The 569581-nt window shown below is 44.2% G+C and overlaps 7 protein-coding genes, 2 non-coding genes and 2 pseudogenes across 14 annotated transcripts; 6 read left to right on the forward strand and 5 right to left on the reverse strand.

The window, feature by feature from the left end:
• Positions 1-302: 302 nt before the first annotated feature.
• On the reverse strand, positions 303-211354 carry INSR (insulin receptor). Of its 4 annotated transcripts, none has more exons than XM_066343393.1 (22): positions 210782-211354; positions 189881-190432; positions 83635-83956; positions 78273-78418; positions 76536-76680; positions 73537-73751; positions 72034-72160; positions 62018-62268; positions 60652-60819; positions 49911-50112; positions 48174-48209; positions 41912-42186; positions 40887-41026; positions 34524-34683; positions 33067-33166; positions 31604-31671; positions 27552-27796; positions 26043-26153; positions 25791-25950; positions 23855-23984; positions 7499-7633; positions 303-5148 (listed from the first exon to the last, which is right to left on the reverse strand). In XM_066343393.1, the coding sequence occupies exons 1-22, from the start codon at positions 210915-210917 to the stop codon at positions 4806-4808; spliced, it is 4167 nt and encodes a 1388-aa protein (XP_066199490.1). In that variant the 5' UTR covers positions 210918-211354; the 3' UTR covers positions 303-4805. The 4 variants fall into 4 exon arrangements, with proteins under 4 accessions (XP_066199490.1, XP_066199489.1, XP_066199493.1 ...); XM_066343392.1 differs by having other exon boundaries at positions 33067-33169; XM_066343396.1 differs by lacking the exon at positions 48174-48209.
• Positions 86828-86908, reverse strand: LOC136377744 (U4 spliceosomal RNA; annotated as a pseudogene).
• LOC136375986 (transmembrane emp24 domain-containing protein 10 pseudogene) lies at positions 211065-314794 on the reverse strand (annotated as a pseudogene).
• Positions 314795-344186: 29392 nt separating this feature from the next.
• TRNAG-GCC (transfer RNA glycine (anticodon GCC)) lies at positions 344187-344262 on the forward strand. The gene has a single exon. It is a non-coding gene; the product is annotated as a tRNA-Gly (tRNA).
• A 15378-nt stretch (positions 344263-359640) lies between these two features.
• On the forward strand, positions 359641-457024 carry ARHGEF18 (Rho/Rac guanine nucleotide exchange factor 18). Its single transcript, XM_066343397.1, is given in 32 exon segments — positions 359641-359716; positions 366546-366670; positions 373121-373363; positions 373412-373413; positions 374068-374212; positions 374846-374960; positions 375592-375649; positions 376211-376255; positions 376855-376932; positions 377936-378041; positions 378169-378250; positions 378253-378309; positions 433267-433293; positions 433296-433404; positions 434225-434337; positions 434495-434635; positions 437510-437760; positions 439054-439179; positions 440586-440703; positions 441528-441776; positions 444054-444130; positions 445250-445428; positions 446330-446421; positions 449360-449542; positions 451139-451276; positions 451659-451780; positions 452440-452496; positions 452600-452647; positions 452749-453219; positions 453592-453856; positions 454703-454828; positions 454908-457024. Coding segments are annotated over 32 exon segments (4158 nt in total). The 3' UTR covers positions 455042-457024.
• A 1987-nt stretch (positions 457025-459011) lies between these two features.
• PEX11G (peroxisomal biogenesis factor 11 gamma) lies at positions 459012-466840 on the reverse strand. Of its 2 annotated transcripts, none has more exons than XM_066343401.1 (5): positions 466760-466840; positions 465234-465422; positions 462948-463126; positions 460220-460282; positions 459012-459630 (listed from the first exon to the last, which is right to left on the reverse strand). In XM_066343401.1, the coding sequence occupies exons 1-5, from the start codon at positions 466817-466819 to the stop codon at positions 459396-459398; spliced, it is 726 nt and encodes a 241-aa protein (XP_066199498.1). In that variant the 5' UTR covers positions 466820-466840; the 3' UTR covers positions 459012-459395. The 2 variants fall into 2 exon arrangements, with proteins under 2 accessions (XP_066199498.1, XP_066199497.1); XM_066343400.1 differs by having other exon boundaries at positions 460220-460312.
• A 23569-nt stretch (positions 466841-490409) lies between these two features.
• On the forward strand, positions 490410-494594 carry SAXO5 (stabilizer of axonemal microtubules 5). The gene is made up of 8 exons (XM_066343678.1): positions 490410-490971; positions 491975-492081; positions 492169-492272; positions 492521-492633; positions 492715-492824; positions 493162-493363; positions 493854-493939; positions 494376-494594. The coding sequence occupies exons 1-8, from the start codon at positions 490410-490412 to the stop codon at positions 494592-494594; spliced, it is 1503 nt and encodes a 500-aa protein (XP_066199775.1).
• Positions 494595-506834: 12240 nt separating this feature from the next.
• On the forward strand, positions 506835-511079 carry ZNF358 (zinc finger protein 358). The gene is given in 5 exon segments (XM_066341974.1): positions 506835-506978; positions 506980-507049; positions 507499-507611; positions 508944-509049; positions 509289-511079. Coding segments are annotated over 5 exon segments (2151 nt in total). The 5' UTR covers positions 506835-506837; the 3' UTR covers positions 511010-511079.
• A 1477-nt stretch (positions 511080-512556) lies between these two features.
• MCOLN1 (mucolipin TRP cation channel 1) lies at positions 512557-521822 on the forward strand. The gene is made up of 14 exons (XM_066343475.1): positions 512557-512728; positions 515133-515338; positions 516048-516215; positions 516299-516464; positions 516944-517037; positions 517283-517379; positions 517588-517687; positions 517960-518066; positions 518190-518339; positions 518473-518574; positions 518915-519037; positions 519578-519793; positions 521384-521511; positions 521606-521822. The coding sequence occupies exons 1-14, from the start codon at positions 512698-512700 to the stop codon at positions 521640-521642; spliced, it is 1725 nt and encodes a 574-aa protein (XP_066199572.1). The 5' UTR covers positions 512557-512697; the 3' UTR covers positions 521643-521822.
• A 159-nt stretch (positions 521823-521981) lies between these two features.
• On the forward strand, positions 521982-545230 carry PNPLA6 (patatin like phospholipase domain containing 6). 2 transcript variants are annotated; one of them, XM_066343473.1, is made up of 34 exons: positions 521982-522044; positions 523191-523267; positions 523622-523709; positions 523877-523959; positions 524132-524229; positions 526204-526344; positions 526432-526591; positions 526938-527018; positions 527230-527358; positions 527697-527777; positions 527862-528024; positions 528237-528320; positions 528813-528922; positions 529018-529185; positions 529273-529350; positions 534863-535068; positions 535302-535433; positions 535513-535636; positions 536024-536137; positions 536303-536378; positions 538113-538256; positions 538478-538541; positions 538779-538947; positions 539132-539314; positions 539479-539597; positions 539791-539947; positions 540167-540283; positions 540371-540440; positions 540873-540989; positions 543128-543429; positions 544228-544344; positions 544526-544622; positions 544738-544847; positions 544963-545230. In XM_066343473.1, exons 2-34 carry the CDS (start codon positions 523241-523243, stop codon positions 545032-545034), a joined length of 3981 nt encoding a protein of 1326 aa, XP_066199570.1. In that variant the 5' UTR covers positions 521982-522044; positions 523191-523240; the 3' UTR covers positions 545035-545230. The 2 variants fall into 2 exon arrangements, with proteins under 2 accessions (XP_066199570.1, XP_066199571.1); XM_066343474.1 differs by having other exon boundaries at positions 538116-538256.
• A 16009-nt stretch (positions 545231-561239) lies between these two features.
• TRNAT-GGU (transfer RNA threonine (anticodon GGU)) lies at positions 561240-561315 on the reverse strand. Its single transcript has one exon. It is a non-coding gene; the product is annotated as a tRNA-Thr (tRNA).
• Between the last annotated feature and the right edge of the window lie 8266 nt (positions 561316-569581).

Below are 569581 nucleotides of genomic sequence, written 5' to 3' on the forward strand. Positions count from 1 at the left end.
TCTTGGAATGAACCCCGTAGTGCTTGAATCATGGCAAGTGTAGGGTTCTTGAGGTGCAGTTACATACCAACTGCTACAGAGACAGTTTGTTATTTAAACCACCAGTTCAGTTGCACGGGTGCGACCAGTGGATCATCAGCCCTGCTGGGGACAGTATTTAACCTCCTGCTTCACTGCTTTGTAGAACCGAGGTGTTTGTCCCACAAGTTCCCAGAAGATTTCCCTTGACATAGCCCACCCCATAGTCACACCACCACACAATGCACACAGATCCTTGCTTGGACACCACACAAACACAAGACTATTCTCAAGATAATTTATTCAGAATTTTCATATAAACAGGTAATTACCCCATGTTTTACATGCAGAGAGGTTTCAATATCCCCCCCCCCCCAAAAAAAAAGGCATATTCTGTACATGGCATTACTTGGCTCTTGTAGGAAAACACTGAAAATTATAATAATTGAGCTATTGGTGCATTTTGTGTTTCCAAGTTGTTTTCCACATAAGCCAAGGCACATTTGATCCTGTGAGGCTGAGGGTGGACAGAAGGTGTCTACTGCTGACACACAAAATGGGAGAACCAAAGCCATTTCTCAATGCGTGAACACACACCTTTTGGGAGCTACTCCCTCCCTCTCAAATGGAACCAAGAGCCTCATATTAATGATCTGGTTTTTAATAAGGACTTTTACGGCCCATGCCCAAATAAAAATCTGGTTGGAGTCTGGTTCTGGACCTTGACTGGCATCAGGTGAGTGGGGAGGGAGGGCAAAAAGTCAGTTTCCCTCTGTCTGGGGGGATCCTAAGGAAACATTCATCTTCAGCTGCCAACCCTGAAACTTATTCTGCACGTTGAAAAGATCTGTTCTTTCCATTCCCAACCTCACCTCTGGTATAAATCAACACTCTGAAGAACATTCTGGAAGGTTTTCTGAAAGACACCATTCTACATGCACCATTTATATACAATCAACATTTCCCCATTCACCACCCTCAACCAAACCATAATTTCTGAGGTGTCAAGGACTTGCCAAGTGGCATCCAAAAGTTTTTAACATCAAACTTCCACCAAAGTAGAAAAACGATTGTCATAGGGACTATAGCACACCCACTTATACAGACAGCTGGCAGGGGCCATGCCCTGACAACGTCCCTGCCCACTGACCAATGTTATGACGGTTGCAAGTAAACACCTCCTAACCCAACAAGTACATGTCATGGCAACCTATCCACTCTTGTGGGAGACAGGGAGAGCTCTATCTGTTGGCAGCAGTCTCCCGTGTCACAGGTTGCATGTGCAGACCCTTGAATCAAACCCCTCATTTCCTCGCAATTGTGCTCAACACCTCTCCAAGAGAACCAGCAGCATTTCCATCTTCCCACCAGCGTGAAACGACAAGAGAGCACCCAAGACAGTTCCCAGGATATGAACATTCCCAGACATGCGTTTGACATCTCTGGTCCAGAGAGAAAGTACTATGTTTGGTATTCTCAGAAGAAACCATGTGGATTTCACCACATGACTGAAAAGTGTTTTCATAATAGGGAGACATCTTTTAAAACAAACAACAAAAGGTGTCAACCTAAGCTGGCTTTCTTACTTTGTAAGCCATCATTGCAACCTCCAGGACAACCATGACTTTCTAGGATCAAAGTTCTACTGTTATAGTGTCATTACCTGGTGCAAAAGGAAGTTTGTGATCCAACGGCTGCTCACTCTTCTCACTGCAACAGCAGAGACAGCTAAATAAAGTCTGTAAAATCTCATTTCCAAGGGGGGCCAGAGCTCTACCCTACTTCTCCAGAGCAAGCAGAGACAGATGAGTCAGCAAGGGGTGCTGCCTAAAAGCACGACAAAGGCAGCAAGGTTTTGTGAGTATGAGAGTAGCTCTGCTGGCCCCACCCAGATCTAGACACCGGCTCTGAAAACCCCACAGGTCCAACAGTATTGGCCTGAGATCACCAAACTACAACATGGAGGTGCAAGGTTTTGTTAAAAATGTGTTCAGTATGTTGGTGGCTTTGGGGTTGGGATTTCTCAACAAATCTCCCAGGAAACACTGCATTGGGTGTTTGTGTGTAAGGTACACGAGTGCGATTTGACCCACCCCTAAACAGGATCTGCGTCTGAAAGAAGTGGGAATAAGCCATAGAGTGGCCAGAGCACCTTGGTGCTCACTTTGAGGGCAGCAGTGGGGAAGGGGGATGCCAACTCTTCAACAAAGCCTGCTTTCTGGAGAGGGGGCAGGGGCAGAGTAACTGCTGTCTCCAAAGGCAGGCAGGTCAGGCCTGGGCGCTTCACATGTCAGCTACGTATTAATAGCCTGAAACTTGGTTCCTGTTTGGGAAGCACGGTGTCAATGAAGAGAGATAATAATTTTTAAAAATAGTAAAATCAGAGAAGACGATTACCTGCCAAAAAAGGATCTATGCTCACAGAAAGCCATACTATATCCCAAACCCATCCCCCAAAATTCTGACTGGTCCCTGGCATTCAGAATCAGCTGATACAGATTCAGATCAGATCCTGGCAGAATTCTGAAGTCTCAAAAATGTCCGTTATTGACCTCATACTAACATTACTGAGGTAGACTGTGCTGGGAAAGAATCATTGCCCTACATTCACCTGTTTATTTTTCTTTGATAAAAATTTTGTGCACCCTATTTTTTAGGAAAATGGTTTCTACAGTGATTTTGTATATTGAAATAAATTTTTTTCCCATATTTAAGAAAACCCTTTTGAATTAGAAACATGAAAATGCTGCTACAAATTTACTATGAAAAGAAATAAGTAGATCTATATGGTTTTTAAAAAATTACATATAGACCCTCTTGTGTACAGAATAAATTTGGTGAACAGTTCTACACTCTTGCTCCTTGCACCCAATCACAGAGGCCCCCCACCCTGAAATATTTTACATGCTCTAATATCTCAACTCATAAATAAGAAAGCAATAGACAATTGGGATTTGTGTCTATCTGTGTTCTTAATCAGGAACTGAGAGGTTTGGAGGTCGCCACTGTGTCTCTATGTTTTTAAGCCCACAGCTCTTAAAAGAAGGAAGCCATCAAAAACTTGTGAGAAAATGCACTCAGGGATAATCAGGGTGATGATTCCGATGAACCAAAGTAACAAGTTCACCGTGTTCTTTATTTCTTTATTTGAGCAGCTGTGGTTCTCTTCCCCAAAGGGAAGAAACTGGATTCACACTATTTCGGAAGTTTTGGGGAGTGTGAAGGTCCTTAGCGGTTTCTCCCCTGGGCTCTACTTTCTTACGGACTGCAACATAGTAAGCACCTGAGAGTTCTGCTCAGGTCCCACACCTGGCCCAGCTGAGGTCATGGCACAGAGCAGCCTCCGGGAGGTCAGTTCTGAGGACAATTAGATGCCCTGAGGATGGAGGGACAGACCAACAGGTGCTTCTTGCTTCGTATCGCTTAGTGTTCTTGAAGTCCATTGTGCCATCACACTTTGGGATCGGACTCTGCCATGTCTGCAGAATATCTGGAGGCTGTGCACACCCAGTGGAGGAAGAGCGTGAAGTACATACAGGGAAGCAGGAGAGCCAGAAGTGTGTTTGGAGGTGGGGCTCAGCGCCAGGTGGCTGCCAGCTTCCCCAAGCAGAAAACTAAGCATCCATCAAACCCAACTGTCCACACCCTCAGCATGGCTCACGACATCCAGAAGGGTTTAGCAGCAAATGTGGCTTTACTCCCAGAAAAACAGATGCCATGAAGACCAAGCAGAGGCCCCTGGTGCCTAGCGCGCCCCATCCATCCCCACACAGGCAGACCAAACCACCAGCCCTCCCTCAACCCAGGAACGTCAATAACTTACGAGGCTGATTGGAGATTTTTTAAAATTAAATATGTTACAAATATATTCTCAAAACTATTGTCTCAGTTCCTTTTTTCCTTTTTTTTTTTTCTTTTTTATGTCCTGGATTGTTTGGTCTTGAAAAGATCCATTGTAAAACCAAACCACTCCCTCGGCTGCTGAAAAACTTTCTTCACCAAAGTTAAGGGAAAGAAGACTCCTGAGGCTAGACTAAGGGCACAGCCTCCCTGTGAATAAAGGAGAGGAACCAGAATGCTCACACTTGGAAAAGTGGAGCCTTCATGAGCCGATCCCCAAAGCTTCATCTCAGCATGACTGCTCTGAATGCACACACACACACACACACACACACACCTCGCAGCTGTGTCTACCCTGAACACAAATGCACACACATGCTAGGACTGCAGATTCTTATCAAAAGTACAAAAGCAATAGCTATTGGTCAATTTAAGGAACTACTTTTGTGAAGAAAAAAAAATTCTTCAGCTTAGATGAGAAAAGCCTTCCTAAAGTCCACTCCATAAAGCTTGGAATTCTACTGGAACAGGGTTTGTATGGTTTTTTTTTTCTGTGATTCACACTTTTGCTCCACAAACAAGTTTTATGTTTTATACTGTAGCTCAGACACCAGCTCCTGTTCCCCCCAAAACTCCTTTGTAAAAACAGGTCTTTTCTCTCAATCAACTAGAAAAAGAAAGAACATCCTGGCTCGACCCACGGTTGCTGGAAAGAACAGCCGCCATGGAAACCCCTTTCCTCTGTGTTCACAGTTACATGCTCTGACCACTTGTCAGATTGGCAATCAAACAGATGTGTTTTAAGTCATACGATGAACAGAAATGGAGAGTAATGATCTCTCAGCAACACTGGACACTGGCAGAGTCATGGGAAAATCCTGAGTTTTCTGGAGACCTTCAAACCAGAGGGTAGTGTAGCTGGGAACCCCTCCCTCCAACAGGTGCTGTTAGGAAGGGCTGGACCGTGGCAGAGTCAGGACACGTCCGTTTTTCTTGCCCCCATTCATGTGAGTGTAGGAGATGTGATCCTCATAATTCCGCTTTAGGCCCAGAGAGGATCCTCCATCCTCCTCCCTCTGAGAGTGTGAGGACTGGTCCAGAGGGACGCTCTCCATATTTTCAAACTCCATCTCCAACTCCTCACTCTCGGGTGCCTTGTTCTCCTCGCTGTGGAAGAAGGAAACCTCAGGAAAGCTGGGGTGCAGGTCATCCTTAAGCAGGTCGACGATCTCCAGGAAGGTTGGCCTCATCTTGGAGTTGAAGTGCCAGCACATGCGCATCAGTTCAGTGCTGTGGGACAGAGAGCATGTTGGGGATGAGTCCAGGGGTCCAGCCAAGCAGTCCCACCCCACCCTGGTGGCCCACATCCATGGATGACGTGTCCCTTTCACACGGAGGCTGCATGTGCAGAAGCAGCATTTTATTGGTGCTGAAAGATGGTTTTAAAAAGAGAGTTGAAGGGCTGCCTTATCCCAGAGCCAGATCAGCAGGGGCCTGTCCTGATGTTCTCACATGTTGAAGACCACGGCTGCTCATTTTACATATCGCACACCTGATGGCTAGCTGTATGGATTGAGCCAAGAGGACAGCTGAGTGGCCGTCCTGCAGTCCCAGCTGTCACTCTTTGTGTATGGTGGAAGGGCATTACAACTTTACTCAGCTAAACAGCAAATGGGACAGGTGCTACAGGCTTGAGATTTCTATTTAACCTCTTCCTTTCCCACTATAACTTCTTCAAGGAAAGGGTTGCACATTTCGGTCCCTGGACCAAGCCTGGCCCCCCCTGAGTGTTTCTCTAAATAAATTTTTATTGGCACATAGTCACGTAACTATGGCTGCATTCCAGGCATGGTAGCAGAGTTGAGGAGTTGTGACAGAGAGCAACATGCCCACAAAGCGAAAATACTTACAATATTGTCCCTTACAAAAACGTTTGCGGACGCCTGCCTTAGGGCCTCCTGAGTCTCCCTGGCCCTGGAAAAACAGCTGGTTGCTACCTGGCCTGGCTACAACGGGACCTTCATGAGGCAATGCTTCAAAATACTTTGCTCAGAGATTCTCAATAACTCTGCATCATATTTTATTCATGTACAGTCTCTTCAACCTCGGTTTTTTCAGTTGATATCTTGTTCTTTTGGGGATGAAGCATAAAAAAGGCCTCTCTCCATAAATTCTTAGGACAAACTTTTTCTTAAGAAATTCTGATAAAGGATTTTATACATAATAAATGTTCATTGTAGAAAGTTAGAAAACACCCACAAATATTGGGAAAATGCAGCTGGTACACAACTTACCTTCAAATATAACCTCTTGTCTTTTCTATCTGGACATAAATGTAATATATACATGCTTTTTTCACTTACTATTTTAACACGTTTACCCACTGAGTTATAAAACATCATCTGAAATTTCAATTGCTAATCATATTAACGTATCAATTTATTTAGCAATTCTCATTTTGTTGGGGGTTTAGATAACTTCAATATTTTTTTGAGACGTCAACATTGCTCTCTGTAGCTTTTATAACAGGGCAGTAGAAATGGTTATCTAGTCATTACATTGTTAGCATTGATTATTAAAACTTGCCCTGCTTTCCTTCCTCTCTCCCTTCCTCCATTCCTTCCTTTGTCTTTTATTGACTAATTAAGGAAGAGAGTACTTTCCTTTATTTTACTTTATACTCATTGGACTATTAATGGAGCTGAATGATCTTGCAAATGTTTAATGGCATGCACATATGTGTTAGCCATTTGATCTCATAAATATTGAAAACAAAAATATTTAATTTTTATGCTCAATTACTTATTTTTTCCAATATTATTGAGATATCATTGAAAATAACATTATATTAGATTAGTGACAAATTATTTTTTTAAGTGTGAAGAGGGGAGATAGTGAGACAGACTCCTGCATGTGCCCCTACTGGGATCCACTCAGCAATCCCTATCTGTGGCTAATGCTCAAATCAATCAAGCTATTTTTAGTGCCTGAAGCTGATGTGCTTGGACCAACTGAGCTATGCTCAAGGTGCCCAGGACCAATGCTCAAACCAATCGAGCCACTGACTGTGGGAGGGGAAGAGGGAGAAGAGGGAGAGAAGGGGGAGTGGGAGAGAGAGAGAAGCAGATGGCCACTTCTCTTGTGTGCCTTGACCAGGATCATACCCAGGACTTCCATATACTAGGCCGATGTTCTATCCACTGAGCCAACCGGCCAGAGCCAAATTTTAAATATATAAAGAATAAATATAAGTCTCCCACCCTAGCTCCTCAGTTCCCTTCCAAATATATGATATGCAAACACAAGGGGCATGTAAAGATATAATATGTAAATACAAGTACACATGCAGACACATGATGTGCAAACCACAAGCACATATGTAGACATACAATATGCAAATACCAGCATGCATGTAGATGATATGCAGACACAAGCACTCATATAAAATAAACATGATATGCAAACACAAGCATACATGTAGTCATGATATACAAACAGAAGTATGCATTAGACATAATATGCAAATACAAGCACACATGCAGACATATGCAAACACAAGCATGCATGTAGACATAATATGCAAACACAAACGTGTGCACAATGCAATGCCTTTTAAATCAATGCCCCTTTCTACACTTACAGTCTATCTGGACAATTGTCGGGTAGATCCAGATATCCTCCATCCATGACAAATTTCAACACCTGCTCATTAGAGAGGCCTTGGTAAGGCTGTTCTGCCAAGGTGGCGATTTCCCAAAGGACCACTCCAAAGGACCTGCCAACAACAGTTGAGAGAAGTAACAAAGAAGCCATTAAAACATACACACACACACAACTTTCTTGGTTTACTAGAACCTAGCTGGCCAGTTAATTAAATAATTCAGATTCAGAAGATGGAAGACTATTGAAAAATGTTGTGCTTGCATCCTCCCATGACTATATGAAAATTACTAAATTATAGAACAATTAACCTGGCAAACCATCTGTAGATGAGCTGAACAGATGTCTTATAACTAAGAATATAAGGGAGAAGCCATGCTGAGACTGGTAGCAGGAGCAGAGACACAGAACAGGCTGGCCCCAAGCCACCCCGCCCCTGGGGAGTGGTTGAGCACCAAGAGGGACACCTCTGCTGCAGAGGTCTCCCTGAAGAGCAAGGGATGCCAAATCCAAGCCAGGCTCCTGAGTCCAGAGCACCAGTGTTGGGAAGAAGAGCCAACAAAAATCTGGCTATGAAAATTACCAGGGATTCCATCCATCTGGGTGAGAGGAACCCAGGCATCCTCTTAAAGGGCCCGCACAGACTCACTTGCTCTTAGGCACTTACCATGAGCTCTAGCAAAGAGCTAGGAGCTGGGAGTTGCCAGAGACATACAGGGAGAAACGGTTGTGTGGTTTCAAAGCCAGGGCTGGAGGGACAGCTGCTGTTGTGCCTGAACAGAGCCGTCCTCCCACATGAACAAATCTGAATCTGCATTAGCTGGATAAACTCCATCCCCCATCCTAACGACTCCCTGAGCCTTACCCAACTCACCTACCACCTGAAAGTCTTTCAGCAGCTGAACCATGTGGGCAACTGGCAGGCAGCCACAGGCCTCAGTGTATCCTATCCCTTTTGCTGAGCAGCCCAAGGCCCAGGACTGGCAAAAGGAGGCCTCAGTTCACAGCATGGCCTCTCCCATGCACCTCTAGACCTGGAACAAGCAGCTACCGCCATCAGTTGCTTTGTGGCTCCTACCAGGTAGCCCCAGGCCAGTACCAGAGTCCCTCCCAAGAGGCCCCAGAAACAACACACCCAATTGACAGCTTCAGACCACAACAGAGGACCACAATATTAGCTAAACAAGTGACATCTCCAAAGGATGGTCTAGGCTGGCTTCAGAGTCCGCTCAGGCAAATCCTACTCTGAGATAAGCCCCCCACACAGCAGCTCATTTGCTGTGGTCATGGCCAATCCTCATAGCCAGTCAACCTGAGGGTCAATCCCACCCACTGATGTGCCAACAGCAATCAAGGCTCAACTACAACAGGAGGACAGGAGGACACACGAAGCCTACACAAAGGGCACTCCTCGAGGACCCAGCTCAGGAAATCAGAGCTGTACCACAGGTGATCTACTACATAAGATCACCCCACCAAGACTAGAGGTGTAGCAGCTCTACTTAATACATAGAAACAAACACAGAGAGACAGCCAAATGAGGAGGCAAAGAAACATGTCCCAAAATGACAGGAGAAAATTCCAGAAAAAAAAGTAAATGAAGACAATCTACCAGAATTCAAAACACTGGTTATATTGATGCTCAAGGACCTTAAAGGAAGAATAAACTCAGTGAAAACTACAACAAAGAGATAGTAAGCATACAAAAGGACATGAAAACCATAAAAAAGAACCAGTCAGAAATGAAGAACACAATAACAAATGAAGAAGACACTAGACAGAATCAATAGCTGATTATATAAAGCAGAGGACTGAATCAGTGATTTGAAAGACAAGGTAGCAGAAAACACCCAATCAAAACAGCAAAAAAAAAAAAAAATTAAATGAAGACAGTTTAAAAGACCTCTGGGACAACATCAAATGTAACAACATTCACACCATAGGGGGACTAGAAGGAGAAGAGCGAGACCAAGCAATTGAGAACCTATGTAAAGAAATAATGGAAAACTTCTATAACTTGGTGAAGGAAATAAACATACAAGGGAGAACATACAGGAAGAACAAAGAGTCACAAATAAGATGAACCCAAAGAGACCCATACCAAGATGCATCATAATCAAAATGGCAAAGGTTAAAGACAAAGAGAAAATCCTAAAAGGAGCCCAAAAAAGCAGTTATTTCCCTAGAAGTACCCCTAAGACTGTCAGCTGATTTCTCAACAAAAACTTTGCAAGCAAGAAGGATTGGCACAAAATATTCAGTGATGAAAAGCAAAGAGATACAACCAACACTACTTTACTCAGCAAGGCTATCATTTAAAATTGAAGGAGAAATAAAGAGATTTCCAGACAAGAAAGAGCTAAAGGAGTTAGTTAATTGCCATCAAACCAGTGTAACAAGAAATGTTATAGAGACTTAAGAGAAGAAGATTTTTAAAAGATCATAAAAATAAATAATAAATGGCAATAACTACCTATCAATAATCACTTTAAATGCAAATGGATTAAATGCTGTAATCAAAAGACATAGGGTAAAAAAAAAGAAAGACATAGGGCACCTAAATGGATAAGAACACAAGACCCAAGCCCTGGCCGGTTGGCTCAGTGGTATAGTGTCAGCCTGGCGTGCAGGAGTCCCAGGTTTGATTCCCGGCAAGGGCACACGGGAGAAGCGCCCATCTGCTTCTCCACCCCTCCCCCTCTCCTTCCTCTCTGTCTCTCTCTTTCCCTCCCGCAGCCAAGGCTCCATTGGAGCAAAGATGGCCCAGGCGCTGGGGATGGCTCCTTGGCCTCTGCCCCAGGCGATAGAGTGGCTCTGGTCACAACAGAGCAATGCCCCAGAGGGGCAGAGCATCGCCCCCTGGTGGGCAGAGCTTCACCCCCTGGTGGGCGTGCCGGGTGGATCCCGGTCAGGCGCATGCGGGAGTCTGTCTGACTGTCTCTCTCGGTTTCTAGCTTCGGAAAAAATACAAAAAAAAAAAAAAAAAAGAAAAGAACACAAGACCCATATACATATATGTCTACAAAAGACACGTTTCCAATGAACTTTAAAAATAACAAAAAAAAAGCCTAAAGTTAGTAGAAGAGAAGAAATAAAGATCAAAGCAGAAATAAATGAACTGGAGTCCAAATGAACAATACAAAAGATCAATAAAACCAAGACTCGATTCTTTGAAAAGACAAACAGAATTGTTACACCTTTAACCAGACTCCTCAAAAAAAAGAGAGGACCCAAATAACCCACACCTATATGGTCAATTAATATATGGTCAATTAAAAGGAGGCATGAATGAGAGAAGACAAGATGGCACTGGAGTAGGCGGATGTACCAACATCTACCTCCCAGAACCAAAGTGGATTACAAACTAATTTTAAGAACTATCATTTGGAAAAACCAACTTTGGACTAAACTAATAGGACTCTTTAACCAAGGAACACTGAAGAAGCCACACCGAGACTGGTAGAAAAAGCGGAAACGTGGAGAGGGCTGCCCAGCTCCCCCAGAGCCAATGGCAGCCGGGAGAGACTCGCGTGGCGGGAAGTGAGTTTAGCAGAGAGGGGAGGGTCCTGAGCCCCAGGAACAAAGCCCCAGCCTGCAGTCCCCAAGCCCAGAAGAGGCGTAAGGACAGTATTTAGCTGGAAACAAGTCAAGATACTGTTTGTGAGAAAGAGTCTGATTTCTCAGACCCAGGATTCTTCTTAAAGGGACAGTGCAGAATACCTCTCTCACAACCACTCACCTGGGGCTCCGGGGGTCAGGAAAGAGGAGAGGAGAGTACCAGAGTAGCAGGAAGAGAGTGTAATCTAGGAGGCACAGGGAGAAACATTTTGGGAGATAGCCACCCTAACCCCTGGGACGAGTCACTCCCCAAATCTGAAGTGAATATTTCCCCCGGAAACAGCAATACCAGCAAAGGGAAGCGTACACAAGCCAAACAAGCTCTCCCGTGGCACTCAGAGCAGAGTTGCTTAGAAGGAGGGAGCTTTCAGGTCTACAGTACTGAGTGTTAGGGTCTGAACTGCAGGGCCTGTACCCACGTGGCTGAGGGCTCGCCGGAGGGCGGGCGGCAGCAGGAGACGGAAGCCCGCTGGCCACCACTGGGCTCAGGTGTGAGCTCAGTCTTCCTAGGCTTGGGAGGAGGGGGCGTGCAAAAAGCAGTCAAGCCCAGCTGCCGGCAGCCTGTAATCCAGCCTGCGGGAGAAGGGCGGAAACCCAGAAAGGGTGGAGACCAGCCCCTGAGCAAGGGCGCAGGAGCACAGCTTTGCCCCGCCCGAGGAACCAAGGCTTGTGGTCTGACTTGGGAGCCGGCTCCTCCCGTGGGGGTGGAGCCAAAAGCCCAGAACAGGCAGAGTTCCACTACTGAGCTGAGCATGGGCATGTGAGTGGGCTCCTCCTGCAAGGGCAGGGCGAAAGCCCGGAAACAGGCGGAGACCCTGAGCAAAAGTGCTCGCCAGTGCCCTCAGAACCGAGCATAACATCATCCACGGGGGTGGGGCAAAGGCCAAGGCCACCAAGGCTTGTGCACCGAGCATGTGATCACAGCCACTCCCGTGAAGAGAAAATGCGGAGGCAGAGAAATGCAACACAAATGAACCAAGAGAAATCCCCAGAAAAGGACCTAAATGAATCAGATATAACCAAATTACCAGATGCAGAGTTTAAAATAACGATTGTTAGGATGCTCAAAGATATTAGAACAACAATAGATCGTCATTAAGAAAACCTAAATAAAAAGATAGCAAATGTAAAAAAGGACATTGAAATAATAAAGAATCAGTCAGAAATGACAAATACAATATCTGAAATAAAGAATACAATGGAAGGAATTAAAAGCAGGATGGATGAACTGGAGAATCAAATCAGCGAGTTAGAGGACACGATAAATAAAGGCATGGAAGCAGAGCCTGACCAGGCGGTGGTGCAGTAGATAGAGCATCGGACTGGGATGCAGAGGACCCAGGTTCGAGACCCCGAGGTCCCCAGCTTGAGTGCAGACTCATCTGGTTTGAGCAAAAGCTCACCAGCTTGGACTCAAGGTCGCTGGCTCGAGCAAGGGGTTACTCGGTCTGCTGAAGGCCCATGGTCAAGGCACATATGAGAAAGCAATCAATGAACTAAGGTGTTGCAACGAAAAACTGATGATGCTTCTCATCTCTCTCCGTTCCTGTCTATCCCTCTCTCTCTCTGTATTATAAAAAAAAAAAAAAAGGCATGGAAGCAGAGCAGAAAAAAGAAAAGAGACTCAAAAAGTCTGAGGAAACTCTAAGAGAGCTCTGTGACAACATGAAGAGAAATAACATCCGCATCATAGGGGTTCCTGAAGAAGAAGAGAAAGAACAAGGGATAGAGACTTTGGTCAAACATATCATAGCTGAAAACTTCCCTCAATTAAGGCAAGAAAACATCTCACATGTTCAGGAAGCACAGAGAACTCCATTAAGGAGAAACCCAAAAAAATCAACACCAAGACACATCATTATTAAAATACCAAAGCTAAGTGATAAAAAGAATATATTAAAAGCTGCTAGAGAAAAAAAGATTATCACCTACAAAGGAGCCCCCATAAGGAGGACTTCCGACTTCTCAACAGAAACACTTGAAGCCAGAAGGGAATGGCAAGAAATATTCAAAGTAATGCAGAACAAGAGCCTACAACCAAGACTACTTTATCCAGCCAGGCTATCATTTAAAATTGAAGGAGAAATAAAAAGCTTTACAGACAAAAAAAAACTCAAGGAATTCACTGCAACCAAACCAAGGCTACAAGAAATGCTAAGGGACCTGTTGTAAACAGATCAAAGGAGAAAAAGAATATAGCAAAAGAGGAATACAGTTTTAAAGAATAAAATGGCAATAAACAATTACATATCAATAATAACCTTAAATGTAAATGGATTAAATGATCTGATCAAAAGACATAGGGTAGCTGCGTGGATAAGAAAACAGGACCCATACATATGCTGTCTACAAGAGACACACCTTAAAGCAAAAGATGCACACAGACTGAAGATAAAAGGATGGAAAAAAATATTTCACGCAAATGGAAATGAACAAAAAGCTGGGGTAGCAATACTTATATCAGACAAAATGGACTTTAAAACAAAGACCATAGTTAGAGATAAAGAAGGTCACTACATAATGATAAAGGGAGCAATCCAACAGGAAGATATAACCATTATCAATATCTACACACCTAATATAGGAACACCTAAATATATAAAGCAGACTTTGATGGACTTAAAGGGCGAGATCAACAGCAATACTATAATAGTAGGGGATTTCAATACCCCATTAACATCATTAGATAGATCCTCAAGAAAGAAAATTAACAAAGAAACAGCAGACTTAAAGGACATATTAGATCAACTCGATTTAATAGATATCTTCAGAACCTTTCATCCTAAAACAGCAGAATATACATTCTTTTCAAGTGCTCATGGTACATTCTCTAGAATAGACCATGTTAGGGCACAAAAGCGGTCTCAACAAATTTAAGAAGACTGAAATCATACCAAGCACTTTCTCTGATCACAATGGCATTAAACTAGAAATCAACCACAACAGAAAAACTGAAAAACATTCAAACACTTGGAAACTAAATAGCATGTTATTAAATAACAAATGGGTTAACAATGAGATCAAAGAAGAAATTAAAAAATTCCTAGAAACAAACGATAATGAGCATACATCAATCAAAATTTATGGGACACAGCAAAAGCAGTCCTGAGAGGAAAGTTTATAGCATTAGAGGCATACCTCAAGAACCTAGAAAAAGCTCAAATAAAGAACTTGACCCTACATATAAAAGAACTAGAAATAAGAACAGCAAGTAAAGCCCAGAGCTAGTAGAAGGAAGGAAATAATAAAGATCAGAGCAGAAATAAATGACATAGAGGCTAAAGAAACAATACAGAGGATCAATGAAACCAGGAGCTGGTTCTTTGAAAAAGTAAACAAAATCAATGAACCTTTAGCCAGACTCACCAAGAAAAAAAGAGAGAGGACTCAAATAAATAAAATTAGAAACAAGAATGGAGAAATAACAACTGACACAACAGAAATACAAAATATTGTAAGAAAATACTATGAAGAACTGTACACCAAAAAACTAGACAACCTAGATGAAATGGACAAATTCCTTGAAACATATAATCTTCCAAAAATCAATCTGGAAGAATCAGAAAACCTAAACAGACCAATTACAACAAATGAGATTGAAACAGCTATCAAAAAACTCCCAAAAAAGAAAAGTGCTGGGCCTGATGGCTTCACAAGTGAATTCTACCAAAGAAGAACTAACTCCTATCCTTCTCAAGCTATTTCAAAAAATTCAAGAGGAAGGAAGACTTCCAAACTCATTTTATGAGGCGAGCATAATTCTGATTCCAAAATCAGGCAAAGACAACACACAAAAAAGAAAATTATAGGCCAATATCCCTGATGAATTTAGATGCAAAAATCGTCAACAAAATATTAGCAAACCGGATCCAGCAATATATGGAAAAAAATCATGCAACATGATCAAGTGGGATTTATTCTTGGGAGGCAAGGCTGGTACAATATTTGCAAATCAATCAATGTGATTCATCACATAAACAAAAGGAAGGAGAAAAATCACATGATAATTTCAATAGATGCAGAAAAAGCATTTGATAAAATCTAGCACCCATTCATGATCAAAACTCTCAGCAAAGTGGGAATACAGGGAACATACCTCAACATGATAAAGGCCATCTATGACAAACCCACAGCCAATAAAATACTCAATGGGCAAAAATTAAAAGCAATACCCTTAAGATCAGGAACAAGGCAGAGGTGCCCCCTTTCACCACTCTTATTCAACATAGTTCTGGAAGTCCTAGCCACAGCAATCAGACAAGAAAAAGAAATAAAAGGCATCCAAATTGTAAAAGAAGAAGTAAAACTATCATTATTTGCAGATGATATGATATTGTATATAGAAAACCCTGAAGTCTCAGTCAAAAAACTACTAGACCTGATAAATAAATTTGGCAAGGTGGCAGGATATAAAATCAATACTCAGAAATCAGAGGCATTTCTATACACTAACAATGAACTGTCAGAAAGAGAAAGCAAGGAATCAATCTCCTTTACCATTGCAACCAAAAAAATAAAGTACTTAAGAATAAATTTTTGTTTGTTTTTTTGTTTTTGGTATTTTTCTGAAGCTGGAAACGGGGAGAGACAGTCAGACAGACTCCCGCATGCGCCCGACCGGGATCCACCCGGCACGCCCACCAGGGGGCGACGCTCTGCCCACCAGGGGGCAATGCTCTGCCCCTCCGGGGCATCGCTCTGCCGCGACCAGAGCCACTCTAGCACAAGAATAAATTTAACCAGGGAGATTAAAAACTTGTACTCGGAAAATTATAAAACATTGATAAAAGAAATCAGGGAAGATACAAACAAGTGGAGGCATATACCGTGCTCATGGTTAGGAAGAATAAACATCAGTAAAATGTCTATATTACCCAAAGCAATTTATAAATTCAATGCAATACCGATTAAAATACCAATGACTTACTTCAAAGATATAGAACACATATTCCAAAAATTTATATGGAACCAAAAGAGAACACGAATAGCCTCAGCAATCTTGAAAAGGAAGAATAAAGCGGGAGGTATCACACTTCTGGATATCAAGTTATATTATAAGGCCATTGTACTCAAAACAGCCTGGTACTGGCATAAAAACAGTCATATAGGTCAATGGAACAGAACTGAGAACCCTGAAATAAACTCACACTTTTATCAACAACTGATACTTGAAAAAGGAGATAAGAGCATACATTGGAGTAAAGACAGCCTCTTCAACAAATGGTGTTGGGAAAATTGGACAGCTACCTACAAAAAAATGAAACTAGACCACCAACTTACACCACTCACAAAAATAAACTCAAAATGGATAAAAGACTTAAATGTAAGCCGTGAAACCATAAGCATCTTAGAAGAAAACAAAGACAGTAAGCTCTCTGACATCTCTCGCAGCAATACATTTGCTGATTTGTCTCCACAGGCAAGTGAAATAAAAGACAGGATAAACAAGTGGGACTTTATCAAACTAAAAAGCTTCTGCACAGCTAAAGACAATAAGAACAGAATAAAAAGACTAACTACACAATGGGAGAATATATTTGACAATGCGTCTGATAAGGGGTTAATAACCAAAATTTATAAAGAACTTGTAAAACTTAATACCAGGAAGACAAACAATCCAATCCAAAAATGGGCAAAAGAAATGAATAGACACTTCTCCAAAGAGGACACACAGATGGCCAATAGGCATATGAAAAAATGCTCAACATCACTAATTTGCATTAGAGAAATGCAAATTAAAACCACAATGAGATATCACCTCACACCAGTCAGAATGGCGCTCATCAATAAAACAACACAGAATAAGTGCTGGCGAGGATGTGGAGAAAAGGGAACCCTCCTGCACTGCTGGTGGGAATGCAGACTGGTGCAGCCACTGTGGAAAACAGTATGGAGATTCCTCAAAAAATTAAAAATCGAACTGCCTTTTGACCCAGCTATACCACTGTTAGGAATATACCCCAAGAACACCATAGCACTGTTTGAAAACAAGAAATGCACCCCCATGTTTATGGCAGCATTGTTAACAATAGCAAAGATCTGGAAACAGCCCAAGTGCCCATCAGAGAACAAGTGGATTAAAAAGCTTTGGTATATATATACTATGGAATACTACTCAGCCATAAGAAATGATGACATCGGATCTTTTACAACATGGATGGGCCTTGATAACATTATACTGAGCGAAATAAGTAAATCAGAAAGAACTAAGAACTATATGATTCCATACATAGGTGGGACATAAAAAGGAGACTCAGAGAAATGGACAACAGAGTTGGAGTTACAGGGTGGGGGGGGGAGGAGAGGGAGGGGACTGGGGGAGGGGAGGGGCACAAAGAAAACCAGTTAGAAGGTGACAGAAGACAATTTTATCAATGTCACCCCATCAAAATTAATCAAAAAAAAAAAAAAAAAAGAATGTGTCTCACGGCTAATTCAGACAGTTAGAAGAATAGTATAAGGATGCTAATTTTGTTTCTCAGGCCACATCCTGCAAAAGGGGCCCCAAGCAAATTGGTGATTTGGCTCCTCTGATTTTGCCAATTGGATTAAAAAAAAATAGGTCAGGAATGCCCTGAAATGGAACTAACTATACATGAGCATAAATTTAAAGGACTTTTAGATACTGGAGCTGATGTATCTGTTATTGCTAAGCTACACTGGCCTCCTTCCTGGCCCACTCATGCAGCAGCCACAGAATTACAAGGTATAGGGCAGAGTAAATCCCCTCAACAAAGTTCTAGTTTTCTACATTGGGAAGATTAAGAAGGTCATGCTGGATTTTTTTAAGCCTTATGTGCTCCCTGGATGGCCAATTAATTTGTGAGGTAGAGATGTTTTGAAAAATATGGGAGTGTTGCTTGTCAGTCCTAATAGTTTAGTCAGTACTCAGATGCTTGATTGGGGATTTTTGCCCACCAAGGGTCTAGGGAAAGAACAACAAGGAATTCTCATCCCCATAGAAGTGGCACCCAATACCAGAAGGTGTGGATTAGGATACCAAAATTTAGCATAGGTGCCTTGGTAGCTCCTGCTACCCCAGTAATGCATTGTGCAGACCCAATTACTTGGAAATCAGATAATCCTGTATGGGTAGACCAATGGCCCCTTTCTCAGGAGAAACTTAGGGCAGCTGCTCTATTGATACAAGAGCAACTACAGCTTGGGCACATTGAACCACCCATGGAATACATTTCCATATTTTGATCTTGTTGCCTCCTGGATTATCAAGGGGCATAGGCGACCCTTATGGCTTATAGGTTTTGAGCCTCAAAATTATTGTTGTTCCCTTTTTCAAAGGATCAACAACAATGGCTCTGGGAAACTGCCACTAAATGGCAAATCGCTCTTGCAAATCAATGGACAACTTTATACTGAAACAGTCAACTTAAAATCAGCTCAAAGTCTAGAATTATATGCCATTATCATGGCTTTTCAGCATTTGCCATATTCCCCCTTTAATCTATATACAGACAGCAAATATTTACTTATGGTGTTTCCACTATAAAGACTGCTGTCTTAGGGACAAATGCTGATGAACTACTTCAGCAGTTCCTCCTTCTTCAAAGACTTGTATGTCAACATACAGCCCCATGTTTCATAGGACATACTCGAGCTCACTCCATGCTCCCTGGAGCTTTAGCACAAGGGAATGCCCTTTTTCTTCTTCTTCTTTTTTTCTTTTTTTTTTTTTTTTTGTATTTTTCTGAAGTTGGAAATGGGGAAGCAGTCAGACAGACTCCCGCATGCGCCCAACCAGGATCCACCCGGCAGCCTACCAGGGGGGAATGCTCTGCCCATCTGGGGTGTTGCTCTGTTGCAACCAGAGCCATTCTAGTGCCTGAGGCAGAGGCCATGGGGCCATCCTTAGCGCCTGGGGTGGCTTTGCTCCGGTGGAGCCTTGGCTGTGGGAGGGGAAGAGAGAGACAGAGAGGAAGGAGAGGGGGAGGGGTGGAGAGGCAGATGGGCGCTTCTTCTGTGTGTTCTGGCCGGGAATCGAACCCGGGAATCCTGCACACCAGGCCGATGCTCTACCACTGAGCCAACCGGCCAGGGCCTAGGAATGCCCTTGTTGATCAAGCTACCCAAAAGAAAATTATTTGCAGCAACCATGACAGATCGAGAAATTCAGTCTCATACTATTCATCACCAGAATGCTGCAGCCCTGTGTAAACAGTTTCAACTTTCTCGGGAAGCAGCACAGCAGATTGGGAAATCCTGTCCAAGGGGTCCTATACTACAATCTGCCCCTTCATTTGGAGTTAACCCTCAAGGACCCCTACCAGGACAACTTTGACAAATGGATGTCACTCATATACCTTCATTTGGCAAACAGTCCTATGTCCATGTTGCAGTGGATACATATTCTGGATTTATAGTAACCTCTGCCAGAACAGGAGAGGCTGCTAAGCATGTTATAGCTCATTGTCTGTATGCATTGTTCTATTATTGGATTTCCTAAACCGGTTAACTGAAAATGCTCCTGCATATGGAGCAAAAGCATTTACTGTATTTTGTCATTCTTACAATCTTTAAAGTTAAGGTATTATTAAAGTGTACCCAGCAAATATTTTAAGGTCAATTTAAAAAAAATTTTTTAAGGGGGTAGTCATATCCTGGAACTCCTAAGGGTCTACCATATCATGCTTTTTACTTAAAAATTTTTTTTTAATTTCTTTTGAATGCTGATGAACAGGAGACGCCAAATCTTTTTCGCCTGCAAACTACTACCTTCTTTATTTGATCCAGCTAATAACACTGTTTTGTCTTTTTCCAAATAGCTCCAGATATATGGAAAAGTTTTATATAGGCAGATGGGGATCCTCAAACCCCTCAGCGAGATCTCCTGAACATGGCTTTTAAGATACCTAGAGGCAGAAAAAGCCCAATAGAGATCAGGGGAACTACCAGCTTTTAGGATACGCCCTTAAAGGCTCCAATGCCCCAAACGGGTTTCATAGGATTCCATCTGGGTCCTGCTTCAATAGTGGAAAGGAAGGTCATTGAGCTAAAGCCTGCCAGACTTACATGCCTCTGCTGTGAGGAAACAGGGACACTGGAAGGTAGGCTTCCCCCTCGCTCCTCTAAGGGAGGGTTCAGTCTCTTCCAGCCCTTCTCCAGGCACCTATGACCTAACCTTGCCCAGAATGCTGGGGTTTGCCACTGAAGGCTGAAGGTGCCCAGGGCCGTCAGCCCCATCTACGACACTGTGGATGAGCCTAGGGTATTTCTTCCAAGAAGCAAGTAAACTGATCTCATTTGCACAAGGGCCACTTAACTATGTCTTGCCTGAATAGTCAAATTTTTTATTCTTCCCTTGAAGATCTCTGTTGTGGGTGTTCATAGTCCTATTTTCTGCTGCTTTACTTAATATATAGTGTTTCCTTTATTCCTCCTACCTCAATGCCCCACTCATATTTCAGGCTGGGACCTACTCCTAATTTAGAGCTCTCTTTCCCCCTTTTGCCAACTTCTATTATGAATCTACCTTTGCCACCCAGCTTAGTGTATCCCAAGGTTCTCTTTACCAAGCCACAGTCACAGAGCTCCAGGGAAAAGCAACCTGGTCTCATCTCTCCAGGCAGAGGAGAACAGAAGCTCCATATCCACACATGCTGCAGATGGCTTTTCCAGTCTACCTGAATCACTACCAGCTAGAGGCAGCGGTCATTGGGACTTGGACGTGAGCTGCAAAGTATAGAATTGTGACACCAATTCCATTGCCATGCGGACTTTTCCTGGATATGGACTTTTACTGGACTCCTGCTCCTTGTGACAGCTCCTAACAGACTGAACTGGGGTTGGGTTGCATTTTTCAGGGATTTGGCATGGTGTTGGGGCCAACTTGTACTTGGTGAACATGTTAAGGACACTACTCTTTTATGGATTCTTGCTGTATTGGCCAAGAGTTTGCTTAAAGGCTTTAATCACTGTAAAAAAAAAAAAAAAAAAAAAGACTAGATAAAGAAGGTGTGGCACATATACACTATGGTATACTATTCAGCCATAAGAAATGATGACATCGGATCACTTACAACAAAATGGTGGGATCTTGATAACACTATACGGAGTGAAATAAGTAAATCAGAAAAAAACAAGAACTGCAGGATTCCATACATTGGTGGGACATAAAAACGAGACTAAGAGACATGGACAAGAGTGTGGTGGTTATGGGGGGCAGGGGGAGGGAAGGAAGGAGAGGGAGAGGGGTACAAAGAAAACTAGATAGAAGATGACAGAGGACAATCTCTCTTTGGGTGATGGGTATGCAACAGAATTGAATGACAAGATAACCTGGACATGTTTTCTTTGAATATATGTACCCTGATTTATTGATGTCACCCCATTAAAATAAAAATTTATTTATAAAAAAAAAAAGAAAGAAAAAAAAAGGAGGAATGAATATATAATGGTGTAAAAATAATCTGTTCAATAAATGGTGTTGGGAAAATTGGACACATATATGCAAAAAATAAATAAAAATAGACCATATACAAGGATAAACCCAAAATGGAGTAAAAGCTTAAATGTTAAGACTCAAAACCATAAAACTCCTAAAAAAACACATCGACAGTAAAATGTCTGACATTCCTCTTAGTAATATTTTTTCTGACGCAACTCCTCAGGCAAGGGAAACAAAAGAAAAAATAAACAAATGAAACTACATCAAACTAAAAAGTTTTTGTATACCAATAAAGTGAAAAGACAACCTGCCAATTGAGAGAAGACATTCACCAATGATCAATTCAATAGGGGGGTAATATCCAAAATTTATAAGAAATCATACAACTCAACACGAAAAAAAATCCAATTAAAATGGGCAGAGGACCTGAATAGACATTTCTCCAAGACATACAGATGGCCAATAGACATATGAAAAGATGCTCATCACTAATCATCAGAGACATACACATTAAAACCTCACACCTGTCAGAATGGCTACATCAGTAAATCAACAAACAGTTGTTGGTGAGGATGTGTTGAAAAGGGAACCCTCCTGCACTGCTGGTGAGACTGCAAATTGATCCAGCCACTATGGAAAACAGTAGGGAGGTTCCTCAGAAATCAGAACTAGAACTATCTTATGACACAGCAATTCCATCTCTGAATATTTATCCAAAGAAATCCAAAAACACTAATTTGGGAAAGATATATGAACTCCTATGTTCACTGTCTGGTTATTTATAATAGCCAAACTATAGAAGCAAACTAAGTGCCCATTTTTTAAAAACTGTCTTAGAGAGAGGAAAGAGAGAGAGAGAGAGAGAGAGAGAATGGGAGGAGCAGGAAGTATCAACTCATAGTAGTTGCTTCTCATATATGCATTGACTGGGCAAGCCTGGGGTTTCTACCAGTGACCTCAGCATTCCAGGTTGACTCTCTATCCACTACACCACCACAGGTCAGGCCGAAGTGCCCATTAATAGACCATTGGATAGCCCTGGCCTGTTGGCTCAGTGCCAGAGCGTTGGCCCAGCATGTGGAAGTCCTGGGTTTGATTCCCAGCCAGGGCACACAGGAGAAGCATCCATCTGCTTCTCTACCCCTCCCCCTCTCCTTTCTATTTCTCTTTTCCTCTCCTGCAGCCAAGGCTCCATTGGAGCAAAGTTGGCCCAGAAGCTGAGGATGGCTCCATGGCCTCCACCTCAGGTGCTAGAATTGCTCTGATTGCAACAGAGCATTGCCCCCTGGTGGGCATGCTGGGTGGATTCCAGTCGGACGCATGCAGGAGTCTGTCTCTGTGCTTCCCTGCTTCTCACTTCAGGAAAAAAAAAAAAAAAAAAAAAAAAAGACAATAGAGAATTGGATAAAGAAGAAGTGGTACATATATAAAATGGACTATTATTCAGCCATAAAAAAGAAGGAAGTCTTACCTTTTGCAACAACAGGAATGAACCTTAAGGATATTATGCTAAGTGAAATAAAACATACAGAGAAAGACAAATACACTGACTCACTTATATGTGAAATCTAAAAATGGATAATAAGCTAACAATCAAAACAGAAACAAGCTCATAGATACAGAGAACAAACTGAGGGTTGCCAGATAGAGGGGAGCTGGGTGGCTGGATGGAAAAGATGAAAGGATGAAGAGGTACAAATTGGAAGTTACAAAACAGTCACAATTGTAATTGAAAAATACATAAACACCTTGACCAAGTGGTGGCACAGTGGATAGAGCGTCAACCTGGGATGCTGAGGACCTAGTTTCAAAATCCCAAGGTCACAGCTTGAGTACAGGTTCACCAGCTTGAGTGTGGGGTCACCCACTTGAATATGGGATCATAGACACAACCCCATGGTCAATGGCATGAAGCCCGAGGTCATCGGCTTGAGCAAAGGGGTCACTGACTTGGCTAGAGCACCCCCACCCCATCAAGGCACATGAGAAGCAATCAATGAACAACTAAGGTGCCACAACTAGGAGTTGATGCTTCTCGTCTCTTTCCCTTCCTATTTGTCTGTCTGTGTCTCTCGCTTAAAAAAATAAAAATCTATATAAATAAAAGTGAAAAAAAATTTATGCTGCATTCAGAAATGCCTAGAAGATTAGTCTCAGCTGGAACATAACATTGCTGTGCCAGCGTCCTCAGACATGACATCCTCTTCATTTTCTCAGTGGTCACAAGGAAGGCAGATTTTAACTGCCCCCTCAGACCAGTGGAGCAACCTGGAATGAAAGCCCCATGTTCCATCTACCAACCCACGCACCACTCACCACATGTCAGAAGAAGTGGTAAAGACCCCATCCTTCAGGGACTCAGGTGCCATCCAGCGCACCGGGAGCAGACCTTTGCCGCCTTTTCGGTAATAATCCGTTTCGTAGATGTCTCTGGTCATTCCAAAGTCTGACAACAAACAGTTCACAAACTCACCCTCCAGCCCATGACTCAGGTGTCTGCCATCACCCCGGTGCAGACCTCAGATGGGCTCATCTGATCCAGGTGTGTGCTCACCTAGGTAGCCACCAAATCCAGGGAGAATGGATTCTGAGGGTGCTCACGGGATGGGGAGAGAGGACAAGCTACCATTTAAAGCAGCGGTTCTCAACCCGTGGGCCGCGACCCCAGCGGGGGTCGAACAACCAAAACACAGGGGTCACCTAAAGCCATCGGAAATACATATTTTATTTTAAAATGTATTGTATAATAAATATGTATTTTCCGATGGCTTTAGGCAACCCCTGTGTTTTGGTCTTTCGACCCCCGCCGGGCTCGTGACCCACAGGTTGAGAACCACTGATTTAAAGGGAAGGAAAAGGGGTCATCAAGTGGCAAAGAAGCAACATTCCAGCTGGAGCTTGGAAATCCTGTTCTCAGAAACTCTTCCTTCCCACCCATGACTTACAAGCCTCCCACACTGAATGACTGACTCTCTGCAGCCAACCCACTCTCCCTACTAGACAGGACCCCACCTAACAGTCAGCTGCCCTGCCAGAAACCCAGAGTTGGGTCCTCCTCTGACCACCCATTTCCTCACACCCCACATATAAAACAGTGGAAAGTCCTACCTACTCCCCCCCACATCCCTCTAACTATCTGCTCCTTTCCACTGCCCTGGAACCAACAGGCCCACCACCCCCTCTCACCTACAGGACTCCCTCCATCCTCACCCTGACAGACCACTGCCCAAGAGAAGCAACATAAATAGGATGACATCACTGTGTTGCTTCCTGCTTCCCTTACTGAGACAGGATAAGCTCTTTGGGGATTATAAAAGGATGACATCATTTCCTGCTTCCCACTGAAGACTCATATAGCTTCCCGCTTTGCACAGGGTGCATAGGATAACATCTAGATGACTTACCACAGCTTGCAAGATCCTTCTGTTCTGGCTCCTGCCTCTCTCCCTAATCTCAATCTCATGCTGCTCTGTCCCCTCTACATTCACTTTATTCACACCACATCAGCCATCCCTCCAGCCTCATGGCCTCTGCATGTGCTAAAACTACCCCTGGGATGCTGTTACTCAGGTCAACTTCCAATCCTCCATGCGCTGGGTGAACGGTGCCTCCTCTCACACAGAAGTCTTTTCTCTCTGTCATGAAGTCCATTTCCTTCATCGTTCCTTTCCCATCTCCTTTACCTTGTCTTAGGAGTGTGAACTATTTGACTGTTCACCCAGAACAGCTTTGTGGTGATGAACACAGTCTATACCCACACCATCCAGTATGGCAGCCAGTGGGCTATTGGACACCTGAAGTGTGGCTCATGCGACCAACGAACTGAATTTTTAATTTTACTTAATGTAAGTTAATTTAAATGTAGATGGCCACATATGGCCAGTGGCTAATGTGCTAGATGGTGCAGAACAGACCGCAAGCTCACGAAGGCAGAAACACCACAGAGGCCCCTTCATCATCACACAGGTAGCCTTTCCTTCAGTGGCTTGCACATATATGCTACATGCATATTATTTAAAGAAATAAATGAATAAGTTAATAGACAAAATTACAAACTAAAATAACACTGAATTTAAAATGTAATTGAAAAATAAAATTTTGTTTAAAGTAAAAAAAAATTCTCAAAACTGAAAAAAAAATACAGTGGGAAAATCAAGCCCCCACCCCAAACCCTGGCCCTTTTCACCACTGGAAAAAACTGTCACAGCCCATGGCCCGAGCCATACATTCCAAAGCAGAAAGCCAGACGAACCTCCAATTTTGACGGTAAAATCATGAGCGACCATGCAGTTTCGAGCTGCGAGGTCTCGGTGCACAAACTTCTTGGCGTTCAGGTAAGCCATCCCATCTGCGATCTCTGCCGCCATCTGGATCATCTCTTGCAGGGTGGGGGGAGGGCGGCTGGGGTTGTTCTAAAGTCAAAACAGGAGGTCATTCATGTTCAGCAACATGGGGGCACTCGGGCAGGAAGGAGCTCCTTGTGGGGCACCCAGGAGCAGCTCACCTCAGCCTCAGGCCGCAGAGAACGGAGGTGACTCTTCAGGTCCCCGTGAGCCATCAACTCCATCACCACCAGTGTTGGCTGGCCTTTGGACACCACCCCCAGGAGGCGGACCTGTAGAGCAAGTATGGGGGTGGGCGGAGGTGTTGGATGAGGGTCTGTGGGAAGATTTCAACTAGTGGAAGTCTCCCTGTCTTGTCACATAGCACCCTGCTCCTGGGTGGTCTGTGGTAAACCCTGGCCTCTCCAGCTCAAATGCCAGTGTCAATACTCTGGGGAGGGAGAGCAAAGAAGGGAGAATGCCGGCCTCACAGGCTGGTGGGAAGGAGCAGACAGGCCTGCCCACATATGAAAACATTCTAAAGCAAATCATTAGAAATTTCCTTGATGTCTCTGAGCACACAAGGCACATTCCCACCTCAGGCTTTTGCATTCGCTGTTCCCTCTGTCTGACCCTCTATTCCCTTACATGTCCACCCGGCTGTTCCTACATCCTTTATGTCTTTGCTCAAATACACCTTCCCCACTCCTGAACTTCCAATGTCCAGCCCTGCTCTCCCTCTCACCTTACCACGGCAGCCTCTCCTACCAATGAACCTGGGTCTGGAGTCTGTCTCCACCTGCTGTGCTGGCAGCCCCACAAGGGCAGAAATCTCCTGCATCACGGAGATAAGAACAGGGCTCAGCACAGAGCGGGCACTCTGCTCCTATGTGTAGTGCAAAGAGGAGGGGACACAAGGTCCAAGGAGAAACCAGGTCATGTGGAAGCAGGAGGCCAGGAAGAGTGTGCACTGACTTGAGGCAGGAGCAGGGTGAGGTGCTCCACTGTTTATGGGTTAAAAAGGAGCTGAGAAGAGGATGAGATGGAAGACTCCAGAAAGCACTGGGACAAGGAGTTTGGCTCCAGGTGAGGTGGAATGCTTAGCCAGGCTGAGGCTGGGCAGGGGGTCCACACCCACTGTCCTCATTCTCTCTGATAAGAGGAGAAACAGCAGAGCGGAGCAGGACAGAAAACCAGCATGAAAATGATGATGAAAAAAAAGAAATAAAAGGGAACAAGCATTGCCAAGAGCCACTACAGACAGTCAGGAGGTGTTCAGGGAAGTGGGGTCTCTATACATCTTGTGCCTCAGCTCTCAGAGCTGCTATTAAGTTGCTAACCTGCTGCTAAACTCAGCTCAAGGGCGAGCCATAAACATCCTGGAACAACCTGGGCACTTGCCCTCCTTCCTGTCGTTTTCACCCCTCCTTTGCACACTGAAACTAACCAAGCCCTGATGGCCGGCCACCAGCCTTCATTTGCAGGAATGAATTACACTTGGGTTTTTGCCTTTACAGACCCGGCCCTTCTTTGTTCTTTCTAGAGTCCAGTGTAGTTGCTACCTGATTCTGGGTCTCTAGGGTTGCAACTTTTACTCAAATAAATTCCTTTTGTTCTTTATTACAGCCTGAACTCGTCTTTGGTTAACAAAAGTGGCTTTTGTCTGCTCCCAGGGCAAGCACAGGACTTACCACGTGATGGCAGGTGAAGCCTTTCATGACAGAGGCCTCGTTGAGAAACTCGATCCGCTCCCTCAGACTGGCCGCCTCGTTGACTGTCTTCACCGCCACTCGGGTCTTGGCCTCACCCTTGATGATGTCCTTGGCGTTGCCCTCATACACCATGCCAAAGGAGCCCTGCCCCAGCTCTCGCAGGAGGGTGATCTTATCCCGAGGCACTTCCCACTCGTCCGGCACATACACAGAACATGGGAACACTACTCTTCACTTATCTACACAGCATCTTTGGGACATCCCCAGCCACCGCCCACCCAAGCCCCCTGCCAATATTCATTAAGTGACTTCTGTGATCCAGGACCTGTGCCAGGCACATAGCCAAGAACAGGACAAACATGGGTCCCTGCCCTCATGGAGGGGATGGCAGAGGCTCAGGACAAAGCAGCACCAGTCCCAGGTCCTGTCCAGTAAACGCTGAGCTGAGCCTCTATCCCCATCGTCCTATCTGTCTGATTCAGAGGCCCGCTATCTAAGCATGCTATTCGCTGTCTCTGCAAAGTGCGAAGGGGCTGGGGGACCACCCAGCCTGTGAAACATTGGACTGTGAATGAGCCTGTGCAGGACCATCCAGTGTCAGCTGACCCACAGGCAGGTATAGCCACATAAGTGAGACCAGAAGAACTGCCCAGCCGAGCACAGCCCCAGGACAGATCCACCAAATTCTGAACTAATTAATGGTGGTTTTAGGCCAAAGTTTGGAGTGGTTTCTTATTCAGCAATGAGCACAGATAAACGCACAAAGGCCTCTTACGAAAACCCCCAATAGTTCCTGCCTGCCTCTGTACTGTCACTGTTTTGGACTAAACTGTGTCCCTCCCCAAATCCGTATGTTCAAGCTCCAACGCCAAGACCTCAGAATGCAATTGTATTTGGAAATAAAGTATTTAAAACAGACGGTCAAGATAAAATTAGGTCATTAGGGTAGGCCTTAGTCAACATGACTGGTGTCCTTATAAGAAGAGGAGATTAGGACACAGACACACAGAGGGACAACCATGTGTGGACACAGGGAGAAGACAGTCATCACACACCAAGGAAAGAAGTCTCAGGAGAAGCCAACTTTGCCACTACCTTGACCTCAAAATTTCAACTGCTAGAACTGTAAGAAAATAAAATTCTGTTTTCTAAGCCACCAGTGTTTGGCATGAAGTTAGAGCAGCCCTAGACAATCACAGAGTCACCAAAACTCATGAAAAGACACTGGATCACAAGAACCCTGCACCCACATAAACTCAGAGATGCCCAACCCGAGCCCCCCGGGCCCTGAGCCTGGATCTTTCCCTGTGTGTACCCTTTGATGGCCTCTCTGACCTTAAAGACGCTTGAGCCACAGTGCAGCCCAGACTGAATACCCTTGTACCCTCCGCCTTTGCTGTGTCCCACAGGAAGCAGGATGGTAGGTGACGAGGCAGCCCAAGGGTTAGCTGCCCCACCTCTGACATGCAGTACTGGTGGTAGTGTAGGCAGTGAGCTATTTTTTATTTAAATTTTTTATTTATTCATTTTAGAGAGGAGAGGGAGAGACAGAGAGAGAGACAGAGGAGAGACAGAGAGAGAGAAGGGGGTAGGAGCTGGAAGCATCAACTCCCATATGTGCCTTGACCAGGCAAGCCCAGGGTTTCGAACCGGCGACCTCAGCATTTCCAGGTCGACGCTTTATCCCCTACGCCACCACAGGTCAGGCTGGCAGTGAGCTAGTTATTAAGAGAGAAGAAAGTAGTCGGAAGGAGTCAAAATATTAAAGTTTAATAAAATTGGAGGGCCTGCTTCAGTAGGAAACTGCAACCTCACATTTAGCTTTATTTTCTAGAAGGCTAAAAGCATTCATAGGCCCAACTGCACATTTCAAGAATCCAGCCCTGGCCGGTTGGCTCAGTGGTAGAGCGTCAGCCTGGCGTGCAGAGGTCCCGGGTTCGATTCCCGGCCAGGGCACATAGGAGAAGCGCCCATCTGCTTCTCCACCCCTCCCCCTCTCCTTCCTCTCTCTCTCTTCCTCTCCCGCAGCGAAGCTCCATTGGAGCAAAGATGGCCCGGGCGCTGGGGATGGCTCCTTGGCCTCTGCCCCAGGCGCTAGAGTGGCTCTGGTCGCGACAGAGTGACGCCTTGGAGAGGCAGAGCATCGCCCCCTGGTGGGCAGAGCGTCGCCCCCTGGTGGGCGTGCCGGGTGGATCCCTGTCAGGCGCATGCGGGAGTCTGTCTGACTGTCTCTCCCCGTTTCCAGCTTCAGAAAAATACAAAAAAAAAAAAAAAAAAGAATCCATATGTCCTCAGAGTCCATGTAGCCTCACCCCTCTGGACTCAGGTTTGGGAGTTTCCCCAAAAGGACTGCTGTCCGCTGCTGGGGGAAGTGAGGGGGAAATTCTCCCATCTTAGGACATGCACAATGGAAGTCAAAATTGGACAGGAGGCATGAACATTGGCAGGTCCAGTCACAAGACTGGTTGAAGAGAGAGTCCAACGAAGGCCCAGGAAGCCTCAATATATAGAGGGTAATCTGGAGTCTCGGACAGTGTGCATTTCCGCTAATAAATCTTGCCTCTACGTTTAAACTTTTCCGTGTTTGTGCGATGGAAATTCTTTTCTTTCAATATCGCAGATTCATTTTCACTGGCAGCAGTACCAACACCACTCCCAAACCTGGGAGGAGGCTCCTTGACCAGTGTTCATTCCCTCCCACCCTGTTCCCCTGCACCTTCCCACCTGCACTGACCACCTTTGATAGTTTCTCTGTTCTGCCACTCTGACATCTGGGGTCCTGCTTACACGGACAGGACTGATGTGCCCTGCCCCCACAGGGGTAGCCAGCTCCCAGAGATGGTCGAGATTCACCTCGAAATGCCTTTGACATGCAAACCAGCCAATCCAGAGCCCACACCCCAACCTCCTCTATGGAGCTCTCATATTCAGGGCCACTGTCTACCTGCCTTCACCATTTATCACCAAGGGACAGGTGCCAGACAACCAGGGCAGCCCCCTGGGTCCCAGAGCCCGCTGAAAGTATTCACAAGCCAGCACTGGAAACCAGAATAAAGGCTCTGCCCATGTTTCCCCCTCCCTCTGCCCCTGACAGACCCTGGTTAACCCTCATGTGGCCTAGAGTAGTATGTGCCTCCTATTTCTAGGGAACTGTGAGGATAAACATCTTCCTTCATATATCTGCATGTCTTATTAGACCTGATTAAAACAAATCAAGGGTACCCTTAAAAAAAACCCAGCATCCTACTGGGCAATGGAGCTCATATCTTGAAAGTCATTTTTTGATTTTTGCTGCCTGAAGCAGTTCAGAAACTTGTAATGCAGCAGATGCCTTCCCCCGGGAGGGAACAGGTAGGTCTTCCCTACTGGGCTCACTCACTGCCCTTGGGTACAATCAAGTGAAATATGAATGTCGGACTCATGCTCCCACCACCAGCACCACATCCATTCTCAGCAGCCATCAACAGATATGTCCCTGGTACCTCAGAGGGAGCTTGGGCACACCCTCTGTTCTGTGGACTCCACTATGAAGTGTGGGCTGCTGCCCCAGCAAAACCTGACACCAAACCTTTGTCATGGGTGAACCCACAATTTATGATGGTAAACCCCAGACTTAGCCATGAGTGGACCTGCCCAGGCCTGCACACTGTCTCCCACCCACCCTATCTTGTCCCTGCTTCTTGTCTTCTTCACCTTATCCACAGTCTCCCATTTTCACTTCCAATTCCCACCTCCCAGCTTGGGCACCAAGTTCAGACACAGCTTTCTGACTCTGACACTCAGCACTCTCTGGCAAAAGCCCTATGCTCACACCCCACAGCTGGGCTGCCAGGTTCTTGGCCTTCCCGCCCAGTCCACAGGTCCTAGACCAGCTAAATCAACCCATCCTCACAGGTGCCAGACAGCACGCATCCAACTGCTCCAAGTGATGGAGTTTCTGCAGCAAGGGGCATATCTCATGTCAACCCTTGACTTTCACTTGACTGGACAGAAGCATTCTGGCCACCCACAGGGAAGGGGGCCGAACTTACCATCACTGGCACTGAGATACTCAGGGTTTGAAGAAGCATACAGTGGTCCCAGTGGCCCATCTGGTTGCCTGGAATAGAAAAAGGGAGGCATTCCACCTTGAGATTCCCACGGGACTTCATGGGTCCCTACAGGCTCCAGGCCTGCCCAGTGCAAACAGCGCCCTTATCGGCAGCACCCCTGCACCAGGGCCACTCTGGAGCCATCTCACCTAGCTCACAAGAAACAACTGCTAAAGTTTTGGGAAACTTGCAAGCTAGTTGTTGCATATAACCATCATTCAACAATAAATTATATTGGCTTACAATTAAATACATTATATTAAAAGTAAAGGCAACAACAAAAAAAAATAAAAGTAAAGGCAACAATATTCAAATATTCAAAACTCACTACTTCCTCATTATCATACTATATCTTACTATGGTCAGCACCCTTAAGGCTATCTATGGCCCCTCATTTGGTTACATGATTGTAAATGTATGCACATCCCAGCTCAACTCTGCACTCAGTGACATCACTTCTATAGCCTGAAATTGGTTATGGTGGGAATATTTACACCAGGGGTCTCAAACTCGCGGCCCGCCGAACAATTTTGTGCAGCCCGCAGACTAATCCACGAAGTTCAAAATATTTTGGATAAAATTAAGTAAGCCTAGGGGCCTACTTGTATTTTTCATTTCTCTAGCATCCTAGCTAGACATTAGCTTAGTTAACAGCAGTTGTGATGCGAACTACAGTTTCTGGTCGTTTTGTGACACTGAGTAAACTGCATGTATGATTGTGCTTGTTGTACTGATTTTTTTTTGTTTTCAACTGCAGTGAGAAAAGTGTTGCGTAACAGTTGCCTTTTGTAGACCTAGTGCAGCCCGCCGAACGGCTGTGATCTTGCTCTGCGGCCCACATGCTGAGTTGAGTTTGAGACCCCTGATTACACCATGGAGATAGGCAAACACTACAAATCAAGACTTGACTTCTTGTTCTGTTGTTTGTATAGGCTTGAGAAAAATGACAGAAAAAAAAGACATTAATTATGCAGATTAAACTTAAATGTGTCATCGGTAGCCATGATATTGCAAATAGCACAAACATTCAGAAAATATTAAATATTTAAGAATTATCTGATTCTGCAAGCTACTCTTTTAACTGACCATATACGTCTTATTTCATTTTTGTCCTACTCTTTAACAATACTAAATATCAGTCAACATTCAAGAATACTTGTTTATCATAGATTAACTGTAGATAAAAAGGTTCAAGGAAAAAATCAGCAAAAGCATGCAGTGATGGAATTTATAATTTTCTAGACTGTATACTGTATTACAATCATTATCTGTAAACTGCATACTACACATCCTTTAGATCAGTAAAATTTATAACAAACTTAGATACAGCTGTATCTATATCTATATATCTAGGCTTAGTTTTTCTGGAAAGCTGGTTGTTAGCCATCAGGCACCATACTAACCTCTTCCTCAGGAATAGATAAATACTTCCAATCACAACACTGAAGAGGAAGACAAAGATGAGGGGGCCGATGATAATTTTTGCAACATTTGATGGCACATCTACTGAAACAGAATAAGGAAATACAGGTTTTGTATCAAAATGTGGTCACACTACAAATCACATCTACACATATAATGGTGGGCCACACATCTGTCCCCATCTTCTGTCCCTGAGCCTCTCTGCTGGTCTCCTAGGCCCTTATTTCTCAGCAGTCCTGAAACAATATTTGGCTCCTGGAGTTAATAGGAGGGTGGCATGACATGTCCTGATCAACGAGGAGAGGACATGGCAGCCTGTGTCCAGGACCCTCCTGGCCCTTGTCCTATGTGTCTCTTCATTTGGGTTGTCCTGACTTATATCCTTTACAATAAAATTGTCTTTGTAATTATAGCACTTTCCTGTGTTCTGTGAGCCATTATAGCAAATGCTCTAATAGGAAGGGGTCATGGGGACCCCTGAATTTGTGGCCAGTTGGTCAGAAATGCAAGTAGCCTGGAGAAAGCCCAAATTTATATCTGGCATCTAGGTGAGAGCAGTCTTATTGGAAACCATGCTCTTAAACTTGTGGGTTCTGTGCTAACTCCAGTGCATAGTGTCAGAATCACAGTGTAGGATACCCGGGTGGTACCAAAACTCTCATCCTAGTCCTGACCCTGATCAGGACCATCCCAGCAAGACTCACCCCTAACCTTCCACACTCCCACTGTGCCAGGTATGTGGCAATCCAGCCAGCCAAGCAGAAGCCACATCTCACCCCTCTCCACCAAGCCCCCACTCCTCCTGGTCTAGAATCTCCCCTCCTTCCAAGTAATTTGTTTGCTCACTTATTCTAGTGTTGGGGTTCCTACCACATGCCAGACTAAACATACTCTTTTACCCCCACTTGTACATTCTTCCCAGTCTCGGTCAAGATGTCACCACTTCCAGGAAGCACTCCCTGACCAGCTCAGCCTTCCCTACCTCTCCCAACTCCACTGTTCACAGTGTGTCCAGCTGGCCCACTGGTGGCACTTACTGCATGAACATCAAGAGTACACCCCAGGTAGAGAAGCTCTCACTTCCTCCACTGGAGGATATGGCCCAGCTAATATTAAAGATCTAAACACTAGGTCACGAGAACTGATGTGTTTATCAGACTCGCCCTGTGCCGTCCACACGACTTCCATGATGTCACTGAAATCTCCCTTCACCTCTAGAGGTAATCTTATTATTATCCCCATGGACAGATGAGGACGTACAAGGTCAGAGAGGACAAGCACCTTGTGCCAGTCACACAGCAGCAGCCAGTTGACCCAGAGGTTAAGTCCAGGGCTAGCAGGCATAGCCTCTAACCACCCCCACACTATTCTCTATAACGTCCGCTGTTCCTAGCAGTAAGCACAGACCCAAATTGTCCAAGTCACCATGCAGACTCACAATAGTCTGTCACGTAGAAATAAGTAGCTTCTGTCCAGGAGCCATTGCCTGCCAGGGAGGTAGCCCGTACTCTTACGCTGTAGTTCCCGGGGGACAGCCCACGCAGCCTGCAGCCTTGCTCCAGGGCAAAGTGCCTGCGGGAGACGCAGAGGTGCAGCTCCTGGAAGACAGGAGGAGAACAGGGTGAAGGGGGCTGGGTTTGGTACATTCAGGAGCATCAAGCCAGGGCAGGAATGTCATGGACAGGATCTGCTCAGAAATGACACACCAGGAGTTAAAGCACAACCAGAGTGCAACATGCATGAAACTTCGAGACTTCTAGAATTTTAGAACCTTAGCTCTACAGACAAGGAAGAAGAAACAGAGGTTATCGTGATTGATAACAGTCAATTTTCCTAAACCACAGCCAACCATTTGACCTAGATCATTTCATTTAATTCTTACAACAACCCCATGGTGTAGTCTCTCCTTAGAGACTAGGCAAGTGAGGCTGAGGGCAGAGTTGGCAAACTTCTGCGGTAAAGGGCAAGATAGGGAATATTTTCAGCTTCAAGGGGCCTGACAGTCACTGTCACCAACTCAACCTTGCCATCAAAAGCAGCAAAAGCAACCAGAGACAAATCCCAAATCTGTGACATCTGTAAATGAACAAGCATGGAAGAGTGTCCATAAAACACGGTGGAGGCTGAAAGTTGAACTTCACATAATTTACATGCATCATGCAATACTATTCTTCTCACTTTTTTCTCAAGCATTTTTAGATATGGAAGCAGTTCTTAGCTCACAACCTGTACAGAATCAGGCATACAAAAATAGTTTGCCCAGTCCTGACTGAGGATGTGAAATGATTTGTCAGAGATCTAGCTTGTGAATGGCTGCCCCGAACTACCTGGCTCCGAAACTTCTTGTAACCACTGTGGGATACTCTCCCCAGGCCTCCAGACAAGTCTCAGAAGGGCAGGAAAGAAGGGACCAGCATCGCCTAAATCACATTTCAGGCCTTTCCCCTATACCTCCTGGCTCCTGCTTCATCAGAACCAGAAGAACAGATGGGCTTAATTTCTTAAGAACATATTTAAATTCTCCTTTCTTCCTTACCCTTTATTACCTTTCTTCTACCTTCATTTAAAAAGTTGGGGATCTACCTAAATGTCTGATAAAAGAGAGAAGATAAGCATATACACCCTGGTGATAAACATTTAAACAGAGATAACCCCAGAGCTTATCAGGAAAGGCCTGAGGCTCACAGGGCCAAATTCTGAAAACTTTCCAAAACAATTCTGAGCTCATCAGGCATGCAGAAAGCTGGCCTGGAAAATTTCAGCTTATCAGGTGACAACAGCAGCTAGAAAACAAATCAGGCTGGAGGTGGGGCTGGGAGCTCTAGTCCAAAGGTTCTTCCAAGAAGGATGAGTCACCAAGTAGAAGGGGATAAATAAGCAAACATAGAATCCAAAGGTAACAAGTATCCAGAACAAAGGGGACACCATCCTCCAGCCTTACTTGGCCCAGGTGCCTTGAGGGGGGGGGGGGGGGTACTGAGAAGGGAGCACAATGGAAGGACCTAGAACTTGATATAGCTCTCCCCATTCTCTCTCTCACACACACACACACACACACACACACACACACACACACACGTGAGGATTTTGTAAAGCTGGCAAAGTCATAATGGTGTAAAAAATATTTTTATCTTGCTTTGTAATTTGGAGATCATTGACCAGTCTTGTCTAAGAAACGGCTTTTTTAAAAAGTTACTGTAACCTCTCACTCTCTCTTAATTTCCCCCCATCCCTAAATGTTGAATTTCCCCTAACTGTTGAACAGGGCTCGTCTGTCTGGATTCGGAGCAGGGGCAGGCAGGGCCGAGGCTGGTGGGGATTTATGGTGGGAATTATCATTGGTGACCTTTGGGCTCCAGGAACAGGACAGGCAGGCCAAGCAGAGGCAACTGGAAGAACATAGGATCAGGTCCGATGCCAACAGGTACCTAATAGGTTTCAGTTCTTCAGGTTACGAACATAGGTTTCATTTCTTTAAGTTTCAATTTGTCTTTCCCCACCATTTTGTAAATTCCAACCGTTTGTTCTACTCTATCACCCTTTGACATCTACTTCTATATAAGGTAATACTCCGTACTAAGTTAAAACTTCCGCAGAACAGCCTAACTACTTTACCAATGACAGGCCGCCCCGTATCCTCCTTCCTCCCCTAAATGCCTTTAAAATTACTGTGCATAAACCAGGCTGCTTTCCCTTACAAGACAGCCCAGCAGGTCTTCTCTCAATAAAGCCTGTTGCACTGGTCTTTCGGACTCCGATTGATTCTATCAGTAACTAGAGGTCTCAGTTTACCAGGGAATAAAGCGTTCTTAGGATGGAGAATTCCAGGCAGATGTGATGGAGACAGTAGGACTAAATCAAGGATGTTTGGTCTCCAGTAGAAACACATGTTGCTTACTGCACAGAATCAATATTCTCCTCCATGCTACCAACAACACCTCAGATTCCCTTTGGAAGCTGTGCTTCCCCCCCATACTAGTTTCAGGGCCTACCCTGACATCCTGAAGTTGAAGAGTCCCATTGGGGAAGGGCACAACTCAGACCCAAATGAGCCATCACAGAAATGCAAACCAAAATGACAATGGCTATAATAAAAAGATAGACCAGAGCAGGGTTGGGCAAGAATATTCAGAAATTGAAACCCTCATACACTGCTGGCAGAAATATAAAATGGTACAGCAAGCTGCTTTAAGCCAGTTGTTGGGCAGATAAAATATATTATGCTCACTTTGTTAAAAATAGCTCTGCCCATGTGAGGCTGTCGCCCAGGTGATATTAATGTGTGTTGAGAATCCCTGTAGCCTGGGGCTTGGTTTTGGGATTAAGCCTTTCCCACCCGTTTTGATGTGGGGTGGTACAATCCAATCATGCCTCAGAGAAGTGACTTTGTATTAGAGACTTCCCTATTTTGTATATTGGATTAAGGGTTTGGATTTCTACACTATAAAATGGGGACGGAGCAGGAGCTTGCTCTCTTGGTTCCTGGGATGATTAGAGGAGAGAGCAGAGCAGAGAGCAGAAGGAGGCCACATGGAGTAGGCCAGGAGAAGCAGCCAAGATGGCGGAGTGCTGAGTGAGATGCCAATTTGTGCAGAGTTTGTATCTGGGATAAGGAAGGAGATGGGGATCTGAGGAGAATAAGTCTGGTGAGCTAGAAACCTTTGATTCTAGGAAACTCGGATAAGTCAGTAGCTTTGTGAGCACTGAATGTGAGTGGGTTTTGGAGCCCAGTGTGTGTTTTTACTTGCCCGCCGGGTGCAAGCTAGGATTAAAGACTATGGCCCACCAGTTTGTGGCTCCGTTGTTTCTTTACCGACTGTCCGAATCCAATGCGAACCTGCAAGGGCTGGGCTGCTGTAGTGGTGGCCCTGGCTGTGCCTTCTGGCTCTACACCAGTTAAAAGTTAAATGTAGGCCCTGGCCGGTTGGCTCAGCGGTAGAGCATCGGCCTGGCGTGCGGGGGACCGGGTTCGATTCCTAGCCAGGGCACATAGGAGAAGCGCCCATTTGCTTCTCCACCCCCACCCCCCTCCTTCCTGTCTGTCTCTCTCTTCCCCTCCCGCAGCCAAGGCTCCATTGGAGCAAAGATGGCCCGGGCGCTGGGGATGGCTCCTTGGCCTCTGCCCCAGTCGCTAGAGTGGCTCTGGTCGCGGCAGAGCGACGCCCCGGTGGGGCAGAGCATCGCCCCCTGGTGGGCAGAGCGTCGCCCCCTGGTGGGCGTGCCAGGTGGATTCCGGTGGGGCGCATGCGGGAGTCTGTCTGACTGTCTCTCCCCATTTCCAGCTTCAAAAAAAAAAAAAAAAGTTAAATGTAGAGTTTCCATGTGATCCATGAATTCCACTCCTAGGTATGTACCCAAGAGAATTGAAAACATACACCCACACAAAATCTTGTATACGACTGTTCATAGCAGCATGATTCCTAAAAGCCAAAAGGTAGAAATAACCCACATGTCCATGGATAGATGAATGGATAAACAAAATGTGGTCTATCCATTCAATGGAATATTATTCAGTCATAAAAATGCACAGAGTACTGATATAAACTACAGTGTGGATGAACTTTGAAAACATTATGTTAATGAAAGAAGCCAGTGACAAAAGGCCACATACTGTATGATCCATTCATATGTTATGTCCAGAACAGGGAAATTCAGAGACAGAAAGTGGAACTAAAGAGAAAAGAAGCTGGGATGATTTGATGGGGAGGGTGATGGCTAAAGTGAGGGTGAGATTTCTTTTGGGGGGGATGAAAATATTCTGAAATCGACTGTGGTGACAGGTACTATAAATACACTAAAAACTACTGAACTGTGCATGTTAAATAGGTAGATTGTGTGGTATATGAATGTATCTCAATTTTGATGAGGGTTTCTTAATTGCTGGTAGAAGGTGAAGATCTAAACCCAGAGCCTCTAATCTCAACCTCTACATTATACTGAACAAAGGTCTTCCTATACCTCATGTAAAAGGTCACACACTTGCCCATTTTAAGGATAGACTAATTTTTATGTATCTATTTCCATTTCCAACAGACATATGTCTCGTGGCTTGTACTTTTTGTCAGAGATGAAAATCTTATGAATAAAGTTTTATACTTCCTCCTAATTTTGAATTATTTCTTTAGGACATGTGGGATTAATGTATACAGAGTAAGATATTAATAAAATTACAGGAATGACTCTCTATGAGCCCCGCCTCCCTTTCCGCAACCCTGAGAGGTCCCCTTCTATACTGATGCCAGGCTTGGCTATTGTACTCACATTGAAGCACATTCTTCTTTGTTTCTTTTTACAACTCTCGGACCACAGGTCATAGTTTGCTGATTTCAGTTTTAAATCATTGTCAAAGCTGAATATTTGGGATCCAAGGGTAGATGTGGTCCCAGGAGAGGTCAACAAAGGAGGCCCCCTGTCCTTTCTGGCTTGAGGAAGCCATACTATACCCACCTGGTTACAGGGGTCATCAAGATTTTCCAAGAAATCGGTTTTGTTATAACCTCCGTTAGGTGTTGGCAAACTATGACCCACAGGCTAAATATGGCCCACTGCTTGTTTTTGTAAATAAAATTTTATTGGCATATGCCACACCCACTCATTTACACACCATCTAGGGCAGTGGTAGTCAACCTGGTCCCTACTGCCCACTAGTGGGCGTTCCAGCCTTCATAGTGGGCGGTAGCGGAGCAACCAAAGTATAAATAAAAAGATAGATTTAACTATAGTAAGTTGTTTTATAAAGATTTATTCTGCCAAACTTAGCAAAAATCTGACATAAAGTACTTGGTAAGTAATTATTATTATATGCTTTAACTTGCTATAACTCTGCTTTATAAATTTTATAAAGTAAAGTTTCTTCCCTACTTTATAAATCACCATTACTGCGGAACCAGTGGGCGGTTAGAAAATTTTACTACTGACAGAGATACAAAAGTAGGTGGTAGGTATAGAAAGGTTGACTACCCCTGATCTAGATGGTGGTTTTGGAGCTACAATGGCAGAGCTGAGTATTTGCAACAGAGACTGTCTGGCCACAAAGCCAAACATATTTACTATCTGACCCTTTACAGAAGAAAGCTGCCAAGCCCTGGATTAGAACATCAGATAGGCTTGGGTTTGAATCCTGACTCTATTCTTAAGACCTTGGACACAATTTAAATACCAGAAGCCTCAGTACCAAGCTCACTGAGTTATTCTGAGGATTTATTGCACTTCATCAGACCCAAGAGGCATATTATCTTCACATTATGACATTTATGAAAACGGAAAATGCCTTAGAGGCAGCGCTACCACCCAGGCAGAGGTGGCAGCACCTTTCTGTTTCTTAGTGGTCCATAAAAATAATGGGGCTTCTCATCATGTCTTAGATGCAGTAAAGACAATAAACGAAACTCCTTGGATAGCTTAGCTACTGTCTTCCCCTAGATCCCATGTCTTGTGCATCTCGGTGTTCACCCATAACCCTGCACAGGGTCTGGTAGTAAAAAGAGAAACCAGACAAAAAAGTCACTTATTAAGGTTTGAAGTTACATATTCCCAGACTCAGATAACTCTCTCTAAAGTGAGATGAGTCTTCTCTCATGTCAGGAAGAACACAAGTGCAGGCAGTCATCATTCAACATGTAGGGCAGAGCTGAAAAGCAACATGAGAAACTGATGAACGAAGTCTGTGGCTTGGTTTTCTGATCCATCTCCCTGGAAAGATCTGCATCAAGTCTTTGAGCGCTAACAACGAAGCATCTATTGAGGAGTGTCTGGGCCACAATTTAAGAGGAAGGAGGTGCCCAGGTATCAAGGGTCTTACCTCATCACCGTGTCGTCGATAACTCACTTCGTACAGCACAATCAGACCGTTGGGTTCCCTTGGCTCCTGCCACATCAAATGAACGACGTTGTTCTCGAAGATTTCATGGGTCACGAGGCCAACAATGTCATCAGCCTTGGCTGTAAGGAGCAGTGGTTAGAGGCAGGGACCTGACCCCTGGACCAAATCCCACCTCCACCACTTACCAGCTAGCAAATTTGACCTAGTTACATAACTTTCCTGTGTTCCATTTCTCTCACTGGAGAATGAACATGTACAACTCACCTCACAGGGCTGTCCACACATCTGTGTCTGTCTGTCTGATATCCTGTTTTATTTCCCTGGAGAACCCAGACTGATACACAATACATACGTATTTCTTAATTTTTATTTCTGTATGGCTTGTGTATACTTTCTAATGTTTATATAATGACTCTGTATGGCTAGTGTAATTAAAAACAAGAAAGACCAGACTGTGAGGGCATGATGCCCAGTGAGACAGGTCAGACAGAAATACTGCACGGTCTCACTTACATGGAGAATCTATAAAAGTGGACCCCCTACAAACAGAGAGCAGACTGGTGGTTACCAGGGGCTGGGCGGTGGGGAAACGGGAGATGTTGGTCAAAGGTACAAACTTTCAGTTGTAAGATGAGTAATTCCTGGGTATCTAAAGTATAGCACAGTAATTATAGTTAAAAAATACTTGAAAGGTGCTGAGAGTAGAACTTAAATGTTTTTACCACAAAAAACAAAAACCCTGGTAACACTGGATGTAATGGAGGTGTTAGCTGACGTTACAATGGTAGAGGCAGTATTCTCATATAGTGCACAGAGAAGGGGATCAAATCAACTCGTTACACACCATGCTACAGAAATGTCCACAATGTTACATGTCAATTGTCTGAATAAAGCTGGGAAAAACAAAAAATAAATTTTAAAATGATAAAGGCAAACAAGTTAGAGGGTAGAGGGCTTCTCCCGGGTCAGCGCAGCTGTCCTGGCCCCACAATGTGCCTTCCCACCTTCAGGCATGGTCCTGGCACTGACGTAGGCCGCCACGCTGCACCTTTCCTCGGGGGAATCCTGGTTGCATGCCTGCAGCTCGATGCGGTAGCCGGTGAAGTGGCGCAGCCCGGAGATGACCAGCGACTCTTTATTCACCACTTTCTCGAAGGGCCGGTACTCCTCCAAGCTCGTAGGCATGATGGTTGATGAGGTGTTGGGGAAAGCCGGAGCAGTGGGCATGGCCGTCATCACAGTCCCCTTGTCACCAAGGGCCCTGCGTTTCCTCGACGGCCTGTCATGACAGCAAGGTACACATGGTTATGTAATCACCATCTTTATTTTTTTTATTTTTTATTTTTTTCTGAAGCTGGAAACAGGGAGAGACAGTCAGACAGACTCCCGCATGCGCCCGACCGGGATCCACCTGGCACGCCCACCATGGGGCGATGCTCTGTCCACCAGGGGGCGATGTTCTGCCCATCCTGGGCATCGCCATGTTGCGACCAGAGCCACTCTAGCGCCTGAGGCAGAGGCCACAGAGCCATCCCCAGCGCCCGGGCCATCTTTGCTCCAATGGAGCCTTGGCTGCGGGAGGGGAAGTGAGAGACAGAGAGGAAAGCGCGGCGGAGGGGTGGAGAAGCAAATGGGCGCTTCTCCTGTGTGCCCTGGCCGGGAATCGAACCCGGGTCCTCCGCACGCTAGGCCGACGCTCTACCGCTGAGCCAACCGGCCAGGGCTAATCACCATCTTTAAATAAATTCTGGAGAATAAGAGGCTTATAGTAAAAGCCTGTGGAGCAGTGGGATGTGAGAAAGCCAGTGAATTAAAATGCAAATTGTCAGCAATTACAACCCAGCGCAGCTTTCAAGATGCCCTTTGAAGCATCAGAGGTCGTGAGGCAGGCCAGCCCAGAGAGGGCTGGGGGCTCAAGGGCCACTGTCACAGACACACAACGATGTGCTGGATTTCAGGCGTTCATTTTGCAGAGTAACAGACCACCCAGGGTCAGTGTTAAAAATAAGATGCCAAATATCTGTAAGAGTTAAACTTTTCAGGATGCCCTGCCAAAATGGTACTTGCCCAATGACCTAAGCTACTGACCGACACCATTAGTTTAAAAAGGAGAAATGTATCTTCTAATTCTTATGACCGGTTAGGCACTGGTGTAATTTGAGTGATTCAACTTCAATTTTTAGAAAAGAATCTTACCACTCAGGTTGGTATGGGCAACTGACATTTTCTTCCATAAAAAAAAAAAACCCACCCCACCCCCACTATATTTAAAAATAAATGTTGACAGCCTAAAAGTTTAAAAATACCAAAAAAGTATAAAGAAAATTCAAATTACTCATCATTCCACTGCTTACTGTTTCCTGTGAGGAATTTTTTTCCTAGAAATATTTTGCATTACTATGATGAGGATCAAGCTAGTTATATCATCAACTTTGTATTTATCAAGTATTTTCCTTAAAACATAACATCTTCAGAACAGAATTTACATTTTTTCTTTTTCAATATGAAATGAGATTTTTCCTCCTCATTACAAAAGTAGCATATGCTCATTGCAGAAAAGTTGGAAAACTATAAAATATTCCAATTAATGCATGAGCCACAATTTACTTAACCATCCTTCTGTATTTTTAATATGAGTGTTTTCCCTGTTCTTTTATGCTTTATAAATTTTGCTTTGACCATTGTTTGATTGTCTTATTAGGTCCTAAAAGTATATTCCTAGAAGAGAAATCAGTAGGTTATACCTCTTCTTAGGATATATATTCGGCTATTTTGTATCTGGACCTTTGTACTGACTTCAGGTCTCACCAGTGGCCCTTGAAACTGTATGTCAGCAACACTGAGGGAGGTCAGTGGGGTTTCACTTTCCGATCTTTGTTTTTCAGATTCTCAACCTGAGAGATACATTTTTAAAGCATCACTCTACTCCTTTATTTGTATCTCATCGCATTGCTGAATGAGAACTTTCTCTCTTCACTGCCACTTTGTCTTATTTTTCCAGGAGGTTCCACTGCTTTCATCATTCCTGCTCCTGTGCTATCTATTCACTAAGGATATTAACCCTTTATTGATCATGTGACACGACTTATTACTGTTTGCCAGTGAGCTTTCTTTAAATGACCTGGAACAGTCTTTTCCATTTATCTGTAAAATTTTATATCTCAGAAATTTTTTTAATTTTTTCTTCACAGGTAATTGTATATGGGGTTACTTAGGTCTTTTGGTAATTATGAACAAGCTCTTTCCCCTGTTTTATATACTAATTATTGCAATACATCCATGGGCTTTTTAAATTTTTATTGTCTCTACTTTTCCAAATTCTCATGCTAAGAGTTTCATGGTTGATTTCCTTGGATTTTCAAGTAACAGACCAGAAAAAAGGACAGCTCACTTTTACCAAAAGTGCTAGACAGTAAGTATTTTGCGGTTGGTGGGACATGTGGCTTTTGTCACAACTACTCAACTTTCAATGCCTTTCAAGCCATTGTAGCTTGAAAGCAGCCAGAGGCAAATGGAAACAAATGAGTGTGGCTGCAATCCCAGCTTCCTGAACAAACAAGCCACCAGCTCCTGGACCAGTGTCTACCCAGCCTTATACTCGAGTAAGTGCAAATATCAATGACTTTATTCCCCTGCAATCCATTGTCTAACTGCACTAGGTAGATACCCAGAGAAATGTTAAGTAGTAATCATGACATTGGATTCCTTCCAACTCTAACAGGAATAGTTTTAAGAATGATGTTAGCTTAGTTATTAGTTTCATCTAGGTAATACTATATTTACAACTTGTTGCCTCTCCCCATCCCCCTTTCTCTAAATTAGAATTTTGTAACATTTTAAAATGAATTATATGGTTTTCCTTAATAGAAGTCTTGATTAATTAGATTCAATTGTCAGCTCTCCATTGTCAGCTCTCCAGATCTTAAACATCCTTGTACTTCTAAGATGAACAATATTGCCAGCATAGTGTTTCATTTAGGACAACTGGATCTAAAGTCCCATAGTAGCTGGTCCTGGGTTTTCTTTCAATGTAGCACCATTGTCAGGTTCTGCTAAGAGGTATTACGTTAGTTTCACAAAATAAACTGTAGATTTCCATTTCTTTCTATGCTCTGTAAAATTTCCTTATTTATAGGAAGTAGTTGTCCTTTCAAAGTCAGAAAGAACTTCTCTGTAACACTCTTGGCTGAGTCCTGGGTCTTTTTTTTTTTTTTAAGAAATTTAATTAACATCTTATCTTAATTTTTTTTCAAGATTATTAGAATATTTAATTTTTCTACTTCTTCTTGAATCAGCTCAGACAAGTTAAAATTTCCCAATTCAATGGAAGTTTCAAAATGCATAACATGATTGTCAAGAGAATGCAAACATATTAAAATCTTCCTTAGACCCTAATTTTATGTCACCTTCTTTACTTCCAGTTATTTTTTAGTTCTTTTTCCCTTTGATTTTATTTTTAAGTTTGGCCATATTATGTCCCTTCCCTCCCAAACACACTTATATGATTACATTTTAATTTTTTCTTAATTTATTAAACCTTATAAGTCTACTGATTTGCATCAAAGGCCAACTTTACAATATTCTACAAGTTAAAGTATGTGATTCTATTATTTTCAAACAAATGTTAATGAAAATTTCCAATTCTACTTTGTTCCAATAGATATTGAAGTAATTGACTTTTCATGACCAGAAAGTAAAGTCTTCTATTCAAACCTTTAAAGTCAACTTTCAGTTTTTATTGCACTGCCATCAAAAGACATGTGGTCAGGAAACAAACCCTACTTTGGGGTTTACTCATTAAGATTTTCATTGTGGTCTTTTTGTATGAAAAGACCAATAACAACATTCTCAGACGGAAACCAAAGATATATCCATATTCTCAAGATTCAAACATTTCTATCCAGCCACAAGTGGGCCTTGAAAAGAATTACCAAGATGCTAATGCCTCATGAATATTTCAATGAAGAACTGATATCTCAACAACTGAGAACATAAAATGATCTCATCAAACTGGCAACATTTTGTATATGCCAAAAGGATAGTATTCCAAAAGACCACAAACTGGTCACAAAAGACCACCATGACCAAACGTCAATTGATCCCTCCACTTCCTACATACATGGCATTTTATTACCCACATCCTCACACTAGACCAGTGGTTCTCGACCAGGGTGATTCTGCCTAATATCCTAGCACCCCAGCACTAGGGAAGGAGGGGTGTACTGCACCTGTCTGGATACATTTTTGGTAGTCATTATCAAGAGGATGGGCTGTGCTCCTAGCATCAAGTGAGTAAAGACCAAGGCAGTTCCCACGACTGAGAACGATCTGGCTCCAAGTGCCAACAGAGAACTGAGATAAGAAATCCTGGTCTGGACCAAGGCCTCAAATTTCTAATCCAGTGGTAGTCAACCTGGTCTCTACCGCCCATTAGTGGGCGTTCCAACTTTCATGGTGGGCAGTAGTGGAGCAACCAAAGTATAAATAAAAGATAGATTTAACTATAGTAAGTTGTTTTATAAAGATTTATTCTGCCAAACTTAGCGAAAATCCGACATAAAGTACTTGGTAAGTAATTATTATTATATGCTTTAACTTGCTGTAACTCTGTTTTATAAATTTTATAGAGTAAAGTTACTTCCCTTCTTTATAAATCACCATTACTGTGGAACCGGTGGGCGGTTAGAAAATTTTACTACTAACAGAGACACAAAAGTGGGCGGTAGGTATAAAAAGGTTGACTACCCCTGTTCTAGATTTCTTTTCTACAATTTTATATCCCAAGTGGCCACTAGAGGGCAGACGGGGGCCACGCAGATACCTGACTATAAATATGTAAACAAATAAATACACACTCTCCTTAAAGAATAAAATCGCCTAGGTAGACAAAGTGGGTAAAGTGGATCAAAAGGTACAAATTTCTGGCCCTGGACGGTTGGCTCAGTGGTAGAGCGTCGGCCTGGCATGCGGAAGTCCCGGGTTCAATCCCCAGCCAGGGCACACAGGAGAAGCACCCATCTGCTTCTCCCCTCCTCCCTTTCTCTTTCCTCTCTGTCTCTCTCTTCCCCTCCCGCAGCCAAGGCTCCATTGGAGCAAAGATGGCCCGGGCGCTGGGGATGGCTCCATGGCCTCTGCCTCAGGCGCTAGACTGGCTCTGGTCACAACAGAGCAATGCCCGGGATGGGCAGAGCATCGCCCCCTGGTGGGCGTGCCGGGTGGATCCCGGTGGGGCGCATGCGGGAGTCTGTCTGACTGCCTCCCCGTTTCCAGCTTCAGAAAAATCCAAAAAAAAAAAAAAAGGTACAAATTTCCAGATATAAAATAACTACATCCTGGGTGTGTATTGTATAGCATGGTCACCATAGTTAATGCTGTATTGCATATTTGAAAGTTGCTAAGAGAGGAGATCTTAAAAAGTTCTCATCACAAGAACTATGAACTTTCTGTGACTAAAGAAATTAATGACTATGTGAGGTGACAAATGTTCACTAGACTTATTGTGATTACCATTTATCAACAAATATAAATATTGTATTGTTATGCTGTACACCTGAAATTACTATAATGTTGCACATCAGCTGTTTCAATAAAAATAAAATAAAAAATCCCTTCAATGGCCCCACCCCACCTTTCCAGTCTCGCCTCCTGTTCCTCCCACCCATAATTCACCCCACCACCTTGCCTTCCCTCATGCTCTATCTACCCTCGTCTCCAGAACAAACATGGAGTCTTCAAAGAACAAAGGAGCTCATTCAAAGGGAGGTATGCCTTACTGTCCTCAGTGGAGTTTAGGGACTGGCACACCTGGCTCACATCTGTAGTCCCACACTTGTCACCCCCAATAGAAATGTTCTGTTCCAGGTCAGCTTTCACCACTACCGGCCACTCCTGGCTTAGACTCTGGGCACTAGGCACAATTCAGCATACACAGTAGGTGTTGACAAATGTTCAGTGGGTGAATGCGGGGGGGGAGCATGTGGTATCTAAGAGGTGCCCAGAAAGTACCCCCTTGATCCTATGTTTTAGTAAGTGAATTAGTAGAGATGTCTTCCCGCATTCATGCCCAGATCCTGTTTCAGGGCACAAGTGTTTAACATGTGAATTTGTGAAGTGCCCCGTCTTGGCAAAGCAGCCCATAGCAAGCATCAAGCCACAGAAGCCCCAGGATCCTGAAGGCGCACAACATGCTTTCTGCCCTGCCTGATCCACTGGCCCTGTGCTGAGTAGCCACCAGGGCCACATGGACATCTCACAGGTGAGTCATACCTACTGTCCTCAGCACCAGAGCCTGAAGAGGATTTTCTGTGAAAACAAAACTGATCACTTTGAGTACAGACAGAACTCCAGACAGACCTCTTGCTCTAACACGCAGGGAGTGTGTTCTCTCCGAGCAGGCCCAAGGCACCTGCCCCTCGCCCTTCTCACATCACTTGAACCACATCTCTCCCCGTGGGTGTGCAGAACTCGGAAAGTGGGAGGAAAATCAGAGAGAAGACTCAGTGACCTGGCCATCTGGGATTCCCTTTGATGTCAAATTTGACTACATGTAAACATCACAACAGACTCAGCCATTTCCAAGTCTGGCAGCACTGTTTTTAGCAGGTAGAACCATAACTGCCTCAGTGCCCGCTGGGCCATTTGGTGCTCTTTGGACACAGGGTCATGGGGAGTGGCAGGAAATGCAAGGGAAAAAAAGAAACATTACATCCTGATGGGTCTGAGGAAACTGTCAATTCTACTTGAATAAGGAATGATGGTGGAAGTTTGAAGGGACACATTTTATTTATTTATTTTTAATTTAATTGATTTTAGAGAGAGAGAAAGACAAAAACAGCGATCTGTTCCTGTACATATCCTGACCGGGGATCGAACCTGTAACCTTTGTGTATTAGGACAATGCTCCCTGAGCTATCTGGCCAGGGCTGAAGTGACACATTTTAGAATCTTGTTTTATTCCAACATAAACCTTTTGAGATTTTGATCCACTTTGGAAATATCCAACTATATCAGACATTTCTGGGTAGTCATCTGCTGAAGTCTTTAAGGGTGAAGAGAGGAGGGTGAAAAGGCAGGAGCTCACTCAGAGCCTACATCGCACATTTGCTGGGATAACTTGGGGCAAGTCCTTGTCAGCTCAGAAAACATAGGCTTTGGACCCATCAAAAAGCAAGTACCATTTGAAGCAAGGGAAATGGTACTTGCTTCAGTGGGTGACTGTAAAGATTAATTAATTAATATTATGCAGACAGTACCACTGGTCTCAAGGGGGCTTGGCTAGGGATGGGCTCAACATCCTACAATGCACAGGAAGACCCCAGCACAAAGAATGATCTGGCTCCAAATGTCCACAGTATCAAGGCTGACTCATGGAATCTCATAATCCTAAAAGATAGTAATTATTATCGCTATTTTATAGATGAGTAAACTAAGGCACTGAAATAACCTGTGACCCACAAAAATTTGCCTTTCACCTGAGTGTCTTCGCTGTAGAAGTAAAGATGGATGAAAAGCCTACAGTCATTTTTACTGTTCTTGATAGATCAAATGTACATCAGCAAATCCCTCCACACACTAACAAAAACTTCAACATATTTAAATACAAGTCTCCGGGTCTGAAGGTGCTATGGAAAGTTCCACATGGATGAGAAGCTGACATAGATTTTAAAAAGAGAGAATACTCAGAGCTTGAGATGTAGCAATAAAGCAAGCCTGGGCCAGGCAGGCATTGCTCAGGACTGGCAGCAATAACCTTATGTTTGTCTCAGAACTTGATGGAGACCAGAGGCTGGGATAAAGAGACCTGGAGATGTCAGAAAGCAAAGGTTGTGTTTTTTAAATGTTCTCCCTCTTTGACACTATCCCTGATAAGGTTCCTGTTGAAAGCACAAGATCCATTCCTCCATCCAGGGATGAGGCTCAGCACGGACTCCATGCACTCCACATTTCCACTTAGTCTTTTCCCCAGGTCATGACCCCCAACCCAAGCCAATGAAAACCCCTGACCTGGGGACGAAAACCACATTGTGCAGGTAGTCCTCAAATGTCTTCCTGAACGAGGACTCCTCCAGCTCCTTCAGAATCTGTGAGTCAGTCTTTGGACAGGAGCAGCATTCACCTGTAGACTCCTCGTACTCACTCTGGTTGAGCTTCTGGGAACCCTCAGAATCAGATGGTGGAGACCAGGTCCGGGAGGGCAGTTTCAACCCTAGAAAAAGGCAGAGCAGGTGGACTCATATCTCCCGCTGAAACACACATACATGCAGAACAAAGAAGACTTGCTCAGAGAGGCTGGGTACACAGGACAGAGCTCGAAGCCAAGGTCTGGATTCAAGTTCTACTATGAAAAGTAAAATCTTGTTGACATGTTCTAGACACTAGCAGATACTATATCCCCACAGGATTGTACACTGTAAGATAACCAGGCTTGTCCCTGTCCTCATGGAACTTTCTTGTGTACGAGGGTTACAGAGAAGGGTAGGGAGTACACAATAAACTGATAAATCTGCCACAGCTCAGATGGCAGGGTCAAAGGAGAAGGTGTCTGGGGTGCTATTTATCATGGGGTGGTCTCACAGAAAGTGACTGCCAACAGTCCTGAAGTAAGTACAGGAATGAGCTACACACACAGCTTGGTGTAAAGCAGTTCAGACAGGGTACGAAGCATGTGCAAAGGCCCCAAGGTAGGAATTCCCTTAGTATATCAAAAGACAACAAGGTAATAAGAACAAGATGTGAGAGAGAATGGTGGGAGGTAGAAATAGAAATGAACAGGGAAGCAAGTCACAGTTGAATGAATAAATGAATGAATGAATCAATCAACCAACCACATAACTACAGAGACCAGAGGGCAGAGCAGAATTCTACCAAGAATCCTAAGGGTCCGGCTCAGAGACCCAATGATTACACTGAGCCATCAAACTGAAGAACAAATGAAAGAATCTACAGCTCATTCAGGAACCCATGAGTCAGGTCAGAGCAGTGGTTCTCAGCACTGGACACCAGGCAAGGTCTGGAGACATTTCTGGTTGTTGGGACTGGTGTGGGGGAGCAGGGACTACTGGCATCCAGAGGGCAGAGGCCAGAGATGCTGCTGGACACCCTACAATGCATAGGACAGTCTCACTTCAGAGAATTATCAGACCCAAAAAGTCAACACTGCTGAAGCATAGAAATCCTGGACTAAAAACATAAGAAGTGATCATGGCAAGAAAAATTTTAAATAAGCTTAGAAAAGGGAATTAGAAACAAAAACAGCCTCTGAAGTAGCAGTCTTAAAAACACAAAGCTGTTTTTTACACAGCTGGCTGTGTCCTAACCCATGAGATCTAATCACACAGCCACACTTCTGGTGTAACCTTGAGAGTGCACACTATTCCTTATGGGCAGAATTCATGACAGCCCCCGAGAATCCCCTTTCCTGCCAGCAGCCTCAGTGTCTGGTGCCTACTAGTGTCTACTGAGCCAAGGCGAGTCTATCATTCCTTCCCGTGAATAGATCTCATGGATAATGAGCTCTAAGCACCCTTCTGTGAGTGATGTGTGGCCACTCAAAAATCCAAGTACTTCCACAGCTTTAGAGCCAGCCAGGGAGTGACGTCACGGAAATGGCGCCGTGAGCAGTGCGTCCGACAGATCTCCCCAAAATCTCAACAAATTTATCAACTAGAAACAGAAAAATTTATCCTCGGAGCATTCCGGAGTTCCACACACACACTGAAAGCAAAAGGACTGTTGCTGAGGAGAGAGCACACCTGTGACCACCTTCAGATGCCAATAAGAAAAAGGAAATCGAACATTATGGATACAAAAGACAGAGAGGTAACACAAATAGATGTGGAAAAATCTATGGAGAAAAGATTTAACATATTGGAAGCCTTGGAGCCAAACGACAGAGAATTTAAAATAGAAATCTTAAAAATACTCAGAGATATACAAGAAAACACAGAAAGGCAATTTAGGGAAATCAGAAAACAACTCAACGATCACAAAGAATATATTACCAAGGAAATTGAAACTATAAAAACAAATCAAACAGAAATGAAAAACTCAATTCAAGAGCTGAAAAATGAGGTAACAAGCTTAGCTAATAGAACAGCCCAGATAGAAGACAGGATCAGTGAAATAGAAGACAAGCAACTTGAGGCACAACAGAGAGAAGAAGAAAGAGACTCAAAAATAATAAAAAACGAGAAAGCCCTACAGGAATTGTCTGACTCCATCAGAAAGAATAACATAAGAATAATAGGTATATCAGAGGGAGAAGAGAAAGAAAATGGAATGGAGAATATACTCAAACAAATAATAGATGAGAACTTCCCAAGCCTATGGAAAGAATTAAAGCCTCAAATTCAAGAAGCAAACAGAACACCAAGTTTTCTTAACCACAACAAACCCACTCCAAGGCACATCATAATGAAGATGACACAAACCAATGACAAAGAAAAAATTCTCAAGGCAGCCAGGGAAAAGAAGAATACAACATATAAAGGAAGGCCTATTAGATTATCATCAGATTTCTCAGCAGAAACTCTACAAGCTAGAAGAGAGTGGACCCCAATATTTAAAGCCCTGAAAGAGAGGAACTTTCAGCCAAGAATACTATACCCATCAAAGCTATCCTTCAAGTACAAAGGAGATATAAAAATATTCACAAATACAGAAAAGATGAGAGAATTTATCATCAGAAAGCCCCCACTCCAGGAAATACTAAAGGGGGTTTTCCAACCAGATTCAAAGAACAAAAGAAAACATAACCACAAGTAACAGCTCCACCAAGAAAACAATAAAACCAAACTTAAACTGTGACAACAAAAGAAAAAAAAAGGGGGGAGAAAGGATGAAGATTAATAGTAGCAAAGGACGATGAAGTGCAGAAATACTCACAAGAAAGGGTACTACAATGAATATGGTAGGTACCCTTTTCATTACTTAATGGTAACCACCCTTGAAAAAACCACCACAAAAACACTTGACTTAAAAAAGGTAGCAACAGAGGAAAGAAGTATGGAATACAAACAAACAAAAACAAACGATAGAAAAACAAAAGAGAAGAATCAAACAAGATACAAAACTAACAGAAAGCAATTTATAAAATGGCAATAGGGAACCCACAAGTGTCAATAATTACACTAAATGTAAATGGATTAAACTTACCAATAAAAAGACACAGAGTAGCAGATGGATTAAAAAAGAAAATCCAACTATATGCTGCCTACAAGAAACTCATCTAAGCAACAAGGATAAAAACAAATTCAAAGTGAAAGGCTGGAAAACAATACTCCAAGCAAACAACACCCAAAAAAAAGCAGGTGTAGCAATACTCATATCTAATAATGCTGACTACAAGACAGAAAAAGTACTCAGAGACAAAAATGGTCATTTCATAATGATTAAGGGGACACTGAATCAAGAAGACATAACAATCCTTAATATATATGCACCAAACCAAGGAGCACCAAAATATATAAGACAGCTACTTATTGACCTTAAAACAAAAACTGACAAAAATACAATCATACTTGGAGACCTCAATACACCGCTGATGGCTCTAGATCGGTCATCGAAACAGAGAATCAATAAAGATATAGTGGCCTTAAATGAAATACTAGAACAACTGGATATGATAGACATCTACAGGACACTTCATCCCAAAGCGACAGAGTATACATTTTTCTCTAGTGTACATGGAACATTCTCAAGAATTGACCATATGTTGGGCCACAAAGACAATATCAGTAAATTTAAAAAAATTGAAATTGTGCCAAGCATATTTTCTGATCATAAAGCCTTGAAACTAGAATTCAACTGTAAAAAAAAGGGGGAAAACCCCACAAAAATGTGGAAACTAAACAACATACTTCTAAAAAATGAATGGGTCAAAGAAGAAATAAGCGCAGAGATCAAAAGATATATACAGACAAATGAAAATGAAAATACGACATATCAGAATCTCTGGGATGCAGCAAAAGTAGTAATAAGAGGAAAGTTCATATCACTTCAGGCCTATATGAACAAGCAAGAGAGAGCCGAAGTAAACCACTTAACTTCACACCTTAAGGAACTAGAAAAAGAAGAACAAAGACAACCCAAAACCAGCCGAAGAAAGGAGATAATAAAAATCAGAGCAGAAATAAACGAAATAGAGAACAGAAAAACTATAGAAAAAATCAATAAAACAAGGAGCTGGTTCTTTGAAAAGATCAACAAAATCGACAAACCCTTGGCAAGACTCACCAAGGAAAAAAGACACAGGACTCAAATAAATAAAATCCAAAATGAAAAAGGAGAGATCACCACAGACATCATAGATATACAAAGAATTATTGTAGAATACTATGAAAAACTATATGCCACCAAATACAACAATCTAGAAGAAATGGATAAATTCCTAGAACAATACAACCTTCCTAGACTGAGTCATGAAGAAGCAGAAAGCCTAAACAGACCAATCAGCAGGGAGGAAATAGAAAAAACTATTAAAAACCTCCCCAAAAATAAAAGTCCAGGCCCAGACGGTTATACTAGTGAATTCTATCAAACATTCAAAGAAGACTTGGTTCCTTATTCTACTCAAAGTCTTCCAAAAAATTGAAGAAGAAGCAATACTTCCAAACACATTTTATGAGGCCAACATAACCCTCATACCAAAACCTGGCAAGGAGGGCACAAAGAAAGAAAACTACAGACCAATATCTCTAATGAATACAGATGCTAAAATACTAAACAAAATACTGGCAAATGGAATACAACAACATATTAAAAAAATAATATATCATGATCAAGTGGGATTCATCCCAGAATCTCAAGGATGGTTCAACATATGTAAAACGGTTAACGTAAAATACACCATATCAACAAAACAAAGAACAAAAACCACATGATCTTATCAATAGATGCAGAAAAGGCTTTCGATAAAATACAACACAATTTTATGTTTAAGACTCTCAACAAAATGGGTATAGAAAGAAAATATCTCAACATAATAAAGGCCATATATGATAAACCATCAGCCAACATCATATTAAATGGCGTAAAACTGAGGACTTTCCACCTTAAATCAGGAACACGACAGGGGTGTCCACTCTCTCCACTCTTATTTAACGTGGTGCTAGAAGTTCTGGCCAGAGCAATCAGACAAGACAAAGAAATAAAAGGCATCCATATCGGAAAAGAAGAAGTAAAGGTATCACTTTTTGCTGATGATATGATCCTATACATCGAAAACCCAAAGGACTCCACAAAAAGATTACTAGAAACAATAAACCAATACAGTAAGGTCGCAGGATACAAAATTAACATACAGAAGTCCATAGCCTTTCTATATGCCAACAATGAAATATTAGAAAATGAACTCAAAAAAATAATCCCCTTCACGATTGCAACAAAAACAATAAAATACCTAGGAATAAACATAACAAAGAATGTAAAGGACCTATATAAAGAAAACTACAAGGCATTGCTAAGAGAAATAGAAAAAGACACAATGAGATGGAAAAATATTCCTTGTTCTTGGATAGGAAGAATAAATATAATTAAAATGGCCATATTACCCAAAGTAATATATAAATTTAATGCAATTCCCATCAAAATTCCTATGAGATTTTTTAAAGAAATGGAACAAAAAATCATCAGATTTATATGGAACTATAAAAAACCCCGAATAGCCAAAGCAATCCTAAGGAAAAAGAATGAAGCTGGGGGCATTACAATACCTGACTTTAAACTATATTATAGGGCCACAATAATCAAAACTGCATGGTATTGGCAGAAAAATAGACACTCAGACCAATGGAACAGAATAGAAAGCCCAGAAATAAAACCACATATATATGGTCAAATAATCTTTGATAAAGGGGCCAACAACACAAAATGGAGAAAAGAAAGCCTCTTCAACAAATGGTGTTGGGAGAACTGGAAAGCCACATGCAAAAGAATGAAACTCGATTACAGCCTGTCCCCGTGTACTAAAATTAATTCAAAATGGATCAAAGACCTAAATATAAGATCTGAAACAATAAAGTACATAGAAGAAGACATAGGTACTAAACTCATGGATCTGGATTTTAAAGAACATTTTATGAACTTGACTCCAATGGCAAGAGAAGTGAAGGCAAAGATAAATGAATGGGACTACATCAGAATGAAAAGTTTTTGCTCAGCAAGAGAAACTGATATCAAAATAAACAGACAGCCAACTAAATGGGAACTGATATTTTCAAACGACAGTTCAGATAAGGGCCTAATATCCAAAATTTACAAAGAACTCATAAAACTCAACAACAAACAAACAAACAATCCAATAAAAAAATGGGAAGAGGACATGAACAGACACTTCTCCCAGGAAGAAATACAAATGGCCAACAGATATATGAAAAGATCCTCAGCTTCATTAGTTATTAGAGAAATGCAGATCAAGACTACAATGAGATACCACCTCACCCCTGTTAGATTAGCTATTATCAACAAGACGGGTAATAACAAATGTTGGAGAGGCTGTGGAGAAAAAGGAACCCTCATACACTGTTGGTGGGAATGTAAAGTAGTACAACCACTATGGAGGAAAGTATGGTGGTTCCTCAAAAAACTGCAAATAGAACTACCTTATGACCCAGCAATCCCTCTACTGGGTATATACCCAAAACCTCAGAATCATTGATACGTAAAGACACATGTAGCCCCATGTTCATAGCAGCACTGTTCACAGTGGCCAAGACATGGAAACAACCAAAAAGCCCTTCAATAGAAGATTGGATAAAGAAGATGTGGCACATATACACTATGGAATACTACTCAGCCATAAGAAATGATGACATTAGATCATTTATAGCAAAATGGTGGGATCTTGATAACATTATATGGAGTGAAATAAGTAAAGCAGAAAAAAACAAGAACTACATGATTCCATACATTGGTGGAACATAAAAACAAGACTAAGAGACATGGACAAGAGTGTGGTGGTTACCAGGGGTGGGGGGAGGGAGGATGCAGGAGGGAGGGAGGGAGAGATTTAGGGGGAGGGGGAGGGGCACAGAGAAAACTAGATAGAGGGTGACAGAGGACAATCTGACTCTGGGCGAGGGGTATACAACATAATTTAATGAGAAGATAACCTAGACATGTTTTCTTTGAATATATGTACCCTGAATTATTAATGTCATCCCATTAACATTAATAAAAATTTCTTAAAAAAAAAAAAAAAGCCAGCCAGGGACTCTTTTTTTTTTTTTTTTTTTTGTATTTTTCTGAAGTTGGAAACGGGAGGCAGTCAGACAGACTTCCGCATGCGCCCCACCGGGATCCACCCAGCATGTCCACCAGGGGGCGTCGCTCTGCCGCAATCAGAGCCATTCTAGTGCCTGAGGCAGAGGCCACAGAGCCATCCTCAGCGCCCGGGCAAACTTTGCTCCAATGGAGCCTTGGCTGCGGGAGGGGAAGAGAGAGACAGAGAGGAAGGAGAGGGGGAGGGGTGGAGAAGCAGATGGGCGCTTCTCCTGTGTGTCCTGGCCGGGAATCGAACCCGGGACTCCCGCACGCCAGGCTGACTCTCTACCACTGAGCTAGCCGGCCAGGGCCCCGGCCAGGGACTCTTAAAAATACTTCTTACGTTTATTAATAGACATGAAATAACCAGGGTGGGTATCTGTTAGAGGGCTAGTGATGGTATTGTGGATAGAAAAATACTAACAATTTCCTTAGTAGCAGGGGGTAGAGTGGGATGTTCCTGATCATTTTCTGGGGAGGAGGGAACTTTTGATCAGGTGCAGGCAGAGCTCCTGATGGCTGTTACCCTTTCCTGCACTCTCACATGACACTCGGTCTTGGTGTCCCATGGTTTTCTGTGACTATAAAGCATAATGACATACCTAGGACAGTCAAATTCATAGTGACAGAGAGCAGAATTGTAGAAGCCAGGGGCTGGGGAAGGGAGATGGGGAGTTACAGTTTAATGGAGACAGAGTTTCAGTGTGGGAAGATGAGAAAGTTCTGGAACTGGGTGGTGGTGATGGTTGCACAATTGTGTGAATGTACTTAATGCCATTTAAAATGGTAAACTTTATGTTATGTATATTTTATCACAATAAAAAGCCATATAGTTAGTAAGACTGTATTGTACATTTTAAATATGCTGAGTGAGTTAACATATGTTCTAAGTGCTCTCACACACAAAAGAAGACAAATGTGTGAGGTGATGGATGTTAACTAGACGAAAGGAGTCTTTTCACAACATATACATGTATCAAATCATCACAATTGTCAATTACACCTCAATAAAGCTAAAAAACATCCACTATTGATACTAATAGGAAGCGACTACTGGTCATGGTTAGTATACTTATTTACTTTGTGTGAGTTAGTAAGTTTACATATTTGTGTGTGCACTGGGTTTTTTTAAATTATGGTAAAATACATATAACAAAATTTACCATCTTATGTGGTACATACATACTATGGAATACTACTCAGCCATAAGAAATGATGACATCGGATTGTTTACAACAGTGGTCCCCAACCTTTTTTGGGCCATGGACCGGTTTAGTGTCAGAAAATATTTTCACGGACTGGCCTTTAGGGTGGGATGCACAAAATAAAATTATGCAACCGGCGTAAAAACTGTGGTATTTTTAAATATAATTGTCGAACTTATGAGACAAGTGTCAAGAGTGAGTCTTAGACAGATGTAACAGAGGGAATCTGGTCATTTTTAAAAAATAAAACATCGTTCAGACTTAAATATAAATAAAATGGAAATAATATAATTTATTCTTTCTCTGTGGACCGGTACCAAATGGCCCACGGACAGGTACCAGTCTGCAGCCCGGGGGTTGGGGACCACTGATTGACAACATGGATGCACCTTGATAACATTATACTGAGTGAAATAAGTAAATCAGAAAAAAATAAGAACTATATGATTCCATACATAGGGGGGACATAAAAATGAGACTCAGAGACATGGACAAGAGTGTGGTGGTCTGGGGGGGGGGAAGAGAGGGAGGGAGAGGGAGGAGGGGAGGGGCACAAAGAAAACCAGATAGAAGGTGACGGAAGACAATTTGACTTTGGGTGATGGGTATGGAACATAATCAAATGTCAAAATAACCTGGAGATGTTTTCTCTGAATCTATGTACCTTGACTGATCAATGTCACCCCATTAAAATTAAGAAAAAATTTACCATCTTAATAATTTTTAAGAGTAAAGTTCACTGGCATTAAGTACATTCACACTGTTGTGCAGCCATCCCCACCATCCATCTCCAGAACTTTCTTATCTTCTCCAAGTGAAACTGTCCCCATTAAGCACTATATCGCCCCTTTCCCCCACCCCTAGCCCCACCATCTACTTTCCATCTCTATGGAGAGTAGACTCCTTTAGGGACCTCATATGAGTGGAATCATCTGACCTTAGAAAGTTCTTTTTTAAGTACATAAACTTTAGGATCATTAGAAATCAAACCATGTTTAAATGGTCACATTGTAAAGATAGATTTAGACTTCCAGAATAAAGAATAAAATAAAAAATAAAAGTTGTTGCTCTAGAAAGAAAGAAAGAGAGAGAGAGAGAGAGAGAGAGAGAGAGAGAAAGAGAGAAAGAAAGAAAGAGAGAAAGAAAGAAAGAAAGAAAGAAAGAAAGAAAGAAAGAAAGAAAGAAAGAAAGAAAGGAAGGAAGAAAAGCATTGACCACCTTAGCTTGCCGGTGGCAGCTCTGACAGGCGGTGTCAGTCACCTGCGTGCAGCCCCTAGCTGGTAGCTGAGTCCATGACTGAGCTTGCTCTCCAGTTACATAAAGCAGCCAGAGAGATAAAACACATTTGCAACCCTCTGCTCGGGCAGGGAATGAGGTCACAGGCACACATATAGCACATGACCCTACAGCTGGGACAGCTCCCGGAGATCATCTGGCCTTCTGCCCCTTCTCCTGAAAAGGAGGCAGCTGGTGACAAGCTCAGTGACTTACCCAGAGCCCTACAGCAGGTCACAGGTCCAGCCACGAGCCTACCAAGAGCTCCTGGCCTCAGCCACACTTCACTAACAGCCCCAAGGCCAAGGGCTGAAGATATCACTCAAAAAAATCTAAAGAAAATAAATAAACAAACAAAACCACCGGAAGAAAAAAATGACTTGTTTCTCCATTTTGATGGGGTCACTTAAGACCCATTTTTAAAATAATCTTAAACTATTTATACAAACTAGTTTGAGGCTTCAAATATTTTTTCATTTTTTCTGCAGACAGATGGAAATCCATTAGTAAGATTAAAGACTAAAAAAAAATCATCCTCAGTATAAATTTCTAATAGAAAGCACAGGAGGAAATAGATTATAGCTCCTTGCTGTCTTGGATCTTTAAAACTTAAGGGTCTAAATTTAGGGGCCAAAATTCTTTCCTTAACTTTGTCAACTATCACTCATCATGCTCGGTTGTTTCTAATACAACAGGGAAGTCTCCTGTGTGTCAACACAGCTACATCCCCATGGGTGTTGGGTGGGGGAAGGAGAAAGAGAGACACTCGGAGGGGGAGGGGAAAATTCCAGAGGAAAATGGTAGTAACACATGAGAAATACCTGGTTCCCACACAAGACTTCGGAGAGTGTATTCACGTTATGATGTCTAGAAATATGTGTGTTTGAGATGGAACAGTGTTTGCGTAAGTCTGCTCTCTTGCACACAGTGGGAAATGGAAGAGGAGAGATGTTTCCCTGGACGTGTGTAAAACCCGCCTCCCCCACACATCTGCCCGCACTCACCTTTGAGGCAATAATCCAACTCGTACAGCTCACTGTCTTCCGCCTGCCTCTCCCAGAAAACCAGATAGTGAGTGATATTGCCGTTGGGGTCAGAGGGAGGTTTCCACTTCAGGATAATCTGGGATGATGAGTTGGAAACCGAGATGGGATCCAGGGGGACAGAAGGATCTGGAAAGGTGCAAGGAGACAGGTCTACTGTGAGGAGGGTGCAAGCTATTGGGGGGGGGGGCGTGAGGGGACCCACAGGTTAGAGAAACCATGAAGGTGTTCACTGGAGTGGTGTTTAACATCAGAGAAAACTGAAGACATGTGGAATGCTCACCCAGGACGAGCGTGAGATACAGAATCACAATCCATCCCCACCACAGGTCATGTAGATCATGTGGGCGTTCAGCCCTCCGTTCACACAACAAACATTGACCCTGCCAACGTGTGTCAAACTCTCTGTTTGGGGTATTGTAAAGATAAGGGAGAAAGGAAGGATGTGGGAAGGGACACACACATTTACTGGTTAACACCCCAACTGAACCCAGTCACAGGACAAATTTTGGCAGCTAGATGCCATTCAATCATATCAGTGAACTGGCAACACACCTGACATCCCCCCGAAAAAATGCATCACCTTTGGGCTCCCAAAACCTTCACTCAAGGATGGAAGTGGCCAAGAGAGTTGTGAGGAGTGGGGTACAGTGTGTACAAAGACCTGGGAGCTGGAAGTTTCCAGAAACTGTGAGTCCTTTTGTATTGCTGGAGAGTACAGGATGAGAGGGCACTAGCCCACAAAGCTTCAACGGATTCCTGGACTTTGGATTCTGTCCTACAGGAAAGGGCTTCCACCCCGCAATACTGATGGCTGGGCCATCCTCGGCACCGCAGGACACTGAGCAGCATCCATAGTCTCCACTCGCTCGAAGCAGTTACAACAGTCAAAAATGTCTCCAGACATCACCAAATATCTCCTAGGGCAGAATCATTCCCAACTGAGACCGCTGCTATAGGAGAAGGACATAGGCTCTATTAAAATATAACTGAATTGTTCTGAAATACTCCCAAAAGCGGAGATGTGGAAAGGCACAGAATGAAATAAAAATGTTGATAATTGTTGAAGCTGTGAGGTGATTTCATGGGGTGTATTTTTCTTTCTACTTTTGTGACTATTTGAAAATTTTTCACAAGGGAAAGAAGAAATGCATATAACTCTTAGGTGGCTTGTTGCTACTGCCTTTTCTTCTGCAATGACATACCCTAGTCTTCTAGAAGCCAATAACCATGCACAAAAGCACTTCAGACAATGTTGCCATGTCAGCATATTAAAGGCAAGATGTCTGATTCCTCCATAAATGCGTAAGTCACACAATATACTTACTGGTGGCATCTGTCTGGACATAGATGATGTCGCTCTTGGCCCCATATGTGCGACGTTCATCAGAAAAGGTGACCAAGGTCTTCACAAAGACGGCATACTGAGTCCAAGGCTTGAGACCCCGCATCAGCCACCCAGGGTGGCTCTGTGACTTAGGGTCATTGGACCTCACAGGTGGGTCAATGTCCACCACTGTCCAGCTGTTGGATCCACATGCATCCTGCCCATCAAACTCCGTCACATTCTGATAAGGGCTTTCATGGAGAAAGAGAAGACAGTTACCATTCTTAGCTACTACTGTGGGGATCAGAGATCGGCCAGGGGAAGTTACATCCTATAGGGGGACATCCTCTTTACCAACAACTTTATGCCACAAGAAAAAATGACACAGAAAGAGCCTAAGAGAAATGAACCACCTTCCCTGATTTCTCAATAACATTTAATAATAATAGTGGTTAATAATATTTAATAATCACATATTTTACTTATTTAGCATTATAAATTACACTATATACTATATTTAATTTTATTATATAGTATGTCATATGTAATACTAGTAACATGTAATTATGGTAATAAATAACATTAAATAATGTTTAAGAAGAAATAATATTTAATAAACATCAATGAATAGTTCCCCAATAACAACAATTGTGATGACAATATTAATAGTAGCTACCTCATGAGTTATTGACAAGATTACATGAGAGAATGTATGCAACTTCTTGGAGCACAGCCCAACACATAATCAATCTTGAGAAATGGAGCAGTTATTGATACTAACACTGTCATCCCTTCCATTACCTGCCCTTAAAGTTTCAGCACAGCTGTGTACTTGAAACTAGCTGCTGTCAACTGTGGACAGAGTCTCAGTTTAGGAAGATGGCGGGAAGATTCTTGAGATAGATGGTGGGGATGGTTGCACAACATGTACAAAATGGCACTGAGCTGGATGCAAAAATTTAGTTTAAATGGGCAATTTTATGTTCTGTATTCCCCGCACTTTTTTTTTTTTTTGCTCCCTTCAATGGTTTTAATAAAAATGGAAAATTTTTATATCGTCAATAAGACCATGAGGAGACTGCCCCTCCATAACCCTCACCCAGTTCTCCCACCATGCCTTCTGTCACTTCCTCAGATGTGTATTTCAGGTTTCTTCGGATACATTCCCATAAGCAGAATCACTGGGTCATATGCAGTTTCATTTTTAATTTTTGAGGTAACTCCATACTGCTTTCCACAGTAGTTGCATTAATCTGCATTCCCACCAGCACTACATGAGAGTTCCCTTTTCTCCACATCCTCGCCAACACTTGTGTGTTATTTGACTATAGCCATTCTGACAGGTACAAGGTGACATCTCATTGTGTTTTAATTTGCATTTCTTTGGTGATCAGTGACCTTGAGACTCTTTTCATATGTCCATTGCCATCTGCATGTCTCTTTTGGAGGGAAGTCTATTCAAATCCCTTGACCATTTCTAATTTGATTGTTATTCTGGTGTTGAGTTGTACGAGTTCTTTATAAATTCTGAATATTAACCCCCATTCAAATATTTCATGGGTTTCTTTTTATCATTTTGTTGGTTTCGTTTGTTGTGCTAAACCTTTTTATGCTGATATACCTAGTCCGATTTTTAAATTTTTCTTTTGTTTCCCATGCCCAAGGAAATATACTAAAAGAAATATTGCTAAGAACTGTCCTAGATTTTACTGCCTATGTGTTTTGTTCTAGGATGTTTATGGTTTCTTTTTTTTTTTCTTCGTTTTTTGTATTTCTCTGAAATTGGAAACGGGGAGGCAGTCAGACAGACTCCCGTATGCGCCCAGCCAGGATCCACCTGGCACGCCCACCAGGGGGCAATGCTCTGCCCATCTTGGGGCATAGCTCTGCCACAATCAGAGCCATTCTAGCACCTGAGACAGAGGCCACAGAGCCATCCTCAGTGCCCGGGCAAACGCTGCTCCAATGGAGCCTTGGCTGCAGGAGGGGAAGAGAGAGACAGAGAGGAAGGAGAGGGGGAGGGGTGGAGAAGCAGATGGGCGCTTCTCCTGTGTGCCCTGGCCGGGAATCGAACCCAGGACTCCCGCACACCAGGGCAATGCTGTACCACTGAGCCAACCAGCCAGGGCTTGTTTATGGTTTCAAAACTAATATTTAAGTTTATAATCCATTTTGAGTTTATTCTTGTGTATGGTATAAGAAGGTGGTCTACTTTCATTTTTTTTCCATGTATCTGTCCGATTTTCCCAGCACCACTTATTGAATACACTGTCTTAGGAGTCTTGTTAGCACAGTAGGTAGTGCATCAGTCTCATAACCTGAAGGTTATAAATTCACTGTCTTTACTCCATTGCATATTCTTGCCGCCTTTGTCAATTTTTTTTATTTTTACAGAGATAGAGAGTGAGTCAGAGAGAGGGATAGACAGGGACAGACAGAAAGGAACAGAGAGAGATGAGAAGCATCAATCATCAGTTTTTTGTTGCCCATTGCGACACCTTAGTTGTTCATTGATTGCTTTCTCATATGTGCCTTGACTGCGGGCCTTCAGCAGACCGAGTAACCCCTTGCTGGAGCCAGCGACCTTGAGTTCAAGCTGATGGGCTTTTCTCTAACCAGATGAGCCCACGCTCAAGCTGGCGACCTCAGAGTCTCGAACCTGGGACCTCTGCATCCCAGTCCGATGCTCTATCCACTGCGCCACCGCCTGGTCAGGCCTTTGTCAAATATTCATTGACCACAAAGACATGGGCTTATTTCTGAGTTCTCTATTCTGCACCATTGATCTGTATGTCTGTTTTTTTTATGCCAGTACCTGTTCTGATTACTATACCTTGTAATATAGTTTGATATCAAGTAGTGGGATTCTTCCAACTTTGTTCTTCTTTATCAAGATTGCTGTGGCTATCCAGGGTCTTTTGTGCTTCCATATAAATTTTTGAAATATCTGTCTAGATTTGTCAAATACAAAATTGATGTCTTGATATGAATTACATTGAATTTATAGGTTGCTTTGGGTAGAATGGACATTTTAATAATGTTAATTCTTCCTATCCATGAACACAGTGTATGCTTCCACTTATTTGTACCTTCTTCAATTTCTTTCTCCAGTGCCTTATACATTTCCAAGTACAAGTCTTTTACATCCTTGGTTGAATTTATTCCTAGGTATTTTATTTTTCTTGAAGCAACTGTAAATGAAATTTTTTCTTAGTTTCCCTTGCTGATAGTTCATTATTAGTATATAAAAATACAACTGATTTCTGGGTATTTATTTTGTATTCTGCTACTTTACTAAATTCTCTTATCAGTTATAGTAGTTTTTTGGTGGAATCTTTAGGGTTCTCTATATACAGTATCATGTCATCTGCAAATAATGACAGTTTTACTTCTTTCCAATTTGGATGCCTTTAATTTCTTCTTCTTGTTGTATAATCACTGTGACTAGAACTTCAAGTACCATGTTGAATAAGGGTGGTGATAGTGGACATCCTTGTTTTGTTCCCAATCTTGAGGAAACACTTTTAGTTTTTGCCCACTGAGTAAAATATTGGCTGTGGGTTTCTAAAAATGGCCTTTATGGCCCTGGCCGATTGGCTCAGTGGTAGAGTGTCGGCCTGGTGTGCAGGAGTCCCGGGTTCGATTCCCGGCCAGGGCACACAGGAGAAGCACCCATCTGCTTCTCCACCCCTCCCCCTCTCCTTCCTCTCTGTCTCTCTCTTCCCCTCCTGCAGCCAAGGCTCCATTGGAGCAAAGTTGGCCCCAGGCACTGAGGATGGCTCTGTGGCCTCTGCCTCAGGCACTAGAATGGCTCTGGTTGCAACAGAGCGACACCCCAGATGGGCAGAGCATCGCCCCCTGGTGGGCGTGCCGGGTGGATCCCGGTCGGTCGGGTGCATGCAGGAGTCTGTCTGACTGCCTCCCTGTTTCCAACTTCAGAAAAATACAAAAAATACAAAAAAAAAAAAAACCCAAAAAAATAAATAAATGGGTACTGGATTTTATCAAATACTTTTTATGCATCTATTCATATCATCATGTGATTTATATCTTTCCTTCTGATTCTATGGTGTATCATACTTATTGATTTGTGTATATTGTACCAACCTTGCATCTCTGGAATAATTCCCATTTAAACATGCTGTATGATCTTTTTAATGTATTGCTGGATCCAGTTTGCTAACATTTTGTTGGGGATTTAGGCATCTATGTTCATCAGGGATATTGGCCTATAATTTTCTTTCTTTGTAAAATATATGGTTTTCAAATTAGAATGCTAAACTTGTGAAATGAGATTGGGAATCTTCCCTCCTCTTGAATTTTTTGGAATAGTTTGAGAAGAACAGGTGTTAGTTCCTCTCTGAATATTTAGTAAAATACTCCAATGAAGCCATCCAGACCAGGACTTTAGTTTGTTGGGAAGTTTGTTTGTTTTTTATTACTACTTCAATTTCATTAGTTATAAAATGTCTATTCAGATTTTCTGATTCTTTCTGATTCAGTTTTGGAAGATTGTATGTTTCTAAGAATTTAACCAATACATCCCAATTGTCCAATTTGTTGGCATATAACTGTTTACAATTTTCTTATAATACTTTGTATTTCTGGGCTATCAGTTGTTACTTCTTTCTAATTTTATTTATTTGGGTTCTCACTCTCTTTTTGTTGTTGTTTTGAGAAAGAAACAGAGAGAGAGATCAGAAACATCACCTTGTACTTGCGTCACTGTAGTTTTTACTGATTGCTTCGCATATGCCTTGAGGGTGTGGGGGTGTTCAAGTAGAGCCAGTGACCCCTTGCTCAAGCTAGCAAAATTGGGCTCAAACCAGTGACCTTGGGCTTCAGCCAGTCATCTTCGGGCTCAAGCCAGCAACCTTGGGATCATGCTGATAATCCCACAGTCAAGCCGGTGACCCCATGATCACGCTGGTGAGCCCATGCACAAGCCAGCAACCTCAGGGTTTTGAACCTGGACCTCAGTGTTCCAGGTCAACGTTCTATCCACTGTGCCACAATCAGTCAGACCTCACTCCCTTTTTCTTCATGAGTCTGGTTCAAGGTTCACCAATCTGGTTTATTTTTCCAAAGAACCACCTCTTGGTAGCATTGATCTTTCACATTGTTTTGTTTGTTTTGTTTTGTTTTTTGTATTTTTCCAAACTTGGAAACGGGGAGGAAGTCAGACAGACTCCTGCATGCGCCCGACCGGGATCCACCCGGCACGGATCCACCTCTGCCCATCTGGGGCATTGCTCTGTTGCAACCAGGGCCATTCTAGCGCCTGAGGCAGAGGCCATGGAGCCATCCTCAGCGCCCAGGCCAACTTTGCTCCAATGGAGTCTTGGCTGCAGGAGGGGAAGAGAGAGACAGAGAGGAAGGAGAGGGGGAGGGGTGGAGAAGCAGATAGGTGCTTCTCCTGCATGCCCTGGCTGGGAATTGAACCCGGGACTCCTGCACGCCAGGCCGACGCTCTACCACGGAGCCAACCGGCCAGGGCTATCTTTCACATTGTTTAATTATACTCTATTCTGTTTATTTCTGTTCTGATCTTTATTATTTCCTTCCTTCTACTCACTTTGGGATTTGTTGGGTTTTTTTCTAGTTCCGTTAAGAGGTTAGACTGTTTATTTGAAAATTTTCTTGTTTCTGGAGGTAGGCCAGTAATGCTATAAATTTTTCTCTTAAGACTGCTTTTGCTGTGTCCCATAAATTTTGGGTTGTTGTATGTTCATTTGCATTTGTTTTAAGAAAATTTTTTATTTCTTCCTTCATCTCCATGTTAACCCATTCATTATTTAATAACATGCTATTTAGCCTCCAAGTGTTTGAATGTTTTTCATATTTTCTATTGTAGTTGATTTCGAGATTCATGCTATTGTAGTCAGAGAAGATGTTAGATATTTCAATCTTCTTAAATTTTTTTTTTTTTTTGTATTTTCTGAAGCTGGAAACGGGGAGAGACAGTCAGACAGACTCCCGCATGCGCCCGACCGGGATCCACCTGGCATGCCCACCAGGGGGCGACACTCTGCCCACCAGGGGGCGATGCTCTGCCCCTCCGGGGCGTCACTCTGTTGCGACCAGAGCCACTCTAGCACCTGGGGCAGAGGCCAAGGAGCCATCCCCAGCCCGGGCCATCCTTGCTCCAATGGAGCCTCGCTGCAGGAGGGGAAGAGAGAGACAGAGAGGAAGGAGAGGGGGAGGGGTGGAGAAGCAGATGGGCGCCTCTCCTGTGTGCCCTGGCCGGGAATCGAACCCGGGACTTCTGCACGCCAGGCCAACGCTCTACCACTGAGCCAACTGGCCAGGGCCAATTTTCTTAAATTTATTGAGACTTCTTTTGTGTCCTAACATGTGGTCTATCCCAGAAAATGTTCCATGTGCACTTGAAAAGAATGTCTATTCTGCTGTTTTCAGGTGAAATGTTCTGAAAGTATCAATTAAATACATCAGATATAGTATGTCATTTAAGGCAACTATTTCCTGTTGATTTTATTATGTCTGGAGGATATATCCATTGATATATATGGGGTGTTAAAATCCTCTATTATGTCTATTTTACTGTCAATCTCTCCCCCTTTTTTCCCATCAAGATTTGCTTTATATATTTAGGTGCCCCTATGTCCATGAATGTTTAGAAAGACTATATACACTTTTTGGATTGCTAACTTTACCATTATGTAGTGTCCTTCTTTGTCTTAAAGTCAATTTTATTATATAGAAGTATTGCTACCCCAGTTCTTTTTCATTTCAATACGCATGAAATATGTTTTTCCATCCCTTTAATTTTAGCCTGGGTGTATCTCTTGTTCTAAGAAGGCTTTCTTTTCCTTTCTTTCCTTTTCTTTTCTTTTTATTAGGTAAGAGGAGGGAGACAGTGAGACAGACTCCCACATGTGCCCCAACAAGGATCCACCCAGCAACCCTGTTTGGCGCCAATGCTCAAGTGTGAGCTATTTTCAGCACCTGAGGACAACACTTGGACCAGCTGAGCCATCCTCAGTGCCAGAGGCCATGCTCGAACTGATCAAGCCACTGGTTGTGGGAGGGGAAGATGCAGAGAAAGGGGAAAGGAAAGGAGAGAAAAGCAGATGGTCACTTCTCCTGTGTGCCCTGACCAGGGATAGAACCCAGGATGACCATATGCTGGGCCAATACTCTATCCACTGAGCCAGCAGCCAGGGCCGAGGAGGGTTTTTGTAGACAGCATATATATGGATCTTGTTTTCTTATCCATTCAGCTACCCTATGTCTTTTTATTGGAGCATTTAAGCCATTTACATTTAAAGTGATTTTTTTTTTTTTTTTTTTTGCATTTTTCTGAAGCTGGAAACAGGGAGAGACAGTCAGACAGACTCCCGCATGCGCCCGACCGGGATCCACCCGGCACGCCCACCAGGGGCGATGCTCTGCCCACCAGGGGACGATGCTCAGCCCATCCTGGGCGTCGCCATGTTGCGACCAGAGCCACTCTAGCGCCTGGGGCAGAGGCCACAGAGCCATCCCCAGCACCCGGGCCATCTTTGCTCCAATGGAGCCTTGGCTGCGGGAGGGGAAGAGAGAGACAGAGAGGAAGGCGCAGCGGAGGGGTGGAGAAGCAAATATGCGCTTCTCCTGTGTGCCCTGGCCGGGAATCGAACCCGGGTCCTCCGCACGCTAGGCCGATGCTCTACCGCTGAGCCAACCGGCCAGGGCTAAAGTGATTATTATTTCTTCTTCTTCCTCTTCTTTCTTCTTCTCTCCTTCATCTTCTTCAAGAAGATCCTTTAACATCTCTTGGAATACTGGTTTGGTGGTAACAAACTATTTAGTTAACAATAATAGTTAACAAACTATTATTTCTTGCCTGGGAAGCTCTTTATTTCTCCTTCAATTTCAATGATAGCCTTGCTGAGTAGTCTTGGTTGTAGGTTCTTGCTTTTTAGCACTTTGAACATTTCATGCTAATTCTTTCTGGTTGAAATTTTTTTTGAGAATTTAGCTGGCAGTCTTATAGGAGCTCCCTTGTAGATAACTGTCTCTCTCTTGCTGCTTTTAAGATTCTGTCTTTGTCTTTAAACTTTGCCATTGTAATTATGATGTGCCTTGGTATAGCCACTCTGGGTTTATCTTGTTTAGAACTCTGCACTTCCTAGAATTGTGTGTCTTTTTCCTTCACCAAGTTAGGCAAGTTTTAGGTCATTATTTCTTCAAATGTGTTCTTAGTCCCTTGTCCTCTCTCTTCTCCTTCTGGTACCCCTATGATGCAGATGTTGTCATACTTCATGTTGTCCCAAAGGTCGCTTAAACTATCCTCATTTTTTAAAATTCTTTTTTATTTTGCTGCTCTGATTGGGTGTTTCTGCTGCCTTGTATTCCAGTCACTGATTCAGATTTCAGCAGGATGGTACTACCAGGAGTTGGGAAGATGGAGCTAGTGGAACTCTTGTACAGGGAGAAGCACTGCCAGTTAGGTTCACAGGAAAGTGGGGCAATGATGCCTACCCCGAAGCCAGAGAACTTAATCACTGATACCTCTTGAGCCTGCTCAAACCTCTACACCCTGGCCCAGGCAGCTGAGTCCTCAGGAGGCCCCAAGCTCTGTAGGGTGGGGCAACAGGGAGTCCAGAGGATGGGGCATTTAGAACTTAATCACTGATACCTCCTGAGCCTGCTCAAACCTCTACACCCTGGCCCAGGCAGCTGAGTCCTCAAGAGGCCCCAAGCTCTGTAGGGTAGGGCAACAGGGAGTCCAGAGGATGGGGCATTTCCCCAGGCTGATTCCATATGGAAGTGCACGCTCCACACAAGAAAGATGGCATCTACAGTGTGGGAGACGGACTTTGCACAGAAATCCTGGCAGCTGTCCCTTCAAGGTCTCTCCCCAAAGCCACAAACCCCAGGCAACTCTAATCCACTCCACCCTCCTTCTGCTACAACCCTGGGAAAGTGGCTGCAAGGGAGACTTTGTGCATTGGCCCTGTAAGAAAGTGACTGTGTCTCTAACAGACTCCCATCTCTCCCTGGAAGACATAATCCCCACTGATCTTCACAGTCAGGTGTTATGTGGGTACCTCTTCCTAGCTCTGGTGCTCTTGGCTATGAGAACTGGTGCAGGTTTGAGACCCCACTCCTTTCATGGGAAACCTTTGCAGGTGAGATCCCTCTAGAATCTCAGCCACAGCTTGTGGGAGTGGAGCCAACCCTTTTCTTGTCTCCGCTCTTCCTACCAATCTCTATGTGGTTTCTTCTGTAAATTCTTGGTTATAATACTTTTCTTCAGCTAGTCTTCAGTTGCTTATTCAGGTTAATTGCGCTATATTTTAGTTGTAATTCCAGTTCAGTCCTGGGAGGAGGTGAGTATAAGATCTACCTACTCTGGCCTGACCAGGCAGTGGTGCAGTGGACAGAACATTGGACTGGGATGTGGAAGACCCAGGTTTGAGACCCCGAGGTTGCCAGCTTGAGCGCGGGCTCATCTGGTTTGAGCAAAAGCTCACCAGCTTGGACCCAAGGTCACTGGCTTGAGCAAGCGGTTACTCAGTCTGCTGAAGGCCCACAGTCAAGGCACATATGAGAAAGCAATCAATGAACAACTAAGGTCTCACAACAAAAAACTGATGATTGATGCTTCTCATGTCTCTCCATTCCTATCTGTCTGTCCCTATCTGTCCCTCTCTCTGACTCTCTCTCTGTCTCTTTTAAAAAAAAAAAAAAAAAAAAAAGATCTACCTACTCTGTTGTTATCTTGTATCTCCTTCCCAAGCTTTTTAAATAATGGAAAAATACAAAATAGGTAAAAAATAAAAAATTTAAAACCTATTAAACCCATTGAGAAAAATTTTGTTGAGAAAATCTGGTGAGTCATTCATATAAAAGGCAAAATGGAATATTGCTATAGGAAATTGGCCCATCTGGACCTTCAAATTCTGGCTTTTCCAGCAGTTTATTTCACAAGTGGGAAGAAAACAGAGAGGAGCCTCAGAAGGGAACAAGAACATATGCACAACACCCACACCTCTTCACTCCCTACTTACGCTTCTTTGTAGAAGAGCATGAACCCCAAAAGGTCTCGGAAGTCAGGGGGCCAGTAAGGCTCCCACTTCAGCAAGATCTTGTCAAAAGTTGTCCGAATGTAAGAAAACTTAAGTAATTCATTTTCACCTAGAAAAAAAAAGTTTTTTTCAAAAAGCAGTATCAGTATTTCAAAATTTGTTTCAGCCCAAAGTGGTGATCCTACACTCCCAAAAATGTCCATGATAAGGAAGAGATGTCAACCTGCAGTTCTGGGGACAGGTCTTACTCCCATGTGCATCTCCCAGTATAGGAAGGCAAGAACTGGTCATGGCAACTGGCCCCCACTGCCAGCCAATGACCTGGCCAGATGCTCAACTGAGTAACAGCAGTTGGCACCAATGCAAGGACAACTGGCCCAAAAGTAAGAGATTTTTTTTTTTTCTTTTTTTTTTCTTTTTTTTCATTTTTCTGAAGCTGGAAACGGGGAGAGACAGTCAGACTCCCGCATGCGCCCGACCGGGATCCACCCGGCACGCCCACCATGGGGCGATGCTCTGCCCATCCTGGGCGTCGCCATATTGCGACCAGAGCCACTCTAGTGCCTGAGGCAGAGGCCACAGAGCCATCCCCAGCGCCCGGGCCATCTTTGCTCCAATGGAGCCTTGGCTGCGGGAGGGGAAGAGAGAGACAGAGAGGAAAGTGCGGCGGAGGGGTGGAGAAGCAAATGGGCGCTTCTCCTGTGTGCCCTGGCCGGGAATCGAACCCGGGTCCTCCGCACGCTAGGCCGACGCTCTACCGCTGAGCCAACCGGCCAGGGCTGTAAGAGATTTTTAACCGTCCTGACACAAGTTTGTCATGCACATGGACCTTCAAGCCTGACATGTCAGAAGACATAACTCCAATGCAAATGAGCATGTGCTAAATGAGTTTTGTGAGTGCACAGATCGTTTTACCTTGGACAGACAACTCATTAGCTTTCCAATGCCTCGAAGAGAGTAACTTCCTCTGTCTGGAATGCAAGTCTTCCCTTAAACTCCACCCCAACTTCATTTTCCCTCCCTAGAATTCTCACAGGTTGGAACACATTCTGCTGAAAGAAATCAACTCCACATGAGGGTATTACAGAAGCCCTGGCAGCTCAATGCTCAGATATCCCTTCAAGAGAGAACTGTCAGAGGAGTAGAGTCAGCTGACTGTCTTTAGCTGTAGCAACAGTAGGACCTGCCATAGCATTTGAGTCAAAGCCATACATAAAAAGGCATCATTCATTCATTCATTTAATGTTTATGTGGCATCTTCCAGTATTAGGCACCATATCTGGTGCAGTAGACACAGAGACAAGATATACAACACCTATTCTCAGTATTTCAGAAAACCTATCACACATGGAGTTATTTAAGACCACTGTGTGTGAGGGGGGGATGGTGGCAGTGATAATCCCTGAGGGCAGTGTGGTGGGTGAAGGGAAGGGAAGCCATGCTATCTGGTGCACAGACTGGAAGTACCAGGGCATGACCACTTACAGGACGCCTGGTCCCCATTGGTCTTGAGGGCAATGTCGTTCCTCTCCTGGCGCCCTTTGGTTCCTGAAACTTCTTCCATCTTGTGAATTTCCGACAAGCAGAGTTTAGGATTATAGTGGAAGAAGAGTTTCCCCTGAGTGATGGTGAGGTTGTGTTTGCTCCAGTCCCATAGCTGCCTTAGGTTCTGGTTGTCCAAGGCATAGAAAGAGTAGTTCCTATGGAAACACACAAATACACTTAGTGATTCATTCGCTTGTAATCTCCAACTCCAAGATGATGGGGTCATGGCTGGAGTTGGTCTTGCTCTGCACTACATACTCAGACCTAACCATCCACTTGGCACATACTCAGTAAGTGTTGAATGGGGGAGGGGTGGTAGGGGGCCCAAGGGAATTTGAATAAGTGTTCAGAGCCAGAAAGGTGCCAGAGCTCTATGTTGCAGAAGTGGAGAGTAAGACTATGATGGATTGGGATGTAGGTTTCACAGAGAGGAAAGATTGAATACACTGAGGAATCTTGAGTTGATCCCTAGGAAGAGTAAAGTAGTCTGCTCTGTCCAGCAGGTTTTAGGAAACAAGACTGGGAAGCTGCAGTGGGCCAAACCCTCTAGTATACTGCATAGCAGGCCAAGACTAAGAGCTTATGACCTTCTTGGGTAGGCAGAGGGGAGCCATGGAAAGTTTTATAACAACTCAGTAACTTGATTAGACCTGCACCTTAAAACTATTAGTGGGCCACGTGATGAATGGGAGAACCAAAGCATCCAGGTCTGTGCTATACAATGGCAGCAACCACTAGCCACCTCTGGCCATTGAGCCTCTGAAAAGTGGCCATTTGGACTGTACTGGAAGTAAAAAATAGATTTTGAAGACTTAGCATGCAAAAAAAAAGAGAAAAGAATATAAAAGATATTTTTTATAATTTTTCTATTGGTTCCAAATTGAAATGACATTTTAGATATAACACATTAAGTGAAATGTACTATTAAAATCCATTTCACTTATTTCTTTTAAACTTTTTAAAATGTGGCAACTAGAACATTTCAAGTCACATATGTGACTTGCATTATATTTCTATTAGACAGCACTTGTCTAGTTCTAGGATGCTCAGGTTTGGAGATCATTGGAATAGTACAAATGGAATGTCTGAACTTCAACAAAAAGGCAGTTTTATGGCAGAAAAATCAACACGAGCTGGTGAGTGATTCAAGAAGATAGTCTACACAATACTGTGGATTGGCTTCTAGAAAGCAATTCATACCCCCCTTTTCCCTTGCCTTCCTCTACTATACAGACTGGAAAAGGTAAGTACTCATTCTCCCAGACTCCCTTGCAGCTAGGAGCAGCCACGAGACCCAGTTCTGGCCAAGGAGATATAGACAGATATCAATATTGGGGGTGAGAGTGTGGGAGAGTCCAGGTAAGATTTTTCAAAAGAGACATTCTCAATTGGCATATACTATTGTCCCTTTCCCTTTTTCTTGTCAGTTCTACAGATGTAAGGATGGGGATGAGGCAGCCATCCTGTGACCATGATAATAAAAGATGGAAAAGGCCTGGGTCTTTTCCTTAATGGCATTGTTGGATGGCCTTCCTCAGACTTCTTGTCCATGAGTTCATCTCAAGCTGCATGAAGCATGGTTAGCCTGGATTTCTGTTGTTTCACTAATTGAAATAGGGTTAGTGAGACTTCAAAGGGAAGGAAAATAAGGATGGACAACAGAGGCATAAAGAGAGCTTCATTTTGTACATGTTGCATTTGAGGCTCATAGGGTCACCCAGGTGGGGAGGGGCTTGGGGTAAATCAGGCTAGAAATCTCAGCATTAGAGATCTCTCACTAGAGAGATCACCAAGGTGGGGAGCCCAGGACTCCCCACTTCTCAAAGGAAGGAAGAGGAGCCTGGGAGAAGAATGAGGAAGGAAATCCAGGGGCCAGCAGAATATCTTGGGAAGGTAGAACCTTGGTGAGGCCAAAGGAGATGAGATTTCATCAAGGAACAGGTCCAGTCAGTACCAACGGAACCAAGACGTGAGAAGGTCCTGGATGCACAAGTGAAGGGGTACTGATCAGGCCTGCACCCCACCTCACAGAGAAGCCCAGAGAGCCAGGGCTTCATTCCAGCTCGTGCCCTGGGCAGGCATAACGTTAGACTGCACCCCTGTGACTTCCAAGAGTGACTGGAAAACGAGTATCACATTCCTCTCTCTTGATTTCCAGGCACTTTCTCCTAATAGATGTTTCCAGTTTTTTTGTTTGTTTGTGGGGTTTTTTTGCTTTTAAAATCCCCTAAGTTCCAGCATGATGGCTGGTTAACAACACTGCATTGAATATTTGAAAACTGTCGAGAGAGTAAGAGATCTTAAAGGTTTTCAATACAAGAAAAAATATTTTTTGAAGTGTTAACATCCATCATCTCACATATTATAATTAAAGAAAATATTTTTTTGTGTGTGATAAGAACTTTTAATATCCACTCTCTTAACAACTTCCAAACAGTTTCAATACAGTATTGTTAACTACAGCTACTCTGCTATACATCAGATACTCAGGACTTATTTTATAACGGGAGTTCAAACCTTCTGCCACTGTCTTCCATGTCGCCCACCTCCTCTCCCCTCTCCTGCCTCCAGCGCTCGCAACCACCAAGCTGCTCTCTGTATGTAGGACCTTGGGGGTGTTTTTTAGACTCTATCTTTAAGTGAGATCATACAGTATTTGTCTTTCTTTGTCTAACTTTTCCCACTTAGCATAATGCCCTCTAGGTCCATCCCTATTGTCACAAATGGTGGCATTTCATTCATTTTTATGAATAATATGCATAAATAATATTCCATACACACACACACACACACACATACATACCACATTTTCTTATCTGTTCATCTATTGATGGATACTTAGGTTGTTTCCATGTCTTGGCAAAAACCCTTAACTTTTTATAACCCACAAACTTCCTAATTGGTGCTCTAGCCGTAGACACAGAATCAGGCCCACATACCCAATTTCCAAGGTGTCCCCTCGAATCAGACGTAACTTCCGGAAGAAGGAAAGTGATACAAGAGCATAGGAACGGCGGATTTTCAGATACCCTGAAATTTCTTCAATGAGGCCAAGGTTGGCCTCTAGCTCAGCTGCGAGGTTGTCTAAGAAAAGGAAAGAATATTCAGTGAGTTTTTATAGGAATATTTAAATCTTCCTATAATTTCCCATAGTAAGGAGTTAAATTATAAGCTGAAAATGACTTTGATATATACTGCTCCAAATGAATTACAATTAAAATGGAATCCAAAGTCCTTACTATGGGGTCAGCATGCCCCTGACAAGTGACCGCCGCCTTTTTTTCTCATCTTGTACCTTGCTCCCCCCCACTCCAGACACGCGAGCCTCCACACCACCCCTTCAGTGGAGCAGGCACATGCCTGCCTCAGGACTGTGCCTGGCTGCCTCCTTTGCCCAGAATATCACTCTTCCATCTATTAGTCTGGTTTGCTCCACCACCAAATCAAAGCATGGCTCCTGTCCCCACAAGCTCTTCTAAAATACCAACCTCTGATTCTGTTTCACACGTTTGCAAACTCCACCACACTAGCCAAACCCAGTCTGCTTTGTAAATAAAGTTTTATTGGCACAGAGCCACGGCCATTTGTTCATGTGTTCTCTACAAGGACAGAGTTGAGTAATTATAACAGACACTTTCTGGCCTACAAAAGTGAATATATTTACTATATCGCCCTTTATAAGAAAAGGTTGCCCACTTTGCTTCCCTTCATAGCGGGACCACTGCCTGAGTTTACTTAAGTTGATTGGCTTATTTACAAGATCAATCATGCACAGACTTTGCCTTGTTCACTGTGAATATTCCACAAATGTTTGCTAAATAAACAAAGGAATGCTTTTTGCCAGTGACAGTATTTCTGGAAACAGAGTCCCCAGGCCTGCAATAGGGGCATGTTGCCTGCTTATTTAAAATGCAAATTCCTGATGTCCTAGCTACCAATGTGGAATATGAGGATCTCAGTGGGGAGAGTGGGACCATATGGAGCCGTGAATTTCAGGTTTGGAGGCAAATGGTTGGGTGGCTCCACTGATTCGAGAACCAGTCAGGATGGTCTTAAAATCGCTGAAGGAGTAGGAAGCAAAGTCTAGACCAGGGGTCCCCAAACTTTTTACACAGGGGGCCAGTTCACTGTGTAAAACCATTGGAGGGCCAGACTATAAAAAAAACTATGAACAAATCCCTATGCACACTGCACATATCTTATTTTAAAGTAAAAAAACAAAATGGGAACAAATACACTATTTAAAATAGAGAACAAGTAAATTTAAATCAACAAACTGACCAGTATTTCAATGGGAGCTATGGGCCTGCTTTTGTCTAATGAGATGGTCAATGTCCGGTTCCATATTTGTCACTGCTAGCCCTAACAAGTGATATGACCCGCTTCCGGAGCTGTGACGCGAGCATCCCACATCACCGGAAGTAGTACTGTACATGACCAACGCCCACACTTTGCGGCGCCCCCACATACAGTACTTTAGGAGCACAGGATGCATCCGCATCCTCTCACTGACCACCAATAAAAGAGGTACCCCTTCTGGAAGTGCAGCGGGGGCCAGATAAATGGCCTCAGGGGGCCGCATGCGGCCCCTGGGCTGTAGTTTGGGGATCCCTGGTCAAGACCATTTTCCCTCTCCATTCCTGCAGAACCCAGCATGCCACCCCCTCAACACTCACTGCCCCCTCGAATGTTGATGATGAGGCTTCCATTGATGACGGTGCAGCCTCGGAGCTCCTGGGCAGATGTCACCGAGTCGATGGTCTTCTCGCCTTCCAGGTGACAGACTTTGGGACAGGGGCCCAGGCATGGAGTACACATCAGACTGAGTAAAGAGTGGAGAGAAAGAGAGGTCAGAGTACACAGAAACCCTACACACGGCAGACAGCGTGCTACACAGGGTCCCATGCGACAGGACTTCCGCTGTTACCCTAAAGCAGGTAATACCCCCACAGCACTGCTAACATCTGGGGCCTGAGAAGTCTCTGTGGCGGCTGTCCTGTGCATTAGGGGTGTTGAGCAGCATCCCTGGGCTTCACCCACTGATTCCCAATAACAGCCCACCCAAGGAATGACAGTCAAAAACATCTTCAGACATTGTTCCCTGGAGGAAGGGGGGCAAATCCCCCCGGTAAAAATCACTGCTGAAAATGACAGGCTTATCCTTTCTCCACAGCAACAGGTCCTTCAGCATCACCTAGGGGATTAATGCTTCTTCCCCCAAATGACAGGGCTCTGCTATACTCCAGACTGACAGGATTCACACTGCACCCCATGGAGACAGGATCTCAAACTATTACACCAAATTAATGGTACTCCTGGAGTTACCATGGTGACAGAATGAAGCTGAGCTGATGGGCCTTCTGTGGGACTCACTTTGTTCCTATGCCAAAGTGGCAGAACTGATGCTGTTACTCTAAGGAGATTGGATATTTGTTCTGTGTGGGGTTTGATGTGACCATGGTTATAACAGGGCCTGGTGTCTGATGGAGGGTGACTGGGAGCAGACTTAGGCTTTGCCTGCCGCAGCCTGATAGCCTTGAATTTATAGCCCCAGGAGTCCTTTGGAAACCCTCACCCACATGGGGTTTCTGTGACCAGTTATTGCTGGCACAGCCCTCCAAGGTTCAGGCAGGACACAGGATCCAGGCCAGGTTAGATACCACCTTCCATTCCCAGGGGTTCAGTGGTGGGCACATATCATGCCAGTGTAGTGAGGATTTTACTAGAACTTTCTGGGAGGAAAAATTGTCCTCCTTCTGGGGAATTTATGAGGATGTTGCTATACTGTTAGCATGGGTTAAGAAGTCAGGGAGAGGCTGCCTAAGAACAAAACCAGCACAGAGAGAAAGCCAAAGATGTAAAGAAACTAATAGTGCACATCACTTGAGCTCCTGGATACAGCTGTACCTGAAGTTATTCCTGAACTTTTTAGTTATAGACATCAATAAACTCCTTTCATCTTGCTTCAGCCAGTTTGAGTTGGCGTTCTATTATATACAACCTCAAAATTCTCAACTATTACTTTCTCAAAGTCTTAGTTGCCTCATCTGTGAAATAGAATGACAGCACCCAGCCTCACAGATCGAGATGAGGACTGAATGATATATACCACCTACAGCATTTGGTACATAGAAAATTTATTAGTCGTTGCTATGATGATCACTTTTTTATTAGTGGTTCCATTATTCCATTATTACTATTATTTCTACATGCTATATTTGATTCTTCAGAATGATCTTTGGAATGGTGGTAAAATAAAGAACACAGCTAGTCTTTGTCCCAGGTCCTGGAAAAGAGCTTTGAAATCTCTTGGAATTTCCTGAGTGCTAGGACTATCTTTCTTATGCTAACGAAGTGACCTGTGGTGTTCCCTATATAGCTTCAGGATTTGGGGCTGGTCACCAGAAAGACCAAATACACGATTAAAGGGCTGGTCTTTTAGCCACTTGACTTCAAGAGAGAGGAGGGGGCTAGAAAGGGAGTTCCATCACATGATCAAGGATTCAATCGATCACAACTATGTAATAAAAACCCAGTAAAAACTCAGTGGACTTTTCTGGCTGGTGAACACATCAACATGCTGGGAGTGTAATGTCCCTGGTTCCGGGAAGGCACGGGAGCAGGGTCAGGAGCTCTCCAGACTGGGTCAGGAGCTCTCCAGCTCACCCTACATGCATCCTTAATAATAAAGCTGTAATTGTAAGCTTTCTGATTGCTGGGGCATCCACTTCAAAAGACATGCATCTTGAGTATACACAATGCCAGCCTTATGACACTGCTACTAATAAAACAACTAGATAAGGGATCTGGCTCTTTCCACCCAGGAAGGTCCCTCTTGCAGAAAGCCCTGGGTCACCTAGACAACTGCTTCCCTCTTCCTGGACCTGAATTCCTGCTCTTATGCTTTAAATTCAACAATAGAGAACTCAGGAAGGTTCCTACCCCCACCATCTTCCCCCTTTCTGCCACCCCATGACCTGGCTCTGTGGCCCTTGGGCATGCCACATACCCTCCAGGACCTGTGAGCAATAAATCTGTTCCTCAAAGTTGCCTGATGGTTTTGTTCTGAAGTGTGTTTTGAAATCATAATAAGAACCATGAGAGCCAGCCCAGCCATAAACAGGCCCCCAGTAGGCAGAATGTCTGTGGAGCTCGCTACCAGTAATGTATGTGCAGTGGGCATTCCTAACTGAGGGGGCTTCCATGAGTAGGCGCGGGACCCACAGAGCAGAACAGCCTTATTTTAGTTCTGTGAGTTGTTCTATAAAATTATGGAACCCAAAGTGTTTGTGAGAACCCCCAATTTACAGCCAGTCGATCAGAAGTGTGGGTGGCCTGAGGATCCCAAAGTGAGACTGACATCTGAAGCGAGGCATTCTTGTGGAGGACCGAGCCTTTAGCCCGTGGCTTCACTCTATCCCAGTTGGCCAGTGTCAAATTGTGGTGCAGCACACCCAGCTGGTGTCAGAACAGCTGGTGTGGAAGCAGAATCATGACCAAATGTTTGGGTCTTTTTGTTGGTTCTACAGCTATTCACTGAGCACTTATGTGAAAGGTGACAGTCTTAGCTAGAGATCTGCAAACTACAGCCTGCATGTCAAATCCAGCTGGCCACCTGTTTTTGTAAATAATGTTATATACAGCCTCACCCACTGGTTTATGGCTCATCCATAGCTGTCCCTAGGGCAGAATAGCTGCAGCAGAGACCATATGGCCTTCAGAGCTGAAAACATTTACCCTCCGGCCCACTGACAATGCTCTAGGCCACATGTCCATGAGAGTGAACAAAACAACCCCTTTCCCTGTGGGACATTACAAATGGTCACACCTTCATTTCAGCTTTCCCATCAAAATGCGGGGTATTTGTCCTCATCTAGGGATTCTGGGCCTGGCTGAATGAATTGTTTTGGCCAATGGTCCATTAACAAATGTGATGTCAGCAGAGGCTTGAAAAGTACTTTCACATTGGAACATGCCCTTCCTGGCTGCTGGGATGAGAAACTACATGGAGAGAGACTCTGGCTGCCCAGCTATCTTACGAGTGACTATCATATGCCACGAATCAGGGCCGAATCAGGGCTGACCCAGCCCACGCCAGAGAAGCCACCCATCAACCATTTACCAAGTGCTGTGCTCAGTTACACAGCATAAGCTAACAGATACCCTTGTGAAGTAGTGTATGGTGAAGGTGGGAAAAATGAATAAATCCACAATTACAGTATCAGCTAGTGGAATAGCCATGAAAGGACTTAAAGCTAAGTGCTGTGCCAAAGAGCCACTGGACGGCTAATTCAGACAAGGTGGTCAGGCAGGAAAGGACTCTCATAGAAAGTTCTGGGATGACAAGAAGCCCGCCATGCAAAGATCAAGGGGCAGAGTATTCTAGGGGGAGGGAACAGGGACACACTGTACCCATCACACACTTAGTGTTCACCCAATCACCGAGTCCTCCTCATCTCAGTGACGAGCACGTGCCGCCTCCTCCAGGTGACTCGGAGTGACCACATGGTTCCATGTGTGCCCCCATATCTCTGCTCTGAAAACATCCGGAACTATGTCTTGGATAAACCACAAGGGTGGAAGAAAGCGTATCTGGTCCTATTTAATATTGAACTACATTAAAAAATGCGACTGAATTAATATTTTTCATAAAATAAAAGCTTCAGAAAGAAAAACAGTAATCTTTTTAAAAAGCCTTCCAAGTAGAGTTGTGCCATAATGAGTAGTTATTAGCATCACTTGCTTTGTCCTCTGTCACTCAGGAAAGGTCATAAGCATAGTGGAACAGGCTGTCCAGTTCCTGGGGCGTGGGTCCCAGGGCCACCGCACCATCAGGAGAACACCAAAAGACGCTGTTGTGCTTCTCAGGCCTTAATTATGCCAAGAGGAAAACACCTTTTATTTAAGGCCAACAACTTAGAAGATCTTAATAAAAAAAGAATCAAAAGAAATTTTGGTCATTTTCCCAACCTTACTGATAAACTGGCCCCAAAAAAGAAAAAAATTGCTCTGTCTGGCATGCAAAGTGATTTACAGTCACCTATTTTGTGTCAACAAAGCCACATGACAAATTTTTGTCAAAAACTAATAAAATGAAACATGTTGTACTTTCAGGTTTCACAAACACTCAAAGAGAGGCTCATAAGAACTGATGTAAAGATCATTTTTTCTACTCTCCCCCCGCCCGGGAAATAAAATTTCCCACCAGAACACTCTCGCTTGGCTAATTCTCAAGTCTGAAGAGAATGATTTTTACGTAAGCAGGTCAGCTCAAGGCCCCTAGGCGTACGTCTGTTTCTGATTTGTTTTTGTGTTGTTTTGCGGAGGTTATATTTTTTCTAAACCCGTAACACAAAAACCAGGAAACAGATTTTTAAAACTTGGTTACAGAGTCAAGAAACCAAAATAACTCATTTAAGAAGCTAACAACATGAACAAAAAGTCCGCAGTGTATGTAAGACATCTGACAACAGAGAGAAAACCCTGCTCTTTCTCACCCAATTGTAAGCAATGGTTTCATGGCACTGTGCTTCAAAGTACAGCAAAGCCCTGGGAATAATGAAAAATTGAGTCTCTTCTTGTTGTGCTCTGAGCTGATTTCAGCACATGGTCAGGCTCCCAATCAGAAGAAACATAAAAAACATGAGCTCTGTTTTAAGTGTAACAGCTAGAAAGTCACATAAGTGGGGACAACCCCATAAATGTAAAGGGTTCTATGGGAAGCCAAGGACTTCTGTGTGTGCGCCTTCTATTCCCAAAGCTAAGCACAGCAAACTTTGAAAATCATGTGCAAGATGCCAAGAATAGTTACTCTCTGGCCCTTTACAAAGGCAGTTCACAGGCCAGGACCAAACAGGGGCAAAAATGGCATCGGAGACCTGGAGACCCAAGCATATCCCCTGGTTGTCACAGTTCCCTCACTCAGAGTAATGGATCCTATTTTTCACACAGTTTTACTAGGTAGCAGCACCATCACCAACCCTATGTTCCTTCCCCACGTTGCTGCTCCTCCCTCCAAAACCCACACCCAGGACTCACTTGCTGGAACTCATCGTGTACCCAGAGGGGCACTCAGGGATGCACTTGTTGTTGTGAATGACATACTGGTGGCAGCCCTGCCTCCGCGAGTTCTTGCATGAGTTGTGCAGGTCCTGGCAGAAGCTGAAGTTCACACAGCGCCAGTCTTGGAAGTGATAGTATGGGGGTGGACAGCTCTCCACACACCTGCCATCCAGGTAGAAGTTGCGGCAGGCCACACATTTGGTGGGGTCGTCAGGCTCCGAGCAGTTACCCAGGCACTCACTGTGGCAGCAGAGGCCTTCAGCAGTGCAGCCATGCGACTTGCAGATGGTTGGGCAGACTGGAGAGAGAAAGAAAGCGGCTGATCAATGGCTTGCCCAGTTCCTGTCTGCAGGGACAGCAATGCTGGATAGGGAGTGCAAGCCAAACAAAATAACAATAACAGCCTCACCTCTGCAGCATATGCTGTGACCCAGGCACAAAACCATTAACAAAAGCATGAACTCATTTAAGCCCCCCAAACCAGTGACATGCTGTAAATGTTCAACAACTACTTCAAGGAGGGGGGCAGAGAGGATCTAATTTGTAGGACCTGCCAATTTCCACGGTGTAAATGCCACCAACCTACAATAACTAAACATGGAGCTGGTGAGTGATGCATGGTACTACAGCATAAACAGTATTTCTGACATACAGAGATAATAGTAGCAAATAACCTCAAAAGCATAAATATAGCCATTCCCCCTTATCTGTGGGGGATTCATTCCAAGACCCCTGAGTAGATGCCTGCAATCTTCTTTTTTTTTTTGCAATCTTGAATAGTATCCAACCCCATAGATACATTATTTTCCTGTACATACATACCTATGATAAAGTTTAATTTATAAATTAGAGAGAGTAAGAGATTCACAAAAATAACAAATAAAATAGAACAATTATGATAATATACTGCAATAAAAGTTAGGTGAACGTGGTATTATGAAGTAAAATAAGGGTCACTGAGCATAAGCACTGCAATACCTTAGCAGTCCACAGGATATTGAGCTGGCTACTAAGTGATTAATGGGCAGGAAGCATATATACAATGGAGACGTAGGACAAAGGGATGAGTCATGTCTTCCTAAGGACTGAGTGAAATGGTGAGAGATTTCATGCTACCTAGAACAGTACGCAATGTAAAACTTATAAATTGCTTAATTCTGGAATTTTCCATAACATTTCAGATCACAGATCACTGAAAATGTGAACAGAGAAACCATGGCTAAGAAGGGACTACTTAGGCCCCAGCCAGTGGCTCAGTAGGTAAAGCATCAGCCCAATGTATGAACATCCCAGGTTTAATTCCCAGTCAAGGCACACAGGAGAAGCAACTATCTGCTTCTCTCCCCCTTCCTCACCCCTCTTTCCCTCCTGCGCCAGTGGCTCAATTTGTTCTAGCATCGGCCCCAGACATTGAGGATAGCTCAATTGGTCCCAGCACATCAGCCCCAGACATGTGTTGCTGGGTAGATCCCAGACGGGACGTATGCGGGAGTCTGCTTCACTATCTCCCTTCCTCTCACCTCCAGAAAAAAGGGGACTACTTATAGGAAACTGTACTTAGATCATTAGGATGTAGTGAGTTTTGAGTATTTATAACTTTTGTTTTAATGTAATTTTATTGTAAGTTTACGTTATTTAAATTGTAAGAACAGCTTGTTTAAAAACCAGTTCACACATTTCCTGAAAATCAAACAATCGACTCCAACAAGCCATCTGCAGCACACAGCCACAGTTCTGGTATAAACAGAAACATTATTGTTTCTGTTTTTTCCATTTTACAAATGGGGAAACCAAGGCACAGGAGGTTCAGAAAATTGCCCAATGGTGACTTACTGCTTCAATAGACATGTGCTTGCACTGATCTAGATACTGAGACTACTGCAGGACCACAGACCCTGCCTTCAGAAGCACATAGTTTCATGAAGAAGGCATATTAGCTATTCAAACACACGAATGTGTGATTGGACATGCAACATGCACCATGCTGGACGTGAGGAGAGGTGACATTCCTGCTGCAACCTGAAGGAGAATGGACGGGCCAGAAAGGAAGACTCTGCGGACGGGGGCAGATGCTATGCACAGATTTTGTGTTTAGAGGAAAGCTCTTGTTTAATGCAGCTGAACTTGTCCACTCAAGGCTGGACTTTCCTGGCTTCCTCCAGCAGCTTGTTACGCATCCCCTTTCTCCCAATGTCTTACTACTCACTGCTTCCTAATTACCCCTTGATTTCAGTCCCTTGGCATCTGGGCTGGGCCTAGATGACCAGCTGTCCCTTCCCAGACTGTCATGTATAGATGGCTTCCCTGTGCTTGGACAGACCTCAGCCAGTCACGGCAGACCCTGTCCTCAGAGGTACTTTTCTTCACTCACTCCCTGCATGGCTTGTAAAACAATGCTAAGAGTGTTATTCACTCCAAATCCTCTGGCTTTTTGATTGCTGCAGCAAATGGCCCTAGTGGCCCCACCAACCAGACCCAGGGGACAGAAGTGTGTCCTGAAGCCGTGCTGGAACATTCTGCAATGACAGAAATGTTCTCAGTCTGGGTGCTATCTGTTGAGCATGGTAAGCACTTCTGCCCTGTAGCTGGTTAATGCAACAGAAAACCTCATTTTTAAAGGTTTTGCAAAATACACATAGCATAACATTTGCCATCCTATTTTTAAATGTACAGTTCAGTGGCAATAAGGACACTCAAATTATTGTGCAGCCATCCCCACCATCCATCTCCAAGACTTTCTCATCTTCCCAAACTGAAACTCTGGCCCCATTAAACACTACTGCCCTAGCCCCTGGCCCCACCATCTACTTTCTGCCTCTATGGATCTGATTCCTCTAGAGACCTCTTGTGAGTGGAATCACACAGTATTTGTCCTTCTGTGACTGACATATTTCACTGAATATATCCTCAAATTTCTGAATATATCCTCAAGGTTCATCCATGTGTTAAAATTCCCTGCCTTTTAAGGCTGAATAATATTAAATTATATAGCTGGACCACATTGTGTTTATCCATCATCTGCCCCTGGATGACTGGGTTGCTTCTACCTTTTGTATGTGTGTGTGGTTTTTTATTTGTTTGTTTTGACAGAGACAGAGAGAGAGTCAGAGAGAGGGACAGATAGGGACAGACAGACAGGAAAGGAGAGAGATGAGACGCATCCTTTTTTTATTTATTCTTTTTTTTTTCTTAGCAATAATCGCACCTTGGATAAACCTCATTGGCTACGATACTGCCACTGCGCAAAGCTGTTTATTTATTCATTTTTTAGAGAGACAGGTGAGGGAGAAAGTGAAAGAGAGAGAGAGAGAGAGAGAGAAAGGGAGGAAAAGCAGGAAGCATCAACTCCCATATGTGCCTTGACCAGGCAAGCCCAGGGATTCGAACTGGCGACCTCAGCATTCCAGGTTGACGCTTTATCCACTGCACCACCACAGGTCAGGCAAAGCATCAATTCTTTGTTGTGGCTTCTTAGTCTCCTTAGTTGTTCATTGATTGCTTTCTCATATGTGCCTTGAGCAGGGGGCTACAGCAGAGCAAGTGACCCCTTGCTCAAGCCAGCAAAAATGGGCTCAAATCAGTGACCTTGGGCTTCAAGCCAGTGAGCTTGGGACTCAAGCTAGAAACCATGGGGTCACGTCTATGATTCCATGCTCAAGCCAGCGACCTTGCACTCAAGCCGGCTACCTTAGGGTTTTGAACCTGGGTCCTCTGCATCCCAGTCAAACATTCTATCCACTGCACCACTGCCTGGTCAGGCTTCTGGTTTGTTTGTTTGTTTTTAGGTGAGAGGAGGGGAGATAGTGAGGTAGACTTCAACATGCAGCCTGACTGGTATTCACCTTGCAAACCCCGTCTGGGGCTGATAGCTATTTTTAGCACCTGAGGCTAATGCGCTCCAATGGAGCTATCCTCAGTGTCTATAATCAGGCTAGAACCAATCAAGCCACTGGCTGCATGAGGAAAGCAGACAGTCGTTTCTCCTGTGTGCCCTGACCAGGAATTAAACCCATGACGTCCATATGCTGGGCTGATGCTATATCCACTGAGCCCCTGGCCAGGGCCCACTTCCATGTTTTGGCCATTGTGAATAATGCTGCTGTGAACATGGGTGTGCAAATATTTATTCGAGACTCCACTTTCAATTCTTTTATGTATATATCCAGAAGCGGAATTTTTGAATAATGGTATTTCCATTTTTAATTTTTTGAATAACCATCATGCTGTTTTCTGCAGTGGCTATACCAGTTTACATTCCTACCAAGAGTACACACAGATTCCAATTTCTATTGAGAAGCCAAACTTTTACTTATAGTTCAATTTTAATTTTTACAACCACTGGCTCTTGCATTGGACAACAGAGGCTTAGAAAATAAAAATATATAGGGAGATAAATGGTGATGGACAAAGAGTTGACTTGGGCAGGGGGATGAACACACAATATGATGTACAGAGAAGTATTACGGAATTGAGCATCTGAAACCTGTGTGATTATATTAACCAGTGTCACCCAATAAAATTTAAGTAAACAATATTTTTTAAGAAAATAAAAATAAACTCCTTGCCAAGGCTAAGAAATCTTATGTGGTCTAGTGCCTGCCGGTCTCTTCAGGTCCTCCCAGCCCCAGGCAGTGCACCAGCCTCCTTTCTGCCTCACATACCTAGGCTCAGTCCTACCTCAGGACCTTTGCACATGTTGTTCTAGCTAGAGTGCCCCACCACTTTCCTGAGACAGAGCAGACCCCAAAATGGAGCTCATTCTTTTGGCTTTGAGTCTGATATTCCTGGATCTAACAAACAGTAAAGCCAACCCCAGGATACATGCAGCCTGGAGGGAAGAGTGATGTGAATTTAGCTGTAGTGCCATGGCGCCTGCTATTCCACAAGAACACCATAAAGGTTTATTTAAAGAACCAACAGTAGCTTTGATTTTCGTATCTATAAAATGGGGGTGGTATCAGCAGTCCTTTAACTCCTTCTTGTAACTAAATGACATGCAGATAAAGAACAGGATTCTTTAATAGACACACTGTAGGTGTGGTATCATTTAGCTAATCTGAGTAGTATTGTTATTATCATCATTCTTCATGAGCTGTCTGCAGAGACACAAGGGCTGAAATTCAATAGCAGGAAGCAATATAAGGCCGACAACAGTGATCTAGATCCCCATAGACCTCATTCTCTGGGAGCATATGTGAGAGCAGGAAGGGCCTACTTCCTGGTCTGGGGCTGCAGCAGTGCTTAAATTCAGAGGAGGCGCCAGCCAGAACCTAACAAAAGCTTTCCAAACACATAAGCCTTCCGGACCAGACAATGCTAACAAAATGATGCAATACCACCAAGCAGGCTAAAGGCTGACTGAAACACTTTTATGTCTCATACTTAAGTCCTGACTAAAAGGTCCACCTAAGAATTATTTTATTCTCCAGCACAGTAGCTGGTAAATTTTTTCTGCAGATGGTCATAAAGCAAATATTCAAGCTATACAATCTTTGTCACAACTAGCCCACTCTGTGGCTGTACTATGAATATAGCCCCACACCCACCGTGTCCAATAAAACTTTATTTACGCCTGACCAGGTGGTGGCGCAGTGGATAGAGCGTCGGACTGGGATGCGGAAGGACCCAGGTTCGAGACCCCGAGGTCGCCAGCTTGAGCGCGGGCTCATCTGGCTTGAGCAAAGAGCTCACCAGCTTGGACCCAAGGTTGCTGGCTCCAGCAGGGGGTTACTCGGTCTACTGAAGGCCCGCGGTCAAGGCACATGTGAGAAAGCAATCAATGAACAACTAAGAAGTCGCAACGCGCAACGAGAAACTGATGATTGATGCTTCTCATCTCTCTCCGTTCCTGTCTGTCCCTGTCTATCTCTGCCTCTGTAAAAAAAAAAAAAAAAAAAAAAAAAAATTATTTACAAAAGCAGTTGCCACCCCTTTACACAGTGAGATGTAGCTGTGGTTGATTTACTATTTCTATTAGGGACTAGACTCCAGAAAGCCAGATGTGAACTTATAGACAGAACTGCTATAAATCATTTTACCCAATAGAAGAGATAACCTCCCTCAAATGGCAGTTTCATTGCCCATTGGACATTAAGCAGCCCGTATTTTAACTTCGCAAAACTATTTCACTGATTGCAAATGTTTTGATTTTACCATCCTGCTGGCTCCCTCACTAAAAGGTTAAAAAAAAATCACAGGTGTTCTTTCCTGTTTTTGTTTGTTTGTTTTTTGCCTGAGTTCTGTTTTTAACTTTCAAAGAAAGTTAAACTTTGATAAGGACAAGTTAACTCCATGTGTCTCTCTCACTCTGTTTCTAAGTACTGTACTTTATCTTACTTAATAGAAATGCCACTCAGGGTGGCCTTCCCCTCGCCATCCCCTGCCCTTCCAGGCTGAATTAAGAAAGCCAGGTGTTGTGAAAGATAAAAGAACACTCCAATGGAAGACAGGGCACCTTTCCTCACCCTGTGCCCCTAGCCCTACTCTTTGCTCCAGACACCAAAGGAGTCCCAGCATCAAAGTCCCAGAGGTCCACCAGCCCAGTGCTGTTACTGCCAAACAGGATGGCAGCCTTTTCAAGAAAATCTAAGCGATCCAGGAGCCGTCAACCTTCCAAGGCCAGTACCTGCTGTGTGTGAAGGGAAGATATACCTTCCCCTCCAAACACACAAGTTCCTTGTCTGTCTATCCATCCCGTCCCCAGCTTGAGGGTAGAGAGTTGTCTAGGGATGCTGGCCCCAATTTCTTCTCAAGTCTCCCTAAATTTTTCAAAAGCCCCTGGCCTCCACTCCACTAGCAGACGCTGCCACTACTTTCCTGAAACTGTCATCTCACATGACTTTTTCACTACATCTTGCTGAGAAGATGGAAAACTGACCTCTAAAGAAATTGTTGGAGTGGGCAGGAGGTTGCTATGTCAGAATCCTCTGATTGGACCTACCCAACAATGCTGTCCCTAGAGAGAAGATCTACAGAAATGCCAGCTCATTTAAGAGAAGTGCTTCAAAGCAAAGGAGGTAAGTATACTGTGACCAATATTTCTACTTCGAGGAGTTAACCTGCAGAGAAGACAGCATATGTGCACATAAGCTCCTGGGACAGGATACTCTTCACCCTGCAGGACACTAGCCGGTTGGGTTTATAACAGCAGAGACTGGGAACAACCTAAAGGTCCAAAGCAGTAGACTTGTAAATAAATTCCTGTGGAACAAGAAGGTGGCAGAGTACACAGCTGTAAAAAGGTAGGAGTCTACATGTCCTGGTATGGCAATCATACCCAAGATGGCATTAAGCTGAAAAAGCAAGTTCAGAGCAGTGTCTAAAGAATAACACTCATTTGTGTAAAAAGGGAAGAGACACACATAATGTGGATACAAAATGGGACAGCTAGTTTTAAAAAGTTTGGTAGTTTCTTACAAAGTTAAGCACATGATACCTATCCTTACCACACAACCTACAGGTTTACCCAGCTGAAATGAAAAACAAAATATTTGTTCACAAAAGACTTGTATGGGAATGTTTACAGAGCCTACATTCATGTCACCACAAATGAAAACAACCAAATGTCCCTCACTGGGAATAGACAAATGCTATATACCTCCACAGTGAGCACTACTGAGCAACGGAAAGGAAAGAATGAAGTGCTGATAGCCAGACAACAACATGGGTGAATTTCAAATGCATTATGTTGAGTGTAAGAAGCTGGTCGTAAAAGCTACACACTGGATTAGCCCGTTTATATAACACCCTGGAAAAGGTAAAACTATAGGGACAATGGACATATCAGTGGTCACCAGGGGCTGAAACTGTGGAGGAGCTGACCGCAGAGGGGCACAGGGAAGTCTCAGTGATTGATGGAACCACCACACCTGGACTATGGTGGTGGTTACATGACTGTACAGTCAAAACTCACAGAACTTTACACCAAAAGGGTGAATTCCACTGTATGTAAATTGTAACTTAAAATGGGGGTGGGGTAAAGAAAATACAAATGAAATATATGTTCCTCTGGAAGGGCCCCAGAAATGTGCCCAAAGACTGCCTATGGGGAGCACAATTTATTTTTTACAATGTATGTGTATCACTCTTTAAAAACTGACATATTTGAAAACACATTTTCTAGAAGCTTCTGCTAGACAATAAATATTAAAGATCAATTATACAATTCTATCCCCAAATATTCCAGTAGTGACTGTGTAAGAATAGCTGACAAGCACCAATGAGAGCTTTTGCACAAGATCTCTTACGATGATTTTTGATTTGTTACAAAACCAACAATCAAGGCAACTAAATGCCAAGTGTGCATCTAGATTGGTATCTGGACCAGGAAAAAATATTATTGATGATGGGACAAGAATAGCAGGAGTGACAAACTGAGCACCTAAAAATTGCAGCCCTTTTATCCCTCTTGCCCTTTAAAGTTCAATCAGTTTGGTTTTGCGTGGTAAAAGCAAAACAAAATAAAAAAACAAACCACCATTAATGTTTCTATAGCACGACATATATTAGTAATGTTACATTCCTTTCCAAAGCCTGGAGTTTAAAAAACTCAAACAAAAACCTCAAGATTATTCCAAAAATTATGCTTTCCAGAAATTTCCAAATGCAACAGTTGTGTGCGGGCTACAGATACATTCGCCACAATGCCCAGGACTCTCCCTTAAAGTGTGAATTTTATAAACTCCTTAAAGTAATTTGTTTCCATGCAAAGATTTTTCTCTGCCACGTCCACTGGGGCACTGAGGCATGAGGTTGGAGTCCCTGGAACCCAGGGACTAGTAATAATTTAAAGGTAAGGTAGGTTGGGTGGGAAGCTGGATGGGTGAACTTCTGATAGCTGGGTGATGGACATGTGCTCTCTCAAGTCTGGTTCTCCAAGAGGCAGGGGCAGGAGCGCGAGTTCTTGAAGCCTGGAGCTCCCGTTTTCCTCTTTTAGCGCCCAGGCTCACACTCCGCTCTGTGAAATCCCGGCCAGGGGGCAGCGGGGGCAGCGGGGGCAGCGGTGGCGGCCGCAGCACCGCCCTCACGCTCAGCCAATGGGTGGGCGTGCTGCGGGGCGCTGGCCCCGCCCCGGAGCTCTAAATTCCGTATGCCTTAACTGGCACTGGAGTTGTGACAGATGCTGGGCATTCGAGCCAGGTACCCAGGAGGGCCTCTGGAGGGTACAGGTCTAGTAGGGCGCGCCTGCGAATGATGGCACTTTGGAAAAAGTTAAAGAAAGGGAGAAAGCCAGTGAGCGGGCTGTCCCAATAGGTCAGGCACGGGAGCTGTGGCCCAAGGGAGATCAGGTAGTTGGGTAGTCACTGCCAGGCAGTGCCCGGGAGCCGGCCGAGGGATGCCCTGGCGCCAGGCCTCACTCAGAAGGGCCTCAAAGAGGAGCAGCGGCTCGCCAGGGTTACATAGCAGTATCACCTAAATTATGGGGGAGGTAGGTCTACATTCCCAGGTAGGGTACCACACAGTGGTAACACCAAGGACCATTCTCATGAAATATATTCTTTTTTTTAAGCGAGAGACAAAGAGTGAGAACAGGCAGAAAGAGAGATGAGAAGCATCAACTTGTAATTGCAGCACTTTGTTTTTCATACGTTTGGGGGGGGGGGGGCTCCAGTGGAGCCAGTGACCCCTTGCTCAAGCTGGGGTCAAGCCAGCAACCATGGGGATCATGTCTATGATCCCATGCTCAAGCCAGCGACCCTGTGCTCAAGCTGGCGACCTCAGAGTTTTGAACCTGGGTCCTCAGTGTCAGCGTCCCAGATTAACTCTATCCACTGTGCCACCACCTGTCAGGCATGAATAACATTTTAAAGAAAACTTATAGAGTACTAATTTTGGCTGTCCAGCCAATGTTCCCAGTGTACTTGAAGGCATCAAACCTGTGTGCTGCATGTGTATTTGCTATTCCAGTAAACAGAGGCAGTGAATGACCATGATCTCTAACCCCCTTCCACCACAATGAATACACTTTGAAATGTGGTTTCCATTTGCAGAATACAACGTTCAATCCATTTTAATTAATACACTCTTATTAACCCTATTATTCAAATAACCATTTCTATTAATGATGGGGAAACTGAGGCACAAAAGGGCCGCTTTGCAAATCCCAGATCAACTAGCAAGCAGCAGTGCTAAAAGTCAAACCTAGGTTTCCCAGGGAGACTGGGACTGAGTATGGCATCTATCATGGAGTTAGGCTGTGGGTTTGATTCACCTGCACCTCACCCTGGTCCACCTGGATCTGGTCCCTTCTAGGCATTGGGATGTAGAAATGGATGAAGATATTGCTCTGCTCTCCCAGGAGGCATAAAAAAAGACAGATAAGCCATATGAAGGGGAGGGTCTTGTCTGCCTTATTACTGCATTCCAAAGCCAGGGACACAGTAGATGAACAATAAAGCTCATACAAAAAAAAAAAATGGGGGGATAGGTGAAAGGCATCCCTCAGCCATCTCCTGGGCACTGCCAGGCAGTGACTCGAACTCCCTTGGGCCACAGCTTTGCATGCCTGACCTATGCCACCCACTGCTTGGGGCAGCCCACACACTGGCTTTCTCCTTTCTATCCCAGCGGGAAAAGGACAGTCTCTATGCAAAATGCATGAATCACCAGGACTGCCTTCAGTGAACTTTAAACAGTTCAGAATTGAAGAAGGGCATAGTACAGGGGAAGAGGTGTGGGAGATCAGGCCAGACAGAAAAGTTAGGAAGTAGAGGGGCTTGGACTTTGCACCACAGGAGGAACCAACCAAAAAAGATACCACTAGATCCACATTTGGGGCCAATTTTCTGGCTTTCTGGTGAAGGGCTGAGGAAGACAAGGGCACAGGGATCAGGGAGGAGAAGGCTGGCTCTTGAAGTCATCAGGGAAGTAAGGTCATCAGAACTTATTGCCTGGATGACTCCCAAGTTTCCACCTTGAAACTATAGACAAGGAAGTGAGGAGCTCAAACTTGTATTGTCTGGGTATGAGGTGTACAATCCAATGTGTCAGGGCCTGTGTACACATTTAATTGTGGTGTGGTTGCTAAGTCAAGCCTCAAAACACTCCAGTCCACTCCTGCAAACCATTCTTGCTAAAGTGCAGGGGTCCCTATGATATGTTTGTAGACATTTTTAAAGTTTTTTTTCTCATTTGTGTATATAATACATACACATTTTAGGCAATTAACTATAGCAATAACTTTTTTTCAGTAGTTGAATTTCAGCCCACTCAGGTTTTCTGGTTTTTTGGGCCAATTTAAAATTTACAGGCTATTTAGAAATTAATGATGGCGTGACAGCACAACTTATGAGATGCAGGCATAGCTGTTCTTGGGGGCAAATTCAGAGCCTTAACTTCTTGCAGAAGGAAATGATTAAGTAAAATAACACATAAGCCAATAAATGAAATTATTTTAATAATATTTCCAAGTGATTTATTATCAGAGCTATCAGTTTTTTTACAGCTTTTAGCTTACATCTCCATTTTCATTCTTTAATTTTATATACAATATTTGTACTCTCCTCCCTTTCTTCCCTTTTTCTTAGTTACTATATAGATTCTTCCTGCTAAAACAGCACAGTAAAATAAGCTTTCTGGCCTGACCTGTGGTGGCGCAGTGGATAAAGCGTCAACCTGGAATTCTGAGGTCGCCGGTTCAAAACCTGGTCAAGGCACATATGGGAGTTGATGCTTCCTGCTCCTCCCCCCTTTCTCTCTCTCTCTCCTCTCTAAAATGAATAAATAAAATCTAAAAAAACAAAACAAAAAAAAGCTTTCTGAACAGAAAAGTTCTATATCTATGCTGTTCAGTTCTGTAGTCACTAGCCACATGTAGCCACTGAGTGCTAGAAATTTGGGTACTGTGACTGAGAAACTGAATTTTCCTATCACTAGTGGCTACCTTATTGGGCATTGCAGCTCTAAAAATTCCAGCTCTTGACTCTATCGGTTCTTTTTGTTTTCTAATTAATGAGTCCCTACTAATTCATTATTTCATTCTCCCTGTGTAGATTTGTTTCATTACTCATTGTCTTATTTGTGATTTATCTACATAATCATTTAAGACTCTCATCCATCTCGACATACACATCTCCACTATATTTGCAGTTCTGAGATCCTCCTTGACCACAGTTAAGAGTTATGTTTTGTTTTTAATCATCACATTGTAGGAGTTTGTCTTACATGCTTGTTTGATTATGCTTTCAAATATTAATTTTCAGTCATGTTTACCTACAGAAAGAGATTAGAGCCACTGCAATGTGCTATGTACTGGGTAGAGTTGGGTTGGGGGTGGTTTGGGGTTTGGGATTAGGGGTTTTTTTGTTTTAGATTTAACAGATGATTTTACATCTACATTTTTCTAACTATTCCAAGAGCACTTTAAACTGTGTATTTTTGCAGAGTACAAAGTTCCATTCATATCTGTTACCACAATCTTATTAACAACCTTATTATTCAAAATCCTTGTTGCCTAATTGAAGTTGATCTACCTGATCAAGGCTATGTATGATTCTCCCCCACCCACCCACCCACCCACCCAGGTTACTCAATTTTCCTTGTATTTTTTACAATTTGCTCTCTAAAGTTTGATTCTATATGATATAGTTGACCTGCATTAAGGATTGTCCCTTCACACAATGCAAAACTGCTCTTTTCTCCCTAATTATGCCTTTTGCCTTGAATTATTTGCATTCTTTCTCTGTTCCTGTTTACCCATAGGTTTAAGTTTTCTATGTCACTTTTGGAATTAGATATAACCATTTTCTACTGTGTAGGGGGGTGGGCAGCCTCCATGGGAACAAGGAAGTCGGGGTGGGGAATGTCAGTTTGAAATCCATTGCTGTGGAAGGTCTAAATTGCAAGGAGACTTTTCCTGGGGGCAGTCTCAACTATAAAAAGGTCTGCTCACATGACCAATGGCTTTTTAATAACAAGTAAGAGATGGTCTTCAGTGTGCACAGGTCAACAGAATCCAATTTCCAGGGAGTTGCTACACCCAAAAACTAACAGAGTTTAGGCACAATGACAGGGTATGGACAAAATTTCCTCAACTTATAAAGGACAAGAGTAAGCAGCAGAATGTTTCAAATTCTGCAGACACCATGAAACAGAATCGCATGTAAGTGAAAACACACCTATTTCAAATTCCAATGTGACTAAACGGAGAGAGCTTTCAGCTTATTTTCTCATTGAGTTCCTTTCTAAAGCTCCAGTCTGGATGCTTTATTTTCCATCTAGAAGAGATAAGAAACTCCACGTGGCATCTCCAGGCCAGGAGTCTCATGGCAATTCCTGGGGCACTCCCATGTGTACAACTCAGGCAGTGCCAATCGATTCTGAAATTATGTAGTTCTCTGATTTGGGGGAAACCCATTTCCTGTCCATGTTTATTTTGACTAGAGAAAAGAATGCATTTGCCCCTTGGCAGCTGAGTCCTCAGACTTCACTGGCTCCTCCAACTTGCTTTGCCCTCCAGTTACCTGAGCAAACAGCCAGTGAGTGTCCCTGGGACTTCCTGGCCCCGCCTCTCTTGTCACTGCCCAGCCCCTGCACACACTTGGGAAAAATGCAAGAAGGAAAAACAAAGTTGTACAAATGCTTCCCCATCAGACTGGATGCTGGGTTGCATCTTACTTTATATATTTTTTAATTTATTTATTCACTTTGGAGGGGGGGAAAAGTGAGGGAAGAGCAGGAAGCATCAACTCCCATATGTGCCTTGCCCAGGCAAGCCCAGGGTTTTGAACCAGTGACCTCAGTGTTCCAGGTCGACACTTTATCCACTGCGCCACCATAGGTCAGGCATAGATTACATCTTAAAAGATGGATAGCATTTCAACACCCAAAGTCAGCTGATGGTGGGAAAGCTTATTGGTAAAAAGCCTCTTTTATACACACACAAGGACAACAAGGGAATTGTGCTGCTACATCAGGATCAACAATGTCCACACCCTTGCTCTCTGGCCAATATTTTCTCACAGATGGATTGTTTCCTAGACCATGAAGATGCTCTTTGACCTTTTCAGAAAGGCGCCCTGACCAGAAACTCTTCGTTTAATGAAAACATTTATGAGGCAGCAAAATACACCATATCGCTAGTCCTATGACTATCTTCCTTCTAGTACCCTCAGTTACAGATCTGAGATCCTATGAAGTAGCAGGCACCATCCTAAGTGGACACAAGCTGGTGAAAAGCATAGACAGTTCTACCACTTCTTGGAGACAGAAATCAGCTTACCAGTACAAGAACATTTAGTACAAATTGTGCTGATACTCCAATTACATTCACAAGGGGCTGTGATATGTCTGCTGCTAGTTTCCTCAGAAGGTTATTTTGTAAAAGCAAAGACTTTTTTTCTTGCATTGAATAGCCAGAGAGCCAAATGCCATCTTCTGGCTGAAGCCTCTGCCTGTATGGGAGAAGTTCCCCAGTCCCCTCTCCATCTTTGCCATACAATGAAGCTAAGAGAAAGGGACAGTTGCCCACACATCTCAGTCCTGCCAGCCACCAGGACTGAGAAGGGGACAGTATGCTGGGTTGAGAGAGATTCTGCACTGTCCAAATCTGTTCTCACAAGACTTTCCCATCAGATCTGGGATACATAGTTCAGATCACCCAAGTGTGGAGAGCAAAGAGTTATGGAGTCAGGAAGACCACTTCCTGGTTACATGCTCCACTTTCTGTGCCTCAGTTTTCCCATGTGTGTATGGGGACAGTAACAGTACCTTGGGCTGTCTTGAGGATCAAGTAGAATAATGCTCGAAACAAGCTAGACACAGCATCTGGCCCCCAGCAGAACCCAAGAATTTTTTTTGGGGGGGGGGTTGTTGTTGTTTTTTTAAATATTTTTTATTTATTCATTTTAGGGAAAAGAGAGAGAGAGAGAGAGAGAGAGAGAGGAGGAGGGAGGGGCAGGAAGCATCAACTCCCATATGTGCCTTGACTGGGCAAGCCCAGGGATTCGAACTGGCGACTTCAGTGTTTCCAGGTCGATGCTTTATCCACTGCACCACCACAGGTCAGGCGTACCCAAGAATTTTAAAGGTGTCCTCAGCAGCAGCAGCAGCAATTTCAGGCATCTTATCTCTGCACTTTGGACTCCACTAATAGCAATAATTACATCCTGCATGCCATGGGGGTGGGGTGGGGGTAAATGATTAAATTTGAAGCATGCTATTATTAGAAACTTTCATTTCTTTCCCCTCAAGGTGTTGTTCTTGGGGAAAGTGTGTTCATCCTACTTTTTGCATGTTAGTTCTCAACTCAACTCTGCCAGGTTTTAGGGTCAGGTGACTGACGGTATCACTGATGACCCTGGACTGACCACTGGTCCTGGGAGTCTAGCCCATCGCTGTGCTCCATTCAATTCAACAAACACGAGAGATGACGTCAGAGTAATGGCGGGGTAGGAAGCGATTCCGATAAATCTCCCCCAAAACTCAACAAGATCTTCAACCAGAAACAGAAAAACCTATACTTGGAGCCTCCAGATGCTTCGCAATACACCCAAAGGTATGGTCGAGTGAAAAATTGGCTAAATATATAACCAAACCCCGAAGGAAATAGGGAGTAAGAAATGCTCCGCCTTCCTCACTAACCTAAACAGGGCGGCTTTCTCTGGTAACTGTGAATATAGAAACTGAGGCGGGCAAAGGGGGTGAATAGATTCAGGCCACGACACAAACGGCTGAACCAGGCTATGGCACGGAGATCCAAGCCGAGGAAAAACTGATCCTGTGGCAACCCGGGCAATACAAGCTAACACTCGCGCCAAACCCAAACAAAGAAAGACAAGCGGGGCGGCCATTTTACCCGGTCTCCTGGTTGGTGCGCAGTTAGTGGGCGAGAGATTTCTTCCTAGGCCCCGAGAGTGGGTGCCCGTGTTGCCCCACGGAGAGGCAGGGTCAGAGGCCTTTCTGTGGGCTGAGGGCAGAGTCTCTGGGCAGCCCCAGCACCCTGGGAAAGCCACGCACGGGAGGGAGTGAGAACTAATTCCAACGGTGGAAATTTTCCGTGCTGCTGGGGGTTTCACTCAGAGGGAAACGCGGCCGGCCTCATATCCGGGTTTGCGCGCGCAGATAGTGAATGAGAGATTCCTCCGAGTGCCTCGGCAGTGCGCGCCCGTGTTATCACACAGAGGGGCAGAGTCAGGGGCCTTTGTGTGGGCCAAAGCAGAATCTCGGGCCGCCCCAGCGCCTTGCAAAAGCCGCACACGGGGACGGAGCGAGACTCAATTCCAACGCTGCAACTTTTCCCTGCGGTTGGGGGTTTCACTCAGAGTGTGAGACTGCTGGCCGGATATCCTGGTCTGCACACGCAGCCAGTGAGTGAGAGTTTCCTCCAAGCGCCCCGGAAGTGGGCGCCCGTCTGTGTTACCAGACAGAGTGGCAGACAGAGACAGAGGTCTTTGAGTGGGCGGAAAGCCCGCCTGATTATGCTAGCAGCTCTGACTGACTGAGCCTTACCCAGAGCCCTGTGCTGAGTGGAAATAGAGTGGGGAGTTGCCAGCTCTTTGAGCCTCTTACTATCCAGGCAGAGGCAGCAGCAACCCCATAGCTGGATTATCAGGCTACTAATTGAGGAAGGAAAGACTAGGAGAAAGGCTCCAGGAACACGGACTCTCTCACTGTCGGAGCCTATAAATGCTAATAGCCTCGACTGCCAACGAGACTAAAGCACAATACATGACATTGCCATAGAGACTTATCAACTGCAAACCTCTACCTGAGTGTGCCAAAGGGGCAGAACCCAGGGTACAGAGTCACCGACCAGGAAGAGGGAGAGAAAAGAAAAAGCAAGAAGATAACCTCTCAAAATCAAGAATAATCTGCAGACTTTATAACCTATCCCATTTTATTATATTTGTTCGTTTGTTTCTCTTATCTTCATTCTTGATACTTTTTTTCCTCCTCCAATTTGGCCGATTACTCTCTGCCGGTCTTACTCTCTCCTCTCCTTGAACTACACTACCCATAAGTGTTACACCTCCCATTATCTTTTCTCTTCTCTTTCTTTCTCTCTATGAGGGTTGCACTCCAAAACCCTTAACTCTCTCTCTCTCTCCTTTCTTTTTTCTTCTATTAGTGGTTCCCTCTTTTTCTCTCTCTCTCTCTCTTTCTTTTCTCCCTCTATATTAGTTTCTTCCTTTCTCCTTTACATCTCCTCTCATTCAAACCTCAATAACAAACAAATTATCTTATCTGGGACTCAAACTTATGTTTGTGGCATTTTGGGGGGTTTTTACTTCACCTTTTTAACTCACTAGCAGTGCTCCCATCCCTGGCTCTCCATTTTATCTAGTTCTTATTCCACTAAATACAATAGTAATTTTTTAATTTGTCTCCCCATTTTTCCGTTTTCCTCTTATTCCTCTCATCATAACTCTTAGACAACCAACACCTAAAAGCAAATCATTTTATTCTTGACCCAAATTTTTTCCTTATTTGCTTTTTGTGGATCCATACGCTCTTTTTTTTTCTTTTTCTCGTTTTTCTTTTTTTTTCTTTTCTTTTCTTTTTTTTTTTTTTTTTTTTTTTCTTTTGCCCCTTTATTACTTTTCCCCAATTCAGGCCCTCCATCACAGGCATTGTTTGTTATAATTCACAGTTCACCACAAGATTTTCTCAAGAAAGAGGGGAGAGGAGAGGAGAGGAAAAAAGGAAGGGGGAATAATTTCCTTTTTTAAAAAATTTTTATTTTATTTTATTTTTCTTTATTTCATTATTAATTTTTTTTAAAAAAAAACAACTATTTTCGATTTTTTATTTTTTTTAAACTTTTTATTCTTTATTAAATCTCATTAATACTATCAACAAAACCACCCTCAGATGCCATTAAGGAAGAGAAAATCAAATATCATGGATACAAAAGAAAGAGAGGTAACACAGCTAGATGAGGAAAAATCTATGGAGAAAAAATTTAATATATTGGAAACCTTGGAGCTAAATGACAGAGAATTCAAGATAGAAATCCTAAAAATCCTCCGAGATATACAAGAAAACACAGAAAGACAATTTAGGGAGCTCAGAAAACAACTCAATGAACACAAAGAATATATGTCCAAGGAAATTGAAACTATAAAAACAAATCAAACAGAGATGAAAAACTCAATTCACGAGCTGAAAAACGAAGTAACAAGCTTAGCTAATAGAACAGGTCAGATAGAAGAGAAGATTAGTGAAATAGAAGACAAGCAACTTGAGGCACAGCAGAGAGAAGAAGAAAGAGACTCAAAAATTTAAAAAAATGAGATAGCCCTACAAGAATTATCTGACTCCATCAAAAAGAATAACATAAGAATAATAGGTATAACAGAGGGAGAAGAGAGAGAAAATGGAATGGAGAACATACTCAAACAAATAATAGATGAGAACTTCCCAAGCCTGTGGAAAGAACTAAAGCCTCAAGTTCAAGAAGCAAACAGAACTCTGAGTTTTCTTAACCCCAACAAACCTACTCCAAGGCATATCATAATGAAATTGACACAAACCAACAGCAAAGAAAAAATTCTCAAGGCAGCCAGGGAAAAGAAGAATACAACATATAAAGGAAGGCCCATTAGATTATCATCAGATTTCTCAGCAGAAACTCTACAAGCTAGAAGAGAGTGGACCCCAATATTTAAAGTCCTGAAAGAGAGGAACTTTCAGCCACGAATACTATACCCATCAAAGCTATCCTTCAAATATGAAGGAGAAATAAAAACATTCACAGATACAGAAAAGATGAGGGAATTTATCATCAGAAAACCCCCACTCCAGGAATTACTAAAGGGGGTTCTCCAATCAGACACAAAGAAAAAAAAAAAACAGAGCCACAAGTAAAAGCTCCAAGAAGAACACAATACAACCAAATTTAAACTGTGACAACAACAAAAAGAAAGAGGGGGAGAAGATGGAGATTAACAGTAGCAAAGGACGATGGAGTGCAAAAGTACTCACAAAATAGTTCGCTACAATGAACAGGGTAGGGACCCTTTTCATTACTCAAAGGTAACCACCATTGAAAAAACCACCACAGAAGCACATGAGATAAAAAAGATAGCAACAGAGGAAAGATGTATGGAATACAACCAAATAAAAACAAAAGATAGAAAAACGAAAGAGAAGGATCAAACAAGACACAAAACTAACAGAAAGCAAGATATAAAATGGCAATAGGGAACTCACAAGTAACAATAATTACACTAAATGTAAACAGATTAAACTCACCAATAAAAAGGCACAAAGTAGCAGAATGGATTAAAAAAGAAAATCCAACTGTATGCTGCCTACAGGAAACTCATCTAAGTAACAAGGATAAAAACAAATTCAAAGTGAAAGGCTGGAAAACAATACTCCAAGCAAATAACATCCAAAAAAAAGCAGGTGTAGCAATACTCATATCGGATAATGCTGACTACAAGACAGCAAAAGTACTCAGAGACAAAAGTGGCCATTTCATAATGGCTAAGGGGACACTGAATCAAGAAGACATAACAATTCTTAATATATATGCACCAAACCAAGGAGCACCAAAATATATAAGACAGCTACTTATTGATCTTAAAACAAAAACTGACAAAAACACAATCATACTTGGAGACCTCAATACACAGCTGACGGCTCTAGATCGGTCATCCAAACAGAGAATCAACAAAGACATAGTGGCCTTAAACAAAACACTAGAGCACCTGGATATGATAGACATCTACAGGACATTTCATCCCAAAGTGACTGAGTATACATTTTTATCCAGTGTACATGGATCATTCTCAAGAATTGACCATATGTTGGGCCACAAAAACAACATCAGCAAATTCAGAAAAATTGAAGTTGTACCAAGCATATTTTCTGATCATAAAGCCTTGAAACTAGAATTCAACTGCAAAAAAGAGGAAAAAAATCCCACAAAAATGTGGAAACTAAACAACATACTTTTAAAAAATGAATGGGTCAAAGAAGAAATAAGTGCAGAGATCAATAGATATATAGAGACTAATGAAAATGACAATACGACATATCAGAATCTATGGGATGCAGCAAAAGCAGTAATAAGAGGGAAGTTCATATCACTTCAAGCATATATGAACAAACAGGAGAGAGCCCAAGTGAACCACTTAACTTCCCACCTTAAAGAACTAGAAAAAGAAGAACAAAGACAACCCAAAACCAGCCGAAGAAAGGAGATAATAAAAATCAGAGCAGAAATAAATGAATTAGAGAACAGAAAAACTATAGAAAAAATTAATAGAACAAGGAGCTGGTTCTTTGAAAAGATCAACAAAATTGACAAACCCTTGGCAAGACTTACCAAGGAAAAAAGAGAAAGAACTCATATAAACAAAATCCAAAATGAAAGAGGAGAAATCACCACGGACACCGTAGATATACAAAGAATTATTGTAGAATACTATGAAAAACTTTATGCCACTAAATTCAACAACCTAGAAGAAATGGATAAATTCCTAGAACAATACAACCTTCCTAGACTGAGTCAAGAAGAAGCAGAAAGCCTAAACAGACCTATCAGTAAAGAAGAAATAGAAAAAACCATTAAAAACCTCCCCAAAAATAAAAGTCCAGGCCCTGACGGCTATACAAGCAAATTTTATCAAACATTCAAAGAAGACTTGGTTCCTATTCTACTCAAAGTCTTCCAAAAAATTGAAGAAGAAGCAATACTTCCAAACACATTTTATGAGGCCAACATAACCCTAATACCAAAACCAGGCAAGGATGGCACAAAAAAAGAAAACTACAGACCAATATCTCTAATGAATACAGATGCTAAAATACTAAACAAAATACTAGCAAATCGAATACAACAACATATTAAAAAAATAATACATCATGATCAAGTGGGATTCATCCCAGAATCTCAAGGATGGTTCAACATACGTAAAACGGTTAACGTAATACACCATATCAACAAAACAAAGAACAAAAACCACATGATCTTATCAATAGACGCAGAAAAGGCTTTCGATAAAATACAACACAATTTTATGTTTAAGACTCTCAACAAAATGGGTATAGAAGGAAAATATCTCAACATAATAAAGGCCATATATGATAAACCATCAGCTAACATCATATTAAATGGCACTAAACTGAAGGCTTTCCCCCTTAAATCAGGAACAAGACAGGGTTGTCCACTCTCTCCACTCTTATTTAATGTGGTACTAGAAGTTCTAGCCAGAGCAATCAGACAAGACAAAGAAATAAAAGGCATCCATATCGGAAAAGAAGAAGTAAAGGTATCACTTTTTGCAGATGATATGATCCTATACATCGAAAACCCCAAAGAATCCACAAAAAGACTACTAGAAACAATAAGCCAATACAGTAAGGTCGCAGGATACAAAATTAACATACAGAAGTCAATAGCCTTTCTATATGCCAACAATGAAACAACTGAGAAGGAACTCAAAAGAATAATCCCCTTCACGATTGCAACAAAAAAAATAAAATACTTAGGAATAAACATAACAAAGAATGTAAAGGACTTATATAATGAAAACTATAAACCATTGTTAAGGGAAATCGAAAAAGATATAATGAGATGGAAGAATATACCTTGTTCTTGGCTAGGAAGAATAAATATAATCAAGATGGCTATATTACCCAAAGCAATATACAAATTTAATGCAATTCCCATCAAACTTCCAATGACGTTTTTTAAAGAAATAGAGCAAAAAATCATCAGATTTATATAGAACTATAAAAAACCCCGAATAGCCAAAGCAATCCTAAAGAAAAAGAAGGAAGCTGGGGGAATTACAAACTATATATACCTGACTTCAAACTATATTATAGGGCCACGACAATCAAAACAGCATGGTATTGGCAGAAAAATAGACAATCAGACCAATGGAACAGAATAGAAAGTCCAGAAATAAAACCACATATATATAGTCAAATAATTTTTGATAAAGGGGCCAACAACACACAATGGAGAAAAGAAAGCCTCTTCAATAAATGGTGCTGGGAAAACTGGAAAGCCACATGCAAAAGAATGAAACTGGACTACTGTCTGTCCCCTGTACTAAAATTAACTCAAAATGGACCAAAGATCTAAACATAAGACCTGAAACAATTAAGTACATAGAAGAAGACATAGGTACTCAACTCATGGACCTGGGTTTTAAAGAGCATTTTATGAATTTGACTCCACAGGCAAGAGAAGTGAAGGCAAAAATTAATGAATGGGACTACATCAGACTAAGAAGTTTTTGCTCAGCAAGAGAAACTGATAACAAAATAAACAGAAAGCCAACTAAATGGGAAATGATATTTTCAAACAACAGCTCAGATAAGGGCCTAATATCCAAAATATACAAAGAACTCATAAAACTCAACAACAAACAAACAAACAATCCAATAAAAAAATGGGAAGAGGATATGAATAGACACTTCTCCCAGGAAGAAATACAAATGGCCAACAGATATATGAAAAGATGCTCATCTTCTTTAGCTATTAGAGAAATGCAAATCAAAACGGCAATGAGATACCACCTCACACCTGTTCGATTAGCTGTTATTAGCAAGACAGGTAATAGCAAATGTTGGAGAGGCTGTGGAGAAAAAGGAACCCTCATACACTGTTGGTGGGAATGTAAAGTAGTACAACCATTATGGAAGAAAGTATGGTGGTTCCTCAAAAACCTGAAAATAGAACTACCTTATGACCCAGCAATCCCTCTACTGGGTATATATCCCAAAAACTCAGAAACATTGATACGTAAAGACACATGCAGCCCCATGTTTATTGCAGCATTGTTCACAGTGGCCAGGACATGGAAACAACCAAAAAGCCCATCAACAGATGACTGGATAAAGAAGATGTGGCACATATACACTATGGAATACTACTCAGCCATAAAAAATGATGACATCGGAACATTTACAGCAAAATGGTGGGATCTTGATAACATGATACGAAGCGAAATAAGTAAATCAGAAAAAACCAGGAACTGTATTATTCCATACGTAGGTGGGACATAATAGTGAAACTAAGAGACATTGATAAGAGTGTGGTGGTTACGGGGGGGGAGGGGGGAATGGGAGAGGGAAAGGGGGTGGGGAGGGGCACAAAGAAAACAAGATAGAAGGTGACAGAGGACAATCTGACTTTGGGTGGTGGGTATGCAACATAATTGAATGACAAGATAACCTGGACTTGTTATCTTTGAATATATGTATCCTGATTTATTGATGTCACCCCATTAAAAAAATAAAATTATTATAAAAAAAAAAAAAAATTCAACAAACACAAGTTGGTACCTGCTCTGTGCCCCAGGCATCTACAGGCCAAGTACAGAGATGCTGACACAACCGGGCCATCCCTGCCCTCCAGAAGCCCACAGTCTGACACAGAAAGGTCTCAGTCAGACATGTTGTATGTCCATTTCTATCTGAATCCACAATCTCTCCATATTCCCACCAACTCCACACTCACATCTTCCCCCGAAGAAAACAACCTAAAAGTGTTTTCCAAGGTGCTGTTAAAGAAAACATATGCTGTGCTTTGTCTAAAGCCCAACTACTTTGTATAATAACCACACTCTCAATGACACCTTTGAAGCTACTTGGAAGTTTCCAGAAGAGCTGACCCAAAGGAGCAGAATACTGCAGACTGAAAGGGAAAAACACAAGATGCCCAATTTTTCTCTCAGAAATCAAGATTTAATAGCCTCCTAGGGAAACCATAATTGGAGGGCTATTGGGTGCATTCCTACCCAAAACCTGTGATTTACACTGGGAAAGGTTTGGAATCTGGGCCTTGAACAACTTCAGGCTCAAACTAAAATGAGTGAGACACAAAGCAAGAGGTGTAACGAAGTCCCACCACACAAACACAGACATGGAGAGAAAGCTGGATGGGGCCCAAAGAGGCTGGGAAAACAGAAATCCTCAGAAATAAAGCTCTCAGCCCTGGCCAGTGGCTCAGTGGATAGAGCATCAGCCTGGCATATAGACAGCCTGGGTTAGATTCCTAGTCAGGGCACACAGAAGAAGTAATGATCTGCTTCTCCCCCCCACTCTCCACCTTCTCCCCACCCACCCCCCTCCCAGAGCCAGTGGCTCGACTGGTTTAAGCATGGCCCTCGGCACTAAGAATAGCTTCATTGGAGCATATCAGCCACAGGCACTAAAAATAGCTTGATACTCAAGCATCGGCCCCAGACAGGTTTGCCAGGTGGATCCCGGTCGAGGGGGGGCATCATGTGGGAGTCTGCCTCACTATCTCCCCTCCTCGTACCTAAAAGAGAAAGAAAGATGGAAGAAAAGAAAGAAGGAAAGAAGGAAAGGAAAGGAAAGGAAAGGAAAGGAAAGGAAAGGAAAGGAAAGGAAAGGAAAGGAAAGGAAAGGAAAGGAAAGGAAAGGAAAGGAAAAGGAAAGGAAGGAAAGAAAGGAAAGAAAGAAAGAAAGAGAAGGAAGGAAGGGAGGGAGGGAGGGAGGGAGGAGGGAGGGAGGAAGGGAGAGAGGAAGGGAGGGAGGGAGGGAGGGAGGGAGGGAGGGAGGAAGGAAGGAAGGAAGGAAGGAAGGAAGGAAGGAAGGAAGGAAAGAAAGAAAGAAAGAAAGAAAGAAAGAAATAAAGAAAGAAAGAAAGAAAGAAAGAAAGAAAGAAAGAAAGAAAGAAAGAAAGAAAGAAGGCTTTCAACTAAAACGTGATCCACCCAGTTATGTCTCCCATCCTGGCTAAAGAAAGAGGTATGAGGAACAGGCCCTTGAACCTGAAAAGAGATTTATGATGAAGACCTGCCCCCTCCCTCCATTCCTGCCTCTGTACCCTCAGAAAACTACCTCATGTTTGGCTTACAAACTTCTGCTTCTTGATACTGGTCTATAGCAAAGACAACAAAGCCCTCTGAAATGTCACTGATCCCTTGCCATGTAACCCTTGTGTGGCCTCCAAGAGCAACTGCAATGTTGCTCCTTGGGTAGATTCCTAATCCCCATTCCCACCTCATCTTGAGTTCTACTTTGAATCTAAAGATCAAAGGTGCATCGTGGTTCTCAAAAGACATCCCCCTGCATTTCCTTCCCATCTGTGTCCTTGGCAATTCTCATTCCTAGTTGCCCATTACTCACAGAGTTCCACAGAATGCAAAGATAAAATGTAATGTATTTTTCCTTAGCAACAACAACTACAGAAAAGAAAACTTGGAAAATTAAACAGCGATAGCCAAGTAGAAACTTTGCACTAGAAAAATGGGGTCTGACACACCAGCGTCATAATCTCGACAGCTTCAGAGAACAATTGTCACGAATGTGAGAAACCAACAGCTGGAGCCATGGGGCCATGGAAACAGGGTTGGGTGAATGGTTAAGATAAGCACAGGACCACTAGTGCTGGCTCTCAGAGAGGGGGAGGTAGTGGCTGCTAAGCTGAGGGCGGGTGGTTTAATGGAGGGATATGAGTCAATGCTCTCCTGACACCCCACCACTTGGTATTTTATTTAGGGGAGGCCTATAACAGTGGTTAGAAACTAAGGCCAGAGAATAAGATCCATGGTGGAATCTACCACTCCCTGACTCTGAGCTCTTAGGCGGATGTCTTAGCTTCACTGAACCTCGTTTCCCCTTTTGTAAAATGGAAGATAATTAGTTGTTGTGAGGTTCATTCTATGACTTCGTAGTGGCACAGAATAACCAGGCAATAAAAACCTGTTCCTGAAAAATCACTAGGTCACCTCAGGGCCTTTGCACATACACTCTGGCCACCTAAAATTCACTCTGCCCCCCAGCACCTCCCATAGCAGCTTCACCTTGAGTCTCCTGGTCTGTTTGGATGTCAGCTTCAGAGGGGCTCCCCCAACCTCTCTGTGTCAAGGAGCCCCTTCCATCCAGCCTCATCTTGTCACCCAGACTAATTCCTTCCTAGGACTTATCATCAACTGAAATTTTCCTTTCTATATGTCTGTTGACTTGCTTACTGAGGACCGGGCCCACTAGAGTGTGAGTTTCAGGAGACGAGGCTCTGTGGGGTAAACAGCTGTGTTAGGGTTGCTCACTTGTACTTTGCATGATTAGTGCGTGAGCACATGGCAGAGCCACATGTGTATAGCCTACATAAGGTTTCAGGTGCTTGCCCTCAGGGCAGTTATGGCGGATTGCTTTCCTGCCACTGCCAGGGACTGTTTGTTCACCTGCTGCCATGAGAAGCAGTTATTCCCTGCCTGTTTGCTCATCTGTTGTTGTGAGACAATCTATTAAATGGGAATGGCCAAATGCTGTCCAGCTCCGCAGTTCTTCTACCATCTTCCCATATCCAGTGTGAACCTGCCCAACCACTACTACCTGCATTACATCTGCCGTAGCTGGCAGGATTTGGATCAGATTTGTATGAAGCCACCAACAACACCCTTGAAGGGTGGAATAGAGGTGTGGTTGTTGTTCTCCAGCATATGGTTTCCTATGGCAATCCTGTTGGGGGCTGTGGGCTGGGTGTTTTTACAGTCCTGCCAGCAGAAACGGAAAGATCTGTGTAAGAGACCGCCCAAGTTCGAGAACTCCAGGATGAGCTGCAGATACAGCCCAGACAGTGGCTTGAACTACAACAGTTGCTGGAGAAGGAGACTGACTGCTTTCAAGAGCTCCAGTGTGAAATGCAGACTGAACACTATCAGCGCCTGGAACTGGAATGGTTGCTTGAGAAAGAATTACAGGTTTGACAACTCCAGTTTGCCCCAGAAGCTGAACGATGGCAGCAACAGTTGTTAGAGAAACAGCTGTGGGTTCAAGATCTCAAGTTTCAACTTCAGGCCGAGAGCCAGCAGCCACAAGAGCCAAAGTGGCTGCTGAAGAAGGAGCTGCATCCATACCAGCAAAGTGGCTCTGAGTCAGCAGCAGCAGGCATTTCTAACTCCTCCTCTTCTGAGGGGGAGGCTCAGGCTAAAACTGCCATCTGCAGACTCAGAGCCTGGCCTGTGGTCACCCAGAAGGTATAAACTCGGCAGCCAAAAGTACCTCAGGGGCAGACATAGCCTCCTCTGCTAGTAGTTGAGCACTTTGTGGTCCAGGCCTACACCCAGACAGTGTTGACAAAGTTAGGGGCAAAATTCAGGCAAAAACCCACCAAAGTCTCTGGCAGGTTGGTTGCTGTGGTTGTAGGACACAGGGGTGGATGGCATCATGCTCTCTGGAACAGAGATGGAGAAATTAGCTGCCATTACCACACACTCCTCCTTGAGGCAGCAACTTCAGAACTGCCATGACAACTCAGGAAACCATGCCCTATTGGAATGGGTGATGGCTGCAATTTGTACAGTCTGGCAGAATGCTGGAGACTTGCCAGGAGCAGTGAGTCGGTGGCAGACATATATGGAGCTGCAGCAGGTCCTCCATGAACTAGGAATAAAGAATGCTGCTTTCAACCCAAGGTCTCATGAGCCAGATGAGGAAGTATTTATGGCAGATATGAGGGATCTTATTCTCTGTAGTGCCCTGTCAGCACTTTTTGGGTCACTAGGGATATCTTGAGTCACACAGATGGTGGCAGATTTGGGGGAGGTGGAGACAGCATGGAACCATAAGGCTATGCAGGCTACTGCCCATGCTGCCTCCCTCTGCTGACTAACAAGAGAAATGGGCCTGTAAAGGTTACTCGAACACAGATGTGGGTAGATTTGATTGCCGCCAGGGCAGATAGTGAGAAATTGGATGGCAAGTCTAATAGAGTACTTTTAGAGCTTTGGCGGTAGCTTGAGCCAGAACAGACATTCCAGCTGCTGAAAAGGTGGGGGAAGTCAAAGCCCTGGAAGCTGCCAAGAAAATGGCTGGCTTTGGGGTTGCACAGTTGCGGGATTATATGATGCAGACAGCTGTGGGAGGGGAGGATCCCCAAGACCTATTGTTCCAGTTTGAATAATGGGAAGGCCGAGGGACCATGAGGCCCCATGTGAAACTGGCAATTCGCTTGTCCCTTCTAATGTGCAGCAGGCGTTGGCGTTAGAAGATAATAGATGCTTTTTTGCATCACCAGAAGCAGCTAAGAGAACTGTCAAGGCAGCACAGGCCTTGAATGTGTAAGACTCCACCAGGTCCCGTGAGCATGCTGAGGGGTTTAGTTGGGGCTGTGGCAACAGAGTGCTTATGGAAAGGCACTGAGGTCTGTTATCAAAAAGCTGTATGGCTAGTTGCCTATAATGGACCTTCACCTTAAGTGATTTGCACAGACTGCTGGGATGTTTATTGTGGACTGATCATTAAGCAGTATAATGGACTATTGAAGCAGGGACTGTGACAAGAGGGGGGCACCAGCTCCCTTGCTAGATGGTCATGCTGCTTGTGGGCAGTATAAGAAACCCTGACTGTGGGGCCTGGCACCTGTGGTGGCCCTCCTGCACCACACAGCTGCTCCCATCCAGCTGCAGAGACGCACTAAGGACACTTTCTTCAATGGACATGGCCCTGGCCTGTACAAGTCCCCCCACCTATGACGGGTGACCTTGTTGGCACCGTGGGGTAGGATGCTAGAAGAATTCCTCCAGTTAACTCCCTGAGCAGAGTGCTCAGAAAGACATTGTGAAGGGCATCTTTGTGAATATTATCAGTTTGGGTACAGCTGTGGGGTTTCTATAGTCTCCGTTTATGTGATATACTTCACTCCTTGCACAGGGACCATCAAAGAAGATAACTGTCCCATAGATTGTGAGGTGAGCAACCCTAAAGGGGTGGAATGTGGGGAAAACAGCTGTTAGGCTTGCTCTCTTGTACTTTGCATGATTAGTGTGTGACCACATGGCAGAGCCACGTGTGTATAGCCTATGTAAGGCTACAGTGCTTGCCTTCAGGGAGGTTACGGCTGATTGCTTTCCCACCATTGCGAGGGGCCATTTTGGTGTTCGTTCTCCTGCTGTCATGAGAAGAGGTTTCCCCTGCCTTTTTGTTCATCTGCCCTGCAAGACTCCAATAAATGGGAATAGCCCAACACTTTCTGGTTCCACAGTTCCTCTACTGTCTATCTGCCTGAATCCAATGTGAACCTGCCTGGCCTCGGCCACCTACATTACAAGCCCCTTGTGATTTTTATTCACCACCAGACCCCAAAGCCCAGAAAAGAGCAAGAGCTGCACTAACAGTAGCTACAGCTTTTAATGATGTCCTCACATGGGCTGAACTTTCTGCCAGCTCCCAATAAGCTTGGAAGCAGGTCATAGAGTCTGAAGGTGACAACACTGAGGCCTTCCAAGTGATGGGCTGATGGGCTGGGTTACTGGGCAATGCCTGGTCTCAGCTCCCTGTTGCTCTCTGGAAAATAAATACAACCTGTTCTGCTACATAATTTTACATTCCTAAAAATCACCACGTTTACAGGGAAAACAGGGTTAGGCCACAGCACTCAAATATATCATTAGTGACACATAATAAAATAGGAAGCTAATAAAAAAGAGTAACGTTGTTTTGGACATGCCAAATTATCAAGCAATACACAACTACAAAATACGAGACACTTGACCTTGCAAAGGGCCTGATGTTTGCTTGTGTGGAAGTGGGTGTCAGAGGGTTGTAGCTGTGAATGATTACAGAGGTGGTGAGAGGGTTATGTAAAATGGATGTAATGTCCAGACCCCAGATGTGGATGGTGGTGGCTCATAACCCATGCAGGGGTCTGAGGGAGGGGACACGTGTTTCAGATGTGTGCATGCATTTTTGCCTACACGGCTTGGTTCAGCTGGGAGCAGCTTTCTGAGTTCAGTTCACCCACTTTTCTCAGAGACAACATCACGCAGAAGCAAAGGTGAAATTTGCAACATGTTTAAATTGTGCCTTTGCACCACTATCGTGTTGGAACAAATTTGACTCTTCAAATCCAGCATTAGAGTAGAGCTCAAAACAGGTCAGAGCAGGTAGGAGCACTGAGGATCACAACCCACACCTGGAGCTTGGTCACATAATCCACCTGAGGCCTGGGTGGGTCTCAGCACAAGTCTGTGTATCACCTTAATAATTACGGTTTAATTCCTCCAGACATGGCTTGCAGAGAGCAATACATGTATCACTCACACCTCAATTCAGCAGCCTGCATCAGCCTGACATTTATTTGAAATTCCAGCTTCTACTCTCCATGTATGCAAATGTTGAGATCGACTCTGTAACACATTTTATTCCATAGAAGATCCATGTGGCTTTGATAAAAAATAATGTGTGAATAGCTTACAGGATAAAACGCAGAATGTCCTGCCCAACCCCCATCTTTAAATACTACTCTCCTCAGCCTACTTCAGTTCAAAAGTGAAGTCTAGGGTGTTCTCTGTGCATGTTTTGTATGAGGACAGCCAACTGCTTCACCATTTATAACAAAGGGCTGGAGATGGCCGTAGACAGCAGGTTGAAGAAAGACATTACAAATGACCGTGGCCACAAGAGAACATGATGCAGCCGACTACCAGGAAATGTTAAAAAGGGAGTAAGCCAAGACACAGAGCAGCAAGGAAATTATCTGTGCAAAATGGGGTAGGCAGGTGTGAGCGGCAAACACTTACGTACATGTGTAATTCTCTCTGGGCAAACAAACTGCGCAGAGGAATGGTTGCCTCTGGGGAGAGGGCAGAAGACATGGCAAGGTCTTACTTTTTTTGTGAACCTCTTTAAAATGGTTTTGACCAATGTATGCATATTAACCTTTAAAAAAATAGGTTGACTATATGAACAAAATGCAATATATAGATTTGATAGATGTAGACAGACACACAGACATATACATTCTCACACACAAACATCCAGACAATGGAATATTATTCAGCCTTAAAAAGAAAGTACATCTGACACTTGCTACAACATGAATGAACCTTGAAAACATGCTCAGTGAAATAAGCCAGACACAAAAAGACAAATGCTGTGTGATTTCACTCACAGGAGCTATCAAAAGGAGTCAGATCTTAGAAACAGAGAGTAGATCGTGGGAACTAGGGCCTGAGGGCTGGGTGTAATACCGGTTGGTGGTTGAGGCCAGGCAGGTCCACATTGGATTTGGGCAGATGGTAGAGGAACTGCGGAGCCAGAAAGTGAAGCATCATTCTTGTTCATTAGAGCCTCACAACAGCAGGCGAGCACATAGCAGGAGAAAACTGCTTCTCATAGCAGCAGGAGAGCAAACAGAAAAATAGGCCCTGACAGTGGTGAGCAAGTAACCCACAAAAGCCGCCTTGAGGGAAAGCACCCGTAGCCTTACATAGACTACACACTTGTGGTTCTGCCATGTGCTCATGCACTAATCATGCAAAGTGCAAGTGAGCAAGCTTAACACAGCTGTTTTCCCAACACTGGAGGAGTTAAGAGAGTTAATGGAGACAAAGTTTCAGTTTGGGATGGTAAGAGTTCTGTAGATGGGTGGTGGGAATGGTTGTACAACAATGTGAATATACTTAATGCCACAGAACTGTGTACTTAAAAAATGGTTAAGATGATAAGTTTTACATTATATGTATTTACCACAATAAAAATTTCTTAACTAAAAAACTGAAGAGTCATGCCTGATCGGTGGTGGTACAGTGGATAGAGTGTCAACTGGGACACTGAGGTCCCAGGTACAAAACCCCAAGGTCACCAGCTTGAGCAGAGAGGCTCACCAGATTGAGCACAGGGTCGCCAGTTTGAGCATGGGATCATCAACATAATCCCATGGTTACTGAGCCCTATGGGGAAGACAGCTGTGTTAGGCCTGCCCGCTGGCTTACTGGCTGTAAGCACTTTGCTTGATGAGTGCATGAGCACGTGGCAGAGGCACGTGTGCATAGCCTGTATACCACTATGGGAGCTTGCGCTCAGGGACATTGTGGAGGGCGGATTGTGGACTGTCTGCCCACCACTATGAAGGGCCATTTTTGCTGTTTCTTTGCCTGAGAAACGGTTTTCCCCTGCCTGTATGCTCATCCACTGTTGCAAGAAACGATTAAACGGGAGTGGCCCAACGCTTTCTGGCTCTGCAGTTTCTCTACCATCTGCCTGAATCCAGTGTGAACCTTCCTGGCCTCAACCACCAGCATTAGAAGCCCAAAAGTTGCTGGATTGTTTGGGTTTTTTTTAAGAGATAGACAGGCAGACAGGGACAGACAAGGGAGACAGGGACAGACAGGAAGGGAGAGAGATGAGAAGTATCAACTCATAGTTACGGCACCTTAGTTGTTCATCGGTTACTTTCTCATATGTGCCTTGACTGGGGGCTCCAGCTGAGCTAGTGACCCCTTGCTCAAGGCAGCAACCTTGGGCTCAAGCCGGCAACCTTTGGACTGAAGTCAGTGACCATGGGGTCATATATATAATCCCACGCTTAGCCACAAATGTCGGGGTTTCGAACCTGGGTCCTCAGTGTCCCAGGCCGACGCTCTATCCACTGTGCCACCGCCTCGTCAGGCCAAGGTCACCGGCTTTGAAGCTCAAGATCGCTGGCTTGAGCAAGGGGTCACTGGCTCAACTGGAGCCCCCCAGTCAAGGCACGTATGAGAAGTAATTTATGAACAACTCAAGTGACGCAACTATGAGTTAATGCTTCTCATCTCGTTCCCTTCCTATCTTTCTCACTCTCTCTCTCTCTCTCTCTCTCTCATACACACACACACACACACACACTGAAGAGTCTTATATAGGTAGAAATCTGATGGTTTGAACAATTAAGTGCCAAGGTTTTACATAATATTTGTTGCCATTATGTAATTTAAGAAAGTAAAAGCCAAAAGGAAACAGGAGTGTCTTCTCTCCATAAACAAACTAGTACAAGAAACTCTGCCCACCTGAAACACACACCAACTTAGGAAACTGACAAAAGCTGAGGGCTTGGAAAGTGTGGATTCGGAAGCCTGACTGCAGGGCTTCAAGTCCTCGCTCTGCCGTTTACTGGCCGCGTAACCACAGGGCTGGAACCGAGCCTTCGTGAGGCTGTTTCCTCATTTGTAAAATGGACTGAGAAAACTATCCAGACACTGAGGGCTGGTAACAAAATGTAATAGGGCATCAATCAATTATCAAGACAAAAAATATTTTAATGTAATATTTAAAAATCAAAATTAAGGTCTAAAAGTCCATGGTGCACAAAATGTCAAAATTTAAAATAAAAATAGGATTTGACAGGGTCAAGATAAGACATGAATATTTTTTACCTTAAATTTGATTTTTAGAAAGACTGTATTTGGCCCTGGCCAGTGGCTCAGTGGATAGAGCATTAGCCTGGCATATGTACGTACCAGGTTCAATTCCCAGTCAGAGCACACAGAAGCAACCATCTGTTTCTCCCCCCACCCTCCTCTTTCCCTCCCGCAGCCAGTGGCTCAATTGGTTCAAGTGTGGCCCTAGGTGCTAAGGATAGCTGGGTTGGTCTGAGTGTGTCAGCCTCATTTGCTAAAAATAGCTCAGTACTCCAGCATCCCCCCAGATGGGGTTGCCAGGTGGATCAATCTCGGTTGGGTCACATGTGGAGTCTGCCTCACTATCACCTAAAAAATAAATAAAAATAAAATACTGCATTAAAGTGCTGAGCTTTCTGGTGCCACCTTCAATTTTGTGCCCAAGTTTCCTTCCAGAGACTTCACTCAAACTGTCCTTGATACAACCAGGCAATTCTAGAAGTATTGTCCCCTTGGGGTTCAGTTGTGGGCTTATTTAGCAGTGAGCTAAATTCAATTTTTAAGAAATGATCCTGTTACTGAAGTGCCAGCAGCCGCTGTGTTCTAGAGAAAGATTGTACTCCATCCTCTGCCTTTTTTCAAAGCCAGCCTTTGAAAATGACGTGCATGACACCAAGCTTTATCAATGACCTTGGGCTTCAGGGCCAGGTGATTTCCAGATTTTATTATTAGTAACAAATTAAATTGATGAACAACAAAAGAAAAGCACACAACTCAGTGACCCCCTGAACCAAATCCCTGACAAGAACATGTATAAGCACATTCACACAGGGCAGAGTGATGGCAGGGCAGCTGCCTCCTCTCCCACAGGAGAGCTACAGGCTAGCAGCCATGGAGGAGGAAGCTGCCTCATCAACGTGATCTGGAACAATCCACAAAACTTATCGAAGTAGATACCATGGGCTGGAGGTAACAAACACATCCTCTGCCAAATACCGCTTTGGACGGAATATTGGTTTGGTTCACGGCAGGACAGGACCACCTGCTGGCTTCTTTTCTCCTGGCCTGTTCCACACCTGGTAATGTTGGGTGCTTTCCCAAGCTAGAGATTTGGGACTGATAATCCCATCACTGTTGTCTGAGAGCAGGGTTTCTGGCCACAGTCCTACTGACATTTAGGACTGCATCACTTTCTGTCCTGGGGCTGCCCTATGCATCGTAGGAGCAAGCATCTCTGGCTCCCACCCACTGATGCTGTTTGCACCCTTTACCCCCCCAGGTGTGACAACCGCAAATGTCCCCAGACAATGTAATGCCAAAATCACCCTCAGGTGAGAACCACTGCCTTAGAGCACCACTGGTGGCAAAGAATAAGAGAAATCATCAAAGTAGATGGGCTGAAATAGTCCCATTGAGCTTATCTGTCCATCCAGCCCTCAATCTCAGCTTCAGAGGCCCCAGCACACCACCCTCCGGCTTCCCTGTGGTCACACCGGTTTCCAGTTGTCCCCAAACCCAAATCTTGCAACTCCAGTTCAGATCCCAACTTGCACACATAAAGAAGCCACACCGGCCACGTGGCCAAGTTTTACTGAGGGCCTGCCATGTGTCAGGTCATAGTGTCCCTGCCCTGACAATGCTACTAACCTAGCAGGCAGGCAGAATCAGAGGGAAGTTTCCATTTGCTTATGTGCCACTCTCTGGCAGCCCCCATCAGCCCAGTCCCTCAGTGAATTCCTGCAGTGTAGGTGGGGCCCAGGCTAGCAATGACGGTCCTTTCTCAGCTCCATTTAAAATGTGAGGCTTGGGAACAACCACCAAGGATTCCTTAAACCACCACAGGGCACTGCAAGACCCACCCTCAATGAAGTATGCAAAGAATTATTATCAAGTGTCCATTTTCCGGTTGTTTCTATCACCAGAGAATGCTCAGGTTCTTAATTTATCCAGACAAAATCATCTCAAAGAAGAGCAAAGGTTGCAAGTCATTTGCACACCTTTGAAGTTGGGTACTCCATGGCTAAAATTATGAAGAAAAACAACTCGGTCAACAACCCCCACGCAGCAGGGGAAAACCTCAGACAGAAAAAAGGTCCAAGAGCAAACTGAACAGTCAGAGCCGCCCACCATGAGTGAGGGGGAGGGAGTGCCCTCCAAGGTCTGCATTTGATACTCTGGGAGCATTGCCACACACTGTTTCACTGCAGCCACTGTGGCCACCTTGTGAAACAGGCTGGGCTTTCTCATTTCTCATGGACTTGACTGATGCACATCACCAGAGTCATGGGTCCTCGTATTTATCCCATGTCACCGTCTAAATCTGGGGGAAAGAATCATAACCAAAAACACAATGATTTCAAAGACTCTTGATCTGAACCTAACAGCCAGCTGTCGCCACTGTGCCCCATATCTGCTCACACGATATCTTTTTTCCTATTCTATTTGGTTGTGACTTGAAAAACTGGGAAAGACTGAAAGCCAGGGATGGTAAAGCAGGGCTTTCTATTGCACATATGCATGCGTGATGGAACAATTTCTTTTGCTGCCCATGGCCTGGAAATGTGCAAGAAGTCACTGTGAAGCTGAGTTTTAAAACCCCAGGAACACCACTGACGGATGATGGATAAACACAATGTAGTCCATTCACACAAAGGATGGAATATTATTCAGCCCTAAAAAGGAAGGACACTTTGACACCTGTCACAGCATGAATGAACCTTGGAGACATGCTAGGTGAGAGAAGCCAGACATAGGACAGATGCTGTGTGATTCCACTCACAGGAGGTCCCAAGAGGAGTCAGATCCATAGAGACAGAAAGTAGGTGGTGGGAGCCAGGGACTGGTGGAGGGGCCTGGGGAATGAGTGTTTAACGGGGATGAGTTTCAGTTTGGGAAGATGAGAAAGTTCTGGAGATGGATGGTGACAGTTGCACAACAATGTGAATGCACTGAATGCCACTGAACTGTACACTTTAAAATGGTTAAAATGATACATTTCACATTGTGTATATTTTACCATGATTAAAAGAAATAGTAAAAGACGCAATAATGGTAGCCAGCCTCATGCTAGCATTGTATTAGGGGATCTCATCCTCCTGCTAACCACATCAGGCACAAAATTATCCTTATTATGTAAATGAAGAAACAGGAGGTTCAGTAACTGCTCAAGGTCACATATAAAGGATGTGGTATTTGGAGCCGGAATTTGAACACAGGCTGTCTGACCTTAGAGTCAGAACTTTTAATGTTCACATTGTAAAGTCTTCAAATTCAGGCTCCCTCATTTTAAACCCCGTCCCCTTCCCTGTGTGAATCTCCAACAACTGCCTCTCCGTGACCTCCAAGACAACACCTGGGAATTGTGACAATCACAGTTCCCACATACACTCCTTCTGTAGTTCAGCTGGCTTGAGCCAAAAGGCTCAAGGGGCTCCCAGCCCAGTAAGGAGCACAACAGAACTGATACCAACTACAGCTGAGAGCTCAGCTGAGGTTGGGCAGACCCAAGTTCAATAACTAAATCTGCCCTTGTATGAAATAGGGCAAGTGAGTCAACATCCCTGGGCCTCAGCTTTCCCATCTGTAAAACAAGAGTAATAAATAACAATATGGGCTTTTAAAGGAAATAATAGCTAATACATAGAATAATGGCACTTGAACTTCCTAAGACCCCGGGTAGACTTAACAGCCAGACCAAACATTGTCTGAATCAGCTCTTTTTAAGGAAGGCAACCTGATGAAAGTTTCTGTCCGTCATTAAATTACATCCTCATCCAAAGGGGGGAATCCAGTTTAAGAAGTGAACCAGGTGTGAGACGAAACATTTTCCCTGGAGGGAGGCAGCAGCCTCATTTCCCTCCGCCAACCCTGAACTCACTTCTTCCAGTGCGCTTTCATTTACTTGCCTGTCTGCCAGTCCTTGAGAAAGTAGGTGTGCGTTGTATTTCCCCGTTCAGACTTCCATAAACATGGACTGATAAAATAAACCAATAGGTTTGGAAACAACAGAAACCCCAAGATGCCTGAGTGGAACCAGTCCTTAGCCCTCTAGTTAAAAGTTAAAAGCTTTCCCAAGGTCACAGAGCCATGTCTCTTTAACTTGGCCTGAGGGCTTTATTCCTCTCTACTATGCTCACCCAGGACAGAAAATGACCTTCTCCACAGGTGGCAAAAGTTGGGGGGTTTAAAACCAATCATAGCTAGAGCCCAAGGAGAAATAATAGAGGCGCCAAGGCAGGCATGGGGTTAGTGGTTGGCAAAGCCTATCTCATGTAACCCACTCAAAGACAATATGGGGAGAATCAGATTATTTATCTCAATTATACAGAAAAGAAAACAGAGTGTTACACAGCAAGGAAGTGGAGAATCAGGATTTGAACCCAGGACTACAGGCTCCTCTCTCTTTGTGAACACTGGTCAGCTCGGGCAACCCAGGCTTCTTCGAGAGTGTTAGGTGCTCAGGTGCTTCCAAAGAGGACACAGGGAAAGTCATGCATGGGCCCTTGTATGTATCCTGTATCACTGTCTAAATTTGGGGGAAAGAATCACAACTACACCTCACAGTGCTCTTCCAGACCGTGGATTCAGGCAGGGCAGCCAGCTGTCGCCTCTGCTCCTCCCCATATCTACTCACAGGATATGTCTTTCCCTGTTCCACCTGGTCGTGACTACAAAGACAGAAGAAAGACTCCAGGTACAATGCTCTACAGTGGTCGGCAGGTCTGCTCTGCTCAGCTGACAGCAGCAATGCAAAAGGAAAGGCGGCACTAGCGCCTGAGAGCAGAACAAAGTCCTAACCAAAACCTGTCCCCGCTTGACCCTTTGGCCTATGGTCTGCACTCAGGTCCCTGGCCTCTGCTGACCTTGAACTGTCTTGGCCCTGAATCCTAACCCTGAATCTGTTTCCTATTTACTTCACTAAGGTCTAACACTTGACACTTGACACCCGGGCAGTACCAGCACCCATGTGCTTCCCTACGGATGGGAGTTATGTTCACCCATCGCTCTGTGGGGCAAACAGCTATGTCCTGGGGGAGCGCCAGGCTGGACTAATTATTCTTCCTCAGAAGAGAGTACAAGAAAACTTGCTCACTCCAGGATCAGAAGCGCCAGCTCCCATACAGAGAGGGCAGAGTTAAAACTCGGGTTAGTGTGTGCAGGCCAGATGTTTTAAAAACATCTAAGCTAAGCCTTAGCTCATCAGAAGCATGAATTATCTCATTTAATTCTAACCCAAGTCAAGCAGTGGAAGAGTCTAGAGCAGGGATCGGGAACCTTTTTGGCTGAGAGAGCCATGAACACCACATATTTTAAAATGTAATTCCGTGAGAGCCATACAACGATCTGTGTACTTTATGCATTATCCAATACAAATTTGGTGTTGTCCTGGAGAACAGCTGTGATTGGCTCCAGGCACCCGCAACCATGAACATGAGCGGTAGGAAATGAATGGATTGTAATACCTGAGAATGTTTTATATTTTTAACATTATTATTTTTTTTTTATTAAAGATTTGTCTGCGAGCCAGATGCAGCCATCAAAAGAGCCACATCTGGCTCGCAAGCCATAGGTTCCCGATCCCTGGTGTAGAGGGAGAAGCCAAGCATGAAGATAAAAGGGGTGCATTTGGGTAAATGACCGTTATTAAGGACGAGTAAAAGAGAAGTCACCAGTTCTCCAGGACCTAGGGTGACTAACTGTCCTGGTTTTCCTGGGACTGATGGGCTTCCCGGGAAGGAGGACTTTCTTTTTTTTTAAGAAAGAGAGGAGAGAGAGGGAGGCAAGGGGTATAGAGGGGAGGAGCAGGAAGCAACAACTCAAAGTTGTTTCTCATCTGTGCCTTGACCGGTGTAGTGCCAGTGGCCGAGGCCAGGCAGGCTCACATTGGATTCAGGCAGACGGTGGAGGAACTGTGGAGCCAGAAAGCATTGGGCCATTCCTGTTTAATAGATTTTCACAATGGCGGACTAGCAAACAGACAAGGAAAAACCTTTTCTTATGGCAGGCGAACAAACAGCAAAACGTCTCCTCACAGTGGCAGGCGGACAGGCAATCTGCTATCAGCAATCTGCCCTAAATCAAAACACCGTAGCCTGACATAGACTATACACACGTGGTTCTGCCACATGCTCACTCACTAATCATGCAAAGTACAAACGAGCAATCCTAACACAGCTGTTTTCCCACCAGGCAAGACCCAGGATTTTGATCCAGTGACCTCAGTGTTCCACTGCACCACTACAGGTCAGGCAGAAGTAGGACCTTTAATACTAAACTAAGAAAGTGCTGGGAAAACCAGGATAAGTTGGTCATCCTAGTAGCCTAATTCTGGTCTCCAAATGCTGGCCTCTGGCCAAATCCAGGAGCAGCAAGAGGCCAAAGTCAGTACAGGATATGTTTCTTCTTCATCAGACTCCTATTTGCCTTTCAAGACCCAGTATAAAAGCCCCCTTCCTCTGCAAGGCAGAATATAGCAAGTAAAGCTGAATTTCTTGAGCCAGACTAGGTTTAAATCCTAGCTCCATGGAGAGATCTTTATGCAGACCATGTACAGTGATACCTCGGTTCTCGAACATAATTCGTTCCGGGAGAACGGTCGAGAACCAAATTGTTCGAGAACCGAAACAATGAAACCCATAGGAAATAATGGAAACTGGATTAATTTGTTCCAAGCCCCCAAAATATGCCTATTTACTGGTGCTTTCTCACAAATAACGACTTCATTGATGCTGTCACCTGCTAACTCTTTTTCTTTAATGAAAATAAGAAGCAGCTTCTCCATTTCCTCCATTATCTGAGGCCTTTGCTTTGTTAACAATGTAACACCTTTGGCAACATTGGCAGCCTTTATAACAGCTTTATTCTTAAGGAAAGTTGAGATAGTAGATCTTGGCATGCCATACTCAGCAGACAGATCTGAAACACGTGTGCCCTGTTCATATTTGGCAATGATTTCTTTTTTCAGCTCAATCGTTGTTCTCACAGCTTTCCGCTTACCTTTGTCTGCATTACCACTTCTGGCTTTCTTTGGACCCATGTCTAAGGGTTAAATTCAGTGTACAAAGCGTGCACAAAGCGTGAGTCTCTCCACAAAGCGTGACTCTCTCCACAAAAACGTGATTCTCTCTCTCCACAAAGCGTGACAAAGCGTGACTCACACTGATGACGCAGGCAAGGCGCGCTCGGCCGAATGAACGCCATTCGGCTCAACTCGGCTAATCTCGGACGTTCGAGTTCCAAATATTTGTTCGGATTCCAAGACAAAATTTTCTCGAATTTCCTGGTCGAATACCAATTTGGTCGAAAGTCAAGGCGTTCGAGAACCGAGGTATCACTGTACCTGGTAAGTGGTGCTTAATAGAGTGTTCTGTAGGTGTTCAGGTGCTTTAGGGTCCTTAATCTGCTCTATCTGTTACTTGTCCTCCATTAGACCCAGAGTTTCCCATCTTCCCTTCTCTGACCCATCAGAACAGACTAGCTCACAATTTAAAAAATAATAAATAAGATATAATCTTATATTATGTGCAAACCAGTTAGTGCTAATCTCCACTTTAGTCTCCATTAACCTCAAGTCCTGACACCAAGCAGGGCTACTTTCCACTTGGCTTTTCCTCTCGCAGGGATTGCACAAGAGCCCAGAGAGGCGTGCAGTGAAGTAAACAAGAGAAGCTCTGAAAACCCATTCATGGACAGCTCAAAGACATCAGGCAGCCCATTTGTGTGTCTGAGTCATCAACCATGGGGATAAGGAGCTCCCATGAACCTGAGGAGACCTGCCAACCATCCCACTCCAGGAGACCAAGCCACATCTCAACCAAAGGAACCAGAAGGAAGACAAAGTCACGCGGAGGACAAAGGTCTTAGCAGTACATGATGCAAGGGGCAAGAGAGATCTCGAAGACCAGCAGTCCGAGGAAATGCACTGTGGTTAAATATAGTGAAAGGTGTTCTGACGAAGTTCACATCTAAAAGTGGAGATGCACCTGGCTAACCAATAGCAGGTGGAATTTTGCACAAACAAATCAGGGCCCTTGTAATGCTGTCATGGTGGCCAGGCAGGTTTGCACTGAATTCAGGCAGGTGCTAGAAGAACTGCAGAGCCGAAAGCGTCGGGCCATTCCCTTTTATTGGAGGCTCGCAGAGACGGAAGAGTAAATAAACAAAGAAAAAACTGCTTTTGGCAGTGGAGGACAAGGGATCAGGAAAACTGCCCCCAAGGTGGCGGCTGAGGGAATCAGGGAACAGCACCTCGCAGTGACGGGAAAGCAATCTGGGAGAATCATCACCACAGCCATAGCTTTTCATAGGACACACATGTGGCTTTCTGCCACCTGCTCACACACTAATCCTGCAAAGTGCCTGCAGCCGAGGGACCAGCTAGCAAGTCTAACACAGCTGTTTCCCCACAGCCTTTGTCACTGAGACATGGAAGATTCAAAATTCCAAATATCCAGGTGAAGCTTGTCCCTGAGTTGGCTGGCTGAGGGAAGCCCATGGCCTCACTGTACCATAGGAGAGGGGAGAGGAGAAAGGGCAGGATTCAGGGGCTGGGGTGTGGGCAGAGAGGTCACAGCCCACCAAGGAAAGAAAGAAAGACAGTGGAGAGAGGGAGGTGAGCAATCCATCAATGCAGCAGGAGAAAGAACAGGCTGTCCCCATGGGCTGGCAAACACTCAGGGTTTCCTATGTGCTAAGCACTGTTCCAATTATTAACCATCTATTACTTCTGACCACCTTAGCTGCTACTGTTATCCCCATTTTACAAATGAGAAAACCAAGGCAGAGAGGCTAAGTAACCTGCTAGTGAGGACCCGAGCCACAGTGATACAATCCATGCTGAGTGGGTGAGTTGCCATCACAGGTATAAGATGATTCCTTTTTTATTCTGCTTTCCCCCTCGTGTTTGAAGCAACAAAGGAAAAATGCTGGAAGACTCCTTCCCTGACTCTTCCTTCAGACCAGCTTGGGGGTGCTCAAGTTCCCAGACCTTACCCAGAGCCAAATAAACTTGTGTTGTGCTCTGTGCTTTTCAAGTCTATGATGTCACTGATCAGGTGTTAAAGGACCTGATCCAAGAGGGAAGGCCATTGTCTCCCTGCTACTGTGACCTCATCTCCTAGCAAGGCACCTAGGAAACCCATAAACTCACCTGTGTTGGACCATAATCACATCTCCTGAAATTCTTTAGTGCCCAAAGGGTGGTGATGTGGTCTCTGTTAGCAGGCAGCACTGTAGTGCCGTGCAACTGCTTCTGCACATATACGGAAGGCAACTGGCTCCTGGTTTCCATTTTGCCATGAAAAGGAGCAAAGAATAACTGTGGAGTGCTCTCTCTCCCCCAGATTCAGTCATCCTAGTACTGTGGGTCTCAAACGGAGGTGATTATGCCACCCAGGGGACATTGGCAATGTCTGGAGACATTTGTGGTTGCCACAATTGTGGGAGGGGTACTCTTGGCATTGAGTGGGAGAGGTCAGGGATGCTGCTCAACACCTCACAGTGGCAGGGCAGCCCCAACCGTGGAGAATTACCCCACCTTGAATGTCATAAGTGTCAAGGAGAGGATCTCTGTCCCAGAGTGAAAAGATGCCCCTCTTCACTACATCAAAGCCAAGATAGTGGCGTCCGCAACTCTGATAAGAGCTTAGGTGAAAGTCTTATATTTCAAACAACTGGCTGCAAAATTGAACGAAAAAAAGACCCAAAAGGAGGAGGTAAATTCTAGAAACCATCCCAATTCTACCCCCACTCCAAATAGGTTTCTAAATTGCAAAAATGCTGATAAAATTCCCTCAAACTGACATGACCCCCCCCCCTTGCTCTTGAGCAACATCTCACCAGTTCCACTTGGACACTGGAAATCTATGCCATAGGAGACTTATTACACTAATTTCCTTCAGTAAACAGTTCAAATCTTACCTTTGAAACCAATAAAGCAAGGAAAGCAAGGCACAGGGCCAAGTAATCCTTTTCTCTCAATGCTAAGCATCAGACTTTGTGACATTTGCTCAAGGTGGTAAACATGCATGTTTCTGGAACAGCGTGATTTTTCCAGCATATATACTTTTCATTTGCTTTCAATAGGCTTCGTGCAAAAGATCAGGTGACCATGAAATAAGAAGCAACAAAGAAGATTAGACCATTCATTGTTGACTCCTAGACAGCCCCTCTAGGCTGGAGCTGTGTGTAAAGTCACTGCTTCCTAAGTGAAGGGACTATTGCATTCTTGCCTAAATATCACTTGTGTTTCAAAAGCATATGCGTTTTGTATCAATCACAGCTGGCTCAGACACACTTCCTGAGGTTGGTCTCCCCTTTCACCAAGAGGACCAGCAGTTACTGTACAGTCCCTTGCAAGTTACACAACAGTTTGCTCATCAAGCTGGGTGGGGTTATGGACTAAAAAAACTCACCTCAATGAAAACCACAGTATCAGTATAATCATTTTGGTTTTATTTTTCCTGAAAACTAACATGTATCACCAATTATTTACATTATATCCTAAAAGTTATTTTGTTTCTTTTTTTGTCTTTTGAGAGAGAGAGAGAGAGAGAGAGAGAGAGAGAGAGAGGGAGACAGTGAGAAGCATCAGCTCACAGTTGCTTCACTTCAGTTGTGCATTGATTACTTCCCATATGTGCCTTGACCAGGGATCAGACCAGTGACCTCAAGCTCAAGTTCAGCCAGCGACCCCCTGCTCAAGCTGGTGATCTTGGGCTCAAGCCAGCAATCTTGGGACTCAAACCAGCAACCCTGAGATCATGTAGCTGATCCCACACTCAAGTTGGCAAGCCCATGCTCAAGTTGGCAAATGTGAGCTCAAGCCAGTGACCTCAGGTTTCAAACCAGAAGCCTCAGCATTCTGGGTCAAAGCTCTGTCCACGGCGCCACCTTGGGTCAGGCAGGTATCTGTGTCTTAACATACCAGGAACAAGGCAGTCTAAGGCCTGTACCTTCATACAAAGGTCCTATTTCAACAAAGGAATTAAGGTGGCAGAACTTACAAAAAGCACCGCCAACCTGGAACACAAGAAAGAGTCTTGGAGGTCCCCAAGAGCTCCTTCTCACAAGGGCAGCTTTTCTCTGGCCACCATTGTGCAGGGCAGTTCTGAAACCCATCCTAACCTTGATGAGGACATGGGGTCCCGAGAGTTCCCAAGCCTGTAGCCCACCAGACCCTCCATGGAAAAGCTGGCCCAGTATGAATGTGGCCATTTGGTAGTAGGGGACAAACCAACAATCCCCCTGCTCAAAAACTGGGGTTAGGGTATAAAGGCTATTTAACAGCTTAACAGTTTAACACATTGAACCTGCTCTCCTTCTAAATGGGCAAATGCCATTTGTATCTCTTGGATATGAGATAGTCAAGAGTTCATGATCACAGTCCATTTACTAAGCAAAGCTAAAAATAGAGTATTAACAATTACAGTGTATAGCAAAAATAGGTTTATAGTTATTCATATAATACATTAATAAGTAAATAATACAAGAATAAACTCTTTTTCTCATATAACCATAAATCTAGTTTTGCCCCATCCTGTACATACTTCTCTTCAATAAAACAGTTGCACTATTCCACTCCAGTCAGACATGAGTCAGGCTGCCCACATTCAAGTCCATCATTTAACACTGTTCTGAAAGCTCCTGTCAACGAGGTAGCAGCAATAGCCAACATAATTATAATTATCGGTAAAGGGAAGCAATCATTGTTCTCTGAAGGTGCTATAATCATAGATTTAGAAAACTGAAGGGACTCAACTGCAAGGCTTTAAAATTTGTAAGCATTTAACAAAGTAGCAGCAAACAGAGAAAGCACAATCCCTGTCCCATATTCTGGGAAATTCCACTTTCAATGCGCTTTTTTTTTTTTTTTTTTTTTTGTATTTTTCTGAAGTTGGAGAGGCAGACAGACTCCCGCATGCGCCCTACCAGGTCCACCCGGCATGCCCACCAGGGGGCGATGCTCCGCCCATCCGGGGCGTTGCTCTGTTGCAACCAGAGCCATTTCAGCACCTGAGGCAGAGGCCATGGAGCCATCCTCAGTGCCTGGGGCCAACTTTGCTCCAATGGAGCTTTGGCTGCGGAAGGAGAGGGGGAGGGGTGGAGAAGCAGATGGGCGCTTCTCCGGTGTACCCTGGCCAGGAATCGAACCCGGGACTCCTGCACGCCAGGCCAGCGGCCAGGGCCTCAATGCTTTTTAAAAATCTCACTAGAGCGGCCCTGGCCGCTTGGCTCAGTGGTAGAACGTCGGCCTGGCGTGCAGAAGTTCCGGGTTCGATTCCCGGCCAGGGCACACAGGAGAGGCACCCATCTGCTTCTCCACCCCTCCCCCTCTCCTTCCTCTCTGTCTCTCTCTTCCCCTCCCGCAGCCGAGGCTCCATTGGAGCAAAGATGGCCTGGGCACTGGGGATGGCTCCTTGGCCTCTGCCCCAGGTGCTAAAGTGGCTCTGGTTGCGGCAGAGCGTCGCCCCCTGGTGGGCAGAGCGTCGCCCCCTGGTGGGCGTGCCGGGTGGATCCCAGTCGGGTGCATGCGGGAGTCTGTCTGACTGTCTCTCCCCGTTTCTAGCTTCAGAAAAATACAAAAAAAAAAAAAAAAAAATCTCACTAGAGCAATGGATGGACGGAAGGATGGATAAGTAGAGGGAAGGATAGATAGAAAGCCAGTCAACCTAAGAACAGTGCTCACAAGAATTCAATTCTGTCTAAAGAAAAATCATAAACCATTTCTAAGAATAGTAATGTTCCCTTGGGGAAATGCATGAGTAAAGTAAATAGTGTCGAGATGTCACTTTTCTCCAAATCAATGTATAGGCTCCCCATCCCAAAATACGACCCCAGGTCTTCTTTTTTCTTTCTTTCTCAGAACATGGTTATATTTTCTACAGTTCAAGAATAAACAAAGCATTGGTGTGCTTTCAAAAATGGGAAGTGCCTGATCAGGTGGTGGCACAGTGTAAAGAGCATTGATCTGGGGTGCTGAGGACCCAGGTTCAAAATCCCAAGGTCATCGGCTTGAGAGCAGGCTCGTCCAGCTTGAGCACAGGCTCACCAAGCGTGAGCACAGGGTCACCAGCTTCATCATAGGATTATAGATATGACCCCATGGTCACTGGCTTTAGCAAGGGGTCACTGGTTCGGCTGCAGCCCCCCAGTCAAGGCACATAAGAGAAAGCAATGAATGAACAAATAAAGTGGCAAACTACGAATTGATACTTCTCATCTCTCTCCCTTCCTGCCTATCTGTCTCTCTCTCCATCTCTCTCTTATTCTCCTTTGCTAAAAAAAAGGGGGGGAGAGCAAAAACTACCTGGAAGTTACTGTTAGGACAGATTTATTTTAGTTGTGACATGAAAGAAAAAAATAAATGCAAAGACTAATGGTTTAAAGTGGCTAAAAGCAGATTCTGCTAGATAAGTACTCAACAAAGAAACAAAAAGGAAAGGAAATACTACCTGCCCGTGAGGTAGGCCATTCAAACCATGAAGCAACACAAATTTAATGTTGTCACATTCTGAATTCCCAGCATATATATGAAAAGCATAGCACTATTTCTTTAAATTAAATATAGATGGATGTTTCCTACACATGGGCTGGGAAAGAACATCAGAACAGAAGCAACAGATGAATCACAAGCTGAAGAGCTGGGAGACAGGTACAAATTTAAGAGGCTGAGAAGATGTGAGCATCAACTACAGACCCCAATCACATGAGCCCTTTGGAGACTTTCAATCCCCTTCCTTTCAGAAATGAGCTCTGCATGAGTGTCCTGGGGCTGCTAAAGCAAAGAACCACAGACTTAAGTGGCTAAAAGATCAGAAATGTATTGTCTTGTAGTTCGAGAGGTCAGAAGTCCAAAATCAAGGTGTCAGCAGGGTTGCTTTATTTCAAGAGCTATGAGGAAAGGGTCTGCTGCAGGCCTCGTTTCTTCACCTATAGATGACTCTCTTCTCTCTGTATCTCTTCACATCACCTTCCTTTTGTATGTGTTTGTGTCTAATTTCCTCTTCCTATAAGGACACCAGTTATAATGGATTAAGACCCCATCCCAATTACCTCATTTTGACTCAATCACTTCTATAAAGAATCTAATTCCAAATAAGGTCCCATTCTGAGGTCCTGGGGATTAGGGTTCCAACATATCTTTTTGGGGCACACACAATTCAACCCATAACAGAGTCCACTGGAGCCACAGTGATGGGTAGGGTCCTAAGACTACCTCTGGCCAACACTACCTTTGGTGACAGAACCAAGTACCCACCTTTCTTTTCTCCACTTTCCCCCCTTGCCTTGACAGTGCTCACTTCTTTCCACAATGGACCCAGATTCCTCATGCCTTCATCTACAAATGTCACTGCTGCCAGCCACATTGTAGCCACCAAGTAGGTCCTGAAGACACAAAAGATGAAAAAGCGACACAGCTCTTCGAGTGAGACAAAGCACTTCCAAGTCTCCCAATGGCTTCACGTCACACAAGAATGAAGTCCCAACGTCTTCCCATGGCCTACAGCTTATTTCCTTTTTCTTTTTTAATTTTTTAAAATTGCGATAAAATACACATAACATAAAATTTACCATTTTAATCACTTTTAAGTGTCCAGTTCAGTGGTATTAAGTACATTCACAGTGTTGCACAACCATCCCCACCATCCATCCCCAGAACTTCCCAAACTGAAACTCTGTCCATTAAACACTAACTCCCTACTCTCCTCCCCCAACCCCGTCAACCACCATCTATTTTCTGTATCTATGGATACAACTTCTTTAGAGACTTCATTTAAGTAAAATCATACAGTATTTGTCTTTTCTGTGAATAATTTATTTCATGAACATAAAGTCTTCAAGTTTCATCAATGTTGTAGCAAGTGTCACAATCTCCTTTTTAAGGGCTGAATAATATTCCTGTGTGGGGTGTGTGTGTGTGTGTGTGTGTGTGTGTGTGTGTAGTGTTTATTAATATTTCTGTTAGTGGACATCTGGTTGCTTCCATCTTTTGGCTGTTGTGAACAATGCTGCTAAGACATGGTATACAAACATCTCTTTGAGTTTGTGCTTTCAATTGTTTTGGGTAGACACCCAGAAGTGGAATTGTTGAATCATATGTTATCTCTATGTCTAATATTTTGAGGAACCACCATACTATTTTCCACAGTGGCTGCACAAGCATTGCACAAGGATTCTAATTTCTCCTCATCAACACTGTTTATTTTCTGTTTTTCTGATAGTAGCCATTATGGTGGGTGTAAAAAGCAGTATCTCAATGGCCTCCAGCTTATTAATGGCATTACTGACATCTGTCCTTTCCCTGATAGAATGCCAGCCTTGCAGGGCAGAAACCCTCGTCTCTAATGTTCTTGACCACATCCTCAGAGCCCAGAACAGCACCTGACACTGTTCAGGTTCAGAAGGAAGATAGATTTTGGGAAGGAAGATGGGAGGCCTTGGTGACTGACTTGATAGAGGGTGAGGGAGAAATAAGTGTCCAGCTCTGGGCTCTGGCCAGTCTGAGAGAGAAGCAAAGCTATAGACAGTCTTGGTAGTAGCTGGGTCCCTGTGAGCATGGTCCTGATTTTCCTCTAAGCCTTCATAACATGGAATATAATGCTGTTCACCTGAGGAGTCTGTGAGCTAATTCACAGAAAGTGTTCGGCTTGCAGCACTGCGTACAACCCTCCACAAACGTCAGCTCACAGTCTCTTTCAAGAGAGATTAAATCAGCAAGGCCTGCAGTGAAAGAGGCCCAGAGGTCTACGCAAAAGAGAAACTATCTAGGGAATGTGTTTTCAACAAAGCAAATGCCAAAGAAACACGTGTCTGTACCCTGAGCTGTGGCCTTTGAAAGCTTCCAGCTTCCCTGCCTGGCTCGGGGCACAGAGAAACTTACTCCTGGGTGGGCCCAAGACCCTGGGCGGCCTCCGGAGTGACAGGTAGGAGCTGGGAGAGCTGCGCTAGCCCGCTGAAATGCAGAGACTCATAACAGCCACTTCATCCGTACAGCCTGCATCAGGGAGAAGAACTAGGAAGTAGGGAATCTCCACAGAACATTCTAGCTGGTCAGCAGGGAAAAAAGTTTCTGATCCTGAACTGGCTTCTGCAAATGTTGTTTTGGTTCAAGTGCTTTGTGTCATCTTGATCAAGTTCAAAGTCACTGACTGTCCAGGCCGTGCATCTGCCACACACCCTTCTCTCCTCTGCCACACGCCTGCCCCCGGGTTCTCACGGCTTGTGGCACGGAACCTCACCCACCACAACGGCCAAATCTCTTCAACTGCTTGGACTACACTCTTCTTAGGCCATGACTCAGGCTCATCATGCACATTTTGTGTGAAAAATGTGATAATCTGGAGTGTCAGAGATTCCTAGGTGGACCACCCCCACCCTTTCCCAGCTTCCCCATTATTTACCCTCTTCCTCTTCAAAAAGTAATCTGAACACTAATCAATGATGATGATGATGATCATATCACACAACATGTCCAGGGTAGGGGAGTTCACTGGCACAGAGAGGCACAAGAGAACTCCTGGGGTAATGGCCATGTCCTCTGTCTTGATTTTGGTCATGACTAAACAAATGTCTACACCTGTCAAAATTCACTGAACCAAACATTTAAGATCTGTGCATTTGATGATATGTTAAATGTCTTGGTTGTTAAAATTAACTAAAAAGAAATAACACAGCAGCAACCATATGCCTATAGTTGTCCTCCTTTGACTGCAGGGGATTCATTCGGAGACCCCAGTGGATGTCTGAAACTGCAAATAGCACCCAACCCTATACATACTATGTTCTCTCCAATACCTACATACCTATAGTAAAGTTTAATTTATAAATTAGGCTCAGTAAGAGATTAACAACGATAACTAATAATAAGAGAAAACAATTATAACAATGTACTGTAATAAAAGTTATGTGAGTATGGTCTCTCTCACTCTCAAAATATTTTATTCTGTTTTTCTCATCTTTTCACTTTATGGAAGCACTTTATGGATTCTGTTCAGCATGTCCAAGTTGGCAGCTTCACTACCCTTGTGCTTTGGGGCCCTTACGAAGTAAAATAGGGGTCATTTGAGTACAAGAACCAAGATACCAAGACAGTTGTTCTGAAAACTGACTAAACGGGTGGTGAGCGTATATATCATGGAAACGCTAGACAATGGGATGACTCAGCCATGTCCTGGGTAGGACATCTCATGATTTCATCACACAGCTTAGAAAGGCGTGCCAGTTAAAAAGTATAAATTTTTTATTTCTGGAATTTTCCACTTAATATTTTCAGACAAGGGGTGAGAGACTACTGTACAATTTATAACTGTAATATGACTATAATAGCAACAATGTAACTAGAATGTCTATTGTTCCTATATTATCTTTTTTTACCTTACAACCTTGTAATATATGTTTCTTCCCATTTTACAGGACTGTAAAATTTGAGGACTCTGAGGGACCCAGGGAAATTTCAACCTGCCCAGGGTCTCACACTCAGTAAGTGGTGTGCCGGGTTATAAAGCTGTGTGCCCTGCTATGTACTGGGGAGAAAGGACAGCAAAGAAAAAAACATGACTAGCTTTTCAATAAATGTCTACACTGAAACTCTGAAGCCAAGTGCTGTGAGCCACCATGACTGACAAAAAGCCCAGCGCATACACACCACCGACCAAACCTCCCTACCACCCTGATATCCCAACACTTTCTTACCCAGAATGGCAGGTCCTTGCAACTTTGAGCAGCCCATAAAAGCTATCTGTCTTTCCTCTCCTAACTACTGAAACATCTATTTACCATGATTCTTAATGAAGTTCTTTAGTAATCCAAAGCTGCCGCGCATATGTGTGTATGTGTGTGCACATGATGTTTTGTTCTTAACAAAGCAACTCATTTGGGGGTTTTGTGGTTTAAAACAACATTTGTACACATTATGTATTATAGATTTGTACACATGAAACCTATATAGTTTTATTAAACAATGTCACTCCAATAAATTCAATTAAAATTTTTCAAAAACAAACAAACAACATCTACTATCACAGAGTTTTTGTGGGTCAACAATCTAGCTGGGTCCTCCGGCTCAGGGCTTCTCCTGAGACTGCCATCAAAGTGTTGGCGGGGGCTGCAGTCACCTTAAGGTTCTACTGGGGGAGGAGCCATGTCCAAGTTACTCAGTAGATGCTGGCAGGATTCGGTTCTTCAGGGACTGTTGGACTGACGGCTTCCATCCTTTGTTGGCATTGCTGGAGGCTGCCCTCAGTTCTTGGTCATGTGGGTCTATACCTAGGGCAACTCAGCATGAAAGGTGGCTATATGAGAATGAGCAAACTAGAATAGCAATGTACAAGGGGCATGAATGCCAATAGGCGAGGAACCTGGGGACCACCTTAGAGAGGCTGCCTACCCATATGCTTTATTTAGTTTGTGTAAAAGCTGCACTTTGGGCCCTAGCCAGTTGGCTCAGCGGTAGAGCGTTGGCCTGGCATGCGGGGGACCCGGGTTCAATTCCCGGCCAGGGCACATAGGAGAGGCGCCCATTTGCTTCTTCACCCCCCCCTTCCTCTCTGTCTCTCTCTTCCCCTCCCGCAGCCAAGGCTCCATTGGAGCAAAGATGGCCCGGGCGCTGGGGATGGCTCCTTGGCCTCTGCCCCAGGCGCTAGAGTGGCTCTGGTCGCAGCAGAGCAACGCCCTGGAGGGGCAGAGCATCGCCCCTGGTGGGCGTACCAGGTGGATCCCGGTAGGGCGCATGCGGGAGTCTGTCTGACTGTCTCTCCCCATTTCCAGCTTCAGAAAAATACAAAAAAAAAAAAAAAAGCTGCACTTTGAAGTAGTTGCTCAGCTTTTTAAAAGTTCATATGTGCCAATCATCTTGGAACTGATTTTTGTTTTCATTTTTCTTTATTTAAATCATTTTCTATTTTTCAATTACAGTTGACATACAATATTTTATTAGTTTTATGTGTACAGCCCAGTAATTAGACATTATATAACTTACTAAGTGATCATTCCAATAATTCTCATACCCATCTGATACCATACATAGTTATTAGAATATTATTGACCATATTACCTATGCTGCACCTTACATCCCCATGACTATTCTGTAACTACCAATTTTTACTTCTTAATCCTTTCTCACCTATCCCCCCAACCTCCTCCCATCTGGCAACCATCAAAATGTTCTCTGGCCTGACCAGGTGGTGGTACAGTGGATAGCAGGGGTCAGAAACCTATGGTTCACGAGCCAGATGTGGCTCTTTTGATGGCTGCATCTGGCTCACAGACAAATCTTTAATAAAAAAAATAATAACATTAAAAATATAAAACATTCTCATGTATTACAATCCATTCACTTCCTACTGCTCATGTTCATGGTTGCAGGTGGCTGGAGCCAATCACAGCTGTCCTCCAGGACAACACCAAATTTTTATTGGATAATGCTTAACGTACACAGGTCGTTGTATGGCTCTCACAGAATTACATTTTAAAATATGTGGTGTTCATGGCTCTCTCAGCCAAAAAGGTTCCGGAACCCTGGGATAGAGCGTCGGACTGGGACACGGAGGACCCAGGTTTGAGACCCCGAGGTCGCCAGCTTGAGCGCGGGCTCATCTGGTTTGAGCAAAAGCTCACCAGTTTGGACCCAAGGTCGCTGGCTCGAGCAAGGGGTTAATCGGTCTGCTGTAGCCCCACGGTCAAGGCACATGTGAGAAAGCAATCAATGAACAACTAAGGTGTCGCAACAAAAAGCTAATGATTGATGCTTCTCATCTCTCTCCGTTCCTGTCTGTCTGTCCCTATCTATCCCTCTTTCTGACTCTCTCTCTGTCTCTGTTAAAAAAAAATAAAAAAAAAAGTTCTCTGTATCTATGAGTCTCTTTCTTTTCTCCTTGTTTATTTTGTTTTTTAGATTTAATCATTGATAGGTATATATTTATTGCTATTTTGTTGTTCATATTTTCTTCCTTCTTCTTCTTCTTTCTTCTCCCTTCTTCTTCTTAAATAAGACCCTTTAGCTTGAATGGTGGTGGTGCAGTGGATAGAATACAGACCCAAAATGCTGAGGTCCCCAGTTCAAAACCCTGAGGTCACTGGCTTGAGCGCAGGTTTGCCAGCTTGAGTGTGGGGTTGCTGGCTTGAGTGTGGGATCATCAACGTGGTCCTTAGGTCACTGGCTTGAGCCCAAAGGTCTCTGGCTTGAAGCCTAGATCATTGGCTTGAGCCCGAGGTCACTGGCTTGAGCAAGGGGTCACTGGCTTGGCTTAAGCCCCCAGGCAACTATGAGTTGATGCATCTTAACTCTCTCCTACCCCCCTCTCTCCCTTCCAGTTGAGCTCGCTCTCTCTCTCTCTCTCTCTCTCTCTCCCCAAACAAAAAAGACCCTTTAATGTTTCAGGTAATACTGGGTTTTTTTGTTTGTTTTGAGAGAGAGACAGACAGACAGAAAGGGAGAAAGATGAGAAGCATCACTCATAACTTATAGTTGAGTCACATTAGTTGTTCATCAATTGCTTCTCATTTGTGCCTTGTTTGGGGGGGGGCTCCAGCCGAGCCACTGACCCCTTGTTCAAGTCAATGTCAAGCCAGAGACCAGGGGTTCAAGCCAGTAACCATAGGGTCATGTCCATGATCCTGGGCTCAAGCTGGTGACCCCGCACTCAAGCTAGTGATCTCAGGTTTTTGAACCTGTGTCCTCGGCGTCCCAGATCAATGTTCTATCCATTGCACCACCACCTGGTCAGGCCATGTAATACTGGTTTGATGGTGATGAACTCCTTTAGCTTTTTCTTTTTGGGAAGTGCTTTATCTGTCCTCTGATTCTAAATGATAGCTTTGCTGGGTAGAGTATTCTTGGTTGTAGGTCCTTTTTCCATCACTTTGAATATTTGTTACTCCCTTCTGGCCTGCAAAGTTCTGTTGAGAAGTCAGCTGACAATCTTATGGTTAACTACAAGTTAGTCCTTTATAGGTAATTAACTGCTTTGTTTTTGCTGTTTTTAAGATTCTTTCTCTTTAACCTTTAGCATTTTAATTATGATGTGTCTTGGTGTGGCTTCTTTGTGCACATCTTGTTTGGGACTCTATGCTTCCTGGATTTGTTTGTTTCCTTCAACAGATTAGGGAAGTTTTTTGAAATAGGTTTTCAATTTCTTGCTCTCTCTCTTCTTCTGACACCCCCATGATACAATGTTGGTGCATTTGAAGTTGTCCCAGAGGCTTCTTGCACTATCTTTATTTTTTTAGATTCTTTTTCTTTTTGCTGTTCTGATTGGGTGTTTTTTCCTTCCTTATGTTCCAAATTGCTGATTTGATTCTTAACTTCATCTAATGTACTGTTGATTCCCTATTAACTATTCTTCATGTCACTTGGTGTAGCCTTCATTTCTGATTGGTTCTTTTTATATTTTCCATGTCTTTTTTAATGCTGTTGAGGTTCTCACTAAGTTCATGGAGCATCTTTATTACCAGTGTTTTGAACTCTGCATCTGGTAGATGGCTTGTCTCCATTTTGTCTAGTTCTTTTTGTGGAGTTCTGTTCTGTTCCTTCATTTGGGACATTGTTTCTTTGTCCCCTCATTTTGGCAGCCTCCCCATGCTTGTTTCTAAGAATTAGGTGAGCTTCTATGTCTCCTGGGCTTGGTAGAGGGGCCCTATGTAGTAGGTGTTCTGTAGGGTCCAGTGGCACAGCCTCCCCAGTCATGCAAGCTAGACAATCTAGGTATAGATTGTCTTGTCATAGCTGAAGCCTGATTGCTATTGACACATCAATGGAAGGGAATTTTTATCCCCAACTTGATCAGCTGCAACCACTGTAGAGGGTCAGTTGTGCAGGAGCCCACTCCACAGGGCAGGATTTACTTTAGTGGGGCTCTGGTGCCCAGGGAGTCCTACCCTTAAGTGTGTCCCTTGTGGGGTGGTTGGGAGGTGTTTTGACATGGTCTAAAGCTGTCTACCAGGTGCACTGGCTCTGGGGCCTTCCAGGAGGTACAGGACAAGGTCAGCTACCACCTATGTTCTGCCCAGGGCCATCCAACATGAGCTATAAAGCAATCTGCAGATGGCTGCTGCTTATGCTGGGCTTGTAGGTGCCCACGCCAGGCCAAGCTGTGAACAAACATTGGCTGCTGCTAGCAACAGGCCCGGGGCCACTCAGAGGTACAGGGCTCACTGAGGCCAGATGCTGTTTGTTTGAGAGACTTTAGGAAAATCTGAAGCGTGAGCTGAGACAGGCTATTTGTGTGAAAGAGCTACTGGAAACAGCTTGGCGCCCACAGCTGGGTGGGGTGGGACATAAGGGAATCACCAGGGCGAGGGAAACAATGTGAGCCAGGTTGATGGAGACTCAGATATGCCACCTGCCTGCCGGCTTTGTTGGGGGAGGGCTCAGAAAAGGAACAACAGCTCTTCCAGCACTTCTGTCTGGAAGAAAGCTGCTCCCCGGCTCTCACCCTGATGCCAGACAGATTTCCCCAGCATGTCCCTGGTACCTTTTGAGCTGCTGCCCAGTGGTAGAGCTCAGAGGGAGAGAGTCTGAGTTAGTCTGAACTGATGCTCTCATCTCTCTCCTCTTCTCAAAAAAAAAAAAAGAACTGCCTGGAACTCACCAGTCCTCTGTCTCCTTCAGCCACAATCCCCACTAGTTTTTACAGCCAGAAGTTACAGGGACTTCTCTTCCTGGCCCTGGAACCCTGAGTTGGGGGCCTGGTGCGGGACTGGGACCCTTCGCTCCTTAGAGGGGACCTCTGTAGCCGAGATATCCCTCCAGATATTAAACCATCACGTAGGTGGGACTACCCTGTTCTGCCCCTCCTACCAGCCTCGATGTGACTTCATCTTTTCACGCGTTTCTGAATAATGGCTGTTCTATAGTTTGGTTGTAATTCTGATGTGGCTGTGGGGGATGAGAGCACGGCATTTACCTGCCCTGCCACCTTGACTGGAAGTCTCTGATTTGTTTTTAACATGATTGATGTGGCCTACTTTCCCCTTCACACTCCTTAACCTGAACTGTATGCTTTGGCTCTAAATGACTGCTCACTACCTGCTGTTCTATGTGCATTATCTTACAACTTCAGGAAGGCTGGCTTATATTTTACCTTTTAAAGGTGGGAAACAGAGGTCCCAAAGAAATAAACAACTTGCCCATAGTTGTTGTCAACTAACAGTGGGTTGAGATTTAAACTCATCTAAGCCCTTAATCATGATGACAAAGTGTTTCCTCGAATATGGCTGCCAAGTTGTTATGCTTTTAATCTTTAATTTTGGTAATTTGACATTTGTGGACACAACCCAGCTGATGGTAACTTCTAAACAACCTTTAAAAATATAGCTGTGTATTCTTAATATGCCAGCCTTGTTATGTATCAGACTTACTACTCTATATCAGTGGTCCCCAACCTTTTTTGGGCCACGGACCGGTTTAATGTCAGAAAATATTTTCACGGACTGGCCTTTAGGGTGGGATGGATAAATGCACAAAATAAAATTATGCGACCAGCATAAAAACTGTGGTATTTTTAAATATAACTGTGGAACTTACGAGACAAGCGTCAAGAGTGAGTCTTAGATGGATGTAACAGAGGGAATCTGGTCATTTTTAAAAAATAAAACATCGTTCAGACTTAAGTATAAATAAAATGGAAATAATATAAGTTATTTATTCTTTCTCTGCAGACCAGTACCAAATGGACCACAGACCAGTACCGGTCTGCGGCCCAGGGGTTGGGGACCACTGCCCTACATCTCTGCTCCAGGTTTCCCTAGAACCCGGCACCATATACCCTTTCAATGTGCATCCACGCTTTGTGTTTGAAATGTGGTATCACTTACTGTCCACATAGTACCTGTAGAGACCCAAGACCTGATATACAAAAAAGAGTAAACTAAGTAAAATTCACCTGATTGCAAGGTACGGAACAGTCAGTAGAATGTTGGCCCATTAAAAATGGATACATGGGGTTCAACATTTAGTTGTTAAAAACACAGTTTTGATGCTCACAAAAATAGTTATCTCTGGGGAAAGAATGTATGTTCTGATTTAAAGGGGACATACAGGGAGATCTTCAAGGGAGCCCAGAATGTTCCGATACTTGACCTGAGTCCAACTCTTTACAATTAATTGCTAAACTGTACAAATGTTCTACACACTGCCCTGTATGCACGTCTCATAATACAACATAGCCAGGGGGAAAAGAACTGGAAAAAAAAAAAAAAAGGACAATTCAGAGTATCAGAATCTAAGGATAAGATTTCAAAATACTTACCTTCATATGTCCAAACCATAAGAACAAGGTTATAGTTGGGTTTATTATTTCTTTTTTACTCCCTTCTTTAAAATATTTCTGAAAATAGATTTTTCACAGATGTTCATGAGAGCACACGGACCAAGCGTGATCAGTCAGCCCTGACGTGCCTCAGCACTCACTTGCTGAACTTTAAACCCAGTCAGCAGTCTAAAAACAAGGCAAGGTTCAACTGCCAGCTTTTCAAAACACCCTTGAAAAACCCTGAGAAGGTCATTCCACCACTAAATGTTTTCCTCTTCAAAGACAGTGTTGAACTACTTAAATTCTGACACTTTATACCTACAGATATAAAACTACCCTAAAATCTTTGCTCTAAATTATCTCATACATGAAAGAGAAATTCTACTCCTCTACAGAATAAAATTCTGGTAGTTTCCTCAAAAAATTAAAAATAGAATTACTATCCAGCAATTCCACTTCTGGGTATTTATCTGAAGGAAATAAAAACACTACTCAAACAAATATATGCACCTCCATGGTCATTTCAGCATTGTTCATAATAGCCAAGACATGGAAACAACCTAAGTGTCCATCAATGGATGAGTGGATAAAAGGTGATGTATACAGACATATATGTATAGATATATATATGAAAATAATGAAATTCTGGCCCTGGCCGGTGTCTCAATGGATAGAGCATTGGCCAGGCATATGGACATCCTGGGTTGATACTCAATCAGGGCACACAGGAGAAGTGACCCTCGGCTTCTCCCCACTCCCTCTCCCACTTCTCTCCCTCTTCCCCTCTTGCAGTCAGTGGCTCAATTGGTTTGAGTGTGGCCCCAGGCACTGTGGATAGCTCCGTTGGAGCCTCAGGTGCTAAATATAGCTCAGAACTCAGCATCAGCTTCAGATGGGGTTGTTGGGTGGATCCCAGTTGGGGTGCATGCAGGAGTCTGCCTCACTATCTCCCCTCCTCTCACCTAAAAAATAAAATATTGGGAGTTCTGTTCAGCCATTAAAAAAAAGAAAAGGAAATCCTGCCATTTGCAAAAATATGGATGGATGTGAGGGTATTATTGTAAATGAAGTAAGTTACACAGAGAAAGACAAGTACCATATGATTCCACTTATATGTAGAATATAAAAAGCCAAACTCAGTGATACAGAGAACAGATGGGTGGCTGCCAGAGCTGGGGTGTGTGAAAACAGTATTTTGCTTTTACTATGACAAAAATCTTTGGTTTTTGTCCCTAGCCTATTATACAGAAAAACATTGATGTCTCTTATTTCTACAAGTATATAACTAGTTTGTATGTATTTTACCTAATTCAAGGTCAACAGCTTCATACTTTAAGTCATTTCCTTGTCAAAATTCCCCTTTATTCAGTTAAGGACAACATTCTGTAATTATAGATAAATTCATCCAAATCACCAATTGTGTTTAAAGGAGATCAAAGTAAGGATATATGTTAAACCATTATCATAAAAGTGATTTAGACTATTTAATTAAACATGAATGAAGTATGATGACACTGTAAACGAAATAACCAGCGATACAGAATCCTAAACAGCATTCCTTCCCTACGCAGGAGAGCAGATCATCAGAGCTGTCGTGAGGGTGTCCTTGTCTTCGGATAGAGGCTAGCAACACTCAGAGAGAGGTTCCACCTTGCCAGCTGGAGTCAATAAATTGGAACTGAGAGGCTCTGGAAACCTTGCCCATAATTGCAAAAACTATGAGTCCCAAACTTAGTCTGATAAGTGTGAATGTACTTATGAGGACAAGGGAACAGGGTATTTGAAAGCAGGACTGCCCATGAGTTCCAGAATGTTGATCACAAAGATAGATTAATAAAAGCCTTTGCAGTCAGAACAAATACCTCTGGAGAACAAAGACTGAGGACGAGCTATCAACACTGTGCTCAAAATTACAAACCATTCAAAGTTAGTCTTCAAAGTCTTCCACCACTTGTTTGCCTCCCCCCTGGGACATTCTCCCTCTTCCCACAGCCCAAGTCCTTTGCATGTGGCAAGCCTCACAATGAAGCAATCAATTCAGACATATGCTCTGTGAAAGGGTTTAAAGCTCCAAGATTAAGTCTTTCTCTTTTTCCAACTCACTCATCAAAATTTCCATTTCCTCATACAATCATGAGCACTGTAGCCATGCAGTGCTAGGTTCTAAGCAAAGCCAGGCCACTTACAAACTAGTGAAATTGGGCAAGTTATTTAACATTCCTAAGCATCAATTTCTTCATTTGAAAAATGGGATTAGAGGCATCCCCCCTGCTTTTCAAATTTCATTTCATTTTTACAAAAGACCTATATTAGTACCTGCTTCCGATAACAGAAAGAAACCTGAAAAGGATTTTCACTTCTTTGAAAAGAAGCAAAAAGTGAAAATAGTGTACAGTGTCTGTTTTGCAGCAAGTTAAAGAGGCAGCAGACACCCTGAGCAGCAAGTGGCCCCAGTAAGCTCCTCTCAAGAGGTCGCACGCAGCCTCCCAGCATTAAGCCGCCATAGCTTCAAACTGTATCTGTGAGCATCTGTGCTCACTTTATTTTGTGCATCTGTTAGCAAGACGAGTCCCTGGGTAATTGTTTCTTCACTGTACACCATTCTGACTTAAGAAAAGTTTCAAAGGAATGCTCTCCTTTTGGATAGTTGGGGAAATTTGTAGTAACAGCCCTTACCTCAGAGTTGTTGGGAGAATTCAGTGAGCTAAAGCATGTAATGCAGTTTACCCAATGGATGGTCCCAAGGAAAAGCCCAATAAACATCCGTAATATTATTATTGCTACTACTAATAATAGTAATAAAGATAAGAATGATCAATATAGGTTTAACCAGACTGTGGAAAACTGTCTGTTTTTGAAAAGGAGCTTACTTACTGGTTGATACTCTTTTGGAAGTCCTCATTCACCATTTGCATTTTGCAGCCACTGTTCTTGCCTGCGGGGTTTTCTAAAGAGCAGATCATATATCTCTGTAGTAAATTTCAATATTTTTTTGTCACAGGATACATTAGCTCTGACATAAGAAATTTTCCATACACAGCACCCAAGAGATGTAAAACAATGCACCAGCCCAAAGTTATGACACTAGCAATACACGAGACCTTTTCCCCTTTCTTTGGTAATTTCTCTTTTTTAATTCAATTTATGAATCAATTGATTTAAAAAAAAACACCTCATAGATATACAGAACTGATGGTGACTGCTAGATATTGAGGGTAGGGAGTAAGTAAATGAGTGAAGGGAGTCAAAAGATACAAACTTCCAGTTATAAAATAAATAAGTCCTAGGGAAGTAATGTACAGCATGGTGACTAGAGCTAATAATACTGTGTTGTATATTTGCAAGTTATAAATCTAAAATTAATATAATTACATGTCAGGTATACCTCAATTTTTTTAAAAAAAGAATAAAATTGTGGGAAAGAGGAAGGGGTGAACAGGTGGAGCATAGGCAATGTTTGATTGCGCAATGGTAGCTACGTGCCATTATACACTTGTCAAAACCCAGAGAATGTACAGCACAGTCAGTGAACTCGAATGTAAAGTATTAACTATAGTTAATAATACTGTATCAATTTTTACTCAGTTATAACAAACCACACAAATAAGGATGTTAATAATAAGGAAGATTGTTGTGGAGAATGAGGAACTATATGGAAATATATTTTACTTCCTGCTCAATTTTTCTGTAAACTTCAAACTGATTTAAAAAATATATAAATAAACAAACAAAAAAATAAAACTCCACAAATGTCTGTATGTCTGGAGCTAGAGCTTCTGGAAAATTCTTGGAGCCACAACTTAGAGATAATCAAATTAATAACTTCACCCTGTAAAAAACTGACTGCTCTTCAAAGGATAGTTACGGTAGAAGAGAGTACAGGGGATACAGGGTGATGGAAAGAGACCTGACTTGGGGGTCCTGGGGTGGCAAACACAGTATAATATACAGATGATGTATTATAGAATTGTACCCCTAAAACCTATATAGTCTTATTATCCAATGTCACCCCAATAATTTCAATTTTTAAAAAAGACAGTTAAGAAAAATGAAAGGGTTAAGCTACTAAATGGGAGAAAAAATGCACAATACCTCTTCTGATGACATTCATGATTCCACAGTGTGTAAACAATAAAACAAAAACCCCAAAAGAGAAAAACAGGCAAAAGATTTTAACATTCACTCCACAAACATATACAGATCCCAATACACACATCAAAGATGTACGACATCAGCCACAGTGAACACCAGTTCACACCTACGAGAATGGCTAGTATTAAAAAGATTGACAGTAGAAGTGAAGAGGACAGAGAGCTATTGGAACTCTAGCATGCTGCTGGTGGGAGTGTAACATGGCACAAGCACTTAGGAAAACAGTCTGGCGGTTTCTGAAACACCCATACCACTCCTAGGTGTATATCCAAAAGAACGAAAGCATGCGTCCTCACAAAGGCTCCTACACAAATGTTCATGGCAGGTCTACACATACTAGCCAAAAATTGAAAACAATGTCCTTCAACAGGTAAATATAGCATTCTGTACTTATTTTTAAAAGGTTATGCTGCCCTGACTGGGTGGCTTAATGGACAGAGAAGCATCTAGGTACGCAGAGGTCACAGGTTTGATCCCGAGTCAGGGCATATACAAGAAGCAACCAATGAGTGCACAACTAAAATGGAACAACTAAGTGGAACAAGTAGATACTTCTCTCTGTCCCTTCCCCCACTTCTTCTCTCTCTCTCTCTCAAATTAATGGCAATTCTTTAAAATTTTTCTTAAATATAAATAAAAAGGTTATGCTATTGATAAATGCAGTGATGTGCATGAAGCTGAACAAAAGAAACTAGACACAAGAGTATACAGGGTGTGGCAAAAGTAGGTTTACAGTGTGAGAACATGAAAACAGTTTATTCTTGTACTATTATTAATTATTGTATTATTTTCCATACAAACAACTGTAAACCTACTTTTGACACACCCATTATATTGTCTGATTTCACTGACATGGAGTTCTAGAAAAGGCAAAAAGCAGAAAAGTGATTTCCCACGGTGGGCGTGAAGGGGAAAGACTGCCAACAGCAGGAGGGACCCTGAACAGCGATGGACACATTCTCTATGCTGGACATGGTGGTAGTTACATGGGAGTGCACTTTCATCAAAATGCAGCCAACTGTATACGTAAAATAGGTACATTTTTAAAACTGCGGTAAAATACACAACATAAAATTTACCATCTTAACCATTTTAAGTACACAGTCCAGTGGCACTAAGTACATTCACACAGTTGTGCAACCATCACAACCATCCATCTCCAGAATTGTCTCATCTTTCCAAACTGAAACTCCGTCCTCATTAAACACTATCTCTCCCTTCCCCCACCTCTAGCCTCTGGCTCCCACCATCTACTTTCTGTCTCTATGAATCTGACTCCTCTAGAGACCTTCCATGAGTAAAATCATACAGTTCTTATCCTTTTGGGGTTTTATGGGAGGGGGGTTTTGTGTGTTTTTTTAGAGAGACAGAGTAAGAGTCAGAGAGAGAGAGAGATAGGGACAGATAGGAACGGAGAGAGATGAGAAGCATCAATTCTTAGTTGTGGCACCTTAGTTGTTCATTGATTGCTTTCTCCTATGTGCCTTGACCGTGGGCCTTCAGCAGACCGAGTGACCCCTTGCTCAAGCCAGCAACCTTGGGTCCAAGCTGGTGAGCTTTGCTCAAACCAGATGAGCCCGCGCTCAAGCTGGCGACCTTGGGGTCTCGAACCTGGGTCCTCCGCGTCTCAGTCCGATGCTCTATCCACCATGCCACTGCCTGGTCAGGCCAGTTCTTATCCTTTTGTAACTGGTTTAGTTCACCAAGCATAATGTCCCCAAGTTTCATCCATGTTGTAGCAGGTTTCAGAATTGTCTTCCTTATTTTGGCTGAATAATATTCCATTGTGTGGATGGATCATATTTTGTTTATCCATCATCCATCGATGGACACTTGGGTTGCTTCCTCAGTACTCTGGCATCAAGCCATTGTCCAAATAAGACTGTCACCTGAAATAGTATGGTCTGAATGCTTGTGTGTCCTCAAAATTCATACATTGAAGCCCATTAGGGGGGCTTACCCCAATGTGATGGTATTTGGAGATGAGGCCTTTGGGAGGTAAACAGGTTTAGATGAGGTCATGAGGGTGGGACTCTCATGATAGGATTAGTGCCTTCATGAAAAAAGAGAGCCTGACCAGTGGTAGCGCAGTGGATTGAGCATCAACCTGGGATGCTGAGAACCCAGGTTTGAAACCCCGAGGTAGTCAGCTTGAATGAGAAGTCACCAGCTTGAGTGTGGGATCATAGACATGATCTCATGGTTGCTGACTTGAGCCCAAGGTCGCTGGCTTGAGCAAGGAGTCACTTGCTCTGCTGTAGCACCCCCCCCCCCCCATCAAGGCACATATGAGAAGTAATCAATGAACAACTAAAATAATGCAACTATGAGTTGGTGCTTCTCATCTCTCCTTCCTCTCTGTCTCTGTCTCTCTCACATGCACACATGCTAAGAAGAGAGAAAGAGAGAGAGAGAGATCTCCAAAAGCAGGTACCGAAGAAAGGCCATGTGAGGCATAGCACTAAGGTAGAACAAGGTACCCCATCTGCACGCCAGGACGCAGCCCTCACCAGGAACCAAGTCTTCTGGCACCTTGACCATGAACTTCCCAGCCCTCAGAACTGTGATAAACAAATGTCTGTTGTTTAAGCCCCCGGTCCACGGGATTTTCTATCGCAACCCCACTGACTGAGACACCTACCCAAGGCCACAAGACATTTGCTCTGCCACTTTTCTGGTTCTGTTGCTCTGAATTTTCTCAAGCAGGACCCATAGGCAAAGGGAGAGCAAGGCAGATATGCGTTGGAAAACATTACCCAGTTAAGGGATTGGAGAATCACCTTGGGGATCCCCAGGCAGATGATAATTAGAGTAACTGGACCCCATCTCCATGTGACATCCTAAACTCAAGTGATGAGGGCACCTGAAGCATCAGAGACCTGCCCAATCCACTCCCAGCAGGACACATGCCTAACATGCCACCGGCACACTTCATCTCCCCGCAGGGTTCCAGAGCAAAGAACACCCACTCTCAGGTCCTCCAGGATTTCACAGAGGATTTCACTTTCATGGCTTCACAGTCCACATCACAACTGATTTCAGTGATAACCCTGCAAGCCTGGCAGAAGGACAGCCATGCACAGTGGTGTGGTCCAGACAGGACTCACTGTGGATAAATGTTGCCACAAGACCCTGCACACGGTAGGCACACGCCACACGGCAGGGAGTGATTCCAGAGCTGCAGTTTGGGGCAGGATACCCTCTCCATGCCTCTGTTTCCTCATATATGAAATTGGGAGACTAAAATCCTTCCCTCAGAAGGTTATCAAGAGGATTAGTCTGCTAACAAGCACAAAGTAAGAATCAAATACGTGTCAGCTGTGTTTTTCTTTCTGACTTTAAATCCTACAAAATCTTTCAAATCGCAAAAGCAACAAATAATCACAGAACAAGTCTTATAAAACAGGAGGAAATAAAGCTCACCCCAAAGTTACCAGTTCATTCCAACATTCACGAGTGTCCATGGAATGTTCAGCTCCAAACAGGCTCAAACTGTCTAAAGAGGGAGATCACTGGGAATTGCCCCTTAAGATAAAATTTAGGGCAAAATTGATGCTAAGAGTAGAAACGCTTGGGGACAGTCTATTGAATGTATTTGGGGCAGCATCCGAATGGGGGCTGATGGGAAATGAAGCTTTCAGATGACAAGATTCTCTAAGTCAGTAACCACGGAATTAGAAACTAATTGCTGGGTACCACCCACATTACCAACTCACCTTAACTACACGTCCACAGTGGGGCTGCTATATCCCATTTAACAGACAGGGAAGTTGAGGCTCATGGGTATTCGGCTACTTACTTGCCCAAGACCTCAGAAGTGTTAGAACCAGGGAAGCATAGAGATAAGAAAGAAGACTCAATGTACTCACTGTGTGATCGTGGGCAAGCTACTTAGGCTCTCTGTGCTTTGTTTCTCCATCTGTAGATTGGGAATAACAGCAGCACCTACTTCTTTGGGTTGCTGAGAAGATGAAATGTATCGATATATATATAGCTCTAAAAACAATGTCTGGCATAGAGTGAGCACCCAGGAAATGAGAGCTGCCAGATAAGGCAGATTTTTGTATCTAGATATGATTCCATCCAGAAGAAAATGAAAGCCCCAGAGACCCATGAGGAGGGGCCAATATGATGGGTAATGCATGCCAGAAGGATCAGAGGGAGAAAGGAGGGGTCCAAGTGAGTGATAAGGAGCATCTATGCAATAGATGGGGGTGTGGTTTAGACAAAGCAGAGTTTATCTTGGGTGGAGGGACTGGTGTAGGTGGCACCAGGGAACTTGCAGGGTTGATGAAAGTAGTTATATCTTGAATGAGGGGATAGTTACATGAGTGCATACTTTTGTCAAAACTCTTCAAACCCTACACTTCAAATATATGCATTTTATTGTCTGTAAATTATATCTCAATAAAGTTAGGGAAAACAAGTAGAAAACAATCAGAAAGTGTACAAAAATACATAAATTTTTGTCACAGCATTCTTTCATGTAATTATATATTGGAAACAATATATCAGAACGTTCCCCATTATAGAAGAGACTTGACTTGGGGTAGTAAGCACACAATACAATACACAGATGATGTTTTATAGAATTGTACACCTGAAACCTACATAATTTTATTAACCAATGTCACCCCAATAAATTGAATTTAAAAAAATAAATGAATAAACCTAAAAAGGAAATTAAAAGTGAAAAAAATTCATATTTACATAGTCTTAGTAGTTCTAAAAAAAAATTAGATAACAATGTAGGTATCATTTGGCATCATATAACTTCATGGTTTTCTTTAATACATAATAAGATTCCAATTGACACATATGTTTGCAGGGATAATTATAGAAGATTTCATATAAAAATTAAGAAGTCAAGACTCGGGGTATGGATTTTAGGGTGACCTGTTATATTTCCCTTTATCTATATATTTCTGAAATAAACAGGGATAACTTATGGATAAAGAATATGTATTTTGTTACTGTTTATTTATTTTTATTTATTTATTTTTTTGACAGAGAGAAAGACAGAGAGAGGGCTATATAGATAGGGACAGGCAGGCAGGAAGGGAGAGAGAGATGAGAAGCATCAATTCTTCATTGTGACACCTTAGTTGTTCATTGATTGCTTTCTTATATGTGCCCTGACCAGGGGGCTACAGCAGAGCAAATGGCCCCTTGCTCAAGCCAGCAACCTTGGGCTCAAGCCAGCGATCTTAGGCTTCAAGTCAGTGACCTTTGGGTTCAAGCCAGCAAACATGAGATCATGTCTATGCTCAAACCTGTGACCCCGCACTGAAGCTGGTCAGCCCATGCTCAAGCTGGCAACCTCGGGGCTTCAAATCTGGGTCCTCTGCATCCCAATCCGACACTCTATCCATTGCACCACTGCCTGGTCAGGCTGTCTTATTATTTTTAATATTTTTTCTTTTTTTTAATTTTTAAAAATGTGCCTGACCTGTGGTGGCGCAGTGGATAAAGCATTGACCTGGAAATGCTGAGGTCGCTGGTTCAAAACCCTGGGCTTGCCTGGTCAAGGCACATATGGGAGTTGATGCTTCCAGCTCCTCCCCCTTCTCTCTCTCTGTCTTTCCACTCTCTCTCTCTCTCTCTCTCTCTCTCTCTGTCTCTGTCTCTCCCTCTCCTCTCTAAAATAAATAAATAAAAAATTTTAAAAAAATGTATTGATTTCTGCGAGATGGGAAGGGAGAGAGAGACAGAGAGACAGGAACATCAATCTGCTCCTCTATGTGCGCTGACCAGGAATTGAGCCAGCAACCTCTGTGCTTTGGGACAATGCTCCAACCAACCAAGCTATCCAGCCAGAGCAATAATTTTTTATTTTTCAATTATTGTCGATATACTATACTATATCAGTTTTAGATGTACAACATAGTGGTGAGATAGTCATATACCTTACAAAATGAACATCCCAATAAACCTGGTACCCATCTGACACCATACATAGTTATTACAGCATTAATGACCCTATCTGTTATGATGCACTTTACATCCCCATGACTATTTTGCAACTGCCAATTTGTACTTCTTAATCCTTTTCCCTTCATAACCCATCCAAATAACCCCCCTCTTATCAGGCAACCATCAAAATGTTCTCTGTATCTATGAGTTTGTTTCTATTTTGTTTGTTCGTTGTTTTTTTTTATGTTTTAGATTCCACATATAAGTGAAATCAGATGGCATTTGTCTCTCTCTGACTTATTTCACTCAGCACAATACTTTTTAGATCCATCCATGTTGTTGCAGATGGCAAGATTTCATTCCTTTTTATGACTGAGTCTATTCCACTGTATATATGCACCACTTCTTCTTTATACATTCAGGATGGATACAGGTTCCTTCCATATTTTGGATGTTGTAAATAATGTTGCAATGAACATAGGGATGCATATGTTTTTTCAAATTAGTTGTTTTGGGTTTTTTCAAATAAAAACCCAGAAGTGGAATTGCTGGGTCATTCTTTGTCTCTTCTTATAGCTTTTGTTTTAAAGTCTATTTTGAGAAGCAAATCAAAATGGCAGGGGAGTAGGTGAAAGCTACACTTACCTCCTCTCAGGACCAAATAGGAATTATAGCTAAATTAAAGATCAATCATCCTGAATACCAAATGAAGACTAGCTGAAGAGGACTTATAACCAAGAATTTACAAAAGAAGCCACATCAAGACTGGCAGAGAGGGCAGAGACTCGAAAAGGGCTGGCCCTACTCCTACAGGCAATAGCAGAGGTTCCAGAGAGATATCTCAACTGTGGGGGCTGGGGAGTTCCCTGAGAAGGGCAGGGCCTAAACCCCAAGCCAGACTCCTCAGCCCAGAGCACCAGAGCTGGGATGAGGTGCTCATATAACATCTGCAAATGAAAAACAGTGGAGATTCGGTCTACCAGAAAGAGACAGGAGTCTGCAGAGACTCAAGTGTTCTCTTCAATGGCCAATGCATAAAATGTTGTTTGCAGCCACTCACCCTGGGCGAGGGAGGATGGAGCTGACTAGAGTTGTGTGAGGAGAGTCTGCAGTTATTCCTCTGGGGAGAGATACAGGGGAACAGCCACCACAGCAGCCATCTTTCTTAGGTAGAACACTATACTCCATGTGGCATCAGCCTTGGGGAAAGCAACTGCTCCACCCTCTGGACTCCTTCTCACCCCACCTTGTGGAGCTTAGACCCTACTAAAGATGTAGCTACTTTGGACAAGGTGTAGAGTCTGGGCAGACTCAGTGGTTGTCAATGACTCAATTGTCTGGCTCTGGGGCAGAGGCCATTCTCCCCATTTTCCTGTGAACCTGACTGGCATTTCCCCATCATGGGCGATCAATAGAACCACTCTCCCAACTTCTGGCAGATACACTCCTGACTCTGGAGGCCCCACCTCTGGTGCGTTGGGGCAAAACCCAGGTCAGACTGATTATTGCAGTTTTGGGGCAGGGTCCAAACCCACCACCTTCCCTGAAGCCAAATTAGTACTGCCCCTCATAGGAGATCCACTAGCTCTATCCTTCCAATTCCACCAGGGCTCTTTCAGTGATTGAACCTAACAAGCAGCTGGCAGACAAAGGCAGGTGGAGGCAACCAGAGGTGGATCTCAGAGTGCCCTGGGACTTCTAGTAACCTGCCCTCAGGCTTGGTGCTGGTAAAAGCCAGCCTTGGGTGTGCAGCTTGGTCCTTCTTGTATGCATCCAAGCCCAGCAGAGGCAGACACAAACTGTAGATCACTTGTAACTTCAAAATGGGTTGCCAAGGCCCAGGCACAGACAGCATCTAACATTGGTCTACATCAGAGTCTCTCCCAAGAGGTCTAGAACCAACACACCCAGTGGCCAGATTCAGACAACCATCAGAGCAAGATACAATAAGCTTCACAAGCAGTATAACAAGGGCACCAAATACTGGCAGGCACCAAACCCTGCTGAGGTGAATTCTGCTTTGTGTGGTCAGCCCCTGCAGAGCACCTCACCTGCTGGGGTGGGGGGTGAGTATCACAGTCAGCTAGCCTGAGGGTTAATACCATGTTCAAATGGACTAATAGCTATCAAGGCCCAATTACAACTGAAGGGCCTACCTAACCCAGACAAGGGACATTCCTGGAGCACCCAGCTCAGGTGATCAAGTAGACAGTGCTATTGGGTCCCACAGGACACTTACTGTATGACACCCACAAAAATGGGGAGATATAGCAGATCTATCTAATATATACATAGAAGCACCAAAATGGTAGACAAAGAAACAAGCTCCAAACAAAAGAACAGGAGAAATCTCTAGAAAAAGTGTTAAATGAAATGGAGGTAAAGAATTTATCAGGCCCTGGCCAGTTGGCTCAGCAGTAGAGCATCAGCCTGGTGTGTGGAAGTCCTGGATTTGATTCCCAGTCAGGGCACATAGAAGAAGCCACTATCTGCTTCTCCACCCTTCCTCCTCCTCTCTGTCTCCCCCCTCCCCCCCAGCAGCCATAGCTCATTTGAGCAAGTTGGCCCCAGGCACTGAGGACGCTACCATGGCTTCACCTCAGGTGCTAAAATAGCTCGGTTGCTGAGCAACAAAGCAACAGCTCCAGATGGGCAGAGCATTGCCCCATATGGGGCTTGCCGAGTGGATCCTGGTCAAGGTGCATGTGGGAGTCTACCTCTCTGTCTCAACTCTCACTTAATAAAAAAAAATTTATCAGATGTAGAATTCAAAGTAATGATTATAACAATGTTCAACAGCACACAGTAGAATATAGAAACCATAAAAAAGGAACAGTCAGAAATGAAAAATTCAAAAGGGGCCCTGGCCAGTGGCTAAGTGGATAAAGTGTCAGTCTGGTATATGGATGTCCTGGGTTCAACTCCTGGTCAGGGCACACACAGGAAGTGACCATTTGCTTCTCCCCCTCTTCTTCCCCTCCCTCCTCCCCTCCTGAAGCCAGTGGCTTGGTTGGTTCAAGTGTGGCCCCAGGTGCTGAGGATAGCTCTGTTGGAACATGTCAGCCTCAGGCACTAAAACTAGTTCAGTACTCGAGCATCAGCCCCAGGCAGGGTTGCCAGGTGGATCCTGGTTGGGGTACATGCAGGAGTCTGCCTCACTATCTCCCCTCCCTCACCTAAAAAAATTAAATAAAATAAAAAATACACTGGAAGGAATAAACAGTAGGTTGGCTGAAGCAGAGGATCAAATCAGTGATTTGAAAGAAGAGTAGCAGAGAACACTCCAATGAGAAAAGCAAAAACAAAAAAAATATAAAAAATTAGGATAGTTTAAGGGACTTTTGGGATGACAGGAAATCTGTTATCAGAGGGGATACCAAAAGGAGAAGAGACAGCAACAGATTGAGAACCTAATAGAAAAAACAGTGACTGAAAACTTCCCTAATCTGGTGAAGAAAAAAGACACAAGAGCAGGAAGTGCAGTGTCCCAAAAAGATTAACCCAAACAGCCAAACAGGCTCACACCAAGACACATCATAAAAATGGCAAAGATTAACGACAAGTACAAAAATTTAAAAGTAGTAAGAAAAAGACAGGAAGTTACCTTTGCACAAGGGAGCTCCCATAAGACTGTGAGCTGATTTCTCAACAGAAACACTTCAGGCCTGAAGGAACTGGCATAAAATATTCAAAGTGATGAAAAGCAAAGATATACAACCAACACTACTTTACTCAGCAAGGCTATCATTTAAAATTGAAGAAGAAATAAGGAGCTTCCCAGACAAGAAAAAGCTATAGGAGTTCATTGCCACCAAACCAGTATTACAAAAAATGGTAAAGGGCCTGCAAGGAGAAGGAGGAGGAAGAGGGGAAAGATAGTAGATGGGGAGAAGATGAAGAGAAGGGAGGTAGAAGAAAAGGAGGAGGAGAAGAAAAAGAAAATAGGAACATAATTAAAAGAATAAAATGGCAATAAATATGTAGCTATGAAAAAACGACTTTAAATGTACATGGCTTAAATCAGTGCTCCCCAACCTTTTTTGGGCCACTGACTGGTTTAATGTCAGAAAATATTTTCATGGACCGGCCTTTAGGGTGGGACGGATAAATGTATCACATGATCGAGACAAGCGTCAAGAGTGAGTCTTAGACGGATGTAACAGAGGGAATCTGGTCATTTTTAAAAAATAAAACATCGTTCAGACTTAAATATAAATAAAACGGAAATAATGTAAGTTACTTATTCTTTCTCTGTGGACCGGTACTGGTCCACGGCCCCAGCGTTGGGGACCACTGGCTTAAATGATCCAATCAAAAGACACACGGAGAGGCCCTGGCCGGTTGACTCAGTGGTAGAGCGTCAGCCTGGCGTGCAGAAGTCCTGGGTTCGATTCCCGGCCAGGGCACACAGGAGAAGCGCCCATCTGCTTCTCCACATTTCTCCCTCTCCTTCCTCTCTGTCTCTCTCTTCCCCTCCCACAGCGAGGCTCCATTGGAGCAAAGATGGCCCGGGCGCTGGGGATGGCTCCTTGGCCTCTGCCCCAGGCGCTAGAGTGGCTCTGGTCGCTGCTTTGTTTAATATATAGCGTTTCCTTCATTCCTCCTACCTCAATGCCCCACTCATAATTCAGGCTGGGACCTACTCCTAATTTAGAGCTCTCTCTCTTTCCCCCTTTTGACAACTTCTATTATGAATTTACCTTTGCCACCCAGCTTAGTGTATCCCAAGGTTCTCTATACCATGCCACAGTCGCAGAGCTCCAGGGAAAAGCACCCTGGTCTCATCTATCCAGGCTGAGTAGAACAGAAGCTCCATCTCCACACATGCTCCAGATGGCTTTTCCAGTCTACCTGAATCATTACCAGCTAGAAGCAGCGGTCATTGGGACTTGGATGTGAGCTGCAAAGTATAGAATTGTGACAACAATTCCATTGCCATGCAGACTTTTCCTGGATGTGGACTTTTCCTGGACTCCTGCTCCTTGTGAGAGCTCCTAATGGACTGAACTGGGGTTGGGTTGCATTTGCAGGGATCTGGAATGGTTTTGGTGCCAACTTGGACTTGGTGAACATGTTAAGGTCACTACTCTTTTATGGATTCTTGCTGTATTGCTCAAGAGATTGCTTAAAGGCTTTAATCACTGTAAAAAAAAATAAAAGACTGGATAAAGAAGATGTGGCACATATACACTATGGTATACTACTCAGCCATTAGAAATGATGACATCGGATCATTTACAACAAAATGGTGGGATCTTGATAACATTGTATGGAGTGAAATGGGTAAATCAGAGAGGACCGAGAGCTGCATGATTCCATACATTGGTGGAACATAAAACTGAGAATGAGAGACATAGACAAGAGTGTGGTGGTTATGGTGGTTATTCCCGGCCAGGGCACACAGGAGAAGAGCCCATTTGCTTCTCCACCCCTCCCCCTCTCCTTCCTCTCTGTCTCTCTCTTCTCCTCCCGCAGCCAAGGCTCCATTGGAGCAAAGATGGCCCGGGTGCTGGAGGGGGAGAGAAGGAAGGAGAGGGGGAGGGAGGGCACAAAGAAAACTAGATAGAAGGTGATGGAGGACAATATGACTTTGGGTGATGGGTATGCAACATAATTAAGTGACAAGATAACCTGGACATGTTTTCTTTGAATATATGTACCCTGATTTAATGATATCACCCCATTAAAATTAATAAAAATTTATTTATATATATATAAAAAAGCTGCTAGAGAAAAAAAGAGTATCACCTACAAAGAAGCCCCCAAAGGATGACTTCAGACTTCTCAACAGAAACACTTGAGGCCAGAAGGGAATGGCAAAAAATATTCAAAGTAATGCAGAACAAGAGCCTACAACCAAGACTACTTTAACCAGCAAGGCTATCGTTTAAAATTGAAGGAGAAATAAAAAGCTTTCCAGACAAAAAAAAACCTCAAGGAATTCACTACAACCAAACCAATGCTGCAAGAAGTGCTAAAGGGCCTGTTGTAAACAGATCAAAGGAGAAAAAGAATATAGCAAAAGAGGAATACAGTTTTAAAGATTAAAATGGCAATAAACAACTACATATCAATAGTAACCTTAAATGTAAATGGATTAAATGATCCGATCAAAAGACATAGGGTAGCTGCATGGATAAGAAAACAGAACCCGCCCTGGCCGGTTGGCTCAGTGGTAGAGCATCGGCCTGGCGTGCAGAAGTTCCGGGTTCAATTCCCGGCCAGGGCACACAGGAGAAGCGCCCATTTGCTTCTCCACCCCTCCCCCTATCCTTCCTCTCTGTCTCTCTCCCCTCCCGCAGCCGAGGCTCCATTGGAGCAAAGATGGCCCGGGTGCTGGGGATGGCTCCTTGGCCTCTGCCCCAGGCGCTAGAGTGGCTCTGGTCACGACAGAGCGACGCCCCGGAGGGGCAGAGCATCGCCCCCTGGTGGGCAGAGCGTCACCCCTGGTGGGCGAGCCAGGTGGATCCCGGCCGGGCGCATGCGGGAGTCTGTCTGACTGTCTCTCCCCGTTTCCAGCTTCAGAAAAATACAAAAAAAAAAAAAAAAGAAAGAAAAAGAAAACAGAACCATACATATGCTGTCTACAAGAGACACACCTTAAAACAAAAGATGCACATAGACTGAAGATAAAGGATGGAAAAAAATATTTCACACAAATGGAAATAAAAAAAGCTGGGTTAGCAATACTTATGGACAAAATGGACTTTAAATCAAAGGCTATAGTAAGAGATAAAGAAGGTCACTACATAATGATAAAGGGAGCAATCCAACAGGAAGATATAACCGTTATAAATATCTACACACCTAATATAGGAGCACCTAAATATATAAAGCAGACTTTGATGGATTTAAAGGGCGAGATCAACAGCAATACTATAATAGTAGGGGATTTCAATACCCCACTAATATCACTAGATAGATCCTCAAGAAAGAAAATTAACAAAGAAACAACAGACTTAAAGGACATACTAGATCAACTTGATTTAATAGATATCTTCAGAACCTATCACCCTAAAGCAGCAGAATACACATTCTTTACAAGTGCTCATGGTACATTCTCTAGGATAGACCACATGTTAGGGCATAAAAGCGGTCTCAACAAATTTAAGAAGATTGAAATCATATCGAGCACTTTCTTTGATCACAATGGCATGAAACTAGAAATCAACCACAACAGAAAAACTGAAAAATACTCAAACACTTGGAAACTAAATAGTATGTTATTAAATAACGAAAGGGTTAACAATTCGATCAAAGAAGAAATAAAAAAAATTCCTAGAAACGAACAAAAATGAGCATACATCAATCAAAATTTATGGGACACAACAAAAGCAGTCCTGAGAGGGAAGTTCATAGCATTACAGGCTATAAAAAGCTAGAAAAAGCTCAAATAAACAACTTGACCCTGCATCTAAAAGAACTAGAAAAAGAACAGCAAGTAAAGCCCAAATGTAGTAGAAGGAAGGAAATAATAAAGATCAGAGCAGAAAAAAATGACATAGAGGCTAAAGAAACAATACAGAGGATCAATGAAACCAGGAGCTGGTTCTTTGAAAATATAAACAAGATCAATGAACCTTTAACCAGACTCACCAAAAAAAAGAGAGAGGACTCAAATAAATAAAATTAGAAGTGAGGGTGGAGAAATAACACCTGACACAACAGAAATACAAAATATTATAAGACAATACTATGAAGAACTGCATGCCAAAAAAACAAGACAACCTAGATGAAATGGACAAATTCCTTGAAACATATACTCTTCCAAAAATTAATCTGGAAGAATCAGAAAACCTAAACAGACCAATTACAACAAATGATATTGAAACCGTTATCAAAAAATTCCGAAAAAGAAAAGTCCTGGGCCTGATGGCTTCACAAGTGAATTCTACCAAATATTCAAAGAACTAACTCATATCCTTCTCAAGCTATTTCAAAAAATTCAAGAAGAAAGACTTCCAAGCTCCTTTTATGAGGCAAGTATAATTCTGATTCCAAAACCAGGCAAAGACAACACAAAGAAATAAAATTATAGGCCAATATCCCTGATGAATTTAGATGCTAAAATCCTCAACAAAATATTAGCAAGCCGGATCCAGCAATATATGAAAAAAATCATACACTATGATCAAGTGGGATTTATTCTGGGGAGGCAAGGCTGGTACAATATTCGTTAATCAATCAATGTGTTTCATCACTTATACAAAAGGAAGGAGAAAAACCACATGATAACTTCAATAGATGCAGAAAAAGCATTTGATAAAATCCAGCACCCATTCATGATCAAAACTCTCAGCAAAGTGGGAATACAGGGAACATACCTCAACATGATAAAAGCCATCTATGAGAAACCCACAGCCAACATCATACTCAATGGGCAAAAATTAAAAGCAATCCCCAGGAACAAAGCAGGGGTACCCCCTTTCACCACTTTTATTCAACATAGTTCTGGAAGTCCTAGCCACAGCAATGAGACAAGAAGAAGAAATAAATGGCATCCTAATTAGAAAAGAAGAGGTAAAACTATCATTGTTTGCAGATGATATGATATTGTATATAGAAAACCCTAAAGTCTCAGTTAAAAAACTACTGGACCTGATAAATGAATTCAGCAAAGTGGTAGGATATAAAATTAATACTCAGAAATCAGAGGCATTTCTATACACTAACAATGAACTGTCAGAAAGAGAAATTAGCCCTGGCCGGTTGGCTCAGCGGTAGAGCGTCGGCCTAGCGTGCGGAGGACCCGGGTTCGATTCCCGGCCAGGGCACATAGGAGAAGCGCCCATTTGCTTCTCCACCCCTCCGCCGCACTTTCCTCTCTGTCTCTCTCTTCCCCTCCTGCAGCCGAGGCTCCATTGGAGCAAAGATAGCCCGGGCGCTGGGGATGGCTCTGTGGCCTCTGCCTCAGGCGCTAGAGTGGCTCTGGTCGCAATATGGTGACGCCCAGGATGGGCAGAGCATCGCCCCCTGGTGGGCAGAGCGTCGCCCCTGGTGGGCGTGCCGGGTGGATCCCGGTCGGGCGCATGCGGGAGTCTGTCTGACTGTCTCTCCCTGTTTCCAGCTTCAGAAAAATGAAAAAAAAAAAAAAAAAAGAAAGAGAAATTAAGGAAACAATCCCCTTCACTATTGCAACTAAAAAAATAAAGTACCTAGGAATAAATTTAACCAGGGAGATTAAAGACTTTTACTTGGAAAATTACAAAACATTGATAAAAGAAATCAGGGAAGATACAAACAAGTGGAAGCATATACCGTGCTCATGGTTAGGAAAAATAAACATCATTAAAATGTCTATATTACCCAAAGCAATCTATAAATTCAATGCAATACTGATTAAAATACCAATGACTTACTTCAAAGATATAGAACACATATTCCAAAAATTTATACGGAACCAAAAGAGAACACGAATAGCCTCAGCAACCTTGAAAAAGAAGAATAAAGTGGGTGGTATCACACTTCCAGATATCAAGTTATACTACAAGGGCATTGTACTCAAAACAGCCTGTTACTGGCATAAAAACAGGCATATAGATCAATGGAACAGAACAGAGAACCCAGAAATAAACCCACACTTTTATGGACAACTGATATTTGACAAAGGGGTAAGAGCATACATTGCAGTAAAGACAGCCTCTTCAACAAATGGTATTGGGAAAACTGGACAGCTACCTACAAAAAAATGAAACTAGACCACCAACTTAAACCATTTACAAAAATAAACTCAAAATGGATAAAAGACTTAAATGTACGCCGTAAAACCATAAGCATCTTAGAAGAAAACATAGGCAGTAAGCTCTCTGACATCTCTCGCAGCAATATATTTGCCGATTTATCTCCACAGGCAAGTGAAATAAAAGATGGGATAAACAAATGGGACTATATCAAACTGAAAAGCTTTTGAACAGCTAAAGACAATAAGAACAGAATAAAAAGACAAACTACACAATGGGAGAATATATTTGACAATACATCTGATAAGGGGTTAATAACCAAAATTTATAAAGAACTTGTAAAACTCAATACCAAGAAGGCATACAATCCAATCAAAAATGGGCAAAAGAAATGAAGACACTTCTCTAAAGAGGACATACAGATGGCCAATAGGCAGATGAAAAAATGCTCAACATCACTAATCATTAGAGAAATGCAAATTAAAACCACAATGAGATATCATCTCACACCAGTCAGAATGGTGCTCATCAACAAAACAACACAGAATAAGTGCTGGCGAGGATATGGAGAAAAGGGAACCCTCCTTCACTGCTGGTGGGAATGCAGACTGGTGCAGCCTCTGTGGAAAACAGTATGGAGATTACTCAAAAAATTAAAAATCGAACTGCCTTTTGACCCAGCTATACCACTTTTAGGAATATACCCCAAGAACAGTATAGCACTGTTTCAAAAGAAGAAATGCACCCCCATGTTTATGGCAGCATTGTTCACAATAGTGAAGATGTGGAAACAGCCCAAGTGTCCGTCAGTGGACGAGTGGATTAAAAAGCTTTGGTACATATATACTATGGAATACTACTCTCCATTAGAAATGATGACATCGGATCATTTACAAGAACATGGATGGACTTTGATAACATTATACTGAGCGAAATAAGTAAATCAGAAAAAACTAAGAACTATATGATTCCATACATAGGTGGGACATAAAAATGAGACTCAGAGACATGGATAAGAGTGTGGGGGTTACGGGGTGGGGGAGTAGAGAGGGAGAGTGTTGGGGGAGGGGAGGGGCACAAAGAAAACCAATTAGAAGGTGAGGGAAGACAATTGGACTTTGGGTGATAGGAATGCAGCATAATCAAATGTCAAAATAACCTAGAGATGTTTTCTCTGAATATATGTACCCTGATTGTCACCCCATTAAAATTAATTTTAAAAAAAGACACAGGGAAAGTGAATAGATAAGAAAGCAAAACCCATATACATGCTGTCTCCAAGAGGCTCACCTTTTTACTAAAAGTAAAAAGATGAAAAAAGATATTTTATGCAAATGGAAATAAAAAGAAAAGGCTGAGGTAGCAATACTTAAATATCACAAAAGAGATTTTAAGATAAAGGCTATAGTAAAAGACAAAGGACACTATATAATGATAAAGGAAGCAATCCAACGAGATATGCACCCAACATGAGAGCACCTAAATACATGAAGCAAATCTTAAGGGACATAAAGGGAGAGATTGACAGTAATTCAGTTATTGTAAGGGATTTTAACACCCCACTGACATCATTGGATAGATCTTCCAGACAGAAAATCAGCAGGAAAATGGCAATCTTAAATGACACACTAGATCAGATAGATTTAACTAATACCTTCAGAGCATTTTACCCCAAAGCAGTTAAATATACATTCTTTTTCAGTGCACATAGAACATTCTCTAGGTTATACCACATGTTAGTACACAAAACAAGTCTCAATAAGTTTAAGAAGATTGAAATCATATCAAGCATCTTCTCTGACCATAATGGTATGAAACTAGAAATCAATTGCATGAAAAAAACTGAAAAACATACAAAGACAGGGAGGTTAAATAACATTTCACTAAACAATGAATGGGTTAGTAATGCAATACAACGAAATCAAAATATACCTTGAAAAAAACAAATATGAGAACACAACAACCCAAAATCTATGGGACACTAAGAAAGCAGTCCTGAGAGGAAAATTCATAGGCCTACTTCAAGAAACAAAAAAAAATCTCATATAAACAATCTAACATTACATTAAAGGATCTAGAGCCTGACCAGGTAGTGGTGCAGTGGATAGAGCGCCGGCCTGGAATGCTGAGGACCTAGGTTGAAAATCCCAAGGTCACCAGCTTGAACGCAGGTTCATCAGCTTAAGCAAGGGATCTCCAACTTGAGCATGGGATCACAGACATGGCCCCATGGTAGCTGGCTTGAGGCCCAAGGTCAATGGCTTGAGCAAGGGGTCACTGGCTTGGCTGGAGCCCTCCCAGTGAAGGCATATATGAGAAAGCAATCAATGAACAACTAAGGTGCTGCAACTATGAGTTGATGCTTCTCATCTCTCCTTTTCTATCTTTCTGTCCCTGTGTGTCTCTCTCCTGATAAAAAAAAATAAATAAAAATAAGGGAACTAGAAAAGAACAAGAAACCAAGTCCAAAGTGAGTAGAAAGAATGAAATAATAATCAGAGCAGAAATAAAAGAAATAGTCTTAAAAAATACAAAAGATCAGTGAAACCAAGTTCTTTATAAAGAAAAAAAAGATTGACAAACCTTTAACCAGACTCATCCCAAAAAAAGAACCCAAATAAATACAATCAAAATGAAAGAGAAGTGACAATTGACACCAAAGAAACACAGAGTTGTAAAAAAAATATTATGAACAACTATGTGCCAACAAATTGAACAATCTGGATAAAATGAATAAATTTCTAGAAACATACAATCATCCAAAAAAGAGGGAAAATAAAAGAATACAAATATATAGACAACCAGAGATACTGAATCAGTAATCAAAAAATTCCCCCAAATTAAGTCTTCACAGGTGAATTCTACCAAACATTTAAAGAAGAATTAAAACCTATCCTTCTCAAGCTATTCCAAAACATTCAAGAGGAAGGAGGACTCCCAAGTTCATTTTACAAGGCCATCATCCTCATTCTAAAACCAGATAGAAAAAATACAAAGAAAGAAAATTAAAGGCCAATATCCCTGATGAACACTGATGCTAAAATTTTCAGCAAAATATCAGCAAATCAGACCTAGCAATACATTAAAAAGATCATGTAACATGATCAAGTGAAATTTATTCTAGAGTTCAAGATTGGTACAATATCCTCAAATCAATAAACGTGATACTCCAAGTAAACAAAACGAAGGATAAAAACTATATCTATCGACAGAGAAAAATCATTTGATAAAACTTAGCACCCATTTATGATAAAAAAAAAGACTCTCACCAAAGTGGGAACAGAGGGAACGTATGTCAACTTAATAAAGGCCATATATGATAAACCCACAGCCAACATCATACTCAATGAGCAAAAACTACAAGCATTTCCCTTAATATCAGGAACCAGGCAGGGATGTTCACTTTCACCACTCCTATTCAACATCGTACTGGAAGTCTTAGCCACAGCAATCAGACAAGAAGAAATAAAAGGCATCCAAATTGTTAAGAAAGAAGTAAAGCTGCCATTGTTTGCAGATGACATAACACTGTATATAGAGAACACTACAGAGTCCACCAAAAAATTACTAGAATTGATAAGTGAATATAAAGTAGCAGGATACAAAATAAATATCCAGAAATCAGTTATATTTTTATACACCAATAATGAACTATAAGAAAGGGAAACTAAGAAAATAATCTCATTCAGGATTACTTCAAAAAGAAACAAAATATCTAGGAATAAATTTAACTAAGGATGTAAAAGACCTGTACTCAGAAAATTATAAGACACTGAAGAAATAAATTGAAGAAGATACAATAAACAGAAGCATATACCGTGTTCATAAATACAAAGAATTAACATCATTAAAATGTCCATATTACCCACAAGCAATCTAGGGAAATCAATGCAATTCCTATCATGACTTCAATGGTGTATTTCACAGAACTAGAACAAATATTCCAAAAATTTATATGAAACTACAAAAGACACCAAATAGCAACAATCTTGAGAAAGAAGAACAAAGTTGGAGGAATCACACTACCTGACATCAAACTACACTACAAGGCCATAGTATTCAAAACACATAGCATAAAAACAGATATATAGATCAAAGGCACAGGATAGAAAGCCCAGAAATAAACCCACAACATTATAGGCAATTAATATTTGACAAAGGAGGCAAGACCATACAATGGGGTAAAGATAGTCTATTCAATAAATGGTGTTCAGAAAATTGGACATAAATGTACAAAAATCTGAAACTAGATCACCTTCTTATACCACACACAAGAATAAACTCAAAATGAATTAAACACTTAAATGTTAGACTCAAAAACATAAAAATCCTAGAAGAAAACATAAGCAGTAAAATCTCAGACATTTCTTGTAGCAATTTTTTTTTGGATAGATAACCTGGGGCAAAGGGAAGAAAATAAAAAATACACAAATGGGACTATATCAAACTAAAAGGTTTTGACAATACATCTGACAAGGGGCATAATCCAAAATGTATACGGGACTTACAAAAACTCAACACCAAAACAACAAACAGTCCAATTAAAAAATGGGCAAAGGACCTGAATAGACACTTCTCCAAAGAAGACATACAGATGGCCAAGACCTATGAAAAAGTGTTCAACATCACTAATCATTAGAGAAATGCAAATTAAAACCACAGTGAGATATATCACCTCACACCTGTCAGAATGGCGCTCATCAATAAATCAAACAACAAGAGTTGGCAAAGATACGGAAAAAAGGGAACCCTCATGTACTATTGACGGGAATGCAGACTGATGCAGCCACTGTGGAAAGCAGTAATGCGTAACCTCAAAAACTTAAAGCTGGAACTGCCTATGACCCAGAAATTCCAAGTCTGAGAATATATCCAAAGAAACCCGAACACTAATTTGAAAGAACATATGCACCCCTATGTTCACTGCAGTGTTATTTATAATAGCCATGATTTTTAAGCAGCCCAAGTGCCCATCAGGAGATGAGTAAATAAAAAATCTGTGGAATATTTACTACTTAGCAATAATAATAATAATAATAATAATAATAATAATAATAATAATGGAAATCTTATCTTATACAACAGCATTGATAGACCTAGAGAGTATTATGCTAAATTAAATAAGCTAGTCAGAGAAAGACAAGTACCATATGATTTCACTTATATGTGCAATCTACTGAACAAAATAAAATAACAAACAAAATGGAAACAGACTCATAGAACAGACTGACAACTGTCAGAAGGGATGGGGCTGGGGACTGGGTAAAAAAGGTGAGGGATTAAGCAAAGGAAAGACTCATGGACACAGAGCAGTATGGGGATTACAAGAGGAAAAGTGGGGTAAGGGGAGGTAGAAAAGGGTAAAAAGCAAGGATAAAGGGTGATGGGAGGAGACCTGACTAGGGGTGTTGAACAGACAATATAATATACAGGTGATATATTACAGAATTGTACACCTGAAACCTATATAATTCTATTAACCAATATCACCCCAATAAATTCAATAAAAAATTCAAAAAGAAAAAATAAAACATTAAAAAATAATAATGTTAGGGTTAGGGTTAGGTTAGAGTCTATTTTATTAGGAATCAGAATTGCTACCCCTGCTTTTCTTTTCTTTTTTTTCATTTTCCATCCCTTTTTCCACCACTTTACTTTCAATCTGTGTGTATCTTTTGATTTGAACTGAGTCCCTTGTAGCCAGCATATATGTATTGGTCTTGTTTTCTTTTTTTTTTTTCTTTTTCTATATAATGGTTTTTATTTTATTAAGTTTTTATTTATTCATTTTAGAGAGAGTGAGACTGAGAGAGAGAGCGAGAGAAAGAGAAAGAAAGAAGGTAGGAGCAGGAAGCATGAACTCCCACATAAGCCTTGACCAGACAAGTACAGGGTTTTGAACTGGCAACCTCAGCATTCCAGGTCGATGCTTTATCCACTGCGCCACCACAGATCAGGCAGTCTTGTTTTCTTATCTATGTCTTTTGACTGGAGCATTTAATCTATTTACATTTAAAATAATTGTTCATAGATATGTAGTTGCTGCAATTTTATTAATCATATTTTTTATCTTTTTTCTTCTTCTTAAAACCATTTAACGTGTCTTATAATAGTAATTTGGTGGTGATGAACTCCTTTAGCTTCTTCTTGTCTGGGAAGCTCTTTATTTCTCCTTCAATTCTAAGTGATAGCCTTGATTGGTAAAGTAATCTTGGCTGTAAGTTCTTGCTTGTTATTGCCTTAAATATTTTGTGCCAATTCCTTTGGCCTGCAAAGTTTCTGTTGAGAAATCAGCTGACAGTCTTATGAGATCTCCTTTTGTAGGCAACTGCTTTTCTCTTGCTTCATTTAAGATTCTCTCTCTTTAAGCTTTACCATTTTAATTATGTCTTGATGTGGGCATCTTTGGATTCATTTTGTTTGGAACCAACTCTACATGCTTCCTGGACTTGTATGTCCATTTCCTTCTCCAGGTTAGAGAAGTTTTCAGTCATTTTATCTTTGAGTAGTCTTAATTTCTTGCTCTCTCTTCTCCTTCTAGTACCCCTATGATGTAAATACTGGTATGCTTGATGTTGTCCCAGAGGTCCCTTAACCTATCCTCATTTGGGGGGATTCTATTTTCTTTCTGCTGTTCTAATGAGGTGTTTTCTGCTTTATTATCTTCTAAATTGCTGACTCAATTCTCTGCTTCATCTACTCTACTACTGATTTCCTATAATATATTCATTTCAGTTACTGCATTCTTTATTTCTCACTGATTCTTTATGTTTTCTATCAATTTGTTGAAGTTCTCACTGAGATCACTGAACATCTTTATAACCAGTGTTTTGAACTCTGCATCTGGTACATTGCTTGTCTCTATTTTGTTTAGCTCTGTTCTTTCATTTGGGACATGTTTCTACATCTCCTCATTTTGGCAGCCGCCTTGTGTTTGTTTCTGTGCATTAGGTAAACCTGCTATATCTCCTAATCTTGGTAGAGTGACTTTATGTAGTAGGTGTCCTGTGGGGCCCAGTGGCATTGTCTCCGTGGTCACCTAAGCCAGGTGCCCCAGGTATGTTCCTTGTGTGGGCTGTGTGTGCCCTCTGGTATAGTTGAACCTTGAATGCTGTTGGCCCGTAAATGGGAAGGATAGACCCTCAGGTTGACTGGTTATGAGGACCAGCCATGACTACAGTGAAGGTGCTGCTGTGTAGGGGCTGATCCCATGCAGCAGGACTCGCTTCAGCAAACCTCTGGTGCCCACTGAGTCTGCTCCTTGAGTATGTCACTGGTGGAGATGGTTGGGTAGTACTCTAGTGGAGTCTGAAACTGGCCACTGGGCGTGTTGGTTCTGGGGCATATTGGGAGGTACAGGCCAAAGTCAGCTATGGCCTATGCCCAGCCCAGGCCCACCTAGTATAAACTACAAAGAAATCTGCAGATGTCTGCTACTTGTGCTGGGCTTGCAGGTGCTTAGGAGGGCCAAGCTGCAAACTGAGGCCAGCAGCTACTAGTGACAGGCTTGAGTCACTTAGAAAGACATATGGGGCATGCTGAGACCAGATACTGCTTGTATGAGATTTGTAAACCTTTGAGAGATTTTAGGAAAGTCCACAACAAGAGCCAAGATAGGCTATTTGTACAGAAAAGCCACTGGAAGCAGCTAGGGTGGGCCTACAAGTTGGGTGGGGCAGGGTCTCAGGGAATCACCAGGGTAGAGCCAGCAATGTTAACCAAGTTGATAGAGACTCAGATATGGTGGTTGCCTGTGCTTATAGGGGGAGGGCTCATCAAAAGAACAATGGCTTCTGCTAGCACTTCTGTCTGGGAGAAATCTGCCCCTTCAGCCCTTACTCCAAAACCAGACAATTCAGTTCCTCTTCATATGTCTCTGGTGCTTTCTAGTTGTTGCCCCAGCACTGGATGTCAGAGCAAGTGAATTCAAGTGAGTCTGTGCATAAGCCCTTTAAGAGGAATGCACAATCCCCACTGGTTTTTCCAGTCAGATTATGGGGACTTCTCTTCTCACCACTGGAAACCTGGGCTGGGGGTCCTAAGTGGCGCTGGGACCTCTCACTCTTCAGGGTAACTGCAGCTGAGAGATCCCTCCCGATTTTAAACCGCCACATGTGGGTGTGTTCCTCATCTCCACCGGTCACTATGTGGCTTCTGTCCTTAGTTATAGAACTTCTATTCAGCTATATCTTAGGCAGTTCTCAATAACGATTGTTCCATAGTTTAGCTGTAATTTTTTTGTGTGTATTTTTTCAAAGTTAGAAGTGGAGAGGCAGTCAGACAGACTCCCGCATGCGCCCGACCGGGATCCACCCAGCATGCCCACCAGGGGGCGATGCTCTGCCCATCTGGGGTGTTGCTCCATTGTGGCGGGAGCCATTCTAGCGCCTGAGGTGGAGGCCATGGAGCCGTCCTCAGCACCCAGGCCAACTCTGCTTCAATGGAGCCTTCGCTGTGGGAGGGGAAGAGAGAGATAGAGAGGAAGGAGAGGGGGAAGGGTAGAGAAGTAGATGGGTGCTTCTCCTGTGTGCCCTGACCCAGAATCGAACCCAGGACTTCCACATGCCGGCCAACACTCTACTGCTGAGCTAACCGGCCAGGGCCTAGTTGTAATTTTTTTTAAGTGAGAGGAGGGGAGATAGTGAGACAAACTCCTGCATGAGACCCATACTTTTATGGTCAATTAATATTTGACAAAGGAAGCAAGTTATACAATGGAGTAAAGACAGTCTCTTTAATAAATGGTGTCGGGAAAACCAGACAGGAGCAGCAAAAAAAAAAAAAAAACTATACCACCAACTTATTACACCACTCACAAAAACATACTCAAAATGGATAAAAGATTTAAATGTAAGTCATGAAACCATAAACATCCTAGAAAAAGACAAAGGCAGTAGACTCTCTGACATCTCTCAAAGCAATATATTTGCTGATATAGCAACTCGGGTAAGGGAACTAAAAAGACAAAATAAATAAATGGGACTATATCAACTAAAACTTCTGCACAGCCAAAGACACCATTAACAAAATAAAAAGACAACCCACTCTATGGGAGAATATATTTGCCAATATATCTGACAAGGGGTTAATAACCAAAATTTATAAAGAACTTATAAAACTCAACATCAGGAAGACAAACAATCCAATTAAAAAATAGGCAAAAGACCTGAGTAAATACTTCTCCAAAGAGGACATACAGATGGCCAATAAGCATATGAAAAAAATGCTCAATATCACTAATAGTTAGAGAAATGTAAATTAAAACAATGAGATACCACTTCACACCAGTCAGAATGATTTTCATTAACACATTAACAAACAACAGTGCCAGCAAGGGTGTGGGGAAAAGGGAACCTTCCTGCACTGCTGGTGAGAATGCACACTCACGTAGTCATTGTGGAAACGTATGGCATTTCTTCAAAAAATTAAAAATGGAACTGCCTTATGACCCAGCTATCCCACTTCTAGGAACATATCCTAAGAATTATAAAGCAATAATTCAAAGGAAACTATGCACCCCCATGTTCACTGCAGCATTTGTTTACAATAGCCATGATCTGGAAACAGCCCAGGTGGGTAGAAAAGCTGTGGTACATTTACACATGGAATACTAGGCAGCCATAAAAAAGGAAATCTTACCTTTTCCACTAGTATGGATGGACCTGGAGATTATTATGCTAAGTGAAATAAAGGCCAGACACAGACGAATACCATACGATCTCACTTATATGTGGACTCTAATGAGCACAATAAACTGAGGAACAAAATAGAAACAGAGGCGGGGTCACAGGGAACAGAGGGACAGCTGTCAGACGGAAGGTGGAAGAGGGCACGGGATCAAAGAAGGTGAAGGGATTAGCCAAATCATATATACATTACACACAGATACAGATACCACGGTGAAAGGTGGGGGTTGGCGGTATGGGGAGGTGGGCAGCAGGTAGGTAATAGGGTGGGAAGAGACTTTGCGTAGGGCACAGGGGTTGCGATGCAGGGTATACAGGGTGTTATATTGAGTGGGACACTTAAACCATGTCAACACAATAAATTAAAAATTAAAAATTTTTTAAAAATAGAAAAAATACAAGAGACAACATGAATGGTCAATAAATATTAAAAGATGACCAACTTTGTTAGTGATCAAGACAATGCATGATGAATCCACAGTGATGTACCCATTCACACTGTCAACTCTCATCCAAATTAATAAGTCTGAAATTATTAATTTGAAGGAAAGATGTGAAAAAAATGGTGATTTTTATTCCCTACCATTGTGAATAAAAATTAACAAAACTTTCATTGTTAATCTAGAAAAATCATCATTCTCCATTTTGTTCTTCTTTCTGTATTCAATATTTATGATGTAAACTGTAACACTGGAAACATGTGCATGTTGTGTATCTCTAAAGCTACTAAAAATAAAAAGTTTAGGTCTGAAAAAAGAAAGGAAAAGATAAAAAAAATCCTTTATCCCCACACCCCCTTTAGGAACAGCAGCCCGCTCTCATCTCCCATCACAGCCAAGACTGAAATGAGGTCTGGGGCAATGGAACCAACCTTTGCATGCATGTTAACACCATAGCCAAACCATTCCCCCACACCACTCTCAGTCATGAACAATAAAAAAGTGTAAGGAACACAGACTCCAGATGGCAAATTAAAACGTTTATTAGATTTCAAACAAAAACTCCTACTGTAATACTTCTAATGTGATACAACCCCATAAAAATAAAGATGAATCACAGCCCAATTTAAAAGAAAAGTTTGACCACATTATGTCACAACAAGTCACATTGACTTGCAGCAAGTCATGCTGAGAGCAAGACCCAGAAATAGAACCAAGGACTTAAAGGCAGATCAGCCCACAAGTCAAGTCCCTACCTGGGCCAACCTTCACTCTTGAGCTAGTATCACAAAACCGTAAGCACATAATGAGGAAAGGAGAGGAGAAAATGTGTTTGGAAAAACAAGTTCTAGCTATCTTAGGAGGCAAGGCAGCTGGGAAAACAGAGCACGGGTGGAATAAGAACTCTCAGAGCCTGACCTGTGGCACAGGGGATAGAATGCCGACCTGAGATGCTGAGAAGCCAGGTTTGAAATCCTGAGGTAGCCGTTTTGAGCACGGGCTCACCAGCTTGAGCACAGGGTCGCTGGCTCAGCTGGAGCTCCCCCCTCGCCCCTTCCTCCTCCCCGTAAAGGCACATATGAAAAGCAATCAAGGAGCAACTAAAGTGCCACAACTACGAGTTGATGCTTCTAATCTCTCCCCCTCCTGTCTGTCTGTCCCTATCTATCTGTTTGTCTCTCTCTCTCAATCTCGCTTAAAAAAAAAAAAGGCCTCTCCAGAAACACTTTGTAACTCTGCTGGGCAGAGGCGTTTGACCAGCGAAGTTCAGCCTTATTACACTGCATGTGCATGTGGGTCCAAGGCAAAGTTTTCCTTGTGGGACTGTAGATTCTGAGCTCTGACTCAAAATCTGCCAACTCTTCTAGCTTCCATGCAACAGGTACAGAAGCTGATAAGTCACTCAGCTAACAAAAAGCCACAGCAATTATAAAATGCACAAACTCTACAGGTCACAAGTTAATTTTTTAAAACTCCATCAAGTTGGAGATTGAGACTACCCATTAAAATGAAGTTAATTTTTTAAACCCTAACAACTAGTGATTAAAACTCACTCAACTAAAGAGGCAGTGTAGCATAGTAACAAAGGCACATGGTTTAGAATCAAAACAGACTTTGGTCTAAATTCCAGTCCTAATCTTGCCCCCACTCTTTATCTGTGTGACCTTGGGCAAATTACTTAACCTCTCTTGGAGCTCAGTTCCATCTGTTGTTAAAACAGGCTATTAAACAAAAATAATTCATACAACTGCTAGAAAGATTAAATGAGAAAATTTATATGAAGTGAGTTTTCATGATAATGACTATCAAAAACAACAAGTCAAAATCATTTTCAAAATCTCTTTAGAAAACAAGAATGTTATATAGCTAAAACCCATGAGAATAACCAAAGCCATGTTCAGGGGTGAATTCATGGTGGCTTTCACAGTATTAAAAGGATGGCATTAAATTCTTCATTCATTCATTCCTAAATTTATTCCAAAAAAGGATTTAGGTGTCTAGTGAGTCTTCTAAACTGATCTAAATATTTCACATGGTGGGAGGAAGGGATTAAAAATAATCTCAAAATGGGAAGAATTAACATTATAATAGTAGGCTGGTTGGCTCAGCGGTAGAGCATTGGCCTGGCATGCGGGGGACCCGGGTTCGATTCCCGGCCAGGGCACATAGGAGAAGCGCCCATTTGCTTCTCCACCCCTCCCCCTCTCCTTCCTCTCTCTCTCTTCCTCTCCCGCAGCGAGGCTCCATTGGAGCAAAGATGGGCCGGGCGCTGGGGATGGCTCCTTGGCCTCTGCCCCAGGCGCTGGAGTGGCTCTGGTCGCAGCAGAGCGACCCCCCCCCCCCCGGAGGGGCAGAGCATCGCCCCCTGGTGGGCAGAGCGTCGCCCCCTGGTGGGCGTGCCGGGTGGATCCCGGTCGGGTGCATGCGGGAGTCTGTCTGACTGTCTCTCCCCATTTCCAGCTTCAGAAAAATACAAAAAAAAAAAAAAAAAAGATTATAATAGTAACTAGATAATTGGGGGGGGGGAATAATAAATAAATCCAAAATCTGAAATTCTGAAAGAAAAAAAAAAGCAAAACTGGCTATCTAAATAGATATAAAGGAGAATATACCAACAAGATTGTATTAAGCATGCTATTAAATCTGAAAATCTAAATGAAATGGTGCTTAAGGAAACATAAGTTGAATTAGAAGGACCCAGAAATTCCATTTCTGGGTATTTATCCAAAGAAACCCAAAACACTAATTCAAAGAGACATATGCACCCATATGTTCACTACAGCATTGTCTGCCATAGTTCAGATACGGAAGCAACATGTGTGTCCAGCAATGGATGAATGGATCCAGAAGAAGTGGAGCATATATGGCTGAATATGACTCAGCCATATAATAGAATGAAATCTTAGCATCTGCAACATGGATGGACCTAGATGGTATATGCTAAATGAAATAAGTCCTACAGAGAAAGACAAATACCATATGATTTCACTTATATGAGGAATCTAAAAAACATAATAAATGAACAAACAAAGCAGAAACAAACACATAAATACAGAGAACATTTTGATGATTGCCAGATGGGAGAGGGGTTAGGGAACTGGATAAAAAAGGTAAACCACTTATACAAATTAGTGGTTACCAGTCATGGGGGTGTATAAAACAGCATAGGGAATATAATCAATAATATTACAATAACTATGTATGATATCAGATAGGTACTAGTTTTATCAGGGTGATTACTTCTCTAAGTTGTATAAATGTCTCATCACTGTGTTGTAAACCTGAAACCTATATAATATTGTGTGTCAACTGTAATTGGAAAATTAAAAATTTTTTAAAAACTGACTTTAAAAAAATCTTTGCAGAGGTTAAAAAAATTTTTAAGCTGAATTCTCGAACAACTTAGTATGAAAAAATTTTGAAGTTATCAAATAATTCCCTGAAAGGTTATAACACCATGATTTTTCCAACAAAAGATCAGTTTTTCAAGGAAGTGTCGATGCCATAATTTAAAACATTTAAAATGAAAACATACTTGGTCTAGCTTATTAGACACTTTACTTGGCTAGCTTATTAGACAATAAAATGTGATAAAGAGACTACAAAATAAAACAAACCAAAAACAGCACAATTTCACTCATTAAAACAGAAAGCAAAAAGAAATAAAAAGAAAACTAACCAAATTAAGTTCAATATTATGCTAAGGGAATAATTCATCATTCAAGTAGGATTTACTGTGGGGAAGCAAGAATTATTTTATATTAGGAAATATATTAAACATGGATGTCAGTAAATACCATTGTTAAGTATTTAATATGAGTCTTGAAGCTTTCATTGATAGAATAAGATTTAAACTGAAATGAAAGGTATAACATTTAGACAGGACATTTTAAAATATGTTCAAAAGTTCTAGACCCGTGATGGCGAACCTTTTTATAAAAACCGCCCACTTTTGCAGTGCTGGTCAACCTGGTCTCTCCCGCCCACTAGTGGGCAGTCCAGCTTTCATAATGGGCCAATCGCGGCACTGTTTGGTTGCTCCGCTATTGGAATGCCAGTGGGCGAGAGGGACCAGGTTGACCAGCACTGCAAAAGTGGGCAGTTTTTATAAAAAAGGTTCATCATCATGGTTCTAGAGGATAGGCCCTGACTTAGCGGTAGAGTGTAGGCATGATGTGTGGAAGTCCTCAGTTCGATTTCTCGTCAGGGCACACAGGAGAAGCACCCATCTGCTTCTCCACCCTTCCCCCTCTCCTTTTTCTCTCTCTCTTCCCCTCAGGCAGCCAAGGCTCCACTGGAGCAAAGTTGTCCTGGGCACTGAGGATGGCTCTGTGGCCTCTGCCTCAGGCACTAGAATGGCTCTGGCCACAATGGAGCAATGCTCCAGATAGGCAGAGCATTGCCCCCTGGTGGGCATGCCAAGTGGATCCAGGTTGGCTGCATGCGGGAGACTGTCTGCCTCCCTGCTTCTAACTTCGGAAAAATACAAAAGATACAAAAAAAAAGTTCTAGAGGCTAAAATTGCACATGATGAATAAAAAAATAAAACTTACTAATCAGTTTAACTAAGGGATTCGGTATAAATATGCTGTTTCACAGTGGCAGCAACTAACACCAAAAACTGTGATACCGGAATCAGAAATAATCATAGCAGAAAATAGATGGAACAAATATCTTTAAAAGTATAATATGAAAAGATGAGACCAAATGGAGAAATTGACCATATACCTGCATGAAAAGGAAAAATATTAAGGTATTGATTTCTCAAATTAACAGATTTCATACTATTTTTCTTTGCATCAAAATCTCAATGAGTTTTATATGTGCTGGAGAAGGCTGATTTGGAGATTAAGTTCAACAAGAAAGCAACACACTTTTAAAAAGTGTAACAGGAACATAAGGGATCTACCATAATAAACATGTCCTAAATCTTTTAGTAATTAAATCAACATGCTACTGAGATAATAGACGGAAATGAGTGAAATAGAATTGATATCCCAGAAACAGACCATGATTTGGGGTAGAATTTAATAAATGGTAAAGAAAACATCAGTCATTGGGAAAGGAACTGATTATTCAATAACTGGCATTCTGAAATTGAATAACTTACTCGGGAAAGTCATTTAGGGTTCTCAGTTACACCATACACAAACTTGGGTATCTGTTTGAGCTCTAAGTCCTGGTTAAAATGTTTCATGAGTCCCATGTGTTTCTCACTCTAGGATTCTGTGGCAAATGGCAAAAGTCCTCAAATTTTTCCCCTGTGGACCTTGAAAAAGAGGATACCTACACCAAGAAAGGCTCCTGGTGGCTAACTGTGCTCAAATTTAAAAACACAGTACTGCAGCCCTTTCTAAACAGGGGCCTCTCAAGCAAGCCATGCTTCAGGGAGAAGCCTGCACAGAGCTGCCTGCCTGCATCTGAGCAGCCATTATGAAGGAGTTCCTGGAATCCTGTTTCAACCAGTAAGACTGAGGCTTTACCCATCCAAACAAAGCTGTATGCCTAAATCCCCATCAACATCTTCACCAACCAATTCTGACCGATATCTCCATTCTGACCAATCAGGATGGTGCTTTTTGAACAAATCAAACTCTGAAGATTTGAAGTCCTCATCTGCATGAGGACAGACCAATTAGGGACTTAGGGGCAGGGACTTCTGTCTATATAAGTCAACGCCCCTCTGGCTCAGGAATCCTCCACTTTTCCTTTCCAGGAAAGATTGAAGACTGCGTTTCCCTGGTTGGAGCTGAAACATCAAAGACATCTCACTGGACCAGAGCAAAGGAGATCAGGTAGAGCAGAGCAGGTCAGGTTAGGGCAGAGCAGACCAGAGCAAAGCAAAGCTATCTAGCCAGAGTGAGGCCTGGCCCTACAGCCTCCTCATGGCCATGCTGCTTCATAATTGAGCTGTTACACTAAACCATCATGAGATCCAAGTACAAGCTAGCCTACTGAAGGATGAGCGGTCACAGGGAGGAAAATCAAAACATCCCAGCAGACAGCCAGCACCAACTGCCAGACTAAGGAATGAACCTATGCTACCTCATCCAGCCACCAACTGATCCCAGACCCAGGAGAGAGCTGTCTGTGATCAGCTGGTGGGTCCAGCCCAGAAAACCTTCCCAGGGAGACCTGAAGATGGCAGCGGAGTAGGCAGATGCACAGACTTCCAGCTCACACCACCGAACTGGATTATAAACTAATTTATGAACAATCAGTGTGAAAAACCAAATCTGGACTACAAGAACAGCTTTCAAAAATCAAGGAGCAAAGAAGAAGCCACAACAAACCTGGTAAGGAGCGCCTGAATCTCCCCTGCTTACAGGAACGGGGGAGGGGGGTGAGGCTGGGCTCTCAATTCCAAAGAAAAGAGCAGTAAATATTGCTCACAGCCACTTACCTGGCGACCAGGGAACGAGGTGTGTTGAAAGGGCCTGCTTGTCTTCCAAAAAGAGGAGAAAGAGAGAGACGAATGGTGAGGGGGAGAGGAATATATGTGATGACATAAAAAGCTGAATCATTCAGTGCTGGAGGCGGCCATAACTGGGGGCGGGGCTGATCCTTCCACAAAGCAAAATACAAAAGTACTTCCAGGTCACAGAGATACAGACATCTCTCCAGCTCCAATCAGCGCAACAAGACACAGCTGAAAACAAGAAGTGGGGAGGAGGGGCAGTAACTCAGGTCTCCTTGGAGATCTGAGATACACCTCCCCCTACTGAAGCTGAGAAAGCAACCGCCCTCAGAGAGATTAACTGGCAGAAGAGGACTTCAGAGCCTCAGGTCACACCCACCGCATTCCTGGATACAGTTTCAAATAAGCCCCCTGCTGAGATCAGCAAACAAGACAATCACCTGTTAAGAAAACAAACAAATCAAGACTTCAAAGCAGTCCAAATCCTAAAGTGGATTACAAATAATAGCTGATGCCAACCCAAGAAGACTTAGAAACAACACAAGTAAAAACTAGAGGCAGACAACACCAAGCCTAGACTCAACCAGCTCTACAAAGAAAACACCCTGGGTAGGCACAATGAGAAGACAAAGAAGTGCAATCCAAATGAAACCACAAGAGAGACCTTCAGGAGATGAACTGAGTGATATGGAAGTAATCAAACTTCCGGATGCAGAGTTTAAAATAATTATTGTAAGGATGCTTAGGGATCTTAGAACAACAATGGATGGTCATCACGAACACCTAAATAAAGAAATAGCAAGTATAAAAAAGGATATTGAAATATTAAAAAAGAATCAGTCGGAGATGACAAATACAATATCAGAAATGAAGACCACAATGGAAGGATTTAAAAACAGGATGGATACAGCTGAGGATCGAATCAGCGAGTTGGAGGACAACTGGAATGAAGGCATGAAAGCAGAGAAGAAAAAAGAAAAGAGACTCAATAAGTCTGAGGAAACTCTTAAGAGAGCTCTGTGACAACATAAAGAGAAATAACATCCGCATCATAGGGGTTCCTGAAGAAGAAGAGAAAGAACAAGGGATAGAGGATTTGTTCAATCATATCATCGCTGAAAACTTCCCTAAATTAATGCAGGAGAAACTCTCACAAATTCAAGAAGCACAGAGAACTCCACTAAAAAGAAACCCAAAGAAACCTACACCAAGACACATCATAATTAAAATACCAAAGCTAAGTGATAAAGAGAAAATATTAAAAGCTGTGAGAGAAAAAAAGGCTATCACCTACAAAGGAGCCCCCATAAGGATGACATCCGACTTCTCAACAGAAACACTTGAAGCCAGAAGGGAATGGCAAGAAATATTCAAAGTAATGCAGAACAAGAACCTACAACCAAGACTACTTTATCCAGTAAGGCTAGCATTTAAAATTGAAGGAGAAATAAAAAGTTTCCCAGCCAAAAAAAAATTCAAGGAATTCATTACAACCAAACCAATGCTGCAGGAAATGTTAAGGGGCATGGTGTAAACAGATCAAAGTGGGAAAAGAATATAGCAAAAGAGGAATACAGCTGTAAAGAATAAAATGGCAATAAACAACTACATGTCAATAATAACCCTAAATGTAAATGGATTAAATGATCCAATCAAAAGACATAGGGTAGCTGCATGGATAAGAAAACAGGACCCGTACATATGCTGTCTACAAGAGACACACCTTAAAACAAAAGATGCACATAGGTTGAAGGTAAAAGGATGGAAAAAAACATTTCATGCAAATGGAAATGAAAAACCTTCCCAGTTAACCCAGAGAACCATGAGCAAAACTCACAATGGTGTAAATCCATTATGTCCAGGTGTGGTCTGTTACACAGGAAAAGGTGGCTGATACAAGTTACAAGACAAGGCACTATTGCCTCCAAATAAACTCCCTGTGGTTTAAGTTAAGTCTAAGTAAATTCCCATTATTGGCAATCAAGACTTGGTTAAAGAAGCTCAATGTTAAGCCTGGAAGACAAACTCAGGCTGAGGTTCCCTCCCTCAGTTCCATCCCCATCCTGACTCTACTTCTTAACCCATACCCATTCTATACTGCTCACACTGAAAATCACTCTGTTTCCTGTTCCCCAGAGAGAGGAGAAGCCAGGAAGGAGTTGACATGGTTCTCATCCTTGGTCACTTACAGACATGATGACACTCTCAGCCCAAGTCAGCACACCTACCTCTTCTGTGTTCCTCTTCTCACTCAAATGAACCTATAATAGCCTCTTTGTTTTGTTCAACTTTCCCAAGACTCTGTCTATTCCAGGAACTCTGAAAAGGGTACAGAGGCTGGGGGAAACATTCATTGTTATATTTTATATTTAAGGGGAAAAATCAAATGCAAAGTAGAGAAGGGGAATGGGACTTTATTTTCATTAAAAGAGGGACATCAGTGAAAAGTTGAGAAAAAAATTTTGAGACTGATACCTTTCCAATTTCCTCATTATAGACGAGGAAACAGAGACTGAGAAAAGCTAGACAACTTGTCCAAGGTCACATAACAGATACAAGATTCAAATATAGGTCTGTCTCACTGTTCTAGAGCAATGCTACCCAAAGAACTTTCTAAAATGATAGAAATTTTCTACATCTGCATTGTCTGAATGTGGTGAGTGCAAGTGAGGAATAAGTGTTTGATTTTATTTCAGTTTAATTCATGTGAATTTTGCAACAGTTTCCTTCAACTGCTTATCCCACCAAGTAATTCCTTTGCGGTGGCGCTTCGTTATAAACGCGCCGATATTTACGTTGCACTTTGGTCACGGATTCGAATTTAGTGAGCCACAGAACACACTGAACTTTCCTCTGTACCATCCACATCTCGACTGGCATGGCCGTGGGCTGCTCCGCTGTATACACGGTGTTACGTCATCATCTGCACATGCGCACACGCTGCCACATCATTCTACAGAAACTGGGAGGGTTTTCCTTTTATTTGGTGCAGATTTCACATTTCTATCATCTTTTGTTGCTTTCCTGTGACCGGTCAAAAGTGCACCATGACTTTACGGACACACTGTACTTATAGGAAACATCTAGAATAGGTAAACCCAGAAAGGAAAGTAGATTAGTAGTTGACTGGGGCTGGTGAGGGGGAGTGAGGAGTGACTGCTCACGGGCCCAGTTTTCTTATGAGATGATGAAATGTCTCAGAACTAGATAGCAGCAGTGGTTGCCAGCACCACAAATGTGCTATATGTCATGCATAGTAAATCTTATGTGCATTTCACTACAATAAAAAAGAAAAAGACCAAAAAAAACACATTGTTTTTTTTAAAGAAAAATCTTGATTGATTCAACCTGTTTTATTTTGCATATCTCCTGCTATAGCAAATTGCTACACAAATGTGAAAAAACTTCATCTCATCACCACAAATGAGGCAGCCTGTGACAGGAACCCCATTGTGCAACAAGCATTGCAAGTGGTCAGTAATCAACATCAGGGCTACACCCGCTCTGTGCCAAAGTGACCAGGTGGCAGCTCTTGAAACCCCGTTTTTATCAGATCTTCCAAAGGAAGAGTTTCCTTCATAGGTGACCACTTGAAAACACTCCATAGTTAAAGCCAACCAGCCAACCCCCTTTCTAGACTGCAGCCGTCATTAAAGACCCTCCCTGAGGGACAAAACCAGAAACAAGGAAACTTCTATAATTAAAGGTCAAATAACCCTTTACCAAAAACTCTCTAGGCACTTGAGGATTATGGGTTTTATCGACCAGGTGCTCCCCACCCCAGCACCAATTTGATGACCATGCTCTAGCCCCTGACTCTGTGTCCTGTGGCTTGAGGCTGGCTTGGGAGATCTCAGTCCACTTCCCAAACCTAGAATTGGAAGAAAATAGCCCAGTCTGCTGGTACACATACGGCCCCACCCACAACAGACAATGTGGGCCAAAAGGAAAGCAATTCCTTGTTAGTTTCCCACGGTCAGCATAATTTATCTGTAAGTATGTGCAGACATTTAGCCTGAGCTAAAGATGGGGGTTGGGGGTGAAAGTCAGAGTGGGAAAGGATGGTAGAGGCAGAGGAGAGAAAGGAGAGAGAGGAGAAGGAAGGGGAGAGAAAAGATAAGGGTTACAATTTGGAAACCCCAGCACCTACACCAAATACTCTTTATTGGAAAGAAGAACATTGTTTCAGGTACAAATGCATGAAGAGAGAAGAACAGACCATAGAGAGCACCTGGGCGCCCAGCCTGATAGGAGCTGAGGGCTCTGGGATCTCCATGGGGCATTTCAGGTGTTCAGTCACAGAGACCAGATTTTAATTCTGACAAAGGGTCTGGTGACACAGTAGGAAATAACTGGTCAATGAATTTTGTCAAGTAGAAGGGTGAAAAAGAAAAACTTGTCAGACCAGTTACCAAGTTACCAGACAGCTACCTTTGCATGAGAATTTAACTCTATCCCACTTTTTGTCAAAGGCTTGGGCCAATTTAGTTCTCTAGGCAATAAGATAACTAAACTGGTATCCTCGAACCCCCTCCAAGAAGCTGGGATCTTGTTAAAACTGTAAGTCTGGCTCTTCACTATTAAAGATTTGGACAGTACTATCCCTAGGATGTTCAGGTGGACAACTGGTCTACCTTTCTTCAGTGCATCTTTGAACCTACTAGAAGAGTTTGTGCCTACCTGGCTTACAACCTTATAGTTACTTCTGACTCTCTCCCCAACTCAACAAGGACTTTGGGTGCTAGCAAAATGCCTGGCTCAGCACACATCAGAATCAGTGGAAACAGTCCATCCTGAACACAGCCCCAGTGTTGCCTGCATGGGTTCTCTGTCGGTCTACAGGAAAATGTCTGCCATTCAACCTACATAATAGTCCAAGCCTCTCTTTCCAGCATGAGGCAGCCTCCTCACTCTTGTCCACAGAAGACCTCAGCTTTTGTCATTGCCTTTGCACCCACCTGAACACCTTTCCCTCTCACTCTCTTTCTAAGTATCACTGCCACCCAAACCAAACCACATCTTTATAACCACTCCCACCTGGAACAATCTCTCTCCTTCCACACATGCCACTGGCAACTTCTTTATCATCAGTCCAGGAACGGGAAGGGAGGCTCAGAACATACATGCTAATGCACTTCTTTCCTGCTATACAAAATTCAATCATCTCTAAAACTGAAAGTCATTTTAAAAATTCCAATCATCTTAATGATAAAGAAATGACAATGAGCCTGACCAGGTGGTGGCAAAGTGGATAGAGCATCAGCCTAGGATGCTGAGGACCTAGGTTCGAAAACCTGAGGTAGCCAGTTTGAGCACGAGCTCACCAGCTTGAGCGCAGGGTCACTGGCTTGAGCGTGAGATCATAGAAATGATCCCATGGTGGCTGGCTTGAGCCCAAAGGTTGCTGGCTTGAGCCCAAGGGGTCATAGGCTTGGCTGGAGCCCCCCTCACCCCCAATAAGGCATGTATGAGAAAGCAATCAATGAACAACTAAGGTGCCACAACTATGAGTTGATGCTTCTCATCCCTCTTCCTTCCTGTCTGTCCCTGTCTGTCTGTCTCTCTCTCTCTCTAAAAAAAGAAAGAAATTACAATGACCACAAAACTTTCTTCAGTACAATGCTTTTACTTCTATCCTAGATTTTTAAAAATATCAGTGACAATAAAAAGGGGAATAAATATGAATTTAAAAACCTCAGATGACCCATCATGCTACACAATCTCCTGTCCTTTCAAAAATTATTACCACCACTCAGTACCCATGTGCACATGCTAAACTCTCCTATTTTCTGCAAGGACTACAGGGACCAGGAAGGATTTTATCAATATTCTGTCATGTTGCCTAGCCCTAGAGAACATCAGATTTCCAGGTGCTCCAGCTACAAAGATAACTAGAACTACCAATTCAGTGACTCACTTAGAGGGAGAAGGGGGCCTGCCTTGTCTTTTGACATCTTCTGCTAGCTGCCGCTTTGATTAGTTAGTTCGCTCCCGCTTTCAGACTCCCCAGCTAAACCAGAGCTCCAAGGGTCAAGGATGACATCCACACTTTGTAGCTCCCTTCGGGCAAGCTGAGCTTGCCCCGCAACCGTGGGCAACGGTGTTCGCCGATGCAGTGCTGCCACCACTTCCTCTGAAAACAGCCTCTCCCTCAACAGCTCCCCATATCTTTACAATGTACACAGCCAAGAACAGGCCTAGGCGTTTGTTTTTGTTTTTTCTGAAAAGGGCCATCCAGTGTCTGGGGCTACTGCCCAGCTCTGTCCTCGTGGCACTAAGCAGCCACAGGCAATACTTAAACGAGGAAATGAGAGCCTGGCTGTGTTCCAATGAAACGTTATTTAGGGACATTGAAATGTTTATTTCATATCATTTTCACCTCTCACAAAATATTATACTTTAGACTTTCCTCAAAAAAAACTTTTTAAAGTATAAAAACCATCAGCTGATGGGCCATAGGAAATTGCCAGCAGGCTCGATTTGGACCGTGCATAGCAGTTTGCCGACCTCTGGTCAAGGACACCAGATAAGCCTGAGGTCAACCCATTTCCCAGCAAGGTCTCCTAGAGTAATTTATTCTTCAAGCCTCAGTGTTCGCTTCTGTAAAAATGAGAGTACCATCTTCATAGGCTGTGGTGAGGATTCTGTGAGAGTTCTTAGCACATAGTCAGTGCTCAATAACATTAGTCCTGAGTAGTCAAAGATGTCACTACTTATCTACACGACAGGTGCTAGGGACACAATAAATGCCACAGTCCACATATTTAAGAGAATATGCCTGATGGGGAGGCAGCTAACTGAGGATGGAATGAGAAAGGTTCTTTTTTTTATTCTTTTTTTTAAGAGAGAGAGGGAGAAACATCGCTTTGTTGTTTCACTTATTCCTGCATTCATTGGTTGATTCTTATATGTGCCCTGACCAGGAATCAAACCTGTGACCTTGACACTTCTGGATGACACTCTAACCAACAGGATGATACTCTAACCAACTGAGCTACCTGGCCAGAGAGAAGGGCTCTTCAGAGGAGGCAGCCAGAAGGTTGGCAGGGGCAAATTCTAGGGGATCCCCCCCACCACCAAGTTCTTTGTTCTCTGCTGGTTACGAGCTTAGATTCTGAGTCAGAATATTCAGGTTTCAAGTTTGAATCCATCCCTAGTATTTACTAGGGATATGACCCAGAGCAAGTGGCTTAATTTCTCAGGGCCTCGGTGGCCTAACCTGTAACAGGAATTGCTGTCAGGACTGAATGTAGTATCATAAGCAAAGCACTTACAACGGTGCCCTGTACAAAATAAGCACTCCTTGCCAAGAAGATCCTGATTATTAAAATATCAAAGGCTGAACTAAAACATGAAATAAGGAATACAAAGTTTCAATACTAAGCTAAAACTTCTGCCTAAAAGCAAACCCTTCAAGAGCTGGCATGAATTTAAATATTTAATGTAAATAGAGCACCCAACTTTCAGAGGATCTGAAACACAAATGGAAATGCACCCTCAGGGAGAACGGACTGCTTTCTTGCTGATGTCTGTATGTGGCATCTGGCACTCAGCATGCCCCAGCCTCACCCACCCCTCTGACTGGCAGCAAGCAGCTGGGGTGGCCTCCCAGGGAAAAAAATGCCAATGGGTTTGGCTAGAGCAGCTGCTCAAGAAGCCCTGTTGTTTCCGGTACCCCAAAGCCTAGCTTGGGGTCTTCAGACCACTGGAAGCTGAGGCACCGGGTAAGCAGAGTGGTCTTCCATGGGGGTTGTAGGTTCAGCATCCAACCTGCATCATATGGTGGGTTCTCCTTTGCCTAACCCCAGACCAAAGCCTGAAATACAGTCAAGACTTGAGAGGTATTCCTTCACTCAGCAGTGTGTCTGCCCAGAAAGGTAGTAGACCCCTGGCACTTAGGAGAAGCTTCCATCCAGAATACTCAGAGGCACTGGGCTAAACACACCTCCTGCACCATCTCATTTAACTCTCAAACCACAACCCTAACCAGCAGGACCCATAATTATACCCATTTTTCAAACAAGGTAACTGAGGTTTGATCCAGATCATACCAGTGAGTGACTGAACAGGACTCCAAGTCAATTCTGCCAGACCCTGAACATTTTTGTAACCACTTTGGAACAGACCTAATGAAGCCAATTTGGGGGCCTTAATGACACACCAATTCTCTGACCCCAAAGAGGAGCTTAGGGCTTCAGCCAAGCTTTCACCCAGAGATCTGCTGTTGCTGATCTCCCTGCACACATACTCAGTCACGTATTTAGTGTATTTATTTGCCACTAGAAGAGGTTCTTCAAGAAGGCAGAGGCTGGCCCTTCCTGGGGCCCCAAAGACCTCCAATTCCTGGCACACAGTCACCTCTCTATGAACCTGTTTCCTGATCAGATTTCTCCTCCCTGCATATCCAGGGCCCCTTGCACTTGGCCTCTCCTGGCATCTTCCCCCAAAATCTACAGACAGGGTGATGGAGGAGAAGAATCTCAAGCCACACACCATAGTGATTTTCTTCTTTCTTTTTAAGATTTTATTTATTCATTTTTAGAGAAGAGAGAGAGAAGGGAGGGAGGAGCAGGAAGCATCAACTCCCACATGTGCCTTGACCAGGCAAGCCCAGGGTTAAAACCGTTGACCTCAGCATTCTGTGTTGATGCTTTATCCACTGCACCAACACAGGCTAGGCAGTGGTTTTCTTTTTAATTATCCTAACCATTAAGAACCTTCCTTTGCTCTCTTGCCTAAAGCATTATTGTTTTGAAAAAGACAAAGGCTATGAATGCTCAAGGAAGTGTTGAGAGGATTCCAGGGGACTAGATGAGCTGACAGTTTTCACAGGACTGTATTTGTCTCCTAAGACAGAGAAGAATCCTCTAAGAGCTCATTTCAGTCAGCTTTGCATTCAAAAATCCCACACAATGTTAAATATGACTTCTGAAGCCACAGCAGCAGATAATATAAGCATTTAAAAAGCTGGAGATGACCTGACCAGGCGGTGGTGCAATGGATAGAGCGTCGGACTGGGATGCAGAGGACCCAGGTTCGAGACCCCGAAGTCACCAGCTTGAGCGCGGGCTCATCTGGCTTGAGCAAAAGCTCACCAGCTTGGACCCAAGGTCGCTGGCTCCAGCAAGGGGTTACTCGGTCTCCTGAGGGCCCGCGGTCAAGGCACACAGGAGAAAGCAATCAATGAACAACTAAGGTGTCACAATGAAAAACTGATGATTGATGCTTCTCATCTTTCTCCGTTCCAGTCTGTCTATCCCTATCTATCCCTCTCTCTGACTCTCCCTCTGTCCCTGTAAAACTAAATAAATAAATAATAAAAATTTATTTAAAAAAAGCTGGAGATGTATACCCATGTTCACAGCAGCATTAATCTCAATAGCTAAGACGTGAAAACAGCCCAACTGCCCATGCATGAATGACTAGATAAATAAAGTATGGTTCACTCACACAGTGGAGTATTATACAGCTGTAAAAAGGAAAGAAATGCTGACACTTGCTACAACATGGATGAAACTTGAGGATATTATGTGAAGTGAAATAAGCCAGTCACAAGGACAAATACTGTATATGTAATTCAACTCATAGGAGGTCCCTAGAGGAATCAGATCCATAGAAACAGAAAGTACACGGTGGGGGCCAGGCACTGGGAGAGGGGAAGGAGAAGTTAGTGTTTAATGGGGACAGAATTCCAGTTTGGGAAAATAAGAAAGTTCTGGGGACAGATCGTGAAGATGGTTGCACAACTCTGTAAATATACTTAATCCCACTGGATTGTGCAGTTAAAATGGTAAATTTTATGTTATACGTATTTTACCACAATAAAAACTAAAAAATAAATGAAGCCAGAGCTGAATTGTACTCAACAGACAGGAGCACTAGTTCAAAGAAAATCATTTGTTAACACTGTCACCAGACCAGGTCAGTGCTTCACCTACAGGACCCCACCACTGACTATGAACCAGTAGCAGCTGACACGGAGGCCAGATGCCAGGAACTCAGTCTCCCAACAGGTGTTAACCACAGCAAAGCGTGCAGAGCGGCACCTTCCCCCAGTGATGAAACCCCCAGTGCTGGATAAACAAGCTTTGTTCTCAAGAGCAAAATATTTAAAAAAAGAAAAAAGAAAGAAAGAAAAGGACTGCTGTAAATATCAGAGACGTTTGCAGATAATACAGTGCTGGACATTTTGACTTAAAAGGGATACAGAAATAAACCCACAGAAGAATGTCTTAAATTATACCCCAAGACATATGAGCCAGGAGAATTTCAAACAAGCTCCTAAATTTGGCGAACTCAGACTTGGGATAAGAGTGTTCACTGTTTTCCCGGGTGCCCGCTCTAGAAATGACTCTCCTATTTCTAAACAGAGGGGACAACCCTCCCCCCCGCAAAAAGAACCCACACATTTTTTGTGTGTTTCAGACTTCGTACAAACCCCATTCTGTCCTTTATTTGCTGTGTGGCCTTAGCCAAGGTAAGTAACCTCTCTGGCCTCTAAAGCAAGTATAACAGAGCATCTCTTACAGGTGTGGTAGGTCTATCTCTTACCTACCAACACTCTCAAGATTTTTCCACAATATAATAAGCACCATCCCCTGCCTAACCACGAATCTCCAGGGTTTTTTTCCTTTCACTACCCAAACTCTCAGAAGAGTTGCGGTGGTTTCCTACCATCCAACATCTGTGCAGTGGAAAGGCTCCACCCAGGGGCTCCGACAGTCTTCACTGACAATACCACTGATTCCACTCAGGACTCACCCTGTACTCCTGGTAGCTTTGGGCTCAGGTAAAAAGACCCTACCTCCCCTACCCTACAGCCCTTAAGCTTCCACTCATTTTCTTCTACCTCAATCTCATGTTCACTGATATTTCTCAGAGAATTTCACAGTTTAGGAATGAGTCGATAAGACAGCAAATAAGTAATAAATGTGTGTGTGTGTGAGTCAAACTTCCCTCCTCAAATATAAAAACATTATAAAACTACAGTGATTAGAACAGTTAACAGCCCTATTGCAAGGAAAGACAGATGTATTTACGAATACCCAGAACCAGACCCCAAATAACAGTGAAGGGTTAGATTTCTGCCATAAACTTATTAGTTTAGGTAAAATGGACACCCCTTCAAATCATGCACACAAACAGATCCCAAATGTTCAGGGTGAATTGTTTAATGATAATAACTGAAATAGAAAAATTAGAAAAAAACATTTATTTTATTGACAGAAAGGGATTCTCTCTAAGTATAAAGTAACGTGAGAGGCATATGAAAATCCAGCTCTGAACTCAATAAACACTTTAAGCTTCTCTGACAACTGACATCTAGAGCATTTGAATAAAAATACGTAAAAACACAATTGGTAAAGGGTTAATAGCCTGCATCTATGAAAACCACATACAGATTAACATTTCAAAAACCACTAAGGCCCTAAAACATAAGTGGACAAACGATATGAACAGGAAGAGCGAGTCCAAAGGACAAACATGTTTTAAAAGGTTAAATCTTGATAGCATCAAAGAAATGCAAATAGAACAGTCACAACACATCAGCTCCTCCCTCCAATGAATTATGAAACATTTTTCAAACAACACTCAAAGCTGGCCAAGGTACCTCCTCTCAGCCATGCTACGAGGAGCACCCGCTGGTACAACATTTCCGGAGAGCCATTTGGCAATTGGGATCAAGAACCTTTGACCCAGAAATTTCACTTCTGGAAAAGCAAGGCTTAAAGAAACAAGTGCTCAATAAAGCTTTGACCCCAGAATGTTCATCCCCTATCTTGTGAAAACTGGAAAGCATCTAAATACCAAAAAGTCAGGAAAAGTGAAGTTAAGATTCAATAGAACCACTAGAACAGGGGTCCCCAAACTAAGGCCCGCGGGCCGCATGCGGCCCCCTGAGGCCATTTATCCGGCCCCCGCCGCACTTCCGGAAGGGGCACCTCTTTCATTGGTGGTCAGTGAGAGGAGCATAGTTCTCATTGAAATACTGGTCAGTTTGTTGATTTAAATTTACTTGTTCTTTATTTTAAATATTGTATTTCTTCCTGTTTTGTTTTTTTACTTTAAAATAAGATATGTGCAGTGTGCAGAGGGATTTGTTCATAGTTTTTTTTATAGTCTGGCCCTCCAACGGTCTCAGGGACAGTGAACTGGCCCCCTGTGTAAAAAGTTTGGGGACCCCTGCACTAGAAGGAAGTACCCTAGTAATTGTGGATAAGGATTGCTGTTTTGCTTTTTTTTCATTGTGCATTTCTTTTTCTAAATGTCTATCACAAACAATGTTGCTTATCAGATGAGAAGTAACTTTGATTTTTTTACAACCAAGTCTATACTCATCCACACCTTCCCCTCTCTCAAGCAAGAGGAATATTCAACTGTCAGGCACAGGAGTTGGAAAATCTCGCCCACCGCTTGGTTTTGTAAGTAAAGTATCCACATACAGCTAAGTACACTCCTTTATGTGTTGCCTGTGACTGCTTTCCCTCTTCCACAGCAATGCTGAGTAGAGACCATAGAGCCTGCAAAGTCTAAAGTATTTAATATCTGAGCCTTTGCAGAAAAGGTGTGCCACCTCCCAGTCTAGAGAATGCCTCCAGTTTCTCTAATGAACAAGACATGAAAAACAGCCTAGAACCCAGCACACCCTGGCGTACCTTTCTGGCAGTGGTTGTGAGTCCAACACCGCTCGATAAACTGCCCATTGATGACAGTGGCAGGGCAGTTCGTTTTGCCCTTTGCAGTGCCTGGACAGATGTCTCCACACTCTTCATTGTCGTCTTTGTTCATCAGGATGTAATTATCCTCCACTGAATCCAGGATGCGCGACCAGTCAATGGTAGCCAAGTAGCAGAGCTCATTGTTCTTCTCGATGCGAACAGACCCCCGGGTGATGTTCATCAGGTTGTAGAGGCCAAGTTCCTTCAGGTGAACCATCTCGAAAATAACCAGTGCGTAGTTGAAGAAGAGACGGGAGCCCCGGATGACCGTGAGGTTGGGGAACAGGTCCTTTAGGCTCTCTAGCCCATAGACCCGGAACAGCAGCAAGTAATCAGTGATCATGATGAGTTTGGGGAAACTGAGGTCTCGGAAATCCTCAGGCCTTGTTTTGAACATCAACAGTATCTGCAAATGTCCTTCAATGACCGAGCAGTTTGCCAGCTCATGCAGCCTTGTGAGGTTGTTCCGAATATCCATGCCAGGACACACTAGAAGTAAAAATATACAGAAAGCATGACAGGTGAGCCAACACGCGATGGATGGATTATAAGAATTAGTGGCAGCACCAGCTTTATGGGCATCTGATCTGAGTCCCAAACTTGCTCAGTAGGGTCCTGCCCTCGGCTTACTCCTCTTTCATCCATCTTCAAATCCTTATTTATGCAAGAAGCCCCATGTTTTCATTCTGCCCTGAGCCTACAATTCTATTGCCAACCCTGATTAGTGGCTTTTCCTGTAGTGTCTTTGTCTACATAATTACTAGCAAAACGCAAAGAAAATAACTCCTGTGGCAGTACTTGTTAGAAGCCTAATATCAGCACATGGAATATGATGTAATGGAGACACAGGGATGACAGGGGATTGATTAAGGTGGCAGGTGCAGAAGGGAAAAGAGGAGCCATCTCCACTGAGTCAGAGGTGAAGATACTCAGGAAGTGAATTTATAGAGATCAAGGTGTCCATAAGGAGAGCTGAATCTGCCTGTTAGTTTTCCCACCTGAACTTGCCTTCTTTCCAGGCAGGCAGCCAAGGCCTCATCACCTTTTACCTGGGAGTGGCAAGGGCTTCCCAGCAAACCTGGTCTCTCCTTCACAAATATCCAGTGTGCCCACTCTCCTGTAGGTGGTCCCTCCCAGGCTCTGACACCCTCCAAGGCTATCCATGACCTTGCACGTTCCTCCCTCAGCCTTCAAGTTTTCATCCCTCTCTACCCTGTGCCACACTAAACAACCTGCCCACCACTCTTACACAACTCCAAGGCTCTGGCGCCATCCTGCTCCCCCACCGTCCCCCACTGTTGGAACAAGACCTGTGAGTAAAATGATAATGCAAGTAGGCCCACAAGCAGTGCCTGGTATAGAGTAGATGCTTATTAATGTCAGCTATTTTGTTATTGTTTATTTCTCCCAAACATTATCAGTCTAGACTCTGTGCTTTCATTCCCCTAAACCAAGCATGGGCAGACACTTTTTATAAAGGCTCAGAAAATAAATATTTTCAGTTTTGCAGTCAGTCTGCATTGAGATTATTCCATTCTGCCATTATAGTGTGAAAGCAATCAGAGACAATATGTAAATGAGTGAAATGGGCTGTGTTCCAATAAAACTTTATTTACAAAAACAGACAGCAGGCCAGAGTTTGCCCTCGGGTTAGTTTGGCCACTCTTGCCCTAGTCCAATGTTGTCCAACAATTTTCTGTGATAATGGAAATATCCTGTATCTGCACTATCCAGACTGGAAGCCACCAGCCATTTGTGGCTCCCAAGCACTTGAAATGTGGCTAATAAGACAGATGAATTAATTATTTAACTTTACTTCAACTAATTTAAATCCAAATAAACACATGAGTCTAGGGCTACTGCATTGGACAGGGGAGCCCTAGCCCTGTTGGCTATCAAAGTCCTTTATACCTTAACTCCCTGTTTCTCAATCCAGCCAATCATCCTTCAAGATCCAGTTCAAATGCTACCTTCTCCAGGCAGCCTTCTCTGATTTCCTTTCCTCCACATATCTGTTTGAATCTTTCTCCTCTTCATGTGCCCTTTATACTTGAGTTAACATTCACCAGAATCAAACTCTTTAGAGAGCTTCTCCTTGCCAAGCCCCTCCCCACACACACAGCCTTCAGTACCTGGACTATCCAGCTCGGCACACAACCCTACTTACTGTACTCCAGGATACTAACCCTTCCTCTACTATCTTACAGGCAAACAGACTGTTCTAAAGAATGGTGGAAAGTCCTCCATAAAACGCCCCTAAGAATGACTGGCAAAAGAAGCACAAATAAGAAAGGAAATGGCCTAGCCAAAAGCTGGGGAAAACAAAGCAGCAATGTTCCTGGGTCATATTACAAACAGATTAGGCTAAATCACAAGAAAACACAAGCCCACTCCCTCCTTCCCTCACTAACAAGTTGGGAGGCAACTTGGAGAGGACAAGGACACAAGTTCCAGACCCACACACTCACACCACCCAAGCCTGATCTAAAGCTTCTTGTTACAGTAACATCAACAGCACCCACACACAGAGATCTCAGAGGTACTGAGCCATTGACACTTCTCAACCAGCCCCTTGTCCACCCACAGATGGGAAAATTGAACCTCTGTGAGACAAAGCCAATAACTTAAGTGCACACAGCCCACCACTGACAGGCATGGCTGCCAGATCTGGCAGAGAAGCGATGAGCACTTTCTTAGGATAAGTACAGTCCATGCAATGATTGGGATATACTTATCCTACAAAAATTATCATTATTTATCTGAAATTCAAATTTAACAGAATCAAAATCAGATATGCATATACATTCAAAGATTAACCAGCTGCTAGACATCAGGGAAATGCAAATCCAAACCACAATGAGATACCACTTCACCTCCAGTAAGATAACTAAAATAAAAAAGTTGGACAATAATAAAGGTTGACAAGAATGTAGAGAAATTGAAACCCTCATATATTACTAGTGGGAATGAAAACTGGTGTGACTGCTATGGAAAACAGTGTGCCAGTTGCTCAAAAGGTTAAGCATTTAAGCCCTGGCTGAGCGGCTCAGTGCATAAAGTGCTGTTCCAGCACACAGAGGCCATGGGTTGGATCCCCGGTCAGGGTACATGTGAGAAGCAATCAATGAGTGCACAACTGAATGGAACAACTACGAGGAACAACAAGTTGATGCTTCTCTCCCCTCCCCATTGGTCTTTCTCTGTCTCTCTCTCTTTCAAATCAATGAAAAACAATTTTTTAAAAACAGGTGAAGCAATTAGTTACCATATGACCCAGCAATTCCACTCCTAGGCATATGCCCAAAAGAAATGAAAACATCCACACAGAAACTTGTATACAAATGCCTGTAGTAATATTATTTATAATAGCCAAAAAGTGGAAGCAACCCAAATATCTATGAACTGGTGAATGAATAAACAAAATGTAGTCCATCCATACAGTGTAAGATTATTCAGCCACAACAAGGAATGAAGCAGGCACTCACTTTAACAATGGATGAACCCTGGAAACATGATGCTCAGTGAAAGAATCCACTCACAAAAGACCACAATGGACATATAAATGAAATGTCCAGAACAGGCAATCCACAGAGACAGAAACAGATTGGTGGTTTCAAGGCGACTGGGGAATGACAGCTAGAAGATGAGATTTCTTTTGGAAGAGATGAAAATGTTCTAAAATGGACTGTATTGATGGTTGCACAACTCTATGAATATACTTAGAACCAATGAATTGTAAACTTTATTTTTTTTTAATATTTTTATTAAGTGAGAGGCAAGGAGGCAGAGAGACAGATTGCCACATGGGCCCCAACCGGGATTCACCAGGCAAGACCCTTCCAGGCAATGTTTGGCCCTTCAGGGACCACTGCTCCATTGCTCAGCAACTGCACTATTTTAGCATCTGAGGTGAGGCCATGGAGGCATCCTCAGTGCCCGGAGCCAACTCGCTCAAACAGTTTGAGCCATGGCTGTGGGAGAGGAAGAGAGAGAGAGAAAGAGAGAGATGGAGAAAAGGAAAGAGGAAGGTATGTTGAAGCAGATGGTCGCTTCTCCTGTGTGCCCTCACTGGGAATCAAATCCAAGACTTCCACATGCCACACCAACACTCTACCACTGAGCCAACCAGCCAAGGTAAACTTTAAATGGCTGTAAATTTTAAATGGTTGAATTGCATGTTATTAAATTATAGTTCAATAAAGTTGATATAAAAATGATTAAATGGGACCTAGAAATAACACAACTGAAAACTGGAGGCAGACAACACCACGCCTAGACTCAACCAACTCTACAAACAAAACACCAACAATGAGAAGACAAAAAAGTGCAATCCAAGTGAAACCACAAGAGAATCCTTCAGGAGATGAACTGAGTGATATGGAAATAATCAAACTTCCAGATGCGGAGTTCAAAATAATGATTGTAAGGATGCTTAGGGATCTTAGAACAACAATGGATGGTCATTATGAACACCTAAATAAAGAAATAGCAAGTATAAAAAAGAATCAGTTGGAGATGACAAATACAATACCAGAAATAAAGACCACAATGAAAGGAATTAAAAACAAGATAGACAGAGCTAAGGATCGAATCAGCAAGTTGGAAGACAACTGGAATGAAGGCATGAAAGCAGAGAAGAAAAAAGAAAAGAGACTCAAAAAGTCTGAGGAAACTCTTAGAGAACTCTGTGACAACATGAAGAGAAATAACATCCGCATCATAGGGGTTCCTAAAGAAGACGAGAAAGAACAAGGGATAGAGACTTTGGTCAATCCTATCATAGCTGAAAACTTCCTATATTAATGCAGGAGAAACTCTCACAAGTTCAAGAAGCACAGAGGACTCCATTAAAGAGAAACCCAAAGAAACCTACACCAAGACACATCATAATTAAAATACCAAAGCTAAGCGATAAAGACAAAATATTAAAAGCTGCTAGAGAAAAAAAAAGCTATCACCTACAAAGGAGCTCCCATAAGGATGACATCCGACTTCTCAACAGAAACACTTGAGGCCAGAAGGGAATGGCAAGAAATATTCAAAGTAATGCAGAACAAGAACCTACAACCAATACTTTATCCAGCAAGGCTATCATTTAAAATTGAAGGAGAAATAAAAAGTTTCCCAGACAAAACAAAAACTCAAGGAATTCATTACAACCAAACCAATGCTGCAGGAAATGTTAAGGGGCCTGTTGTAAACAGATCAATGTGGGAAAAGAATATAGCAAAAAAGGAATACAGCTTTAAAGAATAAAATGGCAATAAACAACTACATATCAATAATAACCATAAATGTAAATGAATTAAATGATCCAATCAAAAGACATAGGGTAGCTGCATGGATAAGAACACAGGACCCGTACATATGCTGTCTACAAGAGACACGCCTTAGAACAAAAGATACACATAGATTGAAGGTAAAAGGATGGAAAAAAACATTTCATGCAAATGAAAATGAAAAAAAAGCTTGGGTAGCAATACTTATATCAGACAAATTGGACTTTAAAACAAAGGCTATAGTAAGAGATAAAGAAGGCCACTACATAATGATAAAGGGAGTAATCCAACAGGAAGATATAACTATTATAAATATCTACGCACCTAATATAGGAGCACCTAAATATATAAAGTAGACCTTTATGGATTTAAAGGGCGAGATCAACAGCAATACTATAATAGTAGGGGATTTCAATACCCCACTAACATCACTAGATAGATCCTCAAGAAAGAAAATTAACAAAGAAACAGCAGACTTATTGGACACACTAGATCAACTCGATTTAATAGATATCTTCAGAACCTTTCACCCGTAAGCAGCAGAATATACATTCTTTTCAAGTGCCCATGGTACATTCTCTAGGATAGACCACATGTTAGGGCACAAAAGCGGTCTCAACAAATTTAAGAAGATTGAAATCATATCAAGCACTTTCTCCGATCACAACAGCATGAAACTAGAAATGAACCACAACAGAAAAGCTCAAAAATTCTCAAACACATAGAAACTAAATAGCAGGTTGTTAAATAATGAATGGATTAAGAATGAGATCAAAGAAGAAATAAAAAAATTCCTAGAAACGAATGACAATGAGCATACAACTCAAAATTTATGGGACACAGCAAAAGCAGTACTGAGAGGGAAGTTCCTAGCACTACAGGCACACTTTAAGAAGCTAGAAAAAGCTCAAATAAACAACTTAACCCTGCATCTAAAAGAACTAGAAAAAGAACAGCAAGTAAAGCCCAAATGTAGTAGAAGGAAGGAAATAATAAAGATCAGAGCAGAAATAAATGACATATAGAGGCTAAAGAAACAATACAGAGGATCAATGAAACTAGGAGCTGGTTCTTTGAAAAGGTAAACAAGATTGACGAACTTTTAACTAGACTCACCAAGAAAAAGAGAGAGAGGACTCAAATAAAATTAGAAATGAGAGTGGAGAAATAACAACTGACACAACAGAAATACAAAATATTGTAAGAAAATACTATGAAGAACTGTATGCCAAAAAACTAGACAATCTAGATGAAATGGACAAATTCCTTGAAACATACAATCTTCCAAAAATCAATCTGGAAGAATCAGAAAACCTAATCAGACCAATTATAACAAATGAGGTCGAAAAAGTTATCAAAAAACTCCCAACAAAGAAAAGTCTGGGGCCTGATGGCTTCACAACTGAATTCTACCAAATATTCAAAGAAGAACTAACTCCTATCCTTCTCAAACTATTTCAAAAAATTCAAGAGGAAAGAAGACTTCCAAACTCCTTTTATGAGGCGAGCATAATTCTGATTTTAAAACCATGCAAAAACAACACAAAGAAAGAAAATTATAGGCCAATATCTCTGATGAATATAGATGCTAAAATCCTCAACAAAATATTAGGAAACCGGATCCAACAATATATGGAAAAAAATCATACACCATGATCAAGTGGGAGGCATATTCTGGGGAGGCAAGGCTGGTACAATATTTGTAAATCAATCAATGTGATTCATCACATAAACAAAAAGAAGGAGAAAAACCATATGATAATTTCAATAGATGCAGAAAAAGCATTTGATAAAATCCAGCACCCATTCATGATCAAAACTCTCAGCAAAGTGGGAATACAGGGAACATACCTCAACATGATAAAAGCCATCTATGAGAAACCCACAGCCAACATCATACTCAATGGGCAAAAATTAAAAGCAATACCCTTAAGATCAGGAACAAGGCAGGGGTGCCCCCTTTCACCACTCTTATTTAACATAGTCCTGGAAGTCCTAGCCACACAATCAGACAAGAAGAAGAAATAAAAGGCATTCAAGTTGGAAAAGAAGAAGTAAAACTATCATTGTTTGCAGATGATATAATATTGTATATAGAAAACCCTAAAGTCTCAGTCAAAAAACTACTGGACCTGATAAATGAATTCAACAAAGTGGCAGGATATAAAATCAATACTCAGAAATCAGAGGCATTTTTATACACTAACAATGAACAGTCAGAAAGAGAAATTAAGGAAACAATCCCCTTCACTATTACAACCAAAAAAATAAAGTACCTAGGAGTAAACTTAACCAAGGAGACTAAAGACTTGTATTCGGAAAATTACAAAGCATTGATAAAAGAAATCAAGGAAGATACAAACAAGTGGAAGCATATACCATGCTCATGGTTAGGAAGAATAAACATCATTAAAATGTCTATATTACCCAAAGCAATCTATAAATTCAATGCAATACCAATTAAAATACCAATGACATACTTCAAAGATATAGATCACATATTCCAAAAATTTATGCAGAACCAAAAGAGAACACGAATAGCCTCAGCAATCTTGGAAAAGAAGAATAAAGTGGGAGGTATCACACTTCCTGACATCAAGTTATACTACAAGGCCATTGTACTCAAAACAGCCTGGTACTGGCATAAGAACAGGCATATAGATCAATGGAACAGAACAGAGAACCCAGAAATAAACCCACAGCTCTATGGACAACTGATATTTGACAAAGGAGGTAAGGAAATACAATGGAGTAAAGATAGCCTCTTTAACAAATGGTGTTGGGAAAATTGGACAGCTACCGGCAAAAAAATGAAACTAGATCACCGGCTTACACCACTCACAAAAATAAACTCAAAATGGATAAAAGACTTAAATGTAGGCCGTGAAACCATAAGCATCTTAGAAGAAAACATAGGCAGTACGCTCTCTGACATCTCTCGGAGCAATATATTTGCTGATTTATCTCCACAGGGAAGTGAAATAAAAGACAGGATAAACAAATGGGACTATATCAAACTAAAAAGCTTTTGCACAGCTAAAGACAATAAGAACAGAATAAAAAGTCAAACTACACAATGGGAGAATATATTTGACAATACGTCTGATAAGGGGTTAATAACCAAAATTTATAAATAACTTGTAAATCTCAACACCAGGAAGACAAACAATCCAATCAAAAATGGGAGGCCCTGGCCGGTTGGCTCAGCGGTAGAGCGTCAGCCTGGCATGCGGGGTACCCGCACATAGGAGAAGCGCCCATTTGCTTCTCCACCCCACCCCTCCTTCCTCTCTGTCTCTCTCTTCCCCTCCCGCAGCCAGGGCTCCATTGGAGCAAAGATGGCCCGGGCGCTGGGGATGGCTCCTTGGCCTCTGCCCCAGGCGCTAGAGTGGCTCTGGTCGCCGCAGAGCGACGCCCCGAGGGGCAGAGCATCACCCCCTGGTGGGCAGAGCGTTGCCCCTGGTGGGCGTGCTGGGTGGATCCCGGTCGGGCGCACGCGGGAGTCTGTCTGACTGTCTCTCCCCGTTTCCAGCTTCAGAAAAAAAAAAAAAAAATGGGATAAAGAAATGAATAGACACTTCTCCAACGAGGACATACAGATGGCCAATAGGCGGATGAAAAAATGCTCAACATCTTAATCATTAGAGAAATGCAAATTAAAACCACAATGAGATATCACCTCACACCAGCCAGAATGCCGCTCATCAACAAAACAACACAGAATAAGTGCTGGTGAGGATGTGGAGAAAAGGGAACCCTCCTGCACTGCTGGTGGGAATGCAGACTTGTGCAGCCACTGTGGAAAACAGTATGGAAATTCCTCAAAAAACTGAAAATCGAACTGCCTTTTGACCCAGCTATCTCACTCTTAGGAATATACCCTAAGAACACCATAGAACGGCTCCAAAAGGAGAAATGCACCCGCATGTTTGTGGCAGCATTGTTCACAATAGCGAAGATCTGGAAACAGCCCAAGTGTCTGTCAGAGGACGAGTGGATTAAAAAGCTTTGATACATATATACTATGGAATACTACTCAGCCATAAGAAATGATGACATCGGATCATTTACAATAACATGGATGGACCTTGATACCATTATACAGAGTGAAATAAATCAGAAAAAACTAAGAACTATATGAATCCATACATAGATGGAACATAAAAATGAGACTCAGAGACATAAACAAGAATGTGATGGCAACAGGGGTGGGGGAGTGGGGGGAGGGGGGATGGGGCGAGGAAGGAGAGAGGGGGTGGGGGAGGGGAGGGGCACAAAGAAAACCAGATAGAAGGTGACAGAAGACAATTTGACTTTGGGGGAGGGGTATACAGCACAATCAAATGTCAAAATAATCTGGAGATGTTTTCTCTCAACATATGTACTCTGATTTATCAATGTCATTGCATTAAATTTAATTTAAAAAGAAATAAATAAAAATGATTAAATGACTATAATATAAGGGACAATAAAAAATTGCTTTTTAATATTTCCAATGATTCTAAATCAACTCATTAAAGCTATATGTGTCCCTATTAGTTTAAGACAATAGACAAATTTATTGTTGTGACAGAAATTATCCAGAAGATGTCAGAAATATCCCAGAAATAGATAATAGATGTAGGGCCTTTGCTGGCTTTTTTTTTTTTTTTTTTTTTTTTGTATTTTTCTGAAGCTGGAAATGGGGAGAGACAGTCAGACTCCCGCATGCGCCCGACCGGGATCCACCGGCACGCCCACCAGGGGCGATGCTCTGCCCCTCCAGGGCGTTGCTCTGCCGCTACCAGAGCCACTCTAGCACCTGGGGCAGAGGCCAAGGAGCCATCCCCAGCGCCCGGGCCATCTTTGCTCCAATGGAGCCTTTGCTGCGGGAGGGGAAGAGAGAGACAGAGAGGAAGGAGGGGAGGGTGGGGGGTGGAGAAGCAAATGGGCGCTTCTCCTATGTGCCCTGGCCGGGAATCGAACCCGGGTCCCCTGCACGCCAGGCCGACGCTCTACCGCTGAGCCAACCAGCCAGGGCTTTGCTGGCTTTTAATGCCTCTGGTCAGAAACCAAGGATGTTTCAAGTTATTTATTTATTTTTTTTTGTATTTTTCTGAAGCTGGAAACAGGGAGAGACAGTCAGACAGACTCCCGCATGCGCCCGAGTGGGTTCACCCGGTGCGCCCGCCAGGGGCGACACTCTGCCCACCAGGGGCGACGCTCTGCCCACCAGGGGGCGATGCTCTGCCCCTCCGGGGCGTCGCTCTGCTAGAGCCACTCTAGCGCCTGGGGCAGAGGCCAAGGAGCCATCCCCAGTGCCCCGGCCATCTTTGCTCCAATGGAGCCCTGGCTGCGGGAGGCGAAGAGAGAGACAGAGAGGAAGGGGGGGGAGGGTGTGGAGAAGCAAATGGGTGCTTCTCCTATGTGCCCTGGCCGGGAATCGAACCCGGGTCCCCCGCATGCCAGGCTGACGCTCTACCGCTGTACAAGTTCTTAATAAATGGCACCTGTCTAATCCCCACTCTACACACAGGTAGGAAAGGACAATGAGAAGCAGGAGGGGGAAGGGACCCTGGTGATGGCTAATATTTTCTGAGCACCTTCTATGTAAAGTACTTTAATCATGCTATGAAGCACATGATCTCTCACTGAATTCTAAAAATCATCTCCAAAGGAAGTTCCTTTTTCACACAGACTCACACAAGCTGTTCTGAAGTGGCGCCTTTAGGATTGCAATCCTGCAATTAAATGCGAAGTCTGTGCTGTAACTGCTCTTACAGGCTTACCATGTTTGTTTATTTTTTTCAAAAATATGCCTAATGAAGAAGTAAGTGACTTGGACTTAAGGAAACAATGGAACAGTTGTCATGCAGTGCATAACTGGAGAAAGCTCAAAAAAAACATTTTCTTCATTCACTTCTTCAGCAAATATCTGCTGATGACCCGTTCTGTGCCAATCACTATTCCAGGTACTGGAAGATGCTGCCCTGAATCTCACAGGCTGGAAGTCGCTATTAACTATCCAAATCAACTTAAAATAAAACTGAAGGCGATACCATCGAGGAAAGCTCCATGTGCTAGAAGAGATCATAAAAATGAGCTATTCATCTCAGTCTGGGAAAATCAAGGAGGGCTTCCCAGAGGAGGTGACACAGGACTGAAACCTAAACAAACAGTACATTAAGAATTATTCAGTTCTGCCCACTTTATTGGAAGGTGAAGGGCAATGGCAGATCATAGGTCATCGCTCTGGATGACCAGGTTGTGTAGGATCTAGAGCAGCACTATCAAATGTAGAAATGTAATGTGAGCTTCAAATGGCATTTTATTTATTTATTTACTTACTTACTTATTTATTTTTGTATTTTTCTGAAGTGAGAAGCCGGAAGGCAGAGAGACAGACTCCCACATGTGCCTGAACGGGATCCACCCTGCAAGCCCACTAGAGGGCAATGCTCTGCCCATCTGAGGCCACTGCTCTGTGTAACAGGAGCTATTCTAGCACCTGAGGCGGAGGCCATGGAGCCATCCTCAGCGCCTGGGCCAACTTTGCTCCAATGGAGCCCAGGCTGCGGGAGGTGAAGAGAGAGAGATAGAGAGAAAAGAGAGGAGGAATGGTGGAGAAGCAGATGGGCACTTCTCTTGTGTGCCCTGGCCGGGAACCAAACCCAGGACTTCTCTACACACCGGGCTGATGCTCTACTGCTGCAAATGGCATTTTAAAATTTCTCAAAAAGGTAAAAAAACAAACATGAAATTCAATATATTTTATTTACTCCAGCCTATCCAAAAACTTCACTTCAACATGTAAGCAATACTAAAAAATTTTAATGAGATACTCTACAGAATTTTTTTCACACTGTGCCTCTGAAATGCCATTGTATTTTACAAATGCATCATGTTTCAATTCAGATGCTAAATTTTTATCATAAATACTTGATCTGTATAGGTAAATTTCATAAAGTGAATCATTGAAAATGTAGGTTCATATCCCCAAGTTGTTTCAAACATACAAGAGTTTTCCAATAAGAGAATCAAGTATTGATTTTTTAAAATTTAAATAAACTAAAGTTAAATAAAATAAAAATTCAGCCACACTGGCCATAATTTCAAGAGCCCTAGTGTGGACAGCGGTACCATACTGGACAGTACAGAGCCAGAACAGTATCTCATCAACAGAGTCTGCTCTGCTGGACTGTGCTGGTCTGTATTTCCACCCTGGCCAAAGGAATCTGAGAACTTTCCAGAAAAGAAGACTGACATAACAGCTGTCTTGGAAACTGTCCCCTTTCCCGTTTTTCTCTCCACCATGAAAGCAGGCAGAGTAGGTAGAAGATTTTGAAATCCAATACAATGCTAAGAATTCTTTTTTTTTAAGTGAGAGGCGGGGAGATAAGACAAACTCCCGCATGCACCCTCAACCAAGATCCACCCGGCAACCCCATTTGGGGCCAGTGCTCGAATCAACCAAGTTATTTTTAGTGCCTGAGGCTGACATGTGACCAACTAAGCCATCCTCAGTGCCCAGGGCACGGCTCAAACCAATCAAGCCACTGGCTGTGGGAGGGGAGGAGGGAGAGAAGAGGCAAAGGAAAAGGCAGAGAAACAGGTGGTCACTTCTCCTATGTGCCCTGAGAATCAAACCCAGGATGTCCGACTGCCCACTGGCACTATCCACTGAGCCAAGCAGCGAGGGCCATGATGCTAAGAATTTTACACTTTCTTTCAATTGTGAATGTACTCATTTCTTAGAATCAGCATTCTTAAAATGCTCCCCAGTGACCTACTCTGGAGTCACATGCTCCTCTCTTAACACTGCTCCCTCCAAAGTTCAGGGGTTCAGGGGTTGGCCCACCACCCGTACCAATTTGGGGGCATAATAGATACCCCAAGAGAGAACCTGGCTTCCCATCCACGTATTGGCACCTGCCAGATGTGTGATCTGGGTCACATCCTCAATTGCTGTATGCCTCAGTTTCCTCACCTGTAAACAATGACAATGGCTATGAAGGGTAAAAGAGAAGTGAGGTCTGGCCACATACATGAGTTTGTTCTCCCCTCCGACCTACATGGAACCAACTCCCAGATTTATTACCTTTAGAAATTAAATACATTGCATTGTCAGATACCCTTAAGATTCTCTGCCTGCCCATAAGACTGGCTCTTAGAATTGACTTCTACAAACAGTTCAGGGAGCTAGTCAGCCATGTGAAAATCTCTCCTTTATTCATTCAACAAATGTTTGCTGGGCACCATGCTAGGCACGAGGACTGTCAAGATAGAGAAGGTAGAAGCCTTGCAGCCACTAAAGATGCCTGTTCTGTAAATCTACTGCAGGCGGACATGCAACATGAGCCTTGTGCTGGGTCATTCACCCAGCATGGTCCATATGGCCTAAGACTGAAACAACAAAGCTGTCCATCAAAAAAGGACTGGTTAAATCAATTTTGATCCATCTACATGATACAGCGAGGTTCTCACAGTGGGGTCCCTGGACCAGCAGCATTAGCATCATCTGACAACCTGTTAGACGTGCAAATTCTCTGGCCTCACTCCAGACCTCCTAGATCAGAAACTATGGGGGTGTGGGGCCCAGGGATCTGCATTTCACCACATCGGTGCTCCAGGTGATCTTAAAGCATGCTCCAGTCTGAGAACCAATAATAGAATGCAGGGGTCAGCAAACTTTTCCTATAAAGGGCCAAATAGCAAAATTTTTTGGTTTTGTAAACAATACAGTCTCAGTCACTACTGAACTCTGTCTTTGTAGGGCTAAAACCATGACAATATGTGGCATGGTTGTGCTCCAATTAAACTTTATTTAGAGACATGAAATTCCTATTTCACATAATTTACATGCGTCATAAAATCATAATCAAAGTTTTTGTTCAACCACTTAAAAATGAAAACACCATTCTCAGCTCAGGGGCTGTACAAGAGCAGGTGGTGTGCCACCTCCAGCCCATAGGCTGTACTTGCCACCCTGTGAGGGAACGGAACACGACACAGCTGTAAAGAAAGACCAAGGAAGCTCCTTATGGGTAATGCAAGAAAATCTCATCTTAATAATAAAGAACAAGATCATCAGTCTGTGTGATATGCTATTACATATGTGGAAATACAGATACATGCCAGCTTATGTATGCAAACACTAGTCTCCAGAAGGCTAACATGTACTAGAAAAGATAACTGCAAATGGCTGCCTCTGGGGAGAGGAAATGAATTGTCAGGGGACCAGTAGGGTCCTGGAACACACCTCCAATGGGCAGCCCAGTGTTTATGGGAACCCAGAGAGGTATGCCCAGTCTGTGCTGGAAGGGAATAAGAAGGGGTGGATGATGCAGCCAGGGAGGAATGGAAGAAGACTTCTCACCAGCTTCTGTGAGAAAGAAGCAGGAGGCTGTGGACAAAAAGGGGGAAGAAGGATTGTTGGGGGACAGAAGACTCAAGCAAAAATGCAGAGACATACAGAACAGGAAACCCCAGGAACTACAGCCACGTGCTTCGGGAAGTGAGACTCCATCCAGCTGCGGCCAGACTCAGAAGCCAGGGGAAGGGACCTTGCTGGAAGCTAGGGAAGGACCCCAGGAGATAGGAATATCGTGCTGGCAGTAGAGTGGAGAAGGAATAGAATGGGGCATGCTGGAACCACCGCTACCTACACCCTGGCCTAGGCGCTCTACCTCGGGGTGGGTACAAGAAGAGGAGCAAGACCATGGAGAGGCTGAGGCACTAGACTCAACAGGACTTGATCCCAGCAGGTGGAGGAGAGGAAGGAGAAGTAAGTGAGGTCATTAATGAACCTGGAGAAGAGAGACTGAGGAACCTTGGGGTGGCGAGGACAACAGGCTCAGTTTGGGGGCATGCTGAATGTGTGAGGGCTTTGGGGTGCTAGGGGATGTGGGACGTTGGGAAGGTGTGGGTCTGGAGCATGGAGAAAGGGGTGAGTGAGTGCTGGTGGAAGCGGTGACAACATATGACATAACCAGGAAGAGACAGAGCAACTGAGAGGAGAAAACGATGAATGGGGCGTTGGGAGCACAATATTTAGGGATAGGGAAATAAAGAAGGAATTCAAGACCTGCCGTCACCCTGACACCAACACCTCCTATATCTGAAAACTCTGGAAAACCTAGGGGTACCTAAGCTATCCCTCCACTCAATACCATAGTTTTATAACCCTGACCCATACACACCATGTTACAGGGTCATAGGGGCGCCCGAGCTGTCTCGGGATCCACCTCCTCCTTTGCCCATGAGGATGCAGTGTGCCAGAGGAGACAGGAGAGAAAGCCAGGAGAAGTGAGCAGCAGGTGACTTCAAGACAAAGACCTGGGTGTAACAAGAAAGGAACATCTCGGAATCTCAGAACACATCCTCAGGAGGACATGTCTTTGAAAAGAGATCGGCAATAAGGAATCCTGGAAAGGTCCTCAGAAAACAGTGTGGCCCTACTATCTTTATCCCTTTGTGTCCAACCACTACCTTCTCCCACCCTGATAAAGAATGCCATCTTTTGGAAAGTACCGATGCTTACCACATTCCCGCAAAGGCATTGAAGAGTAGCGAGCATATCCTGGGAACACAAAACACAGATGACTTTAGAGCATGAGGTAATACCACACCCTTAGGAAAATGGAAGAAAAACCCAGATTTGACATTTAATTTTAATCCTCACAAGCTTGCCTTTAGCTCCAACTGGAACTCATACCCTGTAAGCATTTGGCAACACAGAACAGGAAAACTTGCTCTGTTGGAAATAAAATACGTTTCCAATACTCTGAAAGCCACTGAGGCGCCACCCCCAACAACAAAGACCAGGTCTAGGGAACACAGGGAGGCCCTCCTTGAAACACCTGTTTCATACACATTATTGGCTCAGCACTAAGCACTGTATGTACCTCATCTGAGCAAGGCTTAACCAACACGTGCATTTCTTCATGTGGCACAGTTCTCAGGACTACAACACTAGAGAGCAAGCACTTCAGTCCTGTGCATGGAGGCCAATTTATACAACAAAGTCACCAAAAAAAAAAAGAAAGCACAAATATGCGGAAAACATAGCAGTCAATATATCACTAACAGGGCACTTGTTTTAATTCTTAAGGACTGTATACACCGCACGAGGAGGGCTGAAATAAGAAGGCCAGCACTGCCACGGTTGATCTCAGCTGGAACTATCAAGTCAAATTTGTCACTGCTCCACCTGTGTCTGGGAGTAGACCACAGTGGTGCTCTGAATACTGATCACAGAGTTACAAATAAGTTCTAACAAATAGGTGAACTCACAAATACGGAATCTAGGCATAATGAGGATCTTCTGAGTACTTAAATAAATTATTCAACTTTAAGAATATTAATCCAATTATAAGATATTTTTAAAGTCTGGAAAGAACCAGGTATGCACAGATCGGTGTTGCCAGGAGTGAAGGGCAAGGTATGGGGGCTGTGTAATAAGAAAACGGTGGCCCAAGGGAGAGTGGGCAGTGATGGAGAGATTGTTGTGTATCCCGATTGTGGGGATAGCCACACAACTGTATGCATGGGTTAAAATTTAAAACTGCACCAAAAAAAGAAAGAGTCAGAGAGAGAGAGAAAGTCAATTTTACTGTGTGGTTTAAAAAAATTTAAAAGATACATGTAAAACGAATAACTTATTTTTTCCTCTCTATACTTTTAAATTTTTTTGCACTGAAAATGTTTTACTTATTATCATTCTAATTTTAGAAAACAAAATACAATCCAGCTGCAAAATATAAAGCAAACCACCCCTGACTTACTTTTTTTATTTTTTATTTTTAGAAGGGGGAGGAAACATCCACCTGCCACTCCACCCATTTATGCATTCATTGGTTGACTCTTATGCATGCCCTGACCAGGGGATCGAACCTACAACCTTAGAGTATCTGGACAATGCTCCAACCAGCTGAACTACTGGACAGGGCCCCTGAGTTACTCTTCATAGAAATGAACACAAGGGTCTTGAGAGAAAACCTCATAGCAGATAACACTTTCTGTTGGGCCCTACAGACAGAGCCAATGACACAGAATCTCCTTCAATGCCAAGCTGACTTGAAATAAATACATCTTAAGATCACACCCACACAACTAATAAGGGAACATCCCTGTTATTTTCTCACCACCAGAATCCATATATTCAGCACAATATATGCATAAATTTCTTTAATAGGGCTTGCTCTGTAAAGAAAGAAACACAGCATCCCTGGGCATGTCATTTACCTTGATTCATTCAAGTTGTACCAGGGACTACAGTCGCCATGATCCTCTAGGCCCTAGGGTGAGCAAACTTTCTCTGCAAAGGGCCAAAGAGTAAGCATTTTTGCAGGCCAGGCAATCACAATATCTTCTGTGTTGGAGAACAAAAGCAGCCAAAGGTGAGGCATAAATGAATCAGTGTGGCTGCTTCCAATATTTAAAAAACAGGCATGGGTGGCAGGATTTGGCCCTATGGTTTCAGTTTGCTGGCTCCTATTTTAGATGAAGGAGTTTGACTATATACACATAAAAAAAAGTGTACTCAGAGAGGGTCAGGGTAGGGAGTGGCCCACAACAAAGAGAGTGCTAACATCTCAGCCCAAGAAGGGAACAGAAGAGGGGAAGAGACAGGACCAGGAAAAGCCAATCACAGGTGAAAACTTGCCAGGAGTCTGTGCCTTCCAGGAGGGAGTGGGCAGTGGCAAACACAGAGAGGTCAACTGGGGTGAGGCTGCAGGAAACAAAATTGGGAGGTGGGGAATTATCATCTCTAGAGCCATCAGCAAAGCAATGAAGACACAAGCCAGATGCCACAGGCAAAACAGTGGGTGAAAGGTTATACTGTGATTGTGGTGAGGAATGGGGGTGGGGTGGCATGAGGTGAGGTGGGGTGCGGTGGGGAGCAAGGCTAGAGGTGGGTGGTGGGTAATGGGGTTCTGGGGAAAGAGTAGGGCTCCTGGGCAGATGGAGATCCCTGAACAAACAGGAGAGAGAACAGGGACCCTGATGGGTGAGTGCACTAAGTGAGAAAAAAAAAATTATCTCCCCAAATGCAGTGGCTCTCAATTGGAGACAATGTCTGGAGACACTTTTGGTTGTCATGACTTAGAGAGGGGAGGTGCTACTAGCATCTAGTGGGTAGCGACAAAGGATGCTGTTCAACATCTTACAACACACAAGACAGCTCCCATAGCCAAGTGTCAAAATCACTGAGATTGAGAGTATGTGCTTTAATCAAATAAGAATGGAAGTCAGTGATTGACTGACTATTTTTTGCTACTATTGTTAGTTCAGTATTGTTTGGAAAATAAATGGAATACTAATGAGAGTATAAGAATAGACGCTGAATCAAGAAAAACTACACTGGGCCCTGGCCAGTTGGCTCAGTGGTAGAGTGTCCGTCCGGCGTGTGGAAGTCTCTGGTTCAATTCCCAGTCAGGGCACACAGGAGAAATGCCCATCTGCTTCTCCACCCTTCCCCCTCTCCTGTCTCTCTGTCTCTCTCTTCCCCTCCCACAGCCAAGGCTCCACTAGAGCAAAGCTGGCCTGGGCGCTGAGGATGGCTCCATGGCCTCTGCCTCAGGCACTAGAATGGCTCTGGTTGCAAAGGAGCAATGCACCCTAGTGGGCATGCCAGGTGGACCCCAGGCCGGCTCATGCGGGAGTCTGTCTCTCTGCCTCCCTGCTTCTCACTTCAGAAAGATACCAAAAAAAAAAAAAAAAAGAAAGAAAAAGAAAAACTACACTGCTCACAAAAAATAGGGGATATTTTATCGTTTCATATTCATTTTGAAATATCCCTTAATTTTTGTGAGCAGTATATTTACCAAACACCTACCACGTGCCAAGCACTCTTATAGGCTCTGGAAATGCAGCAGCGAAAAAAAGAAACATAAACCTCTGCCCTTGTGGAAATTGTAAACACATAAAGAAGTGATAATGCCATCTATGGACCCCTGGAAGCCCACCACAAATCCACAATTAATTACCAGAGCTGAAAGGAACAGAGTAGCAGGGAACCACACATATGTACACATGCACACGCGCACACACACACACACACAAAGCCTGGGGTATGTCCAATAATGCGTCTTGGATTTTCTTAACAAGAACCCAAACCAACTGCCACCCTTCACTGAGTGCTTATTATACAGCAGACAGGGGTTTTCAGGCATTGTTTAATTGGCAGAGGTGCTCAGCAAGTCCAGTCTGTTGATTCCAGAGCCTGTGTATGCACTCTTACATTCCTCATTCACCATTGGGTAACTTGAGGACTTCCATCCCTTCCCTCCCCAACTCCTTCCTCATCATGACTGATTTCTTTCATGGACAAACCTGAAGGAACCTAACGGATGTTTTTAAAGCAATGGGCCTCAGACACCCTGGTGAAACACCCCAGCTATATCCTCTTAAACGATTCTTCTGTCATTGTTCCACAACCAGAGAGTCCTGCTATCAAGCACCAAGGATATGCTAGGGTTGTGGTTTGCCTCAGTCTGCTGCCAGCACAGGGATGTCCACTATGGAGGCGGTATGAGAGGTCCGCCCAAGGTTGGAGACCTCCTGGGGCTGACAGGTAATGCCCCCTTCATGAAGAGCAGAGTTGTAGGAAGCAGGTTATCAGAGACATTAGACCAGGGGTCTCAAATTCGCGGCCCGCCCACCAATTTTGTGCGGCCCGCAGATTAATCCACGAAGTTTGATTAGTCTGCGGGCCGCACAAAATTGGCGGGCGGGCCGCGCGGCCGCGAGTTTGAGACCCCTGCATTAGACACTAAGCAGCACACACAGAGGTTCAAGTCCTCCCTCTGGTACTGACTTTGGGGCAAGTGAGTTATGTCTGCTCCCTGAGCCTGTCTACCCTTCTATGAAATGGGTAAACAATGGTATCTGCCTCCAGGGGCCATAATGAGAATCCAGAGATAAGATGAACCAGCGCAGTGGCATTCAGAGAGAACACTAATTATAATCAGCAAGACAACAACCGCCACTGCTTCTGCTTCTACAACTGTGTTGTTGCCACAGCACTAAATTTGCCTCTGGACATCTGGAAACAGAGGCCAAAAGTGTAAACATGGACCTGAATCCCAGGTGGCCAAAGGCCTAGATTTCAGGAAGAGAAAGGTTACAATTTCCCACCGCAGGCTGCGCCCCAAAGGACCCCCCAGTCCGTCACCCCTGACTCTGGTTGCAAAGTGTGTGTGCCACGGGCACTGGGTTAACAGAGGCTGGCCGGATCCAGGAATCCCACTTCTCAAAGGTGACCCAAAGAGGACCGAGTTGGGCTTTGAGAGGTCCAGGTACGGGTCGGAAGCGTGCTCGAGAGAGGCGCCCGCGGCCGGGCTGGCACTGGGGAAAGGTTCCTCCAGTCTGGAGCCGGCACAAGGGGCGCGAAGCCGCGAGCCCACGTGGGCAAAGGCCAAGGTCAGCGTCTTCCCGCCCCCCACGGGGCCAAAGCTAAGATCCCATCCACCCTCCCCCACCAAGGAGGGCTCTGAGTTCCCATACCGGGGCTCCATTTTGGCAAGGGTCGCCTCCCCACCACGCTGCTCCCTTCCTACTCCAGAACCCCCAGACTCACCCTCTCCGGGGTAGAGGTAGCCCGCGGCGCCCACCAGCAGCGCGGCCACCGTCACCAGCAGCAGCGTGGCCGCAGCCCCCTGCCTGCCCCTGGTGCCCATGGCTGCGGGAGTACGGGATCCCAGATCAGAGCGCATGGCGCCAGACCGCCGGGGTCATGCTCCGGGGTGACCGCCTGGGAGGCGCCCTGTGTTCTCCTCTTCCCCACTGGCAGCCCACAGGCCACAGACCCCACTGGGAAGGACCCTTGATTTAGCCCCCGAAGGGGCTCGCGGCCTCGGCCACTACAAATCCAGTGGCGCGGCCCGGGCCCGTCCTGTGATCTCAGGGCCCGATCCCCGCGCTGTGCCCTGGACCTCTCGGCTCTCGGCCGGCCCGAGAGCTCGGAACCACGATCTGCGGACGCCCGGACAAACGGACACGCAGGCAGAAGGATTGATGGACGAGCGGGCACCTAGGCAGGCGAGTGGCAGTCAGGCAGTGGGAGCAAAGAGCTGATCGGCCGGTAAACAACACAGCGTCAGCTGGGCCCAGTGCAGGCGGCGAGAAAAAGCGGCGCGGATCCAAACTCGGAAGGGACTTGGCGCCAGAGGAGAGGCCTATGAAGGGTGGAGAGAGGCTGGGCAAAGAGAGGTGCCGCCCTCCCCTCCCGCCCGCCTCGCTCTCCTGGGTCTCTCACTGGAAGCCCCGGGTGCACCCTCGCCCAGGGGGCGCACCAGATCCCTGCCCGCCTGAGCGCCAGGTCTCAGAGCTTGGTGGTGCCTCAAATGCCTTACCCAGAGAGAGATTCCATGTTTAACATTTTGCTTTATTGTTCCTTGTAGCCTTGGGGCATTCGTTTTCATTTTTAAAATATATTGCATTAAAATATTATTTATCTTGGTTACTTGAGTTTTGTTGTGTTTTTTTTTTTTTTACAGAGGCAGAGATAGACAGGGACGGAGAGAGATGAGAAGCATCAATCATCAGTTTCTTGTTGCACGTTGCGACTTCTTAGTTGTTCATTGATTGCTTTCTCACATGTGCCTTGACCGCAGGCCTTCAGCAGACCGAGTAACCCCCTGCTGGAGCCAGGGGCCTAGGGTCTAAGCTGGTGAGCTCTTTGCTCAAGCCAGATGAGCCTGCGCTCAAACTGGCGACCTCGGGGTCTTGAACCTGGGTCCTTCCGCATCCCAGTCCGATGCTCTATCCACTGCACCACCACTTGGTCAGGCGGTTACTTGAGTTTTTGAAACTCCCTTAAATGTTCTCCTAGCCAAGCCAAGGAGTCTGGTCCTAGAGCCCCCTGCCCCACCCTAAAGGGCATTCCGCGTGTGCCCTTAGCTCAACGCCTGGACCCTAGGAACAGCCGCATGTACATACGTCCCTGCGCTCAATGTGCTCCTGGCCCTGGCCCCTCCAGGCAGCCTGTGGTCCAAGTTGGAGAAATGACTGTTAGGAGAATGTGCAAACTAGTCTCTAGACATCTTAGGTACCTGGCAGGTGGACACACCCAATTTTCAACTGGCAGACTCAAACTCAGTATGTGTCTGAATGTCTAGCAAATGTCATTCACAAATAGGGCATGACAACGGCCAACCCACTTTAATGAAGGGAGGCAATGCACCTTTAGGGAAGCAGAATGGAGTGAAAATCTGGGTCCCCCACCCCTCACTTCCTGTGTGATCTTGATCCACTGACTTGACTCTCAGCATTGGCCTCTCCTGCATGATGGGTGTAACAATACTTGCCTGTCAGCTTTGGTGAGTTGCAGGAGAAATAGAGCACAGCTCTATGCCCAACACATGCATTTTTAGTTGCCAGGAACTTGGCCAGCTGTTCCTGTAGGGCGCTAAACCTATTCCTGCCTCTAGCCCTTTGCCATAGGGGTTCCCCCTGCCTGTATCTATATGCCTGACTCTACCTCTCTGCTCCAGTGAGCCTTCCCTGACCACACTTTGTAACTGCCCCTCCCCTAATCTCTTTGTTCCCTTCCCTGTTATTTACATCACACCTGTACCTCTACCTGAAATTTGTATTTGTTTAGTATGTGTGTATTTCTCTCCTCTCTGTGAAGGCAGAAATCTTGTTCATCTTGTTCACTATTTTATACCCAGTACCTGACACTTCTGTTGCTTAGTAAATATTTGTTGAATGAAAGAATCAACATGCAATAAGTAATGGGAATTTACAGTAAGCAAAATGACACAATTCATTTCCTCGTAGACTCACAGTCTAGTGGGGGAGGAAGGCCATTAATTAAACAATCAGATGGGGGAAGATTTTCTCCAAAGAAGTGATTTTGAACTAAAATGATGGGTAACCAGCCAAGTGAAGCATCAGAGAACTATTGCAGGTAGAAGGAACAGTATGTGCAAAGGTCCACAGGAGGACAAACAGGTGTTCTGGCAACTGAATCACTGTAGCTAGAGGAAGCTGAACTCATGGACGAGACTAGAAGAGGCAGAAACTCAAACATACCATGTTAAGGATTCCTGCCATCCTTTATCCTAAAAGCAACAGGTAGGCATTAGAGGGCTTACACAAAAGGGTTAATTAACACAATCAGCTTTTTTCCCAAAAAATTTCTTACCATCTATGTAATCCAGTGGCTGAGGCCAGGCAGGTCCACATTGGATTTGAGAAGATGGTAAAGAAACTGTGGAGCCAGAAAGCGTTGGGCCATTACCATCTAATAAAGTCTCACAGGGGTGAACAAGCACACAGGCAGGGGAAACCACCTCTCAAGCAAACAAACAGCAAAAACAGCCCCTCACAGTGGTGGGCAGGCAATTTGCCATCCGCAATCCCTAAACTCCCTTGAGTGCAAGCACCCATAGCCTTATATAGGCTATGCACACATGCCTCTGCAAGGTGCTTACATACTAATCAAGCAAAGTGCTTACAGCTGGTACACCAGCAAGCACGCCTAACACAGCTGCCCCACAATCTGTAATGGGGCAAGAATAGACCCAAGAGATGAAATGGAAGGCTGCTGTAGCCCCAGGGTATCAAGAAATATGCATTCGATAATGTTGTTTCCTTTCTTCTTGTACAAACCTGTCCAGAGCTATGGGCTCCCCTCTGACCCATGGAAGCTCCCAAAGCCACCACAACTCCAGACATACAGTGTGCACTGAAAAGGGTATGAAAGGGGACATGCTGTCCCCTGGAAATACTTCATGACACAGGACTTTCATGTTGGATATAAAGTCAAAAGAATCATTTCAGTTGTGACTTGCTGGAAAAAAATTAAGACACCAACCCTTGCCAGAGCCACACATTGTTCATTTTATAACCCTCCCCCTAAAAAAGGGCAAACATCTAGAAATTGAAAATTAACCTCTGTCTTTTATTAAAATTATTGGGATAGAAAAATCACTATTTGGCAATCTCCAAAATAATTGATTCAGGCAAGAACCATTAATGAATGCTAAAACTAGTGGTTAGAAGTTTGAAAAGCAACAGAATATCTCGGTGGTCTTCAAGTAACTCTCTGCAAGATACTTGTCAATAACAAAAGAAAGGAAAAAACGATAGCTTCACAGAGAAGAAAGCTGGCAGATACCCTTTAACTAAGTGATTAAAATTGGTTCTGACCTTTTTTTTGTAATAAAAGACAAAAATGGGACAATTGAAGACTGAAAAAGTCAATTTGTTAATCGTATTATACCAATATTAATTTCGAACATTGTACTAAGGTGATGTCAGAGAATGTCCATGGTTTTAGGAAATATATACTGAGTAAAGTAGGTAAGGTTAAGGCAGCATAATGTCTGCAACTTACTTTCAAACGTTTCAGAGAAAAATGTGACAGAAAAAGAGAGGACACAGTAGATGTGATAAAACTGATGAATGGGGAAGAGGGGTTTAATGCCAGTGGCTGAGACCAGGCAGGTTCACATTGGATTGGGGCAGACGGTAGAAAAACTACAGAGCTGGAAAGGGTTGGGCCATTCCATTTAATAAAGTCTCATGAAAGCAGACAAGCACACAGGCGGGGGAAAACTGCTTCTCAGGCACACAAACAGCAAATGGCCCCTCACAGTAGTGGGCAGGCGATCCACAATCCCCCTGAGTGCAAGCACCTATATATAACCTTATACAGGCCATACACACGTGGCTCTGCCAGATGCTCATGCACTAATCAGGCAAAGGGCTTGCAACTGGTAAACTGGTGAGCAAGCCAGACACAGCAGGCCCACATTCCACCCTTTTAGGGTTGCTAGCTTTACAATCTACATGACAGGAAACAGACTACAGCAACAGCAAAAGTTATACAATAATTACAGTAATTACAAAGGTGCCCTTCACAATGTCTCCCTGAGCACTTTGCCCAGGGTGTCACCTGGGGGCCCACCTCTAACTCCTTACCCCATGGTCGGTAGGAGGGCCTGTATAGTTAAGGGCTGTGTCCATGGAATCTGTAAAGTGTCCTTGGTGCACCTCTGCAACTGGATGAAAACCAGTGCAGGAGGGCCTCTACAGGTGCCATGTCCCCCCCATCAGGGTCTCTCATAAGGAGCCGGTGCCCCCCTCTGGTCACAGTCCAAGAGTCAGTGCATGATATAAAGCACAACTGTCTGTGCAAATCACCAAGGTAAAAGTCCATCACAGGCAACTAGCCACACAGCTCTTTATTAACGGACCTCAGCACCTTTCCATAGTGTGTTGTTCTTTGCTACAAGCCACATCCAAACCCCTCAACAAGCTCACAGGGCCTAGCGGAGTCAAACACATTCAAGACTTGTGTGCCTTAATAGTTCTCTTAGCTGCTGCTGCTGTAAAAACAAAACAAAACAAAAGCACCTATTACCTTCTAATGCGAACACCTGCTGCACATTAGAAGGGACCAGTGGATTGCCAATTTCATATGGGGCCTCTAGCCCCGGCCCATCCCTGTCAGACGGGTCCCTCACCCTTCCCCCTATTCAAACTGGGACAAAGGGTCTTGGGGATCCTGTAACCTGAATGCCAGTCATTTTCCTGGCAGATGCCGGGGCCACCCACTTCCCTCACTTTTTCAGCAGCTGGAACCTCTGTTCTGACTCAAGCTGCTGCCAAAGCTCCAACAAGACTTTATTAGGCTTGCCATCTAATTTCTCCCTGTTTGCTCTGGCTGCAATCAAATCTACCCACATCTGTGTTTGAGTAACTTTCATAAGCCCATTTCTCTTGTTAGTCAGGGGGTAGGCAGCACAGGCAGAAGGCCTCACAGCCTTACGGTCTACCTCTGGTCTGGAAAGCAAGATGCCATCTACCTCCTTGGTCCTGTAGCTGCACCAAGCAGGCTTCCAGGGGCTCAGTGGATTTCTGTCTGAATTTCACCCCCAACTCCATTAGCTCTGCCGGGGTGTAGGGTCAGACCACAGCGTGCTTAACTACCTGGGGAGGAGGCTGTGGCTGCCCCTGAGAGACTCTTGGCTGCTGGGTCTTTATCTTCTTGGCCGCAGCCACAGCCTCCCCCTCAGAAGAGGAGGAGTCAGAAATGCCTGCTCTCACCGACTCAGAGCCACTCCTCTGCCAGCAGGAATGCAGCTCCATCTTCTATGCTCGCTTCAGCTCCTGTAGCAGCTGGCTCTCAGCCTGAAGCTGACTTTCGAACTCCTTAACCCGCAATTGTTTCTCCAACAGCCGTCACTGCCACAACTGCCATTGCTGCCAGTGTTCAGCTTCCAGGGCAAACTGCAACTTGCAAACCCATAACTCCTCCAGAGAACGCTCCAGTTCCAGGCACTGTTGGCACTCAGCCTGCACCTCACACTGCAACTCTTGAACTTGGTCGGCCTCCTTCTCCAGCTCTTGCTCCAGTTCATGCAGTTGTGGCCACTCAGTATGCAGCTCATCCTGGAGCTTTCTGCCTCACTCAGCTTCTCGCACAGAGCTCTTGGTTTCTTTTCAGAGGATTGCAAAAAGCACCCAGACTATAGCCCCCAAAAGGACAACCACAAGGAACCATACACTGGAGAACAGCAACCACTCCTCTACCCACCCCTCAAGGGTGTTGGCAGCTCCATACCCACTATGCCAGATGTAATGCCAGTGGCTGAGGCCAGGCAGGTTCACGTTGGATTCAGGCAGATGGTAGAAAAACTGTGGAGCCAGAAGGGGTTGGGCCATTCCGTTTAATAAAGTCTCACAATGGCCCAACAAGCACATAGGCAGGGGAAACCACCTCTTCTCTGGCACACAAACAGCAAAATGGCCCCTCACAGTGGTGGGCAGGCAATCCACACACCTGCAATCCCCCTGAGTGCAAGAACCCATAGTTTATAGGCCATTCACATGTGCCTCTGCCAGGTGCTCACGTGCTGCTAATCTGTCACAGTGCTTGCAGTAGGTAAACCAGCAATCGAGCCTAACACAGCTACCCCACAAGGGGACACATGGGTTCACTGTAATATCAGTATTTGTGTAGCTTTCCTGGAGTCATCATGTCAACATAAAAAGTTTAAAAATTTTTGAAAAACCATTTGGGGCTTTTTGTTATATTTGTTTTTCTTCTATTGGCTTTGGTTTGACACAAATACATTGTACTCTGATGTACAATCTAGAGAGATCATTTCATGGTTCATGACATTAGCACATAATACCTTGCTTTTTGTTTCCCATCAGGAAAGGCTTGGGAGACCCCACCATCACCATGCTGGGATCTTTCTTTAACACATCCTTTTGGCACAATGTCCCTCCATCTAGCTGCTTTCCATTTCATTAAAGCAGGAAATTTGATGTAAAACCTGTGTTGTCATGGAAACCTGCTTTAATACATTACATTTAGGAGAAGGGTGGAAGGGAAACTACAGCTTTCATTTGTGAATAACAGTGCAAAAACTCAGATTCAAAAATTTACAACAGAACCAGGCAGAAGGTTAAAAGAACACAAAGCAACCCTCAGGATCAAGTGGCGCTCGGACCAGGAGAGCAAAGATGGTTCTAGTCATTGAGATTCACTGTATTTATACACCTGAGGACAGAAGGCTCATGGGTATGTCTCTGCTACTAAAATATATTTGAGCCAGACCTGTGGTGGCACAGTGAATAAAGTGTCAACCTGGAACACTGAGGTCACCGGTTCAAAACCCTGGGTTTGCCTGGTCAAGGCATGTATGGGAGTTGATGCTTCCTGCTCTTCCCCCCTTCTCTCTCTCTCTCTTTCCTCTCTAAAATGAATAAATAAAAGGTTTTTTAAAAAAATAATAAAAATATATTTGATGAATTCTGTAGCCATTCAGAAATGAAACAATAAGACTCTACATTGTGGAAATTTTGTTCTATAATTTCAAAATAGGGCATATCACTTTAAGCAAGACACAAATCTCAAATCTAAAAATAAAACACTTGGCTACATAAACATTAAGATGATATGAATAGCAAAAAAAAATCATACATAAAGTCAAAAGTCTTTTTAAAGTGAGAAAACATATTCAACTTAAATGAGAGATAAAGGGCATGCATTATATTATAATACATAATATATATTAATTTTTTCAGTGAGAAAAATAACCAAAACTCTTACTTTCCAAAATTTTAATGGCAAAGGATATGAACAGGAAGCTCACAGAAACAGACCAATGAAAAGAAAAAAGAAAAGAAATACAAAGGTATTCAAACCTAGAAAAGACTGTTTAGCTTTTCCTAGGTCACTGACTTGTCAGCACTCAAAAAAACAGGCAACACAACATGGAGGTTTGTGAGAAAACAGAAACTCTCAGAATCACTGGTATAAACAGTTCAATCCCCAGTGGCAATTTGGCAATGACTTTCAACATCTAAATTTCATTGACCCTCTTTCCCACTGGTCTCACTTCTAGCAATTTATATGCTACACAGATATAATCCCATAAGTGTAAAAAAAACCCCAAAGTATTCACAAGGATATTCCACCTAAATAACTTTTTTCCCAAGAAACAAGGGGACCTATACATTCTCCTTTAAGAATTACCTTATCCCAATATTTAAAATTTTCCTTGTTCTTTTTCTTTTATTCTCCGATACCATTCACATATGATCTGCATCAACAGGTTCTTATAGTAATGTGCAATATTTTCTTATATTTTTCATGGGTTTTATTTTTTCGTCTTTGAAACTTTGGGGATATAAAGCCAGTGTGTGAAACTGGTATAAAAAAATGAACATCTTGAACTTGTAAATTCAGTAGAATGATGGTTACCAGGAGTTGGGAGGGGGGAGAGAAGCAGGAATTGGGGACATGCTGTTGAAGATCACTACTTCCAACTAGTAGATAAATTCTGGAGATCTAATGCACAGCATTGTGATTATAGTCAATGATACTAAATTATCAACTTCAAAGATGCTCAGCCTCACGTGTGGTAGCACAATGGATAAAGCATCAACCTGGAGCCTGACCAGGCGATAGCACAGTGGATAGAGCATCGGCCTGGGATGCAGAAGGCCCAGGTTCAAAACCCTGAGGTCGCTGGCTTGAGTGTGGGATCGTAGACATGACCCCATGGTCGCTGGCTTGAGCCCAAAGGTCTCTGGCTTGAAGCCCAAGGTCACTGGCTTGAGCAAGGGGTCACTCACTCTACTGTAGCCCCCCTGTCAAGGTACATATAAGAAAGCAATCAATGAACAACTAAACAACTAAGGTGCCACAACAAAGAATTGATGCTTCTCATCTCTCTCCCTTTCTGTCTGTTCGTTCCTACCTCTCTCTGGTGCTCTATCTCTCTCGCAAAAAAAAAAGAAAAAAGAAAAAAAAAAAGGCATCAACCTGAAATTCTGAGGTCGCTGGTTCAAAACCCTGGGCTTGCCAGGGCACATACAAGAAGCAACTACTACAACAGTTATGCTTCCCGCTCCTCCCTGCCCCCTCTCTAAAAGACAATAAAATAAAATCTTAAAAAATAGCATCTTCTGAAACATTTGCATACATTATGACTTTTTAAAGAAGTTTCTCAGAGACTACATCTTAACTATTCTTAACACACACACACACACACACACACACAACAAAATGGTAAATATGTGACATGACAGAGGTGTTAGCTGACACTGCTGTAGTACTTTGCAATATATCTGTATCAAACCAACACACTATCTATCTTAAACATACCCAGTATTATAGGTCTATTATATCACAATTTTTTAAAGGAAAAAAAAGAAAATGAACATCTTATATTCACACAGCTGGATGTCTGTCCATCCTGCTCCTCACAGGGATGCATTTCAATACTACCATGGGGCTCTGTTATTTTTAAAACCTCTATTTCTGATCCTTATTCAAATACATTGAGTTATTATTTATGTTTGGTTATTTTTATTGTGGTAAAATATACACAGCATAGAATTTACCATTTTAACCATTTTAAAGTGTACAATTCAGTAACATATAGCACATGATGTTGTATAACTATTACCATGGTCTAGTTCCAAAATTTGTCATCGCCCCACATGGAAACTCCATCTCCATTAAAGCAGTCACATCTCATTCCCCCTCCCCTCAGCCCCTAACAACTGCAAATCTACTTTCTGTCTCTATGAATTTGCCTATTCTAGAAGTTTCCTATAAATAAAATCATACAATATGTGACCCCCTGTGACTTGCTACTTTCACTCCTTAGCATGTTTTCAAGATTCAACCATAATTTGTAGACAGATTGGTACTTCATTCTTTTGCATGGCTGAATGACATTCCATTATACACTTGGACTTTGGATCATCATTGCCTCTCTGCTCCTATCTTGAACACAAACTTTCTGAAGCCTGCAGTGTGGCTGAGGTGAAGCATAGGAGGGCTGGGGTGATGGGCTTTTCCTGTTTCTGATGCTGCGGGGGCAACTGTCAAGGCTTCCTCTTAACAAGTTTCGGATAATTTACATAGCAACAAAACTCATCGAATAAAATGCTTAGAAGATGGGGAAGCTTCCATTTAGAATTATTTATTTGTACCTGAATGGGACAAAAATTATTAAGGAAATAACACCAACTTATCAGAAGATATAAATATTGTGGTGTTGCCTTTCCTTTTGTCTACTATACCCCCAACCCCAGCACAGTGTAGTTTTCAAGAAAGATGAAAGATGTGATAAAAAAAAAATGTAAAAAATATTTCTATGTCTCAAAAGCATTTATTTTCATAATTGCAATGTATAGGAACCATTCCTCCCGGTTAAGAGTGACAAATACCCAAATCTAGGTAGAAAAGTATTATGCAAAAATTTATATTAAAGAAAAAATGTTTTCTAACATTTAAAAAATGAGAAAATGTTCAGTAAAATGCCGTGACTTTTTAAACAAAATAGTTTGAGTCTATGTGTACTACGATGAAATAAACTCCAAGCTATAACTTATAATACAAAAAAAATTATAGCCTGACCGGGCGGTGGCGCAGTGGATAGAGCGTCTGACTGGGATGCGAAAGACCCAGGTTCAAGACTCCGAGGTCACCAGCTTGAGTGAGGGCTCATCTGGTTTGAGCAAAAGCTCACAAGCTTGAGCCCAAGGTCGCTGGCTCGAGCAAGGGGTTACTCAGTCTGCTGAAGGCCCGTGGTCAAGGCACAAATGAGAAAGCAATCAATGAACAATTAAGGTTTTGCAACACGCAAAGAAAAACTGATTGATGCTTCTCATCTCTCCGTTCCTGTCTGTCTGTTCCTGTCTATCCCTCTCTCTGTCTCTGTAAAAAAAAAAAAAAAAAAAAAAAAAAAAATGGCCCTGGCGGGTTGGCTCAGCGGTAGAGCATCGGCCTGGCATGTGGAGGACCCGGGTTCGATTCCCGGCCAGGGCACATAGGAGAGGCGCCCATTTGCTTCTCCACCCCCCCCCCTCCTTCCTCTCTGTCTCTCTCTTCCCCTCCCGCAGCCAAGGCTCCATTGGAGCAAAGATGGCCCGGGCGCTGGGGATGGCTCCTTGGCCTCTTCCCCAGGAGCTAGAGTGGCTCTGGTCCCGGCAGAGCGACGCCCCGGAGGGGCAGAGCATTGCCCCCTGGTGGGCAGATCGTCGCCCCTGGTGGGCGTGCCGGGTGGATCCCGGTCGGGCGCTTGCGGGAGTCTGTCTGACTGTCTCTCCCCGTTTCCAGCTTCAGGAAAAAAAAAAAAAAAAAAAAAAAAAAAAAAAAATATATATATATATATATATATATATAAAGAGTACTTACTATAAGTGAAAAACTACCATTTATGTTTTTTTTTAAAGTGCAGCAACACAAATTCACATATACTCATTCATTGATGTATCTAGATTTATGAAATATCTCACAAAGAATACATAGTAAACTGGCAATCATTTCTTATTTATTCTGATTGTTTTAAACATGTACTCCCTTTTAAAAAATCAGCATCACTTCTCAAAGTGAAAAAAATAAAATAGAGGAAAGAATTTAACAGCAATAACTTTAGCCCATTTTTAAAAAACCATAGTACTTTATAGGGGAACATAATACAGGACCTGAATAAATGAACATAGCTTTTGGGAAGTAAAAAATAAGAATATTATATAGGGACCCTTCTGCCCCATAAAATAATTTATAAGTCCAATTCAGACGTGATCGGGTGCGTTCTATAAGTCCAATTCAAATCAAAATTTATATTTAAAAGAATATAGAGAAGTTATTCCTTTTTATTTTTAAATTTTATTTTATTTTTGCCCTGGCCAGTTGGCTCAGTGGTAGAGCGTCGGCCTGGCTGCAGGAGTCCCAGGTTTGATTCCCGGCCAGGGCACACAGGAGAGGCGCCCATTTGCTTCTCCACCCCTCCCCCTCTCCTTCCTCTCTGTCTCTCTCTTCCCCTCCCGCAGCCAAGGCTCCATTGGAGCAAAGATGGCCCGGGCGCTGGGGATGGCTCTGTGGCCTCTGCCTCAGGCGCTAGAGTGGCTCTGGAGGCAACAGAGCGATGCCCCAGAGGGGCAGGGCATCGCCCCCTGGTGGGCATGCCGGGTGGATCCCGGTTGGGCGCATGCGGGAGTCTGTCTGACTGCTTCCCCGTTTCCAGCTTCGGAAAAATAAAAAAAAATAAAAAAATTAAAAAATAATTTTTTTTAATTTTTCTTTTCTCTCTTTTTCTAAATTGTATTTAGAAAATTAAGAGGAGGATATTGATCAGTAAGAGTATATAGGATTCAGGTAAACAGTTCTATAGCATTTGAACTGTGGACCCATCACCCAAAGTCAAATCATTTTCCGTCACCTTATATTTGTCCCTCTTTACACCCTTCACCACACACCTTCCCCCAAGTCCCCACACCACCATGTCCCCCTCTCCCTGGTAACCACTTAACTTTTATCTATGTCCATGAGTCTCAGTTTTATATCCCACCTACATGTAAAATCATACAGTTCTCAGCTTTTACTGAATTACTTATTTCCTTCAATATAATGTTCTCAAGATCCATCTGTGTTGTCATAAATGTCACTATATCATCATTTCTTATGGCTGAGTAGTATTCCATTGTATATATGTACCACATCTTCTTTATCCAATCCACTTTGGTTGTTTCCATGTTTGGTTACTGTGAATAATGCTGCAATGAACATGGGGGTGCATGTGTCTTTACGTACCAATGTTTTCCAGTTTGGGGGATAGATAACCCAGTAGAGTGATTGCTGGGTCATATGCTAATTCTATTCTTAATTTTTTGAGGAACCATCATAATTTCTTCCGTAATGGTTGTACTAGTTTGCATTCCCACCAGCAGTGAATGAGGGGTCCTTTTTCTCCACAGCCTCTCCAGCACTTGTTATTACCTGTCTTGTTGATAATAGCTAATCTAACAGGTGTGAGGTGGTATCTCATTGCAGTTTTGATTTGCATTTCTCTAATAGCTAGTGAAGATGAGCATCTTTTCATATATCTGTTGGCCATTTGTATTTCTTCCTGGGAGAAGTGTCTGTTCAGGTCCTCTCCCCATTTTTTTTTATTGGATTGTTTGCTTGTTTGTTGCTGAGCTTTGTGAGTTCTTTATATATTTTGAATATTAACCCCTTATTGGCGCTTTTGTTTGCAAATATCGTTTCCCACTCAGCTGGCTGCCTATTTGTTTTGTTGTCAGTTTCTTTTGCTGTGCAGAAGCTTTTTAGTGTGATATAGTCCCATTCATTTGTTTTTGCCTTTACTCTTCTTGCCTTTGGGGTCAAATTCATAAATTGTTCTTTACGGCCAAGGTATATGAATTTAATATCTATGTTCTCTTCTATGTAATTTATTTTTTCAGATCTTATATTTAGGTCTTTGATCCATTTTGAATTAATTTTCATGCAGGGAGGACAAGCTGTAGTCAAGTTTCATTCTTTTGCATGTGGCTTTTCAATTTTCCCAGCACCATTTATTTAAGAGGCTTTCTTTTCTCCACTATGTGTTTTTGGTTCCTTTGTTGAAGATGATTTGTCCATATATACATGGTTTTATTTCTGGGCTCCTGATTCCATTTCATTGGACTGTATGTCTTTTTTTTCTGCCAATACCATGCTGTTTTAATTATTGGGGTGCTATAGTATAATTTGAAGTCAGGTTGTGTGATACTTCCAACTTCATTCATTTTTCTCAGGATTGCTTTGGTTATTAGAGGTTTTTTGTGGTTCCAAACAAACCTGGTAATTTTGTGTTCTATTTCTTTTAAAAATGACATTGGGATTTTGAGGGAGATTGCATTAAATTTGTATATTACTTTGGATAATATAGCCATTTTAACTATGTTGATTCTTCCAATCCATGAACATGAAATATTTTTCCATTTCATTGAGTCTTTTTTAATTTCTTTCAATAATATTTTATAGTTTTTAGTATATAGGTCCTTCACATCCTTTATCAAGTTTATTCCTAAGTACTTTATTTTTTTGTTGTTGCAATTGTCAAAGGAATTGTGGGGGTTTTTATAGTTCATTTTCCAAAGTTTTATAATTGGCATATAAAAAGTAATGGACTTTTGTATATTGATTTTGTATCCTGCAACTTTACTGTATTGGTTTATTGTTTTTAATAATTTTTTGATGGAGTCTTTGGGGTTTTCTATATACAGAATCATGTCATCTGCAAAAAGTGGTACCATTACTTCTTCTTTCCAGATATAAATGTCTTTTGTTTCTTTCTTTTGCCTGATTGCTGTGGCTAAAACTCTCAGAACTACAGTATGTTGAATAAGAATGGAGAAAGTGAGTAGCCTTGTCTTCTTCCTGATTTTAGAGGAAAAGCCTTCATTTTTTCACCATTCTGTATGATGTTAGCTGATGGTTTGTCATATATGGCTTTTATTATGTTGAAGTACTTTCCTTCTATTCAGATTTTATTGAATGTTTTAAACATAAAGGGATGATGTATATCATCAAATGCTTTTTCTGCATCTATTGATAGGATCATATGACATTTTTTATGTCTTTTTTTCTTTGTTTTGTTGATGTGGTGTATTACGTTGATCAATTTCTATATGTCGAACCATTCTTGTGCTCCAGAAATGAATCCCTTTTGATAGTGATGTATTATTTTTTTAATGTGTTGTTTTATACAATTTGCTAGTATTTTGTTTAGGATTTTTACATCTGTATTCATTAGAGATATTGACCTGTACATTTCCTTTTTGTTGTCCTTGCCAGGTTTTGGTATAACGATTATATTGGACTCATAAAATGTGTTGGAGAGTATTGTTTCTTCTACTATATTTTGGAAGAGTTTGAAAAGGATAGTTACCAAATCTTCTATGAATGTTTGATAGAATTCACTGCATAGCCATCTGGCCCTGGACTTTAGTTTTAGGGGAGGTTTTAGATAGTAGTTTCTATTTCCTCCATGCTTATAGGTCTATTTAGGTTTTCCACTCTATATGACTCAGTCTAGAAAGACTACATAGTTCTAGGAATTTATCTGTTTTTTCTAGGTTGTTGAATTTGGTGGCATATAATCTTTCATAATATTTTATATGATCTTTTGTATATCTATGGTGTCTGTGGAAATTTCTCTTCTTCCATTTCTGATTTTGTTTATATGAGTTTGTCCTTTTTTTCCTTAGCCAGTCTAGCTAATTGTTTGTTTATTTTATTGATATTTTCAAATAACCAGCTTTTTTTTTTGGAATTTTTAGTTATGTTTATTTTTTAAATTAATTTTAATGGGGTGACATTGATAAATCAGAGTACATATGTTAAGAGAAAACATCTCTAGGTTATTTTGACATTTGATTGTGCTGAATTCCAATCACCCAAAGTCCAATTGTCTTCCATCACATTCTAAGTGGTTTTCTTTGTGCTCCTCCCCTCCACCAAATCTCTCCCTCTCCTCCCTCCAACTCTGTAACCCCCACACTCTTGTCTATGTCTCTGAGTCTCATTTTTATGTCCCACCTATGTATGGAATCATATAGTTCTTAGTTTTTTCTGATTTACTTATTTTGCCCAGGATAATGTTATCAAAGTCCATCCATGTTCTTGTAAATGATCCAATGTCATCATTTCTTATGGCTGAGTAGTATTCCATAGTATATATGTGCCAGAGATTTTTAATCTATTCATCCACTGATGGACACTTGGGCTGTTTCCAGATCTTGACTATTGTGAACAATACTGCCATAAACATGGGAGTGCATTTCTTCTTTTGAAACAGTGCTATGGTGTTCTTGGGGTATATTCCTAAAAGTGGGATAGCTGGGTCAAAACGTAGTTTGATTTTTAATTTTTTTTATGATCATTTAGGATATAACTGATCAGATTGTGACATGATAATGATACAGTTCAAGAGGGTAATACTACAGACTTTTAAAAGCACATATTTTATTATTTCATTCAACAAACATGGATGAATGCTATCTATCTCACAATGGTGAAGAGGATACTGTCCATGCTTTATTGGAAGGTTGGCAGGCAGTTTAAGGGCTGTATAATGAGTGTTAAGGGGGGTAATAAGCATAGGGTGTTTGGGAGCCCATAGGCAAAACCAGCCCAACTATGGGGATCTAAAGTGCATTTAATAGACAGACATTGTGAAGAATGAAAGTTTTTATTTATTTTATTTTATTTATTTATTTTTTATAATAATTTTATTTTTTTAATGGGACGACATCAATAAATCAGGATACATATATTCAAAGATAACATGTCCAGGTTATCTTGTCATTCAATTATGTTGCATACCCATCACCCAAAGTCAGATTGTCCTCTGTCCCCTTCTATCTAGTTTTCTTTGTGCCCCTCCCCCTCCCCCTTTCCCTCTCCCTCTCCCCCCTGCCCCCATAACCACCACACTCTTATCAATGTCTCTTAGTCTCACTTTTATGTCCCACCTATGTATGGAATAATGCAGTTCCTGTTTTTTTCTGATTTACTTATTTCACTTCGTATAATGTTATCAAGATCCCACCATTTTGCTGTAAATGATCTGATGTCATCATTTCTTATGGCTGAGTAGTCTTCCATAGTGAATATGTGCCACATCTTCTTTATCCAGTCATCTATTGATGGGCTTTTTGGTTGTTTCCATGTCTTGGCCACTGTGAACAATGCTGCAATAATCATGGGGCTGCATGTGTCTTTACGTATCAATGTTTCTGAGTTTTTGGGGGTATATACCCAGTAGAGGGATTGCTGGGTCATAAGGTAGTTCTATTTTCAGGTTTTTGAGGAACCACCATACTTTCTTCCATAATGGTTGTACTACTTTACATTCCCACCAACAGTGTATGAGGGTTCCTTTTTCTCCACAGCCTCTCCAACATTTGCTATTACCTGTCTTGTTAATAATAGCTGATCTAAAAGGTGTGAGGTGGTATCCCATTGCAGTTTTGATTTGCATTTCTCTAATAACTAAAGAAGATGAGCATCTTTTCATATATCTGTTGGCCATTTGTATTTCTTCCTGGGAGAAGTGTTGGTTCATGTCCTCTTCCCATTTTTTTATTGGATTGTTTGTTTGTTTGTTGTTGAGTTTTATGAGTTCTTTGTATATTTTGGATATTAGGCCCTTATTTGAGCTGCTGTTTGAAAATATCATTTCCCATTTAGTTGGCTGTCTGTTTATTTTGTTATCAGTTTCTCTTGCTGAGCAAAAACTTCTTAGTCTGATGTAGTCCCATTCATTAATTTTTGCCTTCACTTCTCTTGCCTTTGGAGTCAAATTCATAAAATGCTCTTTAAAACCAAGGTCCATGAGTTTAGTACCTATGTCTTCTTCTATGTACTTAATTGTTTCAGGTCTTATGTTTAGATCTTTGATCCATTTTGAGTTAATTTTAGTACAGGGGGACAAACTGTAGTCCAGTTTCATTCTTTTGCATGTGGCTTTCCAGTTTTCCCAGCACCATTTATTGAAAAGGCTTTTTTTCTCCATTGTGTGTTGTTGGCCCCTTTATCAAAAATTATTTGACTATATATATGTGGTTTTATTTCTGGGTTTTCTATTCTGTTCCATTAGTCTGAGTGTCTATTTTTCTGCTAATACCATGCTGTTTTGATTGTCGTGGCCCTATAATATAGTTTGAAGTCAGGTATTGTAATGCCCCCAGCTTCATTCTTTTTCTTTAGGATTGCTTTGGCTATTTGGGGTTTTTTATAGTTCCATATAAATCTGATAATTTTTTGCTCCATTTCTTTAAAAATGTCATTGGAATTTTGATGGAAATTGCATTAAATTTTTGTATTGCTTTGGGTAATATGGCCATCTTGATTATATTTATTCTTCCTAACCAAGAACAAGGAATATTCTTCCATCTCATTATATCTTTTTCAATTTCCCTTAACAATGGTTTATAGTTTTCATTATATAAGTCCTTTACATTCTTTGTTATGTTTATTCCTAAGTATTTTATTTTTTTTTTGTTGCCATCGTGAAGAGGATTATTCTTTTGAGTTCATTCTCAAATGTTTCATTGTTGGCATATAGAAAGGCTATGGACTTTTGTATGTTAATTTTGTATCCTGCGACCTTACTGTATTGGCTTATTGTTTCTAGTAGTCTTTTTGTAGATTCTTTGGGGTTTTTGATGTATAGGATCATATCACCTGCAAAAAGTGATACCTTTACTTCTTCTTTTCCGATATGGATGCCTTTTATTTCTTTGTCTTGTCTGATTGCTCTGGCTAGAACCTCTAGTATCACATTAAATAAAAGTGGAGAGAGTGGATAACCCTGTCTTATTCCTGATTTAAGGGGGAAACCCTTCAGTTTTGGGCCATTTAATATGATGTTCGCTGATGGTTTATCATATATGGCCTTTATCATGTTGAGATATTTTCCTTCTATACCCATTTTGTTGAGAGTCTTAAACATAAAATTGTGTTTTATTTTATCAAAAGCCTTTTCTGCGTCTATTGATAAGATCATGTGGTTTTTGTTCTTTGTTTTGTTGATATGGTGTATTACGTTAACCGTTTTACGTATGTTGAACCATCCTTGAGATTCTGGGATGAATCCCACTTGATCATGATGTATTATTTTTTTAATATGTTGTCGTATTCGATTTGCTAGTATTTTGTTTAGTATTTTAGCATCTGTATTCATTAGAGATATTGGTCTGTAGTTTTCTTTTTTTGTGCCATCCTTACCTGGTTTTGGTATGAGGGTTATGTTGGCCTCATAAAATGTGTTTGGAAGTATTGCTTCTTCTTCAATATTTTGGAAGACTTTCAGTAGAATAGGAACCAAGTCTTCTTTGAATGTTTGATAAAATTTGCTGGTATAGCCGTTTGGGCCTGGACTTTTATGTTTAGGAGGTTTTTAATGTTTTTTTCTATTTCTTCTCTACTAATAGGTCTATTTAGGCTTTCTGGTTCTTCTTGACTCAGTCTAGGAAGGTTGTATTGTTCTAGGAATTTATTCATTTCTTCTAGGTTGTTGAATTTAGTGGCATAAAGTTTTTCATACTATTCTACAATAATTCTTTGTATATCTATGGTGTCTGTGGTGATTTCTCCTCTTTCATTTTGGATTTTGTTTATATGAGTTCTTTCTCTTTTTTCCTTGGTAAGTTTTACCAAGGGTTTGTCAATTTTGTTGATCATTTCAAAGAACCAACTTCTTGTTCTATTAATTTTTTCTATAATTTTTCTGTTCTCTATTTCATTTATTTCTGCTCTGATTTTTATTTTCTCCTGTCTTCGGCTGGTTTTGGGTTGTCTTTGTTCTTCTTTTTTAGTTCCTTAAGGTGTGAAGTTAAGTGGTTCACTTGGGCTCTCTCCTGTTTGTTCATATATGCCTGAAGTGATATGAACTTCCCTCTTATCACTGCTTTTGCTGCATCCCATAGATTCTGATATGTTGTATTGTTATTTTCATTTGTCTGTATATATCTTTTGATCTCTGCACTTATTTCTTCTTTGACCCATTCATTTTTTAAAAGTATGTTGTTTAGTTTCCACATTTTTGTGGGATTTTTTTCCTCTTTTTTGCAGTTCAATTCTAGTTTCAAGGCTTTATGATCAGAAAATATGCTTGGAACAACTTCGATTTTTCTGAATTTGCTGATGTTGTTTTTGTGGCCCAACATATGGTCAATTCTTGAGAATGATCCATGTACACTGGAGAAAAATGTATACTCAGTCACTTTGGGATGAAATGTCCTGTAGATGTCTATCATATCCAGGTGCTCTAGTGTTTTGTTTAAGGCCAATATATCTTTATTGATTCTCTGTTTGGATGACCGATCTAGAGCCGTCAGCGGTGTATTGAGGTCTCCAAGTATGATTGTGTTTTTGTCAGTTTTTGTTTTAAGATCAATAAGTAGCTGTCTTATATATTTTGGTGCTCCTTGGTTTGGTGCATATATATTAAGAATTGTTATGTCTTCTTGATTCAGCATCCCCTTAATCATTATGAAATGACCATTTTTGTCTCTGAGTACTTTTGCTGTCTTGTAGTCAGCATTATCAGATATGAGTATTGCTACGCCTGCTTTTTTTTGGATGTTATTTGCTTGGAGTATTATTTTCCAGCCTTTCACTTTGAATTTGTTTTTATCCTTGTTGCTTAGATGAGTTTCTTGTAGGCAGCATACAGTTGAATTTTCTTTTATAATCCATTCTGCTACTCTGTGCCTTTTTATTGGTGAGTTTAATCCATTTACATTTAGTGTAATTATTGACACTGTGAGTTCCCTATTGCCATTTTATACATTGCTTTCTGTTAGTTTTGTGCCTTGTTTGATTCTTCTCTATCGTTTTTCTATCTTTTGTTTTTGTTTGGTTGTATTCCATACATCTTTTCTCTGTTGCTATCCTTTTTAAATCATGTGCTTCTGTGGTGGTTTTTTCAATGGTGGTTACCATTAAGTAATGAAAAGGGTTCCTACCCTGTTCATTGTAGTGCACTATCTTGTGAGTACTTTTGCACTCCATCGTCCTTTGCTACTGTTAATCTCTGTCCTCTCCCCCCCTTTTCTTTTTGTTGTTGTCACAGTTTAAATTTGGTTTTATTGTGTTCTTGGTGGAGCTTTTACTTGTGGTTTTGTTTTGTTTTGTTTTGTTCTTTGTATCTGGTTGGGAAATCCCCTTTAGTAATTCCTGTAGTGGGGGTTTTCTGGTGATAAATTCCCTCATCTTTTCTGTATCTGTGAATGTTTTTATTTCTCCTTCGTATTTAAAGGATAGCTTTGATGGGTATAGTATTCATGGCTGAAAGTTCCTCTCTTTCAGGACTTTAAATATTGGGGTCCACTCTCTTCCAGCTTGTATAGTTTCTGTTGAGAAATCTGATGATAATCTAATGGGCCTTCCTTTATATGTCGTATTCTTCTTTTCCCTGGCTGCCTTGAGAATTTTTTCTTTGTCGTTGCTTTGTGCCAATTTCATTATGATGTGCCTTGGAGTAGGTTTGTTGGAGTTAAGAAAACTCAGAGACCTGTGGTGGCGCAGTGGATAAAGCGTCGACCTGGAAATGCTGAGGTCGCCGGTTCGAAACCCTGGGCTTGCCTGGTCAAGGCACATATGGGAGTTGATGCTTCCAGCTCCTCCCCCCCTTCTCTCTCTCTGTCTCTCCCTCTCCTCTCTAAAATGAATAAAAAAAAAAAAAAGAAAAAAAAAAAGAAAACTCAGAGTTCTATTTGCTTCTTGAATTTGAGGCTTTAGTTCTTTCCACAGGCTTGGGAAGTTCTCATCTATTATTTGTTTGAGTATGTTCTCCATTCCATTTTCTCTCTCTTCTCCCTCTGATATACCTATTATTCTTATGTTATTCTTTTTGATGGAGTCAGATAATTCCTGTAGGGCTATCTCATTTTTTTTCATTTTTGAGTCTCTTTCTTCTTCTCTCTGTTGTGCCTCAAGTTGCTTGTGTTCTATTTCACTAATCCTACCTTCTATCTGGCCTGTTCTATTAGCTAAGCTTGTTACCTCGTTTTTCAGCTTGTGAATTGAGTTTTTGATGTCTCTTTGATTTGTTTTTATAGTTTCAATTTCCTTGAAAATATATTCTTTGTGTTCATTGAGTTGTTTCCTGAGCTCCCTAAATTGCCTTTCTGTGTTTTCTTGTATATCTCTAAGTATTTTTAGGATTTATATTTTAAATTCTCTGTCGTTTAACTCTAAGGTTTCCAATATATTAAATTTTTTCTCCATAGATTTTCCCTCATCTATCTGTGTTACCTCTCTTTCTTTTGTATCCATGATATTCAATTTTCTCTTCCTTAATGGCATCTGAGTGTGGTTTTGTTGATAGTATTAATGAGATTTAATAAAGAATAAAAAGTTAAAAAAATAAAAAATTGAAGAGTTGTTTTTTTAAATTAATAGTTAAATAAAGAAAAATAAAATAAAATAAAATTTTTTAAAAAAAGAAAATTACTCCCCCCCTCCTTTTTTTCTCTACTCTCTTCTGTTTCTTGAGAAAATCTTGTGGTGAACTGTGAATTATATTGTACTAAATAGGACAAACAATGCCTGTAATGGAGGGCCTGAATTGGGGACAAGTAATAAAGGGGCAAAAAAAAAAAGGAAAAAAAAGAAAAAAAAAGGGGGGTATGGACCCACAAAAAGCAAATAAGGAAAAAATTTGGGTCAAGAATAAAATGATTTGCTTTTAGGTGTTGGTTGACTAAGAGTTATGATGAGAGGAATAAGAGGGAAACAGGAAAATGGGGGGACACACTTAAAAATTACAATTGTATTTAGTGGAACAAGAACTAGATAAAATGGAGAGCCAGGGATGGGAGCACTGCTAGTGAGTTAAAAAGGTGAAGTAAATCCCCCTCCAAATGCCACAAACATAACTTTGAGTCCCAGATAAAATAATTTGTTTGTTATTGAGGTTTGAATGAGAGGAGACGTAAAGGAGAAAGGAAGAAACTAATATAGAGGGAGAAAAGAAAGAGAGAGAGAGAGAGAAAAAAAGAGGGAACCACTAAAAGAAGAAAAAAGTAAAAAGAGGAGAGAGAGAGAGAGTTAAGGGTTTGGAATGCAACCCTCATAGAGAGAAAGGAAGAGGAAAGAAAAGATAATGGGAGATGTAACACTTATGGGTAGTGTAGTTCAAGGAGAGGAGAGAGTAAGACCAGCAGAGAGTTAAACTACCAAATTGGAGGAGGAAAAAAAAAATCAAGAATAAAGATAAGAGAAACAAATGAACAAATATAATAAAATGGGATAGGTTATACAGTCTGCGGATTATTCTTGATTTTGAGAGGTTATCTTCTTGCTTTTTCTTTTCTCTCCCTCTTCCTGGTCGGTGACTCTGTACCCCGGGTTCGGCCCCTTTGGCACGCTCAGGTAGAGGTTTGCAGTTGATAAGTCTCTATGGCGATGTCATGTATTGTGCTTCAGTCTCGTTGGCAGCCGAGGCTCATTAGCATTTATAGGCTCCGCCAGTGAGAGAGTCCGTGTTCCTGGAGCCTCTCTCCAGTCTTTCCTTCCTCAATTAGAAGCCTAATAATCCAGCTATGGGGTTGCTGCTGCCTCTGCCTGGATAGTAAGAGGCTCAAAGAGCTGGCAACTCCCCACTCTATTCCCATTCAGCACAGGGCTCTGGGTAAGGCTCAGTCAGTCAGAGCTGTTAGCATAATTAGTCAGGGCTTCCGCCCACTCAAAGACCTCTGGCTCTGCCACTCTGTCCGGTAACACGGGCGGGCGCCCACTCCCAGGGCACTTGGAGGAAACTCTAGCTCACTATCTGTGCGCAGACCAGGATATCAGGCCGGCAGTCTCACACTCTGAGTGAAACCCCCGCCCGCACGGAAAAGTTCCAGCGTTGGAATTGGCTCTCGCTCCCTCCCTGTGCGCGGCTTTTTCAGGGTGCTGGGGCGGCCTGGAGATTCCGCTTATGGCCCACACAAAGGCCTCTGACTCTGCCTCTCTGTGGGATAACACGGGCGCCTACTCCTGGGGCTTTCAAAGGAACCTCTCGCCCGACCAGGAGATCGGGGAAAATGGCTGCCCCACTTGTCTTTCTTTGTCTGGGTTTGGTGCGAGTGTTAACTTTTATTGACAGGGTTGCCACAGGCACAGTTTTCCTCGGCTTGGATCTCCATGCCACAGCCTGGTTTGGCCGTTTGTGCCGCAGCCTGGATCTATTCACCCCCTTTGCCCACCTTAGTTTCTATATTCTCAGTTCCCAGTGAAAGCAGCCCTATTTAGGTTAGTGAGGAAGGTGGAGCATTTCTTACTCCCTATTTCCTTCAGGGTTTGATTATATATTTGCCAATTTTTCGCTCAACCATACCTTCAGGTGTATTGCAAAACATCTGGAGGCTCCAAGGATAGGTTTTTCTGTTTCTGGTTGAAGATCTTGTTGAGTTTTGGGGGCGATTTATTGGTATCACTTCCTACTGTGCCATTACTCTTACGTCATCTGATTTTTAATTTTTTGAGGAATCTCCATACTGTTTTCCACAGTGGCTGCACTAGTCTGCATTCCCACCAGCAGTGCAGGAGGGTTCCCTTTTCTCCACATCCTCACCAGCACTTATTCTGTGTTGTTTTGTTGATGAGTGCCATTCTGACTGGTGTGAGGTGATATCTCATTGTGGTTTGAATTTGCATTTCTCTAATGATGTTGAGCATTTTTTCATATGTCTATTGGCCATCTGTATGTCCTCTTTAGAGAAGTGTCTATTCATTTCTTTCGCCCATGTTTTGATTGGATTGTTTGTCTTCCTGGTATTGAGTTTTACAAGTTCTTTATAACTTTTGGTTATTAATCCTTATAAGACGTATTGTCAAATATTTTCTCCCATTGTGTAGTTTGTCTTTTTATTCTGTTCTTATTGTCTTTAGCTGCATAAAAGCTACTTAGTTTGATATAGTCCCATTTGTTTTTCCTGTCTTTTATTTCATTTGCCCATGGAGATAAATCAGCAAATATATTGCTGTGAGAGATATCAGAGAGCTTACTGCCTATGTTTTCTTCTAAGATGCTTATGGTTTTTATGGCTTACATTTATGTCTTTTATCCATTTTGAGTTTATTTTTGTGAATGGTGTAAGTTGGTGGTCTAGTTTCATTTTTTTGAAGGTAGCTGTCCACTTTTCCCAACACCATTTGTTGAAGAGGCTGTCTTTACTCCATTGTATGCTCTTACCTCCTTTGTCAAATATCAGTTGTCCATAGAGCTATGCATTTATTTCTGGATTCTGAGTTCTGTTCCACTGATCTATGTGCCTGTTCTTATGCCAGTACCAGGCTGTTTTGAGTACAATGGCCTTGTAGTATAACTTGATATCTGGAAGTGTGATACCTCCCACTTTATTCTTCTTTTTCAAGATTGCTGAGGCTTTTCGTGTTCTCTTTTGGTTCCATATAAGTTTTTGGAATATGTGTTCTATATTTTTGAAGTAAGTCATTGGTATTTTAATCAGTATTGCATTCAATTTATAAATTGCTTTGGGCAATATAGACATTTTAAAGATGTTTATTCTTCCTAACCATGAACACGGTATATGCTTCCATTTGTTTATATTCTCTGATTTCTTTTATCAATGTTTTATAATTTTCCAAGTACAAGTCTTTCATCTCCCTGGTTAAATTTATTAGGTACTTTATTTTTTTAGTTGCAATGGTGAAGGGGATTGCTTCCTTAATTTCTCTTTCTGCTAGTTCATTGTTAATGTATAGAAATGCCTCTGATTTCTGAGTTAATTTTATATCCTGCCACCTTGATGAATTCATTTATCAGGTCCAGTAGTTTTTTAACTGAGAATTTAGGGTTTTCTATATACAATATCGTATCATCTGCAAACAATGATAGTTTTACTTCTTCTTTTCCAATTAGGATGCCGTTTATTTCTTCTTCTTGTCTGATTGCTGTGGCTAGGACTTCCAGAACTATGTTGAATAAGAGTGGGGAAAGCGGGCACCCCTGCCTTGTTCCTGATCTTAAGGGTATTGCTTTTAATTTTGCCCATTGAATATAATGTTGGCTGTGAGTTTGTCATAGATGGCATTTATCATGTTGAGGTATGTTCCCTGTATTCCCACTTTGCTGAGATTTTTTATCATGAATGGGTGCTGGATTTTATCAAATGCTTTTTCTGCATCTATTGAAATTATCATGTGTTTTTTTTCTTCCTTTGTTTATGTGATAAATCACATTGATTGATTTGCAAATTTGTACCAGCCTTGCCTCCCAAGAATAAATGCCACTTGATTATGGGGTATGATTTTTTTCATATACTGCTGGATCCGGTTTGCTAATATTTTGTTGAGGATTTTAGCATCTAAATTCATCAGAGATATTGGCCTATAATATTCTTTCTTTGTGTTGTGTTTGCCTGGTTTTGGAATCAGAATTATGCTCGCCTCATAAAAGGAGCTTGGAAGTCTTCCTTCCTCTTGAATATTTTGAAATAGCTTGAGAAGGATATGAGTTAGTTCTTCTTTGAATATTTGGTAGAATTCACTTGTGAGGCCATCAGGTCAGGACTTTTATTTTTTGAGAGTTTATTGATAACTGTTTTGATCTCATTTGTTGTAATCGGTCTATTTAGGTTTTCTGATTCTTTCAGATTAATTTTTGGAAGATTATATGTTTTAAGAAATTTGTGCATTTAATCTAGTTTGTCTAGTGTTTTGGCATACAGTTCTTCATAGTATTTTCTTATAATATTTTGTATTTCTATTGTGTTAGTTGTTATTTCTCCATTCTCATTTCTAATTTTATTTATTTGAGTCCTCTCTGTTTTTTTCTTGGTGAGTCTGGTTAAAGATTCATCAATCTTGTTTACCTTTACAAGGAACCAGCTCCTGGTTTCATTGATCCTCTGTATTGTTTCTTTAGCCTCCATGTCATTTATTTCCACTCTGATCTTTATTATTTCCTTCTTCCTATTACCTCTGGGCTTTACTTGCTGTTCTTTTTCTAGTTATTTCAGATGCAGGGTCAAGTTATTTATTTGAGCTTTTTCTAGCTTCTTGAGGTATGCCTGTAATGCTATGAACGTCCCTCTCAGGACTGCTTTTGCTGTGTCTCATAAATTTTGAGTTGATGTATGCTCATTATCGTTAATTTCTAGAAATTTTTTTATTTCTTCTTTGATATCATTTTTAACCCATTCATTGTTTAATAACATGCTATTTAGTTTCCAAGTTTTGAGTATTTTTCAGTTTTTTTGTTGTGGTTGATTTCTAGTTTCATGCCATTATGATCAGAGAAAGTGCTCAATATGATTTCAATCTTCTTAAATTTGTTGAGCCTGCTTTTGTGCCCTAACATTTGGTCTATTCTAGAGAATGTACCATGAGCGCTTGAAAAGAATGTATATTCTGCTGTTTTAGGGTGAAAGGTTCTGAAGATATCTGTTAAATCGAGTTGATCTAATATGTCCTTTAAGTCTGCTGTTTCTTTGTTAATTTTCTTTCTTGAGGATCTATCTAGTGATGTTAGTGGGGTATTGAAATTCCCTACTATTATAGTATTGCTGTTGATCTTGCTCTTTAAGTCCATCAAAGTCTGTTTTATATATTTAGGTGCTCCTATATTAGGTGCAGTAGATATTTATAATGGTTATATCTTCCTTTTGGATTGCTCCCTTTAGCATTATGTAGTGACCTTCTTTATCTCTAACTATGGTCTTTGTTTTAAAGTCCATTATGTCTGATATAAGTATTGCTACCCCAGCTTTTTTTTCATTTCCATTTACATGAAATATTTTTTTTCCATCCTTTTATCTTTAGTCTCTGTGCATCTTTTGATTTAAGGTGTGTCTCTTGTAGACAGTATATGTATGGGTCCTGTTTTCTTATCCACGTAGCTACCCTATGTCTCTTGATCAGATCATTTAATACATTAACATTTAAGGATATTACTGATATGTAATTGTTTATTGCCATTTTTTTTCTTTAAAACTGTATTTCTCTTTTGCTGTATTCTTTTTTTCCTTTGATCTGTTTACAACAGGTCCCTTAGCATTTCTTGCAGCCTTGGTTTGGTTGCAGTGAAATCCTTGAGGTTTTTTTTTGTCTGTAAAGCTTTTTATTTCTCCTTCAATTTTAAATGGTAGCCTTGCTGAATAAAGTAGTCTTGTTTGTAGGTTCTTGTTCTGCATTACTTTGAATATTTCTTGCCATTCCCTTCTGGCCTCAAGTGTTTCTGTTGAGAAGTCAGAAATCATCCTTATGGGGGCTCCTTTGTAGGTGATAGTCTTTTTTTCTCTAGCAGCTTTTAATATTTTCTCTTTATCACTTAGCTTTGGTATTTTAATTATGACGTGTCTTTGTGTAATTTCTTTGATTTTCTCTTTAATGGAGTTCTCTGTGCTTCTTGAACTTGTGAGACTTTTTCCTGCCTTAATTTAGGGAAGTTTTCAGCTATGATATGTTTGAACAAAGTCTCTATCCCTTGTTCTTTTCTTCTTCTTCAGGACCCCCTATGATGTGGATGTTATTTCTCTTCATGTTGTCCCAGAACTCTCTTAGAGTTTACGCAGACGTTTTGTGTCTCTTTCTTTTTTCTGCTCTGATTCTGTGCCTTCATTTATCTTGTCCTCTGACTCGGTGATTTGATTTTCAGCTTCATCCATCCTGCTTTTAATTTTTTCCATTGTGTTCTTTTTTTTTTTTTTTTTTTTTTTTTTTTTTTTTCATTTTTCTGAAGCTGGAAACAGGGAGAGACAGTCAGACAGACTCCCGCATGCACCCGACCGGGATCCACCCGGCACGCCCACCATGGGGCGATGTTCTGCCCACCAGGGGGCGATAATCTGCCCATTCTGGGCGTCGCCATGTTGCGACCAGAGCCACTCTAGCGCCTGAGGAAGAGGCCACAGAGCCATCCCCAGCGCCCGGGCCATCTTTGCTCCAATGGAGCCTTGGCTGCGGGAGGGGAAGAGAGAGACAGAGAGGAAAGCGCGGCGGAGGGGTGGAGAAGCAAATGGGCGCTTCTCCTGTGTGCCCTGGCCGGGAATCGAACCCGGGTCCTCTGCACGCTAGGCCGACGCTCTACCGCTGAGCCAACCGGCCAGGGCCATTGTGTTCTTTATTTCTGATATTGTATTTGTCATTTCTGACTGATTCTTTTTTATTATTTCAATGTCCTTTTTTATATTTGCCCTCTCTTTATTTAGGTGTTTGTAATGACCATCTATTGTTTTTCTAAGATCTTTGAGCATCCTAACAATCATTATTTTAAACTCTGCATCTGGTAATTTGGTTATATCTGACTCATTCAGGTCCTTTTCTGGGGATTTCTCTTTATTCATTTGTGTTGCATTTCTCTGCCTTCTCATTTTGTCTGTGTAAAAGACGGTTTTGGGCACTGGAGTCCACTGGGTGTGGCCTCTGTGTTCCTTGGGTGTGGTCTCTCTGCAGGCCCATTACCCCCTCTGCTGTTGCTGCCTAGGGCATTCTGGTATGGGCATTGCCAGTGCCTGCCCACTGAGGTTGTTGCTGTCATTTCTGCTTCTCCTTCACAGGAGTGGTTGTGATCACGTGCTCGGGTGTACAAGCCTCAGTGGTCCTTGCCTTTGTCTGCCACCATAGGGGGTGTTATCCTTGGCCCTGTGGGAAGGGGTGAGCACCTTTGCTCAGCTGTGGGTCTCCGCTTGATTCCGGTCTTTTGTCCCGCCCCTGCAAGAGGAGCCCTCTCCTAGGACGGTTGTAAATCTTTGCTCCACGGACCCGGTGGGACTGCATGCCCATGCTCAGTAGCAGGATTCTGCCCATTCTGGTCTTTTGCTCCACCCCCGCGGGAGGAGCCAGCTTCTGCATCAGGCCACAAGCCTCGGTTTCGCCGGCAGGACAAGGCTGTGCTTTTGCACCCTTGCTCAAGGGCGGGTCTTGCCCCTTCTGGGGTTCCTGCCCTTCCCCCGCAGGCTGGATTGCAGGCGGCCTGCAGCTGGGCTTGACTACTTTTGCACTTCCCCTCCACCTCAGCCAGGCAAGACTGAGCTCACACCTGGGCCTCAGTGGTGGCCAGCCAGCTTCCGCCCTTGCCGACAGAACTGTGCTTCTGCTTCCTGCCACCTCCCGCCCTCTGGTGAGCCCTCAGCCATGTGGGTGGGGGCGCTGCAGCTCAGACCCTAAGACTCACTACTGTAGTCCCGAAAGTTCCCTCCTTCTTAGCGACTCTGCTCTGAGTGCCGTGGGAGAGCTTGTTTGGCTGGTGTCCTGCTTCCCTTTGCTTCCTTTTTCTCAATTTTTTTTAATGCATATGTGTCTCTCTTCTTCTCTCTGTAGCACCTCTAGTTGCCTGTCTTTGATGTCACTGTTTCTTTCTTCTAACTGGCTTGTTCTATTAGCTAAACTTACTACCTCAGTCTTCAATTCATGCACTGAGTTCTCCATGTCTGTTTTTAAAGTTTTGATCTCCTTGTTGAGGTATTTGTTTTGTTCATTAATTTGTTTTCTGAGCTCATTAAGTTGCCTATTGTTGTTTTTTCACATTTTGTTGACTAGTTTCAGAACTTCAATTTTGAATTCTCTATCATTTAACTCCAAGGTTTCCATGTGATTGAGATTTTTTTTCTGGATATTTTCAATTTTCTTTCTGAACTACATTTCTTTCTTGTGTAGCCATGGTATTTGATTTCTTCTTCCTTGATGGCATTTGAGAGTGGTATTTTTAAGAACCCTAACAAAAAAAATCCCTAAAAAATGATAAAATAAAATTTAAAAATACAATAAAAATATAAAAATGTAAAGAATTATGACAAGTAAAGAAAAAACACCACTGAAAATAAGATAAAAACAAACAAAAAATATCACAAACAGAGCACCCACATGAAAATTTAAGAATAAAAATTAAAGAAAATAAAATTCAAAAGACAAAAAAAAAAAAAAGACAAGAAAGAAAAAATAAATTTCAGTTTTGAGTGGTTTCTTCCAGTAAGTGTGGCTGTATTACAAGTTTTAGCTCTGTGAAGTTCCTGGGCTTTTCTCTGCAGAGATGTTGCTGTTGAAATGATGTAGCGGGGCCACTGTTATGTTGGTAGATGAGCCGTGTTGTGTAGACTCTAGGATTGGGCTCTACACTCAGCTTCACAGCTTTATGGTTCTATTAATGGCTATCTCAGGCTTCCAGGTGCTCCTCCTTACGTCTCAACAGAACCGGAGACCAGACATGGAGCACCTCTGTTCTTCAGGGGAGAGAGTGGCTCTGGTGACTAGCTGTGGGGTTTGTCTTTGCCACACTCTGTACCACAAGGTGAGGGAGATGGGATCTTTTGTCCATTCAGTGCGTGGATTTTTCAAGCATGCCTGTGAGCCCAGCTGGTGTTCCTTCGCTGTTATAGTTGTTTAATTTGTTGAAATTTCAAGGGGACATATCAGGAATATCTCTCATGCTGCCATTACTCTAACATCATCTGGGAAGTTATTCTGAAATGCATCTGCAGGAGGGTTCCTCATTTTCCAAACTGTGTACATTTGGGCCAGATCATTCTTTGTCAGAGGGCTATTTTATTCATTAGTATATTGGACAGCATTCCTGGTCTCTCTGCTAGTAGCACCTCCCTTGTTGTGAGAACCAAATATGTCTCCAGACATTGCCAAATATGACATGGGAGGCAAAATCCTGGTTTGGAACCACTGCTCTAAACGAATAATTAAATCAGCATCAAAAAAAATTAAAATAGATCTGGAAGAGAAGGGTAATCAAAGGAAAAAACATTCTCAGATATAAAAATGTTTAAATTGTATAAAGCTAAAATAAATATAAATAGGCACAAAGATAGACAGTTGAATCAATATATCAGAATGAATCACCTAGAAATATACTCCAGTTTTTAGTAATTTATTTCAAGTATATGAATTTATCAGTGATTTTGGTTAATAAAATTATATAGGTTTAAGGCATACAGTTCTATAATGCATCATCTGTATATTGTATTGTGTGTTCACCACCAAGTCAGGACTCCTTCTGTCAGCATTTATATCCCCCTGTACCCTCTTCTGCTGCTACTCACCTCCATTTCCCTCTTGTATTCACCACACTGTTTTCTGTGTCTATGAGGATTTTTCCTTTAATTCCTTCACCTTTTTCACCCAGCACCCTAAACCAATATCCCTTCTAACAGCTGTCAGTCTGTTCTCTGTATCTAGAGTCTGTTTCTATTTTGTTTGTTGATTTATTGATGATAGCCATTCTGAGGTGATATCTTATTGTTATTTTAATTTTAATTTCTCTAATGATTAATGATTTTGAGCAACTTTTCATGTCTATCTGTATGTTCTCTTTAGAGAAGTATCTATTCCGGTCCTTTGCCCATTTTCAGACTTATCATTAGCAAATATGTTCTCCCATTCAGTAGATTGTCTTTTCCTTTTCATAGTGGGTTGGCTTCCTTTAGTAGGCAAAACTTTTTAGTTTAATATAGTCCCATTTGTTTCATTTTTTCTTTTATTTTCTTTGCCAGAGGAGATGTACCAGAAAAAAATATTGCTACAATTACTGCCTATGTTTTCTTCTAGAATTTTTATCATTTCAAGTTTAACATTTAAGTCTTTAATTTATTGCAATTTTATTCTTGTGTATAGTATAAGAAGGTGATCTAGTTTTATTTTCTGCATGTGTATGTTCAATTTTCCCAACACCATTTATTGAATACACTGTCTTTACTCCACTGTATGTTCTTTTCTCTTTAGTCAAATATTAATTGACCATGAGGTATGGGTTTTTTAATTTTTATTTTTAATATATTGTGTTGACATGGTTTGAAGTGTCCCACTCAATATAACACCCCCTACACAACACATCATGCCCCTCATGCCCTATGCAAAGTCTCTTTTCACCCCCATTTCCCCTCCTTGTCCCATATCCCCTACCCCCACCTCCCCTTTCCTTCTAGCTATTGTTACCCTGTTGTCTGTATATATGTTTTATGTATATATGATTTTGGCTAATCACTTCACTCTCTTTGTGTTTGTTTGTTTGTTTTTTTAAAAGAGAGAGAGAGAGTCAGAGATGGATAGACAGGGACAGACAGACAGGAACAGAGAGAGATGAGAAGCATCAATCATCAGTCTTTCGTTGCGCATTGCAACACCTTAGTTGTTCATTGATTGCTCTCTCACACGCGCCCTGACTGTGGGCCTTCAGCAAGACCGAGTAACCCCTTGCTGGAGCCAGTGACCCTGGGTCCAAGCTGGTGAGCTTTTTCTCAAACCAGATGAGCCTGCACTCAAGCTGGCGACCTCGGGCTCTCAAACCTGGGTCCTCTGCATCCCAGTCCGACGCTCTGTCCACTGCGCCACCGCCTGGTCAGGCTGTTTGTTTTTTAGAGAGACAGAGGGGCAGAAGTGGACAGGAAGACAGAAAGGGAGAGATGAGAAGCATCAACTCATAGCTGTGGCATTCTTAGTTGTTCATTGACTGCTTCTCAGACATGCCTTGACCGAGGGGCTCCAGCTAAGCCAGTGAGGCTCAAGACAGTGACTATGGGGTCATATCTATGATCCCACGCTCAAGCTGGTGACCCTGGGTTCAAACTGGTAAGCCTGATCTCAAGCCAACAACCTCAGGGTTTCAAGCCAGGGTACTCAGTGTCCCAGTTCAACACTCTATCCCTTGTGCCACCACCTGCTCAAGCTCACTTCACTTTCTTTGATGCCATCTTTTCTTCCCCCTTGTCTCTGACAACTGTTCATCTGTTCCCTGTCTCTATTTTGTTTCTCAGTTTATTGTGTTCATTAGATTCCACATATAAGTGAGATCATATAGTATTTGTCTTTCTCTGCCTGACTTATTTCACTTAGCATAATAATCTCCAGGTCCATCCATGCTGGTGCAAAAGGTAAGATTTTCTTTTTATGGCCGTGTAATATTTCATTGCGTAAATATCCCACGATTCTTTTACCCACTCATCCAGTGAAGGATACTTGGGCTGTTTCCAGATCATGGCTACTGCAAACAATATGGGGGCTGCAATAAACATGGGGGCACACATCTTTTGAATTAGTGTTTTAAGATTCTTAGGATATGTTTCTAGAAGTGGGATAGCTAGGTCATAAAGCAATTCCATTTTTAATATTTTCAGGAAACACCATACTGTTTCTTACAGTGGCTACATGAGTCTGCATTCCAGTCATCATTTCAGGAGAGTTCCCTTTTCTCCACACCCTTGCCAGTACTTGTTTCTTGATTTGTTAATGACAGTCATTTTGGCAGGTATGAGGCGATATCTCATTGTGGTTTTAATTTGCATTTCTCTGATGATTAGTGATGTTAAGCATTTTTCATATGCTTATTGGTTATCTGTATGTCCTCTTTAAAGAAGTGTCTATTCAAGTTCTTTGTCCATTTTTTAATTGGATAGTTTACTTTACTGTGTTAAGTTTTATAAGTTCTTTATAAATTTTGGTTATTAACCCCTTACCAGACATATTGGCAAATACGTTCCCCTATAGAATGAGTTGTCTTTTTATTTTGTTAATGGTGTCTTTTGCTGTACAAAAGCTTTTTGATTGATATTGTCCCATTTGTTTATTTTGTACTTTATTTCCCGTAAAGGAAGAGATATATCGGCAAATATATTGCTTTGAGAGATGTCTGAGAGTCTACTGCCTATGTTTTTTTCTAGAATGTTGATGGTTTTATGACTTACATTTTTAAGTCTTTTACCTATTTTGAGTTTGTTTTTGTGAATAGTGTAAGTTGGTGTCTAGCTTCATTTTTTTCACTGTTCCTGTTCAATTTTCCCAACACCATTTATTAGACTGTCTTTACTCCATTGTATACACTTGTCTCCTTTGTCAAATATTAATTGACCCTAAAGGTGTGGGTTTATTTCTAGGTTCTCTGTCCTGTTTCATTGATCTGTATGCCTGTTCTTATTCCAGTACCAGGCTGTTTTGAGTACAATGGTCTTGTAGTATAGCTTGGTATCAGGAAGTGTGATACCTTCCACTTTGTTCTTTGTTTTCACACTTACTGAGGCTATTCGGGTTCTGTTTTGGCTCCATATAAATTTTTGGAATATTTGTTCTAGACTTGTGAAGTATACTGTTCTTGTTTTTGTTTTTTGTTTTTGTTTTAGCAAGAGAGACAGAGAGAGGGATAGAGAGGAACAGACAGACAGGAAGAGAGAAAGATGAGAAGCACCAATTCTTTATTGTGGCATCTTAATTGTTCATTAATTGCTTAGTTGTTCATTATATGTGCCTTACCCCAGGGGCTCCTCAGAGTGAGTGACTCCTTGTTCAAGCCAACAATCTTGGACTCAAGCCAGCGACCTTGGGCTTCAAACCAGACCTTTGGGCTCAAGCCAGCAATCATGGGGTCATGCCTATGATCCCACGCTCAAGCCAGTGACCCTGCACTCAAGCTGGTAAACCCACACTCAAGCCAGTGACCTCAGGGTTTCAAACCTGAGTCCTCAGCATCCCAGGCTGACACATTATCCACTGTGCCACCGCCTGGCCAGGCTGCTCTTGGTATTTTAATAAGAATTACATTGGCTGTATAGATTGCTTTGGTATGGACATTTTAATGATTTTAATTCTTCCTATCCATGAACACAGTATATACTTCCACTTGTTTGTATCTTCCTGGATTTCTTTTTTCAATCTTATAATTTTCTGAGTACAAGTCTTTTACCTACTTGGTTAAATTTATTCCTAGGTACTTGATTTCTTTTGTTGCAATAGTGAAGGGGATTGTTTCCTGAATTTCTTTTTCTGGTAGTTTATTATTGGTGTATAAAAATGCCACTGATTTCTGAATATTAATTTTATATCCTGCCACCTTGATGAATTCATTTATCAAGTCTAGTAGATTTTTGACCAAGACTTTAAGGTTTTCTATGTACAGTATCATGTCAGCACCAAATAATAATAGTATTACTTCTTCTTTTCCAATACGGATACCTTTTTTTCTTCTTCTTGTCTGATTGCTGTGGCTAGAACTTCTAGTACTATGTTGAATAAGAGCAGTGAAAGGGGGCATTTCTATCTTGTTCCTAATCTTAAGGGGATTGCTTTTACTTTTTACCCATTGAGTATGATGTTGGCTGTCAGTTTGTCACATATGGCCTTTATTGTGTTGAGATATATTCCCTGTATTCCCACTTTGCTGAGAGTTTTGATCATTGATGGGTGCTGGATTTTATCAAATGCTATTTCTGCACCTATTTATATGATCATGTGATTTTTATCCTTCTTTTTGTGTATGTGATAAATCCCATTTGTTGATTTGTGAATATTGTATCAGCATTGCCTCCCCAGAATAAATCCCACTTGATCATAGTGTATGATCTTTTTAATGTGTTGCTGGATCTGGTTTGCTAATATTTTGTTGAGAATTTAGGCATCTATGTTCTTCAAGGATATTGGCCTATAGTTTTCTTTATTTGTTGTCTTCACCTTGTTTTAGAATTAGAATAATGCATACCTTGTAAAATGAGCTTGGAAGTCTCCTTCTCTTGAATTTTTTGAAACAGTTTGAGAAGAATAAGTGTTAGCTCTTCTTTGGATGTTTAGTAAAATTCTTCTGTGAAGCTGTCCAATCCAAGATTTTTGTTGGCTGGGAGTTGTTTGATAACTGTTTCAATTTTGTTTGTTGTATTTGGTCTGCTCAGGTTTCTGATTCATCCAAATTCAATTTTGGAAGATTGTATGTTCTAGGAATTTATTCATTTTGCCCAAGTTGTCTGATTTTTTGGCATATAGTTCTTCATAGTATTTCTGTGATCTCATTTGTTATATCTCTTTCATTTCCAATTTTATTCAACTGGGTCCTCTCTCTTTTTTTTCTTGTTGAGTCTGGTTAAAAGGTCCATTCATCTTGTTTACCTTTGGAAAGGACCAACTCTTGGTTTCATTGATCTTTTATATTGATTTTTAGCCTCTCTGTCATTTATTTCTGCTCTGATCTTTATTATTTCCTTTCTTCTACTTCCTCTAGGCTTTGTTTGTTTTTCTTTTTCTAGTACTTTTAAGTGTAGGGTTAGATTGTTTGAGATTTATCTTGCTTCTGGTGATATGCCTATAATGCTATGCACTTCCCTCTCAGGACTGCTTTTGCTGTGTCCCATTGATTTAAGATTGTAATATATTCATTTTCATTTGTTTCACGGAAATATTTTATTTCTTCCTTGATCTCATTGTTAAGTCATTTATTATTTAATAGCATACTATTTAGCCTCCAAGTGTGAATATTTTTCATTTTTTCTATTGTATTGATTTCTGTTTCTATTCCATTGTGGGCAGAGAAGACACTTGATATGATTTTAATCTTCTTAAATTTATTGAAACTTGTTTTGTGTCCTAACATGTGGTCTAACCTAGAGAATGAACCATGTGCTCTTGAAAAGAGCACATAATACATAAAACGTGTATTATGCTGCTTTGGAATGAAATGTTTTGAAGCAATCAATTAAATCCAGTTGATCTAGTGTGTCCTTTATGGTCACTGTTTCCTTGTTGATTTTCTGTCTGGAGGTTCTATCCGTTTATGTCAGTGAGGTGTTATAATCCCCTACTATTACTGTATTGCTGTCATTCTCTCCCTTTATGTCCATCAAAATCTGCTTTATATATTTAGGTGCTCCTATATTGGGTGCATAAATATTTACAATGGTTAAATCCTCTTGTTGGATTGCTCCCTTTCCCATTATGTAGTGACTTTCTTTGTCTCTTACTATAGCCTTTGTTTTAAAGAATATTGTGTCATATATGAGTATATGAGTATTGCTACCCCAGCTTTTTTTTTCTTCTCCATTGGCATGAAATATATTTTTTTCCTTCTCATCACTTCCAGTCTATGTGTATTTTTTGTTCTGAAGTGGGTCTCTTGTAGACAGCATATATATGAGTCATGGTTTTCTATCCATTTGGCTACCCTATGTCTTTTGATTGGTGCATTTAATTCATATACATTTAAGTTTATTATTGATTCATATTTATTGACATTTTATTATTTAAACTTACAATGCTCTTTCTATTTCTTTTTTTATTTTCTCTTATAGCAAGCCTTTTAACATTTCTTGCAACATTGGTTTGTTGGTAATGAACTCTTTTAGCCTCTTTTTGTCTGGGAAGCTCATTATTTCTCTTTCAATTTTAAATGATGGCTTTGCTGGATAGAGAAGTCTGGGTTGTAGGTTCTTGTTTTGTATCACTTTGAATATTTCTTACCAATACTCTCTGTCCTGAAGTGCTTCTGTTGAGAAGTCAGATATCAGCCGTATGGGCACTCCTTTGTAGGTAATCAATTATTTTTCTTGTGCTGCTTTTAAGATTCTTTCATTCTGTTTTATCATTGGAATTTTAATTACATGTGTCTTGGTGTGGGTCTTTTTGGGTTCATCTTTAGTGGGACTCTCTGTGCTTCTTGAACTTGTGTGACTTTTTCCTTCCCCAGTTTAGGGAAGTTTTCTGCTATGATGTCTTCAGACAAGTTCTCTATCACTTGTTCATTCTCTTCTTCAGGAACTCCTATGATACAAATGTTTCACTTTCTGTCATCACAGAGGTCTCTTAGAGTTTCCTCAGCCTTCTTGAGCCTCTTATTTTTTTGCTTCTCTGCTTCTGTGCTTACATCTATCTTGTTCTCTAAATCAGTGATTTTCAACCTTTGTTTCTCATGCACTCATAAACTAATTACTAAAGAAAAAGGGGCCCTGACCTCTTCTTCCTTAGTAAGTAATTTATTTGTGCCATGAGATGAAAATGGTTGTATTTAGTCAGGGGCACTGACCTTAGTAATTAGTGTGTGTTTGTGCCATGAAACAAAAAGGTTGAAAATCACTGCTCTAAATCACTGATTTGATCCTCCACTTTATCCAAACTGCTGTTGATTCCTTCTAGTGTAGTCTTCACTTTTGATATTGTATTTGCCATTTCTGACTGGTTCTTTTTTATGATTTCAATGTCCTCTTTAATGCTTACTATCTCTTTGTTTAAGTTCTCAGTATATCATCTATTCTTACTCTAAGACCCTTGAGTATCCAAATAACCATTATTTTAAACTCTGCATCTGGTAGTTTGGTTGCTCCCATTTTATTTCATTTCACTCAGGGATTTTACTTGTTGATTCATTAGGGCATATTTCTTTGTCTTCCCATGTTGTCTGTGTATTAAATAGCTCTGCTCTGACTCCCAAATTTGTTGTGGTGTCCTTCTGAGGAAGATGGCTCAGTGGTACTAACCTCCAGGCCACCTGAGCTCTTTGCTCTAGGAATGTTTCTTGAGAATTATATTTACCCTCCCATTGTATGTGAGTCTTGAATGCTGTTAGCCATTTTGTAGTTGGAGTTAACTCTTCAGGCTGGCTGGCTCTAAGGGTTAACCTTGATCATGTGAATTAGACACTGTGCAGTGTCTGTCCTCTGGGGCATAGTTATTCTCAGCCAGTTCTAGTGCCTTCTGGAGTCCTCCTTTGGGTGTGCTTCTTGTGTGGTTAGTTGAGTCTGGTGCTGGTGTGGCCTGAAACCCATTACTGATTGAATTGGTTCTGGGTTCTCTTAGGTGAGGTTTGGGTACAGGTCAATGTCAGACATTGTTTGTAAGCCACCATGGGCTACCTGCCTGTAGCTCACTGTTTGTGTCTGCATTTTCTGTGCCTGGGTGTGTTTGGAAGGTGCCAACCTGTGTATAAGGGTCGACTTTCTCTTGCTTAGAGCTGACAACAACTCTGTAAATGGGCCCAAGTTCCTTAAAATTTGGCTCCACTTTTCAGCCACTCCACCTCCTCTTGTAGCTGCCTGGTCTTACCACCGTCTTCTATAGAAAAACTGTAGAGTGCACTCAGACTGGCCTCACCCCACCAATCTCTCCACAGGTTGCAAGCTTGGTGGGTTAGGCAACTGAGGTCAGGAGGACACTATTAGTGGGATGCCTATTTGGAAAGTCTCTTGGTCAGGAGCTCAGTATGAGAAAAATGGCCCCTTCTCCAGAGCTTAATCTCCCAGACACTGAAGGATACTCCAGCACTATTTCTCCCCAGTGATATAAGCAGTAGATTCAGGTTGGATGGGGCTGACTGTCTCCTTTCCAGAAGTTCTTTTTGCTGAGAAACCCCTGGTCTCAGGGAGGAAGATTGAGAAAGTCTTCTACTGGGGCTGATTGTGACCCTTCCTCTAGATGGTGGCTAAGCTCCTTGTTTGGTCCCAATAATATTCTCAAAGGAACTCACACTTTGAATATCTGAGCTCTAAGCCTCTCACCCTTCCACTGTGGAACATAAGCCCAGCAGGGCAGGGTATCTAGGACTTGGACTGGCTGACTGTGTAGCTCTACCCCATTCAATGCATGCGAGCTGCTGTGAAGGTGTTGACCACCACAGAAAGTGAAATTTGTCTCTGCTGGTTTCGGTGCCTGCTGAGCTCTCCTTTTGGATATGCTATATGCTACTGGTAATGCTCATTGAGTCTTTCTGTAATGTTATCCACAGCTGACTACTGGATGTGTTGGTTCTGTGCCTCTTAGGAGGGAACCTGGTGCAGTCCAGTGTAAGACACAGCCCATGCCTAGCCCTCAGCAGTCTTTTTGAAGCTATAAGCAATCAGAGTTTGTGGCTGCCTCTGCTGGGCTTAGTTGCAAATGGAAGGACCAAGCAGCACCCTTAGGCTGGCTTTTACTAGCACTAGGCCTGGGGCCAAGTCAGCAAAAGACTCAAGGTTTGCTGAGAACTGTACCTCCTGCTCACTCTATCTGCTGCCTGCTTGGAGCTAAGTGGGCATTGAGAAAGATAGAGGATGTGGTTCCACTCCAGGGTCCCAGATGTCAGTCTGTCCTGACTTATCACAGACTTCAGAGTGGCCACTAGGAGTCTGGTGAATGTGCCCTCTAAAACCCAGAGATTTGGTCTGCCCACAGTCTGGACAGTTTCTACTGAATCTCCCGTGGGGTGGAAACACTGGTCATATTCTCAGGAAAGTATAAGGAAAAGTGCCAGCCTCAATACCAGACAACTCAGTCACTGTCACCCTCTGAGTCTTTTCAGCACCCTGCTTCCTGGTCAAGGCTGCTTCTCAGCAGGGTCCAATTTCCATAGGGTGCAGCAAGACATATTCTTGAGGATGTGCAGTTGCTTTCTCCCAGGCTGATGCCACACGGAGGGGATTGCTCCACCCAAGAAAGATATGACTGCAGTATTGGAGAATGATTCAGTATATGGGTTCTGGTGGCTGTCCCCCGCTGTGTCTCTTCCCAGGCCTTGAATTTTAGACTCTCCTCACTTGACTGTAGTCCTCTAAGCCCTCCCTCCCCCAGAGCCTTGGGTAAGTGACAGTGAACTAGGTTTTCTGTCTTGGCCCTTTAAGAGGGTGCCTGTGTTTCTGAGATCTCTTGTTTCTTTTTCACAGACAGAACACTTGCCTCTTCTCACTGGCAGATGCTATATAGGCATCTCTTTTAAGCTCTGGTGCTCTAGAAGAGGCACTGAACCTGGGGCTTAGGACCCACACCTCTCAGGGCAAATCTTATTCCTTTGGACCCTCATCTGCCACTCACATCTGGGAGCAGAGGCAGCACTTTTCACATCTCTGTCCTTCCTACCAGTCTTGATGAGGCTTCTTCTTTGAATCCTTGGTTACAGATTCCTCCTCACATAGTCCTGAGTTGGTTTTTTGGGATAATTATTCTTAAATTTAGTAATAACTCCTGTTTGATCCTGGGAAGAGGCAAATGGAATGCCTGTCCACCTACACTAACCATCAGAAGGTATGGTTTTATTTCTGAGCATTCCGTTCTGGTCCATTGATCTGTATGTCTGTTTTTATGCCAGTACCATGTTGTTTTGATTACTACATCCTCACAGTATAATTTGACATCAGATAGCTTGATTCCTCCAATTTCACACTTCTTTCTCAAGATTGATGCGGCTAGTTGTGGTCTTTTGTAGTTCCATATAAATTTTTGGATTATTTGTTCTAGTTCTGTGAAATAAGCCATTGACATCTTGATAGGAATTGTGTTGAATCTATAGGTTGCTTTCAGTAGTATAAAGCATTTTAATTATATTAATTCTTCAAATCCATGAACATGATATATGCTTCCATATATTTGTATCTTCTTCAATTTCTTTCTTCAATGTCATAAATTTTTGAGTAGAAGTCTTTTCCTTCCTTAGTTAAATTAATTCCTAGTTTGGTTATCTTGAACCTCAGCATCCCAGGTCGACACTCGATCCACTGCACCACCACCTGGTTAAGCATTTTATTTTATTTTATTATTAATTTTAGTGGAAAGCATCAACTCAAAATATTTCCTTCTTGCATGCGTATTGACCAGGCAAGGTCAGGGTTTCAAACCCATGACCTCAGCATTCCAGGTTGACATTTAATCTACTGCACCACCACAGGTCAGGCCAGTTTATTTCTTGTGATTGATTTCTAGTTTAATATCATTGTAATCAGAGAAGATGCTTGATATGATTTCAATCTTAAATTTATTAAAATTTGTTTCATGTCCTAACATGTGGTCTATCATAGAAAATGTTCCACTTGAAAAGAATGGTATTCTGCTGTTTGGGGGTAAAATGCTCTGAAGATATCAATTAAATTCATCTGATCCAGTTTGTCATTTAAAATCACTATTTTCTTGTTGATTTTCTGTCTGGAAGCCCTACCCACTGATGTCAGTGTGGTGTTAAAATCACCTACTACAACTGTATTATGGTCAATCTCTCCCTTTATGTCCATCAAGAATTGCTTTAAGGCCCTGGCCAGTTGGCTCAGCGGTAGAGCGTCAGCCTGGTGTGTGGGGGACCCGGGTTCGATTCCCGGCCAGGGCACATAGGAGAAGCGCCCATTTGCTTCTCCACCCCCCTCCTTCCTCTCTGTCTCTCTCTTCCCCTCCCGCAGCCAAGGCTCCATTGGAGCAAAGATGGCCCCGGGCGCTGGGGATGGCTCCTTGGCCTCTGCCCCAGGCGCTAGAATGGCTCTGGTCGCGGCAGAGCGACGCCCGGAGGGGCAGAGCACCGCCCCCTGGTGGAGAGAGTGTTGCCCCCTGGTGGGCGTGCCGGGTGGATCCCGGTCGGGCACATGCGGGAGTCTGTCTGACTGTCTCTCCCTGTTTCCAGCTTCAGAAAAATACAAAAAAAAAAACAAAAAAAACAAGAATTGCTTTATATATTTACATAGGTATTCTTATATTGGATACCTACATGTTTACAAGGGTTATACCCTCTTGTTCAATTGCTCCCAATCATTGCATAGTGTACTTCTTTGTCTCTTACTATAGCTTTTGTTTCAATGTTTATTTTATCAGATATAAGAATTGCTAACCCAGCTTTTTGTTTCATTTCCTTGAAATATCATTTTCCATTCCTTTACTTTTAGTCTGTGTGAATCTTTCATTCTAAGGTGGATCTCTTGTAGACAGCATATATATATGGCTTTTGTTTTCTTATACATTTAGCTACCCTATGTCTTTTAATTGGAGCATTTAAACCATTTACACTTCAAGTGATTACTGATTGGTGTATATCTATTCCCCAGTCATTCTTTAACTATGTTCTTTTTTCTTTCTTCTTCTTCTTCTTTTTTTTTTTTTTTTTTTTTTTTTGTATTTTTCCAAAGCTGGATAGGGGGACGCATTCAGACAGACTCTTGCACGTGCCTGACCAGAATCCATCCGGCATGCCTACCAGGGGGCAATGATCTGATCCATTGTGGCTGGAGCCATTCTAGTGCCTGAGGCAGAGGCCATGGAGCCATCCCCAGAACCTGACCCAACTTTGCTCCAATGGAGCCTTGGCTGCAGGAGGAGAAGAGAGAGAGAGGAAGGAGAAGGGAAAGGGTGAAGAAGCAGATAGGTGCTTCTCCTGTGTGCCCTGACTGGGAATCAAACCCAGGACTTCCACACACAGGGCCGATGCTCTATTATTGAACCAACTGGCCAGGGCCTTCCTTCTTCTTCTTAAAGAAGACCTTTAAACAATTCTTATAATAACTGGCTTGATGATGATAAACTCCTTGAGCATTTTCTTGTCTAAAAAGCTCTTTATTTCATCTTCAATTTTAGTTGAAAGCCTTGCTAGGTAAAGTTTTTTTATTGTAGGCTTTTATTTTTTATTTATTTTTATCACTTTGAATATTTTAAGCTGATCCCTTCTGAACCTGCAAAGTTTCTGTTGGAAAATAAGCTGACAGTCTTATGGGAGCTCCCTTGTAGGTAACTAAATGTCTTTCTCTTGATGTCTTTAAGATTCTACCTTTGTCTTTAAATGAGAATGCAGGATGTCAGAGTAATAGCAGTGTAAGAGATACTCCAGATCTCTCCCCTTGAAATTTCAACAAATTGAACAACTATAATGCAGTAAAGGAACCCCAGCTGAGCTTGCAGGTGTGCCTGAAAGATCTATGCACCAAATGGACTAAAGGTGGGATGGAATGAAAAGGGGGTAAGAAAATAAAGTGCATTCTCAGGGGGCTTTGGAGAGGAGAGGAGACAAACCTGGAGTGACTGAGTTATTTTTCTCTGCTGGACTACAGGGAGGAGGGAAGCTTGAACTCTCTGGATTTTGCCTGAGGAATATGGAAAGGGAAACTCAGAGTGTCTGGGTTTCCTTCTGCTAGGAGGAGTGTGAGACAGAGGGGCAGAGGGGATGATAAACCAAGTAGCCCAAGCACAGGGTCATGGTCAGTGTTCACACAGTCTTCCCGTAGCTCATACTTGGCAGAGACAGAGAACACTAAAGCATGGCTCCTAGCCTCCCAGATCCCACCTCTCTCATCTTGTGGTATCAAGAGAGTCAGAGACAAACCCCACAGCTAGCTCTCCAGAGCCACTCTCTAACCTGAAGAACAGAGGTGCTCCATGTCCAGTCCCTAGGTCTGTTGAGAGGTGGGAAGGAGACTGGGAAGACTGAGATCACCATTGCTAGAGCTGTAAAGCTAAAAAGCTGAAGTCAGCCTGACTTGTAGTGGTACAGTGGATAAACTGTCAACCTGGAATGCTGAGTTCACTGGTTCAAAACCCTGGGCTTGCTTGGTCAAGGCACATATGGGAGTTAATGCTTCCTGCTCCTCCTCCTGCTCTCTCAATTTCTTTCCTCTCTCTCTTTCTCTCTTTCTCTCTCTCTCTCTCTCTCTCTCTCTCTCTAAAAATGAATAAATAAAATCTAAAAAAAAAAGCTGCAGTCATAAAGCTGAAGCCATAGGGCAGAATCCAGAAAGCTCTCACAACACACCACACCCACCAATGCAACTGTGGCCTCACCTACATCATTGTGACAGCAACGTCTAAGCGGACAGCCCAGAAAATTCAGAGAGCTAAAAGTTGTAATACAGTGACACCTACTGGAAGAAACCTCTCAAAACAGAAATTTACATTTTCTTTTTTTCCCCTTTTTTTCTTCTCATTTTTCTCTCTTTTTCATGTTTGAATTTCATTTTTATAAATTTTTCAATTTATTAGTTTTTTTGTGAAGATTCTTTTTTTTTTTTGTATTTTTCTGAAGTTGGCAGTCAGACAGACTCTTGCATGTGCCCAACCAGGATCCACCCGGCATGCCCACCAGGGGGCGATGCTCTGCTCATCCGTGGCATCATTCTGTTACAACCAGAGCCATTCTAGCGCCTGAGGCAGAGGCCATAGAGCCATCCTCAGCACCCGGGCCAACTTTGCTCCAATGGAGCCTTGGCTGCAGGAGGGGAAGAGAGAGACAGAGAGGAAGGAGAGGGGGAGGGGTGGAGAAGCAGATGGGCGCTTCTCCTGTGTGTCCTGGCTGGGAATCAAACCCGGGACTCCTGCATGCCAGGCTGACACTCTACCACTGAGCCAACCGGCCAGGGCCTTTGTGAAGATTCTTAACAATACCACTCTCAAAGGCCATCAAGAAAGAAGAAATTGAATAGCATGGCTACACAAGAAAGAAACGTAGTTCAGAAAGAAAATATCCGGAAAAAAATCTCAATTACATGGAAACCTTGGAGTTAAATGGTAGAGAATTCAAAATTGAAGTTCTCAAAAAACTCAATGAAATGCAAGAAGACACCAATAAGCAACTTAATGAGCTCAGAAAACAAATTAATGAACAAAACAAATACCTCACCAAGGAGACTAGAACTTTAAAAACAGAGATGGAGAACTCAGTGCATGAATTGAAAACTGAGGTAGCAAGTTTAACTAAAAGAACATGCCAGATAAAGGAAAGAATCAATGACATTGAAGACAGGCAACTAGAGGTGCTACAGAGAGAAGAGGAGAGAGACTTAAGCACTAAAAAAACTGAGAGAGCTTTACAAGAATTGACTGGCTCCCATTAGAAAGAGCAGTAAAGGAATAATGGGCATATCAGAAGAAGAAGAGAGGGAGAAGGGAATGGAGATCCTATTCCAACAAATAATTGATTAGAATTACCCAAGCATATGAAAAGAGTTAGAGCCTCGAATCCAAGAAGCAAATAGAAAGCTGAGTTACCTCAACCAAAACAGACCTGCTCCAAGGCACATTGTAATAAAATTATCAAAAATCAATAAAGAATCCTCAAGGCAACTAGGAAAAAGGAGAACATAACATGTAAAGGAAAGCCCATTAGATTATCATCAGAATTCTCAACAGGAACTCTAAATGCCAGAACAGAGTGGACCCAAGCATCCAAATGACTGAAAGGGAGGAATCACTAGCCAAGAATAATATATCCATCAAGTTATCCTTCTAATATGAAGAAGAAATAAAAACATTTACAGACATACAGAAGCTGAGGGAATTTATCACCAGAAAAACCCCACTGCAGGAAATACCCAAGGGGGTTATTCAACCAGACACAAAGGACAAAACAAATCGAAATCACAAGTAAAAGCTCCGACAAGGTCACAATAAAAACAAGAGTAATCTGTGACAGCAATAACATAAAAGGGGAGAGGATAAAGATCTGAAGTAATAAAGAAGGATGGAGTGCAGAAGCACTCAGAAGGCAAAGGACTCTTGTACATATAAACATTTTTCTCTTAATAACCTAATGGTAACCACCCACAAAAAGACAACACTGAAACACACAGCTTAAAAAAGAAGACACAGGGGAAAGAAGTATAGAATACCACCAAACAAAAACAACTGACAGAAACTGAAAAAAGAAGAACCAAACAAGACATGAAGCTACCAGAAAACAAAACATAAAATGGCTATAGGAAATCCTCAAGTGTCAATAATAACCCTAAATGTAAATGGACTGAACTCACCGATAAAGAGGCACAGAGTAGCAGATTATCAAAAAGCAATACCCAACCATATGCAGCCTTCAAGAGACACATCTAAGCTGCAAGGACAAAAGTAGGCTCAAAGTGAAAGATTAAAAAAATATTTTCCAAGCAAATAATATCCAAAAAAGAAAAAGCAGATGTAGCCACACTCATATCTGACAATGCTGATTTCAAAGGTAACCAGAGACAAAGATGGAAATTTCATAATGATAAAGGGACATTATATCAAGAAGACATAACACTTTTTTTTTTGTATTTTTCTGAAGTGAGAAGTGGGGAGGCAGAGAGACAGACTCCCATATGTGCCCAACTGGGATTCACCCGGAAGCTCACTAGGGGGTGATGTTCTGCCCATCTGGGGCATTGCTTCATTGCAACCAAAGCCATTCTAGTGCCTGAGGCAGAGGCCATGGCACCATCCTCAGCGCCTGAGCCAACTTTGCTCCAATGGAGCCTTGGCTGTGAGAGGGCAAGAGAGAGACAGAGAGGAAGGAGGGGGTAGAGGGGAAAGCAGATGGGCACTTCTCCTGTGTGCCCTGACTGGGAATTGAACCTGGGACTTCCACATGCCAGGCCGATGCTCTACCGCTGAGCCAACCAGCCAGGGCCAACATTTCTTAATATATATGCATCAAACCAGGGAGCACCAAAATATGTAAGAAATCTACTAACTGATCTAAAAATAAAAGCAGACCAAACCCCAATCATACTTGGAGAGTTCAACCCAGCACTGATGGCTTTAGATTGGTCATCCAAACAGAAATCAATAAAGAAATATTGGCCTTAAATGACAGTTTGGCCCAAACAGACATCATAGACATTTATAGAACATTTCATCCCAGAAAGTCAGATTATATATTCTTCTCCAGTGTACATAGAACATTCTCAAAGATAGACCATATGTTGGGCCACAAAACTAACATCAAATTCAGGAAGATTGTAATTATACCAAGCATATTTTCTGATCACAAGACTTTGAAATTAGAATTCAACTGTAAAAGGGAAGTAAAGAAACCCACAAATGTGGAAACTAAACAACATACTTCTAAAAAATGACTGGGTCAAAGAAGAAATAAATGCAGAGGTCAAAAGATATAAACAGATGAAAATCAAAACACAACATATCAAAATTTCTGGGATACAGCAAAAGCAGTAATAAGGGGAAAGTTTATATGATTACAACCTTATATCAAGAAACAAGAGAGATCCCAAGTAAACAACCGAACATCACACCTTAAAGAACTAGAAAAAGAAGAACAAAGGCAGCCCAAAGTCAGCAGAAGTAAATAAATAGTAAAAATTAGAGCAGAACTAAATAAAATAGAGAACAAAATAAAAACTATAAAAAAAATAATATAACAAAAAGCTGGTTCTTTGAAAATATCAATAAAATAAACAAACCACTGACTAGACTCACTAAGGGAAAAAAAGAAAGAACTCATGTAAACAAAATCAGAAATAAAAGAGGAGAAATTCCCACAGACATCATAGATATACAAAAGATCATAGTAGAATATTATGAAAGATTATATGTCACCAAATTCAACAACCTAGAGAAAATGGATAAATTCCTAGAACTATACAGTCTTCCTAGACTGAGTCACGAAGAAGTGGAAAACCTAAATAGACCTATAATCAGGAGGAAATAGAAACAACTATCAAAAACCTCCCCCAAAACAAAATTCCAGGACCAGATGGCTACACTAGTGAATTCTATCCAACATTTGGTACCTATCCTTCTCAAACTCTTTCAAAAAATAGAAGAAACAATACTCCCTAACACATTTTATGATGCCAATATAATCCTGATACCAAAACCTGTCAAGGACAACACAAAAAAGGAAAACTACAAGCCAATATCTCTAATGAATACAGATTCAAAAATCCTAAACAAAATACTAACAAATCAAGTACAACAACACATTAAAAAATAATATATTATGATCAAGTGGGATTCATTCCTGGAGCACAAGAATGGTTCAACATAAAAAAATCGATCAATGTAATACACCACATCAACAAAACAAAGAACAAAAGTCATATGATCCTATCAAAAATTGCAGAAAAGGCATTTGATAAGATACAACATCCTTTTATGTATAAAACACTCAGTAAAATCTGAATAGAAGTAAAATATCTCATTATAATAAAAGCCATATATGACAAACCATCAACTAATATCATACTGAATGGTGAAACAATGAAGGCTTTTCTTCTAAAATCAGGAAAAGACAAGGCTGCCCACTCCACTCTTATTCAACATAGTTCTGGAAGTTTTAGCAAGAGCCATCAGGCAAGAGAAAGAAATAAAAGGCATTCATATCTGGAAAGAAGAAGTAAAGGTATAACCTTTTGCAGATGTCATGACCTGTATATAGAAAACCCCAAAGACTCCAACAAAAAAACTATCAGAAACAATAAACCTATACAGTAAAGTTGCAGAATACAAAATCAATATACAAAAGTCTACTGCTTTTCTATATGCCAATAATGAAACTTTAGAAAATAAACTCAAAAAAACAATTCCTTTGACAATTGCATCAAAAAAATAATGTGCTTAGGCATAAAGTTAACAAAGGATGTGAAGGAACTATATACTGAAAATTACAAAACATTATTGAAAGACATTTATTTATTTATTTTTATTTTTTATTTTTTATTCATTTTAGAAAGGAGAGAGGGAGGAGAGAGAGAGAGAGAGAAGGGGGGAGGAGCAGGAAGCATCAACTCCCATATGTGCCTTGACCAGGCAAGCCCAGGGTTTTGAACCGGCGACCTCAGCATTTCCAGGTCGATGCTTTATCCACTGTGCCACCACAGGTCAGGCCTATTGAAAGAAATTTAAAAAGACACAATGAGGCCCTGGCCAGTTAGCTCAGTGGTAGAGCATCGGTCTTGTGTGTGGAAGTCCCAGGTTCAATTCCCAGTCAGGGCACACAGGAGAAGCACCCATCTGCTCTCCACCCTTCCCCCTTTCCTCCTTCTCTATCTCTCTCTTCCCCTCCCACAGCCAAGGCTCCATTAGAGCAAAGTTGGCCTAAGTATTAAGGATGGCTCTATGGCCTCTGCCTCAGGCACTAGAATGGCTTTGGTTGCAATGGAGCAACGGCCCAGATGGGCAGAGCTTTGACTCCTGGTGAGCATGCTGAGTGGATCCCAGTGGGGCACATACGGAAGTCTGACTGCCTCCCCACTTCTAACTTCGGAAAAATACAAAAAAAAAAAAAAGACACAATGAAATGGAAAACTATTCTATATTCATGGTTTGGAAGAATCAGCACAGTTAAAATGGCCATATTACCCAAAGCAATATACAAATTTAATGCAATCCCCATCTAAATCTCAGTGTCATTTTTTAAAAAAAATAGAACAAGAAATTACCAAGTTTGTATGGAATCATAAAAAAACCCAAATAACCAAAGCAATCCTAAGGAAAAGAATGAAGCTGGAGTTATCACACTACCTGACTTTAAATTATACTATAAAACCTCGATAATCAAAACAGCATGGTATTGGCAGAAAAACAGACATACAGGCCAATGGAACAGAATGGAGAGCCCAGAAATAAATCCACACATATATGAACAAATCATCTCTGACAAAAGAGCCAAAAACACAATGGAGAAAAGAAAGCCCCTTCAATAAATGGTGTTGGGAAAATTAGAAAGCCACACATGAGAGACTGAAACTTGACTACATTTTGTCCTCTGCACAAAAATTAGTTCAAAATGGATCAAAGACCTAAATATAAGACCTGAAACTATAAATTACATAGAAGAAAACATAGGTACTCAGCTTACCTTGGCCGTAGAGAACAATTTATGAATATGACCTCAAAGGCAAAGGAAGTAAAGGCAAAAATAAATGAATGAGACTATATTAAAGTAAAAAGCTTCTGCACAGCAAAAGAAACTGACAACAAAACAAATAGGCAGCCAACTAAATAGGAGATGATATTTGCAAACACAGCTCCAATAAAGGGTTAATATCCAAAATATATAAAGAACTCACAAAGCTCAGCAACAAACAAGCAAACAATCCAATTAATAAATGGGGAGAAGACCTGAACAGACACTTCTTCCAGAAAGAAATACAAATGGCCAACAGATATATGAAAAGATGCTCATCTTCACTAGCTATTAGAGAAATGCAAATCAAAACTACAATGAAAAACCACCTCACATCTGTTAGATTAGCTATTATCAACAAGACAGGTAGCAACAAATGTTGGAGAGGCTGTGGAGAAAAAGGAACCCTCATCCACTGCTGGTGGGAATGTAAAGTAGTACAACCATTATGGAGGAAAGTATGGTGGTTCCTCAAAAAACTAAGAATAGAACTATCATATGACTCAGCAATTTCTCTACTGGGTATATACCCTAAAAACTGGAAAACATAGGTATGTAAAGACACATTATTGTATCAGAACAGTGAGAAACAGATGTTTTGCCACACAATTTAGTAGCCAAATTAAAGAGTCTTTATTTTAAGGCTGGTGACTGCACGGAAACCTAAATCATTCAAATCATGTGGCCCCAAACACAGTTTGAAGTCAGCTTTTAAAGACAAAATTACACACTGATTGGAGTATGTGGAGGAGGGGAAGCCTAGCAGTAAAACAAAGCAGTGAAACAAGCTCATTTACAATGCTTGTCTACAGGATTAATTCAGGGAGAAACATTCTGGGAACACCTGCAACCTTGCAGAACCAGCCCAAGGCTGCAGCCTGGGAAACCAGCTTCAAGGTCAGGGGTAGGGAGTCTTTTAGAACAAGTAAGTTCTGGAAATCTCTTTGTTTTAGAAAAAGTAAATTCTGCTGCTTCATTTCAACATGCACCCTCATGTTCATTGCAGCATTATTCACAGTGGCAAAGACATAAAAACAACCAAAGTGTCCCTTGATAGGGAATTGGATAAAGAAGATATGGTACATATTTACAATGGAATACTACTCAGCCATAAGAAATGATGACATAGCGACATTTACAACATGGATGGACCTTAAGAACATTATACTGAGTGAAATAAGTAAATCAGAAAAAGCTAAGAACTGTATGATTTCACACGTAGGTGGGATATAAAACTGAGTGAGACTCATGGACATAGATAAAAGTGAAGTGGTTACCAGGGAGAAGAGAATGTGGGGGAGGGGGAAAGGGATGTAGGGGAGTGGGGAAGGATAGGGGGTAGGGCAAAGGGTGTAAAGAGGGACAAATATAAGGTGACAGGAAATGATTTGACTTTAGATGATGGGCATACAACATAATCAACAGTTCAAATGCTATAGAAATGTTCACCTGAAACCTATGTACTCTCATTGATCAATGACACATTGTTAAAATTAATTTTCTAAATAAAAATTAAAACAAAATGGGAATGCAGATTGGTGCAGTCACTGGAGGAGTACCTCAAAAAATTAGAAATAAAACTACCTTATGGCCCTGGCCGGTTGGCTCAGCGGTAGAGCGTCGGCCTGGCGTGCGGGGGACCCGGGTTCGATTCCCAGCCAGGGCACATAGGAGAAGCACCCATTTGCTTCTTCACCCCCCCCTTCCTCTCTGTCTCTCTCTTCCCCTCCCGCAGCCAAGGCTCCATTGGAGCAAAGATGGCCCGGGCGCTGGGGATGGCTCTTTGGCCTTTGCCCCAGGCGCTAGAGTGGCTCTGGTCTCGGCAGAGCGATGCCCCTGAGGGGCAGAGCATCGCCCCCTGGTGGGCAGATCATCGCCCCTGGTGGGCGTGCTGGGTGGATCCTGGTCGGGCGCATGCGGGAGTCTGTCTGTCTCTCCCCATTTCCAGCTTCAGAAAAATACAAACAAACAAACAAACAAACAAACAAACAAAAACTACCTTATAACCCAATTATTCCACTTCTGAGAATATATCCAAAAAACCCAAAACACTAATTTAAAAGAATATATGCATCCCTATGTCTTTATAGCATTATTTACAATAGTCAAGATTTGGAAGCAGTTCTTGTGACCACAGAAGATCAGTGGATAAAATGCTGTGGTACATTACACAATGGTATTATACTCAGCAGTGAAAAAAAAGGAAATTTTACCTTTTGTGACAGCGTGGATAGATCTGAAGAGTATTAAAGTAAATGAAATAAGCCAGTCAGAGAAAGACAATTATCATATGATTTTACTTACATGAGGAATCTAATGAACAAAATAACTAACAAAATATAAACAGACTCATACATACGGAGAACAGACTGCAGCTGTCTGAAGAGATGGTGGTTTGGGGTGCTGGGTAAAAAAAGTGAAGGGATTAAAAAAAAAACCTCATCTGACCAGGTGGTGGTGCTGTCAATAGAGCATCAACCTGGGACGCTGAGGACTCACGTTCAAAACACTGAGGTTACTGGTTTGTATGTGGGCTCATCCGGTTTGAGTGCAAGCTCACTAGAGGAGTGTGAGCTCGCTAGCTTGAGCACTGGGTCACCAGCTTGAGTGTGGGATCATAGACATGACCCCATGGTCACTGACTTGAGCCCAAAGGTTGCTGGCTTGAGTCCAAGGTTGCCAGCTTGAGCAAGGGGTCATTGGCTCTGCTGGAGCCCCGTCATCAAGGCACATATGAGAAAGCAATCAATGAACAACTAAGGTGCCACAATGAATAATTGATGCATTGATGCTTCTCATTTCTCTCTCTTCCTCTCTGTCTGTCTGTCTCTATCTCTCTAAAAAAAAAAGAGGAAAAACAGAAAAAAAAACCTCGTTGACACAGACAACAGTATGGAAATTAAAGTGGTATAAGAGGTGACAGATAGAAGAGAGGAAAGGGGATAAATGGTGATGGAAGGAAACTTGACTTGTGGTGAAGAATACACAATACAATATACAGCTGATGTATATATTATAGAATTGTACACATGAAACCTATATACTTTTATTAACTAATATCATCCCAATAAACTCAATAAAAAATAATCATTCCATTCCCCCCAAAACTTTTCATTATTTTAATTATGATGTGTCTTGGTGTGGGTGTCTTTGAGTTCATCTTGTTTAGAACTCTCTGCATTTCCTTGATTTGTGTGTCTTCTTTTTTTTTTTTTTTACCAGATTAAGAAAGTTTAAAATCAGTGATTCTCAAAGTGTGCACCAGAGCACATTGGTGCGTCCTAGAAGATTTCCAGGTGTGCCCTATGGTATTCCAGAGAAATATGTGCCTGCTAGGGAACAAAAAACCAACAGAGTTTTTGGAGTTTAGATTTTTGGGGGACAAAGGTGTGAGGAATTGGCTGTAAACTGACAGTCTGCCCAACCCCCACCTCACTTGCCTGATTAGTTTGCAAAAAACTGTTAAGCTGTGGTGCTGGATTATTTACACTACCCGCCATGTTCCCCGGAAAGACTGGAGGCAGGTTTCTTCTATGCTTTGTTTGGTGTAAAGTTAAGATGATATGTATGGTGGGGGTTTTGGATTAATGATTAAATATAAAGAATTGTCTCTTGAAGCCTTTTGGATTTCTATAAAAGAAGAATATGTGGCAATATCTAAAAAAGCTTTGAACATTTTACTACAATTTTCAACACCCTATTTATGTGAATTAGGATTTTCTACCCTCAACACAATTAAGAGTAAAAAGAAAGGAATTCTTCAATGTATTGCTGAGGAAATGAGAGTTTTCCTTTCAAATATATGCCCAAACATTGAAGAAATTGCTAGGACACATCAGACTCATGTTGCTCATAAACACAAGAATAAAAAAACTTAACACATTCGTGCTGAATTTATTAAATCTTACTAAGAATGTATCTATATATATAAAAAAATAACTTTTTTTGTAATTTTTTAATTTTTAACCCCTTTTTTACAAATTCTAAAAACCATTAACTCAAATAATGTAACATAAAAATGTTTTTTAATGTCAGAATAAATTTAATTTTGTCATATTTATTTTGTTTAATTACCATAAAAGCACACTTGGACTTTATATATTTTTTCTTTAGTATTTTACTTAATTATTGTAACATATTTCTCAGAAATTTGTATATAGTGTGCCTATAATTATTTGTAGGATTTTAAATGTGCCCTGACTTCAAAAAGTTTGAGAATCACTGTTTTAATTCATTATTTTTTCAAATAGGCTCTTAATCCCTTGCTTGCTCTCTTCTCCTTCTGGTACCCTTATAAAGCAAATGTTGCTATTTCATGTTGTCCCAAAGGTCTTTTAAACTATCTTCATTTTTTAAAATTCTTTTTTTACTTCACTGTTCATTTTTTAAAACATTAATATTTTATATATTTTATAGATTGATTTTTCGATAGCGGGCCAGGGAGGGAGAAGCAGGAAGCATTGACTCATATTAGTTGCTTCCCATATGTGTCTTGACTGGGCAAGCCCAGGGTTTCAAATCGGCACCCTCAGCGTTCCAGTTTGATACTTTATTTACTGCACCATCACAGGTCAGGCTCATTTTGCTGTTCTAATTGGATGTATTTTGCTGCCTTGTTTTCCAGTTTACTGATTTGATCCTCTGCTTCATCCAACCTACTATTTATTCCTTCTAGAATATTCTTCAGTTTGGATATTGTATTCTTTATTTTTTTTAATGGTTTCTATGTCCTTTTTCATGCGGTTACAACTTTCACTACATTCTTTGAGCATCCTTGTAACCATTTTTAAAATTATATATCTAATAAATTGTTTGCCTCCATATAATTTAGCCCTTTTTTCTAGAGTTTTCTCCTGTTCTTTCATTTGGGGCATGTTTTTTTGTCTCTCCATTTTGGCTGCCTCTTGGCATTTGTTTCTATGTATTAAGTAGAACTGCTGTGACTCCTAGTCTTGATAGGGTGGCCTTATGTAGTCAGTGTCCTGCAGGACCCACTAGCATGATCTCCTTGATCACCTGAGTTGGGTGTTCCAAGAATGTACCTTGTGTGGGTGTGTTTGGTAAGCCCTTCCTGTTGTAATTGAGTCTTGATTGCTATTCATGTGTGGCATCAACCCTCAGGGTGGCTGACTGTAAGAACTGACCTCAACTATAGTGTACAACCTGTAGTGCAGGTGCTGACCACACTGAGTGGAATTCTCCTCTGCATCATCTGGTCCCTGATGAGATCTCCCTTTGAATTGCCCACTTGTGAAGCACTAGGACTCTGGGATTGTGAGCAAAAGTCTCAAGGCACCCTGAGATCTGCCCTTACCTGCCTCTGCCTGTCAGCTGCCTGCTAAGCTTGGTCACTGAAAAATCCTAGTGATAGTTGAGTCGCACCAGGTAGGGGTGAGTGGAGTTCACCAGATTGATACAGGTTTAAACTCTGTGCCAGTGCCTGGTTTAGGGCACTCAGAAAATGGCCCAGGTTATACCAAGTCTAGTACTCACTGATTGCTTGCACACCTTTATAATAAGGCAGTATCTCAGTGAGTCATCAGGGTGAGGCCATCAAAGTTCATCACACCCAAAGAGATAAAGATTTGGCCGTATAAAGGGAGGACTCTGTACCAGTTGGGCATGTGAGAAAAAAAATGGCCCCCATAGTAGAGTCACACAACTCAGTCTGGATTCTGCCTAAACTTCGACAAGGTGGAGCCACTAGGATTCAGAAGGATGGAGCTAGTGGACCTCCTGCATGGTGGAGGTGCTGTAGTCAGGTTTATGAGAAAGCCAGAGAAATGACTCCCACCCCAAAGCCACACAACTCAGTCACTGACACCTTCTGAACTTGGCCAGACCTCTACATCTTAGCTCCACAGGGTGGGACTATTGCATTCCCTCAGGCTGATGCTGATGGAAGGGCATACTCCACCAAAGAAAGATGGTGTCTGCTTTGTGGGATAGAATTTTCAGTAATTCTGGCAGCTGTTCCTTCAGCTCTCTCCCCAGAGCCATGAACCCCAGTCTCTCCTCAGATGACTCTAGTGAGCTCAGTCCTCCCTCTGCAGGAGCCCAGGATGAGTGGCAGTGAACAATATTTTTTACATTGGCCCTTTAAGAGGGTGCTTATGTCTCTAGCACACTTCCATATTTCCTTAGCAGAGAGAATCTCTGCTGCTTTTCATAGCCAAATATTCTGTGGGCACCTCTTCCCAGCTCTCGTGCTCTGGGCTAGGGAGCCTGGTGTAGGATTGAGACTCCACACTCCTAAGGAGACATCTTTGTGGCAGAAACATACCTTTCAGATTTCAGCCACTGCCCATGGGAGCAGGGTCAGCCCCTTTCACTTTTCTGCCCTTCCTATTAGTCTCAATGTGGCTTCTTCTATAAATCCTCAGTTATAAGACTTCACTTCAGCTAGTCCTCAATTAATTATTTGGGTTGATTGTTCTGTATTTTAGCTGTAATTCCAGTTTAGTCCTAGGAGGAGGTGAATATGACATCCACCTACTCTGCCACCATCTTGGTTCAAGTAATTTATTTTTAAAGTAACTCTCAGTCTGTTGGAAACAGAAAATTTCTCTCTAACACCGTCATTCAGTAAAAAGGGGTGAGAAGCTGACCAGGCAGTGACCCAGCAAATAGAGTTTTTACCTGGGATGCTGAGGATCCAGGTTTGAAACCCTGAGGTCACCAGCTTAAGTGTGGGCTCATCTGGCTTGAGCGCAGGTTCACCAGCTTGAGCACAGGGTCGCCAGCTTGAGCATGGGGTCATGTCTATGACATGGTCACTGGCTTGAGCAAGGGGTCACTGGCTCAGCTTGAGCCCCTCACTTCCACCATCAAGGTGAAATGTAGAAATATCATATCCCTGACCATAGAATGAGTTTTGCAAGATTTGCAGATGAGTAAATTAAAAGAGTTCTGTAAAGGCCATAAATGTTCCCTGATGTCTAGATTCTGAAAGAGCCCTCTGTAAAAGGCCAAGATAACTGAGCACATTCTTTTTCTTTTTGTAAAATACTCCATTGAGCACTCTCTCCCTAGGTTGTTCCAACGATAACCAAAAGCCTGTTTTGCTTCTGTAAAACTTCTTTGGCTAGGTGCTCACCCCTGCCCCTCTCTTCTTTAGGCCTGTAAAAGCAAACCCCTAAGTTCTTTTGGGGCCGCAAGTTCTTTAGGATGTGAATCCACTCATGGTCGCTGGCATTAAATTAAGGACTCCTTAATTTGGCTGCTTAATTGTGTAGCAAAACGTTTGTTTCCTTGCTGTCCAGATACAACATTTGGGGGCTCGTCCGGGATCGTGTCCTCTGGACACATTTGGTTTTGTCACACACGGGCAACTGGCCTCCTCAGCCTGACTGCTGGGAACGGAAACCCAGCAGGGGAGGTGCCACCTGAGACATTCCAGGGCTCGCTGGTCTTTTCTGTCTGGCCAACAGTCAGTCGTGGACAATCAGCATGTCCATCCACCCATTTGGAGTCATCTAGAAAGCCTCTGGAGGTAAGTAGAGCAAATTTGCAATTTGCTCAAATATGTTACTTGCTTGTGACTAGCCGTCTTGCACCTGTTGTGATGGAGGATTGGACAAGATTGCACTCACACATGGGCTCTCCAGGGACAAGACATTGGCGGAGAGTAAGTGTGCTTTCAGGGAAGACATTGCAGGGACTAAGTTAAGTCCCACCTCAGCTTCCCGGGACACGTCTATTTGTGCTGTCTGTTCACACCGAGAGCTCATTCTTTGCTCTTGCTTTATTGTTTCTGCACTGAAAACCTCAAGGAATGGTGTGTGAATGAGGAGCTCTGGTGCCTGCACCTGAGTTTCCAGTTTGTGGCTCCACGGTGAAGAACCACGAAGTCCGAGTGGGCCCCAACCTGCAGTTCTGTGGAGACCCTTATATGGCTTAGGGTGGTATCAGACACTCTCTGATCCGAGTTGGGGCTTTATACCAACCCACCAATGCTAAGAGGTGCCTAAGATCCTGCTAAGGATGCGGCCAGGCAGGCACCTGAGTGGCTTCTCATGGGGCACCCCCTTCCTTTGTTTATCAAACCTTGTCTGAAAGCTCTCTGTCCTTTAATCCTCCAGGGTATGACCAACAGGGGACATTTTAGAGAACTAGCACAAACCTCGGTTCCTAATGCCTTCTGTGATCTTGGGAAGCTCATTTATAGTCATACTATTTGTAACAATGGGGAAAGGGCAAAGTAAGAGTCAAACCCCCCTTGCTTGTATGCTTAAAAATTTCAAAATTGGATTTTCTGATGATTATGTTGTAAAACTAAATAAGAGAAAACTTCGAACCCTTTGTGAAATAGAGTGGCCCTCCTTTGGGGTAGGATGGCCCTTGCAGGGATCCTTAGACCTTAGAGATGCCAGAGCCATGTGGAATGTAGTAACTCAACCCCAGGGTCACACAGACCAGTTCCCCTATATAGATCAGTGGAGGGCACTAGTGGAAAATTTCCCTCCTTGGCTGAAAGGCTGTGCAATCAGGGATGATCATCATGTTTTACTAGCAACAGCCCCAAAATCAAGAAAGAAGGTGCCTGTCTTTTTTTTTAATTATTTTTATTTATTTATTCATTTTAGAGGAGAGAGAGAGAGAGAGAGAGAGAGAGAAGGGGGGAGGAGCAGGAAGCTTCAACTCCCATATGTGCCTTGACCAGGCAAGACCAGGGTTTTGAACCAGCAACCTCAGCATTCCAGGTCAACGCTTTATCCACTGTGCCACCACAGGTCAGGCAGAAGGTGCCTGTCTTACAGACTGTTGAGCAGGAATCTGAATGACCTCCTCCATGTTCTCCTTCTCCATTGGCTCCACCAACCCCAGAGAGCCCAGAGCCACTGTCAAGGTGGACTAGGAGGCAAGAAAAGAGAAAGGAAGCAGAATCCCTCTTACCATTGAGAGAAGCCCCACCAGTAGAGGGAAGGAAAAGGGAAGAGCTTTTTCTTGTTTATGTCCCTTTCCCCTCTAGTGACTTGTATAATTAGAAGGCTCATAATCCTCCTTTCTTAGAGAAGCCTCAGGCCCTAACAGGACTGTTAGAATCTGTACTGTATACACTTCGCCCCACTTGGGATGATTTTCAACAACTCCTAGTCACCTTATTTACTACTGAGTAGGAAAAAAGGATAACATCAGAGGTGAGAAAAGCTGCTATGTTAGAAATAATAAATGGGTCTGAGGAGGATAACTGAGACCACCTCAAGAAGGTGTTCCCAGTTACCCAGCCTAAGTGGGACCCTAATACCACAGCAGACGGGAAACTCTGAACATTTTTCAGCAGTTTATGTTAGCCTTGATCAGGAGAGCTACTAAGAAACCCATGAATTTGTCTAAGGTGTAGATGTTATTCGAGATCCTCAGGAGACTCCTGCGGCTTTCTTAGAAAGACTGCAGGAAGCCTACAGGGTCTATACACCTCTAGACCCAGAGGCACCAGAAAATGCTAAGGCAGTTAACTTAGCTTTTGTGTCCCAGTCAGCTCCAGATATTAGGAGGAAGCTACAAAAATTAGAAGGCTTCCCAGGGATGGTAATTTCCCAACTGTTAGAGATAGCTCAGAAAGTTTACAATAATAGAGACACCTTAGAGAAGAAACAAACTGAGAAAATAACTAAGGTAGTTGTACTTGTTTTAGAACACCAGAATAAAAAGAAAGGGAAGCTAAAAAGGGAATAACTCACCAGATTAAAAGACTGTTAGAAGCTAGTATTCTTATTTCTTGTCAATCCCCATGAAATACTCCTTTTCTGCCTGTTCAGAAGCCAGGCACCAGAGACTATTAAAGGATGCTTTCTTCAGTATTCCCCGGCCCCTGTAAGTCAGCCCATCTTTGCCTTCGAGTGGAATAACCCAGAAGCAGGCATCTCGGGACAACTAACCTGGACAAGATTACAGCAGGGTTTCAAAAATTCACTGACCCTTTTTGATGAGGCACTAGATCAGGACCAGCTCACTTTCCACCAGGAGCATCCAGAATGCACATTGCTACAGTACGTAGATGATTTGCTTCTAGTTGCAGAAACGGAGGTAAGCTGCTGGACAGCCACTAAGGGTCTTTTACAAACACTGAAGACTCTGGTGTACCGGGTGTCAGCTAAAAAGGCACAACTCTGCACTTCCAAGGTAACCTATCTAGGCTACCACACTGAGGCGGGGAAGCATACTCTCTCCTCCAGTCGTATAGAGGCAATCCTTCAGATCCCAACCCCCACCACCAAGAGACAAGTTCAAGAATTTCTTCAAACAGTTGGATACTGCAGGTTGTGGATCCCTAGGTTTGCAGAGATAGCCAAGCCTTTGTAGTCCTGCAGGGCAGGAACCCAAGGATTAATTTGGAAAAATAAGGAACAAGAGGTTTTCCAGGCTTTTAAAAAGGCCCTCACTGAGGCCCCTGCCCTAACTTTGCTAGACATTACAAAGCCTTTTCAGCTCTTTGTTCACGAGAGCAAAGGAATCATGAAACGGGTCCTGACCCAGATGCTAGGGCCATGGCGCAGACCTGTCGCTTACCTCTCCAGGAGACTAGATCCTGTTGCATCTGGATGGCCAAACTGTCTCTGAGCCATAGCAGCCACTGCCATGCTAGTAAGAGAGGCAGATAAATTGACTATGGGAAAACAACTGTTCTTAACAGCCCCCCATGCAGTAGAGACTTTGCTTAATGGGACTCCAAAAAGGTGTATGTCTAATGCTAGAATCACACAGTATCAGGCTCTGCTCATCGATCAGCTTCACATCAAGTTTGTCCAGATGCAGGCTATCAACCCAGCAAGCCTGATGCCTGACAAGAATCCTAGCATCCCCTTGCATGACTGCTCTGGGGTACTAGACTCTGTTCAAACTGCAAGGCCAGACCTCATTGCTAAACCCCTTGCTGGGGTAGAAGAACAGCTATTCACAGATGGTAGCAGTTTTGTCTTGGACGGGGATTGACATGCAGGAGCAGCTGTAGTGACTCTTGATAAGGTCATCTAGGCCCAAGCCTTGCCCCATAGGACCTCGGCTCAGCGGGCAGAACTTATCGCTCTCACCTAGGTGTTGAGGTGGGCCAAAGGAAAGACGGTCAACATTTACACTGACAGTAGGCATGCTTTTGCTACTGCTCATGTTCATGCAGCAATCTACAAAGAGAGAGGATTTCTGACATCTGCTGGTAAGGACATTAAAAATAAAGAAATTTTAGCCTTACTAGAAGCCATTTGCTTACCAGAGACTGTAGCTCTCATTCATTGCCCAGAGCACCAGAAAGAAAACTCACTAGAGGCAAGAGGAAATCAGGCAGCTGACAAGATACTAAAACCAGTAGGGCCTGAACCCTTGTTGCCAGAGGCTCCTTTTTATAACCAACTAGAAGATTTTGCTAACAAGAAAGGAATGTCTAAAATTAAGGGAGGATGGTTAGAAATACCAGATAAGAGACTTTTCTTACCTGAAGCTCTAGGATTATCAGCCAGCTACTCATCTAGGCCAAACTAAGCTAATAGAATTATTTAAGAAAAATTACTATTTGCCAGGCGTAGAATCTGTTATAGAAAGCATAGTGTCCAAAGTAGAGAAGTTGAAAAAAGAAATAGGGAAAGAGGAGCTTTCCCAAGAGAATATTAGTACAGAAATATAAGTACCTATTAGTTTTTATTGACACCTTTTCAGGATGGGTAGAAGCTTTTCTTACTAGAAATGAGACCACGATAACTATTGTTAAGAAATTGCTGTATGGGCCCTGGCCGGTTGGCTCAGTGGTAGAGCGTCGGCCTGGCGTGCAGAGGTCCCGGGTTCGATTCCCGGTCAGGGCACACAGGAGAAGCGCCCATCTGCTTCTCCACCCCTCCCCCTCTCCTTCCTCTCTGTCTCTCTCTTCCCCTCCCGCAGCGAGGCTCCATTGGAGCAAAGATGGCCCGGGCGCTGGGGATGGCTCCTTGGCCTCTACCCCAGGCGCTGGAGTGGCTCTGGTCGCAACAGAGCGACGCCCCAGAGGGGCAGAGCATCGCCCCCTGGTGGGTGTGCCGGGTGGATCCCCCGGTCGGGCGCATGCGGGAGTCTGTCTGACTGTCTCTCCCCGTTTCCAGCTTCAGAAAAATACAAAAAAAAAAAAAAAAAAAGAAATTGCTGTATGAAGTTATTCCCAGATTTATTTTACCCATTAATATTAGCTCTGATAATGGGCCTGCATTTGTATCCAAGATCTCACAGCTAGTAGGAAAGGCACTCAATATTAATTGGAAATTACATTGTGCTTACAGGCCTCAGAGTTCGGTTCATTCTTTTTTTTTTTTTTCTTTGTATCTTTCTGCAGCTGGAAACGGGGAGAGACAGTCAGACAGACTCCCGCATGCGCCCGACCAGGATCCACCCAGCACGCCCACCAGGGGCGACGCTCTGCCCACCAGGGGGCGATGCTCTGCCCATCCGGGGCGTCGCTCTGCTGCAACCAGAGCCACTCTAGCGACTGGGGCAGAGGCCAAGGAGCCATCCCCAGCGCCCGGGCCATCTTTGCTCCAATGGAGCCTTGGCTGCGGGAGGGGAAGAGAGAGACAGAGAGGAAGGGGGGGGGTGGAGAAGCAAATGGGCGCTTCTCCTATGTGCCCTGGCCGGGAATCGAACCCGGGTCCCCCGCACGCCAGGCTGACACTCTACCACTGAGCCAACCGGCCAGGGCCTTGGTTCATTCTTTCAACTTGTCCCGAGCTCTGAAGTCCTAACTAAATTCATTTTAGTAAGTGGTGAAATCTGGACTGACTTACTCCCCCTAGTTTTGCTAGAATCTAAATATACCCCTACTGGGAAAAATTTACCCTACAAAGAATTGTATTAAGCAGGGCGATGCCCCTTCTCCCTAGGCTCCCTTGAAGACCCCGTCAGAGACAGAGACTGCAAATGGTGCACCATCCTCTGTAAGTTGACCCTGAGAAGGACGACATGCCCTGCTCCAGCCACAAACTGGTAGCTGGTCTGCGTACAGCAGAAGCTCGAGGACCCTCGCCATGTGGGACTTCTTTATAATTAAACTTTGGGAGAGGGGGGGAGCTCGGGTCGGGGAAAGGCCAGAGTGAGTCATCTTAAGATTTAATACATGTGCTGCTATAAGTCATAAAGAAGGGGGGTATAAGTCCCTTCGCTAAGAAAGAGGCATCTTTTAAAAGAAAATTGCTTATTACTAACTTAAGTTGTCACTGAAGGTTAAGATATTTAAAATTGAGAGGTCTAATTAAAAAGGGATTGTATAGTTTGATAATGACAGGTATAAGGTACAGAGATACTTTTGAAAGAAAAAAAAAGGGAGAAAGTAAGTTGTTAAAGTTGAGGGTTTATGTAAGTTGCAGAAGGTTTGTGCAGGTTATAGGAAGTTTGTACAAAGAAAAAAAAAGAAAAACAGGTTTAGAGAACAGAATAAGTCTCTATTGTATATTCTAGTATATGTTATGCCTCAAGTTTATTTGTATAGAGGAAATAGTTTTACAAAATAGAAAAGGTTTAGATCTACTGTTCCTCCAACAGGGTGGTCTATGTGCAGCCCTAGGAGAGACTTGTTGCTTTTATGCTAATAACTCTAGAATTATTAAGGAAAGTTTATCTTTAGTCAGGAAAAATATAGAAAAGAGAAAAAAAGAATGTGAACAGTCAGAAAACTGGTTTTCAAAGAATGTTTAATTAGTCACTCTGGCTAATAATTCTATTGTCCGCGGCGATTAGTCCTCTTACTTTAGTATTTTGTACCATGTTTAATCAATTTTATAGCAAGGTTTGTTCAAGAAAAGGTAAACTTTATTAAATTAATAACAATCAGAGGGCAATATATAACTATCTAAAACATTAGTGATGAAACTGAATCAAGGATTTGATTAAAAATTAAATGAAACCAGTAGGGAATGAAATGTAAAAACACCATATCCCTGACCATAGAATGAGTTTTGCAAGATTTGGAGATGAGTAAATTAAAAGAACTCTGTAAAGGCCATAAATGTTCCCTGATATCTAGATTCTGGAAGAGCCCTCAGGATGCTGCTCTAACAACCTCTGTAAAAGGCCAAGATAACCGAGCACATTCTTTTGCTTTTTGTAAAATGCTTCGCTGAGCCCTCTCTCCCTAGATTGTTCCAACGATAACCGAAAGCCTGTTTTGCTTCTTCTGTAAAACTGCTTTGGCTAGGTGCTCACCCACTCCCCTAGCTTCTTTAGGCCTGTAAAAGCAAACCCCTTCTTTTGGGGCTGCGAGTTCTTTAGGATGTGAATCCACTTGTGGTCGCTGGCATTGAATTAAGGACTCCTTAATTTGGCTGCTTAATTGTGTAGCAAAATGTTTGTTTCCTTGCTGTTCAGATATAACAAAGGCACATATGAGAAGCAATCAATGAAAAACTAAGGTACCGCAATGAAGAATTGATGCTTCTCATCTCTCTCCCTTTCTGTCTGCCTGTCTGTCTCTTTCTCTCATTAAAACAAAAAAAGGGGGATGAGATAATGTTTGGTAATTTGAAAAGGAAATCTATAGAGTCTTTAATAAATGAATTTAGAAACTAGATCTAAACTGCATTTATCTAAATTTGCTAAATTAAAAACTTGCTCAGTTTGAATTTAAAAATTGGCCTGACCTCTGGTGGCACAGTGGATAGAACATCAACCTGGAACGCTGAGGTCTCTGGCTTGAAACCCTGGGCTTGCCTGGTCAAGGCACATTCAACAAGCAAGAAGCCAGCAATGGACAACTAAAGCAAAGCAACTATGAGTTGATACTTCCGCTTCCCCCCTCCTCCTCTTTCTGTAAAATCAATAAAAACTAAAAAAAAATCTTAAAAAATGAAATTTAAAAATTGTTCCATTATTCTGGAACAAACTAGAATAATATAAAATGGAATATGTATTAATCTTTCAAGGGAACGCTTGTCATCATGTCACCAAAGAGGTAATTACAGCATCATGATTTCACTCCACAAAAATAAAAATGTCTACATACCCAGAAAGAAATTATCAAAATAGAAATACAAGCTACAGAATGGGAAAACATGACACTAAGAGGGTCATATCTATATTACATAAAGTGTGTTTTCCAGCTGATAAGGAGGGAAAACAGACCATACTAGATAACCTAATTGTACAAAGGGACTGTTTCCAAGAGAAAAATTAAAAGAAAAACAAAAAACAAAAAAAACCTGCTGAGGGGCCAAGTGTTCAGTTTTACTCTTAACCAAAGAAAATAACTTAGGTGGGTGACATCATTCACCTGTTACATTCGTTAGTTTAAAAAAAGGAAACAAAAACACAGGAGATTACCATATGATCCAGCCATTCCACTATTAGGTATATACCCAAAAAAGAATTGAAGGCAGGAATTTACACAGGTGTTTGTACACCCATGCTCATTCACAACAGACAAAAGGTAGAAATAGCCCAAATGTCCATGAACAGATTCTGGATAAACACAATGTGGTCCATCCACATCCTGAAATATTATTTAGTCTTTAAAAGGAAGAAAATTCTGATACATACTACAATGTGAATGGAGCCTGGAGATATTATGCTCAGTAAAAAAAAAATAACAATAAGCCAGACACCGGATAAATATTGCATGATTCTTCTTCTTTCAAGTATCTATAATAGTCAAATTCATGAGGAGAATGTATATTAGAAGTTACCAGGGGCTGAAGGGAGGGAGCAATGGAAAGTTGTTTAACCATAGAGAGTTTCAGTTTAGAATAAAAAAAAAATCTGGGAATTTGCTAGGAGAGTAGAACATTATTAGCATCTCAACACACGGTGTGTGTGAGGTGATGGATATGTTAACTAATCTAATTGTGGTTATTTCACAAGCATATGTATGTCAAATCATCACACTGTACACTTTACACATGTACTACAATTTTGTCAACTGTATTTCAATAAAGATAATTTCCAGAGATTGATAGTGGTGGTGTTTGCACAATATTGTCAATGTACTCAATAATGCTGAACTGTATAGTTAAAAATAGTTAGAATGGTAGGTTTTATGTTATATATATAGTGCCATGATTTTTTAAAGTAAGAAACAGGACATGAAGGAAACTTCAAAGCACATCTGTAAGTGAAAGAAGCCAGACTGAAAAGGTTACATACTATATGATCCCAACTCTATGCCATTCTGAAAAAGGCAAAACTACAAAGACAGTAAAAGGGTCAGTGATCTCCAGGGACTAGGGGGAGGGCTGAATAGGCAGAGCACAGGATACTTACAGGTTTGTGAATCTATTCTGTGAATTTGGGTCCTTATACACTTGTCAAAACTCAAAGAACATACAACACCAAGAATGAACCTTCTTATAAACTATGAACTTCAGTTAATAATAATGACAATGTTGGTTCATGGGTTGTAACAAGTGTATCACACTAATACAGTGGTTCTCAAACTTTTTGAAGTCAGGGCACATTTAAAATCCTACAAATTGTAGGCACACTATATACAAATTTCTGAGAAATATGTTATAATAATTAAGTCAAATATTAAAGAAAAAATATATAAAGTCCAAGCATGCTTTTACAGTAATTAAATGAAATAAATATGACAAAATTAAATTTATTCTGACGTTAAAAAACATTTTTATGTTACATTTTTTGACTTATGCTTTTTAGAATTCATAAAAAAGAGGGATTAAAAAATTAAAAAATGACAAAAAAGTTATCTTTTTATATATATAGATACATTCTTAGTAAGATTTAGTAAATTTGGCAGGTCCCAGCATGAATGTGTTAAGTTTTTTCATTCTTGTGTTTATAAGAAACATGAGCCTGGTGTGTCCTAGCGATTTCTTCAATGTTTGGGCATATATTTGAAAGGAAAACTCTCATTTTCTTGTCAATACATTGAAGAATTCCTCTCTTTTTACTCTTAATTGTGTTGAGTGCAGAAAACACCCACCATACATATCATCTTAACACCAAAGGATAGAAGAAACTTGCCTCCAGTCTTTCCGGGGAACATGGCGGAGGTAGTGTAAACAATCCAACACCACAGCTTAACAGCCTTTTGCAACCTAATCAGGCAAGTGAAGTGGGGGGTTGGGCAGACTGTCAGTTTACAGCCAATTCCCCACACCTCTGTCCTCCCAAACTCTAAACTCCAAAAACCTTGTTGGTTTTTGGTCCTCAACAGGCACATATTTCTCTGGAATACCATAGGGCACACCTGGAAATCTTCTAGGGTATACCAGTGTGCCCTGGTGCACACTTCGAGAACCACTGCTCTAATACAAGATCTTAATAATAAGGGAAATTGAGGAGAGAGGGGTAAGAAGGTATGTGGGAGCTCTGTATTTTCTGCTCAGTTTTTATGTAAACCTATAATTGCTCTAAAAAATAACTTCAGAATATGATTATTTAAAAATTTTAAATAAAAATTTTAAAGGAACTAGAAGAATATGTCCAGGACACCTTAATCAGACAACATCACCGGAATTCCATGAAAACAACATTTGGAAGGGTGAGGGAACTGATCAAGGAACCCCTTTCCAGTTTCTGAAATATTTCCGTAAGTAGGGCATTAGCCAGCTCTAACCTTGAAATTCATGCATCTCACACTCACTGCCTGAACTGGCATCCCCCATTGACTCCAGGATCCACCCCCAACTCCTGGCTGTCTTATAGCCCCTCTTATTTAAAGTTTACTATGTCTTCTCCAGTTCTGAGTCCTAAGCTCGCCATTGCAATAATTTTTTTAACAAATATTTACTGAGCACTTACTAAGAGCCAAGCTTATATATCCATTTCCTATTGCTACTGTAACAAATTACCATAAATTGGTAGCTTAAAATCTTAAACACCTTTCTTCTATTTCTTCCAATTCTGGACATCAAATGTTCAAAATTGTCTTGCTAAGTGAAAATCAAGGACTTGGCAGGGCTGCCTTCCTTCTGGAGACTCTAGGAAAATAATCCATCTCCTTGCCTTTCCCAGCTTCTAGTGGCCACCTGCATTCCTTGGCCCATGGGCCATTCCTCCATCTTCAAAACCAGCAGCCAAGCCCTTCTCACAATGCCATCCATCTGGTTCTCTCTCTTCTGCCTCTTTAATCTATGCTTACAGATCTTATGATGACACTGGGCCCATCCAGATAATACAGGATAGTCTCCCCATCTCCTATCTCAAGGTCAGCTGACCTGCAACCTGAATTCCCCTTCACCATGTAACCTAACATAGTCACAGGTTTCAGGGATTAAAAAGCAGACATCTTTGGAGGGGTCATTATTTTATCTACTGCATCGGTGGGTGTTGCTTTAAGTAAAACAAACAAGATTTCTGCCTTATTCATCACACCAGTGTAGAAAACAAGCACTAAACACGAGGGAAAGAAGCAATAATAAAGATAATTGCTGATAGCAACAAGAGCTGTGAATAAAATAAAACAGCAGAATCTGATAAGATAATAAAAATACTACATACTTAACTAACGGTCAAGGAAGAGCCCTGCGGCACACCACTAGCAATCACCTATTGGTGTGCCCATGTACTAAAGAGACAGCAAATCTGATCTCCTCTTGTCCCCTGCTTTTACATAATGCTGCCACCACCAGTTTGGAAAAAGAAAACACAAAGACTCACAAAAATATATCATCTTTGATATTGAAATTCTGCCACTATCTAATTACAAAGTAGGTCAATGAAAATGAAACCAATAAACATCCTGAACGATGGAGACCATCATCACCTTAAAGATAATACTTATGCTCCAGACATTTTAACAAGACAGAATTAAGCCCCAGGGTCTGTGATGGCAAGTAAGCTTTCCAAATTTCATCCAGCTGGTGGACCACGCTAAATAGAACCACAGTGAGCCTTAAAAGGACCGGCCACAACAACATGAAGATGTTTCCCTAGCTATTAGTAGTGTATCTATTTGAACGCATTCCAAACACACGGGTGATGGCTCCAGATGCTGGTACAAGTGAGATGTAAAATCTAGAACTTGTAAGAAAACAGCTCCAGTCTGTCTGGCACATTTTACTTCTTTGAATGCTTGTATACCAATTGTCTCCTGAGGGCTTTATAAACTCCTCTTGAAGGGCACAGGTAATTAAGTGGAATGGTGAGAAGGAGCTGATGTCTAAAAACTGTATTCTGATTTAAAATACACAGAGTTAACTATCAAAAAGACAAGAAATAACAAGTGCTGGGGAGGATGTGGAGAAAAGAAAACTCATGTGCACTGTTGATGGGAATGTAAATTGGTGCAGCCACGGTGGAAAACGGTGTGAAGGTTTCTCAAAAAAGTAGAAATAGAACTACTATATGATCCAGCTATCCTATTCCTGGGTATTTAGCTGAAGGAAATGAAAACACTACCTTCATGAGATCTCTGTACCTCTGTGTTCACTGCATCATTATTCACAATAGCCAATATGGAAACAAACTAAATGTCATCAACAAGTGAATAGATAAAGAAAATGTAGTGTATATATATTACACACACACACACACACACACACACACACACACAGTGGAATACTTTCAGCCATAAAAAAAAAACAACGAAGGAAATCCAATCAGTTACAACAACGTGGATGGATGGACCTAGAGGGCATTGTACCGAGTGCAATAAGTCAGACAGAGAAAGATAAATACAGTGTGATACCATTGTAAGAGGAAGTTGAGTAACAAAACAAAACTGAGCTCATAGAAACAAAGAACAGCTTGGTGGTTACTGGAAACAAGATGGGGAAATGGGAAAAAGTGATCAATGATACAAACTTTCAGTTGTAAAATAAATTAGTCCTGGGGCTGTCATGTGGAGCATGATGAGTATAGTTCACAATACTGTATTGTATATTTGAAAGTTGCTAAGAGAGTAGATCTTTTTAAAGTCCTCATCATAAGAAAGAAATTGTGACTATGTGAGGTGATGGATGTTAACTAGATTTATTGTGGTGAGCAATTCACAATATTGAATCATTGTGATGTACACCTAAAACTAATACAATGTTTAATGTCAATCATTTCTGAATTAAAACTTATTTTTTTCAATCTGCATGATAAATTATACCTCATAAGGTTGGGTAAACTCTAAGTCTAGTTACATATATCTAGTTATATCTAGTGTGTGTGTATTTTTAAATTAATATTAGTGTTAGGGTCAGGGCTTGTTTTTTCAGTTAGGGTTAGGGCTAGAGTTAGGGTTAATTTTAGGTTTAGGGGTATGGTTGAGTTTATGATTACAGTTAGGTTTAGGGATAGTATTAGTTTGAGTTTAGGGTTGAGTTTAAATTAGGATAAGGGCTAGATTTAGGGTAATAGTTATAGTTAGGGTTAAGGTGAAGTTGAGGTTTTGGCTTAGGGTTAGGTTTTGAGTTAGGGTTAGAGTTAAATATATGGTTAGGGCTATGGATAGAGATAGCTTTAAGCTTAGGGTTTAGATTTAAATTTGGATTAGGGTTAGGATTTGGGTTAGGGTTAGAGTTAGGGTTAGGTTTAGTGTTAGTGTTGAGGTTAGAGCTGGTATTAGAATTAGGTTTTGGTTCAGGGTGACTTTTTTAAGTGTATGTATTTTTAAAGTGTGGTGAAATACATATTGAAAATTAACCATTTTTAAGTGAACAATTCAGTGATATTTAGTACAATTATACTTTTTTATAAGTATCACAACTAGTGCCAGAACATTTTTATCACCTCTAAAAAGAAACCCTATTCCCACTAAACAGTCACTTCCCATTCCCTCCCCTCCTTGGGAATCACCTATAGACATCTGTGTCTGTGAATTTACCTATTCTGGATATTCCATTTCAATAGAATCATAAAGCATGTGACCTGTTGTGTCTGGCTTCTCTCACTGAGCAGCATGCTTTCAAGATTCACCCATGTTGAGATACCACCTCACACCTGTCAAAATGGCTGTCATCAATAAATCAACAAACAATAGTGTTGGTGGGGATGTGGAGCAAAGGGAACCCTCCTGCACTGCTGGTGGGAATGCAGATTGGTGCAGCCACTGTGTAAAACAGTATGGAAATAACTCAAAACTGTATCAATGGAACTGCCTTGGCTCTGGCCAAGTAGCTCAGTTGGTTAGAGTGTCGTCCTGATACGCCTAAGTTGCAGGTTTGATCTCCGGTCAGGGCACATACAAGAGTCTATCAGTGAGTGACAGCATAACTAAGTGGAATAACAAATCGATGTTTTCCCCTCCCTTTGTCTCTCTCTAAAATCAATAAAAATAAAATTAAATTAAAATTTTAATATAACTGCCTTATAGCTCAGTAATTCCACTTCTAGAAATATATCTGAAGAAACTCAAAACACTGATTTGAATAGATGCACCCCATGTTCAATGCAGCATTATTTACAATAGCCAAGAGTTGGAAGCAGCACCAGTGCCCATCTGATGAGTGGATAAAAAGCTGTGATACATTTACACAATGGAATGCTACTTGTCCATAAAAATAAGTAAATCTTACATTTTTGTAATGGCATAAATGGACCTGAAGAGTACTATGCTAAGTGAAATAAGCCAGGCAGGGAAAGATGAATTTCATATGATTTTACTTATATGTGGAATCTAATAAACAAAATAAACTAACAAACATTACAGAAACAGACTGACAGTTGTCTGAAGGGATAAGTGTTTGGGGGCTTGGTGAAATAGGTGAAGGGATTAAGAAAAATAATTTTGGTGCACTCTCTTCTGTGAGCACTCCATGCCTTTCCCTTCTTCCTCTTCTTCACCCACAGGCATGCATCTCCTAAACCAGGGGTAGTCAACATTTTTATACCTACCACCCACTTTTGTGTCTCTGTTAGTAGTAAAATTTTCTAACCACCTACCGGTTCCACAGTAGTGGTGATTTATAAAGTAGGGAAGTAACTTTACTTTATACAATTTATAAAGCAGGCCCTGGCCGGTTGGCTCAGTGGTAGAGCGTCGGCCTGGTGTGCAGGGGTCCTGGGTTCGATTCCCGGCCAGGGCACACAGGAGAAGCGCCCATCTGCTTCTCCACCCCTCCCCCTCTCCTTCCACTCTGTCTCTCTCTTTCCCTCCCACAGGTGAGGCTCTATTGGAGCAAAGATGGCCCGGGCGCTGGGGATGGCTCCTTGGCCTCTGCCCCAGGCGCTAGAGTGGCTCTGGTCGCAACAGAGCGACGCCCTGGAGGAGCAGAGCATCACCCCCTGGTGGGCAGAGCATCGCCCCCTGGTGGGCAGAACATCGCCCCCTGGTGGGTGTGCCGGGTGGATCCCGGTCGGGCGCATGCGGGAGTCTGTCTGACTGTCTCTCCCCGTTTCTAGCTTCAGAAAAAAAAAATACAAAAAAAAATTTATAGAGCAGAGTTACAGCAAGTTAAAGCATATAATAATAATTACTTACCAAGTACTTTATGTCGGATTTTCGCTAAGTTTGGCAGAATAAATCTTTATAAAACAACTTACTATAGTTAAATCATCTATCTTTTTATTTATACTTTGGTTGCTCCACTACTGCCCACCATGAAAGCTGGAACACCCCCTAGTGGGCGGTAGGGACCAGGTTGACTACCACTAGGGGGCGGTAGGGACCAGGTTGACTACCACTGTCTTAAAGTCTAAAGGTCCCCACAAGACTTGCAACCAGGGGAATTAAGCTCATCCCAGGCTAACCCCTTGAACCTATCTCTAAGGCCCCCTTTTCTCTAACTTCTTAGAGAGCCAAAACAGGCCCACCTAGGCTCTCTCCTAATTGCTTCTTCTATACTAGCCCTTCCTTTAAAAAGTAAAATAAAAACAAACTCATAGACACAGACAACAGTATGGTGATTGCCAGAGGGAAATGGGGGTGGGAGGTAGAAGAAGGTAAAGGAGGAATAAATGATGACAGAAGGAGACTTGACTTTGGTTGGTGAACACACAATACTATATACAGATGATGTGCTATAGAATTGTACACCTGAAACCTATAAAATTCTGTTATCCATTGTCACACAATAAATTTAATTTTTAAAAATGTTTTAATAAGAAAAAAGAAAATAAATGATTCACTCATGTTGTAGCAAGTGTCAGTGCATCACTCATTTCTGTGGCTCAATGACACTCCACTGCCTGGATGAACCACGTTTTGTGTATCCACCCATTGGTTAAGGGACATTTGGGTTGTTTCCACAATCTAGTTAGTGAATAGTGCTGTTATAAGCATGCAGCTCCAGTGTTTTGTTTGTACACCATTTTCAATTCTTTTGAGAGTGTACCCAGAATCAAATTCTTGGGTCAGATGATCATCCTTTATTTAGCCTTTTGAGGTACTGACAAGCTGTTTCCTCAACTTCTGCACCCTTTCATATTCCCACCACTGAGGTACAGGGATCCAATTTTTCCACATCCTGGCCAATATTGTTTTTATTTTTCTTTTGTTTTTAACAGTATCCTGTCTAAAGGGTGTGAAGAGCTATCTCAATGTGATTTAGTTGTGCATTTACCTAATGACTAGTGATGTTGGTTGTCTTTTCAGGTGCTTATTGGCCATTTGTATGTCTTCTTTAGAGACATGTGCATTCAAGTCTTTCACCCATCAACACGTATTACTTTTGAAGTCTGGTTGTATGCCCTAACAAATATTTTGCACCCCAACTCCTCAGCAGCTGCTTCCAGAGCACCCCACAGTTTATGTTCCTAACCACTGTGGCGCCCAGCCTTCCTCCTATAAGCTCAATCTCCATACATCAGTGGCTCCCCACAGCCAGATTCATGCCCTCTCATTCTCCTCTATTCACACAACCTCCCAGGTTCACCTTACACACACCCAGCTTATGACCTTCCCTCCCATTCCTGAAAGGAAAAGAAGTCATGGAGTCCACCCCATGCCCTCTCAACTGTGCCGGATACTCATCCACTCCCAGCCATCTCGCCTTCCTTCCTCCCTGGAGGCTTCTTGTTCCTGCCTTGGGCCACCACTTCCTCTACATCTGGTCCTGTCCCTCCACACCTGCAGGATGGCATCCCTCAGTAAGCCAGCTCTCATATCCCTCTGACCTTCACCACTTCATCCCCACAGCTGTGGACACAGACAGATCCAGCCCTTCTCCCAGTTCTACCACATCCTGCCTGTATGTATCTCCATGCCTCAAGTTTATAGTCTATAAATTGAGGCCTTACCAGGGAACACATGGACAGGGACAATATAGTGTCAGCTGTGCAATGAACAATAAATCAGCTCTACTTTGTTTGCACATCCTGCATTAGTCAGCTTGGGCTGCTGTGACCAAGTACCACTGACTGGGCAGCTGGAAGTCCAGGATCAAGGTATAAGCAGAATCGATTTCCTCTGAGGTTTCTCTCTTTGGCTTATAGACGCTGCCCTCTTGCTGCCTGTTTCTTGCTGTCTTTTCTTTGTGTGCACCCTCTCTATGTGTCTCTATGTATCCTAATCTCTTTTATGAGGACCTCATCATATTAGATTAAGGCCCTCCCTGACAGGCTTATTTTAACTTAATTATCTCTCTAAAGGCCCAACTTCCAAATACACTCAAAGTCTGAAGTACTAGCAGTTAGGGCTTCAACATATGAATTTGAGGGCACAGTTCAGCTCATAACACATGTCTGTGGAAAAGGAGTTCAATTCTCTTCTATCTTAAATGTAACAGAAACAGCTGCTACCCCATTTACCTTGTCTTCTCATGTATGCTCCTTTCTCTTTGTTATTCAAATATCGAGGCTGTCCCTGGTTTACATCCAGGATGAAGAAAATCAGACAGAGGGGTATAGAATCACTGGGTGTGAGGGTGAGATTTTAAATAGGGTGATCACAGAAGTCACCTCTGATGAGGCAACATTAAAACAGAGACCCAAAGGGTCAAGAAAGAAGTCCTGTGGATGTCTGGGAGAAAACTGGTCCAGGCAGAGAAAATAGCATATGCAAAGGCCCTGAGGCAGGATTATGCCCAGCATGTTGACAGAACAGCAAAGAGATCCATGGAGCTGAACCTTGAAAAATGGATCATCACAAGCAGCCCGGGGAATAAAATAATAATCTCCCATCATCACCACCAGGTTATCAATAGCCAACAAAAGTCCTAGAACTCAGCCCCTGCCTCAGCATTCTGCAAAGTAGCCTGACCTCGATGTGCAAGGAGTGGGTCTCTCTGAGACCTGGATGAGTGTTCTCAACCCAGGCAAGCAAACCTGTTGGTCAGTTCTGAAGTAACATCCTCTGCACACCCACCAGGCAAGGCCAAAACAAGCAGTAGCTGATAAGCTGAGTCTATTCCGAGCAGTGCCCACACCCAGCCTGCCCTGAGCTAATGAAAACCACTTCTCTCTACTTGGCTGAGAAATGTGCACTTGTTCAATGATGCAGAAAAAAATAAATAGATAATATAACTTTAAGTAGGGAGTTTGTTAACTTAGGAAAGGGTTTCTGTTGACATTAGGGGCTGGATAATTCTTTGTATAGAGGCCCCCCTGTGCACTGTCAAATGTTTAGCACCATCCCTGGCCTTTATTCGCAGATGCCACTAGCACCCTCTTTCTAGTGTGACAACAAATGATGTCTCCAGATGTAGCCAAGTGGGAGACAAAATGACTACCAGTTGAGAACCACTGCACTAGAATAATGCTGGCTGCTGCAACAAATAAACCCCAATGTTTTCATTCCTTCATGCTCCCTTGTTTGACCGTCTCTCTCTAGAACTCAGTTTCTACATCTGTAAAGTGGGCATTCCCAGTTGACAGATAATGCAGGGATGCCACAGAACACGGCTTGTCTTTAAAATAAACTTTTATTGGCACACGGCCATGCCCATTCATTTACACATCATCCGTGGCTGCTTTTCCAATACAACAGCAGAGCTGAGGAATTGTGACATATATCCCTTGATCTGTAAAGCCTAAATATTTATTCTCTGGTCCTTTAAGAAAAAAGTTTGCCAAATCCTGCTGTGGAATATTACACCATCCTTAAAAGTAGCATGCTAAGTCATGTTTTCCAGATAACAACGTGGAAAGATAAACATGATCTATTACTAGGTAGAAAAAAAGTTGCAGAAAACTATGCATAGTATAATACCATTTTGGCAAGAGTTATGGGTGTTATTTGTTTATTTGAGTGTAGATAGAGAACATAAGAAAATACATATACAGGTGTGTATGTGTGTGTTTATTGCATTCTGGGAAGATACACACAGGTTCATAGTGGTTGGGGTCACTGTAGTGGACTTCTACATTCTGCATTTTTATAATATGTATTACATTTTTCAATCCAGCAATCTAAAATTTTTTTAATTGTGGTAAAATATGTATAACATAAAATCTTAACTATTTAACTATCTTAACCATTTTTAAGTGCACAGTTTAGTGACATTAAGTATATTCACAAAATTGCGCAACCATCCTCCATCATGATACTTCTTTTCATTTTGCAAAAATAAAACTCTGTCCCATTAAACAATAACTCCCCCCTTTAGTCCCTGGCTCCCACCACTTGCTTTCTGTCTCTGTGAATCTGATTCCTCTGGGGACCTCACATAGATGGAATCACACAGTACAGTATCTCTCTTTTGTGTCTTGCTTATTTTGCCGGGTATAATGTCCTCAATGTTCACTCATATTGTAGCAGGTCAAAATATCCTTCCTTTTTTTTTTAAGAAGATTTTTATTTTATTTATTTATTTATTTATTTATTTATTTATTTATTTTAGAGACAGACAGAGAGAGAGAGAGAGAAGGCAGGGAGGAGCAGGAAGCATCAACTCCCATATGTGTCTTGACCGGGCAAGCCCAGCATTTTGATCCGGCCACCTCAGCATTCCAGGTCAACACTTGATCCACTGTGCCATCACAAAATCTCCTTCCTTTTTAAGGCCAAATAGTATTCTGTGGTTTGGATAAACTATATTGTGTTTATCCAGTCATCCATCAATGGACACTTGGGTTGTCTTCACCTTTTGGTCATTGTTAACACTGCTGCTGTGAACGTGGGTGTGCCAATATCTCTTCATGTCCTTGTTTTCAATTCTTTTTGAATGTATACACAGAAGTGGAACTGCTGGATCACAAGGGAATTCTATTCTTAATTTTTGAGGAACCCTCATACTGTTGTCCACAGTGGCTGCACCACATTCCCACCAGCAGTGCACAAGAAACTCCAATTTCCCCACATCCTGGCCAACAGTGTTGTTTTTTGTTTTTCTTTTGTTTTTAGTAATAGCCAGTCTAAGAGGTGGGAGGTGATATCACAGTGTGATCTAGATGTGCATTTCCCTAATGGCTAGTGATGTTGGACATCTTTCCAAATACTTACTGTCCTTTTGTATGTCTTCTTTGGAGACATGTGTGTTCAAGTCCTTCACCCATCAACATGTATTACTTTTGAAATCAAAAAGGAAAAAAAAAAGCTTTAAAAATCCTAGTGGCCTGTTATGGTGGAACTTCAACCACCCAGGCTGCTCAGAGATGGGGCAAGTTGGAGGTAGCAGGCCATTATCTAAAACCTCTGAATAGTCCGCTAGCACTGGCTGGGCACTGCAGGCTGACAATGTTCACAGTTCTGGTATTTGGGGCTGTTGCTACAGAGATAGAAGCAGGCCTTCTAAAAGTATAACTGTGTGCCAACTAATTCATGAGATAGACGATGTTAATGTTTATATTTAAACAAGATGTTTAAGATTTGCATGATGGAGAAACAGTGTTAAGGGATTAAAGGGACAGATACAAGTCTCTTGATGTTGGCACTTGGGGACCACTACCCTGCATATGAAATTGGCATAAACTCCTTGTAGTGTTGGCCTTTTTCTTAGGGTGTGGAGAAGAGCGATGGCCCTCATTACTTCTCACTTGTCAGAACCCCACATGCATGATCAGAGCTGATACCTCACACACATGATCACAGCGTAACTTTGGCCTTAAAGTCTCTGGTAAAGCTTTAAAAATACCCCAAAGGCCTGACCAGGTAGTAGCACAGTGGATAAACTGTTGTACTGGGATGTAGAGGACCCAGGTTCGAAACCCCGAGGTCACCAGCTTGAGCACAGGCTCATCTGGCTTGAGTGCAGGCTCACCAGCTTGAGCACGGGGTCACTGGCTTGAGCATGAGATCATAGACATGACCCCATGGTCACTGGCTTGAACCTAAAGGTCACTGGCTTGAGCCCAAGTTCCCTGGTTTGAGCAAAGGGTCACTCGCTCTGCTGTAGCCCACGGTCAAAGCACATATGAGAAAGCAATCAATAAACAAGCAATCAACAAACAACTAAGATGCTGCATATCTTAGAAGAATTGATGCTTCTCATATCTCTCCCTTCCTGCTTATCTGTCCCTCTCTCTGTCTCTGTCACAAAAAAATAAAAAATAAATAAAAGTAAATAAAAATAAAAATACTCCTAAATATTTACCCAGAACATGAAAATGTATGTCTACATCAAGATTTGCACATGAATGTTCATAGCTCTATTTATAATCACCCCCCAACTGGAAACACACCCAATAAACAAATCATAGTATATCTGTAGCATAAATATTATTTAGCAATAAAAAAAAAGAAGAACAGGCCCTGGCCAGTTGGCTCAGTGGATAGAGTGTCAGCCCAGCGTGTGGACATCCTGGGCTTGATTACCAGTCTGGGCACACATGAGAAGCAACTATCTGCTCCTCCACCCCTCCCTCTCCCCTTTCTAAACCTCTTCCCCCTTCACTCAGTTGGTCCAAATGTCAGGCTCTGGGCACTGAGGATAGCTCGGTTGATTTGGGCATCAGACCCTAATGGGAGTTGCTTAGGTGGATTTCAATTGGGATGCATGTGAGAGTCTGTCTTTCTATCTCCCCTCCTCTCACTTGAAAAGAGAGAGAGAGAGAGAGAGAGAGAGAGAGAGAAGTACGGACACATAGAACCACATGGACTAATCTCAATATTATGCTGAGTGAGCATACCACATGCTCAGACTAAAAAAAAAGAGAGAGAGCATATATGGTATGATCCATTTATGTAAAATATTAGGAAATGCAAACTACTCTATAGTGACAGAAAACATGTAGTGGTTTTTGTGTGTGTTGGTGGGTGATAGGACAGGAGAGACAGGAGGGAAGAAAATTTGTAGACAGTAAAGGTAGTACAAAATTTAGGGGACTGGTGTACCTTTTCTTACTTTACACTGATGAATTTTTATATGTGTAAAAGTATGTCAGAACTCATCCAAATTTTTACTGTAAAAATATGCAGTTTGGCTTGGCCTGTGGTGGCACAGTAGATAAAGCGTTGACCTGGAATGCTGAGGTCGCGGGTTCGAAACCCTGGGCTTGCCCAGTCAAAGCACATATGGAATTGATGATTCCTGCTCCTCCCCCCTTCTCTCTCTCTCTCTCTCTCTCTCTCTCTCTCTCTCTCTCTCTCTCCTGCCATCTCTCTAAAAAATGAATAAATAAAAATTTTTAAAAAATGCAGTTTATTGTATGTTGGTGATACCTCAAAAAAGCCACTAAAAATAAAAACAACAGAGTCCCATTTAGTCTAAAGTAGGTCTACACACACACACACACACACACACACACACACACACACACACACACCTGCAGAAGAGGTCCTCTTCTCTCTAAAGCCTCAGCTCCCCTGCCTCTACTACCCAACACCCCCTCCCTGATGGCCCAGCTTCTGCTCCTGCACCTACAGCCCATTCTCGGCATTGCAACCACAGTGCTTTGCTTTATTCTTTTTTTTTTATTATTATTATTATTATTATTTTTTGTATTTTTCTGAAGTTGGAAACGGGGAGGCAGTCAGACAGACTCCCACATGCGCCTGACAGGGATCCACCTGGCATGCCCAGCAGGGGGTGATGCTCTGCCCATCTGGGGCGTTGCTCTGTTGCATCCAGAGCCACTCTAGCACCTGAGGCAGAGGCCACAGAGCCATCCTCAGCGCCCGGGCAAACTTTGCTCCAATAAAGCCTTGGCTGCAGGAGGGGAGGAGAGAGACAGAGAGGAAGGAGAGGGGGAGGGGTGGAGAAGTAGATGGGCACTTCTCCTGTGTGCCCTGGCCGGGAATCGAACCCGGGACCTCTGTGTGCCAGGCCGACGCTGTACCCCTGAGCCAACCGGCCAGGGCCCATGCTTTATTCTAAATACCTTGGACTCAGTGTGGTGCCCCTCCTAGGGCTCCATATGGCTAGCAAGGCCCCCCAGGGCTGCCCCTACTAACCTCCTACCACATTCTCTCTGGCTCCCTATGTTGCAGCCAAATGAAATCTCTCAGCACCAGCTGTCAGCTCCATAAAAAATGTGCAGTTCAAGTTTACTTAAAATAAAAAATAAAATAAAAAACAAAGCATATGTAACTATCTAAAACCAGAAGTAGAAATAGATTTGTAAACACAGGTATAAAGAAGGATTTTTAAATAAAAGAATATGGGCCTGACCTGTGGAGGTGCAGTGGATAAAGTGTAGACCTGGAATGCTGAGGTCGCTGGTTCAAAATCCCAGGCTTTCCTGGTCAAGGCAATTATGGGAGTTGATGCTTTCTGCTCCTCCCCACTTCTCTCTCCTCTCTCTCTTTCTCTATTTCTCTCTCCTCTCTAAAATGAATAAATAAAATCTTTTAAAATAAAAGAATATGCTGTGCAACTCTGTGTTGAATTGTTTTTAAATTTCAGTGAAAATGAATTTCCTACAAATATATACATTACCAATATTAACTCAAGAAAGAATAGAACACCTGAATGGATAAATAAATAACGACAGAGAAAACTAAGGACATTATCTAAAATAATCTCTCCCAAAAAAGTCAATCCCAAAAGGTTAGGCAATAGCTCAACTTTCAAAAGTTCAAGAAACAGGTGAAAAAAAAAGTCAATCCCAAAAGGTTAGGCAATAGCTCAACTTTCAAAAGTTCAAGAAACAGGTGAAAAGTTCCAAAATAGATGGAAAATTTCCTAATCATTCTATAAACATTCCAATCCTGGTATGAAACCTGACAACCTAGAAACAAATTTAAAGACCAAGTTCACCAAAAAAATAGAGTAAAAGAAATAAATAAAACTCAGTTTCACAGAATTATTCATAATTCTGAAAATAATAATGGTCTGAAAACTGAATTTTGGGGGTAAGTTTGGCACCAAAAATAAGTTGATAACTAACTTGACCCAAAGTGATGTGAGCCTCTTTATAGTATTTATGACAAAGGATGTAAATATTAGAGCATTTTTGCTGCTGATATATTGATGTGCTTGATTACAAAGCTCTTCAAACCCTACTAAAGGTGTTAAGTGATAATATAGTATATGCTTTCTGTTGTATAAATGAGTGTGTGTGTATGTTAAAATAATAATTCACCATGACCTTAAAGGTTTATATCAGGAATGCAAGTATGGATCAGTGTTGGCAGCTGGGTCACAAAACCAACAGAACTGATCCCTTCCTAGCTCCTCATTCAGCAATATCACATTGGTAGTTTGAATTCTTTTTTTTTTTAGATTTTATTTATTCATATTTAGAGAGAGAAAAAAGGGGGTAGGAGCAGGAAGCATCAACTCCCATATATGTCTTAACCAGGCAAGCCCAGAGTTTTGAGCCAGTGACCTCAGCATTCCAGGTTGATGCTTTAACCACTGCACCACCACAGGTCAGGCTTGGATTCATTTCTGATAGGAGTGTTTACACCACAGAAATCTGCAAAAGTTTCAAGACTTTTTCTTTCTGTTTACCAGCATTCTAGTGAACATTTAGAAGTCTCTTAAACAAAATTCAGGAAATAAAAGAAAAAAGTTGTATATATTTATCTCCAAAGAAGACAAGTTATTTGATAAATTCCTTCTTTTAAATTGTTTTAAATTTACTGATTTTTAGAGAGAGGAAAGAGAGGGAGAGACAGAAGAAGAGAGAGGAGAAGCAGGAAGCATCAACTCATAGTAGTTGCTTCTCATATGTGCCTTGACTGGGCAAGCCCAGGGTTTCAAACCAGTGACCTCAGCATTCCAGGTCGATGCTTTATCCACTGTGCCACCACAGGCCAGGCTGTTTGATAAATTCTTTTTTTTTTTTTTTCTGAAGCTGGAAACAGGGAGAGACAGTCAGACAGACTCCCGCATGCGCCCGACCGGGATCCACCCGGCACGCCCACCAGGGGCGATGCTCTGCCCACCAGGGGGCGATGCTCTGCCCATCCTGGGCATCGCCATGTTGCGAACAGAGCCACTCTAGCGCCTGGGGCAGAGGCCACAGAGCCATCCCCAGCGCCCGGGCCATCTTTGCTCCAATGGAGCCTTGGCTGCGGGAGGGGAAGAGAGAGACAGAGAGGGAAAGCGCGGCGGAGGGGTGGAGAAGCAAATGGGCGCTTCTCCTGTGTGCCCTGGCCGGGAATCGAACCCGGGTCCTCCGCACGCTAGGCCGACGCTCTACCGCTGAGCCAACCGGCCAGGGCTTGATAAATTCTTGATCCATCCCTCTTATCAAAACAAAGTTAAGCCCGACCAGTTTGTGGTGGTGCAGTGGATAGAACGTCTACCTGGAATGCTGAGGATCCTGGTTCAAAACCCTGAGGTCACCAGCTTGAGCACAGGGTCATCCAGCTTGAGTGGAGGATCGTCAGCTTGAGTGTGGGATCATAGACATGACCCCATGGTTGCTGGCTTGAGCAAGGAATCACTGGCTCGCCCAGACCACCCCTGTCAAGGCACATATGAGAAGCAATCAATAAACAACTAAAGTGCCCAACTACAAGTTGATACTTCTCATCTCTCTCCCTGTCTCTCTCTCTCTTCTCTCTCTCTCTGTATAATTAAAACAAACAAACAGACAGACATAAAACAAAACAATAATAACAAAAAAGAATTCAGGAAAGTAATAATATACAAAATAAATGCATAAATATTAATAGCTTTCCTACAGGCCAGCAATTACCAGCAAATGTAAACAGGAAAGTGATTCATTTTATACTATCAACTCAAACTAGGTATAATGTGAAAATAAAATTGGTTATAACTATAAGGGTTAATATGAATGAAACCATCAAATGTTTAAGAGATATTTAAAAAACTAAAAAGATAAATATTCCTGGATGGGAAGAATAGTATGAAGATATCACCATAATTCACATAAAAAATAGATAGATTTAGAAAAAGGAACAGAAAATTCTTCAACAGACTCAAATATAGATAATTATTTGGTATTTATGAATGAGGATCCTCAAATCTGAATGCAAACAACTACTTGTTCAATAAATGAATCTGACACAACTGAGTAATAATTTGAAAAAAAAATTAACTTTTGATCATCAACACTCTCAAATAAATTTCAGATGGATAAAAAGTTAAACTCTGCAAATTACCACTGCAGAGACAACAAGATGGTGATGGAGTAGGCAGACATATCAATTTCCACCTCCCAGAACCAAAGTGGATTACAACTTAATTTTAAAAACCATCATCTGGAAAAACCAACTTTGGACTAAACTAAGAGGACTCTTCAACCAAGGAACACGGAAGAAGCCACACCAAGACTGGTAGGAAAAGCGGAAACGCGGAGAGGGCTGCCCAGCTCCCCGGAGCGAACGGCAGCAGAGAGAGACTCGTGTGGCGGAAAGTGAGTTTAGCAGAGAGGGGAGGGTCCTGATTCCCAGGAACAAAGCCCCAGCCTGCAGCCCCAGAGCCTAGAAGAGGCATATGGACAGCATTTAGCTGAAAACAAGTCAGGATACTGTTTGTAAGAAAGAGACCGATTTCTCAGACCCAGGATTCTTCTTAAAGGGACCTAAAAAACTTCTCTCACAACCACTCACATGGGGTTCTGGGGGACGGGGAGAGAACCGAAGCAGCAGGAAGAGAGTATAATCTAGGAGGCACAGGAAGAAACACTTTGAGAGACAGCCACCTTACCCCTGGGACAAGACACTCCCCAAATCTGAAGTGAATATTTCCCCTGGAAACATCAATACAAGCAAAGGGAAGCAAGACGCCAGCCAAACAAGCTCTCCCGTGGCACTCAGAGCAGAGCGGCTTAGAAGAAGGGAGCTTTCAGGACTACAGTAGTGAGTCTTAGATTTTGAGCTGCAGCACCCCCACCCACATGGCTGAGGTCTTGCCAGAGGGCGGGGGCAGTGGGACGTGGAAACGCAGTTCTGTCAGCAAGGGCGGAAACAGGCTGGCCACAACTGAGGCCCAGGTGTGAGCTCAGTCTTGCCTGGCTGGGGAGGAGGGGACACACAAAAGTGGTCAAGCCCAGCTGCGGGGCGCCTGCAACCCAGCCTGCGGGGGAAGGGCCAGAGCCCCGGAAGGGGTGAAGACACACCCTTGAGCAAGGGTGCAGGAGAGGAGCCTTGCCCTGCTTGTGGAACCAAGGCTTGTGGCCTGACACAGGAGCTAGCTCCTCCTGTGGGGGTGGAGCAAAAGCCCAGAACAGGCGGAGTCCTGCAGCTGAACAAAGGTGCTCACCCCTGACCTCAGGGCTGAGCATAACCCCACTCATGGGGGTTTGTACACCTGAGCATGTGATCACAGCTCCTCCCATGAAGGAGAGGCGAAAACTACAGCAATAGCCCCAGTGGGCTGGCACCGGCACTGTCCATACCCGAATGCCTTAGGCAGCAGCAGCAGAGGGGGTGGTGGGCCTGCAGACAGGCCATACCTAAGGAACACAGAGGCCACACCCAGTGGACTCCAGTGCCCAAAACCTTCTTTTACACAGACAAAATGAGAAGGCAGAGAAATGCAACACAAATGAATCAAGAGAAATCCCCAGAAAAGGACCTGAATAAACCAGAAATAACCAAATTACCAGATGCAGAGTTTAAAATTAATGATTGTTAGGATGCTCAGAGATCTTAGAACAACAATAGATGGTCATTACGAACACCTAAATAAAGAGATAGCAAATATAAAAAGGGACATTGAAATAAAAAAGAATCAGTCAGAAATGACAAATACAATATCAGAACTGAAGAACCAATGGAAGGAATTAAAAGCAGGATGGATGAAGCTGAGAATCGAATCAGCGAATTAGAGGACAAGATAAATGAAGGCACAGAAGTGGAGCAGAAAAAAGAAAAGAGACTCAAAAAGTCTGAGGAAACTCTAAGAGAGCTCAGTGACAACATAAAGAGAAATAACATCCGCATCGTAGGGGTTCCTGAAGAAGAAAAGAGAGAACAAGGAATAGAGACATTGTTCAAACATATCATAGATGAAAATTGCCTAAATTAAGGCAGGAAAACATCTCACAAGTTCAAGAAGCACAGAGAACTCCATTAAAGAGAAACTCAAAGAAATTACACCAAGACACATCATAATTAAAATACCAAAGCTAAGTGATAAAGAGAAAATATGAAAAGCTGCTAGAGAAAAAAAGGCTATCACCTACAAAGGAGCCCCTATAAAGATGACTTCTGACTTCTCAACAGAAACACTTGAGGCCAGAAGGGAATGGCAAGAAATATTCAAAGTAATGCAGAACAAGAACCTACAACCAAGACTACTTTATCTAGCAAGGTTATCGTTTAAAATTGAAGGAGAAATAAAAAGCTTTCCAGACAAAAAAAAACTCAAGGATTTCACTACAATCAAACCAATGCTGCAAGAAATGCTAAGGGGCTTGTTGTAAACAGATCAAAGGGGAAAAAGAATATAGCAAAAGAGGAATACAGTTTTAAAGAATAAAATGGCAACAAAAAACTACATATCAATAATAACCTTAAATGTAAATGAATTAAATGATTCGATCAAAAGACATAGGGCAGCTGCATGGATAAAAAACAGGACCCATAAATATGCTATCTACAAGAGACACACCTTAAAACAAAAGATGCACATAGACTGAAGATAAAAGGATGAAAAAAAATATTTCATGCAAATGGAAATGAAAAAAAGCTGGGGTAGCAATACTTATATCAGACAAAATGGACTTTAAAACAAAGGCTATAGTAAGAGATAAAGAAGGTCACTACATAATGATAAAGGGAGAAATCCAACAGGAAGATATAACTTATAAATATATATGCACCTAATACAGGAGCATGTAAATATATATAGCAGACTTTGATGGATTTAAAGGGTGAGATCAACAGCAATACTATAATAGTAGGGGATTTTAATACCCCACTAACATCACTAGATAGATCCTCAAGAAAGAAAATTAACAAAGAAACAGCAGACTTAAAGGACACACTAGATCAACTTGATTTAATAGATATCTTCAGAACCATTCAACCTAACGCAGCAGAATATACATTCTTTTCAAGTGCTCATGGTACATTCTCTAGGATAGACCACATGTTAGGGCACAAAAGCGATCTCAACAAATTTAAGAAGATTAAAATAATATTGAGCACTTTCTCTGATCACAATGGCATGAAACTAGAAATCAACCACAACAGTAAAACTGATAAAACCTCATACACTTGAAAACTAAATAGCATGTTATTAAATAACAAATGGGTTAACAATGAGATCAAAGAAGAAATAAAAAAATTTCTAGAAACAAATGATAATGAGCATACATCAACCAAAATTTATGGAACACAGTAAAAGCAGTCCTGAGAGGGAAGTTTATAGCATTACAGGCATACCTCAAGAAGCTAGAAAAAGCTCAAATAAACAACTTGACCCTGCATCTAAAACAGAGGTCTCAAACTCGTGGCCCATGCGGCCCGCCGAACAATTTTGTGCGGCCCGCAGACTAATCCACGAACTACAGTTTCTGGTCGTTTTGTGACACTGAAAAGTGTTGCATAACAGTTGCCTTTTGTAGACCTAGTGCGGCCCGCTGAACGGCTGTGATCTTGCTCTGCGGCCCACATGCTGAGTTGAGTTTGAGACCCCTGATCTAAAAGAACTAGAAAATTGCTTCTCGGCCTTTTGGCTAAGATCATGTGTAAAAGAACTAGAAAAAGAACAGCAAGGAAAGCCCAGAGCTAGTAGAAAGAAGAAAATAATAAAGACCAGAGCAGAAATAAATGACATAGAGGCTAAAGAAACAATACAGAGGATCAATGAAACCAGGAGTTGGTTCTTTGAAAAGGTAAATAAGATCGATGAACCTTTAACCAGACTCACCAAGAAAAAAAGAGAGAGAGGACTCAAGTAAATAAAATTAGAAATGAGAGTGGAGAAATAACAACTGACACAACAGAAATACAAAATATTGTAAGAAAATACTATGGAGAACTGTATGCCAAAAAACTAGACAACCTAGATGAAATAGACAAATTCTTGAAACATATAATCTTCCAAAAATTAATCTGGAAGAATCAGAAATCCTAAACAGACCGATTACAACAAATGAGATTGAAACAGTTATCAAAAAAACTCCCAGAAAAGGAAAGTCCTGGGCCTGATGGCTTCACAAGTGAATTCTACCAAATATTCAAAGAAGAACTAACTCATATCCTTCTCAAGCTATTTCAAAAAATTCAAGAGGAAGGAAGACTTCCAAGCTCCTTTTATGAGGCGAGCATAATTCTGATTCCAAAACCAGGCAAACACAACAGAAAGGAAGAAAATTATAGGCCAATATTCCTGATGAATTTAGATGCAAAAATCCTCAACAAAATATTAGCAAACTGGATCCAGCAGTATATGAAAAACAATATACACCATGATCAAGTGGGATTTATTCTTGGGAGGCAAGGCTGGTACAATATTCACAAATTAATCAATGTGATTCATCACATAAACAAAAGGAAGGATAAAAACCACATGATAACTTCAATAGATGCAGGAAAAGTATTTGATAAAATCCAGCACCCATTCATGATCAAAACTCTCAGCAAAGTGGGAATACAGAGAACATACCTCAACATGATAAAGGCCATCTATGACAAACCCACAGCCAACATCATACTCAATGGGCAAAAATTAAAAGCAATACCCTTAAGATCAGGAACAAGGTGGGGTGCCCCCTTTCACCACTCTTATTCAACATAGCTCTGGAAGTCCTAGCCATAGCAATCAGACAAGAAAAAGAAATAAAAGGCATCCAAATTGTAAAAGAAGAAGTAAAACTATCATTATTTGCAGATGATATGATATTGTATAAAGAAAACCCTGAAGTCTCAGTCAAAAAACTACTGGACCTGATAAATGAATTCAACAAGGTGGCAGGATATGAAACTAATACTCAGAAATCAGAGGCATTTCTATACACTAAAAATGAACAGTCAGAAAGAGAAATTAAGGATGCAATCACCCTCACCAAAGCAACTAAAAAAATTAAGTACCTAGGAATAAATTTAACCAGGGAGATTAGAGACTTGTGCTTGGAAAATTATAAAACATTGATAAAAGAAATCAGGGACGATACAAAAAAGTGGAAGCATATACCGTGCTCATGGTTAGGAATAATAAACATCATTAAAATGTCTATATTACCTAAAGCAATTTATAAATTCAATGCAATGCCAATTAAAATACCAATAACTTACTTCAAAGATATAGAACACATATTCCAAAAATTTATATGGAACCAAAAGAGAACGTGAATAGCCTCAGCAATCTTGAAAAGGAAGAATAAAGTGGGAGGTATCACATTTCCGGATATCAAGTTATACTACAAGGCCATTGTACTCAAAACAGCCTGGTGCTGGCATAAGAGCAGGCATATAGATCAATGGAACACAACAGAGAACCCAGAAATAAACCCACACTTTTATGGACAACTGATATTTGACAAAGGAGGTAAGAGCATACAATGGAGTAAAGACAGCCTCTTCAACAAATGGTGTTGGGAAAATTGGACAGCTACCTGCAAAAAAATGAAACTAGACCACCAACTTACACCATTCACAGAAATAAACTCAAAATGGATAAAAGACTTAAATGTAAGCCATAAAACCATAGCATCTTAGAAGAAAACATAGGCAGTACGCTCTCTGACATCTCTCACAGCAATATATTTGCCGATTTATCTCCATGGGCAGGTGAAATAAAAGACAGGATAAACAAATGGGACTATATCAAACTAAAAAGCTTTTGCACAGCTAAAGACAATAAGAACAAAACAAAAAGACAAACTACACAATGGGAGAACATATTTGACAATACGTCTGGTAAGGGGTTAATATCCAAAATTTATAAAGAACTTGTAAAACTCAATACCAGGAAGACAAACAATCCAATCAAAACATGGGCGAAAGAAATGAATAGACACTTCTCCAAAGAGGACATACAGATGGCCAATAGGCATATGAAAAAATGATCATCACTAATCATTAGAGAAATGCAAATTAAAACCACAATGAGATATCACCTCACACCAGTCAGAATGGCGCTCATCAATAAAACAACACAGAATAAGTGCTGGCGAGGTTGTGCAGAAAAGAGAACCCTCCTGCACTGCTGGTGGGAATGCAGACTGGTGCAGCCTCTGTGGAAAACAGTATGGAGATTACTCAAAAAATTAAAAATCAAACTTCCTTTTGACCCAGCTATACCACTTTTAGGAATATACCCCAAGAACACCATTGCACTGTTTCAAAAGAAGAAATGCACCCCCATGTTTATGGCAGCATTGTTCACAATAGCAAAGATCTGGAAACAGCCCAAGTGTCCATCAGTGGACGAGTGGATTAAAAAGCTTTGGTACATATATACTATGGAATACTACTTAGCCATAAGAAATGATGGCATCGGATCATTTACAACAACATGGATGGGCCTTGATAACATTATACTGAGTGAAATAAGTAAATTTAAAAACTAAGAACTGTATGATTCCATACATAGGTGGGACATAAAAATGAGACTCAGAGACATGGACAAGAGTGTGGTGGTTACGAGGTCGGGTGGAGGTGGGGGAGGGAGTTAGGGGAGGGGAGTGGCATGAAGAAAACCAGTTAGAAGGTGATGGAAGACAATTTGACTTTGTGTGCTGGGAATGCAGCATAACCAAATGTCAAAATAACCTGGAGATGTTCTCTCTGAACATATGTACCCTGATTTATCAATGTCACCCCATTAAAACTAATAAAAAAATGAATTAAAAACTGCAATAACTCACCCCTAGAAGAAAATTAAGATGAATAATTACTAGAGATATCAATAATTTTTAAAAAATACATAAATTTGACTAAATAAAATGTAAAAGTTTTTGGAGCCAAAACCATTTAAAATTTTTTTCTTTAATTATAGTTGGTATTCAATATTCAAAACACATTTTTTTTTAAAGTTAAACAAAAAAAGAGAAACTAGAAAAGAATATTTGAAACAGATTTACCAAAGGATATTTTATATGTAAGACATCTTAGAAATCACAATGGAAAAGATGAAATATACATGGTGAAGAGACATGAAAATGCACAACTTAATTAGGCATCAAAAATTTGCAAATTAAAATAAGATGCACTATTAGCATATCAGCTTGACAAAACATAATACAGTCATCCCCCTCCCTTATCTACAGTTTTACTTTTCAAGATTTCAGTTACCCACAGTAAACTGTGGTCTAAAAACACTAAAGGAGGACACCAGAGAAATGGTAGCATGAGAGATAGCCTTGATCTTGCCCCTTGAAACTTCTACAAATTGAACAGCTATAACTCAGAAAAGAAACCCCAACTGGGCTCCCAGGCTTGCCTGAAAGATCCACACATTGAATCAACTAAAGGTAGGCTCCAGGAGGCAAAAGACAAGGATGCAACCCTGCTGCCGAGCACTCGCAGCACAGTGGAGCTCCAGAGCAGGGAGAAATCTGGTGTGACTGTGTCTTCATCCACCCGGAGGAGCAGAGATGGAGGCAGACACTCTAAGAAGTGCTAAACCAAAGCAATGGCTAAGTGCAGGGACAGGGCAGAAGATGAAACTCTGGGACACTACCTGTGCTTCTGTAGTCTGCCCACAGCTGCCACATGGGACAGAGAAAGAGAAATACAAAGTGTACCCTGCCAACCTCCCAGATCCCACTTCCCTCCCTTCACAGAATACAGAGAGTAATAGTGGCATACTTCAGAACTAACTCTGCAGAACCACTGTTTCTCCTGAAAAACAAGTGTACTCTCTGTCTGGTCCCTAGTTTGTTAGGATACGGGGAAGAACACGCAGAGGCCCAAGATCGCCACTGCTGGGAGGAAACACAAAAGAAGGAGAAGAAAGCCCTCACAGCCTGACCCACCTTCATCATTGCAGCTTCATCATTGCCAGCAGAAGTCAGCCTGGGGATTTTTACACAGTTAAAATTTGTAATCCAGCACCACCTACTGAAAAATAATAGAAAACCTCTTGCAAGTGCAATACCATGCTCAAGTGCCTTCTAGGTAGGGAAAGGGTTCTTCCAATATCATCATGAACAACTAAGAAAGAGACACAGTTCAGAAAGAAAATGGAAAATCTCCAGAAAGCAATAGCAGCCACATGGAAACTTTGAAGTTAAATAACAGATGATTCAAAATTGAGGTTCTGAAAGTACTCAACAAAATGCAAGAAAACACAGACAATTTAATGCACTCAGAAAACAAATTAACAAAAACAACAACAAGTATCCCACCAAAGAGATTAAAATTTTTAAAAAGAACCAGACAAATTCTGGAATGAAGAACTCAATAAGTGAACTGAAAAAATGAACTAACAAGTTTAGCTAATAAAAATGGCCTGATAGAGGATAAAATCAGTGACATTGAAGACAGACAACTAGAGATGATGTAGAGCAACGGTTCTCAACCTGTGGATTTTGGTCGTTTGACCCCCACCGGGGTCGCGACCCACAGGTTGAGAACCGCTGATGTAGAGAGAAGAAAAGAAAGACTCAAGAATTTTTAAAAATGACAGAACTTTATGACAATTGTCATGACATGGGTCTGTGTATAGAAAACCCTAAAGACTTCACAAAAAAACTTTTAGAAACAATAAGCAAATACAGTAAAGTTGCAGGTTACATTATCAATATAAAAAAGTTTACTGCTTTCTTATATACCAATAATAAAATCTCAGAAAATGAATTTTTTTTTTTTTTTACAGAAACAGAGGGAGAGTCAGAGAGAGGGATAGATAGGGACAGACAGACACGAACAGAGAGAGATGAGAAGCATCCCAATCATTAGTTTTTCATTGCACGTTGCAACACCTTAGTTGTTCATTGATTGCTTTCTCATATGTGCCTTGACTGCAGGCCTTCAGCAGACCGAGTAACCCCTTGCTTGAGCCAGCGACCTTGGGTCCAAGCTGATGAGCTTTGCTTAAACCAGGTGAGCATGCACTCAAGCTGGCGACCTCAGGGTCTCAAACCTGGGTCCTCTGCATCCCGGTCCAACGCTCTATCCACTGCGCCACTGCTGGTCAGGCAGAAAATGAATTTTTTTAAAAAATTCCTTTTACAATTACAACAAAAAAATAAAATACCTAGAAATCAACAAAGGAAAGGAAGGGCCTTTATACTGAAAACTACAAAACATTGTTCAAAGAAATTGAAAAAAGCTCAATGAAATGGAAGGATATTCCATGTTTGTGGATTGGAAAAATCACTGTAATTAAAGTAGCCATATCGCCCAAAGCAATATACAAATAAAATACAATCCCCATTAAAATCCCAATGTCACTTTTTAAAGAAATAGAGCAAAAAATCACCAGATTTGTATAGAACCATAAAAGGCCCTGAGAGATACCACCTCACACCTGTTAGATTGGCAAAACAGGTAATAACAAGTGTTGGAGAGGCTGTGGAGAAAAAAGAACCCTCATTCACTGCTGGTGGGAATGTAAACTGGTTCAGCCACTCTGGAAGACTGAATGACAGTCCCTCAAAAAATTAAGAATAGAGCTATCATATGACCCAATAATCTCTCTACTGTGTATCTATCTAAAGAACTCAAAAACATTGGTATGTTCAGACACATGTATGTTCATTGCAGCATTGTTCACAGTGGCCAAGACATGAAAACAACCAAAGTGTCCCTTAATAGAAGACTGTATAAAGAAGAGGTGGTACATATATACTATGGAATACTATTCAGCCACAAGAAATGATGACATATCCTCATTTATGACAATATAGCTGGACCTTGAGAATATTATGCTAGGTGAAATAAGTAAATCGGAAAAAGCTAAGAACTATATAATTTTACACATACATGGGATATATAAGACTGAGACTCATGGATATAGATAAAAGTGAAGTGATTACCAGAGGGAGGGGTGGGGGAGGGTAGTAAAGAGAGCCAAATATACAGTGGTGGACAATGATTTGACTTTGGGTGATGGGCACACACAATGAATAGTTCAAACACTATCAAAGATGCTTACCTGAAATATATGTGCTCTTGTGGCTCAATGTCACCCCATTAAATTTAATTTCTAAATTAAAAAGAAAAAACATTAAAAGAAAAATCCAGAAATAAATAAATCATAAGCTTTAAATTGCACATCATTCTGAGTAACGTGATGAAATGTTTTGCCATCTGCTCTGTCCTGCCTTGGGCATGACTCATCTCTTTGTTCAGTGTCTCCACAATATATAGGCCACCTGTCTGTTAGTCATTTAGTAGCCAGCTGGGTTATCAGATCAACTGTCATGGTATCACATTGCTTGTCCACAAGTGATCCTTATTTTACTTCATAATGGCCCTAAAGTGCAAAAGTAGTGATGATAGCAATTCAGACATGTCAAAGAGAAACCATAAAATGCTTTCTTTAAATGAAAAGTGTGTATGTATACAAAGAAGCATAGTATATGTAGGGTTAAGTACTATGCTGGGTTGTGGGTATCCACTGGGAGTCTTGGAGTATATCCCCTGATGATAAGGGGGTGGCTACTGTACCCATTGCCAATAAGGATATGAGGAAAGTCACTTACCTTCACTGATCCTCAGCTACCTCACCTGCAAAATGAAAATACCTCCCAGGGAGGCAATGAGATTCAATGGGACCTTGCACATAGTACGTGCTTAGGAATACTTAGTATCATAATCACTATTATGTTCAAACTTCAGTCTCTCCAGTGTGAAGTTGCTGGTCTGTACCTCTGTTCTGTAGTTGACACAACATAGGTTCTCAACAAGCATTTGTTGGATAAAAAAATCCTTGAATTAATAGAGTTATATGCCTGAGGACTCTTCCTTCCTTCCTTCTATGAACATTTTTTCAAATACTTAACCCTTTGAGTAGTACAAACATTCATGTATGTCCTCACTCAAAGGGTTAACAAAAAACTTACTACTCAAAGGGTTAATAATATTAATGAATAACATTTGAGCAAATGTGCACCTGACACTGTATTTTAAGCACTTTAATGGGTTTACTCTGAATTAACAATTATTATCATACTCATTTTTTAGATCAGAAGAAGGAAGCAGAGGTGTTTAATGAGTTGTCCACATGGGGATAAGCAGTAGAGTTTGGGACTTGGTGGAAATAGACTAGACAGTTCCCTGATTGCACAAAACTTCCATTCCAGCTGGGGAGAAAGAGAGAATAAGCCCAGTCACAATGAATAAACTCAAAGTGTCACAAATGGAATAAAGAAAATAGAGTTGAGTAATGTAATAGTGAGTGATGGAGTGGAATGTTTCAACCTTAAAAGGACAGTAACATTTTACCTAAGACCTGGAGAATGAGAAGGGGATAACCATGAAGATCTGGGAGGAAAGAGAGCACTAGACTGAAGTAATAGCAAGTGCAAAGGCCCTGAGGCTAGAGAGAGGTCTGTCTGAACAAAAAGGCAGTCTACGTGGTTGGAGGGCATTAAACAGGAGAAGAGGGGTCTAATAAGTGGGGAGGAAGATATAAAATGGTGTTTATAGTATCTTAGCCCCAGAGCTGGCACACACTCAATAAGTGTGACAGTAGTCATGACTGCATTCAAAGAAGTGAGAGCCGCTTTTGCTATCTTGGAGGATAAACTTTGGGGAAGTTCCTGGCCTTCTGTTGTGGCCACAGAACAAATGTTGACTGTAAGAACTTCTCCAGGACCTGGCTCAGGAAGACCCTCCTTAAAAATACCCTGACAAGTCAATGGGCAAGTCACCCTTCCTCAGGTCCTGAAACAGCCACACTCACATGCTAAGAACCCCCTGGAGATTCAACACCGTATTGCTACTTTCCCAAGAAACTTCTGTCAGATGTCAGCCACTCCTTTTTTTATTTTTAAACAATAGCTACACTCAGGAAAGGAACAACCAAATAAAGAAACTTTGTTCAGAACTTATCTTTATTCCAAAAAACTGTAGGGATCACTATATTTAACACACAGTGGCTGCTGCCCCATGCAGGCTTCTTAAGAAGCCAAAGCCATTGACATTTTAGTGATGTTTCTGCTGACCCAGGAGAGAAAACTTTGAATCTTGGCATTTGAACTGAGCCCCCTTCCCTCCAGTGGGAGGCACATGAGCCCTGAGGCCCTGGTCATGAACCTGGGGAAGCAATATACTGCTTGATCTGAAAACATGGATGCAATTCTTTATAAGTCTATTAGGAAATGCAGCATACTGCTCCAGCCCCTGACTCTGGGCCAGCCCCTGACTCTGGGCCAGCTGTATGACTTTATATCTATCAATAGATGTGACCCTATAGATTTGGCTATATTATCTAACATTCCACAAGCAGGAGTGGAGAGTTCCTGTTGCTCCATAATTTTGTCAACTCTTGGTGTCCTTGGGTTATTTTCCTTTGACCATCTGGTAAGTGTGAAGTGATATCTCATGGTGGTCCTTATTCACATTTTCCTCGTTTGCATCTTTTCATAGACTCACCGGCTATACAGGTGTTCTTTTGTCCTGGAGCATCTGTCAAATCTTTTGCACCTGAAATACTTCTGATGAGTCTAAACTCAGACTGCTTTTCAGGATTCTGTCTGCCTTCCTTCATGTTCTTATGGGAGAGTTTCTTAGCCTGGGCACTGCTGACTTTGGGGTTGGACCACTCTTTGCCATGGGGACTGCTGAGTGCCTTGTATGATATTGAGCAGCATCTCTGGCCTTTACCCACTACATGACAGTAGCACCTGCCTGCCACTCCTCCCCTGCAGACATGACAACCAGAAACCTCCAGACCAGACATTAAGAAATGTACCCTGGGGGGACAAAACTACCGCCCCCCCAGTTGAAAACCAGTGGCTTAGAATCACCCACCCTTTAGGTGGATCTTGCCTTCTGAGTCTCCCGAGTTAGGAAATGAAGACACTGTTGACCCTGCCCGCAAGGTACTTATGCTTTCTGAATGTGTCATCCAGATGCACACTGGTTATCTGACAGGTTGCACCTATTTTGTTATTAGCATCCTGTTTCATGTCTGGACTCAACAGTAAGGCCATGAAGCTGGATCCTTTTAGCAGAACCTGCCCCTGAACATCCCAGCATGAGTGGCTCTAGCTCCTGCCCCTAGAAGCCAGGAGCCCTTTCCAAGAATACTGCTCCTATGTCAGACAGTTGAGGTTTTCACCATGGTAACTGGTAGGAGGCCCGGAAGCTGCTAGGAAGAATTCCTTCCACTGCATCCTCATTCTTTGAAGGAGCGTTTAGCTTGGAGGAAGGCCAGGGCGGCTCAGGACCAATGCTGGGGGAGAGAGGGAAATGGAGTTGGCCAGGCTCTTCTCTGAGTCTGAAATCAGAAAGTGCCAATTTCAGAAATCCCTGGGTTGAAACTCGGACATTCCCTTGTGGGTATACGTGCAGGCATGTTGGAGGCACACGTGTATCTGTGTGGGCACATGCACAAGCATGCCCAAGCTCACGTTTGCACATCAGTAGGCACACAGACAAGGATACAGGCAGCTTCTTGGTTACAAATGAGTTAGGTTCTGTAGGTTTGAAAATATTTAAGTATTTATATACACAGAAAGTTAAAAATAAATACTATGTTAAAACAAACATCTGTCTAAGTTGCATTTAATAAGTAAATGTACCTGTTTACTCTTACATACAAATTCAACTTAAGAACAAACCTGGCCCTGGCCGGTTTGCTCAGTGGTAGAGGTCGGCCCAGCATGTGAATGGCCTGAGTTAGGTTCCCAGTCAGGGCACACAGTAGAAGTGACCATCTGCTTCTCTACCCTTCCCTATCTTGCTTTTCCTTGCTTCTCTCTCTCTCTCTCTCTCTCTCTCTCTCTCTCTCTCATCTAATCCCCTCCTGCAGCCATGGCTCAATTGGAGTGAGTTGGCCTCAGGCGCTGAGGATGGCTCCATGGCCTCTGCCTCAGGCACTAAAAAATGGCTCCCCTCGCAATGGAGCAAGGGCCCCAGATGGGCAGAGGATCACCCCCTAGTAGGCTTGCCAGGTGGATCCCAGTGAGGATGCATGTGGGAGTCTGCCTCTGCCTCCCCTCCTTTCATTGAATTAAATATCAATAAATAAACAAACCTATAGACCCTATCTCATTTGTAACCTGGATACTGCCTGTACACTCAAATAGACACATGAAAATACATACAAAGACATGCTCAGGTGAATCTGGATGCCCATGTGGCCACACATTTGCAGATGTGCTCCAATATACCCACATGGGCAGGCTCAGGTATGAGCGTGTGTCCATCAGGCAGATAGGCACAGATTCTTATGTGCACGGGTGTGCCTGTGTGAGATGGCATGCAGAGATGTGCTTGGGACACACAGAGACTAGTGTGGGCATTCACCCTTAGACAGCCTCAGGCACACACAGAGACACGTTTAGTACATAAGAGCATACATGTGACACACACGCAGACATGTTCAGACTCACACACAGACGGAGAGGTAGCCACATCCTCATTGCTCAGGCCACTTCATGTCAGCAAATATCCATTGAGCCCTTGTGTAGACACAAGTTCTGTGCTGGGCTCTGGGGATTTGGAGGGTGCTAATCTTGCCCTACAGGAGCCCACAGACAGGAGGGGCCAATGCCTCAGACTCAGCCACCTGCCAACACAACCCACATGGGAAAAGGAGCCCAGCTGGCACACGTGTTCCAAGATATTCACAGGGTTGACGGGGTGGGGGCAGGGCATGGGGAGAGACAGCATGCCGTAGAAGGTGCTGGAGCAGAGAATGGATCAAGGAGAAGGAGCCAGCCGTGGGGAGATAGAAACAGGGGACTCCTCCTGGACTGATGCTGTCGCTGCAGTTACAGTTCAAATGAATAAATGAAGGAACCCCAGAGGCAGGCACAGGCCCAGAGCCACATGTCCACATATGTCCAGATGACCCAAACACACATCCTCAAGTCCCCTACCACAAACGTGGGCTTCCTGACCCCTAAGTCCATGAGAGCACAGGACGAGAGGTCCCCATGACTGAGATGCTCTGCCCTTCTTCTGGGGTTCCCAGACGCCCTGGAACCCCACTCTCACCGCCAAAGGAAAGGAAGAGCACCTGCCCAAGGCATCATCTATCTGCCTTTGGGTCAGCTGCTGAGGTAGGGCACCTTCTTCCAGCCTTCTCCCTTCTAGGGTGACAGAGGAGCTGCTAGAAAAGTCCAGGAACAGAAAACACAAATGGACAAATGGTGGAAAGCAGGCAGGGATGATACACCCATGAACTGGTAGGAACTGGAACTGTGTGTTCAAACGCTAATGTTTTATAATCCATTCATTTTCTACCGCTCATGTTCATGGTTGCAGGTGGCTGGAGCCTCAACCTGGGCTTGTCCACTAGGGAACCAGGCTGAGAGCCAGAAGGCATCCTCACTCCCTCTCCTTTATGTCTACACAAAACCCAGCTCATTCTGCTTACCAAATCCCCTTCAAAGTCACACACTTCTCTACCTCCCATGCATGGGCCCACCACCTTCCTTCCCAGGTAATAGCACTTCCCACAACCAGCCTCCTAGCCTCCAAGATTGCAACCCGTATCCATTCTCCCACCATCTTTCTAAAACTAAGCCCAGAACTTGACACCACTCCTCACTGCATAATGTTTCCCATGGCTCCCCATTGCCCTTAGACTCTCTCCAAACCCACATCCTCAGACCCAGCACACATTGGCCTCTGTATCTAGCTTCCTTCAGTATGGCCTCCTTCCCTCATGGCTCTCCTTGCTATAGGGGAGTTTCTTTTGGTCCCCACTGAAGCCCTGTATTGTCACAGGGTCTCCCAGCCTCGCTCACCCTTTAGATGTCCGCTGGTCATCACTTCCTGAGGAAGCCTTCTTGGACTTCGAAGTCCAAGTTCACCTGGGATCCCACTATAGCACATGCCATATTGCTTTTTATTTGTGGCCTTGAGCTCGGCAAGGGCCTCCCACACTTAGCAGTGTCTGGTCCAATATAAATGGTCAACATAAAACATGTGCTGTCCTGTGGGGAAGGTGGGTTTCATCTGACTGTGACAGGCAAGGGCCACCCTGCTGCTGTCCTAACCACTGTTCCATGGTTAAGGGGGGTGGGTGGTTACCAGGCACTTACCAGTAGTCCTTCCTGGCTCATGATGAGGGTGAAGCTAGGTGATCCCCTCACTTAGAATTAGAATCCCAAAGCTGAGAGCCTGACTCTCCCAAGAAGGGAGTTTGGATGACCCTGATGCCAGGACTCTCACTATCTTTTGTTGTTGGTGTCCCTGATCAATAGAAGGCAGGGCTCAGCACCATCTTTCCCCAGCCAGACCCCACCTGACAGCTGAGGATGGCCCCTGCACGACCCAAGAAAAGCTCCAGAGGGAGTCTGGGCCAGAAGAAAATGCTCCAGGACTGGGCGGCTGAGTGTGGTGAGACAGTGCTGAAGGACAGCAATGCCTCAGTGTTCTCCAGGAAGGCTCAAGTCCTGAACTGGAGAATGTAGTGATGGGAAGGGGACTGTGGGGACATAGTGCTGTCCCTGATGTGATGTGTCTTCCATAGGTGCAGTGGAGGGCAGAAGCCATCCACTTCACCAGCCATATGAATTGAGGTCATTAGCAAAGGCAGGCAAGGTGAGCAATACAAGTGCGTGGAGGGCCCCCTGGACACAGCAGTGAATATAGCTGCACAGAGGCTGTCACTCTCAATGTGCCCTTCATTAGGTAGATGCTCTAAGGGTTTCTGTGCCCTGCATCTCCTGGGGGGCAGTGTGCCACAAGGTTTCATGTTACCGAGCCTTAGCTTCCTCATCTACAAAGTGAGGCCAATGCGATCTGCCTCCCAGAAGGGCTGTAAAGATTAAATGAGTTGAACTAAGCCCCATAGAAAGTGCTCAAACAGTGAAGACCCGGCTTTTTTTTTTTAAGTGAGAGGAGGGGAGATAGACTCCCACATGCACCCTGGCTGGGATCCACCCAGCGACCCCCTTCTGGGGCTGATGCTCTGCCCATCTGGGGCCTGTGATTGCAACTGAGCTATTTTTAGCACCTGAGGAGAAGGCTCTACAGAGCCATCCTCAGTGCCCAGGGACAACATGCTTGAATCAATTGAACCATGGCTGCAGGAGAGGAAGAGAGAGAGAAAAAGAGAAGGGGGAGAGGTAGGGGAGAAGAAGCAGATGGTGGCTTCCTCTGTGTGCCCCAACTGGGAATAAAATCTGGGACTTTCGCCTGACCTGTGGTGGCGCAGTGGATAGAGGATTGACCTGGAACACTGAGGTCGCTGGTTCAAAAACCCTGGGCTTGCCTGGTCAGGGCACATATGAGAGTTGATGTTTCCTGTTCCTCCTCCCTTCTCTCTCTCTCTTCCCTAAAATAAATAAATAAAATCTTAAATAAAAACAAAACAAAAAATCAAATCTAGGACTTTCACATGCCAGGTCAATGCTCTACCACTGAGCTGAGGACCTTGCTTTTATGATTCACAACCAGACCTGGTGGGAGCCACTTTGAGGCGCATCTTACAATTGGAAGTATGAGAAAACAATGCTGCACTTCTGTGAGCATCTTGGTATGGGAATGTTGTGTCCTTGGATTATATTAAGACGTGGTTTTCCTTTTTGAAACCTCTGAATTCCCCCGTGGTTCCTCTGGGGGTTCCACAGCAGGAGAAGGTTGGTTTCTCAGCAAGGCACGGGCAGAAGAACAGCCAGTCTCCCCAAGCTTGTATTCTTATCTGAAGTTAGGAAACTAGCCCCAGAGTCTCAAGGGTTACAACAAAAGGTCCCTGAATAGGATCCCTGTTGCCTAGTTGCCACAAATAGCAAATAAAAATATATTTTATCTGGCAACCCTGAATCCTCCAGGTATGCTGGAGACCCTCTCTTGACAGAATAAATAATGTCTCCTGCACAATTGTAAGTCTACTTTTTGTAATATGGGTAGATGTTATTTTGTTTTTGAAATGCAAATGGTTAGAGACATTAATGAACTGATCTTAGCTTTTCACCTATTTGCGCCATGCACACAAACACACGCAGAGTTTTGCAGTTGAAAGAAGACCAGAATACTATTCCAACAAAGGGAACTGCAAATACAAAGGCCCTGAGGCTGGAAAGCTATTGTCAGAGAAAGCTGCACAAAAGCCTGGCTGTTGCCCATAGTGTGCCAAATCCTGTTCCAGACCTTTCACCTGCATTGACTCACCTCAACCTATGACATGGGAGTAATTACCAAGGAGGGAACTGCAGCACAGACAGATGGAGTTATGCCCACAGAGCACCAATCACAGCAAATAATTGGCAGGATGAGGTAAACCCTGACCCCCACACTGTTAGCTCTGCTGACTCTGTACTTCCATTCTCCATTTAGGGATATGAAAAGACCCAAAGGCTAACATCCAAGTTTTCTGATGTTATAAAGTAACCCTAACACAAGGAGAGACAACTGCACACCAATGAGAATGACTAAAATTAAAAGATGACAACACTAAGTGCTGACAAGGGTGTGGCTGGTGTGAATGCAAAATGGTGTATTTTTCACACCATTTTAGAAGACAGTTGAAACATTTCTGATAGAGTTAAACATGGTATATTTACCATGTGACCCAGCAATGCCTTTCCTAGGTATTTTCCCAAAAGAAATGAAAATGTATGTTCACACAGAAACCGCCTCATAAATGTTTATAGTGGCGTTATTCATCATCGCCAACAACTAGATACAAGCTACCTGAGGTTCAATGGGCAAAAGGATAAACACACAGTGGTCTACCATACAATGGAACACTGCTCAGCAGGAAGAAGAACTCACCGATACATACAGCAATGCGGACGACTCACAAATGCTTCATGCTAAGTGGAAAAAGTCAGACTCAAATGGAGCTACAGGTCCATTTATACAATATTATGGAAAAGATAAAACTATAAGGACAGAGAAGTCAGGATTTCCAGGGGATAAGGAATGCCTACGGAAGGACACAAGGGACATAGAAGGGATATAGAACAGAATTGTTCTATATCTTGATTGTGATGGTGAATACATGACTGTATGGGCTAGTGAGAACTCATAGAACTATACAATCAAGGATTGAATTTTACTGTATATGAATCTTATCTCATTGTTTAAACATTGCAAGACGGAGGAGGCCTATACTGAGAGCATGAAACCCTACTGGGCCCCTTCCTCCTCCCATCTTATGTAAAATAGGATGGAAAATGCAATACAAACCTAAGAGAGTGAGCTTTGCTTTGAAATCAGATGACACAGAGCAGAGGCTCCCGAAGGGTGGCCTCAGCTGTGACCGTGTATGGTTTACACTTGTTAGAAAAGGAGTTTCTAGTTACACAATCAGTACCAGATCCTTTTCTCTGCATCTCCGTCAGCACAAGGTGTTATCACTATTTTAGGTCTCATTTTCCCCCAAGCAGTTGAGCACAACTATTTTAATTCTCTAAAATAAAATTTTCTTCAAGACTTATCTGTAGTTCAAAACTCATTTCAATGTGGTATTCCATCCATCACCCTTTTAAGAGACATAAAATTATGAAAGGATATCACCAGAAGCTGCCCAAACATTTCAGCTAAGGGTTAAGATAAAGTTAAGGATTTTTTCATGTGGAAATCCAAAAAGGACAATCAGAATGAAACAAGGTCCACATGGTCAAACCAATCTTGGTGAAGAAACTTAAAGGGAAGCCCAAGCTGGTGAGTGAGTGGGGAAGGCAAGGGAACAAGGTTCAAACAGAGAGCTGGAGGGAGTCCAATACGAATGCTGGCTCTGACCTTATCTAAGTAACACTCTTTTTTGTCATAGGTAACTCTAATAATAGTCCTGTTGTTGTAAAACCAGTCCAAATCAAAGAGAAGTCCCTCAGTGACTTGTTGGGTGTCGGTGGTAACTCATGTCCTCCCACACTAAGATGATCAGTTCTGGCGGGAAAGTTTCAACATGCCTGGATAGTGCAGTTGGTAGGATGCCAAAGGCTGGGTCATCCCAGTAATGCTTTGGTGGCTGAGATACCAGCTGGGAGGAGAATGGGCCTTACTACTCAACCAACTTCTTGCCTTGAAGGAGTGATGCAGATAGGAGACTGGTGGCCAGTCCAAGGAGGCAGAGCATTAGAAATGCTGACATGCAGGCTCAGAGTATTTGTGACTCACTGGTATCACTCACACCTCCTCCTGTTATTTCTTTGTGTAGGCAAAATCATCAGTGAGAGATTCTGAAATGTTTTCTACACATCATACCTCCACCTCTAAGGGTTTGCATTCTTCAACTTCTGCAATCTTTTCGTAATTTTTTTACTTCACTCTGTGCTTCATGTCTAGGATCACGAGATGGTCAGGTATCCACCCTGTGCCCTTGATCTCAAAACACACATTCGAATATGTAATAATCTTCAGTAGTAAAGGCAAACTTCCCCTTGATTGCATCCACCTTGGAATATACAATATGCCCAGCAGAATTTATTATGATCATGAGGTGGGTGAGCAGGCCACCAACACCCCCAGAGTGGTAGCTGATGTCAGTAGCGCCATCACCAGTAGGTCCTTGTGTTATCTCCTAATGGAGGCAGTTGTGGAAGTTAATAGGCAGATAGAAGTAGATGGCGAGCACCAAGCTGAGCAGGAGCAAAAGCAGCCACACTAACTGGCAAAGGCCATGCTGAGCTTGTGGGCCAGGCAAACCAGGCATGGAGCTGGCCCGTCCCATGCCAGAAGCGGCCTTTTTAGGTTTCTTGGTACTTTTTTTTGCATGTTTTATGAAAACTGCTGGAATACTTGTTAAATTTTAGAAAATATTAGAAATCATGGACAAATTAAACATGCAGAATTTCATACATTATCTAATCTTTTTAAGGGAGAGAGAGATAGGAAGAAAGAAAAGAGAGAGAGAGGCAGACAGAGAGGAAGGGAGAGTGATGAGAAGCATCAAATTGTAGTTGCAGCTCTTTAGTTGCTCATTGATTGCTTTCTCATATGTGCTTTGACTAGGGGGCTCCAGGCAAGCCAGTGACCCCATGCTCAAGTCAGCAACCATGGGCTCATATCTATATCATCCTCAAGCTGGTGAGCCAACAGTCAAGCCCAGATGAGCCTGTGCTCAAGTCGGCGACCTTAGGGTTTCGAACCTGGGTCCTCAACGTCCCAGGTCGATGCTCTATCCACTGCACCACCGCTGGTCAGACACATTTATCTGATTTTTATTACAATTTCAACTACAATAAGACAATAATCAAATACATGTTTTTACTCTTTTGTTTCTGTTGCTACTCTCTTGGGTATGAAATGACAGCTCACTGTTACTGAAATTCATGCTCTCTGGGCTTGTAGGACTATATTTTCATATATTCTCTTGTTCTTGATTCTGAGATGTGCCTGTTCATATCCTTTCTCAATTTTCTGTTTATGTTGTTTTCTTCTTCTCAATGTATAGAAACTCTATATATGAAGGTATTAACCCTTCACAGACAAAAAGATTGATCTTCACTTATTGGTTTTATTTATATTTCCCTAAAACTTTTGTTAGTTTATTTTTTTAATTTATTTATTTTGAGAGAGAGGGACAGACAGACAGGAAGCAAAGATATGAGAAGCATCAACTCATAATAGTGGCACTTTAGTTGTTATTGATTGCTTCTCATATTTGCCTTGACCAGGGGGCTCCAGCCGAGCCACTGATCCGTTGCTCAAATCAGTGACCTTGGACTTCAAGCCAGCGACCATGGAATCATGTCTATGATCTTGCACATAAGCCAGTGACCTCAGGGTTTCAAACCTGGGTCCTCAGCTTCTGAGGCCAATGCTCTATCCACTACACCATTGCCTGGTCAGGCAACTTTTGTTAGTTTATATATAATCAGTTATTTCTTCTTTCATTCATGGCTTAGAATTTTGTTTTTTGCTTTTCTTTTCAAAAAGGTATTCAACCCTTAGTTGTACAAGTAGCCTTGTGAATTCCTTCTACTATTTTTTTAATTTAATTTTTTTTTTTTTTTTACAGGGACAGAGAGAGAGTCAGATAGAGGGATAGGTAGGGATAGACAGACAGGAACGGAGAGAGATGAGAAGCATCAATCATCAGTTTTTCGTTGCGACACCGTAGTTGTTCATTGATTGCTTTCTCATATGTGCCATGACCGCGGGCCTTCAGCAGACTGAGTAACCCCCCGCTCGAGCCAATGACCTTGGGTTCATGCTAGTGAGCTTTTTGCTCAAGCCAGATGAGCCCGCGCTCAAGCTGGCAACCCGGGGGTCTTGAAACTGGGTCCTTCCGCTTCCCAGTCTGACGCTCTATCCACTGCGCCACCGCCTAGTCAGGCCCTTCTACTATTTTTAATAGTTTTGTTTTGTTTACACTTTATCTTTAGCACATGTGGAATTTTTTTTCTGTAACACAAAAATATTTCTTTTTTTTTTAAATAAATTTTTATTAATGGTAATGGGATGACATTAATAAATCAGGGTACATATATTCAAAGAAAACATGTCTAGGTTATTTTGTCATTAAATTATGTTGCATACCCCTCGCCCAAAGTCAGATTGTCCTCCGCCACCCTCTATCTAGTTCTCTGTGCCCCTCCCCCTCCCCTAACTCTCTCCCTCCCTCCCTCCCATGTCCTCCCTCCCCCCACCCCTGGTAACCACCACACTCTTGTCCATGTCTCTTAGTCTCGTTTTTATGTTCCACCAATGTATGGAATCATGTAGTTCTTGTTTTTTTCTGATTTACTTATTTCACTCCGTATAATGTTATCAAGATCCCACCATTTTGCTGTAAATGATCTGATGTCATCATTTCTTATGGCTGAGTAGTATTCCATAGTGTATATGTGCCACATCTTCTTTATCCAGTCTTCTATTGAAGGGCTTTTTGGTTGTTTCCATGTCTTGGCCACTGTGAACAGTGCTGCAATGAACATGGGGCTACATGTGTCTTTACGTATCAATGTTTCTGAGGTTTTGGGGTATATACCCAGTAGAGGGATTGCTGGGTCATAAGGTAGTTCTATTTGCAGTTTTTTGAGGAACCACCATACTTTCCTCCATAATGGTTGTACTACTTTACAGTCCCACCAACAGTGAATGAGAGTTCCCTTTTCTCCGCAGCCTCTCCAACATTTGCTATTACCCGTCTTGATGATAATAGCTAATCTAACAGGGGTGAGGTGGTATCTCATTGTAGTTTTGATTTGTATTTCTCTAATAACTAATGAAGCTGAGCATCTTTTCATATATCTGTTGGCCATTTGTATCTCTTCCTGGGAGAAGTGTCTGTTCATGTCCTCTTCCCATTTTTTTATTGGATTGTTTGTTTGTTTGTTGTTGAGTTTTATGAGTTCTTTGTAAATTTTGGATATTAGGCCCTTATCTGAGCTGTTGTTTGAAAATATCATTTCCCATTTAGTTGGCTGTCTGTTTATTTTGATATCAGTTTCTCTTGCTGAGCAAAAACTTTTTATTCTGATGTAGTCCCATTCATTTATCTTTGCCTTTACTTCTCTTGCCATTGGAGTCAAGTTCATAAAATGTTCTTTAAAACCCAGGTCCATGATTTTAGTACCTATGTCTTCTTCTATGTACTTTATTGTTTCAGGTCTTATATTTAGGTCTTTGATCCATTTTGAATTAATTTTAGTACAGGGGGAGAGACTGTAGTCCAGTTTCATTCTTTTGCATGTGGCTTTCCAGTTTTCCCAACACCATTTGTTGAAGAGGCTTTCTTTTCTCCATTGTGTGTTGTTGGCCCCTTTATCAAAGATTATTTGACCATATATATGTGGTTTTATTTCTGGGCTTTCTATTCTGTTCCATTGGTCTGAGTGTCTATTTTTCTGCCAATACCATGCTGTTTTGATTATCGTGGCCCTATAATATAGTTTAAAGTCAGGTATTGTAATGCCCCCAGCTTCATTTTTTTTCCTTAGGATTGTTTTGGCTATTCGGGGTTTTTTATAGTTCCATATAAATCTGATGATTTTTTGTTCCATTTCTTTAAAAAATCTCATAGGAATTTTGATGGGAATTGCATTAAATTTATATATTGCTTTGGGTAATATGGCCATTTTAATTATATTTATTCTTCCTATCCAAGAACAAGGAATATTTTTCCATCTCATTGTGTCTTTTTCTATTTCTCTTAATAATGCCTTGTAGTTTTCGTTATATAGGTCCTTTACATTCTTTGTTATGTTTATTCCTAGGTATTTTATTTTTTTTGTTGCAATCGTGAAGGGGATTATTTTTTTGAGTTCGTTTTCTAATATTTCATTGTTGGCATATAGAAAGGCTATGGACTTTTGTATGTTAATTTTGTATCCTGCGACCTTACTGTATTGGTTTATTGTTTCTAATAATCTTTTTGTGGAGTCCTTCGGGTTTTCGATGTATAGGATCATATCATCAGCAAAAAGTGATACCTTTACTTCTTCTTTTCCGATATGGATGCCTTTTATTTCTTTGTCTTGTCTGATTGCTCTGGCCAGAACTTCTAGCACCACGTTAAATAAGAGTGGAGAGAGTGGACAACCCTGTCTTGTTCCTGATTTAAGGTAGAAAGGCCTCAGTTTTATGCCGTTTAATATGATGTTGGCTGATGGTTTATCATATATGGCCTTTATCATGTTGAGATATTTTCCTTCTATACCCATTTTGTTGAGAGTCTTAAACATAAAATTGTGTTGTATTTTATCAAAAGCCTTTTCTGCATCTATTGATAAGATCATGTGGTTTTTGTTCTTTGTTTTGTTGATATGGTGTATTATGTTAACCGTTTTGCGTATGTTGAACCATCCTTGAGATTCTGGGATGAATCTCACTTGATCATGATGTAATATTTTTTTAATATGTTGTTGTATTCGGTTTGCCAGTATTTTGTTTAGTATTTTAGCATCTGTATTCATTAGAGATATTGGTCTGTAGTTTTCTTTCTTTGTGCCATCCTTGCCAGGTTTTGGTATGAGGGTTATGTTGGCCTCATAAAATGTGTTTGGAAGTATTGCTTCTTCTTCAATTTTTTGGAAGACTTTGAGTAGAATAGGAACCAAGTCTTCTTTGAATGTTTGATAGAATTCACTAGTATAACTGTCTGGGCCTGGACTTTTATTTTTGGGGAGGTTTTTAATAGTTTTTTCTATTTCCTCCCTGCTGATTGGTCTGTTTAGGCTTTCCGCTTCTTCATGACTCAGTCTAGGAAGGTTGTATTGTTCTAGGAATTTATCCATTTCTTCTAGATTGTTGTATTTGGTGGCATATAATTTTTCATAGTATTCTACAATAATTCTTTGTATATCTATGATGTCTGTGGTGATCTCTCCTCTTTCATTTTGGATTTTATTTATTTGAGTCCTGTGCCTTTTTTCCTTGGTGAGTCTTGCCAAGGGTTTGTCAATTTTGTTGATCTTTTCAAAGAACCAGCTCCTTGTTTTATTGATTTTTTCTATAGTTTTTCTGTTCTCTATTTCATTTATTTCTGCTCTGATTTTTATTATCTCCTTTCTTCGGCTGGTTTTGGGTTGTCTTTGTTCTTCTTTTTCTAGTTCCTTAAGGTGTGAAGTTAAGCGGTTTACTTCGGCTCTCTTTTGTTTGTTCATATAGGCCTGAAGTGATATGAACTTTCCTCTTATCACTGCTTTTGCTGCATCCCAGAGATTCTGATACATCGTATTTTCATTTTCATTTGTCTGTATATATCTTTTGATCTCTGTGCTTATTTCTTCTTTGACCCATTCATTTTTTAGAAGTATGTTGTTTAGTTTCCACATTTTTGTGGGTTTTTCCCCCTCTTTTTTGCAGTTGAATTCTAGTTTCAAGGCTTTATGATCAGAAAATATGCTTGGTACAATTTCAATTTTTCTAAATTTTCTGATATTGTCTTTGTGGCCCAACATATGGTCAATTCTTGAGAATGTTCCATGTACACTAGAGAAAAATGTATACTCTGTCGCTTTGGGATGAAGTGTCCTATAGATGTCTATCATATCCAGGTGTTCTAGTATTTCGTTTAAGGCCAATTACAACAAATGAGATTGAAACAGTTATCAAAAAACACCCAGAAGTCCTGGGCCTGATGGCTTCCCAAGTGATTTCTACCAAATATTCAAAGAAGAACTAACTCTTATCCTTCTCAAGTTATTTCAAAAAATTCAAGAGGAAGGAAGACTTCCAAGCTCCTTTTATGAGGCAAGCATAATTCTGATTCCAAAACCACGCAAAGACAACACAAAGAAAGAAAATTATAGGCCAATATCCCTGATGAATTTAGATGCGAAAATCCTCAACAAAATAATAGCAATATATGATCCAGCAATATATGAAAAAAATCATATACCATGATCAAGTGGGATTTATTCTTGGGAGGCAAGGCTGGTACAATATTTGCAAATCAATCAATGTGATTCATCACATAAACAAAAGGAAGGACAAAAAGCACATGATAACTTCAATAGATGCAGGAAAAGTATTTGTTAAAATCCAGCACCCATTCATGATCAAAACTCTCAGCAAAGTGGGAATACAGAGAACATACCTCAACATGATAAAGACCATCTATGACAAACCCACAGCCAACATCATACTCAATGGACAAAAATTAAAAGCAATACCCTTAAGATCAAGAATAAGGCAGGGGTGCCCCCTTTTATTCAGCATAGTTCTGGAAGTCCTAGCCACAGCAATCAGAGAAGAAATAGAAATAAAAGGCATCCAAATTGTAAAGGAAGAAGTAAAACTATCATTATTTGCAGATGATATGATATTGTATAAAGAAAACCCTAAAGTCTCAGTCAAAAAACTACTGGACCTGATAAATGAATTCAGCAAGGTGGCAGGATGTGAAATTAATACTCAGAAATCAGAGGCATTTCTATACACTAACAATGAACTATCAGAAAGAGAAATTAAGGAAGCAATCCCCCTCACCAAGGCAACTAAAAAAATAAAGTACCTAGGAATAAATTTAACCAGGGAGATTAAAGACTTGTACTCGGAAAATTATAAAACATTGATAAAAGAAATCAGGGACGATACAAAAAAGTGGAAGCATATACCGTGCTCATGGTTAGGAATAATAAACATCATTAAAATGTCTGTATTACGCATAGCAATTTATAAATTCAATGCAATACTGATTAAAATACCAATGACTTACTTATAAGATATAGAATACATATTCCAAAAATTTATATGGAACCAAAAGAGAACACAAATAGCCTCAGCAATCTTGAAAAGGAAGAATAAAGTGGGAGGTATCACACTTCCGGATATCAAGTTATAGTACAAGGCCATTGTACTCAAAACAGCCTGGTACTGGCATAAGAACAGGCATATAGATCAATGGAACAGAACAGAGAACCCAGAAATAAACCCACACTTTTATGGACAACTGATATTTGACAAAGGGGTAAGAGCATACATAGGAGTAAAGACAGCCTCTTCAACAAATGGTGTTGGGAAAACTGGACAGCTACCTGCAAAAAAATGAAACTAGACCACCAACTTACACCATTCACAGAAATAAACTCAAATGGATAAAAGAGTTAAATGTAAGCCATAAAACCATAAGCATCTTAGAAGAAAACATAGGCAATAAGCTCTCTGACATCTCTCACAGCAATATATTTGCCAATTTATCTCCATGGGCAAGTGAAATAAAAGACAGGATAAACAAATGGGACTATATCAAACTAAAAAGCTTCTGCACAGCTAAAGACAACAAGAGCAGAATAAAAAGACGAACTACACAATGGGAGAATATATTTGACAATACGTCTGATAAGGGGTTAATATCCAAAATTTATAAAAAACTTGTAAAACTCAATACCAGGAAGAAAAACAATCCAATCAAAACATGGGCGAAAGAAATGAATAGACACTTCTCCAAAGAGGACATACAGATGGCCAATAGGCATATGAAAAAAATGCTTAACATCACTAATGATTAGAGAAATTCAAATTAAAACCACAATGAGATATCACCTCACACCAGTCAGAATGACGCTCATCAACAAAACAACACAGAATAAGTGCTGGCGAGGATGTGGAGAAAAGGGAACCCTCCTGCACTGCTGGTGGGAATGCAGACTGGTGCAGCCTCTGTGGAAAACAGTATGGAGATTCCTCAAGAAATTAAAAATTGGACTGCCTTTTGACCCAGCTATACCACCTTTAGGAATATACCCCAAGAACACCATAGCACTGTTTCAAAAGAAGAAATGCACTCCCATGTTTATGGCAGCATTGTTCACAATAGTGAAGATCTGGAAACAGCCCAAGTGTCCGTCAGTGGACGAGTGGATTAAAAAGCTTTGGTACATATATACTATGGAATACTACTCAGCCATAAGAAATGATGACATCGGGTCCTTTACAACAACATGGATGGACCTTGATAACATTATACTGAGAGAAATAAGTAAATCAGAAAAAACTAAGAACTATATGAATCCATACATAGGTGGGACATAAAAATGAGACTCAGAGACATGGACAAGAGTGTGGGGGTTATGGGGAGGGGGGAGGAGAGGGAGGGGGTTGGAGGAAGGGAAGGGCACAAAGAAAACGAGTTAGAAGGTGACGGAAGACAATTGGACTTTGAGTGATGGGAATGCAGCATAATCTAATGTCAAAATAACCTAGAGATGTTTTCTCTGAACATATGTACTTTGATTTATCAATTTCACCCCATTAAAATTAAAAACCAAAAAAACCCAATAAGATGAATCTAAGCATCCTAACACTGAATGGGAGTCATGATATATTGTTAAAATAAAAGATTGGAAAAAAAAACAAAACAAAACAAAAAAAAATACCAACATGGCACCAACATAAAAATGAATAGAGATCCCAGAAATAAACCCACACCTATATGGTCAATTAATATTTGACAAAGGAGGCAAGAACATACAATGGGGTAAAGACAGTCTATTCAATAAATGCTGTTGGGAAAATTGGACAGATACATGCAAAAGAATGAAACCAGACCATTTTCTTAAAATGTATATAATAATAAACTCAAAATGGATTAAAGACTTAAATGTAAGATTCAATATCATAAAAATCCTGAGAAAAAAACATACGCAGTGAAATCTCAGACATTTATCATAGCAATATTTTTTCTGCTACACCTCCTCTAGCAAGGAAAACAAAAGAAAAAATAAACAAATGAGACTATATTAAATTAAAGAGTTTTAGCACAGCAAAGAAAACCATCAGCAAAATAAAAAGACAACCCCCTGAATGGGAGTACAAATTGCCAATGATACATCTAATAAGGAATTGATATTCAAATTTTATGTTTTAAAAACTTACACAACTCAACAACAAAAAACAAACAATTTAATTTAAAATGGGCAAAGGACTTAAATAGACCCCTCTTCAAAGAGGACATACAGATGGCCAATAGACATAAGAAAAGATGCTCAAAGTCAACTAGTCATCAGAAAATTGCAAATTAAAACCACAGTGATATCACTTCACACCTGTCAGAATGGCTATCACCAATATATCAATGAACAAGTGTTGGTGAGGATGTGGAGAAAGAGGAACGCTTGTGCACTTTTGCTGGAAATGCAGATTGGTGCAGCCGCTATGGAAAATAGTATAGAGTTTTGTTGTGGATCGTAAATGGCAAAAAGCCATTTTACATTCGAGGCTTAGCAAAAGGCTAAGTTCTCCCCCCTCCATCTTCATATTTGGCTATGATGCTGAGTATTTGCACCCACTCTACTCGCTTCCTTGGGTTGCTGGAAGCAATATACATGCTCTTCCTCTGACTCTTTGTTTCAGATGTTGGTAGATTTTACTAATGTATCCTGTTTTTGCCTTGGGAGAATTCCTGTCTTAGCCTTGGATGTGCAACTTTGTATCAAGGTCCTTGATTTGCATATGGCTATATAATAAAGCAAACTGGGGCTATGGGGCACTCGGATACTGCCAGGCATGTTGAAGAGTCCTCCCGGTCCCATCGTTTTTGTTTTGATAAGTGTGTTTCCTTAATTCCATACCATTATTAGGAGCCGCACTGGTCCACGGCAAGTGGCACCCAAACAGACGACTTGAGTATGAATACGGGGAAACTAAAACTGAAGGAAGGTGACGGAACTCCCCAAAGTGAAGTGCGCACAGTGAGTAAAGAAAGTTTTTGGGGAAAGTGTAGTCAGGAGTAAAAGATTATGGGACAGATAGGGTAAAAAATAAGGGACCTTTATGTAGAAATGTTTCCGTATGAAGACAAATCGTTGTCTGAAGAGTATCAGGGTGAGCTGAAACAGAGGGATGTGAATACGAGGATAACTTGGAGTCTGAGAATGGCAGGGGGGATGAAAAATCCGTGGCTATGGCTGCCTTAGCCGCGGGGCCTCCGCTGCCCTCAGCTCCTTCCTACATTCAACCCTCTGCTCCTCCATTCCCTTATCGGGCTGATTTCAGAGTCTATAGCTCAAAATCTGGGAAAACCCCTCTCCAACAATCTATAGACCAGGCTCGAAATGTAGGGGAAACAATAAATGATGGCTTTACCCATTTTCCTATTGTAGAAAGACAGGATGATACAGGGAGTCTAGTGTGAGAACATAAATCTGTACCTTTTAGAACTCTGAAAGAGCTTAAACTTGCTTGTGTTCAGTATGGGCCTACTGCCCCTTTTTCACTTGGTTTATTAGATACTATTAGGGCAAAGGCTCTTCCCCCAAATTACTAGAAGGCGATCGCTTGTGCTTGTTTCTCCGGGGGTGATTATTTGCTGTGAAAGTTGGACTTTCATGAAGGGGCTGTTGAGGTAGGGGGAAAATCTCAGCATAGTCAACCTGAGCCACCGGTTACAGCAACTATAGAATATGAGAATGGATAGGAGATTCAGGTATTAGGAAAGTTACAGCTTTTCCTGTCATGATCTGATTTTCTTTAATTTTTTTTTTTTTTTTTTTTGTATTTTTCCGAAGCTGGAAATGGGGAGAGACAGTCAGACAGACTCCCGCATGCGCCCGACCAGGATCCACCCGGCATGCCCACCAGGGGGCGACGCTCTGCCCACCAGGGAGCAATGCTCTGCCCCTCCAGGGTGTCACTCCACTGCGACCAGAGCCACTCTAGTGCCTGGGGCAGAGGCCAAGGAGCCATCCCCAGCGCCCAGGCCATCTTTGCTCCAATGGAGCCTCGCTGAGGGAAGGGAAGAGAGAGACAGAGAGGAAGGAGAAAGGGAGGGGTGGAGAAGCAGATGGGTGCTTCTCCTGTGTGCCCTGGCCGGGAATCGAACCCGGGACCCCTTGCACACCAGGCCGATGCTCTACCACTGAGCCAACCGGCCAGGGCTCTTTAATGTTTTAACTATGATCTTCTGAACTATCATTTTGTTTTTTTCTTATTCTTTGCCTGGAAATTGAGGCAGGGGACCTGTGTTGGATCTGACTATAGAAAATATCCCAGCAGCTGCCGAGAGCAAATTTTCTTGGGGAGATTTTGTTTAGTCACATCCTTCAGTCCCTCTGTCAGAAAATGCCCTGACTAATATCAGGCAGGCATCTTTCTAATCTGGATGTGCTATGAAATCCCGGGTTTCTTTCTGGTTTGTCTGGTTCATCTAATTCTTGTTTCTGTTTAGTCTTTGTTTAATGTTGTCAAAATGTGTCTGTTTTTAAGGTCTGAATTAAGGGTTTTTTTGCATGCAAAAATTGGAAATGCTGGCTCTAATATTTAGAAAAAATAAAATGTTTTTAGAACTCATAAGGAGCGCTCATTTAAATTTAAATAGAATAGAATGTAGATCCTTAAGACTTACTGATTTGGTTAGTGCATTTTGAGGTGTTTTCAGAGTTAGGAGCCAAATAGCAATTTAAGTATTAGGATTGATCAAAGTTATATGTTATACTTGTGTTTTTTTGTGTGTAAATTGTCTTGTTTATGTGTAAGGTTATACTCAGGCAAAACAAAGGAATTGAGCAAAATTAAGCAGGGCCCTAATAAGTCATTTCAAGAATTTGTCTCACGGCTAATTCAGGCACTTAGAAGAACAGTATAAGGATGCTAATTCTGCTTCTCAGGCCACATCCTGCAAAGGAGGCTCCAAGGAAACCGGTGATTTGGCTCCTCTGATTTTGCCAATTGGATTAAAAAAATAGGTCAGGAACGCCCTGAAATGGAACTAACAATACAAGGACATAAATTTAAAGGACTATTAGATACTAGAGCTGATGTATCTGTTATTGCTAAGTTACATTGGCCTCCTTCCTAGCCCACTCATGCAGCAGCCACAGAATTACAACGTATAGGGCAGAATAAATCCCCTCAACAAAGTTCTAGTTTTTTACAATGGGAAGATAAAGAAGGTCATTCTGGATTTTTTCAGCCTTATGTGCTCCCTGGATTGCCAGTTAATTTGTGGGGTAGAGATGTTTTGAAAAATATGGGAGTGTTGCTTTTCAGTCCTAATAATTTAGTCAATACTCAAGTGCTTAATCAGGAATATTTGCCCACTAAGGGACTAGGGAAAGAACAACGGGAGAATTCTCACCCTAATAGAAGTGGCACCCAATACCAGAAGGCATGGATTAGGATATCAAAATTTAGCATAGGTGCCTTGGTAGCTCCTGCTACCCCAGTAATGCATTGTGCAGACCCAATTACTTGGAAATCAGATAATCCTGTATGGGTAGACCAATGGCCCCTTTCTCAAGAGAAACTTAGGGCAGCTGCTCAATTGGTACAAGAGCAGTTACAGCTTGGGCACATTGAACCATCTAATAGTCCATGGAATATGCCTATATTTCTCATTAAAAAGAAATCAGAAACTGTTAGGGGACATTAATTGGCTTAGACCTTCCTTGAAATTAACTACCGGGGAACTGAAACCACTTTTTGATATTCTTAGAGGCTGGGCTGAACCAGCTTCTCCTTGGCTACTTATACCTGTGGGATAACAAGCTTTAAAGCTTTTAGAAAAAGCCTTGCAACAAGCACAACTAAAATGCATAAATCCTGAAGAATCAATTGCCTTACTAATTTGTCCCTCAAGTTACACTCCAATGGGACTATTGTGGCAAGCTTCACGTCCTATTGAATGGATTCATTTAGCTGTTCTCCATGTTTTGATCTTGTCGCCTCCTTGATTATCAAGGGGTATAGGCGACCCTTACAGCTTATAGGTTTTGAGCCTCAAAATTATTGTTTCTTTTTTCAAAGGATCAACAACAATGGCTCTGAGAAACTTTCACTAAATGGCAAATCACTTTTGCAAATTTTACAGGCCAAATTGATTCTCACTATTTACTTATGGTTGTTTCCACTAGAGACTGCTGTCTTAGGGACAATTGCTGATGAACTATTTCAGTAGTTTCTCCTTCTTCAAAGACTTGTACGTCAACATAGAGCTCCATGTTTTATAGGACATATTCAAGCTCACTCTATGCTCTCTGGAGCTTTAGCACAAGGGAATGCCCTTGTTGATCAAACTACCCAAAAGAAAATTATTGGAGCAACCATGACAGATTAACCAATTCAGTCTCATACTGTTCATCACTAGAATGCTGCAGCCCTGCATAAACAGTTTCAACTTTCTCGGAAGCAGCATGGCAGATTGGTAAATCCTGTCCAAGGAGTCCTATACTACAATCTGTCCCTTCATTTGGAGTTAACCCTCAAGGACTCCTACCAGGACAACTTTGGCAAATGGATGTTACTCATATACCTTAATTTGGCAAACAGTCCTATGTCCACTTTACAGTGGATACTTATTCTAAATTTATAGTAGCCTCTGCTAGGACAGGAGAGGCTCCTAAGCATGTTATAGCTCATTGTCTGTATGCATTTTCTATTATTGGACTTCTTGATATGATTAAAAATGACAATGTTCCTGCATATGTAGCAAAAGCATTTACTGTAGTTTGTCAAACCTTTCGAATTATGGGTATTTCTTACAATCTTTAAAGTCAAGGTATTATTAAAATGTACTCAGCAAATATTTAAGGTCAATTTTTAAAAATATATAAAAGGAGGAGTCATATCCTGGAATTCCTGCAAATCTATCTTATCTTCAAAAAAAAATTTTTTCATTTTCCTGAAGCTGGAAACAGGGAGAGACAGTCAGACAGACTCCCGCATGCGCCCGACCAGGATCCACCCGGCACGCCCACCATGGGGCGACGCTCTGCCCACCAGGGGGCGATGCTCTGCCCATCCTGGGCGTCGCCATGTTGCAACCAGAGCCACTCTAGCACCTGAGGCAGAGGCCACAGAGCCATCCCCAGCGCCCGGGCCATCTTTGCTCCAATGGATCCTTGGCTTCGGGAGGGGAAGAGAGAGACAGAGAGGAAAGCGCAGCAGAGGGGTGGAGAAGCAAATGGGCACTTCTCCTGTGTGCCCTGGCGGGGAATCGAACCCGGGTCCTCCGCACGCTAGGCCGACGCTCTGCCGCTGAGCCAACCGGCCAGGGCAAAAAAATTTTTCTTTTGAATGTTGATGAACAGGAGATGCCAAATCTTTTTCTCCTGCAGACTTCTACCCTCTTTTATTTGATCCAGCTAATAACACTGCTTTGTCTTTTTCCAAATATCAATAGCTCCAGATATACAGAAAAGGTTTATATAGGCGGATGGGGATCCTCAAACCTCTCAGCGAGATCTTCTGAGAATGGCTTTTAAGGTACCAAGTGGCAGAAAAAGCCCAAAAGAGATCAGGTAAAATACTAGCTCTTGGCATACACCCTCAAAGGCTCCAACGCTCCAACTGGACCTCATAGGACTCCATCAGGGCCCTGCTTCAATAGTGGAAAGGATGGTCATTTAAGCCAAAGCCTGCTAGGCTTACATGCCTTTGCTTTGAGGAAAAAGGGACACTGGAAGGTAAGCTGCTCCCTCGCTCCTCTAAGGGAGGGTTCAGTCTCTTCCAGCCCTGCTCCAGCCACTTATGACCTAACCTTGCCCAGAATGCTGGTATTTGCCACTGAAGGCTGAAGGTGCCCAGGGCCATCAGCCCCATCTACGACACTGTGGACAAGCCTAGGGTATTTCTTCCAAGTAGCAGGTAAACTGATCTCATTTACACAAGGGCCACTTAACTATGTCTTACCTGAATATTCAGGTATTTTATTCTTCCCTTGAAGATCTCTGTTGTGGGTGTTGATAGTCCTATTTTCTGCTGCTTTGTTTAATATATAGTCTTTCCTTTATTCCTCCTGCCTCAATGCCCCACTCATATTTTAGGCTACAACCTACTCCTAATTTAGAGCTCCTTTTTTCCTTTTTGCCAACTTACAAATTTACCTCTGCCACCTAGCTTAGTGTATCCCAAGGTTCTCCTTACCACCCCATGGCTGTAAAGCTCCAGTATAAGAAGGCCCCCTGGGTTCATCTTTCTAGTTTAAAGAAAACGGAAGCTCCATCTTCATGCATGCTGTGGATGGCTTTTCCAGTCTGCCTGGGTCATTACCAGCTAGAAGCAGCGGTCTCTGGGACTTGGACATGAGTTGCAAAGTATAGAAGTGTGACAGCAATTCCAGTGCCATGTGGACTTTTCCTGGATGTGTTTCCTGGACTCCTGCTCCTGTGACAGCTTTTGATGGACTGAACTGGGGTTGGGCTGCATTTGCAGAGATTTGGAATGGTGTTGGTGCTAATTTGAACTTGGTGAACATGTTAAGGACACTTTTATGGATTCTTGTTGTATTGACCAAGAGTTTGCTTAAAGGCTTTAATCACTGTAATGTACTAGAATGTTTGTTTGGGTATCTGTTAGCATCGACTATACTAATTTTGTGTTTGTTCTGTATTTTTTCAGTCTGCCTCCAAATTATAATCTGGGAAACTAGGAAATTAGATGAGTGCAAATCTCAGCACACAAATTAAAAAGAAAAAAGAAAAGGGGGATATGTTGTGGAACATAAATGGCAAAAAGCCATTTTAGATTTGAGGCTTAGCAAAAGGCTAAGTTCTCCCCCTCCATCTCCATATTTGGCTATGATGCTGAGTATTTGCACCCACTCTAATTGCTTCCTTGGGTTGCTGGAAGCAATATACATGCCCTTCCTCTGACTCTTTGTTTGTTTCAGATGTTGGCAGATTTCACTAATGTATCCTGTTTTTGCCTTGGGAGAGTTCCTGTCTTAGCCTTGGATGTGCAACTTTGTATCAAGATCCTTGATTTGCATATGGCTATATAATAAAGCAAACTGGGGCTATGGGGCACTAGTATACTGCCAGGCTGTTGAAGAGTCCTCCCGGTCCCATCATTTTTGTTTTGATAAGTGTGTTTCCTTAATTCTGCACCATTATTAGGAGCTGCGCTGGTCCGTGTCAGAGTTTCCATTAAAAATTAAAGATGGAACTACCTTATGACCCAGAGATTCCACTGCTGGGTATATATCCAAAGACTCCCAAAATACAATTTGAAAGAATGTATGCACCCTTATGTCCATTGTAGGAATTAAGAAGTAAAAACTGGTGCTTGACCAGGTGGTGGTGTAGAGAATAGAGCGTCGGACTGGGACGCAGAGGGTCCAGGTTCGAAACCCCGAGGTCACTGGCTTGAGCATGGGCTCATCTGGTTTGAGCAAGGCTCATCAGCTTGAACCCAAGGTCACTGGCTTTTAGCAAGGGGTCACTCAGTCTCCTGTAGCCCCCTGGTCAAGGCAAATATGAGAAAGCAGTCAGTTTGGTATTGTAATGTCAGGGGGAACATTTTGTACAGTATATAATTGTCTATCACTAGGCTGTACACCTGAAACTAATATTGAATATAAACTGTAATTTTTTTTAAAGGAGAGACTGAGGACTTAAGACAAAGAGGCAGATAGAGCCGTCTCTTCTGGACAGAGTTCTGAACCCGCCCTCTGTCCCAGCCTCACTCTCTGATGGCATCTGTGTGGGTCTCTGGGGCTCTTGCCGCCTCTGACCTATCTCATTCTCACATCTGGCTCTCCATCTTCTGCTAAAACCCCTCCAGGAGTGCCCATAAACCACACTTACAGTCTCCCCTCACCAAGTGCTATGGATCTAAGCCCTGCTAGCCTTACTGCCTATGACTGATCTCCTCCAGCCTCCTGTTCTGCATGTCCTTGAAGAATATTGTTTGGTTCAACATCATTTCATTCAATGTTGATGAGCTGTAGGAACACATCAAGCTCAGTCCTGACTCCCAGCCTTTTCCCTGGCTGTCCTTTCCCCACATCTTCATTTACATACCTGGCTTCTTCTGGGCATTCAGGCCTAGCTCCAATGGCCTTCCCTGACCCTACTGGTTAAAGCAGCAGCCACCACACACACCCCCACCCCAATCTGTTTACCTCTTGTCATGTAAATTAACACTGTCTGAAATTATCTTGTGGGTCTGTTTCCTGGTTCATAGTTTGCTCCTTACACTGGACCATGAACTTCCTCGGAGCAGAGGGTGCATCTGTCCTGTTATCCCATGCCTACAAAAATGCCCAGCCTATAATAGATACTCAATTAATGTGTGTTGCATTAAATAAATAATCAACTGGGTACAGACTGTTTATGTGCATGCAGATCTGTGCACTTCTGTCTTCCTGTGTCCTATGTGTGTCTTGCATTCATACATTTCTGTAGACAGTCCTGCATGTACCCTTGAGGACCAGTGTGGAGTTCTGAATCAGCACGGGTTTGAGGGGCTCTGGATCTTTGTGTTTCTGGCGTTGGGGGGATGACATGGCCACCAGTTTGTCAGTATCTCCATGTGTATTCTCACAGGTGGCCAGCATCTGCCCTTGTGTGTATGCGTGTGTCTGCATGTGTGTATGGATGGATGTATTTGAGTCCTTGTGTGGTCACAAGTGTGTCCAGGGTTGTTCCTGTATTTGTGTCTTCATGTCCATTCCATGTATCACACAATGGTACATGTTCATGTGTGAATATGTGCCCATGAGCACAAGTGTCTGTTTTTGTATCTTCTTGTGTGCCCTTCTCCAGGTGTGGCTTCATATTTCTAGAAGTTCACAGGCCTGTTGTGCCTGCATGTTTTGGGCTCTGTGGGCTCTGTATGTGGTGACTACATGTGTTGTCACTTTGTGCAGTTTTGTGCTGGTGTTTCACAACCAGCTCTCAGGTGAAAGGTGCTAATTCATAGCATGATATAAATACTCTGGTCATTTCAAAGTACCAGTGTGATGTCACTGAACGTGGAATTGGGAAGCAATAGATAGATAGATAGATAATGATAGATAGATGAATAGATAGATAGATAGATAGATAGATAGATAGATAGATAGATAGATTGATAGATACAGCAGGTCCTTGAAGAATATTGTTTGGTTCAACGTCATTTCATTCAATGTTGATGAGCTGTAGGAATTTAACTCTGTTTATATCAATTAGCTTATGATAAAATTGGTGTGGTTTGTTTTTTTGTTTTTTTTTTTTTGTATTTTTCTGAAGCTGGAAACAGGGAGAGAGTCAGACAGACTCCCGCATGCGCCCGACCGGGATCCACCCGGCACGCCCACCAGGGGCGACGCTCTGCCCACCAGGGGGCGATGCTCTGCCCCTCCGGGGCGTCGCTCTGCTGCAACCAGAGCCACTTTAGCACCTGGGGCAGAGGCCAAGGAGCCATCCCCAGCGCCCGGGCCATCTTTTGCTTCAATGGGGCCTTGGCTGTGGGAGAGGAAGAGAGAGACAGAGAGGAAGGAGGGGGGTGGAGAAGCAAATGGGCGCTTCTCCTATGTGCCCTGGCCGGGAATCGAACCCGGGTCCCCCGCACGCCAGGCTGATGCTTTACCGCTGAGCCAACCGGCCAGGGCCAAAATTGGTGTTATTTTACATAAATTTGCTTAAATTTATAAATGTGCAGAACCTATCAACTGAGACCTTACTGTGCAGATACATTTTATACCAACAGAGCATAGTATATACTGCCCCTATAGACTATTTCCACCAGACAGGCTCAGTGACATAAATAACCTCAAGAGTATGAATAACATTAAAATGTAGCAAATAATTAGAAAATGATGAATTTCCTTTTTACTGTACTTTATTATGGTAAAACATACATGACCTAAAATTTAACACTTTAACCAATTATTTTATTTTATTGATTGATTTTAGAGAGAGAGAGGAAAAGAGAGAGTGAGAAACAGAAACATCGAACTTGGCCCTAGTCAGTTTGCTCAGTGGATAAAGCATCAACTCAGTGTATGGACATCCTGTGTTCAATTCCCCGTCAAGGCACACAAGAGAAGCAACCATCTGCTTCTCCCCATCCCTCTCTCCCTTCTCTCCCTCTTCCCCTCCTGCCTCTAGTGGCTTGACTGGTTCAAGCATTGCCCCAGGCACTGAGGATAGCTCGGTTGGTTCCAGCATCCTCCCCAGATGGGTTGTGAGCTAGATCCTGGTTGGGGCACATGCAGGATTCTGTCTCACTATCTCCCCTCCTCAAAAAAAAGAAAAAGAGAGATGACATCAGAGAAATGGTGCCGTAAGGAGCGATACCAATAAATCTCCCCAAAAATTCAACAAGATCTTCAACCAGAGACAGAAAAATCTATCCTTGGAGCTTCCAGAAGTTCCACACTAAACACGAATGTATGATTGAGTGAAAAATTGACTAAATATATAATCAACCCCGAAGGAAATAAGGAGGAAGAAACACTCTGCCTTCCTCACTAACCTTAATAAGGGCTGCTTTCACTGGGAACTGAGAGTATAGGAACTAAGGCAGGCATAGGGTGTGAATAGAACCAGACTGCAGCACAAACATCTGAACCAGGCTGTGGCACGGACATCCAAGCCAAGGAAAAACTGTGCTTGTAGCAACCCAGTCAACACAAGCTAATGCTCGCACCAAACCCAGAAAAAGAAAGGCACTTGGGACAGCCATCCACCCCGATCTCCTGGTCGGCGTGCACAGATAGTGGGCGAGAGATTCCTCCTAGAGTCCCGGGAGTGGGTGCCCATGTTACCAGACAGAGGGTCAGGGTCAGAGGCCTTTGTGTGGGCTGAAACCGGAATCTCAGGGTCGCCCCTGCACCCTGAAAAGTGGTGCACAGGGAGGGAGCAGGAGCGAAATTCCCTACGCTCACACTTTTCCATGTGGGCAGGGGAGTGAGAGGCTGCTGGCCTGATCTCCTGGTAAGTGAGCATGGAGAGTGGGCGAGAGAATCCCCCGGGAGTGGGCGCCCGTGTTCCTGGACAGCGGGGCAGAGTAAGAGGACTTTCTGTGGGCCAAAACCAGAGCCTTGGGGTTGCCCCTGAGCCCTGAAAAGCAGCATGTGGGTAGTGAGTGGGAGCAAAATTCCCTATGCTTGAACTTTTCCGTGCAAGGGGGGGGTGCCTCACCGGGAGTGAGAGGTGACTGGCCGGATATCCTGGTCAGTGAGCATGGATAGTGGGCGAGAGATTCCCCCGGGAGTGGGCGCCCGTGTTCCAGGACAGAAACCCCGCCTGATTATACTAGTGGCTCTGACCGATTGAGCCTTACCCAGAGCCCTGCGCTGAGTGGGGATAGAGTGGGGATTTGCCAGCTCTTTGAGCCTCTTACTATCCAGGCAGAGGCAGCAGCAACCCCATAGCTGGATCATCAGGCTACTAATTCAGGAAGGAAAGACTAGGAGAGAGGCTCCGGGAACACGGACTCTCTCATTGGCGGAGCCTGCAAATGCTAATGAGCCTCGACTGCCAACGAGACTGAAGCCCAATATATGACATCACCATAGAGACTTATCACCTGCAAACCTCTACCTAAGCGTGCCACAGGGGCAGAACCCAGGGTACAGAGTCACTGACCAGGAAGAGGGACAGAAAAGAAAAAGCAAGACGATAACCTCTGAAAATCAAGAATAATCCACAGACTTTATAACCTATCCCATTTTATTATATTTGTTCATTTGTTTCTCTTATCTTCTTGTCTGCATTATTTTCTTCCTCTTCCAATTTGGTCATTTAATTCTCTGCCGGTCTTACTCTCTCCTCTCCTTGAACTATACTACCCATAAGTGTTACATCTCCCATTATCTATTCTTTCTTCTTCCTTTCTCTCTATGAGGGTTGCACTCCAAAACCCTTAACTCTCTCCTTTTATTCTTTTTTCTTCTTTTTGTGTTTTCCTCTTTCTTTTTTTTTCTCTCCTTCTATATTAGTTTCTTCTTTTCTCCTTTACTTTTCCTCTCATTCAATCCTCAATCACGAACAAATTACTTTATCTGGGACTCAAATTTTTCTTTGTGGTGCTTTGGGTTTTTGTTTTTACCTCGCTTTTTTAACTCACTAGCAGTGCTCCCAACCCTGGCTCTCCATTTTATCTAGTTCCTGCTCCACTAAATACAATAGTAATTTTTAATTTGTCCCCCCATTTTTCTGTTTTCCTCTTATTCCTCTCATCATATCTCTTAGTCAACCATCACCTAAAAGCAAATCATTTTATTCTTGACCCAAATTTTTTTCTTTTTTGCATTTTGTGGGTCCATACCCCCTTTTTTGCCCCTTTATCACTCCTTCCCAACTCACGCCCTCCATTATAGGTAATTTTTGTTCTATTTAGCACAATATAATTCAGAGTTCACCACAAGATTTTCCCAAGAAGGAGAGGAGAGGAAAAAAAAGGGGGGGTGGAATAATTTTTATTATATTCTTTTTTATTTTTATTTTTTAACTTTTTATTCTTTATTAATTCTCATTAATACTATCAACAAAACCACCTCAGATGCCAATAAGGAAAAAGAAATCAAATATCATGGATACAAAAGACAGAGAGGTAGCACAGATAGATGAGGAAAAAATCTATGGAGAAAAAAAATTTTTTTTTGATTTCTTATTTTTTTATTGATTTAAATTTATTGCATTTACATAGATTCAAGTGTCCCACCGAATACATCCTCCTGCACCCCCGAATTCCCTTCAACATCCTTCTTGCCCCCTCCCCCAAAACCCTCCCCGCTTTCCTCCAGGATTTGCTCTTCTGCTCTCTATAATGCTGTTATGTATATATAATTTCACCAAGCTCTTTCCCTTCTCTGATCTCATCCTCTCATCCCCTTTCCCTCTGTCCGCTTGCCCACTGGTCCCTTTGATCCCTCCTCTGCCTTTATTCTGTTTCTCAGTTCACATTGTTCATTGGATTCCTCATATGAGTGAAGTCATATAATATTTGTATTTCTTGTCTGGCTTATGTCACTTAACATAATAGTTTCCAGGTCCATCCCTGTTGTTGCAAAAGGTATTTTCTTCTTTTTCATGGCCCCATAGTACTCCATGTGTATATGTAGTACAACTTTTTAATCCACTCGTCCACTGAAGGACACTTGGGCTGTATCCAGATCTTCATTATTGTAAACAATGCTGCCATAAACATGGGGATGCATTTCTTCTTTTGAACCAGTGATTTGGTGTCCTTGGGATATATTCCTAAAAGTGGGATGGGTGGGTCAAAAGGCAGTTCCATTTTTAATTTTTTGAGGAATCTCCATACCATTTTCCACAGTGGTTGCACCAGTCTGCATTCCCACCAGCAGTGCAGGAGGATTCCCTTTACTCCACATCCTCACCAGCACTTATTATATTTTGTTTTGTTAATGTGTCATTCTGACTGGTGTGAGGTGATATCTCATTGTGGTTTTAATTTGCATTTCTCTAATGATTAGTGATGTTGAATATTTTTTCTTTTGCCTATTGGCCATCTGAATGTCCTCTTTGAAGTGTCTATTCATTTCTTTTGCCCATTTTTGATTTATGTTCCTTGATTTCTCTTATCAATGTTTTATAATTTTCTGAGTACAAGTCTTTAACCTCCTTGGATAAATTTACAGCTAGGTACTTTCTTTGTTGTTGTTGCAGTAGTAAAGGGGATTGTTTTCTTAATTTCTCTTTTGGACAGTTCATTGTTGGTGTATAAAAATGCCACTGGTTTTTGAATATTAATTTTATATCCTGCCACCTTGCTGAATTCATTTATTAGGTCCACTAGTTATTTTACTGAGACTTTAGGGTTTTCTATGTACAATATCATATCATCAGCAAATAATGATAGTTTTACTTCTTCTTTTTCAATTTGGATGCATTTCTAAAATCTTAAATCTACATTCCTCTTTACCCTTGTTCTGTTTACAACAGGACCGTTAACACTTCTTACATCATTGGTTTGGTTGTAATAAATTCCTTGAGGGTTTTTTTTTTATTTTTGTATGGGAAGCTTTTTATTTCTCCTTCTATTTTAAAAAAGATAGCCTTGATGGATAAAGAAGTCTTGGTTGTAGGAAACTGTTCTGCATTAATTTGAATATCTCTTGCCATTCCCTTCTTGCCTCAAGTGTTTTTGTTGAGAAGTCGGATGTCATCCTTTTGGGGTCTCCTTTGTAGGTGATTGACTGCTTTTCTCTTGCAGCTTTTAGTATTCTTTCTTTATTTCTTAGCTTTGGTTTTTTAATTATGATGTGTCTTCGTTTAGGTTTATTTGGGTTCCTTTTTAATGGGATTCTCTGTGCTTCTTGAACTTGTGTGACTTTTTCCTGCATCAATTCCGGGACATTTTCAGCTATGATTTCTTCAATCAGGTTCTCTATCCCTTGTTCTTTCTCTTCTCCTTCAGGAACCCCTATGATGCAGATGTTGTTTCTCTTCCTATTGTAACAGAACTCTCTTCGAGTTTTCTCAGACATTTTGATCCTCTTTTTCTTTTGCTGTTCTGCTTCCGTGCTTTTGCTTATCTTGTCCTCTAAATTGCTGATTCGATCCTCTTTTTCATCCCGCCTGCTTTTCATTCTTTGTAGTGTAGTCTTCATTTCTGATATTGTGTTTATCATTTCTGTCTGATCCTTTTTTATGATTTCAATGTCCTTTTTGATGCCAGATATCTCATTGTTTAGGTACTCGTGTTGTCTATCTATGGTTCCTCTAAGATCCTTGAGCATCCTCACAATCATTATTCTAAACTCTGCATCCGGCATTTTAGTTATTTCCATTTCATTCAATTCTTTTTCTAAGAATTCCTCTAGTTGATTCATTTGAATTGCACTTCCCTGTCTTCCCATTTTGTCTCGATATAGACTGCTCCTTCAAATATGTTGTTTGTGTAGTTGAGTATAGGGTTGGTGTTGTCTGACTCCAGCTTTCAGTTGTGTAATTTCTAAATCTTCCTGGGATGGCTTCAGCTGTTTGTAATCCACTGTGGACTACTTGTCTGTGACAACGTTTTCTTTGCCTTAGCTGGGTCAGGTGTGAGGAGCCTTTCCTTAAGATACCACTCTAACTATCGTTATTAGGCGGTGAGCTGATGCTCTGTATCTGGCCGCTGGATGTACCAGCCCTGGAACTCACAGGCCAGAAACTGGCAAAGACCAGTGGGAGTCACCGTTTTTGACTGGCCCTCAACAACCTTCTTGGAGCTACAGGCGATCCAGAATCATCTTCTCTCCATCTGACACCCGATCCTCCAAGTTGGCCATCTTGGGCTGCTCTCGAGAAAAAATTTAATATAATGGAAACCTTGGAGCTAAATGACAGAGAATTTAAAATGGAAATCCTAAAAATACTCAGAGATATACAAAAAAACAGAAAGGCAATTTAGGGAGCTCAGAAAACAACTCAACGAACACAAAGAATATATTACCAAGGAAATTGAAACTATAAAAACAAATCAAACAGAAATGAAAAACTCAATTCACAAGCTGAAAAACGAGGTAACAAGCTTAGCTAATAGAACAGGCCAGATAGAAGGTAGGATTAGTGAAATAGTAGACAAGCAACTTGAGGCACAACAGAGAGAAGAAGAAAGAGACTCAAAAAATTTTAAAAATGAGAAAGCCCTACAGGAATTGTCTGACTCCATCAAAAAGAATAACATAAGAATAATAGGTATATCAGAGGGAGAAGAAAGAGAAAATAGAATGGAGAACATATTCAAACAAATAATAGATGAGAACTTCCCAAGCCTGTGGAAAGAACTAAAGCCTCAAATTCAAGAAGCAAACAGAACCCCGAGTTTTCTTAACCCCAACAAACCTACTCCAAGGCACATCATAATGAAATTGGCACAAACCAATGACAAAGAAAAAATTCTCAAGGCAGCCAGGGAAAAGAAGAATACAACATATAAAGGAAGGCCCATTAGATTATCATCAGATTTCTCAGCAGAAACTCTACAAGCTAGAAGAGAGTGAACCCCAATATTTAAAGTCCTGAAAGAGAGGAACTTTCAGCCATGAATACTATACCCATCAAAGCTATCCTTTAAATACGAAGGAGAAATAAAAACATTCACAGATACAGAAAAGATGAGGGAATTTATCATCAGAAAACCCCCACTCCAGGAATTACTAAAGGGGGTTTCCCAACCAGATACAAAGAACAAAACAAAACAAAACCACAAGTAAAAGCTCCCCCAGGAACACAATAAAACCAAATTTAAACTGTGACAACAACAAAAAAAAGGGGGGGAGAGGACGGAGATTAACATAGCAAAGGACGATGGAGTGCAAAAGTACTCACAAGATAGTACACTACAATGAACAGGGTAAGAACCTTTTTCATTACTTAATGGTAACCACCACAGAAGCACATGATTTAAAAAAGATAGCAACAGAGGAAAGATGTATGGAATACAACCAAACAAAAACAAAAGATAGAAAAACGATAGAGAAGAATCAAACAAGGCACAAAACTAACAGAAAGAAATGTATAAAATGGCAATAGGGAACTCACAAGTGTCAATAATTACACTAAATGTAAATGGATTAAACTCACCAATAAAAAGGCACAGAGTAGCAGAATGGATTATAAAAGAAAATTCAACTGTATGCTGCCTACAAGAAACTCATCTAAGCAACAAGGATAAAAACAAATTCAAAGTGAAAGGCTGGAAAACAATACTCCAAGCAAATAACATCCAAAAAAAAGCAGGCGTAGCAATACTCATATCTGATAATGCTGACTACAAGACAGCAAAAGTACTCAGAGACAAAAATGGTCATTTCATAATGATTAAGGGGATGCTGAATCAAGAAGACATAACAATTCTTAATATATATGCACCAAACCAAGGAGCACCAAAATATATAAGACAGCTACTTATTGACCTTAAAACAAAAACTGACAAAAATACAATCATACTTGGAGACCTCAATACACCGCTGATGGCTCTGGATCGGTCATCCAAATAGAGAATCAATAAAGATATATTGGCCTTAAACAAAACACTAGAGCACCTGAATATGATAGACATCTACAGGACATTTCATCCCAAAGTGACAGAGTATACATTTTTCTCCAGTGTACATGGATCATTCTCAAGAATTGACCATATGTTGGGCCACAAAAACAACATCAGCAAATTCAGAAAAATCGAAGTTGTTCCAAGCATATTTTCTGATCATAAAGCCTTGAAACTAGAATTCAACTGCAAAAGAGGGGGGAAAAAATCCCACAAAAATGTGGAAACTAGGCCCTGGCCGGTTGGCTCAGCGGTAGAGCGTTGGCCTAGCGTGCGGAGGACCCGGGTTCGATTTCCGGCCAGGGCACACAGGAGAAGCGCCCATTTACTTCTCCACCCCTCCGCCGCACTTTCCTCTCTGTCTCTCTCTTCCCCTCCCGCAGCCAAGGCTCCATTGGAGCAAAGATGGCCCGGGCGCTGGGGATGGCTCTGTGGCCTCTGCCTCAGGCGCTAGAGTGGCTCTGGTCGCAACATGGCGACGCCCAGGATGGGCAGAGCATCGCCTCCTGGTGGGCAGAGCGTCGCCCCTGGTGGGCGTGCCGGGTGGATCCCGGTCGGGCGTATGCGGGAGTCTGTCTGACTGTCTCTCCCTGTTTCCAGCTTCAGAAAAATGAAAGAAAAAAAAAAAAATAAAATAAAAAATAAAAATTTTAAAAAAAAATTAAAAAAAAATGTGGAAACTAAACAACATATTTTTTTTCTTTAATTTTTATTTATTCATTTTAGAGAGGAGAGAGAGAGAGAGAGAGAGAGAGAGAGACAGGGGGGAGAAGCTGGAAGCATCAACTCCCATATGTGCCTTGACCAGGCAAGCCCAGGGTTTCGAACCGGCGACCTCAGCATTTCCAGGTCGACACTTTATCCACTGCACCACCACAGGTCAGGCCCATACTTTTTTTAATTTTCATTTTTCTGAAGCTGGAAATGGGGAGGCAGTCAGACAGACTCCCGCATGCGCCCGACCGGGATTCAGCTGGCATGCCCACCAGGGGGCAATGCTCTGCCCCTCTGGGGCATTGCTCTGTTGCATCCAGAGCCATTCCAGTGCCTGAGGCAGAGGCCACAGAGCCGTCCTCAGCACCCAGGCAAACTTTGCTCCAATGGAGACTTGGCTGCAGGAGGGGAAGAGAGAGACAGAGAGGAAGGAGAGGGGGAGGGGTGGAGAAGCAGACAGGCACTTCTCCTGTGTGCCCTCGCCAGAAATCGAACCCAGGACTCCTGCATGCCAAGCCGACGCTCTACCGCTGAGCCAACCGGCCAGGGCCAAAACAACATACTTTTAAAAAATGAATGGGTCAAAGAAGAAATAAGCACAAAGATCAAAAGATATATACAGACAAATGAAAATGACAATACGACATATCAGATTCTATGGGATGCAGCAATAGCAGTGATAAGAGGGGAGTTCATATCACTTCAGGCATATATGAACAAACAAGAGAGAGCCCAAGTGAACCACTTAACTTCCCACCTTAAGGAACTGAAAAAAGAAGAACAAAGACAACCCAAAACCAGCTGAAGAAAGGAGATAATAAAAATCAGAGCAGAAATAAATGAAATAGAGAACCAAAAAACTATAGAAAAAATAACAGAACAAGGAGCTGGTTCTTTGAAAAGATCAACAAAATTGACAAAACCTTGGCAAGACTTACCAAGGAAAAAAGAGAAAGAATTCATAAAAACAAAATCCAAAATGAAAGAGGAGAAATCACCACAGACATCATAGATATACAAAGAATTATTGTAGAATACTATGAAAAACTTTATGCCACCAAATTCAACAATATAGAAGAAATGGATAAATTCCTAGAACAATACAACCTTCCTAGACTGAGTCAAGAAGAACCAGAAAGCCTAAACAGACCAATTAGTAGGGAAGAAATAGAAAAAACTATTAAAAACCTCCCCCAAAATAAAAGTCCAGGCCCTGACGGCTATACCAGCGAATTCTATCAAACATTCAAAGAAGACTTGGTTCCTATTCTACTCATAGTCTTCCAAATAATTGAAGAAGAAGCAATACTTCCAAACACATTTTATGAGGCCAACATAACCCTCATACCAAAACCAGGCAAGGATGGCACAAAAAAAGAAAACTACAGACCAATATCTCTAATGAATACAGATGCTAAAATACTAAACAAAATACTAGCAAATCGAATACAACAACATATTAAAAAAATAATACATCATGATCAAGTGGGATTCATCCCAGAATCTCAAGGATGGTTCAACATACGTAAAACAGTTAACTTAATACACCATATCAACAAAACAAAGAACAAAAACCACATGATCTTATCAATAGATGCAGAAAAGGCATTCGATAAAATACAACACAATTTTATGTTTAAGACTATCAACAAAATGGGTATAGAAGGAAAATATCTCAACATGATAAAAGCCATATATGATAAGCCATCAGCTAACATCATATTAAATGGCACAAAACTAAAGGCTTTCCCTTTAATGTGGTGCTAGAGGTTCTAGCCAGAGCAATCAGACAAGACAAAGAAATAAAAGGCATCCATATCGGAAAAGAAGAAGTAAAGATATCACTTTTTGCAGATGATGTGATCCTATACATTGAAAACGTCAAAGAATCTACAAAAAGACTACTAGAAACAATAAGCCAATACAGTAAGGTCGCAGGATACAAAATTTAACATACAAAAGTCCATAGCCTTTCTATATGCCAACAATGAAACATTTGAGAACGAACTCAAAAAAATAATCCCCTTCATGATTGCAACAAAAAAAATAAAATACAGCCTGACCTGGTGGTGGCGCAGTGGATAGAGCGTCAGACTGGGATGCGGAAGGACCCAGGTTTGAGACCCCAGGATGGCCAGCTTGAGCTTGGGCTCATCTGGCTTGAGCAAAAAAGCTCACCAGCTTGGACCCAAGGTCACTGGCTCGAGCGGGGAGTTAGCCTGCTGAAGGCCCGCGGTCATGGCACATATGAGAAAGCAATCAATGAACAACTACGGTGTTGCAACGAAAAACTGATGATTGATGCTTCTCATCTCTCTCCATTCCTGTCTGTCTGTCCCTATCTATCCCTCTATCTGACTCTCTGTCCCTGTAAAAAAAATAAAAAAAAATTAAAAAAAATAAATAAAATAAAATACCTAGGAATAAACATAACAAAGAATGTAAAGGACTTATATAATGAAAACTACAAACCATTGTTAAGGGAAATCAAAAAAGATACGATGAGATGGAAGAATATTTCTTGTTCTTGGAAAGGAAGAATAAATATAATCAAGATGGCTATATTACCCAAAGCAATATAAAAATTTAATGCAATTCCCATCAAAATTCCAATGACATTTTTTTAAAAAATGGAACAAAAAATCATCAGATTTATATGGAACTATAAAAAAACCCGAATAGCCAAAGCAATCCTAAAGAAAAAGAACAAAGCTGAGGGCATTACAATACCTGACTTCAAACTATATTATAGGGCCACGACAATCAAAACAGCATGGTATTGGCAGAAAAATAGATACTCAGACCAATGGAACAGAATAGAAAACCCAGAAATAAAACCACATATATATGATCAAATAATTTTTGATAAAGGGGCCAACAACACACAATGGAGAAAAGAAAGCCTCTTCAATAAATGGTGCTGGGAAAACTGGAAAGCCACATGCAAAAGAATGAAACTCGACTACAGTTTGTCCCCGTGTACTAAAATTAATTCAAAATGGATCAAAGACCTAAATATAAGACCTGAAACAATAAAGTACATAGAAGAAGACATAGGTTCTAAACTCATGGACCTTGGTTTTAAAGAGCATTTTATGAATTTGACTACAAAGGCAAGGGAAGTGAAGGCAAAAATAAATGAATGGGACTACATCAGACTAAGAAGTTTTTGCTCAGCAAGAGAAACTGACAACAAATTAAACAGACAGCCAACTAAATAGGAAATGATATTTTCGGCCCTGGCTGGTTGGCTCAGCGGTAGAGCGTCGGCCTGCCGTGCGGGGGACCCAGGTTCGATACCTGGCCAGGGCACATAGGGGAGGCGCCCATTTGCTTCTCCGCCCCCACCCCCTCCTTCCTCTCTGTCTCTCTCTTCCCCTCCCGCAGCCAAGGCTCCATAGGAGCAAGGATGGCCCGGGCGCTGGGGATGGCTCCTTGGCCTCTGCCCCAGGCGCTAGAGTGTCTCTGGTCGCGACAGAGCGATGCCCCGGAGGGGCAGAGCGTCGCCCCCTGGTGGGCAGAGCGTCACCCCTGGTGGGCGTGCTGGGTGGATCCCGGTCGGGCGCATGCGGGAGTCTGTCTGACTGTCTCTCCCCGTTTCCAGCTTCAAAAAAAAAAAAAGAAAAGGAAATGATATTTTCAAACAACAGCTCAGATAAGGGCCTAATATCCAAAATATACAAAGAACTCATAAAACTCAACAACAAACAATCCAATAAAAAAATGGGAAGAGGACATGAACAGACACTTCTCTCAGGAAGAAATACAAATGGCCAACAGATATATGAAAAGATGTTCATCTTCATTAGTTGTTACTAGAGAAATGCAAGTCAAAACTGCAATGAGATACCACCTCATACCTGTTAGATTAGCTATTATTAACAAGACAGATAATAGCAAATATTGGAGAGGCTGTGGAGAAAAAGGAACCCTCATTCACTGTTGGTGGAAATGTAAAGTAGTACAACCATTATGGAAGAAAGTATGGTGGTTCCTCAAAAAACTGAAAATAGAACTACCTTATGACCCAGCAATTTCTCTACTGGGTATATACCCCAAAAACTCAGAAATATTGATACGTAAAGACACATGCAGCCCCATGTTCATTGCAGCATTGTTCACAGTGGCCAAGACATGGAAACAACCAAAAAGCCCTTCAATAGAAGACTGGATAAAGAAGATGTGGCACATATACACTATGGAATACTACTCAGCCATAAGAAATGATGACATCGGATCATTTACAACAAAATGGTGGGATCTTGATAACATTATACAAACTGAAATAAGTAAATCAGAAAAAAACAAGGACTGTATTATTCCATATGTAAGTGGGACATAAAAACGAGACTAAGAGACATTGATAAGAGTGTGGTGGTTGGGGGTGGGGGGAGAAAAGGGGGAGGGGGAGGGGCACAAAGAAAACTAGATAGAAGGTGACAGAGGACAATCTGACTTTGGGTGATGGGTATGCAACATAATTGATTGACAAGATAACCTGGACATGTTTTCTTTGAACATATGTACCATGATTTATTGATGTCACCCTAGTAAAATTAATTAAAAAAATAAAATAAAATAAAAGAAAAGAAAAAGAAAAGAAACATCAATCTATCCTTGTATGTGCCCTGACCAGGAATCAAATCCACAATCTTTGTGTATTGGGATGATGCTGTAAACAATTGAGTTATCTGGCCACCACTTTAATCATTTTTTAAGTGTATAGTTCAGTGGCATTAAGTACCTGGTGATGGATTTAGTGGTTATTGCTTTTCTCCTTAACATACTTTACCTAACTGTCAGTTTATATAGTTAAATTTTTATGACAGCTGCATTTAACAACCTGCTCACAAAATCTCCAAACATTTAACATCAGGCTCTGTAAGCCAAGGCAAGTTGGTTATGTCTTTGAGTCTCCTCAAAGGCACCCTCTGGGCCTGACCTGTGGTGGCTCAGCGAATAAAGTGTTGACCTGGAACGCTGAGGTCAACAGGTTTGAAACCCTGGGCTTGCCTGGTCAAGGCACATATGGGAGTTGATGATTCCTGCTTCTCTCCCTCTTCTCTCTCTCTCTCTCTCCTCTCTAAAATGAATACAAATAAAATCTTTTAAAAAATGCTGAAACAGTTTACCAGCATACCGTGGGGACCCCGGTGCCCCCATGCAACCATGTGTGTACCCACATACCAGTGCATGGTCATAGTGTGTCTGAGCGACTGTGTCTCCATGGATACAAGTGACTTTCGTGTCCCTGAGTCTCTGCCTATGTACCCATGTGGGGCCCAGAACCCCGTTCCTCTTTGGCAGTTGGCTCTACAGGAAGCTGTTAAGGTGGGGACAAGGGTGCTGAGGCTCCCCCCATCCTCCACCCACCTCCTCAGGACACCTGCTCACACAGGACTGCGTGCTGGAGGAGGGTAACTTGCGTCTAGAACCCCAGGCCTGTGCTATACTCAGACCCCTGCCTCAGCCCACACTAGGGACAGAGACACCAGGCAGGCAGGCAGGCAGGCAGTTAAGGAAAAGGAAGTTGAGATCACCCTGCAGTTACCCTGGGCTCTGGTCCACTAATGTTCCCCCTGGACAGGCTGGTAGCCTTGGCCGTGGGTGGTGGGGGCTGCAGGAGCTGGTAGCTGGGCTGTGTACCCACAGCAGCGAGGACAAGTCTCCACGTGATGAGTGACCATCATGGGGGGTGGGGGATTGAGGGAGAGATGGACCGACACAGACAGATTGGCAGTGAGGTCTGGTAGGGAGGGTTCTGAGGGGTACTGGACAGACAAACCATCCAGTTTCCCTCTGGTCAATCTGGGTGGGTGAGATGGTTTATTTGTCCTGCTTATTTGTCTGGCTAAAGTCTATGGTCCTAAGAGGTCTCCCCAGGGGGCTGGGGTCTGCGATAGACCACAAAGTAAATCAAAAAGATGGAGCCCCTTGTAGCCCAAATCTGGGGAACAGAGACTGTGGATGAATTGGGGGAGGGTCTTGGGCTCCCTGTGGCAGAGTCACCAAGCATGTTTTGCTTCTTTTTTTTTTTTATATAATAATTTTATTTTTTTAATGGGGTGACATCAATAAATCAGGATACATATATTCAAAGATAACAAGTCCAGGTTATCTTGTCGTTCAATTATGTTGCATACCCATCACCCAAAGTCAGATTGTCCTCTGTCACCTTCTATCTTGTTTTCTTTGTGCTCCTCCCCCTCCCCCTTTCCCTCTCCCATTCCCCCCCCCCCCCCCGTAACCACCACACTCTTATCAATGTCTCTTAGTTTCACTTTTATGTCCCACCTACGTATGGAATAATGCAGTTCCTGGTTTTTTCTGATTTACTTATTTCGCTTCGTATCATGTTATCAAGATCCCACCATTTTGCTGTAAATGTTCCGATGTCATCATTTCTTATGGCTGAGTAGTATTCCATAGTGTATATGTGCCACATCTTCTTTATCCAGTCATCTATTGATGGGCTTTTTGGTTGTTTCCATGTCCTGGCCACTGTGAACAATGCTGCAATAAACATGAGGCTGCATGTGTCTTTACATATCAATGTTTCTGAGTTTTGGGGGTATATACCCAGTAGAGGGATTGCTGGGTCATAAGGTAGTTCTATTTTCAGGTTTTTGAGGAACCACCATACTTTCTTCCATAATGGTTGTACTACTTTACATTCCCACCAACAGTGTAGGAGGGTACCTTTTTCTCCACAGCCTCTCCAACATTTGCTATTACCTGTCTTGCTAATAATAGCTAATCGAACAGGTGTGAGGTGGTATCTCATTGCAGTTTTGATTTGCATTTCTCTAATAGCTAAAGAAGATGAGCATCTTTTCATATATCTGTTGGCCATTTGTATTTCTTCCTGGGAGAAGTGTCTGTTCATATCCTCTTCCCATTTTTTATTGGATTGTTTGTTTGTTTGTTGTTGAGTTTTATGAGTTCTTTGTATATTTTGGATATTAGGCCCTTATCTGAGCTGTTGTTTGAAAATATCATTTCCCATTTAGTTGGCTTTCTGTTTATTTTGTTATCAGTTTCTCTTGCTGAGCAAAAACTTCTTAGTCTGATGTAGTCCCATTCATTTATTTTTGCCTTCACTGCTCTTGCCTGTGGAGTCAAATTCATAAAATGCTCTTTAAAACCCAGGTCCATGAGTTGAGTACCTATGTCTTCTTCTATGTACTTAATTGTTTCAGGTCTTATGTTTAGATCTTTGATCCATTTTGAGTTAATTTTTGTACAGGGGGAGAGACTGTAGTCCAGTTTCATTCTTTTGCATGTGGCTTTCCAGTTTTCCCAGCACCATTTATTGAAGAGGCTTTCTTTTCTCCATTGTGTGTTGTTGGCCCCTTTATCAAAAATTATTTGACTATATTTATGTGGTTTTATTTCTGGACTTTCTATTCTGTTCCATTGGTCTGAGTGTCTATTTTTCTGCCAATACCATGCTGTTTTGATTGTCGTGGCCCTATAATATAGTTTGAAGTCAGGTATTGTAATGCCCCCAGCTTCATTCTTTTTCTTTAGGATTGCTTTGGCTATTTGGGGTTTTTTATAGTTCCATATAAATCTGATGATTTTTTGCTCTATTTCTTTAAAAAATGTCATTGGAAGTTTGATGGGAATTGCATTAAATTTGTATATTACTTTGGGTAATATAGCCATCTTGATTATATTTATTCTTCCTAGCCAAGAACAAGGTATATTCTTCCATCTCATTATATCTTTTTCGATTTCCCTTAACAATGGTTTATAGTTTCATTATATAAGTCCTTTACATTCTTTGTTATGTTTATTCCTAAGTATTTTATTTTTTTTGTTGCAATCGTGAAGGGGATTATTTTTTTGAGTTCATTCTCAATTGTTTCATTGTTGGCATATAGAAAGGCTATTGACTTCTGTCTGTTAATTTTGTATCCTGCGACCTTACTGTATTGGCTTATTGTTTCTAATGGTCTTTTTCTGGATTCTTTGGGGTTTTTGATGTATAGGATCATATCATCAGCAAAAAGTGATACCTTTACTTCTTCTTTTCCGATATGGATGCCTTTTATTTCTTTGTCTTGTCTGATTGCTCTGGCTAGAACCTCTAGTACCACATTAAATAAGAGTGGAGAGAGTGGACACCCCTGTCTTGTTCCTGATTTAAGGGGGGGGGAAAGCCTTCAGTTTAATGCCATTTAATATTATGTTAGCTGATGGCTTATCATATATGGCCTTTATCATGTTGAGATATTTTCCTTCTATACCCATTTTGTTGAGAGTCTTAAACATAAAATTGTGTTGTATTTTATCAAAAGCCTTTTCTGCGTCTATTGATAAGATCATGTGGTTTTTGTTCTTTGTTTTGTTGATATGGTGTATTACGTTAACCGTTTTACGTATGTTGAACCATCCTTGAGATTCTGGGATGAATCCCACTTGATCATGATGTATTATTTTTTTAATATGTTGTTGTATTCGATTTGCTAGTATTTTGTTTAGTATTTTAGCATCTGTATTCATTAGAGATATTGGTCTGTAGTTTTCTTTTTTTGTGCCATCCTTGCCTGGTTTTGGTATGAGGGTTATGTTGGCCTCATAAAATGTGTTTGGAAGTATTGCTTCTTCTTCAATCTTTTGGAAGACTTTCAGTAGAATAGGAACCAAGTCTTCTTTGAATGTTTGATAAAATTCGCTGGTATAGCCGTCAGGGCCTGAACTTTTATTTTTGGGGAGGTTTTTAATGGGTTTTTCTATTTCTTCTCTACTAATAGGTCTGTTTAGGCTTTCTGGTTCTTCTTGACTCAGTCTAGGAAGGTTGTATTGTTCTAGGAATTTATCCATTTCTTCTAGGTTGTTGAATTTAGTGGCATAAAGTTTTTCATAGTATTCTACAATAATTCTTTGTATATCTACGGTGTCCGTGGTGATTTCTCCTCTTTCATTTTGGATTTTGTTTATATGAGTTTTTTCTCTTTTTTCCTTGGTAAGTCTTGCCAAGGGTTTGTCAATTTTGTTGATCTTTTCAAAGAACCAGCTCCTTGTTCTATTATTGTTTTCTATAGTTTTTCTGTTCTCTAATTCATTTATTTCTGCTCTGATTTTTATTATCTCCTTTCTTCGGCTGGTTTTGGGTTTTCTTTGTTCTACTTTTTCTAGTTCCTTAAGGTGGGAAGTTAAGTGGTTCACTTGGGCTCTCTCTTGTTTCTTCATATATGCCTGAAGTGATATGAACTCCCCTCTTATCACTGCTTTTGCTGCATCTCATAGATTCTGATATGTCGTATTGTCATTTTCATTAGTCTCTATATATCTTTTGATCTCTGCACTTATTTCTTCTTTGATCCATTCATTTTTTAAAAGTATGTTGTTTAGTTTTCACATTTTTGTGGGATTTTTTTCCTCTTTTTTGCAGTTCAATTCTAGTTTCAAGGCTTTATGATCAGAAAATATGCTTGGTACAACTTCAATTTTTCTGAATTTGCTGATGTTGTTTTTGTGGCCCAACATATGGTCAATTCTTGAGAATGATCCTTGTACACTGGAGAAAAATGTATACTTTGTCACTTTGGGATGAAATGTCCTGTAGATGTCTATCATATCCAGGTCCTCTAGTGTTTTGTTTAAGGCTACTATGTCTTTGTTGATTCTCTGTTTGGATGACCGATCTAGAGCCGTCAGCGGTGTATTGAGGTCTCCAAGTATGATTGTATTTTTGTCAGTTTTTGTTTTAAGATCAATAAGTAGCTGTCTTATATATTTTGATGCTCCTTGGTTTGGTGCATATATATTAAGAATTGTTATGTCTTCTTGATTCAGTGTCCCCTTAGCCATTATGAAATGGCCATTTTTGTCTCTGAGTACTTTTGCTGTCTTGTAGTCAGCATTATCCGATATGAGTATTGCTACACCTGCTTTTTTTTGGATGTTATTTGCTTGGAGTATTGTTTTCCAGCCTTTCACTTTGAATTTGTTTTTATCCTTGTTACTTAGATGAGTTTCCTGTAGGCAGCATACAGTTGGATTTTCTTTTATAATCCATTCTGCTACTCTGTGCCTTTTTATTGGTGAGTTTAATCTGTTTACATTTAGTGTAATTATTGAAACTTGTGAGTTCCCTATTGCCATTTTATACATTTCTTTCTGTTAGTTTTGTGTCTTGTTTGATCCTTCTCTTTCGTTTTTCTATCTTTTGTTTTTGTTTGGTTGTATTCCATACATCTTTCCTCTGTTGCTATCTTTTTATCTCATGTGCTTCTGTGGTGGTTTTTTCAATGGTGGTTACCTTTGAGTAATGAAAAGGGTCCTTACCCTGTTCATTGTAGCGAACTATTTTGTGATTACTTTTGCACTCCATCGTCCTTTGCTACTGTTAATCTCCATCTTCTCCCCCCCCCCCTTTCTTTCTGTTGTTGTCACAGTTTAAATTTGGTTTTATTGTGTTCTTCTTGGAGCTTTTACTTGTGGCTCTGTTTTTTTTTTTTCTTTGTATCTGATTGGAGAACCCCCTTTAGTAAATCCTGAAGTGGGGGTTTTCTGATGATAAATTCGCTCATCTTTTCTCTATCTGTGAATGTTTTTATTTCTCCTTTATATTTGAAGGATAGCTTTGATGGGTATAGTATTCGTGGCTGAAAGTTCCTCTCTTTCAGGACTTTAAATATTGGGGTCCACTCTCTTCTAGCTTGTAGAGTTTCTGCTGAGAAATCTGATGATAATCTAATGGGGCTTCCTTTATATGTTGTATTCTTCTTTTCCCTGGCTGCCTTGAGAATTTTTTCTTTGCTGTTGGTTTGTGTCAATTTCATTATGATATGCCTTGGAGTAGGTTTGTTGGGGTTAAGAAAACTCGGAGTTCTGTTTGCTTCTTGAACTTGAGGCTTTAGTTCTTTCCACAGGCTTGGGAAGTTCTCATCTATTATTTGTTTGAGTATGGTCTCCATTCCATTTTCTCTCTCTTCTCGCTCTGATATACCTATTATTCTTATGTTATTCTTTTTGATGGAGTCAGATAATTCTTGTAGGGCTATCTCATTTTTTTAAATTTTTGAGTCTCTTTCTTCTTCTCTCTGTTGTGCCTCAAGTTGCTTGTCTTCTATTTCACTAATCCTCTCTTCTATCTGACCTGTTCTATTAGCTAAGCTTTTTACTTCGTTTTTCAGCTCGTGAATTGAGTTTTTCATTTCTGTTTGATTTGTTTTTATAGTTTCAATTTCCTTGGACATATATTCTTTGTGTTCACTGAGTTGTTTTCTGAGCTCCCTAAATTGCCTTTCTGTGTTTTCTTGTATATCTCAGAGGATTTTTAGGATTTCTATCTTGAATTCTCTGTCATTTAGCTCCAAGGTTTCCAATATAATAAATTTTTTCTCCATAGATTTTTCCTCATCTAGCTGTGTTACCTCTCTTTCTTTTGTATCCATGATATTCGATTTTCTCTTCCTTAATGTCATCTGAGTGTGGTTTTGTTGATAGTATTAATGAGATTTAATAAAGAATAAAAAGTTAAAAAAATAAAAAATCAAAAAGAGTTGTTTTTTTAAAAAAAAATTAATAAAGAAATAAAGAAAAAGAAAATAAAATAAAAATTTTAAAAAAAGGAAATTATTCCCCCCTTCCTTTTTTCCTCTCCTCTCCTCTCCCCTCTTTCTTGAGAAAATCTTGTGGTGAACTGTGAATTATAACAAACAATGCCTGTAATGGAGGGCCTGAATTGGGGAAAAGTAATAAAGGGGCAAAAAAAAAAAAAAGGAAAAAAAGAAAAAAGAAGGGGGTATGGACCCACAAAAAGCAAATAAGGAAAAAATTTGGGTCAAGAATAAAATGATTTGCTTTTAGGTGTTGGTTGACTAAGAGTTATGATGAGAGGAATAAGAGGAAAACAGAAAAATGGGGGGACAAATTAAAAAATTACTATTGTATTTAGTGGAACAAGAACTAGATAAAATGGAGAGCCAGGGATGGGAGCACTGCTAGTGAGTTAAAAAGGTGAAGTAAAACCCCCCCAAAATGCCACAAACATAAGTTTGAGTCCCAGATAAGATAATTTGTTTGTTATTGAGGTTTGAATGAGAGGAGATGTAAAGGAGAAAGGAAGAAACTAATATAGAGGGAGAAAAGAAAGAGAGAGAGAGAGAAAAAGAGGGAACCACTAAAAGAAGAAAAAAGAGGAGAGAGAGAGAGAGAGAGAGTTAAGGGTTTTGGAGTGCAACCCTCATAGAGAGAAAGGAAGAGGAGAGAAAAGATAATGGGAGATGTAACACTTATGGGTAGTGTAGTTCAAGGAGAGGAGAGAGTAAGACCGGCAGAGAGTTAATTGGCCAAATTGGAGGAGGAAAAAAAATATCAAGAATGAAGATAAGAGAAACAAATGAACAAATATAATAAAATGGGATAGGTTATAAAGTCTGCAGATTATTCTTGATTTTGAGAGGTTATCTTCTTGCTTTTTCTTTTCTCTCCCTCTTCCTGGTCGGTGACTCTGTACCCCGGGTTCTGCCCCTTTGGCACGCTCAGGTAGAGGTTTGCAGTTGATAAGTCTCTATGGCGATGTATGTATTGTGCTTTAGTCTCGTTGGCAGTCGAGGCTCATTAGCATTTATAGGCTCTGATAGTGAGAGAGTCCGTGTTCCTGGAGCCTTTCTCCTAGTCTTTCCTTCCTCAATTAGTAGCCTGATAATCCAGCTATGGGGTTGCTGCTGCCTCTGCCTGGATAGTAAGAGGCTCAAAGAGCTGGCAACTCCCCACTCTGTTTCCATTCAGCACAGGGCTCTGGGTAAGGCTCAGTCAGTCAGAGCTGCTAGCATAATCAGGCGGGGTTTCCACCCACTCAAAGACCTCTGTCTCTGCCACTCTGTCCGGTAACACAGGCGGGCACCCTCTTCCGGGGCGCTTGGAGGAAACTTTTGCTCACTATCTGCGCGCGCAGACCAGGATATCCAGCCAGCAGTCTCACGCTCTGAGTGAAACCCCCAACCGCATGGAAAAGTTGCAGCGTTGGAATTGGCTCTCGCTCTGTCCCCGTGCGCGGCTTTTGCAAGGCACTGGGGCGGCCCGAGATTCCGCTTTGGCCCACACAAAGGCCCCTGACTCTGCCCCTCTGTGCGATAACACGGCGCACACTGCCGAGGCACTCGGAGGAATCTCTCACTCACTATCTGCGCGCAGACCAGGATATGAGGCCGGCCGCGTTTCCCTCTGAGTGAATCCCCTACCAGCATGGAAAAGTTCCAGCGTTGGAATTAGTTCTCGCTCCCTCCCGTGCGTGGCTTTCCCAGGGCGCTGGGGCTGCCCAGAGATTCCACTTTCGGCCCACAGAAAGGCCTCTGACTCTGCCTCTGTGTGGGGTAACACGGGCACCCACTCCCGGGGCTTAGGAAGAAATCTCTCACCCACTATCTGCGCGCGCCGACCAGGAGATCGGGTAAAATGGCTGCCCCGCTTGTCTTTCTTTATTTGGGTTTGGCGCGAGTGTTAGCTTGTATTGCCCGGGTTGCCACAGGATCACTTTTTCCTCGGCTTGGATCTCCATGCCACAGCCTGGTTCGGCCGTTTGTGCCGCGGCCTGGATCTATTCACCCCCTTTGCCCACCTCAGTTTCTATATTCACTGATCCCAGAGAAAGCCGCCTTGTTTAGGTTAGTGAGGAAGGCGGAGCATTTCTTACTCCCTATTTCCTTCGGGGTTTGGTTATATATTTAGCCAATTTTTCGCTCGACCATACCTTCGGGTGTATTGCGAAACATCTGGAGGCTCCAAGGATAGGTTTTTCTGTTTCTGGTTGAAGATCTTGTTGAGTTTTGGGGGAGATTTATCGGTATCGCTTCCTACCCCGCCATTACTCTGACCCCTCTTGTTTTGCTTCTTAAAATGGAGATTTTGCCCCCCCCCCAAGACTTTCTGAAGCAGAATCTGAAAGTTCGAGCTGGGGTGTCTGACTTTCAAAACAAATATTGCTCCTTAAAGGCTGCTGAGAGCCAGCCCTGAGAATGGCTTTGCCCAATCTGGCTAGCTCATATCCAGGGAGGAGGACCCTCCAACAGCCAACACTCTAGGGTGCCCCCAGGAGATGCTCCTGGTTCCACCAGGCCCCCCTTGGGGAGTTTCACACGCCAGCTGACTGGGGTGGGCACAGCAGGGAGGACAGCTGGCTGGGGCGGGGCATGGGGGAGGAAGGCTGTGGTTTTGTGCAGGGCACACCCAAGCCTCTGCTTCCTTCCAGCCCCTATGGTCACACAGTGATAGATGGGTTTCAGTCACTCTGGGGTCTGGGAAGGTGGCCCAGAAGCAGCCAGGAATGGGTGGATTTGGAGTGGATGGAGGCACATCAGGGAAGGCTTCAAATGCCACACTCGGGGATGATTCCATTTTCCCCATCTCCTATAGTTCTAAGGAAAGGACTTGATCACTACTCAGCCTTTAGGTTAAGATCAAGTGTGGAAAGGGCTTGACAACCAAGCAAGGTCCTAGGAGTGCTGCCCCACCATTGAGTTCCCGTGCTGTGGCCATGAGACCCTCTGGGAGGGCTTCAGGGCAGAGGCAGCTTTTCACCGAACCTTGAAGCACCCATGGAATGTCAGTGGCAAACCTGTCAGTGTGTGTTGTTTAGGCCAGTCTCCACACACACTGGCTCTCCAGCCCTGACACAGGGCTAGACACTTGCCAGCACAGTACCGTCATTACAGATGGCAGGATGGCTGTGTCAGTCAGCTGCAGGTTCAAATCCTAGCTCCCCTGCCTCTGCACAGCCATGGGCAAGTGATTTCACCACTCTGCCCTTCCCTTTGCTCCTCCATTAAAGGACTGTCACACACCTTGCAAGTAAGATTATAGCACAGGGTCTGGCACACAGTAGGAGCTCAGAAAATATTATCAAGCTTTCCTGTTTCTTAACACTCTGTACCTGTCCCAAAACCTTACTTCCTTGAGCAGTGGGGTGCAACCTGTGTGCATCCGTAGAGGTTTTCTGGGCCACCCTAAAAAGAGAACCTAATGGTGAGTATCAATCTCTAATGAGTTTGCAGGGTTAGATCTTGAAAGAGGACTAAACAGAAATGACAGCCATATCCTTGGAACTCTTTCTGGTCTGTTTCTCAGTCACTTAAGAACTGTATTCAGCCCTGGCTGGTTGGCTCAGCAGTAGTGCATCAACCTGCTGTGTAGAAGTCCTGGGTTCGATTCCTGGTCAGGTCACACAAAAGAAGTGACCATCTGCTTCTCCACATCCCCCCCCCACCCCATATCTCTCTCTCTCTCTTCCCTTCCTGCAGTCTTTGCTCAAATGGTTCGAGTGAATTGGCCCAGGGTGCTGAGGATGGCTCCATGGCCTCACCTCAGGCGCTAAAATAGCTTGGTTGCAGAGTAACAGAGTAGCGGCCCCAGATGAGCAAAGAATCACCAAGTAGGGGGCTTGCAGAATGGATATCACTCAGGGTGCATGCAAGAGTCTGTCTCTCTGCCTCCCTGCCTCTCACTTAATTTTTTTAAAAAACAACAAAACACTGTATTCGCATCAGCAAACTCTTTGTGAGAAAAAAGCATTGCCTCACCTCACTAGGTTTCAATGCTTTCCAGAATCCTGATCCCTCAAATCCGGGTTGCCAATGCTTTTCATTTGAGGGTGGATTTTTTTCTTCTAATATTGTCCAGCTTTTTAAGCTGTCCACAGTGCTGAAGAATGTGTTAGGTATTGGTGTATAGACTGTGTTTTTATGCCTTTCTACAATGTGCTAGCCTGCCATCATTGGAAATAGATATTCCTGTTGTATTTTTTTAAAAAGAGAGACAGAGACAAAAGGAGAGACAGGAACAGACAGATAGGAAGAGAGAGAGATGAGAAGCATCAGTTCTTCATTGTGGCACCTTAGTTGTTCATTGATTGCTTTCTCATATGTCTTGATCAGGGGGCTCCAGCTGAGCCAGTGACCCCTTGCTCAAGCCAGCCATCTTTGGGCTCAAGCCAGCAACCATAGAGTCATATCTAGGATCCCACACTCAAGTTGGCAACTCCACGCTCAAGTCAGATGAGCCCACGCTCAAGCCGGTAACCTTGGGATTTCGAACCTGGGTCTTCTGCATCCCAGACCAACACTCTTTCCACTGTGCCACCTCCTGGTCGGACCCCTGTTGTATTTTTGAAGTAAGATTTTTCTCAAGCTTCCATTGACAACTGTGCTCTAAACTCACTGTGTTTCCTTGGTTCTGGGCTCCTGGGTCCCTGACTTTGGTGCCATCTGCTTGATGAAGGTTCCTCCTGGCTTCTCACTGCCCTAGATGTCACTAAAGTTCTCGTGTCTGCACTCCACCATGGGGCCTGGGGATCCAAGAGCATTTTGTCTGTCCTGGGAAAGTATGTGGTGGGACATGAGGAATTCAAACCTGGATGGAACATAGCAGAGGAGGTGGTTTTTAAGTCTCTGTGAGCTATTCTCTGGATTTCTATGTATATATTGTATGTATGTGTGTGTGTCTGACTCTGTGTGTATGTATCTACCATTGTTCACAACTGTGGATGTATAGAGTGTGTGTTTTCACGCCCTTTTGTGAGAGAAATATTTGGAGGTCACCTACTTAAAATGTGACAGCTGAAGTCATGAGGAAGGTGCAGATGGGCTCACCAGGGCCAGCGGGTAAAGTAGGAAAGTGACCAAGGACAGAGCCTCGGAAACCCAGGATTTAGACGCTAGGCAGAGAAAGGAAGATGAGCCAAGTCGGGAAAGGAGAGTGATGAGGAAGTGGACAGGAAAAGAAGGAGCCTGTTGCATCATGGGAGGGATGGATTTCAAGAAGGGCGTGATCAGAGGTATTCAGTAGAGGTGAGACTGAGAAGTGCCTACTGAATTTAGCCCCAGAGAGAACTAGTAGACTGGAGGGTGTGGAAATGGGACTGCAGTGGTCCGTGCGGTTGAAGAGTTGTGCGTGACCAAATACAGGAGTGTGGGTAACTCTCTGAGAAGGGAGGGAGGAGACTGAGAAGTCGTCTAACAGCCAGGAAGTTTTCAGACAGGAATGAAAATACAAGCCAGGAGGCTGCGACCACCAGGTGGCAGCACTTGCGCGGCCGCGCGCTAAAGGTAGGTGCACAGTATACAGCGCGGGACGCACACACAGATCTAGACACAGACGTGCGGGCTCGCAGAACCAGACAGACACTGGAACCCCTTCCGGCTACCGGAGGCAGTTCTCCCCTGGTCCCATATGACACATGTACGTCCCACCCCACAGATACTAAGGGCCTTCACACACACACACACACACACACACACACACACACACACACACACACACAATCACAGAGGTTTACAAAAACACCTGCATAATATTATTCAAGTCCCCCCCCAAAAAAGGAAACCTTGTCATTTTCAAAAGCGTGGATAGCCTTTGAGGGCATTATGCTAAATAAAAAAAAATCCAAACAGAGAAGCAAATACTATGTGATCTCACTTATATGTGGAATCTAAATTTTAAAAAAAAAAATAAGAAAAGAGATCAGATTTGTGATTGCTGAGGGTGGGGGAAGTGGGTAAAGGCGGTCAAAAGGTACAAACTTCCAGTAATAAGATGAATAAGTCCTGGAAATGTAATTATAACATGGTGACTATAATTAACACTGCTGTAATATTTGAAAGTTGCTAAGAGAGTACATCTTAAGAGTACTCATCACAACAGAAAAACCACATTTTTGGCCCTGGTTGGTTGACTCAGTGGTAGAGCGTCAGCCTGGAGTGTGGAAGTCCAAGGTTCAATTTCAAGTCAGGAACACAAGAGAAGCGCCCATTTGCTTCTTCACCCTTCCCTCTCTCCTTCCTCTCTATCTCTCTTTTTCCCTCTGGCAACCAAGGCTCCATTGGAGCAAAGTTGGCCCAGGCGCTGAGGATGGCTCCATGGCCTCCACCTCAGGCGCCAGAATGGCTCCAACTGCAACAGAGCAACCACCCAGATGGGCAGAGCATCACTCCCTGGTGGGCATGCTGGGTGAATCCTAGTTGGGCACATGGGGGGAATCTGTCTGACTGCCTCCCCACTTCTAACTTCGGAAAAATAAAAAAAAAATTAAAATTAAATAAATAAAAATAAAAACCACATTTTAAAAAAATCTATATGAGATGATAGATGTTCTCTAAACTTATTGTACTCGTTCACAATATATGTAAGTCATGCTGCTGTACACCTTCAACTCGTATAGTGCAGCATGCCAATTATATCAATAACACTGGGGGGAGACCCACTTAGGTGCTTAAATACACATGCATAAACTGATACTCAAGACGTGCACTCCAACACTCAGACCTGAAAGCACACATTCCATACTGACATACAAATGCACTGTCAAACACAAAGACAGTGGCACACAAACACACAAACATTCACGCACCCAGGCTCACCTCAGGACCCCAAAGTCATCACTCCTCACGCTGCTCTCAGCTCCTCTTGGAATGTTTTGTCCAGCCAAGGTAAGAGGCCTATAAGGCTGAGGGTGCTGTTGCTGCTAGGGCTTGGCTTCCCCACAGGCTGGAGCTCCTGAGCCCCATAGCCAGGAACCCAGCCCCACCCCACCCCCAGCCCCAGGCTCCCCCAGCTGTTGCATCCAGCAGCCCTTTTCGGCAGTCCCGCCCCTGTTGCTGGCAGCCCCATCCTGGCAAGGACTCCTGGCTGAGCTTCCTGCTCAGTCCCAGCCTGAGCACTCACTCTCCCAAGCAAGCCCCTATGGCTAACTCAGTACTCAACCACTCTTGGCTGGCCCTCTCCAAGCTGTGGCTGAAGCAGTGGGCCTTCAAAAGAGGTAAGAGGGCAGGCAGTGAGCAGTGGGCACAGGCCACCAGGCAGGGTTCCTTGGACAAGGTGCCCACCGTCCCACCTCAAGCCTCTTCTTGGCCTGGGTCACAAACTGCCTGAGCCAGCCCCAATTCTGCATCCCTGGAAGCTCTATGGAACACTACAGACTTGTGGGTCCAGGAGGAGACATCTCCCTAGGCTCTGCCATAACTTGTCTTAAAAGGTAAATTTTCAGAAAGGGAGAATTGGCCCTGGATCTCCCTCAGGGCAGCTCAGTAGCTTCCTGGGGCCCTTGATGTTGTTTGAACGGGATGGCTAGAGGACATAGGCTCAGCAAAGGGGACAAGAGGTGAGACTCCACGGGTTCTGATAGGCACCTCCCTTGTACACACAGGTGCATTGTATTGTGCCCCCGCCAATAGTTCCTGGACCTCAGTCTACCTCTGTGCGGGTTAGAGTGGCCCTTGGATTATATCTTCCAGCCTGGGTGAATTGTTTTTGCAAAAAGATACTTTTTAAATCTGAGTAGGAATTTAGCCCTTGAAGATAAGCAGATGATGTCCAGGGTCATGATGTGGTACACAGTGTGATAACAGCCCCTGTGGCCACTGCTTTTCCACAAGTACCTCTTCTCAGCCTCAACAAATTCTGGTGATCATCGCTTGCAAGAGCTGCATACTTATTCAAGATGGCAGTGAATGTCCACTCAGGAGATGGGGGTGAGGCATGAGAAGATTCATTAGCTCCTCCATCCACAGACTCACTGAGGGCCTATTGTGTGCTGGGCACCTTGCTGGAGGAGACAGCAACATTAAGGGGAACTGAGGGTGGCACTGGGGAGAGAAGGTGGTAATAGACGAGCAATCATAATTATGGAAATTGCTGCCAGTTGTCGAGCCTTGCAAAGCTGGACTCAGAGAGGTTGAGTGACTTGCGCAAGGTCACACAGCAAAGAAAAGCTAGAGGAGCCAGTATTTTAACTGGGTCTGTTCCAAGGTCACCTTTGTTGTATGTGCTGCCCAGTGAGCAAAGCTGCCAGTGTGGGCAGCTGGAAAGCCGGGGTGAGGGTTAATCCACCAGTGGATGGCAGTGCTGGAGAATTTAACACATCACCCACAGACCAGCAAGGTGCCCGTCTGTGACCCAGGTCCTTATGAAGGTCTACCTGCTCCTGGACACCAGGCCCAGCCGATCTCCCAGCCTGGGTAGGTTGAGGTTGTGACTTATAGCCTGGCTGGTGGGCAAGTGAGCTGTGGGAACCACGGTGACTCTTACATTGTTTTATGGCTGGTGCTGCAGGTGCTGCTGGTGGAAGAGGCTGCTTGGGACCTGAATCCAGGCTGATAGCTCCTTCCAAAGGGGGAGCAGAGAGTGATTCCTCCACAGTGTTCCTCCAATCTTTAGTCCTGCATAGGAAAAATGTCCTGTTTGTGTCCCTCTTAAGCTCTGTAACTGGCTGTCTGGGTGCCTGATGGGACTTCCTGGGAAAATGGGAGGGTGGATTTAAGTAGGCAACAAGGCTGGGGAAAGGGGGTTGGGACTTGTGGGGAAGATCCTTGGGATCTTCCTGGGATTGGGCTGTACTGCCCCTTTTTCTCAGTTGCTCCAGTTACCCCTTCTGGCCATACTTTTTCATTCATTTTCTAAAATATAATAAGTTCATATTAAGTGCATTCTATACGTCAACTTGATTTCCTTCTTGCCTGGCTTCTCTGCCATGATTTTGAACCTATTCCATCTATATCTCACCAACTCATCTCCTCAGAATGCCATCTTCTGGATGTAATTCATCACTGCATCTGGGCTCTGCCACATTTCCAATACCCCTCAACTATCGATCCATCCATCCATCCACCTAACCATCCATCCAACCAACCAAGTATCTTCCACTCAACCAGCCAACTGTCCATTCATCCATCTGTCCATCTGCCTAACTATACATTTATCCATCTGTTTATCTACCCATCTAAACATCCATCTACCTAACCATCCATCCACTCATTCACCCATTCATCTATTCAAAAACCAGCCAGCCAACCAGCTAGCCAACTATCCCAGCATCCATCCAACCATCTAAACATCCATCCATCAATTCAACCACCCATCCATTCATCCATCTAACCATTTATTCACCAATCTATCCACTAATCAACTCACCACAGAACGACCTGTTGCTTATGAATCCTCTGCTTTGAGTTGAAAATCTCTATGTTTACTTCCCAACTCTACCTCTTACCAGCCTGACCTTGAGAAAATCAGCCCATCTCTCTAAGCTTCAGCCTCCCCTTCTGTAAAGTGGGGAGTCAGAGGGTTGTCGTGGCAATAGAATAATGCAAGTATGTGATAGGCTCAGCTCTAGCTCAGGTACATAGGAGTTGACTGATACACATATGGTTTCACTACTTGGGGCTTGAAGATGTTAAAGTGGATCAAAGACAGAACCTGCCCTTATGGACCTCACGGTGGAGCAAGGGTCAGCCAACTTTTTCTGTAAAGGGCCAGAGTGTAAAAAATTTTCAGGTTAGAAGGTCATATGTTCTCTGATGCAATGACTGAATTTTGCTGTAGCAGCATGAAAGCTGTCCTACAATGGGCATGGCTGTATGCTAATAAAACTCAGGTCTGGAGACATCTTTGGCTCTTGGGATCTCTGGTATAGAAGTGCACAAATACACTACAACAGAACTACACTACAACAGGAGGTAGAAAAAGGGTGCAGATGGCCTGACCTGTGGTGGCGCAGTGGATAAAGCATCGACCTGGAATGCTGAGGTCACTGGTTCAAAACCCTGGGCTTGCTTGGTCAAGGCACATATAGATATATGCTTTTTGCTCCTCAACCCTTCTCTCTCTCTCTCTCTCTCTCTCTCTCTCTCTCTCCACCTCTCTAAAAAATTAATAAATAAAAATCTTAAGAAAGAAAAAAGAAAGGTGCAGAGCAACTCAAAGTCTTCTGGCAAAGACTGCAGAGGATCAGAGAGAGTCTTGGTCATCAGGCAGGAAGGGAGGGAAAGAGTGGTGGGGACAGGAGAGAAGCATGCAGCAGAATAGTGAGCTAGGGGCTCATGTGTGTTGAGGGACAAAGTGGAGAGGGCTATGACACCCATCCTGGTGTCACAGACCCTGAATGACAGTCTATGACTTTATGACGCAAAGGTTGGGACTCAGCATGTCACACCAGGATCAGAGTTGAGTATGTCATCAGGGTCCAGCTCAGCCTGTTCCTGGGTTAGAAACTTCCATCAAAGGACTGAATTTACCCTTGACCTTTCATTTCACCTTTAGCCTTTGGATGCCAAATCTGCAGGGTCACAGATGCCAGGCATGAGCTTCTGCCTTTAGGCTCTGCAGGCTGCCCGGTGAAGCAGGCAGTCCCTGCAGCCTTTCCTGAGGTCTCTGAAGGACATGGCCTGGAGATAGGACCGTTACTTCCTCCCAAACTCCCGTCAGCCTCCAGGACCCATCTCTACATCTGGTTTTTCTGCCACTTCCAGCCTGCTTGTTTTATTCCAACATTTCCTGGGCACAGATGCTGCCTCAGTGTCAGGGTGGGGGAGGGGAGGGGCAGGGTTAATGAGGGCAGTGGAACTTTCAGACAGCCTGGGATGTAGCTGGGGAAGCTTAATGGTGGACACTGTGGCACTGCCACACCCTGAGACCTGCCAGGGGCATCAAAGGCTCACCTCCTCTGGAGCAAATGGAGCTGAAGCCCGGTGCATCTGCTCAGTCATAACTCTATGAGAGGCCCCAACAATTTTTTTTTGTTACAACTTCATTGAGATATAATTCACACACCATGTAAGTCACCCCTTTATGTGTACAATTCAATGCCTTTTAATATTTTCACAGCATTGTGCAGACGTCACAATTTTAAACCATTTCCATCACCCCACCAAAAAGCCTGTATCTTCACTCCACAATCTCCTATTTCCTCGCCCCAAGCTTGGGCAACCACTATAGTCTACTTCCTTGGGCCCTGTAGATACACCTATTCTGGACGTTTCATGTTAGTGGAATCACATAGCATGTGGCCTTTTGTGACTGGCTTCTTTGACTTAATTAACATAATGTCTTCAAGGTTCAGCCATGTTGTCACCTGTGTCCATGCTTCACTCCTTTTTATGGTTGAGTAACATTCCATTTTATGGATGGGCCACACTTTGTGTATCCATTCATCCCGCTGAAGAACATTTGGGCCATTTCCACCTTTTCACTATTAATAATGGTGCTACCTGACAGGTGGTGGCACAGTGGATAGAGCTTCGACCAGGGATGCTGAAGACCCAGGTTTGTAACCCTGAGATCACGTCTTGAGCAGGGGTTCACCAGCTTGAGCGTGGGGTCGCTGACCTGAGGAAAGGGTCACAGGATTGGCTAAAATCCCAGGGTCAAGGCACGTATGAGAAAGCAATCAATGAACTAAGGTGCTGCAACTATGAGTTGATGCTTCTCATCTCTCTCTCTTCCTGTCTTTCTTTCTGTCTGTCTGTCTGTCTCTCTCTCTCTCTCTTGCTAAAATAAATAGTAATAATAATAATAATGTTATAAACAGTCGTGTACAAGTGTTGGGGTGGAATGGCTAGGTCGTATGCTAGCACTATGCTTAACTTTTAGAGGAATTGCCAAAATGTTTTCCAATCTCATTTTTCTATGGGTTTTTTGGGGGGAGGGAGGTTGCACACATGTATGTGTGTATGTAACCCCTTTTCATTCATGTGTTTATCAAATGTGTTTATTTCTGCCTTGGCTATTTTCTGCTGTTTTTGCTATGCCCCAAAAGCTCCAGCAATTTTGTGTTCATAATGTTGTATTCTTTTTCTTAAAGGCCACCCCAAATTGTATAAGCTTCATGACCTCCTAAAACTTGGGGCAGCGTGTGTAGATATGCAGCTGAGTGAATAGGGAATGTGAGTGAGTACTGACAGCCCTGAGCTGTCTCCCTCTCTCTGTTTACCTCACATTGGAATAGAGAGGGACATCAGAACCCCGCCCTTCTGCCAGCAATGATGATTATAAGTAGGGTGGCCACAAAACGTATCACCCAACCAATACCCGTTGGAGAGTGAAAGAGGGGTACTCTTTTTTTTTTTTTTTTTCTGAAGCTGGAAACGGGGAGAGACAGTCAGACAGACTCCCGCATGCGCCCGACCGGGATCCACCCGGCACGCCCACCAGGGGCGATGCTCTGCCCCTCCGGGGCGTCGCTCTGCCGTGACCAGAGCCACTCTAGCGCCTGGGGCAGAGGCCAAGGAGCCATCCCCAGCGCCCGGGCCATCTTTGCTCCAAAGGAGCCTTGGCTGCGGGAGGGGAAGAGAGAGACAGAGAGGAAGGAGGGGGGGTGTGGAAAAGCAAATGGGCGCTTCTCCTATGTGCCCTGGCCGGGAATCGAACCCGGGTCCCCCGCACGCCAGGCCGATGCTCTACAGCTGAGCCAACCGGCCAGGGCCGAATGAGGGGGTACTCTTACCTTGGCTTAGTAGCATTAACTAGAACTGTCCCCAGCAAAGTGGGACATGGGGTCACCCAGACATGGGAGACACAAGCTATGGAGTGAGTAGGGATCTATCTTGGCACTTTCTAAGTCATCCATCATTCCATGTCCCTCCCTTCTCTCTGCCCCAATATTAGCAGCTACTTCTTTGAGTGTGGAAGTGCTGGAAAGTCCTTCCATGTACCCCCACACTGGGCTGCTCCTGCCCCTTCACCTACCTCCTTTCTAGGTACTCTCCCCCACCTCCCTTGTTTGAGCAGGGCTCAGGATGTTGTTGGTGAGGGGCGAAGAAGTGAAGGGAGTCCAGATGTCAAAGCAATGAAATAAAATGTGCACAAGGGAGGCACCAAGGTTTGAGGGAGGGTGAATGGAGATTTGAGCAGGAAGTGGGGTGAAGTCTTTATGCAGGCACCCTTAGAGCAGGAATGGGGGTTCTCAGGCAGTGAGTCCTGCAGGACCAGGGACAACGCACATGGGGAAGACCCTGGTGGTCACCAGTGGCTAAGTAGGATATTTGCACTTTTACTTACAGGCAGTGGGTACCTCCATGGGTATCCCAGTAGTCAGGAGTAACATGCTGTAACTATAGTGTAGGGAGCAGGGGCACGGCGAGGGGCTCAGTCCAGAATCCAAGGTCAAGTTAGGGCATCCTCTTGACCTGGAGGGCAAGAAAGGTGGCCAAACTGGCCAAGCACCTTGACATTATGCCTGACACACTCTGGGCCCCTTCATTTTTACCAAAGCCCTGAAAAGTGGGTATTGTCACACCTAACTTTCACATGGGAAAGCTGAGGCTCTGAGAGACGCCTTCTCCAAAGGTGTGCAACTATTAGTGGCAGGTCCAGGAAGGGACACAATCTGATTGATCCCAAAGCCCTTGTTTTCTCCTCTATAACATGCCACCCAAATCCTTGGAACTCAAAGATTCAGGAGGGGACAAGAGACAGCCTGAAATCTTTCCAAGTGTGGAATCGGGCACCTCATTTGGTTTTAGGGACCCAGCCCTTCCAAATGAGGGTGTTTCAGTGGCACAGGCATGACAAATTGACTTCATTTCATGAACCCACGTAGACAAACTGGAGACAGCTGCCAGAAACAGTGTGCTGGGAGAAATTCCAAGGGGACAAATGGAAAGAGTCTCGTGATTGCATAGAATGTCTGACACAGGCTCAGGATGAGGAAGTGGTGGCATTCACACTAGCTTCAGGATCATTAAGACCATCCTTGCCCCCCCCCTTTATAGATAAGAAAACTGAGGCCCATGGAAAGCCATGGCAGATGCAGAACTCAAGGCTCCTCAGACCTCCCAGCTCATCCCTGACATCTATCCCTCCTTTCTCCACAGGCTCTGAGTCTAAGCCATGTGTCCCACCCTTTGACCCTGGTGCTGCAGTCTTGGCCACTAAGAGCAGCAGCGGATCCTGGAGGCCTGAGCACCTAGACTTCTTCTCTGCCATGGGGGTCGAGCAGGCAGGTGTCTGACCACTGAGCAGGCAGGAGCAATGGCACTGGTACCAGCAAGCACACTTTGTTTAGCACCTACATGCCACCAAGCACTCCGTGTCAGGGGCCTCATTAAAACCTGGGAAATTAGTTAGTATCTCATGTTACAGATGAGAAAACAAATAATTTCTGGAATAAAAAGAGGAAGGGATGGGAGGGAGGAAGGGTGTATAGAAGGATGGATGGATGGATGGATGGATAGATGGATGGATAGATGGATGGATGGATGGATGGATGGATATATAGACAATGTATGGATGGATGGATGGATGGAAGGGGGAAGGGAGGAAAGAAAGGAAGGAAAGAAGGAAGGAAGGAAGGAAGGAAGGAAGGAAGGAAGGAAGGAAGGAAGGATAGAAGGGTGGTTCTTTGGGTGAGTCGGTATGTAGATAGATGGATGTAAAGGGAAGGAAAAGCTCACATGGGAGCTCTGAGCTACAGCAGCTCTGCAGGGTGGTCTCAAGCCAGGTTGAGATGGCCAAGCCATTACAACCTCACATCAATTGTTTGTGGTCTGTGGGCTTCCCAGGAAAGGGTATGATTTCCCAGAAGGGGCTGACAGCTGGCAACCACCTACTGACAGCTTCCACAACATCTGGGGCTGTGTGTCCTCACTGAAGGAGGATCTGGGTGGCGTTATACACTGCCCAGCACTCTAAGGAAGGGCATTCTATATATCTGCCCCTGTTATTTTATATGAGTACACTAGAGCCCAAGCAGGGAACAGATTGGCCCAAGTGTCAGGGATGATCCAGGTTAAACAAAAATAGGACCAAGATGCAAATTGAGTTTGGTCCCTTCCAGGGTTCTGGACCTCCTGAGTAGGAACCATGGGCTGCGGGCAGTTGGGCAATGAGATGGTGATGGAGAAACTGTGGGCCTGGAGGTCAGAGGGCACTCAGAGTGTGCAGCAGGCCCTACACCAACACCTGCAAATAAACCCCTTCAACCTGGGTCCCAGTCACTGTCACCTGACCAGCAGAGCTGGAGACAAGAAAAGTCATTGTCTTTGTCCCCTCACTCCCCGTCTGTCTCCAAGCCCTGTGAACACGGCACTCGTATGGCCCTCAGTTCTGTCCACACCTCTTCCTTTTTCTCCTCGGCTCCAGTGGAGGCCACCAAAACCACTCTCCCAGGCCATCTGCACAGATGTCCTCACCGCCCCACCAGCTGCTGTCCCGCCCCCAGCCAAGCCCACCTGGGTTCTGCATCTTGTTTAATCTTTCTTAAGGCAAGCCAGAGCCCCTAGCCTCCCTACCACTGCTGTTTGGAGCTTAGAGGTTTAATCTGTGCTTGGCCTACCCAGACTGCTGATCCAGCCCGACCCCTGAAGTCACCAGGAACCCTTCTGTTGCAGCTGCTGGAAGGTGCTGTGAGCTCTCAAGCCTGTGGGCTTCTGAACGTCCTGTTCTTTTGTTGCCCGAAATGCCCTCACCCACAGCCTCTGCCTAGCCAACTCCTACTCATTCCTACAAGGTTCCCTGTCACTTCCTCTAGGAACCTGCTCTTGATTGATTGATTCAGATTTGATTGATTAACTGATTACATTTAGTAGAACTCTTTATTAAAACTATGAACTAGGCCCTGGCTGGTTGGCTCAGCGGTAGAGCGTCGGCCTGGCGTGTGGGGGACCCGGGTTCGATTCCCGGCCAGGGTACATAGGAGAAGCGCCCATTTGCTTCTCCACCCCCACCCCCTCCTTCCTCTCTGTCTCTCTCTTCCCCTCCCGCAGCCAAGGCTCCATTGGAGCAAAGATGGCCCGAGCACTGGGGATGGCTCCTTGGCCTCTGCCCCAGGCACTAGAGTGGCTCTGGTCGTGGCAGAGCGACGCCCTGGAGGGGCAGAGCATGCCCCCTGGTGGGCAGAGCATCGCCTCTGGTGGGTGTGCCGGGTGGATCCTGGTCGGGCACATGCAGGAGTCTGTCTGACTGTCTCTCCCCGTTTCCAGCTTCAGAAAAATACAAAAAATAAATTAATTAATTAATTTAAAAACAAAAAACTATGAACTAATAAGATGTAGATCATTTTTAAATATATGAAACTTGACCAATATTGCCAGTTAAAGGAATAATGTACCTGCCATATGAAGACTACTTTATGTGGTTGGAACTAGGGTTTTCTGGTTTAGTTTTGGCTATGAAAGCTGTACAATTGTCTAACTTTTCCTAAGTAAGTTGTGCTTAGTAGGTCTTCACACCACTGGTTACCCTGAGCATTGTGCTTTTAAAAAGGGCTTTTTCTAAGTAAAATTACAATCCAGAATTTCTGTTCCTCCAGACGGGGTTAGCTGGCCCCCTTTCTTCTATTCTTCCTCCAGCCCACTTCCTGGAACATTCCGTCATAGTCGATTATAATTTCCGGGTGTAATCGCCAGTCGTCTCTGGCTAGCTCCAGGTGGCAGGAGACTAACTGGATGACTCTGTCTGACACAGTCATCAACTTGCCCAGAAGAAGGACCCCGACTTCTGAAATATAAAAACAGCAACCACCATTTGCTTCCATTGATTGAGCACTTGCAATGTGCAAACTTCATCTCATGTCACTTGCAGAGCCATCTGACAAGGCAGTATTATGTCCATTTTAGAGATGAGAAAACTGAGTTCCATAGAAACTTGCCTATGGTGACACTGAGCTAATAAAGCCATACCAGGGCTGCAAACATGGACTAAGGCCTTTCTACCAGGCTTCCATTCAAGGACCATCTGTCCTGGTATTTATTTGCTATTTTGCCTGAAACCAATTCCCTTTCTGACATGATAAAGTGGAACAAGGGAAAGCATAGGTATGGAGTCACTTTGGTGAGCTACTTTTCCCTAATAGAAAACCAGATAAACGTAGTTAAAGAAACGTTTGTCCACGCACTATTTAAATCAGTACATAGTAAGCCCGTCTACAGAGGAACGATTCCTGGGACATCTTGCCTCTGTGCCTGACTGAAGACCCCATTCCCCCAAGGTTCCCCAGGGTCCAGGGAGCAGAGCCTGGCTTTATTGCACCCTTCCTGGCATGTGAGGACCAGTTACAGTGTTTAGTCAGATGCCTGGGGAAGGCCCACTGGGCCAGCTCCCACTCTTTCTCACTCAGGAGATGCTGGATGAAAGGTGTAAGTCCCCACAAGCTCCTGTCCCTTCCTCTATTGGTGTGCCCACCACAGGAGCTAGGCAATCTGTGCCCCTGCCCCCACCACTCCCAGCTCTGGCCACTTTCCCACTTCTGCCTCCTGTGAGGGACACCAGATGTAGGAGAGGGAAAAGGGCATGGCCCAGGCCAAGAGGCTGTGCTGATTATGTGTTTATATTTATAGGAGGATGAAAACCAGAGACACAGGAAACCTTTCAGGGAAGAGGAGAAAAAAGATTGTGAGGGCACCAGGGATGGGACTGAAGCTCTGAAAGGAGCTGCTGCCAAGGTCACAGGAGCAAGCTGGGGTCTGAGGTGTGGGCATGTTGGCAGAGACTAAAGAAGGGACCCTGGTGTGTAAAGGGCAGATGTAGGGGCAGAATAGAAGCAGCCAGGGAGGTGGTAGGGAAACAGATCAATGGGCACAAAGGAGAGAGATTCCAGAAGAAGGGAGGCCGTGGAAAACAGTATGGCCAGTCCTCAAAAACTCCAACACACAATTATCCAGCAATTCCACTTCTAAGTATCTACCCAACATTTTGAAAGCAGGGACTCAAATAGATATTGGCAGCCCCATGTTCAAAGCAGCATTATACACAACAGCCAAAAGGTGGAAACAATTCAAGTTGCCATCAGAAGATGATGGATAAACACAGTGCACTTTGTTTACATCCATACAATGTGGCCCATCCATAGCACAGAATCTTATTCAGGCTTAAAAAGGAATGGAATTCTGATAACATGCTAGAATACAGATAAACCATGAAAATATTACAGTAAGTGAAATAATGAGATATAAAAGGACAGATATTGTGTGGTTCTACTTATAGGAAGTCACTAGGGGAGTCAGATCCATAGAGACAGATAGTGGATTAAAGGTTACCTGGGGCTAGTGGGTAGACAGGAGTAGGGGGTTAGTGTTTAATGGAGACAAGGTTTCTATTTGGGCAAATGAAGAGTTCTGGAGATGGATGGTGATATGGATGCACACATAGGGAGTGTACTTAATTCCACTGAACTGTAAACTTATAAATGGTAAAAATAATAATAATAAATTTTGTTATGTATATTTTTCCCATAATAAAAAGAATTAGAAGGGAGAGGTCAGAAATGTAGAGCTCCAAGTGGGAGAGGTCAGGAAGAGGCTAGATCCTGCATAACTCCCCCTTCTTATGCCAAAGCAAGTGTGGGCACTGCCACTGCCTCCTGCCAGCCACAGCAGGAATCCCTCCGTTCTCCCTCACCGGCTAAAGACTGGCCATGCCAAATGGCCCAGGGATGAGGTTGCAAAGTTGAACAACTAAAATTACAGGATACCTAGTGAGATTTGAATGTCCAATATTGCAACATTTCAGACATACTTATACTAAAAAAGTTAATTATTTATTTAAAATTGAAATTTAACTAGATATCCTATATTTTATCCAGGACTACTATCTTGGGGTCCTCTTGCAGAATTCATGCAGGGTGACAGTTTCAGGTCACCAACTGGACAGTCCCTAAGGGCTCCTTGAGATCACATAGTGCCTTGGATGGGAGAGGCCCACCCAGCCACTTGCCTACCAAACCTTATCTGAGTACAGTCCTAACAAAGGCCTGGAAAGGGACAGAGGGACACCAGTCCTCACTTCAAGGCGTCAAGACAATAGCCTGGAGGGCATACCACGTTGGGTCTTGAAGGATGAATAGCAGTTCAGCAGACTGACTCTAAGTGGGTTGGCAGTAAAGGGTCCCCAAGGAGAAGAACAGGCAGGTGCCTTGGCTGGAAAAATTGACAAACAGAATGACTAGGAGAAAGAAAAGTTAGGACAAAGAAAGCAGAAGGAGGCCCTGGCCGGTTGGCTCAGCGGTAGAGCGTCGGCCTAGCGTGCGGAGGACCCGGGTTCGATTCCCGGCCAGGGCACACAGGAGAAGCGCCCATTTGCTTCTCCACCCCTCCGCCGCGCTTTCCTCTCTGTCTCTCTCTTCCCCTCCCGAAGCCAAGGCTCCATTGGAGCAAAGATGGCCCGGGCGCTGGGGATGGCTCTGTGGCCTCTGCCTCAGGCGCTAGAGTGGCTTTGGTCGCAACATGGTGACACCCCAGAGGGGCAGAGCATCGCCCCCTGGTGGGCAGAGCATCGCCCCTGGTGGGCGTGCCGGGTGGATCCCGGTCGGGCGCATGCGGGAGTCTGTCTGACTGTCTCTCCCTGTTTCCAGCTTCAGAAAAATGAAAAAAAAAAAAAAAAAAAAGAAAGCAGAAGGAAAAAGTCGAAAGCAGCAAGTAAAGAAATAGTGTAGAGCTTGGATGCAGAGAGACCTGAATTTGAGCCCAGCTCTGCCATTTCTGTGTAGCTCTGGGCGATTCTTTTTCTTCCCCGTGCCTCAGCCTCCTGATCTGGAAAGTGGGATAACAATGCCCCCTAGTGGAGCTGCTGTGGGATGCACTTCTGTGGATCTAGCAGGTTTCTGCCTCCTGGGTTGGAGGGAACCCAAGGCTTCAGAGGGGCCAGAAGCAAGAGGTGCTAACTCTGGAGCCTCTGTACTATGCTACCTGCTAAGGAGGAGCAGGCATTGAAAGACTGACAGTTCAGATGTTCCAGAATCCTTTCTGGTAGGAAGGAGCATGGCTAGAAACGGGGACAGTGAGCCAGGAGAGTGCAGGGTTCAGTACTGTCATTTCTTAACATGTTGATAATTTGTTCATCATGGATCCCCTTGCATTGCCTTTGAGATGTTCTAAAATTGCATTAAAATATTATCTTGATTCCTGAGTTTTTGGTGCCCTCTTTAGTTCTGTGTCCAAGGCAATTGCCTCACTTGCCTCCCCCTTGTCCCAGCCTGGAAGGAATACTCAGGGTCCAGGAGACCAGTGATCCCCCAGCATCCCCCAGACAAGACTAGGAGCCCTGCCACCACCTGAAATCTCACCATTTGTGGCAAGAATAATGTATCTTTGCATGGCACTTTGACAAGTTGCATTTGCAGGCACGATAAAGCCTTGAAATAAGTAGGATGTGCAGGTAGGGCAGAAGTTCCTTAAGACAATAGGTCAAACGGAAACTCAGAGTAAAGTGAAGTCAGGCCTGCAAGTCCAGACTTTCGGCCCCTTTTTCTGGGATAAGGCCTTGAAGGCCCAGGTGAGACAGACAGCTGCGGGACTGCCCCCCCCAGTTTCACCCCACCAGCAGTGAGAAGGGTAGTTGAGCCCAAGATGGAAAGGAGGGGAATGGGCAGGGTCTGGGTCTTGGGGGCCTCTGCTGCCTTCAGCCAATGACCTCTTCTTCCTACCACCTATAGGAGGATGGTATTCCCGGGAAGCTTGACAAAAGCACAGAGGACCTCAGCCTGGACTTGGGGGCCCTTCAGGGCAGTGAATACCTCCAGGACCTGGGCCTTGGGGCACCTCCTGACAGCCAGCCTGGGGGAACCATGGACAGTGGACCCCCTAGGAAATCAGCAGGAAGAGATTCATCTTTCTACCGTTCCATGGGGTCCCATGGCCTGCCTTGGAGATTCAGTTGGGAGAGGTCACGGAGCTGCTTAGAGAGCTGGCAGAGATTGGTCCCCCACCACTGATGTGTTCCATGACACCCCCCCCCCCAGGTACAGAGGTGTCTGCACTGACAAAGGCAGCCCTCTCACAAGACACACATGCATGCTTGGACACACAAATCCGGGTACACGGGCAAACACGCATGTTGAATGAGTATGTATAAGCCCAGATGATGCAGTACATGCACCATGCAGGTAGATGTTATCCCACCACACAAAACAAGTATACACACCACCCACATTCAAGCCACAGGCTTGCACACTCACTTTGCTTGAACCCATACATATAAGCCTAAACATTTGACTTGTATGCCAGTTGCACATGCATGCACAAAGCCACAGATGCACTTGGATCAAAACACAATGGTTGCTTGACTCTACACACACCACAGTGGCAGTCCCAAATATTGAAGGGGGGTGCTTTAGCTACCCCTTGCACCTGACCCCCTCCACCCCTCTCAAGTCACCCCAGTTATAAAGCTAGTCTATGTAAAAATGGGGGGTCTGTGATACAAATGTACCTTCAGCAAATCCACCAGCCTGGCTGCCCCCTTTACTACCCCACTGATATAGGGAGATGGGGACCCCTCTCTGTGCCCTGGAAGCATCATCTGCAGATCTACCTGATCCCCCAGATGCTGGAGTTGGGATAGCAGCCAGGTAGAAAAGACTTGCCAAAGTCCTGACTCCTTCCCCTCTTCCACCAGGCTCAGCCTTGACTCCTCGACTATGAATGAGGGTTCCTGTCTCCCTCGGACCCTGGCTAGCCTTGCTCTGAATCTTCCTGGAAAAGGTACGCAAGCCTGGACTAAAGATTGTCTGTCTAGGGGTGGGGCCCCAGCAGAGCACCCAGGCAAGGTGGGTGCAAGCAGCTGCCACCCCAGACAATAAAACACACCTCTGGGCCCAGGAGCAGGTACTGAGGGTAGGAAGGAGTGCCTTACCCATAAGGGCTTACCAGTCATGGCTGGCTGTCTATGCTGTAGCCCATGACTGGTGAGTCTCTGAGTCCTGACATTCCAGCTCAGGCCTAAGGATTATTTACTGAGGAGGGTCTACAGCAGGGGATCCTTGGCCAAAAGTGCAAACGATTGACTGGGGAGCAGGGGGATGTCTCAGCATTTTTGCAGCTGGAAGGAAGCCCTGTTTGGGGTTGGAGTCCACAACTGAGAGGCCTTGTCTCAAGTCTGGGACTCCATCCTACAACTGGGAAATGCTTGAGCATCTTTGTTGGTTACTGTGACCTGGGGACATGCTGGAATCTGTAACTCACAGTTTCAGGGCCCCAGCCCACAGATTGGGGGTGGGAAGGTATTGCAGCCCATGACTGGGAGGGTATGGCAAATCTTTGGCTGCTAGGTAAATCCACCTGCCCTATGGCTGGGGGGAACCCTGCATGTAGCTAGAGGCTGGAGCCAAGATCATTTATCTGGGAGCCTTCCTGCAGCCTGGAGTGCCTACCTGGCTGAGCGAGATCCTTGCTGCCTGCAGGAATGTGACAGCCTGAAGAAAAGAATGAGGTCACAGTCCATTCCTGTGTCTTTGGATGAGATCAGCTCCCTAGAGATCTCTCAGGCTTTGGAGGTGCCCACCCCAGCTGTAAAAGGTAGCCATGCCTAGTGGGTTCCCTCATTTAAACCAAGTAGGTTGTGTGTGTGGGGGGGGGTTGTCAGGAGAGTGCCCTGGATGGGGTCCCAGCTGGACCCCAGAGGAGATGGAGGGGGCTTAAGGTCCCCTGGAGGTCCTGAGGGAGGGAGTTCCAGAGAGAAAGAGAGGCCTCCAGCACGGAGCCAAGGTGGACTGCACCTTGCTCTCCCTTCTGTCTCTGACTCTGTTTCTTTATCTCCCTGTCTGTCTCTGAATCTCTGTCCTAAGAGCTGTCTCTATCCGGTGTCAGACAGACCTGCAGGCTAAACTTGAATCTACCCTTTCTAACAAGTCTCAGCCTCTGCAGCTTTCTCCATAAATTGAGACAATAAATGTTACCTCCTTGGGGCCACTTGGGGGTTCAGTGAGCGCACACGTGCAAAGCACTTAGCACATTGTAAGGTCTGTGAGACTCTGGAGACTCTTCTGTCCCTGGGTCTCTTCCCTCTTCACGCCTCTCCTCCTGTGAGTGGCAAGTCCTCTCTGGTTGGTCTCCAGTTCTGCAGGGGTAGGTCACGGGGCCCATTGCACAGCTGGCCCTACCCCAGAGTTCCTCACACCTGTGTCTCCTGGTGTGGGACTACTTCCAGGCCTGGAGCCCCCAGTGCTGGAGTGTCTGGAAAAGGACCGTGTGGAGCCAGAGCATGTGTAAGTGTCTGCCCTATGCAGGGGCAGGGGGTGGGGGGAGCCCAGTGGACGGTCAAGGGGTCAGGAGGGAGTGTACAGGCTGCAGTGTTGTTGGCAGTAAATGACTGGGGCAGTCACAGTCCCCCCATAACCTCAGTCTTCTCTCCCACACCATCCTTCACTTGGGCAGGGGACCCTGGCCTCTCAGAAAGCTTTCAACATGGTATTAGGAGAGGGGTTGGGGCTCCTGGTTAGGGTCTGCGTCAGGACTTGTGGCAGGGGAGGCTACCCCCGCTCATCTCGGGGAATATGTCTATAATGAGACAACTGTGGGCTGTTTTTTTTTTAATATATATATATTTTTTATTTATTCAGTTTGGTTTTTGGTTTTTGTTTTAGAGAGGAGAGAGGGATAGACAGAGAGAGAGAAGGGGGAAGGAACAGGAAGCATCAACTCCCATATGTGCCTTGACCAGGCAAGCCCAGGGTTTCAAACCGGCAACCTCAGTGTTCCAGGTTGATGCTTTATCCACTGCGCCACCACAGGTCAGGCAACTGTGGGCTGTTTTGTTCCCACTCCAGGCTGATGGTCCAGCAGGTGCTGCAAGAACTTCGACAGTACCATGGGTAAGAGGAAGGGGGACAGATAAGGGAGTGACAGGTATGGGGGACAGGTGTGGGAAACATGAAGGTGAAGTCTGGGGACAGGTAGGAGAGTGGACAGGTATGGGGGACAGGTGTGGGAGAGGACAGATGTAGGAGATAGGTTGTGAAGAAGTGTGGGGATCACACGTCTGGAGGAATAAGGATGGAAGACAGATGTGGAAGCACAGGTGTAAGAGGACAGGTGTGAGCGTAAACAGAGATAGGGGACAGGTGTAGGAAACAGGTTGTAGAGAAGCAGGGAGAAAGGGACAGGAAGGGTGGGAGGAGAGGTGATCGGGAAAAGAACGGGGCTATCATGTGGTGAGGAGAGAGCTGCACTAGCCCATCATACACCTCTGCACAAACGAGAAAGGGTCATCTTTCCCAAACTCTGCCTGCTGTCAGAACATACGCCCCGTGACCATCTGTACAAGCCCACATATGCAGGAAGGGTGGGCTTTTGGACCATGGCACCGGGCAGATATCTATTCACAGCAGTCTTGAGGGAGAGGGGCAGGAGGGGGACAGCCGGGGAGGGAGGGAGCTGCAGACCCAGGTGTCTGTCCTCTCTGGTCCTACAGGGCCCAGCAAACCACTCACTTGTCAGTGGGTCTGAGAGGAGCTCACTCAAACCTCACCTGGTTTGAGTTCCTGTCAGAGTAAGTAGGCAGAGCGGCTGCAGATGGAAGCTGCGGGCAGGCAGGTGGGTGGGAGCCTGGCACTGGATCTGCACAGGCGTGTACTGGTGGAGCTCTGCACCCGGCTCTGAGCTGCAGCCCCCATGCTCTCACTGGGATCACCAAGAGCAACAGTGGGGGTGAGGGTGGGGCTCCTCATACACCCGGAAGTGGGAAGAAGGCTTCCTGGAGAAGGTGGCAGCTGGGGCTGGGTTCTGATGGAAGAGTAGATTTGAGGGTGGGGAAAAGAAAACAGTACCTTCTGGAGGAACAGCAAGGACTGGGGAACAGTGTCAGGGTGTGACTGGGAGAAGGGACAGTGAGGGAAGTCAGCAGAGGCCAGATTTCCTCTGCAAAGCTAAGGAGCATAACCCTTTAGTGACTGAGGATGGTGAACACAGGCAGGGCTGGGCCGGCGAGGGCACAGACTGGAGGTGCGGAATCTCACTCCAGGGAATAGATGGATTCTGCCAGGCCGGGTTTGTTTGTCACTGACCTAGTATTTATTAAATGAGGGTGTGCCCATAATCCAGGAGAGGCGTGACAGTGATCTGGGGCTTGAGTGTTGTGGGAGGAAAGGGCAACTGGATTTGAGAGAAATCTGGCAGTAAGAATGGGCAGGATTTATAGGCTGATTAGATAGCAGGTGGGGAGGGGTGAGTCAAAGGGAGGAGACAGAGATGACAGAGCCAAGATTTCCAGCCTGGGCCCATCAAGGGACCTCAAGCTTGAGACTATGTTACTTGGGCCCTGCAAACTCAGTCCCTATGGTTCTTGGAACTTTGTAAACAGCCTCAAATATTTGTTGAGTGAATAAGTGAGTGGAAGAAGGAGGGAGAGTTGGGGACTGTAGAAAGGGTGAAACAGGAGAAGAAGGCCACAGGGGGATGGATGGCAGATCCATTCCAGGAGCAACATGCAGGACTGGCTCAGAATGGTCTTCTGGGCCTACTGTCCCCTTTTCATCCATCTTTTCACCTCTTAGGAGTGAGGATGGAGCCAGCAAGATGGAGAGGAGTAACAGGGGCACTGCCAGAGTGAAGCGCAGACTCAGTTCCCTCCACAGTCGAGTCACCAGGCATAAGGACAAGGTCAGGAGGTGGGGCCCAGACACTCCCCCCTCTTCAGCATGTCAGGGTGCTCTTGGCCCCAGAGCCCTGTAACTCAAGGTAGTCTGGATGCACAGAGTATTCTAAGCCCCACCTCTGTCCTCCACAGGGGAGGAGCCCAGCACATCTAAAGGACAAAGGTCAGGATGCTCCAGAGAGAAAGGAATGTGTCAATGGCCACCAGCTAGCACGAGAACCTTCTTTGACCACTCCAACTGCCCCCAGTGCAGCAAACCCTTTCTCAGCTCTAGTAAGTCAGTTGGCCCAGCCGGTCCCCTTGGATGGCAGCCATTTTCTCTCCTTTACTTTTTCCAAACTGTTCTTGTGGCCTCCTTCACTTACTGCATTCTTGTCCCATTTCATCCTTGCCAAGGGTGGACTGACCTTGGCTTCTTGGAGAGCACTGGGGATCAGTCCTTAAGGGTAGGGACCATTTGGTTAGCTAGGGGTCAAAAAAATTCCCTTTAAGTCTCAGTTTCATCATTGTAAAAATCCTCTTCAAACTGAGGCAGTGTACTAGTTAACTAGGACTGCATAACAAAGTTCCACAATCTGTGTGGCATGTATTCTCACAGTTCTAGAAATGTCTGAGAGCAAAGTTCTTGCAGAAGGTGCTAGGAAAGGATACATTCCAGGACTCTCTCCTCCTATCTGGTAGTTGCTTGGCCTGTGGCCACAAAATTGCAACCCTTGCTTGGTATATTCCCTCTGTGTGGGTCTGTGTCCCAATTTCTCCTTTTATAAGGACACCAGTCATATTGCATTAGGGACCCACGCTGCTCCAGTGTGACCTTATTTGAACAAACGACATCACCAATGATCATCTTTTTAAATAAGGTTGCTTCTGAGATACTGGGCGATTAGGACTGCAACCTATGAATTGGAGGAGGGATACAGCGTACTCCACAACAGGCAGCTTCCTGCCTATCAGAGCTCTCCAGGGAATAAAAGTCAAGATCTCTGCTCAGGGAAGAGTACTGGGTTCAAGAGACCCTAGAGGGTCATGACTCTGGTCTTTCCTGTGATTTAGAGGTCTGCCTTTTGAAAGAGTCCCACTTTGTAGGGATGGAGGGGAGGTAGCGGCAATTGCGTGTCAGTCAAGTTGTGCATGATGGTTGTAGTGAGTATTCAGACTGTGGACTGTGGGCTAGTGAAGGGTCCTCAACCTTGGCACTATTGTGGGGGACAGTCTGATGCACTATATGATGTTGGGCAGCATACCTGGCCTTCACTCATTAAATGCTAGTAGCATGCCTGCCATGAATCAGGACAATGAAATATGGCCCAGACATGGCCAAATGTTCCCTGGAAGACAGGGTTGCCCAGGTGAGAATCAGTGAGATGGAGAACAGCCTTGTGAACTGAGCCACAGATTTTGCATTTCTCGCATTTCCTGGCTCCATACAAGGCATTAGTTCCTTCTTCCTCATTCCTTCCTCTTTTCAGAGTGCCTCAGCCCAGCTGTCTTGCCTGGTGTAAGGCTGTGGGTGTCCTGCTAGTGGCTACTGTTGTCAGGGTTGTGCTGCTTTGAACTTTCTATTCATCAAAGGAGCTACAACCTGCACTCTGACACACAACTTGTTTTTAGCTGAGGCTGGCATGGGCTTTGCAAAGTGCAAAGTGCACTGACCTCAGTGTCCTGAAGTCCTTTTAAACAGCAGGTGATTTCTGGTTCCTGCTGATTTCCTGTATTTTATGGGGGGCACATGAGGCCAGAACAGTGGAGGGATTGAGTTGGACAGGATACAGGAGGGCCTTACTGCCGGGCCAGCATCAAGCTTCTGGAGCCCTATCTGAGGCACCTGACTCAAGGGGCAGCTAAGAAGTTGGCAGAAAAAAGGATAAGGCCAAAGATCTAGAACCAGCCATAGATGATATATAAGTGAGTGGCTGCTTCCATACTACAGAGGCAGGTGGAGTGTTTTGCAGCATGATTTCAAAGCTGAAAATATTTACTATGGGGCTCTTTAACAGAAAAAGTTTGCTGATCTATGAACTACCTTACTTTGAAGCAAGAAAATGACTTACTCTACCTAGCAGATCAATAAACTCTTTAAAATATGATTTTTTTTTTAATTAAGTGAGAGCAGTGGAGGAAGAGAGAGAGATTCCCGCATGCCCCCGCCTGATTGTGATCCACTGGGCTAGCCTCCTATGGGGTGATGCTCTGCCCATCTAGGACATTGCTTGGCAACTGAGCTATTTTTAGCAACTGAGGTGGAGACTGCACAGCCATCTCAGTACCTGGGGCCAACTCGCCGGAGCCAATCAAGCCATGGCTGCAGGAGGGCGAAGAAAGAGAGAGAAAGAGAGAGAGAGGGAAGGGGGATGGGTGGAGAAGCAGATGATCACTTCTCCTGTGTGCCCTGACTGGGAATTGAACACAGAAAGTCCATACACTGGGGTGACACTCTATCCACTGGGCCAACCTGCCAGGGCCACAAATATGACCTTGAAAGAGGAGGGTTCCAATAGAAACTAATTTCTTAAACATCATTTTACAGTAACAGAAGACTTTGCACAAATAATAATAATAATGGGTAACGTTACACCACTGAACATTTACAATATCTCAAACACCTTGTATTTTAAACAGATTTCTCATTAACCCTCACAATAACTCTGTAAAATAGGCACTAGTATTTTCCCTTTCTACAGATGAGGAAATGGTGGCCCAAAGTAGTTAAGTTCTTGCTCAACATCACACAGGCAGGATGCAATCTCAAAACCTGAGCCCCTGATCACCAATTCACTGCCACATTATGCTATTTGATTTTTAAAAAATTCATTTTAGAGAGGTGGGGGGGAGAGATAGAGAAAGAGAGAGAGAGAGAGAGAAGAGGAGGGGGAGGAGCAGGAAGCATCAACTCTCATATGTGCCTTGACCAGGCAAGCCCAGGGTTCTGAACCTGCGACTTCAGTGTTCCAGGTTGATGCTTTATCCACTGCACCACCACAGGTCAGTGATTGTTTTTTAAATAACAATAATATAATCTTTTGGCTTGACTGGTGGTGGCACACTGGATAGTGTCGACCTGGGAAATTGAGGACCCAGGTTCGAAACCCCAAGATCATCAGCTTGAGCGAGGGCTCACCGGCTTGAGTACAGAATCATTAATGGGATCCCATGGTTGCTGGCTTGAGCCCCAAGGTCTCTGGCTTGAGCAGAGAGGGTCACTGGCTCAGCTTGAGCTCCTCACTTCCCCATCGTATGAGAAACAGTCAATGAACAACTAAAGTGATGCAACTACGAGTTGATGCTTCTCATCTCCCTCCCTTCCTGTCTCTCTGTCTTTCTCATCAAAAAATAAAATAATATTTTAATTTTTTTAGTTGTACCCAAAACAAAATTTTATATTTTAAAATAAAATAAATATCTCAATTTTTAAAAAAGAAAAAACATGAAGAAAAAAATTAAATTACAGCTGCCTGAAGAGCAAAAGTTTAATACTGTATATCAAAGACATTTTGTTGTTTGATGTGCTTATTGTCAATATTTGAGGGCAATTTTTAAAATTTATTGATTGATTTCTTTTTTAGAGAAAGAGGAAGGGAGAAAGAGAGACAGAAACACTGATCTATTCCTGTAGTACATGCACTGACTGGTACCCACAACCTAATACCCACAGCCCTTGCATATCAGAACGATGCTTAACCAACCAAGCTATATGGCCAGGGCTAGGGACAATTTTTAAGGTTTTCTCACTGAAACGGTATTAATAGTAGCTGTGTATAATAATATTTAAAATAACAAGAAATTGGCCCTGGCTTAGTTGGTTAGAGCATCTTTCAGATACACCAAGGTTGCAGGTTCAATCCCCTGCCAGGGCACATACAATAATCAGCCAATGAATGCATAAATAAGTGGAACTACAAATCAATGTTTCTCTCTCTCTCTCTCTTTCTCTAAGATCAATTAATCAATAATTCTATTTAAAAAACAAGAAACTGAAAACACCTTTATACCATATTTTCTCAAACTGTTCTAAAGACAGTAAATTCATGCTCAGCTGTTTTTCCTTTGCTTTAAAATAAGCTACCAGTAATTCTATTCAATAATATTAAGCATTCAGACTTGCAAAAATGTTTTGCATAAGTCCTTACCTTCTATAAAAGCCTAAAATAGCTAAGGAAAGATTAGAGTTTATTTTCAAATTCTATGACTGGCTTGTTATCATCTCTTATCAGACTTACTGGCAAAATACCAGATATTAAGGATCAGATTGAACCCTTTGGTACAAGTATAACACTGTTATTAACTGTTCTTGTGGCTAGCAGAAACCATTGAGTAACCAAGTCTAGAATACGATGCAAGGCAGGGCAGGAGCCATACTTAATGTTTTGTTTTATTACAGGAAAAATCAACACTAATTATATACTCTAAAGAAACTAACTCCTACATAGAGATTTGACCTTTGGGTTTGCTATCATATTAAAATCTCTACGTAGGAGACATCACTTGATATCTAAGACAATTCTTTGAGATTAAGGAATATTTGAGGTTGTGTAAAAGAAATGATAGCAGTAGCATTTAGCAAGGTGCCTGGTATGGAAAGGCAATAGTAGCACCTATCATCATCATCATCACTATTTGTTGTTATTGTTAGGACAAAGCTAGTGTCTAAATCATAGACCCTAACCCTGGGCTTTGACCCCGCCCCCACACCTATCTAAGGAGGCACATGAGGCCAGATCAGCTGTGTCTCACTCCCAAAAGGCTAAGAGCAGGCACCTCCCGGGTATAACTCACCAAAAGCCTATCTACCATCAGAGGTATTCAAAGGCACATATCACTGTCTGTCCCTCATGGGAAAGAGCCCCACAGTTAAGTTAAACAGAATAGGGAATGAGTCATTCTCCAGGTAATTACAGAAGGTGAATTTCCAGAATGAAGCTGATATGCTTTCCCAGAGATCAGCCCCTCTAAAGGAATACCATTCTAGACAGTCCTGTTCCTGACCTTTACCTTTGAGGCCCTTCAAGGTCGGACCCCACCCACCCCTCCACCCTTTTCTCCCACTCTTCAGCCACTCAGGTTCCAAAGCCCAGGCACCCTGATGTCTTGTGGCTGCTCCTACAGGGCACCTTTCTCATTCAGGGCTGCTCCTAGAACTCCTTGAGCCACCTCTTACTCACCCTTTAAAATATAGTGCAGGTCCACTTGCCATGTGAAGACTGTATTTGGTGACTGTTAAGTGTCTGAGCATTTCTTAGGCCAGTTGCTGCCAGCTGAGGATCATTCTTCCCCCCAGGGGACATTTGGCAATATCTGGAGATAGATATATAAAATATATATATATATATATATATATATATATATATATATATATATATTTTTTTTTTTTTTTTTTTTTTTTTTTTTTTTTTTTGCATTTTTCCGAAGCTGGAAACGGGGAGGCAGTCAGACAGACTTCTGCATGCGCCCCACCGGGATCCACCCGGCACGCCCACCAGGGGGCGATACTCCGCCCATCTGGGGCGTTGCTCTGCTGTGACCAGAGCCATTCTAGTGCCTGAGGCAGAGGCCATGGAGCCATCCTCAGCACACGGGCCATCTTTGCTCCAATGGAGCCTTGGCTGTGGGAAGGGAAGAGAGAGACAGAGAGGAAGGAGAGGGGGAGGGGTGGAGAAGCAGATGGGCACTTCTCCTGTGTGCCCTGGCTGGGAATCGAACCTGGGACTCCCGCACACCAGGCCAACGCTCTACCACTGAGCCAACCGGCCAGGGCCTCTGGAGATATTTTTGATTGTCAAGAAGAAGGGGTGCTACTTACATCTAATGGGTACAGGCCAAGAATGCTGTTTAACATTCTCCAATGTACGGGACAGCCCCCAACTCCAACAACAGAGAATTTGTCCAGCCCAATTATCAATAATGCCAAGATTGAGGAATGCTGCTTTAGGCTTAAGCTCTCTGTGTCTCCTTAGCTTTCAGCAGAGTCCATGGCCTATGGTAAAGATTCAATAGATGAAGAATGATTGGATGGATAAAAGAAAGATAAGAGATACCTCTCCTTGCCAGATTCCATGAAAAAAGTCAGTTTCTACATTTAGGGGAGAGCTGTGTCACCTGAAACTTTCTATAACCAAGATGGCTATAGAAATAAGGGTCATACCACTCCTTCAGCTTAAAATCTCCAGTGGCTTCCCAGTGCCTTTGGGATAAAGTCTAAAGTCATAGCAATTCAGAGAGTGAACGTTTATCGACCCACTGAGACCTCAAAGGACCCAAGTTAGGGCTTCTAACCTCAATCAGAGTTGGGTGTCTGATGAAGCATTTCCTCACACTTCCGGAGTCTCCAGATCCCTGGACATGCTTCTGCTTTTGACCATGAGGACTGAACTTAAATTGAAGGCAGGTCACTTGGGGACCCCCCACCTATACCCCAGTTTCTGAAGTAAGGGCTCTTGACCACAAATTGTGTTTTGAACTGAGTTTGATTTGGGGAGATCTTGGCCTGGTGGACCAGCTTGAACCTTGGGTGAGAAGTACTTGGCTTCTCTCCTGGTTATTTGCCCAAAGGCCGTACCTGTGAAGGACCTGGATTGGACCAGCCACCTCCAGACTGGGATGCCTGATGGCACCTGAGGAGGTGCTAGCACTGGGGGAGGTATCTGGCAGGTCCATGGGTGTCTAAGAATACCTGTGTGAAGGTGTCTGGCATGTGTTTCAGACTCTGACACCTGTTTCAGCATATCTGATCATATCTGTATTGGGGGTATCTGGTTTGTGTTTGGGGAAGGATCTAGAAGTTCCTGTATAGAGCCTCTTATATGTTTCTGGGTCTCTGAAAGCCTGTTTGGGGGTATCTGATGACTCCTGAATGGAAGTATGTGGTACCTTGGGAATATCTGGCATGTTATTCAGATTCTGAATGTTAGTATTAGGGTTCTAACAGACCGAGGTAGGGTGTCTGAACAATTTTCTGGTGCCTGAAAGCATATTTAAGGTATCTGATGGCACCTGCCTAAGTGGGTGTCTGGCATGTATTTGGGATACCTGGGGGTACCTATGTTGGTGTGTTTGGGACCACCTGAGAGGTATATAACTAATTTTTCCCAGTCTTCTAGTTCCGCCTGTAGTCAACATTGCCCCTTCTTCGTAGGTGACAAATCTGTTCTCTCCATTTCTCTTACCCGCCTTTCTCCCCCCAGACTAGTCTTCAACCGCGCCAATGTCCCCAGGCGCCCGCTGACCTCCCCAGGCCCCAGATTTCCCCGTAAGACCCCCCAACCACTGAGCTCCCCACCCAGGACCCCGCCCCACTAATTACCCAGGCCACCGATGACCCCCGCCTCGCCCGACCCGCACCTCAAGGATCGTCCTCGCCCTCCTCGCAAGTACCCTCCCCAGCAGTCCCCACATGCCCCACAAATAGAGGGGACGCCCCATCCCAGCCGCTCCAAGTCCGGTCGGAAGCAAAACTCTTCAGACTGAAAGGCACGTGAGGCCCCGCCCTCTCGGGACCACACCCTTGCGTCCGCCCCCGAGGGCGGGGCCGCGCCTGCGTGCCTGGCCCGCGCGGCTTCCCGTTTCCGGCTCGGCTTTGCAGCCGTCTGTGGGTGCACCGAGGGTGGGCGGCGGCGGCTGCCGGGGAGCTTCCTGTGAGAGGCCACGCCGAGGTAAGGACGGCGGGGCGGGCCCGAGGAGAACGGCCCTCGGGAGGAGACCTCGGGTCCGGGAAGGTGACGTCGGGCCCCTGTGGCGTCCTCCAAGCTCTCCTGCGTGTCTCCGGCGAATGCAGAGGTGCAGGCGATGCCTGCCGGCCGCATCCGAGCCCCAGTGCTTGGACGGTGCAGCCTCCCCTTGATCGGGAGGGACAGGTCATTGGGCTTCAGGTTCGGGGGCACCTGAGGCAGGTCCAGGGATGCGAAAATAACCATAACTGTAACCAGCACCGTGATGCTTATGTCCTCCATGGAGAACACATTTCCTGGAGCAGAGGTCCTCTGTGCCACTAAGCGTTTGGTTAACAAAACCCCCAAGTGTATGTGTCCAGTGTCTTGCAGAACCATTTAGATGGTGCAGTGCAGCCTTCATTGCGGTCCGTGGTGCTTGTACGGTTTGTTGTAGCTGACTTCGTGTCTTTTTCACCTGTTGCTGTGTTGTGATCAAAGCGGTAGAAGAGATGACTGACCTAGAGGCTAAAACGTTTTTTTGAAGTTTTACCCCCGAAGTGAAGAGTACACTTCCCCTCACTGCGTTGTTGAGGGAGAGTAGAATTCCAGCCAGCCGGTTAAAGGATCCTTCTCTTCTGGTTGAATAGAGACCGTTCAGGATAGTGTGAACAGTCCCATGGCCAATGGCAATTTAGGGATGATTTTGCACGTGTCCGGGTGAATGATTAATCCTGGAGATACATGGAGAAATGTCAAGAGGACAGGCGTGAGTGTCAAATCACAACTGGGTTCTGGTCCCAGTTTCCACCACATATTAGCCATGTAAGCTCACTAAGTCTCAGTTTCCCATCTTTAAACTGGTAATAAGGATTGGTTGAGGATTTGATGAGAAATGTTTAAGGTGCATAGCAGAGTGCTTGGCAAATGGTGGATATTCAATAAATGTTACATCATTTGTGCATAGGCTCATGCCCTTTATCTTTAGGTTGTATTTTTAGGTTGACATTAAAGGTAACAGAGAGTCTGGAGAATTTGAACATCTCAGTTGTTTGGACTGGGTCAAAGTTTACATTTTATCAAAAGTTTGCAATTTCGGCCCTGGCCGGTTTGCTCAGTGGTAGAGCGTCAGCCTGGCGTGCAGAAGTCCCAGGTTCGATTCCTGGCCAGGGCACACAGGAGAAGCGCCCATCTGCTTCTCCACTCCCCCCCCCCCTCCTTCCTCTCTGTCTCTCTCTTCCCCTCCCGCAGCCAAGGCTCCATTGGAGCAAAGATGGCCTGGGCGCTGGGGATGGCTCCTTGGCCTCTGCCCCAGGCGCTGGAGTGGCTCTGGACACGGCAGAGCGACGCCCCGGAGGGGCAGAGCATCGCCCCCTGGTGGGCGTGCCGGGTGGATCCCGGTCGGGCGCATGCGGGAGTCTGTCTGACTGTCTCTCTCCGTTTCTAGCTTCAGAAAAATACAAAAAAAAAAAAAAAGTTTGCAATTTCTACAAATCAAGTCATTTTGAGAAAAAAGTTATTTCAAAGCAAATAAGAGCATACAGCTAGAAGGCATAATAAATTTAGTTCTACTTTGTTTTACTTTTGATTAGCTTTTCACTTTTGAATGGCATGTTTTAAAGAAATGTAAAAGTGATTCTGTGATTCCTTTTTTTTTAAGTCGACTTTGATAGCTGCAGTGGCATCTACATTGTTTCTGGCATAAACCAAGGTATAATTTTCATTCCTGTCACACAGTAGCAATTACCGTTTCCCTTGTCACCAGCCATTGGGACTAGAGCTGTGGTCATGAGCTGTGCCTCCCTGGGTATTTACCTTCCACATGTTGAGCATATTAATAATCCTTAAATGAAAGTCTCCTTCATTTTTCCTCCTTCATCCTAGGGTCTGTATCCATTTTTTCAAATACCATCTGACCTTTGAAACATTTTCATCACAGCTCTCTTAATTCAAAGCACAGAGAGCTTTAGTAAGTTCAAACAGTTGTTGTTTCTTTGTTATTTGTTAGTGAAACTTTACTTTCCCCCTGAAAGTAGTGAAAAGCTGCTATGTTTTCAGAACCCTCTCCAGGTGCAAAATAATTGCAGCCATAGCTCCGAAGCTGTCTCTAGGACCTTTTCCCAGGGAGGAATGTGGCTGATGGGGGAGGGGACAAACTGATTAAAATAGTGTCTTCCTGGGAGATCTCCGTGAAAGGATCCCTGCAGCTCTGCTCATTTTTTGTTATTAAAATTGCTTTAGGTGTAAACTAAATTCAACTTTCTTGCTTCTTTGCTTTTTGTTCTTAGGTTCATAATTTTGACTGATAAAAGTTGCAGTTGGTTATATTCCAAGTAGCAAAATACCCACACTGATTTACATCATTTCTGTTTCTGTTTTTGTTTTTCTTCTTTTCCAAGTAACAGGAGGGGAAATAGGGAGACTCCTGCATGTGCCTTGATTGGGATCCACCTGGATATCCCTACCTGGGACCGATGCTCTGCCCATCTGGGGCCATGCTCGCAACCTAACTATTTTTAGTGCCTGAGTTGGAGGCTCCAGGGAGTCATCCTCAGCACCTGGGTGGATGCACTGGAACCAATTGAGCCATGACTGCCAGGGAAGAAAGAGAGAGAAGGGGAAGGGTGAAGAAGCAGATGGTCACTTCTCCTGTGTACCCTGACTGGGAATCAAACCTGGGACTTCCACATGCCAGGCTGATGCTCTACCGCTGAGCCAGCTGGCCTGGGCTGAATACAGTTCTTATGTGACAGGGAGGTGGGATTAGAATTTCATTATTCCATAGCCTAGGGCAAGAAAGCCCTCTTTCTCCTGAGGGGTGTTAGTTAGGCCATACCTCAGCAGCTGTTGGCACAGTGGGAACAGAATGTATAAAGGCTCAGAGTCAGGAAACAAAATGCTGTTGACACACAGGCATTTTATAGGCTGGCTTTTTACTATGGAGGACTTTATAGCTGTTTCCATCAGTGGGTATAGGATGGCTTGGAAAAGGTGGAGGGTGGAGACAGGGAGGCCTATTGGGAAATTACTTTTATCTAAACTGTGGAAAGAGGTCAGACTTCCAATCTATTCAGAGATAGATGTGTCAGGGCTTAGGTGACAATGTGGGACAACGCAGAAGAGAGTTTAATGTGGGTAACCAGGTAGATGATGGGCCCTGAGGTCATAAGCTAGTTGAGCTCTTCCTTGCACTGCACTGGTCCCCTGTAGTTAGTAGATGTTGAGTTCAGACTCCACTCATATTTATCTTGCATTGGAGAAGGGAATGCCTGTTGCTGCCCTTGGATCAGGGTTATCTTTTCCACTACCCCTAATCCATTCCAAAGTCTTTGAGTTCAAGAACAGTAAAATGTAGCCCTTCATGGGCTTTCAGGCCCCCTCAGGTGGTAGTACTTTGGGATGGAGTAGGGGCAGGGCAGGCTATGAACAAGGTTTAGAAACAGGTACTACCTGCTAAAGTCTTGTGGTAGAGGAAGGAGAGAGGCAGAGAACCTGTCTGCTAAGGAATGCAGAATCCGTCAGAAATGAAAAAGAAGTCAGTGTGGCAGCAGAGCAGTGATCTGGTTAATGTGTTTTTGTAACCAGAGGCCAAAAACTAAGGGGCCTCACTCCTGGAAGGCTAGAGGTTTCCATGCCCTTGCAGTTCTGGGGCTTTTTTGTTCATTCCTAGCAGGTATTGGCCACCCATGTCCCTGCAAAGTGCATTATGCATGGAGAGTCATGGTTTTGCAGACTGAGGGACATCTGCATATGTCCTCTGTTCTGTAATTTATAGTTAGCCTCTCCCACCACACTAATCTGGTGAAACATCATAACCAGTGTGGTTGACAGAATAACATTTTTCCCAGAGACACCTATATCCTAATCGCTATGAACTTCAAATATGTGACCTTAACAGGGCAGAGGGGACTTTGCAAGTCTGATCAAGTTAAGGATGTGGAGGTGGGGAGATTTTCCTGGATTATCCAGGCAGATCTAGTTAGATCCAGTGTCATCACCAGGGTCCTTATGAGAGGGAAGCAGGAGGGTCCAGGTCTGAGAAGGAGATATGAGGGTGGAAGCAGAGAGTCCGAGAGAGAGGTTAGAACAGTGGTAGTCAACCTGGTCCCTACCGCCCACTAGTGGGCGTTCCAGCCTTCATAGTGGGCGGTAGCAGAGCAACCAAAGTATAAATAAAAAGATAGATTTAACTATAGTAAATTGTTTTATAAAGATTTATTCTGCCAAACTTAGCAAAAATCTGACATAAAGTACTTGGTAAGTAATTATTATTATATGCTTTAACTCTGTTTTATTAATTTTATAAAGTAAAGTTACTTCCCTACTTCATAAATCACCATTACTGTGGAACCAGTGGGCAGTTAGAAAATTTTACTACTAACAGAGATACAAAAGTGGGTAGGGATAAAAAGGTTTACTACCCTTGGGTTAGAAGATGCGACGCTGCTGGCTTTGAGGGTGGAAGAGCGGGCCGTGGCTGCTTCTAAACACACACCCATGAGCATGTGAACACAAAGGTGGTAGCAGAGAGCTCAGGTCACTGGAGATGCTACTTACACTTTCTAATCCTTAGTTTTTTGTCTATAATGTTAGCATAAAAACAGGTTGTTGTTGTTTGTGGAGCACTCAGTAGTGTTTGGGTGTGTTTGCTGTTCATTTGTTCATTCAACAGATTATCACTAGGCGTCTGCTGTGTACCAGGTACAAGGTTGCAACAGCGAACACAACTTAGCTCCTTTTTTCTATTTTAAAAATACTTTATTAATGAAGTGCAAAATAAATATATAAGTAAATGAAATAATATTTCTAATGAAGTACAATCACAGTGATCTGCTCCAGAAATTTGAGGAACAGTTATAAGTTATATCTTGTAAATTACTGCTTTTAAGCTTGTCCTATTATCAGGAAGCTAAAACTTTTTTTTTACTGCTTCTCCCTCTTCTAGAATGTTCCAAAAGCTCCAAAGAGGAAGGCCCTCCAGCTTTCCTGCTTGCTATGCTGGGGAAAGTCCTGCTATCTGTAGGGTCAGCCATTCTGCTTTTTTTAATTGGGGTATTATAGTTCACATATCATTACATTCGCCTTTTTAATGTGTACAATTCAGTGTTTTTAAAATACAGTCTATTCAGAATTGTGCTACCATCAGCACTGTTTAATTTCAGAACATTCTCATCACCCCAAAAGGAAGTCCCAGACCCATTAGCAGTCACTTCCCACTTCCCAAGCCTGTGGTGAATACAGATCTACTTCCTATCTCTATAAATTTGACTATTCTTTTTTTTTTAATAAATTTTTATTAATGGTAATGGGATGACATTAATAAATCAGGGTACATATATTCAAAGAAAACATGTCTAGGTTATCTTGTCATTAAATTATGTTGCATACCCCTCGCCCAGAGTCAGATTGTCCGCCGTCACCCTCTATCTAGTTTTCTCTGTGCCCCTCCCCCTCCCCCTAACTCTCTCCCTCCTTCCCTCCTGCATCCTCCCTCCCCCCACCCCTGGTAACCACCACACTATTGTCGATGTCTCTTAGTCTCGTTTTTATGTTCCACCAATGTTTGGAATCATGTAGTTCTTGTTTTTTTCTGCTTTACTTATTTCACTCCATATAATGTTATCAAGATCCCACCATTTTGCTGTAAATGATCTGATGTCATCATTTCTTATGGCTGAGTAGTATTCCATAGTGTATATGTGCCACATCTTCTTTATCCAGTCTTCTATTGAAGGGCTTTTTGGTTGTTTCCATGTCTTGGCCACTGTGAACAGTGCTGCAATGAACATGGGGCTACATGTGTCTTTACGTATCAATGTTTCTGAGGCTTTGGGGTATATACCCAGTAGAGGGATTGCTGGGTCATAAGGTAGTTCTATTTGCAGTTTTTTGAGGAACCACCATACTTTCCTCCATAATGGTTGTACTACTTTACAGTCCCACCAACAGTGGATGAGAGTTCCCTTTTCTCCGCAGCCTCTCCAACATTTGCTATTACCCGTCTTGTTGATAATAGCTAATCTAACAGGGGTGAGGTGGTATCTCATTGTAATTTTGATTTGCATTTCTCTAATAACTAATGAAGCTGAGCATCTTTTCATATATCTGTTGGCCATTTGTATCTCTTCCTGGGAGAAGTGTCTGTTCATGTCCTCTTCCCATTTTTTTATTGGATTGTTTGTTTGTTTGTTTTTGAGTTTTATGAGTTCTTTGTAAATTTTGGATATTAGGCCCTTATCTGAGCTGTTGTTTGAAAATAACATTTCCCATTTAGTTGGCTGTCTGTTTATTTTGATATCAGTTTCTCTTGCTGAGCAAAAACTTTTTATTCTGATGTAGTCCCATTCATTTATCTTTGCCTTCACTTCTCTTGCCATTGGAGTCAAGTTCATAAAATGTTCTTTAAAACCCAGGTCCATGAGTTTAGTACCTATGTCTTCTTCTATGTACTTTATTGTTTCAGGTCTTATATTTAGGTCTTTGATCCATTTTGAATTAATTTTAGTACACGGGGACAAGCTGTAGTCGAGTTTCATTCTTTTGCATTTGGCTTTCCAGTTTTCCCAACACCATTTGTTGAAGAGGCTTTCTTTTCTCCATTGTGTGTTGTTGGCCCCTTTATCAAAGGTTATTTGACCATATATATGTGGTTTTATTTCTGGGCTTTCTATTCTGTTCCATTGGTCTGAGTGTCTATTTTTCTGCCAATACCATGCTGTTTTGATTGTCGTGGCCCTATAATATAGTTTGAAGTCAGGTATTGTAATGCCCCCAGCTTCATTCTTTTTCCTTAGGATTGCTTTGGCTATTCGGGGTTTTTTATAGTTCCATATAAATCTGATGATTTTTTGTTCCATTTCTTTAAAAAATGTCATAGGAATTTTGATGGGAATTGCATTAAATTTATATATTGCTTTGGGTAATATGGCCATTTTAATTATATTTATTCTTCCTATCCAAGAACAAGGAATATTTTTCCATCTCATTGTGTCTTTTTCTATTTCTCTTAACAATGCCTTGTAGTTTTCGTTATATAGGTCCTTTACATTCTTTGTTATGTTTATTCCTAGGTATTTTATTTTTTTTGTTGCAATCGTGAAGGAGATTATTTTTTTGAGTTCGTTTTCTAATATTTCATTGTTGCATATAGAAAGGCTATGGACTTTTGTGTGTTAATTTTGTATCCTGCGACCTTACTGTATTGGTTTATTGTTTCTAGTAATCTTTTTGTGGAGTCCTTCGGGTTTTCGATGTATAGGATCATATCATCAGCAAAAAGTGATACCTTTACTTCTTCTTTTCTGCTATGGATGCCTTTTATTTCTTTGTCTTGTCTGATTGCTCTGGCCAGAACTTCTAGCACCACGTTAAATAAGAGTGGAGAGAGTGGACAACCCTGTCTTGTTCCTGATTTAAGGTGGAAAGTCCTCAGTTTTATGCCATTTAATATGATGTTGGCTGATGGTTTATCATATATGGCCTTTATCATGTTGAGATATTTTCCTTCTATACCCATTTTGTTGAGAGTCTTAAACATAAAATTGTGTTGTATTTTATCAAAAGCCTTTTCTGCATCTATTGATAAGATCATGTGGTTTTTGTTCTTTGTTTTGTTGATATGGTGTATTACGTTAACCGTTTTACGTATGTTGAACCATCCTTGAGATTCTGGGATGAATCCCACTTGATCATGATGTATTATTTTTTTTTTTTTTCCATTTTTCTGAAGCTGGAAACGGGGAGAGACAGTCAGACAGACTCCCGCATGCGCCCGACCGGGATCCACCCGGCACGCCCACCAGGGGAGACGCTCTGCCCACCAGGGGGCGATGCTCTGCCCATCCTGGGCGTCGCCATGTTGCGACCAGAGCTACTCTAGCGCCTGAGGCAGAGGCCACAGAGCCATCCCCAGCGCCCGGGCCATCTTTGCTCCAATGGAGCCTTGGCTGCGGGAGGGGAAGAGAGATACAGAGAGGAAAGCGCGGCGGAGGGGTGGAGAAGCAAATGGGCGCTTCTCCTGTGTGCCCTGGCCGGGAATCGAACCCGGGTCCTCCGCACGCTAGGCCGACGCTCTACCGCTGAGCCAACCGGCCAGGGCCGTATTATTTTTTTAATATGTTGTTGTATTCGATTTGCCAATATTTTGTTTAGTATTTTAGCATCTGTATTCATTAGAGATATTGGTCTGTAGTTTTCTTTCTTTGTGCCATCCTTGCCAGGTTTCGGTGTGAGGGTTATGTTGGCCTCATAAAATGTGTTTGGAAGTATTGCTTCTTCTTCAATTTTTTGGAAGACTTTGAGTAGAATAGGAACCAAGTCTTCTTTGAATGTTTGATAGAATTCACTAGTATAACCGTCTGGGCCTGGACTTTTATTTTTGGGGAGGTTTTTAATAGTTTTTTCTATTTCCTCCCTGCTGATTGGTCTGTTTAGGCTTTCTGCTTCTTCATGACTCAGTCTAGGAAGGTTGTATTGTTCTAGGAATTTATCCATTTCTTCTAGATTGTTGTATTTGGTGGCATATAGTTTTTCATAGTATTCTACAATAATTCTTTGTATATCTATGATGTCTATGGTGATTTCTCCTCTTTCATTTTGGATTTTATTTATTTGAGTCCTGTGCCTTTTTTCCTTGGTGAGTCTTGTCAAGGGTTTGTCAATTTTGTTGATCTTTTCAAAGAACCAGCTCCTTGTTTTATTGATTTTTTCCATAGTTTTTCTGTTCTCTATTTCATTTATTTCTGCTCTGATTTTTATTATCTCCTTTCTTCGGCTGGTTTTGGGTTGTCTTTGTTCTTCTTTTTCTAGTTCCTTAAGGTGTGAAGTTAAGTGGTTTACTTGGGCTCTCTCTTGTTTGTTCATATAGGCCTGAAGTGATATGAACTTTCCTCTTATTACTGCTTTTGCTGCATCCCAGAGATTCTGATATGTCGTATTGTCATTTTCATTTGTGTGTATATATCTTTTGATCTCTGCGCTTATTTCTTCTTTGACCCATTCATTTTTTAGAAGTATGTTGTTTAGTTTCCACATTTTTTGGTTTTTTCCCCCTCTTTTTTGCAGTTGAATTCTAGTTTCAAGGCTTTATGATCAGAGAATATGCTTGGTATAATTTCAATTTTTCTAAATTGGCTGCTATTGTCTTTGTGGCCCAACATATGGTCAATTCTTGGGAATGTTCCATGTACACTAGAGAAAAATGTATACTCTGTCACTTTGGGATGAAGTGTCCTGTAGATGTCTATCATATCCAGGTGTTCTAGTATTTTGTTTAAAGCCAGTATATCTTTATTGATTCTCTGTTTGGATGACTGATCTAGAGCCGTCAGCGGTGTATTGAGGTCTCCAAGTATGACTGTATTTTTGTCAGTTTTTGTTTTAAGGTCAATAAGTAGCTGTCTTATATATTTTGGTGCTCCTTGGTTTGGTGCATATATATTAAGGATTGTTATGTCTTCTTGATTCATTGTCCCCTTCATCATTATGAAATGACCATTTTTGTCTCTGAGTACTTTTGCTGTCTTGTAGTCAGCATTATTAGATATGAGTATTGCTACACCTGCTTTTTTTTGGGTGTTGTTTGCTTGAAGTATTGTTTTCCAGCCTTTCACTCTGAATTTGTTTTTATCCTTGTTGCTTAGATGTGTTTCTTGTAGGCAGCATACAGTTGGATTTTCTTTTTTAATCTATTCTGCTACTCTGTGTCTTTTTATTGGTAAGTTTAATCCATTTACATTTAGTGTAATTATTGACACTTGTGGGTTCCCTATTGCCATTTTATAAATTGCTTTCTGTTAGTTTTGTATCTTGTTTGATTCTTCTCTTCTGTTTTTCTATCATTTGTTTTTGTTTGTTTGTATTCCATACTTCTTTCCTCTGTTGCTACCTTTTTTAAGTCAAGTGTTTTTGTGGTGGTTTTTTCAAGGGTGGTTACCATTAAGTAATGAAAAGGGTACCTACCATATGTTACATCCTAGCGAGATAGGCCACAGCAGACGCAAAGTGAATTTTATAAGTTTTATTGCAGACCTGCACAGGGACTGCAGGCAACCTATGCAAGGGAGCCACTGCAGCCCCCCAAACCTGTGCAGGGACTGCAGGTAATCCACACAGGGGAACACTGCAGCCCCCCCAAACCTGCACAGGGACTGCAGGTAACCCACACAGGGGAACACTGCAGTCCCCCAAACCTGCACAGGGACTGCAGGTAATCCACACAGGGGAACACTGCAGCCCCCCAAACCTGCGCAGGGACTGCAGGCAACCCACGCAAGGGAGCACTGCAGCCAACCAAACCTGCGCAGCCAACAAACTGCGCAGGGACTGCAGCCCCCCAAACCTGCACAGGGACTGCAGCTCCGAGCTCCTAAAATGGCTCCTTTTTATAGGGTGGCTGTCTAGGATGAGCAGGCATCATACAGAAGCTGATGTGGCTGTTAGTCATTGGCTAGGGAGGTCGTGCGCAGTTACAGGGGGGGTATTACTCAGTGGAGAATTTCAAACATAAACTTTTGATAAGGGTCTCTGACTCAATGCAGGATGTTGCTGAACTCTTTGTTTTCGGCGTCACAGGGACCCTTGTTGGCACTCCCTGTTCCTTCAGTAGTTACACTCTTGGCAGCCCGGAGCATATCAGTACTCCTTGAATCTAACACCATATTCATTATAGTACCCTATCTTATGAGTATTTCTGAGCTTCATCGTCCTTTGCTACTGTTAATCTCCATCCTCTCCCCCCTTTTTTTCTTTTGTTGTCACAGTATAAATTTAGTTTTATTGTGTTCTTGGTGGAGCTGTTACTTGTGGTTTTGTTTTGTTTTGTTCTTTGAATCTGGTTGGAAAACCCCCTTTAGTATTTCCTGGAGTGGGGGCTTTCTGATGATAAATTCTCTCATCTTTTCTGTATTTGTGAATGTTTTTATATCTCCTTCGTACTTGACGGATAGCTTTGATGGGTATAGTATTCTTGGCTGAAAGTTCCTCTCTTTCAGGGCTTTAAATATTGGGGTCCACTCTCTTCTAGCTTGTAGAGTTTCTGCTGAGAAATCTGATGATAATCTAATAGGCCTTCCTCTATATGCTGTACTCTTCTTTTCCCTGGCTGCCTTGAGAATTTTTTCTTTGTCATTGGTTTGTGTCATCTTCATTATGATGTGCCTTGAAGTGGGTTTGTTGGGGTTAAGAAAACTTGGTGTTCTGTTTTCTCCTTGAATTTGAGGCTTTAAGTTCTTTCCACAGGCTTGGTAAGTTCTCGTCTATTATTTGTTTGAGTATATTCTCCATTCCATTTTCTTTCTCTTCTCCCTCTGATATACCTATTATTCTTATGTTATTCTTTCTGATGGAGTCAGACAATTCCTGTAGGGCTTTCTCGTTTTTTATTATTTTTGAGTCTCTTTCTTCTTCTCTCTGTTGTGCCTCAAGTTGCTTGTCTTCTATTTCACTAATCCTATCTTCTATCTGGGCTGTTCTATTACCTAAGCTTGTTACCTCGTTTTTCAGCTCGTGAATTGAGTTTTTCATTTCTGTTTGATTTGTTTTTATAGTTTCAATTTCCTTGGTAATATATTCTTTGTGATCGTTGAGTTGTTTTCTGAGCTCCTTAAATTGCCTTTCTGTGTTTTCTTGTATATCTCTGAGTATTTTTAGAATTTCTATTTTAAATTCTCTGTCATTTAGCTCCAAGATTTCCAATATGTTAAATCTTTTCTCCATAGGTTTTTCCACATCTATTTGTGTTACCTCTCTATCTTTTGTATCCATAATATTCTATTTCCTTTTTCTTATTGGCATCTGAGGGTGGTCTTGTTGATAGCACTAATTAGAATTAATAAAGAATAAAAAGTAAAAAAATAAAAGGAAAAAAGAAAAACACCCCACAAAAAAAACAAAACAGTAATAATTTATTATTTCCCCCTTTTTTCTTCTCTTCACCTCCTCTCCCCTCCTTAGGGTAATATCGTGATGACCTGTGAATTATATTATGCTAAATGGAACAAAAACTGCCTATAATGGAGGTCCTGATTTGGGGTGAAGAGGTCAAGGGGCAAAAAAGGGAGTAGGGACCTACTAAATGCAAAAAAAAGGAGAAAATCGTAGACAAGTATAAAATGATTTGCTTGTAAGTGATGGTCGACTAAGAGATATAATGAGAGGGATATGAAGGAAACAAAAAAGGAGAAAAAAATAATTAAAGAAGAAAAAAAATAAAAATAATAAGTAAAAATCTGTTGTATTAAGTGGAGCAAAGACTAAATACAATGGAGACCTTTGGTTGGGAGGAATGCTAATGAGTTAAAAAGCAAAGTTAAAAGTACCCAAAATGTCACAAAAACGAACAAACAAAAGAAAACCAAAAACAATAGCAAAAAAAAAAAACACACACAAAAAAACTTGAGTCCCAAATTAAATAATTTGTTTGTGATTGAGGATTGAATGGGAGGAAAAGTAAAAGGAGAAAAGAAGAAACGAATAGAAAGGAAAAAATAAGAAAAAGAGAAAAACGAAGGGAGAAAAAGAAAAGAAAAAAAACAAAAAGGGAGAGAGTGAGAATTAAGGGTTTTGGAGTGTAACCCTAAAGGAGAGTAAGGATGAAGAAAAGAAATAAAATGTAACACTCATGGGTAGTGTAGTTCAAGAAAAGGGAAGCATAAGATGGGCAGAGAATAAAAGGACCGAGGTGGAGGAAATAGAAGTAATAATAATAAAGGCAATAAGATAGAAGAAACAAACAAAAACAACGAAAAAATAGTGGAACAAGTTATAAAGTCTGTGGATTTTTCTTGATTTTGAGAGGTTAACTTCTTCCTTTTTCTTTTCTCTCCCTCTTCCTGGTCGGTGACTCTGTACCCCAGGCTCTGCCCCTGTGTCACGCTTAGGTAGGGATTTGCAGTTGATGGGATTCTATGGCAATGTCATATAATTGGCTTTAGTCTCGTTGGTAGTCAAGGCTTGTTGGCATTTGCAGGGTCCAACAATGAGTTTGCTTTCCCGGAGTCTCTCTCCTAGTCTCCCCTTCCTGAATTAGCAGCCTGGTGATCCAGCTATGAGGCTGCCACTGCTTCTGCCTGGGGAGTAAGAGGCTCAAAGAGCTGGGAAATCCCCAATCTATTCCCACTCAGCGCAGGGCTCTGGGTAAGGCTCTGGCAGTCGGAGCCTCCAGCATAATCAGGCGGGGCTGGGAGTCAATTGTTGTCAAGGTGACTGTTCAGCGCCTAGCATTCAGTTGGATCACTCAACCCAGGCTTTCCACACTTTGTAGCCTGTTTTGGCTGAGAAGAAGAGGCACTAGTCGCTGCTTGCTGTATAGATCTTAACATCTGCCAAGTCCTTCTTGTTAGCATATATCCCTGAATATGAAGGCTCTGTCAGTCAGAAGTTGCCACCGCCCCTTTAGCGAGAGGCACTAAAAAATATCACGCCTCTTGTCTTGGATATCTGAACTGAGAGAGATCTTATCAATTAGAGCCCCGTGGGTGCGCAGATTTCGTGGGTTAAGCTAATTTCAGTGATTGGATCCGCAGCTGTGCTCCAGAAAGTATTTCAAGCTGCCCGTGCGCCCCTCCCCCAACGCTTGATTGTTAGCTTGAATGGCTGGGTGAGGTGCCCCGCCCACAGAGAGAATCTCTGGAGTAGGGAAAATAGCTTTGGCTCCCTTCCCGCTTGCCTTGCCGCTGGCGGCTGGGGTGCACTGGGCGCGCGGGAGAATGGGGCACTCTGGGTGTGCGGGTGAGTGGGGTTCTCTGGGCTTGTGGGCGAGTGGGACGTTCAGGGCACGCAAGCGAATGGGGTGCTCTGGGCACTCCGGTGGCTGGGGACTCTCACTCGCAGTGCGCGGGCCGCTGGGGACGCTCGTGGTGCAAGGGAGCTCGCTCTGTGACCGCCAGCGGCTGCTCGCAGCGCTCAGGCTGTTCCTCCCCGAGTGTGGGTGGGCAGTTGCACGCATGGGTTGACTCACCACAGGCGTATTCCCTCCTCGGCTTGAATGAACGTCCCTGCGGTAGTTAGCTTCTTCCACACCCTCAGCTCTGACCCGTCTCTCAGATTCAAGTGATAACAGTCCTTTCGCTTTCAGTGTGTGTGGAACTCCGGAATGCTCTGAGGATAATTTTTTCTGTTTCTAGTTGATAAATTTGTTGAGATTTTGGGGAGATCTGTCGGACGCGCTGCTCATGGCGCCATTTCCGTGACATCACTGACTATTCTTGACAAATTCAATAACACATGGCCTTTTGTATTGGCTTCTTTTACTACTGTTTTCAAGGTTCACCATGTGGTAACCTGAGTCTTTTTTATTTTTTGTATTTTTCTGAAGTGAGAAGTGGGGAGGCAGCCAGACAGACTCCCACATGCGCCTGACCAGGATCCACCCGGCATGCCCTCCAGGGGGCGATGCCCTGCCCATCTGGGGTGTTGCTCCGTTTTCACCAGAGCCATTCTAGCACCTGAGGCAGAGGCCATGAAGCCGTCCTCAGTGCCCGGGCAACTTTGCTCCAGTGGAGCCTTGACTGCCGGAGGGCAAAAGAGAGACAGAGAAGGAGAGGGGGAAGGTTGGAGATGCAGATGGGTGCTTCTCCTATGTGCCCTGACCAAGAACTGAACCCAGGACTTCCACACTCCACAGCTGACACTCGACCGCCGAGCCAACCAGCCAGGGCCTCTATTTTTTTTTTTTAAATCCATAACAACATGACCATTAAAGGAATAGTGACATGGGACATGTCCAAGGTGGGCACAGTCTGACCAGAGGGCAGTGTTCTGTTTCATCAATTCACCTGAGCCAGTGTCCTTTAATGGGTGTTGATTAGTTTCCTACCCAGACTCCTTGCTTGAGGGGCATCGTGGCCACCGCCTATACTTCTGTCTCTGGCATGCTGTCCAATAAACAGCGCATTGGACAACTGATCTAGAGTCAAAATAAACAGAAACACAGTTAAGGTGAAATACAAAGGCATTCTAGATGAGAAAACTAAGTGAACACTGAGCATCTTTGTCCCTGGAGATTTTAAAAACTAGGGTCACTTTCCATTAGTTAGAATGCTCACCTTATATTATAGATGAGCCCAAAGGTGGGGGTTCCTGAGACTGTAGCACAGTCCCTTGGATGGGTATGTTTTGTAATGACTGATCATAATGAAAACATACTTTACGTAGTGACTCTGTAAGTGCCCATACACATGATGATATCCTAAGTTTGTTACCAAAGAATACTTATTTTCATTACTTATGATAGACTCTGGTATTTCTATTCTATTTTATTTTGTGAGAAACTGTTTTCCCAGCTCACTATTGAGTTGTCAGTGCCAAAACGCAACCATGAATCCCAGCACACCCTACAGTAGGAAATGTTTAGAAAAACATAAACGCTGGCAATATAATTAATAGCTTTGACTATCAAAGAACTGTATTTGTTTCCTTGTTTCCTAGTAATTCACAAATTACTGCAAACTGGGTAGCTTAAAGTCATTTATTATTAAGTATATATTATGCCCTGTATGTAACTGTGTACACTGTACATTTGTATGACAGGCAGCTCAATTTGTTTGTTTACACCAGCATCACCACCAAAGTGAGTAATAACTTGTGCTATATCTTTACGATGGCTAGAGTGTCACTAGGTGATAGGAATTTTTCAGTTCCATTATAATTTTATGGGACCACGGTCATGTGTGACTGTGTGAGAAGATGCCTGTCAAATGTTTGGCTATTTGCCTGTACTCTATTATATACCTGTAATATATTTCTTCACTATGCATTCAAATACCACTTTCACCAAATACAAAAGTTTTGGAGCCCTGCACCTGGCTTCTGTAAGCACATGACATTGTTTTCTTCCTGACCTTCAGACCAGAGAAGTAAAATATATTCAAGCTCACATCTTTGCAGTTCTCCCATCCAGGTACTAACCAGGCCTGACCCTGCTTAGCTTCCGAGATCAGACGAAATCGGGCATGTTCAGGGTAGTATGGCCGTAGACAACATCTTTGCAGTTCTGAAAGGCATACTATTGAAAGTCTTTGCAAGGTTCTGGAATTTTCCTAATATAAGAGCTGGTTGCTGATTCCCTTTAATAGTTACAGCCAACATTCTTGGGATTGTAGGGATCTTGAGACACTGAGAAACCAACCTTGTGCCTGTTGCTATCGGGTATTTCAGGCCTCTAGAATTCAGTAATGACTTCACACTTCACTTTCTTCCATTCCCTCCTGTGTGTCAGGGATTAAAAATGAGCTTCCTGTGAACTCAGCCAGCTGCATCTTGATTGTTGGGAATAGTTCCCCCTTCCAGAACAAACCAATTAGAGACAATTGAACAGGGATCTGCAGACTCTTTCCGTAAAGAGCCAGTAGTAAATTTTTGAGACTTTGCAGACCCCAGTCTCTGTCATAGCTATTCTGCTGGAAAAAGCAGCCCCAGAGCACACGGAAACAAATGAGCATGGCTATGTTCTCATAAAACTTTATTTACAAAACAGGTGGCTAGCCTAAGGGCCCAGTTTACCAACCCCTGTTGTAAACCCATGGTTGTTACCATTCTGTTTCTAGGGCCATGACTCTGATCTTACAAAGTTGATGAGGAACACAGGCGAAGGAGACAGGTGTGAGTACACACTGAGAACTCCCCATACAGGACCTTTTTCTCAGCCTCATGGACCCTGACACCATTTCAGTAGTCTTTTTACAGAAATGCAGTGCCCTTGAATAATTTCCCAGGCCATTGAAAGCAAACAGGTTTTTTCTGGCATTCTCCGTGCATGTTTTTCTTTCCTGCCTTCCGCCTTTAACAGAATGCTTTTTATCTACTGAAAGAGAAACCCACTGGCCTCTGTGAAGTGTTTGATTTCCTCTGCCCTCCTTACAGCCACCCCTGCTAACATTTGCACTTTATTTTCTCCATCAGAGGTTTTTTTTAAATGTAATAAGGCCAGTTTGGGTTTTGTTTTGTTTTGTTTTGGAAGATTTCAGATGTATAGTAGCCATAGCTATATTAATCTGTTCAAAAGCATTTCATTAAAATGTTTTTCAGCCATGTCATTTTGATTTCTGTACAGTCAGTTGAATTAACATAATTATTTTTTAAATACCTAAGAGGAATGTGAACTGCCGTTCCTGGCAAGGCCACAGTGGAGTGGGGTGAGGAATGTTTTGCTGGGACCCCTGCATTTAGCATCTGGCCTTGTACCCAGAGTCACAGGAAATACTCACAAAATGCTTTTTCTGGGTCTGAACTCCCTGTGCATGATGAAGGTGCCACCTTCCTGACACCAGAAAATAGTGTGAACTAGAGCAAGGGGTCAGCAGTGACCTCTAGGACAAACCTGGACAGTGCGGGGCACCTCCTCCTCATACTGGGTCCCTCGCATGTTCCTTTTCAGATATGTTAATAAGGAAGCAGAGCACTGAGCTGGTCTTTTGTCACTCACTTTCTGGTCCTGAGGTCACACCTCTGCACTGCTGTCCAGATCTGCCCCATTTCAGTCTCATCAAAAGGCCATTTTCACCAGTAGTTGATACCATCCTATAGAATGACCTTACTAAGTCACCCTTGGTAAAAAGTTCCAGGGACACCTCTGTCAGCCCCTTGTGTGGTCATCAGTGATTCAAAACACCAAGTGGAGTGGGTTTTGTTCCTGAATTTTCCATTAACCATCCTACTGACTTACTAAGGCAGTTTTGGGAGTGAGTGCTAAGAGACTGAGACAGGGACCTTCCAGACCCCTTATAGAGCCCTGTGGAGTTTCCTGTGTGTTGGAACCAGTCTCTTGATGAAGCTACTGGATCCTGAAACTCAGGACAGTAGTCAAAGAAAGCTAAAGGAGATTCTTAAGGCTGTTTTGCCCCCTTCGTCCTGAGGAATATCATGTTTGTGAGGAAAAGTCTCAGTCTGCCATGGTTGAGAGACAGTCACTCTGAAGTTCAGGTCTCCTGCAGCACTGGTTGCACCTTTTTTTAAAAAATCACTTTAACATTTAAAAAAATTTTTTAAGACTTTATTTTTTAATTTTAGAGAGAAGAAAGAGAAGAGGAGCGTGTAGCATCAGCTCATAGTAGTTGCTTCTTATATATGCCTTGACTGGGCAAGCCTGGGGTTTTGAACCATCAACTTCAGTATTTCAGGTCGATGCTTTATCTACCATGCCACCACAGGTCAGGCGATGTTGAGCAGCCCATTTTAACCATTTTTAAGTGGTCAGTTCAGTGGCATTAAGGGCATTCACATTGCTGTGCAGCCATTCCCACCATCCATCTCTGGAACTTTCTCATCTTCCCAAACTGAAACTCTGTCTCCATTAAACACTAACTCCCTCAGCCCCAAGCCTCAGGCACCCACCATCTACTTTCCGTCTTCATGAATCTGATTCCTCTAGAGACCTCATATTAGTGAAGTCACACAATCTCTGTCCTTTGTGTCTGGTTTATTTCACTGAACATAATATCCTCAGGGTTCGTCCATGTTGTACCAGGTGTCAGAATGTCCTTTCTTTTTAAGGCTGAATCCTATTCCATTGTACAGGTATACTACATTGTGTTTATCCACTCATTCATTGATGGATAGTTGAGTTGTTTCTGCTTTGGGTTATTGTGAATAAATCTGCTGTGAACATGGATGTGCCAGTATATCTATTCAAGTTCCTGCTTTCAGTACTTTTGGGTCTGTACTCAAAAGTAGTATTCCATGGGTCACATGGCAATTCCATGTTTGACTTTCTACAGCTTCTGCACCATTTTAATTTCCCACTAGCAGTAAGCGAGAATTCCAGTTTCTGTGCATTTCCATTTATAAAAATTATATCATCCTAGTGGATGTGAAGTGGCATCTCATTGTGGTTTTGATTGCATTTCCCTAATGATTTGTAATGTTGAGCATCTTTTTACTTGCTTTTGGCCATTTGTATGTCTTCTTTGGAGAAATGTCTGTTCAAGCCCTTTGACTATTTTCAAGTTGGGTTAGGTTTTTTTTTAATCATCGAGTTCAAATTGTATGAGTTTTCTACACTAGTTGCATCTGACATGACAGGTCTTGTAAGAATTTAAAAGCAAGTCTCAGGTACCCACAGCCTTTGATATCTTAGGCGTACCACCAGAAATCTGATATCGGGTAAAGGTGGCCCCAGGCCTAAGAAGGAAGCAGAACTGGCACAGTGCTATCTCCCAACTAGAAACCAGCCCCCTTGCTGTCATCCTCCTGTCATCCTAAAGAATGGAGTTACTAAAGAGACAGCTGGAAAAAAAAAAGAAGCAGCTACATTCATGAGCTTTCAAACCAGCATGAATCACTAGGAAGAAATCGAGTCACATCACCCTCATTTCCTCTTCTGGCAGATGGCAGACTACGGGGTGGAGCAAAAGTAGGTTTACAGTTGTTCATATGGAAAATAATACAGTAATTAATAACTAATAGTACAAGAATGAACTCTATGTTTTACATACAACTGTAAACCTACTTTCGCCCAGCCTGTATCTAGTCTGGTAGATCAGGGAAACAGGGAATGTGTGGAAGAGGAAAGCATCTGATTGAGTACCCCACAACGTTCTTGGGGGCAGGAAGAGAAGCCCACAGAGATAGTAGGATAATTCTGAGCTAATCGTCCTTTAAGCAGGCTCACAACTAGTTGGATGAAAGTTCCCGAAGGGCAGTTCTTAGTGTGCCAGTGTCAGTTTAGGGGTAGATCACCCAGATTCCATCCCCTGCTCTGTCCTGACTGGCTGTTTACCATACGATTTAGAAAGATGAAGATGTAGGGAGGGTGTTGATCAAAGCTGGAGATGACAGCTGGAGGGGTGGCCTTTATCTCAGTGTCACAGATTCAGGACCCCAAAATCTCAGGGGCTGAATATATTGGCTGCAGTCAGCAGGGTGGACTTGAATGCAATGGGTGTTTCCATTCCTGTGCCTGGGTCTGAATCGGTGCTGACCAGATTATTTGGGGCCAGGTAATTCTCTGTGGTGGGGGCTGTCCTGTGGTTGTAGGACATAGAGCAGCATACTCAGTGGTGGCCCACTCAATACCAGTAGCATTCCCCTAATATTAACTATCAAAAATGTTTCCAGACTTTGCCAGATGTCCCTTGGGGGGCAGAATCACCCCCAATTGAGAACCACAGGTGTGAACAAGCAGCTGCATAAATATAGGATGATGAAAGAGAACCAAATGACAGTCTGTGAGAAAGCAACTTGGAGATTTCAGTTAATAATAATGTACTGCTCACAAAAGTTAATGGATATTTCAAAATGAGTATGAAGTGATAAAAAAAAAAGAAGCATTTGATTTTTTTATTAAACAGGAACATCAGAAAAGCAAAGTCAAAGAAAGTTGCTCAGTTATGCAAATGAGATGCAAAACCAACTTTTATTTCATTGGTGAAAACGCACTATACAAAAAAGGCTGAAAGTACTGGAGTATCAGCACATTCCCTGATCCCCTAATTTTTGTGGGCAGTATAGTTGGAGAGGGTGGTTTTGATACAGCAGTCTTCCTCCTCTCACCTGCTTCCACATCAAAAAGAAAAAAAGAATGCAATTAGTTTGTCCTGGTACCAAGACCACCTGATACAAGTAGGGACCCTAAGGACAGTTAATTTCATGTCTTATCCCACTGAGTCCCCAGGCAGCTCTACAAGCAATCTCCCTACCTCTGGAGTCTCATCTATACCTTGACTTCAGGTGCCTCCTGTGCTCAGATTTCCATCCTCATCTAGACCTTTCCCCTGAGCACCACTCTCACATGTCCAGCTGCCATGTGCCATCGCCTTGAGTCCTCATTGGCAGCTTAGGTGACGCAAATCAGAAACGGAACTCGCCACCTTCCCCCTCCCAGTTCGAGTCTGCCCTTCCCAGCTCACTTGTGCCAGGTCCTCAATCTCCCTACAGCCACCTCAGCCCCTTCCAGTCTGCTCCCCATGCTGCCGCTGCTGTTTTCAGAAACAAATCTGATCTAATACCTGTGCATAAACTTTTCTGTAGCTTTGTTTCAAGGGTAAACTTGAAGCATCCCTAAGGTCCATGACAGAACCTTTTCATATACAAGGGGTTCCTTCCAGCCTGCCCTTTGGTCCACTTCATTTCTCCTCTGACATACCCCAGACCAGATACCTCCCAGATATCCCCTCCCTCTCTCTCCCTTCAGCAGATGTTTATTGAGCATCCACCATGCACCAGGCAGTGTGCTGACAATGAGCAGCACAGAGACTTCCCGCCCACTTGCAGTTATCTCTCTATGGAAACATAAATAGAGTCGGTCCTCTTTATCTGTGGACTCCATATTTACAAATTCACCTACAGGCTGAAATTTCTCTGTAACCCCCAAATCAAGACTGTCAGCGCTTTCTGGGTCATTCGCCAACACACACAGGATGGCAAAATATTTGAGTCACTGGACAAGCCATTCCCATCTGAGTTGGAGCACAGGGATGTCTGCCTTGTTTCAGATCCAACTGTAAACAGGGTCCTTTTTGCAATGCATACTTTTTAAAGTTTTGTGCTTTTTGTTGGTGATTTCATTGTTTTAAATGGCTCCAAACATAGTGCTGAAGCTCTGTCCAGCATTCCTGAACACAGGAAGGTTGGGGCACCTTTTGGGGAAAATACATGTGTGTTAGACAAACTTCATTCTTGTCTCAGTTATCCTACTATTGGCCATCAGTTCAGTGTTAATGAATTGAAAATGTATATTAAATAAGGCACCTTTCGACCAAAACACACGTAACACAAGTGATGTATTGATGGGTTGACAGAAACATCATGAGAGGCTTCTGGAACCTGCCCTTGGATTTCCCCAAGGAGCAATGGCTCAGTAGTCACCAGTTCAGCTCCCTGTTCACAGCAACTTATAGACATAACTAACACAAATAATTAGCATGAGCTACTCGCAGTATACAGGATCAGGATGAGTGCTAGGAGAAAAATAAAGCCATAGGGAGTGTGTGTGTGTGTCTGTCAGGCCAGTGCTCCTGGGGCCTCCCTGAGAAGGTAGGGGACAGGTGGAAGGACAGTGACTGCAGGATCACCGGAGGGGTGGTGGTGTGTTGGAGGAACCTGTACGAGGCCAGGGTGGCTGAAGCCAGGAGTGGGGGGACATGAGGGTGGGAAGGGGATACAGGACCTTGGACAGCTGGATGTAAAGGCCTCAGAGTCAACAGTTGGCCTTTGTGGGGCACTTCCATCCCTGTCACATATTCTTTTCCTTTTTTAAAAAAAATTTATTTTATTTATTTATTTTTTTACAGAGACAGAGAGAGAGTCAGAGAGAGGGACAGACAGACAGGAACGGAGAGATGAGAAGCAATCATTAGTTTTTCATTGCGCATTTCGACACCTTAGTTGTTCATTGATTGCTTTCTCATACGTGCCTTGACCGTGGGCCTTCAGCAGACCGAGTAACCCCTTGCTGGAGCCAGTGACCTTGGGTCCAAGCTGGTGAGCTTTTTGCTCAAACCAGATGAGCCCGTGCTCAAGCTGGCGACCTCGGGGTCTTGAACCTGGGTCCTCAGCATCCCAGTCCAACGCTCTATCCACTGCGCCACCACCTGGTCTCCTTTTTTTTAAACAACCTTTTAAAAAATAACTTGATCCTATTCTTGGCTCAAGGACGTGCTGTATTTGGCCCCAGGGCCCCATTTTGTCATTCCTCTTGGAGGCCGCAGTAAAGCAGGGGCTCCTGAGGGAGATGAGAGTCCTGTGGGGACTTTGAGCAAGGGAAGGGTCTGCTGGCTTGGTGTTCATCATTCTGGCAGCTCCTTGGGAGCGAGCAGTCATTTATATAGGCAACACTAATGTTTACATTGTGCCAGACACTATTCTAGAATGTTCTCTGTCCATTACAGACACCTCTGAAGAGGGTGCTTCTATTATCCCCATTCTACAGTTGAGGAAATGGAGACATGAAGCAGTTAGGTCGGTGGCACAGGGATCTCATAGTCTGGGGTTTGAACCTGAGGGGTCTGGCTTTAGCTCCTGTGTTCCTAATACTGTCTTGAACTGCTTGCCAGTAAAGTAATGACTGAGATGGAGAAGAGAGAGGGACCATCTGATCCTTGTGGATTCTAGGGAGAGAGAGGAAGGAGAGAAAGTGGAGACCAGGGGGGGCAGACACTGATAGTTCTTTTGAGTTTCCACAATTAGTGATGGTCCCCCACTTACTGCTGTTCGACTTACGATTTTTTGACTTCACAGTGGTGCAAAAGCAATGTGCACACTTGAAGTTTTAAATTTGGATCTTGTCCCAGGCTCGTGATGTGTGATCTAACACTCTTCTGTGGCACTGGGCAGCAGCAGTGAAAGGGTCTGCCCAACTAAGAGGCTAATATATTCAATAAGTGTTCTTAGAACACTCCCTGTGCACTGGGCTAAGCTGAGATGTTCTGGGGTTAGGTGTATCAAATGCATTTTCAACTTACAATATTTTCAATTTACGATGGATTTATCATGGCATAACCCCATTGTAAGTCGAGGAGCATCTATACTTGTTTTCAGGGCTGGGGGTGGAGTCTTCCCTGCACTTGTGAATGGAGAGATAGCACTTTCTGGCACACCTTCCCCTTATTTCTGCATTGCAGGTGTGTCTTCTCTTCAACCCACATTTGTCTCCTGCACTCCAGACACACCTGCAACCCCTTCACCCCAGCCTGGGGAGCCTCACCTGCTTGAAGGGAACTCCTTGTCCCAGCCTGTCTCAGGAGAATGACCTTAATTAGAGCCAGCTTTTGGCATCTCCCTAGTCCTCTTCTCCAATCTACCCCCTCCAAACTACTTTTCCCTTGAGACTCATCATTCCATGGAGCCACCCCAGCTTATAACCCATCACTTGTATGGTGCCACCTGAGGCCCATTCTTCCACACTCCCTGGACCAGCCCTGCTTGGGGACAGATTCAGGTAGGCGTCAGTGAGCCACATGAGAGGAACGGGGCAGGGCCCTTCCTTGGTCACAGATTTTCAACCCTGAGCCTGCTCAAGTGGCCCTCACCATTTCAGTGTTGGAATTTTTTTTGGTGGGGGTGGGGGATGGGGTTGTTTTTGTTGTTTTTTGAGAGAGGAGAGAGATGGGAAGCATAAACTCATAGTTGTGACACTTTAGTTGTTCATTGATTGCTTCTCATATATGCCTTGATCGGAAGGCTAAAGCCGAGCCAGTGACCCCTTGCTCCCTTGCTCCCTTACTCAAGCCAGTGACCTTGGTCTTCAAGCCAGCAACCTTTGGGCTCAAGCTAGTGACCTTGGGATCATGTCAATTATCCCTCACTCAAGCCAGCGACCTCAGGGTTTCGAACCAGGAACCTCAGGGTTCTGGGTCAGTGCTCTATCTACTGCACCACCACTGGTCAGGCTCAGTGTTGGTTTTTTTATTTTTGTCTTGTTTTACTTTTATTATACAAGTGCCAGGTTACAGCATTATAGTTCAACATCTGCATGCACAACAAAGCTATCACCCCCAAAAGTCTAGTTACCATCCATCACTATGCAATTGAGCTCCTTGACTCCCTTCATCTACCCCCCCCCCATAACCACCAATATGTTCTCTTTGTTTGTTTTTGTTTGGTTGGGCTTTTATTTGTTCATTATATTTCACATATGAGTGAAATCATATGGTACTTGTTTTTCTCTGACTTGTTTCATATGGCATTAACCCTCAGGGTCCATCTATGTTGTCACAATGGCAAGATTTCCTTCTTTTTATGGTTAAATAGTATTCCATTGTATATATATATATCACCTCTTGTTTATCTATTTATTCATGGATGGACACATTGTTTCAGTATTTTGGCTCTTGTAAACAGTGTTGCAATGAATGTAAGCTACATATATCTTTTCAAATTAGTGTTTTCATATTCTTTGGATAAATGCCCAAAAATAGAATAGCTGTGCAATATGATAATTCTATTCATAATTTTTTGAGGAACCTCCATGCTGTTTTCCATAGAGGCTGTACTCTGTACTACATACCCCCCACCCCCCATGCTAGGTAGCTGCCTGCAGTAGGAATCAGTCCAGCCCAGGGCCTAGGCTATATATAGCCTGTGAGCATTCAGAGATCACCAGCTAATCAAAAAAGGCCAGCCCTAGCCAGATCAGTTGGTTAGAACAGTGGTCGGCAAACGACGGCTCTTGAGCCACATGCAGCTCTTTGGCCCCTTGAGCCAGGCTCTTCCACAAAATACCACGTGCGGGTTAATGACAATGTACCTACCTATATAGTTTAAGTTTAAAAAATTTGGCTCTCAAAAGAAATTTCAATCGTTGTACTGTTGATATTTAGCTCTGTTGGCTAATGAGTTTTCCAACCACTGGAGAGCATTGTCCCAGTACGCTAAGGTTGCAGGTCAATCCGTGGTCAGGGCACAGGTTGCAGGTTTGATCCGTGGTCAGGGCACATACAAGGATCAACCAATGAATATGTAAATAAGTGGAGCAACAAATTCATCTCTCTCCCCCCTTCTTTTCTTTCTAAAATCAATAAGTCAGAAAAAAATTTAAGGTGGTTTAAGAAAAAGGCCAACAATTATTTTTTAAAGTTAGATGCCTTAAATACTTTATTTCACTTAAAGTAGATAAACCCATTTTTATTTGTCAATCTTTTATTGATGGGGGGGGGCGGGAAGCCTCAACTGTAGTAATAATTGCTTCTTGTATGTGCCTTGACCAGATAAGCCCAGGGTTTTGAACTGGTGACCTCAGCATTCCAGGTCAACACTTTATTCATTGCACCACCACAGGTCATTTGCCCATCTTTTGGTGTAGCCTTTCCTTTGGGAATGGAAATACCTGTCATTTTTCTTGTTTTCAACCAGACTTATGACATAGACTGTGTTCTCTGATGTTCATTTAATGAGAATTTAAAGGAACTAGAAGCCATCTTAATGCTGAATCGTTCTAGGTTTTTATTATCATTTCCCCCAATTTTTTTTTTTTTTTAGCGAGAGAGACAGAGGATCAGAGAGAGGGACAGATATGGGCAGACAGGAAGGGAGAGAGATGAGAAGCATCAGTTCTTCATTGTGACACCTTAGTTGTTCATTGATTGCTTTCTCATATGTGCCTTGACTGGGGGGCTCCAGCAGAGCCAGTGACCCCTTGCTCAAGCCAGCGACCTTGGGCTCAAGCCAACAACCGTGGGCTTCAAGCCAGCAACCATGGAGTTGATCCCATGTCTATGATTCCATGCTCAAGCCAGCGACCCTACACTGAAGCTGATGAGCCCATGCTCAAGCCAGCGACCCTACACTGAAGCTGATGAGCCCATGCTCAAGCCAGCAACCTATGGGTTTCGAACCTGGGTCCTCTGCATCCCAGGCCAATGATGTATCCATTGCAGCATCGCTTAGTCAGGCTTGTTTTGTTTGTTTTTAAGTGACTTGCTTGTATACTTTTCCAGAACATATGACTTCAGTTTCATAAAAACATTTTATAAAAACACTAACTCTTATGTACTGGTGGATCGTGAGTTTAGGCCACATTGTGTCATCGGAGAACATAATTATTACAGCAAGTACTGCTGACATACACAGCTCTGGAAACAAATAAAAATGGCTCCAGTTAAGCAGAATTTTACAGGCACGTGGCTTCAGAATATCTTGTCTGCCATCATTTGCCTCAGTCCTGAGTTATGCACATGAATGGAGAGGCTTCAGTTATCAGGGTGGACCTGTTAAATGGAAGTTGCTTTAGAATGTGTTGCTTGCAAATGTGCCTGTTCACCCAGGATGAAGAGGAGAGGGCTTATATCCAAACCCTGCCTTTACTAAATATCATTCTTCTGACTCTGGCTTCAACTATAGGCGTCCCTTGGAGCTATTGCTGGCTTGGTTCCAGAACACCATAATAAAGCGAGAATTATAATAAAGCAAGTCACACAAAGTTTGTGGTTTCCCAATGCATGTAAAAGTTATGTTTGCATGTTCTGGAGTCTATTAAGTATGTAATAACATTATAGCTAAAATAAACAATGTATATATCTTAATTTAAGTATACTTTACTGCTAGCCTGACCAGGCGGTGGCCCAGTGAATAGAGCTTGGACCTGGGATGCAGAGGACCCAGGTTCGAAACCATGAGGTTGCCAGCTTGAGCACAGGCTCATCTGGCTTGAGTGCAGGCTCACCAGCTTGAGCAAGGGGTTGCCGGCTTGAGAGTAGGATCGTAGACACGACCCCATGGTTGCTGGCTTGAGCCCAAAGGTCTCTGGCTTGAAGCCCAAGGTCACTGGTTTGAGTCCAAGGTCACTCACTGGCTTGAGTAAGGGGTCACTCGCTCTGCTGGAGCCCCCCCCCCCCTTGTTAAGGCACATATGAGAAAGCAGTCATTGAAGACTAAGGATCCACAATGAAGAATTGATGCTTCTCATCTCTCTCCCTTCCTGTCTTTCTGTCCCTGTCTGTCCCTCTTGCTTGCTTTCTCTCTCACTTAAAGAAAAAAAAAAGTTACTGCTAACACTGCTCACCGTCATCTGAGCCTTCAGCCAGTTACCACTTTCTGCTAGTGGAGGGGTTTGCCCTGATGTTGATGGACACAGTGTCTGTGAAGTAAAACCAGGTGCACTCATCCTGTCATCTTATTCTCTATGTAGGTTGCAGCTATTTCTACACACAGATTGCTCCCAGATATCCCCAAGTGGACTGTTACCCTGATTCCAAAGGTATTCTGAGCTGCCTTCAGGACTTCTGTAACCAGAGTGTCCTGGGAATGGTTCAGACTGACCATGTCCACAATGAGAATTCTGGTGTTCTTCCTGCCTCTGTCCCCCTCTTCCTTGTTTCATCTAGTGTCACCTCAGCAGTGAAAGCAGTGCCCAGTGTCCCAAACCAAATGTCCCCATTATCTTGTTCTCCTACATCCACCCCATCTTTAAGCAAGCTCCAAGCCCCATTAATCCTGCCTTTGGACCCCCATTCTGTCTTCCTACCCTCTTCCTGCATTAAGGACATAGTCACCTGACATTTGACTACTGAACTGGTTCCCTGCCTCTATCATCTCTCTTTCCCCATCTGATCACTCATCTGCACTACCAGTATCTCCATGAAACACAGGGCTAATGGTGCATCTCCTTCACCTAAAATTGGCCTATGGCTTTCTGATTAGGAAGTTAAGTGCCTTAGGGCAGCATACTCAGCCCAGCCTTTGATCTTCTCTCTGCCTCCCCACTTCCTTGCTCTCTGCCCACTCATCCCCAGTGCTTTAATCACCTTTGCCCAGTATGCCATCATCCCTGTGTGTTGCCTCTGCTTCTGCCCATTGCCCTCCCCCAAAATGGCCTTCTCCTGAAATGGCCTTCCCCTTCTCCTAAGGACCCTCTCCTCATCCTTCAAGACCCTGTGCAGATGATGCCATGCCATGGTTGCCTTGACACTCCCAGCTCCCATTACTGGAAATCCCATAATTATCTGTTACCATGCCACCTCCTTGATTACCGGGGCTTCTCCAGGCTGGGGATCCATCTCATTCAGATACCATTCTTACCACAAAGGAGGTGTTTTAAGTTTTCTAAACAGACTTGTAAATGTTTTATTATTATTATTTGGGGGAAATATGGCTCCTTCATAAGCTGTGTCTGCCTGGACACTGCAGGTGTCACCCAGAAGGAGCTAAGCCCATCCCTCCACTTCCCAGTGTTTTAGGGTTTCACATATTCTGGTATCAAACCTAGGTCCATGGTCATGCCTGTATTCAGGAAAATGTCAGTCTGTTTTTACGAGCTTGGGTGTTAGGAGCAGGCATGAGGGAGGTAACAGTTGACTGCTTGCTCTGTTCCTAGACTCTTTAGATTTATTTCCTCATGTAATCCTCCCATGAGCCCTGTGAGGTAGACTCCATTTATTGTTTTGCACAGATGACTGACCTGTCTCAGGGGGATAAGTAGTTGGCCCAGATTACAGAGGTAATGATATATATAGCAGGTAACAAAGTCAAGATTCAAATTCCTGTTCTGCCTGACTCCAAAACCTGTGTTTTGGAAGAGAATGATTTAAAAGAAAATCTGCCTAATTCTGCAACCCCATACTTGGGGGAAAAACTAACGTGGTGGCTCTTACACAGCTGACGCAATGTTGATTTAGGTGACACCAAAAATTGTTGACATTCACTTCAAGCTTTTTCTTAAACTTTTATTTTGAAATACTTTTAGATTTGCAGAAGTTTTTGTTTTTTTTTAAGATTCTGCAGAGTTCCCATAAACCCTGCACATAACTTCCTCCTACTGTTAACTTTTTAAAATTATAATAGTCATGTGACCACTGCAGGAAATTGGGAAAATTTCCTGTGCAACTACAATTAGTTGTCGTTTTAGGTTTTTTTGCTGTTGTTTTTTAATGGCAGAGAGAGGGAGGGAGAGAGGAAAGCAAAACATCTGTTTGTTGTTCCACTTATCTATGCATTCATTGGTTGATTCTTGTATGTGCCTTGACTGGAGATCAAACCCACAACCTCACTATATTGGGATGATGCTCTAACCAACTGAGCTACCTGGACAAGGCTCAGGTTTTTCTTTCTTTATACATATTTTTCTGCAAAGTGTGTACTAGTTTGTACAATACTTTGGAATAACAGTTTGGAGGTGCATACCTAAATCGTAAGAACATTTTTAACCTTTGCCCCCATAATTCTGTCTCTCTGAGGCTCGTGTATGTAACTGAAAGGAGATGATACTGACAAAGACCACAGCACCATGAAACCTGGGAAATGTCTCTGTAGTCACTGTGATTATAAACAGATACACCCAAACAAACAAAGGTGGGGTACAGAGACATTTGTAAGTAGTGTTTAGAATGCTGTTTTTATTTTATTTTAAATTTTCCCTTTTTTACTTTGAAGTTCACTCTTGTACTATTAATCAAGAGGAATCAGATTCAGGTATAGTGACCTAGGTGACATAATTTCGTGTGCCTTATCAGTGTTTCATGAGGACCATTTGTCACCAGCCAGGAATCTTTTGCAGGTGAGCATTTGGGGCCTCAGTTGTACTTCAGAATCATAGCATGCACCTGGCTGGATTTATGCCCAAGAATGTTCCTTTTTCCCTATTCTTTTTTTTTCCTAAGATAATTCAGCTGTAATAGTTTGCCTTAGTTCTTATCTTTATTAAACAAGAATAACTTAAGACACACATCATCTTAATATTAGACATTAATTTAGAAACATACCTCATATATCAATAAAATGATTAAGCTGGCGGTCCCCCTCCCCAAATAAAAAAGAACTTTGAAGTTAAGGTTTATTAAGAATAAGAATTCTTGGCCCTGGCCGGTTGGCTCAGCGGTGGAGCGTCGGCCTGGCGTGCGGGGGACCCGGGTTTGATTCCCGGCCAGGGCACATAGGAGAAGCGCCCATTTGCTTCTCCACCCCCACCCCCTCCTTCCTCTCTGTCTCTCTCTTCCCCTCCCGCAGCCGAGGCTCCATTGGAGCAAGGATGTCCCGGGTGCTGGGGATGGCTCCTTGGCCTCTGCCCCAGGCGCTAGAGTGGCTCTGGTTGCAGCAGAGCGGGGCAGAGCATCGCCCCCTGGTGGGCGTGCCGGGTGGATCCCAGTCGGGCGCATGCGGGAGTCTGTCTGACTGTCTCTCCCCGTTTCCAGCTTCAGAAAAATACAAAAAAAAAAAAAAAAGAATAAGAATTCTTCCTGGCAGGATAGTTCTGTTGGTTAGAGCACCGTCCCACAGCATAAATGTTGCCAGTTCGATCCCTGGTCAGGGCACATACAGGAACATATTCCTGTCTCTCTCTTGATCTCTCCCTTCCTCTCTCTAAAATCAATAAAATAAACATTAAAAAATAAAAAGAAGGCCTGGCCTGTGGTGGTGCAGTGGATACAGTGTTGACCTGGAATGCTGAGGTCGCTGGTTCGGAATTCTGGGCTTGTCTGGTCAAGGCACATACGGGAGTTCATGCTTCCTGCTCCTCTCTCTCTCTCTCTCTCTCTCTCTCTCTCTTTCTCTCCTCTCTAAAATGAATAAATAAAATCTTTTAAAAAAAGAAAAACAATTCACTTCTGGGCAGTATACTAGATGCTTAACATCTGGAGGGTTGGGCATTAAAATCTAGCTCTTTGCCTGACTCCCCTTTCAACCTCAGTAACCCCCCCACATACAAAATCAGAGTAATTTTTTTTCTACGCATCTTGTCACAGACACGATGCTAGATTGCTTGAGGGAACGTTGATACTGAATGGACCACTTCTACCAGGATAAAAGTTAATATTTCTAGTTAGCAACACATACTTTTTATACCAGGAAGTGTCTCTTACTCCTAGATGTTCCAGGAGGAAAAGCAACTTCACATTGTTTTCATGAAAACTTGTGGTTTCTTATAGACCTAAAATTTTTTCTTTTCTTTTTTTTTTCTGTGACAGAGAGAGGGATAAATAGGGACAGGCAGACAGGAAGGAAGAGAGATGAGAAGCATCAATTCTTTGTTGCGGCACTTTGGTTGTTCATTGATTGCTTTCTCATATGTGCCTTGACCTGGGGGCTACAGCAGATCGAGTAACCCCTTGCTCAAGCCAGCGACCTTGGGCTCAAGCTGGTGAGCTTTGCTCAAACCAGATGAACCCTCAATCAAGCTGGTGACCTCAGATTTCAAACCTGGGTCCTCCACGTCCCAGTCTGATGCTCTATCCACTGCGCCACCGCCTGGTCAGGCTCAAATTTTTTCTTAATGTGCTAGACATTTTTTTTTTTATCATAAGTCACCTAGCAGTTGTAGAAAGGTCCTAAAGAGCCTTCTGAATCTCAAAGAAAGGTGCCTCAGAGAAGTCTGGGCCAACAGGAGCCTGAGGGAGATCTAGTTCTACTTGTAGGAGTTAGAGATGAGACCACCAGTGACCTGTTCTTTATTATTCCCCTGACAAGCTAGTGGCCACAAGGCCTATAACCCCGATTCCAGGCAAGTTTTGGGGTTCTCTGCCTTTCTTGCAGAAACAGAACATTAAAATCTGACAATATCAGTAAAGAGGTAGAAAATTTGAATAAATCTGTATACCAGCTTAAACCAATTTATATTTGTAGAACAATCTTTCCAACAACAGACTTCACCTTTTTTTTAAGCACACATGAACTCTTCATTAAAAAAGACAACTTGTGCAAATAAAACATGCCCCTATAAATGTATTTTTAAAAACCTGCCAGGAAGGCCTACACGTTGGAGCTGAGGGCAGGGACGTCTGTGGGCACGTACAAAAGAGGAGGGGGCAGTCCTTGGGAGGTCAGCCAGGGCAGCAGGCATCCCCTGGAGACCCAGGAAGAGGAGGGGCCAGGAGAGATCAGCTTGCAGGGTGCGTGGGGGGGGGGTCAGCACACAGTGTAAAGTTGTGGGGGAAGGAGAATTCGTTAGGACATAAGCCATGAAGGCCAACAGTCACTCACTTCCTGATTATCTCCTACCCCCACTTTCCATTAGAGTCCAGCAACCACACAGCCTGTTATATGGAGGGTTTTTTTTTTCGTTTTGTTTTGTGTTTTTTTTGTTTTGTTTGTTTTTTTTGTATTTTTCTGAAGCTGGAAACGGGGAGAGGCAGTCAGACAGACTCCCGCATGCACCTGACCGGGATCCACCCAGCACGCCCAACAGGGGGCGACGCTCTGCCCACCAGGGGACGATGCTCTGCCCCTCTGGGGCATCACTCTGTTGCAACCAGAGCCACTCTAGCGCCTGGGCCAGGGCCATGGAGGTTTTTTTTTTGTTGTTGTTGTTGTTTTTAATTTTACCAAAGAGAATAGTCCTCAAGGCAGCAGGTTGTCTTTAAAGTGAAGTAGCCTGCCCTGGCCAGTTGGCTCAGTGGTAGAGCGTGGGCCTGGCGTGCAGGAGTCCCGGGTTCGATTCCCAGCCAGGGCACACAGGAGAAGCGCCCATCTGCTTCTCCACCCCTCCCTCTCTCCTTCCTCTGTCTCTCTCTTCCCCTCCTGCAGCCAAGGCTCCATCGGAGCAAAAACTTGGCCCTGGTGCTGAGGATGGCTCCATGGCCTCTGCCTCAGGCGCTAGAATGACTCTGGTTGCAACAGAGCAACACCCCAGATAGGCAGAGCATCGCCCCCTGGTGGGCATGCCAGAGTCTGTGTGACTGCCTCCCCATTTCCAATTTCAGAAAAATAAAGTGAAGTAGCCAAGAATGGGCTTGCACTGGGCCCTACACCCTCCCCTTTGGGTGACCTCCCCAATCCCTCTCCTCTCTGTGGCCCCTACCCTTTCTGGCAGGGACCAGGTCTGTGTACCCATGAGTGGGCTGACAGAACACATAGATCAAAGGTGATGCCACCACCCAGAGATGAGTGGAACCCTCGAGGAGGTCAAGGTTTAATGAAGCAGTGTGATTAAAGCCATCGGGATCAAGTAACAAAGTAAAAGCACACAGGAAGACCTAGGTTGTGGGGGCGAGGAGGGTGGCCCAAAGGAATTGTTGCCTCACCCCAAAGCCAGCCAGGTAAAGGGGTGATGGGCCGAGGCACCTGGGGTCTCTGAGGCTCCTGGTGCCTCATGTTGGTGTGATTGTGGTGCATGGTGCAAATGGTGGCAGGAGAAGAGAACTGGGTGGGGTTCGTATCCCAGAGTGTGTCTAGACCAGGCCAGGAAGTCAGAACTTTATACTGAAGCCATGAGTACACTAATCAAATGTGTGGTGAGACACTCAGGCAGCAGATGAGGAGGGACAGGAGTGCCAAGTCTGAACTGGCCATGCAAGGAGGTCACAGCCTTGGCTAAATGACCAGGGTTTGTGCTGCCATCATGAGGGAAGGGCCCATGAAAGCATGGGGCAAGGCCACTGGGAGAGAATGGAGCGATGCAGAGTAGGAGCTCCTCTCCTAGGAAGTAAGTGTTGTGTCCAGGTCCCTGCTGGGGGAGGGCCATGTGTTCCCAGTGCACCATGGTGCTCAGTAGAAGTTTATTGAATGCATGCTGAATGGTCCAAGAACCCAGACCCCAGCAGCTGGAGTACATACAGCACTTGCCTAGATACTGACCCCTCTTACTGTAGGGAGCTTCCAGCCAGTGGGGAACACACACAGTGTGCTGTGATGCTGGCATGTTGGGCTGTGGAAACACAGGGCTGGGAGATCCAGCCATTGATAATTTATCCCAAGAAGTTATGCAGTGCTGATGAAGGATTTGACACAGATGCTCACCCCAGTTTTGTGTATAACTACATAAAACATTGGAAGCACTGTGGCACTGGCGGAATGTTACTATTTAGTAAATGGCTTCACAGCCATTGCAAAATATTTCTTTTTTAATTTAGAAACTAAATTTAAAGGGGGACAATAATAGCACGTAGGTTTCAGGTAAACATCTCTATAGCATTTGAACGGCTGATTGCATTGTGTGTCCATCACCCAAAGTCAGATCATTTTTTGTCACTGTGTATCTGTCCCTCTTGACTCCCTTCCCCCACTCTTCTCCCTCTGTTAACTTCACTTTTGTCTATGTCCTTAAGCAAAAGATTTCTGTAAGAAAGAAATTGTAAAAAGATTTCTGAAATACACAGGGTGGGGCAAACCTAGGTTAACAGTTGTGAGTACATGAAATATTTTATTATAATTTTTTTGTGTGTGTGACAGAGATAGACAGAGAAAGGAACAGATAGGAACAGACAGGCAGGAAGGGAGAGAGATGAGAAGCATCTATTCTTCGTTGTAGCTCCTTAGTTGTTCATTGATTGCTTTCTCATATGTGCCTTGACCAGGGCTACAGCAGACTGAGTGACCCCTTGCTCAAGCCAGCAACCTTGGGCTCAAACCAGTGACCATGGGGTCATGTCTATGATCCCATGTTCAAGCCAGTGACCCTGCACTCCAGCTGGTAAACCTTCTCTCAAGCCGGATGAGCCCACACTCGAGCATGCGAACTTGGGGTTTCGAACCTGGGTTCTCCGTGTCCCAGTCCAGTGTTCTATCCACTGTGTCACCACCTGGTCAGGCATAATATAATTTATTATTGTATTATTTTCCATACAAACAACTATAAGCCTACATTTGCCCCACCCTGCATTTTACAGTATGGCAAAATGTCTATGTCACCATCTTAAGCAGAAAGGCAGGATGCAAAGTTATATATTCAGTGGGAGCTCACCTGTATATCAGGTCATACTGTGTGAAATGACTCTGAGTGGTGGCTGACCTGTTGAAATTAAGAGCAATAAGAACAGAAAGAAATTTGCTGAAATAGGAGTGGTGGTTCTTTCTGATTTGTGCAGTGCCGATGTTTGCTGTTAATAATTACATTTTTTTATTTTTTTAACATTTCATGTGCTTTTATTTATTTTTAAGTTATTTTTATTTTACTTATTCATTTTAGTGAATAGAGACAGAGAGGGAGAGAGACAGAGAGAGAAAGGGGGAAGGAGCAGGAAGCATCAACTCCCATATGTGCCTTGACCAGGCAAGCCCAGGGTTTTGAACCGGCGACCTCAGTGTTCCAGATCAATGCTTGATCCACTGCGCTACCACAGGTTAGGCTACTGGGTTTTTTTTTAAGCCTTTATTCAGTTTTAGAGAGGGGAGAGAGAGAGAGAGAAAGAGAAAGAGAGAAAGAAAGAAAGAAAGAGAAGGGGGGAGGAGCAGAAAGCATGAACTCCTATATGTGCCTTGACCAGGCAAGCCCGGGGTTTCAAACCAGCAACTTCAGTGTTTCCAGGTCAACACTTTACCCACTGCGCCACCACAGGTCAGGCAATAATTACTATTTAAAACTAGAAATTCTTCACCTGCTCAAAGAGTCCCCTATAAGAGAGACTTCTTCTCTCATATCGATTCCCACTGGGCTGGGCTTCCTTTCCTCCAAGCAATATCTACATCTCCATCCTTCCTCTCAAGTCATGGCTAGGGGTTCTTGGTTATCCGTCAATCCTCTGGGCTTGCTCCCCTTGGCCCATGTCTGGCCCCTAGGGTCCTTGGTCCACTTACATCCGACCCTCCATGGTACTTGCCACAGCAGCGCTTTCTGGGTGCCACTCCTAGCCATGACCATCTACTCCTTGAATTTGTGCCAGGCTTGAGATAAACTCCCCAGCAGGTTTGGGCAGCCAGCAGCTTGGCTGTCCTGCATCTTATAATTGCCTTGCTATTGATACAACCTCTGGTGACCCAGCCCTGTGTGTACCACACTGTTGATTAGTGAGCAACAACCCAACAACCCCCTTGGTTTTTTTCACCTGTGCTGCTGCTACAGATGGGAGCCCTTCACCCTGTCCATCTTTGTTGACTCTCTTGACATATCCTTCATTGTAACCTGTCAAGATCATTTTGTGTTAACTTGTCTTTCTGTCTTCTTTCCAAACATCATTTGAGGCAGCTCCTATGCTTCATGTCATCTGTGAATCTAATGAGAGAGCCTCTGTGTTCTCATCGCAGACAACACTGAGGACAGAGCCCTTTAGCATTCCACTAGAGACCATCTTCCTACCTGAGATTTGTTAATGTGTGTGATTCCACTTAATGTGAGGAACCTAGAAGAGGCAAATCCATAAAGACAGAAAGTAGATGGTGTTGTGGTTACCAGGACCTGGTAGGGAGGGAGTTGGAGAGTTAGTATTTAATGGAGACAGATTTTGTTGGGAGTAATGAAAAAGTCTTGGTTAGAGGTAGATAGTGGTGATGGTTACACAATAGTGAATGTATTTAATACAACTGGATTGTACACCTATGAATGGTAAAGGTAATAAATATGTGTATTTTACCACAATGAAAAAAAGGGAGACCCAACAATACTCAGTCCTCTTGGTTCCAGGAGAGTCACCCTGTTTGGCGAAGAGCAGCCCCATAATAAGAGTCTAAGTGGGCCCAGAAGTTCCTCAGCCACAGGTGTCCTGTGCCAGCAGGAGGGGACACCTGAAACCCTGGCCTGACCACCTGTCAGAGGTGCTATTCCAGATTATTCCTGGAAGATGCTTGGTTTCAGCCTGCTGAACTGGCCCCCGGGCCAACTGGTAGCTCTTTCAGCCAGAGGCCATTCCTTAATATCCACACATTTACCCATTTCTTTTTCCCCATGGTAGTCCCTGTTCCCACCCGGGAGAAAACCTTGCTTTTGGCCAGCTCTCAGGCAAGCGGCCAAACGTCCTACTGGATTGCTCAGTGTTTTCTTATGGCTTTTTCGGTTTTGGGTTTTTTTTTTAAAGATTTTATTTACTGATTTTGAAAAGAGGTAAGAGAAAGAAAAGGGGGAAGGAGCAGGAAGCATCAACTCATTTTCTTCCTGGATTTGCAAACCCAGGGTTTCAAACCGGCAACCTCAGTGTTCCATGTTGATGCTTTATCCAGTGCACCACCACAGATCAGGCTGTCATGGCTTTTTATACTCATCACAATCTTGATTGTCTCCCCAAGTTAAAGTACTTTACTGTAAGGTCCCCTGGCATTTCTCAATTTCTCTGTAACTCTCTCTGAATGTTTGAATCCTGCTTTCTTACAAAGAAGTGTCCCCAGACCCTCCTTAGCCGTCAGAAGATCTGTCTGAGGTCTTGGTTGTGCGTCCATCACCTCTCCACTCATTGTTCCTAAGAGGCCATGCCCTTTGATCTTCCCACTGAAAGGTGAAGGGAAGGTAGGAAGTGGAAGGCTGCTTGCTCTTTCTGCTAAGCCATCTAGTGAGCAATAAGAGAAGTTCTGGATTTAAATGACTTCTTAGGAAACATGATTTTAGTCATTGTTGGGTGCTATGGGCTGAATTGTGCTCCATCCCTCATTTTCCCCACGTTGAAGCCCTAACCCCTAGTGTGATGTATTTGGAGGTGTGGCTTTGGTAGGTGATTAGGGTTAGATGAGGTCATGAGGGTAGAGCCCCATGATGAGATTAGTGCCCTTATAAGGAAGGACAGCAGAGAGTTTGTTCTCCACCATGTGAGGACACAACCAGAAAGCTTTTGTTTGCAAGCCAGGGAGAGAGTCCTCACCAGGAACCAAATCAGCCTTAATCTTGGCCTTCTCAGCCTCCAGAACTGTAAGAAATAAATTTCTATTATTTAGGCCACTCAGTCTAGTATTTTGTTATGGCAACCAGAGCTAAGACAGTGGGCATGAGTGTTCTATTTTTTTTTTTGTTGGTGGTGCTTTTGTTTATTTTAAAGTTTTTCTTTCAAAATCACTGTAGATTCACAGTTAATTGCAAAGGTGGGTACAGAGGGTCACATGTCCCCTCCAGCCAGTTTTCCCCAGTGCTTACTTCTTAGGTAACTAACTGTATAGTATATCAAAACCAGCAAATGGTCATGGGGACAATGTGTGAATCTTGTTCTACACTTGATCTTAGCCGAAAGGTCTAAAGATCTAATCACTGAGAAGTGATTGAATCTGGTTTTGTGTCATTTTATCACATGTGCATGTTCCCATCACCACCACCATTGAGATCAGGATTATTTTATTATCACGAAGATCACCCTTGAACTTCTTCTATTGTCACACCCTCTCCTCACCATCTCTAACCTCCCGCAGTCACTAATCTGTTCTCCATCTCTGTAATTTAATTTTGTCATTTCAAAAATGTTCTGTAAATGAAATCATACAATGAATGTTTGATACTCAGTTTTTTCACTCAGAATAATGCCCACGAAATCCATCTAGGTTGTTGTGTATTATCAATAGTTCCTTTCCTTGCTGAGTAGTATTCTATGGTACAGACCGTTTTGGCTGAGAGAGCCATGAACACCACATATTTTAAAATGTAATTTCGTGAGAGCCATACAACGACCTGTGTACATTACGCATTATCCAATAAAAATTTGGTGTTGTCCTGGAGGACAACTGTGATTGGCTCCAGCCACCCACAACCATGAACATGAGCAGTAGGAAATGAATGGATTGTAATACATGAGAAGGTTTTATATTTTTAACGTTATTTTTTTTATTAAAGATTTGTCTGCAAGCCAGATGCAGCCATCAAAAGAGCCACATCTGGCTCACGAGCCATAGGTTCCCAACCCCTGGTCTAACCATTTGCACAATGTAGGACATCTAGGTTGTTTCCAGTTTGGGGCTATTATAAATAAAGCTGCTATGAACAGTTATGTACAGGTTTTTGTCTGGAGATAAGTTTTCCATTTCTGAGATAAATACCCAGGGGTACAATTATTTAGTCTTCTTTACAAACCACCCAACTGTTTTCCAAGTGGCAACACCATTTTAGATTCTCACTAGCAACATACAAGTATTCCAATTTCTCTGCCATTAGAGTTGTATTTTTTATTTTTATTTTTTGTATTTTTCCAAAGTGAGAAGCAGGGAGGCAGAGAGACAGACTCCCACATGAGCCAGGCCAGGATCCACCTGTCATGCCCACCAGGGGGCAATGTTTGGCCCATCTGGAGCATTGCTCCACTGCAACCGGAACCATTCTAGCACCTGAGGTGGAAGCATGGAGCCATCCTCAGCGCCCGGGCCAACTTTGTTCCAGTGGAGCCTTGGCTGTGGGAGAGGAAGAGAGAGATGGAGAGGAAGGAGAGGGGAAGGGGTGGAGAAGCAGATGGGTGCTTCTCCTGTGTGCCCTGACCAGGAATCGAACCCAGGACTTCCAAACTCCGGGCCTACGCTCTACCACTGAACCAACCAGCCAGAGCAGTATTTTTTTTGAGAGAGAGAGAGACAGAGACAGAGACAGAAAGACAAGACAGACGGGAAGGGAGAGAGAGGAGAAGCATCAACTCGTAGTTGCAGCACTTTAGTTGTCCATTGACTGCTTTTCATACATGCCTTGATGGAGGACTCAAGCCAGCAACCATGGGGTCATGTTTATGATCCCACATTCAAGCTGGTGACCCTGCACTCAAGCTGGTGAGCCCGTGCTCAAACCAGCGACCTTGGGGTTTCTAACTTGGGTCCTCAGTATTCCAGGTTGACACTCTACTTACTGTGCCACCAACTATTCAGGTGAGTTGTTAGTATTTTTTATTTTCACCATTCTGGTACAATAATTCGGTGATTTTAATTTGCTCTTCTTTCATGGCTAATGATATAGAACACCTCTTCTTATGCGTTTTGACCATCTGTCTACTTCAGTGAAATGTGTCTTCATCTCTTTTGCTCTTACTCTTGAGTTTCTAGAGTTCTTTGTCAGATGAGCAGTTTCCAAATATCTCCTGCTTCCTTCTAGCTTGTTTTTTCATCCTTTTAACAGGATCATCCATAAGCAAAAGTTTTTAATTATGATAAAGTCAATTTATAGATTTTTTTTAAAATGTGTATTGGGCTTTTGGTGTCATATAAAAGAACTCTTCACTATTCAAGCCCTGGTTCCTGAAAATTTTCTCCTATTATCTGTGGAAAGTTTTATAGTTGTACATTTTCCATTTAAATCTGTGGCCAATTTTGAGTTCATTTTTGTGAAAAGCATGAAGGTGTTTTATTTGTTTGTTTTTGTCTTTTTATTGATTTTAGAGAGAGAAAGGCAGAATTGGGGCAGAGGTAAAGGAGCAGAAAGCAGCAACTGGTAGTTGCTTCTTGTACGTGCCTCGACCAGGCAGGCCCGGGGCTTGGAACCAGCCACCTCCACATTCCCAGTCAGCTCCTTATCCTCTGTGCCACTACAGGGGGAGTTTTGTTTGAGGTTAGTTTTCTGCTTATGAACATGGGTGCTGTTCTATTTATTTTAACTTCCAAAATTATTCATAGAGTAATACAGAATGCGGTTTTATAATATTGTACAGTTGACCCTTTAACAACACAGGTTTGAACTACATGGGTACACTTACACGCAGATTTTTCTTTTCAATAACTATATTGGAAATGTATTTTGAGATTTTCTTACTATCATGAAGCAATTGTATCGATTACACTAGGCTACCATAAAGCAATCATTTTGATGCTTCTTCATTATCAGTGACTGAAGTGTTATGCATGTATAAATCTGAATGTCTTTTTTACATTATCTTTTCATTTTTGAGGTCTATTGTTAGCAATATGTAGGACATCTACAGTGTTTTCTGTCATGTAAGACAATATTGATGTAGGTGCTGACAGACGATTTATCTTACAACATAAAAACAGTATTGATAAATACAGTACAGTGCTATAAATGTATTTTCCTTATGATTTTCTTAGTAACATTTTCTTTTCTCTAGCCTACTTCATTGTAAAACTACAGTACATAATACATAGAACATACAAAATATGTTATACAACTATTCATGTAATTAGTAAGGTTTCCTATCAACAGTGGGCGACTAGTAGTTAAGTTTTGGGGGAATCAAAAGTAATATGCAGATTTTTGGCTGCTGGGGTTGACCCCCTAACCCCCACTTTGTTCAAGAGTCCAGTATATATCGCTTAGTAAGCAGTGTACCACATATCCTGTATGATATTTATGCAAATATGTATATATGTTTACTATTAATATATATTGCTATTGGTGAGAGATTTTAACCCAAATCTCAGGATCATCATTATTAAACATTCCTTCTCAACTTGTAAAACTATACCAGCAGCAATTAACTATGGGTAGTTGCATTATGGATTATTTCTACTTTTATACCTTTTTGTGATTAAGTTTTCTACTGTACATTCATAATCAAGAAGATAACAACTTTTTTTGCCTGACCAGGCAGTGGTGCATTGAATAGAGCGTTGGACTGGGACGCAGAGGACCCAGGTTCTAAACCCTGAGGTCCCCGGCTCAAGCATGTGCTCATTCGGCTTGAATGCAGGTTCACCAGCTTGAGCGCAGGATTGCTGGCCTGAGCCCAAGGTCACTGGCTTGAGCAAGGGATCACTGGCTTGGCTAGACACCATCACCCCCGTCAAGGCACATATGAGAAAGCAATCAATGAACAACTAAAGAGCCACAGCGAAGAATTGATGTTTCTCATCTCTCTTCCTTTCTGTCTGTCTGTCCTTCTCTCTGTCCCTCTCTGTATCTGTCACACACAAAAGAAAAGATACCAGATTTTTAAAGTGTTGTTCACTGAGTGTGTTGTAATTTGGGAATGGGGGCTCATGTGGTTTTTATTGGGTAAGATCAGGTTTAGAAAGTATTGTTGGCCCTGGGTGGTTAGCTCAGTCAGTTAAGAGTGTTGTCCTGAAATAGCAAGGTTGGGGGTTCGATCCCAGGTCAGGGCACGTATGGGAAGCAACCAGAAAAAAAATGCATGACTAATACATGAGGTTAAGGGGGTTTTTTCCTCCTCTAGTTTTATTCTTTTTTATACCATGTTGCTTGTGTAACATCAAAGTGAAGTGGTTTCGGAACCTGGGTCTTCCGTGTCCCAGTCTGAAGCTCTATCCACTGCGCCACCACCTGGTCAGGTTTCTGTCTGTCTCTGTCTGTCTGTCTGTCTCTCTCAAAAGAAAGAAAATAGATGTAATTTTGATTCGTTCACTGCAGACAACTAGTATTGTGTTGGGCTGTTTTTGTTTTGGTTTTTTTGACAATCTAATGAAAATAAGTCAGTGCCCCTGACTAAATAGTCAGTTATTGCATGTTTTAAAAATTCTTGCAGCTTACCAGTTAAAAATTGCTGCTCTAAGAACCTCATATGAGTAGACTTCTTCAGTATTTGTCCTGTTATGACTGGCTTATTTCACTGAGCTTAATGTCCTCAAGGTTTATTCATGTTGTAGCATATGCTAGAAAGTCCTTTCTTTTTATAGCTGACTAAAATTTCACGAAAAAAATTATTTCTTGATCTGTTTTGTGAAAGGCACTGTCCTCTATATTCTATTGGGGAAACAGGCGGTGATTAGAATAAGTAAGTGCAATTGACCTTTGAACAGTACAGTGTTTAGGGGTGTCCAACCTTTGGAACTGATGATACTTAGAAGGTATTTTTCATCTATGGACTATCCCTTCCCATTTCTGGCAAGACCTTAGATCATAGGAATAATGTATCAGTCATACCAGGATGCTGGGCAAAGAATGTATTTCAGGATCTATCTCATATTTGTATGATAAGGTTATAATAGTCTGGGTGGGGTTTAATGTAGTACAGAAATGACAGGGAATGCCTGCTCTGGATCATGAAGGCCTCAATTTTACGATTTTCACCTTTGTAAATGGGAGTTTGTATATGAGTCACCGCTTCATCACCTTGGTGTACTATAATAGTAATTGTTAGCCACTTATAGTCATGAGGTCACAATGTTTGCGGTCACTGCCCAGATGACATCTTCATCATGCTGAGCTGTGTTAAAGAATGAGTAGCTGGTCCTGACCAGTGGTGGCGCAGTGGAGAGAGCATCAACCTGGGACTCTGAGGATCCAAGCAAAACCCCAAAGTCATTGGCTTGAATGTGGGCTCATTAACATGATCACATGGTCGCTGGCTTAAGCCTATAGTCACTGGCTTGAGCCCCATAGTCACTGGTTTGAGCCCAAGGTTACTGGTTTGAGCAGGGCATCACTGGCTCAGCTTGAGCTTCCCTCCCCCCATGCCCTTACCCCCATCAAGGCACATATGAGAAGCAATCCATGAACTAAAGTGCCGCAACTACAAGTTGATGCTTCCCATCTCTCTCCCTTCCTGTGTGTGTGTTCTCTCTTTCAAAAAGAAAGAATGAGTAGTTGGGATAGTATGCATTGTGTGTGTGACACAAAGTCACCGCTTAGTGGTGCAGTCTCAGTTAACAAGTTTTTTCATTATTCCCTCTACCAGAACCATTCTCTTGGACACATTCCCATCTGCACACTTGCAACCTCCCTAAATTTCCACCCAAATTAAAACTCACTTATTATCATACTGAACTCTCCTCCCCACTAAAGTTCCTGAAAGTACAGCTTCCTCTAGTGCTGGCCCTGTGCCCAACCCAAGGGTGACAGTCTCCCTGCTGATGTGAGACCTGAGTTCCAGCTGCTTTCTTCGTATAACAGAAATCCTGGTGGATGAGTGTGTTGGGGACCCAGGAGCCAGATCAGGGAGGCCACTGGGCAGATTTCTTTTTTTTTCTTTTTTTAAAATTCATTTTAGAGAGGAGAAAGAGAGAAGGGAGAGGAGAAGGAAGCATCAACTCCCATATGTGCCTTGACCAGGGAAGCCAGGGTTTCAAACCGGCAACCTCAGCATTCCAGGTCAACGCTTTAGTCACTGCACCACCACAGGCCAGGTGATGGATTTCTTTTTAATGCTACTGTTGGTTTGATCTTAGAGCAAAACTTTCAAATGTGGCTTTCACTGTTAAGCCTAATCCAGAGGGACTTGAAACATTGAAGACACGAACAAAATCCGTCAATTACACATCAAAGCTTTATTGTCTAGCTTGGCCAAGCGGCTGCAACTCTGACAGAAATCTGAGGGAGAGCTTGCCGGCCCTTTGTTCTACTTAGTTTTTATAGTTTTGTAAGTGGGAAGTACAGAAGTAAAAATTGCAATTAGGTGCCCTTTACCACTATTGGTTATAGTCATATGTCCTTTAACATGATAGGACCATGTTCAATTTGCAAGCCATACATCATTTTGGAGAAAACAAAATTTATAAGTCAACACAATGGTAGAAAGATGTCTCTTTACATATTAAAAGGCATTCCTATATTTTTTAGTGTTTATCCGCCATCTCTCTGTCTAGAGTCACACGTATTAACCATATGCATTTACATAAGAGAGGTAGTTTCGTGGGGACAAATGCCTGCAAATGGCTCATTACTATAAGAAAAGGTTTATTTTGGCTTTTCTCTTCCTGCACCTGTCTAACCATTCACCCCTTGCCCCACAGGTGTGGTGGAATGTCTGGGAATCCATGTTTTCCTCCCTTTGCATTTACAATACAATGCTAAGGACCATCCTGGTTTTATGCCAGTCACACAGTACAGAGATTATTCTCAAAAGTTCTCTGCACACCTTAACCCAAATTAATAAAATGTTCCTTAAGCCTCTTAACATATGAATATTGATTCTGTAGCTTTTGGTACTTTACAACACCTGGTGGGTGAGGTAGCGCAGTGGCTCCTCATTCACCACATTTGAATAAGTGAACCAAGCAGCCTGGCTAAACTAGGCTTGAGTTAAATATGAGGGAAAAAACAGCCAATTTATGATAGCTTGGTTTTCTAAGAGTTGCATCTTTCCATCAGTGGGAAAGGTAATCAGGGTACCTGCTTACTAATGGCTAAGCCAGTGGTTCTCAAACCTTCTGAAGTAGGGGCGCATTTTAAATCCTACAAATAATTGTAGGTGCACTATATACAAATTTCTGAGAAATATGTTATAATAATTAAGTCATATATTAAAGAAAAAATATATAAAGTCCAAGCGTGCTTTTATGGTAATTAAATGAAATAAATACGACAAAATTAAATTTATTCTGACATTAAAAAAAACATTTTTGTTACATTTTTTGAGTTATACTTTTTAGAATTTGTAAAAAGAGTGGTTAAAAAAAACGACAAAAAACGTTATCTTTTTATATACATATATACATTCTTAGTAAGATTTAGTAAATTCAGCAGGTCCTAGCACAAATGTGTTAAATTTTTTCATTCTTGTGTTTATGAGAAACATGAGCCTGATGTGTCCTGGCGATTTCTTCAATGTTCGGGCATATATTTGAAAGGGAAACTCATTTTCTCGTCAATACATTGAAGAATTCCTCTCTTTTTACTCTTAATTGTGTTGAGGGTAGAAAATTCTAATTCACATAAATAGGATGTTGAAAATTGTAGTAAAATGTTCAAAGCTTTTTTAGATACTGTTTTTTTAGATATTCTTCTTTTATAAAAATCCAAAAGGCTTCAAGAGACAATTCCTTATGTTTAATCATCAATCCACGATCAGTGGATATAGCTGCCAGTTCTTCTTCTTCTGTTAATGTTAAACCAAAATCACTTGAAGCGTCCATGAATGGGTTTCTAATCCAATTATATTGTTCAGTGTTAAGTGATGGAAAATGCTATAAATTAAATTCTGCCTGTCAGCCTTCAAATCCCGTTTTATTTACACTTAACTTTTGCCCACTTCCAGAATCAGATTCTTCAATATCACGCTTCTTTTTGAGAAACCTATCCATTTTATTTGGGTGTATTTATCTAAAAATAATATAATGATGTGTTAATAATAAATATAATAATGATGTGTTAACAAAAAGAGCAGTATTTCCGTAATCAAATGGTATAATAGAGTAACTATTATTTTTATATCTGGGCACATGCCATGAACCAGTGCGGCTAGTAATTCCAGGTCCCGAGTGGGAACTGTGCAGAATTAAGAAAATACACGGAATTAAGAAAATACAGGGTCGGGAGGGCCCTGTACTTGCTGCTGGCAAGAACAAAGTGCGCCCAAAAATGGCATCTTGCTTTATATGTAGGGCAAAGTGAGGCCATTAGCAAATCAGTGGTCTCTGATCACGTTTCCAAGGCAACCCAAGAATTTTACCAAGTGCAGAAAACCCCCACCATACATATCATCTTAACTTTACACTAAACAAAGCATAGAAGAAACTTGCCTCTAGTCTTTCCAGGGAACATGGGGGGTAGTGTAAACAATCCAGCACCACAGCTTAACAGCCTTTTGCAACCTAATCAGGCAAGTGAGGAGAGGGGTTGGGCAGACTGTCAGCTTACAGCCAATTCCCCACACCTCTGTCCCCCCAAAATCTAAAAACTCCAAAAGCCCTGTTGGTTTTCTGGTCCCCAACAGGCACATATTTCTCTGGAATATCATAGGGCTCTGGTCAGCCAACTGTGGCTCTCGAGCCACATGTGGCTCTTTGGCCCCTTGAGTGTGGCTCTTCCACAAAATACCACATGCAGACGCTACCTCGATAAGAAATGTACCTACCTATATAGTTTAAGTTTAAAAAATTTGGGCTCTCAGAAGAAATTTTAATCTTACTGTTGATACTTGGCTCTGTTGACTAATGAGTTTGCTGACCACTGCATAGGGTGCACCTGGACATCTTCTAGGGCGTACCAGTGCACCCTGGAGCACACTTTGAGAACCACTGAGCTAAGCTCTTGAGCTAATGAGCAGATGAGTGTGGGCAGCTGTTTGGATTCCCTGTTGCCTGTTAGTTTGGTTTACAATCACCATATGAAATAAGATCAGAGCCTGCTATCTGTTCACTCTGGTGGTCAGATTCAACTAGAGTTCTTACCAAACGTGTTTGTGGGGGGGGGGGGGGAGGTGTGAGAGAGAGAGCGAGAGAGAGATGTCAGTACAAGCCACACCAAGCACAGAGCTCCCTATTTTCATGATTTAGCTTCTTTACAGTGAAGGGAACTGTTCTCTGCTTTTTGACTCCCTACTAAGATGGAAGAAGTGTCAGGAGGCTTTGTTGCTGTTGTTTTACCAAAGGAAAAAAATACAGGTGATTTGCTCCCTAAATGGTCACTGTAGGGACCAATATCCTGCTCTCCAGAGCTGCTGCTTCAGCCAATACAGTAAGAACAGATGTAGTCTCACACTTGTAGAAAGATCCCACAGAGGCATAAAACAGCACTCTGCTGGAGTCTGAGAGCTCCACACGTGAACATGGGACTGCGCATTCCAAGGGCAGTGACAGAGACCACATGCTGCACCGCCCCGAGCTGTCCTGTGGCTCCTGTCCTAGGAAATGGGGTGAGAATTTCTTTCTAGATTATGAGCTACTGACCTTCCAGATCCTGCTGTGCTGCGGCCACGATCAGAGCAGGGCTTCAGGATGGGCCGCCTCCACTACCCTGCTCACTTCCTCAGCACCAATTCTGTCTTTGCCTCTGTCACAGTGTCCCTGAAGGAGCAACCAAGAGCCACCTCTTGTCCGATGGCAACCCAGCCCTGTCCAGGAATGTCGGCATGACAGTCGTACAAAAGGGGGGTCCACAGCCAGCACCCAGCCCAGTGGGAACAGGGACAAGACTTGGGTAAGCTGGTCCTCTCTGCTGTCAGGCACAGATGAAGGGAGGGAGTTTGGGGTGTGGCATTCCATGGGGACCCTACCCATACATACCCTCTCTGAGAGGAGACCCTGCAGTGTGTGAATCTGCTTGTGGGCCCCCAACCAAGACTGTAGAGTTCCCCTTAACACTTGTTTCAGAGTCATTTCTTTTTCTTTTTAAAAATAGTGTATTCTGGGTGGACTTGGCCATTTGTAACCAGTTTGCTTCATGCTGTTATAGGACCCTTGGCCAGCATTCCTTTCTGAACTCAAGACAAGGCTAAAAGTCCCACTGAGTTTGCTGTGGAGGTTGCAGCTTGTTATTTATGCCCTAACCCAGTGTTTCAAGGACACCAGAGTGGTTCACTCAATACTGCTTTTAGCAGTGTTCAGGGAGGAAACCTAGCGTAAAAACTGGGGTAACCCTTGTTGGTGAGGAGAGGAGCTTATCATCCTTTTCCTTTGAAACAGTTCTCCCTCCACCTCCACTGAGTGAGGCTTTGTCCACCTGACTCTTGCTAGAAAGAATTTTGGGGGTTCCAATGGCCAGTAAAGAAAACATACAATTAACCCACACTTTGACTGTATCTGAACATTAAAGTTTGTTATGGTAGAAGAAGTCCTGAAATGTTGACAGTTTTTAAATTTTCAGAAGTGATTCATGACAAAGTTAAGGTATATTGAAATCCACAAAGTTCTCAAATAATATTTTAGTGGATTGATTAACAGTCTAATTTGCCTTCATAGAATGGGGTGTGTGTTTATTTCAATATTTTGAAATAATTGTTTTTATGACTTTTATTTAGACTAGTCACAGGAGAGATGGATGAAGCCGACTCTGTATTTTTGAAGTTTAAGCAGGCACCTGATGACTGCCTTTCACTTATATCCTCGAATGCTGAGTCCATTTTTGTAGAAGGTACAGCCATCCCAATTTCTTCACCAGTGACAGGTGGTCTCCATCTGCCCTGGGAAATGCTGGGACCCACATCAGTCTGTCCACGAGACGAAGGCTGGGGTGTCCTGAGCCAGCCAGGCTGAGGGCCCTGAGCAGTGGCCTCTTGCTCCTCCTCCAGAGTCCTACACCGCCACACTGAGGAGTGAGATCGAATCAGACGCCCATGAGTTTGAGGCCGAGTCCTGGAGCCTGTCTGTGGACCCAGCATATGCAAAGGAACAAAAAAAGGAGGTGATAAAGAGACAGGATGTACTCTACGGTGAGAAGTTCTCCACCCCCACACTGGCACTCCACATCCTTTTTTTCTTTTTTTAATTTCCTCTTTTTTTCAAAAATTTCCACCTGGGAGCCTGGGCCCCACTGCTGATGCCCCCGAGAATGTTATTCTGCTTCCTGCTCTTCCCAGGACAGCCCTGCCTTTGGGGCCAGGAAGAAGGTGGCCAGGGACGTCTCTAAGGACGAGGATGGCTGAATGCCCAGGCCTGATTTGTCCTACCTTATTGGTGACCCTGAGAGAGAACCAGGCCTGAGCATGGCTGTGATTGGGGGCTTTGGGAGACATGTCCCTTTCTCCCCATGTGACTGTAGCACCATCTTCATCATGGGTGTCCCTTCCCACTGGCTGTCCCACTGGCTGTCAGACAACCTGGCCATGGGTAGCCACTGTCCTGATGAGGTGTTGTATCTTACAGTGAAATCCCAGCTCCTACACTCAGAGCCTATCCCCCAGCCGGGGGCTGTGCTGGGTGCCCCATGTATGTCCCTCCAGGCCCCTTTCAGCTGGGTGACCAAGACCCAGGGCAGTCGCACTGGGACCCAAGGCCTTTCTTTCCTCAGAGCTGTTACTTGTTCTTCCTTCCCTTTATTTATTTTTTTTTTATTTTATTGTATTTTTAGTGAGGAGGCAGAAAGAGACAGAGACAGAGGCAGACAGGAAGGGAGAGAGATAAGAATCATCAACTTTTGGTTGCGTCACCTTAGTTGTTCATTGATTGCTTCTCATACATGCCTTCATGTGGGTCTCCAGCTGAGCCAGTGACCCCTTGTTTAAGCCAGTGACCATGGGGTCATGTCTATGATCCCATGCTCAAGCAGCAACACCACACTGTAGCCAAATGAGGTCACACTCAAGCCGGTGACCTCGGGGTTTTGACTCTGGGCCTTCAGTGTCCCAGATTGACACTCTATCCACTGCACCACCACTGGTCAGGCTGTTGCTTGTTCTTATGGTCCTCTTCATGGGAACTGTCCCCCAAGAATGACCGTGTTGTGCCACCTAAGGGGGAATTTTCCTCTCCCTCATTGGCATTCTGGGAAGAAATTCTGGTATATCTAGAAGTGTTCTACTTTTATCCCATAAAGCGGGTCCAGTTCTGGGATCCCAGTGTGGTGTCCATTGGCACGCGCTTCCTTCCACATCTCATGCACTGAGCTCCCTGCCCGGGCCAGGGGAAGGTGGAGTGTGGATGTGGAGGATCACCCTGGTGGGCACTTCCTCTCGGGACCTAGAGGTATGCCGGAGACCCTACAGAGGGGACTGGAGGACCAGGCTAGATGCTGCCATCAGGGCAGCTTGTCGCCACATTATTTCCATTGCTGGGCAAACAGACTGCTTCCAGCCCTCCTTCCGTCCCACTTTGGACACCTGGGGCCCGGCACTATTGACCTTGGTTTTGTCTTTAATAGCTTTAAGGCCTTAACTTGAATGTCAGAAAAACTCCAATTAATGAAGCCTGACTATTGGTGGTGCAAGAGGTAGATCAGAGGTAGTCAACCTTTTTATACCTACCGCCCACTTTTGTGTCTCTGTTAGTAGTAAAATTTTCTAACCGCCTACCGGTTCCACAGTAGTGGTGATTTATAAAGTAGGGAAGTAACTTTACTTTATAAAATTTATAAAGCAGAGTTACAGCAAGTTAAAGCATATAATAATAATTACTTACCAAGTACTTTATGTTGTATTTTCGCTGTTTGGCAGAATAAATTTTTATAAAACAACTTATTATAGTTAAATCTATCTTTTTATTTATACTTTGGTTGCTCCGCTACCGCCCACCATGAAGGCTGGAATGCCCACTAGTGGGCAGGAGGGACCAGGTTTACTACTTACCACTGAGGTAGAGCATCAACCTGGGAGGCTGAGGTCCCAGGTTCAAAACCCCAAGGTCACCAGCTTGAGTATGGGCTCACCGCCTCACTGGCTTGAGATCATTGACATAATCCCATGGTTTCTGGCTTGAAGCCCAAGGGGTCTCTGGCTCAACCTGAGCCTCCCCCAACCCCGGTCAGGCACATATGAGAAAGCAATAATGAACAACTAAAATGACACAAGTATGAATTGATGCTTCTCATCTCTCTCCCTTCCTGTCTGTCCCTCTGTCTCTTGCTCACTAAAAAATAAGAAAAAGAAGCCCTGGCTAGATAGCTTCATTGGTTGGAGCTTCAGCCTGAGGCACAGAGTTTGCTGGATTGATCCCAGGTCAGGGCATTTACAGTAGCAGATTAATGTTCCTATCTGTCTCTCTCTCTCTCTCTCTCTCTCTCTCTCTCTCTTTCTCTCTTTCTTTCAATCTCTCTCTCCCCCTTTCTCTCTGGCTAAAATCAATAAATAAAAATTTTTAAAAATAAGGAAAAGGAAAACTCCAACACAAAACCTGATCTTTCTTTGCCTTTTACAATGAATTAAAATCTCATTTGAGCTCTGCTTTTGCATCAGCTGTAGTCTGAATCTTGCCACTGATGTGCACAAACGTGTGAGTTTCACACCCCAAGGAATGGTGTTTATCCAGACAATTTTCTGGCTTAAAACAACCTTGAAATGTCTTTGTTTGACTCTAAGGCACGAAACCTTCCTGTGAATTTGAGGTCCCAGTGCACATCCGGGGTCCTCCCTTTCCTGATGTCACTCTACCCCTCACTGCTCCCTTCCACTGGGACCTCGGCAGCACTGGGGTGGGAAGGCCTGGGTCCTGGGCAGTAAGGCTACGGGGATGAGGACTTGGGTGAGAACTGAGAAGGCAGCCTGGTATGTGGTGTGCAGGCAGTACGCACGAGTGTGTCTGTGGGACACAGGAGGAGTAAAGCCAGGTGTGCTCCCTACTGTGGGCAAGTGCTGTCGTCTGTGTCCCTGCAGAGCTGATACAGACGGAGGTGCACCACGTGCGGACGCTCAAGATCATGCTGAAGGTGTACGCCAGGGCCCTGCAGGAGGAGCTGCAGTTCAGCAGCGAGGCCGTCAGCCGTCTCTTCCCGTGTGCAGACGACCTACTGGAGATGCACAGTCACTTCCTCTCTCGGCTGAAGGAACGCCGCCAGGAGTCCCTGGAAGAGGGCAGTGACCGGAATTATAGCATCCAGAAAATCGGGGACCTCCTGCTAGAGCAGGTGGGCAAGGCCAGCACAGGCCCTCACTCCAGCTGTTTCTCCCAATAACAAAAACCGGGTTCCCTGCAATATTGTTATTTATAAGAAATATACATTTGATGTTCTTCCACATTTCTAGTCTCATAGCTCCCAAAACCTTTGGAATTTCCTAAGTGAGGAGAGCATAAAGGTGTCTTTGGTTATGTGAATGAGGTAACTTTTAGGACCTAAGGACGGGAGCTGATTGCCAGGGGACCCAACCGTGTAATTAGAGGGCTGGAACTTTCGGTCCTACCCCTTCCTTGATCCTTGGGTGCGAAGAGGGGCTGTAGGTCGAATCAGTGGATAGTGGCTAATGAATTAATCAGTAGTGCCTATGTAGAGAAAACTCCATACAATCCCAGTAGGACAGGGTCTGGAGAGCGTCCAGTTGTGAACACATGGAGATTTGGGGAGAGTGATGCCTGGCCACGCAAGGCAGGTCATGGGAGCTCTGAGCCCTTTCCCTGTACCTGGCCCTATGCAGCTCTTTCGTCTGGCTGCTCCTGAGTTATATCCTTCATAACAAAACTGATCAAGTAAGAAACTTGTCTTTCTTAGTTCTGTGAGCCACTCTAGTAGATTCATCCAACCCGAGAAGGGGGTGCTGGGAATCCTGATTGATAGCCAGTCAGCCAGGAGCTCAGGTGACAACTGGTGTTTTAAAGGGGGAGGCACTTTTGTGGAACTGAACCCTTAACCTGTAGAATCTGATGCTGTCTCCAGGTAGATAGTGTTGGACCCTGTTGTCTGAGAATCACTGGTAATGGGGAGAACCACCCCCACATTGGATTTGGGTCCAGGAACCCTGACCCCCCCCATTGATTGAGAGCCTGCCACTCCTGGAGACAGTGGTCCCAGGCCCTTCCACTTGTGCACGTAGCCAATGGTTTAACAACATAGGCGCCTAAATAGCAACATACTTGTGCAAACACTATCTAGTGTTTCATTCTGGGCTTTTCTGTTTTTAAATACCCCCTTTGCTTTTAAATTTTCCTAATATTCTTCGTGTTAAACTTATTTTCCTTTTAGATTTCAAGAAGTTGTTGCAGCACCTCTGATGGCATAAAGCCCATTAGCAGAAAGTTTTCTCGTTTTACCTATATTGTACCTTGCCATTAGACACCTGTAATGAAGCATTTCTGTGTTTGTTAGAGAAGAAAGTGAAATCACCAGTGAAGTCAGTACTTGTTTTTAGCAGAGTCAGATGAATAGGGAGAACACATGCCCTGGCGTTTTCATGTTCCATTTCAATAATGTCCTCACTTTCTTCAGTTTTCAGGTGAAAATGGAGAGAGAATGAAAGAAAAATATGGTGTCTTTTGTAGTAGCCACAACGAAGCAGTTAGTCATTACAAGTTGCTGCTGCAGCAAAATAAGAAATTTCAAAACTTGATCAAGGTAAAAAAAGAAAATAATTTTTTTTTAATTTAAAACATACCCTCTTTGTTTTAGGTTTTTTTTTCCCCCCCACAGAGCTGCTTGGAGATTTTGATATTAAGATACCTGTTATACACCAATGATTTCGAATTTCTATTTCATTCTTAACCACAAACTCATAGCTGGAGCTTTGTTCCTTGATGTGCCAGGGCAGCCTCTGAGATGCCCCAGTGTGGAACCCATTGACCGTCTTCCTTAGAATGTTGAGGTGACATAAATGTCATTTCAAGGGGCCACCTTCCCTGGGAACCACCCCCTCTAGAGCCAGTTGTGCCTTTAAACACTCCTGCTGATGCAAGGTGTGCCTTACTCTAACCCTTCGCCTCCTCCCCACTCTGGTCCCATTTGTTCCCCTATAGCCAGTGGGATGACCCACACCCACCTTATGCCTAACAGTGTGTGGATGCTCACAGCTCAGAACTAAAAACACTTCACCCAGCCTGAGTCAGGCGGATTGGGCAAGGCCCCACCTCCCGTGTACCAGCACGAGCACCTGGGCTTTGTCAGCATGGCCATACAGCAGCCCCTGCCACCTGACTCCAAAGGGGCTCCACCACCTACCATCTGCACCCCGTGGCTTCCCTCTGAAGTGACGTTATATAACTCAGGGTCTGGTGTTAGGAATGGTGTGCTCTTCCTTCCCTCCACTGTCCTCACAGTGGGTACAAGTGAGGGGAGAGGGGCACTTCTGGGCCTGATTTCATCTGTGATGAGCATTGAGCCAGAAACACCTGCTAAGTGGGAGGGTTCTGATGAGACAGAAGGAAACAGAGCAGAGCACTGCCCAGTAATCTCAGATCCCACACTGACTCTCTGGTCCTCTGCAACCCTGGTGTTTCTGAAGCACAGACGCGCGATAGGAGCAAAAAGCAGAGTACATGGTGCACTCTGGCCAGCCACCCTTGGCACCACCAGCAAACAGCTTCAGAAGGTCACTTTGAGGGTTCTTAGCCAGAGGTATGTGTCAGAAGCCAGCGGGGAGCCAGTTCAGAAGGCACAGGCCTCATCTAGTTCTGGATGGTTCCAACAACTATCGGTCAGGTGGGGATCATCATACACATGGGTGCATGTGTGCATCAGATAGCTGTCCAGGTGGTTTCCATGCCGCCTCTGCTGGTTCTGGTTTCTCCTCCACTGGTCTCTCAGGGGCCATCTTTTCAACAGGCAAAGCTGCCTTTGCCTTTGGTGCCTTTACGTATCATGCAAGTGGTCTCTGCTTTTGAATGTTTGGTGACATGACAAAGAAAAGGTCCCCATCAGCTAAAAGAGGAAGGAGCCCCTAGCCTCAGTATCTGACCAAGTTAAATTCACGAGTTTGGCAAGAGATAAAATGTCAATATGTTGTGGTTTTGTTTTCTATTTCATAGAAAATCAGCAACTTTTCCATTGTGAGGCGGCTTGGCATGCTGGAGTGCATTCTTCTGGTCACTCAGCGCATAACCAAGTACCCCGTGCTAGTGGAGCGCATCATTCAGAACACAGAAGGTGCAGTAGCCGTCTTATTGCCTTGCCCATTGGTGCTTGGGGGTGGTCTGTGTCCCTGCTCCCTTTTGGCAACAGACTGGATGAGTGCCCCTTTGTGATTTGTCCCTGGTTCTCTGGGTTCAGCTGAGCTTGGCGATTATGAACTGAGCTGCCACTGTGTGAAATTTGTTGTGTGAGTACCGAGTCTCATTTATCTGCCATTACCCCTGGTGTGAGGAGTGCGTAAATGATGGAGTAACTGCCCTTGTTTCAGGTTACTCCTGAGTGATCCAGATGGGCACAGAGTCCATGACCAGTGCCACGAGAGGGACAGCCTATAGCATGGAGGGCAGAGGGAAAGGGCACACAGCGCAGATGGGAGTTCTTGGAGGCCAAGGCAATGCGGACCACACCTCCCTCATATCTAGGGGATTTGGGCCATGGGTGCAAGAATGAGCAAGTTCCCCAACCATGAAAACTACATCCCTAGCTCTTAGTAATAGCAGGAGGTGGAGGGAGTCTTATGAAGAGTTGGAGGACACAGGGGAGTCTGTTTACCAAGGAGTGGCTGGTGGAGCTGTGCCGGGCTGTTTTTATCATTTGAATTGCGCTTAGCTTCTACATTCGAAAGAAGCCCTGTCTTGATAAAAACCAAACTCTGGGCTGTTACATTTATTTTGGAGAAGCATTTATGTCTTGGAAAACTTGAGTTGGAAGGTGATTCTTGAGGGTCCTCCAAGCAGTGGCCTAAAGGAACACACCTCACAGACCCTGTAGCATGGCCACCTCTACCATTGTTCATGGACTCAGACAAAGAAAAGCACTAACTCTGCTGTGTGTGGCAGCTGGCTCCAAGGACTATGAAGACCTGACCCAGGCCCTGAACCTCATCAAAGACATCATCTCACAAGTGGATGCCAAGGTCAGCGAATGCGAGAAAAGCCAGCGCCTCAAAGAAATCGCCGGGAAGATGGACTTGAAGTCCTCCAGCAAGCTCAAGAATGGGCTGACCTTCCGCAAGGAGGATATGTTGCAGCGGCAGCTCCAGCTGGACGGCATGCTGTGCTGGAAGACCACGTCGGGGCGTCTGAAAGGTAAAGTGCTTCCCTGGCCAGTTGGCTCAGTCAGTAGAGCATTGTCCAGTGTATGAATGTCCTGGCTTTGATCCCCAGTCAGGGCACACATGAGGAGCAATCATCTGCTTCTCCCTCCTCCCTCTCCCGCTTCTTTCCCTCTTCCCCTCCTGTAGCCAGTGGCTTGATTGGTTCAAGCATGGCCCTGGGCGCTAAGGATGGCTCGGTTGGCTCGGTTGGCGCAACTGTCAGCCTCAGACACTGAGGTTAGCTCATTTGATTCTAGCATTAGACCCAGACGAGTTGCCAGGTGTGGATCAAGGTCAGGGCACATATGGGACTCTGTCTCACTATCTCCCCTCCTCTAAAAAAAAAAAGAAAGGTAATATACTGCCCCTAGCCACCATTCTGGCATGGCAGTACCATCTTGGAGTGGTGATGCCATCTGGAATCTGTAGCACCCTCTTGGTGTGCTGGGCACCATCCTGGAAGGTGGGCACCCTCTGCATTAGTGGTGCCATTTAGGAGTGGTGGCTCCCATCTTAGACTGGTGGCACCTTCTTAGTTGGACCACCTTCTTGAATTGCCATCTTGGAGTGAGGGCACAATCTTGAATTGGTGCCACCACCATGGAGTGGGGGGGGGGGTGCCCTCTGGATCAGTGAGCACCATTTTGGGTCAGTGGGTTGCCAGCTGTCACAGAGCCACTGCAGGCTGGCTGTTTGGTGGCTGAAGCAAGGTATGCAGAATCAGGATGAGCACGGGCAACCAGGAGTGTCATCAGAATGAGAGAGCCACACTCACACCTTCTTCCTCCAGTCTTTGAGATGGTGTGGTGTGTGCCAGGAGGGCACAGGACTGGGACTCTTACATCTGAATAGAAAGCCAAAGCTTCATAAGTCCCCAAGCCATAATGGGTGCACCTGCAATGGGCCCAGCCACCAAAGGGCCTGCTATGGGTAGGAAACGCCACCCAGGCTGCCAACCTCGGATTTCTCAAGCATCCCAGTCACTGTTCAGGGTGAGCTCCGAGCCCAGCTTTCAAAATCCGTGGTGCAGTTCCAGATCAGAGAGCACTCAAGACTCCCACTCAAATATCCTGTCCATTTCATGAGCCTCTGGTGTTTCCATGCTGACCTGTTCAGTGGCATCAGCATCTGTGAGAATCGTAAAGGGAGTGACAGAATCTTCAGGTGGTCAGACAACAAAATATGTTTGTTTTTATTTTGGGTGACATGCACCCAATAGATACAGGTTAGTGCCTTCTGTATGCCAGCCCCAGTGGGTGGTAGAAGGCCTCCCACTCTCATGGGGCTTCCATCAGTGGGCAGACAGACAAAAATCAGCAAATAGAAAAATAGCAAAAGGTGCAGTAAATGCTTTTGAGAAAGTTAGACGCTTCAGTGTAAGAGAATGACAGCAAGAGAGGGCCTCTGGGTCGAGGTTGTCTGAAGAGGCCCCCTGGGAAGGCAGTGTTTACCACCTGAGTGCTCGTGTTGGAAATGTATTCAGGATTTGCACCAAGTGCAAAAGCTCTGCTTTACAGTGGCTGTGAGATGTACCTACAGGGACAAGACACCCATTTTGCTGCCACCTATCAGGGCACTCGGGGTACAGGGGAGGAGAGCACATTGCTATGTTAGGAGGCAGAACAGGAGGTTGGTAGTTGAGTTCACTTTTTTTTTTAAGTGAGAGGAGGAGAGGTAGAGAGACAGACTCCCGCTTGCATCTCAATGAGGTTCCACCCAGCAACCCCCATCTGGGGCCGATGCTCAAATCATCCGAGCCATCCTCAGCACCCAGGCTGACACTCGAACCAGTTGAGCCACTGGCTGTGAGAGGGTAAGAGAAAGAGAAGGGAGAGAGGGAAGGGAAGAAAAGCAGATGGTCACTTCTCATGTGTGCCCTGACCAAGGTTTGAACCTGGGACGTCTGCACGCCAGGCCAACACTATCCACTGAACCAACCAGCCAGGGCCGTGAGTTCACATTTGAGAAATTATAGTGAGAGAACTTCAAAGACCAGACCTAGCAGGTACCTTTACAACAGGGATGTCAGGGCACAGGGCCTACCAGTGCAGTGGGAGAAATGTTGAAACCCGGGGAGGTGGTGGGAAGGCGTGAGGTAGAAAGGAAGCCCTTAAGCTCATGCAGAAGCAGCATGGCACCAGTCTGAGAATGACCTGGGCTCCTTCCCATGGTGCCGAAGGCCTCCTGGGCTTCTGTGTCTCCCTGGCTGCCCAACAGAACCCACACAGTCATGTCACCCCATACATTCCCTCCTGTCCTCTCTCCTTAGATGTCCTTGCCATCCTGTTGACTGATGTGCTTTTGCTACTACAAGAAAAGGATCAGAAATATGTCTTTGCTTCTGTGGTATGTGTTCCTGTCTTCACATGAAAAGCTGTTTTAAAGCTGACTGGCATTGGGTGGAGGGGTGTGCAAGGCATTGGGTGGAGGGGTGGCTGCGGGCTGCATCAAGGCCTGCCATGAGCTCTGTGTAGCTGGTATACTTGGAGTCAGGCTGGGATGCCAGCCATCTCTCCTGGCCCATATCTACCAGGGCCTTGGCTCCCTCCCCTGCTCACCTATGCACCCCCCCTCCAGGTCCTCAGTGTCTAACAGCACAGACCTCACTGCAGGGGGTCAGTGTCAGGCCCTCCACCCATGGCTGAGGGTCTCAGAGAACTGGTTTGCCTCCGGGTCCACCTGACAAGGAAGGCAGCCTCTGTGACTGAACTATGAAATTACGTGCCTTTCCCAGAGATTTGAAAGAGCCTCTCAAGAGGTCTCCCGGCACCACAGACAAGGTCAGCTGCTTTGTCACTCATCATCTGGCCTTGACTGCAACACACTTGTATGTGCTGTCCGTGCCTTCACTCAAGGGCGATGCGACACCATCATCTGCTGGGTATCTGCTCCAGGTGTCCTCACAGGGCTGTCCCTCTATGTGTGTCTGTCCTGGCCTCCTCTGATGGGGACACCAGTCAGATTGGATCAGGGCCCAGCCACATAACCTCATTTTAATTTAATCACCTCTCTAAAGGCCCCTCTCTTCTGTTACAGTCTCATTCTGAGTGCTTGGGGTGAGGGCCTCAACATAGGGATTTGAGGGGACACCACTCAGCCCATAGCAGCCAGTTAAAAATATGTATTTTACTTGTTCGTAGGAGCATTATATCTCGTAGAGACACACAGACTGAGAATTCTGGTTGGCTCTGGGTGTTTGGGGCACAAGGTCAGAAGGAAGATTGATTTGTTGTTGTTATATGCTGTCTACTCTTGTTTCTTTTGAGTTTTATACTGTGTACATTTGTTACTGATTACAAAAGACATTTGTTTAAGCCCATTAAACAGACACATTAAAAGATACAAGGATGTCATTGCAATAGTATCATTTTTCTCCAAATGTTAAAATATTTCTGCTTTGAATTGTTTGAAAACAACAATTTGCAACAGTGAAAGGGGACCTCTCACCGTGTTCCTTCCATGCAGGACTCTAAGCGCCCCATCATCTCATTACAAAAGCTCATTGTGAGGGAAGTAGCCAATGAAGAAAAAGCCATGTTTCTGATCAGTGCCTCCCTGCAAGGGCCCGAGATGTATGAAATTTACACCAGTTCCAAAGAGGAGAGGAATGCCTGGATGGCCCACATCCGAAGGGCCGTTGAGAGGTGACCAGATCCTATGTGCGTGGGTTCCCCCTGTTGGCCCTTTTGCCCTTGGCTTAGATGGTTGGCAAATTGGCTGTGACCTTGAACTGCCTCAGAGGGCACCAGAAATCTCAGGCAGACAGGAAACCCCCTTTGCTTTTCCTCTCCTTTTTCCACCTTAGTGCTTTGTCCATCCTTTATTTAAAGGGGACAGATTGCACCATTCCAGCTCCTTACAATAATAGCTAGACCTGTCAGATATGAAAAGACCAGATGTCTCTGGCCAGGGGATGTGGTGTCAGGCAGCTCTAACTTCTATATTGGTGGGACAGTTCACCTGACACTCAGGCTATCCTTACTCCACTGCTACCATCCTCATATGGTGCCAGACCTGTTGGAGCAGGTCATGGTGTTCTGTCCTACCTCCTCAGGTCAGGGGAGGCCTGAGGACCCTAGCCCTATGGCTCTGCTTGATGCCTGGCTCCCGGTTCACTCGACAGAAAACAGTGGCCCAGCCTTCACCCCCCACTCAGCCTGCTGTTCTCTTTCTCTATTCCTGGAAGCTTCCCAAAGCCTTAGCTTGCTCAAGCTCCCTCCATCCTCAATCTCAGCTCTGCTAGACTTGCAGCCTCTCGTATTAGGCAGGTCCCCAGGAAACAAGCTGGCCCCACCCTCCTCCTCCAAGTGATGGCCAGGCATTTAAAACCTATGACTGATTACACCCCAACACTGAGACTGGATAAATGCTAATGGCTGTCTTTTTCCTCCCTGTCCATTTTCTCCTGCACCATTGACAAGCTAAATCTATCACAAAATGAGATACTCTTTAGCAGCCGGTTCTGCAGGTAAACCTCCCAGTGCGCATTTCAGAGGCCAGTCAGTCTGTGAGGCATTCTCACCCACCTGTCCCCTCTCCCTGCAGCTGTCCAGATGAGGAGGAGGGGCCTTTCAGCGAGGCCGAAGAGGAGAGGAAGGTGGTTGAGGCCCGCATCATGAGACTGAGGGACTTCCAAGGTAATAGGGAGTCAGTCCAGACCACTGTGCCTACAGTTGTGTTCCCAGTAGTGGTGACACAGCCCTGCAGAGTACTCCTTAGGCAGCAGGCTCTAGGACTACCGGTGGCATTTCTGATCTGTCCCATTGGGATTGGCTGTGGAGCAAATCACGAAAGTGGGAATCTTGCTATGTGCTGCCTTGTGGCCTATAGCTCTTGCATGAGGTGCAGTAGTGGTCTTCTAGGGGTGTGTGGGGAGGGAGGCGGTGGTAATCAGGGTCCTCAAGCACCTTCTAAACATGATTGCTTTGCCACACACGGTGCCTCCTCATTCAGTCCTCATGTAGGGAAGAGCTCACTGTGGGTGTCCCAGGTTACATACAGCAGAACTGCACAGGGGCCCGATAATAGCACAGGATCCCACAGCCTCCTACAGGCAGGCAGACCAAGCCAGCCCTGGCTTTGTGGCCAGGGACCTTGGCTTTCTCCTCCCTGTTTTAATTTCTCAACTACTTTATTGAGATATAATTCTTACATCATACAGTTCACCCATTAAAAGTGTCCCATATAATGACTTTTATCACAATATCACAACCATCACCACAATCAATTTTAGATCATTTTTAACACCCCTGTCCTTGATAGCAGTCACTCCCCATTTCTTCCTCCCCCAGTTGCTGATAACTTATAGCCGACTGTTTCTATGAACTTGGCTATTCCAGGGACCTTGTATAAATGGAGTTATGAAACATTTGTTCTTTTGCATCTTATCTCAGCATATTTTCAAATCCATTCACATTGCAGCAGGTGTCAGAATTTTATTCCTTTTTATGACTGAGAAATATTCCATTGTGTGAATGTAGCACATTGTGTTCATTCATTCTCCTCCCAGTTTTGACAGATTTCCTGTGAGATTTTGGCAAAGTCATTGCCAAGGGCAATTCTTAGTACTTGTGTCAATCAGCTTTCCTCTTCCCTCTCACTACGTTACCTAATTATTTTAAATTAGGTAACATTTAAGCAATAACTACTTAAAATTAGGTAGTATATATTTTATTTCTCTTTGTGAGGGGTGCACTTTTTTGTATCTTTTTTTTATGGTCTTGTTTTTTTAAATTTTTTATTAATTTTAATGGGGTAACATTAATAAATCAGGGTACATATGTTCAGAGAAAACATTTAATTATGTTGCATATCCATCACCCAAAGTCAAATTGTCTTCTGATGAGGTGCACTTTTAAAGGTATTAGTTGATAAAAATGTCCAAAAAGGGGCCCTGGCTGGTTGGCTCAGTGGTAGAGCATCAGCCCAGTGTGTGGATGTCCCTGGTTCGATTCCTGGTCAGGGCACACAGGAGAAACTACCATCTGTTTCTCCACCCTCCCCCTCCCCCATATCTATCTATCTCTCTCTCTGCAACCATGGCTCAATTGGTTGAAGCTCATCGACCCTGGGCTTGAGGATGGCTCCATGGAGCCTCCGCCTCAGGTGCTAAAAATAGTTTGGTTGCGAGCATGGCCCCAGATGGATGGAGCATGTGCCCCAGACAGGGGTTGCTGGTTGGATCCCAGTCAGGGTACATGTAGGAGTCTGTATCTCTATCTCTCCTCTTATTTGGAAAAAAAAGAAAAAAAATGTCCAATAGGGGAGGAAATCCTATTGGACCCTGGAAGTTCTAACATAGTATTCATTTCATTTCATTCTGACTTATCATTTCCTCCAGCTGGTAATAAAGATATGTCCTGCCTGGATGCCATACAGTAACATTTCCTTATCACTCATTCCCAACAAGATTTTTAGTGAAGTAGGAATACAAAGGTATTTTATTTATCAAGATATTCTTCTCATCTTAGATCAAAAGCTGAACTCAACTTAACTTTGGAACATCAGGGACATTCCCATCAAAACTAGGAGCGGCCCTGGCCAGTTGGCTCAGCAGTAGAGCGTCAGCCTGGCGTGCGGGGGACCCGGGTTCGATTCCCGGCCAGGGCACATAGGAGAAACGCCCATTTGCTTCTCCACCCCCCCCCTCCTTCCTCTCTGTCTCTCTCTTCCCCTCCCGCAGCCAAGGCTCCATTGGAGCAAAGATGGCCCGGGTGCTGGGGATGGCTCCTTGGCCTCTGCCCCAGGCGCTAGAGTGGCTCTGGTCGCAACAGAGCGACGCTCTGGAGGGGCAGAGCATCGCCCCCTGGTGGGCAGAGCTTCGCCCCTGGTGGGCGTGCCGGGTGGATCCCGGTTGGGCGCATGCGGGAGTCTGTCTGTCTCTCCCCGTTTCCAGCTTCAGAAAAATACAAAAAAAAAAATACAAAAAAAAAACAACTAGGAGCCAGGCAGGGCCATTCACTTTCCATTATCATCTTCACCTTGGATGTCCTAGCCAGGGTAATACCAAGAGAGACAGAAGTGAGACATGATTGGAAGGGAGACAACAGAATTAGGTTTTTGCATGGGGCATGATTATTTGCTTACAAGATAACAATAGAATCAATTGGAAAATGACTGAAACTGATGAGAGTCAGTCATTTATCTGAACTTGATATAGCTGTACTAACAATCACTAGGGAGGAAGTCTAATAAGGTAGGTTACAATCACGGCAGCTATAGAAGTATAAAACAGGGAGACTTGTAAGAAAGAGTTTGACCTAAATGCCTGAAGGAGGATTTTCAAGATTGGAAAACTAAGTCTTACAAGGCTCTCAGTTTGTCCCAGACTAATACCTTAACATGCTAATGGTCTCACCATACCCCACTGTGTTTGATATTTATAATTGTGGGAAGCGATCAGAGGCAGCCAGGCCCTTACTGCCTTGGGAAGGTTGGATGGAGAGAATGGTCTACCTGGGCCGAGGTGAGTCAGCAGAGGTCCCCAGAGGCCAGCCTGTTCTGTCAGGCACCCCAGCACCAGCTCCTGGGGAGTGATCCAGAGAGGCTGACTGCCACCTCCATGTGGCTTTGCAGAGCGGCTGAGCGTGAAAGACCAGCAAATTGCACAGAGCCTCAGAGAGAAGCAGCAGATCTACCTGGAAATGGCCGAGATGACCGGACTGGAAGACTTGGCTCAGTCACACCTCCTCTTCCGAGGAGGGGACCCCTCGGATAACTTGCAAGGGGAGCTAATCCTTAAGTCAGCCATGGCTGAGAGTAAGTAGCCTTGCCCCAGTGTTCTTACTGGGCACTGCCTTCCTCTCACACACCTTCCTGCCCCGGTGGCCTGGAGTGACCCTGGGCTGGGGGCACCACCTAGTATGGCTGACTTGCTACCTGTCTGGGGCACCCTTCTATCTGGCTGGGCAGCTGTGCACCCAGAGCAGTGTTAGCCACCACCTATGCCTGTTAGAGATCGAAAGGGTCATTCAACACGACCTGGTGCAAGCCCCTGGTTGCAGACTTAGACCACATTCTCACATATTTGACAAGACTCCACGGTGCCTGCCACATGCAAGGCACCGTGCCGGGCCCCGGAAATTGGAAATCAGCCGAGATGAATTCCCCACATTCAAGAGGTTACTCTTCTTTCTGAGTAGTGGATCACTGATGATATATCCAGAAAAATGCACACATGCATATTCGGTGGGTCATTTCTAAGGGTGCCTGGACCCAGCAGCACTCCTAGAACTCTGCATCCTGTGGGAAATGCTCCAGCAGCCATGGGAGGGCGCTGGCCAGGAGGTGGCCTGCCCCTTGATGCACCGTGCCCAGGCCTGCTTCACTGAGCAGTCAAGGTCCACACCCGAGTCCCTGGCAGCTTCCATGCAGCTGCCAAGCCCCCTGCTGACCAGGACACATGTCAGGCTGGGCTGCCAGTGCTCATTCACTCCAGAGGGACAACCTGCACCCTCTTTCAACAGCAAACAAGGTAGACAGTCCCTGACTTTCAGAGGGACGATTTGAGCCTCCACTCATCTTCCTTTCCCAACCATAGCAGTGTTCCCCTCCCTCCCGTTTCCGAATTGGCCATTGTCCTTAGCCCCCCTGAGGCCCCCTCATGTCCTGTGCCTTGGCCTAGAATGTTCTCCCCACCTCCTTACCTGGCCAAGGCTTATTTGTTCTGGAGCACTTTGTGTGATCAGCCTTGTCCCTAAGGCCGCCTACCTGTGGCCCCAACATTCTGTGTGTCATCACACAAGCAGTGACCATACTGAGTTCCCTACTAGACCCAACACTCCCTTAGGCCCAGGTCCAGGGTCCAGGATGTACTGTGCACATGCTGTCCCATAGGCAGGCCTCTTTTTTAGACACAGCTGGGCCTTTGTTTTTTGTTTTTTTTTTTTTAGTGAGAGGAGAGGAGGCAGAGACAGACCGAATTCACCCAGCAAGCCCACTAGGGGGCATGATCTGCCCATCTGGGCCATTGCTCCCTTACAACTGGAGCCATTTTTCAGCATCTGAGGCAGAGACCATGGAGTCAACCTCAGTACCCAGGGCCAACTCACTTCAATCGAGCCATTGCTGCAAAAGGAGAGGAGATGAGAGAGAGAGAAGGGAGAGGGGGTAGGGATGGAGAAGCAGATGGTCGCTTCTCCTGTGTACCCTGACTGGGAATTGAACCTGGGACATCTACATGCTGGGCTGACACTCTGCCACCAAGCCAACTGGCCAGGACCTGTCCTGTCCTGATCGAAATACCTGTACAAGCAGTGCACAGATCAGCAGGGCTGAAGCCCTCCACAGCCCTGTGCACTGGCCCTTTGTCATACCCCGACGCTCAGTATGGGGCCCTCCCATCTCCTTCCACAGTTGAAGACATCCAGAGCCTGATCTGCAGGTGGCTGGGCAGCACCAACAGCCAGGCAGACTGTGAGGATGCCTCTGTGGGCCTACGCCGCAGGACAGAGACCTTTGGAGGCTATGACAGCACCACTGTCCCTGGAAAGGGTGAGTGGTGCCTCTTCCCCCAGGACTGGGACTTCCAGGGCCCTCAGAAAGGTCAGTGCAGCAGGAAGTTCAGTTTTCTCGCATGTTCCTATGCACAGTGTCCTTGACAAAGCCAGGCCTTTGCTCTGTGACATCTCTACTGCTGCTTCTCAGCGACATCTATAAATTCTCTGTGGTCAGGGTCCTGGGCCTTCTGAGTGTTGCTGAATGTTTTAACAGCATCCAGACCTGTTCCGACCGATATCTGAGCCACAAATGCCACCATTGCAGCACAGGGTCTAGGGCTGCATCCTAGCCACAGTTTCCTACCTGGCCTGGAGTGGGGGTTCTAGACCTCTGTGGAACCCCAAACATCCTCATGTGCCTGGCTTGGGGTTTTTAGATGGCAGTTTTAAGAAGGAGTGTAGCAATGACGTAAGCCTCCGAGACTGGCAAGACCCTGCGAGCAGTCTGGACACGAAGCTCAGTGACACCCCCGGGGCCTCTGAGGAAGCACCACAAACGGTATGTGGCTTCCTTGGGACAGTCCTGAGCTCAGCACTGAGTTGGCCCAAGTTCTCTTAGTTGTTAGCAAGTGTGAACAGCCTGTGTGTTGGTCATCTAGTCTCCCTGTCTTACAGCAAACAGCATTCCACGCCATTCATGTCATGATGAATAGTAATATCTCAGCTCAGATCAATGTGCAGGCAAGTAAACCCCAGTGCTTCTCCCTGCAGGCACCGGCAGTGGTGGGAGGCTGGGCAGGGGACAAGCTTGGGGCAGTAGCCATGGCCTCTCCCACCAGTGAGAACCACCATGCAGGGACTATGAGCTTTCCAGGTCCTCACACCCACAGGTGTCAAAGTTAAGCTGGCTGCTCCCGCCCCTTCAGTTCAGAAGCCCCATCCTTGCCAAGCGTTGGGTTGAGAACAGGGCCACATGGTGAGTTTAGAATCCGAGGCCAGCTGCCTCTGGCCAGTGTTGTGGCCAGGCCCGCTTCACCTCCAAGCCTTCTGCACAATGAACCTTCAGCAGCTGCCCTCCCACATCCTGTGGCCACCCTGCGCCCTCATGTCCAGACAACTAGGAAGGGCCTGCCTGACACTAAGGCGAGTGTCTTTCGGTAAGTGGGTCTGGCTGGCATCCTCAGTAGCCCTGTGCTGTGTGACATTGTGTTTCCACAGGTGGAAGCATTGGGCACTGAGTCTGGCCCCTATCTGCCCACTATCCTGGAGTTGGAGGTAGGTTCAGGGCTGTTCTTCTCCTGGGGGACTGGCATGCACACCAGCAGGGCTTGGGGCAGACAGCCAGCATCTGTCTCCCCCGCACCCCTTCTCTCTACAGCTTGTCCAGAGAATTCAGGCGCTGTCCCAGCTGCTCCTCAGCCTCCAGGTACGGGACTTGGTGGACAGTGACAGGCTGCGCTGCCCTTTTCCTGTTTGAGGTCGGCATCTGGAAGAGGATGTGGCCTCTCATGACTCCCCTCCCCCCAGGCGGTCATTGCCCAGCAGGACAGTTACGTGGAGATGCAGAGGGCGGCTCTCCAGGAACGGGAGAAGCAGTTCCGGCTGCAGTCCACACGCGGGAACCTGCTGCTGGAGCAGGAGCGGCAGCGCAACTTTGAGAAGCAGCGAGAGGAGCTGGTGGGCCTGCAGAAGCTGCAGAGCCAACTGCGGCTGGAGCAGCAGCGCTGGGAGCGCCTGCGGGAGCGCCAGCAGCAGGAGCTGGACCTGGCCTCGGCCCGGCTCCAGCAGCGCCAGCACGAGGCAGCGCAGCTGCAGGAGCAGCTGGCCCAGGAGCGCGCTGAGCTGGAGCAGCAGCGCCGGGCCTACCAGCACGACCTAGAGCGGCTTCGCGAGGCCCAGCGCACTGTGGAGCGGGAGCGCGAGCGGCTGGAGCTGCTGCGGAGGCTCAAGAAGCAGAACACGGTTTCCGGGGCGCTGCTGCCCGAGTTGCCCATGGAGGTGAGCAGGGGATAGTGTAGCCTGCAGGTGTATGTGTATTAGGAAAGCGCGTGTGCAAAGTACTGGTGGAACGGGAAGGTATGACTATAACTGCAAGTCACATGGTAGTGCTGCGAGCACGGTATGTTTTTGGGGGGACTGGCAGCAAATAGCCACTCCATAAGGCCCAGCACGGGGCTTTGCTCCCAGGTCAGACCCTCCCTGCTAAAAGGCTATGTGACCCTGGCCTAGGATCAGGGTGGGTAGGCAGGCAAGGCTCTGCCCCAGCCAAAGTCCTGCAGATTAGGTGGGGCAGAGGGGAGCACCTCCCTGTCAGTCCCAGGGAGGGCTTTCAGGAGGAACAGTCATTGGGATGTGTCTTCTGTCACTCAGATCCAGTCCCTGAGCCACTCCCCCAGCTTCAACGGGGAAGGGCTAGAAGGGCCTGAGCGCCCTGAGGTGGCTCGGCGGGACAGTGCGCCAGCCGAGAGTCGGCCAGCCAAGAGTGATGTGCCCATCCAACTGCTCAGCGCCACCAACCAGATCCAGAGGCAGGCAGCAGTGCAGCAGCAGATCCCTACCAAGCTGGCCACCTTCACCAAGGGCAGCAAGGACAAGGGTGGCAAGAGCAGGGGCTCTCAGCGCAGTGAGAGTTCAGGTGAGTTCCGTGCTTGGGGGCAGGGTGTGGGTGGGGTGATCTCGGAGGGGTGAATGACCTTCAGTGCCTGCCCAGGCCCTCAACCTAGATTGAGAGATCCAGTCGTGAACAATCTGACACCAAAGCAGCTCCTTCTGGGCAAACGACAGTGGGACCCTAGGGCCATCCTCCTGCAAAGATGCTGGGAGGAGACCAGAGGCACCACTGGGAGCATAGCTGAGGTCCCTTAAACCCCCAAGGGGTGGCTTTTCATCTCAGAAGCAAAACTGACATGACAGACCCCAGGTCCTTTTCCCACCTCAGTCCTCAAGGCCAAACAGGGCAAGGGAATGTCTCAGCAACTCAGAAAGAAGGGCCTGGGAGACCCTTGGGGAGGTGGTCACCAGAGGCAACAAGTCCGAGCGCCCTAGTCACTTAGGGACAACCTTAGTGACTGTTGCTGATGCTTCCCACCTCCCCTCCCTAGTGCCAACCTAGGTGCCAGGGGCTCTATCCAGTGTCCACCTTCCCCAGAGGAGACACTGGGTCCTTGTCCCCCCTGTTAGTGCTGGGGCTCTCTGAGTGCTGAGTGTACAGGTGCTGCCCGGAAACCCTCCCTGGGATGCACCTGGGCAGGGTCGGGGTTGACTAGGTCCAAAAGCTGGCTTATTCCAGGGGCTTTCTGGGGTCGGTTGAGGCCTGTTCCTGTTTTTGTGTCACTGCATTTGGGGCTGAGTGTGGTCCGTCCCTAGGAACAGGCGCCACGGGAAGTGCTGAGGAGGGAGGGAGGCCCTGGTGGAGGTGGGGACTGCTGTGTGCCTGGAGCACGGCTGAGCACCCCAGGCTGTGCCCTCTTCCCTCTATCAGCCTCATTCGACCTGAAGCAGCAGCTGCTTTTCAGCAAGCTCATGGGCAAAGATGAAAGTGCCTCTCGGAGCCACTACTCTCTGAGTCCTGTCCGCCTCGGCAGTCACAGCTCTGCAGCCCCCCAAGGTGAGCCCAGCCACCCAGGCAGTGGGGCCAGCCGTGGTGCCTGGTGGCTGCTGACACCCTGCACTCCTCTGTCTTTCAGACCTCTCCTGCCAGGCCCCAAGCCCAGCTCCAGCTGACATGTCCCTTGAGCACTTACCCTTCCTGCCCTCGCCACTGCCCCTCAAACCACTCAACAAGGAAGAAGTCAGCAAGGAAGATGTCATCTTTTTCTAGGGGGAACATGGCTTGAGGTGCAGGACCCTCGCTGTCCTGCCCACCTGCTGTGTTTGCTGGGGAACTGCCACCTGCCTCTTCCTGCCCAGCACACCAGCATGGATGACTGCCTGGCTGGGTTTGGGGTCAGGGTCAGGGCCACCTGTCATCTCCACGCTATTACTGTAGGATTAGCAGTGGTACCTGGGTAACTTTCTAAACCTTTTTTTTTATATAACAAGGAACATTTTCAATTGTAGGTTGAACCAGAGCTAACCCAAGGAGCTGTTTTAAATCATAGCATCCCATTTTGGTAGAGAGACTGACTCCAAGAAATTTTTCCAAGGTAGTGACAAACTGGTGGCTCCACGCAGAGCCTGATGACAGGCCAGACCCCAGTCTGAGGAGGAGATGGCAGTCCCACAGCCCATAGAAGACTGGAACTGGACTGTATTGCTGTACCGTTAGGGCACCAGTAGGAACAGTATACTGTCAGCTATGTCTCTGGGCAGAATCCAAGCAGAAAGCTACATGGGTTCTTGGTGAATTTCAAGACTAGGGCATGGACCAGACGAGGGCAGCACACAGCCCATCCAGGGACAGAGGGCCACAGGGCAGTGTGTCTGGAAAGGGTGGCCGATAGTAGTCAAGGTAAGTTCTTTATGGTCAGAAACTCATCTTGAAAGGGTCTATAATTCATTTTAACTTGGTGTAGGTTTTTAAAACCTGCTGTCATCAAACTCGGTGGTTTCCCAAGGCCCCTGAGTGTGGTTCTCCAGGTGCTCAGCCTGTGGAGGAAGCCAAACTGAGGTGTGGCCAGGACCAGCACATACTAGAAAGTCCCTGTCCCAGGCAGAGGGTCCTTAATCCCTGTGAGTTGGGCTGGTTTTTCTTGGCCTCCAAGAGGAAGCCTCCAGGGCTGGTATCAGTCCTGACAGATGCTCGTAAAAGGTGCTGGACAACACGGAGCAGGGTGGTGGGGCTCACATGGCCTGGACACCTCTAAAGGACAGGTGACTACCTCACATCCAATGAGCTGTTATTAGCTATCAGCTTACCCCTGGAGGAGAGTAAGGGCCACCAGACCAGCTACATGGCTGTAGATGTCAGGGATGGTGTCACATGTCCAGGGTTGGTGATTGGGTCAGATCCACATTCCACCTCTAGCCAAACTCAAGTTTGGGTGCTGTGCAGGAAAGGGGATAGCACAGACCTTTTCTGCACCCCAGGCTCCCTCCACTGGGCCCCAAGCCCAACATCTTACAAAGCACTGGCAGAAGACTGGGTTCTGGGCTACACAGGAGCAGAGGCACCGCAGGGTCAAGGTGACACAGCCACTTGGTGACATGGAAATGAGAGCAGCGATTCAGAACCACTCCTGAGCACAGCCCCCTGCTGGCCCCTCCAAGAACCTCCCCCCACCTTCAACTTTGCCTGCTATGGTATGGGACTGGCCGCATCAGCAGGAAGTGTCCTCTTCCCTCCCGTGACACCCATCAGAGCTCATCTGTGCCATGTCTGTAATCAGCGTTTTGTGTTTTTGTACTGAGATGAATCAGACCACTTTAGAAAATTCAATTTTACTTCCTGTCCTTTTGTGAAGACCACATTCCTGGGCCTCCTGGGCTTCCTGGGCCTCAGACATCATGGTTCCTCAGACCGTAAGTCCAGAGGATCCCCCTCGGCCATGTGGTGGGTGTGGACACTTCCTGCCCTTCGGCTAAGGGGGCCTTCAGTTGTGCCACGCAGAAGGACAAGTCTTCCGCACCTTCTCTCTGGCCAGCACCCTGCGATCACTCCTGGGTGAGGCCCAATTTTATTTGTAAAGTTCATGGCCGAGCAAATATTCTTATTCCTGTGGGATCTGTGCTCATCTTCAGTCACTGTGACATGATCTTAGTCCAATGATTATTATAATTGCGGCATTTCCTCATCAGGATGTTTCGAAACCACCTTGGAAATTAAGACCTGCCTGATTCTAGCAATAAAAGTGTCTTAAGCTGAGCTGACAGGAGTGGCTGTTATTCAGTTTGTTGTAGGAGCATAGCCAAGCATCAGCACTGTATTGGTGGGGGCTCTCCAAGGCTTACCTCACCAGGCAGGGCCCCTTGTGCCATCTGCTGCAGTGGGATCTCAGGGAGACCTGGACATCATATACAGGAATTTGAAGGAGCCTGAGAACCAGGGTCTGATGTCCCACCCCACCCAGTGGGCCCAGGACACCATAAGAGCCCCTCAGTTACTGTCACCACTCCCGCCCTGCAGCTGGGGTGACGAATGCAGGGAGGCAGGGATACCTCCTGGGCAAGTGATAGGGCCTCAGCTCCAGCTGTGACCAGCTGCCTGTGCCCCGCACCTGTGGTGAGTGAAGGGATCTGGAGACTGCACAGAGGTTCCTGGACCCTTTGCCTGCTCTGGTTCCCTCTGAGGAATCCCCAATTATCATGTTTGGACATTCAAAGCTAGAGGCAAAAACCCCAGGACAAGCAGCCCTCTAATCAAAGTCAGCTTTTGAGGAACGCTACCAATCCCTCCCACTCTGGCTAGGGCCCCTTCAGTCTAGGCCTGTCTCTGTGGCCTGATGTGAGCTCCCTGTTCCCTGAGCTGTTTGCCACAGATATGCGCCTAGGACCAGTCATGTGTTCTCTCCTGTCCCCCAAGGAACTGACTTGCTTTGCCCAAACCTGAGAAGGCTGAGCTGCTGCCCCAAAAAAGGCAGTGGACAGGGGGTGTGGCCACACTACAGGCAGGGTCATCTCAATTGCCCAGCACAATGCCTGAGCCTGGGTAGCTGTGGGCCCAGTGCTGCCACCTGGCCACTCGCAAGCTGTGGCCAGAGCCCAGGTACCTGGCTTTACCCAGATCCATTGGGATTCCAGTCTTTTGGAGTACCTAAGACCTGATGTGTCCCGTACCCAGGTGTTCACATGGTTTCCCTATACTATAGACACACTGAATTCACTGGTATTCACTCTTCTGAGTCTCCGGATAGGCAAGCAGGTGCTGCTTTGACTCCACCCTAACCTTGCTGGTTCCCCAAGTGCTGTGACACACCAGTGTGCTGCCCCCCCCCCTTTGCAATAGGGAAGGAGAGACTGATACAGCCTGGCTCCCTCCCCTAGTCCAGAGGGTACTTGAGCCAGGGGCAGGGTGGTGTTTCTTCTGCACCCCAAGAGGCCCTCCAGCCCAGCTGTTCCCAGCCACTTATCTTCCCTGTAAAAGAGCAGTCTGTGGTTGAAATCACATGAAGCTTTAGGGGCTGCAAACACTGAAGTCTTGAATCCTCCAGGCACTTGGGGTACGTAAGAGAGATTCCTTCTTTCCCACTGGGCTGAGGTGGAGGATCCAAGGACATATCATAATCAATGGGTAGGCAAGGGCTGGCCACCACCTACCAATGACACCTGCAGCCTCTCCAATGTCAGACCAGATGGGAAGAGCCACCCCATCTTCCGACACCAGCCCACACTGCTCTGCTCCAGCTGGGAACCTACAAAATGCTCAGGCTGGCCCTGAACGGATGACAGCTCTGGTCCAAACTGTGACTGACTGTCAGCTGTTCCAGCCACAGCAAGCACCTGACAATACCCGGAGGAAAAGACTGTGATATAGGTATGGCCTGGCAGGAGGCAGCATGGGCGGCGGGTGCCTGTGAGTGCGGGAAAGTGACCTGCCCTTCATGGGTGAAGGCAGCTTGAAGGCAGCAAGCTGTGCTGGCAGAGAGGACCCACCAGCCAAAGATGTTCCAGGAGGCGAAAGTGTGGCTTCCCACATCTCTGGCCCACTGGCTGCCACATCCAGAGGTGGACCTGCATGCCCTCCCTAAAATAAGGCACAGGAGTGCTATCAGCAGGGAGAGAGGACATGCAAGTGAGTGGAACTATAGATGGGAGGGGATAGGAGCTGGTGAGTTCAGAAGGGGCCCAGCCCTGGGCCTGGCACCAGCACCACATTGTCAACTGATTCTTACAACCGCTTTCCAAAGGCTCACTTAACACATGCCATCCTAGCTCCCTGCTTGTCTTTATTTGCATACAGGATGCCAGGGACAGAAGTGAATCTCTGAGGTCTTCTGTGGCCTTTTCCTCTGCAGGGGATCCCAGGGTCCCCTGCTCTGGCTCTCAGACAGACCTACCCCTAGAGGCCAGGCCTGGGTGGAAAGGCCCCAGTGTCTGGAGGACCTCACACCCACCCCATAGCCTGTGCCCCTGTGGGCTTGTGCCCCAGGGCCACCCCCTGTGTTCTCTGGGTTGATCTCCCCACACCTGGCCTTGAGTTGCTCACTTAAAGGCTCAGCCCTGGCCACAGTGATTTCTGCTCTGTGGAAAGGGGACTCCATCAGGGTTCCAGCTGTGTCCACACATCCCAGGCCACATCAGGAAGTGGCGGTGTCAGCCGAGCCACTGACCCGGACTGCTTGGTACATGCTGAGGAGGGATGAGATGGTGCCCAGGAGGCCCACCAGCCACAGAGGGAAGCGTCCTGCCCACAGGATACCTGGTGGCAGCCAGTGTACAGCATTGGCCAGGTCGGCCAGGTTGCTCAGGAGAGTCAATGTCTCTGACTGGATCTGGGCCTCCATGGCCCTCTGCTTGCTCCGGGGCAGCTGGCTGTGGGATCAAAGAGGAGTCATTCAGGAAGGGCCCAAGTGGGCCCATGCTTGCCCCAGCAGGCAGGGCAAGGAATGACTACAGACCCTGCTTGTGAGCAAGGATAAGTCCCCGTCACCCCTCAGAGGGAGCCCACAATGTGAACAGGGCATGGACTGCCATAGAAAGTCTCAAATCCACAACTCAGTCCTTTTGACCCCCTGGAATCAGTCAGGGAGGCAGGTGGGGCTGTTGGTTGGGCAGGTGCTAGGCACAGTTCTTTCCCAGAATGAAGTAGTGACAGTGACCAGGGTCCTCAGGAAACTGACTCCATGTCCTGTCATGCTCTCTGTTAGGGGCACAGCTGTGAAGACTTAGCCCCAGAGTCCTAGCTCTGCTTTTCCTGCCTATGAGGCCTCACGTGAGCCTCATTTTCCCCATGTGTAAGTCCTACCATCCACCCAGTGACCCAGCACCCACCACAGCCCAGGCCCTGTGCAGGGGTAAGGGCTGATAACTGCAGTGACTCAGAGCAGCACCCCCAGCGCCTCAGTGGGGAAAGCCCTGGGCCTGTGGGAGGGAAAGTTGACCTTTCTCCTGCAGAAAATACCTGCGGAAGGCTGCTGTGGGGCTCCTCAGCTGCTGTCTCAGCTTCAGGACCATCCACAAGGACCTGCAACACCAGAGGGTGGGAGGAAACCCACTAGAGGGGGCAAGAGAAGTAGGGTGGGTCGTAGGGCTTCAATCCCTAACACTGGCCCTAGGGGAGGCTCTGCCACCTGCCTCCTGCCACTGTGGCCACAGGTTACCTGTAACAGGTGCTGAGTTCTGTAATAAGTGGCTCCAACTACCGTGTCTGAGGTGAGTCTGACCACCTTCTGGGCGCTCAGGGCTGGCGTCTGCAGGCTGACAGCAGCTAGCAGGCAGGCAGCCACTAATGCTCCCCCTGGACTCTCAGGCCCTACAAGGTGCCCATCCAGGCTGCCTGCCTGGCCACTGTATCCTGCACCCTGCAGCATGGACTGGGGGACGGGTGGGTAAGTGAATATGCTCAGTCTTGCCCATTAGAGGGCTAACCCCAATCAGACTTCATGCCTGGGAGGCCCAAGGCTTGGTACATCTCCCCAGCTAACCTGTGCCCATCCAGGTGACATATCCTCAGAGTACTGGACACAGGCAGCACCTGCAGTGAGATAAGTGGGTCTGCATCAGAGCCACCTGGGGCGCTAAGGCTAAACACTGAGTTCTGGGTCCTGGTCCCCAGACCAGTTAGAACCTCTAGGCACCTGGCCCCAGGCATTTCAACAACCTCCCAGATGACTCAGGCACCCTGGGGCCTTATTATTATTATTATTATTATTATTATTATTATTATTGATGTGAGAGAGAGAAAGGAAGGGAAAGAGAAAACATCGATTTGTTGCTCCACTTATTTATGCATTTACTGGTTGATTCTTGTATGTGCTCCGACCAGGGATTGAACCCACAACCTTGTCATATTGAGATAACACTCGAACAAACTGAGCTACCTGGCCAGGGCACCCTGGGGTCTTAAGGGCACCTGGTCATGACAAGTATGCCCTCCTTAACCTCATACCCTTACTAACACGAAAGACAGATAAATCATGGAAAAACTATATGCTCTAAAAATGAATGAAATCATAGGCAGAACAGAGGGTATTTTCAGGGCTGTGAAACTACTCTGTGTGATACTGTAATGGTGAATATAAGTTGTTACATTTGTCCAAACACACTGAATATGCAACAGAGAGTGACCCCTAATGTAGGACCATGGACTTGGGGTGATGATGATATGTCAATGTAGATTCAATGATTGTAACAAATGACCCACTCTCATGCCATGTTGACAGTGAGAGAGGCTGTGCATGTGTGGGGTGGGGCTGGGGAAATGGGAACTCTCTATTTTCAGCTCAATTCTGCTGTGAACCTAAAACTGCTCTAAAATAGTGTCTATTTTTTAATGGAATTAAGGCTGACCCAAAACAGAAATGGTACCTCTCTTGGCACCAGTAGTCACGAGGGCCCCTGGCAGCAGCCTCAGGAGCACCCCAAGCCCAGCCCAGGCCTCTGTAGGAGCCCCAAAGCACATAGGAAGGGCGACAGGCACCATGATTTTGGTTGTGAGGGGGCTTGAATTGAGAAGGCATGCCAAGCATGACACAAGAGCAGAGCAAGTAAAATGTGTTTGCAGAGTATAAGGTCAGAGGCTGGAAGAGGCATCAGAGGATCAACAGTGGGGCTTTCTGGACTAGGTGATAAGACTCTTCCACTTTGGGACTTCATTTTTCAGACTGTGATGAGCATGTAATTAGGGCATATATAATGGGGAAAAGAAGGGCTACTGAATGTCAGTGTCTAGCCCAGGGACAATGACAGCAGAAGTGGGCCACTGCCCACCTCCACCCCACCCCCCAAGGTCAGGGATCACCCACCTCCCCCTTCAAGGATCCGGGAGACGTTCACTGCATGTAATTCTGCCACTGGAGGTCCTTCACCCCTGTGCTTTCTGGAGCAGGGGCTCTGAGCAAAAATTTGGGAGGAAACCTTTATTTTAAAGTTCTACAAACCTTATGGCTTTTAGAAGCAGTGAGCCAGCCAGGAAACTCCTGGCTGTTTTATCTGGGGATATTTGCTGATGACAATGCAAGCAGGACTCAGGGGCCTGGGTAAAAGCAACCACACCAGCCACTTCTGTCCAGACCACAGTTATTTCTTCTTCTTGGGTCCAGTGGGCACAATCATAGCCCCCAAGGATGCCCACATCCTAATCCCCAGGATCTGTGAATGTGTTCCCTATGTGACAAAAAGAACTTTGTAGATGGGACTGGCTTTAGGAGCTTGAGATGGGAGTTTATACAGGGGCCCAATACCACCACAAGGGTCCACAATAGAAGGAAACAGAAGGGTCCAAGTCAGAGAAGGAGACGCAACAACAGGAGCAGAGACTGTAGTAAATTTGCTTCAAAGACTGAGGAACAGGCCTTGAGCTAAGGAATGCAGGAAGGAATTCTAGAAGCTGGGAAAGGCAGGGAACACATTCTCCCCAGGAACCTCCAGAAGGGCCACCGCCCTCCTGACACCTGGATTTCAGCCCAGGGAGACCCATTTTGGAGTTCCGACTTCCAGAACTGTAAGATTATTTTCATTGTTTAAAGCCAAGTCCGTGGTGATGTGATAAGGTACACACACAGTGAGGTAGTGACAAGAGGAGAAAAACCAGAAGCAGCAAAGACCCACACAACCCTGGCCGGCCTGCCAACCAGACCAGAGATCTCAGTACTCCCGTCCAGCCTGCTGAGAGTGGCGACAATGCTTACCTGGCAATTCCCAGGAAAAGGGAGAGGCCCCAGAAGGCTGTGCTCAGCATCCACCACCGGGCAGAGTCCACGTGGAGGATCTTGGAGTCAGCAGCCCAGGCAATATGCTCACAGGGGTAGTAGAGCTGGTCGGCCAGGTTGCCAAGGACAGACACACAGCGAACCAAGATGTCCTCCTCCTGCAGGCCCAGGAGAGAGAGAGGGATGGGCCTGGGGTTGGACCCACCCACTGCCCATATTAGCAACCCAGGCCGTGAAAAAAAAACACCACTTTACAATTTTAAAGCCCTGGCCAGTAGCTCTGTGGAGATAGAGCATTGGCCCAGCGTATGGACGTCCTGGGTTCAACTCTGGTCAGGACACACAAAAGAAGCAGCCATCTACTTCTCCCCACCCCACCCCCGCACCCCTGGTCTCTCCCTCTTCTCTCTCTCTTCCCCTCCTGCAGCCAGTGGCTTGATTTGAGCAGAGCATGGCCCCGGGTGCTGAGGATTGTGGAGTACATCAGCCTCAGGCACTAAAAATACTTGAGCATTGACCCCAGATGGGGTAGTCAGGTGGATGCTGGTCAGGGCACATGTGGGAGCATGCATCACTATCTCCCCTCCTCTCACCTAAAAAAAAAAAAAAAAAAAAATTAAGTTCCCAGATGACTCACAAGTACGACTGAATCATCCACTCAGGACGCCCTGCCTTAGAGCCTTCCTATCCTGCCACAGGCTTCCAGTCCTGCCAGGCCTTCTGGTGCAGGACCCTGAGAGGGAAGCAGGGCAGAGAATCCTGATGAGGCTGAGCTGGGTGGGACAGTAATACCAGGCTACATGACTTGAGTCACCTCCCCCAAAACAGAGAGGGGTGGTCACCATCCTGGCAAATAGGGAAACTGAGGTATTTAGTGTAAGCTGCCACCTGTTCCATCTCATATAGAGACAGGTCTTGGACCATCGAACTACAGAACTCTTGTGGGCTCTCTGTCCTGCACCATATCTCCACCTTCCAACCCTAAGTCCCAACCACACTGCCTGCACCCAGCCAGGCAAGGCCAGAAGGGCAGGAACCTGGTCCCGAAGGCTGCATTCCCAGGTCCCACCTCCTCATGCCCACATCCCTCAAATCTTTCAATCAGAGGAGGCCCCAGACCTTCACAGGGAGGAGATACTCAGGGTGCAGGGGAGACCAAGACACATAAGCACTGGACCAACAAAAGGGGCTTCTGTTCTGGTCAAGGGATATACGAGGTGCAGAGGCCACCCACCCCTTGCCTGAGACTCAGGGGAGTCTGCAGAGATGTCTAGGGAAAGGGGTCCTCCAGGGATGCATAAGAATTATGCCCTAACCAAGTAAGAGGATAGGAAATGGGTGTCAGAACTGGAGGAAGATCCAGGAAAGCACTCAAGATTTGAGATGGTCAGGTCATGGGTGCTGGGGCAAAACAGGGGAGCCTCTGAGCATCCAGTAGCTCAGAGAGGAGATTTCTGGGGGGTAGGGGCAATGGGCAGGACAACTTCTCAACACATTCCCTGAGTAAATGTCCCCTGAGAGGGCAAATTCACCCCCAGGGGAAGGAGCACAGATCTACTGGCACTCATATGGAATAATGCAATACTGCTATACCAGCAAAATGTTATAAATAACCTATATGCTCATCAACAGGGCTTAAATAAATCACTGTCCAGATACATAAGAGAGTACTACATGCACAGCCATGAAGGGAGGAGCTCTTTCTGGATTGATATGGAATGCCCTGAAAGTTGTAATTTAAGCGAAAAAAGCAAGTAGTCAAAGAGTGTCAGTGGCATACAACTATCTATATTAAATATGTGTACTGGCTTGTGAGGGTACAGGTCTCAGGAGGGAAACACAGGAAGCTGCCTCTGGAGGAACAGTGGCTGCCTCTGAGGAGGAACACTCAAGGTTGGGGGATCAGGAAAAAGAGAGACTTTCTACCTGTACAATCTCTAGGAATATGTGAACACATTAGCTATATTTAACATTTAAGATGATAAAGAGAACATCTTATCTCAATGAAGAAAGTAAAATTGAAAAAAAAAAACCGCCCACACAGTTGCCTTTATTTTTTTTTTCATTCTTCTTTTTTTAATTTATTTATTTTAGAGAAGGAGGGGACAGGAAGCATCAACTCCCATATGTGCCTTGACCAGACAAATGCAGGGTTTCAAACGGATGACCTCAGCGTTCCAGGTCGACGCTTTATCCACAGCGCCACCACAAGTCAGGCCCACACAGTTGCCTTTAGACAAGTCCCTACCCCACACACCACATTACCTCTGCCCCCAGGCCGTACTGCTTAGTGTACATAAACATGGCTAAGTCATCGAAGAGACGAAGGATGGTCCTGCAGTGGCTGAGTTGGGAAGACAGTGCTAGCAGGCGTGTCCCCACTTCTGACCTGGCCGGATATTGTTCCACCAGGACCCCACCAACCAGTTGGCAGCAGTACCCCAGGGTACGGATCTGTGGGAAAGTAGAAACTATCAACATGACCCTGCTCCTGAACTGAGCTGAATTACCTGGCTTTGGGCCCTGTAGAATGAGCAGGCAGAAGAGTCTAAATCAACAAGATTTTAATAAATGCTGAAAGTTTAAAAAGAAACATGTAGGACAAATGTAAAAACATGACATTATTGTCTAGAAGGCACTGTTGAGACTCTAACAAAGCGCTGGCTTGTATCACTAAGGGGCACAGCCTCTGGAAAAGGTATGATGGGGACAAGAAAAAGAAACCCCATTTTCTACCTCCTGGGTCTTCCTTTTCCCATCTGGCAAGACTAGGCAGAAATGTATATTTGCATCTACCTAGCTAGGCCAATGTCCATGGCTGAGCTGGGAAATGGGGACATGACCTAGCCTTAGCCCAGTGGACAGAGGATAACTTGCTTAAATTATTTGCATGAATAGGAACCCACTCATTGGGTGATATAGGGCATCATGAACTGGGTCAGCTTCACCACCTTTCTATGTTGATTTCATCTGCTTCTCGAAAATTGCTTTTTTTCTGTTGTTTTACTTGTAATTCCTGTTCAACCCCTTCAGAACAGAAAAACACTGCAATTTAAATATCCAACTTGGTGGGGGAGTAGGGGGATTGTTAAAACCTAAATGTGTAGGTTGGAACCTAATTGCACAACCACCAGTACATACTCTGATACAACCTGAATGTCCATGTTAAAGACTAGGACAAGTGGAGAAACTGAGAGTCTGACCTCAGGGACTTGGATGGAACAACCTAAATACCCAACCAGAGGGGATGATATAGTTGGAACACAAACATCCAAACATAAGGAAAGCCCTGCATAACTCGAAACCCCCATGAGATTCTTCAAGGCAACCCAGGAACTAATTACAGTGGCCCAGTCATATTCTGAATGTCCAAACATGGGGATTTGGTTGGCATGTAAATGTCCAGCCAGGTTGAGTTGGTGAAAACAACCTAAGTGCCCAATTAATAGGGGACTTGGTCACAACCTAACCGTCCAGAGGGGAAAGCCCATAACATCTTAAGTCCTCATAGGAGAGTGGGACAACCCAGTGGCCTCCTTCAGTGGTCCGGTGTGATCCCAAATGTTCAACCGTGAGGATTTCGCTGGTACTACCATAAATATCCAGTCACGATGGTGGACTGGAACAACCTAAATGTCCACCACTAGGGTATCAGGTTGGAACTCAGTTTGGACAGGGTCCTCGGTGCTGGGGGATCCGAAGCGACCCCGCCCCTTCCTGGCCTCAGTCTCCCCATCTCTAAGCTCTGGCCCAATTTCGGGACCTCCTGCCAGGCTCAACCCCAGCCTCACCAGGCGGTCCCGGCCTCTATACGACTCCAGTGCCGCCACCAGACTGTTCAGCGCCGCCATGGCAATTTCGCGTGACGTCACCGCGCCACGCAAGGGGCGGGCCCTGGAGACGCTCTGCGCGGGCGCTACCGCGACCCTTTGTCCCTGAACTGGCCCTTTGTCTGTTTCAGCTGGAACAGAGTTTCCTGCGGCGATACAGTCACGTGTGCGCTACCGCGGGCCTGTGTACCCAGGACGGCCCCCCGCCCCCACACACACACCACACACCCCCATCGCGGGCCCCAACCCCCCCCACACACACACACACCCCACCCCTCATCGCGGGCCCCAACTACACGCGCACACACACACACACACACACACACACACACACACACACTTTTCCAGGGGAAATCACCAACCTGTTAGCTCGAATTCAAGGGAAAAAAATTTTTTTAATTTGTTTCACCCTTTCTGCACTTTTTGCTTGTGTATAATGAGTATATGTGGATATTGTAATATATAAAGCATTTTTGGAAAATTAAGGAAGCTCATAGACTCATTCTAGAATAGACAAGAATCTGGTAACCAGAGTTGTCATTCCAGAGAGGGTAACAGGCCTCTGGGAAGAGATTAAATTTTCACTTCTGCCTGACCTATAGCTGCACAGTGGATGGGACCTAGACCTAGAATGCTGAGGTCACCGGTCAAAATCTTGGGCTTGCCCAGTTAAGGCACATATAAGAAGCAACTACGTGAGTTGATGCTTCTCGTTCCTCACCTCTCTCGCTCTCTCTTCCCCCCTCTCTAAAATCAATAGATAAAATCATTTTTAAAAAATTTCACTTCCATACCGGTAAGGAAAACAGCTGTGTTAGGCTTGCTCGCTGTTTTCCCCGCTGCAAGCCCTTTGCACAATTAGTGTGTGAGCACGCAGCAGAAAGCCACATATATGTCCCTCCCCGGGTGATTCTCTCAGATGGCTCTCTCACCACTGCAAGGTGTGGTTCCCTGACCCCCTCAGCCGCCACCATGAGGGTCAATTTTTCTGATCCCTTGCCCTCTGCCCTTCACTGTGAAAAGTGGTTTTCCTATGTTTATTTTCTCACCTGTTTCTGTGAGCCTATGTCCTGACGTTTCCAGCTCTGCAGTTCCTCTACTGTCTGCCCAAATTCAGTGTGAACATGCCTGGGCTCAACCACCAGCATTACAGTACCTCTTTGTAGCTTTTGAATTTTGTGCAATATGCATGTATTATTTTGTCAAAAAGTCAAGTAAATTTTTCAAAAAGTTAACACTGAAGCAGGATAGTAAGCAACTAGGAAAATTCCTTGGCAAGTAGAATAGAGAAACTGAGACAGATACCTTGAAGTGTAGAAAAGAAATGCTCTTAACACGAATAACTTTTTTGGCAAAACTTTCTCTAAAACAAAGAGATAAGCAGAACTTACTTTTCTGAAAGTAAGTTACTCCCTATTCCAGGGGAGGGAATCTTTTTGGCTGAGAGATCCGTGAATGCCACATATTTTAAAATGTAATTCTGTGAGAACCATACAATATGTTTAACACTAAATACAAGTAAATGTGTGCATTTTATGTAAGACCAACACTTTTAAAGTACAACAAGTCTCTGAATTCTTTTTAATAACGTTGTTATGCTGTTGCTAACCAATGATGAATAAAGTACCTCTTACCATTAATGCGACTTCTGGTGCTGCATGGTTTTGCTGATGAATTTGTAGTCTGGTTGATATGTGGTGAGGTTAAGCTTCATGCAGGCGTTGAGACTTCCATCCGTTAAACGTGATCATAAGTTGGTCTTAACGTTTTTTAGATGTGAGAAAGACTGCTCACATGGATATGTAGAGCCAAACATTGTCAGTATACCAATGCTCACACGCTGCAGTGTGTGGGTTGTGACAGGAAGCACATTCCAAATTTTGAGACTCAGCTGGTCCGCTGGTTGAAATTTTTTTTTACATTTTTTTATTAATTTTAATGCAGTGACCTTGATAAATTAGGGTACATATGTTCATAGAAAATATCTCCAGATTATTTTGACATTTGATTATGTTGCATACCCCTCACCCAAAGTCAAATTGTCTTCCCTCACCTTCTATCTGGTTTTCTTTGTGCCCCTCCCCTCCCCCCACCCCCTCTCTATCCTTCCTCGCTCCTTCCCCCACCCCCTGCCCCGGTTACCATCACATTCTTGTCCATGTCTCTGAGTCCATTTTTATGTCCCATCTATGTATGGATTCATATAGTTCTTAGTTTTTTCTGATTTACTTATTTCACTCGTATAATGTTATCAAGGTCCATCCATGTTATTGTAAATGATACAATGTCATCATTTCTTATGGCTGAGTAGTATTCCATTTTATATATGTACCAATACTTTTTTTTTGTTTTTGTATTTTTCTGAAGTTAGAAACAGGGAGGCAGTCAGAGAGACTCCCGCATGCCCCCAAACGGGATCCACCCGGCATGCCCATCAGGGGGCAATGCTCTGCCCATCTGGGGAGTTGCTCTGTTGCAACCAGAGCCATTCTAGTGCCTGAGGCAGAGGCCATAGAGCCATCCTCAGCGCCCAGGCCAACTTTGCTCCAATGGAGCCTTGGCTGTGGGAGAGGAAGAGAGAGAGAGGAAGGAGAGGGGAGGGGTGGAGAAGCACATGGGGGCTTCTCCTGTGTGCCCTGGCCGGGAATCGAACCCGGGACTCCTGCACGCCAGGCCGACGCTCTACCACTAAGCAAACTGGCCAGGGTGTACCATACCAAAGCTTTTTAATCCACTCGTCCTCTGACGGACACTTGGGCTGTTTCCACATCTTCGCTATTGTGAACAATGCTGCCATAAACATGGGGGTGCATTTCTCCTTTTGGAACAGTTTTATGGTATTCTTAGGGTATATTCCTAAAAGTGGGATACCTGGGTCAAAAGGCAGTTTCATTTTTAATTTTTTGAGGAATCTCCATACTGTTTTCCACAGTGGCTGCAGCAGTATGCATTCCCACCAGCAGTGCAGGAGGGTTCCCTTTTCTCCACATCCTCACCAGCACTTATTCTGTGTTGTTTTGTTGATGAACACCATTCTGACTGGTGTGAGGTGATATCTCATTATGGTTTTAATTTGCATTTCTTTAATGATTAGAGATGTTGAGAATTTTTTCATATGCCTATTGGCTATCTGTATGTCCTCTTTGGAGAAGTGACTAATCATTTCTTTTGCCCATTTTTTGATTGGATTGTTTGTCTTCCTGGTGTTGAGATTTACAAGTTCTGTATAAATTTTGGTTATTAACCCCTTATCAGACGTATTGTCAAATATGTTCTCCCATTGTGTAGTTTGTCTTTTTATTCTGTTCTTATTGTCTTTAGCTGTGCAAAAGCTTTTTAGTTTGATATATTCCCATTTGTTTATCCTGTCTTTTATTTCAATTGCCCATGGAGATAAATCAGCAAATATATTGCTGCGAGAGATGTCGGAGAGCTTACTGCCTATGTTTTCTTCTAAGATGCTTATGGTTTCACGGCTTACATTTAACTCTTTTATCCATTTTGAGTTTATTTTTGTGAATGGGGTAAGTTGGTGGTCTAGTTTCATTTTTTTGCAGGTAGCTGTCCAATTTTCCCAACACCATTTATTAAAGAGGCTGTCTTTACTCCATTATATGCCCTTACCTCCTATGTCAAATATCAGTTGTCCACAGAGCTGTGGGTTTATTTCTTGGTTCTCTGTTCTGTCCCATTGATCTATATGCCTATTCTTATGCCACTACCAGTCTGTTTTAAGTACAATGGCATTGTAGTATAACTTGATACCGGAAGTGTGATACCTCCCACTTTATTCTTCCTTTTCAAGATTGCTGAGGCTATTCGTGTTCTTTTTTGGTTCCATATAAATTTTTGGAATATGTGCTTTATATCTTTAAAGTATGTCATTGGTATTTTAATTGGTATTGCATTGAATTTATAAATTGCTTTGGGTAATATAGACATTTTAATGATATTTATTCTTCCTAACCATGAGTATGGTATATGCTTCCACTTGTTTATATCTTCCTTGATTTCTTTTATCAATGTTTTATAATTTTCCGAGTACAAGTCTTTAGTCTCCTTGGTTAAATTTACTCCTAGGTACTTTATTTTTTTGGTTGTAATAGTGAAGGGAATTGTTTCCTTAATTTCTCTTTCTAACTGTTCATTGTTGGTGTATAAAAATGCCTCTGATTTCTGAGTATTAATTTTATATCCTGCCACTTTGCTGAATTCATTTATCAGGTCCAGTAGTTTTTTGACTGAAACTTTAGGGTTTTCTATATACAATATCATATCATCTGCAAATAATGATAGTTTTACTTCTTCTTTTCCAACTTGAATGCCTTTTATTTCTTCTTTTTGTCTGATTGCTGTGGCTAGGACTTCCAGAGCTATGTTGAGTAAGAGTGGTGAAAGGGGGCATCTCAGCCTTGTTCCTGATCTTAAGGGTATTGCTTTTAATTTTTGCCCATTGAGTATGATGTTGGCTGTGGGTTTGTCAAAGAAGGCTTTTATCATGTTGAGGTATGTTTCCTGTATTCTCACTTTGTTGAGAGTTTTGATCATGAATGGGTGCTGGATTTTATCAAATGCTTTTTCTGCATCTATTGAAATTATCATGTGGTTTTTCGCCTTCCTTTTGTTTATATGATGAATCACTTTGATTGATTTGCTAATATTGTACCAGCCTTGCCTCCCCAGAATAAATCCCACTTGATCATGGTGTATGATTTTTTCCATATATTTTTGGATCCAGTTTGCTAATATTTTGTTGAGGATTTTAGCATCTATATTCACCAGGGATATTGGCCTATAATTTTCTTTCTTTGTGTTGTCTTTGCCTGGTTTTAGAATCAGAATTATGCTCGCCTCATAAAAGGAACTTGGAAGTCTTCCTTCCTCTTGAATTTTTTGAAGTAGCGTGAGAAGATAGGAGTTAGTTCTTTGAATATTTGGTAGAATTCACTTGTAAAGCCATCGGACCCAGGACTTTTCTTTGTTGGAAGTTTTTTGATAACTGTTTCTATCTCATTTGGGGTAATTGGTCTGTTTAGGTTTTCTGATTCTTCCAGATTGATTTTTGGAAGATTGTATGTTTCAAGGAATTTGTCCATTTCATTTAGGTTGTCTAGTTTTTTGGCATACAGTTCTTTCTAGTATTTTCTTACAATATTTTGTATTTCTGTTGTGTCAGTTGTTAATTCTCCGCTCTCATTTCTAATTTTATTTATTTGAGTCCTTTTTTTTTTTTTTTTTTTTTTTTTGGTGAGTTGATCTTGTTTACCTTTTCAGAGAACCAGCTCCTAGTTTCATTGATCCTCTGTATTATTTCTTTAGCCTCTTTGTCATTTATTTCTGCTCTGATCTTTATTATTTCCTCCCTTCTACATTTGGGCTTCACTTGCTATTCTTTTTCTAGTTCTTTTAGATGCAGGGTTAAGTTGTTTATTTAAGCTTTTTCTAGCTTCTTAAAGTGTGCCTGTAGTGCTATGAACTTCCCTCTCAAAACTGCTTTTGCTGTGTCCCATAAATTTTGAGTTGTTGTATGCTCATTATCATTCATTTCTAGGAATTTTTTTATTTCTTCTTTGATCTTGTTCTTAATCCATTCATTATTTAACAACATGCTATTTAGTTTCCATGTGTTTGAGAATTTTTTAGTTTTTCTGTTGTGGTTGATTACTAGTTTCATGCCATTGTGATCAGAGAAAGTGCTTGATATGATTTCAATCTTCTTACATTTGTTGAGACCACTTTTGTGCCCTAACATGTGGTCTATCCAAGAGAATGTACCATGATCACTTGAAAAGAATGTATATTCTGCTGCTTTACCATGAAAGGTTCTGAATATATCTATTAAATCGAGTTGATCTAGTGTGCCCTTTAAGTCTGCTGTTTCTTTGTTAATTTTCTTTCTTGAGGATCTATCTAGTGATGTTAGTGGGGTATTAAAATCCCCTACTATTATAGTATTGCTGTTAATCTCACCCTTTATATCCATCAAAGTCTGCTATATATATTTAGGTGCTCCTATATTAGGTGTGTAGATATTTATAACGGTTATATCTTCCTGTTGGATTGCTCCCTTTATCATTATGTAGTGACCTTCTTTATCTCTTACTATAGCCTTTGTTTTTTTTTTTTGTTTTTTTTTTTTTTTTTTTTTTTTTTTTTTTTTTTTTTTTTCATTTTTTCTGAAGCTGGAAACGGGGATAGACAGTCAGACAGACTCCCGCATGCGCCCGACCGGGATCCACCCGGCACGCCCACCAGGGGCGAAGCTCTGCCCACCAGGGGGCGATGCTCTGCCCATCCTGGGCGTCGCCATATTGCGACCAGAGCCACTCTAGCGCCTGAGGCAGAGGCCACAGAGCCATGCCCAGCGCCCGGGCCATCTTTGCTCCAATGGAGCCTTTAGCCTTTGTTTTAAAGTCCATTTTGTCTGATATAAGTATTGCTACCTCAGCTTTTTTTTTTTCATTTCCATTTGCTTGAATAGTTTTTTTCCATCCTTTTACCTTCAGTCTGTGTGCATCTTTTGTTTTAAGGTGTGTCTCTTGTAGACAGCATATGTATGGGTCCTGTTTTCTTATCCATGCAGCTACTCTATGTCTTTTGATTGGATCATTTAATCCATTTACATTTAAGGTTATTATTGATATGTAGTTGTTTATTGCCATTTTATTCTTTAAAGCTGTATTCTTCGTTTGCTATATTCTTTTCCCACTTTGATCTGTTTACAACAGGCCCCTTAACATTTCCTGCAGCATTGGTTTGGTTGTAATGAATTCCTTGAGTTGTTTTTTTTTTATTTTATCTGGGAAGCTTTTTATTTCTCCTTCAATTTTAAATGATAGCCTTGCTGGATAAAGTAGTCTTGGTTGTAGGCTCTCGTTCTGCATTACTTTGAATATTTCTTGCCATTCCCTTCTGGCCTCAAGTGTTTCTGTTGAGAAGTCTGATGTCATCCTTATGGGGGTTCCTTTGTAGGTGATAGCCTTTTTTTCTCTAGCAGCTTTTCATATTTTCTCTTTATCATTTAGCTTTGGTATTTTAATTATGATGTGTCTTGATGTAGGTTTCTTTGGGTTTCTCTTTAAAGGAGTTCTCTGTGCTTCTTGCACTTGTGAGAGTTTCTCCTGCATTAATTTAGGGAAGTTTTCAGCTATGATATGATTGAACAAAGTCTCTATCCCTTGTTCTTTCTCGTCTTCTTCAGGAACCCCTATGATGCGGATGTTATTTCTCTTCATGTTGTCACAGAGCTCTCTGAGTTTCCTCAGACTTTTTGAGTCTCTTTTCTTTTTTCTTCTCTGCTTTCATTCCTTCATTCAACTTGTCCTCCAACTCACTGATTCAATCCTCAGCTCTATCCATCCTGTTTTTAATTCCTTCTATTGTGGTCTTCATTTTTGATATTGAATTTGTCATCTCTGACTGATTCTTTTTTAATATTTCAATATCCCTTTTTATATTTCCTATTTCCTTATTTAGGTATTCATAATGACTATCCATTGTTGTTCTAAGATCCCTAAGCATCCTTACAATCATTATTTTGAACTCCGCATCCGGAAGTTTGGTTATTTCCATATCACTCAGTTCATTTCCTGGAGGTTTCTCTTGTGGTTTCATTTGGATTGCACTTCTCTGTCTTCTCATTATGTCTGTGTGTTTGGGTGTTTTGTTTGTAGAGCTGGTTGAGTCTAGGCTTGGTGTCGCCTGCCTCCAGTTTTCAATTGTGTTATTTCTAGGTCTTCTTGGGTTGGCATCAGCTATTATTTGTAATCCACTTTCGGATTTGGGCCCCTTTGAAGTCTTGATTTGTTTTCTTCACTGGTGATAGTCTTGTTTACTGATCTCAGCAGGGGGCTTATTTGAAACTGTATCCAGGAATGTGGTGGGTGTAACCTGAGACTCTGAAGGCCTCTTCTGCTAGTTTTTCTCTCTGGGGGCAGGGTGTTTTCTCAACTTCAGTAGGGGGATGTGTATCTCAGATCTTCATGGAGACCTGATTTACTGCCCCTCCTCCCCACTTCTTGTTTTCAGCTGTGTCTTGTTGCACTGATTGGAGCTGGAGAGATGTCTGGAGATCTGTGACCTGGAAGCACTTTAGTCTTTTGTTTTGTGGAAGGATCAGCCCCTCCCCCAGCTATGGCCAGCTCCAGCACTGGATGAGTCAGCTTCTCAGGTCGTCCCCTGCATTTCCCTGCCTGTTGTTGTGAGTCAGGGGCACAGAGAGAGAGATCAGCAGACGGAATCATCAAGGACTAGCAAAGGACCACCGCTTGCTCAGGCAAATGGCCCCGAGTTCGCACTGTGTCCTAATTTTATTCACAAGACTTCAAAAAGCTTGTTTACTGAGAAATTGGCATAATATCAAGTGTAACTTTTACTTAAAGATACATGGAGTGCACCTGCAAGATAGCTTAGTAACAACATAATATCAGAAGGCATTAATTGCTATTGCTTCTATGGATCCCACAACATTCCTCTCCTTATCTTAAAGGATAACCTTGAAAAGTACAGAAATCTTATGAGAATGTTTTACTGAGAAAAGCCCAGCAACTGCCTTCAGTCACATAGACCTGTTTCAGTGACCCGCCTTCAAGTCACAAAACAATTCTCTTGGCAAAACATTCTTTTCTTGTTGGCTGTGTTCCCATCCAAGGCCATGCAATGGGTTATTCCACTACATCTGCTCCTCACCATCTGTCTCTCTTCCTCTCCCTTTTCTTTTTGGAAGACAAGCCTACCCTTTCAACACACCTCATTCCCTGACACCAGGCAAGTGGCTGTGAGCAGTATTTTCTACTCTTTTCCTTGGAGTGAGAGCCCTTATGGGCTCTCAGCCTCACACCCCCTCTGTTCCTGTAAGCAGGAGAGTTTCAGACGCTCCCTACAGGTTTGTTGTGGCTTCTTCTTTGCTCCTTCATTTTTGAGAGCTGTTCTTGTAGTCCAGAATTGGTTTTCCATGCTAATAGTTACTAAATTAGTTTGTAATCCAGTTCCTTGGTGTGAGCAGAAAGTCTGTGCATCTGTCTACTCTGCTGCCATCTTCAGGTCCTGGGGTTGAAGTATTTTCATTTCTCCCCAAATGTGTTTGCTCGCCAACTCTGCTTGCTGTCGTGCAAGTCTTTCCAAATCTTCATTCAGTGACTTGAACTTATTCACTCACATGTCTGAGGCCTTCAGGTCAGCAGCTTGTAGCTCAAAATCTCTGGCGGAGACACCGGGGATGTAACTCATGTCAGTGCTGTTCACTGCACACTCGTGTGGATAGGTGCTGAACTTAAAAAGATGAGTGGGCTCAAGAAATTCTGCAAAGCGTGCTTTGAATGACTGCAGGAGATTAATGTGAAGCCTGCTAGCTGCTGGAGATCAAGATGTTGAGCAGGGTCACTTGCTGTGCATGCATCTTTAAACTCTCCCAGTTTTTCAAAGTGTGGTAAACGACCTGTTTCAATGTTGGGGATGAAGAGTTCCAGCTTGTTTTCAAATGCAAACACTGCTTGTTGAAGGGATAAGACTGTATTTCCAATGCCTTGCATTTTCACATTAAGCTGGTTCAGATGTTCAGTCATGTCCATAAGATAGTAGAACTTCAAGAGCCACTCAGTGTTAGCTAACTCAGGATGCTTGATGTTTTTCATTTCAAGAAAAGTCCATATTTCACTCAGACAAGCCACAAAATGGCTGAGCACCTTCCGTCTTGACAACCAACACACATTGCTGTGCAGAAGCAGAGCAGGATAATTATTCCCAACTTCATCCAGCAGTGTTTTACACTGGTGATCATTTAAAGCTCGGGCAACAATAAAGTGGACCACCCGAATGACCAGCGACATCACCTACCCAAGCTGCTCTCCACACATCTGAGCACAAAGCGCCTCCTGATGTAGAATGCAGTGAAAACTTAGGATAGGTCTCTTTTCATGTTCACAAAGAAGCGCTACGAATCCTCTGTTTTTCCCACCATGCATGGAGCACCATCAGAACACACCAAAATAAGTTTATCCATCAGTAGATTTTTTTCTTTAGCAAACTCAGTGAAAGACTTGCATAAATCCCCCCCCCCTCTTGTCTCTTTCATAGGCTAAACGGCAAGACTTTCCTCACATAGTGTGTCACTGACAGCATACCTTGCAATCACGCTGGACTGGGATAAATGGCTTACGTCTGTTGACTCATCCAAAGCAAGAGAAAAGAATGGTGCTGCATTTATGTCTTTCACTTGTGTTGCCTCAATTTGATTTGCCATCATGATGGTATGATCGTGAACAGTTCTTGCCAACAGAGGCATGTCTTTTATTCGTTTGATTAGCTTGTCTTTATCTGAAAAGTCATCAAAAAGTTCATAGGCAACATCAAGCATGAATGTCTTGGCATACTCCCCATCTGTGAATGGCTTTTTGTTTCTCACAATTGCTAAAGCACCAGCAAAGTTAGCCGAATTCCAGTCACCTTGTTGGGTCCAAACATGGAGTTGCTGCTGACTAGCTTGCACTCTGCACAGTAGCTCTTGACATGCTTTCTTCCTGCTGTCCCTCGCTGGATATTTCAATGCAAATGTAGTATGGTGTCTGTTGAAGTGCCACTTTATATTTGACCGTTTCATCGATGTAATTTTATCATTGCATATTAGACACACTGCAGAACCTGCTCTCTCCACAAAGGAGAATTCCTCTGTCCATTCCTGCTGAAAAGTACGATACTCCTTATCTTTTTTTCTTTTAGCCATCTTCTTCATCAAAAGGGTTTCTGCAATTAGCTAGCTGACTACTTGATTAAAAAGAGGGAAGTTTATTTCCTGACCTCACAACGACCCATGTATGTTATGCATTATCCAATAAAAATTTGGTGTTTTCCCGAAGGACAGCTGTGATTGGCTCCAGCCACCCACAACCATGAACATGAGCAGTAGGAAATGAATGGATTGTAATACATGAGAATGCTTTATATTTTTAACATTATTTTTTATTAAAGATTTGTCTGTGGCCCTGGCCGGTTGGCTCAGTGATAGAGCATCAGCCTGGCGTGCAGGAGTCCCGGGTTCGATTCCTGTCCAGGGCACACAGGAGAAGCACCCATCTACTTCTCCACACTTCCCCCTCTCCTTCCTCTCTGTCTCTCTCTTCCCCTCCCACAGCCAAGGCTCCACTGGAGCAAAGTTTGCCCGGGCGCTGAGGATGGCTCTGTGGCCTCTGCCTCAGGCGCTAGAATGGCTCTGATTGCGGCAGAGCAACGCCCCAAGATGGGCAGAGCATTGCCCCCTGGTGGGCATGCCAGGTGGATCCCAGTCGGGTGCATGCGGGAGTCTGACTGCCTCCCCGTTTCCAGCTTCGGAAAAAATACAAAAAAAAAAAATGAAGATTTGTCTGTGAGCCAGATGCAGACATCAAAGAGCCACATCTGGCTCGTGAGCCATAGTTCCCAACCCCTGCCCTATTCCTAGCCTTGAGGTTGGTCTCTCAGACTGTGGCCTTGAGCTAGCTTTGCAAAGTTGCAGGTGTATAGATAAACATTGTAAGAAAGCTTGTTTCATTGCTTTGTTTTACTGCTATGCTTTCTCCCCTCCCCATTCCTCAGTCAGTATGTAATTTTCCCTATAAAAGCCAGCCCCAAACTGTATTCACTGCCACATTAGTTTGAACAACTTAGGTTTCCATGCGGTCCATGTAGCTGGCTAATTAAAGATTCCTAATTTCTTAATTTGGCTAATTGATTGATTGTGTGGTAAGACGTTTGTTTCTCGCTGTTACGATATAACAACTTGAATGAATTAGCGAAACAATTTACAACCAGATGCAGACATCACTTCCTTAGAGATAATACCTAGGCCAGTTCTATTTCAGGTCCAAGCATAGAAGACCAGCAAAACCAGATGGGTGACAACAGGACCAGCTGCAATGACTAATAACCCCTGCCTGGGGCAGACTAATCAGTAGAGACCATGACCCTAAAAGGGCACAACTGGAAAAGATGATGAATATTCTATTCAAATCCTCCCCTAAACTTCCAGGCTTTTAAAGCCCTCAAAACAAGGACCCAGGGTGCTCTCTCCCTCCCAGAAGCACACCTGCACCTTTCCTTTTCTCCCTCCCCTTTGCTTCCCCCACAGGCATTACCATGAGACTTGCAACCAGGGGAACAATGGGAGGTGGCAGCTCTCCCTGGGATAACACCCTGAACCCGTCTCCAAGGCCTCCTTTTCTCTGACTTCTCAGTGAGCCAAAGAAGCCCTGCCTAGGCTCTCCTGTAGCTTCTTTTATCCTAGTGCCAGGCCCTTCCTTGTTTCACTGTCCCCGGCTTTAATAAACTTACTTTCAAAATCAGCTGGATTCGTGTTGTGAAATATTTCCTGAACAAAGTCAAGAACACACACACTATTGGCTGACTCTAGGGTGACCCGAAAGTCCAGATCCCCTTTCTGGTAACAACATGACCTGTTTACTTTTTGTGTGTGATAAAATTTACTATTTTAAAATGAACAATTCAGGAGTATTTAGTATATTCATGTGTATACAAACATCACTGCTATTATGCCAGTGGCTGAGGCCAGGCAGGTTCACATTGGATTCAGGCAGATGGTAGAGGAACCGTGGGGCCAGAAAGTGTTGGGCCATTTCCATTTAATAGAGTCCTGCTACAATGGATGAGAAAACCAGGCAGAGAAAACCACTTCTCTGGCAAACGAACAGTAAATATGGCCCCTCATAGTGGCAGGCAATCCATAATCCTCCATTCACTGTCAACAGTCCCTCCTGAGCGCAAGCACCCATATAGCCTTACATAGACTATCCACACGTGGTGCTGCCACATGCTCATGCACTAATCAAGCAAAGTGCTTGCAGCCAGTAAACAAGTGAGCAAGCCAGACACAGCTGTTTTCCCCATATTCCACTTCTTTAAGGTTGCTTGCCTCGCAATCAACATGACAGGTATCTTCCGCAATAGTCACTGTGCAAGGAGTAAGGTACTTTATGTAAACAAAAACAGTACAGACTACAGCAACAGAATTACAAAAGCACAAGCTATACAATAATAACAATAATTACAAAGAAGCCCTTCACAATGTCTCCCTGAGCACTCTGCCCAGAGAGTTAACTGGAGGCCCACCTCTAGCCCCCCTACCCTACAGTAGGTGGGAAGGCCTGTATAGTCAAGAGCCATGTCCACTGAAGAAAGTGTCCTTTGTGCATCCCTGCAACTGGATGGGAGCAGCTTCCCAGTGCCAGAGGGCCTCCACAGGTGCCACAGCATCAAGGTATCTTGTACTGTCCACAAGTGTCATGTCCATCTAGCAATGGAGCTGGTGGCCCCCTATGGCCACAGTCCAAGAGTCCATTATACTGCTCAATGATCAGTCCACAACAGCCCAGCTGACTGTGCAAATCACCAAGGTAAAAATCCATTACACACAACTAGCCACAGAATTCTTTATTAACGGACCTCAGCACCTTTCCATAGTGCTCTGTCCATTGCTACAAGCCCCATCCAAACCCCTCAGAGGACCAAGCTCACAGGGCCTGGTGGAGTCAAACACATTCAAGGCCTGTGACACCTTGACAGTTCTCTTAGCTGCAAAAAAGAAAAAAGAAAGAAAAGAAAAGAAAAGCACCTATTATCTTCTAAAGCCAATGCCTTCTGCACATTAGAAGGGGACCAGTGAATTGCCAATTTCACACAGGCTCCCCAGCCCCCCACATGTCCCTAGTTGGACAGGTCCCTTGGCCTTCCCTTTATTCAAACTGGGACAACAGGTCCTGGGGAATCCTCTCCTCTCACAGCTGTCTCCAACAAGTAATCCGGCAACTGTGCAAGTTGAATGTCAGCCATTTCCTTGGCAGCAGCCACGGCCACCCACTTCCCCTGCTTTTTCAGTGGCTGGAACCTCTGTTGTGGCTTAAGCTGCCGCCAAAGCTCTAACAGGAGTTTATTAGACCTGACATACAAGTTCTCTCTATCTGCCCTGGCCACAATCAAATCTACCCACATCTGTGTTCGGGTAGCCTTTACAGGCCTGTTTCTCTTGTTAGTTGAGGGGCAGCACTTATGGTCCCGTGCTGTCTCCAGCTCCTCCAAATCCGCCACTGTCTGTGTAACCACATTGATGGGCTGCCCCACATAAGTGCTCAAGATAGCTACTAGTGACCCAAAAGGGCTGACGGGGCATGTGGGGCAGCCCTGTGTTAGGCTTGCTCGCAGGGTTACTGGCTCTAAGCACTTTGCCTGATTGGTACGTGAGCATGTGGCAGTGCCATGTGTGTATGGCCCATATAAGGCTATGAGTGCTTGCGCTCGAGAGAGATGGGGGATTGTGGATTACCTGCCTGCCACTGTGAGGGGCCATTTTGCTACTTGTTTCCTGAGAAGTGGGTTTCCCCTGCCTCTTTGCTCGTCCATCATTGCAAGACTCTATTAAACAGGAATGGCCTAATGCTTTCTGGCTCCTCAGTTTCTCTATCATTAGCTCGAATCCAATGTGGACCTGCCTGGCCTTGGCCACCAGCATTACAGGGCACTACAGAGAATAAAGTCCCTTATCCCTGCCGTAAACACTTCTTCATCTGGCCCACAGGATCTCAGGTTGAAAGCAGCATTCTTTATAACTAATTTCTGAAGGATCTGGGACAGCTTACTATAAGATTGCCACCAACTCACTGCCCCTGGCAAGTCCCCAGCATTCTGCCAGACCATATGAATGGCAGCCATCACCCATTCTAATAGAGTATGGTTTCCTGGGTTGTCATGGCAGTTCTGAAGATACTGCCTCAATGAGGAGTGCATGGTAATGGCAGCCAATTTCTCCATCTCTGTTCTAGAGAGCATGCCATCCACCACCTATGTCCCACAACCGCAGCAACCAGGCTGCCAGGGGCTCAGTGGATTTCTGACTGAAATGTGCCCCCAACTCCATCAGCTCTGCCTGAGTGTAGGGCCAGACCACAGAGTGCTCCACTACCTGCAGAGGGGGTTGTGTCTGCCCCTGAGGCACTTTTGGCTGCTGGGTTTTTACCTTCTGGGCAATGACCAGCTGGGCTCAGAGTCTGTGGATGGCAGTTTCAGCCCAACCCTTCTCCTCAGAAGAGGAGTTAGAAATGCCTGCTCCTGCCTACTCAGAGCCATTCCACCAGCATGGATGCTGCTCCTTCTTTGGTGACTGTTTCAGTTTCTGTGGCTGCCAGCTCTCAGCCTGAAGCTGAGACTCAAGCTCTTGAAACTGCAGTTGTTACTCCAACAACTGTCGCTGCTAACATTCGGCTTCCAGGGAAAACTGCAACTCACGAAACCACAATTCCTTCTCCACCAACCATTCCAGTTCCAGGCACCACTGGTGCTCAGCCTGCATCTCACTCTGCAGCTCTTGAACTCAGTCGACCTCCTTCTCCAGCGCTCACTCCAGTTCACACTGTCATTGATGCTTATAGTCTCTTCTCACAGGGCTATAAAAAACACCCAGCCCACAGTCCCCAAAAGGACAGCCAATGGGGAACCATGTGCTGGAGAACAACAACCACTCCTCTACCCCACCCTTCAAGGGTATCAGCGGCTCCATACCAATCTGATCTGAATCGTGCCAACTATGTCAGATGTAATGCCAGTGGCCAAATCCAGGCAGGTTCACATTGGATTCAGTTAGACAATAGAGAAACTCTGGAACCAGAAAGTGTTGAGCCATTTCTGTTTAATAGAGTCTCCCAATGGCAGACGAGCAAACAGGCAGGGAGAAACTGCTTCTCAGGCAAACAAACAGCAAAAATGGACCCCTCACAATGCTGGGCAGACAATCTACAATCCACTATCTGCTATCTGCATCCGCAACCCCCTCCCCTCCACCGAGCACAAGCACCCATAGCCTTACATGGTGCTGCCACATGCTCATGCACTAATCAAGCAAAGTGCTTGCAGCAGGTAAACCAACGAGCAAGCCTGACACAGCTGTTTTCCCCACAACTGCTTTCTTTCTTTTTTTAGTGAGACAGAGACATAGAGAGAGACAGAGAGAAGGACAGACAAGGACAGACAGACAGGAAGAGAGAGAGATGTGAAGCATTAGTTCTTCATTGCAGCACCTTAGTTGTTAATTGATTCCTTTCTCATATGTGCCTTGACTGGGGAGCTCCAGCCAAAGCAGTGACTCCTTGCCCAAGCCAGTGACCTTAGGGTAATGTCTATGATCCCACACTCAAGCCAGTGACCCTGCGCTCAAGCTGGCGACCTCAGGTTTCGAACCTGGGTCCTCAACGTCTCAGGCTGACACTCTATCTCAGGGGTAGTCAACCTTTTTATACCTACCGCCCACTTTTGCATCTCTGTTAGTAGTAAAATTTTCTAACCGCCCACCGGTTCCACAGTAATGGTGATTTATAAAGTAGGGAAGTAACTTTACTTTATAAAATTAATAAAACAGAGTTATAGCAAGTTAAAGCATATAATAATAATTACTTACCAAGTGCTTTATGTCGGATTTTCGCTAAGTTTGGCAGAATAAATCTTTATAAAACAGCTTACAATAGTTAAATCTATCTTTTTATTTATACTTTGGTTGCTCCACTACCACCCACCATGAAAGCTGGAATGCCCACTAGTGGGTGGTAGGGACCAGGTTGACTACCACTGCTCTATCCACTGCACACTGCCTGGTCAGGCCAAACATCACTGCTTTCTAATTTCAAAACATTTTCATCAAGCTCAAAGAAGAGACCCTATCTGTGGGAGACTGCAAGTGGCAAAGCCCTTTGCAGTTCTAGGCTTAGCAAAAGGCTAAGTTCTCCCCCCACTCTCCACTCCTCCATATTGGCTATGAAGCTGAGTATTTGCACTCATCCCATCCCCCCACTTCACTTGCTTGCTTAAGTTGCTAGAAGCAATTTACATGCCCTTCCTCTCACCCCTTGTTTGTTCTGATGTTGGTTGATTTCAGTTATGCAGGGTGGAGGGTTTCTGCACTTGGGAGAATTCTTGAGTTGCCTTGGCAATGTGTGACTTTGTATCTGAGACTTCCTTATTTGCATATGGCTATATAGTAAAGCAAACTGGGCGCTGTTTCACTCTGTTCTTGTTATCAGCTTGCAGAGGCCTCCTGATCCCATCCTATTTCTCTTTAAGTCTATTTTCTTCATTCCTCATCATTCTCACTCAGGACCTGGAATTACTAGCCACGCCGGTTCGCAGCACCTATCACTCAGTCAATCTACTTCCTCCCTCCCCCAGCCCCTGGTGACCACCATCTGATTTCTGTCTCTGGATTTGCCTGTTCTGAACATTTTATATAAATGGAATCATGCAGTATGTGATCATTGTACCACTTTACATTCCCAAAAATGATACACAAAATTCTCTCCACATTCTTGCCAACACTTTTGCTTTTTAAAAATCATTATTATAGTCATCCTACTGGGTGTGAAGTGGTATTTCACCATAGTTTTGTTTTGCCTTTTCCTAATAACTACTGATGGTGACTGATTGCCTTTTGCCAAGTTATTTTTAATTTGATTTTAGAGAGAGAGGAAGGAAGACAGAGAAACATCAATTTGTTGTTCTACTTATCCATGCATTCACTGATTCTTGTATAGGCCCTGACCAGGGATTGAACCTTTAACCTTGGTGTAGTGGGATGACGCTACTATTCACCTACTGAGCTACCTGTGCAGGGCCTTTTGCAAAACATATCCTCTTGATTTTAACTCCTATTACTCTTCCTGCCCCACTCTCTCCTTTCCAACCACTTGCCTTGCTCCTACTCCTTGAAGCTAAAGCATGTCCTGCCTCAGCATCTTCGCATTTGCTGTTTCCTCTGCCTGGAATTCTCTCCCTTCAGATGCCCACTTGGCTCCCTCCCTCAGCTCCTCATGTTTACTCAAGCGCCATCCTCTCATGGGACCTCCTCATCACAGCAGAGCACTTCCTACCCACATTTCCTGCTCTTATTTTTCTCCTTAGCTTGTAACACTACTAATGTAATTGTATTTTGCTGCTTTATCTAGTTGTCTAGTTATCTGTCTCCCTTCAACAGAATGTGAACTACACCAGGACAGGGATTTTTATCTGTCTTGGTCTCAGATATATCCCCATAACCTCGCAGAAAAAAAGGTTCTCAATAAATGTCATTGCTTGCAGGACTCAACTGCCTGTCCAAATTCTCTCTACTCATGCTCTATCCATACTTTCCTTGGAAACCTGTCCATTCCCAGAACTTCCCTAACCACCTCTTCACTGGTCTCTCCCCCATCTCCTGCCGATCCTAACCTGTCTCCTGCTCCCACCTGCCCCCTGGATATTTCCCCTGCACATCCCATAAGCCTCTCACACTCAGTAAGTCCCAGACTGACCACAGCATCATCCCCCAAAATCTTGCTCTCCTATGTCCCCATGACAGGGCTGCCCCACAGCCACCCAGCCACCCCACCACAGAAGATCTGGACACCATGTTTACCTTCTCCCCCATACATGCTTCACCCAAATCCTAACAGTCACCAAAATATCCCTGGGATACATCCAATTCTTCCCAGCCCACAGCCCCTGAATAGGGAACCCCCATTCTCTCTCACATGGACCCCAGTCCTATCTTTCCCACATCACAAGAGACTCTTCTACTTTTTTAAGATTTTCTTTATTAATTTTTTTCTATATTTTATTTTATTTTTCTGAAGTGAGAAGTGGGGAGGCAGTCAGACAGACTTCTGCATGCACCTGACCAGGATCCACCTGGCATGCCCACTAGGGGGCAATGCTCTGCCCATCTGGGCTGTTGCTCCATTGCAACCGGAGCCATTCTAGCACCTGAGGCAGAGGCCATAGAGCCATCCTCAGCACCTGGGCCAACTTTGCTCCAGTGGAGCCGTGGCTGTGGAAGGGGAAGAGAGAGAGAGAAAGGAGAGGGGAAAGGGTGGAGAAGCAGATAGGTGCTTCTCCTGTGTGCCCTGACCGGGAATCAAACCCAGGACTTCCACATGCTAGGCTGACGCTCTACCGCTGAGCCAACCAGCCAGGGCCTTGATTTATTTTTATTTTATTTTTTTAGAGAGAGGAGAGAGAGAGACAGGGAGTGAGAAGTATCAACTCATAGTTGCTTCACTTTAGTTGTTCCTTGGTTGATCACTTGTTGTATATACCTTGACTGGCAGAGGTGGATTTAATGGCGGGCACACCAGGCACGCGCTCTGGGCCCTGACTTCTGAAGGGCCCCGCAAAACCCCAACTTTATACTTTTTTCTAATGATACCAAGTTTGGTTTCATATGTGCAATTTTAACATTAATAGTACATAATATTTTTTTATTTAAAAATATGGCTGCCTGAACTGTGGTAGCACAGTGGATAAGGAGTTGACCTGGAACACTGAGGTTGCCGGTTCAAAACCCTGGGCTTGCCTGGTCAAAGCACATATGGGAGTTGATGCTTCCTGCTCCTCCCCCCTTCTCTCTCTTTCTTTCTTGCTCTCCTTTCCAAAATGAATAAAGTCTTTTTTAAAAACATGGTTAACGTATATTATTATTTTCCCTATATCTCTTTTTTTTAAGGGGCCCAATATTTTCTTCTGTGCCTGGGGCCTCAACCAACCTTAATCCACCACTGTTGACAGGACAAGCCCAGAGTTTCGAACCAGTGACCTCAGCATTCCAGGTCAACACTCTATCCACAGTGCCACCACAGGCTAGGCTCAAGAGATTCTTTAATCCACATATCCAACCACAGCCCTCCTTGCTTAAGACTAGGATGCAGGGGTTTGTGTGCTACTAACTCCAACTGGGCACACTGTTTCTTCCCAGAAAAAAAAATCTAAGCCAAGTTCTAGGCCTGCAGAGAGAAGATGACTTCAAGCTGCAGAGCCTGCATGCAACTGGGTCCCCTATCTTGAACCTGTACTGTCCCTGACTGCCTTGTAACAGCCTACTGTGTGCCAGTTCCTGCTCTAAGCACCAGGAGTACAGCCATGGAGCCATAGGCTCTGCCCAGCCCTCCTAGTGTTCTCTGCCATCTGGTCAGTCTGAGAAGGAGACAGGAGCTCGCATGGTGCTCCCAGCTGACCTTGGTGTTGCTAAGAGCTGACCTAGCAGTCACAGTGAGGTCCTGGTGTTCTCTGGCCTGACATAAATAATTTTGCTGAATGCCACCAGTGGACAAGGCCAGTCAGTGACCTTGGTAGAACAAGATAAACGAGCTCACTCATAATCATGTCTGAAAACAGATAAAATGTGAACACTGTCCTAACCACAGCAGAGACCAGACATTCGCTTTTCTTGGCTAATCTGAGTCACTGCTGCTCCTTTACCAATCACAGCTTCATTCTTGCTTCATTCTTGGACTGCTGGATAAAAATTAGGATCCTCAATAATAAAGTCACTTCTACCCCATACTTTCTGCAGCACTCACATCCAACTCATGAGTCCTACTTTCCCCAGCAGGCTGCAGGACTAGGCTGAACCATATCTTTGTATCAACCTGGCTGAGCCAAAGCCCTTTCAGTAGGGTTCAGTGCTGGGGAGGTGATGGGACCTCAACTCAATGGGCAAAACAACAATTTGCTCAAACTCATCACAAAGGGACCCACTCGGTCAAAAAGTTCTGGAAATCTTATTCTCACTACAGGGGTTACAGACAGCAAAACTGTATGACAAATATTAAACTCATTCAAGTGTTAGCTACAATGGCAATCATAATGCAGTAAAATGCATCAGATCAATAGGTTGTAAACTTTAAACTTCTGTAATGTTGTATGTCAATTATATCTCAATTTAAAAGAGAAAGAAAGAACCCATTCAGCAGGTGATTGGGGGTATCATGAACTGAGATAGCTTGACTACATTTATATCTTTATTTCATGTTTGTCTTCTTTCCCTTTAAAAATGTTTTCATTGTGGTAAAAATATACATACAATATATAAAATATAAATTACCATTTTAGTCACCTTTAAATGCCCAGTTCAGTGGCATTAAGTGCATTCATACTGTTGTGCAATCGGCTCAATCATTCACCTCCAGGACATTTTTGTCATCCCAAACTGAAACTCTGTCCCATTAAACACTAACTCCCCAACCCTTTCCTGTTGTATACATTATTTTTATTTGTCAGAGTAGCTCAAAAAAGAAAGTCAAATTTCCAACCAGTAAAAGCCTCGAGTGCAGGGCAAAGCCTCACCCTTTTTTTTTTTTTAAGTGAGAGGAGGGGAGGTGGAAAGACAGACTCCCGCCTGCACCCTTACTGTAATTCACCAAGATCTACCTAGCAAATCCCCTGGGGGGATGATCTGCCCATCTTGGGTTGTTGCACAGCAACTGAGCTATTTTTAGTGGCTGAGGTAAGGCTCCACCAAGCCATCCTCAGTGCCCAGTGTCAACTTGTCAACTCGCCAACTCACTTGAACCAATCGAGCCATGTCTGCAGGAGAGGGAGGGAGAGAGGGGGAGAGAGAGAGAGAGAGAAAAGGGGGAGGGAGAGGGGTGGAGAAGCAGATGGTCACTTCTCCTGTGTGCCATGTCCTGTGTGCCATGACCAGGAATCAAACCCAGACATCCTCATGCCAGGTTGATGCTCTACCACTGAGCCAACTGGCCAGGACCAAAGTCTCACTTTCCTAAACCTCCCCAGAAGCATCTAAGACAAGCCCAACTCTGATAAGTGACTTCACGCCCTCCTGAGACACCCACAATTGCCCATTGAGTATGCTCTTCCTAGCTGCAATGAGTGATAAGTCCAAATTTGTTCAACCACAGGTGTGTTCCTGATGGTCTTGGGCTGGAAGAGGTGGGCACTGGTGTCTAAGGGTACCTTGGAGTATGTGAGACCTGTAATGGCAGTAAGCAGTGCAATGGCTCAGACTGCTCATCCTGTGTGGGGAGATTTAGGAAGCAGCCGAGGAGGAAAACTTGGGGAAATGGTAATAAGAGACACTAGCAGACTATTGGATCAAATCCTCACTGCTGCTTTCCAAAATAGTTACCATTCCCAGTCCCATTTTCCAGATGACAAAACTGAGACTTCAATAAGTCACTTGGCAGGCCTTCTAAGCTCCCAGGATGCAGGGTCCTCTGGCCTTGCCCCCAACTTGTCTCCCAGCTGCCCCCAGAGTTGCTGGGGAACCATTGTGACACCATTATCAGGGGAAGTTCTTTCAGTAACAATGGGCAGGACTGGACCACCCTTGGATGCAGCTTTGGAAGGATCACGTTAGGATCTTCTGGGAGACTGGGGACAGAGAGAATCTTGAGGATTAGCCCCATGCTAAGCGCATTTCCTAAGAGTCATTAGCTCCCAGTCCGCCCCTCAAGGTAGGTACCAATTATTCTTCATTCCTGATGAGGAAACTGAAGCTTACAGGAGCCCAGTTATTTATTCCAAGGTGACCTGGCTAGTAATTTCAATTGTCAGTTTCTTCCATAAACCATGTGACACCTTCTCAACTCTCAACTATTTTAGGTGGCTATTTTAGGCAAAATGATAGAAAAGAAAAGAAAAACTCAGACACTGAAAAACTATGGCTTCATTAAAACTTTTGATGCATGTTTTCTAAAGAGGTCAACATGAATGAGCAGTTGTGGGCTGAAGTGGTCTGGGAGTGCTCCCTGCAGGAGGCCCCCTGAGCTAAGGGTGCTGCTGGCACCCAAGAAGGGCCTGGTCTTCAAGGAGTAGGGAGGCCAGTGGGGGAAACACCTCTCCTCTGAGAAGGGCCAGAAAGTCCCAGTTGACTAAACAGGATACTGGAGCCTGGAGCTGAAGGTCAGAGAAGTGAATGGTGTGGGGGAGGTAAGTAAACCTCTGACAGTCCGATGACAGGAAGGTATCCAGGGGAATAGTCAGTGCCCAGGACAACAGCAGAGGACAGGAACACCAGAGATAGGACACAGCCTGCGTTATGCAGAGAGACTGAAGTGGGTTCCAGATATGCACAGGACAGTCATGGCCTTGATGACTGACTTAAGGAGAGGAGAGGGGGTTTCCCTATCAAACCAAATGTAGAACACAGAGGTTAATTCTGTGGCTTTCCCCATTGCTTACTCTGTGCTAGCCTCAGAGCCTTTGCACTTGCTGTTCTGTTTGTCAGGAATGCTATTCTCCAGATATGCAAATGCTACTCTCCCCTCTTTTTCAGATCTTTGCTCAACTGTCATCTCAGTGATGCTTTCCTTTTTAAAGCTGCAAGCCTCACACCCTGAACCCCATCCTTCTACCCTGTGGAACATTTGTTCCCACAGCACTTGTCACCTTCTATTCATGTTGCAAATTACATTATATTATTATATATTATACACTATTAATTTACTTACCACAATTATATAATTATATGATACATAATAATTTTACAGTTATAATATTATTATATTATATTGTCTGTAATCTTCTTGTCCCATTATCAACTCCACAAAGACAAGGCTCTCAGTCTGTTTTGTTAACTGTTACTCTTTCTGAGGGTTTATGTCACGGCCTGGCACGCAGTAACTGTCAAATAAATCATTATTCATACCGTACTTTCCCTGGGGTAGCAAAGGGGCTGTGCCTGTTTCTAACCATGGCCCCAACACTGAGCCCCGTACCTGGCACACAAGGAGTAAAAGGCAGCACGGTCCTGGCGGGCACTTGCTCAGTCCCGGGTCCCACCTCCTCCTCACAGGTGGCACTGCGTGCAGCGATGGCCGAGTACGCCCTGCTGCCACACCCGTCGGCCCGGCTAGACTCCCTCAAGTCCTCGCACTTCGCTCTGGGGCCAGACCTGCGGCTGCACGTGCACGCCACACACTCCACGACGCACCGGGACTTCCCCGCATACCAAGACGTCCGCCGCACGCCGCCGTGTCCGCCGCCGCCCCAAAGGACCTTCTTCCAGCTGGACGCGCGCTGGGCCAGCGAAGAGCTCGTGTCAGAGGCTCAGCGCGCGTTTAAGCTGTCGCCCGCGCCGTCGAGGAAGCAAGAGCCTGCGGAGGCGTGCACACTGGCCCTGCCGGTCAGCCACCAGTACCTGCACGCAGACGCGCGCGAATGCGCCCTCCTCTCCACCACGCACACCGACCTGGGTTGGCCAGAGTTACCCGCGCGCGACAGCGATCGGAGCCGCGGCGCGCCCCTCCACTTCCACCGAGACTCGGTGCGGCTGGGCGACCGAGCTAAGCTGCGCATTTTGCCTACCACTCACCAGGCATTCTTCCCGCCCCACGACGAGTGTCCGCAGCCCCATGCACCCTGCGGCCACCTCGGTGAGCGCGCCTACGGCATCCTGCGCTATTTGCTCAACCCAGAGATCCTCAAAGCCCACGGGGACACTGCACCCTCCCGCAAGGGACACTTGGCAATGTCTGGAGATCATTTTGGTTGTCGCAACTGGGAGAAGGGGTACTACTGGCAAGGAGTGGTTAGAGGCCAGGGACGCTGCCAAACATCCTACCACGACCAGGACAGGCCCCACAATAATTATCCAGCCCCAAAGGTCAATCGTGCGAGATTGAGAAACCCTGAAGCCTCCTTGAGCCTCACAGTTTGCATCCATAGCATGGGTATATTTCTTGAATCCTTTCAAGGAGCTGTGTGGTGGGCAGAAGTTGTAAATTCTGGTTTGGAATCTGTCAGATATGCTAAGTGCCCCATCCCTATCCCAGCCCTGCTGCCTTAGTACTTGAGTGAGCAATTGACCTCTCACAGCTTCAGTTTTCCTCATATTGTGAAATGAATGCAATAACAAGGCCCCACGTCACCGTCACCGGAGCTGGTAAAGCAAAAAGGAGCCCAGAGCGAATGATGTGGCTGGCATATAGTGAGTGCTCAACAAAGAGTCACTGTTATTTGTGATTTTTCAGTTCTATGACTCCAAGGGAACTACTGGTGGACATCACTAGTCAAAATCCCTTCAGCCTGGGTCCAGGGATTGTCAGACCAGGATTTGGCTCAGTTCTGGTTCTGGATTTCTATGATTTCTAACCTCTCTGAGCCTCGGGGAGGCTGTAAAGTGGAGGAAGGGGATAATACCAGCACCTCACCACCACCACCACCACCACTACCATGAGATGTAAAGCACTTAACCTAGATACCTTACTCAATACTTGGTATTCTTCTTATTATTATTATTAGTGTTTGACAGACAACCCTCAGACTAGGCTAGTCAGGACTGTCCAACTCCCCTTCCCAGACCAAGAATTGAATTGCAGTGGGCTTGAGGCTGCAGGAATTTAATTCCATTCTCTCTCTCATCTTGCCCATCCTCAGGGGGCCACAAACCCCTCAAGTGGGACCACAGGAGATGGGATAATGGGACCTCCTACCAGAGACAGTTCCAGGCCCTAATGGGCCCACCTGCCTTGATGTGTAAGAAGGTAAATCAAGGCTGCTGTTTCTGCCGGGGAGGGCAGTGATGGGGCTGGGTGGCCTGGCCTTTCCCACTCCTATCCACTCACTCACAGGACACCTCCAGTGTGGCACTGGGAGACTTCAAGATTGTCAATGGACCCATTTGTTCAGAGCAGAAACAAGCCTACAGAAGACCCCAAGATCTGCCCCCAGACAGGTACAAAGGAACCTTACTCCACCAAGATGGGGCAGAAGGCTCTCTGTGTATGTGTATCGTGCCACCTAAGGTTGTAGGGTCAATACTGTGCCTTTGAGGTCTCCGTCACCTGCAGGCAAGGCCCACTATTGTGCCATTAGCACTGCATGCTTGCCCACTAGGAAGCTTGCCCCATCCCTTTTCCTGGGAGTTGTGAGGGCCCAGATCAGATGGAACCCCCCCCCCACACACACACACCTTATATGCAGGTATGACAAGGCCCAGGCCTCAGCCTCCATCCACTATGTGAATATTGGTCCTGGGGACAGCCTCTTCTGTGACAGGACCTCCAACGCCGAGCACTTCTATGCCCGGGAACCAGGTAAGAGCCTGCTGGCTGCCCTGCCTCTTGCTCCCACAGCAGCTCCCTAGAGCTGTTCAGCACCTACTCTGCTACTGGCAGAGCCTTTTGTTCTTCACCACGACCAGACCCTGGAGTCACACATCCTGAAAGGAAACTGGTGCCCTGGCCCAGGCGGCCTCACTACCTCCATAAACTTCTTCTATGGCCAGGTCAGTGAGAAGTGAGGGAGGAGGCAGGACTCATCAGGGAAAAGGGTTTCCCAGTAGAGTGAATAGTATGTGCAAAGGCCCTGAGAAAGGAGTAAGCTTGGCATGTATTCGGTGATCTCCTGTATCTATTTGTGTGATCTAGGATAAATTCCTTAAACCACTCCAAGCCTCAATGACCCTGTCTGTAAAATGAGAGAATACCAACTCTGAGTGCCATCAGGTGGGGCCCAGAGAGGGTGTGAGCTGTTCAAGGTCATCTCACACCCAACCCTTCTCTCCAACCCGGCATTGGAACATCCCGACACGGGAGCTTTCTAGATGCCATGTGGTCCCACAGCCACCACCGGTAACCAACCCGCCCAGCCGCCACGTGCCTCATGAGAAATTGCAGAGTCACATGACCTTAGGGGAGTCGAAGCTGCTGGGACAGTTCTTCCAGACCTCCATGAACACGATGTATTACCACCCTGGTACGCAACTGCAGCAGAAAGCACTCAACCTCCACTTGCAGCATAGCAACCTGCCAGAGGGCACCGGCGGTGAGAGCAGCAGGCCCCCACCCCAAAAGGACCCCGCCCCTGCCTCAGCTATGGCCCCGCCCACTCCCTGATTTGGCTCCACCTTTTGTAAGGCTGTATCCCACTCTACCAAGATCCCAACTCTGCCCCTAGACAACCCTGCTTCCTCGTGGTCATGTTACCCACCCGCCTCCACTCCCCACTTCTGCTATGGCAGCACCCTCTGTGTGACCATAGCCCCTGCCATTCCTTGGTCAGACTCTGACTCTCTTCTTTGACTCACTAACCTACCCCACTGGTCCCACCCCCAAGGCATGCAACTGTCCCGCCTCTGGCCTCCTCAGCCCTTCCTGGCTCCTCCCTCCTTCCTGCCTCTTAATCCAGGAGAAGCACTGGCCCAGGTTTCTCCTTGAACCCCTACCCTATTCTTAATCTCGTATGTCCTTGCCCGCTGGGATCTTCTTCTCCTCCCTCAGCCCCTCAGTTTAACCACCCACACCCAAATTTCTAGAACTAGACTTTTTAACCACGAATCAGAAAATGCTGAAACCACACAAAACAGCTCCAGCCTCCATGACTGAGGAGATGCTACAGCGGGTGAGGGGGGTCACCTCCCTGACCAATAGCCCCCCAAAATCAGTGTAGAGTTATCTCAAGATGTTCATACCATCACCTCAGACTCATAATTAGTGTCAAGTTTGCAGGGTCTCTCTAGAGTCACCCCAGGTTCTAAGTCATCTTAATGTCATTCCAGCTTGGGGATATCTTTGTATTACCAGCCACAATTATACCCCAAGTGAAGGGTTAGTGAAGGGTTGCCTTGAGTCACCCCAGCCCTTGGAGTTATTCCTGCCCCTCCCCCAGTTCCTTATCCAGCTCCTAGGTCAGCCCAAACTAGGGCCCCTTTGCTCACCTCCCCAAAGCCCATCACCAAGCTTTGATGCTCCAGGGTGGTACAAGGACCATGGGGTGGCTCAGGTGGGTCAGCCATCCCCCAGGCTGTCCTACCAGGCTACCCACCCTGACTCCACAGTGCAAATATAGCCACATGGAGCCCCCGCTGCATACACAGCGCTTCTTCTCAACCCAATACAATGATGAGTTTGCCTTCAAGTACCAGGGCCCAGCAGTGCTGAAATTGGGCAAATTCCAGGAGAGCCATGTGCCACTGGGTTCCCCTCACCAGTGGGGCTGCGGGGGTGTGAAAGTAGACCTTCAGGCCCCTACCTACCCATGCCCTAGTCAGCAATAAATACCACCTTGGCAACATCCCACTCCTCTCCATCAATCAGCCATGAAAGAGGATGCTTGGACGAGTAGGGACTGTACAGGAGAGAATAACTCCATCAGAAGACTCTAAAGGTTTCTGGGCAAGAAGGCCACACCATCTGTGCAAAGACTTGGCGGCCGGACTCAGTATAAGATGTTCGAGTGCTGTGACAATTTCTAAATGACAGAGAGAGGACGGAGTTGTATTGAACAGAATCAGTGTGTGAGACATTGGTAATGAGGGCTTCTGGGGCTAAATGGACAGAGTCCAAATCCTAACTCCTCCATTTTCTGGATAGCAGCTTTGGGCAAGCCATTTAATCCCTCTAGCCTCACTTTGCTCATCTGTAAAATGGAGACAAATAGCTCTCTCATTGAATGTTATAAATGAGAAATGGGCACATGTGTCACTGTGTGTAGCAGGGGGTCAAAGAGGAGGAGAGCTTACTTCCTGAAGATGAAGGTGAGTAGGGAAGAGGAAGATGAGGTGTGAGAAGGAGATTTCAATTGTTAAGAGACTGGGTTGTATAAGAGAGGAAGTATAACAGGGTTAACAGGATGAGAGTTGTGGGCAGAGGCTGGGAGATGAACTATGCACTCACTGGCTGGGTGACTGACAAACTCCATCATGATATGGTGAGGTTCAAGGGAATAGGTGTCCAGCCAGCAACAACATGAAAAGATGAAAAAGAGGAGGATAGGGTGGGAACCTGAAGTCCATGGGTGACCCCATTATCAACCATGCAAAGGACTAATACCTTGGACAGTGCCCTATCTTGAATTATCTGGGGTCTAGTGAGAACAAGAAGCTGGTTCAGTCTAAGATAAGATGGGTCTTGGTGGCCATACTCAAGGTCTGCCTTTGTAGGCTGTTGAGAATCAGTTTGAAAGAATGAATACAATTCCCTGACCCTGTAGTCAGATCTTCAAAAGATGAAGGTCCCCAATCCCATGGGCCATTAAAAGGCAACCTGAAGCCTGGCCAAGAGCCCTTTCCCAATGGACAGCAATTCTATGAGGCTAGGCTGTCATTTCCACAGAAAGGACAGGAGTTCAGCTTTCAGTCCTACAGGGATAAGATGGCCCTTTGGCAGCATTCATGGTGTCCATATAGACCATGAGAGGTTCTGCTAGTTGCAGACAACCTCTCCTGCTTGTTTCTACTTAAGATGTATATGATGGTCCTCTGAATTACTTCATAATAAACCAGGGTTTCTCAGTCTTGGCACTATTGACATTTCAGTTAAAATCATTCTTTGTTGTTGAAGGCCATGTTGTGCTTTGTAGGATGTTTAGCATCATCCCAGACTTTGAAAAAAATAACATTTTATTGATTTTAGGGAGAGGAGAGAGAGAAAGGATGGAGGGAGGAGCAGGAAGCATCACTTATTTCTTGTATGTGCCTTGACCAGGCAAGCCCAGTCAAGTCTCTTCCCTACTCAGTTGTGACAACACAAAAGGTCTTCAGACATTGCCAAATGTCCCCTGGGAGATGGAGGTAAAATTTCCCTGGTTGAAAACTGCTGTGATAAATCTATCCTACAATGCTTGCCAGGACAAAATCAGGTTCTACTGATGAAGCTGGTCTGCTTTTTGACCAGATTACTTCATCAAAAATGCTTTTCTTGCCTGACCTGTGGTGGTGCAGTGATAAAATATTGACCTAGAACACTGAAGTCGACGGTTAAAAACCCTGGGCTTGCCTGGTCAAGGCACATATGGAAGTTGATGCTTCCTGCTCCTCCCTCCTTCCTTCCCTTCTCTCTCTCTCTCTCCTCTATAAAATAGTAAAAAAAAAAAAAAATGCTTTTCCTTTTTCCCTTGCCTGCCTGAAACCTCAGAAAGCTTGCTTTAGTGTTCAGTTCCATATAGGTCCAGTTGCAGGATTAGCTGTGTTCAAGCCTGGTTCTAGGAACACTTTAAAGCAGGGGTCGGAAACCTATGGCTTGCGAACCACATGTGGCTTTTTTGATGGCTGCATCTGGCTCGCAGACAAATCTTTAATAAGAAAAATAATAACGTTAAAAATATAAAACATTCTCATGTATTACAATCCATTCATTTCCTACCGCTCATGTTCATGGTTGTGGGTGGCTGGAGCCAATCACAGCTGTCTTCCGGGACAACACCAAATTTTTATTGGGTAATGCGTAAAGTACACTGGTCCTTGTGAGGTCAGGAAGTAAACTTCCCTCCTTTTAATCAAGTAGTCAGCTAGCTAATTGCGGAAACCCTTTTGATGAAGAAGATGGCTAAAAGAAAAAAAGATGAGGAGTATCATACTTTTCAGCAGGAATGGACAGAGGAATTCGCCTTTGTGGAGAGAGCAGGTTCTGCAGCGTGTCTAATATGCAATGATAAAATTGCATTGATGAAACGGTCAAATGTAAAGTGGCACTTCAACACACACCATACTGCATTTGCATCGAAATATCCAGTGGGGGACAGCAGGAAGAAAGCATGTCAAGAGCCACTGTGCAGAGTGCAAGCTAGTCAGCAGCAACTCCGTGTTTGGACCCAACAAGGTGACTGGAATTCAGCTAGCTTTGCTGGTGCTTTAGCAATTATGAGAAACGGAAAGCCATTCACAGATGGGGAGTATGCCAAAACATTCATGCTTGATGTTGCCAATGAACTTTTTGACGACTTTTCAGATAAAGTCAAGCTAATCAAACGAATAAAAGACATGCCTCTGTTGGCAAGAACTGTTCACGATCGTACCATCATGATGGCAAATCAAATTGAGGCAACACAAGTGAAGGATATAAATGCGGCACCATTCTTTTCTCTAGCTTTGGATGAGTCAGCAGACATAAGCCATTTATCCCAGTTCAGCATGAATGCAAGGTACGCTGTCAGTGACACACTGCATGAGGAAAGTCTTGCTGTTTTCCCTATGAAAGAGATAAGAGGGAAGAATTTATTTAAGTCTTTCACTGAGTTTGCTACAGAAAAAAATCTACCGATGGATAAACTTATTTTGGTGTGTACTGATGGTGCTCCGTGCATGGTGGAGAAAAACAGAGGATTCGTAGCACTTCTTTGTGAACATATAAAGAGACCCATCCTAAGTTTTCACTGCATCTTAACATCAGAAGGCGCTTTGTGCTAGATGTGTGGCGAGCAGCTTGGGTAGGTGATTTCGCTGGTCATTTGGGTGGTCCACTTTATTGTTGCCCGAGCTTTAAATGATCGCCAGTTTAAAACACTGCTGGGTGAAGTTGGGAATAATTATCCTGCTCTGCTTCTACACAGCAATGTGCGTTGGTTGTCAAGAGGGAAGGTGCTCAGCCATTTTGTGGCTTGTCTGAGTAAAATCCGGACTTTTCTTGAAATGAAAAATGTCAAGCATCCTGAGTTAGCTAACAATGAGTGGCTCCTGAAGTTCTACTATCTCATGGACATGACTGAACATCTGAACCAGCTTAATGTGAAAATGCAAGGCATTGGAAATACAGTCTTATCCCTTCAACAAGCAGTGTTTGCATTTGAAAACAAGCTGGAACTCTTCATCCCTGACATTGAAACAGGTCGTTTACCACACTTTGAAAAACTGGGAGAATTTAAAGATGCATGCACAGCAAGTGACCCTGCTCAACATCTTGATCTCCAGCAGCTAGCAGGCTTCACATTAATCTCCTGCAGTCATTCAAAGCACGCTTTGCAGAATTTCGTGAGCCCACTCATCTTTTTAAGTTCATCACCCATCCACACGAATGTGTAGTGGACAGTGCCAACCTGAGTTACATCCCCGGTGTCTCCGCCAGAGATTTTGAGCTACAAGCTGCTGACCTGAAGGCCTCAGACATGTGAGTGAATAAGTTCAAGTCACTGAATGAAGATTTGGAAAGACTTGCACGACAGCAAGCAGAGTTGGCGAGCAAACACAAGTGGGGAGAAATGAAAAAACTTCAACCCGCGGACCAGCTGATTGTCAAAACTTGGAAACCGCTTCCCGTCACATCCCACACACCACAGCGTGTGAGTATTGCTGTACTGACAATGCTTGGCTCTATGTATGCATGTGAGCAGTCTTTCTCACATCTAAAGAATGTTAAGACCAACCTACAAACACGTTTAACGGATGGAAGTCTCAACGCCTGCATGAAGCTTTATCCTCACCATGTATCAACCAGTCTACAAAGCCATCAGCAAAATCTTGCAGCACCAGAAGTCGCATTAATGGTAAGAAGAACTTTATTCATCATTGGTTAGTAACAGCATAACAATGTTGTTAAAAAGAATTCAGAGACTGATAGTACTTTAAAAGTGTTGGTCTTACACAAAATGCACACATTTACTTGTATTTAGTGTTAAACATATTGTATGGCTCTCACGGAATTACATTTTAAAATATGTGGCGTTCATAGCTCTCTTAGCCAAAAAAGTTCCCGACCCCTGCTTTAAAGCAACCCAGACATCATGTCAGAAACAATGGGTAAGAGTTTCCAGGAGGCAGATTTCAGCAAAACTTGAAGCATTTTCTTTTCTTTCTTTCTTTCTTTTTTTTTTTTTTTTTTTTGAAGCATTTTCTAATAATGAAAGTGACCAGCCCTAGGATGGGTTGTCAGGAAAGAACAGAAACCTTACTGGAAATATTTAATCAGTACAAGAAGGTACATCATGATGACCTGGAAGTACTTTATGTTGATCTCTCCTATACCCAATTCATCTTCTACAAAATGCATTTCTTGTGAACTACAAAAACCAAAAAGACTTATGAAATAAGATGAATAGAATTGAATGTTAATTGGTGGGGGTGGCTGACCTTTCACAGGAGGATAGCTAGCCAGAGACACTGTCTTCTGGGGCCTAGGCTGTCTGCACTAGATGCTGCTTTGGAATAGCTGTTGTCATCTGACAGACTGTTGCTGAGACTGTCCGCATCAGGCTATGTGGCTTAAGGACAGGAGTGCAGGTATGAATGAATACAGGCACTGAGGGCAAAACAGATTTCCTCCTCTGTGGCCCATTGTACTGAAATAGTCTGAACTTCTCTGTCACATGCTAGTATGTGACTTACAAAGCAACAACAGTAGAGGCGCACCAGGACATGGGGCCCATTTCTTTGGAATCTGTTGTGCTGACAGCCCTGAGATGATGTAATGCTTAGCACGTGCCCAGCTGTGAGAAGGAGGCAGCTGACAGTGTCAGGATGTCACCCCCGTTTCAGCTCAGGGTCTCTGGCCGGTCTGACACTGAAACTTTGGTGCTCTCTCCTTGATGCTCAGTCACATGTAGCCCACTGGCTCCTGTATTAACCCCAGAATACCTCACTTGGTCTGTGCATTTAGCTGGGAACTTTCCCACTGTAATGAACTGAATAAAGTGTTGGTAAACATAAAAAAAAAAAAAAGAATTGAATGTTAAAGGAAAACAACTTTCAATGGTAAACATCACTGAGCAGCAGAATTCAGACCTTGCACTTACCTGTATTTCTGTTCTTGAACAAATGACTTCATACTGACCCTCACTTTCCTCATCTGTAAAATGGGGTGGCAATAGCTCTTCCTTTATAGATTGGTTATAAGGGTTAAATAAAATGCACAAGAAGCATGCTTAGAATAGGGCCTCACACTCAGCTGCAGTTCAGTGAATGCTGCCTAAATTTTGTTAATGTCTTAAGTCATTTTTGTTGCAAGTGACAAAAACCCAGCTCTAGATCAAGCAGAAAGAGATTTTATTGACTTAGAGGCAAGAAAGTCTGGAATTAGATCTAATATCAGCATAAATAAAGTCTGGAATTGTTTAACATCAGGCGTGCTGGTTCCACAATCTAACAGGCTAATAATCCTGTGTCCCTTCCAGTGGCAGATCAAAAAAAAACAAAAAACAAAACAAAACAACAACAACAAAAACAAACCCAAAACAAGAAACAACAGAAAAGGATACTGGTGCCCCAAATCCTTAGAACTAAAGCCCCAAAAGAAAGAGGGCACCCCTCTCCAAGACATATTGGAATTTAAGGAACACTATGATTGGCCCATTGGAGTCATATGTACAGGCATTGACCCTCACTGACCCAAAGGGATGGACTGCTATGATTGGATGGCCGAGCTCATTAACTCACCTGGAGTGATTTGGTTCTTCAGTCCAAATGAGGATCTTTGAGTCTGGAGCCCAACCTTGGCAGATCCTGTCTCTAGCAACAGACCTGTGCTTGCCCAGGTTACAATCTGGAAAGTGGGAAGACAGTTAATAGCCTCTTCCCTGTGAGGGTAATTGTTTCCTTATAGACAGAAAGTGTTAAGTGTTTGACAGCAGCCTGGGGCATCAAGGACCACACCCACCCCACAGTTTTCTAATAATCCCAATTTTATTTCCTACCTCACTAGGAACTTCCTCTTTTAGCCTGAGGCAGAGAATTCAACTCTGGCAATCTCACAAAATTGAGTATATGCTAATCTCTGTTTATATTACAACATCCTGATATTTTTCTCCAAGATGCCATAAGCTACAGTCTCAGGAGACATGTGGTTAGAGTCCCAAAGTAAAATCAATAACAATTTAATCAGCTATTTTTTTTCTATATAACAGAGATTTCTAGTTTCCTGAGGAGGACTGTTCTATGGGATGCCATATACACCTGGTCAGGCTGTGCACAGCACAGAGCTTGGGAGCCCTATTCTCTTTACAGTGACTGTATGTGCATGTGGTGGCCCTGGCCCTCTACCTCACCTTTGCTCAGCCAATTTCACATTTTAAGTTTTTCTCTTTAATACTCCCCCTTTCCCAGTACTCATTTCTAAATTAGTCAAGACTGTCATAGATGAAAGGGACAAAAAGAAGTAAAAGTAGCCCAAATATCCAGGAAATTTGTTGGCTTATAACAGGGGTTGGGAACCTTTTTGGCTGAGAGAGCTGTGAACACCACATATTTTAAAATGTAATTCCGTGAGAGCCATACAATATGTTTAACACTAAATACAAGTAAATGTGTGCATTTTGTGTAAGACCAACACTTTTAAAGTACTATCAGTCTCTGAATTCTTTTTAACAACGTTGGTATGCTGTTACTAACCAATGATGAATAAAGTACTTCTTACTGTAAGGTCTGTGACACTTACCATTAATGTGACTTCTGGTGCTGCATGGTTTTGCTGATGGCTTTGTAGTCTGGTTGATACATGGTGAGGATAAAGCTTCATGCAGGCGTCGAGACTTCCATCCATTAAACGTGATCATAGGTTGGTCTTAACGTTCTTTAGATGTGAGAAAGACTGCTCACATGCATACATAGAGCCAAGCATTGTCAGTACAGCAATACTCACATGCTGTGGTGTGTGGGATGTGACGGGAAGCGGTTTCCAAGTTTTGACAATCAGCTGGTCCGCGGGTTGAAGTTTTTTCATTTCTCCCCACTTGTGTTTGCTAGCCAGCTCTGCTTGCTGTCGTGCAAGTCTTTCCAAATCTTCATTCAGTGACTTGAACTTATTCATTCACATGTCTGAGGCCTTCAGGTCAGCAGCTTTTAGCTCAAAATCTCTGACAGAGACACTGGGGATGTAACTCAGGTTGGCATTGTCCACTGCACACTTGTGCGCTCACAAAATTCTCCAAAGCGTGCTTTGAATGACTGCAGGAGATTAGATGTGAAGCCCACTAGCTGCTGGAGATCAAGATGTTGAGCAGGGTCACTTGCTGTGCATGCATCTTTAAATTCTCCCAGTTTTTCAAAGTATAGTAAATGACCTGTTTCAATGTCAGAGATGAAGAGTTCCAGCTTGTTTTCAAATGCAAACACTGCTTGTTGAAGGGATAAGACTGTATTTCCAATGCCTTGCATTTTCACATTAAGCTGGTTCAGATGTTCAGTCATGTCCATGAGATAGTAGAACTTCAGGAGCCACTCATTGTTAGCTAACTCAGGATGCTTGACATTTTTCATTTCAAGAGAAGTCCGGATTTTACTCAGATAAGCCATGAAACGGCTGAGCACCTTCCCTCTTGACAAACAACACACATTGCTGTGCCGAAGCAGAGCAGGATAATTATTCCCAACTTCACCCAGCAGTGTTTTAAACTGGCGATCATTTAAAGCTCGGGCAACAATAAAGTGGACCACCCGAATGACCAGCGAAATCACCTACCCAAGCTGCTCGCCACACATCTGAGCACAAAGCGCCTTCTGATGTTAAGATGCAGTGAAAACTTAGGATGGATCTCTTTATATGTTCACAAAGAAGCGCTACGAATCCTGTTTTTCTCCACCATGCACGGAGCACCATCAGTACACACCAAAATAAGTTTATCCATCGGTAGATTTTTTTCTGTAGCGAACTCAGTGAAAGACTTAAATAAATTCTTCCCTCTTATCTCTTTCATAGGGAAAACAGCAAGACTTTCCTCATGCAGTGTGTCACTGACAGCGTACCTTGCATTCATGCTGAACTGGGATAAATGGCTTATGTCTGCTGACTCATCCAAAGCGAGAGAAAAGAATGGTGCCGCATTTATATCCTTCACTTGTGTTGCCTCAATTTGATTTGCCATCATGATGGTACGATCGTGAACAGTTCTTGCCAACAGAGGCATGTCTTTTATTCGTTTGATTAGCTTGTCTTTATCTGAAAAGTCGTCAAAAAATTCATAGGCAACATCAAGCATGAATGTTTTGGCATACTCCCCATCTGTGAATGGCTTTCCCTTTCTCATAATTGCTAAAGCACCAGCAAAGCTAGCTGAATTCCAGTCACCTTGTTGGGTCCAAACACGGAGTTGCTGCTGACTAGCTTGCACTCTGCACAGTGGCTCTTGACATGCTTTCTTCCTGCTGTCCCCCACTGGATATTTCGATGCAAATGTAGTATGGTGTGTGTTGAAGTGCCACTTTACATTTGACCGTTTCATCAATGCAATTTTATCATTGCATATTAGACACGCTGCAGAACCTGCTCTCTCCACAAAGGCGAATTCCTCTGTCCATTCCTGCTGAAAAGTATGATACTCCTCATCTTTTTTTCTTTTAGCCATCTTCTTCATCAAAAGGGTTTCCGCAATTAGCTAGCTGACTACTTGATTAAAAGGAGGGAAGTTTACTTCCTGACCTCACAAGGACCAGTGTACTTTACGCATTACCCAATAAAAATTTGGTGTTGTCCCGGAAGACAGCTGTGATTGGCTCCAGCCACCCACAACCATGAACATGAGCGGTAGGAAATGAATGGATTGTAATACATGAGAATGTTTTATATTTTTAATGTTATTATTTTTCTTATTAAAGATTTGTCTGTGAGCCAGATGCAGCCATCAAAAAAGCCACATCTGGTTCATGAGCCATAGGTTCCCGATCCGTATCTTATAATTTTGGAAAAAATAAAGGCTTCTGGCTTCAAGTATGGCTATATCCAAGAGCTCAACCAATATAAGCAGAACTGTTTATCTCACTTTTACATGCTAGTGTACATTCCAGACAACTAAGGACGATGACTGCAGGCAGAATGAGGCTCTATATCAGTGTTAGTCAACATGGTCCCTACCGCCTACTAGTGGGTGTTCCAGCTTTCATGGTGGGCAGTAGCGGAGCAACTGAAGTATAAATAAAAAGATCGATTTAACTATAGTAAGTTGTTTTATAAAGATTTATTCTGCCAAACTTAGCGACATAAAGTACTTGGTGAGTAATTATTATTATATGCTTTAACTGGCTGTAACTCTGCTTTATAAATTTTATAAAGTAAAGTTACTTCCATTACTGTGGAACCAGTGAGTGGTTAGAAAATTTTACTACTAACAGAGATACAAAAGTGGGCGGTAGGTATAAAAAGGTTGACTACCCCTGGGATAGAGTGTCAGCCTGGGACAGTGCCAACCTGAGTTACATCCCCGGTGTCTCCATCAGAGATTTTGAGCTACAAGCTCTGACCTGAAGGCCTCAGACATGTGAGTGAATAAGTTCAAGTTACTGAATGAAGATTTGGAAAGACTTGCATGACAGCAAGCAGAGCTGGCGAGCAAATACAAGTGGGGAGAAATAAAAAAACTTCAACCTGCGGACCAGCTGATTGTCAAAACGTGGAAAGCGCTTCCCGTCACATCCCACATACTGCAGCGAGTGAGTATTGCTGTACTGACCATGTTTGGCTCTATGTATGCATGTGAGCAGTCTTTCTCACATCTAAAGAACATTAAGACCAACCTACGATCCCAGAAGAATGAGGTCTCCAAAGTCCTGTTCTCATCCCAGACCTAATTATTGTGGCCAGGGGATAGGGTTCTCTGAAAGTGTAGATCACATGGTACTGTGGGGTTCTGTTAGATACAGGTCCATCGGGAGTAGTGGAGTGGGGTTGTGGGTCAAATAAGTTCGCAAATATGATGTATATGTTTGCTCACTTGTAGTTTGTATCGGGTGTGGGGGACAGACTATAAGCAAGCAAGGTCCTTATAGCCTAAGGCTTAGTTTTAAGACTAAGCGTTTCCCATCCTTTTAATACTAAGATCTTCTTAACACTAAGCTTTTTCCCCACACCCTTGAGTCTTGCATGATGTGGGGTGGTGTACTCTTATGAGGAATCCCATTTATGCCTCAGATAAGAGACTTCCTTATTTGTATACTGTCTTAAAGGCTTTAATTTCTACACTAGACATTGGAAAAACACCTAGAATCAAAAAAGTGTTTGGCTTACTCCAGCAAGGAAGACCACACACTGGGAAACCATGGGGCACCTCTGTAAGAGAAAGTTGGAGACAGGATTACATTTTAAAGGGCTGGAGTATGTGTTGGGTAGTTTTGAGGAGAGTTAAAAGGGAGTAGAAGCACCTAACCAGGCAGTCCAGGCAGTGGCAGAGTGGATAGAGTGTCCGTCTGGGATGCTAAGGACCCAGGTTTGAAACCCCAAGGTCTCTGGCTTGAACATGGGGTCACCAGCTTGAGAATGGGATCATAGACATAACTGCATGGTTGCTGGCTTGAGCCTAACTAAGGTCCCTGGCTTGAGAAAGGGGTCACTGGCTCTGCTTTAGCCCCCCCCCCCCATCAAGCACATATGAGAAAGCAATCAATGAACAACTAAGGTGCCACAACTATGAGTTGATGCTTCTCATCTCTCTGTCTCTGTCTCTGTCTCTCTCTCTCTCTCTCAATAAATAAATAAATAAATAAAAGTAGAAGGAATTTTCAGTTGTTAAGAAGCAGGGAGCAGATTCAGATTGGTGCTGTTTATCTCAGAAGTGGAGCTGTCATTGGTAAGAAGCAGCAGTCATTCAGTTACTCAGGAAGGGTTTGTGGTGCAAAGTGTCCTTGTCATGGGCTTGGTGCAGACATAGTCACAGAGTGGCCTTGTATGATCATTGTTTATGTTCAGTGAAGAACATCATGGCCCAGCTGCCAGCTGTGAGCTGTTTTGTTTTGGGGTTTTGTCCTTTTTATTGAATTTATTGGGGTGACACTGGTTAACAAAATTATACATTTCAGGTAAACAATTGTACAACACTTCTCTGTACACTGTATTGTGGGTTCACCACTCCAAGTCAAGTCTAAGTCCATGACCATTTTTCCCTCCTATACCCTCCTCCACCCTCCACCCCCAAACCCCAGAGATCTGTTTTTCATTCCCTCTTCTGGGGATCTTTGTCTCCAGGTCAAGTCTGCTCAGAGTCCTTTCTAGTCTCAACCCAGTTCTCTCCCAGAGATCATCACTCCAGGGAGTGTCAGGCACAGGGTGACAACAACAAGTGACCTTCAACTGGTTAGGAAGAGGGAAACACTTAGGGACAGAATTTTCAGCTCTTTCTTGGGGAGCCTTAAAAGGGAAACTCTAGTTGAAACAAAAAGAAAGGAAGTTTGTAAATTGAAGGGCTTCTCAGAGTCTTGACTATGCTTTTGTGTACTGCCAGTCTGAGAGACACAATGTTGGGTGTTTTTTGAACAAAGACAGAGTCAGAGACATGGGCAGGAGGCAAAACAGAAAGAGACACAGAGACAGAGGGACAGAGGCAAAGGAATGGAAACAGAGACACAGAAATATAGACACAGAGAAAGGAATAGAGATAGGCAGAGAGCCACAGGGGCGGAGAAAGAGACAGGGACAGAGAGAAATGGACAGGGACAGAAGTACAGAAGTGCACAAAGAAGGACAGAAAGAGAGAGAGGCAGGGGAGAGGGGCCGGCAGAAGGCGGCGCAGGCAGGCGTGGCGCAGACAAGCGCGCGGCTGCGCGGTGGGGGCGCGGGGTCGGGACAAAGGCAGGCTCCAGCAGCTGGGGAAGGGGGGGGCAGGGGCAGCGATGGCGAAGGCCTCAGCGGGCGCGGGCGAACTACAAGTCCCAGCAGCTCCCGCTGCGGCCCTCGGCCGGCCCTTCTCGCTCCCCAGGAGCGCCTGGCGGGGCCGCTGGGCCAAGGGGGCCGCCGGCGGGGCTGGCGGGCGGGGGGGGGGCTAGCAGCGGGCCCCTGGGGCGCCGGCGGGCGCGGAGGGCCGGGCAGGGGCGAGGGGCGCCGGGTGAGTGTCCCCGCGAGCGGGTCGGCAGACGAGGGCTTGGGTGGGGATGGGCGGGGGACCCCGGTGCGGGGCGCGGCCCAGAGCGACCTCAGTGCGCCCCTGGCCCCGCGCGGTGCCCGCCGGCGCCGGGGAGAGTGGGTTCGTGGCGTGACGCGAGGAGCCAAACACCCCGCGGGCCTAGCGCGCCCAGTCCGCTACTATGGCCCCGAGGAGGGCCCGCCACGAGCTGGCGCCTTAGATAGGGAAGGGTGGGGGGCACGCCTTGGCTGTGGGGTCGGGAGTTCAGGATGTCCCTGCCGCTTTTAGAGACGATCCAAACCCTCTACCCCTATGCATTGTTCTCACCCTGAGCCTGGGTTTCGGAGTTCAAGAGGCCCTTTGTCAAGAGGGGGATCCTGGGCTTCCCTCTCTCCCCTAAGACCCTTGTTATTGTTCCTCTCACTCTGCAGCGTTGGGGGTCCGAGTTCTGGAAGCCCTTCTCCAGGAGGGGATCCAGGAACTCCGTACGGGACCCAGGCATTGTTTCTCCACCCTCTCCAACCTGAGGTTCTGGGTAGAGGAGGTGACTTAGGAGCTTAGCCCCCTCTATTTGTTTACCCACTCCCAGCTATGGCTTGTGACCCAGAAAGTCTCCCTCCCCAGGAGAGGTCCCCTGTCCCCCAGGAACAGATCTATTTGTTTACCCCAATGCCTGGCCATGGGTTGGGTAGCTTGAGGCATCACCTCCCATCAGGTAATCCCCAGCTCCCCCTGCTCCCTAGAAGGGGTCACAGCTATTGTTTCTCCACACTCCTACCCCCTTTCCTACCTTCAGCATGGAATTCAGGATCTTTCCTCCAGGAGGGGCCACAAGTGTCCTGATACACATCCTTATACCCCAGCCATAGGGTCAGTCACTCAGGGATTTCCCCTTCTTAGGAGTTGGCTCAGGGGTGCCACAGTTATTCAAGAGGGGCCCCAGGTATTATTTCTGCCCAGCCCCCAGCTAGAGGTTAGAATTCAGGATCTTCTGTCCAACTGGGCAACAGTTATACTGACTACTGTCTGGCTATAGAATATTTCCTCCAGGAGATTCTTCCTTCTCCCCTACACGGGTCCTACATATTATTCCCCACCTCCCACTCTAGCTTTAGAAACTGGCACTTGGGGAACACAGGTGTTTTTTGGTTTTGGTTTTTTTTTGTTTGTTTGGTTTTGGTATTTTTCTGAAGCTGGAAACAGGGAGAGACAGTCAGACAGACTCCCGCATGCGCCCGACCGGGATCCACCCGGCACGCCCACCAGGGGGCGTCGCTCTGTCGCGACCAGAGCCGCTCTAGCGCCTGGGGCAGAGGCCAAGGAGCCATCCCCAGCGCCTGGGCCATCTTCTCTCCAATGGAGCCTTGGCTGCGGGAGCGGAAGAGAGAGACAGAGAGGAAGGAGAGGGGGAGGGGTGGAGAAGCAGATGGGCGCTTCTGTGTGCCCTGGCCGGGAATCGAACCCGGGACTTCTGCACGCCAGGCCGACGCTCTACCACTGAGCCAACCGGCCAGGGCCGGAACACAGGTGTTTTGATACTTACTCTCACCCCAGAATTGTGAGGCCTGGCATTCAGGTGGTCTTTTCCCCAGGAAGCAAGCTAGGAATGCGTGCTCCCCAGGGACCCAAGAGCACCACCAGATGGGGGTTTGTCCCCCATCCTCATCCCCCAAATATAGGATTCTAAGTTCAAGATGCTTTCTCTCTAGGCATTGAGTCAGAGTCCTCCCCCCCCCCCCCCACTAGGAACTCCCAAATATGCCACCCCTGACTATGGGACAGGAATTCAGACCACGGACTTACAAACAAGCACAAGAACCCTGACACACACCCTCTTCCCCACAAAAGGTAGGAACCTCGGATTCTCTCTCCACAGGACCCAAGCTTCCCACAAGAGGAGGAGTCCAGGATGGAGAGAGGGGCAGAGCCATGGAGTTGGGCACTAGAGACCTCTAGTGTCAGATCCCATGACTTCCATCCAGGTGTGAGGTTAAGAAGGGAGGCCCCCCCCCCCCAAGTCCCACCAGGGTCTCTCTTTCCGCCTTGGCTAGGGCAACTCTTAAGTCTCACTATGGTCTGAGACAAGAGAAGGATCCATGTGTATGTTCAGAAGTGGGTTCTGGGGCACAGCTTGGCCACTTTTCTCATCCCTGCCCAGGCTCCAAAAGAGCCCCTCTGCTCCCCAGAACCTATTTCTGCCCACCCTGTCCTTGCCCTGCAGATCCTGCCCTAGAAGCATCTAGCACTTCCACACCTGAGATGCGGCGCTCGGTCCTCGTCAGGAACCCAGGCCACAAAGGCCCAGCACCCACTTGTGAAGAGCTTGACTCAGATTCAGAAGGCATGGACCCCAATTCTGAAGAGCTGAACGCAATTTCTAAAGACCCAGAGCCTGACCTGGAAGACCTCAATACTGTCTCTGAAGATGTGGATCCCAGCTATGAAGAACTGGAGCCTATCTCCCATGATCTGGACCCCAATGAGGAAGTCCCAAGCTCCATCTTGGGGATCCGTACCATGAATCCCCAAGATCTAGACCCCATGTCTTCGAGTTTTGATCTTGATCCAGACGTCATTGGCCCTGTTCCCCTGGTTCTTGACCCTAACAGCGACACATTCAGCCCCTCGGATGCCCCAGACCTGGACCCCCTCTCATCTAGCCTCACTGCCACCCCGGAAGGCCTGGCCACCAGCCCACAGATGCTCCCTGCACCTGCCAGCCCACCCCGGCCTTTCTCCTGCCCGGATTGTGGGCGAGCCTTTCGCCGCAGTTCAGGGCTGAGCCAGCACCGCCGCACCCACAGTGGTGAGAAGCCCTACCGCTGCCCCGACTGTGGCAAGTCCTTCAGCCATGGCGCCACGCTGGCCCAGCACCGTGGCATTCACACAGGTGCACGGCCCTACCAATGTGCGGCGTGTGGCAAGGCCTTCGGCTGGCGCTCCACACTGCTAAAGCACCGCAGCAGCCACAGCGGTGAGAAGCCCCACCATTGCCCTGTGTGTGGCAAGGCCTTCGGGCATGGCTCACTGCTGGCTCAGCACCTGCGCACACATGGTGGCCCAAGGCCGCACAAGTGCCCAGTGTGTGCCAAGGGCTTTGGGCAGGGCTCAGCACTGCTGAAGCACCTACGCACACACACGGGTGAGAGGCCCTACCCATGTCCGCAGTGCGGCAAGGCCTTTGGGCAGAGCTCGGCACTGCTGCAGCACCAGCGCACTCACACAGCTGAGCGCCCCTACCGCTGTCCCCACTGCGGCAAAGCCTTTGGCCAGAGCTCCAACTTGCAGCATCACCTGCGCATCCATACTGGCGAGCGGCCCTATGCCTGTCCCCACTGCTCCAAGGCCTTCGGGCAGAGCTCAGCGCTGCTGCAGCACCTGCACGTGCATTCCGGAGAGCGCCCCTACCGCTGCCAGCTCTGCGGCAAGGCCTTCGGCCAAGCCTCCAGCCTCACCAAGCACAAGCGGGTACATGAGGGTGCAGCAGCTGCTGCTGCAGCTGCAGCAGCTACAGCCGCTGCTGCTGGCCTGGGCCTTAGCCCTGCTTCAGTGCTACGGCCTGGGCAGGTTTCCCTCCTAGCTCCTGATGCTGTCTCTGTGCTTGGCTCTGGCCTGGGCCCTGACCCTGCCTCTGTACTGGGCTCCCTTCCCAATCTCAGTCCCAAACCTGGCCCTGGCCCTGGCTCTGGATCTACCCCCACCCCTGATCCTGTCAAGTCTTCTGACCCTAAACCTGGTCACAATGCCAATCCTGAGTTTCTGGCCAGTCCTGACCACAGATCTGATCATAGCTCAGACCCAGATCCTGTACCCAGCCTCAACCCCAACCTTGTGCCCCTCTCTGACCCCAGCTCCCCCACCCATGACAGCTCAACCCTCCCCACCTGTGAAAGCCCCAAATGGGTGCAGGAACACGGGGCATTGCTGGGGCCCGATGGCTGAAGGGGATGCCGGCACCCACAGAGCCCTGGGAAGTTGTGTGTTGTACAGTTAGTAAAATCCTCCCACTGCCTTCTGGTTCTGTTTCTCTTTTTTCCCTAATGCAAAGCTCCTCGGGAAATGGGAAGGTGTGGCTTAGGCTAGTCATACATCCAGAACACCAATGTTCTGGCTTGCTCCTGATATCCTCCAGGCTTCCCAGCTTCCCCCATTCCAGCAATCACCACTTTGCTCCCCCAGACCTTAGTCAGGAGCAGACTTACCCTACAGGTAGTCTGAGCATCTCTTCCCTTTAGTTTAATTGAATGGTGAGATCTATGGCACGTTGAAATAAGTGGGCTGATAATGAGGCTGATGTGAAGCCATGTAGGCAGTCCTGCCCTGTCTGTTCCCCTAACTTACTCCTTGCCCTTCAAAATCCACATTATAGGTATACTATTGGACAAAGGAAGTTGCTCATGTATGCATTAAATATTTGTTGAGAGCTCACAGATGCCAAATTTGGAAATATTAAAAAGTAATTACAGGGTCTGGTACATTCTAGAAGTATACAAGACTTCTGATTTAGGTCAGGGACAGCTTTTCCGAGGTAGGACTAAAATCTCAGTAACAAGTAATTAATCACCAGCACTTTTTGTCCAACCTTGTACTGTTTTTGCATTTTCTTATTTAATTTTTTTAACAGTTTCATGAAATAAGCAACTATTATTGAGCATCCCCATTTTGCAGATGATGAAACCAAGGCACGTAGTTTAAGAGACTTTGGAAGAGAAATGGCAGATGGCAGCATAGAGATTTTAAACTGAACTGGCTGCCTTCCAGAGCCTGTATTCTTAACCATCATGCTCCAAGCCAAGAGTGCGCAAAGGCCTTGGGGCCATTGAGAGATGAGCTAGGGGAGGAGGTGGGAGAGGACCAGAGGCTCTGGTAGATTTCAGTGGGGAGCTTGTCATCCCAGAGAAATGGGGATTCACCAGCAGGTTCTAGCAGAGGACTGATAGGAATTATTCTATGAAGATGCTTCTGGCTGCTGGATAGATAGTAATGGGAGAGGGGTCAGGAGTGACCTCTAAGATCAGAGAGGAGGTTGCTGCAGTGAACCAGGCAAGAAACAGTGGAGAACTCTGGGCTGAGAGCCATGAACGTGGGAATAAGTAATCTTATTTGGAGTATAATGAGAAAATAGGATTTGCTGTTAAGTCATAGGAGAGCGGCCAAGGAGGAAGGGGTTTAGAATAACCCAGGAATTTATGAGGATGGAGGGAACAACCCTTAGAAGGATGTAGGGTCATCACCGGACATCGCGGACATGGAAACCAAGAGGTTGGTATTGGACATAAGTATGATAGGAGGCCAGTCCTACGTTGGCACACTCAGAGCCAACCCATTCCCCCAGCAGCTTGCTTTGCCAGCCGGCGCTAGGGCCTCGCGACTGCCGGTGGCCGGCAAGTCGTCCGCGGAGGCGCGCATGCACGCTGTTCTGGCAGGTGTCGTGGCGCTGGGGACAGACCGGATTCGGTCACGTGCCTCTAAGTGCGCCCTGGGCACGTGACCCCGGCGCGAGTCAGCTGACGCACGAGGGTTTGAAGAGGCACCGCCAGGGGAGAAGGCCGCAGTGACAGCGGCGGGCGCTGGTACCCGGGCTGCTCCGCCGCGCCGGCCGGCCGGTGGCCGGCGGTCCCCGTCCGGGTATGGCAGCGCCCGTGGGCCGGTGTGGCTCAGGTGAGGTTGCGGGCCGCAGGCGGGCGTCCAGGCTGCCCGACCTGGTACGGGGGATTACCCTGTTTACCTTTGCAGAACCCGGTGCTGACTTCAGCTTTCCCGCGGGGCAGATGTGGGCAGAAGGCCCTTAGAACCCGGGCGGTGGGTTGGCAGGTTGTCCGGCCTAGGAGTGGCTGGACTGCCGACTGTCCTTCCTGGACTCAGGCTGTGCTCAGTGTTCCTAAACTTAGAGGCCGGGCCGCCAGCCTCTCCGACTCGGGGCAGCGAGGTTCCCATTGTGAGCCTAGGTTGCGATTACTTAGCTTTGCTGGAACTCAGCGGGCACCAGCTTCTCCAGCCCTCACGAGACTCCCAGGATTTCCTTCCCCAATCCAGGAGGTAAATGCTTAGCTTCTCTAAAATCAAGCCGAGGACTGGGAGGATTGCCGCTCTGAGCCTAAGCGCCTAACTCGATATCATATCTCCAAACCCATGGAAGCTCAACATTCTTGAACTTAAGTGTTGAGGGCCCAGCCTCCAGCATCTTCACCCTCTACCTCTCATGGGCGAGCCTGGAGGAAGACCCTTTGTGTTGGTCTTCCCTTCTTGAACTAGTTGGAGAGACCTGAAAGGTGTCTCACCTGGTAGGGTCTGAGGTGGGTTAGCTACGATAGTACCTAGAGAGGCAAGGACACCCTCTGGCTTCCATCAGCTCTCTTGTAAACAACCACAAAAGCATCCAACTCCAAAGAGACCAATCAGGAGTTGGCCCTCCCTGTAAAACAGGTTCTGAAAGTGCCCACAATCATCTTGGTGGCAATGCCAGGCGGGGCCAGCCAGGCCCTGGAAAGAAGCTGGGTTCTCCCAGTGTTGGTGGTGGGTGGTGGGGATGTGTCAGGGACAGTTCTGGGCTGCTTTTATCAGCTATGACCTCAGCAGTTGCTGAAACCTTGGACCTTCCTCTTAGACTGGTCAGGATTGAAAGGAATATGCCGTGCTTAGAATAGCCACCGTTGGCCCTGGCCGGTTGGCTCAGTGGATAGAGTGTTGACCCAGCGTGCGGACATCCCAGGTTTGATTCCTGGTCAGAGCACACATGAGAAGCAACTATCTGCTTCTCTCCTCCTCCCTCTCCCCCCTCTCTCTCTTCCCTCCCTACTGGCAGCCAGTGGCTCGATTGGTTTGAGTGTTGGGCCTGGGAGCTGAGGTGACTTGGTTGATTCAAGCATTGGCTCCAGACGGAGGTTGCTAGGTGGATCCTGGCACGTTCTGGAGTCTATCTCCACTCCTCTCTCTTAAAAACAAAGAGAGAGAGGCAGGCCTCTGTTTCCTGAAGAATTATTGAGACTGGGGCTGAACTGCTTCTCTCACTTCATTCTGGAAACATTTTTCAGGGTTTCAACCTCAGGGAAGACTTTTGTTGTTGTTGTTTTCCACTTTTCAGATGAAGAGACTGAGACTTAGATAGTTGCCTTGGGGTTCCCCTAACCAGGAAGTGGCAGGTCTGGGATTAGGTCCTAGTGCTGTGTAATTTCCAGGAGCTGGTAATCTTCATGAAGATGCCATATTAGCTCATAAACTAATATATGGGGAGTGCTGCAGTAACATCCACTGATGCACAGTGTGTCTTTGGCAAATGCATTCCCTTATTACCGTAATTGTTGATCTTCCTCTCTCCACGCCTGTGGTTTGTCAGAGTAGCAGCTGGATAGGCAAGATCATGAGTGGGAAAGGTTTGTCCAAAAAATACTGGAATGTAGTAGAGTTCCACGTTCACACCTAGGATGCTGGAGTTGGGATGGGCCCAGGAGACTTCAGTGCCAGTGGAAGCATTTTATTTTCTCCCCACAAATCAACAACAGGAATAATGATAGAATGTCCTGACATTCTTACCACATACCAGCCCCTGTGATAAATACTTTAAAAGGAAATTGTTTTTATTTATTGATTTTAATGAGAGAAAAAGGGGGTGGTAGAGAAAGACAGGAACATCAGTCTGTTCTTCTATGTGCCCTGACCGGGGATCGAACCAGCAACCTCTGCGGTTTGGGCTGATGCTCTAACCAACTGAGTTATCTGGCCAGGGCATGATAAATATTTTGTAAGTATAAAATCTTTAGTTTCTTGTGAGAGATGCTGTGCCCTATTTTGCAGATGAGAAACTGAGGCTTAGAGAGGCTGGGTGTCCTGTCCAAGATGGTGAACATCAAGGTCAGGAATCAACTCAGGCCCTTTTGAGTCCCAAACCTGAATTTGCAACCTCTGAGCAGCACTGCTACATACATATATCCATAAAATGTTGCAGGTTTTCAGATTTTCTTAGATCTGAGAATTCTTTCTTGACTAGAACATGGAATCTTGCCTCCCCTGTTGGGAGATGGGCCTGCCTGGGCCCAATTCCTACTGCTCTCTCCCATTTCCACAGAGGCCGAGCACCTCCTAACTGCCAGCCTCGGCTATGGAACCCAGACGGGGACTCCACTGGCCCCTTCAACCCCTCTGGAAGAGGAAGATCTCCGCCGCCGTCTCAAGTACTTCTTCATGAGCCCCTGTGACAAGTTTCGGGCCAAGGGCCGCAAGCCCTTTAAGCTGATGCTGCAAGTGGTTAAGATCTTGGTGGTTACTGTGCAGGTGAGACCTGCAGGAACCCTGGCAGAATGCTGCCTGTGGCCTCTGTTCTCCTTGAAAGAGAGTCTGGAAGTCAGAACCTTATCTTGACCCTGCAGCAGCATAATGACAATAACAATGACAATGACAGTAACAAATCAGAAATCCTCTGAGTTCTGTATATGAGCCTCCAAGGTCCTGACAACTGCTATTGCTGCCATTTTATAGATGAGGGAGCTGAGGCTCAGAGAGGTTAAGGAACTTGTCCAAAGTTACATAGCAGCCAAACATTGGGATTTGCTGGCACTTGTTGACTTTCAAAGAGAACTGACGCAGCAGCTAAACAGATAGTGGTCCCCCTTCCTTTGCCAGGCCCTGTGCTGGGGTCTAGTGGTACCAAGATGAATCAGACCCTACCTCTATCCTAGGGAGCTGTGACTTTGGGTATGTAACTATACTTTTAATTTCCCTTTGGTAAAGGGACCCAGCAAGGTGGTACTACCCTGTAGGTTTGGGTTTAGCATGGAAGTTGGCATCTGACAAACATTTCATGAACATTAGTTGCTACCCTGAGATATATAAGTGCCATTGTGTGCTATGCATTGGGACGAATGGGGGACATGGAAGATGGGGATGGGTGCCTTCATGGAGTAGGCCCTCTCTTTCCTCTTCTTCCATTCATACACCAAGGGAAGCCCCATCCCAGTTGTGTCAACCCTGTCCGTCCTGCCAGCTCATCCTGTTCGGGCTCAGCAACCAGTTGGCAGTGACGTTCCGAGAGGAGAACACTATTGCCTTTCGCCACCTCTTCCTTCTGGGCTATTCTGATGGGGCGGATGACACTTTTGCAGCCTATACACGCAAGCAGCTCTACCAGGCTATCTTCTACGCTGTGGACCAGGTGCGGGCAGCCAGGGACAGGTGGGCAGGTGGCGGGGGGAGAAGTGGACAGGGCTGATGGGCCCTCCCCTTCTCTGCCCACAGTACTTGATGCTCCCTGATGTGTCGCTGGGCCACTATGCATATGTGCAAGGCGGGGGCGGCCCCTGGGCCAATGGCTCAGCCCTGGCCCTTTGCCAGCGGTACTACCACCGCGGCCATGTGGACCCAGCCAATGACACCTTTGACATCGATCCAATGGTTGTCACTGGTGAGTGGACAGGGCAGGGCTGAGCTGTTGGGGGCCCCAAGCTGCTGTGATTAAAATCCCATCTCTACCTTCACTTTTCCAGGAGATGGGGTTGTCTTGAGTATTAATAATTTTATGGCTGTGGCTGGATAGCTTGGTTAGAGGGGTTGTCGGTTCAGTCCCCGGTCAGGGCACATACAGGAACAGATCGATGTTCCTGCCTCTCTCTCGCTCTTTTCTCCTCTCTCTCTCTCTCTCTCTAAAGTCAAAAAGTAAAAATTAACTATAAACATTTGGGGGCCTACAGGGCTCCAGATCCTAGAGTGTGTACAGGGAATAGACAGATCGGGCTGTATCCTGGGGAGACACTGGGCAGAGTGGGGGGAGAAACAAACATGTTCAAGTACAAAGTAAATCAGGGAAGGGGTCGGTCAGGGACTCTGGGAGAACTGTCTGAGCTTGCTGCATTTCAAGCCCTTTCCCTGACTCCGTGTCCTCAGATTGCATCCGAGTGGACCCCCCCGAGAAACCCCTTGTGCCCCCCCTCTTGGATGGCAGCGCCAGTTACAAGAACCTCACGCTCAAATTCCACAAGTACTGCCCTATGGAGGGGGCCCCCCAGGGCTAGGCAGAGGGTTAGGGGGTCAGGGGGCCAGGTGTCCTCAGGGGCCCTCTGGCAGCCACTTCCCTGAAGGTTGGGGCAGGGGGCCAGGCTGGTGCCTGCTGAGTGAGCACTTCCCTCTGCCAGCTGCAGAGTCAGCATGGGGCATGAGTGTTGGCATTCTAGGGCTGGAGGGATCTTTGGAGTGCCCTCCCCCTCACTGGACCACTCCCCTCAGGCTGATCAACGTCACCATCCACTTCCAGCTGAAGACCATCAACCTTCAAAGCCTGATCAATAATGAGATCCCAGACTGCTACACCTTCAGCGTCCTGGTGAGCCCACAATGTGTAGGGCGAGAGCATGGACCCACCAGTGATCTTGGATGGGGAGCAGGGGATGGTGCCGCAAGACTTCTGAGCTCCAGGGGTGGGGATCCTTGGACAGTGGCAGCATGGGGGTGATGGAGAAGCTGGGGCCAGACAGCCCATCCATCATGTGGGTCTGAAAGGGATGCAGGGCTTATTCTGTACCCCACCACAGATCACGTTTGACAACAAGGCATACAGCGGGCGTATCCCCATCAGCCTGGAGACTCAGGCCCATATCCAGGAGTGTAAGCACCCCAGTGTCTTCGGACATGGTGAGCCCTCAAACCCCAGACCAGTGCTGTCCAGGGGCCCTGAAGGACCCAGGGATCCCTAAACCCCAGACCAGTATCATCCAGGGATCTTGACCTGCCCAGGGATCCTCCAAGCCCCAGACTAGCACTGACGGAGCTTCTGATTCAAGTAATCCATGAGCCTGCTGACCAGCCCAAACCAGCCCTACAGTCCACTTGGCTTGGCCCAGCCCCAGACCTGGTCTCTGAAGGCCCCAGGCCAGCCCAGCTCTACCAAGGTCCCCTCCCCACAGGAGACAACAGCTTCCGGCTCCTGTTTGATGTGGTAGTGATCCTCACCTGCTCCCTCTCCTTCCTGCTGTGTGCCCGCTCCCTACTCCGTGGCTTCCTGCTGCAGAATGTAAGAGTCACCCTAGTATCATATTGCTCAAACCAGCCTTGCCCAGTTTGGGGGCCATTGGGGCTGATGTTGGCGTGAAGTTCCCATACCTAGAGAGGCCTTCACGCCACCTGTTTCCTGCAGGAGTTTGTGGGGTTCATGTGGCAGCAACGGGGACATGCCATCAGCCTGTGGGAGCGGCTGGAATTTGTCAATGGCTGGTATATCCTGCTGGTCACCAGCGATGTGCTTACCATTTCAGGCACCATCATGAAGATTGGCATCGAAGCCAAGGTGGGTCCTGCTCACACCCTGCCCAGAGAGCCCTGGCAGCCCCTTCCAAACCCTGGCCCATACTGCCCCTGCTGATACCTACCTGGGGCCACATTCCCCAGCCAGATGCAGTTGACACTGCTCCTGTCCCTAGAACTTGGCCAGCTACGATGTCTGCAGCATCCTCCTGGGCACCTCAACGTTGCTCGTCTGGGTTGGTGTCATCCGCTACCTGACCTTCTTCCATAAATACAATGTAAGCCTATATGCTCAGGCCGGGCCCTCTCTCCTGGTTGGGGTCACATGTCCCCCAGTTCCCACCCCTGAAATTTATACATATGCAGCAATCACCAACCCCCACAGATGACCCATTACAAGCTTTTTAACCCTATGCCTGCCCACCCCAGATGTACCTGTCACTGAACTTGAGCAGGGGCCACATGAGCCTGCTCTTTCATAGCCATCCAGCTGAGTCCAGTTACAGGGCACCCTCAGCTCCCCAGCCTTTCCCTCAGCCAGGCCCTGCCTACTTTACCCCCTGCACACTGCCCACTAGGTTGTGGCCATGCCCTTCTCAGCCGTTCTTATTGCTGCAGATCCTCATTGCCACACTCCGAGTGGCCCTGCCAAGCGTCATGCGCTTCTGCTGCTGTGTGGCTGTCATCTACCTGGGCTATTGCTTCTGTGGCTGGATTGTGTTGGGGCCCTACCATGTAAAGGTAGGGGCTAGCCAGGGCTCATGGGGGTGCTCATGATCCACAAGTGAGGTTTCCTAGCTTCTGTCCCCCAAGTGTACATCCTGAGTCCTCAGACCCCTGGCTATCTATCACTGAGCTAGCCACACCAAGTGAACCCAGTACTTTACCAGTATATCTGCAGTGGTTTTGTCCACTGACCTTGGTACTGACCTTATGACCTTATTGACATGATGACCTCTAAATTACCCTACTATAACTGCTGATATTCTGCCCACTGTCCCTCTGATTCCCAATAACCCTGGCCTTGACTCTATGAACTTACCATTACATAGTGACTCCCAGGTGATGCCATGACTGCTGATAGTCTGCCACTGTTTTCTCTGACCTTAGCCTTGACCCTATGACATTGTCATTACACAGCAACCCCCAGGTGACCCCAGTGTAACTACTGGTACACTGTCTGCTGTCCTCTTTGGCCCCTGGTGCCTCTGTCCAGCCCCTAGCCAGGTCCATAGCTCCCACTGTTTCCACAATCCCACTAACCTCACTTCCTGGCCACAGTTCCGCTCGCTGTCCATGGTGTCGGAGTGCCTGTTCTCACTTATCAATGGGGATGACATGTTCGTGACGTTCGCGGCAATGCAGGCGCAGCAGGGCCGCAGCAGCCTTGTCTGGCTCTTCTCCCAGCTCTACCTCTACTCCTTCATCAGCCTCTTCATCTACATGGTGCTGAGCCTCTTCATTGCGCTCATCACTGGGGCCTATGACACCATCAAGGTCAGCCACACCCCCTCCAGCCTGCCTCCCCATGGGGCCAGCCCATATCACACAGAGCTGCAACCCAGACTCTGTCCTTTGGAGGCCACCATGGTAGGGTCTTGGGACACAGTGGGGCAAGGAGAGAAGGACCCAGGGAGAGAATGTGGGAGACTCTGCAAAGCCAAAGGAGATGGCAGCTTGGAATTAGGGGGGCACAGATTGGACTGATTATGTCATGGGCACAGCTGCCACCTTCTCTATTTGATCAAGGTGGGGCTCTGATCAGGTAGGGTTCTCTTGTCTTCTTTCACCAACTGGGACATCAGGCCATAGTTGCAGTGACTTAGCCAAGGTCAGCAACTAAGTGTTGAAGCCAAGTTCAACCCAAGACTGTGAATCCGAAACTGCTCCTAAGCTGGCTCTGCCCTGTGGGGTAGCCTGGGCAAGGGCTGTTTGGGTCCAGGGAACCATGGTTGTCCTGCAGGCTACCAGGATTAAAGGAGAGGAAGGGATCAGAGCAGAATGTGAAGGTGGCAAGTAGACAGGATTCTTTTAGCCAACATGTCTAAGGGCCTATTATGAGCCAAGCCATGTGCTAGGCACTGGGCATCTAGGAAAAAAGGCAATATACATGGTCTGCCCCAGAGCCAGTGGGTAAGATGGATGATGGGTGAACAGACGTATGATGACCGACTGTGAGAGGTGTGAAGGAAGGAAGAAATTTCTAGAATGTACTATTCAATATTAGTCTCTAATCACATAAGACTTTAATTTTTTTTTATTTATTCATTTTAGAGAGGAGAGGGAGAGACAGAGAGAGAGAGGAGAGACAGAGAGAGTGAAGGGGGGAGGAGATGGAAGCATCAACTCCCATATGTGCCTTGACCAGGCAAGCCCAGGGTTTCGAACTGGCGACCTCAGCATTTCCAGGTCGACGCTTTATCCACTGCGCCACCACAGGTCAGGCTCACATAAGACTATTTAAATTTTAATTAAAATGAAGTACAATTCCAAATTCAGTTCCTCACTCACAGCATCCACATTTCAAGTGCCCAGGAACCAACATGGCTAGTAGCTTCCAAATTGAATAGCATAGAATCCAACATTTCAGCTGATACCAGTAGGGTCTCAGCCCATCTGTTCACAGCTGCATAAATGAACTTAGAAAATTCAAGAAAAATATCAAATATTTCTGTCATCTTAGAAAGTTCTAAAATGACGAGTAGGGAGTCCAAGTGAGGGAGCACTGGAGGAAGGAACAGCTGGAACAAAGGCCTAGTAGCCAAAAAGAACTTGGGGAAGAGATGGTGGCTCCTCCACCAGGTGGAGAGGCAAAGCTCAGACTTGGCTGAAGGCTACAATGTTCACTCCAGCTGAGGATACAGAGAGGGCACCAACTGACCACTTGTAGGGTGTGCACACATTCAGGAGTTGGGGAAGGTCTCCCTGGAATCAAATCATGAGGAATAACAGGGTCCGAGAGGTGGGAGCCCACTTTGTCAGTGAGGAAGAGCGAGAAGATCCATCCAGATAGCTGGAGAGGAGGTGGAGGGAAGGGCAGATCTCATGGGACCCCATTCGTGGTAGCCATGTGGTGTCTCTCCACAGCACCCAGACAGTGCAGGCGCGGAGAAGAGCGAGCTTCAGGCCTACATCGCGCAGTGCCAGGACAGCCCCACCTCTGGCAAGTTCCGCCGTGGGAGTGGCTCGGCTTGCAGCCTCTGCTGTTGCAACAGGTTCGAATCCCGTTTGGAATTGGGGGCTGAGGGAAGGAGAGGGGCTAGAGAGAACTGCTGCCTTTTTCCTGGCATGACACTGCCTGGTCTACAGGGACACCTCGGAGGAGCGTTCGTTGCTGGTGAATTGACCCGGATCACGACTGCCACTAGTCATTAGCAGCACCAGGACCACGGATGGGGGAGAACCTTGCCTATTTATTTTTAGGGTTTGCTTTTTGAGGACTGGCTCCCTGCAGCACCCTGTGAGAGCATGGGCCAGTGGGGTTGGACACTGGTAGGGTTGGTGTTAAATAAAACGGAAAAATAAACTTGTGCACATTTCTAGCGGGAGGGGCATTCCCTGCGTCGACCAGTCTTCAGCTCCTTTAGGTCGTCGCCACGGTTAGCATGGCAGGCTCATTGCTACCTTCCAAATGTAGTGGGGGTGGGGCTTCGGTGCGTCTTGCGAAGAATAAAAAGAGCCACGCCTGCTACGCTGGGCGGGACTCTAGTGGTGTTGGCACAGAGTGGATTCTGGTCGAGACCTCTGGGTGAGTCCGGGTTCCCATTGCCCCTGCAGTGTCGTTCCTTCTGGGGTCATTAGCGAGTACTCGGCTTCCCCAAGATCTACCCGCCGCGGATTTTTGGTAGTCTTCGACTTTCTGACGCTCCCATCCCCCCAGTTCCCGGCTGGTGTTTCCGCACCGGTAGCCAAGTGCGCTCTACTAGAATGGTAGGGGATAACCGCCCTCCCCCATGAATTTTCCAGGTAATGTCTCAAGGGTCCAGTAACTTCCCCAAATTCCCATTAATACTGTAGCGACGCCGGAAATACTTCTGTCTCCCAGAAAAATCCCAGTAATCCAGCATTCCTCACTATCTTCCAAGGAGCATAAGTCCACTCTCATGCTCAAACGACCCCAGGGATTGTCCACCCAGTCCCCGGTTTTCCCAGTAATAGTCCTGCATTCCTGAGTCAGTAATTTTCCAGTGCCCCTAATAATTCTAGCGTCCCCAGGTTACATCGCCCAACAATGGCACCAGCATCGTTCCCCTAGTGATGCTTCGCACCGTCTGAGACCCCATAACTTTACAATTGAGTGACAGTAAATCTCCAGTATCAATCAGTAACATCTTGAGAGCCCACTCCACTCCGAGAATCCCAGGACCCTTCCGAGACCTCGACATCCCCAGGACACCTTGTCTGGGAGCTCCCAGCGGCACCCCCACGGACCCTATCCCCTGGGTCTTCCCCGGGGCAGGCTTGAGTTGGAAGCCAGGCATCTCCCCAACCGCTTAGCTTATAGCTCTAGTTTTCACAGGGAGTACGGTGGTGCAACCTAGGGGTCGGTGGGTCAGAATTGACCAATCCTGTAGAATAGAGGCCTGTGTGAGGAGCCGTGCCCTTCGGGGACCCGTGCGCTGGCTGCTGACAGTGGCCGCCGGCCGGTTGCCCTGGGATGGCGGTTGCTGGTCGGCCTGATGCGTAGCTGAAGTGATACAGACGGGGACCCGGGGACCCGCCTTATTCCCTATCCCGGACCCCGAGGTCAATTTGCCCTATCCCTCTGCTCAGCCGCATTCTTCTAGCGGCCCCCGCCCCCCGGCCCCGGCAACTGGTACGAAGGGGCAGGGCTTGCGGCAGGGAGAGGGGCGGGCCCAGAGTGATGACTTGCACGGATTCCTCCTACTTCTAGATTCCTAGGATTCTGGGCTACCAGACTTGTCGCCCAGCCTGAAAGAGCTGATGGAGGCCCCGCTGCAAACAGGAATGGTAAAGCTCGGAAGTTGTGAGGCGCCGCGGGGACTACAACTCCCGACGTGCTCAGCGCGCATCTTCGCAGTCCTGCGAGAACTGGGCTGCCTCTGTTCAGGCGGAACTACGTTTCCCGGCGGGCACCGCGGGCCGCGGAGCAGTGGGGAAGAGTTGTGCCCCACCCGCCAGTCCCTACACGCACTGGGAGGGAGACACGCTGGCCGGTTCTGCACATGGGGACGCCGAGGCCAAGAGCGACTCTGAACTTCTCGGGCGCGGGCGTGGCGGTGTGGAATGGAGTCTGTCCTGGACCCCAGGGATGGCTCGGCGGGGCGGGTATGCGATGCACAGCCGGTGCCGTTCGTCCCACAGGTGCTGGGAGTGATGATCGGAGCTGGAATCGCGGTGTTGGTCACGGCCGTGCTCATCCTCCTGCTAGTGCGGAGGCTTCGAGTGCCGAGTAAGGAACCGGAGGGCCCCTCTGGGAAGGCTGCGTTGTGGGGAGCTGAAATGGCGGGTCCCGGAGGCAGCAGAGATGGGATTTGCTCGGGTCTGCGTGCTGTGTCCCCAGCTCTGTCGCATGGAGTCTGCGCAGAGCTCAGAGTGCCCCTCTCCCCCTATCCCCAGAAACCCCAGCCCCGGATGGCCCACGGTATCGATTCCGGAAGAGGGACAAAGTGCTCTTCTATGGCCGGAAGATTATGCGAAAGGTGAGTCGAGAACCACCTAGGACTCCTGCTGACCACACAGAAGCCCTGCGGTTTACCTAGTTATTACTCTTTGTAAACCCCTCCTTCTTGGTTAAGCACTTATGTATCTGAATCTCTTCTTCCCCAACGTCTGAACTGGCAGTTGACCCATCCTTCCCTTTAATTATTCTAGGTGTCGCAATCCACATCCTCTTTGGTGGACACCTCAGTCTCCACCACTTCTCGGCCACGCATGAAGAAGAAACTCAAGATGCTGAACATTGCCAAGAAGTAAGGCTATGCTGAGTATACCTGGCTCCGGAAGCTATCTCATGGGCCTTTTGAGTGATCATCCCACACTGAACGGTTTCAATCCCATGGACAGTTTTGGAGTCTTCCCATGTTAGAGAGGCTATCTCAGAGCTTCCCAATACCGGAATGCTGTCTCTGGGGTCTCTGTCCTCTAAGGGCTACTTAGTGATATACCCTACCAATGATATCTCTTTCTGAGGTACCTAGGAGCTATTTTCTCCTCCATCAGTATCTCTGACACCTTGTCATACAGTAGGGGCCTATATCTGGGATCTTTGTGTAGCCTATTTCACGGATTTCCTCACACAAAAGTTACCTCATTGGAGTTATCTCAGGTATTTCTGTGAGCAGTTAGAGGGGCTATCTCTAGCTTCTCTTCACCACGGGTTATCTTAGCAGTCTTCGTATGTTAGAAAACATCTCTCTATATCACCTACTGTGGAGTTCTTCTCACTCTAAGGAGGCTATGTCAGGGGTTTCTGTTTTCTAGGAGTTATCTCAAGAATTTTCTTGCACTAGAAACATTCAAAGGACATCTCAGGGGTGCCTGTCATTAGCAAAGGGCTCTCTCAGGGTTTCTGAAGAAGGCTTTTCCAGGAATCTTTCCAAGTTAGGAGCTGGCTCTGAGGTCTGACATCATGCAGCCCACTTCATGAGACATCATGAATATTTTTCTCAAGAGTATCTTCACACAAATTGGGCATCCCAGAGCTATTTGACCAACAGATGTCCTACCACATGACTTTCTTTGATTTGAGAAGGGCTGTCTTTAGTTCTGTATGATCAGACACTATATCTCGTGTGCCTACATTTTAGTGTCTGTACACCCTTGAGGACCTTCCCTGATGTTGTCATGACCATCAACATCCTGAGGGCTAGCTCAGGAATCTATGACCTGGTGAAGGGTTAGTTCAAGGACATCACTGTTCATAAGAGGAGCTATATCTGGATTTTTCCATATCATGGAGTTTAATTTAGGAGACTGTTTATACTAGAGGGTCTATCTCAAGTATCTTGTGACCAGTGCAGGGGCTTTCACAACAGTACCTGACTTGCAGTGAAGGGCTTTCCGAGGTCCATAAATAGCAAAGAGGCTCTATCTGGATTCTTCACGTGTAATGAGGGCTTCTTAGGAGTTTCTGTGTCCATCAAAGAGGCTATTTCAGGGTTCTTTGAACCCTGGGAGAAAGGGTTATCTCAGGGATCTTAATAAAGAACAGAGAGACTGTATCTGAGGTTTTCTCAATAATAGAAGCTATCCTAGGGGTCTGTGTACATTAGACAGGCTGTCTCAGGAGTCTGGTAAGTGATTACTGGGAAGACTATGTCGGGGTCCCATGACGAATGGAAACCTTTCTTTTCTAAGGCCCATGTCTTCGAAGCTATGTCAAGGTTGTGACTAGAGAGTTCATCTCAGGCCTGTGACTAGTGGAGGGGTGACCTCAGGGTTTTATATCAGGATTGAGCAAATTTTTTCTGTATAAGGCCAAATATTAAACATCTCAGGCTGGTCACATGCAATTCCACTCTAACTATTCAACTCTGCTGTTGCAGCATGAAAGCGACCACAGACAACATGTACATGAATGAGCATGCCTATGTTCCAGTAAAACTTTGTGTACAAATAGAAGTGGGAGCACTGGCCAGATAGCTCAGTTGGTTAGAGCATCATCCTGAAGCACAGAGGTTGCCAGTTCGATCCCAGGCCAGGGCACATACAGGAACAGATTAATATTCCTGTCTCTTTGTCTCACCATCCCCTTCTTCCCGCTCTAAAAACATCAATAAAGTTTTAAAAAATATTTTAAAAAAAGAAGTGGGAGTCTGGATTTGGCTAGTAGGCAAGAGTTTGTTGACCCTTGTTCTGTGTGACCCTGGGAAAGGGGTTTGTGAAGGTCTCAGGTCTGTCTGAGCCTTCTCCCTGCCAGCTCCGTATCTGTCTCTTCCCACCAGGATCCTGCGCATTCAGAAAGAGACACCAACACTGCAGCGGAAGGAGCCCCCGCCTGCCGTGCTCGAGGCTGACTTGACAGAGGGAGATTTAGCCAACTCCCACCTGCCCTCGGAGGTGCTCTACATGCTCAAGAATGTTCGGTTAGTGTTGGGGTGCAGGCTGAGGGCTGCAGAGCTGGGTGCTGATCTGACCTCCTGCATTCCTCCTTCCCTTCCCCCATCCAACAGGGTGCTGGGCCACTTCGAGAAGCCACTCTTTCTGGAGCTCTGCCGGCACATGATCTTCCAGCGGCTCGGCCAAGGTGACTATGTCTTCCGGCCCAGCCAACCAGATGCCAGCATCTATGTGGTGCAAGACGGGCTGCTGGAGCTCTGCCTGCCAGGGCCTGTAAGTAGACAGCTCGTGGGGGCCCCGCAAGGAATGTGGGCAGTGGTACAGTGGCCATTGGGGACAGGCACTGCTGTTGGTCAGTAGAGTTGGTGTTTTTTTGAGATGTGCAGACAGGAGTTGGGAATAGATGCCCAAGGGCATCTGGGGTGGTCAGTGGTTGCAGTTAATTATGGCCAAGAAATGGGTGTTGGTTGGAAGGTTTGGTGGGGTCAGAGATTAGGGCATCAGTGATCACTGGGTAGGTAAGTGTGAGGACCAGTGGTGTGGTTGGAGGTGGAATGCTGGTTAGCAGGGCAGGTACAGCCCTGGTCACTTTTCCCACCCCCATCCCTGTGTGTTCCAGGATGGGAAGGAGTATGTGGTGAAGGAAGTGGTCCCTGGAGACAGCGTCAACAGCCTTCTGAGTATCCTGGATGTCATCACTGTGAGTGCCAGTTTGGGGTGGCAAGGAGGCTGGAATATAACGCCACAGCCAGTGGATGGGGTTGGAGAGGGTTCCCTCAGCGGGCCCCCAATCTCTGATATGATCTTGATATTGCCAGTGGTCCCTCAAGGCACTGGAGTTAGAAGGAGGTGTGGGAGCAGTGAGGGGTTACAGTCCCTGACTGATTCTCTTCATGCCCCCTTACACTCAGGGTCACCAGCACCCCCAGCGTACTGTGTCTGCTCGCGCAGCCCGAGATTCCACAGTGCTGCGGCTGCCAGTGGAGGCCTTCTCTGCCGTTTTTAGCAAGTACCCTGAGAGCCTGGTGCGGGTGGTGCAGGTCAGTAGGCCTTTTACCTTCCTCCATTGCCCCCCTCCCCATGGTGGGCTAGAACCCAGCAGTCTCTCAAACTGTGCCTATCAGCCCTGAGCAGCCAGACCCCGGCGCTGCCTGACTCCTTCCATTATTTGTCTCATCCCATCTCCTCAGGCTTCTGCCACCTCAGTGTGGGATTCCTCCCTGACCCCTCTCTGGCTCCACTCTTCCCTAACGCTTCCAACATTGGCCTTGGTTCTGCCCGTCCATGACCCCACCCCTTTAATGCTTGGTCCTACCTTTCTCTGGGTCCTGTTATCCCCTTTGCTGACTCGCTTGCTCCCTGGCCCTGCCCTTTGCAGATCATCATGGTGAGGCTGCAGCGGGTCACCTTCCTAGCCCTCCACAACTACCTGGGTCTGACCAATGAGCTCTTCAGCCATGTGAGTTACTCAGGGCACAGGGCTGGAAGGGTAGAGTGACACATGCCTCCCAGGACTTGCCACAGCAGTACTTTGTGCCCTCAGGAGATCCAGCCCTTGCGCCTCTTCCCCAGCCCTGGCCTCCCAGCTCGCACCAGCCCTGTACGAGGCTCCAAGCGCGTTGTCAGCACCTCAGCAAGTGAGGAGCCCAGGGAGGCCCCTGGCCGGCCACCTGACCCCACTGGGGCCCCTCTACCTGGACCTGCAGGTACCTGAGATGACCCCTGCTGGAGCGCCCACAAACTCTTAGCTAGCCACCCAGGTCTCAGTCCTGTCTGGTCCCTTAGGGACTCGTGGCCTCAGCCCCATGGGCTCATTGAAATGACTTTTCCTAGTCTCCCAGTCCCCAGGGACTCTGAGTTGACTACTTCTCAGGCCTCCTTCAGGTCTCGTAAGAGCCTGAACATGTGTCTCCCTCAGGGGAACCTGTGAAGCCCGCATGCTCAGAAGCCCCAGCAGCCCCCTTGCTGAGCCGCTGCATCTCCATGCCAGTTGATATCTCAGGTCTGGGACTTGGGCTGGGAGGTGGAGGTCATCAGGCTTCTGGGTTGGAATGCAGGGTGGCCAGTCTTGATATTTCTTTTTTTTTTTTCTTTTCTTTACAATTTTAGTTACTGATTTTACAGAGAGAGGAGAGAAGGTGGGGAGGGGGGTTGGAATGAGAAGTATCAACTCGTAGTTGCTTTTTGTATGTTTCTTGACCAGGAAAGTCCAGGGTTTCCAACCTGCAACCTCAGTGTTCCAGGTCAACACTTTATCCACTGTGCCACCACAGGCCAAGCAGTCTTGATTTTTCTTATCAATGAAATGGGAACCCTGGCAGCACTTTCTGCTCACTTTTTCATGGGTGCTCATTGAAATGCCCTTCCAACTGTGGTGAGGATTCTAAGGGAGTGCAGTCATTGATTTGGCATGTCTGCACGGTTGTGGCAAAGGCACAGTGGTACTGCTAGCCTAGACTGCAGTTATGGTCACTCTCATTTTTATTGCTTTTAGGCTTGCAGGGTGGCCCTCGCTCAGACTTTGACATGGCATATGAACGTGGCCGGATCTCTGTGTCTCTGCAAGAGGAGGCCTCAGGCGGGCCCCAGACAGCCCCTGTTCGGGTAGGGCCCTGCTCACTCTACCCTCCCCCCAGTGGAGGCCCCTGAGGAGGAAAGTTGGTTGGGAGCAGGGAGGTCACATGCCCTGCCCCACACAGACCCCCACTCAGGAGCCTCGGGAGCAGCCAGCAGGTGCCTGTGAGTACAGCTACTGTGAGGATGAGTCAGCCACTGGTGGCTGCCCCTTCGGGCCCTACCAGGGCCGCCAGACCAGTAGCATCTTTGAGGCGGCAAAGCGGGAGCTGGCCAAGTTGATGCGGATTGAGGTAGGTAGCCCTGCCAAGGGGTCTGAGGAGGAGGTCCAGAGTGGGGGAGGTCTGAGTAGATCAGTCTCAACCCCCCTCCCTCCCCAGGACCCCTCCCTCTTGAACAGCCGAGTCTTGCTACATCATGCCAAAGCCGGCACCATCATTGCCCGCCAGGGGGACCAGGTGAGGCTGACCCCTGACCTCTAACCATACAACTGTGACCCGAGACCTCTCTCTGATCTCTGATCCTTGCTCTTTGGCTCTACATGTAGACCTCTTAGTCTATGACAGGGGTCCCCAAACTTTTTACACAGGGGGCCAGTTCACTGTCCCTCAGACCGTTGGAGGGCCGGACTATAAAAAAAACTATGAACAAATTCCTATGCATACTGCACATATCTTATTTTAAAGTAAAAAAACAAAACGGGAACAAATACAATATTTAAAATAAAGAACAAGTAAATTTAAATCAACAAACTGACCAATATTTCAGTGGGAACTATGCTTCTCTCACTGACCACCAATGAAAGAGGTACCCTTCCAGAAGTGCGGCGGGGGCCGGATAAATGGCCTCAGGGGGCCGCATGTGGCCCGCAGGCTGTAGTTTGGGGACCCCTGGTCTATGATTTCCAATCCCTTACTCTTGGATCCTATGACTGACTCCTAGCTCATGCACCCTTGTCCTCTGGACCAATTGACCTTTCACCTCCAACCCCTGAATCTTTTTGGTAGGACCCCAACTCTTAGCTGCAGGTCACTTCCTCAGAAATGTTGCCCTGCCTAGGCCAGATTTTGTAGAGCTGAGAACAGCTCACATCTATGCACTAAGCACATACAATTTTACATCCTTTGAATATAATGTCCATTAGAACTGTGGGCTCCACAGGAGCAGGAACTTGGTTTTCCTGCCTCTGCAGCAGGCAACACAGGGCAACATTTCTGAGGAAGTGACCTGCAGCTAAGAAGGAGTGATGGGAAGGAATTAACTAGGTGTAAGGGGAGGGAAGCATTCTAGGCCAAGAAAGCTGTGCGCCAATATCCTGCGGTGGGAAGGCGAGTACTGATCTCTAGGTAACAAGGAAGCCAACAGGCCCGCAGTGGAACAAAGGAATGGGGAACAAAGGGAATTTTTTACCTTTTGGTGATAGTTTTATTGAAGTGTAATTCACATACTTATACAATCCACCCACTTAAAGAGTACAATTCAATGTTTTTTGTATATTTATAGAGTTGTGCAACCGTTACCACTATCAATTTTAGAACATTTTTGTCACTGTGAAAAGCAATCCCATACACTTTAACTATCACTTTCCTACTTCCTGACCCCACCCCACCCCAAGCCCTAACTCTTAGCTGCCTTGGCCTTTCCTGCAACCTGTTTTCTGACCTTGTGATTTTGCAATACACGCTGATATTCTTTCTAATTTCTAATCCTGGGCCCCTGCTGGTATGATAAATGTATACAAATTGGAATGGTGATCCAGACGCCATGAACTAACCCCAGGAGCTGGCTAGACTTCAGTGCCTGCTGGTAGCACCCAGAGGTGTAGGAAACTGCCCCATGAATTCCTCTATTGTCCATATGGGGATACTGAGGCCATGATCTCACATCAGAAAGCACAGAGGAGGAAGCCTCTGGAGGGAGGGGCTAGATTTGAAATCTGGACTCTGGCCCTTTTTCTTGTGAGACCTTGGGTGAGTCATCTAGGAGGTTCTCCACTTCCTCATCGGTGGAATGGGAGTAATTACAGTAACTGTCCACTAGCATTAAAGAGGAAATAATTCTAGCTGCCTAAAGTTTATAAGGAAGTTTATAAGCAGCAGCTCAGGGGTGACACAGAGGGCAACATGACATAGGTACTGAGACCGAAGCTCCACTTGTGGGGTGGAGTGAGGGGTGCCTGGCCTGGTAGCTGCTGGAATACTGTTCTATCATTTGATTAGCTGATTCACCTGTCACCTTGAGCTGCTTATTGGTTCCTGCAATAACCCAGAGGAAGTTGGGTAATGCTTTTGCCAGCTGTTCGTGGAATGAGCTGAGGAAGTATAGTCGCACCATGGCTCTTGTGACAGCTTCTGGTCCCTGCTTATGTCTGGGAGACCCTGTTGGGTTTCAACCCAGCCACTCCAGGCTTGTCAGAGTCTTCCCAACAATACTGTGCCTACCTCTGAAATGTCACACTGGTTTTCTTTTTTCTTCTTATTTTTAGAGAGAGACAGGAAGGGAGAGAGATGAGAAGCATCAACTTGTTGCATGTCTTTAGTTGTTCATTGATTGCTTCTCATACATCCCTTGACTGGGGGGCTCCAGCCAAACCAGTGACCCCTTGCTCAAGCCAGCCACCTTGGGCTGAAGCCAGTGACCTTTGGGCTCAAGCCAGAAAAGTCCATACTCAAGCCAGTAACCTTGGGGGTTTAAAACCTGGGTCCTCAGCATTCCAGGTCAATGCTCTATCTACTGCACCACCACCTGGTCTGGCTGATGCTTTTCTACCTGGAGAATTTTGTCCCTCCACAGACATCTGGCAATATAGAGAGATGTTTTTATTGCCTTGGGAGGGTACTACTGGCATCTAGTGGTCAGAGGTCAGGGATGCCAGAAAGCACAGGATAGCTTCCCTACAGCAGAATTATCCAGTCTAAAATGTCAGTAATGCTAAGGCTGAGAAACCCTGCTTTACACAATATTTCCCAAAGTGTTTCATGAAACACCTATATCACAAGGGATGTGTGGCCAAATAGGTTTGGGAAATGCTGGCTCTTTCATCTCTTCATGGAAGCTCTCAGTGAACATCATTAGCATATTCAAGGTTCTGAGAAATCCTGCAGTAAAGAAACTTGCTTCCCAACCTGATGGCAAATGTCAACCTAATATTAGTAACTCCCATTCACATCCCAGCCTAGAAATTGTCTTAGAAGGTTCCAGCCTGTGTGTATGTCTCCGGGGGTTGTGCCCTCTCAGGGACCTGCCATGTCTTGGCGTTCACTGGGGCTTTGTGAGGTGCTAGACAGGTTCCTATGGTGGGTAAGGAAGACATCTTTTCATATCTGGGCAGTTTCTGTTTCTTATTTATAAAAGGGTAAAAAAGACAGGCTAACCAGAGATGAGTGGGGCACCTGTTCATACTGAGTGTTTGCTGTGTCCTAGGTCCTGCTAGACAGGTGTCCCAAGCCCTGTGTTGCCTGCTGCAGAGGCAGGAAAACCCAAGTTCCTGCTCCTCTGGAGCCCACAGTTCTAATGGACATTATATTCAAAGGATGTAAAATTAAAATTGTATGTGCTTAGTGCATAGACGTGAGCTGCTCTCAGCTCTACAAAATCTGGCCTAGGCAAGGCAACATTTCTGAGGAAGTGACCTGCAGCTAAGAAGGAATGATGGGAAGGAATTAACTAGGTGTAAGGGGAGGGAAGCATTCTAGGCCAAGAAAGCTGTGCGCCAATATCCTGCGGTGGGAAGGCGAGTACTGATCTCTAGGTAACAAGGAAGCCAACAGGCCCGCAGTGGAACAAAGGAATGGGGAACAAAGGGAATTTTTTACCTTTTGGTGATAGTTTTATCGAGGTGTAATTCACATACTTATACAATCCACCCACTTAAAGAGTACAATTCAGTGTTTTTTGTGTATTTATAGAGTTGTGCAACCGTTACCACTATCAATTTTAGAACATTTTTGTCACTGTGAAAAGCAATCCCATACACTTTAACTATCACTTTTCTACTTCCTGACCCCACCCCACCCCAAGCCCTAAACAACCACTAATCTGTTTTTATAGGTTTGCTTCTTCTAGATATTTCATGTAAATGGAATTCTACACTGGCTCTGTGCCTGGCTTCTCACTTCTCACTGAACATCATGTTTTCAAGGCTTATCCACATTGTAATGTATGTCAGTGCTTCATTCCTTTTAAATTTCTTTAGAGAGAAGGAGGGAGAGAATAAAGTTCTACTTATTTATGCATTCATTCATTGATTCTTGTATGTGCCCTGATGGGACATTGAACCCACAACCTTGGCTGTAACCAACTGAACTACCTGGCTAGAGCCACTCTAACATTTTTTTATCCTAGCCCTATCAGTGGGTATGAAGTGACATCTCATGGTTTTGATCTGCATTGCCTTAATGATTTATGACTTTGAACATCTTTTCATGTGCTTATGTCTTCTTTGGAGAAGTATTTATACAGATCCTTTGCCTTTTTAATTTTTTTTTAAGTGAGAGGTGGGAAGATAGACAGATTCCTGCATGCACCTGGACCAGGATCCACCTGGCAACCTCTATCTGGGGCTGATGCTCTGCCCATCTGAGGCCAGTGCTCACAGCTGACTTATCTTTAGCACCTGAGGCGGAGGCTCCACAGAGCTATCTTTGGCCCAGGGTCCTTGCGCTCAAAACAATCGAGCCATTGCTGCGGGAGAGGAAGAAGTGGGAGGGAGAAGCAGATGGTTGCTTTCTCCTGTGTACCCTGACTGGGAATTGAACCTGGGATATCCACAGGCTGGGACAGTGCTCTACCACTGAGCCAACTGTCCAGGGCCGATTTTTTGTCCATTTTTAAATTGAGTTGGTTGTCTTTTATTACTGAGATAAGATTTTTATATATGTTTCTAGATTCAAGACCCTTAGCAGGTAATATGATTTTCTAATATTTTCTCCCATACTGTAATTGTCTATTAGTTTTTTTCTTTTTGACAGAGAGAGGGATAGTTAGGGACATACAGACAGGAAGGGAGACAGAAGAGAAGCATTAATTCTTCATTACAGCACCTTAGTTCATTGATTGCTTTCTCATATGTGCCTTGACTGAGGTGGGAGGGGGCTACAGCAGACTGAGTGACCCCTTGCTCAAGCCAGTGACCATGGGGTCATGTCTATGATCCCACGCTCAAGCCAGAAACCCCACGCTCAAGCCGGTGACCTCAGGGTTTCGAACCTGGGGCCTTTGCATTCCAGTTCGAGCCACTGCACCACCGCCTGGTCAGGCTCCCTTCATTTCTTGATAATGTCTTTTGAAGTTCAAAAGTTTTGATTTAGATAAAGTCCAATTCATCTATTTTTTAGTTTGTTGCTTGTGTTCTGGGTGTCATATTCTAGAATCCATTGCCAAATTCAAGATTATGAAGATGGATCCTTATATTTTTCCTGAAGAGTTTTATATATATATATTAGTATATATATTATATATATAAAGATTTTATTTATTGAATTTAGAGAGAGGAGAGACAGAGAAAGCAGGGGAGGAATGGGAAGCATCAATCCATAGGTAATTGTCTCTCAAATGTGCCTTGACTGGGCAAGCCCAAGGTTTCAAACCAGTAACCTCAGTATTCCAAGTCAATGCTTTAATCCACTGTGCCACCACAGGTCAGGTTTACATTTATATATTTCATCAATTTTGATATGGTATAAGGTGAGGGTCCCAGATGAGCAGAGGATTTAAGCTCAGCCATGCCCCTGTGTTGGCACTCCTTGCAGTCTCTTGCTGGCAATGTTGAAAAGAATTCATGGACCTTAATCTAGGCTCAATAGGTCGGTGATCCACTAGTAATGTGTTCCCTGGAATAATATGGAGATATACATGCTGCTCAGTTGAGCTATGCAAGCCCTCCCTCAAGGCTTACAGTGGAGTGAAATAACCTGAGTTGGGAGTGGAAGTGTTGGTCCTGTGCTCATCTCCTGGTCCTTGCCCCAACAGGACGTGAGCCTGCACTTCGTACTCTGGGGCTACCTGCATGTCTACCAGCGCATGATTGACAAGGCTGAGGATGTGTGCCTGTTTGTGGCACAGCCTGGGGAACTGGTTGGGCAGCTGGCTGTACTCACTGGGGAGCCCCTCATTTTCACGCTGCGAGCCCAGCGCGACTGCACCTTCCTGCGGATCTCCAAGTCTGACTTCTATGAGTATGACCAGGCCCTATGTTGGGGTGGGACGGGTGCTTCAAGAGCCCTAACCAGAGTCCATTCTACCACGGTACCATGGGAGAGACTATCCCTCTGCACGGCTTACACCCTAACAGGACAGCTTTGGCCCCTTCCAGTCCCACCCCCAGGGTTTCACCCACTCTGTCCACTCCCTACGGGCAGTTTCAGGACCCCCCCCCCCCATCCCATGCATCCTTAACCTTCATCTACAGGATCATGCGCGCACAGCCCAGTGTGGTGCTGAGCGCTGCGCACACGGTGGCTGCAAGGATGTCACCCTTTGTACGCCAGATGGACTTTGCCATCGACTGGACGGCCGTGGAGGCGGGACGCGCGCTGTACAGGTTCCGCCCCGCCCCCACCCCGCCTCTCAGGCCTGCCTAAGATCCTGCTTGACTCTGTATGACCTTCCCCCAACCCCAGACAGGGTGACCGCTCCGACTGCACCTACATTGTGCTCAATGGGCGGCTGCGCAGCGTCATCCAGCGCGGCAGCGGCAAGAAGGAGCTGGTGGGCGAGTACGGCCGCGGGGACCTCATCGGAGTGGTGAGCTGGTGGCACCACTCACCTCATCTCCCCCGCTGCCCTCATACACATCATCCCTGGGAATCTCACGGATTGGTGAACATGGTCCTGGACCTGTGACCTTGCCCAGTTGACTTTTTCCAGCTCCTTTTCATGGGCAGAAGTGGGGGAACCTCATCGGGGTGGTGACTCTGATCTGACTCTGTCCACCTCTCACCATCAGAAGAGGGAACCCCACCTGGATAGTTCCCTATATATTCCCTCTCCCTGATCCCTAATGGGCTCCATCTGAGGGGGGAGGCGGGGGCCTATACTGAGTAGAGCATAATTGCCTCCTTGCTGCACCGACAATAGACCTCCCCTTTACCTATTCCGTGCCTCTTGGCTCAAGCAGCTCTGGTCCTCCAGGTGGAAGCGCTAACACGGCAGCCGCGTGCCACCACAGTGCATGCGGTGCGCGACACGGAGCTGGCCAAACTCCCCGAGGGCACCCTGGGCCACATCAAGCGGCGATACCCACAGGTGCGACTCAGTGGGGTGGGCTGGTTTCCCGTGGGGCGGGGCCTAACGTCTAGAGGTGGGAAAGGGAAGGCAGGGATTTTAGAAGTAGGGCCCAGGGAAGGGAAGGGTGGGGCGCGCCCAGCTGCCCTTCCAGTATCACTCCACCGCAGATCTCTAACGCCCTAGGTCGTGACCCGTCTCATTCACCTGCTGAGCCAGAAAATTCTGGGGAATTTGCAGCAGCTGCAAGGACCTTTTCCAGGTGAGAGCCCGCAGGTCCACAGGAATGCTGGGGTGTGTAGTCAGACACTTAGTTCATACTGAGGAGTGAACCCTGCACCCAGCACATGCTGGGAAAGAATCCAGCTAGGGACTGGTTTGAAGGAGGATGTGGGGTTCAAGTTTGCCAGCGTGCTCCTGGGGAAACGGAGTGTTAGACTCAGAACACACTTGCTCGTGGAATCTAAAGTATCAGTTGTGTTGCAGGGGTGGAGTCTTTAAGGGTGTTGTTTGTTTTGGGTGTCAGGACTTGGCTTAGGGGTGGAGTCTGCATCCTGGGCAAGAGTATGCTGGGAAATGGAATTTGTTGCATGGTGTGTGGGCCTCAGGTCATGTTGAGAAGTGGCCTCTGTCCTTGGGTATGCTGGGAGGTGTAGTTTGGGACCAGAGTGCAGTGGGGAAATGGAGTCAGATTTTTGTGGAAATATGGGTCTGAGATTGTCAACCTCTATGCTCCCTTTTATCCCAGGGGCTTCTGCCCCATCAGCCTTGACTCCAGCTCCCCAGGGTGGTGTTAATAGTGAGCAGTGGCCAAGGACTGCATCATGCCCAGGGTCTTTCCTGGATAGTTTTTTTCCACACAGTCGTGGCCTTCTCTCCTGGCTGCTCAGGCCACCCTCGATGTGCTTCTTGGGCAGCCATGGAGGCAGGGATGTTAGGATCTGGGGCTCCTGAGAGCCTCTCTGTTGATGCTCTCAGGAATTTCCCAGTGAGCATCTGGTACAGGTATGTGCTAGGCACTATGCTTGGCACAGAGGTGGGAGAGTACACAGATAGACAAGGCCCTAGAAGGGCTGGCAGCCCGGCCGGCAAAACATCAGACAACTACTGTGACAGTAACTAAAGAGGGTCTTGATTGAGGGTGTCTAGCTTTTCAGAGGACAGGAAGCTGAGATTTGACAAATTAGATGGGGCTAGACATTGAAGAGGACTTCAAAGGCTCTGCACACAGGGTTTGGTGGTTTTGAAACATTTCAAAGAGGAAAGTGCATGATGGGGAGAAACTGGGCGAGGAGCAAGTCGTGTAGGGGCTAGGAGCCATGGAAAGGCATTCAAGCCTGTTCAAACTGTTATGGGAGGCAGCTGGAGGTTGTATGAGGTCCACACAAGTGATGGAGATTAATGGGGGTCTAGAGTCCTAGTGGAGAAGCTGGGAAGCAATAGATGGGTCAAAGGTATATACTTTTTTTGCTTAGTTTTGTGTTGAAGACTATTCAGTGGACAGGCATCAGGCCAGAAGTGGGGGCACCGATAAGTCCACACAGGCACAGTGGGGAATCGGAATGGTAGTAGAGTTGTTTAATGGGTGCCATGGAGAACATGAGGGCCAACATTGAAGGTTGGATGACCAAATCTTATCAAGCGAGGGGGCAGCCTGACCTGTGGTGGCACAGTGGATAAAGCATCGACCTAGAATGCTGAGATCGCTAATTCAAATCCCTGGGCTAGCCCAGTCAAGGCACATATGCTTTGGCTCCTCCCCTTCCCTCTTTTTCTCTCCTAAAAATCAGTAAGTAAAATCTTTTTAAAAAAAAAAAGAGAGAGAGAGAGAGATGGGCAACATGAAGCTGTGGGTTCAGGACTGAGGTCATGACCTTCACTGTGGTTTCACTAAGTCTCAGCTGAGGGACAGGGGCAGGGATTTCTGAGAGGAGGAGGAGAGTCTCCCTCTCTGGACACAGGACTGCATAGCAGATTATATCCTTTGTGGTCTCAGCAGGCTCGGGGCTGGGTGTCCCCCCTCACTCGGAACTCACCAACCCAGCCAGCAACCTGGCAACGGTGGCTGTCCTGCCTGTGTGTGCAGAGGTGCCCATGGTGGCCTTCATGCTAGAGCTACAACATGCTTTACAAGCCATTGGTCAGTTGGGAAAAGGGTTGTGGGTGAAAGCCAACCACAGGTCTGTGTGGGGCATGGTGCATGTGGGTGGGGCATTGGCCAATGAGTGGAGATACCCAGCTGATTCATGAGGGGGTAGGGTAGAAGAGGGCCACAGGAGTGGGGTTGGGTGGTATTCTGTTCTAGGAGAGGCCCCAGCTCTGTAATCTGGGTTCCTAACCTCCTTTCTTACACATCCTTAGGCCCCACACTCCTCCTGAACAGTGACATCATCCGGGCACGCCTGGGTGCCTCTGCATTGGACAGGTGTGTGTTGGCGTGTAGGGGATGGAAGTGCAAGGGATGAGCTTGAAGTCTAGGATTCTTTCAGATCCAAATTTAGATCTAGGCTGTAAACTGAGGTGCATGCTTCCCACCTATCCAGTCAGTGGAAATTTAGCCCTGGAAGGTGTAAGTTCTCCAACCCTGAGCAGTGGAGCCATAATGGTCTCAGGTACATGTGACTCTTGGCCAGCCCCAGGATGACTCTCCCCCCAACCCCAGCATCCAGGAGTTTCGACTGTCAGGGTGGCTGGCCCAGCAGGAGGACACCCACCGCATCGTGCTCTACCAGACAGACTCATCGCTGACACCTTGGACTGTTCGCTGCCTGCGCCAGGCTGACTGCATTCTCATTGTGGGCCTGGGTGACCAGGAGCCCACACTTGGCCAGGTCTGGAGACCATGTACAGTAACCCTATTCCTGAGACCCATCCCCTGTCCTCCAGTGTCTGGACCAAGCCACATGCATCCTCACTATGGGGTTAGATAAAACCCTAGGGGATCCAAGCTCAGCCAGGTGCTGGGCAAGGAGGAAACCTGGCAATTGGTGACCCCCGCCCTCCACTTTCCTGCAGCTGGAGCAGATGCTGGAGAATACGGCTGTGCGCGCTCTCAAGCAGCTTGTCCTGCTACACCGCGAGGAGGGCCTGGGACCCACGCGCACTGTGGAGTGGCTCAACATGCGCAGCTGGTGCTCCGGGCACCTGCACCTGCGCTGTCCCCGACGCCTCTTCTCTCGCCGAAGCCCTGCCAAGCTGGTAAGGGTGGGATCCAAAGGAAAGACCTGTCTCCAGACCTTTCTGGGCTGTGGCGTGTGGCTACTGGAGGAGCGTGGCTTAAGGACCTGTAGACTGGGGCCTGGAGATCCAGATGCTGCCTCCTATGCCCCTGTCCTCATGGGTCGTCTCTCTTCCCATCCCAGCATGAGCTGTATGAGAAGGTGTTCTCAAGGCGCGCAGACCGGCACAGCGATTTCTCCCGCCTGGCGCGGGTGCTCACGGGCAACACCATCGCCCTGGTATTGGGTGGGGGCGGAGCCAGGTGAGGGATTTGGCCAGTTCTGACAGGGTGGGGCCTGGTCCTTAGGGATGGAGCTTACTCCCTGGGCATGATTCCCATAGGGATGGGGCTGGCACCTTGTTCCTGGTCCATAGGGGAGGTGGGAGAAGGTATTCTCCTGGAGCTGCAGCCTAAGGGATTCCCATTGGGTCACTGGGTTTTCTCCCCTTTGTAGGGGCTGCTCACACATTGGAGTGCTGAAGGCATTAGAGGAGGCAGGGGTTCCTGTTGATCTAGTGGGCGGCACTTCTATTGGCTCCTTCATTGGGGCCCTGTACGCCGAAGAGCGAAGCGCCAGCCGCACTAAGCAGCGGGCCCGGGAGTGGGCCAAGGTGTGTTTGGGCCTCCCTACCCCAGGAGCAACCTAAAATGTCCCACAGGGGCTTCTGATTTTCTCCTGACCTTTTCATGACTTAAGGACTTTGGGTTATCCCTAGCCACTTTTGTTAGTGACCCTAATCCCCAACTCCCAGCTTGAGCAGTCAGCATTCTTAGTGACTATTGACCCCAAGTGATTCTTGTTTCACCCCAGCTGGCCCCCTTGCCCCTAGAGCATGACTTCAGTGCTGGAACCCGTGCTGGACCTCACGTATCCTGTCACTTCCATGTTCACGGGATCAGCCTTCAACCGCAGCATCCACCGTGTCTTCCAGGACAAGCAGATTGAGGTATGCTCTCTCTCCACCCCCACTCTGTTCCTGCTCCTTCCCACAGGTGTCCTTACTTCTCCCTGACCTTGATTCTTGTCCCCATAGGACCTGTGGCTGCCATACTTCAACGTGACTACAGACATTACTGCCTCAGCCATGCGTGTTCACAAGGATGGTGGGTGTCCCTGGCCAGTTCCACAGCAACCACTGTGGCCACGTTGAGGGGGTGCAGGGAGGGCAGCCAAGTGTCTGGGACACTGTTAACATGAGTGACCATCATCCTGACCTGACTGCCGAGCACTAACCGTCACCCACTAATGCCCCAGAAGTCCCAGGTATGTGTGTCCTCAGGTGGGGACCAGGAGAATAGTCAGGTACCTCATCCCCTCACACCATCCCCGCAGGCTGTGTGTGGCGCTACGTCCGGGCAAGTGCCTCCTACTGCCCCTACCTGCCCCCGATCTGCGACCCCAAGGACGGGCACCTGCTGGTGGACGGGTGCTACGTCAACAACTTGCCAGGTCAGCAAGCCCACCAGGCTGGCCGGGCCTCTGAGCGTGTCTGAGAGTGTTTGTGCGTGTCTGTGTCTGTGTATCCTGCCGGGCAGGCTCCCTGTGGCGATACGTGCGCGCCAGCATGACGCTCTCGGGCTACCTGCCCCCACTGTGCGACCCCAAGGACGGGCACCTCCTCATGGATGGCGGCTACATCAACAACCTGCCAGGCAAGTGGCTGCCCACTCGCTCATGTGCACACACACACGCACAGGCAAACAGCAAGCGAGTGGGCCCATGCACAGGCACACGCAGGCAGGCACCCAGGAGGACACATGTGCAAGCAGTTCTGTGCAGGGCTGTAGACAGACACAGTCACTTACATGCTGAAACAGGTATGTGTAGTTGGGAAGCATTTCCATATGTAAGACACACATAGAAGGCACAGATGCGGATGCACACAGCACAGGACCTGGGGATGGGATGGGGCATCTTTTTATGTGCACAGTAGCTGTACATATGCTCATATACACATTCTTGCAGATGCTCGGGTAGCAGGTAGCATACTTATGTGTGTACAAGGTCGATCTCGGGCTATGAGCATTTTTTTTTTGGTTGGGCCATTCCGTTTAATAAAGTCTCAGGACGACAGACAAGGACATAGGCAGAGGAAACCACTTCTCAGGCAAACAAACAGCAAAATGGCCCCTCACCGTGGTGGGCAGGCAATCTGCACATCCACAATCTGCCATCTCTCCAAGCGCAAGCACCCATAGCCTTATATAAGCCATACACACGTGCCGCTGCTACGCACCCACACACCAATCAAAGTGCTTGCAGCCGGTAACCCCATGAGCAAGCCTAACACAGCTGTCCCACGTTCCACCCCTTTAGGGTTGCTTACCTCACAATAGGTACATTACTCACAGATAATAAGTACATGTATTGATGAAATTAGGCATATATCCTCACATACCAGTCCATCCACACTCACCCTGCATGCTTCCTTAAAGGAGCATAAATGTACACACCAAGTTAAGCAGTCTTTCTCACTCTCTGACTTATGTACGGATGAGAGGTGGGTGGGCTTGCAACTTAAAATTTTACATGCCCAGAAGTGTTCATACACAAGTAGGCACATTCGCTAGCTGCAATTCCACAGCCTAGAGGTTGGCAAACTCTGCCCTGCAAGCCAAATCTGGCCCCTGCCTGATTTTGTAAATACAGTTTTATTGACACACAGTCATGCCAGTCATTTACTCATTGTCTGGCTGCTTTTGTGCCACAATGGCTTAGTTGAATAGTTGTGACAGACACCATGTATTTTATAAAGCCAAAATTGTTTGCTCTCTGGTCCTTTCCAGAAAAAACTTGCCAACTCTTTCTTGTATAGGCACTCTATACACATATTTGCACTAACATCACCACACACCTGCATGTGTGTACAAACCCATAGATAGACAGGCATACTTGGATGCACAAGGAAACATAGATGTTGCTCAAGGTCCATCCACAAGGACTGAAATTAATGCAGACAGACCCAGGGGTGTGTACAGAGAGATGTAGGCACACAGAGGTGTGTGTGTTCACAAATACACATGGACAGGAGATGCACACAGATACAGGGACACGGACAGACACATGGACATGGGTATATGTACCTAGACATGCAGAAAAGCTCATGAGATATACATGCAAAGTCTGACAGAGACTTGGTGTTTTTCTGGGCTGGGCCTGCTTATAGGACCCTGTCCCTATACCCCAGGCTCCCCCAGTCCCCTTCAGGGACCCTCAGTGGACCACACAGAACCATGGACACACCACCCTCCCTCCTGGACCCTCCCCCCTGACCTCTGTCCTGCTTTCCTGCTCTTTGTCCCTGCTCTTGCGCTCTGTTCCTTGTCACAGCCCCAAGGTACTTCTTTCTACCCAGATTCTCTCTCCATATCTCTGACCCTTGATCTCCCCCCCCCCAAATATCTTGCTAACTCTTCTCCCTGCATTTCTACGTCTCTGTCTTCCTGTGTCTCTGATCCTTCCATCTCTGTCTCCTACTGTCTTTATGATTCTTTGTCTCTCTGTATCACTCTCCTTCCACATTTCTGTATGTCTTTTTCCTCAGCAACTTAACCCTCTGCCTTCTTTCCCTTTATCCCTCTGGCCGTGGTTCCTCACCTAAAAGCTCCCATATCTGATCCCACCTTCTCCACATCATTAGCATTAATTTCCATGCCACTTGAATGCTGTCATATTGTTTGCATGGGTTGTTTTGTATGACCATTTGCATGATGGTGTCTGTGGGACTGGGATGAACTTTCCTGTTCTGGACCCTGGTGGGGATATTCCCGCTGACCCCCTGGCCCCACAGCGGACATCGCCCGTAGCATGGGTGCGAAGACAGTCATTGCCATTGACGTGGGGAGCCAGGATGAGACAGACCTCAGCACCTACGGGGACAGTCTGTCTGGCTGGTGGCTGCTGTGGAAGCGGCTAAACCCCTGGGCAGACAAGATCAAGGTTCCAGACATGGCTGAGATCCAGTCCCGCCTGGCCTACGTGTCCTGTGTACGTCAGCTGGAGGTCGTCAAGTCCAGCTCCTACTGCGAGTACCTGCGCCCACCCATCGACTGCTTTAAGACCATGGACTTCGGGAAGTTTGACCAGATCTATGTGAGCCGGTGGGAGTGGTCTAGTGTCAGTGTTGGGTTGGCAGAGCTTTATTACTAAAATCTCAGTGACACAAGGGGAAGGATTGTAGGGCTCTTTCCCAAATGGGATCCATGGGGAATAAGACAGAATTGACTAGTGATGTCTGCATTGGGTGTGGCAATGGAATGTGTTGCCCACATGCTGTGCATGAACTAAGCTTACATGCCAGCTGCACTGCCTCAAATACTGTGTAGAGATTTCTATATTGGTGGGAATGAGAACAATGGTGAGGGGTAGAACTGGGTGTATATTATATGCCACTGACCCTGATATACAGCCCATGCCACCTGAAACTGATGGCTAGCTGTTGCCCAGAGCCCTGAGTAAAAAATGTGTGATGCTCTGTCAGGGCTAAGTGGGAAAGCATGCCATGATAGATTAGTGATGCCTGTTATGGGTGTGGGAGGTGGTGATATCCACAGATGTACTATATATTTGGAGAACTTGAAATAAGGTTGTCCCCCACCATCTCATGTCATTTGGTACTTGCCACACTGCATGGGGATGAGTGGGAAAATAACATGGAATGATTAATTGGTAATGTCTGGCAGGGACACAAGATGGAAACATGGGGGCAAGTGTGCTACATATGGCTGACTCTGAAATAGGGGTAGTCTCAGATGCCAGCTCCCCCAAAGTATCAGACTTTTGAAGGGCCAGGGAAGAGGCAGGTATAGTGGAAATAAGCAGAGAGGACAAGGCAGAGAATATGTGGGGGAGTTGCAGCATGGGTGGCCCCAGCCCCCTCTCCTCCTACAGGACGTGGGCTACCAGTACGGGAAGGCTGTGTTTGGGGGCTGGAGCCGGGGTGATGTCATTGAAAAGATGCTTACAGACCGGCGGTCTGCTGACCTTATCGAGAGCCGCCGTGCAGATGTAAGCCTGGGACTTCCCAGCCCCTCTGGGTCTCTCCCAAACCTCTGATGACCCCAGATCTCCCTGGGCTTCGGAGCTCCTTTGACCAGAGAGCTTCCCTCTGGGATCTCTGAGCCCTCAAGGCATCCAGTACCCCTACTCCATAGGAGCCCCTGAGCCCCTCACCCATGCCGTTCCACAGGTACTGGCCTTCCCCAGTTCTGGCTTCACTGACTTGGCAGAAATTGTGTCCCGGATCGAACCCCCCAGCAGCTATGTTTCCGACGGCTGTGCTGATGGTGAGGGCATCTCCAGGGGTACAGCTGGGCCTGGGGTCAGTCAGTCAGTGGGACATGGCTGGAAATGCCAGACTAGCCTAGGTCCCCTCACTTTAACGCTGCTCCCTGAATTCAGGGGAGGAGTCGGATGGCCTGACGGAGTACGAGGAAGACGCAAGACCTGACCACTCACGGGATGAAGGTGGCTCTCCTGAGGGTGCGAGCCCCAGCACTGCCTCCGAGATGGTGAGAGTGGACTGCCTGGAGCCCACAGCTGGAGTGACATGGTGGATGTGTGCTGAGTGATATATACTGAGGTCCCATTCAGTGTAACGCTTATATGGAACTCCTGTTCCTGCAGGAGGAGGAGAAGTCAGTTCTCAGGCACCGGCGCTGTCTGCCACAGCCTTCCAGCTCAGCTGCAGATACCTGAGGACCTGCAGGGGTCCCCTGGGGTTGGGCTGGGGGTTGGCCCTGTGGGATCACTCCCTTCTGCCTGCTGCTATGCCTGTGACCCCTTCGGATCCCCCTGGACCTCCCAGGCCCACACACTGGATTATTGCACCTCCAAAGGAGGGCAGCACTGATAACCCTGAACACTCCTTCCCAATAAACCTTTCACTCTCTGACATGGGTCCATGTCATCTGTGGGTTCAGGGCCATCTTGCCCCACCTTCCATACTCAGGATAACGGGCTGGAGCTTGTCACAGTGACCCATGCACCCCTCTCAGGCTGAGCTCCATAGCCTGTGAGTGCCATCCCAGAATCACCTGTCGTCTCACTTGGTGCTGGCTCCAGACCACAAGGCCTCCAAATGCCTTGGGTGCCTGACCTGACACCACTCATTTTCCCTATTAGGTTCCATAGCCTCTGCCCCTGGGCTGGTCCTACTGCGTGTAAGTACCCCCAAGTTTTCTGTGTTCCTCCCGTGTGCACTGCTGAGCCTGGTTTCTGAAAGACACTCCATCTGCACATATGTGTACACACACATGTACACACAGGCACAGGGCTCATTAACTTTATTCTCAGAGGCTCCCAGCATTGCCCCTACTGGGTGCTCGGCTGAGGTCACACAGAATGAGCCAGCCCTTACTATGTGCTCTTGCTCATTGTCCTGGTGTGTTGGTTAAGAGCTTAGGATTGTGGAGCCAAATTGCCTGATGTAAAACCTAGCCTGGCCTCATAGCGATGGCCCTGAGATCCTTACCAAAACTCTTTGGGCCTCAGTTGCTTCACCTATGAAGTGGGGATGCTGATAGTACCTGCCTCATCAGGTGTTTCCATTACTGGATTCTTGTCAGAGGGGATGGATTAGAGAGGCCAGGGTTGGAGGCTGGAGACCAGGGAGAGATGACAAGGCCTAAATTAGGTCAACGGACATCAAGATGGTGCGGAGGGACAATGCCAGAGAAACATTTACCGTAAAATTTGGCAGAACATAGAGATTGGTGAGCAGTAGAAGAGGCGAGGCTACAGGTGGGTATCTTGGCATAGGTGATGGGGGACGTCTTTACCGACACAGAATAAGGGGAAAGGAGAAGGAGCAGGGAAGATTATAGGGCTCCATTTAGAACTCCTTGAGTTTAAGCAGCTGAAGGGACCATCGGGTGAGATGGCAGGGTCTCTGAACACTTGGGGGTAGGAACTTAGACGAGATTTGTGCTGGGAATAAGTCTGGAGCTATAAGAACAGTGGTGGAGACTGATGCCATGGGGATAGATAAAGTCCACAGAGAACATGGCAGGTAAGAACGGACCTGGGGGCCTTGTGCATCTTAGTCCTGCTGTGTGCAGTGTTATCTCTACATGCTCCTCTAAGCTCCCCTGCCTTGAAATAGCCTGGTGTTTTAAACCTGCTGGGTGGGTTGGGCTTCCTAATTCTGGTGACTAGGTTTAGGGAGGCTTGTGTTGAGCTGGAGAGGAACTGGAGCATTCCAGAGTCCCCAAATGTATCAAGTTTGCTAGGGCTTCCATAACAAAGAAACATAGGCTGGGGACTCAATAGAAATTGTCTCTGTAGGCTTGGGGTCTGAGATCAAATGGCTGCAGGGTTGGTTCCTTCGTGACTCGTAGACAGTCATGGTCTTCCCTCTGTGTGTGTTTGTCTTAATCCCTTCTTATAAGGGCACCAGTTATATTGGATCAGGGCCCACTATAACAGGATCATTTTTTACTTAATTACCCTCTTAAACACTATCTCCAAATACACTTCCATTCTGAGGTCCTGGGAATTAGGACTTCAACATGTGAATTGAGCCTGACCAGGAGGTGGCGCAGTGGATAGAGCGTCAGCCTGGAATGTTGAGGACAAAACCCCGAGGTTGCTGGCTTGAGCATGAGCTCACCAGCCTTATTGCAGGGTCACTGGCTTGAGCATGGGATCATCGACCTGACCCCATGGTTGCTGGCTTGAACCCAAAGGTCACTGGCTTGAGCAAGGAGTCACTTGCTCTGCGGTAACACTCTCCCCAGTCAAGGCACATATGAAAAAGCAATCAATGAACAACTAAGATGCTGCAACAAAGAATTTATGCTTCTCATCTCCCTTCCTGTCTGTCTGTCCCTCTCTCTCACTTTCAAGTAAAAAAACAAACCAACCAAAAAAAAAAAAAGTGAATTGAGTTGAGAGGACATAATTCAGCCCATAAACCAGGGAGAGTATTTCTAGCATGGTAAGACAGCGCAAAGCACTGGCCTGGAGTCAAACCACCTGATGTGAATTCCCATTTCTTTCAGTTCTTAGATTCTGCGAGCGTAAGACTTGGCTCTTCGAGTTTGACTTCTGTATGAGTTTCTTATGCTTTGTAACTAATGACCACAAACTTGGTGGCTAAAGTAACAATACATGTTTATTCTCTTACAATTCTGGAAGGCAAATAGTTGAATTGATGACTTCTCCCTATAGGGAACCTGGTCTCAGAATGTCAGCCCGTAGACAGCAAGGAGGCTGTGCAAGGTGTTACTGAGGCCCTTCTTTCTGCCTTCTACTCCAAGCCCCCAACATTCCCGCCCCCGCTAGATTGTGAAGGCACATGAAGCTGAAAATAAGCCTAAGTCCCCCCCCCCCAATCAATGTCTTGACCCTCATTGCCGTCTGCCCTCACTTTTGTTGCTCTAATAGCCCCAATATCCTCCTTTCCCTAAACTTTGTAGATTTTGTTCCTTGAAGTCTTTTGTTCTTAGCTCTGAGCAGCTAAATAGGTCTGTTCTCAAATATCGCCTCTTTAGGCCATCTGCAGCTGCTGTCTGCCTCATCTCCACCTGCCCTCTGTTTCCTTGCCTCTAAATCACAGTCACTCTCCACAGTCATTTTACTTATCGTCTCACTACCAGACATGCTCGAATGTAGGTTCCCTCATTGGAGAAACCTTCACAGAAGAGCTCTTAATAGGTGCTCAGTAAGTGCTTATTGAATGAAATCAGACTCTGAAGATGAAGCAGAGACTCCTGAAGTGTCCCCCATTCTAGGAGCCTTGAAATCCCACATTGAAACGATGTGATTTCCCCACTTCTTTAAGCACATACGAATACCAGCAACAGCAATAGTAATTATTTTATGGCAAAATTGTCATGTTTTTGGTGTATTTTCTCTGATTTCTCATAGTAGCTCTATGGAGCACACATGATTCTATAGAAGAGAAAACGGGCTCAGAGAGGTACCTAAGCTGCACAGTTAAGAGATGGAGTCAGAATTTATGTTCATAAACTTACCATTCTATGCTGTTTTCCCAGGAAGTGGGTTTGTTGAAGTTTCCACTGTAGGCTGCAGTCCTGGGAGTAGCACCTGATCCTCAGGAAAGAAGTCCTCCATGGACCTAGAAGAAGTCCCTAGAACATACCACTAAGATGTCCCAAGTCTCACCAGCTTAAACTGCATCAACCTCCCCTTCCTTCTGTCCCTTGTCCTGGGCAGGATGGGACTCCCTGGCACCTTGGAGTTGGAATGGAACCTGTTATGGCCTGAAATCCTGAATTTTGCCCCTTAATTCATATGTTGAAGTCTTAACCCCTAGCACTCAGAATGTGATTATATGAAGATAGGGTCTGTCTTTATTTATTTATTGGGGGGGGGGGGCTACAGACAGGAAGGGAGAGAGATCAGAAGTATCAACTCAGAGTTGCATTTTAGTTCACTGATTGCTTTCTCATATGTACCTTGTCTGGGGGGCTCCGGCAAACCCAGTGACCTCTTGCTCAAGTCAGCAGCCATGGAGTCATATCTGATCCCACACTCAAGCTTGCAACCCTGCACTCAAGCTGGTGAGCCTGCACTCAACCCGGTGACCTCTGTGTTTCGAACCTGGGTCCTCAGCATCCCAGGCCATTCTAGCACCTGAGGCAGAGGCCATAGAGCCATCCTCAGCGCCCGGGCCAACTTTGCTTCAATGGAGCCTTGACTGCGGGAGGGGAAGAGAGAGACAGAGAGGAAGGAGGGGGTGGGGGTGGAGAAGCAGATGGGCGCTTCTCCTGTGTGCCCTGGCTGGGAATTGAACCCGGGACTCCTGCAGGCCAGGCAGATGCTCTACCACTGAGCCAACCGGCCAGGGCTTAGGGTATGTGATTTTGATCCACAAACGGAACCTTTGGGAGCAGAGAACTCAGTGATTAAAAACAGGAACATGGACTTTTCTCAGGGCTAGGGGATGCTACCCTTTATTGGCTGGATGACTCAGATTTCTCACCTGTCTTATACATAATTTTAGTACCCAAATCAAAGAGTTTCTCTGTGATTTAAATAAAATGAAACAGATTCTTGCAGTAAGGGACACGTGCACTCTGCACATTCTCAACCCTTCCTGGATCAGTCTTATTTCTCCGCCACTAGGGAGCGATCCTGCTCTGGTGTTCGGCTATCTGCCCCCAGGAATGGAGATTTCAGGGTGCAGTTTTCCTCTGTGGGAAAATAAAGGGCTGTTGGGAAGGTTAAGTGTGGTGCAGTTGAATAATTCCTTGTTGTTGTTGTTTTTTGGGTGTTTTTTTTTTTTTGTCCTTTGGGGTAAACAGCATTTATTGGGAAGTGGGTAGTAATTTTTTTCGTTATTAAATGATTACCTTGTGCTTAAAATAAAATTTAAAAACAAAGCATAAAAGTAAAGGTAATATGTGTTCATTCAGAAATATATAATCATGATACATGTTCATTAGAACAGACATGAACATTGCTACCATTTTCTTCTACTTTCCCAGTTTCTTACTCTAGGTTCAGTTTAAATGTCTGGTTTTGCTTTTATTGAAACTCATGAAAGAAAAGATGGACAGATCAGATGACATGAAAAAGACAAAAGACCAACAAAGTAACAGCCTGGAAGGAAATATTTGCAACAAATTATAGACAAAGGTCAATAATTGCTAATGTATCTTGAATGCTTACTGCATACTAGGTACTGCTGTAGGTGCTTTATACATACAAAGTAATTTAATGGTCAGTCCTACGTTTGGATACTGTTGTCTCCATTTTACAGATGAGAAACAGAGAACAAAGGAACTAAGTAAGGTGCACAAGGTCCCAGTAGACATAAGAACTTGAATCAGAGCGGTTTGGCAGTCAGGGCCATGCTCCCAATCCCGATGTCATTAGGAGCTGTTATGTAGTCTAGGTTGACTTGGGGACTATGTGAACAGTAAAAATATAAACAATGTATCACAGTAGAAATGCAAATAAGAAAAAATAACATGTCCAACCTTCCTAGTAATTATATTAATTTTAATTTTCTTTTAATTCTTTTTCTCTTTTTATTCCCTAACCCTAACCTATAGTTTTCATTCTTTAATTTGGCAAACATTAAAAATATTGAAAATGTCAAGTTTTAACAGAATTAGATGAATGATAAGCATTTTCACATTGTTGGGTGAGGAAAGTGTAAATTATTGAAAGTTTTTTGGAAGGGAATTTGACTGTAGTTGAACAAAAAATTTGAAGCACATCACTGAAGTGGCCATTCTACACCGAACAATTAATTTTATGTATTAAGTGCCCAAAGATGTGTCCTCATTGCATCCTGGCTCGTCAAGCAAACATGAAATACAGTCTGGATGACTGACAATAGGGGCATAGTTAGACAAATTAGAGCACGCCATGCTATGAAAACACTGCAGCCATTAAAAGAAAAAGAGACCAGCATTTTCTGACATGGACAAATCCCTAAGTGTATTGCTCCATGAGACAATGCCAGGGAATCCATGATTGCATTTACGCTAAAAAACACAAATGACAAACAAGTATGTACATGCATAAGATGCCCTAAAAATCTGTTCCAATTAGTCAACAGTGGTTCCCTTTCAGGCAGAAGTGGCAGGGTGAGAGCTTCAGTGGGATATTTGTATTTTCACTTTTACAATGAGATTGTATTATATTGATTTCTTTAATTGATCAATTTCAGAGACACGGGAGAGAGAGAAGCATTCATTTGTTGTCCCACCTAGTTGTGCATTTGTTGGTCACTTCCCATATGTATCCCGATTGGGGATCAAACCTATAACCTTGTTTCTGGACAATGCTCTAACCAACTGAGCTAACTGGCCAGGGCTTTGATATTTTTTAGTCCCGGTAAATATCTTGTTGTTAAATATACCTTTAAAGCATGACTCCTCCCTTTCTCTCCCCCCTCCAGGGCTGCATCATTATTTAACCAGTTCTTACTTTCCCTCTCTCTCTCACTCACACACACAAAAAAAGATCTGAATCCACTGTGATTTTATGTTGCATCTATTTATACTGACTTATTTTATAGCTTCATTTGTTTACTTGTAGTTCCTTTATTCTTTTTTTTTTTTTTTTTTTTTTTTGAGAGAGAGAAACAGGAAGGGAGAGATGAGAAGCATCATCTCATAGTTGCGGCATCTTAGTTGTTCATTGATTGCTTTCTCATATGGGCCTTGACTGGGGGGCTCCAGCTGAGCCAGTGACCCCTTGCTCAAGACAGTGACATTAGGCTCAAGCCAGTGACCATGGGGTCATGTCTATGACCTTGGGCTCAAGCCACAACCTCAGGGTTTTGAACCTGGCTCCTTAGCCTCCTAGGCTGACACTCTATTCACTGTGTCACTGCCTGGTCAGGCTCCTTTATCAATCTTGAATTTATTTTTTAGATGATGTGTCATAGGGTTTGAATTAATTCTTTTCTAAATGGTCAACCAGTTGTTCAAGCCACATTTATTGAATAGTGTATTGTTTCCCCAAAAACTTGAAATGCTATCTTTATTATGACATGTTAAATATTATTTAAATGTATTATGCTACACTTTATAGGTAAGAAGAAGAATATATAGATAGATTAAAACTAGAGTCTGTGTAACCACATGAGAACTTCATTTATTTAATATGGACTTTTTTCTTAATTTAAACTAACTTTGTCCAGTCTGATAGCATCATGACAAACTGCATGTCTATTCCCTTAATTAGTAAGCCCTTAGGACCTCAGGTTCTGGTCAGTGTCAAACTGTTTTAAGAATAAACCTCAGGACCTGACCTGTGGTGGCACAGTGATAAAGCATTGACCTGGAATGTTGAGGTCACCGGTTCAAAACCCTGGGCTTGCCTGGTCAAGGCACATATGGGGAGTTGATGCTTCCTACTCTTCTTCCACCTTCTCTGTTTCTCTCTCCTCTCTGAAATGAATAAAAAATTAAAAAAAAAATAAGTTAAAAAAATTATAAAAAAAAATAAGAATAAGCCTCAGGGCCCTAGCCCATGGCACAGTAGATAGAGCATCGTCCTGAAGTGCTGAGGTTGCCAGTTTGATTCCAGAGTCACCAGATTGTTTCCTGGGTTCCTGAGGGTACCAATTTGAACCCCGGTCAGGGCACGTATGAGAAGCAACCAATGGTACAACCAACTGGAACAACAAGTTGATACTTCTCTCTGTCTAAAAATTAAATAAAAAATAAAGCCTTGGGTCTGTTGATCAAGGGAATAGAGTTTTGGTAAAACTGAAGATAATATCTTGACCTCAGTGTATTTCAGCCTCAGGCCCTTGAAAGCTGAACCAACCCGATCACACCCTCATGAAACCAGACAGAATGATGCCCTGGCTAACATTCAGCACCTGATACTACTCCCTACCCTGACCCCAACCAATCAGTAGAGCCTATGACCCCCAACTCCCTTAGTTACTATGATTAATAATTTTTCCTGGGGGCCTGACCTGTGGTGGTGCAGTGGATAAAGCATCGACCTGGAACACTGAAGTCGCAGGTTCAAACCCTGGGCTTACCTGGTCAAGGCACATATGGGAGTTGATGCTTTCTGCTCCTCCCCCCCTTTCTTTCTCTCTCTCTGTCTCTCTTCTCTAAAATGAATAAATAAAAATAATTAAAGAAAAAAAAAGATCAGAGCAGAAATAAATGACAAATACACTTAAAAATTTTTTTTAAAATTTTTCCTGTATATAATCTGTTGCCATGCAGGCCATCGGGGAGTCAGGTCTTAGAACACTAGCTCACCTGTGTCTAGAGGCTTTGGTGCCATTTCCTTAAATAAACCTTTCCTTTTTTTGTTGCAAACACTTGTTCACATTTTATTGGGCTTTGATGCACACAGGCAAACAAACCCCTTTAGTTTGGTAATATCTGTTTTTCTCTATTAATGTTTTCTCATTCTTATAATAGTACTGCAATACTTATATTATTGTCATTTTATGGTAGTTTTACTCTTCTTTTTCAAGATTTTATTGTGATGTTCTTGACTTTTTATCCTTCTAGATATAGTCTATATCAATCTTCCAGGGCTTTCCCCAAATAATTCCCCAAGCCCATTGGAATTTTTATTTGAAAGTATTTTAAACCTTTAAATCAATTCATAGGATATCAGCAACGTTGTACTGCTCACAAAAATTAGGGAATATTTCAAAATGAATATGAAACTAAAAAATATCACCTAATTTTTGTGAGCAATATAAAGTCACCCATCCAGTAAAGGTTTTAGTTCTCCATGTAACTGAAGCCTTCATTTATGTCTCTTGTAATATCACCTCCTACCCATTCTTTTATCTTAATTTTTGTTGCTAGCCCTGGCCAGTTGGCTCAGTGGTAGAGCATCGGCCTGGCATATGGATGTCCCAGGTTCGATTCTGGTCAGGGAACACAGGAGAAGCACCCATCTGCTTCTCCATCCCTCCCCCTCTATTTTCTCTCTCTCTCTGTCTTTTCCCTTCTCCCTTCCTGCAGCCTGGGCTTGATTGGAGTGAGTTGGCCTAGGGTGCTGAGGATGTCTCCATGGTCTCCTCCACTGGTGCTAAAAAATGGCTCCTGTTGCAACGAAGCAGCGGCTCCAGATGGGCAGAGCATTGCTCCCTACTGGGCTTGCCCAGTGGATCCTAATCAGGGCACATTCAGGAGTCTGTCTCGGCCTCCCCTCCTCTCACTAAAAAATTAAAAAGCTAAAAAAATTAATTTTTGTTGCTATTATGAATGAACTAATCAATTATCTCTGGCATTTAGAAAAGCTATTGAATGTTCAATTTTTATTTTGTAACTGGCCACGCTTACTAGTTCTTTCTTCCTTCCTTCCTTCCTTCCTTCCTTCCTTCCTTCCTTCCTTCCTTCCTTCCTTCCTTCCTTCCTTCCTTTCTGAGAGAGAAAGAAAGGGACAGACAGACAGGAAGGGGAGAGACGAGAAGCATCAACTTGTAACTGCGGCACTTCAGTTGTTCATCGATTGCTTCTCATATGTGCCTTGACCAGAGGGCTCCAGCCAAGACAGTGACCCCTTGCTCAAGCCAGCAACCTTGGGCTCAAGCCAGCAACCTTTGGGTTTAAGCCAATGACCGTGGGGTCATGTCTGTGAACCCACACTCAAGTCAGTGACCCCGTACTCTAGCAGGTGACCCTGCACTCAAGCTGAATGAGCCTGCACTCAAGCGAGTGACCTTAGGGTTTCAAACCTGGGTCCTCAGCATCCCAAGTCAACACTCTATCTATTGTACCATTGCCTGGTCAGGCCAAACTTACTAGTTCTAATAATTTTTTTTTGGTTTTCTAAGTAGACAATTATGTCAATGATGAATCCTCTCTGTTCTCCAATAATTGCATGTCATTTCTGATTCATGCCTTGTGGCATTGGCTAGCACTTGTAGAGCAAAGCCAACACTACAGATAATATTGATCATTATAATTTCCTTTTAATTGTAGGAATTCACCTTGAGCATGATATTGGAATTAATTTAAGAGTTTTTAATCAAGAAAAAGTGTTAAATTGCCTGACTGACCCTTTCTAATGTGTATTGACAGGTATTGCAGGTGAGTTGGGCTATTAGAGTTTCATTTGAAGGTGATCTCCGTTATCCAAGAATCCTCTCATCTCTCATGGGTTTTGAGAGAGGCTCTATCTCTCTGGACTAATTTGAGATTGTTTCAGTGAACTTAGACCAGCATTTCCCAAACTGAATTCCCTAAGTTCTTTCTAGGACTTAAGTAAAGAGGGTCTGTGGACCAGTAAGTGTATAAGTGGAGCTTAATTAAAGACTTTAACAGTCTTTTCTGATTCATTCAACAAATGTTTGCACCAATTATGTGCAACTACCATGTTGGAATCTGTGGCTACAGTGATGAGAAATTAAAAAAAAAAAATGTCCCTGCCCTTACATTCCTGTGGGAAAGTGAAATTGTTGTGTCATATGATAAGTATATATTTAACTTTGTAAGAAGCTGCCAAACTGTTTTCAAAAGCAGCCACTCCATTTCACATTCCCAGCAGCAATGTATGAGTAATTGCTCCACATACTTGCCAACTTTTGGTATTGTCCTAATTTATCTTTTTTCCCCCCTGTTCTAATGGGCATGTAGTGGTATCTCATTGTAGTTTTAATTTGAATTTCTCTGATGACTAATTATGTTGACCATCTTTTCATGTGTTTATTTGGCATTTTTTAAAATGCTCATTTAAATTTTTTTCCCATGGGGTAAAATGGGTTTCTTGTCATTATTGATTTGTAAGAATTTTTAATATATTCTGTATACAAGTCTTTTATCATATATATGTTTTCAGAATATTTTTCCACTGTGGCTTGCACTTCCATTTTTTTTAATTATTAATTTTTTTATTTTTTTATTTTCTTTTGTAGCACTGCCACATTGTTCCGCTTGGGCAGGATTCTGACTTAGAGGCATACAGTCATAATTCCACAGATGGTAGCTTCACCCCATTGGCTCCTCAGTTTTTGTTGTAGTTTTTTTAAATGATTTTATTTATTGATTTTAAAGAAAGGAGAGAGGAAGAGAAAGGAGCATAGCAGGAAGCATCAACTCATAGTAGTTGCTTCTCATGTGTGCCTTGACTGGGCAAGCCCAGGGTTTCAAACTGGCGACTTCAGCATTCCAGGTTAATGATGTATCCACTGCGCTACCACCTGCCAGGCATATTTTCATTTTTCTAACAGTGTCATTGAAAGACCAAAAGTTTTACATTTTGATTAAGTTCAATTTGTCATTTTGAATGATCTATTTTTTTGTGTCCTACCTAAGAAATATTGGTCTAAACCTACAGCATGGAGATTTTCTCTTACATTCTCATCTACAAGTTTTATAGTTTTTAGTTCTAGTTTTATGTCTATAATCTATTTTGATTTATTTTTATATGTGGTGTAAGATAAGGGCCAAGTTTCATTTTTTGCATATAGATACGTAATTGTTTTTACACTATTTGTCAAAAATCTATGGAGGACCCTGGCCGAGTAATTCATTTGGTTAAAGCATTGTCCTGATAGGCCAAGGTTATGGGTTCAGCCCTCAGGCTGGACACATACAAGAATCAACCAATGAATGAATTGAATGAATAAATAAGTGGAACACCAAATGAATGTTTTTCTTTTCTTTTCTTTCTTTTTTTTTTTTTTTTTTTTTGGTGACAGAGACACAGAGAGGGACAGATAGGGACAGACACAGAAAGGAGAGAGATGAGAAGTATCAACTCTTTGTTGCGGCTCCTTGGTCTCCTTAGTTGTTCACTGATTGCTCTCTCATACGTGCCTTGACTGGGGGGCTACCACAGAGCAAGGGCCACCCTGCTCAAGCCAGCAACCCTGAGCTTCAAGCCAATGACCTTTGGGCTCTAGCCAGCGACCATGGGGTCATGTCTATGATCCCACACTCAAGCCAGCGAGCTCGCGCTCAAGCTGGCGAGCCCGGGGCCTCGAACCTGGGTCCTCCATGCCCCAGTTCGACGCTCCATCCACTGCGCCACTGCCTAGTCAGGCTGAATGTTTTTCTCTCTTCCCCTTCCCCTCTCTCTAAAATTAATAAATACAAGAAAAATTTTTTTTTCTCATTGAGTTACTTTGACACCTTTATCAAGAGCAACTGATCATATATATGAGTCTATATTTATGAACTCTTTTTTCTATTGATATATGTCTATCTTTATATAAATATAATGTTCTTTTACTTACTCAAACTTGATAACATGTCTTGAGATCAGGAAGTTTATTTTAATATTTTTTATTTCCTTATTTATTTTAGTGAGAGGAGGAGAGAGGGACAGACAGACTGGAAGGGAAAGAAATGAGAAGCATCAACTCATAGTTGCAGCACCTTAGTTGTTCATTGATTGCTTCTCATATGTACCTTAACTGGGGGCTCCAGCTGAGCCAGTTAGCCCTTGTTCGAGTCAGCAACCTTGGGCTCAAGCCAGCAACCTTGGGCTCAAGCCAGCAACCTTGGGCTTCAAAACAGCAACCATGGGGTCATGTCTGTTATCCCATGCTCAGGTTGGCGACCCCATGCTCAAGCTGGCGAGCCCAAGCTCAAGCCAGGTGAGCCTGTGCTTAAGCTGGCAACCTTGGAGTTTTGAACTTGGGTCTTCTGCATCCCAGACTGATACTCTATCCACTGTACCACCACCTGGTCAGGCCAGGTCATTTATTTAAAAAAAAATTTTAAAGAGAGAGGAGGGGAGATAGATAGACTCCCGCTTGCACCTTGACTGGGATCCACAGCAACCCCCATCTAGGGTTGATGTTCGAATCAACTGAGCTATCCTCAGTGCCAGGATCAACACTTGGACCAATCGAGCTACTGGCTGCAATAGGGGAAGAGAGAGAAAAAGAGAGAGAAAGGGGAAGAGAAGCAGATGGTTGGCTCTCATATTTGCCCTGGCATTGAGCCCAGGACATCTGCACACCACACTCTATCCACTGAGCCAAACAGCCAAAGCCTAATTTTTAAAAATATTTTATTAATTGATTTTAGAGAGAGGAGAGAGAGAGAAAGGTGGGCCAGGGGTAGAGAGCAGGAAGCATCAACTTGTGGTAGTTGCTTCTTGTATGTTCCTTGACCAGGTAACCTTGAGCTCTTTCTGTATGTGTTCTGACCAGGGATCAAACTGGCAACCTCTGTGCTTTGGGACTATGCTCTAATCAACAGAGCTATCCAGCCAGGGTGCATATAAGTTTTAGAATCAGCTCATCAATCTCTACGAAAAAACCTACTGGGACTTTGACTGGGATTGCATTTATTCAATAAATTATTTTCGGAAGAATTGACATATTAATAATATTGAATCTTTTATTCTATAAACATAGTGCATCTCTATGTTTATTTAGGCCTTCTTGATTTCTCAGACCAGTGTTTTATAGCTTTCAATGCAGAGGTCTTGCACACATTTTGTTAAGTTTATCACTAAGTATTTTATGTTTTTGATGTTATTGGAAATGGTGCTCTGGCTGGCTTGCTCAGTGGATAGAGCATCGGCCTGGTGTATGTACATCTCAGGTTCATTTCCGGTTAGGGCACATGAGAGAAGTGACCATCTGCTTCTCCCCCACTCTTCCCCCCCACCTCTCTCCCACTTCCTCCACTGTAGCCAGTGGCTCGATTGTTCCAGTGTTGGCCCTAGATGAGGGTTGCCAGGTGGATCCCAGTCGGGTGCATGTGGGAGTCTCTCTCTCTACCTCCTTTCCTCTCACTTAAAAAAGAAAGAGGCCCTGGCCGGTTGGCTCAGTGGTAGAGCATCAGCCCAGCATGTGGATGTCCCAGTTTGATCCCTGGTCAGGGCACACAGGAGAAGTGCTCATCTGCTTCTCCACCCCTCTCCCTCTTGCTTCTCTCTCACTCTCTTCTTCTCCTGTAGCCATGGCTGGATTGGAGTGAGTTGGCCCCTGGTGCTGAGGATGGCTCCAAGGCTTACACCTTAGGCCTAATCAGAACTCAGTTGCTGAGCAATGGAGCAATGTTCCAGATGTGCAGAGTATCACCCCCTAGTGGGCTTGCCAGTGGATCCCAGTCTGTGTGCATGCGGTGTCTGTCTCTCTGCCTCCCCTCCTCTCACTGAATAAAAAAAGGAAGGGAGGGAGGGAGGGAGGAAGGAAAGAAGGAAGGAAGAAAGGAAGGAAGGAAGGAAGGAAGGAAGGAAGGAAGGAAGGAAGGAAGGAAGGAAGGAAGGAAAAAATATTGATTTTTAAATTTCCAGTTGTCTGTTGTTTGTATGTAGAGACAAAATTCATTTTTACACATCCACCTTGCATCCTACAACCTTGCTAACACTCCCTTTAGGTCCAGAAGCCTTCTTGTGCCTTCTTTATGATTTTCTATGTAGATAATCATATTTTACTTATTTTCTTTCTGTTTATATTGATTATTATGTTTAACTTTTTTTCCAAATTGTGTGCTTTTATCTCTTTTCTTGCTTCATCACACTTTCTAGGACCTGCAGTACAATGTTGAATAGAGGCAGGTAAAGCAGGCATCCTTGCCTCACTCCCTGTTTCAGGGTAAAACGTTTTTCTTTTACTATTAAGTATGATGTTAGCGATAAGTTTTTCTTTTTTTCTTTTTTTGTATTTCTCTGAAGTTGGAAATGGAGAGGCAGTCAGATAGACTCTCGCATGCGCCCAACCGGGATTCACCTGACATGCCCACCAGGAGGCGATGCTCTGCCCATCTGGGGCATTGCTCTGTTGCAACCAGAGCCATTCTAGCACCTGAGGCAGAGGCCATGGAGCCATCCTCAGCGCCCGGGCCAACTTTGCTCCAATGGAGCCTTGGCTGCGGGAGGAGAAGAGAGAGACTGAGAGGAAGGAGAGGGGGAGGGGTGGAGAAGCAGATGGGCGCTTCTCCTGTATGCCCTGGCTGGGAATCAAACCCGGGACTCCTGCACGCCAGGCCGATGCTCTACCAATGAGCCAATCGGCCAGGGCCTATAAGTTTTTCATAGATACTTTTTCTTTGGTAGAGGAAATTCCCTTTTATTCCTATTTTGCTGAGAGGTTTTCCCATCTCATGAATAAGTGTTGATTTTTGTCAAATGTTTTTTATTCATCATTAAGATGATGATTCTCATCTGATTTTTCTTTCCTAAGTTCTTGATACGGCAAATTTGATTCTCAACTGCTGAACCAACCTTGTATTTTGGGGATAAATCCCACCAGATTGTGATGAGTTTTCTTTTCACATATTGCTGGACTCTATGTGCTAATATTTTGTTAACGTTTTCTTAAGGATTGTTTGTGTCCATATTCATGAAAGATACTGGTCTGTTGGTTTTTCCTGCACTTTCCTTATCTGGTTATGGTGTCAGGATAATACCAACCTCAGGAACAAATTGAGAAGTGTGCTCTACTCTTTTATTTTCTGAAAGCATTTGTATAAAATCAGTATTCTTTCATTCTTCCATTTTTTAGGATTCACTAGTGAAGCCATCTGGGCATGAAATTCCTTTGTGGGAAGATTGAAATCACAAATTCCATTTTTAAATAGACATGGGGCTTTTTAGGTTATTTCTTATGTAAGCTTTAGTAGTTTTGCAATTCAATTTGTGCCCTCTGAATTGTCAGATTTATCAATGTGAAGTTGTTTATAAAATGTCATCATTACCCTGTTACTGTCTATACTGATCTCCCATCTTTTGTTCAGTGTGCAAATGCTTTTCAAGCCTCTGCTTCTGTCACACTTCCTGTTATTCCATTGAGCCATACAAGTCACATGGCTAAGTTGGATCAGTGTGGGAGGGGCCTCCTGGAGTGTGTGGAGACAGGCAGATATAAACAAGTTGGGAGCCATTACTTCAACAATCTATCACACACAGTCCCTCTTAGTGGTAAGTTTCTCCTCCTACGGAACAGAGTTGTTCACATTAGTTGCTTAGTGATTTTGTGTGACCAGTTTTATTCATGTAGATGTAACTAGAGTATTGAATATACAACAAGACTGCATTGTGGTATAGTTTACTTGTCTGTACTTCACCCTTGTCTGTTCTTCCAGTGTGCTCACCACAACTTTAATTAAATAATTGTGTCTTTAGTTGTTCAATGTCTGTTTTACCACTAGAACAGAGCTCCATGAGAACAGAGGCCAAATTATATCCCTGGCTCCTAGTTCATAGTAGACACTCTATTAATTAATGTATTCTGTTTCTTTCTTTTTTTTTTTTTTCTGAAGCTGGAAACGGAGAGGCAGTCAGACAGACTCCGCATGTGCCCGACCAGGGTCCACCCGGCACACCCACCAGGGGGCGATGCTCTGCCCATCCGGGGCATCGCTCTGTTGCGACCAGAGCCACTCTAGCGCCTGGGGCAGAGGCCATGGAGCCATCCCCAGCGCCCAGGCCATCTTTTGCTCCAATGGAGCCTCGGCTGTGGGAGGGGAAGAGAGAGACAGAGAGGAAGGAGAGGGGGAGGGGTGGAGAAGCAGATGGGAGCCTCTCCTGTGTGCCCTGGCCGGGAATCGAACCCGGGACTTCCGCACACCAGGCCGATGCTCTACCACTGAGCCAACCAGCCAGGGCTATTCTGTTTCTTTCTTTTTTTTTTTTTAATTTTTTATTTATTCATTTTTAGAGAGGATAGAGAGAGGGAGAGAGAGAGAGACAGAGAAGGAGAGAGAGGTGAGAGAGAGAAGGGGGGAGGAGCAGGAAGCATCAACTCCCATATGTGCCTTGACCAGGCAAGCCCAGGGTTTCGAACCGGCGACCTCAGCATTTCCAGGTCGATGCTTTATCCACTGCGCCACCACAGGTCAGGCCTGTTTCTTTAAAAGATTTTATTTCTTGATTTTTAGAGAGAAGATAGAGAGAGAGAAGGGGGGAGGAGCAGGAAACATCAACTCATAGTAGTTGCTTCTTGTATGTACCTTGACTAGACAAGCCCAAGGATTCGAACCAGCAACCTCAGCATTCCAAGTGGATGATGCTTCATCCACTGTACCACCACAGTTCAGACAGTTAATGTATTCTAAATAAAGCCTACATCACTACACTTTGACAATTATCTTCATGTCTATGATATGTAATTTAACATAAAAGTTGAGAAATGAAGAGGATAGCAGTGAAACAGATTCCACAGACATTAATTGAGCACCTACTAGATGCATGATTCTGCTAAAGAAATAATTCTGACCAGCAGAGTTAGAAAGGACAGCCTCTTTCAGTAGTGAGCTCCCTATTCATGGAAAGAAGCAAGGATGGGCTGGACAAGAAGGAGACAGACATGCTGTAGAGGGGGCTTATTTGAGCTCTGGGTGAAAGTTTGGGGTAGCCGGTGTTCACAGTTCCTTTCATCTCTGATACTCCTCAACTCCCGAGTAGGGATTGAGTTTTGAGGAACATAGGAAGTATAAAAGGAACACAAAGGGACGACCCCAGGAAGTGGAAAGATAGGGCTGGGGGGAGAACAGTTTTAGAGAGAAGCCAAACAAAGGTATGGAGAGTGGCCAGAGAGGCAGAGAGACTTCAGAGGGGAGATTTTAGGTGATGTTTCAATTCTCTCTCATTGCACTTACTTTTTAATCTGACACTCTTCCTCATGCCTCCCCAAACACAAACTCTTGAAACTGCTTTCTTCAAGGTCACTATTGAACACTATGTCCCTGTATCTACTCAGAGTGTTTGCTTGTATCTTCCAGACCCTCCAGGCCAATCCTGAGCCCTGGAGATGACTCCCACCTTCCAGAAGCCCTTGCCTCCTTTGTTTTTCCTCCCCAGGGCTCTGTCCTTAGCCTGTGTCTCATATCCATGGGCTTCAGCTTCTCTGACTCCCACAGGCCATTTCCAGCCCTGGTGATGACATGTGAAGTCCAGATCTGCACAGCCCTGGGGCTCCCAAGCCATGGAATTCTGTCAGATTGGAACATCACAGGACCCCAAAGTTTATATGTGATTTGATTTTTCCTATGTATCCCTTCCCTGTGCCCTCAGGGTTCGTAAGGGCCAGTAGGCACAACACTGAACTCAGAGGACAATATAGGAAACTTCTGTACTTCACCAACATCACAAGAATAGCCAGAGCCCCCTTCTCTCTCCACTGCTTCCTCCACCCTCCTTTCCCTACAATCACCTTGATCTTTGTTGTTGTTTTTTATACTTGTGAAGTCATTGCCTCACTTCCATCTTCCCAAAGACCTCCTCCTGCCAGAGGAAAGGAAGGGAAGACAGGGATGAAGTAAATGGAAAATTTCTTCCCATCAAGGACATGCAAAGGGAGAGGCACACTTGAGATAATCTCTCTCCCTTGACTGACAACAGAGTACATGCATGAGTGTATGCGTGTCTCTGTGTGTGCATGTGTGTTTATAATAAACTTTTCTAGAGCAGTTTTAGGTTCACAACAAAAATGAGCAGAAAACACAGATGTCTCTTAAAGCTCCTGCCCACCTACAGCACAACCTCCCCCTGTATCAGCCTGCTGCGCCAGATGGTGCACTTGTTAAAAGTGACCCCACACGGATATCTTATCATCACCCAGATCCATAGTTGACATTAGGGTTCATCCTGGGGTTGTACATTCTGTGAGTTTGGACAAATGTATCATGACATATATTCATCATCATACAGAGTATTTTCACGGTGCTAGAAGTCCTCTGTGCCCCACCTGTTCACCCTTCACCCTTCCCCTCTGTATCTCCCCCAACAGCACCTGCCAGCCACTCATCCTTTTACGGTCTCCAGAGTTTCACCTTTTCCAGAATGTCATGTCCAGAGTTGAAATCATGAAGTTTGTAACCTTTTCAGACTGTCTTCTTTCACTTAGTAACACACATTTAAGCATCCTCCATGTCTTTTTATGGCTTGACAGCTCGTTTCTTTTCAGTGATGAATAATATCCCTTTGTCTAGATGTCCCACAGTTTATGTATCCATTCACCTGATGCAAGACATCTTGGTGGCTTCCAAGTCCCATTATGTCTGTGTGTGTGAGAGAAGAAAGGGGCTGCACAGCACTTTGGGGTATTGTACATCTGTAGATGCACACAGGCACCTTTCATCATGATGTGTAAAAGATTGTGAACTTCTGCTTCCTACTGAAACTCAACCTGTCCAAGGCAAAACTCATCTCCTCTCCTCCCTCACCCAACGTGGTCCCTCCTCTCATGTGCCTACCTCAGCACATGACACCACCATCTACTCAGTTGCAAAAGGTGAAGGCTCCTCAAGGCAGCTCTGAAGCTCACAGATGTGCATGGCTCTTTCTGGACCAACTTTACAGATTTGATTTTGTCCCCTGCATGGTGCATAGTTTTCAATGGGATAGTGATTCAGTCTGCCAGGGAACAGAAATGTGATGTCTGGAGACATTTTTAGTTGTCACAATTGGAGGAGGTGCTACAGACATCCAGTGGATAGAGATCAGGGATGTTTTTCAACCTCTACAATGCATAGGATGGCCCCCACAATGAAGAATGACCTGTCCCCTAATGTCAATAGAGCTGAGAGTGAGAACCCTGCTTTAGAACTACTCAAAGTGATCCATGGACTTGTCCTGGTCCTGACCCACCTATTACCTGTTCAGATGATGGAATACAGAAAATAATAAGTGTTTAGAAATTTTATAGTATCTTATCATAGTTATTGTATGACTGTTGGGCTCATGTTTTGCATGATTTTTAAATTCTTTTATTAATAGACTTTTTAAAGAACAGGTTTAAATTTACAAAAAAATTGAACTGGTAGTACAGTTTCCATATAATACCTCCCCCTACACACACACACACACACTCTCTCTCTCTCTCTCTCTCTCTCTAAAGTCCATGCTTTATTCAGATAGCTCCAGTTTTCCCCTAGGGCCTTTTTTCTGGTCCAGAATCTCCCATGACATTTAGTTGTCATGTCTCTTCATGCTCCTCTTGGCTGGGGGAGTTTCTTGGGCTTTCCTTGTCTTTGTTGAGCTTGACAATTCTGAGGCACATTGATTAGGTAAAATGGAGGATGCTTTCCTGTGGAAATCTTTCTGATCGCTCCCTCATGATTAGATTAGGGTTATGGGTTTGGAGGGAGGAAGTTCACAGAGGCAAGAACTGTGAACTGTTTTCATCACATCATATCAAGAGTATATACTATCAACCTAATTATGACTGTTGATGCTGACCTTGATCACCTAGCCAGGTATCTGTCAGGTTTCTCCACTGAAAAGTTACTCTTTTCCTCCTCTTTCCAAACTATCTTTTAGAAGGAAATCACTAAATGAAGTTCCACCCCTTCTTGATGGTGGAGTATTTACACAAAATATTTGGAATTCTGAACATCAGGTTTGTCTCTCTCTTTTAGGTTTTTCTCTTGTCCTTCATTTGTTAATGTATTCGATAATTTATTTAAATCAGCCTGGACTCATGGATATTTATTTTATTCTTGGAGTTATAAGCCAACACTGTATCAATTTTGTTGCTCAAATTGCTCCAGCTTTGGCCATTGCAAGTGCTTCCATGTGGCTCTCCAGACCTTTGACACGCCCCCATTGTGGTCAGGTGTTCCTTGCTTTCTGGCACTATGCATGTCTTTTTCAATTTTATGTTCCCAGAAATTAATGTAAATTGCGCTTACTAGACTGGGGAAAAAAAAGTGGTCCCTTTACTGGAGAGACTTTGAGAAGTACTCCCAAACCTTCCAGCATCGGCCTCCATGCGCCTCTCTGTACTCTAGCTATAGTGACTTTCCTGAACCCACTAAGCTTGTGCCTGCCCAGGGCCTCTGTTCTTGCAGTCTCCTCTGCCTAGAATGCTTTTCCTTCAACTGCTGCTTTTCATCATTCCTGTCTCTGCCCATCTTCCCCTCCTCAAAAAAGCCTCCCCCTCCCAAACCTAAGCAGCCTCTACCCCAGTTGTCTCCAGTCATACTTTATTTTATTATTATCCCAATACTTTATCCCTTCCTGAAATGATCATTTTTTAAAAAAAATTTTTATTTTGTGACAGAGACAGAGAGAGGAACAGACAGAGTGGAAGGGAGAGAGATGAAAAACATCAATTCTTTGTTGCAGCTCCTTAGTTTCTCAGTGATTGCTTTCTCATATGTGCCTTGACTGGGGGGCTACAGCTGACCGAGTGACCCCTTGCTCAAGCCAGCAACCTTAGGTTCAAAATGGTGAGCCTTGCTCAAACCAGATGAGCCCACATTCAAACTGGAGACATCGGGGTCTTGAACCTGGGTCCTCTGTGTCCCAGTCCAACGCTCTATCCACTGCACCACCGCCTGGTCAGGCTGAAATGATCATTTTGATGTATTTATTTATTGCGTCTAAATGCAAGTGTCATAAGAACAGCCAGCTCTTAACATGCACAATATTGTTTGTTTAATTACTTTGAAATATTTCCGAAATGTCTCTCAGAGATCCCTGGGGGTCTGATAATAGTATTAACTAAAGCCCACCCCTGCACTTTGGCCAACTTCAGAGAGGCCACCATGGGACACAGTGTGGGTGGTGAGGGCAAAAACAGTGGCTGTACCCAAATCCCATCATTATAGCTTGCTGTGGGCAAAGATACGGAGAGGGGACCTCAACATCCTCTGCTCTGAGATCCCCACAACTGCAGTTCTCACCCAACCCCATCTGAGAGAAGAGGATGTTTAGAGAAGGCACAGCCTCAGAGTGAAAGGGCAGCATAGTGGTTCAGAGGTGGACCCCCAATCTGGGGAACTAGCCTCAGAGCCTCCTTCCATTTACCTTGCCTAGGGATTAAATGAGATTGTACTGAACGTTCAAAAACTCTCCAAAATTGTTACCTGTTAGTATGATTCCAGAAATACATGCCAACAGAACTGTGCAGGTAATTTTGGAGGTGTTCCCCATCCCCAGCTAAATCACCACAGCCTAAAGCAGTGGTCCCCAATCCCTGGGCTACAGACCAGTACTAGTCCGTGGGCCATTTGGTACCGGTCCGCAGAGAAAGAATAAATAACTTACATTATTTCCGTTTTATTTATATATAAGTCTGAATGATGTTTTATTTTAAAAAAATGACCAGATTCCCTCTGTTACATCCGTCTAAGACTCACTTTTTTTTTTGTATTTTTCTGAAGTTGGAAATGGGGAGGCAGTCAGACAGACTGCCACATGCACCCAACCAGGATCCACCCGACATGCCCACCAGGGGGCGATGCTCTGTTGCAACCAGAGCCATTCTAGTGCCTGAGGCAGAGGCCATGGAGCCATCCTCAGCGCCCGGGCCAACTATGCTCCAATGGAGCCTTGGCTGCAGGAGGGGAAGAGAGAGACAGAGAGGAAGGAGAGGGGGAGGGGTGGAGAAGCAGATGGGCACTTCTCCTGTGTGCCCTGGTCAGGAATTGAACCCAGGACTCCTGCACGCCAGGCTGACGCTCTACCACTGAGCCAACCGGCCAGGGCCAGTCTAAGACTCACTCTTGACGCTTGTCTCGGTCACATGATACATTTATCCGTCCCACCCTAAAGGCCGGTCGGTGAAAATATTTTCTGACATTAAACCGGCCTGTGGCCCAAAAATGGTTGGGGACCACTGGCCTAAAGAGTTAGGTGGCAGGAGAGCTGAGGGAAGCCCCAGGTAGGGAGGGGACAGAAGGCAAGGAAGTGGGGCCCAAGAGGTTCCAGGGAAAGGACTGCCCCAAGCACTCAGGGGAGCTAGTGTATCTGCACCTGCCTGGGCCCAAGGAATAGGCCTGCAGGGCCAGGTGGGACCTGATTCCAGCAGCCCTGTGTGGGTGGGGCGGTCTAGCCCAGCCAGGCATTCCAGTTGGTCCGGTGTGGGGGCTGGGCCCCATGAGGCCCCTGGCACTGGTGGAGGGTATACTGGCCCAGTTCCTGCTCCTGATGTCCCCAGTTAAAACCCATATCTGAGTGTTCATTGTGTATCCCTGGGGAGTGTGTGCCAGTAAGCAGTTGGCACTGCCTTCACCTATGTTTGACCTTTAGGTCCACAGAGGTCATGAGAGCCTTCCCAGAAAAACAAACAAGCATGTGAACCAGCTGGACATGCCATGCTCATGGGAGGAGCAAGGAATGACAGCAGGCACACCATCAGTGCCAGGACACCTCCCCATGCCAGGAGCCCTGGATCTTTCCATAGATGAGAAACTGAGGCCCAGTGGGGAAAGGATTTGTCCAGGTCTTTCAGGGGGCTGGGACAAGAGCTGGATCATGTGTATCATACACATCCTCACGTGTGCTCAAATGTATGCACACTTGCCTCTTTGTGTGTCCACACCCACTCCTGTACAGGCACATCCAGACAGGAAGGCCCACACCCAAGTTCTCCTCCCTTGGGCACACCCACCCCTGCCTGGTCACATGCTCTATACCATGAGACCCAGCCTCAAACATACTTGTGCAATGTATGCTAATTGGACTTGGAACTTCCTACAAAGGGTGGCACTCAGGGACCACCACCTGGAGTGGGGGTAGAGTGGGATCTCAGGAAATTGACTGGCTGTTATGCTTTCTCATCTCATAAATTTTCATATAGTCAAGAAAACAATGATTATTCTTTGTGTTGATGGAAGCCCCTCTGTAGTTGTAGATGCATAAACTCATACACCCCCTTACATGGAAGTTCACTCACCCAGTCTCACTTCTATGTGACGCATAAATGCATCTAGACACACAAAATACCCACATACAACCACAAACCATTCCAAATACTACTTACACATACACCTGCACACAACCACAGCTGTATATTCACAACCATGCACACCCAGACACCCACAAATGCATTCACATGTAAAGAACATGTTCAGATACTCAATTTACATTCAGAAAACAGGTACACATACACATGCACATTATCACACTCATACACACAGATCCATGCAACATCTACTAACTCACACAGATGTAAACATCAGCTTCACATACACAAATACACTCAGAAAATGATACATGTTAACATTCATATAAACATATACAACCAAAACACATAGGTATACTTATTATACACACACAACTACACTTGGAAATACATCCCTAGACATACAGGCCCCAAAAGATCTAACACATAAATACTGTATTACACACAGTTAAGAGGCACACAGATGTTTTGACACAAATGCACAATGGAACACATAAGCAAATATTAAACAAATGTCCACAACTAGGTGCTCATTTACAAATAAATATACCTAGTAACATGCACGTAATTGTACTAGATACAACTATATTCACGCACACCTCCATACTGACACACACAAACTCAAACCACATACAAATATATTTACTCACACAAACATGTAGTTCCTAAATAAATATGCACACTTGCAATCTCACAGACACATCCAGAAATGGACATTCTTTCACAATTATAGCCAGTTTACACCAGAAATACACATAATGCACAAAAATACATTCCAAAACAGCCCACCACAAACATACACATGTGTACACACCACACTCAAATAGTCATATACAAAAACACTTGGACACAAATACATCCCCAACAAAATCTGTTGATACCACAAATACACATGAATTTGCAATTTAACATTCTAGATACAAGTAGTTCACAGGTATGCACTCTCAGTGCCTCTCACTCCCTCATTGACCCTATTACACCCTTGTACAAAACACAAGTACACTTAGGTGTTCACAAATATACACACTCACAAAGCCACTGACAAAACACAGATACACACACACACTCACCACTCCTATATCCTCAGAACAGAGACCTACACAATACAGATCCTCATACACACAACAGACATGAAAACCACGGACACCCCCACACACGTATGGGCATCCCCAGACATCCACATATACTCGTTCAGCACCTAAATATATTCAGGGACACACACACAGATATGAATACACAAAT

The sequence above is a fragment of the Saccopteryx leptura genome, chromosome 6, assembly GCF_036850995.1.
Source record: "Saccopteryx leptura isolate mSacLep1 chromosome 6, mSacLep1_pri_phased_curated, whole genome shotgun sequence".
NCBI lineage: Eukaryota > Metazoa > Chordata > Mammalia > Chiroptera > Emballonuridae > Saccopteryx > Saccopteryx leptura.

Coding starts and splice junctions, on each gene's coding strand:
- MCOLN1 (XM_066343475.1), top strand. CDS start 512,698: ATGGCAGCGCCCGTGGGCCGGTGTGGCTCAG. Junction 512,729..515,132: donor CGTGGGCCGGTGTGGCTCAG/GTGAGGTTGCGG, acceptor CCATTTCCACAG/AGGCCGAGCACCTCCTAACT. Junction 515,339..516,047: donor TCTTGGTGGTTACTGTGCAG/GTGAGACCTGCA, acceptor CCGTCCTGCCAG/CTCATCCTGTTCGGGCTCAG.
- SAXO5 (XM_066343678.1), top strand. CDS start 490,410: ATGGCCGAGTACGCCCTGCTGCCACACCCGTCGGCCCGGCTAGACTCC. Junction 492,273..492,520: donor CAAGATCTGCCCCCAGACAG/GTACAAAGGAAC, acceptor CCTTATATGCAG/GTATGACAAGGCCCAGGCCT. Junction 492,825..493,161: donor TAAACTTCTTCTATGGCCAG/GTCAGTGAGAAG, acceptor GTGGTCCCACAG/CCACCACCGGTAACCAACCC.
- INSR (XM_066343392.1), bottom strand. CDS start 210,917: ATGCGCTCTGATCTGGGATCCCGTACTCCCGCAGCCATGGGCACCAGG. Junction 27,797..31,603: donor GTATCTCAGTGCCAGTGATG/GTAAGTTCGGCC, acceptor AGTGAAGAGTAG/TGTTCCCATGTTCTGTGTAT. Junction 5,149..7,498: donor GACAATTGTCCAGATAGACT/GTAAGTGTAGAA, acceptor TCTGTCCCACAG/CACTGAACTGATGCGCATGT.
- PNPLA6 (XM_066343473.1), top strand. CDS start 523,241: ATGGAGGCCCCGCTGCAAACAGGAATG. Junction 527,019..527,229: donor GTATCCTGGATGTCATCACT/GTGAGTGCCAGT, acceptor CCTTACACTCAG/GGTCACCAGCACCCCCAGCG. Junction 538,542..538,778: donor GGTGCCTCTGCATTGGACAG/GTGTGTGTTGGC, acceptor CCCCAACCCCAG/CATCCAGGAGTTTCGACTGT.
- PEX11G (XM_066343400.1), bottom strand. CDS start 466,819: ATGGCGGCGCTGAACAGTCTGGTGGCGGCACTGGAGTCGTATAGAGGC. Junction 465,423..466,759: donor ATAGAGGCCGGGACCGCCTG/GTGAGGCTGGGG, acceptor ACTTTCCCACAG/ATCCGTACCCTGGGGTACTG. Junction 460,313..462,947: donor CTTTTCCTGGGAATTGCCAG/GTAAGCATTGTC, acceptor TGCCCCCTCTAG/TGGGTTTCCTCCCACCCTCT.